At 36.2% G+C, this 576,716-nt stretch overlaps 2 protein-coding genes, 4 long non-coding RNA genes and 1 pseudogene across 28 annotated transcripts in view; 5 read left to right on the forward strand and 2 right to left on the reverse strand.

The window, feature by feature from the left end:
- The window catches only part of PACRG (parkin coregulated), a 632,164-nt gene extending 608,413 nt beyond the window's left edge, over positions 1-23,751 (forward strand). Inside the window, exon 5 of the mRNA XM_001371541.3 lies at positions 23,393-23,751. Coding sequence (XP_001371578.1) covers positions 23,393-23,553 — 161 coding nt within the window. The 3' untranslated portion in view covers positions 23,554-23,751. The remainder of the gene's footprint in view (positions 1-23,392) is intronic.
- A 2,774-nt stretch (positions 23,752-26,525) lies between these two features.
- Positions 26,526-40,516, reverse strand: LOC107650978 (uncharacterized). Its single transcript, XR_001627226.2, has 2 exons — positions 40,355-40,516; positions 26,526-27,130 (listed from the first exon to the last, which is right to left on the reverse strand). It is a non-coding gene; the product is annotated as an uncharacterized LOC107650978 (long non-coding RNA).
- Positions 40,517-68,950: 28,434 nt separating this feature from the next.
- LOC103098587 (uncharacterized) lies at positions 68,951-162,391 on the reverse strand. Of its 2 annotated transcripts, none has more exons than XR_008915890.1 (5): positions 160,219-162,391; positions 150,482-150,540; positions 98,353-98,512; positions 96,723-96,780; positions 68,951-70,254 (listed from the first exon to the last, which is right to left on the reverse strand). It is a non-coding gene; the product is annotated as an uncharacterized LOC103098587 (long non-coding RNA). The 2 variants fall into 2 exon arrangements; XR_008915891.1 differs by having other exon boundaries at positions 160,981-162,390.
- Positions 100,962-101,053, forward strand: LOC130457693 (U6 spliceosomal RNA; annotated as a pseudogene).
- A 1,012-nt stretch (positions 162,392-163,403) lies between the features above and the next one.
- Positions 163,404-345,927, forward strand: QKI (QKI, KH domain containing RNA binding). Of its 22 annotated transcripts, none has more exons than XR_008915881.1 (9): positions 163,404-163,545; positions 201,732-201,758; positions 227,866-228,008; positions 265,190-265,306; positions 294,583-294,726; positions 334,089-334,176; positions 335,465-335,761; positions 336,459-338,762; positions 342,805-345,927. XR_008915881.1 is itself a non-coding variant. In XM_056814371.1 (9 exons), the coding sequence occupies exons 1-9, from the start codon at positions 163,404-163,406 to the stop codon at positions 342,819-342,821; spliced, it is 1,050 nt and encodes a 349-aa protein (XP_056670349.1). In that variant the 3' UTR covers positions 342,822-345,927. The 22 variants fall into 22 exon arrangements, 13 of the variants coding, with proteins under 13 accessions (XP_056670349.1, XP_056670350.1, XP_056670351.1 ...); XR_008915882.1 differs by having other exon boundaries at positions 337,809-338,762; XR_008915883.1 differs by having other exon boundaries at positions 335,489-335,761.
- Positions 294,733-309,272, forward strand: LOC130456852 (uncharacterized). Its single transcript, XR_008915892.1, has 2 exons — positions 294,733-300,000; positions 300,039-309,272. It is a non-coding gene; the product is annotated as an uncharacterized LOC130456852 (long non-coding RNA).
- A 47,776-nt stretch (positions 345,928-393,703) lies between the features above and the next one.
- On the forward strand, positions 393,704-401,093 carry LOC103098869 (uncharacterized). Its single transcript, XR_463150.2, has 3 exons — positions 393,704-397,787; positions 399,689-399,862; positions 401,007-401,093. It is a non-coding gene; the product is annotated as an uncharacterized LOC103098869 (long non-coding RNA).
- The last annotated feature ends 175,623 nt before the right edge of the window (positions 401,094-576,716 follow it).

Consider the following 576,716-nt stretch of genomic DNA (forward strand, 5'->3'; position numbering starts at 1 on the left):
TGAGTTGACTTTAGCTCTTTGCCTGCTGTAATGTGAGAATTTTAATATACAGAAATATTTATTTGAAGGCAACTAACCTTAGAGAAAAATGAGAATAACCAATGCAAAACATTTTGCAAACATGAAATTCCCTAGAAATACTAAATGATAATGATCTTATTGAGACTTCAGGCACAAGTCTTAGGATCATGTACATGAACCAAATCAACATTTTAGTGTCTATTAGCTAAAGCTACAACCCACACCATTGCAAGTTGCAAGTCTGGGGAATTGATTAATCTTGGACTGTGCCCTAGAAAATAGAAACCAGGACTTTGTAAAAGCAAAAATAAATAAACACTGCCTCTAGTTCATGGAAATTCAAATCTGGGGACTATTTGTATGAGAAAAAGAACTGAACTCATTGCTATTAGAGTATCAGAGGGGAGAGGGTCAGCGAGAATGTGAAGGCCTGACCATTTAGGAACCAAACTTGGAAAAGAGGATGAAGAGGCAGGAAACTTAGGGGCACAGGTATAACTGAGATCATGGATCCTTTTCTTACAAAACATTGTGATCTAAACTAGCTTAACATTCAGATATTTTCAGGGGAGCCACCCAAGAAGTGTAGGGTCCAAACTACTACATAGGTAGTAGCATTCCCTGTTCAAATCTGATTTACCAAGAACCAAATATGGATAGAAAGGGACTTTCAGCATCCATAAGACAAGTTATTCAGATAAGTCCTTTTGAAGGTAGCTAGAGAAAGACTGTCTTGCACGAGACCATGTTTTGGGAAATAGAATGCTACTCATCTTTGAGGTTCATAGGTGGGTATGCTTCCCTAATTGGAAGATTTATAAAAATGATCCCATAATATTCTATAGACTTTGTCTCTATCCTGTCTCCAGTGAAGGTTAAATGACAGTAAATCTGTTCTCATCCATACGATCATTCATTCAAACAGACTTGATCTTGGGATAATGATATACAGCTATAGTAGATTCATATTTTCAGGTTCTCTTTCACTCTTATATCTAGCCTGCTTTGGCCAAATAGAACAGTAAAGCCTCCAAGGTCTTTTTAAAGGCATGTCATAGGGAAAAGGGCAGGAAGAGGGTAGGCAAGTTAAACCAAAGGGATTTAAAAAACATGCTATGTGTTTCTGCTTTCAGAGACCAACATTTAGCTTTGGAAACCATGCTTGATTTGGCTTTGTCATAAGTCAATTCATTTCACTAAAAGATATGATCAACTAGAAGTTTTTGTTTCTTGTGCTGAGTGAATAGCTTAAAGCTTTATGGAAATTAATATGGCCATATTTTATTTATAACTCAACAGAGCCTAGGATATATCTCATTGTCCTCCTGTCTTTGTCAGGAACCTGGAATTGAGTTTTCCTGACTGTATATAAAAGTATCATTAGTAAAGTCCAACTATTTTCAGGACTAATGGATTTGGAGTTAGGCAGACTTGAATTCAAATAAAGGAGATAGGGAAAGACTTCTGTGGAGTGTAGGATTTTTAAAAAATCCTTACCTTTTATCTTAGAATCAATACAGTGTATTGGTTCTAAAGCAGAAGAGCAGTAAGGACTAGGCAGTGGTGATTGAATGACTTGCCCAGGGTCACACAGCTAGAAAGTCTCTGAAGTCAGATTTGAACCTAGGACCTCCCATCTCTGGGCCTGGCCCTCAATCCATTAAGCCACTTAGCTGTCCCCTAGAATGTAAGATTTTAGCTGGAACTAAACCAGGGAGGTTAAGAGATGAGGAAGGAAAGCATTCTAGATATTAGAGCCAGCTAGACAAAATGCTGAAAGTTAGAAGGAACAAGGAAGTCAGTGTTTCAGGATCACAACCTATTTGTAGGGGAATGAGTCTAGAGAAATAGGAATGGAGAATTTTATAAAGAATTAAATACCAAATGAGATTTTATATTTGATCAGAAGGTAATAGGAAGCCAGAGGAATTTATTAAATAAAGAGATAAAATGGTCAGAACCCATACTTTAGAAAAATCAATTTGACGACTGAATGATGGGTGGATTGGAGTGAAGAGGGACTTGATGCAGGGAGCCTAATCAGCAGGTTATTGCAATAGTCCAGGCAAGAGATGAAGTAGGGTCCAAAAATTGAAAGAGAGGTGATGGACTCAAGGTACAGAAAGTGACACACTTTCAAATATGGCCACAGTCTTACTCTTAAATGAGAAAATATATGTAAAGTGCTTTGAAAAATTTAAGGCACTCTAGAAACATCAGCTATTATTATTTTAATAACATTTTCATCTTAAAGTTCCATGGTTTAAATGATGTTGATTCTTTACCATGCAAAGCAACAAATCTCATAGTTTGAGACTTAATGATATTGTCTTTTTAAATGAGGATGTTAAAAAAAATAAAGGCCTGGAATTTCTTGGTTTTTACTTTGTAGCATTTACTAAACACTGTACTCTGTATTATTTTGATTACCTATTTTATTTTTGGTATTGATTGAGTTCTCTTTGAAGAAGGATCTTTCCCTTCTGTAATTATCAAGGCCAATTGCTTGAAAATCTGCTTTCATTTAGCAGTGGTCAGTACATTACAGTGCTCACCAAGAAGAGGAGAGACTTCATAAAAGCTCTGAAAGTTCCTAAAGATTTGGGGAAACAATTGATCACAAATGGTGCAGTTCTTTTCTACATGATGAGTGACCTAATTTATGATTTTGCAATAGCACAAATACTACATCAAGGCCATGGATGGATTTTTCCTGCTCCATGGCTCTGTTCCCTGATGTACTTTCTATTTATCTAAGATTATTTAACATCCCTTTGTTATGATATTGATCACAAGTACAAATATGAAGACTTCAAAGTCTGAGTTCATCATAAGGGGAAAATATTATAGAGATGGATAATTTTAGAAATCTTCCCCCCCCACATACCAATTCTGAAGTTATTTACTACGTTTGCTGATGTTATTTGTTAGAAAAATCTGTGCTTTTGTTTTCATTTTAATCCTGAAAAAATTTTTATGTCTTGACCAAAAACAAGTTATATCTTATTTTGCTAATGTTTCCTATAGGGAAGAAATATGGGAATGCATGCATGCATGTATATATACAGACATATACACATATGTGCATATACATATATACATATCTGCAAATAAATAGATGTATATATAGTGCTATTATATATTGGACACTGTACTAAGTGCTTTTTTTTTTTTAAACCCTTATCTTCCGTCTTGGAGCCAATACTATGTATTGGCTCCAAGGCAGAAGAGTGGTAAGGGCTAGGCAATGGGGGTCAAGTGACTTGCCCAGGGTCACATAGCTGGGAAGTGTCTGAGGTCAGATTTGAACCTAGGACCTACCATCTCTAGGCCTAGCTCTCAATCCACTGAGCTACCCAGCTGCCCCCTTAAGTGCTTTTTATAAATATTATCTCATTGGATTCTCACAACAACTCTGTGGAATTGGTGTTTTTCTTACTCCCATTTTACAGTTGAAGAAACCAAGGCAAACAGAGGTTAAAGGACTTGTCCAGGACCACACTTATAATAAGTGTCTGAGGCCAGATCTGAACTCTAGTTCAAATACACTGAGTCTGCAGCTGCCTTTAAATGGGAAACCATGTTAACAGCTGCCATTCTGGCTAGTTTTCAAGTTTTGTTTTGTTTTTTTCTCCCTACAACAGCAATTTAGAAAGTAGCTAAAACTATTTCCAATAGCTTTGCATCATTACTAGAAACCTCTTAAGTCAGTCAATATTTTCTTTCCAATCAAATAATCTCTTCTAATTGTTCTTTGAGCTGTTGACAGTTGCTATCTCTCCATGAGGGAAATCATTTAAAACAAATGTTAGATAATATTCAATTTAGGTACGATAAGGACAAGTTTGTGATTTCATTGGCATGAGGAACCCCCATGTGAGGAACTCCCTCTACCCTAGAAGGTGGACCCCTGCTTTGCTTTTTTTAAGACTTGATGTGATTTCTGCAGCCTTGAATGTCAGGGTAACACACCCAATATGTATCAGAGATGGAACTTGAATGGAGATCTTGCTGGCTCCAAGACAAACTCTCTGCATACTGTATCATGTTGTCTTTCAAAATATTCCAAGGAAAATAGTATACAATTATCTCCCTCTCCCCCCCCCCTTCTTAAAGCTGGTTTTATTATTAAGGCACTTAAAGAATCACCCTGATTGTTGTTGTTGTTTTTTTTGTTTCTCAAATGGAAGAAATGACCCAAAGCTTTAAAAACCTGTGTAAGAAACGAGTCTAAATATAAAATCTTTGACAGATTTATTTTTATAATTATGTGACAAATCAATTTTAAAGTAATAAAATTAAGAATTAGAATTGAGCAAATTTTGAATGTGGTTTTTAGTTCTTGACTCATTAATAGTCAAATAAAGTGATTATACACTTATTTATGAAAGAAACCATCTACTATACATCAAAATATCAGTTCATTAACTCATTCATTCATTCATTCATTCAGGCAGTTTCTGTATGTCTGCTATATTTCTTATACTGTACTGGTTGGGGGAGGTAAGTGTGGGAATGTTAAAAACAAAGTAAAAGACTTTGTGACCATGAACAAGCCACTTAACTCCCATTGCCTAATGTTTACCACTTTTTTGTCTTGGATCCAATACACAGTATTGATTCTACAATGGAAGAGAAAGGTTTAAAAAAATGACCACTGCCATAAAGTAAAAGGCATTCTTACCCTCAACTAGTTTGCAGTCTCCTGAGGACACCCGAAACAGCTCAAGGACAACAGGCAATACATGAGCGGGAGACAGCATTATACAGTCTAGGCATTCAAGTGCTATAGGAATTCAGGAATAAAAAACAAAAACAACTATTTTGGAATAGGGGTAGTTTGGGAAGGCTTCATAGTGGAGAAAAATTTTGAACTGGATCTTGAAATCATCAGCTTTGGCCTGGTGGAGAGAAGGGAGAATGACAGGGAATAACAGCATGAGCTGAGGTCAAGAAGGAGGAAAGAACAGCCTTATTTGATGGCAAAGAAGCTATTTGGGCATGCTAAAAAGCTTTCCAGCAATAAAAGACAAAATTGAGAAAAAGCCACATGGCATAACTGTCCTTAGAATCAAGAAGACCAGACTTCAAGACCTATCTTTGACAAATACTTTCTATGTGGCACTGACCAAGTTATTTAACCTCCAACTGCCCCAGGGAACTGTCTAAACCAGTAAATTGGAAAAAAGATGTCAGATCTTACCCCCAAATATACTACCCCCATCAATCAGGCTTGGCCCTGCCCTCCTGTCTTACCTGACCCATACATTTCATCATTATGAGGCTAGAACTCAAGTGGGAAATGAGAGCTGGATATGGAGACTTGGCTTCTCTTTTAATTACAGATTATTCTGTTTTGAAAAATAAGACTTGGTCCTCATCCATTTACATATGGGAGAATTTTCTATATACATTTGTTATTAATTTTTTTCCAACTTATAAAAAAGGATTATTGCTAATGCTACTTAAGATTTATTATAAAACATTTCCCAAAGGGACATTAAAGTCTACATAGTGAGGAAAAGCTTTTAACTTTTGATTTTTAAAACTTTACCACACAGATGTACTTCTGATGTGAAATTTGATTTGGGGTAGGCACCCAGAACTAATCTCAATATTCCCATATTCCCTTTTCCTCCCAGCTTCCATTGTACTCTGAAAAGTGATTTGCCTCCCCCAAAGCCTCTAGTGGTACCAGCTACAGGAAGAGCCAACAATGAAGGCAGTCCACTAGCTATTTAGCCACTTATATAACCTCTGCAGTGGAGGCAATAGTGAGTATAAAGACTATGAAACCAGAAAGAAAAAAAAAGAAATTCCCATGCTCCTTGCTACTGATTGGTTAGTGGGAATTGACCACCATTTTTTGCATGTAAATAACACCAATTCTTGGCAGCTAGGTGGCATAGTAGATAGACCATTGGGTGTGGAGTCAGGAAAACTTGAATTCAAATGCTACCTCAGATGTTCCCTATCTTCCTGACCCTGGGTAATTTTTTTTCACCATTAGATTCTTTATTTATAAAATGAGGGATAATAGGAGTACCTACCTCACAAGGTTGTTGTAAGGATGAAATCAGAAAAATTTAGGAAAGGGCTTTGCAATCCTTAAAGCTTTATAGAAAATGCTAGCTAAAATTATTATTAGCCTTATTATTAATGTCACAGGTTGCTTACCTTTTCTAAGGAGAGAGATGTTATACTGGTGAAGGAACTAAGTTTAGGATCATCTTTCTCACCCCTGTGCTAGTAATTCCTTACTCTGGTGTAGAGTTGTAGAACTTGCTGGTCTCCAATACTCCCAAGTGTGACTAGAACCAAATTAAAATGTACTGGAGAAATATTTAACAAAATAAATTAAAATACAATGCAACATATACCAAATTAATTTGTGCCTGCAGGGATCCATTTCTATTTAAGTTTGACATCACTATTCTTGAGCCTCCTTCCTACCCTTATACTCATGATTTCCATCTGCAGCAGAACCCACCATGAACACCATTTTTGGAACTAAATTGCTATAGATACAAGATAATGTCATAAATCTAGGTGAGGTCAATGTGGTTTGAATCCATTACCCTAATGACTCCAACATTTATGTGAAATTAACCCAAGGCCCCACCTGTTTTCCCAATATGGTGCCAAGATCACAATAACCACAACCACAATTGGCACTAATTGTCCTTCTTGGGCTCCTGGAAAGGGAGATTGAATGATTGAATTAAATGGGTCTGAGAAACAAAATTACTCTCTTTATCTTAATTTTAAAAGATTTATTTTATTTTAATAAAAAATATTCACTTAAATTTTCTGAAGTTATATGGCCCCAAATGTCTCCCTCTCTTCTTTCCTCCCACCCCCCCCCCCCAGAGCTGACAAGCAATTCAATCTGGTTTATTCATGTTTTATCATACAAAACTCATTTCTATATTATTCATTTTTATAAGTGAATAATCTTATAAAGCCCAAACTCCAAAACATATACCCAAATAAACAAGTGATAAATCATGTTATCATCTGCATTCCTACTCCAATAGTTCTATCTCTGGAGATAGATATCATTTTTTTTCATAAATCCCTCAGAATTGTTCTGGATCATTATATTGTTATTAGTAGCAAAGTCTCTCACATTTGATTATTCTACAATATTATTGCTACTGTATATAATGTTTTCCTGGTTCTGCTCATTTCACTCTGCATCAGTTCACCTAGGTCTTTTCCCCTCTTTCTGAAATCATCCTGTTCATTGTTTCTTATAGCACAATAGTATTCCATCACTTTCATATACTGCAGTTTGGGCAGCCATTCCCAAATTGAGGGATATCCCTTTAGTTTCCAATTTTTTGCCACTGCAAAAAGAACAGCTATAAATATTTTTGTACAAACTTATTCCTTCCCATTTTTTTAAACTTTTGGGATAGAGACCTAATAGTGTTATTACTGGATCAAAGGGTATGTATCATTTTATAATCCTCTGGGCATAATTCCAAATTGCCCTCCAGAATGGTTGTGTCAGTTCTCAACCCCACCAACAATGCATTAGAATCCTAATTTTGCCACATCCACTCCAACATATATCATTTTCTTTTACTGTCATATTAGCCAATATGAAGGGCATGAGGTGGTACCTTAGAATTGTTTTAATTTGTATTTCTCTAATCAAGAATGATTTAGAACATTTTTTTCATATGATTATTGATAGCTTTGATTTCTTCATCTGAAAACTGCCTATTCATATCCTTTGACCATTTGTCAATTGGGGAATGACTTGAATTCTTATAACTTTGACTTAGTTCTTTATTTATTTATTGAGAAATGAGACCTTTATCAAAGAATTTTACAAATGTTCTTTCCCCATTTGTTGCTTCCCTTCTAATTTTGGTTACCTTGGTTTTGTATAAAAACTTTTAAATTTAATATATATCTTGTAATGTTCTCTATCTCTTGTTTGGTCATCAGTTCTTTCCTTCTCCGTAGATCTGACAGGTAGACTATTCTTTGTTCCCCTAATTTACTTATAATATCACTCTTTACATTTAAATCATTTACCTATTTTGACCTTATCTTGGTAAATGTGAGATACTGATCTAAACTAATTTCTCCCATACTGTTTTCCAATTTTCCCAACATTTTTTGTCAACTAGTGGGTTCTTATCCCAAAAGCTGAGCTCTTTGGATTTATCAAACACTAGATTGCTGAGGTCATTTACTCCTAATCTATTCCATTGATCTACCCTTCTATTTCTTAGCCAGGACCAGATTGTTTTGATGATTACTACTTTATAGTACAGCTTAAGATATAGTACTACTATATCTACTAGGCCACCATCCTTCACATTTTTTTTTCATTAGTTCCCTTCATATCTTTGAGTTTTTGTTATTCTAACTGAATTTTGTTATTTTATTATTTTTTCTAGTTCTACAAAACAGTTTTTTTGGTTATTTGGTATGACACTGAATAAGTAAATTAATTTAGTTGGATTGCCACTTGAGCAATTAATGTTTTTCCAGTTGTTTAGATATAGCTTTATTTGTGTGAAAAGTGTTTTGTAGTTGTGTTCATATAATTTTTATCTTCATTTCTAGGGTTAAAATCTATAGGTTTATTATTGAATTAGCAGAAAAAGGAACTTTTAATGTTAAATAATGATGAAACTAATATAATTTTATTCTGCATATGTTTCCAAATATTGGTGGTTGTTGGCATTTGTTTCATTTTAAAGATGGAATTTGTCATCTGAACATTTGGTCTACTAGTGTTTTCTTATGTCTTAAATAGTATTTGAAATTTCTTGATTTTTTTTTGTTACAAAGAATTCAATTATTGCTTTGTAATCTTGTCAGTTGAAATGCAAAGACTTTTTATGAAAGTCATTTTTAAAAATTTTAGCGTGTAAACAGTTAAAAAGATTGGTATATTGGTATTTTGTGAGTTATATTACATTTTATTCAAAAGGTTGCAGTTTTCCCCTAGCAGAAATTTGCTATTGAAAACAGCAATCATTTAGTTATTTTCATGTAGGGAAATTTAAATATTTAAATTAGCATTGGCCAGAGATCTATGAGATCTTCAGTGGCTACATTTGGTCAAAGGGGTTGTAATATTTTTTTGACCCAGAAAAGATAGAACTTCAGAAACTCAAATTCTCTTCCCAAGCTTTCCAAAATAATAATGGCTTAGAGGAACCTCTTCCTCTAGTCTCCCTGCTTCAGTGTCCAAAAAAAAAAAAAAGATATCCAGCCGGGAATGAAGGGCTTGCTTCAAAGCTTCTATCTTCAGAGAAAGAGAAAAAAAAAATCTTGTGAATATCATTAATGTCAACAAGATCTGAGAAGATTTGAAGTATTTATGCCCTTGGGCATCTCTAGTGTGCCAGATGCTATGGTTTTTATAAAGTTTTGGTTGTACAATCATTGTAGCTTTGATTCGTACTCTCCATGAATCAATACTTTGGAAATATCCATTGTTAAATCATATTTAAGAGTGAATTCAGAACCATCCTTTTCTAGCAGGGATACAAAGCCAACCACAGGAACAGTGGGTAAGTACATGCCAAACCCCTAGACACCCGATTGGGAATGGACTCAACACATGATTGCAGTTACATTCACAGGAAAGAGTCAGACCCACTTAAAAGAGAAACCTAACAACTTGAAAAATGTTTAGAAATCTTTAAAATCCAAAGGAGATCATTTCCCACTGCTTCCACCAAAGAATGCTTTCTTTTGCCAGTTTGGCTTAAAAAAAAAAGGCAATTTATCCTACATTCTCTTTTTTTCCCACCCTTTCATTTTCTCTTTCACTATCATCATTACTACTTCCTATCTCCAGTAATCTTAGATCATAAGTAGTATGAAGTAGTCAATCTTTTTAATTTCATTAAACTTATTATTTGGGAGAAAATGGATATTTTTTCTGGTTAGCTATATATCTTACAATTGCTAAGACTGTGAAGCATAAAACTAAATAAATTCTAGGGACAGCTGTGTGGCTCAGAGAGCCAGGTCTTGAGATGGTTAGTTCTAGGTTCAAATTTGACCTCAGACACTTCCTAGCTCTGTGTGACCTTGGGCAAGTCACTTAATCCCCATTGCCTAGCCCTCACTGCCTTGGAACCAATACATAGTATTGATTCTAAGATGGAAGGTAAGGGTTTAAAAAAAAAAACTAAACTAAATATATTCTATCTGTGGTTTTCCCCTATAAAAAAGCCAATTCTTAATATTTGAGGAAAATTGATTTTATTTTTAAATATTTTTAAAAGATTACCTTTCTCTTTTCTTCTTTTCTCCTTTCTTCTTTCTTTCTTCTTTCTTCTTTCTTTCTTTCTTTTTTGTAATACATTTAATCTAGGATCCAAAACTCATTTTGAGAAAGCATTTTCTGGTGAAAGAGATGTTGGCATTTTTATCTATGTCTGCTATTGGGAGGGAGAAAAAGATATGCATTAGCATATACATATATATTTGAAGAGTAATTAGAGATAAAGAAATATCATTGTTCTGACTTTTCCCCTTTATTAATGAATTTGCAGCTCCAAAGACCCAGCAAATATTTAAAAACTCATTAGCAACATTTGTATTTTAAATGGTATTCTAGTTCTTCTGTAAAAAACTCAGCTCATCACACCTTCATTTCAAAAAACTGTTTTACCTGCATTTAACAAACTCTGTTTTATGAGTGGACTTTGTGAAATCTCAAGTTTGCATTAACACAAATCAGTTAACAGAGATAATGGGGAGACTGTGGTGTCACTAAGAAATGAGTCTTTCCTAAACATCTCATTGGCATAAAAGTCCCTTCTCTTACCTGCCAAGACCTGAGCCAGAGCCCTATGGTCTGTCTCCCTTTCCCTGCCAAAAGGGAATGTCACTGCTAGAATCCATTCAAGAATGCAGCTCAGGTAAGCTGCTGTCTGTCAGTAGTTACAGGTCCTGACAGGTACAACAACTTTAGCTTTCACCATCTTGAAATGTATTTCCTCAGGATTCAAGAAACCAAAAAATAATTTATTTTGACTCCCCAAATAACAAGTGGCGGGAGTGGGGGGGGGGGAGGGGAGAAATTGAGGCACGGGAAAGTTTGCCCCTTCCTCTCCCTTGGTGGTACTTCCACCAGCATGTTCTAGCCACAGAAGTGTTTGCACTTAGTACAGGAGTTTTTACTGCATGCTCAATCTGCCAGGCATTTCACTTGGGAAAATGGGATGACAAATGTGCTTTCTGCAATTTCCTTCCTATTGATTAATGCTCTGTCACTGAGAAAAGCTTCATGCTGTGTTTGATTTAGATCCATGTTCATATCTCACATACACAAAACTGCTGGCCTTGACAACACGCATCCCACATACAAGCAGGCAGCCCGGGAAGGGCGTGAGTGGAAGCAACTGACTTCAAAGCCTTCCTTCTCATGACATACATTTTGCCTTAGGTGTGCTGAGGAAATCGGTCTGACTCACTGTCTGGGGCTGCCAAGTAATGGCGCGGAGGAGATTCTGGTGTGCTCCATTGGGTTATTCATGATCTTATTCTTCTGGGATATTTGTTAATTCCTAAGAGCTGTGTAGGATGGCCATTGTAGTACTTAGCAGGTGACTCTATGCTGGAAATAATCTTTATGGTATAGTGAGTGTTAAGCTAGACAATAAAAAGAGGAAGAGGTGATGCTTAGCTTCAGGCTATGAGTCCTGGGTACTTAGTGAAAAGAAAAAAAATTGGTAATGATAGTCTGACTATCACTTGAGTCATCTGCATATTATTTTACCTTATTATACGATTTGCTCAGGTACTTTTTAATCTAGGTTCCCAAACCATCAATCTTTTTATTCCAGGAATGATATCATGCTTTATTTTCTGGACAGATCAAGATCTTTAGCAAAATTCCCTTGTAGAGGATGTAGTTGGTACTAGACATCTCACCTAGGGCTCCCCAAGTTGACTCAAATGAAGTCAGATCCAGTTCTCTTGTTTTTGTAGCAATCTTACCACTTCAATGGGTGGTTTTGAAAATAGGAATTTCCAAATTCATCTAAACCAATGGTGGTGAACCTATGGCACGGGGACCAAAAGGCATGCAGAGCTCTTTGTGTGTACATGAGGCCACCTTCCCTCTTCCTCTTCCCCCTCCCCCAGAATTCATTACTAGAATGGGTAGAGGTGCTCAGGCAGAGCTGCTCCTCTCCTCCTCCCCAATGTGCCTAAAGATATATTTTCCCATCCCCTTCTCCTCTGCCCAGCAGTCCAGTGGGGGTGCATAGGAGGTAGGGTGGGCGGCTCACAGGTGGCAGAGCTGGAGGGGAGCAGAGAACTTGGGCCACTCTCCTCCCCCTCTTTATACTCACTGAAAACATTCCTCACTTCACCCACCTCTTTGTCCAGCAGCCCAATGGGAGTACTTCCTTCTTCCCCTGTGTTGGGTAAGGGGGAAGACAGTACATGGTTTCTGCAGGGGGTAGGTACAACACCTGGTCTGGGGGTGGGGGTGGAGCCTCTAAAAGGTTCACCATCACTGATCTAAATTGTTTCTTTTTTTGAAGAATATTTGGTCAAAAAGCTTTTCTGCTCACTTTTTCCTTAGTGATTAATATAAAGCAAAGGGAGATTTCATAAACTTTATCAGTTATTTGACGCAAAATGAATATATTTCACTTTTAAAATGAGTTCTAAATTATCCCTTTTCCTTCTAACTCTCTACTACCTATTGAAAAGGCAAGCAATATATCAATTATACATGTGAAGTCATAAAAAACATTTCCATATTAGCTATGTTGCAAAAAGAAAACAAAAAATAAAAACAGCAAGAAAAATGAAAAAAAAAAAGAATGTTTTAGATATGTTGACCAAGCAATAAAAAATAAGGTGTTTATTTGCTTCATATTTCTTGTATTTAAAATAATATTTATGTAATTGGGAAATAATATAAGAAAATTAAAATAATAAAGTAATACTTATATATACAAAGAAATCACAAAAATCGTAATTTCTTTGTCAGTCTCAAAATATGTCAAATTCATTAGTCTTCTTTCTAATTGTAGAGCCTGAATTGAAATTTCATTTATTTATATATTATTTAAATTACTTATCTAGAATTTATCTAGAATTCCTTCTAGATATCCATACTTTATTACTGTAAGCTTTTTTCTATCTGAAGTAGGTATAGTTCCCCCAAAATACAAATTCCCTGGAGGGAAAGAAGCCAACCAAAGAGAGCTTAAGTTCTTTTTTTTAAACCCTTACCTTCTGCCAGGACAGAAGTACAATAAGGGCTAGACAACTGGGGATAAATGAATTGTCCAGGGTCTCACGTAGGGATTATCTGAGGCCAAATTTGAACAAGGATGTCCCATCTCTAGACCTGATGCTCTATACAATGAGTCACCCCAGTGATTGCCTACTGTCCATGTTTCTTTTTGGCACAAAAGAAATAGATACCTTTGATTCTCTAAATCAGGAGTTCTTGACCTTTTATTTATTTATTTATTTTTTGGTCATGAGCTCCTTTGACAGTCTGCTGAAGTCTTTGGACCCCTCCTCAGAGTACTGTTTTTAATTGTATAATATAAAATACTTGGTATTAAAAAAGGAAACCAGTTATATTGTAATGCTATTCTCAAAAAAAATTTTTTAGACAAATTCACAGAGCCCAGATGAAGAAACCCTTCCCTGTATGAACACAATGCTTAATTTTTTTTTTATGAGTCAACTCAAGTGGTTATACTGTTAAGCAAGAGAGCTGTGAAATTCATCCAACTAGATTTCAAGTTTCCAGAGGGGAATTTCTTCTCATTAATTTGCTTCTCTCCATAATGCTAGTACAGTGCTCAATCTGCACAGGGCTTTCAAGTCAATGAGTAAATATGCATTGATTTTACTTTGTTGTAGATCTCTTGCTCAATGTAAAGCGCCCCAAATCTCAATGTGCTAGCCCGAGCCTGGTAATTTTGTATTCTCACCACCCATATGATCCCACCATTTTCTCTCTCTCCCTGAACTCTGGTCCCCTCACTCCCTTTCCCTGTTATAGCCAGTGACTAAGGTAGACATGAATGAACATGGGTTTAGGAGCTATAGAGATGTTAACAGAATATTTGGTCAAAAGCTTTTCTGCTAGTTCTTTCCTGTCACTATTGATTCACAAAGATTCCTGTGTGGAATATAAATATTTCTCATGTAAATGCCCTTTTCTGAAGCCACTTAATAGGGCAGCATTTTTTTTAGATCACCTTTGCTGTGATTCCATACATTGTAACGAAGTCCATGAGTAAAAAAGGAAGTGGAACACACAAATATAAACAGGTATAGGTAAGTATCCCTTCTACATCATGGAGGTTAGGGGTATTGGTGTCCACACAATCTGGAAAATGCACATAAAAATTTTTGACCCTCCTTTTGTACCAGAAAAGAAGTCTGAATGGTTTTCTTTTATGAGGTATTTATAGTATCTTATAAGCATTTATGAGTTACTAAACTTAAAATATCTCTTTATTTCTAGCCTTTGAGTATCATCTGCTGACTTTTGAGTTCTTTTTTGCAAACATTAAATTTTTATTTATTTGAACTTTAGAAAAGAAATTGTTTGTATTTATGGTTTTGAAAGTTAAAAATATCTTGATATTATACAATACTATATATATATTATATACATTTCTGAGTTTCTAAACTTTTTCTCAGTCTTCTGTTGGCTTTCATGTGCTATCTGAGGTTTCCACAAAACTCTCAAAAAATTCCCATTTAATTTTTTATACTGACCTGTGATATATCGAAACCATGATAGGAAAAGTCAAAATGTGGAAAGGATCCTTGTACTCATATAACACCCCTAAATGTGTAGCCCTGGGCCAGAGAAAGGATTCTTGTCTGAACACTTTAAGATGTTTTAACAAATTGTTGTACTATATTTCTAACTTAAAAGCCGCTGTGTTCCTCCTTTCTCGTGTTATCTTCCCTCTACATGTTGTCTTTCCCTATTAAAATACAACTCTTTGAGGGCAGGACCTGTCTCTCTCTCTCTCTCTCTCTTTTTTTTTTTGTAACAATATCCTGAAAGTTTTGTACAGTGTTTAGCACATATTAGACACTTAAGTGCTTTTTCATGTAGTAATTTCAATGTAGTCATTTATTTGCAAAGGGAATGCTACAATTGTAAAGATGAGTTTAAAGTAGCTCACGTTTTCCATTATATTTTGGCACCAAAATATCCCTAAAAGGCCACAATTGTGTCCTTCCCTCTGCACTATTTGCATATATTCTCTCCAAAAGAGCACGTTCTATTGTCAGAAATGAAACATCTGTTGCTCACTCATGATGCTTCTTTCTTGTTGCTAAACACAACAGACTCCGTGGGCCATTATTGGCAGCATCCTTTGGCACTTACAGGTAAACACTGATTTTTTTTTTCATAGACTTATACTGAAAGGGATCTTAGAGGCCATCTACCCCAAACCCCTTATTTTATAAATAAAGTAACTGGAAATTACCCAGAGTCACAAGAGAGCAAGCAACAAAACCAACATTTGGTCTTTTAACTCCCAGTTAAGATTATACCACACTCTCCCCTATCTATGGAGAGCAAATTTTCTACAGTGGCACATGAGCTAAAGAGGGAACGATGATGAATACATAATCCTGGTGATTATCATGAGTTTAGAGTCCAAAAATAAAAACCAAGAGACAGTGCAGTCATTTTACCATCTCGTGAAGCCCTACCTCTCCTTTGACTATGGTGTATCATCAAATTGTTCAAAGACACTCTTGGTTTGTGGCTTGCAGAAAGTGGGTGGGTGTCATTTTGGTTTGGGTTGTGGTTTTTTTTTTTTTTCCACTCCAGTGACATACATTCCAGAGCCACAAAATATTCCAACTCCAACTCATATTTTGAATAAGCAATTTCTGTTTTGTTCACTCATCCATCAGGCTTACACACTGTCAGGAGGTGGGGATGGATAGAAGAAACTACATATTTCACTTACTCCTACAGCCTGTGTTTTTCCAAAAAGAAAAGAATAGATTGTTATTGAAACAAATCTCTGCTTGTCCTTCCTACTTGATAGTAAGCAGTGACAAAAACAGGGTATATTAAGCTTCCCACTGCACACCAATCTTTCCAGCTTCGAACTGTTTCTAGCAACCAAATAAATAATCTGTCTCCATGATCTCTTCAGTTCTTGACCTTTCAGCTAACACAGCAACAAAAGGCACTCTTTATCAGTGAATATTATATTGTCTACAAGGAACTGGATTGAGACCATCTCATTTCATTATTATTGCCAGCCTACAACAGGGTCGGTGCCATGAGTACTTTCTACCCTGTGAAAATGCTGACCATGCCACATTCCATCTCTCCCCACTCTTCCCCACCCCCATCATGACTGAATTCATCAGAGTTCACATTATGGGGAAAGAGATACAAAATAAGAAGAGGGACATGTATCCTTTTCAGTATTAAAAAACACTGTGTTTCTACCATCATCACCACCCCTCTCCCCCCACCAAAACTTGCCTGCCGGTGTATTTTGCTCCTCACTGACTCCAGTCTGGGGTCTTTTCTATACAAAAAAAAATAGTAAATAATAGATGGAAATATAGTATCAATAAAGATGAGTGCTACAAATTTTAAAAGTATGAGTATGAATATAAGGATAGGAATACATGTGAATAAGACATGGAAAAGTTCATACACGCTAAGATGGAGATATTTTTTCTAAAGATGGTTCTAGAAGTATGTCAGCTAAAAGAACTTGCTTGTATATTGTGAAAGCACAAATTATACAATATATATTATAATAATGTGTGTATGTGTATATATATAAACACAAATATCCATACACGTACAGTTGAATGATGTCAGGGAGACACCCTCTACCATATTTATTTTGTTTGAACAAATTCTCCTTACTGCATCCTTTTCTTACTAACCAACTGTTTCATCTTTCTTTACTTCTTCCTTTCTCCCCTCTTCAATTATCCAAAATGGCGCACACCCACTGCTGCAAGCCCCAATAGTACTATTGGTCTTTGCACAGTTTGGTGGCATACCATGGTCAAAAGACATTCACAAGATGTAAGGAAGTTGTACTTTCTTACAGCTAAAATAAGCTCCTATCCATACACCAACTTCCTATCTCCCTTTATTCCAGATTCAACTCAAGTTATCTGCCTTGCACTTAAAGGACCTAAGGACTATTAGGCCTTTGCATCTAACATGGCCTGAAGTTTCTTACTTATATTGTTTCCTTTCATTAGGTTTTAAGCCCCTTGAAAGCAGGGACAGTCTTCTATTTGTTTACTTATTACCCACTGCTTAGCACCATGTTTCCACATAGTAAGAATCTAATGGTTACTTTTTCATTCATTAATTAATTTAAAGCCTCCAAGGAATTAGATTGAGACTATTTTATTTCATTATTTTTATCAGCCTTCAACAGCACCTGGGAACACATTCCCCTAATGGAGTTATGCAATTATGATGTTTTTATTATAGTCATTCCAAAGTTCTCTACATTTTTCATGCTCTTACTTAAATCTACAAGAAATATGTCAATCTACCAATATGTGTTTTTCTGGAAAATTGTGTCATTTTTCTTGCTTTATTTTAAAATGAAGAAAGGAAACCTTTGTGTGACTTTTAGATGCTTAATCATTATTAAAGCCAACTAGCTTTCTGTAAGTTAGTTGAAAGGTTTCCACTCTAAGGCGGAAAAAATAAAATATACCTTTTTAGAAAGAGGTTTGAGAGTCATTTAGAATGCAAGTCAAATGAATTCATCTGAACAGTATTCGTATCACTCATCATCCCCAGTGCTATATAGAAATAAGCAGTATTTCTTTTCCACCTGTCCCTCCTACCCACCCCACAAACTCCACAAAAATTAATATGGTAGCAACTGATTTTCTGAATATTATGAAGTGGCAGATAGTTACCCTGATGACTTCATGGAAAAGTCAGGCAGAAGAATTTAGGCAACGGTTTACGTCTTTCTGAAATGTTGCCTGGGATTGTAATTATTTGATCTGAAACTTGGTTCTGGGATTGTGGTTAAGTATTTTTTAGGGGGATGGGGGGAATCACTTACTGTTCCATTTTCCGTCTCACAACTCAAACAAATAAGATCAGTGCTTTTGTAGTGTGCATGAAAAATGAATAGAATGAATATTTTCCTTTTTTGCATGTTAATGTAGATCTAAATGGACTAGAGATTGTCTTAGTTCAATGCCATAGGTTCTGAGTGCTAATCCTGATTACACTATTGAATTTTCTGGGCCATATCCATTCAAATTTTTGTGCCCAATGTCTCTCATAGATAAAATGGGATTATTCATATCTCCCTTACAGAGACATAATCATGACTCATCTGTGAAGGGAGTGAATGAACAGCTATGAAAACCCCTGGAGGTCTGTGGATGAAAGGCATCAAGCAGAAGTCTAATAATGCCTGTTATTAGTAATGACATTTAGCAATTTGCAAGAGGGGTAGAAATTTAAGGTGTGGATTGAAGCAAAGGGGCTTCTATTTTTGGCAAGATCCCACTCACTTGTGGAATTTCTCCAATGAAAAATGGATATTGAATCATCTTGCAGATTTGGGGAATTTCTACATCTGGTTACAAATAGACCTTCCCATATGTGAGTAGGTTAGGATTGGATCTGTCTTGTCTAACTGAATATTTCAGGGTTGGGAAATACAAGGTCTAAATTAGAATGCTCTAAACATAATACCTACAACCTATTAGTACTCCACAGGAAGAGGGCCAGTATGCACAATCCTGGTAATATAATATTTTATTATCTTTTCATATTCTTTGGCTTCAGTTTTTAAGTTTTTCTATTACTTCATGTATGCCTTTGGATCCCTGGTACCTAAAGGCACATACCCTATATGTAAGGTGCTTAATTGTTTATTGAATTGGGGTGCACCTGAGGCTCCCCTTTGACCACAACCAGCAGACCCTAACTAACTTCTTAGAAAATCTGGTGTGACTGAGTTTGTTTTCAAGGGCATAGGACCCAATAGGTCCAGTGTCAGCAACAGGTTTATACTCACAGGGATTTGGGGGACAACCATGGCAGCAGAACCTTTCTCTATAACCACAACTTGGATTTTCAATTACCAGACAGAACACACACGGTTAGTGAGAATTACCTGGGTGATATTGGTATCACCTCCTTCCCTTCTTTCTCACTAATAACCTGGGCAAAACCACTATTTTCAGATAACTGAAAAATCTCAATTCTGACTATTTCAAAAAGACATAATGAGTCACCAGGCTTGCAACCTATGTGTCATCCTCTACTCCTCATTCTCAACCCTTATATCCAATCAGTTTGAAAGTTTTATCGATTCTGCTGTCCTAATATCTCTGGTGTACACCTCCTTTTCTCCTTTGACGCCACCAACACCCTGGTAAGGGTCTTTATCACCACACAGCTGGACTTTGCAATAGCCTGCTGGTTGATCTTCCTGACTCAAGTCTCCTCCCTCTTCAATCTGTCCTTTATTCAGCTGTCAAATAGATCTTCCTAAAGCTCAGGTCTAGGTCCTCTCATTCTTCCCACATTCAATAAATTATAATAGCTGCATATTTCCTCTAGGACCAAATAGAAAATCCTCTGCTTGGCTTTTAAAGCACTTTATAACCTGGTGCTTTCTTAGTTCTCCATTCTTAAGAATCTTATTCCCTTCCATGTAATCTGGTGTCACTAGTCCTTTTGCTGTTCAAGATACTCCATCTCCCAAAGCCTGGAATGCTCTCTCTCTCGTTCTGTTACTCTCTCTGTCTCTCTGTCTCTCTGTCTCTCTCTGTCTCTGTCTCTGTCTCTTTCTGTATCTCTCTCTCTCTCTGTCTCTCTGTCTCTCTCTGTCTCTGTCTCTGTCTCTTTCTGTATCTCTCTCTCTCTCTATCTGTCTCTCTCTCTCCCATTCCCCTATCCCTCTCCCCCTCTTCTCTTCTTCCATCACTACCTCTTGACTTCCTTCAGGTCCCAGCAAAAATCTCACCCTCAACAAGGAACCTTTCACCATTCCCCTTAATGCTAATACATGTACTCTATGATTATTTCCAGTTAATCATGTATACAGCTTGTTTGAATATAACTGTTTGCATGTGGTCTCACCCATTAGACTATAATTTCCTTGTGGGCACGAACATCCTTTTACCTTTCTCTGTATCTCCAGCACTTTGCACAGTGCCTGCCACGCAGGAGGAGCTGAATAAATGCTTGTCAATTAATTTTGTGTAAAACACCAAAATCATTAGCAAGCATCAGCCCAAAGCATGCCAAACTTAATCCATACTTCAGTCTTAAAATCCTAGCTTTTTTTCTAACTAAACTTGTGATAAACTCACAATCATCAGAAACTATATTTTGAGGCTTCTGCACTGATGAGGCCCCAAAAGGAGAATTCATTGCATGTTATTGTGGATGCAATTTCAGCTATTTTCATTGTCTCCCCACCATTTTCAGGGAATAATAATCACTAACATATAGCACTTTAAAATTTGCAAAGTACTTTTTACATTTATCATTTCATCATATCCCTACAGGGTAAATACTATTAAGAAATACAGCATTATCTCCATTTTATACATAAAGAAATTCAAACAAAGATAGGTTAAATCACCTACTCATGCACATAAATTTTCAGATGACATTGGGCAACTCATATAACCTCTGGTGTCTCAGTTTACTCATCTGTAAAATCAGAATAAAAGCATCTATCCCTCAGAGTTATAAGAATCAAATTAGATAATATTTGTAAAGCACTTATTACAGTGCCTGTCTCAGAGCAAGTATTATCAAATATTTGCAATCATTAATATTATCATTGGAAATAAATTCTTCCAGACTACAGGCCCAGCATTCTGTCTACTTCTTCTCCTATGTTAGCAGAATGATCAGAGAAAGCTGCATTTAGTGATGATTGCCTTGCTTTTAATGGTGATGATTTAGTGATAGTTTCAATTTTTTTCTCAATATTTAACATTAATTATGTTAACATGGACATTAACCAGATGAGCTATAGGTATAATATGTTTCTAAATTTATGGGCACACATATGCATAAACCTATGCAATGCATGTATATCTATCATAGAGAGAAGAGACAGATCTTCTTTCTCTAATTTTTCCTCTCTCTTCATCCCCTTGCCTTAATCTCCTATCCTTCCCTTCCATGATTTAACTCAAGAACCAACGCTATTTGTTGTACTCTAATCTTTCTTTTTTTAAACCCTTTCCTTCCATCTTAGAATCAATACCGTTTTGCTTCCAAGGCAGAAGTGCCAGTAAGGGTTAGGAAATGAGGATTAAGAGACTTGCCCAAGGTCACACAGCTGGGAAGTGTCTGCTGTCATATTTGAACCCAGGATGTCCTGTGTCTCTAGGCCTGGCTTTTAAGCCACTATGCCCCCTAGCTTGCTCCCTCCCCAATTCCCTTTCAAACTAGTTGCCACAATCTTGAAAGCACTGCTTTAGCCTTGCATTATAGCTTTAGTTTCCAGTGATGATTCAGTATCTGTGTCAGTATGATCTCACTGGTGTGGGTCATTCCTTCCACTTGGGCAGACTGTTATTTCTCTTCACACCCTCATTCTAAAATCACAGGCTTTGGTTCTGGATGCCTCATTGTCCACATAATGGCAAGGAGGACAAGACATTCAGGGAACATTACCCCAGGTCATCCCATGAAGAAGTAGTAGTGGGGCTGGGATCTGAACCCAGGTCTTCAGATTCCAAATTTCTTTTCTCTAGACCAGTCTCATATAATGTATTTCTTGTCTGTGGCTTTCGGGACATGCTTATCATAAATAATCAACCAATGGGCTAGAGAACTTTTTCTATTTTTTAAAAACATTTCATGAACTGGACCAGTAAAGCATTCAAACTGGCCATCCTTTACTTTCTCCACCTAACTGACACATTTACTTTTGATGCCATACATGTCCATGATTGTGCCTTTCATGTCACTTTTACAAAGTTATCATTGGTCATATGTTTCAGGTCCTTACACCCACCACGCATCTTTTAATTGCTGTTTGGGTTACCTAAAATATTATCTTTTTTACTTACCTTTCCATTAGCAATATCCAGGTCTGAGGGGACAGTAAAGTCTCCTACAATTGCTACAAAGTATGAAGGGTCTTTTTTTTTCAATTTTTTTTTACTATAAATTTATGCTTTTTTGGTCCTTGTATTTAAAATCTTTTTTTAAAATGTATTTTGCAATAATATATTAAGGAAAGAGAAAAGAATACTCTCTCTTGAATGCCAAAAACTTCTGTTGGCATGTCTGTATGTATTTATATAAATATTTATAAAATACAACATATAAATTACATGTGTATATGTTATTCAGTGGAAAGCCTGAAAGAATCAGTCATAATGCATTGATTGGCAAAATGTAGATGAAGTATTATTTGATGTACTGAATAACCGTTCACTTGTCTTCCAGTTGTTTTGGTGTTATGTCAGTCCAACCTGAGATTTAATCACTTGAGAGAGGCAGTTACCCATGACCGCCTTGAAACTTAGGACTTACAAACACTATTTTCTTCCCTAAGGTAATCTCTCTAAAATAATACACTGCCAAACTCACCTCTGTGGGAAGTCTAGATATTTGACAGTTTTGACCAAGCTCTTGCCTCTGGGAGGGAGTTTGGCTCATGTTTGTAGCCATCGGGATTCACAGGCTTCATTAAGGGGCATGTGCTGCTACTGTCCCTTTTTTTTTTTCCATCTGACTGAGTTTCTTTTGAGTCTCTTGTCCTTGTAATAGGAAGCAGGCTCTTAAGGTGATATATCTTATTGCAATGCTGTGAATAGTTGTGGAATTCGTATTTTGTCTTTAATCTTTTTAAATCCCTATTAGATATTAAATCCCTATTAGATATTCGAACACCCGATGCTCCTATCAAATAGAGTAATATCCTTCTTACCAAGCGGTCACGCTTCCAGCATCCTCAACCTTCAGGGCACAGCCATAAATGTGGAAATAAAGGGAAAAGATTTCTAAGTGTCTTAAATTACTCACAAGCACTATAAACTACATGAAGCCTGGACTGCGACTTACTTATCTTTTTATCTTTTTCAGTGCCTACCAAAGTACCTCACACACAGTAGGAACTTAAGAAGTGCAATTGTTTTTGTTAGACTGCTTTTTAAAATGAATGAATGAACCATTTTTAGATATTTCTTAGAGCTCCTAAAACATGGTAAGTTGGCCATAAAAAATAAAAGTTAAGAGCCTCCCAGGATCACCAATCTGAGAAAAAAAAAATGGATATATTAACTATTGATAATGCCTGGCAAGGTACATAATGCTTTGCAGAAAAATGGAGAAAAATAAATGTCTTTGTGTTTTTGTTTTATTAACTAGTTAACTCCGGAGATGGCATTGACTACAGCCAACAGAAGAGAGTAAACATTGGAGACTTGATCCAAGAGACACTGGAAGCATTTGAGCGCTTTGGAGGAGAAGACGCTTTTATAAACATTAAATATATGGTCCCCACCTATGAATCATGCTTGTTAAACTAACAGATAGAACAGCTGTGTTAATGGGGAAGATTCCATTAGTGTTCTAATCATCTATCTCTGACATTGTTCAACATCTTGCTATTTATGACTCCTTTTTCTACAGCTGCTAAAATAGTGGTTTCTGGGCCATTAGACTGTTATCACTGTTGTGAACAAGGCTTTCCAATACATAAATAGTGCCTGTTTCTTAGATTACAATGGTGTACTGTGCTTATTTGTTCCAGGGAAGAATCACTCCTTTATACAGCACTGACTGAAGCAGGAGTCCAAGTTAGACCTTCAGTTGTATAGACAATAAAACGATAATTTTTATACTCAATTCAGCAATTGCTGTTCTGTGTTCGCTTGCCCTGAGGGTGATGTCAGGGGTTGTAACGAGAAGCATTTATGCTGACTACTTAATAGGTGTTTGTCATGGCAGAGAATAAAAGTTCAACAGTGCCCTCCCTCTCCCCAGCAGCTGTGCAGAGAAATGTGCATTGACATACAATAAAACTGGGGAATGTATATTCCGATTACAGTAGGATTTTATTTATTTTTATTTTTGCAGCCCATTATAAACCTTAGCCATAAAATTAATTAATGTGTTTAGCCCTCTTGTGGTCTGGATTTCCAGGTGCTCTCCGGCTTATAGTTGGGGGGGGAAAGAGGGAGAGGTAGGTCTTAGAAATATTACATGCAACAGTGGCCAAATTGTTGACAATCATATTTATCCCCTTCATATTATGCCCCATGATATCTCACGATCTCGATGATGAAGCACGATGGGCAAAACACGAAATGACAGTTTTTTTGCTACTTTTAATAACCTCACAAATGATTTGCACTTCCTTTCACAACTATCTCTCCAAACAAATTGGAATCTCTTTTCTTGGCAAAAATTATCCTTCCCTGTTGCCTTCTCACAGTGGTTATTGTGGGATTACACAGGGAGACTGTTGGCATTTATTTGGGGTCTTGGTGAGGGGAATAAAAGAAAAAAATTTATCCAATTTTAAACAGAAGTGCATTGAGATGAGAGGAGGAAAAAAAAAGATAAGTCAGCCTGCAAGTCTATTGGCCTCAACAGTGTCCCTTTAAGCATGCCAAGACTAAGTGGGGGGCACATTTCAGAATGTTTTACCAGACTGGTAAGCTTGGCTCTACTCACTTGAGAAAGATCCTAGCTACCCCAAACACCTAGCCTGGAGTCTTCTGTTTCTATAGCAAACTGTATCCTTGAAGATAAAGGAAACAGACAGACTTCTCAGTTGCCCTGTTTGGATGCTCAGGTCCTCTTTGTTGACTCTCCTAGGCCCAAAGCTCTAAAGGAAAACCCCTTATTTGAAAGCTATTTAATAAATCATATACTTTTATTATTGGTTTAGCATTTCAAAATCCAAGTCTTGTGATGGCTACCATATAGTAATCTGCAAGCATTAAATAAGGAGTTTAGGGCATGTGGAAATTGGGCTTAACTATCTTTTTTTTTTAAAGTCACAGACCACAGCAACTATTATCCAAAATTCTGCCTCCATGAGTCAGAATTCTGTAATTCCCAACTCCCCATCTTTGCCCTACTCTCTGCCTTAATCCTTCCAAATTTACTCATTTTCTCTGAGACTTCTGGGGACTCCATTTCTTCCCATTCATCAACCCCTGTGCTGGCCTTAATATCTTCATTTTGAAGTCTCAATCCTACAGTTAGCCATCTTAACTCTACATTATGTTCTGACCTTGAATCTGTTCTTTTGTCTAGTCACTGCTTATGCTTTGCCAAATCCCAGTCTTGAGTTATACCCACCATCCTTCCCACTCCTGTTTTTATTCTGTTGAAAGCTGCCACAGGAAGTCACACAATCAAATCCATTGGAACCACCACTAGATGTTTGTTTGTTTGTTTGTTTGTTTGTTTGTTTTTTATCTAATCAGTCCTCTTTGCTACATAACAGTTCTCTTCTTCTTTCCTGAATGGCTCTCTATTACAACCCAAATGACTATTCCACATTTTCTTTTCTTTCTTCAAGCTTGCTATACCATATTGCCCCACCTGCCTCTTAACAGAAGATCTCTCATCCTACTGTGCTGAAAAGTTTTTTTTAATATTCTCTAATCCTACTGTGCTGAAAAAAATGTTGATATTCATTGTCAACTCCTACCTGTTTTAGAAATAAAAACTGTTTGATGTCACCCCCTTTTTTTTCCCTCCTTTTGCTCAAATCTTTAGTCAAAAAAGAGGTCGCTTTATGATAACATAAACTCTTTGTGACATAATCCCCTTGTTTCCCTGATCCAAACACTTTCCATGTCATCTAGAAGATCCTTGCTATGATTGTTACCCCTTTCTCTCTTACCTTCAAGTCCTTTTAGTCTCCTGGCTATTTCCCTACTGCCTACAAAAATACTAAGGTATCCCCTTTCTGTGGAAAATCTTCACTTCTCACTTGGTCTAGTTTTACACCCCAGGTCTGAGGTTTTTAAGCCATGTAACCATGGGTCACTTTGAGTCTCTCCTCTTTTTATTAAATGGTGAATCTGTCAATCCTGTCTACTTCAAAGGTTGTTGAAGGTCATATAAGACCTTCAATATAGTATTTGTCAAATTATACTAGAGGGCATAAAAGACATAATAATAATAATGATAATATCTGGCATTTATGTAACATATTAAAGACATTTCAGAATTTAAAGGGAAAGAAGATGACATACAGAAAAGCCAACAAGAATTTTGTAAGAAACTCTTCACCATCAGGACCAATGGAACTACCACATTTGGACCATAATATCATAGTTCTTACTATACATTTAGAGTAGGTGCAAAAAGCACTGAAGATATCAAAGTTTGGAAAAGCAGCTTAAATAGTCTGAGACATGGGAGCCTGCATTAGAAGTGACACGACCTTGAAAAAAAATTTTGAGACCTGTTCTAAAATCCTCTCCTACTCTTACTCCTTTAAAGAGGATAGGAAGAAAAATAAAAATTAACAACTTAAAAGGGGTGGAAAAATTAAAAACTTTATTAAACAACCAAGATAAAACCAGGAACCCATATGCCCACTATATAAAATTATTATGGGAGTAATTTATATAAGCATCAAGGGATGCTTGATGAGTGTATTAAGAGGGGATAAGTGGACTTTTAAAGGTGATATTCCAAAATAGACCACATCTTTACTAGCACACAATCTGCTAAAAGCTACATAGAAGACAACATCCTATTGTGTTTATTAATTGTTGAATTTTTTAAAAAGCTTTTAATTGAGTAAAGCAAAATGCCACCTGTAAGGCTTTCTTCCAACAAGCTGTCTCATATATATATACATATATATATATATATATATAAATTGGACAAGATTATTTGAAAGAGACAACAGAAACCTCATTCATCAAACCACTGATCATTATTATCAAGAGAGGTATAGAGAGAGATATGTAAGTTCATCAAAGTGTTCACAGTCAAATGGAGTCTAGCACAGAGTCCAAATTGCAGAGTGACTCCATAGAGAAGGTAAGATTCTCTAGATGCTCCTGTTTCCAGTGAATGTGCTGATTGCAGAGTTTCCAGGATGATATCCATTATTCCTCAAATGAGTTTGGCCTAAACATGAGATAAAGCAGAGGAAGAAGAGACTTTAATATATAATCAGATGAATCATCAGGTTTGACTCTTTGTGACCCCATTTTAGGGTTTTCTTGGCCAAAATACTTAAGTGGTTTGTCATTTCCTTCTCCAGCTCATTTTTATAAATGAGGAACTTAGGCAAACAGGGTTAAGGGACTTGCCCAAGATCACACTTCTAGTAAGTTTCTCAGACCAGATTTGAACTCACAAAGATGAACCTTCCTACTCCAAATGTAGTGTTCTATCCACTGCACTACCTAGATGCCCCATGTCATATACATATACACAAATATGTGTACAGATGTATATGTGCATATATATGACAGAAAAAGATAAGGACTTGGGCCCAGATTTAAAGAAAAGGAATAAAATGGGCTGAGAAAATTTCTGTTCTTTTAATGACACCAAGCTTCCCCTTGAAAGGAGTGCCCCTTTTTTTTTTTAATACTAATATTATTCTACTGTTGTTACATGGCTTAAAGTCATGGAACACAACAGTATCTGAAGAAATGAAACTGAAAATCACCCTGAGGACAAAAGAGAGAGGTACGGGGATGTAAGGAGGCTACAACACATTAAAATCAATATTTTGTCAAGGAGAAATTGAGGAAAGGATGACATAGAATAAATCTTTTAAAAATATTAAGTGTTCACATAGAGAGGATAAAGGATAACCACTGGATAGTCAGTATGCAGCACCGATATCCTACAGACAAAAGAAAAAAAAAAAACAAGGAGGCCTTCCAGTATGTTGGTTGGACCCCATGTGGCAAAATTATAGGGATATGACAAAAGTGACAGAGGATAAAAATGCAGAGGGATATTGCAGTCTGCATTACCGAAGGGAATATGCACACTGGGGAGATTACAAGTGCATCTGATGATTCCTTTTGAATAAATAGAATTTTAAGATTTTAAAAAGCATTTAATATGGATTATCCAGGGTGTGGAAAACTAGGTGGGTTGGCCATGTAGTGAAAATGAGAAAATGAGAGTTGGGTCCTGTAAGATTTAGCCTACAGAGAGAAACAAGAGCTGCTTATTTAGTCTGTTTATAAGAAGCTGAGCCCATGAAAACTGATGAAGTAACTAAGAAAGAGAAGAGAACCTAGGACAGAACCTGAGGATATATCCACAGTTTAAAAATGATACACAAATTCAGCAAAGAAGTTGAGGAATGTCCAGATAAGAAGAGAGCCCAGAGAGAGTGAATAGTGCCATGAAAAACCAGAGAGAAGAGAATATCTAGGAATAAAGGTACTGTCAACAATGCCAGATTGCAGCAGCAAGGTCAAAAAGGATAGAAACTGATAAAAATTCAAAAATATCTGTTAACTTTGTAGAGAGCAGTTTCAAATGAGAAATGATCACAAGGAGTGGAGAAGGAGGCGAGAGAACGGGATGTAGATAGTTCAAGGGATTTGGTTGTAAAAGGGAGGAGATGTGTAGTATGATATATTGAGGAGGTGATCTGGTCTAGTGAAGGTTTTTTAAGGATCCAGGAAATGTAGGAATAGTTGTAGGCATTTGGGAGAAAGCAAGTACAGGGAGACTAGAAATCTAGAGAGGAGGGAATGATCTGCCAGCAGAGGCAATGGAGAATGAGATCAAAGATACAAATAGAGGGCTTGGTCTTAGCAAGAAGAGCCACCCTTCTTGGTACTACTTTCTTGATTATCCTAGTTTTTAGCACTTCCTAAAACACTGTATCATTTTGCATATATCCTATATTTATTTGTCTGTAAAGATGTTTCCTTCTAACTGAAGGTAAGCTCCCTGAGGAAAAGAACACTCACAATGTTGTATTTGTGTCCCCAGAGCCTAACAATGTCTGGTATTGTAAAAATGGAGATTTGAACCCCAGACTTCAATCCCCAGAAGTCCTTGGTACTTCCCAGAATTCCCTATAATCTCACCTGAGTGCAAGAACACAATTTTTATTTAAGGGGCTCTCTGCCTCCCAAGAATCTCTTCTTCTGCTTCTCTCTACCTGGCTTGCAAGATGTAGAGTAAGTGGCTGTGAATGGGCTATTTAGCTCTAGGCATGTGCTTTCTTATTTTGTATTTTCTTATTTCCTTGATTTCTAATAAATAATAATAATAATAAATAAATAATAATAAATAAATAATAATAATAATAAATAATAAACCTCATAAAAATATAATACTTCTATCAGTAGAGACTAAATTTAACTTTTACAGTATGTACTAGTTGATAGGAAGAAAAAAAAAGAGAAAGATCTCAAGTATATTTGGTAAATTTTCCATGATGAATAAATTCACTGGAAAATTTGCACAAAAAATCATACAAGTCAGAAGGGGTTGTACCTTTTTCTGCCCAAGAAAGTATTCAATGAAGCGTCAAACAAAGCTTCAGATAAATTTAAAGAAATCCGATCTTTTCTAAACAGTATGGCCAACTTAATCTTCCTTTGATTTCATCTCTCCTCTTTTCTTCAAAACCTTCAAAGGCCAAACAAGTCCAAACCCTTGACCTAAAAGCACATCATTTCCCACCCAGGTCTTTACTCTTTTTGACTAATTTGGACTTCTCTGCCATGCCTCCCAGGAAGCTCATCATTGGGAAATCTCATCATCTTGGAAGATTCAGTCAGAATAGGTCCTTACACTTCATCAATGCCCTCTGATAGGGGGACACAATCATGATTTTCAAAACCTTTATTTAAGGATGGATGGAGTCTAGACCAGGCTGCTATTCATCTCAACCTGAATTCTTTTGGATTTGTTTGACCTTTTCCATCATCTCCTGAACCCTAGTACCTTTTATTCTTCTCCTCTTTCAGCCTCCTTGTGTGTACTGACTTCCCCTATTAAATTGTAAGCTCCATAAAGGCAAAGGTTGCCTTTTGTGTATCCACAGTACTTAGCACAGTGCCTGACATAGAGTAAATGTCTGATAAATATTTGTCTATTGACATGACTGACCATAAGGTCCTCCACAATTTGCTTCTAACCTAACTTTCTAATTTTAGTTCTCATTCCTCCCCTCCCATACCCTAGAATACAATCAAACTGGCCTTTGAACCTTTCCCTGAACACACTGTTGCCCTTTCTAGCTTCTGTGCCTTTTCTGGTGCTCTTCTTTGTCTTCTCTGCCATCTCCATCTGTTAAGGTCTGAATAATCCTCCAAAATCCAGCTCAAATGCCATCTCCTCTGTGAAGCTTTTCTTAGTTTCCAAAAGAAAGTAATTTACCCCCTTTTCTCTCTGTAGTAACAATTTTTAAGCAGTTATCACAACCTACTTTCAATTTCATTTGTGAGCATAGTTGATCCAATCTACCAAATTGTCAGCTCCATGAAGGCAGAGGATCTTTTTCTTTGTATCCCCACAGCTTCTTTTTCTTTTGTTTTTATCTATGTTTAATTATTAATTAGATCAGATTTATTCTTAACATTTATCTTGGGCTATGTGCCCACTAAGAGAGTGATAGAAGTGCATTTGATTTTGGCTTTATGCTTTTGTTTTTGTTTTGTTTTTTTATTTCTTTATTTTTAAAATATTTTTCCATGCTTATATATTTCATTTTCTTTCCCTCCCCTTCTAACCTTCCCCATCCTGGATCCAGTAAGCACTTCCCCTGGATTATGCAAAATCCCCTGGGAATAGGATTATTCCTATTTCTATATTATTCATTTTTGCAATAGAGCAATCTTTTAAAGCCAAAATTCCCAATCACACATCATATAAACACATGATAAGTCATGTGTTTGTCTTTGGTGTTTCTACTCCCACAGTTCTTTCTCTGGATGCGGATAACATTCTTTCTCATAAGTCCCTTGGGATTGTCTTGTATTAGCCAAGTCCATTTCATTGGATTGTTCCACAATGTTTGTGTGTATCTAACTAGCTTCTAACAAAGTGCCTTGCACATTGGACTGACACTCACCATACTGTAACTGCTGTGAGAGAAGAAACTCTACCTTACTTAACATTTACATCTCCTACAACACCTAGTATGTGCAATGCTCTGTTTACAACTTGACAACAACAGTTTACATTTATGTCATTATTTTAAGTGACTTCTATCCAAAGGTAAACAAGTGAGAGCTGAAATGGACGTTCTACATCATCATTATGTAAACTGGGGAAATGAGGGCTTGGACAGCTACAACTTGCCCTGGGATCAAGTGGGGTTCAAATACAGGCCTTCCCAAACCCTAAGCCAGAATTCAATTCATTCTATCATGCTCTCTTTCATTTGATCTTTATAACAAAACTATGAGGTAGTCAGTGCCAGGATTATCATTCCTCATAGTCCAAATCAGATCTAGGTTTCAAGAGATTAAATGACTTGCTCTAAAGTCACACACAGGCCAAGTCTTCTTCCTCCCAGCTCAATACTCCATGCATATCACACTACAGTTCATTAACTAATGTTTGTTGAACAGAATGGAAAAAAGGAAAATTAAAAATGATAGGGCTGAACCTAATTTCATTGAATTAAAGGAGGCATTTTTGTATATAATCAGTGGTCACATAGAAAGTACCATGTTTTCTGGGACAAAAAAACATTACATTTTGTTTGCTGATACTATGGAGAAATAAAGCATGCTTTTCTCAATTGTCAGCAGACACTATTCTCTGTCTGCTGCTTCCCCTAAATAACTTTTGATGCATTGAAAGGAAAAGGTGAAAAAGTGAACATGTTTCAGATCTTAAGAGAATATGAGCAAGTCTTTTTCTGCCCGCCAAATTTTAAATCAAACCTTTCTTATAAAATTTTCTAAACGATAAGTGAGAACCACTGAGTATGCATATTAGACAGTTTTATTAATTATAGTTTTATTAGTATTCCTATGTCCTCATTAGAGGTTATCACCAATCAGATCAAGGTAATGAGTCTAATTACCACATCAGGGAGATTTCTCTGCTCTGCTCCATGGTCCCACACTGAATTCCTAACACCAGTCAGCCATGTCAGAAATATGTGCCATTGGTTACAGAGAGAGTGAGGCCAGGGAGAGAGGAGAGATTACTACAAAGCCATCCACACAAATGGAAAAAGAACTCCAAGCCTATGCCCTACTGACATTGGATCAGCAGTATCACTCATGTTTTGGAAGGGCAAGCCATTATTGTTATTATGGCTCTATAAATGGAAAATAATTACAAAATTGAAAAATGCTAATGAATATATCTTGCAGTTATTTTTTTTTAAAGAATGATCAATGAAAGATTTCTTGAAATAGTTAAGTGCTTTGAAGATAATTTTTTTTTTTAAGGAAGGGGGCCATTAAAGGTTTTTTTTTTTTTCCCCTGTAAATCTTTATTTGGTTTGTTTCTATTATATGTCCAAGATGGATGCAGTGTAAGTCATGGGATACATCTAAGCAAGCTGTCATTTAGAGAAACTAAACAGAAGTAAATTTGAAATCTCTTATAACATAAGCGGAATGGCCAGCTTCCCCCTGGGTTTTTGAGGTACTTAGCCCATGGCTCAAGAGTTTCTGGGATTTTTTCACAAATTTAGAAGCAGATGTCAGGCAGTTCAAACCCTGGATGGGGTGTCCAGTTTTGAAGGCTTTAGATTAACAGACTATGTCCCGTGGGCTTTTTTTTTTTAATCAGCAAATTTCTATGGGGATATAAGATGTGGTCAGAGGGCTTAACTTGCCTTTCTGTTAACTATTCCCATGGGCTTACTTCCTTTTTCAAGAACTGAATCACCTGACCAAAATGTGCTCCATATATGAGCTGCTAATTCCTGTTTCTGCAAAGTCAAAGTAAAAATCACTGTATCCACGTCACAGAAGTTAATGCCGGATCTCTTCTTGCAGGCTAAATTACTCAAGGCCCTGAAGAATGGCATGAAGCATAGTCGGAATATCAGGTCTCTTCAGTTTGGGCTCAAGGCAGACTAAAAATGTTTTGGAGTTCATCCTTAGTGCTTCAGTTCTTTGGAGGGTGCTTTTTGGGGGACACATAAATGTTAGTGTTGAAAATAAGGTTTCTATAGGTCCATCCGCCTCAATTTTTAAATAGACTTGAGGCCAATTAAACTCACTTGGTGCAGTTTATTTCCCAGTTTGGGCCCTTGATTTTCCTGATAATGCCTCTTTGTAAAATGATTTAGTCCAGAAGAGAGTTCTTTGAAATGCTAATTGCTGCTTTTTTATTAGTGGTAGCAATATTGTTTTAATAATATTGGCGTAATGGTGGTATGTTGTTATTGTTTTCTCCCAAAGGAAAGAGCAAATGTTCTCTCTTTCCTGTGGGAAAGACACGTAAGTTTATATGATTTTGGCTTGGGAGGTGACTGAACAAGACAACTTTCAAAACAGGAAAATACATGTTAGCTTTGGGCCTGATTCTAAAAATATCTCATATCATCTGTGCCTCCCTTGTCAGTCTATGAGTGTGATTTTATGCAAGCAGAATGGCAACCCAGTACTAGAGTTAGATTGTTTCTCTGAGAAAACCCTATAACAAATTTGTTCCCCAAGATTGGACATTGCCTATGACATATTAATCGGAGAAAGTGACTGTAATAACCACAGACCATTGATGAAATAAGCCAGAAAAGGCCTCGCAAATCATTTAGCCTATCCCTGCCAATATAGGATTGATCCCATTATAATGTTCTCATACACTGTTACCATCAAGTTCAGCTCTCTGTGATATTGGATTGTGGTTATTCTTTGCTATCACATTTATTGAGCTGTTGGCCAAAGCTGCCATCTTTGGTTGATGTGACTGATATAGATGTAGTGAATGACTTGTCTTCATTTCTCTGTGTTCAGGAGGTCCATTTCTTCCAATGGGAATATACTTAAGATATCAATATTCATTCACTTCATTTTTCTTTAACTCTCTATTTGTGATTTTAAATCTGAATAAAAAGCTTTCCCCTTCTCCTCCTCCCCACTTCATGTGTCTGATGATCCTAACACTTCATCATTTGGGGATTATTTTTTTCTTTTTTCCCTGAAAAGGGTTGAGATCTATTTTGTACTCAGAAATAAAGAAGCAAATCCTCCTTCATAAACCAAGAGAAGTAGCTCCAGCTGAACCGAAAAAGAGGGAGAAATTTATAGGCCTTCGGATAGTTCCAAGGAAGAATTACACTATGGTTGAAGACGCGAAGGTCTCGAGCTGTATTTGCTGGGACAAAATATTCAGCCAAAGACCTCAGGCTCCAAGAAAAATGAGGAGAGTCCAGGATACCATTGAACCTTTCAGACCTAAAATGAGAGACGAGGCAGAATATTTGTGTCCATGAAGAAATTCTTTCAGATGAGAATTGGGCCACTCCTAGGGACTCTGAATTTACTTCTGACTTGAGATAAGTAAAACAAATAGCACAGCTAACCCAGAAGGGCTTAATTGCTTGCGAAATTGAACTGATATAGTCATTGTGAATTTTAATTATGAAATAGTCAAACTGGGAGGGTTATTCTGATCCCTTCATCATACAGATAAGCAAAATCAAACTACAGTCAAGAGATTTCCCAAAAGTCCCAAAGCTGGTCAGTGGCAAGACTAAGTCTTAAACCTAGGTCTCTATCATGCAGAGTACTTAGAGGACAGAGAAAGGCACTGAGACAGGATTCAAACTCAGGCTTTTCTGACTCCAAGTCCCATGCCACTTGGGTACAAGCATTTTCACTTGAGAAGATTATTCTATAACAAATCAGAGGTGAAAATTTTTCATCGTCTTAAATTTTTCTTAGAACTTGGGCAAGACCATTTATCTGGGTGGCTTATCTATCTGCAATGAGCCACGTTCTTCCAGAGGCACAACCATGATACCCACACTGATGTGGCTTGGATATGTTGAAAAGGCACCATTTTCTCCACATGTATCTATCTGAATCTTTTCTTTCTGTGAAGCCAAGAAGGGAATTATCCTAACCAAGGTGAGTTTATTTAACAAATATTTTGTTCTGTGATAGGACAATGAGATACAACATCTATATAAGACACTGGTCTTTGTTCTCATGGAATTTACAAGATAATATACCTGGGGCAGCTAGGTAGCACTGACTAGAGTACCAGACCTATTGTTGAGATGACCTGGGCTCAAATTTGGCCTCAGACACTTCCTAGCTGTGTGGTCCTGTGAAAGTCACTTAACCCCACAAAATTGCCTAGTCCTTACTGCTCTTCTGCCTTGGAAACCATACCTAGTGTTGATTCTGAGACAGAAGGTAAGGATTTTTTAAAAGAAGACTTATTAGTGATTCTAAGAGAGAAGGAAGGGTTCAAATGCCTGGAATTAAACTGCTAAGAATAAAATTCTCCAGAGACTATATATTAATTTATAATTATCTATTAAATAGGGAAAGCAAATTAGAGAGAGAAAAGGAACATAACTGGACAGTTCATCGTCACCTAGCTAACCTATGTTATATCTCTGTTCTCTTGGAAAAGGACCACACTGTACCTACCAAGGAAGCCCAGAAACCAACCTGTTTCCTAGCCAAGAGAGGGCTCTAATCCCTAATTTCTATCCCAAGTGACATCACTTTGTCTGGGTTTCCCTGGCTGGGCAGAATTGACCTCAGTCCAGGTCCGAGGCCAGCCTTCTGGACACCAGGAGTCATGTGGGACAAGAGGCAAGTGTCTTCCAAGATACCAGGGAGCCAGAGGCATCTTCCTTATACAGATAAGCCCCAGATAACCCAATCAAAGAGAAAAGGGGGAGTCCAAAATAGATGGTCAAAACCTTCCTTATAAAAAGGAAAGAAGAGTAGATTTAGATTAAATTCACACAAAGCCAAGGATATTCCCTGATGTATCTGACACCAAGTCATCAAGCACATCCAAGCCTTCAAATGCCACCACTAAGAGAAAAGTCCACCCTCTTAGGAGGGTTCAAAGATGGTCCAAGGAACCAAGGTCGCAGCAGCCTCTGCCTTAAAAATGGCTACAATGGGCTTTCTAGCTATTTCCCGTGATGTAACAGAACTCTTCAAGGAAATCAATTGAATGTTGCTTTGAAGAATAATAGGAGGGCTTCGACATCCCCCTATCAGGATAACTAAATCGTCCTCAGTCTTAAAAATGAAGAATAGGTGTCCTCCAGAAAAATAAGGCCAAAATCAATTGGTGCAAGACCAATGGTAAAACCTATCATTTTTTCCCCAAGTGTTATCAGGTTAAAAACAACAACAACAACTTGGAAAGCCTTTTTATTTGATAGAGCATTTTCCAATATTCCTTATAGTAGGCAGCTTTATACTTGAAACTTTTTTTTAATAGCACAGAATCATTCATACCAATTACAAAATGCTCCTGAACTGCCTCAAGATTCAAAGAAACGGGAGCAGCTGCTTCCAACTTCGCACATCCAATTATTGCTTGCTCGGCACTCTGACTTACTCAAGTAGGATGGCTAAAAGAATGTTTTCTCCATGACCATGGTCAAAAAATCTGCCTGGGTTAGCTAAAGCCAACCTACAAACGAAACTATGTCCACACACAGCCCAGCCCACGTGCCATTGGCTCCAATTAAAGAAATAATGGGGGCATTCTAGAATGCCTGCTTTAAATGGCCTTTTTGTCTCCTCCCCCATACATCTGGGGCTGGGGATATCACATTAAAATGCAAAGAGAAAAATGCCCCATAAAGAACCTTATTGACAAAAAGGTAAATTTTTAATATGTTGCTTTGAAGAATAATAGGAGGGCTTCGACATCCCCCTATCAGGATAACTAAATCGTCCTCAGTCTTAAAAATGAAGAATAGGTGTCCTCCAGAAAAATAAGGCCAAAATCAATTGGTGCAAGACCAATGGTAAAACCTATCATTTTTTCCCCAAGTGTTATCAGGTTAAAAACAACAACAACAACTTGGAAAGCCTTCAGTAGACTCCATTCAGGAGCGGGTAATATGTCATGTGAGTAGGATTTTTACAGTTCTCCTAGGAATTCTCCACATTAAAAGAATGTTTTCAGTTCAGAGAGAGACCGCACTGCAAAACATTCTTAAACTGTGACAATCTTCATCTCCAATCTAATATTATGTGGTAGATCTTTGTTTGCTGAGAGGGAGTCGACTGAGGTCTGCTGGGGTGGTTTTCCCTTTATTTTGTAGCTCATCAAATATGGCCAAGTAGCAAAACTGATTAAAACACCTCATTTGGGGGTGCATGATGTTGGGGGAGAGAAAAAAGTCTCTTAAACTTGCTTAGATTCTGGATAGCGTCAGTCAGATAGCAAAGGCCACATATCTTATTAAATACCACCCCATTTCACAAAGGAGGCTTAAGAATCCAGACTGAATAAAGCTTTTCTTTGGCAAATATCTGTAAGAATCTGCAAAGTAGTTAAGCCTTCCCTGAGAGGGAAAAAAAGAGTATGTAAAGAGTTTCTATTTCTTTAACAATAAGGGGTGGCTATAGGGAGCCTCATGAATAGGACCTCTCTCTTCCTATTATACCTCACCTCCAAGTTGTGGGACCAAGATGCTTTGTGGATTTGTGGATGTGCTTTGTAAGACTAATAATAACTAATAAGAAATAGAATTGATTATCAACAAAAAAATCAAAGAATTCCAAATTAAAATGTGCAAACCTAGCTTGAAAGAGGTAAATAACTTCTCAAAGACCCACAGTTCTGGTATCTCAGTTGATAAATACAAGAAAAAGAATTACAACATGGTTATGCCTAGGACTGGTCCTCACCAAAGGGTATCTGAAGACTTTTATAAGATCAGGGACAGTTAGAGAGCCAACATTAGAAACCAAAGGTCTTGGGTTCAAAACTGACCTTGGACCCTTCTTAGCTAGGTGATCCTGGGCAAGTCACTTAACCCCACTGCCTAGCCCTTACCCCTCTTCTGCCTTGGATCCAGTATATAGTCTTGATTCTAAGAAGGAAGGCAGAAGGTTAGGGTTTAAAAAAAAATCATAGAATCATAGACTTAGAGCTTGGAAGAGACTTTAGAAACCTTGAGGGGCCACGTTATCCTCTTATAAATAAGGAAACTGAGACCCACCAAGGTTAAGATTTTTCTCCCATAGTAGAGTTGGGATGAGAAGCCAGAATCTCTGACTTCAAATCTCTCAATTTTCCTCCATTGAATCAAACTGCTTTTGAAGCCCAGCTCTAAATCCCAAGCACACATAAAAACAATTCACCTCCAAGGGTTGAACCCCATCTAGAGCATTATCAGGTACCTTTGCTGATAATCATTTCCATTAATAACTAGCAAACCATACATTTTCCATATTGTATCTCTTCTAACCTTAATCAGTAATAACCTTCCCCTTCAGCCCTCACAGAATAGTTTGGTTTTGCTTTCTAATGTGTTGTCTTTTAATATTGTTTGTTACAGCCATCTTCTTAGCCCTTTACTAGCCTGAAAGTACCTGGAGGTAAATCAATCAAACATTTAAGTGCCTACTATGTGTTAGGGACTGTGATAAATGCTAGGTCAGGGAATTTGATTCAATACAACCATATTAAGCATTCATGTTTGGCAAGGATTTATTTCATGGACCATGCTAATCACTCAGTGTAGACAATGTGAGTTAACCATGTAATTTCCCCAAAACATGAATTGGCCTCCCTCCAACAGGATGTGCCCCCCTGTAGTGGCCCACTTAAGGGACATCATGGAGGAGACCTATCCTGGCCAGGTGAGCAAAGGAGAGTTATGGTCTGCATCCTTGAGAATGCCTAAACCAAAATGTACCAAATGGAATCATAAGATCATAAATCTAAAGATGGAAAGAACTTCAGAGACGATCTAGTTCAACCTTCTCATTTTATAGGTAGCAAAACTTAGGTCCAGGAAGGTTAAATGACTTGCCCAAGGGCACAGATAGTGAACTTTAGAGGCAAGATTTGAGCCCAGGTTTTCTAACACCAGAACCAATCTATAAAAGATTGTATTAGTATACAAAGACTAAAAGGGAACAAGGTCCTGCTCAAAAGGGAATTATATTCTACTGAGATTCCCCTAAGAAGGCTCTCTCCCTCCCCATATTCCCTAGGCAGAGCATTATAATATCAACACAGAAGGCACTCAATGAATATTTATTATATTATATTACATTTATCACATCAATATCCAAAGGTAGGAGTTCAGATTGTGAATCTTATCTAGGTGTGACCAGAATTACCAAGGATTGACCAAGAACTCTTTCATTGTAAGCTAGATAAAATTATCTGCAATATTCCTCATAGGACACCAAGAGTCGGAAGTGTGTTATTTATTTTTAGGCCCTCAGAAGATCAAATCCATTACTGTAAACCTTTTTTCCTTAGTATTTTATTAGTGAAAATGTCAGTTCAGTTCAGCCTGCTAAGATTCCACTTGGTGTCTTTTGTTCACTGGTTTCCCTTCCTAGCCACAAATATTTCCCAACTCTTTATTACCAGCATGTAGTGTCTGGCTGTCTTTTATGTCTCTCACATCCTTATACTACAATCTTCTTTCAGAGAGACTTCTGTCACTCCTAGTTTTTATGAACTGATCTATAGAAAGTGATTGAACACACAGAATTTTTTAATTTCCTAGTTGCCACATGCAGAGAAACCTAGTTGGGTACTAGTTTGGATTTAATGGCATTCAAAATTATATTTTGTTTATTTTTGGCTTTTTATGAAAGTTATAATATTTTTCTTGAAATCTCCACAGCTAATTTTGCTCATGTTCTATTTGGCCTTGGTTTCACTAGGCATATGGAAAGAGATTTATGCTCATTTCCTCTGAGGGTCTCAGGGTAAGATGGAAACTATAGCTAGATCTGATATTTCCTTCCCCACTCTCCAGATATGTGTAGCAGTACCAGCATCATGAGATCATAAATTTAGAGATGGAAAGGACATCAGAAGTCATCTACTCCAATTTCCTCATTTTACAGAGGAGAAAAACCAAGGCTCATAGGTTATAAGTGACTTGTCCAAGGTCATTGAGATGAGTGAATAATAGCCAAGATTAAAATTTAAGCCTCATTCCCAGGCCAATGCTCCCAGTTCCTAGTTCTTCCCACTTTATTATACTATCTCCAACAAGACAGATTTTGGCTCAATATGTAGATTTAATTAGAATTTGTTTTTATTAGAGTGGGATGCCTTCCTTATAAGGTAGTGTATTTCTTATCACTGAAATACTCAAGGAAAAATCATCTTGAAATAAGAGAAGGGAATGGAGGAGGTTAGATTAGAAGGTCCTTCCCAAGCCTTAAATTTTGCTTGCCTCATACGAACTTTGCTAGTGGTACTTACAGAATAGCAGTGACAAGTGACTTTTGGGTCCCCCTCTTCCTTATGCCTAATGACATCTTCCAGCAACAGCACCATTCTTCAGGAACTCGATTCTCAGAAATCTTATCCTAGGAGTCTACCTTTGAAGAGCTCAGCTCATTAGTATGGAATTGTGGGAATGTGCTTGGCCTACTGAACAAAAATCACAATGTTCTGGTAAATGTTTAACAGATAGCTCTCAAAAAAAAAAATGCACAGCAGGACACATTTTGACACTGAATCTACATTATTAACATTTTCCCAATCACTTCCTGAAGCCCAGACAATCAACAAAATAATAAATCATCTTGATTTGTAGTATTTACCAATTTCCAGGGCCTAAATACTCACCCTGAACTTTTAACCATTGGCTCTTGAGAGTTAATACAAGTTATTCCTAGCACGTCTCTGTGTCTTATCCCCTTTTTACTGAAGGATCCTAGAGAGTTGACGTAAGATGGTAACCTACAAAGTTGGTCCATCAGGAATAGGACCACATCTCCACTGAACCATCTTACAGAATCTTTGGAGATCCTGGTAGCCAAAAGAGATTACTGACTCTCCTCCTAGGTAGGTTCAAGATAATTCCCTCCCCCCGCCCTTAGTCCCAGCCCTACAATCCCACCCTGGGATGTCAGAACTGAGTGTGTAACTAAGACAAACAGGGCTATTGCTGCTTGTGCTGTGACTGTCAGTACCAGGAGTCTGAATGAATTCCCAGCATCTCCCTCTGAAAGGGCACTGTCTAGTAAGGAGATGAGGGAGTGACATCTCTTCTCTTCTGTCCCTCCCCCTCTGCTCCCTTTCCCTTCACCAGAATCTATCTCATTTTAATTTCAGAGCAGCCAGATTTGGATTTTGAAAGTAAAAAGAGAGAACTAGAGAGTGTCATGCTTGGGGTTAAGGACAACATGTCCCTCTCTGATAGGTCTTGAGCTATGGGGATCCATAAGGCCAGAAAGCTTCCCCCCTCCCCCAAACTCCAGATAGAGGAAAATAGATTTCCAGGATACCATTGGAAGATAACTCACATTTCTATAGTGGTTTACAAAGTACTTTACTCCACAACTAGGCATGGCTTTGTAACTTAAGAGATTGTATAGTCACAACAGTTAACTAATTCCTACTCCCATCCCCAACTGAATATTCATATTTGTCTTTATTATTTCACACCATAAATCTGTAAGTTGATTTTTCAGATCCTTTCTGGAGGAGTGTTACTGACCTGGGCCACCCAAATTGCTAGTTTGGGTTCTGTTTACCTCACAAACAACCCCGAAAGGAATTATGTAATCTATATACCTTAGAAGAATCTCTATTAAAGAATTGTAAATTCATGTCACAAAGTTATTCTCCCTGTAGTAGAACAGACTGACAAAAGCTCAAAAGCTCTTCTTTCTATCCCTCCCTAGACACCCTTAAGGATCCCCTCTATCCCAACCATAAGTCTAGTATACATGGTTGGATATATGAACTTGCAGTATGCTTAGCTCCCTGTTAATGAGCAAACCAAGTAATGTTCATGCCTGCTTTATACACAAGTCAGGGAGGACTAAGGTAATTGAAAAAAAGAAGAAAAGAGTGGAAATAAAAAAAAAGAAATAGAAAAAGAATGGATATGGAAGATAATGACAATTCCATCCAGAAGCTCTTTTCTAGCTCCAAGGTGATATCTGGAACTCAATATATCCAAAACATTTCTACCCATCCCACTCCTCAAAATCTACCCCTCCAAAGTTTCTTCTTTCTGTAGAGAGTATGCTGTCCCAGATTTGAAACCATGGCATTAACTTCAGTTCCTCACTCTCATACAATCCACACATCCAATCAGGTACCAAATCTTGCTATTTTCCCCTCCACATATATATATATATATATATATATATATATATGTGTGTGTGTGTGTGTGTGTGTTTATGATTACTTCTCTTCTCTTCATTATGATTACTTCTCTTCACTCATACAGCTACCATCTTAGTTCAAGCCCTGATCTCCCTCTCTCTTCAAATACCTCAACATCCTCCGAACTGGCTTCCCTGCCTTAAAAATCTCTACTTCAGTCCATCCTCTATAAAACTGCCAAAGTAACTTTCCTCAAGGGCAGATCTGACCAATATCACTTCCCTAATCAAGAAACTCCAATGACTATCCATTGCCTATAGGATCTGCTATAAACTCCTCTGTGTAGATTATAAAACCCTTCAAACCTTGTCCTCATCCATCTTTCCCTCTTCATTGCACATTACTCTCCCATCTATAATCTCCAACCCAAGAGGCTCTTTGTGCTTGACACATAACATCTGATTTCTTTTCCTCATCCACACCTTTGCCCTGGCATCCTCACCTCTGCCTCATAAAAACTCTCCCTTCCTTGGGGATGCAGCTAGAGCATCATCTCTTTTGTGAAGACTTTCTTAGTCTCCTCAACAGCTAGAACCCTTCTTCTCACACTATTTGGTACTTAACTCCTTTGTCCTTATCTGCATTTATTCTGCATATACTTTATATTTCCATTTACTTCTCATTAAAATTAGTAAGGTTTATTTCATCCATTATATTAGTATCCCCAACTACCTGCCATATAGGTGGTGCTTCATAATTGTTGATTTTTTTAGTGTTTCAGATACAGTGAAGAAGGTAGCTAATATACAACCAACACAAATGGACAATATTTCAGGTAGAAATTTGGTTTGCATCCAATTTATTTACCTGTATCTTTTACAGCTTCCTGCATAGTGTCACTTGACCTCCTTTCCACTAACCTTCTCTAGCTTTGGGCTGCTACTCAACCTCCCATTTCATTTCAGAATTCCTTCCCAGCTCTCACAGTGTATTTATTATCCCTGGAGTACCTTTTGAGGACCTCTGACATAATTTCCATAATCATGAAAGAAAAGAAGTTGATTTTCAGGGCAGAAAAGCAACAAAAAACTACCAATTGCCCTAAAGAAGGCACTGGCTTCTCTCTCACGATGAGGTTGCCTCAAGGCAACATAGGAAAACAAAGAAAGTTCAGGCTTCTGGGCTGCTGTTTTCTAAACTGATCCCTCTACTACAGAATTGACTTTATTGACAGGAGGAAAAAGAAAGAGAGCCAGATGCCAGATGAGATCTCTTGACATGAGAACAGTACAAATCTGAGGATTTGAGTTGTTCGAGTGGCATTTCATATCTATCTATCCATGCCACATCCACTACATGCCCATGTTTTAGACTAGACTATAAACTGATAACAGTCTTTTTTTTTTTAACCCTTACCTTCTCTCTTAGAATCAATAATGAGTATTGGTTCCAAATCAAAAGAGAGGTAAGGGCTAGGCAATTGAGGTTAAATGACTTGTCCAGGGTCACACAGCTAGGAAGAGTCTGAGGCCAGATTTGAACCCGGGAACTTTGGTTTTCAGACCTGGCTCTCAATCCACTAAGTCACCTAGCTGTCCCTCAGTAGTAGCCTGAAAGCATTACCTATACCAAAGAGCTGGGAATTGATAATTTTGTGTATCAAGGCCAGTTTTATCTGTGTCCCTGAGAATATTTTTTGAGCTCTTATTTATTCTCCTTCATTTGTGCATATTAGATGCTTTAGGAATGTTGAAATTAGAAAATAGGGGACCCTGGCAAATAAAATGGGATTACCATGGAGACTCACAGTTGCCTCATTCATCCCTACCACCACAACCCCAGTTATGTAGAAGTCATGTATAGGCAGGATGAGGGGATAGAGGGACAGGAGGGGATGGCTGGTTCATGATGAAACCTCGGCATCCCATGCATGACCACTGCCTGAAACATACATCCTCTCCCTAGCCACAGTCCACCTCCTACTGCCTAAGCAAACATGAGTTTGGTCTTTAAGTACCCACTAGGAATGTAATTGGAATATTACCATGCTCTAAGAAATGATTACTACAATGAATATAAAGACTTGTATGAACTGATGAACAATGCAATAAGAAGAACCGGGAGAATTATCTATGCAATGACTAATATAATGGAGGAAAAAAACAAAATAATTGAAACTGATCACTGTGAAATTATGACCAAGCTCAAAAGAATTATGAGAAGAAACCTTCCTACCTCCTATTAAGAGGTGGGAGACTATTAGGATAGAAAACTATAGCTGATGTCAGACTTTTTCAGTGTGTTGTTTAGTATCACTGAATCATGGATTTTTTTTCCTTTGTATTCTTTGTTATAGAAGAACAGAGAGTCAGCCCACAGCCAAGAAAACCTGAGTTTGAGTCCTGTCTGACATTCTGGCTTTGGCACATTCTTTCAGGGCTCTAGGAAACTAAGACAAGTTATACAGAAGTTGTTAACTTCTACTGATGCAGGAATTTCCTCACTTGAGAGTTCCCTATACCGATGAAACTAAAGATCTACATCCTGATTCCTATACCTACTCTTTGATATAAGTGATTGCACTGTAGGGAAGGGAGGGAAAAAGATAAACTGGAAAATGTAAGTAATATAAAAACAAAATAAATCAATAAATGTCTATTTTTTTTAAACCCTTACCTTTTGTCTTGGAATCAATATTGTGTATTGGTTCCAAGGCAGAAGAATGGTAAGGGCTAGGCAATGGGGGTCAAGTGACTTGCCCAGGGTCACACAGCTGGGAAGTGTCTGGGGCCAGATTTGGACCTAGGACCTCCTGTCTCTAGGCCTGGCTCTCAATCCACTGAGCTACCCAGCTGCCCCCAATAAGATGTCTTTAAAGAGAAAGATTCAGCCTTGGACTTTATGAATAGATTTAGCAAGGGTGACACTGTGAGCAGTTTGAGGGAAAATTATTCTAGGTTAGATAGGTTCTTCTGATAGAAAATAGACATAGGCTTTGGGGAACCATAAATCATTGAAAGAAGGATTTCTGACCATTTTAAGGATCATTGCAAACAGGATACAACTATCACCATGCTGAGAGTCTGACAGGATTCTTTGATTGTGATTATATATTAATTTGAACTACTAGGAGCTATTTTGAAGTAATATGATGCTATGTTGGTGGAAATATTCAGAAAGGATCTAAACAAGTGCTTAAAGGACCATGTAGCAAGACACCCTGTATCTGGAGTTTTGACAGAATAGAGAGAGATCCATATAGCTGAGTGCTTATCCAATAATCAGGAAGAAGATGGGGATTCCAGTATTCTGTAAAAGTTATTCTTGTTCATGTATGGTTTGGATTAGATGACTTCCAAGGTTCTCTCCAAAAGATTATATGTAGCTCCTGAGGTGGCAAGAGATTTCTCCACTCCATACAGTTGAGCAACACCCCAAAATTATAATCTTCTCATTTAAAAAAATTCATCATGATGACTCTAACATGTGCTTCTACTATGGTGCCCCTTGACCATCTAAGATGGATGGATCCATTGGACACAATGGATCCAGTCTATAGGGACTATAAAAGAAAGCCCTTAGGAAGAAAGAGGAGCCTTAAAATTGAATAAAGAGAAACTAAGTGGAGGCCTCAGTCTTTCCTATTATAATCACATCCAAAATTCCAGGACTGGTGCTTCCCAAGCACAGAGGAATTGTGGTTCTTGAATCCAGTGGAAGAGGCAGCAATAATTTAGAGGGAGGAGATCAATGCATTCTAAGGAAACCCTATCAGGCAAAAAACATTTATTAAATATTTTAATATGTATCAGGAACTCTGCTAAGGATTGGGGATATAAAAACAAACAAATTTAGGCAGTCTTTGACCTCAACGACTTTACATTCAGCCAGAACTAGAGCCAAGGGAAGTAAAGATCCAAGTCCAACTTTAAGGGAATGTGGAAGACGTAGGCACTAGTGAGAGGAAGGAGTAGTATCGCTGTAGTGAAAGAAGCAATGTGAAGAGATAGCCAGAAAGTGACCTGGTGCATGGCAAAATAAAGAGAAAGCTCAGAATTAACAGATAATCTAGATAATTTTGAGATTGGCCAGCATTTCCTCATCAGGGCTAGAGTTCAGAGAACATCAGTTAGGGGTCAGATTTATTAGCCTGTATGTATGAGCCCAAAGGAGCAAGATTTCAAGCCTCACCAAGACTCTAATAAAGGGAGCATCTACAGTTGTGAGGGGCTGAGCAATAGCCTTCTTACCAAGGTAAGGAAGTTCTGGGGTCTTGTTTAAGAGGATGAGAGGAAAAGCCTTCAGAAGGTGGCATAGTGGATAGAGTGGTAGAATAAGGAAGCTCTGAGTTTAAATCCTGCCTCACACGCTAATTCTATGTCTATGTGTCTCTAGGCAAGTTAGCTAAACTTTCTTAAGCCTCTGTTTTCTCATCTGTAAAATGGGGATAATAAGAGCACCAACCTCACCAAGCTGTTGTGAAGCTTAAATAAGATACATGCGAAAAAACAAAAAACAAAACCTTTGCAAGCCTTAAAGAATTACATAAATATTTCCTATTATAGGATAATAAATAAAATAAATAATTAATATTATTTTAATATAGAATATGTTAATATATAATAATGTAATTATTATATAATATAATTAATATATAATATAATATAAATTAATATTAATAAATAATAAAATAAATAAATAAATAAATAAACAAACAAATAAATGAATGAATGAATGAATGAATAAATAAATGGATGAATGAATAAATAAATGAATAAATAAATAAATAATTTACATGGAAACCCCTATCTCTGGCTAGGAAGTGAAAAGAAGAGACGAGAATGCAGAGGCCAGCATTTAACCCCTCCTGATAAAACCCTAAAGTCACCAAGTGAGCAGGGTAAATAAACAGAATGATGAAGGAGCCCTATGGGAGAAAGGCAGGAAGAGAGACTAGCTGGAAGAAAGGGTCCAATGTCGGATAGCACTGCACCCAGGCAGGCCATTGAGAAAAACCCTTACAAGGTAGTTACTGGCTCAAGAGAAGGAATGACAAGAGAAGGAAGGCTAATGCAGCAAGTTTATACGTCCCCGCCTCCTCTAGGAAGAGAAAGGAGAAGGATGGCTCTTGGGGGGTTGTGGGAGAAATACTGTGTATTGCCATCAGGAGAGGAAGGGAAATGATCTGTGATGCAGGAAAGCCGCAGCCCTACCAAGAACCCTAAATGAGGGCTCAGCTTCCTTCCTACCCCAAGTCTACCTGGAGGCAGCTTATGGCAGTAGAGAGGCAAAGCCCTTGTACTGACTGGGTTCTGCTAAACTGGTCCAAAGACTAAGAGCTGACTCTGATCCTGGGAGGGAGAGGGAGAGAGCCGGGGGAGAACCGGGAGAAGCAGAGCACTCTGGCTCTGGGGAGTCTGCTTACGTGAGGACTTTGTGTTCTCCAAGCTGGGGAAAAAACTGTGTCTGCCTATGTGGTGAGATGCTCGAGGTCTTAGGCGTAGCGTATACCAAAGTGGTGACACACTGGGTCACGGAGGCAGCAACAGCGAGGTCCTTGACTACATTTTCGGAATCCTTCCCTAATCTCTGAAGCATGCTCAAGCCAGAAATAGTGAGGTCCAGGTCGTTGAGAATCCCAGCGCCCTGACAGACAGGACATTCTTGTGACCCTTTCAGATCATAACTTACACCAGGGATTCAACCTGGCGCTTCTTAGATTTCAGGCAGATCTGTGAACTTATGTGGAAGAAATACGTGAGTGTGTGCGTGCGTATGCTAAATTTCAGTTAGAAGTTAGTGAATATATAGGTATAGAATTATGTATTTCCTAAACTCTACTAGAAAATGATTATTTTTATTATACTTATATATTCACTTATTATAGGTTGATTATAAATATATTCACTAACCTCTCTCTGAAATTTACCAGTTCTGTTATTAAGAATGTAAGCAATATGTTGAGTATGATAAATTTCACCAGAATGTGATTAAAAAAAATAAAAGGTAAGAATCCATGGCTTGGAACCTCCCCAAGTATGTTCTCTTCTTCCCTTCCTTAACGGCCCAAATCCCTTGCTCCAAGTCCCATTCTCAAAGGGCTTCATATCCTAACAGTACCCAGTCACCTCTGCTCTTTAGCAAAACTCCCTGAGGAGTTTTGGAGGTCAGCGATGAGGAAAGTTGAAAAAGGCACGATTGATGTAGGGTGCCCTCTGTCCTGCAAGAATTTACATTTTTTTCCATGTGAATTTTATTCATGAAAAGAAAAAGTTATAATCTAGAAATGCCTGGTAGAAACCAAATCCTCTCCCACAAAATCAATGATGGTTTATAAGTTCCTTATTTATCAAGGTTTTATCTGAGGTGGCAAAAAGTTCTTTTTCTTTTTTTTACTTTTTTCTTTTCTTTTCTTTTTATTGTCATGCAAAACACTTCCATATTGGTCATTGTTGTAAACATTCATTTTTATGTATTTTTTAAATTTTATTTAATTGATTAATTTAGAGCATTCTTCCAGGATTACAAAAATCATATTCTTCCCCCCCCCCCCTCCCCAATCTCCTCCCATATTTCCCCTGGATTTTACATGTGTCTTTGGTCAAGACCTATTTCCATATTATTGATATTTGCACTAGGGTGATCATTTGGGATTTATAACCCCAATCATATTCCCAAAATCAACACATGTGACCAAGCAGTTCATTTCTAAAAGAAATTCTTTTCCTTGAAGTTTTATCCCGGACATCCTTTTCTGTTAACAACCATGTTTTACTATTCCTAATTCTTCTAGTCAGCTCCCAGACAATTCAAATAGAATAAAGCAACATTAAATCCTTGTGACCTAATTTGAAACTCATCTAGAAAAGTAGTCTCTTTGCTTTTTATTTTCATTTTTTGAGATTTGTGTAAGAAAATCATTCTGAGCTAGAAGGACATCCCAATGAAATGACAGGAAGAGGAACTGGTAAGGACAGAACCAGCTAATTCTGACAACATCCACCCAGTCCCTGACTTCCCTCCCACAGCAGGAAGTCTCCTGACTATGTGTAGTATTTAGAGGGGGGGAGGGGGGAATGAAAAAGAATTAGAAGGGACTGGAGCTAAAAAGGTTAGTGTATAAGAAATTACAGCTCAAGCAAAGACAAAACCTTTCCTGTGTGTGATTGCCATGGCAAGTTCTCTTTCTAGCTGAGACAAACTGTGAGAAAGTGTCTGAATCCTGTCCCCTTTTATCCTTAGTGAAAGCAATAATTGGCAATGGAAGCAAACAGTAGCAGTGGGTAGGTTACACTGAGCACATAATGTCCTGTGCTTTTGCCACACTCTGGGATAACTCATTCCTTGGCGCCTAGCAGACAGCCTCAGTCAAATTCCCATTTCCTCTCTGAACAAATCCTTCGCCGAAGGTCAGTCTTCTATACAGGGGGAGAAAGGGCCCTTTTTAAATTTGAGAAGCTAAAAGGAAGCCCATCCTGTGTCCCCCCAATATCTACCCCAGTAGTATGTCTGTCATCATGCTTAAAATTCCCATTGTTCAAGTAGTTCCTTAGAATATTGTTTGCAAAAGGTCCCTAGTTCATGGTAAAAAAAGTTAACTTGGAAAAGAGTAACACATGACCTCTGGGCACCAAATCCAGTTATTTATTGAGTGCCGGCTCTGGGCTAAGTACAGGGAGCACAAAGACCCAAAAGAAATCATCCCTGCCTTCAAGAAGCTTGCATTCCACTGCATGTCATAGATAGATAACGTGATCCAAAGTCAGAAAAAATGTTACTCGTTTTCCTAAGTCTCTGGCACTTCTGCATACTCTTGGCAAAATTTTCTATGGAATAAATTCTAGTACTCTTCTACAAGAGGTGAAGTTAACACTTTGATGGCATATCGCTGTGTTTGGGGAGAGGCGCCTTAATAAATGCTTTCTTCATGCCCTAATAGAGCTGTGCCCCTCTGAAAGTAAACACTGACTCTATTATTATAATTTAAAGCATCATCCCCTTGTTATTTGGTCTTGGACACTAGGCACAGAAACTTGAGCTTGTCTGGGCCCAGCCAGGGAAAAAATAACTTACAAGAATAGCCACAAGTCTCTGCTGTTGCTTCTCCCCTAGCCTTCTGGTATAATCCCAGGCTGGGTCCCATTACTTCCCTTTTGAACTCCCCAGGAATGAGGCTAGAGTGTCTCACATGTTGAAATTCAATGAAGTGAAACAATCAGAGGAAGTGCGGAACTTTCTCCACATGGGGAGCAACACAGAGACCCTCGCTTATCAAAGAGACAGATTTATTCAGTCACTGCAAACCCCCCAAAGATTTCCTGTCCTAAAATAAAGGCTGAGGGTGGTTGGGGTGGGTGGAATAAGTTCACATCCTTTGGGGACACCATTGGACTAACCACTACATCTGCTTCACTTCCCCTTAACACCCCAACTCCACCCATCCTTGCTCAGAAAAATCATCCCTCTGCCGTGACCTCCATGAAAGGGATCCTCTCTGCCATCTCTTGTGGAAACAGGTGAGCCAGAAGAAAAGGAAAAAACAACTAATGGTCAAACAATGCAGAGCATGAATGAGGCCATGAGGAAATCAATGTCAAACACAGCCCTGCACATATTTTTCATGGTACTTTTTCTTTGTTACCCCAGCATTTACTGAGTCTGGTGCCTGGCACGTAGGAAATAATTAAATGCTTGCTTAATTGTGCTTCCAGAGTGTTGCTGCCCTGCTCCCTTTGAAGAGCTGATAGCTGAAGGCAAGTTCTTCTAGCTGAAGTTTACTTGGTGGCTTGTGGGGTGAACTTCCCACATAAAGGAAAGACATTTCCACTCACCCTGCCACCACCCACAACTCCAGAATATTGCAACAGTCTTCCTGGCCTTCCTGTCTCCCTCTCCCTCCACCATTATTCTTACAGTTGCCATTCTTGCCAGATGACTCTTCCTAAAACATTTCTTTGATCATGTCACACAAGTTCTGGCACATCCCAAGTCAAAAATCTCCTGTGGTCTAATGCTTAACTAGAGAATCAAAGTCAAACCACCTACTTTGGCATTCAAGGCTTTCCAAAGTCTATCTCCTCCTTAACCAACTTCCTCCCCCTAGACATACACAGCTTCTATCACCTAGTTGAAATAGTCAGAGCTAGGTTCAAATACCAGCCCTGTTACCTATCTGTGAGACCTTATATCTCACAAAGTTTACTTTTCTCCCTGGGGTCTCAGTTTCCTCCTGGGTCAAATGGAGGAAGGACTAGATGATCTCCCAAATCTTTCCAGCTCTGAATCCTAGGAGTCTTTGGTCTATTAGTTGGATTCTGAAAGCATTGTGCTCACTACTGTTTCCCAAGTCTGGAATGCTCTCCATTTCCTTCCCCTGCTCCCTTCAAAGACCAAGTCAAGTCCCACCACATCCTTAAAACCTTCCCTGACCCCCTCCCCCCAATAGAAGCCTTCTAAAGCCAGGTCTGCCAGTGTAGCCTTGCATTGTTAGTGTTCTTCCAGTTTGTGAGCCTTATCTCCCCACCCAGACTGTAAGCTCCTGAAGGGCAGGAAATCAGGTCTTCCATTTCCTTTATCACCCACTGCATCTATCACACAGTCTGAAGACAGCATATTCTGTCTTAAAGGGCTGAAATATACTCCACCCTCAACTCCTCAGCTTGCTTCCAGGTTCTGCTCAGACCCTACCTCTTAATAAGAAGCCCTCCCAATGACTCTCTCTCTCTCTCTCTCTCTCTCTCTCTCTCTCTCTCCTTTCTATTTCTCTCTCTCTCCTCTCTCTCTCTCTCTCTCTCTCTCTCTCTCTCTCTCTCTCTCTCTCTCTCTCTCTCTCTCTCTCTCTCTCTTCTCTCTCTCCTCTCTCTTTCTCTCTCTCTCCTCTCTATTTCTCTCTCTCTCTTTCTCTCTCTCTCCTCTCTATTTCTCTCTCTCCTCTCTATTTCTCTCTCTCTCTCTCTCTCTCTCTCTCTCTATTTCTCTCTCTCTGTCTGTCTCTCCTCTATTTCTCTCTCTCTGTCTCTCTATTTCTCTCTCTCTCTCTGTCTCTCTCCCTCTCTCTCTGTCTCTCTATTTCTCTCTCTCTGTCTGTCTCTCTCTGTCTCTGTCTCTCTCTCTGTCTCTGTCTGTGTGTGTGGGGGGGGTCTCTCTCTCCCTCTCTGTCTCTCTATTTCTCTCTCTCTCTGTCTCTCTCTCTATTTCTCTCTGTCTCTCTCTATTTCTCTCTCTCTGTCTCTCTGTCTCTCCCCCTCTCTCTCTGTCTCTGTCTCTGTCTCTGTCTCTCCCTCTCTCTATTTCTCTCTCTGTCTCTCTCTATTTCTCTCTGTCTGTCTCTCTCTGTCTCTGTCTCTCTGCTTCTGTCTCTCTGTCTCTCTCTGTCTCTCTGTCTCTGTCTCTGTCTCTGTCTCTCTCTCTCTCTCTCCCTTCAGATTATATTGAATTTGGCACCTGTTTTCTTTTCCCAATAGAAGATAAGGTGGCAAAGCTGGAAAAAGCTACTTTTCTTTTTGTCTTTGTCTCCCCAGTTCTTTAGACATAGTAGGGGCTTCATAAATGCTTGTTCAATGAATGGATCAAAAGGGGAAAAAGTGTGCATTGTTTAAAGGATTGGCTGGTTCAATAAATAGCGACGTCCTATGTCACCAGGGCATACTGGCAGTTAAGCTGATCAGAGAGATAGCTCCAGAGACAAGTTCACAACTGACCTGAGACGTTTACTAACTGGGCAATCCTGAGAAAGTTACTTAACCTCTGGCTGCCTTAGTTTCCCCAACTGAGGTAAAATGGAAATAATAATAACTCCTATCTCCCAAAGCTGTTGTGAGGGTCAAATGAAATCATATTTGTAGAAAAACATTTAACCCAGTCCCTGACACTGTTTAAATGCTTATTATCTTCCCCTTCCCTTCCCCCCTCCCCCCTTGCCTGTAAACTCTGTCCATTGGTCTAGCATCAGGGGCATTTATCTGCCTGGCCTGATTGGGGTGGAGGTGTGACTCAAGAGTGAGCAAAGGGTTGGTTTATTATTAAAGTCCTCTGGCCAAGGCTGGTAGCACACAGAACATGAATCCATAGCCCACGGAGACATGAGCTCTTCCCATGGCAGCCCAGGTAATGGCTGTAGTGACAGCGAAGCAGCCAACCAGGAGGAATGCTGTGTTTATACCAAGTCCCTCTGATGACAGCGTGAATTCTGAGAACAAAGCTTCCAGGCTGTGGACATGTAACTGGAACCCAGAGGCAAAAATAGCAACTGATCACATGCATATGTACAGTCTGATCTTATAGCTTTGTGAAGTGTCACTTATCATTTATTAAACTTAAGAGGACTTAGCAACTCCCACAAACTAGGGAAAAGGTGAACTTTCTGTATTCGACAACATTCCTTATTTGTAGCCCTGGCTTTAGGTAATCTGGCCTTTCCTTGTTTTCTTTTTCTTATCTGATCCAAAAATCCAGGGTTCTTTGAAGCTATTTCAAGACATAAATATGATGGGAAATCACAAAACCACAGAATCCCAGAGTTGGAAGGGGCCTCGGGGGCTATATGGAATGACCGATGATTTGTCAGATCCTAAAAATGGAGTTCTAGAAAATTTGAGTCAGGTATTAGAGAACAATGCATGTCATTAGAGATACTCAATGTTTTATCATCTAATGAGCCAAATATGCCCAATTTTTGGCATTCCACAGTGAGCCGGGTTGACAGATGTATAAATGAAGACAACTAATTTGAAAAGCATTTATTCTTCACCCAATATACGTGAGGCACTGGGTAGAGATGAAAACAAAAACAAATCTGTCCCTACCATCAGTAGCTTACATTCTCCAGGGAGAAGCAACACGTACACAGAGTTAAATAGTGCCATAACTTGGTGAGTTGGGTTTTGAGGCAAAGCTAGATGAAATAACAAGTAAGAGCTATCAGGGATGTAAAGACTTCAAGGTGGTAATGAATGGCCAAGAACTCTTAGGAGGCAAACTTGCAAAGGTCTTTGGTCTTCACATAAAGACAGAAACAAAGACAATGGGATGGCAATCTTGTGTTTCTGCTTTTGAAGGGCAGATCTGACTCATCAGTATCCTATTAGGGTTGATGTTGGAATAAAATGAGACACCCAGCAGTCATTTAGCAGTTAACAAAAGAAGATTTACTTAGCTAGAGCACAAAAGGGATATTAAAAAAAAAATAAGTCAGGGTTTGGCTTAGGCAGACATGCTCCTTCCTGGTCTCCATGTAGAAACTTATCTGGTCAGTAGGTCAGGGTGAGGTAACTCTTGTGGTCTCTGGACATTCACAAAGGGTGAAGGGCTCCAGTTCCACAGAAGAGGACCCCAGGAAGTCACATCAATATGTCTGGGAGCCAACAGTAGCTGAATCAAGGTTAGTACAGATTATCCTGAGCCCCCAGAGGTACATGTTGTTGCCCTAATGTGACACATTTTCAGACAGTCAATATGGGAAATCTCTTTTGATTAACTATGCATATTTGTTAGAAGGTTGTTTTTTTTTCCTCCTCCAGGAAGAGAAGCGAGCTATTAAAGGAAAAGAAAATAAATGTATTTTGATTGGTTAAAAAAAGATTTATTTTAAGAAAGAAAAATACATTTTCCTAACCTATGTGGCCAGGGTGAGGGGAACCCTGATAGGTAGTATTTCTACCACACATTGCTAGATTCTTCTTTGGCCTTGTAAGAATCTTCAGTTTGTGCCAGTTTTTCTGGAAGAATAAGTGAATCCAGTGAATGATTTTTATTCTAGTAGTAGGAATGGATTTATAGTTGATCCATTTACCTAATTCAAGCTTAGTCTCTCTGCTGACCAAGGTCAGTACTCATGAGACAAAGATGGCCAGACTTGAGGTTAATCTCATGAGTATGGATCTGAGAAGAGTTGACATTGGGACTAACCCTAGTTTGTGGAGCAGAGTGCTCTAACTAGCCTTTGAAATAATAGCTCTCAGAAACATAAAGGAGAAGCAAATGGCTAGTAATTCATCCAGCACTTAATTATGGATTGCATTCTGACATCTTGTCTGGTGTTGTCTCGTAGTATTAATATAAACTAATTTACAATTACTTAACTTGTCCTCTCTTTACATCTGAGTTCAATCAACAAGAATTTCTTAAGTCAAGCATGTGAGGTACTGGTCCATCCCTGGGGAGACAAAGACCAAAAAAAAAATTGTCTCTATTCTCAAGCAGTTGTCAGTTTATTAGCCAAAGGAGACATTGCATAGGTAGAGAGAAATAAACAAAAATAGATGTTTCCCTCCATTTGAGGTTTGCCCAGCACATAAAAAATGCTTAATAAGGCTTTTTTTCTTCTTTCATTTCATTTAATGTATATCAGATGCCATGATATTGAAACTTACAGAGCTACTCAAATTCTTACGATAAGCTAGCATTTTGATTTGTCAAATATCACTTAAATTAATTCAGAACAATAAACCTCTATTACATTCTTATCATTGTATCAATCTAAAAGTAGAAGAGCCTACAGAAACTATCTAGTACCACCTCTTCATTTTGTCAGAGGAAACGGAGGCTAGTAGAAATTAAATTACTTGCCAAAGTCATGCAATTTAGATATATCAGAGGTATAATTTGCACACAGGTCATCTAACTCCAAGTTTAGTGGACTTTCCATTGTACTGTGGGTAAAGTACCATGCTAGGCTCTGGGAGAAAAAAAGGTAAAAATCAATCTAATATGGGGTATATGATATTGCAAAAAAGAAAAAAAGTTAAGTCTCTTGACCTTTCTGAGGTCCAAATTTCTGAGACCAATAAAGTTTGTTCAAGAACCATTATTGGGGCATTGTGGATCTGGAGTTGGAGTCAGGAAGACCTGAATTCATGTCCTGGCTCACACACTGATTAGTTGTATCATCCTGGGAAAGCCTTTCAACATCTCTAAATCTCAATTTCCTGAGAGTTGGATCAATGACCTCTTAGGTCCCTTCCACCAGCTCCAAACCTTGGATTCTTGTGTTTCTGCTTTTCTTCAAAACACAGCAAAAACACCACTTTCTGTAGCAAAGCTTTCCTGTTTCTCTACATGCTTAGTGCCCTCTCTCTCTAACTTATTATATGTTGTCTCTCCCCATAGGATGTAAGCTTCCCAAGAGAAGAAAGTATTTTATTTTTCTCTTTGTTTTCTCAGTGCCTGGTACATGATAGGCCCTTAATAAATACTTACTGATTGAAAATCATATGTAACCTGTCTTTCATTTCTTCTCTGGAAATTTAACCAGCCTATGTTGGTGCTTTGCTTCAGCCCAGCTCCCTCACATTTAATATTTCCAAGCTTCTCCTGGTCTTTGATGTTTTGTTTTGTTTTTTTAAAAAATTTTATTTAATTAATGTATTTAGAATATTTTCCCATGGTTACATGATTCATGTTCTTTCCCTCCCTTCCTCCCACCCCTCTCCCATAATCAACAAGCAATTCCACTGGGTTTTACATGTGTCATTGATCAAGACCTATTTCCATATTATTATTTGTATTAGGGTGATCCTTTACAGTCTACATCCCCAACCATATTCTCATCAACCCATGTGATCAAGCAGTCGTTTTTCATCTGTGTTTCTACTCCCACAGTTCTTCCTCTGAATGTGGATAGTGTTCTTTCTCATAAGCCCTTCAGAAATGTCCTGGGTCATTACATTGCTGCTAGTAGAGAAGTCCATTACATTCAATTGTAATGCAGTGTATCAGTCTCTGTGTACAATGTTTTCCTGGTTCTATTCCTCTCACTCTGCATCAATTCCTGGAGGTTGTTCTAGTTCCCATGGAATTCCTCCAGTTTATTATTCCTTTGAGCACAATAGTATTCCATCACCAACAGATAGCACAATTTGTTCAGCCTGGTCTTTGATGTTAATGAAAAAGCAACCAGACTCACTCTGGTAAGAACCCACCTCCTCTCCATGAAAATCATGATGGTCAACTGCCTTTCCTAGAGTGAATGCAATTGGAGCCCATATATTCTGCATTTTCCTAATAGGAATGAGCACAGACTTGGAAAGCTAGTAAGCTATCAAGGAGAAAATAAGTGGAGAGGCTATGGAACTTAGAGTCAGAGAGACCTTGGTTCAAATCCTATCTCAGATATTAATTATTCATGTTGCCCTAAGCAAGTCACTTAACCTCTCTAACTATTTCCCTACCTATAAAATTGGGCTAATACTAGCATCTACTTCACAGAGTTATGAAGATCAAAAGTAATAATATATGTAAAGTGTTTTGCAAATTTTAAAAACGCTGTATGAATCTTGGCTATAAGGATGACAAAAAATAGCCCATTTAGGTTCTAGCTACCACCTACTCCTGCATGTTTTTGCTTTAGATCAAGATCTTCCCCTTAGATGACTTAATTAAACTAAAATTAATTAATTTAAAATGAATTATGCATTGTTTATCTGTCTGATTCTTTTATAACTCCCCCTCCTCTAAAATCTACAGAAAGGACTTAAATGAAAGATAAGCAGGATTCAAGATAGAACTTGAAATGGGAAAAGTTGAAATCTAAACAGAATGGTCAAAATGACAATAGTAACAAACCAAGAAGAAATAACTAAGCTTTAGGATGTTTTTCCTTAGATAAAGCCCAAATTTGCCTCCCTAGTTCTGACCCCTAAGGTCAAACAAAACAATTCTAGTCTCTGTCCCACATGACAGTTCCTTAAATACTTGAAGAAGTCTATCACATTCCTCCTAAGCTTTGCCTTCAAACTAAACACCTCAAGATTCCTGAACCAGGCCTCCTATGTCAGAATCTTGAGAACTTTCGCAATTCTGATCATCCTCTGCTGGATACACTCTAGTTAATCAAAGTCCAGTCTTAAATTGTAGTACCCAGAAATGAATGCAATACTCCAGATAAATTCTGACCAAAGTACAGCTGGACTGCATTCCTGGACTATGCAATACATCTCTCTTAGTACAGCCTATGATATATTAGCTCTTCTGTCTCCCATATAACAATGCTAATTCATATAAATAGGGCTTGAAGCCCACTAAAACTCCCAGATCTTTTTCATACAAATGGCTATGTAGCCATGGATCTTTCAAATTGTACTTGTGAAGCAGGTTTTTGGGAAACAAGTACAAGATTTCATTTTTATGCCTACTAAATTTCATTTTGGTTCTGCCCAAAGATCTAGATTGTTGACAGCTTTTCAGATTCTAATTGTATATTAACCTTGGCAAAAAAGAAGGAAATCTTATCTGTTATGACTGGAAAGATGAGGAAATAGAAAGAAAGGCTAAATTAAGGGCCTAAGACAGAAGAAGATATGAAAGTATGGTGAGTCAATCCAATAAAATTAAATGATCACTATGCATCCGTGAAGATTTAATTGAGGCTGGCTAGCATTTACTTCTGGTGGATTCAATCAGTAATTTCATGACTTTCTTCAGCCATACAATGTTCAGCAGTTTGTCAGAAAGAAGAAGATGTGAAGATTAAATTTAACACTCCCCTAATTATAACAATGAAAATACTTAACTCTTCCCTGATTGTGAAGATTAAATTGTAACCCCTTTCTATTTTTAGAACATGGTACTTAAAAGTTAAGTATGGAGATCTACCCATTTTTAGATTTAATCACCAAAGGTGCAAACACCCCATTTCACACACTGAGTTGGGAAGGTCTGTGACCCATACGTGTGATAGTGGATGATGAATCAGAATCAACTGACTGCCTTCTGGGCAGTCCTAAAACAAAGCGTCAACTGTGATTTGGTAGATGTAAAATTAGGGGACGACACAGGAAGTGACACAAAAGAAGCGTCTTTAAAAGGAGTTGTTACTTCCTGTCAGATGGAGCTCTTCATTTTTTGGAAGTAGAGACTAAAGGAATTCTTCATGCTTTCGAGTTGAGGCTGGTGAAGAGGGGCAGAAGAATCTGCTGATTAGACTGACATTTGGTGAGTAAAAGGCTGACTTAACTGCTGGATTTTTCTAAAAAAACTGTCCTCTCCTCGGCTTTGCCAAGGTTGGTTGAAACTAATTCTTCCTGCCCTGAGGGGTCAGAAGTAAATTACTTAGTGCTCATGCTATATATCTTACCTTACCCTCTCTCTGATTTCTTGCTTCACTCTTTCTACTTTTTATAAATAAATTGTAAATAAAATCTCTTTGTAATTAATTAAATTCCTGGTGACCACACTCTTAAACAATCAAGTCCAACCCTTTAAAAAATAACCCCTTTCCCCCCTTACAAACAGAAGGCAGATGGTAGGGGATAAATCATGGTTAGGTTTCATGAAGTTGGGAATAGCAGAAAGATAAAGTGATGAGGGATAATAGTGGAAGACAATGCCTTATTGAAAAGTCTAACTACAAAGTTAAGCCTGTAAAGGAAGGAAAGCAAAACAAAATAAACAGGGTGGGGTGGGGTCATAAGGGGGCAGGGTTCATGGGACTAGAGGTTAGGATGAGAGTGATAAAGAACAGGTTTACAGTGAATGAGGTAGCTTGGGATGGGAAAAACCTGCAACCAGAGAGGGAAATTTCAGAATTCATCATTTTGAATGGTCTGCAATTTGAAGAGATGATCCAGTGTGAGCTGGTGTCTTCCTTCCTTCTTTTGATTATTTCTATCTTATCTAGTATATAGCTTGCTTCTACATAATTGTTTGCAGTTTCCCACCATTTAATTCTGTGTTCCTTGAGAACAGGGGCTGGGTGTTTTTTTTTTTTGTTGCTGTTGGTTGTTTGTTTGTTGTTGGGTTTTTTTTGCCTTTCTTTGAATTCCCAGCAATTGGTATAATACCTGGTACATCATTTTAAGAAATTTATTGACTGAGCTGGAGATAATGGGAGCTCTGGAGGTTCCTGAATTGAGGCCAGGGTGATTGAAGAGTCATAAAAATGATAAGACTTCAAGCATGATAGCAAGGTTTGAGTTGGAAAAGAATGCTGGTAGGGCAGGTCATAAAGTCACTAACTTTAAGCTAAGTGACAAAGGTAGGAGTATCTCCTGGATATTGTAGATATAACAGGGAGAATGTGAACAGGCAGATATAATCATATGGCATAAATTTAAAAGGAGAGTTGATCAAGGGAACTAGCAACGCTGTAGTCTCAAAAGAACACTGAGGAACAACCAGCATCCCAACTCCCCTTGGCCCGATGAATCAGCAAGCGTGAGAAAAGTAGCCAGCATTAGAGATGGTGATGAAGTATTCTCTCCAAAAATATGATTTATGTTAAGTGCTTTGAAAACTTTCAGGTACTGTATAAATGTCTGCCATTATTGTCTGTCCTTCTTCTAGGAAAGTTTTGTGTCATTGTGACTAGAGAGTTGGCCTGAGGATTTTAAGTTCTAGTAAAGTCAGGCTGACTTTTGTGCTAGTCTCTTTAAAGACCCAGGGTCTTTTATTTTTTTTTAATAAAATAAAATGATTCAGTATTAAAAAAATAAAAATAAAAACCCTCACTTGATCCATCCCTGCTATGCCATATTTCTCTTCCCCTTTATGGTTAAACTCCTTAAGAAGCCCATCTACAATTAGTGGGTACTTCCACTCTTTTTCCTTTATTCTTTTCTTAATGTTATTATTCAACTGAAACTACTTTCTCCAAAGTAATTGATGATCTTATTTCAATTCTCATAGGTCTTGATCAATGACATATGTAAAACCCCGTGGAATTACTCCTTGCAGGGGGAGGAGGAGAGGAAAAGAACATAAATCATGTAACTATGGGAAAATATTGTAAATCAATTAATTAAATAAAAATTTTCAATTCATTTAAAAAATAAATAAATAAAGAGCCAGGGTCCAAGCAACTCTCTACAACCAAGAGGCCCAAGAGAAGCTCATCTGCACTGGATCACAGATACAGGTTAAAATAATAAAATGATGATGGTATGTCTTAAGGGATAAAATGATGTTTGGGGAAGTGCTAGGAGGTAAAAGAAATGTAAGAATAAATTATTGAAAAAAAAACAATAGAGTGGCAAGTTGCCCAGGGCACAATGGGGCACTGATTAGGAAGGATTAAAATGGATAAGTCAAGGTAGTAAGGGTTTTTCTTTAATTTTACTTATTCATGAAGTGGTTTTGAATAACAGGGCATGTAGGAGGCACGTGGTAGAACATCCAGCTCTAGAGTGAAAGGGCACAGGATTTCATTAGATTGCTGAATAATACTGACACCCACACACATACAGGTGTGTGTCTCTCTCTCAGGCCATTTTCAATTGTTCTCACTCAATTAATTACGGCTGGGAAGGCCTGGTTTAGTATAACTTAGAAATAGAATGGAGGGGCAGCAGGGTAGCTCAGTGGATTGAGAACCAGGCCTAGAGACAGGAGGTCCTAGGTTCAAATTTGACCTCAGACACTTCCCAGTTGTGTGACCCTGGACAAGTAATGTAACCCCCATTGCCTAGCCTTTACCACTCTTCTGCCTTGGAACCAATACTGTGTATTATCTATCATATATCTATCTATCTATCTATCTATCTATCTATCTATATATATATATATATATATATATAAACCACAGTATTAGTATACTGTGGATATACACACTATCCAAGATAGAATTTTAATTTAAAAAAAAGAAAGAGAATGGAGCTGTGAAAAGGGATTTTTTCTTTTTGGCTCATGGATTTTTGTTCTAATGGGATTTGTTGTTATATAGCATCACCTATTCACATTAAAAACAAAAAAGTCCTTACCGATATTAGAATGGATTGGTTCCAAGGCAGAAGAGTGGTAAGGGCTAGGTGATGGAAGTTAAGTGACTTCCCCAGGATCACACAGCTAAGAAGTGTCTGAGGTCACATTTGAACCCAGGATCTCCAGTCCCCAGGTCTGACTCTCTATCCACTGAGTCACCTTGCTGCCCCTCACTCGTTTACTTTTTACAAATGAATGCAAATATCATTTTATAGATTTTGGGGAAAAAGAGGGGCCTTCAAAAGTTAAAAAGAAAATCAAGGTGGAATGAGTTTGAATAAGTGTTGGTATTGCTTCTGAATGTAACTCATGGCTCAAAGAACATTTGTATAAAGCTTTCTTCCCTGGAGAGATTGATTTTTTTCAATGTTCTATGCCTAAGTGAGGTGCAGAGCTGGTAAGAACTTAAGAAAGGAGAATTCTCTTGTATCTTGTTCCCAAATACAGTGTGGTCCACTGTGTTTTCCAGAGGTAGGTTACATGTGTCTAGATGTGGCATGCAGAGAGTCAAGAAAAGATATCTGTGAAGTCTTCTCCCCACAACCCTTTTTTCTAGGGAGAAGTTGATCCCTACCAGGAGGGAAAGCAGGAGGCTGGGGCTAGATTGTGACTACTCTATTCTTTTCAGAGAAAAGGAGTACTAGGCAAGAATTATTTCTTTCTGTTCCCTTAAATATTGTTAACCTAGGAGAAATACTTTTTAGATTCTAGCTCTACCTCTGATGGCTATCCAGTAATGAAAGAGTGCCCCAAGCTATATATACAAAGTTTGACTTCTTTCCCAATCAAATGCCATTTCTACCACGAATATCCATAGCAGATAGCAAATAAACCCATTTGTCCAAACTGAAAACACAACAGAAATCAGAGAAAATCTATATAGGAGACTATGTGTCAGACAATACAGAGTAAATAAGCTCTTATTTACTATGAGATAACTCAGGTCTACCAAGAAAGAGTCTGAGATCTCACCCAAGGGGAAATCCCATCAACTTTCTAATGTAGTTACCTGGAAATATGCGTATAGTCAAACTTGCTTCCTCCTCTAAATATCAATGTCTTCCCAAAGTCTTTCTTTCCTTTCAGGGATCTAAAGAGAATCTAAAGCACAATTCTGGAAGCCAGAAGACCAGGATGTCTCCTCCCCAAGCTCTCATCACTTCTTTCCTCATACAGACATGAAGCCCCAAATAATCTATCTCCACTGATGAAAAGAATTTTATGTAAATAGCCTGAGCCATCAGTTATATCTACTCCCAAAAAACCCTTTAACTGCTGGACAATTCTGGACTGCTGCTGAGACAGGTGCTATGGCTGATGATGGTGGAAAGAGGGGAAGGAGGAGAGCAGTCAGGGAAAGGTAAGGAGGGGGAGAGAGGATGAGGATAAGCATATTCCAATCATCACTTGAGCATTCACAGCATTAGATCTCTTACCTGCACTGAAAAATACAGAAGCTTGAACAAGGACCCCATCAACTAAACTTTATTTAATTAATTAATTAATTTTTTAAAACCCTGCCTTCCATCTTGAAGTGTATTGGAGTCACTACTGTGTATTGGCTCCAAGGCAGAAGAGTGGTAAGGGCTAGGCAATGAGGGTTAAGTGACTTGCCTAGGGTCACACACCTGGGAAGTTTCTGAGGCCAAATTTGAACCTAGGACCTCCCATCTCTGGACCTGGCTCTCAATCCACTGAGTCACCCAGCTGCCCCCTCAACTACACTTTAGAAAAGAAATGTATAGCTAGAAGTGACTTTGAAATCATCAAATCCAAACCTTTCATGGACAAGATGAGAAAAGTAAGGCCTGGGGTGGGGGTGGGGGGATCACTTGCCCAAGGTAATACAATGAGGATGAGGCCAAACAAGGGTACACTTCTGGCCTCCTGACTCTTAGACCAGTCCTTGCAACATTATACACCATTGACAGGTTTCTGACAAGTTTGGGGCTCTCTCCCTCTTAAATACAAAGCAATTCCTTACTAGGAAAGTACTCCTCTACACCCAGGATAAACCCCTCTCCAGAAGAAGTGTAGGTCTTCAGTAGGTCTTGTAAAATCTTTCAGAGAATTTCCACATTTTCCCATATTAGAACTTCCCTTCTTGGCATTCCTCAGAATATTTGCTTCTGTCCATTCATTTGGCACCCCCTACCTTTCCTACAATAGTTCCCAGACTGATTTATAGCCCTCATACACTCTTTTCTTTTCTTTTATTGCTTTTTGCATTTCCCTAGTCATCCACATTGGTCATTTCTACAGAAAGTCTATTTATTTCTCAATGGTGTACATATCTGTTGAACTCTAGGCAATTTCACCTTGAGTACCTACTAGGCCCCTCGTGTCCCAAGCTTCCATACTTCACTGCTAATGGACCTCACCTGGATGTACTTTTTTCTCCCCAAACTTTGTTCTGTGGATGTTTAAATTCTCAGTCTCTTCGAGTTAGAAGAGGATCTGTGGTCTCTCATCAAGATTATAAACCAAGGCAAGCCTAGCACATTTCAAAGTAGAAGTTTTTTTTTTGTGTGTGTGTGTATGGTTTTTTTTCCCCAGGATTCTTGCTGTGTGCCTTTCTCTTCCCTCCAGGGAAACCCCTCATCTCTCCTGTGTGAGGAAATTGCAGCACTCTGCAGGCCAGAGAGTCTGAGCATAAACCCAGGTGCTACAATGCCCACTGAGGGAAGTTCTCTTTGTTGTCCCTCAGCAAGTCAGGAGGGGTTGGATGCATTCAAATTCTACTAAAATAATCAGTGTCCAGGAATAGGAATGGCTCTGGTGTAATTGTTGGATTCTCTAGGGACAGAAAATCAGAAGCAAATTCATCCTACTTTTATCCAGATAAACTGTGCCAGACTGGTTTCCCTCGGTTAATTATTTCTGCCTCTTTATCCTGCAGGTAAGCTTGTTTGAACATATTCATTTACTTCTTGTCTCTGCTTCCCCCCATTAGATTGTGAGTTCCTTGAGGGCAGAGATTATTTTTTTTTCTTGAATTTTTATCCCAGGCATTTGTGCCTTTAGTAGAAACATTTGACCCTTAGTAGAAACAATGCTGGTCATCTTAGTCAGGTGGTCCAATTCTTTTTTTTTTTTAATTCTCATGTAAAACATACTTCCATATTGGTCATTGTAAAGCAAACTCATACCTAACCATAACCCCCTAAATACACTGATGTGAAAGACATCAATAGTTCTTTCTCTGGAGGTGGAGAGCATTCCCCATCCTGAGTAGAAGGCCTAATTCTGATGCTGACCCCATGTGGGCATCAAGATGTGGGATTCATAGAACTCCTCGGACTCTACAAGTTGGACTAAAGACCAAGACCCAATGGAAGGGAATGGAGAGAGGGACCTCGAAGTCTCTTCCCCAGAAATTCCACCAATTTATACTAAAGGGGGATGAGAACCCAAGTGTCCTTGAGGCAGGCCTAGTCCACCTTTGTCACCAACTATTACCACTATTATGAGTTCCTCTTCCTCCACAGAGGCCTCCCTCACCCTAATCTCCACTCCTCATCTGAGAAAAGCCTGGACCTGACTGCTCCCTCTGGACATCTGGGGTCTCCAGAATTCTAATCTCCTGACACATTATTATTCTATAACTCCTGCCCTTATTATCTTTGCCCCAAATTCTTATCAAAACCGGGTATCAGGTCCTTCCCTCAGCCTGAGGTGTAAAAAGCTGATTATGCGGGTAAAGTGTCAACCTTCTTGGGAAGATTTACTTTTTAATGTGAATAAAAAGCCTTAAGTTAAATAAAAGAAAGAAAGAAAAAAGGGGGAGTGGGTAGAATTTCAGGTTTTTGCCCACCCACTGGAAGAAGCAGACTGGGGTTACGGGCCTAGGAAACCATGGGGCCTGGCCGCTGGCTTTTGGGCCTAGACACCAGGCTGACCCTGTTATTAGCAAACCTAATGATTTTAAGGGCAGAGTGACTTAAAGACTCCAGTGAGGCATCAAACAATCCGGAGAATAGTTCTAAAAGGAAGGGAGGGATGACCCTATAAAAATCTGCTCAGGCCTGTTTAATAGAAAACTAGGGCCTTGGAGACACAGGCCAGGGGGAAGTAGGAGTGAACAGAGCTGGTTTCATGCGAGTGCTCCCACACCCAGCTTATTCAAGTGGAAACCTCCTCTTGGGGCAGCAGGCTTGAAAGGTTTGTCCAGACAGGCAGCCTGGCCACCACCTGAGACATGGGGAAGGCCTCGAGCCTCAGGGGGCAGAACCTCTCCGAGGCTTGGTGCCAAGCTGCGTTTGACAGCTGTCTCCACATCTGATAAAACAAAACAAAACAGAACTGTTGTCACTGTTTCCAACTTCTATTAAGCCAGTTTATGGGAGTGGGGCAAAGTCTCCAGGTGGGGACCCAGGGCAAAAGCCACTTTGGGGCATCCCCAAGGCTGCTCAGGGCTGAGGTAGGAAGGACAAAGGGATGGCCATGAAATGGCATTTTCTTTAAGGCGTTGGCACTTTCCCAGGGTTTAAGTAAAAGCCTGTTAATTCCAGGCCTCTCCTTGGCAGGGTAATGTTTAGTGGGGAAGTAAAGATTTGGAAGAGACCACAAATCTGCTATTTGGAAAACATTTTTAGTTGGATTGAATGTAAATACTCTGGATATTTTGGAATCTCCTTTCATCTAAGATTACAGGTGTGTCCTGGTTCTAAATATATGTGTGTGCAAATATATATGTCGATATAAATATACACATTTGCCGTACCTATATGTAGGTATAAGGGGTGAGTAAGGAATACAAAAAATCAGAGGCATAAAATGGATGAAAAAGCTATTATTGTTCATGTGTAAAATATGTACAAATGTAGTACAAAATTTCTAAATTTTAATAATAGCCAAATTGGGGATGATCTTTTGCATTCCAAAAGGCATATTTACTTTGAGAGATAATTCATCAGATTTTCTCTAAGTAGACAAGTCTCAGTGGTGCATTTGAGGATGTTTTTGACTTACAAAAATTTCATTTGCATCCATATTTTTCTTTTTTTTAATTTAAATTTAAAATAAATTAAAATTTAAAATCAAGCCTGTGGATTCATTGATTTATTTAATAATGAGATGAGACCAATTTTTTTTTTATCAATACAGACCTATAACTTGACATTTTATTTTATTTTTTAAACTCTTACCTTCCATCTTTGAATCACTGTGTATTGGTTCTAAGGCAGAAGAAAAGTAAGGGCTAGACAATGGGGGTTATGTGACTTGCCCAGGGTCACACAGCTAGGAAGTGTCTGATGCCATATTTGAACCCAAGAACTGTGAATCTGGCTCTTAATCCATTGAGTCACCTATCTCCCCATTTATATATATATATATATATATATATATATATATATATATATATATATATATATATAAAGATATACATATATATATATTTTAATTGTTCCATGGATATTCCTATTTTTTCTTCTTTGTAAAAAAATTTTTTTTGCATCACTATCATTTAACTATCCACCCATACCTTCCTCCTACCTACCACCACCAACTCACATCAACTTTTTTCAAGAGTACATCCATTGAGTGAAATGAGCATGCCTCTGTATGGGGCTGGATGATGTATTTTGAGGTGTTTTATATTGCTGTAGAGAAGAAATTCTTCACTCTTCTTTTATTTATCACTTGCCATTTATCTGACATAGAGTGAACTGTCCAGACAACTGAAAATAAATCTGTACCTTTACATGAAAATCGTTGTGTGGTCTCTTGGGTCTGTCACCAAGCCCAACCATCTCTCTGTGTTACCTGACACTGAAGGAGAGCAGCAACCCCTCTGGGGCTTCCACTCCAGCCTGCAGACATGTTAAGGTCCCTCTGCAATGACAAATCAAAGGCTGCCTAACTTTCCCCTTAAACAAGCCCTATTTCTGCAGTTTCCTATGCAGACTAAAAGGCCAAAACATATGCTGATCTTCTAACGTTGTGATTTCATACATGTTCAGAAATAAAGTAAGGAAATAGGTTTTCTTATAGGTTAGGACTCTGGATTTGAACCCAGGCACCTCAGGGATTTTTTTTTTCTTACATGCCAACTCTTTTATCTATTTGTGGGCATACCTTACCTTATAATACCCTGACTGGTGCTGGAAGTATTTTAGAAAAAAAAAGAATCAGAATAAATGTTTCCTTCTCATTTCATCCAGTCCAAATGAACAAATATCCATTAAGTATCCATGGGGGCAACTAGGTGGTACAGTGGAAAAGGAGGAGGGCCTGGAGTCAGGAAGACATCTTTCTGAATTCAAATCCAGCCTCAAATATTTATTAGCTATGTGACCTTGAGCAAGTCACTTAAACCCTTCTGCCTCAGTTTCCTCATCTGTATAATGAGCTAGAGAAGGAAATGGCAGGCTACTCCAGTACCTTTGTCAAGAAAGCCTCAGAAAAGGTCACAAACAGTCTGATACTACTGAAAACAACTGCATGAAAACACTCCCAGCCCTTGAGGTATAAGCCTCAAATTCAAAGCACAGAGTAGCATTCCAAGAGGAAGAATAATGTCACACTCCCATTTCTGCCACAAACACCCTAAAAAACTGTACCAAAGTCTAGCAGCATATAGTCTATACTATATATATGTATACATATATATATCTTCTATCTATATAATACATGGAGTATGTGTGTGTGTGTGTGTGTGTGTGTGTGTGTGTGTGTGTGTGTGTGTGTTTCCTATCCACTGTACCACCTAGTTGCCTCCATGGCTACTTAATAGATTTTTGTCAATTTGGACTCAATTAAATGAGAAGGAAACATTCTTTTTCATTCTTTCTGAACTGCTTTCAGCACCAATCAGAGCACTATAAGGTAAGGTATGTCCACAAATGTATAAAGAATGGTCTGTAAGGAAAATATATATATATAGATTTCCACAGAGTATAATGGAAATAGTAAATGAGTTATTCTCAGCTATAGAAGAATCAAGAACTTAACAGCTTTTATTTAAAAAGAGAAAATTCAATTAAGTAAAGAGCCACAAATGTGTACCAGAAAAAGAGATTTAAAAAACAACAACTGTATCTACCTTTTTAAACATGATTTTTATTTATATTTCAAATTCAAAATTTTATATATACATATACAAAATTCAGATCCAAGCAATATCTTTTGTGTAGATAGATAGATAGATTATAACATTTTTCCTCAAAAAAAGAAATCATTTCACCCTGCTGCCCTTTACTATACTTAAGACCCATGTACAGGAGTATAATCCATCAATTTCTCGCTCTTTCTCTGTACCCATCTATCAGTACCCATCATGTATTGCTAGGGCACTTTGACAAATCTATAATGAATCTTTCCAATGCCACTTTCACTTCAGAATCACAGAAAGTTCCTCTCTTTCCACTACCCTCCCCACTATGTTTTATTATTCTCTAATATTCATGTCATTTGCATACAATCATTAGCAAAGAAACCCAAATGATCTAATTGGGCTCAAGAATTTAGCCCCCAAAAGAGTAGTGTACCTAAAGCAGGGTAAATGGGTCTGTTATCTTAATGCAGTCCAGAAGATGGCAGAGAGTCTATTCTTCCCACCCTACCCCCAAACTTTATATCTCTCTAATAGAGAAAAGTTGAGCTGAGGCTAGATGCTCTGTGGGAAGAAGAGAGAGAGGAAAGTAGAGAGGATATAATTTGCAAAGTGCTCTTTTCTTCAGTAGTTGTTCCTATTAGTGACCATCTGATCCATATTCTCAATCACAGGTTCCATTAGGTTAATCTGGGACCCAGTTGACCCTGACCAGCTAAGACACAAAAGTCTGAGGGTCTGCCACTAGAGTACTACAAGGGAGAAGTATCTTACAAGGGTCAGAATTTGAATAAATTCCATCTACCCACAGAGGCACCATTCTAGTGACATCTGTCAGAAATTCTCAGGTCATGGCAAGTCTCAAACTTAGTCATACATTGGAAACAGATGATAATGGGTACAAATAGAGTTGTGAAGCATGAAACATTGTTTACAAAGTCCTGTGTTGTGGCTTGGTGTCTGGGTGCCTCTCTGTCCTTAGATTAGAGTCAGCTGGTATCTAGGAGCTCACTGAGCTTCTAACGTGGTTCTTGGATCTCACTCATGGTACAAAAGTAGCTGACTATGTCCTTTTCATGCCAACTCTGTATTTCTACCCTTTGGGGCAGGCTGTGTACATAATATGACCATACCTGATGTACCCACATAGTAACTGAAGCAGAGAAATATTTCTGAGTTTCTGGTTTGACTCTGGTAGATTAATGACTTCCATCCCATGTCTTCCAGTCTCTTCATTCCTCAAAAGTCCTTAAGCAGCTGACAGGATAGCTCTTGGCCTATAAGGCTCAGTGCACTAAGGAAGAAGAAAGAGCAAGGAAACTGTTCAAGTGATACTTGGCCACAGTACTTGATTCCTCCAGTCTTAGCTGTGACTTAAACATATTACATCAAAACAATACTAAAAATAAGGTTTGCTACTATAAGAGGTACCAGCTCAAAGTTTGAGTGTGAAGATTAGAAATACAGAGCCCAAACACAGAAGAATGAATACTGGAAAAAGAATAAAGAACAAACACCATAAAACATTGAAGTATTCTAGAACGCTTACTTTAGAAGTATAGGATAGGGAATTTTATTTTGGGTTAAACTCTTAAAAAAATTCCTTTTTTTCTCCCTTTCTAACCAAAGGTTTGCTTTTCTTCCTTCCTTCCTTCCTTTCCTTCCTTCCTTCCTTCCTTTCCTTCCTTCCTTCCTTCCTTCCTTCCTTCCTTCCTTCCTTACTTCCTTCCTTCCTTCCTTCCTTCTTTCTCTCCTCCCTATCAGTTCCATCCTATGGCCTTCCAGTAAGCTTAAACAGCAGGTGCTTGGCTGTAGAATTTGGTCTATAAGTTTCTCTGATACACAGGACCAATAGGTTCAATAATAGTCTTCGAAATGATACCCATCTAATGAATCACAAAAAGGAAGGTCTTCAGGTGACCAAAAGAAAAGGGCCCAAAGTGATAATGAGCTGTTGGTGGGTCCAGTGGGAGCTACCTGCCACTTAAAGTGCTGAACTTAGACCTATGCTTCTTCATTACTTTGGAAGAGGGACTGCTAGATGGCAAAGTGACTGGCAGTGAAGGAGCGCCAGCACTCAGTATATTTTTATTTTATGAATGTTAACAAGCTAGAAACCTCACACAGCCAAGTGGTTATGAGCTCAAAAGGCTTTGTGAGAGATTTTCTCTGAGGGCTCGTTAATGTGGTCTTTTAATGGAATACTCAGTATTTGAATCCTTAAATGGAGCTATAAATAGAGATGATAAGTACTTGACAGTGTGTGGTGCCCACCATTCTAGGAAGATTAACCCTCCTCATCAGTGAGTTCTGTTGAGAGAAAAAAAAATTGTATAGATATGTGTAGGTACCTACTCATGCTTGGATATGTGCAATGGCTTTCCTAAATGTTTTTCTTGGAATTAAAAAATGCACTGTGGTGATAGCTAGAAGTAAACTTCTAGAAAAATAATGGAAAAGTTGAAAGCACAATCTACTTGCCAGGAGACTTGTATCATGATCACCACTTGTGTCACACTAGGACAATTAATTTAGTCAAATCATATACTTTTAATCAACTATGAAAATTAATATAGCTTTTTCCCTGTTATCCTTCCATTAGAAACACAGGCCAATTATCCTAATGAAAGCTAGATGACAGGTTTCAAATGGAACTCATTTGCCTTATATTTCTGGCATACATGCTGTATCTGATTTTTGTGGGAATATGTTTAAGGTAGATCCCTGAGGAACTTCTCAGCGGACCATGCACTGTTTATGTCCTCAGTCTAGTAATTTGTGTAGTTAAAGTTGAGAAATGGAGTAGGATGGCTAGTTTTGGTGAATGTGGGCAGAGCAGATACAAATTTGGGGAGCCAATTAGAATTCTGGAGCTTGTAGACATCGAATAAATACCTTATGGAAGAAGGAATGGATATTCTCTTGACGAAGATGTGTGGTGAAATATTTGGCTAAAATGAATATTAACTTTTGAATGAATTCCACCGCCATAGTGTCAAAAAAACACTAACAGGGATACAATTTTTAAAAGAGATTATTTCGTCAACTCTTTATCTCATATCACTTTGTTCACTAAGTGAAGTCACCTTTGTATTCTAAGGATCCTTCTATCATTATGTTAAACAAAGCCCCATCCAAGCTACCCACTCTGCTACTCCAGGTTTATTCTGGATTCAATGCCTCCCTTTTGTTTGTTCACTGCTAAGGATCCTTGAAATATATTTATCACACTTGGCCAAGACTTGAAAAGAGTCAACTTCCATTTCTCCAAGACCTTTTCGGAGTAAGTATTCTGAAGGCTACATTTTGGACCTAGAATTTGAGCAGGTAAGAAATTAAGGATTCAATAATGTATTCAGGATCAGGGAGGGCTAGGAGAAACAATGTAGTATGGGGGGAAAAGATGGGCCCAGTCATGTAATAAGAATGAGGAATAACCAATCAATAATCCACAAATTCTCTTGGTAGTCACATGTCCAGAGAATGAGAGGAACATGCCAGCATATTGAGTGGATTTCATATGGTAGATTTATGAAAGATAGTAAGCAAGAATCCTACAAGATAGACAATCAGGAATGAGCTGTAAGTAGCATGTTTGGAAAGAAATACCCACATTAATGAAATTATAAAAAGTTCTATTGGGACATTGAAGCATCTGAATTCCAAAAATAATTCCTTAGTGCTCTCAGAAGGGTCATCTTATGATAATATTGTAAAGGGATCATATCCTCTAACGGACTGTTAGAGAGCATTATCCATTAACAATATCATTTTGATCACAGCAGAGACCTGATAAGTGATATACTTTGATCAACCAAAAACTTTGTGTTGTCTTCAGTTGCAATTTGGGGAGTTGAGGGGTGAGATCATGAAAAGGATATAGATGATCAGACTCAAGGAGGTTTGGAAATGTGAAGTATCTGTCACATGCAATGAATCTTTCCCAAGACAATACCTTTGTCAATGGCATCCCACCACTTCAACATTCCTATTCAAATCACTTTGAAGGGACCCTCTCAAACTGCTCAGGCATTTCTGTAGAGAACCCCAAGAAAAGAGTCAACATCTATTTCTCTAAGATCTTAAAGGAAATATTCTGAAGATCAATTTTTCGACCCAGAATTTGAGCAGCTAAAAAATTTAGGATTCAATAATGTATTCTAGATCTAGGAGGGCTGAAAGCAACAAGACAGAATAAAACAAAAAACAAACAAAAAAAACTTTTTAAGCATCATGCCAGAATTCTGCAGAGGGAGGCTGGATCCAAAGAAAATGTTTGAAATAGAGGGGGAAACCTTTATTAATGTTTCCATACCTGCTGGTTTCTCAAAAAGATGCTTTAATGATGACACTGAACCATACCAATGGAACAACAATAGTTTTGGTTTTGGTTTGTTTCTGGTAGTAATATCACATTCTGTTTTGCTCTCCTGAATGATAACTTAATTCAACTGACCCAGAATTTATTGAGCACCCATACCATGCTGGGGAACCAAAGATGAACCAATAACAATCCTGTTTCTTGCCTTAGAATGGTTATAGGAATAATAGGATACTTCTTCCCTAAGGACAGGTTGAATATTTCTTCTGGGAGTTGCTCTAGCATTTATCTATCATTACATAATGCGAAGAGGAGATCAAATAAAAATGAACTTCCATTCGATCAGCCAGTACAATGAAGACTACACCAAACTAGGGGCTATTGGGAACACAGAATATATACTTATTAACTGTTTATCAACACTGTGTTAGAAGCTAGGAAGTAAAAGGCCTTGGTCAGTTTTTTTACAAGGTTTTTCTTCTTCTTCATAACCTGAGTCAGTTGCCAACTTTTTTAAATTTGATCTTCATAACATCTCTATCCCACCTGAAAATGTTCTCTCTTCTTTGCCTCTGTCACATTCTACCTAGTGACTAAAAGCACAGAATATGGAGTCAGGAAGACCTGAATTTTAATCTTGCCCAAGAGATTCCCTGAATGATTCTAGGGAAGTCAATTAACATCTATGTGCTTTGATTTCCTTATCTGTCATATGGGAATTATAATAACACTTACCTCACCAAATTGTTGAGGAAACCAAATGAGTTAACTTATGAAAACTGTTTTGCCAACCTTAAAGTGCTATAAAAATGTTGGTTATTGTTATTCTTGACTATTTATAGGTTATATCATCTTTAGCAGAATTAAGACCTGTAAGGACAGAAATTGAATAAATTTTATATTTCTATCCCTAATGCATAGCATGGTAAATGAGGTAATGGAAAGAAGGCTGGATTTGGAATTTGAGAACATAGATTCAAATTGCATCATTGCTACTCACTGTGTGACTGAATAAGTAATTTTTCCTCTCTAGGTACAAGTTATTTCAAGTATAAAGTGAAAGGACTGGACTCACTAGATTATCTCAAGTCTCTTGCTAGCTCCAAATCCTATTATTTACATAGGAAATCCTAAAAAGTGTTGAATAAAAGTGAAATATACTGGAGAAGCTCATTATTTCAAGAAACTGTACAATTAATCCATCCTATAAAAACAAAGTCTTTTTTAAGGTCAGTGATTAGACACCTAATTAACCTGTTTGCCATGCTTGAATGATTGAATATATTGAGGTTGTCCCAAAAAATGAGACCCAGATCCACATGCATAAAATTTCTAAAGGCCCAGTCAATGCATTGTTCACTTATTATGAACATTCTGTGATGGAATGAAATTCCAAGACAAAACAAAGATTTGGATAATCATTAGGCATTGGTCATCATGGAATTTAACCAACCCTTCCCTTATAAAAAGCTCAGAACTCTTTGGGATGCAAGCAGGCATTAACGATAAGATGGCTATCATTCAATTAGAGTCATTGCAGTGCTCTTTACATGTCGAATATCAAATGATACTAGAATCTTCATTAGTGCCAGCAGTGACAAGTTTGGTACTGAGCGAAGCTTGTGTATTGAATTGCACAGCCGACTGCATTCATTTGTCTAGGAGAACATGCATGTCTCATTCCTCCTATTTCACTTTTGAAGATGATATGAGAAATGAGAAGCTATGACAACCTAATAGTTCCCTATAGTAATTATTGTGCAGATTTCTTTCTGAAAGAGAAATGGTTACTCAGCTTAAATGAAAGCTTAGTGGGGCACTTAAAATCACTACTTTCTGTTTCAGACCAGCAAGGATCAAATTTTATAATAAGAGTGATCTTTGGTAAAAATCCAAGAAGGCCAAAATTTCTAATGATGATTACATAAATAATGTATTCTAGCATCAATAGATCTGGGATGTCCATCCATGGGAATATTCCCTTCTAGGTTGCAGATTACATGTCTTCTCATTTTGTTAAATTCGTGTTTTTATGTCCTTCTCTAAATCCTTCACCAGTAGTCCATTCATCGTGTCAGAGGCTTCCTCTGGATGTCTTGATATTGTGTGGATACTATAGCCTCACAAATGCCTTCTCAAGGACAAATTTTTATTAGCAAACTGAGCCTACTGAGACCCACCATGATCCTCTCCATTGCTCTTTGGGTCACTGAAATTTTGATTCTTGAAAGACTGTGGTATCTCATAACTTATGGCCATAGGGCATCATCCAAAAAACCTTGATATTAAAAAGAAGAGGTCAGTAAAACAATTGAATGATTTCCTCCAAATAATCAAGCACTGACCAATAAGGTGACTTTTCCATAACTTATTGAACTGACAAATGAAGCATGTTTCTTGCCTCTTGGCAGGGAGGTGGTAGATTATAGATACAAGATGAAGGATATATATTTTCAGACAATGGTCAATGTCTTGATTTGTTTTGTCTGACTATACTTGTATTAAAGAGGTTATTGATGACATGGAGATAAAAAGGCAAAAGAAGATATTGGTATGATATTGATTTGATATGAAAAAGAGAGCACTGATTAAAAAAAAACTTCTAAAACAGAAAACATTTTTTACTGAATCACATGGATTTTTTGAAAATAGTAAACAATAGAGGGTAGGTAGGTGGCTCAATGGATTGATAGCCAGGCCTGGAGACAAGAGATCCAGAATTCAAATCTGGCCTCAGACACTTCTTATCTGTGTGATCCTGGGCAAGTCACCTAACCCCCAATGCCCAGCCCTTATCACTCTTCTGCCTTGGAACCAAGGCAGAGTATTGTTTCTAAGATGGATGGTAAGTTGTTTGTTTTGTTTTTGAAGAAAAAAAGAAAATTGTAAATAATAAATAAAATGAATTCTTGTATTCTCTGCACCTTTTAGTCAATTGTGTGACTGTAAAGATGCAGCTGGTTATAAAACAAATATTGTTTGTAAACTCCTGCTTACTTTCTTCTTAAACCTTCAAAACAATGTCCAGAATGCCTCTGGAAATTATGCTTATAAAGATTATATAGAGATGGGGAATCATGTATATATAAAGACAACTAGTGATAATTTCTTGATCATCTTCTTTTAGAAACAAAAAAAAAATCTTTGTATTGTTAAAGATAGCAATGATACTTTATTAAGAGAAGTAACTGTCCTTCTCTTGTAAAATATTGAAAATCTGGAAGAAGCAATAATAGAAGAATTTGATACCTATTGTTACACATATGAGCTAGAGGTTTGTCACTTTTTAGGAGCCCTGTACAATAAATGTATTAACTTTGAAACTAACGACAACAACAACAACAAAAAAAACAACCTGGTACTCTCTGCTTTCAGCTGATGGTATTCAGGATTGAATGCAATACAATAAAAGTCAGACTTTAGTGGTTCAATCCATTTCTTCTTTATGATTCCTGGAGAGTAATCTATTCTGTATAATAAAAGCATATATGTACCAGAAAACATTCCACTTTTGAAACACAATTAAACACTAAAAAAAAATAATAAAGTGCAGGCTAGGGTTATCAAGTAGGAGTCTAGCTGGCTAGATTCATTTCCCTTTTTGATACTTGAAATGTAGAATTTCATTTCCCCAAACCAGATATGGAAGCTACCAACCCAACCATTTCTCGGGAGCAGCTGTGGAGCAAAGCCATGAAGTTTGTGTTCAAATATCCCCCAAACTGGTGACTGGTATGATCCCCAAAAAGATACTGGTTTCTTCCTTATTGAAATGAAGGGCCCATTAATAGGCTTCCTTATGAATGAAAAAGAAAATATACTTATTTGGCTGGGGAAACACATTTGTGTGCATAACTATTATGTGTGTGCTCTCAGCATGTATAAGGAGCATGTGTAGACGTTTTTATTATATGAGTAAAATTGCCTGTCAGCTATACTATAAACTTCCAGAGGAAGTGAACCTACTCTTGCTGATTACATCATTTCCACTAAGGGCCAAATGCTTTGTCTGAGTACCCAGGCATCCATTGGTGCCTGGTTTATCTAGAAATTAAGAAGCTGGCCCCAAAAAGTCCTTTCTCTTAGACTCCTAAACACTACCAAGGGCTCCCTCGTTCACCCCCCCCTCAGCCCAGTTGTGAAAGTTGTCACTGGGACTTGAGAGTTCTGAGGCTCCAATTGGTGGGTCAGCAGTATCCTCCTCAAACAATGAACGATGAGCCCAGCTTGACAGGACCTCCAGAGATAAGGTGGATTCATTAGTTATGGGCAAAGAGATTTGAATAATGGCAAAGGTAGAGGTTTCCTGTCCCCTTGCAGTGAAAATTAGTCACCCAGAAGAGTCAGCAAAATATGTTTTATTGATGATGTTTGCCATACTGGAGATAAAAGGAGAGCTTTATCTGGAACAAAAGATAATGATAAATGGCTTTTATTAAATCAATAGATCAATTCAAAGTCAATAAGTTAAGGAATAAGTTAAGGTCTCTCTAAGCAGGATACTGACAAAGGGACTCCAAAGGTCATCCTTTAGTGGAAACTAGAGCTCAGGAAGAACTTTGAGACTGTTTATGAACAAAAGGACAATTAGACATAGCTTTTCCTTCTCTCACTACCCTTATTTCAAATACATGCTATAAAAAAGTGTTAGCTTAACTCGTCAGAGCCCTCTTGCATGCTGCCTCAAGACAAGTCCAAGTCTCTCCTATCCAAAACAACAGCAAACCCCACAACACAACCCGAACCAAAAGCAAACAAAATTCACTTGTCTATAACACTGTAAGTTGTGTATACTCACCATCCATTTAAGCTCTTTCTTTTTCTCCTCATCCTAAACAAACTTAGTTATGTACACTTGTTGCCTCGATTTACTCACTTCCTGCTCACTTCTCAACTCAGCAATCTGTGCTTAAAGAAGACAAATATTTCTGTTCTGCTAAGTAGAACAGGTTTTTTCTCAGTTTACACCTACTTGGTTTCTCTAAGGCATCTGTCACTGTTGGCCACACCTTCCTCTTGCATATTCTCTACTTCCTTAGCTTCGATGATACTGACCTATCTTGTCACTCCTCAGGCTTCTTCACTACATCACCATTAATCTCCTGCCCACTAAATCTAGGCATCCCTTCAAGGCTCTAATCTGGGTGTTCTTTCCTTCTTTTTTTTTTCTCTCTGGAAAATCTTTGAGGCTCTCATTCATTCAAACACATACTAAATAGCAAACATTTATCAAGCATCTAGTACATATAAGGCATTGTGTTAAGTTCTAGGAATACCAAGAAAAAAATCAGTCCCTGCTCTTAATATTTACACTCTATTAGCTCAATGAACTTTCCTGCACACAACTGCAAGAGTAACCCTCCAAAGGTATAATCCAGAATCTTTGGTGGTTCTCTATTTCCTCAAAGAAAAAAATACAAATTCCTCAGCCTAGTATTTAATGCCCTTTACAATTAGGCTTCTCCTTACATTTTTTAGGCTCATTTCATATTACCCCCTTCTCCTAAAACTTAGGTATTTTTGTTGAGGACACCACCATACTATCTACCAGGTTTAAGACCTTGGTGTTATCCTCAAGTCCCAACTTTCCTTCAGTCCCCACATCCCATTAGTTGTCAAATCTTGCTGGTTTTATTTCTTGCATCTTTCATCTATTTGCATTCTTTCCTATCTCCCTAACCACACAGTCACCACATTAGTCAAGGTACTCACCACCTGCATTATTTCAATTGCCTTTTAAATGGTCTCCATGCCTCAAGTCTTTTTTCATTCCAATCCTACGTATAACTGCTAAAGTTTTTGCCTTTAAGCACCAATCTTGTAACTCCCTTACTCAATAAACTCCAATGTCTCATTATTATCTCTAGAATAAAATATCCGTATCCATGTTTAGCTGTTAAAAACCTTAACTAGGGGGCAGTGGGGTAGCTCAGTAGATTGAGAGCCAGGCCTAGAGATGGGAGGTCCTAGGTTCAAATCTGACCTCAGATACTTCCCAGCTGTGTGACCCTGGGCAAGTCACTTGACCCCCATTGCCTAGCCCTTACCACTCTTCTGCCTTGGAACCAATACACAGTATTGACTTCAAGACAGAAGGTAAGGGTTTAAAAAACAAAACAAAACAAAACCTTAACTACAAGGCTCACCTACCTTCCCAAATATTACTCCTCTTCCCACAGTCTATGGTCAAGCCAAATTAGCTTTCTTACTGTTCTTCACATGTAACATCATTATATCTTTCATTTCTGTGCCTTTTGCACTATTTCCCATGCCTGCAAAGCCATTCCTCCCTCAATCTTGCTTCTTAGAATCTTTTACTTTCTTTGGGACTCAGGCCAAACTCTACCTTCATCATGAAACCTTTCTTGATCTCCCCAACTGTTCTATTTTGCCCACAGAACCTTTCATTTATTTTGTGTATATTCTATACAGTCTTATATTTTAGAAGTTGTCTCACTTGTAGAATAGAAGCTCTCCGAGGGCTGGAACTATGTTGCTTTTGCATTTGTATCTTAGAACCTAATACAATTCTAGGAATATAGTTGGGTATGTAATAAAAGCTTGTTGGCTTTTTGATGTCCTCGATGGTCTGGTAAAGCTGACCTACTAGCTATTCTCTGAACTTAATGTCTCTGTTCCTAGGACATGCTCCTTCCTTTCTCTCTGATATTTAGTTTCCTTCAAAGACTATGTCAGATTCTGTCCCCGATATGAAATCAGTCATAGTATTCTCTCACTTCTCAAATTAACTTGTATTTAGTTATCTGTATGTGTTTATAGGATCATAGATTTAGAGGTGCCAAGAACTGAAAACAAATATGCCCATCATTTGGGGAATGTCTAAAAAAAGATGGCAGAGTATAAGAAATGGTAAGGATAGAGTGGCATGGGAAGACATATGTGAACTTAAAAAAAAAAAAGGAAAATGAGCAGAATCAGGGAAAAAAAATTCACAACAATACCAATGAAAAGAATGACAACAGACAATGAACACTGTAATTATAACAATCAAGCTTGGTCCAAAAGGAACAATATCAAAATGCAATTCCCTCCTTCCTATTCAATGGCAGAGACTATGTATATACTAGTGTTATACTAGATTGATAATTCATTTTGTTGAACTGCTTTTGTTTTCCTTTCATTTTTATTCTTTGTTATTCATTTTATTCTTTGTTATAAGACATAATGGAAAGGAATACATATATATTATATACATCACAAGGGTGATATAAAACAAAGTTATTTTAAAATGATGAATAAAAAACTTTTACTAATTATCTACTTTGTGTAAGTGTTAAGGATACAAATACAAAAGTGAGATAGCTCACACCCTCAAGGAGCTTGTATTCTTTTTTTTTTAAAACATCATTTTATTTGGTCATTTCCAAACATTATTCATTGTAAACAAAAATCATTTTCTTTTCCTCCCCCCCCCCCCTTCCCACCACCTCTCCCATATCCGGCGCATGATTCCACTGGGTATCACATGTGTTCTTGACTCGAACCCATTTCCGTGTTGTTGGTATTTGCATTAGGGTGTTCATTTAGAGTCTCTCCTCAGTCATATCCCCTCCACCCCTGTAGTCAAGCAGTTGCTTTTCTTTGGTGTTTTTACTCCCACAGTTTATCCTCTGCTTGTGGATAGTGTTTTTTAGATCCCTGCAAGTTGTTCTGGATCATTGCATTGACACTAATGGAGAAGTCCATCACCTTCGATTGTACCACAATGTATCAGTCTCTGTGTATAATAATTTCCTGGTTCTGAGGAGCTTGTATTCTAATGGGGAAGAAAACAAAGGTAGGACAGTGCATATATAGGGAAGATGAAAAGGCCCAATTATCTGGGGTGGAAGTGGAGAGGAGGAAGCAGTGTCAGACCAGATGCAAGCCCTGGCTTCCCAGAGGAAGCAGTGGCATGGTAAATGGTTAGTGCTGGAAGTCTGAAAGTTAAATATCATCAATTCTATCCTTTTACCCTGATAGAAAATGCTGAAGGCCCAAGCCACTGCCTCTTCATTTAAACTGAACCCACAACTGAGGGGCTGTTCAGTGGCTTCATTCAATGGCCACAGCTATTTCTCTTTGGGCAATAGCAATAGTTTTAATAACAATAAATGTCTGCAAGATCCCTAGCACCTAAATCTCATAATCCTTGCAACCCATTTACAACAGTCTCCAAAAACAAAAACAATGAGGGACAGAAGGCAAGGCATAAATACTTTAGCCCCAGACCTTTGACCAATTACTATTACTCCTATGCCAAGAGTGTGACTGCTAATAATAAAAATCATGATAGCTATCATTTATATAATACTTTAAGGTTTGTAAAACACTTTATCAGTATTATCACATTTTATCCTCCACATCAATCAATCCTTTGAGGTAGGTATTATCCCCATTCTTTAATGAGAAAACCAAGACATGAGCAAAGTTAAATGACTCCCCCAGGGTTACAATATTAGGTTTGGAAGTGTGTTCTCTTTTGGAGAACAGAAGATTCTAGCACAGAGGTATGCCTTTATAAGTACCAGCTATGGTCACGAAAGTTTTTCCAATAGAGTCGCAGAAATAATGGATAAAAAAGAAAACTGTAGATATTATGTCTTATACTTCAGTAAAGCTTCTTATACGGTGTCTTATGAATCTTCATTTGTACAGTTAGTTCAGATTGGCTAGGATAAGTCATAGGCTTGTGGATAAGCTACTCTGGATAACTCATTGGTAAGACACGAATGTGAACTGCTAACAAGCTGATGGGGTGGGAACCAAAGATGAAAATGTATAGAAACATTTTCTGCAACAGAAAACTTCTATCAGAATGTCATAAGGAATCAGTTTTGGCTTTAGGAAGCTTTATTAAAAATATTACATGTTACCAGACTACACAGACTTTTTTTTCCTTCTTTCTCATCATTCTACTGACTACCTTGGAGGTGTGACTTTCATAGTAAAATGAACAAAACCAGAATTTTTTTCTCAGTGAGCAATGTTTGTGGAACATTCACTGTGTTGAATTCCATACCAAATTCCAAAAAGAAGTGGCAAATAACATGCCTGACCTTAAAAGCTTGTAGTTTATTGGAAGAAAATGGAATAAATGTAAATTTCAGAATATTTCTGTGGTGTGTAATTTTTCTGATTATTGGTGAATGTGAACATTTTTCAGGTCATTATTAATCATTTGGATTTTTCATGTTGAACACTATTCATATCCTTTGCCAATTTTTTATTAAGGAATGGCTCTGAATCTTGGAGATTTGCTTCGCAATGTTTCTTATATCTGACTTCTTCATTTTCACTGCTTTTATCTCAGTTTAGAACTTCATTCTCACCTAAATGATTTTAATAGTTTTCTATTATATCCCACCTCCAGTTCCCTCCCCCTCGTACTCTGCCGTACATACTCAGAGTTATTAGTCTTTTAGCTTATCATGTCACTCCCTTGCCAAAAGTCTTTTTTTGGTTCCCCATTGCTTAAAGAATAAGAAGTAAATGATCATTTCAAAGAGCTGCCTAGAGAGCAGAGCCAAGATGGTGGCTTTGTAGAAGCAAAAGCTGGAACCACTCTGAGAAAATTCTTCCAGAATAAGAGGCAAACTTCTCAGCATGAGACGTAAATTTTCCATGCAGTGACTTCATCCTGACTTTCTAGCCGTGTCTTCTATTACTCCCCTTTATACTGTCAATGATATTCCTAGCCCTAAGATTCCTTCCTCCTACCAACCAACCTATTTTTAAATCTCAATTCTTTGAGGCCCAAATCACATTCCATCTCATTCCCTCATCCTCCTCAAATACCATTTCCCTTCTTCTGCTTCCATAATATTTATGCCTCTCTCCAGACCGTACACTTTTCTATTTTGCATTTTCAAAGATCTGTGATATTATCAATAAGTAAATGGGTATATCTTCTACTAATACATATCAAAGCCTCTTCTAATACTTGGCCCATAAATGGATTTCAAGAATTGCTATACAGGAAAATGTCATCATCTATGGCCAAACTAGTGATGTGACTTTAAGTTTATTAATTGGTTTACAAGTATCAGCAACAGAATCTGAAGCTAGACTCATTCTTAAAGCCTTTCCAGACTAGTAGGAAGGACTTTCTGGAATTTGTACTCTGCTACCTTAGCATTCAAGAAATAGACCTCAACTCCAGGTCGTAGTGAGGCTGAAATAAAATTTTGGCAGACTTTAGTTTTTAATTCTATTATTTGTGTGTCTACTTTATCTACTAGATTATTCTTGGAATCAAATACCATTTTTGTATCCTACTTACATTTTTTTTAAGAGTAGCTACTAAATAAATGTTGACATGAACGAAATCATCCTTCTATTGCTAACCTGCTTCCTCCCTGTCCCTGTTTCTATGTGATATCCTTTGGTCCAGAAAGAAGCCATATTTTTTCAATCTTTCTTTCAAGCAGGAGAAGTCACAAGGAAGTAATAATGAAAAAAAAGTCAGGCAAATGAATTTGTGAGAGAGCTTCGTTCTCCATCCTAGGGACAAGAAAGGTTAGAGATAAAGGACCCTGTTGCATTGGCTGAGAGGAGAAAAATGAAAATAAATCTTCGGCTGTCACATGGCTTCTGCTCCTCTCGTCTTCCCCACCTCATATGACCTCACTCCCCACTTAGACCCCATCTGAAAAATAGTGCTCAAAAGTCAGCACATGCTGCTGTCAGTCATCAGTTGCACACCTCATACCTTACCCCAAATAAACCTCAAAGGTATTATTACAGAGAAGCTTGAAGTTTCCATTTGTTTTCCATTCATCTCACAACCTAGAACCTAAGGTGATAAGGGGAGTGCCATCTTGAAGGTAACGTGAGTCCCTATATTTAGCTGATAAAAAATAAAAACCTCAATATACATTTAAAACAAAGAAAGATGCAAAGGTATGATGACATATTTATGGTTTTGTAATTTTGCAATTATTTGAGATTAGCGAAAGGATGGATAAATATCCTAAGGGAGAATTACATTTTTAAAAATGCATTTTCCATTACATATTAGTAATAACTCTTTTGTAGTCTCATGGTAAAGGTGGTAGATTTGGAAATTGGGGACCCTGGTTCAAATCTCAGGTCTGCTATTTCTCATCTATGTGACCTTGGATAAATTACCCAATTTCTGTGGGTCTGTACCATCATCTGTGAAATGAAGGGATAAGTGTTGGACCAGGTGTCCTCTGAGGTCTCTTCCAGCTCTAAATCTCTAATTCTATGATACATCTTTAGAAGGAGACCTCCATGTCTGTTTTCTATTTAATCCTTCATACCAATTTGTAGGAAAAGAAACAGAGCCAACAACAGAGAAGTACTAATATCAGTGTATTGACTTCTAAGAACTAGTGGCCCTTTGGAGAGTAAGGAAAAATCCTTCTTTGTATCTAAAATCTGCTGGGTGTTAATTTGACATGGCAATGAGATGAAAGTTAGGCTCATGCTAGCTTCCACATCAGAGGATTGGAATGCAGGCTACTTAGCATAGGAGTCAAACAATTCACTGGCAATAGATTGCTTTCCACTTGTAGATCTGCTAAATAAATAGAAAACTAATTAACAGTGTGGTATGGCAGATGTAGCAGGTTTGAATTTCATTAGAGCACTAGCTAAGAACTGAAGGCATCATGAAGTCATTTTCTGTCCCACTGTCTGATGAATCTTTCATGCTCTCTTTTCTGGGGGACCGAACAACCACTACCCCAGCTTCTCTTTAAGCATTTCTGGTTTCTCTATTATATTTTCACTTTGATTAAAAGGAAAGAAGAAAGAAAAATGCTAAGTTCCTGAAATTAGTCCAAGATAAAGAATTCCTCTCATTTTCTTGTCAAATTATTTTGGTTCTCAAACAGCAGGGCTATATTTCCCTTTTGTTGCGTTTATGGATTTCTGTTAAACTATTTAAAGCTTTATTAAATATCTGTGTTTTGTGAGGCTATTTGAAGATCTCCTAAAGTTTCCCTCACCCCCTTTGAAGAAAAATAACTATAGGTTATAATACCTAATTTAAGACATCACAAAATAATGGAGATTCATAGAAAGAAAAAGCTATGTCCAGAATTTTTAAAAATAGGTTAACATATTTGTTTTTAACTATCTTTTACAAATTTTTTTTAAATGCTCAACTCTATTCCTTGTGTCTGAGTTGCATAATCCAAATTCTGCAGCATTAATTAACAATACAAGTAGTGTTTGGCCTAAATGAAAGAAAATAAAATAATTAGGTTACTTAGGAAGTAGGGAGTCATATGATTTTACTTTGCATGGGTAATAAATGACACCAAGTTACTGTTTAACAGGAAGCTTTAACAGGACAGCTGGTGGCAGAACCTGGTGGAAATTCTTTAGCCAACACCTGACTGAAAACCAGTTTGCTCCATCTCTGAGGTTACCGATGCCTAGACCAAACTCCCCATTTCTGAACAAGGCAGATGATACGTTGGAAGAAATACTGAGAAGTGGGTGAAGGAGGTGTTCCTACCACTTTTTTCTAAAAAACAGTTGGCTGTATCTGGATGTTCACCTCCTTAGTAAGTGGAAAGGAGTCTATATTCCCCAAAGGTGTTTTCCACAAGTGGGAAAGAAATACCAGTGGCCTTTTCCTATCTTGCATATTTGGACCTTTGAATTTCTGCATATTTTGTCACACTTGACATAACTGTGTTCCAGATGAAAGAAGGAACCTAGTCTTTCAAGTGGCCATTATGAAGCTAAGTGCATAAATATGCATGAGAGGTCATTATTATCACAGGATGACACTTAAAAGATTCTAGTGTCTCTTACTAAGATTTTTCATCTTGCATTTTCACATCACCATGTCTGTTTGTGCTTTGGAGGTTTTCCATGGGATGGGGGGTGGGGGTGGGGTGGAGGGAGTTGTATAGGATTCAAAACAGGAATGATCCTTGAAGGTTCATCTTTCCTTAAACCAAGGCAAATGATGGATTTTAGAGCTGCCTCAGAAGGGACCAAGAGGAAAATGAGGCCCAGAGAGCTTAAGTCATTTATCTAAGAGTCACCGAGAGTGACAGGACTCTTTAAGTCCAGAGCTCATTTCAAGCAGTATGATACCTCCTATCCCAAATGGATCTACCACCCAGAAGCCTCTGCCAGGCTTTGTGGTCCAGTCTCTGAAAGTGCAAAGAAGGCCAAGATGAAAGTCCCATTAGAGAGGGGCTGAAGCACAGTCTCTACACCTGAGATCTGCTCATTTGGGGAAGTATATTTTCAGAGCATTATCTGAAAAGCTTAAGACTCTGTGGGAAGGCAGACTGCTTTCTTCAGCAAAACCTTCAAACTTGGAGGAAGGACTCACTTCTTGAAGATCAGCTTCTCAGTTGATTGAGAGTTAATTGCCTTTGGGACTCTGCGTGGGTAAAGTGGGAAAGGCAATGGTGTCTAGTTAGCTAGACTGTGTGATGCCATTATCAAATAATCCGTTTTCCTTCCCCATTTGTGTAAATGCATGCACATGCAGAGTTTGGTGTAGTAAACAGAGAGCTGATGTTAGAGTTGGGAAGGCATTAGTTTGAGACCCATCCCTGACACATGTTAGCTATGTGACTAAAGGGTAAGTCGTTTAACCCATCAATAGCCCAGGCAAATCTCTAAGACCAGACATTTCAAGTGAGCAACTATACTTCCATCAGCGTGGGGAGTTTCCATACTGCAGGTTAGTTAGCAAACATTTACTAAGCATTTACTATGTGAGAACCTGAGTGCTAAGTTCCTTATGCTGATGAAATCCTAGGTGTGACATCCCACTTCACCCCCACCAAAGTACAAGTGCCATTTCCAACAGTTTGGGAGACTCTAGGGATGTTTAGAGACTTGGAAAGGAAATTCTTTTCAAAAATTTTACTTGAAGGTCCATTACTTCTAGCTAAATCGGTATATAATATTTTAGATGGAAGAGAGGAGGAAAAACCAGGAAAAAAAAGTACGGCAGCCTCATTTCCCTCCTTGGACTAATTTAATAGTGAATTAGAAATTCTTCTGTTTAAGGAGGGGGGCTTACCCCAAATTCTGGGCATTCTCACACTGTCCTCTTCCACCAACTTTTTAATCTGTCTGAGGTCCCCAAACCTCAGTTACTCTTGCTTCTTCTGGTTACATTACAGTAATCAATCAATCAATCAAAAGAACTATATTAAGCATCTACTATGCGCCAGGCACTGTGCTGGCACTGGAAACTACAAAGAGAATAATGAAACAGTTTCTGCTCCCAAGAAACACATATGTACATTCTCTTTGTATTTACATACATGTAAATACAAAGAGAACAAATACAAAATAAATCCAAGGTAATGAAATACAAGAGAAGTTTGGAAGAAGGGTGAATTATGGAGGGGAAGATGATGAGTTTTAATTGACACATGCTGAGATTAAGATGTGTTTGAGACACCTCGTTTAAAACATCCAATAAGCAAATGTAGTTCTGAGATAAAATCTCAGTAAAAATCCCCAATTTTCTCTTTAAGAAGGGAAGAATTGTGCCCTACTCTCCAACAGCAGCGCCCAGTTCAGTGTTTAACTCTCTAAACATCTCTGATAATTCCTATCAAGTGTCTACATATGGAACCTTCCTTGACCCCCTGATTTTAAGCAATTTCTACCATCATACCATGAATTCTCTCCAGAGCTATCTACTTTCTCATTGCCTTCTAAATCTTCCTACTTATAGTGCTCTAAGGTGGAATTCAAGTGCACTCATTTGTTGCTCTGCAATGCTGACATCTTGTAAAATCTATTTCTATCACACCACAGACACATCATTTGGCCCTTCCCTTTTTTCAGAATTTTCCCCAAGTATCACCTCCTCTGTGAAGTTCTTGCAGACAAACCCTTTTTGGCTTCAGACACTCCAAACACCACAATAACTCATCTGTCTGGTTTCCTAATCCTCGTCATGTATCCCTTTGGCCTCCTGTTTCTTTTTCACATTTGCTTCTTTGAAAAATTTCTTCTAATTTGTCCACCCTCACTTTATACAGTGAACCTCCAATTCTTCCATTTTCTTCAAAATAAAAGTAATTTCTGGCACATAACCAAAGTTTGTTGACTGACTAACAAAATTACTGAACCCACCCACGTTTATACTACTTCTTTCAAGTGACTCATACCCTCTTTCCCAAATCTCAGAATCACAGGGTTGGAAGGAAACTTCTGAGATCATCTAATCCTACCCTCTTCTCCAATTACAGCTATGCCCAGACAGATAATTATCCATGTAGGGAAAAAAAATAGTAAATTTATAGTCACCAAAATGGCCTGCAAAAATCTCTTGCAAAATTCCTGGGACTTGGGCAAGGTCAGCTTCTGCCATACATGGTTGGTGGTTTCTGCAGTGAAGCTTTCATGAGTTTCTACCAATTGCTTTGGACTATAACAGTTCATTTGTGACCACCATTTGTTTTCCCTCTGTGATTCAGCATATGTTTGTCTTCGGTGCAAGCCTTTGTGGTCCATACTCACCAACACCCTGCAATTTTTACAAATGACTTGCAAATATTTGTGTATATCAGTTTGGAATACTATATCAAGTACTCTAAACTGCCACTTTTGAAACATGTTTCCATTTTGATATATTTCTTACATTAAATACTTCCTCTTCTAGTAGTCCTTTTACCTTCATCAAAGCTCAGTGTCTTCTCTTTTCTCTCCGAAGAGCCCAAAACTGGTCTTAGGCACAGAAATACCCAAACAGAATATAATATCCCATGACAGGATGTCTTTCATGTGCAGACCAAAATAGTATTGGCCTTTTGTGCAGCTGTATTCCTTTCTAAACTTAAGCCTAATTTCATAACTATTCTCACCTCTAATATCTCTGAGCTTCGTTTTCTAGGGGGAAGGGTAGGATTGTTCTTTCAAATCAATTCTACTTTATCCAAAAATTAATGTCCCTGTATCTTGGACTACTAAATCTGAGTATCCTTTTCCAGTTTCTTCTCTTACCTCAGCTCTGGTATAAGGCCTGGGTCCAAAGAAGGATGGGGGGGCAGGGAAGGGACATCACTAATTCCTTCTAGCAGGCCACCTCATGATAGTTATGAGTCTGCCAGTTGGATTCCTCTACTGTATTCTGATGTTATGACTCTTATCTTTTCTGGGTTTGCTACATTCAAGGCATCTATATTGAGAAAAGTCATAGGGTCTGGGGCTTGGTTTCCTTATCTATAAAATGAAGAGAGGCTAAATGGTCTTCAAGACCTCTTCTAGCTCTAGATCTGTGATGCTCTGAACTTATTTTTCTCCTTCTCCTTAAGCTGGTCCTGCAAAACAACATCTGAAACTCTCAAGTGTTTTAAAGGGAGATTTACTACAAAGCAAAACATAGGAAACAGAAGAGTGAAGGGGCTATGAGGTCACAAGAATTAATGAAAAGGATAACATTTTCACAGGTTGAAAAGCTTCTTATAGTCTAGCCATTGTCCTTAGCATCAACTAGATTCCTTTTTAATTTTTAAAAATATTTTGAACATAAAATGCGATAAAATAGGCATTTCCATATGCACAGAGAACAGAAAAAGAAGAATTTACACGAAATTAGAAATCTCCTTCATTTACAACTATGTTTAATGTATATAATCAATTCAACCATAGAAATATGCACTCTGAGTTGAATTGGACATCCTAGTCTAGATATCTTGTAGGAATATAGGACTCTCTCTGACATCCCTAACAAATGGTTAAAAAGTCTTTGCAACTTAATAGTTTCAGGAAAGAGTTCACTATTTAGAGAGGCACACTGTCATTTCTGGATAGCTCTAATTGTTGGAAAGTTCCTCCTAAATACAGAGAACTGAGCCAAATATATAAGAATACAGGTCATTTCACAACTGATAAATGGTCAAAGGATATAAGCAGGCAGTTTTCAGATAATGAAATCAAGTCAATCTATAATCATATTAAAAAAATGCTCTAAATTACTTTTTTAAAAAAATCCTTACCTTCTGTATTAGAATCAATACTGTGTATTGGTTCCAAGGCAGAAGAGCAATAAGAGCTAGGCAATTGGGGTCACACAACTAGGAAGTATCTGAGGTTGGGTTTGAACTAAGGACCTCCCATCTCTGGGCCTGGCTCTCAATCCACTGTGCAACTTAGCTACCTCCTCTAAATCACTCTTGATTAGAGAAATGCTAATTAAAACAACTCTGAGGTACCACTTCTATCAGATTGGCTAATATGGGAGAAAAGAAAAATAACAAATGTTGAAGGGAGTTTGGGAAAATTGGGCCGCTAATGCATTGTTGGTGGAGGTGTGAACTGATCCAACCATTCTGGAGAGCTTTTTGGAACTATTTCAAAAGTGTTTTAAAATTAAGAATGCCCCTTGATCCAGCAATACCACTACTTAGGTATATATCCCAAAGTGATCAAATAAAAAAAGGAGAGAAAGAACCTATTTTATATTCGTTCATTTTGTGATGGCAAAGAATTGGAAACTGAGGATATAGCTATCAACTGGGGAATGCCTGAATAAGTCATGGCATATTGTTATAATGGAATACCATTGTGCTATAAAGAATGATGTACAGGATGATTTCAGAAAAACCTGGAAAAACCTACATGAACTGCTGCAGAGTGAAGTGAGCAGAAACTGGAGAACATTGTACACAGTAATAGCAATATTATATGATGAACAATTGTGAATGCCTTAGCTATTCTTAGGAGTACAGTGATCCAAGACAATCTCCAAAGACTCATGATGAAAAATGCCATCTGCCTCCAGAGAAAGAATTGATGGAGTCTGAATGCAGACCAAAACATATTATATTTCACTTTCTTCATTTTTTTTGTTCAAGTTCTCTTCCACAAAATGACTAATATGGAAAATGTTTTATACTATTGCACATGTAAAATCTATTACAGATTGCTTGCCATTGTAAGGAGGAAGAAAGGGAAAAGTAAAGGGAAGGGAAGAATTTGGCTTAAACTTAAAAAAGCTAAGGTTAAAGTTGTTTTTGTAAGTACTTGAGGAAAAAATATTATTAAAAAGCAAGAAAAAAAGTTCCTCCTTATATTGAATTAAATTCTGCCTCTCTGAATCCTTTATCCATTGACTGGATATAATACACAAAAGTTCAATCAACAAAGTGCAAAAGAGACCCATCATCCCTGACACTATCAACACCAGCCAAAGATCAATTGCCACCAAGGGTATGTCAAGTTGGCCCAGCCAAGACAGCAAGGTGCCCTGCAGGAGAGGCAGAGGAAGCATGCACCAGGTGCAAATCGCTACTAGTAACTCAACATGACTTCCCTCTAGACCCTCATAAAGGCTGCTTCTAGGTAGTCTTAACAGCCATCATCAAAAAAAAAAAAAAAGCAACCCTTATAGAAACTGGGACCAGTAACTTCCTTTGCAGGTTCTACAGTCCCTGCCTTCTTAGCAGTCACAATCATCGTAGAAACAGTAAGAAAAGTCATCAAAGTGCTTGGCACAGTTAAATGATTTAACATCAGAAATAGTTATGGTTTTATCAATGGAAACGAAACCAGAGACGATACATAGCCATCTGCCTAGCTGCTTCCCCCAAAGACCATTGGATCTTTCTATCTAAAGCCAGCAGGCAAACATTGAATATTGATTATCTCTATTACAATATAAGATCTTTGAGGGCAGAAACTGTCTTTATTATTTGTATGCTAGTGATTTCTACTTAAGTATTTAATAAATGTTTTTTCGTTTATATCCTCCTTATTATACCACTGATTACATCCAGATCTCAGCCTTAGAACGTTTCCACCATTTGTCACTTTCATGTATCAATTTTTTATGCAGAGCAGCTTTCATAATCTTTTAATTCTTTTTTAAACATCTCATGGCTCCCTCTTCCCCTCTTTTTCTGAGAATTTTGACTCATTTTATAGAAAAAAAATGAGGCCTCTTCTGTCTTCCTCATCTCCAAATGCTCAGGTGCCCTCTGCCCCTCTCTCCTCCTTCACCTGTCTCACATGAAGGAGTGACCCTTCTCCTTGCTAAGGCTAACATTCCTACTTCTTCAAGTGATTCCATTTCATCCTTTCTCTTCCAACAGATTGCCCCCTTTGTCATCCCCATTCTTTCACTTATTTTCAATCTTTCCCTCTTTAGAGGATTCTTTCCTACTACCTACCAGCGTGTTCATGTTTTCCCTTCCTGGCAATAAGAAGTAATATAACTCTTCCCAAGAGTCCAAGACCAGTAAGTCATGGTTATGACTGAAAATGCAACTAGTGATAGAAATGATAGGGTTAAGAGGAGGAACCATGTCTCAGTGAGTGCAAGAAGATGGAGAGAGTGAGAAACCAAAAGATTTAAAATGCAACCCAATTTGTTGCCTATGGAACAAGCATTCCATAGAGCACAATGAGAATGTTGGATAGTTTTAGAGTAGGGTTAAGATAAGAGGATTTAGGGGAATGGGGATAAAGAGAGCAATCAGGTAGAGAATGGTGCTTGGAAGATATAAGCCAGAATCACTGGGCTAGGATGAATATGATGGAGTGGGGATATGTAAATCACTGAGGAATGAGTTCAGTTGGTTGTCATTTCATTTCCCATAGGAGTTTAGTCTTAAGTGGAGTCATCCTAGGTTTTCAGACAACTGAGTGTGACTGGAAATCTAGAGGCAGAGAGAGAGAGAGAGAGAGAGAGAGAGAGAGAGAGAGAGAGAGAGGCCACGCAAGGTGCCCACATGCAGGCAAAGTAAATCCTGGGAGAGCAGAGAGGGTTCATGACTGGAGTGCCAGAAAGAGCAAACAGGGCTTTGTCTCAGCAAATTCAGGGCACTCTCAGCCCTTTTCTTCATCAGTTGGAAGCAGTAGAGCAACTAGTCAGCAAGAATAGTTAAAATAGCTTCCAAATAAGAGATTTTTCCTGTCCTATTCCTACTCCTCTGTCCCATATAGTAGCTTTTCTAAAAGAAGTTTCATGGTTTCTGTCTCCCCACCTCAGAGCACTTCCTAGCCTACTACTCCTTCCTTTCCCTCAACTGAGGACATGCTTCATACCATCTTCCTTGGGATCACTAGTTCTTTCTCTTCCCCTATCTCCCTAAGCTACACACAGGGACTCTCTCTATATACCTCCTTTACCCAACTCCCAACTCAGGCCTCATGTCTTTATCCAATGAAGGTAAAACATACTGTAATTTGGCACAGAAGTCAAATCTTTATTGGATCAAATCCATTCTTCACTGTTTCCCATGATGAGGGGGGGAAACATCTTTCATAAGTTCTTCTAAATAGCATTTTAGAAGAATTAAATCCAGTAGACCTCTATGGAATATATCTTGTCTCTGCTTCCCTAATGACTCCCCCTGTTCCAGGCAAATCTGTTATATTGGAAAGGTCTGGAGCTGCCGATATTTATAGATGCCCCCATTTCATTAGGTAAATGTTACCTTTTCAATGACTACGTTTAGGTTCTCTTTTTTCCCTCCCTGGCAAGAGAGTTAACTGTGCATCAGAGTCTATTAATCTTACAAACAGTTATGGTGCTGAATAGGCTGAATCAAACAGCTGAGGTTTGAAAGAAAAAGTTGGCTTTAGAGAGCCATAATAATGAAACTCTGTGATGTATAATCACGTCTTCTGGTGATTAGGAATAAATCTTTGAGTTTCAGAAATCTTAAATATACATGTTCTTCAGTTTTTACAAATGATGAAATAGAAAATATGTGAAAAGACTGATGTTCTTTGATAGACAGTTAATGTGATTTAGCTAAGTTTGGTCAACTCATTCTAAGCTTGACCTTGGCCCTTTGTTTTTAATACAGCTTCATTCCCTTCCTCTTTAAGCTCTAAAACAGTTCACTAGAGTTCATCTTCTCTGTCCTTCCATCAGTCCCACTGGAGAGATAAGAAAGAGAAAGAGCAGGAGGAGGTCGTGGGTTGTGTTGCTGTCCTGTTCAATCTAGAGATGTGTTTATCTATCTCTTAAATTTTGTGCAGTGGCATAAAAAAGGAATTTATCTTTCCCCCAGATGCAACAAACAGATGCTGGGGACCAGGGACCTTGCATAATCAATGAATGATATGTTATAAAATCTTTAAAACTGCTGAAAGAAATCAGAATTTCAGCAAATTTCCGTCTTGTAGGGCTGTTTGTTTTGATCAACTAAAGGGGGGGGGAGGGAGAAAACCAGTTGTGCATAAAACCCCATCTGTTATTATAGCTTGGTATGAATGCAGTCAGAAAAGGAATAGTGTGGTATTTGAACTATGTTATTGACCAAGTAGAAGTTGAGGACTGCATCAGCGATATTGATAATGCTGCCATAATCAATCAGCATTTAACTTTTTGTAAAGATGGAGGAGGTGATCGGTTCTTTCCATTTTAATGTGAATCTTCAGAGTAATTTTGTAAGCTGTTTAAATTACGCTCCCATTTTACAACACTACATAATTTGATTATAGAAACCATCTTCTAACTCTTGGTTATGCAGATGTTCCATCAAAATGATTTTTCCATGTTTTGATAGAAGTTTATAAAAGTTTCAGGGTATTTAAGAATAACACAAATGGCTGCTTCACATCCACAACAGCATGGGGGTAACTCATGCTGAGCAAGATCTTTTATGGCTTGGAGTCTTTGAAAAGTCTTGCTTCAGAAAGAAGGATTTCAAAAATAAAGGTTCCCTTTGTATCTTTCCTTAAGAGTTAAATTATTAAACTAAGTTTGATTGATGACTTTTGTTTTCAAATTAAGTCATTTAAGAATATACCTTCTCCCCATCACTGAATCCTCCTTTCTAACAAAATGAAACAGTTAAGCAAAAGCAACTTACAGAGTAACCTGTCTGACAATGGATATATAACACAGGCTCCAGAGCTGGCTACCTCAACCTGGCCTTGCTACTGGCAAGTTGAGTCTCCAGAGAACAGCTTCTAGGTTTCCTCTGACCTCTAAGGGATAGGGGTGTTTACCTACTACTATATCTAATGAGTCCCTACTGATATATTTCCCCATTGATTATCAGTCAATATCAATTAGCTGGCCAGAATTAATTAGCTTTTAGAAATGGGCATTCTCTATGAGCGTAATTGGTACAGTTGGTGTGGAAACCCACCCCCCAAAAGCCAGTCTATACAGAGTCTGGGAGAAAATAGATTTAAATTAGTAAGCACATTTGGCAAAGGAGGAACTCCTAACACTCGAAGCTCTTTTGCAATGTTCCCCCTTATCTATGATATATGATTTTTCTTCTAGGTTCCTAATAGAGCCTTGAATCTGCCTTTCTTCATTCCCATCAACTCAGTCCTCAGCAACCAGTGCAGAAACTGTTGTACCCAGGACCCAGAGGGGTCATCAATGAAAAAATCCAAACCCTCAAGTCTTTTGAAGTTTACAAGTTTTTCTCTAGTCAAGGTGGGTGGTAGTGAAGGACTGAGTATGAGGTTCTTCTCCTTCCCAAAAGCAACTTATTGTCAGGAATGGCTTCCTCTTCTCTTTGTTACCAATACTCAAATCCTGGAGTTCTAAGAAGCTCTTCTTTTTTGTGGGTGATCCATAGGATATGATCAAGTTTCTTCAACTGATCTGAACATACTTCCCATGCACAGTATTATTGCAGACCCTCCAGTGGTCTTCAAAGACATCGAAATTGATCAAGGACTTTTTTTGTACTTAGTCTATAGCTCATGATTGGTTGGAGCAGCTGGGTGGTTCCTTGGATAGAATGCTAGGTCTGAAGTCAGAAAAACTCATCTTGCTAAATTAAAATCTGGCCTCAGACACTTGGTAGCTGTGTGACCTTGGACAAGTCACTTAACTCTAAAAGCCTTAGTTTTCTCCTATAAAATGAGCTGGAGAAGGAAATAGTAAATCACTCCAGTATCTTTGCCAAGAAAACCTCAAATGGAGTCACAATAAATTGAACAAAAACAATAATATGATTGATTGATTGGTTGATTCAAATGATATATGTGTTCCCAAGTGACAAAGGTATATGAATGTAGCATCTCTTTGGTTACTTTTAAGTGAAGTGATTTGACTGATTGTTTCAATTAGCCCCACCCTTACATTGAGACTATTCAGCATCTATAGTCCATGGCCTGCCTCTTTACAGAAAGAAGGGAAATTTATTCTATTATCTGTTCTCCAAGACAAAAATTATTTATTACAATTGTTCTAAGTCTGACTTCCTACCACCATTCCCTATATCTAACAATATTGTAGAGGCTGCTGAGTAGCACAGTGGAGAGTGTGCTGGACTGAATCAAGAAGTTCTGCCTCAAACATTTATAAGGTGTTACCCTGGGAAGTCATTTAACCTTTCTCAGCCTCAGTTTATTGATTTGTAGGATTAAATTTACAGAATTAAAAAAACTGGCTGAGGAATCATCACAACTTCCAGCTTATTGACTGCCCAATGATATGGTTTGTCTGGGTTTGGAGATTTGATAACACTGAGATAGGTGCTCTCTTACTGCAACCTTACCAGGACTTCATTTCCTTCTTAACTGTTTTGTAATAGTCTTCACAGTCTGGAAGTCATTCTGCTTAAAAGAGAAAACAAACAAAATCAGAGTTGAGTAACTCTGCTTTCTTTCTTTGTTTTCTCTTCTTGTATCCTCCTGTTTTATCCAACACAGTTTAAAAAAAAAACAAAACACCTCCTTTTGTTGTCCTAGCATTTGTCATCAGGCTTGGCTCATCATTCAAAGTCTTATAGATCTGACACTATTTGGGGAAAGTGTTATGGCTTTCATTCCATGACTCAGTACATCTATGAAGTAAAATCAGTCCCTCTACATTAAGACTTCTATTTTCTTTTATTTATTGCCTAAACTTTGGACATTTTCATATAGACCCTTGAGGTCATGTGTTTTACTACTGACTTCTTTCTTGGATTTAGTCTTAAATGAATTTCTGGGGGACTTCGTTTCTATTCTTTTTTCTTCCTTGCTACCCACTATATATTATCTACCTTTGGGAATTTACATAGGCAGTGTTCTCCTTGCCCCCATCTTTATAGATTAAAGTTCTTTTGATTAGATTTGCAAGATAAATACATTCTTATCTGTGTTTGTTAAGTATAATCCCTCTAGGAACATGAGTTTGACACAACTGAACACCCCCTTCTTCTGCATACTATATTCTCCCTAGATTTTTATGACACTACTTTTTTGTGTTTCTCCTCCTAGGAATTTTTTCTTAGGGAGTTCATTGATGGTTTTGTTCAATTTGGGATTATTTAAGTATTCTATTTTCTCTCTTGTTAATCTGGAAAATTTATATTTTTGTAAATATTCATTCATTTTGCTTAGGTCATATCATCTTCTCTATTCAATAGACTCCAGTGGCCCATTATTGCATCCAGGATCAAATGTAAAATGCCTTTCGGGGGGTATTTAAAGCCCTTTACATTCTGGTTCCTTTTTACCTTTCCAGCTTTTTTACCCTTTACTTCCTGCCTCCCCTTTCCATTACTCACCCTAATTCTACCCTCATCTACTCTGTTTTCTTGCTGCTCCTGGCACAGGATTCTCCATCTCCCAGATCCATGCCTTTTCATTGCCTGCCTCTCTATAATACTCTTCTTCCTCACTTCTGCCCCTTTGTTGACCTGACCTCCTTTAAGGCTCATATCAAATCCCAATTTGTGCAAAAGGATTTTCTCAGTTCCCTTTTCTCTGTCCCCCCTGCCCAACCCCAGGGTTTTCTCTGTGATGCTGTCTTCCATTTACCCTATGTATATCTTGTATGAAGAGCACAAGTGCCCAGGGTCACACAGCTAGTAAGTTATCTGAAGTCAAATTTGAATTCAAGTCTTCACTACTGCAGGCCTGGAGCTCTAGATACTGTACCACCTAGCCGTCTACTAAATAGTTAAGACAGAATTCAATCTCATGTCCACTGACTCCAAGTTTAGTACTTTTTCTCCTATACCATATATACTAAATATTCTACACACCCAAACCCAGTAATCCAGCATCTCACTGTGTCCCCTAGAAAACATTTTACCTCTGTCCTATGTCGTTCTTGGATAAAAGATCTTTACCTACGTGGTCAACCACTAGTCAACCCTCTGTTTGCATGAGGTGCTCCCACAGAATTTGCTGCCCTACCTTCTGTTGGTATGTCTGATCCCTTGGCGTGCTCTCAGCTGGAGGAAAGGCTTATGGTCTCGTTCCAACTTCTGCTGATGGTAGGGCTATCACCACAATTTAGGGTCTTCCCTCAGTTGTCTGAGAAGTCCAGTGATGTTGTCAGCTGACACCAGGAACTCTGGTTATTAGAAGAGGAATCTGGGAATTCTCTTCCTGACCTAGTGAGTAGACTAAGTTCTATTACAGTTCTATAGTCAGATTATACAGCTCTTGTGAGAAGGAATGAAATTGAGGTAGGGCTCTTCTCTTGAAGCCACTGCCAGGAATTTATAGTACTGTTGCCTCAGAATGCAGGCTTTTTGCAGAGTCGGAGTGACAGTGAAAAGACTACTTACTAGTCAGAAAACCTACATCCAACACTTATTGCAATTATAGGTAAATCAGTCTCTGAGCTTCAGTTACCCCAGAGCATGACCTTTTCCCTTTCCCTTTCTTCTAGCCTCCATTTTGGTCTGATCTTTTACTGAGAGCCAGATGGCATCAATTTCGTTGGCATTATTCAGAGGGAGTGACCAAAATCTCATCTCATTCCCAGTGTACTCCATAGAGTTGGATCATACATTCCTTCCCAAAGTAAATACTCTTTTACTGGCCTAGGCATTAGTAAGACATGCAGCTGGCCCTGGGCTGGGCCCCAAACCCCTTCCTTAGTGAAACTTCCCTCTAAACTGAGCCCTTCAATGTGCATGCTTTGGGGTTGGAGGAAAGAAGAGGGGCCCTGCTATCCATCTCCATGGAAGGAACTGAAGGAGTCTGAATGAAGTTTGGAACATGCCATTTTCCACTTTTTTTTTTCCTTCATGTGTTTTTTCTTATATAAGTGACATGTCTTCTTTCACAATATGATGAACAGGGAAATATATTGCATGATAATATATGTATTACCTATATCATATTGGCCACAGTCTTTAGGAGGGGAATAAGGAAGGTGGAGAGAACATGAATCACAAAATGTCACATAACAATTGTTAAATATTGTTTCTACATGTAATTGGGAAAAAAAATATTTAAAAAAAATGTCCTCTGAATTTCTCCAATTGTGACCACTAACTTAAAGGTTAAAACTCACAGCTCCTGTTTCAGCTAATTTTTGGGAAGGACAGTGTGTTCCTAGAAACTGTGAAGGAAAAAAAAATGTTGTCTTCTTATACCATTTCTGTATACCTGTGGCTATGTGATATGACTGGGGTTGGGTGGGGAGGTGAGTGAATTCTTCAATTAGGTCTCAAGCTGAAATTCTGGGTTTCAAGTACCTGAGAAGAGTGAAACCAGGAAACAGAAAAGGTGGTAAATGTAGGAAACTCTGTGCCTGTGGCAACTCAGGTGGGACTTTTGAATTTCAATATTCTGCCACCTCAGGCTTCATGGTCTACTGGTCCCCTAAAAAAGAATTTGAAACCACCTCCCAAGCAAAGAGCAAAGTACCCTGTTAGGTTTGGAAATAAATAATGATAAAGCCAAAGCTTGGGCTTGGTTGGATAAGAAGAAATAAAATTAAAATTCAGAAATTTGTTTTAAATGGGCTGTTAATTGCTGTTGAGCTTTAAATATTTGAGTTTATTAATTTCTCCCTCACCCCCTGAATTATATTTCAGAAACATTCCCCTGTTATTAGGCTATTAAATCAGACTTATCAAAAGGGAAGCATTTATTTATATCTTCAGAGACATGTACATCTAATTAAGATAGTGTTACTGTGCATATTTTATATTAGGCAAATGTTTCCTGTGATTTCAGTTTAATCAGCTCTGAAGGGCCTTAATAAGCATTTGGCAGATTTGACTTAGGCTGGGAGGGGTAGATACCCTACATCATGCTAAATAGTATCTCCTTGGGAAAGCTTACCCAGAAAGAAGATGTCATTGCTAGATACTATGAGGTGATGGCTTATAGTTATAGGATTCAAAATGGCAACCCTCAGAAAATGAGAAAGTTTCAGATTGGCTGGGTTAGTTGAATATTGTCTGGATATCATAGGATACTATGAGGGTGATCTAAAATGACATATATGAAAACACATTGTCAGGAAAATGCTATCAAATGTTATCTCATTCAGTTTTATAGTAGCTTTAATATGTGCTTGCTATTCTTGTTAATGTTATTATTTAATCTGAATCAGGTGCTAACTCACTATCTTACTAGAGAGCCCTTAGACCAAGAAAGGATAATACAAAATGATATATGATATAGCTTTCCTTGTGGTAGGACAAACTCTAGAGTTGTATGGGAGACATAGTGACACCATGGAAAAGAAGGCCTAATTTGGAGTTAGAGCTCATAGATTTAAACTCTGACTTTTCTTTTATTATCTGTATTAATATTTACAATTAATTAATAAACAACTTTTTGTTGTTCAATCAGGAGTTTGCAACTTTATCTTCCCCTAAGGCACTGTCTGAGTAGGGTGGAGTAATTTTAAAAGTTCTCAATACATTCCTGATCAAGTACCTCCATTCTTAAAAATGGGGAATAGCTTAACCAAATCTTCTAAGGTACAGTCTGAGCAGTTTTAAGATTCACACTATAAAATTACAAAATATTATGTGGAAAAACAGCCTGGATAGTCCTTGCTTCAGCAGCATATATACTAAAATTGGAATGATACAGAGAAGATTAGCATGAAGATGACATGCAAATTCATGAAGCATTCCATATTTTTTTAAAGAATGATATTATAAGTAAATTAGGGGAACACAGAATAGTTTACCTGTCAGATCTATGGAGAAGGGAAGAAATTATACCAAACAGGAGACAGAGAACATCACAAGATTTAAATGAATAATTTTGGCTATATTAAATTTAAAAGATTTTGCACAAACATAACCGATGCAACCAAGAAGCAACAAACTAGAAAAAATATTTGTAAAAAATTTCTCTGATAAAGGTCTCATTTCTCAAATATATAAAGAACTAAGTCAAATTTATAGGAATCCAAGTCATTTCCTAATTGACAAATGGTCAAATGACATAATAAGCAGTTTGCAGATGAAAAAATCAAAGTAATCAAAAATCATATGAAAAATGTTCTAAATCACTTTTGATTAGAGAAATGTAAATTTAAACAACTCTGAGGTATCACCTCACCTCTATCAGATTGGCCAATATAATAGTACAGGGAAATGATAAACATTGGAGGGGACACAGCAAAATTGGGATACTGACACATTGCTGGTCGAGTTGTGAATTGATCAAACCATTCTGGAGGGCAATTTGGAATTACAACCAAAGGGCTATGAAATAGTGCATACTCTTTGATTCAGTAGTACCACTACTAGGTCTATATCCCAAAGAGATTTTTAAAAATGTGAAATGTTAGTCCACTTTTATAGCCACTCTTTTTGTGGTGGCAGAGTTGGAAACTAAAGGGATGTCCTTCAATTGTTAAATGGCTGAACAAATAATGGTGATGGAATACTATTGTCCTGTAAGGAATAATGAACAAGATGATTTCAGAAAGAACTGGGAAGACCTACATGAACTGATTCAGAATGAAATAAGCAGAACCAGGAGAACACTGTATTCAGTAATAGCAATATTGTGGGATGATCAGATGTGATACTAACAGCAATACAATGATTCAAGACAATTCTGAATGATTTATGAAAAAGAATGCTATCCATTTCCAGAGAAAGAAAGAATAAGAATGCAGATGGAAGCATATGACATCACTTATTTGTTTGAGTATATGTTTTAGGGTTTTGGTTTTATAAGATCATTCACATGCAAAAATGAATAATATGGGAACATGTTTTGCATGATAATACATGTATAACTTAGATTGAATTGCTTGACAGCTATGGAAGGGGGGAGGGGAAAAGGGACGGAGACAGTTTGGATCATATAACTTTGGAAAATTCATGTGGAAATTTTTTATTAAGATTTTTAAAAATAAAGTAAAAACATACTGGATATTTGGATAATAATGTGACATCCCTAAATTTCCATGTGAGCTTTAGTTTCTGTACTAGATCCAACTCCTATTAAGGGAAAAGATTTTATTAATTCAAGTCAACAGTCATTTGTAATATACTTCTTTTGTGCTTTAGGTATTTTTAACAATAATAACTAGCATTTATATTTAAATGTTTGTGAAGCACTTTGCTTATATTACCTTCTTTGATCCTTTGGGGGGGGAAGTATTATTATTATTTCTATATTACAGAAGAAGAAACTGAAACAGGCAAAGATTAAAGGAAATCATCCAGAGTCACATGGCTAAGTTAGTGTCTGAGGCAAGATTTGAACTCAAGTCTTTCTGATTTTAAGACCAGTTCTCTATACATAATACCTTCAACTATTATGTGCATTTATACAAGACAGCCTGAATTAGACTTTCATTAATACCTATTTGGATAGGCATCAAAGACACTCAAAGTTTATAAAAGATATGATTCTAGTGCTTAGGAAGCTTGTAGCTTAGTAGGATTGTATCTGTGGTACAAGTATAACCACAGAAGCGCCACTGTACTGTCCATTCTCTAAACATACCAGGAGATGCTAAGTTCAGAAGAGCAGCTTTCTGTTCTGTTCTATCTAAAGGGATAAAAGACTGACTACAATGAATTGTAACATCTTCAGAGAGAAGACAGCATTTAAGTGAGGCTTTAAAGGATATATGGCATTTCAATGAGTTGCAAATAGATAGATTGCTTCCATTGATTTGAGGGACATTGATCCAAGATATTCCCTCACTGGTGCCTGAAATTCCATCATTAGCATTTAGACATTCTAAATGTCATGGGAACTGGTGCTGGAGAGAATCTTAGAAATCTTCTAATTGATTTATTTATTTTATGGATGAAGAAATGATCAGCCCAAGATTCTCTCTCTCTCTCTCTCTCTCACACACCCACACCCACACACACAAACCAAGGTGATTCAGGAAGCAAATGAAGAAGGGACAAACAGATCATTCTAGACATAGTGAGAACCATGAGCAAAGGTACAAAAGTACCAGATTTATCCAAGATTTAAAATCCAAGATTTAAAAAAATTTGGAGAGAAATTTCAGGAAAAGAAGCTCATTAATTCCCTGAATCAAGAAAATGAACTTTGCCATAAAGAAACCTATATTGCATCAAAAGAACCAGAATGAACTTTGGGATATAATGAATCGAACTGAAGGAGGTTGAACACATTTATTCTGAGTGTAAACTCTTATGCCAAAGGCGATTGCCTCCAATTGGCTTTTTGTCAATGCACCTAGCAAACATTGGTTTTGCTCACTTTCTTCTATTTCCCTTTTATCTCCAACTATTTTAGTTTCCTCTTAGGATGTGCAATATTATATGCTCCTTGAGTTAGAAGATCTTTAGAGGTATAAGCTAGTTATGTTAAATGATTCTTTGGGGGAGACTAGTCTCCCAAAGAATCACAGGGGAAAATAATTAAGATAGGATAAACTCTCCCCTTGTCTATTTTTAGCTAATCAAATCAACAACTTAAAGTACCCTTACTTACTATTAAGTATGAGAGTTCACAAGTCACTTACTAGAGTAAGCTCACACCTCCAAAGGCCACTGTCTCCCACCTTGGGCAGTGCTGGGCAAATTGAAAGGCTGAAATTGGTTTCTGTGAAGAGGAGGAGAGACAGGAAGTAACATGGAAAAGGGGATATAAAAAGAGACCAACATGGTCTAAGGGATCATTCCTTTTCTGGAGTTTGGAGAGAGTGGCTGAGATTCCTTTCCTGGGCTTTGGAAGACTTTTTCCCTGGATCCTACATTGGCTTGCTGGGTGAATGACTTTGGAGGAGGCTGCACTGTGGACTTCTAGCTGAAGGATCCACATGGAGATAGGACTTTGGGAAGCCCCTGATGGACCTCACTAGAGAAGAGCTGGTGGACTTGTTAAAAGCTCTGTCTTTTTTCCACATTTCCACTTCACTCTTTCCACCTCTTTGTAAATAAAAACTGCTAAAAGTCATTTTGACTTAAGCTATAATATTTTAAAATAGGTGACCACCATATTTATAACTCTTATTTAGTATAAAACCTAAATTTAAACCTTATAGCACTTAATGATTAGAGTTAAATTTAATTGTATAGAAAGTGAGAGCATGTATGGGAGAGTGTGAACAGGCTACTTTGATTGGATCATGGACAATATAAAAAGGAGTTATATGAAAATGGTAATTAAACTTACATGACTAGAAATATTGGGTGGTATTACATTGTGTAAATACATTGTGTACCAGGGAAAAGAGTTTGAATTTTACTTGGTAGGCAACAGGGAGCCACCAGAAATATTGAGTAGAGTGGTGACATAATTTCTGTAGGAGGATTACAGTGGTATTGTCCTTAAGATTTGTCAAATTGATTTCAGAGGTTAGGAAAGGGAAAAGAGTATAAAGAATACAACAAAATTTCAAAGATGGGAGAGAAGATGAATAGTGGTGTCACTGACAGCTAGTAAAATAAGAAAAAGGAACAGTATTGTAGGGGGAGAGAAAATAATCAGTTCAGTTTTATTCTCATTGAATTTGAGATCCTGGCTTTCCATCTAGATGGAGATGTCCTATTAATAGTTGGAGGTGTGGTCTAAAGCTTCAGAGAGAGGTCAGGACTGGAAACTTAATACAATAAATATGTATTGAGCATGATGGCAGTGTGCTAAGAAACACAAAACTAAGAGTCATCTACATAGAGGTGATAGATAAAGATGTATAATTGAATAAATAACATCATTTTCCCAGTTTATTGCAAGAAAAGAATCTTATAATTTTAATATGTAATAATTAAAATTGGTTGCCAAATGTAATAATGGTTAAAAAAAAAGAATTGTTGTGGTCTCTGTTTATAAAAATTAAAGTTAAACTATGAGTCTGTTAGTAGCTTTATTTACAGGAAGGCAGAACTATTAAAGAGGGAAATGTAGGAAGGAGGTAGAAAATATTGCCTAGCTAAATACCTTATAATTGCCTACTCGAAGAAATCCAGCTCAACTGACAAAAGCTCCCTTAGGTCCCTATCTCCAACTGGAGTGACCATAGTCTATTCACCAAGAGTCTTACCAGTGCAGAATCAATCTCCAATGCAGAAGTCCAAGGCAGAAGAATCCCCCTAATGCAGAAGTAGTCCAACACAGAGACACCAACGCAGAAGTCCTCTGTCAGTAAGAGCCACTAGGGCAGCAGAATGAATCAGAATGCCTTTGGGTGGCTTTTATAAGCAGCTTTCTCCACATCACTTCCTGTCTCTCCTCATCACATCTCAGGAAATCAGTCACAGCCTTTCAATTTGCCCAGTGGGGTGGGTAGTGCTTGTGACTTGCTAGGGCACGAACCTTCGTGTTAGTGACCTGTTAGTGACCTACTAAGTGTTAAGTAGGCATACAAGTTCTTGATTGATTAACTTAAAAAGGACAAAGGGAATAAAAATTCCCTTTCACAAATGTTTTAAGAAAGTAGCCTCATTTCTTTAGATAGAGATTAATATTAGTAGAATTAATAGAGAACATCACATGTGCATATATATATACATATATATTTACATACATATATCATTGAATATTGAGATGAGAATATACCCCCACAGTTCTTCTACCAAAGAATAAAGTTTTGCACAATAATAAATGTTACTTGAAAGGAAAATGGGGTTGAGAATGCCTTCTTTTTCTTATCTTTTAGAATACAAATTCTTTTTTTTTTAGACCCTTTCTTCCTGCCTTGGAATCTATACAAGGTATCAGTTCCAAGGCAGAAGAGCAATAAAGACTAGCAATTGGATTAAGTGACTTGCACAGTCACTAAACTAGGAAGTATGTGAGCACAGCTTTGAACTCAGGTTCTTCTGACTCCAGGCTGGCTCTCTGTCCACTGACCACCTAGATGCCCCTGAAAATATTCTTTTATTCTTCTACTTAAATGTTGAAAAAAAGAAAACTATGGCTAAATCTGAATTATCCATAATTCACCCTGTTCTGCCTCTTGCCTTGATACTTAAATGAGTTTTGGGACAAGGACAAATAGCTTTGTAGCCCACAAGAAGATTTGGGACACCTGCCAAGTAAGGGAGGAGGGTAAGCAAATATAGAGTGTGAAGACACAAATGAATAAATAGGGATTTGTATTGAAGCCAAATGCTGTATCAATCAGTCAATTAAAAATGGCTATTAAGCCCTTATTGTATATAAATTTTGGAAGCACTACTGTATTATATTTTCTGCCCTTGTATAGTCCTGGTAATTAAGAAATTGTCATATAAACTCCTTATCAGATTCAAATAAAGTTGTTACTTTGAAAGTACAAACTATCATGTTTTAAATAGGCTAATAATAATTATCAAAGTGATAAGAATTGGACTTGGCAAATAGACAGGTGGTTTTATTTTAGGTAGCTGTTTGGTTTTGATATGGTGAGTGATCTTCTAATGGGAAATGTTACTATGTGATTGGTCTCTGACTTAGGCACAGTAATTTCTTATGGAATCTTATGGACTTGTCACATAAAGAAGTTTTCCAATAGGAAGAGAAGGAAATGTGTGGACTACTAGAGAAGATATCAAATCAGAAATTGAGGAAGAAAGAAAAATCACATGAAATAAGTTTTTGTTAGGAGATTTGTCTTCTGTGAACTACCTTCTTGTCTTGTAACTCTGGACATTTCTTTTCTATTATATATTTAAGTAACTTTGCCTGCAGTTCTATACAAAATGCTGACTATCACCTAATCAGGTTAGGATGCATTCATTTATTCATTCATTTCATTCACTATGAAATTATCAACTTTTTTGAAGTTGATTGAATATGATGTGGCATTCTAGACTAGAAAGTAGGAAAGAGAATTCCTAATCATCCATTATGATTGTTGATTCAAAATTTTAGTTGCTACAACACATTTGGGAATTAGCAAAAGACCCCATAATGAATTAGTTAACATAGATTTAACTTGGGCTGATTTGGCACTAAACCTGTATTGGGAATAGAAAATGTGTCACAGAATTCTTACAAAGGTTGATCAACTCAAGGCAGTCTCCTCTTTCTACGACCATCCCTTCCCATATACAGTGTTTATTACACTCCTACAAGAAAGATGTATTTATAATACTTTGTCTATCTTGTATTTTATAAGTCCTTCAAATTAACATGTTGGGTATTCAATGCTCTTTATTAGCATTTAAAATCTGGTCTGAAGGAGTAATGCTTAATGTAAAAGATCATACATCTGATAGTATGACTGATTATAGGTATCAATGGAGAGGTGAGAGAGAGACACTGAGGCAAAAGGGAAAAAAAAATCTTGCCTTTCCACCTTAAAAGTAGCAACCTAGCTTGCCTACACAGAAGCCAGCCCCTAATCCAGGTCTCATTGGAGATTAGTCTTGATGGGGAAACAAAACACACATATAAAGCCACCTGGGAACTTACATGGAAATATCTAATGCATGACAGATATATTAAGATCATTTCTATACATGCTAAGGGAACATTATTAAAAGAAGTCTTGGGAAGGATTCCTGAAAGATGAAAGTTTTTGAATAAGTTCCTTTTTGTTCAGAACCTTTTAAAATAAACTTTCATCACTTAAGTTTACCAATGAAAGAACCAAATAAACATGCATAAGAGGTCATTGAGACAATTGATCAAATTATCCTCCTAAAGTAAGTGATAAAATGCTTTGAACTAATAACTTAAACTTATAATACCTTACTTGTCTTAATCAGAGACTTTAAAAAGTGGCAGAAATATTAGTAAATACCCCTAGCTAAAAGCTAATTAAATCAGCTGACATAAATTCATAATCATGATAGGAAAGCAAACTGTGAAGGGTCCTGAACTATACAGCACCCTCATCTGTAGATACCTTATCTGTTGAGGGATCAGAGTAGCCCTGCTCTGAAGACCTGACTAGTCACTGCAAGTGGGAGTTGGGATAGTAGCAGACAACAATTATTTATACTTTAAAATAGGTTTCTTTACACAGAATATCCATAATAGCACATTAGCTGCTTCCTCTGTGCTCCATTCTGCTGTTTGCCCATTCATCTCTGTATTTGTATATTCATTTTCCCACACCTCTACTTAAAGTTTGTGTATATGCTGCTCTTCTCACTTTGCTTTCATCATTTCAGGCTTTCAAATTCTTTTCTATTCTTTGTACTTTTTAAAGTTTTATGGCATCATAGTAATTCACTAATTAGATGTCAACTAGTCCAAATCCTTCCTTGCAAACAAGAAAACAGAAGTCCATAAAGTTTAAGTGACTTGTCCAAGGTTACACAAATCAAATGGAAGAGTCAGAATTTGAATATGCTTCCTCTGACTCCAAATCCAGTCCTCATTCAACTGAACCATGCTAGATGTCATAAAAGCATCTCATTCTCAGAGTTTTCAAATGTAATTCCCTATCTTTCCTCCCAAATCCATCCTTCCTCTAAATTTGTCCATTCTTCCAATGACCTAGTTTTGAATCCCCAGTCATCCTTGACTTTCTGCTCTGTCTCATTCTGCAATAGTCGACCTATTACCAACTTTTATTAATACTTCTTCTAAAATATATCTTTGCATCTATCTCCATTCTGGGTTGAACTTGACTCTGGCTGGTCCCCTGGTGTTGTAGATTCAATATTAGAATAAAGTAAGAAACTTGTGGGTCATTCAGTAGTTAACAGAAAGAGATTTACTTAGCTGTGGCAAGAAGATATTTAAAAAGATAAATAGTGAGGACAGTTCAAGTTGATTAAACTCCCTTGCCTGAGTTGCCCATCATAATCCACCAGCAAACTGTGAGAATGTACCTAGAACTCTTCATGACTGTCTTGTATTTAGGTGATCTGAAAATGATGTCAACAACTTGAGCCTTTATTTGTCTGAAGCAACCAGATCCTGGGGATGATCTCAATGCCTTTAAAGGAAAAACTAACCTAGCTTGCATGGGAGTAAGAGTTCATTTATTGCTTCTACCCTAGTTCCCTTGCTTCCACCCACACACCTGCTAACTTGGTACAGGCTCTCCTCACCTCTCACCTTGACTATTGAAATCACCTTCTAATTGGTTTCCTTACTTACATACTTCTACCTTCTCTAATCCATCCTTCAACCACATTCAAAAAGTTATATTCCTAAAGCATGTCACTCACCTATCAAAAAGCTCATTTGACTCCTTTTCTTCAGGTGAAAATACAAACTCCTCTTTTGGGCATTTAAACTCTTTTATAATCTGGTTTATAACTCATTCATCAGACATATTCACACATAACATTGAACCTCCCTGGCTTTTGCAGAGATTATCCCTTATAAAATGTAAGTTTCTTGAGGGCAAGATCTTTTGTATTTTTTTTTCCATCCCTAGCCTTGCACAAGAGCACTGGACCATAATTATATTAGATATTTAGCACGTTAATCAAATGTAATTGTCAGTTAAACATTTGTTAAGCACTTGCCCTGTATCAACTACTTACTAAACCCAGGCATACAAAGAAAAGTGTTTTTTTTTTTTTAGTGTCTGCTCCCAGACTCACTTTCTAATGGAGGAGACAACAAGCCAACAACTATGTGAAAACAAGATACATCCATAGTTAATTAGAAATAACCTCAGAAGGAAGACACTAGCATTAAGGGACACTGGAAAAGGTTTCTCACAAAAGATGGGATTTTAGCTGAGATTTAAAGGAAGAGTGGGAAGTTAGGAGGCAGAGCTGAAGAGAGAAAATATTTAATTTGGGGGGATAGCCAGTAAAAAATGGATGTCTTAAATGTTTCCCCTAAGATTATACAGCTGAATATTGGGAATGTCAGAACACAAAGACAGTCTTTTTACTCTAAATTAATAAATAGGGACTCAGCTTACCACCCTCAAGGAATTTATTTCCAGGAGGGGACCTTATTTGATGAAAGTATACTATTAGAAACTGAGACCATCCATTTTCCTAATTCTGTTTTGTCATGAAATACTGATGCTTTAGAGGCAAATCTTTTCTTAATTCCTTTTAAAATTATCATCTCCTGCTTAAATTATACAATATGATTTACTTGGGGCTATCTCTGAAATGTTTTCAATTAGAAATATGCAAATTACAAATTCAATTATTTATAATGTACACATATTTGTCTATATTCTGAGAGTATCACAGTAAAAAAATTCAATAATGACAAAAATATAGATTTGCTGATATAACATTGGGAGTACATTTTCTATTTTTCCTTTCAGGAAACAGATTATCCCAATGGCAAGCATGCACACTGTAAGAGATACAAAGATAAATGATGAGTCAGTCCTGGATTTCAAAGAGTTTACAATGTAGACAAGACAAGTATACAGTTAAATATATCACATAAATAAGGATACAAAGTACTGTGAGATAAGGGAATAATACCTTCAGCTCTAGAGATCACAGAAGATTTAGCTAGGCTTTGCAGGATGGGTAGGATACCATCAGGGGTAATTGGAGGGTAGAGATAGGAAAATTTTTCCAGAGGTAGAAAACAATAAGATTGAAAACATGGAGGTGGAAAAATGCAAGACCTCTTTGGGCAATAAGAGATACAGTTTGACTGAAGTATAGAGTGAGAAGACTCCAAAGGTAAGTTGCAGCCAGATTGTAGAGAATCTTGAATTCCCCCAGGGATGTTTACTGTTTTGTCCCTCATTCAGATCTTAGTTCCCTTTCTACCTGAATTGCTATTGAATTTGATGCAAATTCTGTCTTGAGTTAGTTACATGAGGAAAATTAGGCCCTTGTGGTGAGATCCATCCTTTACTTCGACCATGTTAATCTACTTTTCATCCATTTTTGCTATCATTTTCCTCCTCTCTACACCCTTCTCCTCATTCTCATCTATCAATCCAAACTCAATTAATATTTCAAGGTCCAACTCCACAGCAAACAACTAAAAAATTAACATCTAGGGGTAGCTAGGTGGCTCAATGGATTGAGGGACAAGTCCAGTGAGAGAAGTCCTAGGTTCAAATCTTTCTTTAGACATTTCCCAGCTGTGTGACTCTGGGAAAGTCACTTAACTCCAATTGCCTACCCTTCACTACTCTTGGAACCAACATTTAGTATTGATTCTAAGGTGAAAGATATATTTTTTAATTTATTTAATTAATTTTTTTGTTTAATTAACATCTAAAGTTATAAGGAATTGATTCAATGACTTAAGGACAACATACAGTCACCATTGAATAAATATAGTAAAAGAATATGAAAAGAAATTTTACAAAAAAAAGTATACATGTGCAGACAAAATGTCTGACCTTTTTGTAATTGGAAATACAAGTTAAAACAAATTAAGACAGTCCAACATAGATGTGAAATTAGCAAAAATAACTAAGTTTAACAAAACTAAGTGCTAATGAAGTTATAGAAAAACCACAACCCTCATACATTGCTAATAAAATTATAAATTGTGAATATTTTTGCATATAATCTGACTGTATGCAGCAAAGAAAAAAAACAAAATAAATCTACCTCTTCACCAGATAAAGCAAAAAGATACCCTGAGGGAGAGAGAAGGAAAATAGGTCAGGCAAGCTGTACCACCACTTTATATACCACCTCCCCACAGCATACCCCAAATGGATGGAGTACAGGACCCTGAGCCCAAGAGCCATTGGAGTAGTAAGTAGCATCTCTTCCCCCTGTGTTGGATGTTGTAAGCACTCAGTAAATGCTTTTTGTACACCAATTCATTTATTTATTCATTGGAGATATATGCTAAGAAAACAAGGACACTGTATGATTGCTACAACTTCATTCTATTCAAGCATACTCTTGCTTCTGAAAACTGGAAATGGAAAGAAGCAAAGATATTGATCTTTATAATTACCATTTCATTGATATAAAACAGTGACTACAATGAGAAGGCCCAAAGAGTCCCCAAATTACCTCAGTCTTCATTTTTTTTTCTTTAAAAAAACAAAACAAAACTCTTCCTTTCCATCTTAGAATCAATATTGTGTATTTGGTCCCAAGGCAGAAGAGTGTTACAGGTTAGGCAGCTGGGGCTAAATTACTTGCCCAAGATCATAAGCTGAGAAGTATCTAAGGACAGATTTGAACCCAGGTCCTTTGGTCTCTAGGCCTGACTCTCAATCCACTGAGCTACCTAGCTGCCTGATCAGCCTTTATTTTTTTTTTTTGTAATATTAAATTTTTTTTTCCAAATTACATGTTGATACAATTTTTAGTATTCATTTTCTGACATTTTGCAATCCATGTTCTCTCCCTTCCTTTCATCTTCCCATCCTCTCGATGAAGGCAGGTAATATTTTATATATGTTCTGTATTGTACTTATAGGTTGTACATATATTGTTATATATTACATATTTCCATATTCCTTATGTTATGAAACAGGACACATATTGTTTACACTAGAGGAAAATTCATGGAGAAAATAAAGTGAAGAATTGTTATGCTTCAATCTATATTCAGATTCTCTCTGTTCTTTCTATGGTGGTGGATATCCTTTTTCACCATAAATGAGTCCCTTGGAGTTGTCTTGGATCTTTGCCTTGTGATAATAGTTAAATAATTTATAATTGATTATCATACATTATTGATGAAGAAATGAAAACTATCAATAATCACATGAAAAAGTGTTCTAAGTTCCTCCTGATCAGAGAAAGGCAAATGAAAGCAACTCTGAGGTACCACCTCACACCGAGCAGATTGGCTAATATGACAGTAAAGGAAAGTAATGAATGCTGGAGGGAATGTGGCAAAGTTGGGACACTAATACATTGCTGGTGGAGTTGAGAATTGATCCAACCATTCTGGAAGGCAATTTGAAATTATGCCCAAAGGGCTTTTAAAAAAATTCATACCCTTTGATCCAGCTATACCACTACTGGGTTTATACTCCAAAGAGATAATAAAAAAGGGTTGTACAAAAATATTCATTGCCACGATGTTTGTAGTGGCAAAAAATTGGAAAATGAGAGGGTGTCCCTTGATTGGCAATGGCTTAACAAATTGTGGTATATGATGGAGATGGAATACTATCATGCTCTATGGAATGATGAAATGGAGGATTTCTATATGAACTGTGTGAAAAGGGAATTCTTTATCTCTTTGTCTATTCTGAGTTTACACTTGTGAAAGGGAATCCTTTATTCCCTTTGTCTATTTTGAGTTAACAGTTGGTTAACAATAACTTAAGTACCCCTGCTTAGTACCTAAGTAGATTGTGAAGACAGGGTTAACTCTCCTTTGTCTACTTTTGAATTGAATCCACAAAAGCTTGAACACCCTACTTAGCACTAGGTGAAGGAACTCTCCACCCTCACACCTCAATCAGCTAGGAATCTGTGAACTTCTATTGATGAGTATTCACCTCTCCAGAAGGTGAGAAGTGGTTCCCACAAACACTGCCCCCTGGGCAGTGCTGGGCAATTTGGAAGCTGTGACTAGCCCTTTTGAAAAAGGGAATGGTCAAGAAGCCACTATAAAAGGCCCTGAATTTCTGGGGCTAGGGAAGTTGACTACAAGAAGGAAGTGAGCTTCAAGGAGTTGGACTTCAAGAAGGAAGTCAGCTTAAGGAAGAAGGTCAGCTCAAGGAAGAACATCAGCCTCAGGAGTCACCCTTAGCTTGTGTCATCATCTTGACCTGCCTCTTCCTATCTTCTGGAGAGTTAAATTCCAGTTGAAGGTCAACAAGTCCTGGCTGAATTGAGCACCAGGGCAATATTTAGTTAGTTTAGATAGGCTAATGTCTTCTCTCCCTTTTTGTATTTCTCTGCTTTCACTCTTTCCACCTCTTCTGTAAATAAAAGCGATTAAAGTCATTTCAGCTTTGAGCAATAATATTTTGAATTGGCAACTAGCATTATTATTTATAATTTTCATATATTTCAGTCAAACCATTAATTTTTAACCCTTACAACTGGAAAGACCTTCATGAACTGATGTGTAGTGAAATGAGCAGAACCAAGAGAACATTGTATACTGAGACTAAAACATTGCAGAATGATCAAATATACCTGACTTTGCTACTAATAGCAATGCAATGATCCAGGATAGCCCTGAGGAATTTATGAGAAAGAATGTTATCCACATTGAGGGAAAGAACTGTGGGAGTAGAAACACAGAAGAAAAGCATATGATTTATAACTTATTTATATGGGTATATGATTTACGGTTTTGGTTTTAAAAGATTATTACAAATATGAGTAATATGGAAATAGGTATCAAGTGATAACACATGTATAACCCAGTGCAATTGCTTGTCAGCTCCTGAAGGGGAGGGAAGATGGGTTGGAGACAACATGGATCTTGTAACCATGGAAAAATATTAATTTTAAAAATTACTAATATGAACCTCCAGCACTGCAGAAACATGCAGCTATATGCCCTTGATTCCCAGCATCTGTCACCCTAGAGACCACTGAAAGCAGACTTCTTCAAAGAGATCAGTTGGTCTCTCCTTGGCGGAACTGACTCTTAAATTAGAGAGCCACTTATTCTAGTGCATTCTATTGTCTATCTTAATCTGTGTAATTTCTTAATCTGTAATTTCTCTAAAAACCTGGTCATGGTATATGATCCTTGTGATATAATGCTGTAATCTCTTTGCTGGTATTTTATTTAAAAGTTTTGCATCAATGTTCACTAGGTATATTGGTCTATAATTTTCTTTGTTTTAGTTCTTTCTGATTTAGGTATCAGTACCATATTTGTGCCATAAAAGGAATTTGGAAGAATCCTTTCTTCCCCTCTTTTTCCAAAAAGTTTATGTAATATTGGAGTTAGTTATTTTTTGAATGTTCAGTAGAATTCATTTGTGAATCTATCTGGCCCTAGAACCTTTTACTTAGGAAATTCTTTGATGGTTTGTTCCATTTTTTTCCTGTGGGGAGGTTTATGTATTTTATTTTATCTTTTGTTAATCTGGGAAATTTATATTTTTGTAAACATTCATCCGATTTCACTTAGATTTGGGCCTATGTTTGGGCAAAATAATTCCAAATAATTTCTTTAATTTCTTCTTCAACAGTTGTGATTTCACCTTTTTTTTTTTAAAGTTTTTGATATTGGCATTTTGATTTTCTTCTTTCTAAGAGAAGCAAGGACAAGGGTCACTTCATCAGAGATTGAACTAAAGGAAATGAACTGAGGATGATGTTAAAGGGTTTTGAGAAGTAGAGTAAAGAAGGGTTATGACAAATGGACTCTACTTCCAAAGCAAAGTGTGACTGGAAATTATCTATTGAGGGATGAATGGGGAAGGGGTGGTTTAGAAGTCTTGAGAAGAAAAGAGAGGACTTGGAATCTTTTTTCTTTTGAGAGTATGATAAAGAATCAATTCAGTAAGAGTAAAGAAATTTCTTTGCCATGATGGCCCAATGAGCATCAGATAAATTTATTATAGACCCAATTAGCAAAGTCATGTAATTTCTACTCAAAATGTTCAGCAAATTGTGGGTAGGAACAAAGGAGGCAAAGAGCGATAAACCAGCACTAGATTTTGGTGAGGCATGAATAGCTAGAGGACAAAAGAGTGAAGTATTCAAAATTGATAGTATCAAGTTGATCTGGTTGACTACAAAATCAGAATTAGCAGGGAAAGAAAGTTAGATGTGAGAACATTGTATAGAGGCAGAGGGAGAGATAGAATAACAAGAGGCTATGAATAAATAGAGGAATTTCAGATTCATAATCATGGAACAGGAATCTGTGGATGATGGTCAAGGTTATAGCCTTCTCTATGTGTGGCTGGAGTAAGGTATAGGTGTAGATCAAAGAATTTTAAAAGTTTCACAAACTGGGAGGTCATGGTATTTTTGCCTCACTTGCCAAAGGGAAGAGAGAGAGTTCCTCCATTTTAGCCTTTTGTAGGCATACTGAAATAGAAATGATAATCTGTGTGACACTATTTCTTGTTGCAATGACTGGATGCTCTGGCTTGTGACTACAGAGCAGCTGCTACTAAGTTTGGGGAGATAGAAGTACTTTGATAGACACAGAGAGATACTGATTCAGGGGAATGCTGCCACAGGGATACTGCTAAAAGGGGAATACTCTGGGGTTTACCTACTGATCCCTACTGATGGCTGATGGATCAATCTATTTCCTAACCTCCTCCTCCCTTGCTCCCTCCCTTAACTGCCCACTTCTGGAAGCCTTTTGGCTTCCTCCCCCCACCCCCCTGTGGACTATAAAATACTCTAGTTTCCTTTCTCAGGTAAGGGGTTTATTGTAATAATAGGATGGGAAACTGAGGTAAGAGGGATGAGGGTTTCCCTAAACTACAATGAGGATAGGAGGGTGTGGGAAGTCACAGCTGTGACTCAGAGACAGTCTGAGAGATGGATGGAGAACAACAGTTAAAATCTTCTTTCTTCTTCACAAAATCACAAAGGTCTCTCAGCCTAATTTCAGAAGTCCCCCCTCAAGGGTCCTTCAGTCTGGGACAGCAACTAAATAAGATCAGTTCAGCTTCTTCCCTCTCAGCCAGCCACCAAGAAAAATCTCTCCTTCAGCTTGGCTTTCCTCCAACTGTTGGTCAGTCAAATCTCAGAGAGAGTAGAGGTCTCTCCCTTGATGAGAGAGCCCCCAAACCAAACTAGTCCCACAAGGGTCCTCAGCCAGCCTCAACTGCCAACTCCTGGGAACATTCTGTTTGGAACCTTCTTCTTGATTGACAGCCAGGTCCCCAGCCTTGGTTCTTACATCTTGGCTTGTCCTGCAAAACCTCTCCCTCTTCAAGTCTCTACCACAATAAGCTATTCTGATTCAACAGACATTTTAAAGGCTTTTTGTTACCATGTAGTAAACCAACATGAAAGTGAGAAAATGCTTGGACTTGCTCGGAAACAGGGAGAGAAAAGGATCCTCCATCATATATTTCCAGAAAAAATTCATCAAGCATTCAGGAAAAAAATAATAAGCAAACAAAAAAACTCAAGGCTCTAAAAAGTTAGATAATTTCCAATAGTAAGCAAGATCACATAAAAATTAGAGGAGGGAATATGGTAATAGGGAATCAAAATGGTAAGTCTGAAATCAAGAGACCTGGATTCAAATTCTGGAGTTTCCACTTATCTATAAGTCCTTTAATATGTCATATATCTTCTCTGGGCCTTAGTTTCTTCATCTATGAAATAAGAGGGTTGAACTAGATAATCTTTATGTTCTAGCTCTAAATTGATGAACTCCTTCTATATATGGTTTATCTTTATGGGAATGAGGATAAGATGAAGTAGCATATGAACCTACTTTATTGATAGTCAAAGATTTTTGTGAAGGAAAAACAGGGAAACAAAACTTTTAAAACATGGCTTAAAATGATAAAACAAAGATGACACCTGAAAGGAAAACACGATGGTAATTCAGAAATCAACTTAAAAAAAACTCTAAAATTAAAATGTGTAATATAGCACTCAGTTTATGAACCTTTGGTAGAATTACATCTATGCAAGCAATTTTCATTCACATAGCTTGGAAGGACTGAATGATTTTTTATAGAGAAATGACATTAGAAATTGGGGTTTATGTAAACTTCATCCTCTCCCTGGGGTTTAATAGTTCTTCAAAATCTAGAAAACCAAAATACCTACATGCATAAAATACACTTGAGAAAATCTGTAGCCAGTGTTAAAATAGTAGAAAATTGCAATAGAGACTCTCACTTATTTTAAAGGCATAAACATTCCTTAAAGGCACACTGATAGGCTCCCAAGTTTTGTCCACTGAGATTTTCATGTCTTTGTGAAATACTTTACATGGGTAAGAAACTGGACTAACTGAACTCTAAGGTCTTCTCCAATCCTAAGTTTCTATGATTCTATGACAAATTTTAACTGCAATTTTCAATTTAACTTCAAGGTTTCCTCTGTGTGCATACTCTCTCAAAGCATAGCTTAATCCTTTGATGCCTTAATGACCATTAATTTATATATTGCTGTAAAGTTTGCAAAGTATCCATTATCTCCTCTGCTTCTCACATTTGATAAATGAGGAAACTGAGGCTCAAAGAGGTTAAGCCAGGGTCACCCAGCTATAAGTATCTAACACATTGAAACATTTGTTCAGCTATCACCCCTCTTTTAAATCTTGATTCCAATTTCAGTACTTTACCTACCCCCAACACACTATGCTCCCTTTCTTAAGACGGTGTCCTCATAAGTTCTAGCCACTAAAAACAGTCATCATCATTACATAATCCAGTGGCCAACAAAGGTCTTCCAAGTCCAGCATTCTATCCATCCCACCACATTGCCTTTCTTAGTAGAATCCTTACAAGTTCAAGGCAATGAAAATAAGTCATCGTTCCATCACCCAGTGGCCAAACTATATAATGATGAGCTGATCCCAGGAAGACAAATAACAGAGTCCATTGTTGAGTCCATCCTCAAAGTCTTTCTAAAGCTAGGAAAGAGCTTATGGTTTTCTCTCAAAGCTGTCATCTCCCTGCCATGAAGAGTTATCAGAGTGACACTTGAATAAAGAAGAAACTTCATCTTTATTTAGACAAAATTAAGGCTACCATAATTTAAGATTCTGAGAGATTTTAAATGTGGCATTATCTAGGATATGGTATTCCATGAGAGTTAGTTTGCCATAGTGGAAAAATGGATTGATAGGAAGATCAGGGCTTGAGTTCTGCTTCTGATGTGTATTTGAAATGTGAACCTGAGAATGAGCCCCAGGCAATTCCTTAATACTGTAAGTTACTAGCAAGTTGTGACCTAGCAAAGTGTATAAAAGTATTAGACTTGGGGTCAGCTAGATCTGAGTCTAAATCCTGCCTCAGATGTTTACTAACTATGTGTCCTTGGAAAAGTTACTTAATCTCTCTCAGACTGAGTTTCTTCATCTATAAAATGAAGATAAAAAAATAGTATTTTCCTTACAGGTTGTTGAGAGGATTGAATCTAATAACATAGGGACAGTGCTTTAAATTTTTTTAAAGCAACTGTGTACTTATTCTATTAGACTGTAATATACATATTAATACCCTTTCAAACATCCTAACCTCCTGGTTTCTCAACTTACTCATTTCTCATAGCCTACTCCTCCACTCCATATCAACTACATCAAACGCTCCTTCTCAGTCTCCTGTGGGTGTCTATTTCCTGGCCCCAGTGCTCTCCTCCCTTGATACTATTTGACTTGGTGATTTTAGGTCAGTGATGGTAAACCTATGGCATGGGTGCCGAATATGGCATACAGAGTGCTCTCTGTGGGCATATAGCCACCCTCCCCGTCCCCCCAAAGTACATTACTAAAAAAGCAGAGGGATTTGGGTGGAGCTGCTCCCCTCCCCCTCTTCACCATGCCTGATGACATTTTTTCACATCCCCTGTTCCTCTGCCCAGCAGCCAAATGGGAGAGCACAGGAGGTAAGATGGGCAGCTCACAGATGGCAGAACTGGAGGAGAGCTGAGCACTCAGACCACTCCCCTCCCCCTCTCTACATGTGCTGAGGACATTCTTCACTTTACCCATTCCTCTGCCAAACAGCCCAATGTGAGCACTTTTTCCCTCCCTTGGGGTTGCATCCAGTACTCATTGCAGGGGTGAGGCTTGGCACTCTGTCTCCAAAAGGTTCACCATCACTGTTTTAGGTGATTTGAGTTCTGATAGATTCAATTATTGTCTCTAAGCTGATGATTCTCAGATTTATCTATACAGCCCTAATCTCTCTCCTGACTTCCAGATTTTTATCTCCAACTGCCTATTAGACATCTCCAACTGAATGTCCCATAGATATGTTCCAAACTGAACTCATCATCTTTCTCCCATAACCACCTTTCCTCTGAACAGGAGGCAGCTAGTTGTTGTAGTGAATAGAATGCTGGATCTGGAGTCAGGGAGATATGATTTAAATCTAGCCTTAGACAGTATCTATGTTATGCTGGGCAAATCAGTTAATCTCTGTCTCCCTCAGTTTCCTCATCTGAAAAGTGGGGATAAAAATAGCAATAATTTGTCAGGGTTGTAAGGATAAAATGAAGTAATATTAGTAAAGCACTTTGCAAACTTTAAAGCACTATATAAATGTTAGCTATTAAAATCTTACATTCTTCTTCAAGAAATCTTTCCAGATATTCCTTAAAGCTAGCACCTTCCCTTTGTTGATTATTTCTAATTTTTCTTGTATATTGCTTGTTTTACCTTAATTGTTTATGTATTATCTCCCTTTTAGATTTTAACATCCTTGAGAGGAAGGACTGTCTTTAACCCCTCTTTTTATTCGCAGTCCTTAGCATAATGCCTCCCATATAGGTGAGGCTTAATAAAAAGCTTTTCAACTAACATGGCCCCAGACTCCACCAATAAGACTGAATGGATCAAAAAGTTTTTTTAAATCATTGGTAATATTATTTTTTAAACCCTTACCTTCTGTCTTGGAGCCAATACTGTGTTCCAAGACAGAAGAGTAGTAAGGGCTAGGCAATGGGAGTCAAGTGACTTGCCCAGGGACACACAGCTGGGAAGTGTCTGAGGCCAGATTTGAACCTAGGACCTCCCAACTCTAGGCCTGACTCTCAATCCACTGAGCTATCCAGCTGTCCCTGAAATCATTGGTAATATTAATAAAGGACCTTTTGACTAATTTTTTTCCCAATGAATTAAATGGTTGGGTGGCCACATATTCATTTCTGGGTTTGAGTATTTGAATGAATGATTGACAAAACTGGTCCACTCAAATGTTTTTATTTTAGTATTGGGCAGATAATTCTGGGACTTCACACATAAAACAATTTGACCAAATTAACTCATTAACTGAGTTAAAATACTCTAACTAGTTTGGGTTCCTAGATTCAGCTAAGGATGGTGGTAAAACAGGCCAGGAGAGTCACGAGCTTGGCATTTAGCCTTAAAATTTGTTTTTTCATTGTTCAGTTTAGCTTTAGATATATCTGTAAAGGATGTGTGTCAGTCTAGGGGTAACAACATTTTAAAATGAATTCAGACTAGTTTAGTTTGGAAAAAAATCTATCATCTTGTGTAAAGATACCTTGCACTAGACCTTAAAAAAAAAAAACAAAAAAACCCAAAACACAGCTGGGGGCCAATCTGCCAGTTCCTATCAGGTGTGAAAAATGTTCGTAAACACACTGGAATGGGCCATATTTTAACTGTGCAATGAGCTAGGTAGTTTCAAGGATCAAATAATTTAAAATGTTGTAGGCATGAAAACCATGCTAGGAGAAACCTTTTTGAGATAGGAGTGGGAATGCAAAATTAAATAGTGGAGGTCATTGTTTGCTTTGTCAACTTTAAGTCAAGCATCTATTCTGAAATTTCCTGGCTCAGTTCTAGAGCAGATTATTAACTGACAAATCAGGATCTGCTCTGCTTCGAAAAAAAGAATTGTGAACAGAACTGTTTTCCTATTAGCCATCAACTCAATGGTCTTAAAGTGAGTTGCTTTTAAAGAAAGAAAGGAAGAAAGGAAGGAAGGAAGGAAGGAAGGAAGGAAGGAAGGAAGGAAGGAAGGAAGGAAGGAAGGAAGGAAGGAAGGAAGGAAGGAAGGAAGGAAGGAAGGAAGGAAGGAAGGAAGGAAGGAAGGAAGGAAGGAAGGAAGGAAGGTTAAATCTAAACACCAGTTACCAAGTTTAAAAACTGAAAATGAGTAAGCAGTGAATATATTTTGCACACAGTTATGTTTAAAGAAAAGTGGTTACATTTAGGTTGTACCTAAACATAGAGGCATTTAGTAGAATTTAAACTTCTGGCCAGCAGAGAGTATTTTATTTTTGTTTGTGTATTCCCAATAGTTGGCATATGGAAGGCACTTAATTACTGTATATTATATTGAGTTGAGTAAAAAATGGTTCAATTGAAGTTGTTGGAGATTTTTTTTTAAAGCAAAGGCAGAATGTAATTCAAAAACAAAACTTTTTATTTTTCTACATAACTTTAAAATATTGAATAACATGATAGCCTTACCATTTTTTTCCAAGTTTTGATATCATAAGAGCACAAGACAAAGAATAGTTGTAGTGTTTCCTGGTTAGTCTCATCCAAGAACTTCTGTGAGATTTTCAGAAATAGCCATTAGGGTCTTAAATAGGGTACCTAGATATTAAGGATCCATAAGGTGAAGCAGGCTTAATTGATCTTCAGTTCTGTGACATATTTCAAACCTCCCCTTTTGTAGCTTCTTCTTCTTCCTTCCAAATTGCTATGCAGTTATTCAGAGCATCTTACCATGGTGGCTCATGTGCTGGGCCAATCACTCATGTCATGCCCATTACAATTTAACTGTCCTATGTCAAATTCCTTAAAGAACTTTTTCTCTACTATGCCAAATTTATTACATTCTAGCTAATATGCTACTAACTGGTATTGCCTCAATAAAGTACTCCCCCCCTCCACCCAAGACTAGAATTTTAGCTTGGTACCATAATGATATAACAAAATTATAGACAGATAGATGGTATATCTCTCCAGCTTATCTCTAGTCTATAGATTATAGATTTTATAGATACAGATGTAGATACAGTCATAGATATAGAGTTAGATAGATAGATCCTGATCATAGAAGCCTTTCCTGGTGCTCCTTAAATCATTGCATGAAAAAAATTGCCAAAAATATCAGTCATTTGCATGAATTATTTGTCAATATTTTATAAAGCTTTGTCTAGAATCAATACCAATATCGTATACAAGGCAAACTTGGTTGCCTGAAGGGATTGTCAAATCAGGATACTCACAGAGTTTAGCTTTACGTGTTATACTTGCAAAATGTGTTGTAATCCTGTCCATAACTAATGCTGTATACTTGAGGTACAGGTCACCCACTTACAGAAAGTTGCCTCATGAGTATTAGTTTCATTGACAGAGTAGGTGCTATATAAATGTTAGCTATTATTTTTGTTCTAGTAAGAAATATTAGGCTGAATTTAACTCAGTCCAATGGCTCTTTCCTACTCTCTCCTCTAGATAACAAGTGCCAAATGAGCCAAAAAGTGTGCTGAAATAGTTCATTTCACTAGGAGGGCCCCTTAATGAAGATGGTGTAAAAAATCTCTTTGTGTCCATTTGGGCCCCTATTTATAAAGTCTTTTTATTTTCAGGATCCCCTACATTATGCAGTGTGAGTTTTGAGCTACATATACTTAACCTTGTGAAAATGCTACTGGGCCTACCACATGTTCCCTCCTCTCAAAGTGTGAACCAGGTACAGTCCTGGAAAATTTTGCCTCTTCTAAGACTAGGCTCCTTTTTTTTTCTCATTCATTGACTCAATAATTCCAATACTCTCCATCCCAGAGGATGACAATCAAAAGTAATTACAATTAATAAAAATAGAAGTTAAAAAAGGTACTAAAGTAAAATATGTTACTCTTACAAGGCATGGGGCAGGTTAGTTTACCCTTATTCACAAACAGAATACTAAACACAGGACATTTAGAAGTATAGGTAACAGAATAGGATTCAATAATTTAACTTTAAATTATTGGTACAATATGCTGGAATAATCAAGACTGCTAATGAGGCATTCTGCTCTACTTTGCACTGTTCATACCATTAGTATTACAGGTTTATGGGTAAGATGGCCAGGCTTGCAACAATCCTCTAATTCAGGTGCTTTTCCTGCCAGTAGCTCATTACCACCACTGTCTCAATGAACCATCTCTCATTGTACCCTCTGATCTTCAGAGTGGTGCTTGTATTTTGGCGGGCATCTTTGTGACAGTTATTGCATTATTATTTTCTTCATATAAGTGAATCCCAACTACAAAACATAGATGGCAGATTTGGAGGAAGGCATGTCAGGATCTTCACAACTAGTACTGATTTTTGCCAATGGGTCCCATCAGTCACATGTAAAGTTTTGTCAATTGCTTTTATTTTCTTCAGGATGACTCGTAAGCCTTAAAACTGTCCATTTTAATAAATGTATATATCTTTTTTTAAAAATCCCAAGGTTGCTTTCAAGCCTAGAGGAAAAATCCAATCTGGTCACCTCCTCAGGAAAAGGAAATCCAAAATGGAAAAGAACAGAAGGAGCCCAAGTTCCCTTGTTGAGTCTCCTCTCCCGTTGTAGGGTCAGTAGCTAGGTAAAGAACCCTGCTACTTGCCAATGTTCCTCAAAATGTGAAACTCAAAGCAAATTTGGTGTACAGTACTTTTTAGGTGGAGAGTCATAGCCACGAGGGCTCAGTTTGAAATGAAATCTTTTAACAGATACTGTCATGGCAAACCCTGCCATAATCCAAATACCACTGTGATCCCTGGAGCCAGGAATGGAAGCTGAGCATGTTCTATGAGGGGGATAGCCTCAGTTTCATGTACATGATCATAAATTTTACTAGAGCTGGAAGGGACCTTAGAGGTCATCCAGCAATTTTATAGTTGAGACTTGGGCCCAGAGAAATGGACTTGCCAAGGATCACATAGGTATTGTGTAGCAGAGATGGAATTCAAACCTATTTCTCCAGGTCCAAAAGCAGTGCTTCGAATGCTGCACTACAGATTTCCTTCTAGAAGTTAACATAAATGATCAGTGATGGGTGGTATAGTATAATGTCTAAGAACCAGACTTAGAGTAAGAAAGACCTTAGAAAAGATTCAACACCTGCTGTTGACACATACTGGCTGTAACCCTGGGCAAGTCCCTTGACTTCAGAGTGCATCAGACATCTCTTTGAAACCATAAAAATTACAGAATATTTGCAGATTTATAGAGGGAGAGAGGATATATCTCTACAGGGGTACAGAGGTTTTTTCATGAGAGTTGGCCCAGAATATGTAAATACTTTGACTTTTGTATGTTTATGCACATCTATCTATCTATATGTATATTTGCATTTTGGTTTAGACCTGTAATTTTTATTGGTTTTGAGAATTCCCTATTACTACACACACACACACACACAACTGTAGGTGACTCTAAATTATGTATATTTTTTGTCTATCAACAAGATTTTTTTTTTGGTAGGGGCCTGGCACATTTTGGGTTCTGCATTCTACTTTTATGACAAAGAAAATAACTGACTTTCCAGGTATATATTTTTACATGTCCAGATAATTGTTTATAATATTAATTTTCTGATATTTTGCAAACCATAGTCTCTTTCTCTCTTCAACCTCTCCCCGCTCCTCAAGAAGGTAGGTAATATAGGTTAGACCTATATTATCATTTAATACATATTTCCATATTCATCATGTTGTGAAATGACACATATTGCTTAAACTAGAGAAAAAATTATGGAGGAAAATTAAACTAAAGAATGGTATGTTTCAATTTGCATTCAGACTCCATATGTTCCTTCTGTGGTGGTAGATACCCTTTTTTTGTCATGAGTTTCTTGGAATTGTCCTGGATCCTTGGCTTGTTGAAAATAGTTGTCATTCCCAGTTGATCATCATACATTTTTGTTGTTAATGGGTACAACTTTCTCCTGATTCTGCTAACTTCACTTTGTGCCACTTTCTATTTTTTGAGAGAAAATTCAGACTTTTTAATTAATAGAATTCATTTACAATTATCTTAGCCCCCTACTTACACTAATTGCATCATAGATGGCATCATCCAGGAGGCAGATATGTATATATAGTCTATATCTTTCATACTTTCATTCTTTAGTTTATTCTTTAGAGGTGACATTCACAAGCTATTCTTCAAGTATTAAATATTAAATAAAAAAATAAAAAAATTAAAGTAATAAATTAAATTAAATTATATATAATGTTCTCTTGGTTTTACTCGTTTTGCTGTTCATTATACCAAATAGTTCTTTTCATGTTTTCTTTTAAATTAGCCTGCTTATCATTTCTTATGGTAGTAGTATTCCATCATAATCACATACCACAATTAGCTATTCTCCAATTGATGGGCATCCCCTCAGGTTCCAGTTCTTTGCCACCCCAAAAGAAGCTGCTATAAATAGCTTGTAACATCTAGATTCTTTTCCTCTTTCCCTAATCTCCTTGGGAATTGCTAGGTCTCAGGGTAAATGTAGTTTTATAACTGAGTGTAATTCTAAATGCTCTCCAAAATGGTGGGACCAGTTCATAGCTCTACCAATAGAGCATTAGTGTCCACATTTTTCCACATTCTCTCCAACATTTGTCATTTTAGCTAATCAGATATATGTGAGATATCTGAGAATTGTTTTGATTTGCATTTCTCCAGTTAGTAATGATTTAAAGCATGTTTATATAACTATATATCTTTGACTTCTTCATCTAAAAATTGTCTATTCATACCTTTTGCCCATTTATCAATTGAGGGATGGCTCTTATTCCTATAAATTTGACAATGTTCTCTATATATTTTACATATGAGACTTCTACCTGAGAGTCTGTGTATCAAAATACCCCCCCCAACTTTCTGTTTTCCTTCTAATATTGGCAACATTTTTTTATTTGTATAAAAACTTTCCCATTTAATGTACTCAAGATTATCCATTTTACATTTTACAATGTTCTGTGTCTCTACTTGACTCATAAATTTCTCTCCTATCCATAAACCTGATAGATAATATGTTCCCAATTCTTTCAATTTACTTATATCTCCTTTTATATTTAGATCATGCATCCATTTTTATCTTATCTTGGTGAATGATATAAGATATTGGCTTATACCTAGTTTCTGCCAAATTACTTTCCAGTTATTCCAACAATTTTTGTCAGATAGTGATTTCTTATCCCCAAAACTTGAACTATTGACAAATACAAGGTTACTATAATCTTTTATTACTGTTTGTTGTATGTCTGTCCTGTTCCACTGATCTACCTTTCTGTTTCTTAGGCAGTACTAGATAACTTTGATAATTTCTGCTTTATAATACAATTTAAAAATCCAATACTGCTGGATTTTATTTCTTTATATTTTATTAAATTCTTTTGATATTTTTGTTCTTCCAAATTAATTTTTAAATTATTTTTTCTAGCTCAATAAAACACTTTTAAAAAAATAATTTAATTGGGACAGCTTTGAATAAATAGATTAATTTAGGTAGTATAGTCATTTTAATTATATTGGCTCTGCCCATCCATGAACAATTAATATTAAATCTGATTTTATTTGTGCAAAAAGGGTTTTATAATTATGTTCATGTAGTTCCTGAATTTGTTTTGGCAAGTATATTTCCAGGTATTTTATTTTCTCTGTGGTTTTATTTATTTAATTAATTCAGAATCTTTTCTGTGGTTACATGATTCGTGTTCTTTCTGTCCCCTCCTTCCACTCCCCTTCCATAGTCCATGCACAATTCCATTGGGTTTTACATGATCCATGAAGACAATGTGTCGCTGATCAAGACCTATTTCCATATTATTAATATTTGCCTTAGTGTGATCATTTAGAGGCTACATCCCCAATCATATCACCATCAACCCATTTGATCAAGCAATTTTTTTTCTGTGTTTCTACTCCCACAGTTCTTTTTCTGAATGTATATAGCATTCTTTCTCATAAGTCCCTCAGAATTGTCCTTGATCATTGCATTGCTGCCAGTAGAGAAGTCCGTTACATTCAATTGTACCACAGTGTATCTGTCTCTGTGTACCTCCTTGGTTCTGCTCCTTTCACTGCATAAATTCCTGGAGGTTATTCCAGTTCACATGGAATACCTCTAGTTCATTATTTCTTTTAGCTCAATAGTATTCCATTGCCAAAATATACCACAATTTGTTCAGCCCTCCCCCAATTGAAGGGCATCCCCTTATTTTCCAGTTTTTTGCCACCACAAAGAGCACAGCTATAAATATTTCTGTACAAGTCTTTTTCTTATTATCTCTTGGGGGTATAAACCCAGCAGTACTATGGCTGGATCAAAGGGAAGACATAGTTCCAAATTGCCATTCAGAATGGATGTCCCAATTTTACCATATCCTCTCCAACATTTACTTTCCTTTGTTGTCATGCTAGCCAATCTGCTAGGGGTGAGGGGGTACCTCAGCGTTGTTTTGATTTGCATTTCTCTAATTATAAGAGATTTAGAGATTTTTCATGTGCTTATTGATAGTTTTGATTTCTTTATCTAAAAGCTGCCTATTCATTCTCTGTGGCTTTTAAAAATGAAGTCTATCTCTTTTTGAAGGACTTTGTTAGTGATATATATATATATATATATATATATAATGCTTATGACTTAGGGTTATTTTATATCCTGCTACTCTGTTAAAATTGTTTCAACTAATGTTTTAGTTGATTCTCTATGATTTTTTCATATATATCATGTCATCTGCAAACAGAGAAGTTTTATTACCACTTTGCCCATTCTGATTCCTTCAACTTCTTTTTCTTTTCTAATTGCCATCAATTCACATAAGTCTTTTCAGGCTTTTTGATAACCATCTTGTTTTGTTATTTTTCATGTTACAAGAGTAACAACAGTATTCCATTATGAACTTATACTACAACTTGTTCAGTCATTCCCTAATTGATGGATACCTCTTCAGTTTCCAGTTCTTTGCCACCACAAAAAGAGCTACTGCTATAAATATTTTTGTACATATTCTTTTCCCCTTTCTTTAATCTCTTTGGGATATAGATCTAGTAGTGGTATTGCTGGGTCAAAGGGTATGCATAGTTTTATGGCCCAGTAAGCATGGTTCCAGAGTGCTCTCCAGAATTGTATCCATTCACAGATCCACCAAAATGAGCGTACTAATTTTCCCACATCCCCTCCAACATATATCACTTCCCTTTTTTGTCATGTTGGCTAGTCTGATGGGTGTAAGGTGCTACTTTAGAATTGTTTGAATATGCAATAGTGATTTGGAGCATTTTTTCATATGACTATAAATAATTTTAATTGCTTCATCTGAGAATTGCTTGTTCATATCCTTTGGCCATTTTGTCAATTGGAAATGTTTGTATTCTTATAAATTTGACTCAGTTCTCTATATATTTGAGAAATAAAGCCTTTGTCAGAAAGACTTTCTATAGAGATTTTTTTCCCAGGTTATTGTTTGTCCAGATGTATTTTTAATGTCTATTGCATACATTTATAAAGATCTTCCCTCATTTTAGACAGTGATACAAATAATTCTCTCTTCAGTAGAAAGGGTGTGTGTGTGTGTGTGTGTGTGTGTGTGTGTGTGTGTGTGTGTAAACTCTGCCCTTCTTGATCTCTGCAGAGACAGAAACAAGTTAAATATTATTTAAATCTAGAGTTCATAAACATGAAGAAAATCTAGTGTTAAAATGAATTACACATTAAAGATCAACAAAGGAACCTAAATGGTACTGCTTAAGAAATGATTTTTCCCTTTTAATATAAAAATTGTGATTTTTTAAAACATATGAGTTTTAAGTAAGGCCTTGACTATTACAGTTCTGTGTTCCCTGGAAAATAAAAAGGGAGGGGGGAGGGGAGAGATGACTAAAAGGTTGGAAAGATGACCATTTCTGACAGTGTGATATTAAAACCATTAATATGTCTGCAAGTCTGTTGCGATATACTAATATATTATTCCATCTATTAAAGAATCATAAAGGTTGCCTATATTTAAAGGTTTACATTCCAAACCACATTAGCTAAAACTCCATTCATGCTTGTTTCAAGCCAAATTTCCCTTAAAATAGAATTTAGCCAGGCTAATGAAAAAGTAACTAAAAACCACTGGGGGGAAAAAATGGAATGGGGGAGGGGAGGGAAAAAACCAAAGTATTCATTCAATGCCATAAAGCCCTTAACAACTTTTCCCATGATAAATAATCTGTAAGAAAGCTATATTTATAAAGTATTGTTCTAAGAAAGAATTCTGGATTCCATTCGTTAGCCCCTGGTCTTCAGATAAACTATTTCTGCATAATATTATAGGATCTCTGTCCTCAATTCCTTTCATCAGTGAAAAGAGGCAAACTGCTCACACGCTTTGGGCCAGCTCTCATTTTTCAATTACCATGCTTTATTTCAAATTTGTTCTGACTTGAAACAAGAGTTACATTTGCAGCTCCGGAAAGCAAAGATGAAACTTTGTTCCCTCTTTTGTGTGGAGCTGTACAATTTATTTTTCTCTTGGCAACAGATTTTAAATCTCTCTGCCTTTCTCACTCTTTTTCTTCTTCTTCATGGGAACTGTTTGGTGAGTGCCGACATCAGAGCTGACAAAGCTTTGTGGTTTTTTTTTCCTTTGCCTGGTTTCTGTGTCTGTGTGTGCAGGCATGCATTCATTAACGTAATTTCTCCACATTCAACAAGAGCGCATCATAAACCAGGGAGAAAAAGGACTCATAAATATTTAGATCTTCCACCTACCTTCCAAACTCTAGAGAAAAAGAGTATTTAGTAAGGACTTGGTCTGAGTTCATCTGCATGTGAATGGGGAAGCGGGACAAAAGGATGAAAAGGTGATGGAAACTCGAATTCAAACCCTATAGTCTCCAGGGGGTCATTCATCTTGTTCTTGTCAATACAATCTCAGTCTTACTGCTTGGCTGTTATCTGCGCATGACCAAACAGGGCAGTTTTTCAAAGACTATGTGTGTTCTTTCTTCTATCATGTAATCTTTTTAGTGGATGAGAAAAATGCTTTAAAATTTAGATTGAACTGACTTCTTCTATCCTAGATGCTTCTTCTATATTTAGTCAATTATATGAATTCAGAAGACATAAATATATAAAGAAGGTCACATTTTCTCATGCTGAAACCTTAAAGGAATGTTTTCTTGAAGCTGGATTCCCAAACTTTCATAGCAAAAGATGATAGGAATAGGAAATCCAAGAAATATAAGAATAGAAAAGGTATTTCTCTAAATCTGCTTTCACTGATGTCTTATTAGCACCAGGAATATGAACCCTGGACTCCTTCCTTTGGGAAGGGGAAACTGAGCAGTATAGCCTTTTTTATTTAGCAAGAAATAGAAAGAAAAATTGAACATATTTTCATGATTCCCCATTTTAATAAGATAGGGATTTGTTAATCACCTAGTTATTGTCTTCAATGTTTGTTGCTTTTTTGCACAACAAATGTTAAATGAATGAATAGATATGGAAACTTTAAAACAAATGCTTGCTAGTGTTTTATAGTGCTTTCAGACAATACAAATATGCCTCTAATACAGAAATATTCTACCAACTATTTATATTGGCAGCAGCACTGCGATAGAACTGACAAATCTGTCTAAACAACTTGAGTTTTTTCAGTGAGAAGAAAGCATATGAATACTTGTATTAAACTGATAGTGTTTTTCATCTTGAGATTTTAATGAAGACCTAACAATTATTACTGTTATAATGAAGTTGATCTTTAATCACAAAGGTCATTTGCAAACTCAAGAGAAGTGCAGACATATTACATGCTTTTAAAAAAGTGTTCTAAGTGTAATATTATCAGTAACATTTTGGTAATACAAATTAAATTAAAAAGAAAAATGTTGTAAGTGGCGGGGGGGGGGGGGGGGGGGAGGAGTCCCCAATCCTATCCAATGACCTATTATTTCAAGCTATATTTGGTAGTGTACAACTGCAATACAATAGAAGAATCTGGATGATTCCTTGGAGTTTGTTATGGTAGAATAGAATCTGAGACACACTTCTTAGTTTTCTATAAGAAGGGCAAGTACCATGAGACAAATGTTATCTGTGAAACTACATGACAGTGGCATCCTTCTGGTTCTTCTAGTAACTTAACCCTTTGGGCCTAAGATCTACCTGTATCATGTTCAATTTCATGCTGTAACATTATAATGAGATTTTATGTATCACCTCTTCATTACATTGCTATTCAAATTAAATTACGGAAGCAGGATTATAAATTTTATAAATTTCCTATAGAGGAATCTAAGAGGTACAGATAACTCTTTTGCAAAACTCTTTTCAGCATAAAAGATCAAAAGTTCTCCACACTAAGAGAAGGATATTATCTCCTTCTCACTTAGTTTAGCAATTTATTAGAACCTACCAGATTATGGAAGCTCTATTTGCATTTCAAGGTTAGGATAAAGAAAGTAAACTCAGAATTAACTAGCATGTGATTCCTTCCCTAGCTCTCCCCATGGGCCTCATATCTGATTTATGAAGGAGAGAAGCTATTAGAGTACTGTTTTTGGCCCATTCCTCCAACTTGCTCTTGAACTGGTGGGTAATGATAATCTTGGGTTCTAGAGATAACCAGATGAGGCTGTATTCCTACTACTTTCCCTTTTCAAGGCCCCACCAGTGTTCTTCCAATGAACGATTAGCCAGTAGAAACAATTAACTTTTTTCAAAGAAATCCACTAAAACATAGTAAAAACAGTGGCTACAAAATATTGCCTCCATAAATCTGGGGTAAATTCTCCCACAGATATACACAGCATTCACGAGAAGAATAACTTCAAATCCAGAGCATGATAGAGATAAAGCATATGTAGGCATATATATGTGTCAACAGCAACTCATAATTCTAAATGCTGCAGGACCTGGCAATCATGTCTCTTACTAGAATGCTCATATAACTTTTTTGGTTTTATGTGTGTATATATATATATATATATATATATATATATATATATATATATACACACATATATTTATTTATTTATACATACATATATAAACACATAAATTTATAATAAAATAAATATTAAAATAAAAGCAATATAATATATAAATATTCAAACAAAATATTATATATATTATTACATAATATATATAAAACTCTTCTGGGTGGACTGCTCATCTAAGTTCAGCTCTTCTACAAAGTATGACTCTTCTATGTTATCTTTACACTCCTTGAATGTGCTTCTTTCTTCTGTTAACTGGATGATTATATCCCTGATAGATGTCTCTCTGAAGCATGTTTCTGCTCTCCTGGATACAGTGTGTCCTACTGGTTTAGTAGCTCTCCTTCAAATCTACACGGTCAATGTATTGGAGGGAGGAAAGAAATTCCCTTCTGTTCTTCTGTGGGAATCTTCCCCATAGGCAGCTCCCAGCTTGCAATGCTTTTAACTCTTGAACTCTGGATGACATATCTACTGTAGATGCTATGTCTTGATAAGAAGGAAAAGAGAGAAATCCCTTGCTTACCCCAAACCTTGCAATAGAAGGTTTCATTCCAGAGTGGCTCAAAGCTATGGCAACCTTGACTTCCTCTGGCTTAGCTATTTAAGGCTTGGCTACTTTGTTCTCTTAGCCTATCCTTCTGGATTCAGAGAGATGCTTATATCTCCTAAAGGAATCTAGATATCTTTTACAGTTATATTATTAACATTTTGTGACCATATTCAGGACTTTCTATGGCTATATCAACTTAGTTGGGGGAGAGGGTGAGGGAATCACAGCTCTACTTCCTTATATTGTTATTAAATGAGATACTTTTGAATGATTAAACCTTGTACATTAATTTAGTTCAAAAGCTAAATAAATATATAAATTGCCCAGTTTAAGAGTAAGATGAGAAAAAAAAATTTTAAGGTCTCCTATTGTTTAACACCACTGAGAAACAAAGTTCTATTCCTTAGCAACACAAATTTTACAATCCATTTCAAACACACTTTGTGTAAAAAGAATCATAAATAGGCATGCTAGAGACCACTGGGATGTATTATACTGTTTTAAAAATTCATTTTGGAGACTCAATGTCTTATTCTTTTTGGATTCTTTCATTGAATTCTATGGTGACTTCCAAAGTAGTTTCACAGAAATAAATTTCAGACATACTAAGTTCTGTTAGTTTCTTGCCTTGTTACCCAATATATCATCCTTTTTGGTAGGATGCTGTTAAAAATGGAAAACCAAAGCCACTGTGTAGTTGAAGTAAGCTACTGAATACCACCTCCACCCTTGAGCCTGAAGAGATTCTGGGCTTCAAATGGCTGCTCTTGGTGCACCTTGAAAAATTTTGTTAGTCATCCTAATTCAGAATTCTAATTCAGTGTCATTCTCTTTCAATTTTGAAGACAATAAAAGAGAAGTGGCAAACTGGACTTATATGTTGTACTTGCTCAATAGATGACTAATATACTATAAGATGTTTTAGTGCCCTGGTTGCCCTAGGATTAAGATATTTGATGAAACTATGAAGTTACTGGAAGTATATTTCTAACAGGCACTATTATCACAGATTTAAATTTATCCAAGGGCTCAAAAGTATCAAATAGAAGAGATGAGATTTGAATCAGTTTTCAGATGACAAATCTATGGAGTCAGAGGACCTTGATTCAAATCTTGCCTATTATAATTTACTACCCATGTGACCCTGACCAAGTCACTTAACTTCCTTATTAGTAAATTAACTCCACCAACAGTGCATGTGTCCCCATTTTCCCAGCATATTTATTATTTTCTTTTTTGTTGTTGTCATATCCGCCATTATGATGGGAGATGGTACCTCAGAGTTGCTTTAATTTTCATTTCTCTAATAGCTATTTGGAGCATTTTTTTATAGTTTTGATTTCTTTGTCTGAAAACTATTCATATCCTTTCACCATTTATCAACTAGGCAATGACTTATATTCTTATAAATCTGACTTCTCTATGTATTTGAGAATGAGGCTTTTATCAGAGGTTCTTCCTATAAATCTACCACTCGCTCCTAGTTTTTTGCTTTCCTTCTAATCTTGGTGGCATTGGTTGTTTGTAAATCCCATTTTAATTTAATTTAATTTAACCAAAATTATCCATTTCATCTCTTTTATGCTTTCTCATTTGGTAAAAAAAAAAATTCTTCATAGATCTGAAAGTCAAAATTACTTCATACCCCCCTAATTTGCTTAAAGTGTCTTCCTTTATGTTTAAATCATGTACCCATTTCGACCTTATCTTGGCATATGGTGTAAAATGTTGGTCTACAGATTAGTTTCTATCATATTGTTTTGCAGTTTTGTCAAATAGTGAAGTCATGTTCCAAAAGTTTAGGTCTTTGGGTTTATCAAACATTAAGTTACTATGGACATGTACTACATTGTATTATATACCTAATCTATTTCACTGATCCATCACTCTATTTCTAAGCCAGTACTAGATTATTTTGATGATTACTATTTTATAATTAAAGCCTCCCGCCAGTGAGAAGCTTTATGGTAGGAAAATAGAAAAGGGATAGAAGTTTTGGATCCCTCGAAGGGTGTGAAGGAGCCAAGCTTTTGAGATGTCAATAATGAGTCAGTAATCAATTATTATTAATATTTGGGAGCCACAGCCATGCTCCGATCAATGGATGTTACTGGAAGGCTATTTTCCGCCCAGAGATCCTGTTTAACACTACACTGGTAAAAGATGATATAGTTCAGCTGGGAGAATGAATAGAGACTAATAGAATTAGAGAATGCTAGGTATTAGCATTGGAAAAGAAAGAGAGATGCCTGGCCGAAGGCCAGGCCTCAGGTGAAGATAGAGAGAAGAGAGAAAGGTGGAGATAGCAAACCTGTAAGAAGAAAGAGAGAGAGAGAAGTGAGAGAAGAAGAGGAGGAGCTGGCCACGGCTTCCCAATTTATTCTCTTTGATACGCAAATGAACTCAATACATATTGATAAGTTACATGATGCCTCAATACCTATTGATGAGTTACATAGTGTATTGCCATTGGATAATTGCAAATCATGACAAGGTGAAGGGTGGAGTTTTTATCCTCAGGTGAGTGAGACAAAAGGAAGCAGGGTTTTGCGCCCTAAGTTCAGCCAGGCTGGGAAAGAGTTCATTGCCATATGCAGAATGGCCATGTGCCCATTCACAAACCTTGTCTCTTTATAATACCTATGGGCTGGACTGCTACAATAATACAATTTGAGATTTGGAGTGATCAGGTCACTTTCCTTCACATTTTTAAAAACCAATTCTCTATGGCACTGATAAGATTAATTTAAATAGAATTGTCATTTTTATTATGTTGGCCCAGTCTACCCATGAGCAATTGATGTTTTCTCAGTTGTTTAGAACTGACTTTAGTTGTGTGAAAAATGTTTGTATTTATGTTCATATAGTTCCTGGGTCTAATTTGGCAGGTAGACCTCTGGGAATTTTATATTGTATATGGTTATTTTAAATGAAATTTCTCTTTTTAATCTCTTGCTGCTAGATTTTGGTGGTAATATATGGAAATGATGATTTGTGTGGGCTTATTTTATATATTGAAACATTGCCAAAGTTGTTAATTATCTTAACTAATTTTTTTAATTGATTTTCTAAAGTATACTACCATATCATCTACACAGAGTAATGTATTGTTTCCTTGTTGTCTATTCTAATTTCTTCAATTTCTTTTTCTCTTCTTCTTATTATAGCTATTTCTAGCACAATATTGAATAATAGTGGTCTCCTTGCTTTACCCCTGATCTTTCTGAGAAGGGTTATAGCTTATCGCCATTATAGTAAATGCTTAATGATGATATTAGATAGATAGTACTTCTCATTTAAAGGAAAGCTCCTGGGGGCAGCTGGGTAGCTCAGTGGATTGAGAGCCAGGCAAGGCAGAAGAGTAGTAAGGGGTAGGCAATGGGTATTAAGTGACTTGCCCAGGGTCACACAGCTGGGAAGTATCTGAGATTGGAGGCCCTAGGTTCAAATCTGACTTCAGACACTTCCCAGCTATGTGACCCTGGGCAAGTCACTTAACTCCCATTGCCTAGCCCTTACCACTCTTCTGTCATGGAACCAATACATAGAATTGAATCCAAGACAGAAGGTAAGGGTTTATATAAAAAAGAAAAATTTAAAAAAATTTTGAATCAGCCCTGAATTCCTGGTATAACTCCTACCTGGTCATAGTGTATGAACCTTGTAATATATTGTTGCAATCTCCTTGCTAGTATTTTATTTAAAATTTTTTCATCAATATTAACTAATTAATCTGAGAAATGTATATTTTTGTAAATATTTATCTATTTCATTTTGACTGCCATATTTATTGGTATATAATTGGGTATTTCCTCTTTATTGATGGTGAATTTACCCATTTCATTTTTGATACTGGTAATTTAGTTGTTTTTTTTTTTAATCAAATTAACCAATGGTTTATCTATTTTGTTGTTCCCCCACTTCTTACTCCAAACCAGCTCCAAATCTTATTAGTGCAATGGTTTTCTTACTTTTAATTCAATTAACCTTTCCTTTGATTTTCAGTGTTTCCAATTTGGTGTCTAATTGGGTATTTTTAATTTGTCTTTTTTCTAGTTTTTTGGGTTTTTTTTATTGCATGCCCAATTAATTGATCCACTTTTTCTCTATTTTACTATTTTGGTTGCATCCTATAAATATTGGCATATTGTCTTGTTGTTAGTCATTTTCTTTAATGAAATTATCATTTATATGATTTGTTTTTTGACCTCATCATTATTTAGCATAATATTATTTAGTTTATAACCATTTTTTAAATCTTTACCTTCCATGTTAGTATCAATACTATGTATTGGTTCCAAGGCAGAAGAGTGATAAGGGCTAGGCAATGGGGATTAAGTGACTTTCCCAGGGTCACACAGGTAGGAAGTGTCTGAGGTCATATTTGAACCTGGGACCTCTAGTCTCTATACCTGGTTCTCAATCAACTCAGCTACTCAGCTGCCCTCCTTAAATGCTAATATTTTACATCATCTAGTTTTCCCTCTTTATCACTCCTCCACTTTCCCAGAGAACCATCCTTTATAATAAAGAATTTTTTAAAGGAAAAAGAAAAACAATAATCAAAACCATTAAATATATTTTTTAAAATGTGACATGACATACAGTCATTTTTTGTCATTGTTTGTCCTTTGTTTTTGAAGAGGCCAATGACATCTTCATAGGGTAATATCTTGACTTGCTTGTGAATTAGATTTAAGTGAGGCAGAATTTCACAGTTTTCAGATTCACTCTCTCTTCCAAACTTGTTGAAATCCAGTGGCAAGACAAAAGTCAGGGCAAGTACCATTGACCTGGGAAGCATTGGATGATTTTGGCATCTTTGATCATTGACCAAGCTCTAAGTGATCCATTGTACTTGCTTCAGCTGCATTCATGGCCCTTGGAACCAATTCTTCTCATCCATCCATTTTGCCAGGGGAAGTCTCTCTCTCTCTTTCTTTCAACCTCAACCTTATTTCTTAGAATTGATACTAAGTCCAGAAGAGCATTAAGGGCTAGGCAATTGGAGTTGCCCAGGGTTACACAGTTGGGAAGTGTCTGAGGTCACATTTGAATCTAGGACCTCCTGTCTCTAGGCCTGGCTCTCTATCCACTGAACTACCCAAATTACCCAGCTGCTCCTTTCTAATGAATTTTTAATCTATCTTTCCATAACCCTTTATTGAATTTAATTTTTATTGCATTTGGTCTGAAAATTCTGCTTTTCTGTATTTGGTTGTGAGGGTTTTATGCCCTAATACATGATCACTTTTTGGGTAAGTGCCATGTACTGCTGAAAAAGTACTGAGAAAAAGTATAGTCCTTACTATTCCCATTCAATTTTTTTCTCCAGAGATCTGGCATATTTAACTTTTCCAAAATTCTATTTACCTTAACTTCCTTTTTGTTTAATTTTTGTTTACCCATTATCTAGTTCTGAGAGGGGAAAGTTGAAGTCCTCCACTAGTAGGTTTTACTATTTCCTCCTGTAACTCATTTAACTTTTTCTTTAGGAATTCAGATACTATATCATTTGGTACATATGTTTAGTTCTGGTATTACTTCATTGTCTATGGTACCTTTAATCAAGATGTAGTTTCCTTCCTTATTTCTTTGAATTAGATCAATTTTGGCTTTGTTTGAGATCATGATTGCTATCCTTGCTTTTTTTTTTTAAACTTTAGCTGAAGCATAATAGATCCTGCTTCAGCCTTTTACCTTTACTCTGGGAGCCTTCCTGCTTCAAATGTGTTTCTTGAAAACAACATCTTGTGGGATTCTGGTTTTAAATCATTTTGCTATCTTCTTCCATTTTATGGGTAGAAAGTTGAATGTTCTTTGGGGTCAATTACTCCCTACTTTGACCCAGACAAGCTAGAATGTTTCAAAGATAGCTGGTGTGGAGGCCACCTCCGGAAGTTTCAGTCTTTCCCTAAATGTTCACTTTTTACTTTTAAGTCTCTAAAATATGACGTAGCCTGCTGGCTAACGTAACCCTACACTAAGTGCAAACATCAACAACATGGAAATAGGTTCTGATCAAGGTCACATGTAATACCCAGTGGAATTGCACATCGGCTACAGGAAGAGTGAGGGGAGGGGAAGGAGGGATAGAATATGACTTTTGTAACCAAAGAAAAATGTTTGAAATTGACCAAATTAAAAAAAAACCCAAAACCCTATACTATTTATGTTTTAATTAATGTGAAGATGCATAGATGAAGAGCTGAGAAATAAGATTTTCTTTCTGAAGATGAGACTGGTGACTGGTCTCAACAGAAGCAAAGTTGATGGACTAGTGTTTTACTTTCACAAGCTCATAGAAACATATGAGACCAAATACAGCAAAACATTCCTAGATCTGTTTTCTGTCTTTTTTTGTGAAAGAAATTAGGAACTCACAAAGTCCAAAGGTGGGGATTTAGAAATTTCTTTTTCTTTCAGAAGCTTGGGCAATTTGTCATTTTTTCAGGCTATTAATGGCATCTCAAAAGAAACTAACCTCTGGAAAAGGAAGAGGAAAAGAGGTCAATGCAGTACACAATGCAAATGTGTAGGGGCCTGGTAGAAAGGGCTTCAATTGAGCATGTAACAGCATTCTGGTAAACAATAATTCTACTCATTCATGAATTTTTCAATATTTAAACTTCTTTAGAAGAAAATTACATGTACAAATGGAAATAATTGTTCATAGCATTTAAATAGAAAGTTACATAGTCTCTTGGGTGTACTTTGAAGAAAAGAAAGTTTGTAAGGTAGGGGTAAGAGTCACTATGTCTGAATCTGGAGAAGACCCAAACACTTCCAATGAATGAATTGATCAAACTATGTTTTGGGAAATTTTCTTCCAAGCATACCATATTTGACTAAGTTATTAATCGATTTGAGAGGACTGTAGGGTTTGGGCCATTGGATGAAGGCAGATGACACCATGGGAAACATTTTGTGGTTGTTAAATGTACAAGATGTGCCTCTGAGCCTATGTATAAAAACAATAGCTATTCTGGTAAAGATTCAGTCCATGTGAACCTTAAAAAAATTCCCAGACTACCTACTTCATAAGGTTGGGTTAAGACCATTCCCCACTTTAAACAATGAAGGAACTTAGATCAGGAATGTGAGACTTCTACTCTACCCCTACTTAAGTCTGCCCTAGGGGAAGATAAAGTTGTAAACTGTTTGCTGAACAATGAAAAGTACTTAAACCCATACTTATAGTAAGACAAAAAGTTCTTTAAGCCATGCCTATTTTAGGACTAATACAAAAAGGTGCTAAGTACCTATAAAGGTCAAGCAACTTGTGAATTTAAAAGGAACAAAGAGGTGAGAAACTTACTCAGAGCTTTCCTGGTGTGAATTACTCAAAAATTTACAGCTTCTTAGGTGTGAACTAAGAATGGTCTGTCCTTTGAAAACCGTCTACTGTGATTGGTAGATGTAAGAATTTAGGGGAGGTGACAAAGGAGAAAATTCCCTTTAAAAGGAGACGAAAAGCTCTCTCAGGGGACAGTCAGCTGGGAAAGGCAGTTGGCCAAGGCTGCCTTGAAGGGTCTCTCTCAGGACTCTCTCTCGGGGACATTCTGATTCAGATATCAGATTCAGGCATTGAGCTAGTGAAGTCAGCTGAGATGAAGCTGGCCTGGTGTCACTAGAATTCTTGCTTGGACAGATCTTGTGGTGAGTGATTAAGGACTGACTGATCTCTCTCTTAAGACTCAGGTCTAGGCCATGTTGGCTTAAGGCCCTTCATACTTATTCCTTTCTTATTCTCTCTCTCTTTCTTTAATTCCTCATTTGTATGAATTAAATTCTCTATAAAACCCAGTTGACTTGGGTATATTCATAATTGGGAATATTTCCCTGGCAACCACCTTATATATTTGATTTTAAACAAGACACTGTAGTGAAAACATATTTTCTGCGGTCACAATTCAAACCATCCACTCTTTTATATGCCATCAATTTAAGTCTTCCACTATTTTAATCACTACAGTTTATGGCACAAACTATTTTAATTATTACATCCAGCAATTGAGGATTCCAGAGTTGGAACTAGGCTCCTGAGACAAAATTTCTCTTAGGAGTTCATCAAAGTGAACGTCTCAGAAAGAGACTTAAAGTAGCTGCACCTCTCTGAGATTACAGAGACTAGACCAATAGGAGGCAAGACATTGAGCCAGCAGATGATGACACACCAAGAATGAACAGATGCTAAAAGATAGGCCCTGAGAGGAAGGTATGTTCAAAGAGCATGAATGCTTATGTCAGAGATCAGTGCAAACTTAAGACTTCCATGCCAGAAGTTGTGAGTGATCCTTTTGCTACACATGCATCCTAACACCTTGTGCCCCATTATCATTGTATTCTTATTTCTCAGCTCATTCTTTCCACAGATTTAAATTTATTTGTGGGAGATTGTACCAGTCTTTTGGGGGAAATGTTTTGCATTACCTGTTCTTACTATTATTGCTGTTTAGTTGTTTCAGTTGTGTCTGACCCTTGATGAACTCTTTTGGAGTTTTCTAGGCCAAGATACAAGAATGGTTTGCCATTTCCTTCTCTAGTTCATTTTACAAATGAGAAAACGGAGGTCAACAGGATTAAGTGATTTTCCCATGATCACACAGCTAGTAAGTAGCTGCAATCAGATTTGAGCTCACATATTCTCCATTCCAGAACTGACCCTCTGTCCACTGGGCTACCTCGCTACCCCATTATTACTTTTCTCTTTTAATGGACTATTATTAAAAAGCACAGTAGTGCTCATAAATTTCTCTACTTAACATCTAGCCCCTCATAGTTTTCCTAAAACCCGGAAGTAGCAGTTAGTCATCCTTTGGAAATCCTGATCGATGATTTCAAATGCCTAGTTGGGGATGTTGACCCAGAGGGGTCAATACACTTGAAAGCTAGACATATGCTTTTGAAAAACCAAAAAAACCTTCTACATCTAATCATGCCAGATGAGCTCTAACCTGGTGGATTATATTAATTATCTTGGTCCTAAATTCTAACATGAATAGAGTGCTTTTGTAAGAATTATAAATGTATTCAAAATAAAATAGTTAAATAGTTCTCATATCTCATAACCATGTCTGAATCTAATCAACATCTTATGGGTCCCTTTGTTGTGAAAAGGTAATATATGTAGAAAATTAAAGTTTTAAAGGAGAGAACCTCATTCCCTTTCTACCAAGAGCAATTCCTTTTTAGGAATCTAGCTCATCTGGGTGACAGACTACTACATTCACTGATATTGGAATGCAAAATTCCAAACTGGTTTGCTGGGTTACCTACAGTATATAGGTCCAGAGGTGTGTCTGTTTAAACCAATCATGAGATATTTCTTGAGTGACATCATCTGTTTCTAACCAGTTAATCACAATCCTTTCAAACTGATTAAAGACTTAGTCATACATATTTTACTTTTCATTGGTTCTAATGAAATGTCTAGGACTTCTGTGATTACATTAAAAGTGGTAGATATAGAAAACTAGATTATTTTAAATATAAAGATCAAGGTTGAAAACATCAAATGCTGTCAGAGTTTTTTTTTTAGCTCCATCTCTAGCAAGGAGATCAACCTGTATTTTGTATAGGTAGTTTTTTTTTTTACATATTTATTTATTATGAAACTTATCCAGAAGTGTCCCAGCCCCTCTCTACCCTCTCTGCATTATAGAAGGTACCCTCAGGAAGAAAGACATGCTCATACAAATTACATCTTTCATGTTTCCATCTTTCAGGTCTCTCTCTAGAGGTAACATTCATACTTTATTCTTCCAGTATTAATTTTGTAGCTGCATGTGTTGTTCTTTGGGTTTTACTCAATTCATTATTCATTATCCTATGTAATTATCTCCAAGTTTTAGAAAAATATCCTATTAATCATTTCTATCATTTCTTATGGCACACTAGTATTCCATCACAAGCATATACCACAATTTGTCTAGCCATTCACTAATTGATGGGTATCTCCTCCATTTCCAATCTTTTGCTACCACAAAGAGAGTTGCTATAAATATTGGAACATGTGGGTTCTTTTCCTCTTGCCTTAATTTCCTTGGGAAACAGGCCTAGCAGTAAGTATTTCTGGTTTTAAGGGTATACAGTTTTATAACTCTCTGGGTGTAATTCCAAATTGCCCTCCAAAATGGTTGGATCAGTTCATGGCTCCACCAATAGTGTATTAGTGTCTCCATCCTTCTACCTCAAAACCTGCATTAATATAAAGGATAAGTAATAATGATAAATTGTAAATTGTGCATACTGTATAAGAAAAACAAAGCTACACAGAAATATCAGCAATATTATAACCAGAAAGTTAAATTCTATTCTTATTAAGAGAGTTTCTTAGAAAAGATACCCAGGTCCCAGTAGGTTTAACTATGTATAAAGTATATACATTTTTAAAAATAGTCAAACAGTAAGCTACTATATTAATGTAATTATTTCTTCTTAGGAGACTGTAAAGTGATATTTTGAATCGGGGGGATCTAGGTTCAAATGCTGACTCTGCTGCTTCCTATCTCCTGGACATTAGGCAACTTTTTTTCACCCACCTGAGCCTGTCTCCTCAGTGGTAAAAGAAGGGGTTTAGGCTATATGACTGTCCCTTTCCCTCTGTGTAAATGAATGGAGAAGTTCCTGGATTGGGTGGAAATGTCTGTCCTGACAACTCAAAAGAAGGTGGAAGGCGGGGCAGCTGGGTAGCTCAATGAATTGAGAGCCAGGCCTAGAGACCAGAGGTCCTAGGTTCAAATCTGGCCTCAGACACTTCCCAGCTGTGTGACCCGGGGCAAGTCACTTGACCTCCATTGCCCGGCCCTTACCACTCTTCTGCCTTGGAACCAATACACAGTATTGACTTCAAGATGGAAGGTAAGGGTTTATATATATATAAAAAAAAAAGGTGGAAGGAAGGAAGTAGGTAAGCTATCACTCCACTGAGGATTGAAGGGGGGGGGGGGGGTAGGGGAGATGACGACAATGACTGCTAGACAGAGATCCTGCCAGGGGTGTGGTCTGTACTGTTTGAGAGAATGAATTCATAGGCTATGACTGAGCTTTGAAGGAATCTCCTGGGATGGGGGAAGGGAAAGCTCCTGAGCTTTTGCCTGTAGTTTGCATTATTATACTGATATTAGTCACTGCAGTCTTTAACTACAATTCCATTGCCTACATTTTGCTTATGGAAATAATTTGTGTAAAAAATCATAGAGGAAAAAAATTGATTATCAACCCCCTTGCTCTGAGTTTAAATCTCAAGTTAAATAATGTCTCCTAAGGCAAAGTAATGTATTACTGTGCTTTTTTTTTGGGGGGGGGGGAATAACATGGGACTACATAATGTTAATATAATAGTTGCCTTTCTACCAGTTGTAATGGAAGGAGACGTTGATGGGAGAGTATGGTCTATTATATATGCATGTAAAATATGTTAACTGTGAAGCCATATTGGAAGTCATAGCATTACTTATTTGAAACTTTTTCTTCTTCCCCCTCACCTGCTCCCACAAAAATATCCAGGAAAACAAAGAAACTAGAAGTCACTCATTCCTTTCACCCTGTACTTTTAAAAATCAGGTCTATTTTAGAGATTAGAAGTGCAACCTAGAGTAGACAGGTCTAGGCTTGGACAGGAGGAATCTACCATTGGTTCTGGGCCAACAGCAACTTGGCAGATTTCTTTGGGAAGGTGGGGAGGGAATGGGCTAATAAAGGGATCATACACACTACCAAGTATTTAAAGGCAGTATTCTTTGGTAGTGCTGGATTCATTTGGAAGATCTGGGCTCCCTTTCCATAGATGCAATACCTTAGGTAAATCATATAACTTCTGTTTGTCTTGGGCAATTCTTTAGGGCTTTTCTGCTCCTCTCCCCAATCCTTCCTACAAAAGATAATCAGTAATTATACCAACTTCCAGTAAACCATACATTAAAGTTCTTTTTTTTGGTAGCCATATACATGTTGTGTTCTTTTCTCAGCTAGAATGAGTTCTTTGAAAGCCTAGGCCATTTTGTTTCTACTTGTACATTCTCTATGTAAGAAGTGGAGGGCTAAACTCATATGTATGTTAAATAAATGCTCCTTGAAAGGAGATGAAATGAAATGTGATTCTTGAACACGAGATAGATTTCGAAGGCAGGGACATCCTTTGGAGGATTTATTCTGACACTGGTTTGATGGTAACCACGATGATTAAGAAAACTCCTTGGACCCTCCATAAGAATTAAAATATGCTATCATGGAGCATATTTTGCTTATATATGGACCTAGAGATTTGTGAACTAGGAAATCTTTTGACCTTATAAATATTGAAATTTGAAAACAGGGTTATATTTTTCTTGTAAATGGGATTAAACATATTAACTACTTGAAGAAATTTTTGCTTAATATACTTTATTTGAGTAATTTTAAGTCATAGCAACTATTTTTATACCATAGTCACATAGAAAAGGCAAGCATGTATGCAGAAAGAAAATGGATTTAGAGCTATTAGGGACTTTAGAGATATCATTATCATTTGCTTCAGTGTCTCCCAATTCATAGGTCTTTTATTTATTATAAAGAGCACTTCAATCAATATGTGCGCCAAACATTATCATGTTGACCTTTAAATTCAACAAAATATATAGAATGGCTAAATATAACAGACTCTATGGACAGAATATCTTATATATACATATGTATTTATATACACACATATACACAGTATCATTTTGATTTTTATTTAGGTCCAAGAAGATCTATAGGGTGACTGTATAATAGATTATAAAATAATATTTTATATATTTATGTATATGTATATAAGTACATATCTGTGATGTCATAATTTTCCAACTGTATGTAGAGAAGAATTTTGTGAGTAAATTGAAACCCAGGGGGATGAAATGATTATATAAGATCACAAGGACAAATAAATATTAGAGCTTGTATTTGAAATTAGGTTTCATCTTCAATATTCTTTCTACAATATCACCCTCAACTTCTTGATGGGGGTGGGTTATGTCTTTCAGATTCCTGGAGTTTAGGGACAGCTGAAATCTGTGGAGAAGCCCAAGGGAGAAAGGGCAGGGGTGCAGGTGGGGAAAGATAAGTAGCTTGAGTCCTAAGGTCTCAAGGTCCCAAACCCCTAAGACCCAAAGAAAAAAGGCCCTAGAAAGGAAGTCTGAAGGAATAAGTACCAGAAGGAGTTATTCAAAAAGCCCTAGCTATCCTCAGGGATCCAAAGGCTTCAAGAGTTCCCTCTCCCCAAACAAATAAGAAAAAAGAGAAAGTATAACTTTTTTTTCTAATTTTATATTCCCTTCAGTTTTCATATTGCTTTCTAATCTTATACATTTTTGGCTCACATTAGATCTTTGCACTTTCTCTAAATTAAAATTATAGACACTCTCAACCTTGCAAGATAACCTCTGGGGAAAGGCAAAACCATAAGAGAGAGGAATTGTACTTTGAAAACATGTATTTTTTCATGTGTTGGTATAATTTTTAATAACTGTCTTCTGATATTTTGCAATTCATGTTTTCTCTCTCCCTTCTAGCCCTCCCTGCTCCTAAAGATGGCAGGTAATATGATATAGGCTGTACATGTGCCATCATACAAGAGGTATTTCCATGTTCATTATGTAGAAGACACAAATTGCTTACACTAAAGAAAAATTCATGGAGGAAATAAAGTGAAGAACGGTATACTTCAATCTGCATTCAGATTCTGTCAATTCCTTCTGTGGTGGTAGATAGCCTTTTTCATCACGCCTTCCTTGGGGCATTGTATTGACTTTATCAAGGGAGTGGGCAGGGAAAGATAAATTAACTTCATTATGATCAAATTTCTAGAAGTACTAACCACACATCTTTCTAAATGCTGTAAACCTTAAAATTTCTTAGACTTATAAATGTTGGAAATTTCACCATTGGGAAATTTCATACTTGAAAAATTTCCTATTGATAGTGGGAACTCTATTGGAATGTGAACCCCATTGGCATGGGAGGTTCCTCCTCCTCCCTTCTTAAGATTACTTTAGGACAGAAACCTTTTGCTGAACAATGGAAAGGGCTTTGACCTATGCTTAAGCATAGAACAGGAAGTTCTTTGAGTCATGATTGATTTTAGAATTGATACAATAGAGATACTTGGAATGACAGAACCAGGTCTTGGAAAATACAATTTCCACCCCACTCAGTCCTAACAGGATTTAGGAAGGGCTGCAGCAAAGGATCAAGATTTAATTATTTGAGAATATGACCTTTAACAGACATGTGCAAAGCCACAGACCTCTGGGCGGTCCTGGGTTAAGCTAGAGCCACCATTGGCACAGGGAAGACATGGACAGTGATTGGTAGATGTGAGAACTGAGGGGAGGGAACTTGGATGGTGTCCTTAAAGATAGAAGGGTCTGAGGACTGAGGGGGGTTGGTTGGAGAGGTTTTTGCTCTGAGAGGTGGTGCTTTGAGAAGTTTGCTCTGAAGGAAGCTGGAGGTGGAGGCCCCTGAGACTGTTTCTCCATTTTGGTCATGTGAGTGATAGGGACTGATCTCTTTTCTTTGCCTCAGCTATCTAAGGGCTTGGGCCTTTTGGCCCAGCCTAAACAGAGGGGGTATTTAAGCCCTATTCCCTTCTCTCCCCTTTCTTTCTCTCTCTCTCTCTCTCCCTCTCTCTATCTCTAATACTTTTCTTCCTCCTGTTTGTAATTAAACTCCATAAAAAGTTGACTGCTGACTTGAGTTTTCATTTAGGAATTACATAGCTGAATTCCTTGGCGACCTTAAATTAATATATATCAGTCTTTTAAAGTGATTTCCTTGTCACAATGCATATATGTTTAGCCCTTGTGGTAACTAGAGAGAAAGAGAAGGGGCACAGGTCATGTGGCCTAGGCTTTCCTCACATATCAGGTTTCATATACTATCCCAATGGGTTTAAAAAAAAAAAGGAATGGCTTATATTTAAAGTCTTCAAAGATTTCCGCATAACAAACATATCAGGTAGGCAGAGTTAGTATTATTTTCCCCATTTTTCAGGTGAATAAACTCAAACAAGTTGTCCGTCAGTTTATACATATACATAATTCAAATCTAGGATTCCTAACTCCATCTCAAAGACTCATTAAGAATAAACAGTTAAACATTTTTATTGGACATCAACAATTGACTGCCTTGTCACCCTATACTCAATTTGCTTGCAGTTGTTTCTGCTGTATTAATTCTAGTCAAATTAACTATGCAGTGATGCAATTTGTTGCTTAAAATCAGCTGTTCTAGGGACAAGACGTCTAGCAAATAATAAACTGACCAGTTTAGTAATACACCAAAACAAAAGTAAACTGGCAGATATTTAACTTGAGTCTCATTTACAGGTTTGGTGAACTCACTTAACTCCTTTAATCAAAATATTAAGCTCAGCAAAACCTTTTATAAAAACACCTGTGTTGGAAACAGAGCAAATGCTTTTACTTGGTATTATATTATATTAAATTTATATGATTTTTAGTTGTTATATTGGTGGTCCAGACACATGCCCTAAAATATATCTGAAGCCATGTAGCAATAAGTCTTTGTTTAAGGGATTCTGTAGTAAGATCTTAGTTGGTTTCCTAGTTTCAGGGTTATCTTACTGATAATCACTATTCTGAATCCATTTGGGGGGGGGGGTAAGCAATATATGTCATATATACATATATGCATAGTATATTCTATAGACCAAACTCTAACCTTTTTACTTAAGGCTAGTTTACTAGGGAGAAGCATAATGAACTAGCAGCCTTATTTAGGGACAGGAGACTAGTAGTAGTCTCTCTGTAACCGAGGATGACGATTGTCTTTGTGCGCTTTCATCTATGATAGATGAGTGTGCACAAAGACACTTGTGTGTGAAGGAGATTTAAGTGGAAAAGTCGATGCACGGAGACAGTCCCACTCTCTCAGCGTTGGAAGCCTGGGTCCAGTGGCACGAAAAATCGTTACACCTGGAGACTTCCTCAGCTGCATTGGATGGCTGTGTTGTCTTTTGTGCTCCAACATGCCCTGAGCACTCCACAGTGCTTTGCTGTGTCGCCATCTCAGCCGCTGAACCTTCTTGTTGGTTTCTTCCTCCTGTTCCACCGAAACAGTCTTCACATGCTGGGTGAGCAAAGCCCTAGTTCACCAGGGGTCAACGACCCGATGACTACCCTCACAAGGTTTAGCCGGCCTGTCGAAGCCATTGCCCAGGGTGTGGCTGCTGCATGCTTGCAGCTACTAGGAGCCACAAGTGAGAGCTGGGTGTCAGGTGAGGGTCAGAGGTTGGAGAGCTGCCCTAGGAGGGCACGACAAGCCCTCCATACCAGAGATACTACCCCTTCCTGAACACCCCATACACCCCACTTACATATACTGAATATACAAATACAACAATGCATTTGCCCCTTTATATTCTTATATATGAATTCCTGGGGAGGGGCAAAACACTGGCAAAACCTCTGTCTTCCCCTTCCTAGATAAAGATAAATAAACATATAGAGATCCCACACCACACATCATAGCCTGATGTGTATTACATATTAACTTAGCGATAAGGGATAGGCAATTGGATTTAAATGGCCTATGACGGCCTATATATGCTAGGAAGTATCTCAAGTCATATTGATAACCAGATCCTTCCAACCCCAAGCCTGGCACTCTTATCCACACAGCCAACTAGCTGCCACAACTGCTAATCTCTTTAAAAACAACCATTTTATATGTTGTTTAAATTTAACTGGTTGCATAGTTTAGATTCAAGGGAAGAACAATGCATTTCTGTAGGATTTTGAAATATGAGATATAGGGAGCCACCAGTATTATTATAATTTTATATTTTTTAAAATATGCACAAGAATTAAAGTACCTGGTTAGAACTGCTTCACTGAGTAAAGTTCTGTTTTCTCTGAGATCAGGCATGTGACCCAAATAAATGTGGAAATGCAGTTCACTAGAGAAGGTAAAGTCCAGGTGTAATATTTTGACCATCATGGCACATATAAATATAACTGGGTTGCCACTTTGTCTCCATAACTTTAAGCAACCATCCAAAGGAGGGAGACTGCAAGATGAAAAGGGTGACAGTTGCAAGCAAGCCAGTTGGTAGAGAGGTTGAAGACTAGGAGCTAAGTAGAAAGGGTAAGCTGACAGCCTTGCTAAAAACCCACTCTGATTATACTTTCCACCATTTATCCTTTACTTCTTACCTTTAGTATATCTGTTGACTGTTCTTTCATTTTCCCCTCTGCTCCTTCCAATTCTCCACCTGGCCAGAAAAATAAGGAGATTGCCCTTGGGAAAGCCACATTCTATGTCTGTCCCTGCTTCTGTTTGCATTTTCACACCACCACTGAAATCTAGTCTCACACTCTAAATTTAGGGCACACATTGCAGAACTGCTATACAAAAAAAATAAGTGTTACTCATTTTACTATGCTACATTTTATTTCCATCTTAAATGATGCTTACTACCAATAAGTCAAGTAAAAAACAGCAGAAATCAATGCCAGTTAATCAAGTTGTTTGACCCAGATCTATAAAACCTAACAAAAGCAAACTTTTGACAGAGAAGACTGAGACCGAATAATTAAAAAAAGGTAAGGATTGACTGAAACAAATTACGTGATATCAGTGTACTTGTTCAGTTCATGTGAGGGGACACATGTAAGTACACAGATCTGGGGACAAAAATCATTTGGATGTGCAAGTCCTGGCCTAATTTTTAAGCCATATCATATCACTTTTTACAAGCTTTGAATGAATTTGTCTTTTAACCATTACAATAAGATCTACATGTATTAGACCAATATGTATGAATAAGACAATGATTCCAACTATTGATATTATGCTTGCTTATTTTTTATAGAGTATAATGAGAGAGTTGGTGATGCTTTGCATTTTATTTTGGAGCTAAATAAAGATCAAAGGGCAATGCTCAGTAGTCCTGTGCATTTTCTTCTAACAAAATAGATTTTTATAGAGATCTTTTCATTTCCCTCTCTATCTCTTCTTGTACCCGCTCCTAGAAGAGCTATCTCTTTTCAAAAGTAAATAAGTTTAGCAAAACCATCATATGGAAAATGTCTGGCATTAAATGCAGTATTGCATATCCTTGGTCCACTATTCTTCTGTAAAAACATAGGATCTCCTACTTGTTTGGGGTTCAGTTTGGTCATTATAATTTTGAAGCATTGTTTCAATTTCAACTGCTTTTTCCATTTGCATTGTTGTAGTTCTCATTTTGTTGTGTTCTTTCTTCACTTCCCACCAGGCTTTATCGTTCTTTTCATGCTTTTCCATATATTATACTATAAAGCATGTGAAAATTCTATTACACTGTCACATTATATGTAACATTTCATATTATCAATCAACAAATATATTAAGAGCTGGTTGCTATCTTCCAGAACTTCCAATCAAGTTGAAAAGAAAGGTATCAAAACATGAATACCACAGTACTGCAAGGGATACATGAGCTCATTATTAAGGGTATATACTGTTTACAAATGACAGCTCATCTGTCCTTTCTCATCTTGTATAACTCTTGTCTGTTTTTTCCCATAAGACTGAGGGTATGTGCCCCCTATGCTACAGGCCTTTTATAAAAACATTTTGTGGATACCAGTTCAGCTCTCCAGTATCTTTAGCTTTTACCATGTGACTGGCTTGTCGTCTTTTTGGATTGTTATTTCCTGAATGATCTCTCTTTCATGACATTTTATGTGCAAGTTGTCATATAATATAATCTCTTCTTTTTGTACATTGCACATCTTTCTATCACCCTCTGAATCAACCAGAATACTGGTTTATGTGTTGCAGGCAGGATTTGAATCTGTCTTCATAATTACAATATTAAATATTTTAATTACAAGTTTAATACTTCCAAATATATGTTCCCTCTTCTAGTACAATAAAAAATCATTTTAAAACTGCAATTTTCAGAATATACATTGAAAATAAAATAATTTTCTTAAGATAACAATATTCAAAATTTAAATTCTAAAATGCATATTGTATTTTGAAACCTGAAATATCTGGGACTTTAGTTCAGAGATCTCATAGGTGAACCTTTTAGAGACCAAGTGCCCAAACTGCAACCGTCATGCTCCATGTGAGTTTCTGGCCTTACCCCAGACAGGAGAGGAAGGAAGCACTTCCATTGGGCTGCTAGGCATGGGGTGAGTGAAAAGAGAAATGTCCTCAGGTGACTAAGGAGAGGGGGAAGGAAGCAGCCCCCTCCTTCTACATGCCATAGATTTGCCAACAAGGTCACAGATTGATCTTTCAGGGTGAGAACTGGAGTATCTAATGTGTTATCAAAAAGCCTTCCACAGTAGAATTTAAAGACCAATCTTGTTTAAGTATTATTTTAATATAGGATCCTTCAGTAAGAGGAATGTAAATAGTATAAGGTAAAGCAAAGGAATTGAATTAGTAAATGAAGATGGTTAATATGGATACATGGGAAAAAGAAAAAGTCTTCACTAATCTAGGAAAGGTGAATAAAACATTCTCCTTTCCTGAAGATTATATTCTGGATGGACAGATGGTACTATGATGTATATTGGGTAAAAAAAACTGTTAATAGAAAAAGAGAACCTGGATTTGAATTCTCGGTTCTGAAACTTAACTCTGTGTGTGATCCAGGGCAAGTAATTTTATCTCTCTGAGTCTTAATATTCTAAGTTATTAGATGAGGGGGTCAGATCACATGATCTCTTAGAACTAGAATCAAGTCCATCATTCATTAAGTACTATATGTCAGGCAATGGGAGATATAATGAACATTCTTTTATTCTTGATTTTATTAGGTATTTTTCTATATACTAATCTGAATCCATATTATCAACTGAGAATTTTGTAGAATTCAATCATATTTGTGGTGTCTGCTATATTTTTATATCACAGCATTTTCCCCTTTCTTCATTGACCTTCTTGAGGCTAGGGATTTTAAAAAAAATTTCAAAACAGCACAGTAGTTCATATGTTAGGTACTTAATAAATATCTATTAAGAATAATACATTAAAAATATGGTAAGGTATGGTCTATATCAGTTGAGGTAATAGCTTCATTTGATGAAATAAATGGATTCATCAAGGGGTTTAATTTCTGTTTTATTTTTTATAAAGTGCTATATTGTAGAAAAAAATGCTAGCTTTTGATATTTTTGTTTCTAATAATTGATCTTCTAAGACTTACCATTCTCAGGTTATTTGTTTTCTGTATAGGTCTCTTCAGAGGTAGCTGGTGGTATGGTGGATAGAGTATTGGGCCTGGAGACAGGAATTCCTGACTTCAAATGTAGCAGTACACACTTATAAGTTGTATAACCCTGAGCAAGGTCCTTAAACTTTGCTTGCCTCAATTTCCTCAACTGTAAAATGGGATAATGTATATTTGGCAGGGTTGTTGGGACTGATACAGAGCAGGGACTAAATAAAATAAATAATCAATGTCTTCCTTCTCCCTCTAAAGGAGTCAGGCATTTCATATTTGTAAAAAGATTAGGAGCAAATCTTTTGTTATATTCTAGTTGAAGTCTGCAATAAAGTAATGTGGTAGGGTTGCAGAAGACAAAGGAATAGACTTAAATTAAAAAATTCTACTTTGGTTTGCTTATCTTGAAAATCTATACATGAGAATTGGTTACAGTTTCTTGGTCGTCTTAAAGATAGAATACAATTGACATGTTGACCGTGTATTCAGAAATTAGTTTGTAAACATGGCTTAAAAAATAAACATTGATTTATAAACTGAATATAGATCCATACCTGGCCTGTATTCATGGGGGAACTGAAAATATTTGCTGTGACCTTTTATTTTCTTAGTCAATAACAAGAAATGTAGTGGGAAGGAGGGACAATGCAAATATTCTGGGCCAGATATATTTCTTGTTAAATTTAATGATTTGAAAAAATAATTTATAGTACTAGAAAATATTAGCCTGTGCATATGAATCATACATGTGACTTGAGTAGTTCAAGAACTGGATTGATTTTAACAATCAATTCATTTTGAGATAAAAAATATTGTGAAGATTAAATTTAATTCTCCTCTGATTGTGAAAATGAAAATAATTAACTCTCCCTTGATTGTGAAGATTAAATTGTAACCCCCGTCTTTAGATTTTAATCAACAACAGGAAGTGACAATGTGTCTTTAAAAGGGAGGGACAACTTCCTGAGTGGACTTCTACTGACAATTCTTCATTCTTTGGAGCCGAAGTCCAGTTTCCACTCCAAACACTTCCTGTGCCTTCCCCTAATTCTACATCTATCAGTCACAGTTGAAGCCCTGCTTTAGGACTGCCCAGGATGCAATCAGTCAATTCTAATTCGTAGCCCACTATAGCACATGTGGGTCACAGACCACCCCACTCAAGTGTGAATGGAGTATTTATACCTTTGGTGATTAAATCTAAAACTGGACAGATCTTCCTACTCAACTTTTAAGAAGGGTGTTTACACTTTTGGTGATTAAAATCTAAAAATAGGCAGGGGTTACAATTTAATCTTCACTATCAGGGGAGAGTTAATTATTTTCATTTTCACAATCAGGGGAGAGTTAAATTTAATCTTTACAACATTTTATAAAAAAACATTTCCCCCATAAGTATAAATATTACTTATTAATTTGGGATTGAAAATAAAATACAAGCAAGGATGTCTATTAGTTCTTTACATATTTTATTTCAATTTCAATTGATTCAAGACTTTATTTTATATCCACCAAATCAGAAACTGATTAACTGCTACTAATGCAACAAAAAAAGGATCTTTTCTTCTAAATATGATTTGGGGCATTTTCTTTATGGTCAGAATGGAGTTAATATGAACTTATATTAGCTTAATAGGTTGTCCTACTAAAGAATTCTTTGCTTTTCTCTGCTCTGTGTAATAAAGTAATATATATTTTTTAAAAATCCTTATCTTCCATTAAAAATTTTTTTTTAAATTAAAAAACAAACCCTTATCTTCTGTTTTGGAATCAATCCCCTGGGTTGGCTCCAAGGCAAAAGAGTAGTAAGGGCAAGGCAATGGGGATTAAGGTCTTTGCCCGAGGTCACACAGTTAGGAAGTGTCTGAGGTCAGATTTAAACCCAGGACCTCCTGTCTGTAGCCTGGCTCTCTATCCACTGAGCCACCTATTTGTCCTCTAGTTAAATAATGGTGATTCAAATTCATGTTAAATTCTTTGTTTACTGCACCAAAAATAGTAGTATCTGTTTTTTATTCTCTCTGATGTATGACCTAATATGACCCTCAAACTGGGAAAGGAACTAGAAATCATGGTCTAATTTCCTTATTTAATAGAAGAGGAGACTGTGGCCTGGTGAATGTGTTTATGAGAGAAGTTAAATCCAAGGTCAAACAAATAGAGTCAGAATTAGACCTTAGAAACTAAATCTCTCAACCATTAGTCCATATTTCTCAATCGAATAAACATCTATTAATCTACCACTGTGTGCCAGAACTGTGCTAGCCACTGGAGATACAAAACAATAAGTAATCTGTGCCTTCAAAGAACTTTAATTCTACTGTGAAGAAACATCATGTAGACATAAAAATACAATATGAATTCTAGGTAATTTGGGTAGTGAGAAGGGATATCAGCCACAAGGGTAATGGGAAAGATATTGCACTTGAGTTGAAGGGATCTTGGGATTCCAAGAGATCAACGAGAGGGAGAGCATTATAGAAATAGGCATCTGTATGTACAAAGCCAGGGGAAATAGAGAAACATATTATTATGAATAGAGAACTAATTGCCTACAGTAAAGTCTAGGTATACTGAGAAATCATTCTGGGAAGATCAGCTAGGGCCAAACTGTGAAGGACTTACTTGCATGCTGTAACAGAGGGGTTTGTATTTTGTCCTAAAGGCTAAAAGAAACTACTAAAGTCTCTTGACCATGAAAATGATGAAGTCAGGTTTGGAATATTAGTTTGGTAGTTTTGTGTTAGATGAATAGAAATTGGAGGGAGAAAGATGAATTAGAAGGCCATTGGAATAATCCAAGGAAGAGGTGAGGATGGCCTGAACAATGAGATCGAGGTAAAGATGTTGTGGCTGCAGAATTGACTCAGCACCTGACTAGATTATGGGGGGAAGAGAGATGGTGAAAGATAGCAGAGTTGAGGATGACTCCCAAATTGCCAATCTGGATTCTTGGCACCATGATGGCACCTCTGAAGTTATCTTTAGGTTCCACAGTCAATTAAACATTTAAAAAAATACCTATTGTGTACCATGTGGTAGGTGACTTAGATCCAATTAGTACCTTTTCAGAAATGGTGGCAAATATTCATTCTTTTAAGGTGGAGTTGATTTTTTAAAACAATCATTCAATGCCAAATCTCAGAATTCATAAGATATTGAGCAGGTCAGACTGGTTTTCATCTAAAAGATATGATATGAATATAATGTATTGATTATCCTTTTTTGTCTGACTCAAAAATTACTTCTGAAGGCATTTCTCAAATAGGGGTCTGGTTCTCCTGAATGGCTAGCTCCAGCTTCTTTGACATGTACCCTATGTGGCAATCTTTGAGAATGGTAATCCAATAGTATTACTTTAAAGTCATAGATCCTCAGTTATTAATGCAGATGGAAGAAAGCTATTCTGGTTAGTTAGCAATGCTAGTAGTCCAGAGGTGCTGAGTTGTGCCTTAGATACGGACTATTTAGAGGTATTTCATAAATGTCCTACAAGAATACAGTAGCTTTTAGCAAGGTACTAGGAAATGGCAAGCCACCTGGTAAAATTGCAATAGCAGTGGGCTGGAACCTAGGTTCTATTTCTATATCTGTCACTTACTTAACTGGAATCTTGGGCAAATCACTTCATTCATTTGGGGCTTAATTTCTTTTTTAAAAAATCATTTTTACTAATTTGTTTTTTGGTTATATTAAAATTCCTAGGTATCTCTCTTCCTTCCTTCCCTGCATTCAAGGTTTCACTTGATCAAAAAAAAAGTGCATATAAATTATGCCTTTTCTGTTTCTATTATCAGTTCTTCCTTGAAGTGGATATTCACAAGGTATTCTTCAAACACTAATTCTTATAGCTACATATGGTCTTTTGGCTTTACTCATTCTACTTTTTTTTTTTTAAACCCTTACCTTCCCTCTTTGAGTCAATACTATGTATTGGTTCCAAGACAGAAGAGTGATAAGGGCTAGGCAATGGAGGTTAAGTGACTTGCCCAGGGTCACACAGCTGGGAAGTGTCTGAGGCCAGATTTGAACCTAGGACCTCCCATCTCTAGGCCTGGCTCTCAATCCACTGAGCTACCCAGCTGCCCCCTTTAGTCATTCTACTTTTAATAATTTCATATAGGCCTTCCAATTTCTTTTTAAAAATTAACTTGCTCATCATTTCTGACAACACTGTAGTATTCCATCACAGTCATATGCCAGTTCTTTGCCACCACAAAGAGAAAGGCTATAAATATTTTGGAACATAGAGGTTCTTTTCCTTTTTCCCCCAGTCTCCTTGGGAAATAGACCTAATAGTGATATCAGTGGGTCTAAGGGTACACACAATTTTATAACACTCTGGACATAATTCCAGATTGCTCTCCAAAATGGTTGGCTGAGTTCACTAGTTCACCAAAAGTATATTTTTCTACATATCCTCAAACATTTGTCATTTTGCCCTTTTATCGTTTTAGTCAATCTGATATATATGAGATATTTGAGAATTGTTTTGATGTGCATTTCTCTAATTAGTAATGATTCAGAGCATTTTTTCACATGCATTTATGTGGCTTTGATTTCTTCATTCAAAAACCGTCTGCTCATCTTTTGACCATTAATTAATTGGGGAATGACTAACTTCCTCTTTTGCAAAGGATAGGGTAGATGACCTTTCCAAATCCTTTCTAGTTCCAATATGCTATGAGTTGATATTTTTGGATTCTCTTGGTGCACAGTGGTTTTTTATACATAGGTGTTTAATAAATACTTTAATAAATGATAAGCCTAGGTCATTTTTTTCAAACAATTGTTAATTAATGATAATATTAGATGCCTTAAAATTTTTTCTCTCATTAAAACATCAAACATCCATCAACTAAATTTGGAAATTTGAAGGAGCCCCCCAAGAGAAATCATGTTAGATTTCTAGTCTTGAAAAGGTCAGGTTTTTTCTGATGTGTTATAATGGTTGTATTTGAGAGTTAACATTAAGAATAGAAATAGAAGTGGCAGCTAGGTGGCTCAGTGGAGGAGAGTCAGGCCTAGAGATGGGAGGTCCTGTATTCAAATTTGGTCTCAGACACTTAGCAGTATAAATCTGGGCAAGTAATTTAACCCTAATTGCCTAGCCCTTACAGTTCTTCTGCCTTAGAACCAATTCATTTCAAGCAGAAGGTAAGGGTTTAAAAAAAACCAAACCAACTTCCTATGAAGGATCTCTTCCCAGCAAAGGTTATTACTTTCTCTGCTAGGAGCACTGAGAAGTAAAATGTCTTGCCAATAGTGACACATAAGAATTGAACTCAGGTCTTCCTGGATCCAAGGCTAACTCTATGGTAAGCTACCATGGTTCTAAGTCTTTTTTTAAAACCCTTACCTTCCCTCTTGGAGTCAATACTATGTAATTGGTTCCAAGGCAGAAGAGTGGTAAGGGCTAGGCAATGGGGGTTAAGTGACTTGCCCAGGGTCATACAGCTAGGAAGTATCTGAGGCCAGATTTGAACCTGTCTCTAGGCCTGGCTCTCAATCTACTGAGCCACCCAGCTGCCCCCCATGGTTCTCAGTTTTAAGAAAGGTGATTAAATAATTTGTTACTAGAAAAAAAAATTATCAAAAATAATTTTTAAAGGTCTAACCTAACTCTACTAGACAAGAAGTGGTGCACAATAAGGTAAATATAAGCAAAGGTTTTTTTATCTCTTAAACTCACAACTTTTTGATCAAAAACCATAATTCCTTGGATCATTTGGCCTAAATCTTAACTGGTCATTAAGCAGGTGGTGGTATTTTTTTTTGTTTCTAAAGATATCCGTAGTTCTTTAGAAATTGCAGAAAAGATGAAATATTTGAAAAATCAAACTTATTTAATAAATTTACCAAGCTGATTTCAGCAAGTAAAATTACTTGATTTTAAAAAAATAAACAAAACTAAAGACTTTTCAAGGGAAAACAATAATAAATAGACAAGAGAGTGTACATAAATTTGAAATACCATTTCTTCGGTACCTTTCTATAACCCAATATTTTAAATTGAGAAGAACTTTTTAACATTTAAATTTATTTGAAATAAATACTATTTTTAAAGGTTCCATAATGGATACTACATAAAATAATATGCCAGTATCAGAAGATTAATTTATCTAAATTAACTGTAACTCCCAAATGATCAATTTAAAGTATCTTGTCTACTTTTTAAATACTATGTACACTATATATGTGATTTGTAATAAAATGTTAAGTTCATATTAAGAGGTTGATGGCCGATAAGCAAACAGCAAACCTCAACATTATATTCAGTTTTTAAAAAAATAAACTTGAAAATGTTTAGAATCTGTGGTATTTTGTAATAAGAGTTCAGACAGCCCTTATTCATTGCAGTTATCTTTGAGAGGTTTGTAAATATAAATGCTGCTTTGCAATTCAAAATCCCTACCACACTTTACTGGATTATCTCAGTGACACTTTTTATTACTGAATGCTGATGCCATTATAAAACAATAAATTCCAACCACTGTATTTACAATGCCATAACATTCCATTTATTATATAACTTCTGTACTCATACTTTTGTATGCTAGATTATTGACTTTCAGAGTAACGGAAAAATGCAGACATGTGTATCTCCTACCTAAAGAGGCATTTCCTTATGGCCTGAATAAGATAACATTAAAATAGTAACGCTACTGTGTTGATGGCAGCAAGATTTTTTTTTAATCCACTATTTACCTAGTCCCCCCAACTTACCGTCATTTTATACTTCTACATTTATGCTTTTTATATTCAGTCTTGTGGGTGTGTGGACACGAGCAGACAGAAGACTGAAGGTCTACCGGATCTTCATTCCCTCCCACTGTCCTTTTATTTTTTTTGCACTTTTGCTTTGGGATGGGGGAAGAAGTCGAGATAAAAAGATAAAACAAAACTGGTGGGACTTTATTGAATGGTGCACAGGATCAAGGCTAAGACCACTACCAGAAAATGCTCAGGGGAAAACAATTTATTTCTATGGAGGATGAATAAGTTGCAGCAAAATCCGTTACATATTTAGAGAAGAAACAAAAGTCAGCTTCTTGACCTCGGCTACCTCAGGGCCCCAGCCCAAGAGAGGATAGGATAGGGGCATGGGGCAAGGATGTTGCAATCCTGACTATCTCATTCAGTTAGGGAGAAAGAAGCAGAAGCAGCAAAAGCAAAGCGCCGGACATTTAGCTGAAGCCCACGGGGCGCGTAGAATCTAACTGGCTGACATCTCTAGGAGCGAGCCGGGGTTTGGGAGCCAGGGCAGAATCTAGTGTGCGCGGAGTCTCTGCAAGACGTCCCAGGGGCAGGGCTGGGCACAGTGGCTAACGGCCCGTCAAAGGCCCTGGACTAACCCCGCCCCGAAGTGGTGGTCGCCAGAGTAGCCAGCAGTTTAGGCAGAGCCTTTTACCCTCCGACCTCACTCAAGAGACGAAAAGGATCCTCGCGAGGTTCGGCCGAGAACGAATACCTGCCCAAGTTACCCACCTTAGCCGAAAGACAGATGCCACGCACCTCACCCCACGCAGGCGCACAAATTAAAGTGCCCCTCCCGATTTCCCCGGACTCCCCTCGCTTTCTCCACCTCGGACAGGAGGCGGGACCGAGAAAGACCCCAGGAAAGGGGCGTGACCAGCCAGCTATCGTATTCTTTTCTCAGTTGCCGTCGGCTCCTTCCTGCGCACGCGTCTTCGGACTTTACAACTACGTGCGCAGATCATGTGACGCCCACCCCGACGGGCCCCCAGCGAAGCTAGCGGAGTGTTTTTTAGAGGCTTTCTTTTAAAAGTATAAAAAACAGGAGGCCGACCAGCGAACTCGCGCACGCGCTCAGCCAGATTTCTCTTTGGGGGGTGGGGGGGGGTGTAGGAGGAGTGGCGACGACGCTGGCGCGGCGGGTTCCGCAGGAAATTCCTCCGTCGGAGTGCGCGAGACGCTCCCTACACAACTCGACCACAAAGGTCTAGGCTTGCAAGTCGAGGTGTCCACAAATAGCTTAACGCGCGCGCGCGAGGCAGAGAGGGCGCCAAAGGGAAGGAGACAGGCCGGCAGGGACGAATGGTAATACCGAGACGTGGGAGAAGCGTTTACGCGGCGCCAAGCTGTGTGAAGGTGCACTCACAAATATATGCAGGGAACCTACGAGATGCTGACAAATTACATCCTCCTGTACCAGACTGAGACCCCCCCCCCCTTTCTTCCCCAGCTCCAGTGCACTCTACCTTGCGTGAAAACACATAGCTTCATCACTCTACATGCACATATTCGCCTCTTGTCTTTAAAACTGGGCACAGGAGTGGGCCCAGTCCAAAGGGGACCGGGGGAGGGCTTCGGCACCACTCCGACAGGCGGATAGACAAGAGGACGCCAGGGTGGTCCAGACACCTTTTTTTTTTTCGTTAGGAAACACCCCGTTTGACAGTACATGGAAACCTACGTAGCTCTTTCACCAAATCTCCACTCCCCCCACCCTGTCTTCTTCCACCATCCGCGCGTGGAGGAAGGGGGGAGGTGGCGAGGCTTGCGTGTGAGGGAACCCCGCCTCCCCCTCCCGAGTTCCGCGCCTCGCGCTCGGACCCCCAGGCTCGGCCTCGGCGCCCGCGTGCCCTTCCCTCTCCCCTTCCTTCCTTCCTTCCTTCCTTCCCTCCCTCCCTCTCTCTCTCCCCAATCCCCTTCCCACCCCAAATTCCTCTCTTTTTTCCCCCCCACCCCACCCCATCCCCAGGGGGAGTGAGAGGCGCCGATTACAACTCCAAGGCCCGGAACAGAAAGGGCAGAAAGGGGTGAGCGGGAGGGCGAGAGGATAGGGAGGAGCGGGAGCGTGAGGGTGTGGGGAGGACACCGACCGAGTCTCAGATTAACGGCCGCTTTCCCCTCCCCCTCCCTTCCCCCCCACTTCGCCCCGCCCCTCTTGGGTCTCCTCGCTGCTCCCCCTCCCCTTCCTCCCCCTCCCCTCGAGTGTCTCTCTCCCCCCCACCCCTTCCTCCTCCCCCTCCCCTCCCCTTCCTCTCTCCCCTCCCCCGGCCGTCGCCGCCGCCGCCGCTGCTGCTGCCGCCGCTGCTGGCAGCACCGCCTGAACTGAAGCGAACTCCACAGCCAAGTGAGTGAGGAGGAGGAAGAGGAGGAGAAGGAGAAGGGAGGAGGAGGAGGAGGAGGAAGGGGAGGAGGAGGAGGAGCGGGAGAGTCAGTGCGCGGCGGCAGCAGCGGCAGAGGCGGCAGAGGCGGCAGCGTCGGGGACCAGCCCAGAGAGACCCCGAGCCCCCGGCAGAGGCGGCGGCGGCGGCGGCGGTGGAGGTGGAGGAGCAGGCAGCACCAGCCTGAGAGAAACCAAACGAGCAGTAGCAGCCCCAGCAGCAGCAGCAGCAACAACCACCACAACCCCGGCGGTAGCAGCAGTAGCAGCAGCGGCGGCTCCTCCTCCTCCTCCCAGCGAAAGCGGTTCCCCCAGCGCCCAGAGCGGGGCCCCGCGGAGATAACCCCTCCTCCCCCCTCCCCACCCCGCCGGCACTCGTGAGGGGACGGGCTGAGCCGGGCAGCGGAGGCAGCACCGAGAACAGCGAGCGGCGGGAGGAGGAGGAGGACGAGGACAAGGCAGCGGGAGGAGCGGCGGCGGCGGCGGCTCCGGGACCCACGTTGTGGGAGCAGCGGCAGCGGGAGGGAAAAGTGCCTGCGGGGGGTGGGGGGGGCAGAGCGGGCGGTTCGGTTTCCTGCGCTGTGGGGACAGTCGGCTTCCCCCCCTGCCCCCCATCTCCTCCTCCTCCTCTTCCTCCCATCCCCTTCCTTCCCCGCGGCGGGCGAAGATTGCGGACCCTCCCGGAGCAGCCCCCAGCTTCTTGGGGCTCGCCCCCCCGCCCCCCGTGCCCCCTTTTTCTTCCGTGGCGGCGGGCGGTGTGAGCTGCGGGGCTTGGAATATGGTCGGGGAAATGGAAACGAAGGAGAAGCCCAAGCCGACCCCAGATTACCTGATGCAGCTGATGAACGACAAGAAGCTTATGAGCAGCCTGCCCAACTTCTGTGGGATCTTCAACCACCTCGAGCGGCTGCTGGACGAAGGTAAAAGGCTCCCCCCGCCCCCATCCTTGTTTCCAGTTCCAGCCCCGGGGACTCCGCCGCTCCCCCCCCCCCCCAAATCCCCTCCGGGACTGGGAGAGGAGTTGGGAGAGTACAGCACCTCCGAGGGCGGAGCGGCGGGGCGAGGCCCAGGTCGTGCCTTCCCCCGGGGACTTGGCCCGAACGGCTTCGAGGCACCGGGAAAGTCCGGGGTTACTTAGGAGGGCGGGGTCCCGGGGGAGCCGGGCGGCGGGGTTGGGGTCCTCTACTAGTGAGGGGCCTGAAGGAGGGCAGCTCTGCTTGGGGGTTGGGCTTGGGAAGCTCCTGGGGAGCGGTGGAAAACTTGGTTCATAGAGCCTGAGGACTGAGGGGCCAGGGCCCTGTCCGGCCGCTCCCCACCATTTTCCAGACAGTCCACCTCCGGTTTTTTGTTTTCAATTCCCTGAGTTGCTTTGGGGAAAGGCAAAGCAGCAGGAGGGCGACCCTCTTCCCTCCGCCACTACGGCTTTTAGTCTGATTTTTAGAAAAAAGGAGAAAACCTACACTGGTAGTGGCGACGTGCCTTTATTTAAGCAGGAGCCTTTTAGTCCAATAAAGTGTCCCTTCCGACGCGTCGGATCCCCGGGGGCGGGGGTCGAGGGCGCGAGACCCCGCATGTCCCTTCTGCCGCTGAGCCCTTCTCTTCAGAAAAAGAAGTTTGACCTAACCTTTTCGAAACAAGATTCTCCCCGTCCATACCCTTGCCTTGTGGAATTCATGGCAGAGAAGGGCGGAATTCAGTTTAAAGTCTGTAGAGCTTGCAAATGTTCCAAGACCAGTTACCAAAGTGGGGTTTCTTTGTGTATCCTTAGATACACAAAGCCACAGGAGGGGTGTTAATTTGATTGAGTAGGGAGGGCAAAATGACAACTGAGCATTTTTAACTTTTTGATTTGGAGGAAACGAAAACCATTTGAGTTTAACTTCACTTTTTTGGGAGGGCATTGCCAAATGAGTGGTGAGAATAATGTGCCTGAAGGCGTAGTCGTGCTGGAGAGAGGAGGGGGTTCTTGGAAGGAAGCAGCAGGCAGCTTGGGGGATCGAAACTGAGAGCAGAAGCCATAGTTAGAGACCCAAAGAAGAGCTTTGGCAAACCCAGACGTTGAATTTTGGTAAACAAGTTTGAAGCTGTGATTTATCCTATGGGGTTTTATGTACATGATGGAAGAAGATGGATGTTGGATGCTTTTTGGAAATTTGAGTTAGCAAAGATATCGGTTAAGAAACTTTACCCGTTGTTTAAAGATAACTGAAAATTAAAGATAAAAAAGGGAAGAGTGGATTTTTTCAAGCTTCAGTAATATGAAAGTTTATTTAAATTTGTGTAAAGTATATCCTGCTGAGGTGTCTGAGTGTGGGAAGCTGGGAGAAATTCCTTCTGTTTAGAGTGTCACTGAAGAACAAAAGACCGGAAATGTCCCTGGTGATAAAAGATGGGCAAAGAAGAATCTGAAATGCCTTTTGTAGTCCTGGAAATCACGGAATTACTTGCAGTATTTCAAGTACAAATCCATTATAACTACTCAAATGGTTTTTATTTTTTAAAAATTTCTTTAAACTGACTTTCATTTCTCATCTCTACATAGAATCATCCAACCTGTGAGTGTTTAGAAGTACCAGAAAAGTTAAACTGTCTCTTTAAGTATTTCTACTCTTTCCTATTTGTGTTGGCAGTTCAGTGCTAGAATTATGGTGGCAGAAAACTTTGTGGAATGTCCAAAAAAAAGTTTCAGGAACTCCTAAGTTGAGTTTTTCCAAATGTGAGCACTAAGGGGCGCTAGTTATTTTTTTTTCCATGAGAAATGTTAGCTGCAGAATCGATAAGATTTCCAATAATCTTTATTTTAAATGGAATTGTTGAAATTTTGGACATCCAAACCACTATGCATGCAAATGTTTCATGGGATAGTAAAGATTTTAAGAAAATTCATTAAACACTTTTTGTATAAATTAATATAGTCTGAGGTTTTTCACCTTGGTAATAAATTTAAAGATTAAGTTCGTGATTTCAGGAATGAACTTGCTGGAAGCAGTGCATGTTTTGCAAGTTAACTTTTAGAAGGAATCAAATATGGCATTGCAATTGAGGAGATGTAAAAGGAAATAAAAATGATGCAAGACAAAGTTATGCCAGTATTTCATGATTCCTAGGTAGAACCACCTTTCAAGTTAAAAATTAAAACTGTCATAAACTTTTCATCAGAATATTGAATACAATTATGAGGAGTCCTCATACTTCAGGAATATATTTCTGATAAGATTTTATTGGCTTTAATGCAAAAAAACCCAATACTAAGATGAGTTTTCAGAAGAGTTCCTTCATTCAGTCTTTTAAGTATTTTTGTTTTGCTAAATCAAAAACAATGCTTTTTATCTATTGCTTGTTAACTTTTACTTAAATCTGAAGAAAAAGAGTTGAGGTACTGAAAATTAATAAACCTTAGAGAAGCAAAGTTAAAAATGGAAACACTTTTTCCCTCCCTTATTTTTAAAGGTTGAAGACCACAGATTTATCTTTTTTTTTTTATTTCCTTGTTGTCTTCCCTTCTGATGTTTACTAAAATAGTAATACTGAAGTTTAATTCTAAGGTATCACTTTGGATCTCTTCTGAGTTATAATTTCTTCAGTTCCCCAGTGTAAAGATTTCATTTACATGGTAAATAGGATATTTAAAATGGAATGTATGATAAGTAGGAACTTTGTTTTTTTATCTGACCAGCCCAACTCTGCCGGAAAGGGGGCTTTTCCTTAGTTTGGAATAAACACTTTCCTACAATTGTTAAAAATGTTATTTTTTCTGAATGCAAATTGATATATACATAACTTAATATATCAGTCTTAATTTCTGAAAGTTCTTTTTTTGCCAAAATAATTTAATTGGGGCTTTAGGAAGTTCTTGTTTCCTTTTATATATGTTTTTCTCCAATAAATTATTTTTTATCAAGATTGGTTTGTAGTTAGGATTTATTCCTACCTTTGTACAAAAAGAAGTTTTTCCCATGAAGATAATTTTTTTTATTTTTGTAAGATTAGCGAAGGAAGATTGTGAACTTAATAAATGAACATACTAGTTTCAGTAGTTCTTTGTGATTTTACTCTTGTATAGATTTTACTCTATACTTGCAATAGAGCAAAGCATTTTAATTTTTAAACTTTGAATTCCCAATTAATATTTGAAGGTTGTTTTGAAAGTACGTATATTTTATACTTGTCACTCAGTTATGTAATTATGAAAACCTTTGTACCCTTAGGAAAAACTTATAACAACTTTATTTTGTATTAATTTATATCCTTTATATTGTCTAAAACATGTAGAACTTTGGTCACTGTCAATTTATTCATAAATAATACTGTTAAAACTTGCCAGTCAGATGTAAGATTGTCTCAACCTAGAGTTGTAATTTATGGTTTCAAGAGGGAAAGATTTTCAAATTCTTATTCACTGTGAAACTTAATTGAGTTCTTAAGTATATCTGAAACATATAAAAGCAGGAAAATATATATTTTTATCTTACTGGCCCTATCATGGAGGTAGTTTTCAAGTGGAAAAGAGATAAACCAGTCCATTAGGAATACTAATCGTAATAAAATTTAAAACATTTACTTTCGTGTGAAAGATTATGAGAAAAATTAAAACAAATGCTATATTTTATATATATAGTTTTACATTAGAATAATGAACTAAGTTGAACAACATCAGGTTGTCAGAATAAGACTTGATAATTAGACAACTATAGACTTTTATGGAGGACATTAATTTGACAGCTGAAGTTTCTATCCATTTCTATCCATCTATCTAGTGAGGGTAGTTAAAAACAGCTAATAACCATAGAAAAGCCATTGATATATAATAGAAAATGTTGCATAGTCCCTAAATCTTTTAACTTTTGATTTTTCAAAAAATTGTATAAGCAGTTGAGAATGTTAATGCAGTAAAAAATTTACAAGAAAATAATAAATCGATTAATTATTAAGTTTTTACTGTGTGTAAGGTGCTAGTAAGTGCTGGGGATATAAAGATGAAAGATAAAATTCATCCTATACTAGACTTTTTTCAACATTGTTAAATTTTTATTTGTTAATGTTTTTAGAAATGAGACTTGGTAATCCTTCTAGCTTACTGTACTGATTTGGATGGCTTTTTTTCCCCATTTTAAAAAAGTGAACAGAATTTGTATTTGGATGTTTTAAAACTTTTCATTTAATTTCTATTGTGATGTTTGTGCCATTGATTAGTGTACCCTTTTTGAATAATTGATTTGCTCTATCATGTAATTAATCAAACTCTTTCCCAAGTACCTAAAATAAATTGTCATGATTACATTTATTGTTTAATAAAATACTTTTAGTATTAGAAATGATAGTTATGTAATACAGTCTTTCATTGCTGTCCCCTGTGACTTAAAACATTACACAAAGTTTTGGTTGTTAGTAATCAAGGAGGATACATGCATGCACACACTCACACTCATAATTACATGCATATACATAAACACTCAGATGAGAAAACTGAAAACCTAAAATATGAGAATCTCCTTTTGTAATTGAAAATAATAATTCATGATAAAGCTATAACTGAAGTTGAATTTTTAAAAAGATATTCTTTGGGAACTTAAGAGTTTTTATACAACAAATTTTAAAAGTTATAGTAGGAGGAAGAATAGTCCCTACTAAGTTGTAAAAAATGATATTTTCCTTGTTACCCAGGAGGTGTCAGCAGCTGTATAGAAAGTGATAACAGAATGTGAAATCTTTGGACAGAATTTCTTTGATTTTCATAGGTTATGTTAATTAAAAATATTTGAAATTAAAGTTTTAACTTCCCTGTGTAAAGGAAAAACTACATGAAGAGTATTCTTATGAACTAAATGAGACTGGATTAGGATGTCTGCCTTCCTGTTGAACTTAAATTAAAGGACTAGTAAAAATTAAACATCCTACATTTACATAATATAATTGTGATAAACTGTCAAAAGAATAGGATCACTTATGGGTGAGAAAATGGGTCTTTAATAATAAGACAAGTAATTTCACTTTTAAATGACATTTGGTGCTTGACTTTTAGCTGATTTGGATGACATCTGAGGCTGACTAAGTACAGCAGGAATTTGCTACAAAAATAGATGTTACATTTTGGCTTTATGATTGAGGGGAAACAACAGCCTTGACATGAACCTTTAGTAAAAATACACTCACCTTCCAACCTAATTTTTAAAAAATGAGAGGTTTCCTATTGAGTTCACTGTATCTTCTTGCTTCACTCCTTTTTTTCAGACCTGTGTTTTTTAGAGATCTACCCCTAATAGTAGTAATAATAATAATAATAGTGTTTTTGAAAAAGATTAAGTATTTTGTGTTTAGTGATTTGATATCAGTTCAGTGAATTTAGAAGGACAATGTTAGGTAAACTGAAATATGCTTTAATCTACTTCATTCAAAAAGCATTTACTTTAGATTTGACTTTTGGTGTATCTAAAATGCAAAAGCTTACCTATTGGGTGGATATTGGAATGTAGTTAAATTCTTTTTGGTTTTATTAATGCATGACTAATATTTTTAAACCAACTAATTTTATAACTTTCTGCTAATGAATGGCATATTTGTGTTTGAAGGGTAAGGAAGGAGTATTGTCAGATTTTTAAATTTACATACGTAATATACATAGCTTCACTAATGGTACAGTGACAGGTTATCCACATATATGTAATTTCTGATTATGAAGGTATGTACAACAAAAATAAATTTAGTGTTTAGGAAACATACCTGTGAAATATCACCTGTTTTTCATCATATAACTGACTTTAATACAAACTAGGGTAAATCTGTCATATCAGTAGTCAAAAATGTTAAAGTAAAAGATAAACTATCTAGTTTATCTGGTTTTCATTTGACTTTTTTTTTCCCCCCAGATTAAAACTTTTTTAAAGCAGAAAACAAAAATTAATATTTTGGCCTCAATGAAATGCTTTTGAATTATCTAGGAAATTTATTATAGTGGATATTTCCTTGCATGTCTAGGGATTGGTCAAAATAAATGACTAAATTCTAAAAAAAATTTAGTTTCATTTACCATGTTTCTAAAGAATGTTTTCTTTAAAATGTTAATAGATGTATTTTTAGGAAAATTCTGAAATTACATGAAATATTTTAGACTTTGAGAGTTCAAAATACATAAATTGTTTCTAGCACTGAAAAATAATAGTGGTACTTCTGGGAACTGACAGGAAAAGTTCATTCCATCTTTTAAAAATTGTTCTTAAAAGATGCTAATCTAATCTTATCTAACTTTGTTCCTTGTAAATGTGCTTGTTATATGAATGGCAAATTAAAAAAATAAATTCAGAACCCACTCCACCTTAATTAATTTGAGTTTTTGAGAGCCTATTGCATACTTAGCATGGAGCTAAATAACAACAGCATATAATAGATGCTGTTGTCAAAGAATTTATTTTCTGAATTTTGAAATACTATTTTAGTATTTACTCATAATTGATAAGATTTTAGTATTCACTCATAATTGATAAAATAAGGGGGGCAGCTGGGTAGCCCAATGGATTGAAAGCCAGACCTAGAGACAGTAGTTCCTAGGTTCAAAAATGACCTGAGACACTTATTAGCTGTGTGACTGTGGGCAAGTTATTTAACTCCCATGGCATTGTCCTTACCACTCTTCTGGTTTGGAACCAATACATACTAATGATTCCAAGGTGGAAGGTAAAGGTTAAAAAAAATTAATAAAATAAGTTAATGTAGTACCAGTTTTATTTTCAAGACAGTGGACTGGATTATCTCAAGCCAGGAGTAGTGGACTCCTCTGAAAGTCAGCAAAGATCTTGATTTTCACTGGCATTTTTGTGTTATGTGATTTTTAAATCTTTCATTATTTGTAACCATGGACTATACAGGTCCCCACAGCCTTCATTGCTGAGTATGAGTTGAGATGCATGCAAATGTATTGGATTTACAAGTTATGTCAGTTTTACAGACATGAGTAGAAAAGACACTGCCAGGTTCTTGGAATATGAAGATAAAAATGAAGTAGTCCTCATGTGGTCTCAGACACTTACCTTGCTGTATGACTCTGGGTGAGTCACTTAACCCCCACTGCCTAGCTCTAAGACAAGATAAGGGTAAAAAAAAAAAAAGAAATAGTGCTTGACTTAAAGGTGCTTAGAAGCTACTTCTCCAGGGGAGTTTAGAGATATAACGTGTGTAGAGAAATCAATATGAAATAGTTGAATAAAGAAAGTTTTAAGAAGTCAAGGTAGAGAATAAAGTAAGTCTTCTTGGAGGACATGGCACCTCACCCTAAGTCTGGAAAGATGGAGGTGATAAGTTTATTCCAGACTTGGTGGAGAGCTGTTTATATATGTATATAATGGCATGAAGCTATAATATGGCAAATTCAGGGGACATCTAATAGACCAGTTTGTGAAAAGGAGTAAAAGGTAGGTGGGAACTAGATTGTTGAGGGGTGTGTATGTGTGCGCATGTAATTTTTTCCCTTCTAGAGGTAGAGGCACTGCTCAGGGGAGTGATATAGTTATAACTTTAGAAATTTTGTTGATTGGAGAAAAGACTAAAGAAGTAGTTAGGATGTTTTAGTTGTTCTTGGGACAGCTAAAGAGGGTCTGATTTAGGATGATAGTAGTAAATGATGTGGCAACTGGTGGAATATGGATTGGGAGAGGGAGGAAGAAAAAAGAATGACTGGAGTATTAAAACATGGGCTTCTGAGGGCATGGTGTTAAACTCAACTGAAATTTTCAGTTGTTAGTCATGTCTGACTTTTTTTTTATCCCATTTGTCTTTTTCTTGGAAAAGATTTTCTCAGGGGCTGGTGGTGGTTGTGGTGGTTGTTTGCTGTTTCTTTTTCCAGCTCTTTTGACAGGGGTTAAGTAAGACTTGCCCAAGGCCATACGTCTAGTGACTCTCTGAGGCCAGATTTAAACTCCGAAAGATAAGTCTCCCAGTGTCCAGGCTCTGTTCTTTATCCACTTTACTATGTATCTGTGCACTGCTCCATCTAGCTGCCCCCTCACAATAAAGATGAAATGGTTTTGATTGTTGAATTTAGGAAGGGAAGATGCTGCATTGCCCTACCCCCCTTTCAATTTTAGATGTTGATAGAATGGTTATCCTTATCCGATATATGGTGGGTTTTGGAGACAGATGACCTGGGTTCAAATCCAGTTAACCTCATTTTTATTTTAAGCATCGGTTTCCTCATCAGTGAAATGGAGATGATCTTTAGTCTGCTGTTGCAATGAATTGTTAGCATTTTTTCTTTAGCAGTTCCTTTCCAGTGGATAAGTAAAATATTTCAATGTACTAGGAGAATTTGCTATTTTGTAAAATGACGAGTTTGTTGGAAATGCAAATAATTTGTTTCATAAGTTTTATTCTTTTGAGTTGGATTTTTTTCAAAAGATAGTATGTTTTTTAAAAGCCTTGAATATTAATGGAAATTATTAGACTTATGAAAAAAATTTCACTTTTAATTTTTACTTAATGTGGAGAGAAATGTGGGGAGTAAAATTTGATAATTTGAATAAGAGCTAGAAGCTTTGTTATAAAAATAAAAAAAGCAGTCAGAAGAACTGAATTCTAGACCTGCCAGTTAAATAGTGATTTGATGTTATAAAAATCATTTTAACTGGAAGGTCAGTTTATTTACTCATAAAATGCGAGTGAATACTTTTATATAAAGTCATTTAAATGTCATAGAAAATGTTTTCAGAAATGCTTTGAATACTATAAAACATAATTCAAATGGAAGGTAGTTTTATGATAATAGTTATTATATTAGATTATTCAGTTATGAGAATGAGAAAAGGTAAGATATGATAGTGGAAAGACTTTGTTTTCAAAGGGCCCGTTATAGTAGAAAGCATTCAGCTTGGAGCCAGATAACTTTCTTTAAAATCTTAGCTTCAAAATTACTTGAACTCTTTTATATACTCAGTTTTATCATCTTAAAGAATGGGATTTATCTTTCTGATGCCCTTGAGCTGCCTCCACATTCTGCATGCTAAACACATAAACACATGTGTGTGTATATGTATATATATATATATTTTTTTTAAATTTGAGATTATTATTATCCTGTTTTTTTTTTTTAAGCAGCAGTTTGGTCAGCTGTAGAAATTAAAAGGAAAGTTGTGAATTGCACAAACTTCAAAAAAAAAAACAAATTTCAGAAGCCTGACTTATGTGACAAATTTAAACTCCAAAGATAAAATTACTTTTTAAAAACCTTGGGTTTGGGTTTTAGTAACATCTCTACCCTAAAGCATGATCTCCTGCATTTGGATATCCATAGAACTTTAGCTTCATATAGGAATGAAGAAAATTTGTTCCTATGTAGAAATACTGCTTTATACATTTATGGGAGTATAATTCATGCTTATTGCTTATCTCTTGAATTATATATATTTTGAGAAGATTGATGTTAGTTAATACATTAGAATTTTCAATGTGGCCATTGCTGCAGAATGGAATTTGGTTTTAATTAAAAGTGCTTCTAGTAATAGTTCAGTTTAAACCTTAATTTTCTTATCTAAAAAATGGGAATAATTTTTGGGCAGGTAGGTTAGATATATGCTAGATAGATAGCAGTGGGCCTTAAGTCAGGAAGACCTGAGCTCATATGTGGACTCAAATACTCCCTAGCTGTGTGACCCTGGACAAGTTATTTTACTTCTGTGTGCCTCATTTTTCTTGCCTGTAAATAGGGATAATAATATCACTTACCTCACAAGGCTTTTGTGGAGATCAGTTAACTATACTTGTGAAGTAGAAAGCACATTGCATGCTAGCTAGGTACTTAATACATTCTTGTTTACCTCATCTATCTTTTGGGCATTTTGGTATCAAGAACTTTAGTGCTTAATACACACTACAAATGTTAGTGATAAAAACTATGTAATGTTTTGTAGACTTAGAAAGTATTTTCCTTATCAGAAGCCTCTGAAGGATATGGTTATATTGTTATCCTTGTTTTCCTTCCGAGGAGACAGATGTGGCTCAGTGGTTCATTTATGTAGGGTCACCCAACTTAGTGGCAGAGCTGTGACTCAAACCCTGGCTATTTTTGACTGTCAGTCCAGGACTCTTCCAGGCTAACTCTAAAAATAGTTTTACGTATAAAGTGGTTCCATGCCATAACATGGCATCCAAAGTCAAGGTTATAAATAATATCTAGGGATCATAGCATTTAAAATTGGATGAGACTCTAGAGGCCATTTAGTCCAGCTCCTTCATTTTATAAAGAAAATGAAGCTGGATAGATTTGCCTAAGGCTGCACTGTTAGTAGTAGAGAGGAGATTCAAATCCCGGTCTTCAGAAGTTCAGAGCTCTTCATACTACGATACTATCTAATTTAGGGTTGAAATCTTTTTTGTACACAAAGGTGGACTGATAGTGAAAATCTCAGGGTACATGTCTAAGCTTTATATATCTATGCATGAAAACAGGTTATTGATGCTTTTTAGCATAGGGTATTGAAAAGAGGGGTACAGAGAGCACAGAGGTATTTTGAAATGTCTGTGTGATACTTGTGTGTGGCAGTCTATACCACATTAATTTCAACCAGTTTTAGTTTCGTGACCAACCAATTGATTGGAAGAAACTGTTTTAGAAAATATTATGTATGAACTGTTGAATTTTAAGTCTGGAAACCAAATAAATGGTATAAAACATTGGTCTTCATAAACTGCCATCTGAAGAGTTATAAAGTCTTTAATCTGTTTTCTAAAATATAATTAAATAGAAATTTATTGAAATATGTACTATCAACAACTAGTTTTGGTGGAAATGGAAAAGCAATTTTTTGAATCAGTTGGGAGGAAGATTGAAGTTAAAGTTATTTGATAATTTCATTGAATTAGATTTGAATAGAATTGAAGATTCTAAGAGAAAGATAAACTCCTGAGTATCTGTGTATCCCATTTTTACTCATTCATTATAACATGGGGAGATCCTACAACACAGATATTAAATATAGCCTCTATTTATCTAGTAACTACATTTTCATCATGATTATTCATGAAGAAACTAGGTTACAAATGAACAGTTTAATGCCCATTTAGACTGCTTGGTTGTATAGTGTTTTAATATTGCTATGTGTCTGAAGTCCAAAAGGTATACTTGCATCAGCCTCTGATTAACATAGGATGAATAGCAGAACAATTTGTCAGCTAGGCAGCCCTGAAAAGTGTCAGCAAGAAGACTGATGATGATGCATTGGCTAGAAAAATGGGTGCTGCAATAGATAGCCACTAGATCCTGTTTTTAAGGCTAAAACCTTAAAAGGATGACAGCTGATATGTAGGTATTTGTACAGTAATTAAATGAGAAACTATAGTTCTTTGCTTGCCTGAATAATATCCATTTACCATTTAAGAGTTTTCAAATCTTGAGTAGTATAAAGTAGCAGGTACACAACAGATTGTTTAATAGGAATGCTTTTTTAGTTTGGAAAGACATGTCTTCAGTTCTGCCTGGGTAAGTTAGCATTACATACTTCTAATATTTGAAATCCCTAATTTTTGAAAACTTAATAATATTTTTGGATAATAGCAGTAGCCATGCAGTTTATCTGAATGAGGTTATTGTTGCAAAAATTTCAATTATAGTAGGACCTTGTTTTATGTGAACTCAACATAACAAATTCAGAGAAATGTGGATGATAGTAAAAAAAAAAGATAAAGGCAGAAAAATACATAAAATTTAAAAATTTTAATTACATACCAAATCTGCCCCAGTTTTCCCAAGTTGTGTAAAGTCTCACAACTCAATCATGCTCATTCTCCCCCTGAGAGGCCTTAGTGTTAGTCATTCATTATTACATTGTTTTATGCCAAACTCTTCTCGTTTGTAACAAGTTGTACCCCATCAGAGCCATGCTTCTCTTTGTTTCAGTAATGCTATTTAATTTATTAATGGCCCCAAAGTACAAGAATAGTGATGCTGGTAGCTCTTGATAAGCCTAAGAAAAGTTGTAAAGTGGCTAGGTATATTTGTGTAAGAAGTACTTTTGGGGTTTGCTGTCATGCAGATTTCCAACATGCGAAGGATCTTGGAATGTATTGGTGAATGAGGTCCTACCATACATTTGAAATTTTTGTGTTACCTATGTTTCCCAATGTATCTCCCCCTCCCAACATCCCTGTCCATTATAACAGAACAAAAAGCAAGAAAAAAGAACAGTGCATTGAAATTACATCGATATGTGTAAAAAGTCTGACGTTAACTGTTCATAACTCTAGTTCCTTGATTCTGCAAAGAAGTCAATTTCATAATATAGAGATTTATCTATATCTTTTCTATATACATAATTTTTTTTTTTTGGTCCATAGAAACTCAAGAATCTTATCTGTGAAGATATAGATTGATTGAGAGCTGGGTCATCAGAGGGAAATACCCACTCACACATGTTACCACCCTCTTTGGTTTAATAATTTTTGTCATTTGTGTCTTATCTCATGCTGATATGAAGTCCTTTGAGACTATTTATAGGCCAATTAACTTCTTTTATGTCCCTATTAGAAGTGATAAACTATTCAGACTCCTAACCTGAAATAGTACTGATGTGGCATTCCCACTAGGCCTGTGAAACTTGTCCAGTTCCTGAAATGATATGGCTTACCTGCTTCACTCAGACACCTATGGGCAGTTACTGCACTTGTATTTTGTGGAGGCTGTAACATTTGCATCCTTAACTATCATTTGTGCCTAATGGCTTAGAGGCCGTCTCCTTCTTCTGTACTTTGAATTATCTTTCATTTGCCTTTTAATGGGATTTTCAGTCAGAGTTCTACCTTTAGGCTTTCAGGTAAGGGAAGCACTTTCTTAACCAACATGAAGATTATTTCTCTGGATTTAGAACATATTGCAGTAAACTTGACTTTGCTTTCTATGTCCCTCCAAGAAATTTTATGACTTCAGCTCCTAGAACTTCTGACTCTTCTTAATCCTACTTAAAAAGTGCCTATTGTATGCTAGCCACTGGCCTAGACTAGTTGGGGATAGAGGACAAAAGCTAAAGAGGACATAACATTCTTGACTACTCATTATGTTATATACATATAACTATATATTAAATGTGGAAGACACTAGTGTCTGGAAGAAAAGCTTTCTGTAGAAATATTTGAGCTGAATTTTGAAGGAATATGGATTGGTTCTAAGAAGCAGAAGTGAAGAAGATATGCATTTTGGGGCAAAGGGACACCAAGAGTGGTATGGTATATAGATAATATTGTATGTGAAGACAATTTTTAAAAGAATAGTTTAGTGAAGCTATAGAGTGCATGAAGGAGAGTAATGTATAAAAAGATTGGAGTGGTAGATAAGTCAGGTTATGAACATCTTTAAATGCCAAGCAGAGTTCATATTGAATCCCTTTTGAGGTGATAGAGCCGCTAGAGTTTGAGTTGGAAAGTGGCATGGTCACATGGATGCTTTAGGAGAAATCTCTTGAAGTTGTGTGGAGGATGGTTAGGAGAGGGAAAGAATTAATGGGGGGAGGGAGTGAACTAGAAAGATACTGCAGTACAATAGTCTAGAAGAGAAACTAGTTCTTGAACTAGGTTGTGAATAGAGAGATTAGGGTATGGAGAAGAATCAGTAGCGATAGAAATGACAAGCTTTGGCATGTTAGGATATGCAGAGTCAAGTTGAATGAAGATTCAATGTGAAAAAATAGAGAATGTGAATAGGGAAGGGAAGGCATGTGTGCAGCTAATGAATTAGTATTGTTTGAGTATGAAAGGCAAAGTTGTCTAAAGTTTTTTGTATAAAAGAGTTAGAGAAAGCTCCCAGATGGGAATTTAGTGTATTAATAATGTATTTTATTTAGGTCCAAATCTCTACCTGGTTAATCCTGCTTCTAATATTCTTTAATGGAAAATACCTAAAGTTCCAGTAGAGGGGGTTGTTAATTCATGAAAGGGAATTTTTTCATGAGTGAAATGAATTGTTCTCCCTACTTTCCAGAATAGAAAGGCAACATTTATCTCCTTTGAAAAGTGAGGGACGAATCATTTCCAAAAGTGACTGTATCTGTTCATTAATATATGTGGTACTTAGGGCAGTCCAGTGATGGTCTTTTCTTACTAATTAGTAGTTTAAAATGTACTTAATTAAATACAGTGGAAAATGACCTACATTTTGACTTAAGAGTCAAGCGACCTGGATTCCAACTTCAGATGTCAGGGTATGACTTTGGAGAATTCCTTTATTACCCTAGTTTCCTCATATATATAAAATGAAGGTTGTGTGCATGCAAACTAGATAATTGAGAGTTTGAAGGAATCTCTAGGAAGTCCCTTAATCTAACCCCCTTCATTTTTACAGTGAGGAAACTGAGGCCCAGAGAAATCAAGTTCATATAATAAATAGGTAGTCAACTTCGGAATTTGAACCAACCAGGTCATATGACTCCAAATCTAATATTCTTTTCATGATCTCATGTGATCTTGATGGCTTCTTTTAGTGATGAATTTTTAGACTTCTTTGATACTAAGAGAGAGACCAAGTTTTTAGTATCACAAAATCTCATGGTTGTGAAGGGATCTCAGGGGCCATCTAGTTCACCCCATACCTGAACACGAATCTTCACCTTCGCACTCTTGGGGTCATCTAATCTTTGAATAAATGCTTTTTAAAGGATGAGGACCTATTTCCAGAGTACTTCATTGTAAATTTTGAATTGATATAATCATAGGAATGTTATTCTATATCCTATTTACATAGATAATGCTTTTGTTTTCATATTACTCTTTTCTAAATATTATTTAAAAAATCAATTTAGCAAAAACAACCAAATGGGGAGCATTATCTGTATCTGAGACTGTATGCAGCATTCTCTCATATGCCTCACTCTTGGAAAGAGAGGAGAGGAGGTATATTTTCTCAATTCTTCTCTAAGGTCAGTCAGTTTTGATCATTAAAAAAAGTAGGATGCTTTCAATTTTTTCCCTTTTTAAAACATTTGTCATTATGTGGATTGTTTTCTTGATTCTGCCAATTTTACTTAGCATCAATTCTTCAATCATCATTTATTATGACATAATAATGAATTACTTAAAAGAAGCATGTTTTAAGTATCTTTGTGCCAGGAACTGTACTAGACACTGAGGATATAAAAACAAAATATGAAAACAATTTGGATGTTCAAGGAGTTTACGCTTCAATGGGGGAACAAAAGGTTAATCTTCCCGAGTTCAAATTTGGCCTCAGATATGTCATAGCTATGTGACCCTGGGCAAGTCACTTAACCCTGGTTGCTTCTGTTTCTTTATCTGTCAAGAGCTGGAGAAAATGGCATACTACTTCAGTTTCTTTGCCAAGAAAATTCCAAAGGGAGTGATAGAGTTGCCTATGACTGAAATGTCTATTCAACAAAAACAGAATACATACAAAGAAGTTTAATTCAAGTGGCTTGATAAGGAGAGAGTATTAGATGTTTTAGAATTTTATAGAGACTTCAGGTAGAAGAAAATGGTGTTTGAATTGAAATAAGTCATTTCCTTATATTTATATACTACAGTTTGTTTAGCTATTCTTCAACCAGTGAATACTGTCCTTTTTAAAGTTCTTTGGTACCACAAAAAAATGCTGCCACAGATACTTTGGGAGTATAATTTAGTCTTTTTTTCTGCCTTTGTCCTCTTTAAGAAAATATGCCTGGCAGAGAGATTGATGAAGTTTTCATCTGCATTTCTATTCCAACAGTTCTTTCTCTAGATGTAGATAGCATTCTTTTTCATAAGTTCCTCAGAATTATTCTAGATCGTTGTATTGCTGTTAGTCACTTTGGGGTGTTTCAGTTACTGTGTATAATGTTCTCCTTACTGGAGTGACCTCATCTTCTCTTTTGAGCTCCATTCTTATATCACCATCTTGTATCTTGTGGACATTTCAAACTGGAAATTCCATGAGTAACTTAGATTCATTCATTCATTCTTTCCTTTTTTTAAACTTTTACCTTGTCTTAGAATTGATACTAAATTATCGGTTCTAGGCAATTGGGCTTAAGAGACTTGCCCAGTGACACAGAGCCAGAAAGTATCTGAAGCCATATTTTGAACCTGTGACCACCCATTTCCAGTCCTGGTTCTCTATGCCCTGAGCCATCTAGCTTTGTCTGGACTCATTTCCAAAATAGAATTGATTCTTTTCCCCAATCTCATCCCTCTTTAAATCATCATTATTTCTGTCAAAAGAATATTCTCCCTTGTCCTGTATATCTAACCAGATGATAAATCTTTGTTTTCCACTTTTGTAACATCTTTTGGACCAGAGTCCCCCTAAATTGGGCACTGTCCTTGTTCAGGCCCTCATCTCCTGAATTTTTTTATATGAATCATTATCAAGGAAGGTGGGAAGGAGATAATATTCTAACATGAAGAAGGAGTAAGTGATCCTGATACTGAAACATGATGACTATTTCATCTTTTTCCATTTACCACATTTTCATGAGCTCTTGAAGTAGTCTTGGTAGAAGAATACCAAGCTCTACCAGTATTCAGTGGGAGTCTGCCATAGTCAGTGGAAGAAGAGCCTGAATGGTCCTTATCTATGTTCTCTTCCTCATTGATGACCTCTTTGGTTTATCCTCCAAATGTATGCCAAAGTGATATTCCTAAAACAGTCTTATGCCTCTCCCTTGTTATTTCTAAGATCAAATGCAACTCCTCTGTTTCACATTTAAAATCTGTCAGTCTGGCTCCAATTTGCTTTCTCATTCTTGTTTTATGTTATTCCACTTGGAAACATTCCACATTTTAACCATAGTATTTTTGTTAATATTTACATGAGATGATATTCCATCTCCTGTCCCTATATTTATCATAGCTTGTCCTCCCATTCTTGGAATGTACTAATTTCCTTTAAAGCTCAACTCGTGCTGCTGTCTACATGAGACCTTTCCTGACTTTCCTTCCCTCTCCTTAGGGCTTCTCTTATGGCCACATTTTCTTTAATGTACCTATATATGTTTTATCTTCTTCCCTCAGAGAATTACATACCTTTGCCTTTGTATTAACCTTGTGTAGCATAGTATTTAGCATTAAGTGTAGTTACCTGAGAAAATGCTTTTTTGCTTGTTGACAACATATTCTTAACATAAAAAGAGAAAATTATTGCTTTATTAAATGATCAATATATTATTTCCCTTAAATCCTGGAGGAAAACAGAAAGAAATTACCACAGAATCTTTTCTTAGTCTGTAACTCAATTTATCATTTGAAGACAGGTAGGCAAATTAAGAGGAATGCATGGGGCTAGTATAGTTTTTTTTCCCATGTTTATGATATTTTTGAGAGTTATGAAGATTTTTTTCTCTGCCAGTTTTTAAAAAGTTAATGTTTAAAATTTGTTAATGTATTGTTACTAGATAGCTTTAGAAGTTTGATATTCTTTTTTTTTTTTAATTAATTTATTTAGTCAATTTAGAACATTATTCCTTGGTTACAATAATCACGTTATTTCCCTCCCCCCCTACCCTTCCCGCAGCCGACATGCAATTTCATGGGGTATTATTTCTGTCCTTGATCAGAATCTATTTCCATGTTGTTGGGGTTTGCATTAGGATGTTCATTTAGAGTCTACCTCCCCAGTCATATCCTCATGACCCATGTATTGAAGCAGTTGTTTTTCTTCTGTGTTTGTACTCTTCGATTGTACTACAGTGTATCAGTCTCTGTGTACAATGTTCTCCTGGTTCTGCTCCTCTCGCTCTGCATCACTTCCTGGAGGTTTTTCCAGTTCCCATGGAATTCCTCCACTTTATTATTCCTTTAAGCACAATAGTATTCCATCACCAACATATACCACAATTTGTTCAGCCATTCCCCAACTGAAAGGCATCCCCTCATTTTCCAATTTTTTGCCACCACAAACAGCGCAGCTATGAATATTCTTATACAAGTCTTTTTCCTTATTATCTCTTTGGGTTACAAACCCAGCAGTTCTATGGCTGGATCAAAGGGCAGACAGTCCTCTAGCGCCCTTTGGGCATAGTTCCAAATTGCCCTCCAGAATGGTTGGATCAATTCACAACTCCACCAGCAGTGCATTAAAGTCCCAGCTTTGCCACATCCCCTCCAGCATTCATTACTTTCCTTTGCTGTCATGTTAGCCAATCTGCTAGGTGTGTGTTGTTTTGAAACAACCTCAGAGTTGTTTTGATTTGCATTTCTCTGATTATCAGAGATTTAGAACATTTTTTCATGTGCTTATTAATAGTTTTGATTTCTTTAACTGAAAATTGCCTATTCCTGTCCCCTTGCCCATTTATCAATTGGAGAATGGCTTGATTTTTTTTTTTTGCATTATTGGTTTAGTTCTTTATAAAGTTGGGTAATTAGACCTTTGTCAGAGGTTTTTGTAGTGAAGATTGTTTTCCAATTTGTTGCTTCTCTTTAGAAGTTTGATATTCTTACTGTTAAAAGCATTGAGCTACCAAGGAATTAGAGCTGGAGCTTGGAAATATCATGGCATTGTTTTCGCTGAAGTTCAGTTGAAATGAGTTTACCTGAATTTCAGTGGAAAAGTAGTTAATTAAAATGTGACATGTAGAGTATTTAGCCATGTTAAAAGTGGCATATTACAAATAAGAGACAATATTCATACTTCTTCGGTAGATGAGCACCGTTCCAGGTTCTATGACAGATAGACTCATAGACTCTAAGGAACTTAGAGTTCAGATAAGATTTGAGTATTTGTACAAGGCAATATATGATAAATATCAACTAAGTATGAAATATACATTCTAAAGGAGTTTTAGTTGGAAAATGACTTATGATTGCAGTAAATCAAAGGAGTTCTTGTGGAGAAATTGAACGGGGCCCTGAATGGTTAAATATGACTTAGAAAGCTATATGTGTGAGGGGAAGGGAGAGTAGTGATAAAGAAGTAGAATATAAGTAATCTTGAAGGCAGGAAATGTATATTTTTTTTAAATTTTATCTTTGTGTCATGTGGGAGGAAGGGGAGGAACAAATATTTTACTAAGCACCTACTATGTGCTAGCCGTTATACTGATAATAAACATTTTATAAATATTATCTCATTTAATCTTCACAATAATTCTGTGAAATTGGTGCAATTTTTATCTGACTCTTTGTGATCCCATTTGGGTTTTTTTTGGAGAAGATTCTGGAGTGATCTGCCATTTCCTTCTCCAGTTCATTTTAGAAATGAGGAAACTTAAACAGATGGATTGAGTGACTTAGTCCAAGGTTACAGAATTAGTGTAAGCAGCTAAATTTGAACTCGGTTCTTCCTGGCTTCAGGCCCAGTATTCTATCCACTATGTCATCTAACTGCCTCCTTTAGCATGTAGTAGGTACTACATTTATGATTGTCAAATTGGATTGGAGAGGGTATGCAAAATTTGGGGAAGGATATAATCAAAGTAAAAAGGTGGGTGTAAGTATATAGAGTGTTAGGAGTTGAAAGATAGGGTGAGACCATGTAATCTGGCTAGCCCGAGTTGAAAATTCATGCAAGAGGAAGTATAATGAGAGAGAAAGCTGCAAAAGTAGAATGAAATGGTATTGTGGAGAGCCTCAAATGAAGAGTATTTTATTTCTATGGGGAAATGGGGAACTTTTGATTATTTTTATGTAGGATGACCGCTTAGGTTGATTATCAATTGGAGAGGAATATGCAAGAAGATTTGAAGTAGAGTGATGTATTAGCAGGCTATTAAAAGTTTGTCTCATATTGTTGAGGTGAGTAAGAACCTGAAGGAAGAAACAAAAGTCAAGTATCGTAAAGGAATAATCAATAGGATTTGGTGACTGCCATAGCCAAAAAAATTCCAGTGATTGGGTGATTAATTAAATTTGGTTATAAAAATATGGAAGTTTGGAGTGAAGTCAGTTTTACTTGGATAGCAGTAGGAAATGCCATGCTGGAGAAATTGGAATGGCAATTCATTTTTCCTATAAATAAAGACTTAATTATAAGTGCTTCAGAATACTATCTGAAATGAATAAACTAGAGTCCAATAATAGTTTAAAAATCAAAATAGAATGTGAGTTAATCATTTTATAGAATGTTTTCTAAGTCATAGAAACTTAAATTAGAAGAAAAGTGAAAACAGTCTTTCGTTCCCCAAGTAGTTCATATTCTAATGGAGGAAATAACAGGTTAATAATATTTATGTACAAAATAAATACACTGTAAATGGAAGTCAGTTTCAGGAGAAGGGACTGGTTTGGGGGGGGAGGGAGGGAGGGAACCAAGAAAAGCTTCTTGGTGGGTTTTGAGCTGAGTATTTAAGAAGCCAGGAAGCCTAGGAGTTGACAATGAGGAGGGGGAGAACATTTTAGGTGTGGGAGACAACCAGTACAAATCCATAGAGTCTTGTGAGAAACAGCAAGTATGATTTGAACCCAGGCCTCTGGCAGTATATTACAGTGGGAAGAGAGCTGGCCTAGAGACTAGGAGTACCAGAGTTTAAGACTCATATCTTGCACATAATGTGTGACCCTTAGCAAGTCATTTAATGCCTCAACACTGTAAGCAATTCTTTTTTAAAAAATCTTTTAAAATTTTTATTTCATTAACTATTTCCTAATTACATGTAAATTTTTAAAAAAAACACTCTTTTTTTGGCAATGATTTGTTTTTTCCATTTTCAATGAAAAACAATTTTTTGTTTTTGTTTTCTGACATTTTCAGATTCACATTCTTTCTATCCCTCCTCTCTTCCTCCATTGCTAAGATAGCAGACAATTTGCTATTGGTCATACATGTGCTATTACATAAAACAATTCCATATTCATTATATTTGTGGAATAAAAAACTCAATGAAGAAAATAAAATGAAAAATGGACTACTTTCATCTGCATTCAGATTCTCCCCAGTTCCCCTTTCACTTGTGGGAGATACTTTACCCCTTTCTATCACTCCTTTTCTCTTTTTCATCCCTTACTTTTTCTTTTTTTTTGATATCATCTCATACCCAACTTTTTCATATGCTCTCTGCCTATGTATATATACTCCCTTCTAGCTGCCCATGTAATGATAATGTTCTTAGGAGTTAAGTATCATCTACCCATGTAGGAATGTTAACCCCTTAATTTTATCTTGAATAATTAGACCCTCACTTTCCTCTTAACCATTTTATGTTTCTCTTATGTCTTGAATTTGGGTCTCAAATTTTCTGTTCAGCTCTAGTCTTTTTTCAAGAATGCTTGGAAATCCTCTATTTCATTATATGTTCATTTTCCTCCCCCTCTGAAGTGAGAAATATTGCATTTCTCAAGTCAGATAATCCTAGCTCCTTTGCCTCTCAGAACATATCTTAAACTTTCTGGTCCTATAATGTAGAAGCTGCTAAGTGCTGTGTAATTCTGACTATGACTCCATGACATTTAAATTGTTTCTGTCTGCTAGCAGTGTTTTTTCCTTTGCCTGGCTTCTCTGCAATTTGGTTATAATATTCCTGGGAATTTTAGGATTTCTTTGATGAGATGATCAGTGGATTCTTTAAATTTCTATTTTTTCCTCTGAGAATATCAGTGTAATTTTACTTGATAATTTTTTGTAATATGATATCCAGGCTTAAAAAAAATCATGCTTTTAGATATTACAATAATTCTTTGATTATTTTCTTCTAGATTTATTTTCCAGGTCAGTTATTTTTCCAATGGGATATTTCAGATTTTTTTCTCTTTCATTCTTTGGATTTTGTTTTCTTGTTTTTTCATGGAGTTATTAGCTTCCAAGTGTACAGTTCTAATCTTTGAGGAATTATTTTCTTCATTGAGCTTTTGATACATCCTTTTTCATTTGTTTAATTCTGCTTTTTGAGGAGTGGCTTTCCTGCTTGGAATTTTTTTGTGTCAATTTTTCCATTTGGTCCATTCTAGTTTGTATATCTTTTTTTTTTTTTTAACCCATTGGCTCCAAGGCAGAAGAGAGGTAAGGGCTAGGCAATGGGGGTCAAGTGACTTGCTCAGGGTCACATAGCTGGGAAGTGTCTGAGGCTACATTTGAACCTAGGACCTCCTGTCTCTAGGCCTAGCTCTCAATCCACTGAACTACCCAGCTGCCGTCTAGTTTGTATATATTTTGCCAAGCTGTTAATCCTTTCTTTTCTTTTTTTTAAGCTTCTCTTGGAGTTCTTTTTGGGGCCTGACATCATTTCACATTTTCCTTTTGAGGCTCCTTTTTTACCATTTGGCATTGTTATTTTTTCTGAGTTTGTATTTTGATCTTCCTTGTCACTAAAGTAACCTTATTTATATGGTTAGGTTTTTTTTTTTTGTTCATTTTCTAGCCTATTTAATGATTATACCTATATATTAAAGTTCAGCTCTGTTTGTAGTAGAGGGAATATTGTTCCAAGCTTGTATTTTATTCTATTCTGGTTCTTAGGGGTATCCCTGACTGTCTTTGGGTTCTGCATTGTTCACTTTGAGATAGCTTGGCTGGCCCTGGGGAGGCTTGCAGCTCTTTTGCTCACATGCTGCCTGTGGTGGATTAAGTTAGATTTCACTCTTCCTTGCCACTGATTTGTCCTGATGCCCCTGCTGCTGGTTTCCTCAGGTATTGTATGGCTTTTCCCTTCTACCTCAGGGAGATGGGTATTTTTCTGCTGTCCTGTTGTCTTGGGCTGGAATACTGTTTTATCCTGTCTTTAGTTGGTTCTACTTGTAAAAATGGAGATTTGAACCCCGGACTTCAACTCCCAGAAGTCCTTGGTCATTTTCCGAAATGCCTTGTAACCTCACCTGAGCTCCCACCTGGGCCGAGAACAGAAATTGTATTTAGACTGACTCTGCCTGCTTGAGGCTCTCTCTTCCTGCTTGCCCTTCCAAAGACACCGGTCTCTCAAGATGTAGTGTAAGTGAAATTGAATGGGCCTTTTGGCCCTCCTAGCCATGTGCTTTCTTATTTTGTATTTTCTTTATTTCTTAATCTTTAATAAACCTCATAAAAATATAATTCTTTTAGCATAGAAACTAATTTTAACTGTTATATGCTGCTCCAGAATTTGTTTTGAGGCTATCTATCTATCTATCTATCTATCTATCTATCTATCTATCTATCTATCTATCTATCTCTATTTTGGTGGCTGGTTGGGAGGGGGGTGACAAATTTCAGCAAAATTGGAGCCCAGATTCTTTCCTTACTCTGCCATCTTGGCTGTTGGAAGCAAAAGTCTTTTTAAAAGCCCAAGTCCTTAACATTCATTTTTAGAAATTTTTAGTCTTAATTTTTTTCCTCCCCCACCTCAGTGTGATATCAGTTATACATATGAAGTCTTGCAAAAACACATTTCTACTTAGAGTTTTCAAAAGAAAACATACATAGAAGAAAAATAATGTAAAAAATGTGTGCTTTAGCCTACACACTAAAGAGTTCATCACTTCTTTTTGGAGGTGGATAGTATTTTTCATCATGAGACCTTTGGAATTGTCTTGGATCATTATTTTCCTTAGATTAGCTAAGTCTTTCATAGTTAATCATTGTTACAGTATTGCTTTGTATAATGTTCTCTTGGTTCTGCTCACTTCACATTGTACCAGTTCATCTCAATCTTCTCAGGTTTTAGTGAAACTTTTGCTACCTGTTTTTTCTTAAAGCAGAGTACCATAGTCTCATTACAGTCATATACTACAACTTGTTTAGCCATTCTCCAATTGATTGGCAGTCACTCAATTTTCAATTCTTTAGGCAATTCTTTAAAACACAAGGTTTTAAACTTGTTTTTTAAATGTCATGGACTCCTGTGGAAATCTGTGAAGTCTTTGGATGCTTTCTCATAATATTTTTAAATGCACAAAATAAAATACATGCATTTATCAGAATTCTTTGTTTTAAAGCTAGCTCCTGCCCTAAACCATAAGTTGCAAAGAAGGTGCCAACTTGTATTGTTAGTAGGAGTTTGCTCAGATTTCTCTACAACAAAATAATCACAAGTTCAGTCCCCTATCCTTATCTTCAGATTCTAAATTTATTCCTCTGTAGTACTACTAGTTGACTTGTAACCTAAGAGCTCATGGTGTAGATGTTTATATGGTTCTTTTTGGTTTAGATCTGTGATTTTATTGGTGTAGGAAATGCCTGGTAATGAAACCTCTGCCAATGCAGATCTGTGTCTCTTTTGCAAAATAATAGTTTTAAATACTTGCCTAGAAACATTGGAGAGATTAGGAGTTGTGCCTATGGCTCTGTTTCTATTCCCTAATCAGGAAGATTAAACAGTGTAATTTGGTGACCATATTTATGATAGAGACAGCATGATATACTTGATGGAGGATCTGTTTGCTAGTCACAAATCAGCAAAGCATTTGTGAAACTCTTCTTTGTGGCAATGTTTTTGCCTTCAGGGAATCTCTTGTTAGAGGAGGCAACATAAATGTATGCAAACAAGTTTATATAAAGTATGGATTATGGACTGATATAATTTCCTTTATAGAAGGAATTCTTGGGGAGGAATTTCTTTTTTTCCCATTGCAGCTCAGCACCCCACCTATGTAACTTTGTAGTCTTTGAAAGTTTCTTAGAGGTGTAGTATCAAACTTAATGAGCATGTGGTGAGGGCACCCCAACCAGGTTAAAATGTAATTGGGAAATGTTTAACAAAATAAAAATAAAATACAATAGATGATGTTAATTTGGGGTTTTCTAGCATAGCTACAAGGGATCAATTTCTACCATTTATTTCTATGTGAACTTAATATCACTGAAGAATTAAATGACTTGTCCAGGATCACATAATGCTGAATACGGCAGAACTTGACTCATTACCCACTATGCTATATGCTGCCTCTCTAGAACAATAAATATGGTCCTAAATTCCATTGCCTATTTTTCCTCTTTCTGTCTTCAGTTTCTCATGTATGTGGAAGTGAGGGAGACAGGTAAATTTTTTGGTGGGAGAGAGAACTAGCACTCAGAGCCATTGGGAAAATTTTCATGTGGTGGATTTTGAGCAAAGAGTTGATAGAAACCCATGGAATTGAAGAGATGAATGTAAAGAGAGGGTACATTCTAGTTATTGAAGATTGACAATGGAGGATGCTGGGTAAATGATGAGGCTAATTTGCCTGGACTATATAGAGAGCAGGATGGGAATATAAGGTTGGAAAGGTAGTTTGGGACCAAATTGTGTCCCATTTTTCAAATAGAGGTTATATTTGTTATATTTGAGGCCATGTGAGGTTATTAGTTATTATTAAGGAGGGGGGGAGTGTCACGATTAGACTTTAGGAAAATCACCATGACACTTTTATGCAGGATAGGTTGGAGAGAGAAGACTATAGAGTGGTAATCTAGTTGAGTGGTTATGAAAACCTGAACCAGGCTAGTCACTGCTGTCTAGGTAGAGGGAAAACTGGGGGGGAGTTGGGAGGGGATATAAGAGATAAGAGTTGGAAAGAATAAGATGTGGCAATGTGATTGAATGTAAGGGGTGAAGTAGAGTGAGAAGTCAAGGATGGTACCAAATTAAACCTGGGTGATTAGGATGATGCAGCCCTCAACAAAAATCAGAAATTTTGGAGGATGGTGAAGGTAGGGATTTAGGATTGAATGCAAATTGCATTTTTGAACATTTTGAGCAAGTATATGATTAGGGGACAGCCAGTTTGAAATTCCCAATAGGCAGTTGAAGAAAAGTAGCTGGAGTTCAAAGAGAGAGATGAGGTGTGGGAGTCATCTTAATAGAGATGATAAACCCACAGGAGCTAATAAATTTATTTTTGAGAGAAAATAGGAGGGCCAAGATAGATGCAAGGTTCACTAGCAGTTAGGGCACCATGTTATGGGTGATGATTTAACAGTGAGACTTAAGAAAATGACTAGGAGAGAGAACCTATTAAGTTCAGGAGAACATGGCCAACTGTCAAATGCTATAGAGAACTTTAGAAAGATGAGAAATGAGAAAAGATCATAAGATCAGTCAATTAAGAGATCATTGGCAACTGGAGAGAACAGTGTCTAGGTTTAGTAATATAATCAGAGTTCACATACCAAAGGATTGAGAAGTGGGAGGGGAGAGCAAGAGAAGGCAATCATTCTGACAGCTTTTTATAGGAGTTTTGCTGTGAAAGTGAGAAGACCATGGCGAAACTATGGCATGCATGCTAAAGATGAGTGCTCAGAATACTTTCTGTTCCCCCCTGCCCCATTCTCTCCCCCCCCCCCCCCATTAGTAGAAAGGCAAAAGATCTTGGGCGGAGCTGCTCCCTTCTTTTTCCACTATATCTGATGACATTTTTTCACATCAACACCACCCCACTTCTCCCACCCCCAGCAGCCCAGTGGGAGTAATTTCTCCCTCCTCTGCATGGGATTAGAATGGGAACAGCACCAGGTCTTTAAAAGTTTTGCCATCACTGACCTATAGAATGATAGCTTCCCGAGATAGATGGTACTGTCTAGTGAGGGGTTTTGTAAGAAAGGAAATTTAGGCAAATCTCTAAGGAATCAAGAAAGGAGAAAGGTGTTTTGAGTGGGACATCAGCATATATGTTGAAGTTCCCTAGGGGACTAGGGACTAAGGACAGGAATTGGAGTTGAAAGGAAGACTTGAATGAGCTCCTCGATAATGTGGGAATTAAAAAAAAAATGACCTTAGTTCAAGTTCAAGTCCTGTCTCTGACATACTTTTTTTTTTTTAACCCTTACCTTCTGTCTTGGAATCAATACTGTCTTTTGGTTCCAAGGCAGAAGAGCTGTAAGGGCTAGGCAATGAGGTTTAAGTGACTTGCCCAGGGCCACATAGCTGGGAAATGTCTTAGGCTATATTTGAACCTATGACCTCCCAACTCTAGGCCTGGCTCTCAATCCACTGAGCTACCTGGCTGCCCCCTCTAACACATACTTTTTGAGTGAGTAAATTTTTGACCTCAGTGCCCCCAAGCTATTCTTTTGTTGCAATGATATCACCACACAGATTTTTTTTTAAAGTTAGTTTAGGTAGCCTTGGTGTTGAGATGTAAATTCTCATTTGATTGTATGATTCCGTCCAGTGTTTTAATAACTTAAATCACATTCAATTTCTTTCCACTCCCAAGTTAATCACACCAGGTGAATTGTAGCAAAATTGTTAAACATTTTTCCATTTTAAACTCCATTTTCTTGTTGCCTCTTACCATAAAGAAGAAAGTGCATTCGATAGTGTTAAGGGTAAAATATAGGATTAAGACTGAATATATTAATTAGTGGTCTCCAGGAATTTACATTTTAAATCCCAATTCAGTACTCAAGTCAGAATGGGATTTTATGGTGGTTTATTTACAATACAAGGAAGAAATTAAGAAATAGGGGAAAGATGGAAAAGGGTAAAAATCTACTCTGGTCTGGCCTGAGCCAGGGGGAGTTCAAAGGCCTCTTAGCCAAGGGGCCTTCCCAGAAGATTAAATCTAACTTGGCTTCCAGCTAGGGGGCCTCCTCCAAGATGAGGGGCCTCCTTGGAGGCTGGAACCTTCAGAAGGGTCAAGGGAAAGGGGAGTCAGCCTTATCACTCACCACGTGACGGTTCAGGGACTCTGTCTCACCTAGACCCACTCTTCATAGCTCCTCCCAGTCAAATTCCACTGCCCAAGTCCACAAAAGCCACAAAGATCACAAAAGTCCCCCTCGCAGGAAGTGACATGAACTATAACAGCCATTCTTTACATCACTTCCTGTGTCTCACATGTACCAATGGTGGCTTAAACTTGACTTAGGACCTCCCAGGGAGTCAGTCAATTGTTTCTGATTTGTCACTTGCTAGTGCAGGCAGGTCACAGACCATCCCCCCCTACAGTTAATTCTTAAGTGGGGGTGTTTCTTGGTTGCTAAAATCCTAAAGACTAAAGCAGGGTGGAGTAAAACTAAAATTCACATAGGAGTTATCGTCTCCACATTGTACTGTCATTTTCGTATTGGGCAAAGGCAAAAGAGTAATTTGAAAGGTTAATTATTTTGACACTACCTCTAGTTATTCTTCTAGGGACTCTTTTTCTAGCATTAGAATGCTATATATTTTTTAAATCATTGGGATAGGCAGTAGAATTTCCAAAGAAAAAGAACTAATAAAGAAAAAAATGGTCAATGATGCTTTAATAAATTTTCCCAAGAAGAACCTCAAATTTCTTTAGGGTAGAATTAGCATGTTTATCATATTGTGTTCATTTAAAGATAGATTATTTTCTTACAGTTTTGAAAACCACTTGTCATTCAATTGTTCATTATAGATTTTATTTTTTCTTCCTTTTAAATTTCCTATTCATTATAACTTCTAATATTTACTAACTTTTTAAGGCTAGACTAAGTAATAAGCATTTGTTCAGCCTTGTGTGCCTGGAACTGAACTATGCCTTAATTCTCAGCAAAAAAGAGAGTCCTTGCCTACAAAGAATTTACATTCTTTTTTTTCTTAACCCTTACCTTCCCTCTTGGAATCATTACTCTCTATTTGGGAGTGCTAAGAGCTAGGCAATGAGGGTTAAGTGACTTGCCCAGGGTCACCCAGCTAGGAAGTGTTTGAGGCCTGGCTCTCAATCCACTGAGCTATCCAACTGCCCCTAAAGAATTTACATTCTAATGAAGGAATATAACTCATAAAAGGGAATGAACGGAAGGGGTAGTAGAAAGATGGGGGAAGAGACTGCAAAGGAGGAGCTGAAGGTGCAAGTCAGGAGCACAGACATCAGGGGATTGAAGCATAGCCAGCCTGGGCTATTTCCCAAATTGAAAGCATCCCAAAGGAATTCACCACTGGAAGGATGATCCCCTTTCTTTACTCATTCCAGGCATGTTAAAAGGCAACTGAGTCATAGTGGTAAATATTTCATTAGAAGCACCTCTGAGAGGGGAAAGGGGGCTTAATTAATTTAGCTAGTAGGAATTGAAGTCCTATTTCTATTTTCCTAATACTTAATACAATTTTTGAAGATACTCCACGCTTGACTCTGTACCTCTTTTTTCTTTTCTGATCACTTCTTAAATTTGTGGGTATCATGTTGAATTCTAACATTGTACTTGCAAATAATAAATGTTTTATCAGTTTAGCTTTAACTTGTAAAGTTAATGTGCATCCTTTAGTCATTCAGAATTAATTATTAATAAATGATATAGGACTCAAGACCATTCCCCTGAATCATGGATCCAATGCAAAAATTGCTGGCTTCTTCACTGAACTTTTGGAATGACATAGTAGTCAATATAAACACATTTGTGGGGCTTCTTAAAATTAATTAATTCATTTAGAATAATTTTCTTTTTTTAAACAATATTTTATTTGATCATTTCCAAGCATTATTCATTAGAGACAAAGACCATTTTCTTTTCCTCCTCCCCCCACCCCCCAACTCTCCCATAGCCGACACATGATTCCACTAGGTATCACATGTGTTCTTGATTCGAACCCATTTCCGTGTTGTTGGTATTTGCATTAGGGTGTTCATTTAGAGTCTCTCCTCAGACATGTCCCCTCAACCACTGTAGTTAAGCAGTTGCTTTTCCTCCGTGTTTTTACTCCCACAGTTTGTCCTCTGCTTGTGGGTAACGTTTTTCTCCTAGATCCCTGCAGATTGTTCAGGGACATTGCATTGACACTAATGGAGAAGTCCATTACATTCAATTGTACCACAGTGTATCAATCTCTGTGTACAATGTTCTTCTGGTTCTGCTCCTCTCGCTCTGCATCACTTCCTGGAGGTTGTTCCAGTCTCCATGGAATTCCTCCACTTTATTATTCCTTTTAGCACAATAGTTAGACTATTTTTCTATGGTTACATGATTCATGATTTTCCCCAGCCCTCTTCTTCCCTCTTCCTGGACAAGCAGTTTCACTAGGTTTTACATGCATCATTGTTCAAAAACCATTTCCATGTTATTCATATTTGCAGTCTAAACATCAAAACCCTAATCATATCCCCATCCAAAACATGTGATCAATCATAGGTTTTTCTTCTGTATTTCTACTCCCACAGTTCTTTGGATGTGGATAGCGTTCTGTCTCAGTTCCTCCAAATAGAGTTTCTTGTTCCTTTTTCCTACTCTCATCTCTTTACTCTATGCCTATTCACTTCCCTTTCACATCCCTCATACTTGAAATGTTCTTCCTCTCATCACTATCACCTTGATCTTCCCTCTGTTATGGGACCTTTCTGCAAAGTGCAAATCTTGCTTCAGAATTGCGCAACATTGTTTTAGAATTTCCTAAAGAATCCTGTTACAGACTTAAAGGAACTCTTCTGTAAAATAAATAATTCTATGAAACGGGTCATTTTGCAGCCTCTTACCTACTTCTTCAGCCTTAAAAGATATAATTCTCTTATTTAGGGTTAATTACGTATATAATACCTATAGCTTGAACCCTCATATTAATGGAATCAATTCAACAACCATCAGTGTATATGTGAGTATTGAGATAAAATGACCTACTCTTTCAAAGATCTTACTGGATAGTTGTAGAAATAAGACATTCATGAGAGGATAGATGTTAAGTGCCAAGGCATGTGTTGTAGACCTGTAGTTGGGATAGGACCCTTGAGGGCCCGTGGTGTTAACTGTAAAGGTTTTAATGGATTCATATGTATACCAAACATTGTCATTTTGATCTTGTGACTTCAGGAAAATAAGAAGTGTGACTGGGTATGTTGAATTGTGAACTTAAGAGAACAAATGGTATACTGGAAAAATTCCTGGACTTGAATCAGGAAATATATAACTTGGGTTTGAATACTGCCCTTAGTATTTATGACTTTGTAAATTTGATCAAGTTAATTAAACTCTGCCTCATTTTCTTTTGGGGGAAAAAAACTTTTTAAAAATTCTGAACTTAACCACCAATAAAGGAATGTTTCCATATGAAAAACAGACCATAAAAAGATAATTGTGGGATGAAACAGTGAATCTGTGCCATTTCACTTGGTCCTTTCTTTTAAATATATATAAAATACAACACATTACTTTCATAGCTGTCCTGCTTGATTATACCTCTTTCTGAGCTTCCTTCTTTTCTCCTTTCTGCATTTAAAGATGTTTGAAAATATTCTTTGTTTTTATTTCTTTTCTTTTTGTACTATCAATAGCTTCCCTCTCCCATTAAAAAAAAAACAAAAAGAAAAACTGCAAAATAAATACCAAATGACTATATATGATAATATGTTTCTGCACCCTAGGTTTGTGCCTCTCTTTAGTATATGACTATCTTGATTCAATAGGTCATCTAGGGTTATGGTTGGTCATTTTTCTGATTTACAGTTCTTAAATCTTTTATAATTTTGGGCTTTTATCATAGTATTCCAGGACTATTAGAATAGTTTGCTAGGATGGTTTCCCTGCCTCAGATTTCTACTCAGTTTAGTTTATCTTCCAATCAATTGTCAAATTGATCTTTGCAAAGTACAGGTCTGACCATGACATTCCCCTTCCATATCCCCAATTCAGTAAACTCCAGTATTTCCATATATCCTGGGGAATGATTATTGTTCAGAATTCCTCATAACCTGATCTAATCCTAACCTGCCATGTACTTTGTGATCCAGTGACACTGGCCTTGTTATTTACTCAAGATACTTCATCTTCTAACTCTTCACATTTTCTGTAGGTACCTCCCAAACCTGGAATTCTCTTTCATTTTGCCTTTGGGCTTTCTAGGATTCCTTGAAGTACCAGCTAAATTCCTATCTTAAGTAAGAAGCTTTTTTTTTTTTAATTCCTCTTTAATGCTAGTGTCTTTCCTCTGCTGTTCATTGTCAACTTTTCCTGTGTATATCTTGTTTGTACATATAGTGTGTGTTGCTGTCTTTTCTCTTTTAGACTTTGAACCCCATCATCATCATAGTGAACATATACATAGCTCTTTTAAGATTTCCAAAGTCCTTTGCAAAATATTATCTCATTTATCCTTTATGGAAAAAATATTAATGTGGCTTGGACTTCAGCTTCTGCTTAATCTCTTTAGTCTTTACTTATCTTCATGTAGCTTGTTTTCTTTGTCCTTGAAAAAACTGATTTAGCCTGGGGTTCTACAATCTTGAATTCATAAAGAAGGTTAGGGTTTAGAGCTTGGAACTGGTAATAGGAAATATCTAGATAGTTCTGATTGGATCAGATTATAAAAGACTAAGTAGGAATTGCAGTAGTTAATCTTTTTAACAAAGATTTCTTTAGATCCTAGAGTTGAAAGCAGAGGACCTTAGTTTTCCTAATCTCTTCTCAGAAAGTTGGACTTGAAGGGTCCCTTCTGGTTCTACATTCTTAACCTTAAGGCACCAAACATTTATTAAACTCTTGCTTTGTGCTAAAGCTTATGTTCTGAGGATAACAAAAATAAAAATAAAAACAAACACAAACCAAACCATAACAAAAATAAAAATAAAAATAAAAACAAACACAAACACAAACCAAATCAACAAAGTCCCTTCTCTTAAGGAGCTCTCAGTCTAATGGGAGAGACAACACACAAATAACTATGTTCAATCAAGATATAGGATTATTGGAGTTAATTATGAGGGAATGTACTAGCATTAAGGAATATTGGGAAAGGCTTCTTTTAGGAGGTGGAATTTTAGTTGATAGTTGAAGGAAGCCAAGTGTGAGTGTGAATTGAGAAGGGAATTCTAGGTATGGAGGACAGTCATTGAAAATGAAGGCAGTGAGGAGATGGAATATCTTGTTTAAGAAACAAGAGGGCCAGTATATCTCGGAATATTCTTTTAAGGAGTAAGGTTAAAAAAGACTGAAGAAGGTAGCTTAGGTTATGAAGAACTTTAAACAACAAATAGAATTTATATTTACTCTTAAAGGCAATAGATTTGTAGTTTCCTAAATAATCCCAGGAGATGCTTTTATACTACTTGAAATCTCATCTGCAAAAATTTTTCTTATGTGAGGTATGAGAATGTACCTTATCTAAAGCCCAGTCATATTTTGTAATAAATAAAATTTCAATAAATTTAAGCAAAATATTTACCTTTCTGTTTTTATCTTGTGGAGTCTCATTCAAGAGCTGACCATAGGATCTGGGTTCACGATCCACATATTGACTTTTTAACAAAACAAAACTTGCCTCCAGGCTGTCCTCTTAACATTATGAAGTCAATAGTTGCAGATATGCTTTGTTAGCAGCATTTCATTCACCAAGATACCCATGAAATCACAGGTCCATATAAAAAAAAAAAGTTACTGTTTAGTTTATATCACTCTCCTATTTAGTTGCCCTTTTTTGTTGCTTTAAACAAAAAAGGATATGAGATCAATTTGACTTGATTTTATTCATTGTAAATTGCTGCTAGTTCCTTGTTTCATTTTTCTAGATGCTTAGAAGCCATTTGTTTAGTCTTACTTTTAGGTTGCCTATTTTACAAAATCTATTTTTCTTCTCTTGGAGTACCAGAAGAATAATTTTCTACTTTGTCTATTAATGCTTATCCAGTCCTGTGATTTCTTAAGAGATGCTGACTTCTCATCTTCCTTCCAAATTCTGAGGATTCCAAAGTCTGAGGATTTGAACTTTTAAAAACCATCTAGGGCTTTACCTGTCTAGGACTTTGATGATTTCATAATTATGCTTGTAATTTTGAGTTCTAGTATATTTGACTTGGAATGTGAGCTATCTGACCTTAGTCTTGAACAGTACCTTATATGTTTCTTTTTGATAAACAGAAGTATAAACATTTGTGAGAAAGTTATGTTAGATGACTTTTTAACTACTCTGAACTTTTTCATAAAAAATTTTTTTTTTGGTCTAAATATTCCTTTCACTGATGAAACTAGGTAGTTCTTTTATGTAGTAAGCTGTCATTAAGCAGTTTGGTGATTAGCCTCTAGCTCCAGGCCTACAATAAGGAAAACCTGAGTTCAGATATGGCCTGTGATATTTAATAGCAATGTGACCCTGGGCAAATCCCTTAACCCCTTGTTTATTTCAGTACCTCATCTATAAAATGGAGACAATAATAGCACCTACTTCCCAGTGTTATTATGAGGATCACATGATGGAATATTTGTAAAAGGCTTAGGAGAATGTCATATTCTATGTTAAGTATTAGTTATTACTAATAAACTTGTCCAGTCCAGAAAGCAAAAATAAAATCCATTTCTGGGCTCAGCTGGGTTTTTGCCAGATGATGTAAATTTTCCAGAGAAGTGCTACTTAACATATTCTATAGACCATTTAACATTTCTTGGGTACTAGTCCATCTGATATCTCTCTCATAGTACATGAGCAATTCATTTCTTTTTTCTGATTATTCCATCTGACCATTTTTTATATTAAAGAATCATTTTTCTTTCTTTTCTTTAAATAGAAGCCCGTCCTTTTTTGTAAAACACTCTAGTATAGACCTATCCTATGTTTCTCCATTACCGTTTTGGTTAACTGCAGTTTCTTATAAATATATAAATTGCCATTTTTCATTTTTTATGTCTTAGTATTGATATTAAAAAAGAAAGATTTTTTGTGCCATGTAGCAGGTGGGGGGGGGGGTTGGGGGTTGGGGGTTGGGAGTTGGGAGTGGTGTTTGTTGAAAGGGATGTACAAGAAAACTTCTTTCAGTTTCTGCATACCTCTGATTCCTTCAGTTTTGGACCTGGTACCCTTTCCTGTATTTTTGTAAAGGTTTAGTTATTATGTTACTTTTGTGGAAAAGATGGAGAGATTTGAGATCATAGTTCACTTAGACGGGTCTTAGAACTGGTGGAATGACCAAGTTCAAAGAATAGTTATTAATGGTCTTACGTCATTTTGGCCAGAAGGGCATTTATTGATTGCCCCGGGGAATCTATGCTATTTAAAAAAAAATTTAAGCAGTGACTTCTGGATAAAGTTATAGATAGCATATTTAGCTCTTTTTCATATGACACAAGGTTTGGAGGAATTGATAACTGTAAGGGGATAGAAAAAAGAGCCAAAAAGATCTTTGTTGAAAGACTAGGATTTTGGAGCAAACCTAAGATGAAGAAATTCAATAGGATAGATGGTTAAAAAATTATCAGTTTTCACATGTTTAGCTTGGTGAGAAAGATGGGAAATGGCATTTCATTTGGGACAGAGGTAGATGCTGTAGGATTGACGATATAGGAGAGATATATTGCTTTAATTTTGCTCTTGCAGTACAGTTGGATATGAGTGGAATTGTATGTAGTTAGAGGTCAGATTATGGGCTCTCTTGGTATAGGGAATAATAATTGACTTTCTCCTGTAAGATAATGGAGAACCTTTAAATCTTTGTGCAGGCCCTTAGTGCAACTAATTAAAAGGTTTATTATGAGGCTCAAATGAGATCATGGTATATGTAAAGTGCTTTGTATGAAGTCTTATAGAATTTTAGTTGTTAATCTGAAAATAGTTTTTATTATGATTAATCAGAGGGGTATGTGTAGGATGATTTGGGAATGAAAAAGTTGTACAAGGTTATCTTAAAGTTTTTTGGTTTTTTTTTTTAAGTAGTTCAGCTGAGTTTCAAGACTGAATTTTTGTAGCATGTGAAGAAATAATTGTTTTAAGTTTACAAAACTTAATGAACATTTTCTAATTTTCTCACCACAGCAACCATGGAAAAAAGTACTATAGGCATTTTTCTCTATATTTTATTGATGTGGGAATTGTCCCTCTGAGAGATTAAGTGACTTGCCATATAATTTGGAATTACTGAAAACAGGATTGCAGACCTGCACCTAACTCCTGAGTCTAGCACTGTTTCCACTATACTACTTTATATAACATTTATTACAAAGGAAGAATAAAAGACTTGATCACCAGAATTAAGTTTCTTAAAGGGTGATAAGTTAGAAAAGCCAAATTGGAAGGTATTAAAGAATGCAAATGGATAATAAGGAAATGAAGAAGTAGGGATAGACCAAACTAAAGGAAAGTAGAGAGACTATATATATGTTCATTAATGAAATAAAGATGCATGAGAGAGGAAGCTATTCTTCAATGAGGAAGAAACTGGTTTGTTTATGTCTACCAGTACCCAAACCCCCTCTACCACTCCCCATATGTAAACTTGCAGAAAGTTGGAAGGTAAATGGTAAAAATTCAATTTTGTAAATATTAAGAACCTTCTAAGGTTCAAAACAAACTCTAGGGGCTTGCTTTGTAGATAAGGATAGAACCAAAAGACCAAAACTGCCAACTGTGTTATGGACAATGATTATACTATGACTATGATTTAGCCTATCCAAGAAAATTAATGAAGAGAGGTAGGTACAATGGTGGAATACACTTCTAGACCTCAAATTATATTAGGAAGCCACAATCAAAACCATCTGGTATCAATTAAAAAAAATAGAAAAGCAGATCAAATGTCTAAATAACCTAACATTTAATGAATGCGAAACCGAGGGAACTACCTTTTTGATAAAACTTCTGGAAAACTGGAATGCAACAGAAATTAGGATTACATCAATACCTCACACTATGTTCCACATACATTCTAAATAGATATGTGGATAAAAGATCATACAATGACAATACTAGAAGAGAAGCAGATAATATACTTCACAACTCTGGATAGGAGATGTATTCTTAATCAAACACCAAGAAGGCAATTATAGAAAACAAAATAGATGCCTTTAATTATACATAAAACTAAAAAATTTCCTCACAAACAAAATTAATGTATCTAGGATAAAAAGTGTTGAATAGGATAAGTTTGGGTATTCAAGATTTATACACAATTAATATATGCCCCATAAAGCCATTCTTTAATAGATAATGTGGTGAAAGAATTTCAACAGTTCTCTAAAAGAATTTGTAAACCTTAAAATTTCTTAGACTTATGAATGTTGGAAATTTCCTACTTATAGTAAGAACTCTATTGGAATGTGAAACTCCTTGGCATGGGAGGATCCTTCTCCTCCCTATTTAAGACTACTTTAGGACAGAAACCTTTTGCTAAACAATGGAAAGGGCTTTGACCTATGCTTAAGCATAGAACAGGAAGTTCTTTGAGTCATGATTGATTTTAGAATTGATACAATAGAGATACTTGGAATGACAGAACCAGGTCTTGGAACTTATAATCTCCACCCTACCCAGAGTAACAGGATTTAGGAAGGGCTGCAGCAAAGATCAAGATTTAATTATTTGAGAATATGACCTTCAACAGACATGTGCAAAGCCACAGACCTCTGGGCAGTCCTGGGTTAAGCTAGAGCCACCATTGGCACAGGGGAGACATCGACAGTGATGATAGATGTGAGAACTGAGGGGAGGGGACTTAGATGGTTTCCTTAAAGATAGTGGGGTCTGAGGACAGCAGGGGAGGTTTTGCTCTGAGAAGTTTTGCTCTGAGAGGAGGAGGTTTTGCTCTGAAGTGGTGGTGGCTCTGAAGGAGGCTGGAGGTAGAGGCCTCTGAGACTGTTTCTCCATTTTGGTCATGTGAGTGATAGGGACTGATCTCTTTTCTTTGCCTCAGTCTTCCCATATTCCTAAATTTTAACTGTTACAAATTGCTGTCAATCATATGAAACAATGCTCCAAATCATTAAGAATTAGGAAAATCAAAAAGATTAAGCATTAACCTTATACTCTGCAAACTGACAAAGGTGATAAAAGATGGGATAATTTTTCACTAGTGTTGGAGGGATTTGGCTCTATGGATTTGGACAACCGTTTTAGAAGGTACTTTGGAATTATGCAAATAAATTGACTAAAATATCTATTCATTGCCTCAGAGATTCTATTGCTAAGCTTTTACTCTGAGAAAGTCCTAGAAAAACCAAACTGTTGCAACACCTTTTGGGATAACAAAGAATTGGAAACAAAGTAGATGCCAGTTTTAGGGGGAATGGATAAACTAATTGTGGGACATGAAAGAAACAAGACACCCTGAGGGAGAAACAGGAGACAGCCTGTGCCAGGCAAGTCAGAGACCATCACTAGCATCTTGGGGACTTAATCCTCTAAATGGTGACAGCCACTAGTAAACCTAGGGCTCTGATCCCAGAAGCCTTAGGGATAGCCATCATCCTGGGAAATACAGTCTTGAAACACCTACAGTTTCACAGCACATTTATAAAAGTCTTAGAAAAGAAAGTTCTTGTCACCAATCCTTTGGCATTGCCAGATGGTTCAACTTCAATAGGCAGTATGAATTTATGAATGAAAATTAAATTTGTCAATTTTATGCCTCTTCCCATTGATTTACTTTTTTTTTTATTTTTTGGCATTTTCAGCACTTGAGGGTGTATTTTTGACCTTAGGTAAGTGATATTCATCATTTTTAAGCCTTTTGTGTCTAAAATTTTTCTTGACCTAGAATAGCTGCTTGATCATGTGACACTTAGAAGTAGCTTCCAAGGTTTTGCTCTCTTTATCCCTTTGTCTAGATATTCACGATTATTCCAGTATTGCCACTTAACAATTTGTTAGGAAGGAGTTGCTTGAAAATTCCATTTGATATATAGTATATCTTAAAGAAACTTAAATTACTGAGGCTCTCACTTCCATCTTTTTTTTTAAAGCAACAAAGATTCGTTATCAAATTTATTTGGAATAAAAGAAATACTTATTTTTCTGCTGTTTGGGAGAAAGGGTGAAGTATAACTAAGAACACAGCAAATACTCAAAAAGGGCACATTGAATTGATTGTCCTGACCAGTGATTTTCATAATTTCTATAATGATTTATGATTTATCATTTTTAAAGTAGTTTTAAGTTTAATAAGTTTCTTCATTATGTCTTCCCTGGTATATTTACAAAAATTATCTGTTTTTCTTGAAAGTTTTGCTTCTCATCAGAAAGGTAAAGTCAGGTGAAAGTATTCTATAAACATAATTGTATACTTCATCTTTTTTTTTCCCATTGAAGCTTTTCCCAGATGGTTGATATCAAACTATAAAATAAATCATGCTCCTTCAAAACAATAATGAAAAAGGAGAGCTCAATCTCTGTCAATGATCGTTTTAAGTTTTTTGTTGAAATATGGAAACCTGCAATAAAGTAATTACTGAAATCTATGTTTTGGCAGTGGAGGCAGTATTACTAATCGTTGTCTTTTTGTTGTTTCATTGGGCTTGTAAAGCAATTAATAATGTGTTTTGGCTTTATCCTAAAATTTCAACTGAAAGATGCTTCTTGTATAAAATTTAGTTTCTTTTAAGGTACATAGATTGTTAGGCGATTCTTCCATGAATGATAGGTCTCTGTATCAGGCTGGAGAAGCTAATGTCTGAATGAATGTGGTGGTTGCTTTAGAACGAAACTGCTGTTAGCAGTGAAAAATGCCTTCCTTACAATTCTTGTGCAGTAGGCCATGGAGTGCAACACATTTTTATAATAAAGGTGATGAATTTAATCGCAAACTGGCAGCCAAATGGAAATTGCAGACCTTGATACTGGGAGAAAATTGCCTATAAAGCAACTCTTGAGAGAGCAGGCTTTAAATTTATCCACCCATTTCGACATTGAGGAGAACATAGGAATCACAGGGTATTTTGCTTGGCCTGCTTAGTTCAGATGAATGACACTTCACTCTTCTTTTATTTAAGAAGTGGAAATAGAGATAAGATAGTTGCTTTAAAAATGACCTTGTTACTTAAGTTCTACTCATAAAACCTTTAAAAAATTCATTCTCATATTTTATTGAATTTCTAAGAGTTACTTGTACCTTTTTCTACAACATGACAGAATATGCATGGGAAGCTACAATCTATTCCCTTACTTTTCTCATTTCTAGTGTGGCTCACAGCCTTGATGCAGTTTGAGTGAGGGACAAAGCTTTGAAAGGTGGGAGGTACAAATGATGTGATAAGTAAACTTGTAAAATGATTTAGTTTGTAACAGCTGTAAGGAGACACATTATATAAGTAATAAAAGATTACTTTGAAAGTCTGATAGATTTTTGTGCCTTTAAAAAGAATGTTAATATTAACTAATTATTGATTGAGGAAATAACTTCACATTAAGAGTTAGAGGTGCCTATTTGGGGTATCTGGATTTATTTTGAACTTTTAGATTTTTATATAGTGTATCATTTCTTAGAAATATTATCAAAGCCCATTATTTTGACCCTGGATTTTTTTTTAGTTATGACCAATAGGGGCCTCTGTTTCATAATCTTTAAAATGAGAGGGTTGGATTGTATGGCTTATATACGGTTACTTGTATGCTATGACCTTGAGAAACTTAACTTACTTAAGTTACTGGGTCTTAAATGAGACTTGGGCTCAGAGACTTTTTTAGGGACAACCAAAATCATTAGGCCCATAAGCATTAATTGGGATAGTCAATATAACTACAGCATTGCCCTAGTGGGAATTTGATTCGATCTTCTGCCATTTAATTGAGCAGAAATACCTTTCTATAGATCTTGTGAAACAAATAATAGGAACAGTGATCATAGCTATTTGGATGTAAAGGGCTTGAAGTCAGTTCAAAGGACTGATGTAATTACTATATCAAAATGATTACTTGGAGTTCTCTTGACATAGGTGCACCTTTAGCTGTGCATTGAGTGATCTTGTTAACTGTGCTGTCCCAGCACAAAGTGGAATATCTTCCACTATGGTGTTTTTGTTACTATTATTATTTTTAATTATGGGATACCCAGCACTTAGTGCCTGGCATGTAGTTGGTACTTCATAAATGCTTGTTGAATGACTGACTAGCATTCTATAGAACAATTGTTTATTTTGTTCTGTCTTAGAAATTAGAAGATTCAACTGACAGAAATTTACACAAACAATACATAATCCGCCTCCATAATGGTTAATATACTTAGTGGGATAGCTGTTAAAACAGTTAAATTGGCTATTTTACATTCACATTGAATCCCAACTGTCTGAACTCACAAAATTAGATCACCTGGTCATTGAGGGCATGGCATTGGCTTTTCTTTAGATCTAGGTGTAGGATCCTCTGGATGTTAGCTTTCTTTTCTTTGTTTTCTGTGTATTTATAGAAATAACCTCTCACTATTTCTAGTGCTTAATCTGGATCTCGAACTCTGGGCTGAGGACCTTTAACATGCTATTTCTTGGGATTATCTGAGACCAACAAATGTTTTATACTTAGATTTGAACAGACTAGTGCATGTTCCTGTTGTCATATGCTTGTAGCCACTTTTGCATAGCAGGTAGGAATGGGAAAGTCATCCTAGTACCTTGGTTGGGATATCCAAGGGAAAATGAGTCTGAATGAGGAGAGAAGCAGAGACAGTATATATAAACTACGTTCGGAATATTAAAACATTATCTAAACAGGAGTAGTAGTGGTAGTTGTAGTTGTTGTGGCTTAGAGTGATCTCCTTTCAGATTTGGGTATATTACATACCTCTGATCCAGGGAAATAGAATAATTTGGAGTTGCTATGTCATCTCAGCAAGAGCATTAGTTAAATCTTAGCTATATCAGAAATGGTCAGTTTACTTCTACCCACCTCTAAATCAAATTCTAATCATAATTTGAATTGCACAGATGCCCCATTTCTCATCTTTCTTTTTCTTCTGCTTTTCCTTCTCTTTCTATTCCATTTTTGATTGAAGTTTTTTCCTCTGTTTTTGCCTTTTTACATTTTTTTTTTTACATTTTGAAAGGTAGATTTTAATATTGTGGGTGATTGTGTGAGTGAGAGAGACACACATACTGTCCCTTGTTGGACAAAAAAAGGAACAAAGATCAGGTGAAAACACCAGTAAACCATGGCTTTGAAAGTAAAGTCAGATTTTTTTTTATTATATACTTAAAAAGCAAGCTGTTCATAACAGACTTGATCCTTAAAGTAAAATCCTCTGTTTCTATTCTACTTTGTATCTGGAAGTTTTTGTACAAGGATCTTATTCTCTTTTTCTTTTAGTAACCCCATTACTGTTCTCCCCCTTTCCCAACTCTCCTTTGATACCCCCGTCCTCCAAGTGCACCCCCCCCCAAAAAAAACCCCTAAAAGCAAAAAACAAAACAGTTGTATCTGGAATATACAGTGAAACAAAACAAATACTCACATTTATTGGCTATGCCCAAGAATGTGCCTTATTTTTTACACCTTGAATTCATCACTTTCTGGAGGTGGGCAATATGTTTTAATTATTTCTGGAATTGTGGATGGTCATTGCTAACTTTTCAATTTTTCTTTTGAGTATTGTTACTATTGTATAAATTGTTCTTCTGAATTGTCTTCCTTGACTTTGATGCATTAGTTCTTTTTTTTTTTTAACCCTTACCTTCTGCCTGTGTGTTGATTTCAAGGCAGAAGAGTGGTAAGGGCTAGGCAATGGGGGGGTGAAGGTGGGGTTGGTGGTTAAGCGACTTGCCCAGGGTCACACAGCTGGGAAGTGTCTGAGGTCATATTTGAACCTAGGACCTCCCATCTCAAGACCTGACTCAATCCACTGAGCTACCCAGCTGCCCCCTTCTGCATTAGTTCTTAAAAGGATTCCTAGATTTCTTTTGAAACTGTCTTTTTCATTCCGATCAGGTATGATAGGCAGCCTCTTAAGAGTTTTTTGCCTTAACAAAGAGCTTCTATAAATATTTTTGCACATATGGGTTTTTCCCCACTTTCTTTGATTTTTGCTGGGAGGGATGCAGGGTTTGTAATGGTATTGTTGGATCAAAGGTTATATACACAGTTGGGATTTAGGGGGCATAATTCTAAATTGCTTTCTAAAATTACTTCTCCAGCAGTAAGGTATCTGTGCCTGTTTACACATAGCTCCTCTAATGTAGTTTTCCTTTATTAGTATATTCCTTGCTAATTTGAGAATTGCTTTAATTTACATTTCTCTGTTGGTAATTTGGAAGCATTTTTAATTTGGTTAATAGCTTGAATTCCTTTAAAAACCCTTTATTCAAAACTTTTGATGGGGGTGGGGAGGGTTTGGTTGCTGATTGTCTTTCTAATTTTGGTTGACTCCTAATGAAAAACTTTGTGAAAAACTTTTTAGATTTTCTGTAATCTGCCTTTTGAATTTTATTTTCTGTGATGTTGTCCTTTGTATGGTTATGAACTTTCCCTTATCCATAGGTTTGAAATGTATTTTCTTCCTTGCTCCTTTATGAAAGAATCTCTTATGTCATAGAATAAATTTTACTATATGGTGTTAAGTTGATGGTTTAAAAACAATTTTGGTTTTCTAGTTTTCCTCTCCAAAATTGAGGATGTTTTCCTTTTTATCAATTATTATGTTTATAATGGTTTCTGAATTGGGAAGGAAATAAACATTTACTTAAATTTACAGTTATATCTATTATATGCTAGATACAGTACTAAATACTTTACAAATATTTTTAAATATTGATTTTATTTATTGTTAAAATCGAGTTCTAAGCTTTCTCCCCCTTTCTCCTAACCCTACACTAGAGGCCAACATTTGACACAATTATATGTGAAACCACATAATATACTTCTATAATATCGTGTTGTTATTTTTTTTTCTGGAGGTGAATAGCATCTTCCTTCATAGGTCCTTTGTAGCTGATTTGAATATTCATATTACTCAGAATAACTTAGTTATTCTCAGTTAATGTTTGAACATTATTATGTATACATGTTCTCCTGATTGTTCCTTTCACTTTTTTCATACATGTCTTTCCATGTTTTTCTAAAATCTTTCTGCTCATCAGTTCTTTCAACAAATGAGCATTCCTTCTCAATTGTTGCCACACCATATTCAGCCATTCCCAAGTTGATGGGCATCCCCCCTCAATTTCCAGTTCTTTGCTAACCCTAGGAGAGCTGCTATAAATATTTTAGAGCATACAGGTTCTTTTCCTTTTCCCCTGATCCATGTTGGAAACAGACCTAATAGTGGTATTGCTAAGTCAGAGAGTATATACAGTTTTATAACTATTTGGGCTTTAATTCCAGATTGCTCTCAAATGATTGGATCATTTCATAGTTCCATCAACAGTGTATTGGTTTCCCAATTTTGAATATTTTTTATATGACATATCTTCGATATCTGCCTGTGTCAATCTATCAATAAATCTTTGATTTCATCTACCAAAAACTGTCTTGATATCCTTTGACATTTTATCATTTGGGTAATGACAGCCATAAATTTGTTTCAGTTGTTTATAGATTTGAGATATGAGGCCTTTATCATAGAAACTTTCTATAAAATTTCCCCCCTAATTTTCTGCTTTTCTTCTAATTTTGGCTACATTGGTTTAATTTAATACAATCAAAATCATGCATTTTATGTCTCACAATGCCTTCTCTTATTTACAAATTGTTCTCCTATCCATAAATCTGATAGGCAACAAGCTGCATGCTATTATTTACTTATGATATGTCCCCTTATATCTAGAGTATGTGTCCATTTTGACCATATCTTGGTACATGGTATAAAATACTGATCTATATTCTGAGACTTACTTGGCAGTGTGCCCAACAATCTTTTTTTAACCAGTTAGAATTTTATCCCCAAAACTTCAATCTTTACATTTATCAAACATAATCATTTACTACTGTGTTTGGTATACCTGCTCTATTCCACTTATATACCATTCTATTTCTTAGCCAATATGAGATAGTTGTGATAATTACCATCTTAAAACTGGTTGGTATTGCTAGACCTCCTTCTTTTATATTTCAAAATCCCCTCCCCCTCCATTAATTACTTCAAAATACTTGACCTTTTGTTCAAATTAATTTAAATAGGATGTCAATTGGCTAGGCCCACTCATGAGCAATTAATATTTCTCTAATTATTTACATTTGACTGTATATGGAAAGTGTTTTATAATTATGTCCATGTTCTTGAGTTTGTCTTAGCAAGTGTTCTTCCAGGTATCATATTGTCCAGAGCTATTTTAAATGAAATATCTCTAACTATATCATCTTGCTAATGATGTATGTGGCTTTATTTTATATCCTACTTTGCTAAGATTATTATTTTGTCTAGCTTTTTAGTGCAATCTTTTAAGATTTTGTAAGTATACATAACATCATATTTTATACAAAGAGAAAGATTGCCTTCTTGCCTAATGATTCCTTCAATTTCTTTTTTCACCTTATTCCTATTCCTAGCAATATTTAACTATTAAATAAAAGGGGTGATACTGAATACCCTTGTTCCACTCCTGATCTTATTGGGAAGGCTTCTAGCTTATCCTCCATCACAGATAATAATGATGACTTTATATTGATGCTTCTAATCATTTTAAGGAAAAATCCATATATCCCTTTTCTTTAAAATATTTTAATGGAGATTAGTGTTGTATTTTGTCAAAAGATTTTTCTGCATCTAATCATGAATTTTTATTACTTTTGTTATTGATGTAATAATCAATTATTGTATTCCTGGTATAAATCCCACTTGGTCATAATACTTTACATCAGAATCAATACTATGCATTGGTTCCAAGGCAAATTAGTGATAAGGCATAGACAATGGAGGTTAAGTGACTTGCCCAGGGACACATACATACATGCATACTCTCTGAAGTTAGATTTGAACCCAGAGCCTCCTATCTGTTTAGATTAAAATATGAGTCTGTCCATAGACTTAATGGTTTTATTATGATTTATTGATAGACAGGCTAAGGAAAGGAAGATCTGAGAGAGAGAGAAACACACAGACAGGCAGAAACTAATCAAGCTTCCCTATTTGGCTGCTCATTAGGCAGCAGCTACTGCCAGCACCCACATGGAAGTAAAAACAGCTGGCCTGCTTCCTCATTCACCATTGATATACTACAGCCCCCCTACTGGCATTGGCTGATGTCAGGGCATCTGGCTTACACTAACAACAACTGTTTAGATTGTGGTGGCTGCCAGGAAGATGGGTGGAGCTATTTTTCCTTACATATATTTCCTCATATAGCCTTGGCTCTCAATCCACTGAGCTATCATATTTGCCCCCTAACTTGCTCATTATTTAAGATTAAGTTTAGGCTCTAGTTAATCTGTTTTCCATGATCCTTAATTAAAATACTACTAAAAAGTAATTTTCATTTTGTTATCTCAAAAGGATGCATTTAATATTTCTGTTTTTCTATATTTAACAATAAAGTTTTTATTCCCTAATATATGATTGGTTTTTGTAAAGGGTGCCCAATACCTCTGAAAAAATGACATATTCCTTTTTATTGCCGTTTAGTTCTCTTCAGATGTCTTCCATCTAGTTTATCTAAGATTCTATTCATCTTCCTGACTTATTTATTTTTTGGTTAGATTTATCCAGTTCTGAGAGGGAAAGGTTGAAATTCCCCACTTAATAAGTCATTTACCTTTTCCTTTAAAAATTGGATGCTATAACATTTTGTGTATGAATGTTTTATATGAATATCACTTCATTATCTTTGGTACATTTTAACATAATGCAGTTTCCCTGCTTAATCTCTTTTAATTAAATTTATTTTTGTTTTAACTTTGTCTCATGATTGCTACCTCAGAGCTCCCCCTCCTTTTTTTGCCCAATCATACCTTTGCCCAATTTCTCTTCAATCTGTCTCTAATTTGATTTTTAAAGTCTTTTTTTAAGCTCTTCCAAGAACACTTATAATTAGCTATTTTGATTTCATTGTCTTCTAAGTGAATCTAATCTCTATCACCATGATCTGGTTCTTCTCTATTTGTTGCCTTTTTTAAAAACAAACACAAAAACCTAATTTCTTGGCTTTTAATGTTGGACTCTACTAGCGGTGGGAGAAGGGATGATGTCTTAGGCTTTAGGTTTTTTAATGCTGTTGTTTTCTGAACTCTGTCTGGAGGTCTTTGAGCTTTTAATTCTTTCAGTATTCTGTGATCCAAAGGGCAGTTATATTCATTTCTCCTTTGGCTTATGCCTAGGTCTTTGAGCGATCCTCCTTCCTGGAAGAGAAACGAATGCTTCTACAGACTACAACTAGACTACAACCTATACTTCTCTGGGACTATACTCACTGTTGCATCGTTAACCACAGCCACCCTAGGACTTGATTTGATCACTATGCCAGTGCTTGCATCCAGTGCCAGTGGATGCCTCCAGCAATTTTTCACTGATCATCCATTTAACTCTCACACTTTCCTGTGGTGAAAATTCCTTAATCTGTGGCAGCTCTGGGCACTATCTACACAGCTGTCCCTAGGGCTTGCTATTTGTTGATTATGTGATATCTGCCAGACAGTATCTGCATTTTGTTTTGGCTAGATCTCCACATTGGGAGTTCAAATATTCCCTAATGTCCCCCCAAGCTATTTTAAAGTTAATGACTTCTTTATTCCAACTTGTCCAAAATTATTTTCACCTCTCTAAAATTCACTTTTGAGATGTAAAGTAATGGGGGGGGGGTAGAGAGTCAGGTGATTTCCTGCCTTATTCCACTATCTTCATATATTTTCTGACTTGATTATATTTCATTGAGTAACTTTTTTTAAAAGTCTATATTGAGTAATTTTAATGATTACTTCTTTCTAGAAGAGTTTTATAGCTGACCCTTGTAGGCCCTCTTCTCATTTTCCCCATTATTTCTGAGTATCTTGATCTTTTGTTCCTTTCGATGAATTTTTCAATTAATTTGTCTAGTATTTTAAAGTAATCCTTTGATAGAGAGATTGGCATCTCTTTGGAAAAATAAATTTAGGTAATTTTCAATATCTCTTCACTTAATAAATAATAAATTCTATAGTATTTTTTAGTTGTATTCTTATAGTTGCAGTGTATATCTTGGTAGATGGACTATACTTATGTTACACATTTTATTTTGAATAGTATTTCTCTATTTCTTGCTGTTATCTGAGCCCCAGCAACTGACTTCTATCTTTCCTATTATTTCTGAATTTTAGAGTGCTGGCAGATTTTAGTCCCTCCTACCCCACCATCTAGATTCAGAGTGCTAAGAATTCAGGCCTGATTTGAGTTTCTTAGACTGAATAGAGGTCTGGGACCTAGTTAGAACAGTAAGAGTAATTCCCATTTGTTGTCATCCCCAGTCTCTGTCCGAGTACTCTGAGCTTTTTGCCTTCTAATGAAGAGTACTGGGGATTAATGCTCAGAATCATGTTGGTGAAGATGTGCCAAAGGAGGCTTCTCTGTTGCCCCTCTCCACTGCACCTGAAGACAATTTTCACATGCCTCACACCTCTGCCCAGCAACCAAATGTGAGCACTTATTCCCTCTGCTGTCTAGGGTAATGCTGGGGGTTTGTTTATAGGCGTCTTGAAGGCACAGTTTGGACATGTGATCTCTAAAAGGTTCACCAACACTCCTCTAGACAAGGCCAGAGTATTGCTTGTTTTCAGTTCTGGGTCTGAGAACCATGGCTACTTTGAGCAACACACTTTGGAGATGCCTTTAGCTTCCATGTACTCTTCTATCATCTCTGGTTAAATTGTTGGCTGGCATTTACTTGTGCTGGCTTTTCCTGTGAGGAGGAAAGGGGGCCTTTTTTTCAGTCTTGCTCTGAGTGAATATGCTTACCTTAGTTTCTCTTTGATCATTATTATGATATGATAGTATGGACATTCTGGAAAGCTGGGTTTGAAGAATGACATAAATTTGTTAAATATAAATTGTGGTTCACAAGAAGGAAGGATGACCTTCTTTGTAGTATAGCGATATGAATTCCCATGTAGCCTCTCTACTTGTTACCCAGAGATAGTAGTTTGATTTCTGAGCTATAAAATAGGATGAGTTTAATCTCTAAGGATCTTTTTACTAATAACATTTTGTGTGATACTGCTTACATTTTCTAAATCTAGTTTTGTTTTTCAGCAACTTGACAAAATTCCTTGTAAAGCAAACAAAATTTTTATGCACTAGGCCTTAAAGTGCAAATTTAATAAAAAATTAAAATAATATATTAGCCATGAAGATACTTTAATATGAAGCTATTACTTTGATATTTTTCTTGAATGCCTCTAAAATCTGGAGTATCTTTTTTGTGATATAAGAGAAACTAGTTCAGTTTATTTTATCTTTTAAAATTTTCTTAACTTTTTCACATTTAAATTATTTTTGGCATATAGGCTGTGATTATTATCATTTTTGTTTATCTAATTAATGTGGGGATATACAGATAAACCTGCCGTGAATCTCTATACATTAAGATTTCTCTCATTGAACTTAAATATAAACATGATTGGAAGAGAAATGTTAAAAATTGAATGAATTATTTTAGTGCTTTTAAAAAAAACAGACTTTTTAATAAGAATATCTCAAGCTCATGAAAATAACTATTTTCCTCAAAAGTAATTGACTCAAGTCAGCTAGATGGCTCCCTGGATAGAGTGCTAGGCCTGGAGATAGGAGGTCCTGGATTCAAATACGGCCTCAAGATACTTCTTAACTATGTGACCAGGGCAAGTCACTTAACCCCAATTGCCTAGCCTGTACTGCTCTTTTCACTTAGAACTGATATTTAAGGTAACGGTTTTTAAAAAAAGTAATTACACCTACTCTTCTGGTTAATGCTGAGCAAATTGTCTATTTGTAGGGTCTGTCCAGAATATTCTCTCTTATCTATATCAACTAATAGATTGAGCACTCTAGCTTTCTTTTATAATTGCTTATGGTAGTCTGTATAATAGGCATCCTTTAGCCTCTTTTTCTTGTGTATATGATTAGGCTGAACTATTTTTTGAGTGGTTATGGATCTGTTGTCCAGAGGACTCACCTTGTTTCTGGTTTTGATGAGATCAAGTCAGTCTAAGCAGGAGCATCTGGGGAAAAAGTTTCTTAACATAGGGTTGTATGAATTAAATATCTTGGAAACCATCAGATCCCAGAAGTCTTACATTTTGGGAGTCACAAAGACTTGTGTCTTAATTTGCCAGGCTGGGAGGCAAGATTTGGACAGGTCAGGTGATGTGACATATGGGGACTGAGGTGAAATTTTGGGACTAGTTGAAGGATTCTGGGGGAGGGTTTAGACTGAGGTTGAAAAGTCAGCTGGATGAAGCTTTCTGTCACTTTCTACCATTCCTTTGGGCTTGTGAAAGGAGTTCTCTCAGCCATTCTGTTGCTTATCTATGTAAGCCATTTCTGGCAAACTGCAAGGCAGGACCACATTGGCTGGGAATTTGGTCCCTTCCTGAACTCAAGCTCATGAATCCTAAAGGATTCAGTGGTTAGGTTTCACAGGGTCTCTGAGCCTAGATAGAAAAAGCAAATTACAATCTTCACTAACCTTTAACTGAAATATAACATTTCTTTCAATTACAGATATCAGTAACAAACCCCTATTCTGAAACGGAGTCCATAGGTTTTTATCAGATACCCCAAAGAGGGCCCTTAACACAGAAAGGTGAAGAACTTTTGAACTATATATATGGGATCTTTCTTCATCTTGGACCATCCCTTATTATAGTGATTATTAATGTACATCTCATTTGTTGTTAATAATTAAATTTCAGATTATCAAGTGCACTTATTTCATGATAACTTTCCAAGGACACTTGTTCTGATACATGTGAGAGACACCTTGTTGGAAGGGAGCTTTTGATCTACTGGATCTAGGTGTTTTTTGATGATTTGGTTTTTATCGACCATCAAGATTAGTATCATTCAGTTCATATGTGCATTTATTGGTTATTGTACAAGATTTTCATATCTGAGTACCACCAACTCAGTTAAAAGCTTTATAGATGGTCTAAAGTTATGATGCATCAGCACCCTTTCCCCTGTTCAGCTGTTTTCACAGGAGATTGATGGCTATACTATATTTCACTTTTAATAAGTTGCCAATTAATCCCATTGTTTTATAAAATTAAAAACACAAAAAACCTATTCTACTAATCAATGCTCTCTGCATTGAATTCAACAGATCAGTGAATATTTTTGGTGGGAACAATTGCTTAATTCTTTAACCTTTGCAAATTATGCTAGTTTTCTCTTGAATGATGACAGAATTGCCACTTGATTAGTCCAGGATATTAGACCTACACTGGGTTTTCCTGGGATGGTGTTCTGTTCACTAAGGACATAAAAAGGCATAGGTATGTGGGATCTGGGTTTTTTATTTTTTTATTTTTTATTTTTCCAAGCTTTGGGAAATTTTATTTAATTAATTAATTTAGAAAAAATTTCCATGGTTACAAGATTCATATTCTTTCCCTCCCTTTACCCCCACCCTCCCTCCCGTAGCTGACATCCAATTCCACTGGGTTTTACAAAATTTGTCATTGAACAAGATCTATTTCCATATTATTGATATTTGTACTAGGCGGTCATTTAGAGTCTACATCCCCAAACATGTCCCCATCAACCCATGTGATCAAGCAGTTGTTTTTCTTCTGTGTTTCTATTCCCACAGTTCTTCCTTTGAATGTGGATAGTGTTTTTTTCTCATATGACTCTCAGAATTGTCTTGGGTCATTACATTTCTGCTAGTAGAGAAGTCCATTACATTTGATTGCATCACAGTGTTATCAGTCTCTTTGTAAAATGTTCTCCTGGTTCTGCTCCTTTCACTCTGCATCAGTTCCTGGAAGTCAGTCTAGTTTGCATGGAATTCCTCCAGTTTATTTTGAGCACAATAGTATTCCATCACCAGTATATACCACAATTTGTTCAGCCATTCCCCAGAGGGCATCCCCTTTTTTTCCAATTTTTTTCCACCACAAAGAGCACAGCTATGAATATTTCTGTACAAATCTTTTTCCTTATTATCTGTTTTGCTATGGCTGGACCAGAGGGCAGGCATTCTTTTAAATCCCCTTGGGCATAGTTCTAAATTGCCATCCAGAGTGGTTGGATCAATTCACAACTCCACCAGCAATGCATTAATGTCCCAATTTTGCCATATCCACTCCAATAGTTGTTACTTTCCTTTGCTGTCATATTAGCCAATCTGCTAGGTGTGAGGTAGTACCTCAGAGTTGTTGCATTTCTCTGATTATAAGAGATTTAGAACACTTTTTCATATGCTTATTAATATTATCAATTGGGGAGTGGCTTGATTTTTTTTGTAAATTGATTTAGCTCCTTATAAATTAGAATAATTAGACTTTTGTCAGTGGTTTTTGTTAGGAAGATTTTTTTCCCAATTTGTTGCTTCCCTTCTAATTTTGATTACTTTGGTCGTTTATACAAAACCTTTTTAATTTGATGTAAACAAAATTATTTATTTTACATTTTGTAATTTTTTCCTTTCCCAAAGATCTGGCAAGTATACTATTCTGTGTTCACCTAACTTACTTAGAGTTTCCTTTATATTCTAGGCCAGTGGTTCTCAATCTTTCTAATGCTGTGACCCCGCAATACAGTTAATGTTTCAGTGACCCCAAACCAAAAAATTATTTTGGTGGCTACTTCAAAATAATTTTGCTACAGTTATGATTTGGAATGTAAATACCTGATGTGCATTATGTATTCTCATTGCTACAAATTGAGAGGTTGAGAACTGCTGTTCTAGGTATTCACCCATTCTGAGTTTATCTCGTAGGGTGTAGAGAAGTTGATCTAAAACTAATCTTTCTCATACTGTTTTCCAATTTTCCCAGCAGTTTTTGTCAGATAGTGGATTTTTCTCCCAAAAGCAGGGCTTTTGTCTTTTATCATAGACTGTCTTGCTGAGGTCACTTACCCCAAGTCTATTCTACTGATCTATCTTTTAGCCAGTACCATATTGTTTTGATGACCATTGCTTTATAGTACAGTTTAGATCTGGTACTGCTAGGCCACCTTCAGTCACTTTTTTTTTCATTATTTCCCTTGATATTCTTGATCTTTTGTTCTTCCAAATGAATTTTGTTAGTTTTTTCTAATTCAGTAAAAAAGTTTCTTGGTAGTTTGGTGGGTATGGCACTAAATAAGTAAATTAGTTTGGGTAGGATTGTCATTTTTATTATGTTAGCTCATCCTACCCATGAGCAATTAATGTTTTTCCAATTATTTAGCTCTAGTTTTAATTGTGTGGAAAATGTTTTGTAGTTGTTCATATAGTTCCTGTGTTTGTCTTAGCAGATAGATTCCTAAGTATTTTATATTGTATAGGGTGATTTGAAATGGAATTTCTCTAACTCTTGCTGCTGATATGTGTTGGAAATAAATAGAAATGCTGATGATTTGTGTGGGTTTATTTTGTATCCTGCAACTTTGCTAAAATTGTTGATTATTTTGACTAGCATTTCAGTTGATTCTCTAGGATTCTTTAAGTAGACCATCGTATCATCTGCAAAGAATGACAGTTTGGTCTCATCACCTATTTTAATACTTTCAATTTCTTTTTCTTTTCTAATTGCTACTGCTAGTGTTTCTAGTAAAATGTTAAATAATAGAGGTGATAATGGGCATCTGGATCTTTTAGATAGTTGACCCTCCCAAGACCACTCACATTGCTACTTTCTGTCTGCTCCCTTGATCAGAGAAGGGCATTTAGAGTTGGCAACTTTATCTACCCAAGCTAAGTGCTATGGTGTCCTTGAATATCCTTTTTATTTGTTCATGTAGATTCTAGGCAGCCTGTAGCATTAGCTATTCACTGTTTCTTACTCTACTCTGTTGTTTGAACAGATAGTCTGTGTGGCCCAACTTATTTGATTGCTTCTTTATGATGATTTCTAGATAATTTCTCTCCTTACCAAATGTCTCAATTCTTCTCTCTTCTGCAATGAACTTATTTCACCTTAACTTATTTTTATTTGCATAGATATCTTACTCCATTAGACTATACAGATCCTGAATTAAAATTGATGGTGCTCCTCATTTTATTGATGCTATTCGGCCTCTTTTTTGGGACCGATGCATAAACGCTAGACAAAGTTATATTCTCTGTATAGTTGTTTTTGGCACTCCAAGTATGACTTGTATTAAGTAACAGCTGTAACAATGTGCAAGTAGAATTTAATGAAGTTGAATTTTTTCTAGTTCTTGACAAATTGTAACAAAGAATTTATCTGCATAATAAGCATTTGGTTTTTTTAGTTGTTATTAAGAGAAATAGAATAAGAATAAGGAATATTTTATTTTTGCCAAATTGATTTTAAATAATATTTTAACAATGGTATTTTACAAAGACCTTTTCCATAAAAGGTTCTTTTCCCTACCACATTAAGTTTTGTTGTTTTTTTTTTTTGGCTTTAGCACAATGTATTACATATTTTCTGAAATCTTGGAGTCGATCAGGACTTGTGATTGCCATCATATAGAAAACTTCTATCTTTAGCACTTGAATTCTTAATTCCAGTGTTTTTTGTTTTTGTTTCATGCCAAACCAAGTTACTACTATCATTTATTTCCTTTGTTCATTCTTGAGCTCCTGAATATGGAGCTGGAGGAAATTAGAAACCATTCTGATGGGCCATTATATATTTATGATATCAGCCTAATTTGGGCCTGGAATGCAACAAGATAATTCCTTGACTCCTTCCTTTCTATCTTGCATAGTTGTTCAAAACTGCCTTTTTTTCCTCAGACCTCTCCTGTCAGCTTTCCCACATACTTTATCTCTCTCTTAGCCAAGGACTTTTAAGCCCAAAATTTACCTTGTCTCCTGGATCACTACTTCCTTTCTTACTCCTGCCCCTCTCCCCCGCCCACCTTTGTTGGTTCCAAAGCAGAAGTGATTTACCCAGGGTCACACAACTAGAAAGTATCTGATTTCAGATTTGAACCTAGGACCTCCCAAATATAGGCCTGGCTCACAAACCTTTGAGCCATCCAGCTACCCCCCTAGATCACATAATTCTTACAGTTTTTGCCTTTAGGCCCAGTAAAATATAAAGTGGGGGAAGTTCCTTTTCTAGTCCATACTAACAAAAAGTATGTCATATCTACATGTTAGTCACATTTAGTATTCATTTATAAACTTGTTGGAATGACTTTGAATTTGTAAGTGGTTATCATTATTATTATTAGGAGGATATCATAGTGTAATGAATGATCATTTGCTTAGGTATTAGGACACCTAGGATCCTAGATCTGGCTTCTATACCATCTCAGTTTCTGTGAGGCTAAGACTAAATGATCTCATCTCTAACTATTGATTGTTTTTTTTTTAACTTTTATTTTTCGTATGTTTCTTTTAACCTGTTAATTCCTTTACTTTCATCTCTTTGAGCCGTCTACTATTTCTAATCACATTGTATCAAAAACTATTTCTAAGGCATAATACCTTGTTGAGATCCAGTTTTCTAATTCTGGTCTTTCTGTAAGATCACTCAGTTTCCTTGCTCCTAGGATTAGATAATCTTTTATCTCTATGTTTGATTGGAATTTTTTTCTGGCTTTATTTTTCTTCTTTCCCTATAGCATATCACTCCCTTTCTTTACCTTTATCCCTCAGTTTTGGTGATTATTTCTAGTGACATTCCTTCTGGATTTCTGTAAATTGTTATTTCTCTAATAACCTGAATTTGGTATTTTGTGATGTAGTTATGCATGCATCATATCCTTTTATAATTAAAAGCTTTGTGAGAACATAGCTAAACTTAGAGATAGACTTGCCTGCTGCAGAATTCTGGAGACTTCAGTGACACTGATCTTTCTAATCCTAGTGTGCTATCCTACCTGGCCTCAGCCAAGGCCACCTCCTATCTCTTTGACCTTGAAAGGGTCACAAGTTGTTAATTTTTCCATCTGCTACACATGCTGATTTAGGATTATCCTATCCAGGACTCCCCCAGTGAATTTAACAACTAACTATATACTGTTCCTAACCAAAAAGTGTGAGGGTGGGACTGGGAGAGGGAAGAGGGATGTTAATTTCTGATCTTCTACCATACTCCTTGAAAAGCAGAAGAATTTCTTGAATTATTAGTCAAATGGAAATGGTTTCCTCCTTGTGACCCTTCAGTAACTGGTACATAATAATTGCCTAATAAATTATTTTTTGATTGGGGAGAGCCTAATAATGAGACACTAAGGAACAACTGAGTATTATCAAGGGAAAAACAAAACTATCAGCTCCTGGGATCCAAAAGCCATCTCAAAGGTAATGTGTAAGTCAGTGTAAAAAGTACCTTTTTTTTTTTTGCTGGTCCCCCACAAAATATTTGTTTTGTTTGAAATTCAAAGAAACAAGTCAACCTAAATGTCCAACATTAGGAGAATAGTTACATAAAATATGGCAAAGTAATATTTGGGCTATAACCAGGAAAAGGATAGAATTGGCAGGTATTTTGAGATATAATTCTATAAGAGGGATTGGATTTTTTCTATTTGCTCCTGGTTCAACCACTTTGCACTTTGCCATAGGGCAAGGATGTAAAATGGCAGATTTAGACTTGATATAACGTAAAACTTGAAATAATAAAAGAAGTGTCCACAAATGAAATAATCTTTCTCTGAAGATAATGAATTAAGAAGTTAGTTTTTGTAGAGATGTATTTTCAAGTAGATTATAAGAACCTAGATATTTCTAAATCTTTTCCTAAATTGTTCAGTGTTGAACACATAAGCTACTGTGGAAACATGCAAAAGAGGAAAATATTTTATGTGCCTTATAATATAGTGGTAGTCTTTCGGTGACCGAGAATGACAATTGTCTTTGTGCATTATCATCTATTGATGTACCCTCATGTGGCTTTGAAGTCCAAAGACTGAGGCGCAGAGTCTGTGACACATAGGGCATGGGACGCCAATTGTTACGGGAGGTGTGGTTGTGGCCTGGTGTCGGGGTTCACGCGCAGCGGCAAGACGTCGACGTCGCTCATCTTCAAAGGCGGCGGTGGCATGGTGAATGTGGGTTCACCAGCTGCTTCTGACAGAGGCAGCGAGTTCTAGTTGCTTTGGTGTAATGCCAGCCCACTTCAAGTTTGACTTTAGCTGATCCTTGAATCTTTTCTTTGGTCGGCCTTGTTTCCTGAGTCCAGCTGACAGTTCACCATAGAATACCTGTCTTGGTATTCACTGTGGGTCCATGCGGATGACGTGTCCAGACCATCGTAGCTGGGTTTTGAGGACCATTAATTCGATGCTGGTGGAGTTGGCTCTGTCGAGGACTTCCTGATTGGTGATTCGGTCCTGCCATCGGATCCTCATGATTGACTGGAGAGCATTGTTGGAATTGCTCCAGCTGTTTCATGTGCTTCCGGTACAGTGTCCATGTCTCGCAACCGTACAGGAGCGAGCTGAGGACCACTGCGTTGTACACTTTGAGCTTCGTCGCAGTGCTTACACCTCTGTGTTGGAGGACTTTGGAGCACAGCCGCCTGAGTGCCTGGCTAGCCTTTTGGATCCTGGCATTGATCTTGTGGTCTAAGGACCCGTCATTGGCGATGGTGCTGCCCAGGTACTTGAAAGTGTTGACGTTAGAAAGCTGCGTGCCATCGATTGTCATGCATGGCTGGTTCGTTGGCCTCCCTGGTGCAGGTTGGAACAGCACCTCTGTTTTGCTGAGGCTGATAGTCAGGCCAAACAGTTTTGTTGCGGTGGAGAGTCTGTCCACAATGGTTTGGAGATGATTTTCTTAGTGGGCCATGAGAGCACAGTCATCTGCAAAGAGAGCTTCCAGGATGAGTCTCTGTTGTCTTTGTTTTTGCAGTTAGGCGGCGAAGGTTGAATAGTGAGCCATCCAGTTGGTATTTGATGTAGATGCCCAGGTCTAGATCCATCACAGCATGTCATAATACTTGGGTGAAAAATAGGTTGAATAGTACCGGAGCGAGGACACAGCCTTGTTTCACGCCATTGGAGATGTTGAAGAGGTCGAAAGTCTCTCCGCCAGATAGGACTTCCCCTGTCATGTCGACATAAAAGAGCTGGATCAGTTTGATATATAGTACCCTTATAATATAGTACTTAGTTTATTAAGTAGACTATAATGTAATTATCATTGACATGATGCTTTTTTGTGTACCAAAATACAGATTACATTCTCATTTGATCCTCATGACTACTCTGAGGTATAGATCTCACAAGCATTGTCTTTGTGAAATAATTTGAGGGAAGGGCACTTAGAATTTTGAGCATGGAATATATTAGGAAATACTAAATGTAGAATGTGTCATTTGAGTTGATTTCTTGAAGAAAACTAGGGGGATTCCATAAACTAGAGGTGGGGAGGGAGGTCATTTCAGGAATGGGAGATAATTAGGGTAAAAAGGTATGAAGATAGAAATAGAATGTCAGGCATGAAGAGTAAGAAGTAGGATTTGATTGGATTTTATAGTGCATAAGGGGAGTCAATTTATAGTAATTGGAAAGGTAAGTTCAAGCAAAGTTGCAGAGATTATAAAAAGTCATATACGAGGTATTTTTATCCTAGTGGCAGGCAATAGGGGGAGCTACTGTTTACATGTATGGGAAGGAGTTTTTATGAACCCATAGCATTAATTATTTTTAGAACACCTAATAATGCCCTTCATCATCCTCACCTTTTTTAGTGTTACATATACTAAGGCAATTTATTTTTTGATAAGTAGAGCAATAGATTTAATTAACTGGTAGAGGATATAGAGCAAGCAGATGGATACTAAAATTCAATTTTGTATGTCTCTGGCATCAACACACAAAAAATTGCAGTCTTAATGATATTTTAAAATTGCCTTCATGATGATCCACAAAAAGCCAAATAAAAATATTTTCATGGAATATCTAAAATTGTAATTATTTTTTAAATGTCACAGTTATAAATTATGTTTCATTATACATCTAGACAAAAAGGTCATGCATACTGTTCTTTCTCTTTGAATTTTATTGGTTTTTTGATTTGAAAAAATCACAGGAAATGGGAAAGGTATGAGAGGCATATTCATATCTTCCAAAGCAAAAAAAAAAAAAGATAAAAGAATGGATAAGCTTTAGCAAAATCATGATTTAGCTTAGACCCCAGATTATTTGGGAGAATTTAGAAAGCACAAAGGTGATAGGTAGAAACCAGCTTGTGTTCACTATAAGACTCATTTTCGTTTTATTATGATAAATTTGATAAGACCTTATACAACTGAGATATATTGTATACTCAATGTATACATTGTTTTTTGATAAGACATTTGGCAAAATCTTATGCGATGCTATTATGAACAAGATAAGGAAGTACAGACCAGATATGTGATAGTACAATTTTGTCAATTTGTAGATAGATGATTGAATACTCAAAGAATATTATTTTATGGATTGCTTTCACCCTTGAAGGAAGTGGCATGCAGTAGAATTTGTTCAGAACCGTGTTGTGTTCAATAATTTTTATCAAAGACTTGGTTGAATATATAAAAGATGTCCTTAATCACTTCATAACAGCTTACTAGAGGACAGATTGGGGTGAGGACAGATTTAAGGTAGAGAAAGCTATTGAAATGAGAAATAATGAGTTGTGGATATATAAATGGAGAAAAAAGAACATGAATAAGAGAAGAGATGAAACAAGGAATGACAAAATTTGTAATAGTGACAGTAGGTTGGATATTTGAGGTGACTTGAAAAGAGTAGTTTAGATGACACTGAGTTTGGGAGCCAGGGTTATTGGGAGAATAGAAGTGCCCTCAGCACTAATAGGAAAGATATGTTAAGTCCTGAATTTCTCTCCTTGAAAATTGATTACAAAGTAATTAGAGACAACGTATCTGTGCACTGGCAGTGGTACAGGGTGTAGAACTCTGGGCTTTGGAGTCAGTCAGGAAGATCTTAGTTCAAATTTGACTTTAAACACATGTGTCCTTGAACAAGTCACACTGCTTTTTTTTTTCTTTTTTTAATTTAAAAACCTTTAACTTCTGACAGAATCAATAGTAAATATTGGTTACAAGGCAGAAGAGTGGCTAAGGGCTAGGCAGTTGGTGTTAAGTGACTTGTTCAGGGTTACACATCTAGGAGGTCACATTTGAACCCAGGACCTCTCTTGTCTTTAGGCCTGGCTCTATCCATATCCATATCCACCTCTTTTACCTCAATTTTACCTCAATTTTCTCATCTGTAATATGAACATAATAGAAGCATCTATTTCTCAAGGGTTGCCAGGAGGATCAGACAAAAGGATAATTATAAAGCACCTACACAGTACCTTGCAGCATAGTAAATGTTGCTTGGCAACATAAATTTCTTAAAGCATTCTTATGGTATTTTACCAAATTCATATTACCATAACCTTTTCAGCCATTTCTTTGCCACCCATAAATGTTTTTGGAATTCCTCAGTTAGAGGTTGTTTTGCTTAAGACCCTTTCCTTCACTTTAGGTAAGCTGGGTGGCTCAGTGGATTGAGAGCCAGGCCTAGAGATGGGAGGTCTGAGGTTCAAATGTGGCCTCGGACACTTCCCAACTGTGTGACCCTGGGCAAGTCACTTGACCCCCATTGCCCAGCCCTTACCACTCTTCTGCGTTGGAGCCAATACACAGTATTGACCCCAAGATGGAAGTTAAGGGTTTAAAAAAAAATCTCCTTTTAATCTCTATTTTTCTTATTTATCTGTTGAGTGATATGTATTTCTATGCTCAAACTCTGTGTATACATTCTTTGCTCTTTTGACCAGTGCATATGGGAGTGACATTGAAATGTCACCTCTCTATCTTCTTCCTTGTTATAGTATAAATTTCTACTTGTGCAGCCTAATTATGTGAACCTTGTTGATTCTGCCCCTTTTACTCCCACCTGCCCCATGTATCCTTCTTCTATTTTCCCCATTCCTCTTGTAAGTTCAAGATATAAATAAAACCAGTACTAGGACTTCTATCTAATTATATTCCTTCTCTGAACCCAGAGTATGATAAATTTCAGAGGTGTCATATATTCTCTCCATATAAGGATATAAACAGTTTATCCATGTTTATTCCCTTGCGATTCATTCATTTATATTTTCCTTTTTATATTTCCCCTGACTTTTCTGTTAATACTTCACAGTATTTCTACACAACTCTGATCTTTTCATCTAAAATGCTTTTAAATCCCCAATTCATAAAGGTCCACTTTTCTCCTGTGAGATTATACTTATTTTGGCTGGGGAAGTTATTCTTTGCTATATGCCTCTATTCTTTTACCTTCTGGGTTATCATATTCCAAGTTCTCCACTCCTTTACAGTGGTGGCTGCTAATGTGGCTTTGCATTTATGATTCTGGATGTGGCTCCTTAGTACTTGTATTCTTTCTTTATGACTGTAGTATTTAATCTAGAAGCTCTGGATTTTCCTCTAATGTTCCTGGGAGTTTTCATTTGAGGTTTCCTTTCAGGAAATAACTGGTGGATTCTTAGACTCCTTGGCCCTCTAATTCTAAGAGAGCTAGACATTTTTCTTTTAAGAATCCTTTTTTCCTTGTCAGGGTTTTTAGGTATTACAATGATCCTTAAATTTTTTTTTCCCTCATTGATCTGTTTTCTAGATCAGTTGTTTTTCCTATGAGATAAACTTAGATTTTCTTGTAATTTTTCAGCATCTTAATTTTTTGTTTTCTTTCTTCTATAGATCTTATTTCTTTTTCCTTTTTTTCCCCTTTAGTGATCACATTCTTCCCTCTCTCTCCCCTCCTCCCATCAAGACTAAAAAAAAAAAAACCTATTGCTTCATCTCTTTTCAGCCACCACAAGAACTTATAATTTATGTTTGGATTTTTTGTTCATTCTATCAGCCTACTTCCTATCTGTAGATTTTAGGGCCAGACTCTGTGTACTTCTGGGGCAGAATATGTAAATGAGTCTTTATGTTGCTTTCTTGGGGATATTGAATGTTGAATTCTTCTAATGTCTGAGGGAGAGCTTAGATGAGGGGACCTGTGAGCTTTCAGTACTCTCATAAATTTCATTCAGAGCAGAGTGATTTTTCTTTTTCTGGTTTTGCAAGTTCCTGGCCTTGGCTTAGATCTATGCAACACAATCTCTGTAGACTTGTTTCAGTAGACTACTTTTGGACTTGGCACTTTAGTAGCCAGCTGGAAAGCTCTGCTGGTCAAATGTAACAGAACTAGCTCTTTTAAGGCTTATTCCACTGCAGAATGAAGACCATATTGGATTCATCGTTGAAATGAAAGCATTTGCTAACTAAATCATTATGTGGACTGAGAGAAGATGAGCAGTTGGGGATACCACAGACCTTGCAGGTCTGGAAGACTGCAAAGGTGATAGAATAAAATAGACAGTGATATCACATTAATTGAAGAATATAACCCATATGTATCTATATCCAGATTGGGAATGGGAAAGCTTTGGCTATCTTCATTAGCATTGTTTTTAGCATGGAGATCATTTTGAATTTTCAAAGGCCATCTCTGTCTTGGCTTTCTGTCTTGGCTTTCAGTTCATAGTATGTCTGAATACCCATTGGAGACATCATCTTTCAGAGACATTTTTAATAAAAAGCTAGAATGATTATAATAAAGGTTGACAATAGAAAGTAATAAAATCTTGGTTTCTTGAATATTTAATTAAGTATTAAAACTAAATACTATGATGTCATAATTCATATTAACTAGAATATAATGCTTTTTAGGGACTATGTATCTTTATTTTGTTCTTTACATCATCTAATCCCTGATCACATAGTAGTTAACTCAAATTTGACTGTTCCTATCCTAAACGTACATTGGGTAGTAAATACCATTGTTTCTCAGCTGACTGTCTTTCTCCCATTCTTCACTTTCCCCGTTTATATTTCTTTAAAGCCTTTTGTTAATATAACCATGGGAACTAACTTATAGATTTTACTATTACCAAATTTTTATATGAGGAAATTGAGGCCTTGAAGTGTGAGTTAAGTTTAGATAGTATGAATTTTTGTTATTATCTGCATCATTTTCCGACTTCTCAAACAAGGTCTGAGAGTGAAGTGAATAGTAGGGATTTCATGATATTATCCATGGGCAGATTATGATTTGCATAATGGAGAGTTAGCAGGCCTAGAATTTTATAATGCTATCATGTGCATTGGGAGGCAAGAGGAATGTGTTTGAGATACTAAGGATGAGAAAGGTCTTAGTTATGAGAAGATTGTTTGGAGGAATAATAAAATTGAAAAGAAAAGAGGTGTGGTCAGCTAAGGGGAAGTCAGATTTCAGTTTTTTCTTCAAGATTATCCTTGCTTCTGATTGGACTTAAATTTGCCATGTGAAGGAAACCTCACACTGGAAGTTCCCTTTACTTGGGAAGCTCTCTTTACCCTCTTAGACTTGTCATATTGATTTTTCCCAGAACCTACATTTTGAGGATGATGCCTTGTTTTGTTACTCTCTAAGAGTGCTGCCTAATTCAATAGTATTTTTTCTACTCTGCCCTGGGAGAAAGTTCCCTCACCCATTTCTTATCCCATTCCCTACACTCACGTTTTTTTTTTTTTTATGTCCTGGCATCTTGCCCCTTAAGAGGGGATGTCCTGCCTGACACATATTAAGCATTTAGTAAATACTTATTCACTTGTTGACTTCAGATTTTTTTTAAAAAGTATAACACTTCTAAATAATAAATTCTAGTATGGTATATAATTGAGGAGATTGAAGATTGAAGACTCCAAGTATATTAGATGGTTCCATATGGATCCTTATGTTCAACTTTACATTAGAATTATAGAGACATTAGCATTTTGAAAATTATCTTTTTGATGCTTTTGTGGGATATATGCATGTAAAAATTTAATTTTAACTTGGTCTATGATAGAAGTTTTCACTTTAAAAATTAATTTTAAATTTGTTTTTTGTTAACTATTAAATTTTTAAATTCCACAAAAGTATGTAATGTATCATCAATACTGTCATTATTATTAGAACTGATTCATGTTAACATGATATGATAGTTTTAATTTGTTGAATAGCCAGATTAATAAAGTAGTGTTGCTTTATAAGATTTAGATCTGGGAACAGATTATCTAAGTTCTGCCCTTGTTAGATGAAAAAACTTAGGGCAAGAGAAGTGAATTAATTGCCTAAAGTAGTAAATAGCAGAAATGATTGGAACTCAGGTATCCAAAATAGGTATTGTTGAATAAGATAGATAAAGCAATCTTCCCCTCCCCCAATAAATTGACTTAATTTCTGATTCCTAAAAGGCTACTTTATTTGTTGAAATTTTGATAGAATAAGAAAAGATATTGTCAGTTACATTTTAGTAACTTTGAAGGACTAAAGAATTCTATGGTCAATATCCCTATTAAGCATGTCTTCAGAAGACTTAATAGTTGAAAGCATCTCTTGTAAATAAGTAATGTACTAGAGGTAAGAATGAGACCAACCTCTGTAGTCTTGCCCTATGTATTGATTTGTTTGACTTAATTGTATTTATTTGTCATGAGACGGCAGTTATTGGGTGAGAGGGAAAGAATGATTAATGAGTAATGGACAAAAAAATGATAATATCTACTAGAAAATTCAGAAGAGGACAGTTAATGATGATTTTTATTACTATGTAAAATTAGTATTTTTAATAAAATACAAATTGCACATTTAAAAAGTTGGTGATATCCTTTTTAAATTAAAGCATCTTTATTGGGATTGATTGTGTTCTTGACAATTAAATTTATTAAAAATTAATAACACAATTTTCTTCTAGTAACTAATAACATTTTCAAAAATTGTATTTCTATCTTTCACAGAAATTAGCAGAGTACGCAAAGACATGTATAATGACACGTTAAATGGGAGTACAGAGAAAAGGAGTGCAGAGCTCCCTGATGCTGTGGGACCTATTGTTCAGTTACAAGAGAAACTCTACGTGCCTGTAAAAGAATACCCCGATGTAAGTAGCAATGTTTCTAGTTCCTCATCTTCTCAGTCTGACTTCCTTGGTATGGGTTGATAACACTACTGAGTAGCCACATACCACTATACTCCAATTATATTCATATGAATATGAATATGAATTTGGGGAAATAAAAATAAGAATGATGTTAAATGGTAGTTAACGAAAGACTAATGCTAGTGTTTTGTTTTGGTTATGTGTGTGTCTGAATGTTTTATACTTTTATGTAATACCAGATAATTGGGGAAAATTTTTTTAAATTTTGTTCAATTCTTAATTATGTCTTGCAACCCATTCTATCAATATGTAAAACTTTTTTCTTCCATTTAGGCTTTTTTGGGGGGAGGGTTGAGAGATGAGATCAGGTGGTGAAATATTTGAGGTTTTATGGTTTTTTCTTTATTTATGAATGACCAAACATAGAATATATACATTCTTAAGTGTGTATATGTATATATATGTGTGTGTGTGTAAGACTACATATGTACGTATATATACATATTACATGTAAGCATATGTAAAGTATATATAATATATATAAAGTATATATAAGATTAGTATCAACCACATAACTGAAATCTTTTCCCAATTCAAATGATCAGAGATTTGAAACATATTTAAGTATAGAGATGGTACATAACTTTTGGATTAATTGAGAAGTTCACAAATTACCTTTTCAGGAGGACTTTTAAGTGAAAAACTATAAAGGTATTTTATGTATTGATGCTCATGTAAAAGGATATAAAAAAGCATTTTAAAACAGTTGTTCTTTGAAAACCTACAATTCTCTGTCATAGTAGGGGTTACTTCAAAGAACAAATGTTTTTAAATGCTTTAAAAAATCTTTTTTTTAAAAACCCTCAGTTTTTGTGAAAATGAGAGTTAGCCATGACCTTAATTTTAATATAAATGTTAGCTGTTATTATGGCAGCTGGGTGGTATAGTGTATAAAATATTGGTTCTGGAGTCAGGAAGACAAGTTCTAATTTGGCCTTTATTTGGACTCTTTATTAGCTACGTAACTCTAGGAAAGTATTTAACCACTCTTTGCCTCTTTATAAAATGAAGATAATAACAGCTCAGAATAGTTGTTAGGATCAATTAAAGTAATATACATAAAAGACTTAGCACAGTGCCTGGCACATAGCACTATGTAAAATCTAGTTATTACTATTATTTTGTTGAAGGCCAAGCCACAAGTTCAAGACCACAATTGCTGATGGTGCATGATATAGCAAGTAACATAATGGGGTAAGGGATTTTTCACTCACAGTGGAAAAAGTGGTTTTTCCTCTACATAGAATTATTAAAGCAAAGGCTGGGTGAAATTTGTTGGATTTGATGTAGAAAGGATTTTGATTATGTATGACTTGGATGTCCATGAAAGTTCTTTCAGCTCTGAGTCTCTGTGGCCAAGAACTGAGTCAAATAGCTCAGTCATCCACTAAATTGCATAGGTTGAGAACCCTTAAAAATCAAATTAAATGCAGATGAACAGCCATTCATAATGGGAGGGTAATTTATAAAATGTAATATGCATGTGAACCAATTAGAACTTTTCATTTATAAAGGAACTTAGAATTAATTTAAAACAAGTTCTTTCAATACAAGAATCATTCCTTCTTGAACTCTTCAGCTTCTTCCAGAAACCAGATGCTTCACTCCTTAGAATTCAACAGAAACATAAAGTTCATAGATATATTTGAAGTAACTATCGTTTTTGTTGTCATCTCATTTCTGTTGAGTCCTCAAGGATCTTTTGTCCTTTATATTCACATTATATGGATTTGTCTTCAGATATTATGAAAAGATAATTCAGTTCTTGGTTGGTTTTTTATTTCTTCTGCTAGGTCTCTTTATTTTTCATTTGTGTTACTAAAATTTTTCAGCCAACAGTTAAATTCTTGGAGTTTTTACTGTTTCTTGTCATAAATGTTTGAGACACTTTGGATACAGGCACAAAGGTGAAAGTTTGTAACTTCCTTTACAATACATGTGTAAATTTTAAATTAGACTCTAGTAATAAAAAAATTATTTTTATGAGGTTTTTTAAGGATTATTGGAAATCAAGGAATTAAAAAAAATACACAATAATAACTGCATGTCCATGACTGATTAGCCCATTCAAATCCCTGCGCTCAGCTTAGCTTACGACTATACTTCCTACATCATTGCAATGGCTGAGATGAGCATTGAAGAGAGCGAGGTAGGCGTTATTGCCAGTTTAAATACTAATTGTGATCTCGCCCAGTTGGAGACTCAACTCAAGTGAGATCATAGGGAATTCTGAGAAATACCAAGGACTTCTGCGGATTGAAGTCTAGGGTTCAAATCTCCATTTTTACATACCCTCCTGTGATCATATTGGGAAACCAGTTTCCCCAAAAGGATCATGTTAACATAATCAACTGAGGGGAAAAAAAAACACAAAACCCATGATTACTAGGCGCATTGACAAAAAGCCAGTTGGGGGCAGTCCCCTTTGGCATAAGAGTATACATACAAAACCCCCACACAGTTCAAATACCACATCCCAAAGTTCACTCTGGATCTTCCTCTTCATGCCTGGCCATGATCCATTGTGAGTATAAGCCAATGAATTTTCACAAAGTAACAGTTTTTTATAAAGAACCATAGTACAACATGTAATGCAAATTTAAAAGGTATCAATATCCCCAAAATTCTCAATAGTCCAATTAAATACAGTAGCAAACAAACCCACTATCATATTTCACATAAGTTGCTATATGGCATTTTTAAAAGCCTATGAACTGATAGATATTTGTCACAATTTTTACAGACGTAACAAATCTTTCAACCTTGGCAAACATATTTTTAAACAAAATAAAACTTATTTGTGTTTAGAACATCATCAAGAAATCTAGATTGTTCAAGTGAGCTGAAGAGTTCTAAATGAGAGAGATGCTCCCCTTTTTGGGAGCCATCCAGGGGCACTATGCCCTGGGATGTAACTTCCCAGCTCCTTTGGTATGAGACTTTGGTATGTCCCATCCATTCACATTTTTATAAATGTGGGAGGTGGGAAATAAAATTGTATTTCACTTTAGCTACTAAAATTGACCTTACCTCCTGTTAGAGGCAGTCGTTGAAAAAAAACAACACTAAAAAATCATGTCTAAAAGACTCCTTAAAATCAGTTTGAGATATTTAGCTCATTAAATTTTCCAAAGGTGGTTATACAATTGTAACCAGTTTTTTGAGGAAGTTCATCCATTCTCTATATCATAATTTTAAAAAGTCACAAAGTTGAAAAAGAAAAAAAGGCTTTTTTTTTTTAATATGGGCTTATTCAATAATATTTGTTCAGTATAGTTATAGGGGAAAAGCAACAGAATATAACAATAGTTAAAACCCAGAACATTAAAATGATTCAGTGTATAACAGAATAGTATTGAATACATTAATATATGAACTTAAAACCAACAAAATTAAATTTTAAACAAAACAATCAGCAAAATGCAATAAAATACAGTTTTTTAAATAAAACAGTGGAGTCTGAAATGTCTTAAAAATATAACCTCCAGACTCTTTAAAGTTCCTTCCTTTTTTGTTTGTTTGTCTGTTTTTTATTTTTTTTTTAATCCATTGAGATACCAATTGTCAGAACTATGGAATTGGTTCCAAGGCAGAAGATTGGTAAGGGGTGGGCAATATGGGTCAAGTGACCTACCCAGGGTCACACAGCTAGTAAGTGTCTGAGGCCAGATCTGAACCCAGGACCTCCCATCTCTAGGCCTGGCTCTCAATCCACTGAGCTGGCTCTCAATCCAACTGCCCTCCTATAGTGAAAGTGGGTTTTTGGAATCTCAAATTGGGTAGGCCCAACTGGCTTAGTTGCAGGGAGATGAATTTCTCTCCTGAATCTCAGGTGAGATAAATAAAAGAATCAGTGCACTCATGAAAAAACATCCTTTGAAATAGGAAATGCACTATTCTCTCATAGAATACGCCATACTTCTTGTTTGGAAAAGTCTCTTCCTTCTCCTCTCCTCCCAACCCCCCTGTTGTCCCCAGGCTACGTGGAGGCTAATTGTTGCCTAAGGGAAGAACACCCCAGTTTTTACCAGTTGGTTTGTGATTCCTAAAGACATGGGAGCAGCTACCAACAGCTGCTACCAACAAGTCCTGGGGCTGGCCTGGGGTGATCTGGCTCAGAGGGTGGAGATCAGCTGGGGCTGGTCCGGAGCAGGTCCGAATGGGGGCAGGTCAGAATGGGAGAGCGATCTGGGTCAAACAGGTCTGGAGGGGATGGCTAGAGGCAAGTGCAGATGGAGCAGGCAGCAGGATCGAGCTGAATCAAGAGGCTTTGCTGAAAGGCCTTGACAGGAGACATGGCTTAAAAAAATTATCTAAGCTATCTTTAAAAAAAAAATTGAGAAGCTGTGAGTCTTGAAATTTCTCAGACTTGTGAATGTTAAAAAAATTCCCCATTGGGGAATTCTCCAATGGAACAATTCCCTACTGGGACCATTCCCCATTTGGAAAGTGAGAACTCTACTTAGATCAGAAATGGGAAGACCTCTACTCCACCGTACTTTTAAGACTGCTTTAGGGGAGAAAACTCCTTGCTGAACAATGAAAAATACACCCATACTTAAGCCATGCCTATTTTTAGAATTAATACAAAGTGGTGCTAAGTACCTATAAAGGCAACTTGTAAACTTACATGGGACAAAGAGGTGAGAAACTTACTAAAAGGATTAGTCTACTCAGGTGTGAATTCAGAATGGGCTGTCCTTTGGAAAACGTCTACTGTGACTGGTAGATGGTAGGAGAAAACCCCCTATATAAGAAAAGGACAGGCTGTTGAGATATACAGTCTCTTAAGAGACAGGCTCTCAGGAGGTTGTTGAGAGAAGGACAATCTCTAAGGAGGTCTCTCAAGGGAGGTTGACTCTGGCTGGAACTCCCTCTGGGGAGACTCTGTCCCCCTGAATCCTCGCTTGAACAGATCTTATGGTGAGTGATTAAGGACTGACTGATCTTTTCTCTTAGGGCTTAGGCCTGGGTTGGCCAGGGCTGCCTGGGTCGGCCTATTCTTTTCTCATTTATTTCCTTTTTCTCTCTCTCTCTCTCTCTCTTTCTTTGATTCCTCATTGTATTATTAATTAAATTCTCTATAAAACCCAGTTGACTTGGGTATATTCATAATTGGGAATATTTCCCTGGCGACCAACTTATATTTGATTTTAAAACAAGACACTGTAGTGAAAACATATTTTCTGCGGTCACAAATTTACTCACCCACTTATATTTATCACAATTTATGTCTTCAACCATTTTAACTCTTACAGTTTATGGCATCCACTCTTTTAAATGCCACAAAGCTCTCATCTAATCTTGTGGTCACCATTACTATAAAAATATATTAGTCTCTAGTAATAAAAATATTATATTTTATGAGGTTTATTAAGGATTATTAGAATTCAAGGAATAAAAAAAATACAAAAATAAGAAACCACATGCCCATGGCTGATTAGCCAATTTAGAATATCCGTGCTTAGGTTACTTAGTACATCATTGCAATGGGAGAGCAGGGCATTGAATAGAGAGGGAGGTAGGCGTTACTACCAGTTTAAATACTAATTGTGATATCGCCCAGTTGGAGACTCAGGTGAGATTATAAGAATTCTGGGAAATACCAAGGACTTCTGGGTATTGAAGTCTAGGGTTCAAATCTCCATTTTTACACATGTTTTGTAAGGAGTTTAGTAGATAAGTTTTTACAGCCTATCAAAGAAAATGATAGTCAATAAAGGTAATAGCATAGTGCTTTTGGGTTCAATAGTTATAGAAATTATTATGAATTGCCTTTGTATACCTGAGAATTTTTGGTATGCTCTTTTACTAAAAGGCCAATTTTTTTTTTATTCCTTTCATTTATAAGGTATTTATGTGATAGAAGCTGTAGATGCTTTATATAAAATACAGAAACACATAATTGACCTATATTTGGTGAGAAATCTCTTGTTATCCAATTTTGGCAATTTTTGATGATTTTTGTAAAGAAAGTTTATTCATCTATGTGGAAGCTGATCAAGTTGTTGCTATCATAAATGCAACTTTTGAATAATATGTTGCTTGGAAATTAAATTTGTAGGTTAGTGACCAATTTGTGGTACTACTTATAGTACATCCATGATGAAATAAACTTAGAATTAATAAGATTTTAATTTTATTAGTAACTATTAAGGTTACTAATTACATGATAATACTTGACTAAACTTTAATGAGTAATAGGTGAAAGTGTTCATTATTCGGTTGATTTCTCACCATGGAATTTAACTCAGAATCTGTAGTCTTCTTTCTCTGGAACATCCCTTTTGTTCTGGTAGACTCATTCCATTGGTGAAATCTTTCTTGCACCTCCTAGCCTGTCATCCTTACTACCTCTCCTTGCCTCAGCTTCTGACTCTCACTTCACTGTCATCCTCCTTTCTTTATGTATTGTTTTTACACCATTATAATATTAAGCTTCTTGAAGGCAAGGATATTTTTGTTGTTGCTTCGTGTTTTTTTTTTGCTTGACTTTTGCATTCCAAGGACTTTAGCACAGTGCCTGAAACACATAAACATGTATGTCTATATAAAATAATACATATTATAAAAACAATTTTTAAAATGGTAGTGTTAGTGGTTGTTGTTTCTATTGTTGCTGTTTATTGAACAAAGATTTCATAGATGGTCAAGGAAAGATTATTTGGATATAGAATCACAGATATTTGGATTGGGAGAGACCTGAGTATCTAACTAGTCTAGTCTAACCTATAACTTAAAAAGGAACTCCATTTCAACACATCTAATGAATGGTATCCTAAATAGCCTTTTTACTAGGCTGTGCCATGTAGAACTAGCACTAAGTTTTGTATCAAGCCTCTGAATTAAATTAGATCAATTTATTATATGCTGAAACCACGATTATAGAGGTCTCATTTTGAGAAAGACCCTTCATAAGTAGAAGAAAATTTTGTTATTATATCATTTATTGAAATTCTTCTACTTTTACCAGGCAAGCCATTTGCAACTCTTTAATTTGTATGTTATACAGATTTTTGTTTTTATATTGAAAAAAATTTTTTCTATTTTAAATTCTCTCTTTACCACCTCCCCAAACTATTGAAAAGGCAAGAATTTTGACATTTATTATAATTATGAAGTCATGAACAACATTTCCACATTAGCTAGATTAGGGGGAACAGGGGAACAAGAAAAATTTTTTAAGAGTGGGGAAAAAAACCTTGCATCTAAAATTTTGCATTTTTTCTCTGAAGTGGAGCATTTTTCATCATGAATCCATTGGAACTATGAACAATTATATTGATCAGAGTAGTTAATTCTTTCACAGTTGATATTTTTGCTGGGTACAGTGTTTTCCTGGTTCTGCTCACTTGACATTGTGAGGGTTCATATAAATCTTGTCAAGTTTTTCTGAAACAATCCCCTTCAATATTTCAGTATTCCATCACAATCATAGACCACAGCTTGTTTAACCATTCCCTAATTGATGGACATTCTCAATTTCAAAATCTTTGCCACCACAAAAAGAGGTGCTTTATTTTGGTACTTGTACTTTTCCTTTTTCTTGGATTTCTTTAGAGTATAGATGCATATACCTTTGGGTGTAGTTCCAAATTGTTCAACAGATTTTTGGTTTCTCTTTGGACTGTGAAAAGCCTCCCAGGTCCACACATCTTGTATGTTACATTTTCATTTCATTAATTCAGCTTGCCTATTTTTGACAGGTGTGGTCTCTGTGATACTTTGCCTTATTTTTCATTGCATTACTTAATCTTTTTTTTTAGTCCCTGTGATGTACTCAACATTACATATGTTTAATTATATGGCTGTAGAATTCACTTGAAAAACCAGAAAATATTATAAAAAATGAACAAAAAGTTCAAATACCAACACATTAATTTTTAAATTGTCCTTCGACCATTTAATCAGAGACACTTTTTTGGAATCTCTTTAGCTGTAGTCATTTGTTGAAATAATCATTTTTTGATTAGTTATTAGTTCAATTTCAGTACATTCATGATAGGAACTTTATCTTGAATGTAAGGTTTTCTAAAGGCAAATGGAAATCTGTATAATTATATATTATATATGTAATATAAATAATATTTCATGGGAGAAACCTGTCATTTTTATTTAAAGGAAAATACAATATTAGCAAATAACAGCAGTCACATATCATGACTCTGTCCTTTAAGCCTTATCCTCTGAAATTAATATGCCACTTGGCAAATTTATAGTTGTTGAGCCATAAAGGTCTGTACTTAAATAGGGGGTTAATTAATGTTTTTTGCATCTCTTCTTTTGGCCTTTAGAGTTGTACTTAGCTTAGGCTGTTTGAAATGATTTTCTCTGAAAGTGTTGTGACATTGTTTTAATTGAATGAAGCTGCAGAACTGGCATGATAAATCAACACAGAATGAATTCTAATGCCGTGCAAACGATATTAACTTGGAAATTGGTTGCAGTAGACAAAGCAGCTGCTATGATTAATTTTTTTTTATTCCCTGCTTAAACCATTTTAAGAAAGATGACCTTGACAGTTTCAATTGTGATAATATTAGGATTCTGGTGGTTTGCTTTTTCAAGGCCTGGTTCTTTATTGGTCCTTGGACACTCTTTTTTAGAATTTGTAATATTACTTTTTATGCAACATATTTTTTCTTTGGTTAATTTCTTATGGTAATTCAGATTGCATGATCTGCCACCTGCTAGTTTTTCCTTTTTTTCATCACCCCAAATGCTTTTTCTACAGTGTCTTAAAAAAAATGAAGTATCATTAAGTTCCAATATGTGATGTTGGGGGCAAAAGCAAGACCAAAAAGAGGTACTTTAAATGTTCCTCACTCTAGGAAACATTTTACTATTTGTTTTCTAGGGAATCAATTGTTATATATAAGTGTGTATATATATATGTATGTATGTATGTATATGTATGTATGTATGTAGCAAACATAAAAATATGTAGTAATGAAATGTCATATTTCATTACAACAAACAATTTTAGAAAGTGATGTCTTTATAGGAGAACCATTCCAAATCTACTGATTATTTGAAGCTTTATTTACTGCAACAAAATTCAGTTTAAACAATTGCCAATTTATAGGGCTCAATTCAACTCAGCAATTCAGCAAGCATTTATTAAATCCTCTGCTGCTCTAAGTAAAATAATCATCCTTCCACCTGTCTTCATTTATTATGGATGGTAAAAAAGGAAACTTGAACTGAATTTGCCTTTTTCACCAAAACTAATGACTTTTCTCAATCTTCTTTGGAAAGCCTTAATTGTATTATTTCATTGAACGCTCTCTACTCTTTGGCTTTTTAACAATCACATTGATCATTGTCCTTTCTCTGCTACCTTTCCATATTTTCTCAATTGATTTAATTAGGAACATTTTATCAAAGATTTAATAGAATTTACTCACCGTATTCCCTGCAAAGCTTCTAGCTGTGATTATTTTCAAAGTGGTTTTTTGGTTGATACTTAAGAATATTCCAGTACAATATGAAAATATGTGCAATGAAATGATGCCTAAAAAAAACCAACAACAAAACACCCTTCCCTGCCAGATCTTTTATTTGCCTTTTTAGGCAATTGATGATGTTTGAGTAATGGTCAGTGAGAGATTTGTTTGTTCTCTCTCTCAAATCTATATCTATATCTACCTGTAATAATGAAATCTATGAAAATTTAATGAGCTTACCTCTATGACAGAAAAATGGAGAGAATAACAGGGTAAAGAGATCATCTATAGATAGGACTTATTGGTTATATGGAAGATGAGGTAGCAGAGGAGTCTGAGAAGCAAAAAACAGTGTTCAAAAACCTATAGTGGATATCTTTTTCAATTTATCAGATTTATTAACTACCTCTTTTCTTCTGGACCCGAGGATAAAATGAATGAAAAAGTCCCTATTTTCAAGGAGCTTATATTTTGTAGGGGAAAGAAAATAAAACTACAGAATGAATTAAATTAATACCAAATAGTGAAATGCAAACTAATTTGGGAAGGGGAGAGATATGAATTGTATGAATTAAGGATGTTTCTTGAACAGCATCCAGAAAGAATAAGGAGATACTTTTAGATATTAGTGAGAACTTAGTGCTCCTACAAGGCCCAGATGACCTGTGCAAAGACAGTTGAAGGACATTAAAAACTAAAGGACTTTGTATTTTGGTCCTGGGCAAATTGGGAGACATTGAATTTGAGTAAATAGGGAAGTGGTATGATCAAATTTGTACTTAAAGGGAAAATACTGGCTGTAGAGTATAGGACAAACTGAAGAGTGAAGAGTTTGTGGAGGCAGGAAATCCCTCAGGATTTTTACAGTAATCTGTAGAGAGAAGTGATAAGGATCAGAACTATAGTGGTTGATAGTTGCTTGAGGAGGGAAAAAGGATGAGATATGAAAGATGTTGTAGAGGTAGAAATGGCAAGATTTGTCAACAGATTAGATACTGGGAATGAGGGGAGTGAGGAGTAAATGTAATTTCAATGTTATGTACCTGAGAAATTAGAATACCAATTCTTACAACAGAAATTATAGGAGGGGTGAGTTTTGAGGGAAGGATTAGTTAGTTTTCAATATGCAGGAAGACCCCATACCAGAGTTGTTCAAATACCTACCATGGGTGACTGAAATCCGGGTATAAGCAGGGCAGGATAAAAATTGAAAGTGAAAGCAAAAGAAAGCTTTCATCTAAGAGTAATTCAAAAATAGGGCAGATGTTCTGCACTTTTCTGTTGACCGTGGATAACTGAACTTGTGAGATGCAAGGGCCCTACTATATAAGTATTTTCCCATGGTTACATGATAAATGTTCTCTCCTCTTCACTCCATGTTAATATCACTTGATACCTATTTCAATATTATTCATTTTTGCAATAGAGCAATCTTTTAAAAACAAACCCCAAATCTTATACCCATATAAACAAGTGATAAAGCATATGCTTTTCTTCTGTGTTGCTACTCCCACAGTTCTTTCTCTGGATGTGGAGAGTGTTCTTTCTCATAAGCCCCCTCAGGATTGCCCTCAATCATGGCATTGCTATTAGTTACAAAGTTCAATACATATGATTGTGCCACAATGTTTCACTGTTTATATACAATGTTCTAGTTCTACTCTTTTCACTCCACATCAGCTCATGTAGGTCTTTCCAGTTCTTTCTGAAATGAACATGTTCATCATTCCTTATAGCACAATAATATTCCATCACCATCATATAGCACAATTTGTTCAGCCATTCCCCAATTAATGGATACCCCCTCATTTTCCAATTTTTTCCCACTATGATGAGGGCAGTTATGAATATTATTGTACAACCCTTTTTTATTATCTCTTTGGGGTACAAACTCAGTAGTGGTATGGCTGGATCAAAGGGCATGCTATCTTTTAAAGCCTTTTGTGCATAGTCCAAATTGCCCTCCAGAATGATTGGATCAATTTACAAATTCTACCAGCAGTGTCCCAATTTTGCCATATCCCCTCCAACATTTATTATTTTCCTTATTTTTCTTTATTGTCATATTGGCCAATCTGCTAGGTGTGAGGTGGTAGCTCAGAGTTGGTTTGATTTACTTACATTTCTCTTATCAGGAGGGATTTAGAACATATTTTCATATGATTATTGATAGTTTTGATTTCTTCATCTAAAAATGCCTATTCATATCCTTTGACCATATGTCAGTTGGGGAATGGGGGCACTACTATATTGAGTTTTAAGTTTACATTATTCCTTTGGAAGTACAAACTTGTCTCGATCAGAATGTATTTTTCCGAGTTGTTGATCTTTACAGAGTTTAGCGTTTCAAAGTAGATAGAGTGGATAGAGCTTCAGGCCTGGATTTGGGAGGATATGGGTTCAAATATGACTATAAGTACTAGCTATGTGACCTTAGGTAAGTCACTTAACTCCATTTGCTTAGCCCTTGCCCCTTCTGTCTTAGATTTTTTAATAGGACCGAAAGTAAGGTTTACAAACAAAAACTCTTTACAACTTGTCTCTGTGACATAACTTTTCAGTTTACTCCTCTTCCTGTACTCTGATCTAACCAAACTGTCTCCTGTCTTCCACAACATTTCCATTTTCTCTCTTGGATGTCTTAAGGTTGTTTTTCAATTACTGCCTTCTATGTGAAGCTTTTCTTTATTGCCCCAAATGCTTGTGTCCTTCCTCTCAAACCATCTTGTATCAATTTATGCTTATTTGTATAGTTTGTTTTATTTATTTTTAGTATTTTCTGATGTTCTCTTAATAAACTTTTTGAGTAGAAATGTTTTCATTCTTTGTACCTATATCTTCAGACCTGTCCCAGTGCCTGGCACATAGCAAGTGCTTAATAAATACTCTGTGATTTGATAGTATGATCCATGGATATTTTTTATTTAACTTAAGGATTATGCATAGTTGGACATACTTGTAGACAATAGTAGGAACCAGTAGATGAAGATTGAAAATTGGGGGATGAGGTGGTTAGGGACAGAATGGAGTAAACATTTCTTAAACACCTACTTATGTACCTGGTCATTCATTGCATTTTACAAATACAATGTCATTTGCCAAATGCTCTATCTACTTGGTTGTCATTGGAGTTGATTGAGTAGGAAAGTGACTATCATTTTAGTGTCAGAATCTGTTGATCCTAATCAATTAGAGAGAATAAAAGGATTAGCTAAGCACAGTGGATAGTGCCATGCTTGGAGTCAGGAAGACTCATCTTCCTAAGTTCAAATGTGACCTCAGATACTTAATGACTGGGCAAGTCACTTAACCCTGTTTTGCCTCAGTTTTCTCATCAATCAAATGAGCTGGAGAAGGAAGTGGCAAACCATTCTAGTATTCCTGCCAAGAAAATTCCCAATAGGGTGATGACCACAATTGAAACAACCGAACAGACTTAATTTTGTGGTATACTAGGTCTGCATAGTTTGTATAACTTCCTCCTGCTCAGTTCAGAAGAGTCTGAAGAGGAGCAAAAGAAGCCAGTTTGATAGTATTTGGGAGGCTCAGATATGACCTGAATGAAGACCCCTCAATGGGAACTGGAAAGGGGGTTAAGTATGAGACAATATCTCCACATTAGAGAATGGGAATAGAAAATACTTTGAGAAACTTGAGGATTGAAAAAGTGTAGAATAATTTATATCATGGTTGAGATAGTAAATGAGTTTTCTTTACTTTTTATTAAAACTGACCTATAAAACATATGCTGTCAAGCAAAATAAAATCTCACATTATCTATGTCCAAATTATTTTAACTTAATGTCAGGAGGGGGAGTATCATGATTTGTCATTAGTCCTCTGAAATTGTAGCTTTTCATTGCATTAATTAGAGTTCTTTAGTCTAAGTAGTTGGTTTTTTTTCCTGTTAGTATTTACAAATTGTTCTCCTGGTTTTGCTCACTTTACTCTGTATCAGTTAATGCAAGCCACCCTAGGGTTTTGTTTGTTTGTTTGTTTTTAACCCTTAACTTCTGTCTTGGAACCAATACTGTGTATTGTTGTTCCAAGGCAAAAGAGTGGTAAGGACTAGGTATTCGGGGTCAAGTTACTTGCCCAGGGTCACACAGCTAGGAAGTGTCTTGAGTCCAGATTTGAACCTAGGACCTCCCATCTCTAGGCCTGGCTCTCAATCCACTGAGCCACCCAGCTGCCCCCACCCTAGGTTTTTCTGAAGCCTCCCTTTCTTCAATTCTTAATTGAAGGAAACTCCCTTCAAGCAGTGTTTTGAGATTTTCCCCAGCTTCATTTGGCAGCACACAAGAAGGAGCAAAGACAGCAGAACATGGGAGTGATCTAAAGCTGATCCTCATGGGGCAATATGTTGAGTTATGGAATTGGTTTTCTGTTTGGTCCATTTATATTTTAAAAGGTGTTTTATTTCTTTTTAGTGAATTTAATGCCTTTCATTCTAAATTATTAATTCTGCTAACTATTATTTCCTTCCTTACTGCCATTTCATTTATCATCATATTTTGTATCCCCAAATTGTTAGTTTTTAAGATGTTCTTCATCTCTTCTGATTGCTCTTGTATAAATAGATATGACAAAGACTTTTTTTTTCTGATTCTCTTCTTGGACTTAAGGAATAACTCTTTGGCATTTAAGTGATTCCATAGGACCTCTGTATTGTGTTCAGCTTTTTCTTCTGGTTAACTCATAATCCAATTATTAGTTTCTGGATTTGGATTTTGTACTTGAATTTGTTTTCAAAGTAGATAGTACTATCTTCATCCTGGATTGGATGGCTAAGAGTAGCTTACCTTCTGCAGGAATTGTTAGGTTTGGACTAAGACTTGTGAGCTCGATTGATATTTTCAGTCTTGACCCCATCTTCCATTTTGTCCCTTGCTTTTGAATGTCACTGACCTCAGGTAGCAGGTCTCCTGCAAGAGTCCAGCATGCCAGGTTGTCACCCTGGTCCTTTCTCCTCTGGGCATTTTTCTGATTTGTGTCTGGTCGGAGCTTCTTCAAGATTGTGGGGTGTGTGTGTGTGTGTGTGTGTGTGTGTGTGTGTGTGTGTGTATGGGGTGCTCAGGGAGGGGTAGTATCTCTGGTATGGAGGGCCTGTCGTGCCCTCCTAGGGCAGCTCTCCAGCCTCTGACACCCAGCTCTCACTTGTGGCTCCCAGTAGCTGCTAGCATGTGGCAGTGGCCACACCCCAGGCAACAGCTTCGACAGGCTGGCTAAACCTTGTGAGGGTAGCCATCGGGTCTTCGACTCCTGGTGAACTAAGGCTTTGCTCACCCAGCACGTGAAGACTGCTTCGGCTGAACAGACGGAAGAAACCAATAAGAAGGTTCAACGGCTGAGATGGCGACGCAGCAAAGCACTGTGGAGTGCTCAGGGTGTGTTGGAGCACAAAAGACAACATGGCCATCCAATGCAGCTGAGAGAGTCTCCAGATATAACGACTTTTCGTGCCAATGGACGGACCCAGGCTTCCAACGCTGAGAGAGTGGGACTGTCTCTGGGCATCGACTTTTCCACTTAAATCTTCATGCACAGGTGTCTTTGTTCACAAAAACACACAAAGACAATAGTCATCCTCGGTTACCGAGAGACTACTACTACTACTATAATATATATAATATAATATAATATTCATTTTATTAAGTCCTAGATTGGATGGAAGAGTTTATAGTTATTTCTTTTGGCTTTCTTTTAACATTGCTTCTTCTGGCATATTTTTAGAACTTTACCTCTGCAGTAGATTTGAACTTGTGTATTTTAACACACCATCATCTTTCCTATCAACCTTGAATTGAATTTCTTCACTTCTTAAATGGATCCATATGTTTAGATACTTTTCCCATTAATGCAGATACAATTTTTTGATACAATATTCTGTGTAATACTTTGTCTCCTTTCTTGATGAATTTTTCATGCAGAATGTGCCTACAGATTGATGACATTCCTCTGAATCTTTTAATATTTTGTGACTATTAGAGTAACACTTGGACTTTGACACTTCTGTTGTATGTTCTGCTCACCTCGATTACTGGTCATATTTTTTGATACATTTTATCATACTGTACAACTTATATAAACCGTTGTTGATAATAAGATGCTGCCTATTTATACCTAGCAAGCATTTTCCTGTTTCATTTATATCACTTGACATTTTTCTAAGATTATGATGTTCCATGATTTGCAGCATCACCAGGATAATATTACTGTTATTGAAAAGAATACTGAAGTTTTAATCTGAGAACTTGGATTCAGTTCTTTTCTCTGCCACTTCTTACCTTTGTGATAAGTTAAGACATTACACCAACTCAGGTTCCACACTCTTTACTTGATGGTCCCTAAGGGTCTTTTCCAACTATAAATTAATTTCTGTAAGATCTGTAACCTGGAATCCTTTAAAGTGTGGTACATTTTCCTAATAAAATCCTGCTATTTCTTCCTGGGCCATCTTAATTGTTCGTGTAATGTACAAAACAGCATTGTCTCCTTGTTCCAAACTACTCTGTTTAAAAAATATTTCATTGGTATTCTCTCTTCTCTTCTCTTCTCTTCTCTTCTCTTCTCTTCTCTTCTCTTCTCTTCTCTTCTCTTCTCTTCTCTTCTCTTCTCTTCTCTTCTCTTCTCTTCTCTTCTCTTCTCTTCTCTTCTCTTCTCTTCTCTTCTCTTCTCTTCATTTGGCATCACTTGCTATATGCAAACTTTGCCTCATCTCTCACTTGAATAGTTCGTATTTAATACAATATAGTCAAACAAAAGATCACATCTTGGATTCATTCAGTAGTTTTAACCTTTTAATCTTTCAAAAAGTAGGAAGCTTGCTACTTATCAGGTTTCTGATGTCATGATTGAGCACTACATTGATCAGAAGGTTTAAATCAGTTATTATTGGATCCATTTTTACACATTATTCTGATTGCCTTTATATCAATTTTTTTAAAGCTCTTGCCAGGTTTTGTTGAGTTTAGCATTAATTTAAAAAATTCTATATCATAACTAGCTCTGCTAATTTACGAATACTCGTTTTTTCTCTCATTCTTTGCTACATCAAAAACTACTGTTATATACTATACACATATTTGAGCATATACAAGTAGGCAGCTAGATGGTGCAGTAGATAGTGTCAGGTCTAAAGTCAGGAAGACTCAAATTCTTAAGTTCAAATTTGGCCTGAGACTCTTGTTAGTTGTGTGACCTTGGGCAAATCACTTAACCCTGTTTGTCAAAGTTTCTTAATCTACAAAATGAGCTGAAGAAGAAAGTGGCAAACCAATCCATTATCTTTATCAAAAAAAACCCTCCAAATTGGGTCTCAAAGAGTTGGACAAGATTGAAAATAACTGAACAACAAAATATACACATGCACATACATGTAAATAGATATATATTTTTTCCTTTTACATATGGATCCCTTTCTTTGTGCACACACCCCCCCCCCCCCCACTTTCTTATTTATCATTTATTTTAAAGTTGTCACTGGGGTCATGAGTTTGCAGTTTAGTTCCAGGTTGCTTTCACAAATGGTTGGTTCAATTCACAAGTTCATCAGTGTTGCATTTGTATTCTTGCCTTCTTATAACCCCTCTAACAACTGGCATTTCCTTTTATCTTCTTGACCAATCTGATAGGTATGAGATGTGGAACCTCAGCATTAATTAATTTATTCTTATTAGTGATTTGGATTTTCATAGCTTATTTTGGAAATCTTACTGTTGACCATTTATCTATTGAGCAATACCTTTTTCTCTATCAATTAGTAATACATTTTGAATATTATGCTTTTTGTTAGAGAAATTTTTAAAGATTTCTCCCTTAATCTAATTTCCCCCCTTTTAATTCCAAGTGCATTGATTTACTATTGAAAAAATGGTACTCATTTTTTATAATCAGTTGTTTATTTTATTATAACTCTTCCTTGTGTTCTTAAGAACTCTTGCCCCATTCATAATAATGTCAACTCTAAAGATTTGCCTCCTTTGGCCCTTTTGTGTTGTGACCCCTCTATCCCCAAGTGTGTGTGTGTGTGTGTGTGTGTGTGTGTGTGTGTGTGTGTGTGTGTGTGTGTACACACACACACACACACACGTACATCTAAGAAAAACAAATATTCTTTGGATGTGGCAATTTATGCCTTATTTTTACCACTATTACTCTTAACAAATATGTGGATGATAAGCATACACTTCTATCAATCCAGTGAAGTCAGAAGTAATTATTGTTTGTTATTAAATTATCTTCCTGTTCACTTCGCTTTGCATTAATTCATATAAATCTTCCCATAGTTACAGATTATGGAACAGTAATATTCTGATATATCCATGTTTTACTGTTTAGATAGTACACAGTTTGATACCATCCACTTTGTTTCAAGATCTTGCCTATTGAGAAAAGGTGCTCTTGTATATTTTAATATATAAAAGGCCTTTTTACTTTATGAATTGCTTTTCCAATTACATGTCATGCTCTATAAAATAAATTTTCTTTATAAAACATAAGGTCCATGAGGGCAGAGATTATTTCAATTTTTTCTTTGTTTCCCCAGTCTCTTAATCAATACTTGTTGATTGATTTGTATGTTTTGTTTCCAGGGTGGATGGCTATTGTTATAAGGAAGAGAGGGTTAGAGCAACTTTGCAGAGGCATGAGACTAACGGAGAGAATTCCAGAATGGGAGATTCAGTTAACTGAGGTTTTAGGGGTCTTTTCTCTGGTTTTGACTTAGAGAGACAGGAGGCTTTTCCTTAGTGGCTGATACTACCCTATATTATCCTGAATTCCCTATCCTGTTTTGCTTTCTGACTGCCATAACTGTTCTGCTACTCTACTTCCCTGCCTGCTTTGCTGTTTAGTTTTATCTACTGTAGAACCTGGTGATCCTGAACCATCTGGCATCTGATTGTGAGACCAGGCCTGGATCCTTTTGGATCTAGGATCTTCCCTGGACTCTTATCAGGCTTACACAGACCTTTTTCTTTAAACCAACTAAGGGGGGGAGGAGTTTAGTATAATTTATCCAAGATCAGGGACTGGGGATTTAGGCAGTTAGGGAGGATTTGTGTAGGAAAAATCACTCTGAAGAATTCTCTGTAAAGAGATATTAGATCCTAGTTATTAGTTAGAAAAATTAGCTATAGGTTATCCCATACTCTTTTACCTTATTCTTTTAGTAAACCTACTTCCCATTTTATTTGAGTGGTCTCTGTGTGTCATCTGAGAGTCAAGCTCTGCCTGACTAGATTTGTTGGCCTTCCCAAATCTGTTACTCTTCTGATACTGGCCCAAACCTATCCATCTGGTCCCATCCCCTAAATCACCCTCATAACACTAGGCTGGTGTGTCTTTCGGATAGTCTTAGAGGTGATAGAGGAGGATCTATAATGTAGAATTCATTGTTAACAGTTTAATGCTATACATGTAAAGGGCATTTTGTATACTTTTTTAGCAGTGGAAAATCCTATTCTTTGGACCTTTTCCATGATTTCCTCATGGCTGTGGCAAATACATTTGGCAAGCATTTTGATGCTCATCATAAGAGAATTGTTGAGCAAAATAGATAAAGCGTGTGTGCGTGCGCACACGGCTTTATTTATTTTGCAGAGTACAAGTCATTTAATCTCCTTTAGCCTTATTGTCTTCTTAACATAAAATGGGGATAACAACACTTATGGTTTGTTCCTTACCAAATTATAGTAAGGATTAAACGAGAATGCCTTTAAAACATTTTGTAAGCTTTAAAGAGCTATTGCAAATGCATTTATTTTCAATTATTGCACCCTCCTCTTTTTTTTTTTTGCTATCTACTGGTATTTTCTGTAGATCTCTTATCTATTATATTATTTTTGAACACTTCTATTATATAGAAGCATCTTTGAAAGGAATGTTTGCCTTAACCCTTCATAAAGAATATTATCAAGAAATGTTAGATCTTAATTTTTAAAGAATAAGATAAGAAAGTATATTTGGATTAGTCACATTTTAAAAATATGCTACTCTTTATGAGCTATTCTTTTTTAGTCTTCACTTTGAAAAATCTTGAAGTTGATTTTAATGCTCTTAAAATTATGCTACATATGGTATTGTTTTCATATATATTTGGTCAGATTCTTTACTCTTCCTGACTTCATCTTAAATACTACGTTTTCTTGTAATATTTTGTATGCTGAGATAGTGCTATTGTATTACAATAGTTTCGATATTTCTCATGGAAAAATAGATCACCATAGAATTCTCATTGATTTGTCACTTTCCCCATAATTTTTGTTGTTTTCCTAATTTCTTTTATAACTGTTCTCAGAATGTTTTGGTATAACCAGAGTCTTGTGCTTACTCTTTAATGTTGTGGTTTTTTTTTCCTCTTTTATTTTTTCAGGTCATAGTATTCAGAGTTAGTGAATTGTATTCATTAAACATTTGCTAGATGCTACATAAATATTTATTAAATGACGATTGTGCTCCATTGTGCTAAGTGCTAGAGATACAAAGGAAGATAAAAGACAGTCCTTTCCATCAAGGAGCTAACTGTTTGATAGAAATAATCTTCATTTACCTTCTTCTATACTGTTTTGTAAATAAACTTGTGCTCAAAACTATTCTGCACTGACATCTTTCTGCTTGGCAAGGAGATCAAGTGTTAGATAGCAGAGATGGTTTCTAGGAACTTTTTGTTTCCCAGAGACTGTTAAGCATTTTGTCTTAATTTTTCCCTTTACTGTTATTAATTTATTTGCTTGTTGTTACCACATCTCTCTCTCTCTGCACACTACATAAGATGTGTATGTGTGTCTATTTTTGGGTTTCTATTTAGCAGTACTTCTCATGATAGACATTCAGATGTTATTCTTCAAACTAATTCCATAGCTGCATAGTGTTCTCTTTGTTAACTTGTTTCACTCTTCATAATTTTGTGTAGATCTTTCCAAGTTCTAAAAAAATTATCCTGTTCTTTATTTCTTATGGCTTATTAGAATTCCATCACAATTATATGCCACAACTTGTTCAGCCATTCTGTTGATGGATTTCCCCTTAATTTCTAGTTCTTTGCCGTCACAAAGAGGAGAGCTGCTATAAATATTTTGGAACAGAAAATCTTTTCCTTTTTTCTCTGATCTCCCTGGGAGACAAACTCAACAATGGTATTGCTGGATAAGGGTTTTATATACACAAGTTTTATAATTCTCTGGGCATATAATTCCATACTGTTCTCCTGAATGAACAGCTCGGTTCATAGTTCCAGTAACAATATATTAGTGTTCCCATTTTTCCACATCCTCTCCAATATTTTTCATTTTACCCATTTATAATTTTAGCAAATCTGATAGGTCTGAGATATCTTAGAATTATTTTGATTTGCATTACTCTAATGAGTTATGATTTAGAGCATTTTTTAATATGCCCATATTTTGCTTTGATTTCTTAATCCAAAAACTCTGTATTCATATCTTATGACCACTTATCAGTTAGGGAATGGCTTATAGTCTTACAGATTTAACAAAGTTCTCAATATATTTTAGATATGAGACCTCTCTCCAAGGCAGTGTCTGTAACCAACCCCCAACCCCCACCTCCCATTTGCTGCTTTCCTTCTAAACTTGGCGACATCTGTTTTATTTGTACAAAACCTTTTAAATTTAATTTCCTTTCCTATCTATAAATCTGATAGATAACAAGTTCCATTTTCTCATGATATGTTTATATTTTCCTTTATGTTTAGGTCATGTATCTTATTTTGATCAAATCTTTATAAATGGCATAAGATATTGGTCTATGCTTCTTTCTAATGGAGTGATTTCCAATTTTTCCAGCAATTTTTACCAAATAGTTAATTCTTATTCTGAAAACTTGAATCTATACTTTTGTCAAATATTTACTGCTATTAGTTTGTGAATCTGTTCTGTTCTGTTCCACTGGTTTATCTTTCTATTTTTTAGCCAATACTAGGTAATTTAATAATTTAACTGCTTTGTAATATAGTTTAAAATGTGGTACTGTGAGACCTTATTCTTTACATTTTAAAAAAATTGTCATTTGATACCCTTTTTAAAAAATAATATTTCCCTCATGACATGTAAAAGGAATTTCTGAAACATTCTTTTTTTTTTTAAGTTTTTAATTCTGAATTTTCTGCCTTCTAATGCTTCCTGCTTCACTCCCTACTTGACCTCCCTCCTCTCTGTGGATGGTAAGCAAATGGATATGGATTTTCTATTTTCAATCAGTGTTAAACATTTTGTAGATGAGACTTCAAATTTAAAGAAAGAAAGAAAATGAAGTATGTGTTTCAATTTGCATTCAGACTCCATCAGTTCTTTCTCAGAGGGCAGGATGCCATTTTTCATCATGAATATCTGAGATTGTCTTGATCACTGTATTACTGAAAACATCATTCACAGTTGTTCATCAAGAAATGTTATCGCTGTGTTATGTTTTTCTGGTGTTGCTCACTTAACTTTGCATCAGTTCTTGTAAGCCTTTCCACATTTTTCAGAAAACATCCCATTTGTCATTTCTTATAGCACAATAGCATTTCATCACTATCCATATACCACAATTGTTTTAGCAGTTTCATAGTTGACAGATAACCCTTCAATTCTGAATACTTTACTACCACAAAAAGAAGTATAATAATTTTTTGGTACAAATAGATCTTTTCACCTATTTTTGGTGGTGGTGGTCGTGATGGTGGTGGGAAATCTCTTTGGGAGGTATACCTAGTAATGGTATTGATGAATCAAAGGGTATTCACAATTTTAGAATCCTTTGAACATAGTCCCAAATTGCCCATTATCACCAATATTATTTAACATAATATTAGAAATGCTAGCAATAGCAATAAGATGAAAAAAGAAACTGAAGGAATTAGCATTGAGCAGAGAGGTAATTAAACTATATATTTGCTGATGGCATGATAGTATATGTGAAAAATCCTAGAAATTCAATGAAAAAGTTAGTTGAAAATAATTTTGGTAAAGAAGCAGGATATAAAAAACATCCACATAAATCATCAGCATTTTTTTATATTGCTGACAACAAGAAGAGATGGGAAGTTACTCCATTTAAAGTAACCACCGATAGAATAAAATACATGGGAATATACTTGCCAAACCAAACTCGGGAACTATATGAACATAATTATAAAACACGTTTTAAACAAATAAAATCCAGTGTCATTAAATGGAGAAATATTCAATGTTCATGGATAGGCAGAGCCAATGTAATTAAAATGATAATCCTACTTAAACTAACCTTACTTTCAATGCTGTCCCAATTAAATTGCCAAAAAATTGTTTTGAGTTAGGAAAAATAATTACAAATTTAATTTGAGAAAATGGAATATCAGACGCATTAATGGAAAGGACATAAAGGAAGGAAGTCTGCCCATGCCAGATTTTAAATTGTATTATAAAGAAATAATTATCAAAACTATCTGGCACTGGCCAAAAACTAAAAAGGTAGAGCAATGAAACAAGAAAGATATACAACAAAAAACAGTAAACAATTATAGTAATCTTTGTTTGACAAAGTCATATATCCAGGTTTTGGAGATAATAAATCAGTGTTCTGTAAAAATTGCTGGGATAACTGGAAGCTATTGTGATAGAAATGAGATATAGATCAATACCTAACACCATTCTAATGCAACTAAGATTAAATCAAAATAGACATATGATCTAAATATAAAAGGAGATACAAGGAACATGCCTATCAGAGTTTATGGGTAGTAGATTAATTTATAAGTCAACAAGAGATGGAAAGCATTGTGAAATGTAAAATGAATAATTTTTATTACATAGAATCGAGAAGTTTATGTACAAATAAAATAAATGCTTCCAAGATTTAAGAGGAAATCAGGAAGGGGGGGTAAATAAAGACTGCCTTTCAAATAGTTTTTATGCCTAAAATATAGCAAACTTTCCCCAATTTTAATAAGAATAAGAGCCATCCCTCAATTGATAAATGGGCAAAAGATATTGAGACAATTTTCATATGAAATCAAAGCCCATATATATAGGTATACAAAAAAATGCTCCAAATCACTGAAATGCCAATTAAAACAATTCTTGAGATAATACTTGAGACATTACTGCACTTACTTTTACTATTACTTGAGATATTACTGCCTAAGATGACCGGAGAACAAAGTGACAAATGTTCAAGGGCACCCATTTTAGAATTACTCAGGGAGTTATAAAATACCATTTGGGGGGTCTAGTCTGTTTCCCCAGGAGATCAGGGAAAGAGAAAAAGATCACATATGTTCCAAAACATTTCTAAAACTTTTCTCTTTGTAGAGGCAAAGAATTGGAAACTGAGAAGATGGGAAATGGCTGAACAGATTTTGGTATATAATTGTGATGGAATACTATGGTAGTATAAGAAATGAACAGAATGATTTAAAAATTTTTGGAAAGAATATATATGATAATGAACAGTGAAATGGGTAGAATCAACTGTGAATGTTACCTTAAAGTAAATATAAAGGTACATCCTTGCCTTCCTGTGATGCTGGGAGGGTAGGGAAAGGCTGGAACACTTCTAGATGGTATTTATTATGTAGATATGAAGAAGAGTAACCTAAACATATAGGAGAGTTGTGATTTTATTTGAGCAATGTCTTCTTTTCCTTTGTATGTGGAAATTCTTGTTTGGTTTTGTAAAATTTAGAAAGAAAACAAAAGGTATGTTTGAAAAGTTTAAAATACATTAAATGCCCTCCCCCCGCACTCCCCCCCCCCCCCCCCAGTGAATTATATTCATTTTTATTGGGCATGTAATCCCTAGTTGTAATCCCATTTCTTTCACACTTTGGAATGTCATATTTCTGACCCTCAGATACTTTATGGTAGAAATAGCTAAATCTTATGTGACTCCATGATAATTAAATTGTTTCTTTCTAGTTGTAGATAGTATTTTCTCATTAAACCTGGTAGGTCTAGAATTTGGCTGTAATATTCCTTGGATGCTTCATTTATGAATCTCTTTCTGGATGTGATTGATGGATTCTTTCAACTTCTACTTTTCCTTAAGATTCTAGGATACCAGGACAATTTTTTTGTATCTCTTCCATTTGGCCAATTCTGCTTTTTAAGGAGTTGTTTTTTGTTTTGTTGTTGTTGTTGTTGTTGTTGTTGTTGTTGTTGTTGTTTACAGTTAGGCTCTTTTGTTGTCATTTTGGGTTGTTGTTGTTTTTTTTTGAGGGGTGCAGTTTATTATATAACTTTTCACTATATATTAAAGTTGGGCTCTTATCCTAAATTGGAGACTCTACTCTCAAAAACTTCTTGTTTTTGCTTATTGCTTGTAAAGCTTCTCAATCTAATTCCTGCCTTGAATTGGTGGGAGATCTCATTGCACACTTGCATAGCCTTACTGTTTGTTTACCTATTGTAGGTGACACTTCTGGCTTGCACCAGTTAGGGGTCTCAGGTCCTGATTTGCTCAATGGGGTACTGCCCTATTTACTTGTAGAGTGAAGGAACTTTCTGCTGCCTGACTTGCTTAGGTGGTAGGGCCTTGCTGACAACTGTGGAAGGTTGTGGAGGGCCTGTTTATGTGTAGGTGGTCCTTGCTGATTGCTTGTTCTCCTCACTGCTGGCTGGGCCTAGGGGTTGGGGATCATTTCTGGCTTGCCCTAGAGGTATGACCTTCACTTATGAAGGTCAGCTTATGAAGGGCTGAAATTTTGCTTCTATCCATACTTGGGGTTGGGGAGGTTCTTGCCACTGACTTGCCCTTTTGTTACTCTTCACTTTTTGCTTTTCAAAGTAAATTTTGCTTTTTTTTTTCTAGTTCAGTAAAATAAATTGTTGGCAACTTGTTAGATACCACAGAATCAATAGATTTGTTCAAGTTTAATTTTCATTTATTCTATTGCCATTGCCCACTGTTACAGACAAAAGAGTTGTTGCCATAAACTATGACTGCGAAAATATGGGTTCAAGGCTTTGAATTGCCAAAAGCATAAAGATAATTTTTAGTGTCTTGATTTAAATAAAAAATAAGTGGTCGCCATGGGGAAAATTTCCAAATATGAACTACCCAAGTCAGCTGGGTTTTATGGAGATTTTAATTAATACAAATGAAGGAATTAAAGAAAGGGAGAGAGACAGAGTAAGAGGAAATAATAGGAAGGCTAGGGCTTAGGCCAATGGCCTAGGCCTTTCTTTTAAGAGAGAAAACTAAGTCAGTCTTTAATCACTCACCACAAGATTGTCCCAAGCAAAACTCAGTGTTCAGAGAGACCTTCCAGTTCAGCTCCTGAGCTCAACTGATCCAAACTCCCCCAAACTGGTTTAGACAGCTCCTTTTAAAGAGAATTTTCTCCTATGTCACCTCCCCTAAGTTTTCATGTCTACCAATCACAGTAGACATTTTCCAAAGAACTGACCATTCTTAATTCACATCTTGTTATCACCTTCTCTTGGTAGACTAAAACCTCTGAGTAATTCATCTCTTTGCTAAGCTTGCCCTTTTAGTGATTAACTTAACCTTCATAGTTACTTAGCACCCTTTTGTATTAGATCTAAAAATAGACCTAGCTTAAGGGCTTTTGTCTCACTATAAGTATGGGTTCCAGACTTTTTCATTGTTCAGTTAGGAGTTTTACAACTTTATCTTCCCCTTAAGGTATGCCTAAATATGGGTGGAGTAAGGTTAAGTTCTCAATACATTCCTGACCAAGTACCTGCATTGTTTAAAATGAGGAATAGCTTAATCAAATCTTCTGAAGTAGAGTCTGAAAATTTTTAAGATTCACACCACCCATGAACAATTAATATTTCTTCACTTATTTAAATCTGACTTTATTCATATAAAATGTTTTATAATTATGTTCCTTTAGTTCCTGGCTTTGTTTTGTTAGTTAGACCACCTGATAGTTCAATATGATTATTTTAAATAGAATATCACTTTCTGTCTCTTCTTTCAGATCTTTATAAGTGATATCTAGAAATGCTGATGATTTATGTGGATTTATTATATATCCTGCTACTTTCCCAAAATTATTGATAATCAACTAATTTTTTAGTGGTATCTCTAGAATTTCCTACATACATCATATTATGTAGTAAAGAGAGAGTTTTGTTACCTCTGTTCATTCTTATTCCTCCAAATTTCTTTTTTCTCTTTTTGGTTTTTGCTAGCGCTTCTAATACAGTATTAGATAATTTATTGGAAAGGCTTCTAACATCCCTGTTAAAATATTTGCTGATAATTTTAGGTAGATGCTTCATACAATTTTTTAAGAAAATATCTGTGTATACTTATGATTTTACAGTGTTTTAAAATTGGAATGTTTTTGTTGTCGAAGCCTTATTTTGTATCTATTGCTATCATCATGAGTTTTTTTTTAATTATTATGATCAATCATTTTGATAGTTTTTCTTATATTAAGCCATCCTTGACTCCCTAGTATAAATACTGTTTGGTTACAGTGTATAATCTTTGTGACATATTATTGTAGTCTTCTAGCTAATATTTTATTTCATATTCTTTGCATTCATATTCATTAATCAAATTGATCTATAATTTTCTTTCTCTTTTCTTTTCCTGTTTGGGTATCAGCATTACATTTGTTTCATAAAAGGAATTTGGTAGGACTCCTTTACTTACTATTTCCAATAATTTAATATTTGAATTAGTTGATAGGTACAATGCACATATAAATTCATCTGATTATGATGCTTTTTTTTCCATAGGAAGTTTATTTGTGGCCTATTCAATTTCTTTTACTATAATAGGTTAATTTAGATATTCTATTCTCTAAAAAGAGTTTGTTAATTATTTTTAAAATTTTGATAATATGATAAAAAGTCAGCTAACTGTCTGTAATTTCAGTTGTAATCATATTCTCTCTTAATTTAATATTTATTTATTTTGACCTTTTCTGATCATCTTAGTTGACATGAAAACATTTTGAAGTGATTTTGTCCTATTGATACCTTGTTATTTCTTTTTCTTTCTTTCCTTTTTTTGTTGTTAAAACATTTTTGTATACTCATTTGAACTTATATTGTTCATGGTTGCTATGTCCACATCCAGATTTATTACTCAACTTCTTCAAGTAAATTTTAATACATAAATTTAAGTCTTTGTATTTGTTTTAGAAATCAATTCACCCATAGTTTTGCCATTAGATTAATTCTCTGGCCATGACATTCCAGAAAAATAAATGTTTGAAATGGCCTTTGTTATTGTATGGCCTCCTTCAATTCTGCAATTAATAGTAGTATAAAAAGCAATTGAGTGTACTAAGGATCACAGAGCTTTAAACCACCCACATAATTAAATATTATTATTTTTAATGTATAGTCTCCATTCTCCTATCAATAACCTGCTAAAAGAATCAATTGCATCTGTAACTCTTTTCTTTAAAATTCAAAAAAAAATAAGAGCAGTTACAGCTAACTGTATGATATTTAGGTTCCATTTGGTGAGGAGAGTAATGTGAGAATATGATTCAGTAGATATTGGCATCTTCATGATCACTTTTGTTAAACTAGAGATGATAAAAATTAGAATTTTCTTGTTAAGAGGGAACCCCCCTAAGAAAGTCAGTACCTTCTACCAAGGCTGCTTGGTGTTTGCTCTCATAGAGGTCTGTTTTTGGAAGCACTAAGGAGTTTCTTGACTTGCCCAGAGTCATGTTGTTAGTGTGTGAGACACTGACTGGCCTTGAACGCATGTATTCTAGAGTACAAGCCCTCATGACTGCATCTACTAAGGTTGCTTCCTATTATACAAGATCAATTATTTTTATTGGTTTTACATTGTATCCAAGGCCAACAAGAAAAAGTTTCACTTTATATTGCTTATAATGAACATAAAAAGATAGCTTTTATAGGGCAATGTGCTACAGAGAAAAAAATAGAAATTGTCTCAAGATTCTCTAATTTCAGCAACATATATTGACTTAATTTTTAAGTAGACTTATGAAGTATGGCAAAAAAATAGAAAATTGATTTGAGGCCAATAAATTCATAGAAAAGCAATGTTGACATTTCATAGTACTTAATATTTTGCTAAATATTTACCTATATCATTCAAAATGACCATCGATAATATATAGGTCAAGAATTGATGTCTCCATTTTATAGATGAGAAATTGAGCCTTATAGAAGTTATTTTCTGTAGATCAGTTTGATACTTTGGATCTTCTATATCATTTTGAGTATTCAATTTGAGATTGAAGATTGAACCTAGTTCTCATTCATTCTCATTTTGTCTATATTATACCCAAAGTTTTCCTCAGGAACCTACTTTCTTTATATTAAACATAATTACCTCCTGTGTTCTTTAGATCTTTCAGTCATGTTACTATAAAGATATATTCTGTTCTAGAATATCATTTGGAAAAGCCTTGTTTCTTCCTAATATATTAATGAAAGACAATCCTAGTGCAGGCTTATTTTTTTCTTCATAAAATTTTTGTAGATGTGGTAAAGTAGTCCTTTGGATTTAGTAGATAGTGATATCTTTATGATCACTTTTTAAAATAAAGTGTGAGCTTATCTTCATGCTTTTGATTAGCCTTTTGTTCCTATAGTATACTAGTTGATCTTGTATTGTCCCCAAAATTGTACTGCTTCTAGTATTGACCTCATTTTTCTAGTCCACTTGCTCTAAACATTTTGTACTAATAGTACAAAAACAGTGGCTCCAGTGTCATTGATGAACTTGCTTGTGAGTCACACAGGCTATAAATGTCAACATCATAATTTCAACCCATACTTTGATTCCAAATTTAGTTAATTGTGTTGAGCTTCTCTTCTTTTTTCTTGTTCCTAAAGAGAAAGAGTAGATAGAATTTTTTTAAATTTCAAAATACAACAAATAGAACTTTTTAATCCTTTGTTAACTATTTTCTTCTTCATTCTTTATTGCCATTTTATTTTCAATTTCTTAGCTTACCCTTTTAAATTTCTATTCTTTTTGACCTCTCTTTCTGTGGGGGTATTTTCTATTCAAGAACAGGAAAGGCAAATGATATAAATAGTAGTAGATGGTAAAATGAGTTGAACCCTGAAGGAAATTAAGATTCCAAAAGGTAAGGAATAAGAAGAGAATGTCTTTTCAGACATGATAGAGATAGGCTTTCCAGAGGCATGCTGGCAAGATGACAAATTTGAGGAGCAGTAAATAGGCCATGTTGAGTGTAATGTAGACCTCAGAGAAGAGTAATATGTAATAAGTCTATAGAGGTAAGGTAAAGTACAATTTTGAAGGCCTTTAAATAGTGGGGATTTGTCTTTCTTAGCAGTAGGGAGCCATTGTACATTCTTAAGCACCAGTGTGTGGCATGGGCTATACTTTTAGGAAGTAATTTTGGTAGCATTGTGCACAGTGTGGACATTGTGGACAATAGAGGTGCTGAGAGCCTAGAAGTAATAAATAAAATCATAGTATAGCTATACTTTAGGGGAATAATGACAAGGGGTGTTGGTAGCCATTTAGGAAGTGTAAATGAAGGTGACGGATACGGGTAATTGATGAGAGTTGGTAATTGATTGTCTATGGTCAGGAATAGGTGTGGGATGCCAGGAAGAACAGCAAGTAAATAACTGATACTACCAGGCTCTAGATAACTAGAAGGATAATTGGTATCCTTAGTAATAATAAGAATGTATGTATGAGGATCATGTTCAGGGAGAAACTTAATAAGTTATCTTTGGAGTATGTTAATTTTGATGGCTAGAGGATAGCCATGAAGGAAAATTTTGTTCAGAGTATAGAGTGAAATGAGGACACAGGACAGGACCGTGAAATATATTCTTCCTATAAAAGGATAGGACATGTGTAATAATCCTGTGTGATTTTCAACTGAATTGAAATCAAATACATCAAAGAGGCAATACCTTGCTTTAGGCATTAGAAGATCTTGAGTTTATTTTCAATTTTGCTGGGACATTGGAAAAGTCCTTTAGACTCTCTAGATTTTTGTCTCATCATCTTTACAATGAAAGTGTTGAACTAGATAACTAACCTATATGGTTTCTATATCTCATTTGACATAAACCCAGAAGAAACCATATATATAGGTTATGTCAAATGAGATATAGTATTTATAGAGTCCTTAGCATACTACCTTGCTCAGAACTGGTGTTATGTAAATGCTTTTGTAGTAACAATTATAATTAAATTTATGATCCTAGGATAAAATCTTCATTTAAATCTAAGGAATTTGAAAGATAACATTTTTATACCTTTACCTATAGATATTGAATGTATCCATGCTCCCTTATTATAAACATAAAATATTACTGCATTAGCTTTTTAACATTTTCCATGGGATGATTATTCAGAGATCACTCATCTTTCATCCTCATCCTTATTTCCACTGAATAGCATTCATCTATTGAAATTATGAGTGGAATATTGATTATGTTCTGTCTAATTCTGTGTACTATAGTACTCTTGAGAAATGGAAGCATTGTGGATAGAAACAGGCATAATAGTGGATCAAGGGGATTTGAGAAATAGAACCCCTATAGAGGAATTTTATATAACTCCTTGCTCCCCCGTTTTGTTGCAAATGCTATCTTCCTCTTTTGCAAATAATGAACATCTACTTAACGCTAGATTTTCCCAAGTTTTTTATTGTAGTTTCCCAATCATGTAATAGTCGCCACAATTCTGGAAGTTAATGCTTTGTAACCTCAATAACCAAATGGAGTTTATATGCGTTTTATAACCTCAGTTACTCTTATTTTCCATATTGGCCCAATAATAAGTGCTGACAACTGAACAAAACATTCTCTTCCCTAACTTTTTTTGTGAAAAATATAACATTAAATAAAACCCCCAAGTCAGATGAAACTTAAAGAACATAATAAGAAAAATAATTTGGATATTTTCATTTCATTCAGAGCAAGATAAATAAGAAAGGGATAACAACACTTTTCTTAAGAGGTTGGTGTAATGTGAACAGGTGACTGAGGAAGTCAAAACTACCCAACTATTCTTGGTCTTGTCTATCAAGAAGAAATGGTCTTGGAACTCTTCATTGTCAATATTCTTCAGAGAGATTAATTAAATAAATTAGAACTTAGTAAGAAAGTGCCTTGTACCTTAAAAATTTTCAGTTGTTTAGACTAAGATTCTTAAATTTTAACTATATTGCAACATGATCAGTTTCCTTTGTCATCCCATGTTTTCTTATTGTGCATTTAAGAACATTAATCTGAAAAAAGTGCTATAGAATTCATTAAACTACAAAGTCGTCCCTCATGACAGAAAAAGAGCAAAGAACCCTTCCTATATATAGTAGTAGAAAGACCACAAGATGAAAAGCCAGAAGATAGAAGTGTGAATTCTGGCTTTTATAATCATCTTTTTGTAGTCTGAAAGAGTTATCTTTGAAAATGCTGTGAAAACTCTTAAAGAACTTGCCCATCATACGGTGGCAGTATAATAAGTTATTAATGTCTTTCTAATAATTTCTTTAAGATTGTAAGAAAAAGTATGTTATTTTTTCATGATTTCATCCCTGCAGAAAGCTTTTCTTTTTACTAATTATACAGGGTTTTACCAACTTCTAGAGGATTTAGAGGGGGTGGGGGGGTTGACGGGTAAAATGGTAGTGGGAGGGGATAGTGGTAAAATGCCTTGACCAGGATTGTACTGTTGTATGGTGCAGGATGTGTGAGAATCTATATCTTCCCAAGAGTAAACTAGCTCTCCACTCTGTTGTGCTCCCTCTCAAGTTTGTTAACAGGAAGAGTCAATGAAGACATCACTTAAAAAAAAAAGACATTACTATTTAAAAAAAAAAAGAAATTAGAAGCTTGACTCCAGGACCTACAGAGTAGTAATTATATAGATATTTAATTTGATTATCGCTACTTAAAAAAGTCAGAGGGGATTATTGGAAGCTGTCCGCAGTTCTCATCATGCCAAACTAACTTCATTTCATTTTTAATAAGAATTATAGGAACATAGATATAGAGCTATAAGGGACCTCAGAAAAGCTATCGAGTGTTACAACTGTCCTTTTGTAGAAAATGAAACTTGGGGATAGTGAGTTGCCCAGTAAGATATGTGTAAGATTTGAACTTGATTAGAACTAATTCTATGACCAGAGCCACAATGTTATATAGAAGAGACCTAGTCATTATCAAATATTGATTGAACCCTTAATGTGACTCAACTCCTGCCCTCAAGAGACCTATTTTAGTTAGGGAAACAAGACAAACCTTATACACATGTGTTCCTCGAGGCAGCATAGTGTAGTGGCTATGGCACTTTACTTGGAAATCAGGAAGATTTAGGTTCAGTCTACTTTATTAGCTCTAAAACTTCAGTGGGAAAGACACTTTAACTTTGTGACTTATTCTTTATTTGTAAAGCAAAGGTATTAGACTTGATGTCCTATTACTAAAATTACTTTTAGCTCCATATTTATATGATCCATTGTTCTACATTAATTAGTAACCAGTTTAATTCAGACACTTTGGACTGAATTATCTCGGCACCACATTATGGAAGCTGTATGGATAGCAAGAAGAAATTAACCAGGAAAGTGAAGACTTTGCCAAAAAATGATTGTGATCAAAGCAGTAGAATATACCATACAAGATAGTTGTAGAAAGTCAAGTGAAAATGTGTATTTAAAATCCTTGAAGAATTTTGAATGGTTAATTGTTTTCATGGTTTGTAGATGAGTGGAATGAAATAGAATGACCACCAACTTAAATTCTAATTATAAAACTGGGGTAAGAGAGTAGATAGTAGAAGATGCAATTTTTACTCATTAGTAAGGGTACATATTCTTATGGCAATGCTCAACACATGGGTGCTGATACAAGCATTTTATAGATTCCTGACACAAGACCCTGCACCCCCCCCCCCACCCCCTCTTTGCAATACTCCATGATCTAAAGGCCAAACTTACCATCTAGGTGTGAAAGTCTAGCCAATTAGAAAACAATAGTATGAGTTTCAACACTGGTTGGAAGGGGTGGAGAGGGTTATGAACATATAGCTATATCCTGGAAAGACTCCTGAGGTCAGAGGAGATAAGGAGGTAGGAAAGCCTAATGGTTTGCTTTCTTGAGATAAAAGGCCTCACTTGGCCTGTGGCAATAACAGAATGTCCTTGAAGTCTTATTTTTAAACCCTAAGCAGGCTTCCATTTTCTAATGGGGTCTATAATGGAATCCCACCTGAGAAGAACAAATTCTTTTCTCTCTCTCACACATAAATGATTTGGCTTTGACATACATTTTTAAATTCCAGTTTCTGGAATATTGATTTACAGTATTCTTACACCAGTGCTTCATGACCTTTTTTGTGTCATGAATCCCTGTGGCACTCCAGTGAAGTCTGTAGATCCTGTCTCAACAGTGTTGTTTTTTCTTCCCGGACAGTGTTTTTCATAAAAGAATAAAATAAAACATATAGAATAAAAAACAGAACTCATTATATTAAACTGTAGTTGTCATTTTTAAAAAGTTCATTTGTCCCATTTTGGTGTTCCTAATGCACCATACCAGTGATTTTATTCTTCTGCTTAAAGTGTCAAGTTCCCAATTTTCTTGGAAATAAATTACAATCTCTCAACTTGCCTTCTTTCAAAGTCCTTTACAGTTCTTATTTCCTTATGCATAATCTATTCCTTGTTTAAGCTCAGCTTCTGAATGTTTTAGGAAAGTGCCTTTTTTCTACTCTCTTTGGAATTCCTAGAGCTATGTTGCTTTAGGCACCTTTTAAATAGTGGAAAACTTTAGTCTTGGTCTGTGTTAGAGGACATAATGACTAAATGAAATAAAATTATTCTTTAAATAATTCATGTTAGTCAATTGTTTTTTAACCTCTGTAAAAGTGTTAGGGAAGAGAGTGGTAGTTGTGTTTCTAGCTTTTGTTTTAAATGATGATAGCTATTGATTTGAAATATTATGACTACCAGCAAGCATCCATATAAACATTTTTTTAGGGAAAGTCTGACTGGAGAAAACATTAGGGGATTAAGTAACCAATTAGTGTTTATTAAATGATGACTGTGCCAGGTTTTATGTCAAGTCTTTGGGGGAGGTGGGTCCAAAGGAAAACAATATAGACTGTGCCCTTAAGGATTTTGTATTCTAATGTGGGTAAAACACTTACAAATGGCTATACACAGAGGATACATATACAAAATGTAAATACAATGTAATTTTAGAGGTGGTTCAAGACTGGGAAGGATACTGCAAGAGGGTGAGATTCAGCCTCACTAGGAGGTGAGGAGGGAGAATGTTGTAGACATGTGGGAGAACCAATGAAAAGGAAATTAGTGTCATATATAGGAATATTAAATCAACCAGTATAGCTGTATCTTAAAATGTTAATGAAGAGAAGGGAGATGGTATAGTAAACTTTTAGGAAGATTAGAAAGCTAGAAAGATCTACATTGTGAAGATCTTTGGGACACTGGAGTTTAGTGATTATTTTGTGGGGAGAAGGGCAATGTAGTCAGACCTATGTTTTAGGGAGATAATTTTGGAAGCCGAGGAGAGAAACATGAGGCAGGGAGTCCAACCTGTTGTAATGATCGAATTGAAAGGTATCTTTAGCAGGGTGCTGGAGGTATTAGGAGATTAAAAAAAAAAATAAATGACATGACTTGAATAGATTGAATGTGGAGTCAAGTTGACTTGAATTGAGGATTAGATCCTGTGTGAAATGAGAATGATAGTTCCCTCAACAATATTATAGAAAGTTAAGAAAAATAGAGAGTTTGAGAGGAAAGATTACTTTTGGGGAGAATTTATTGAATTTGAGATATCTATGAGACATCCATTTCAAGATGTTAAAGGGCAATTGATGACAGGAAACTAGAGCTCAGGATAGAGATAGGTTTAGGAATAGAAATAGGTGTCAGTTGCTTATAGGTGATCATTAAACACAAGAGAACTGATAAGATCACCAAACAATACAGTATTGAGGGAGAAAAAGACAATGCCCAGTTCAGAATCCATTGTTAATGGTTGCACCCGGGATGAAGAAGTTAGCAAAAGGAGATTTAGAAGTAGTAATAAGATTAGTAGGGTGACTCAGGGAAAAGTATAAATTAGAAAAACCCGATGATTTTAAAGAGCAGCGTGCATTTAGAAAAGCCTACTGGACAATATTGCAAGTAAAGAAGTATCCTGGGTCGAGAATTGAAGAAGAGCAGAGATTTGGCAATTAAGAGAAACTGTTAAACTTTTAAGTTGCTGATTCACTTGAATGATAAGTTAAATTGCAAATACTCTAGAAGCCTCTGAGAATAGAGGAATTAAAGGCATCATAATTTGGAACTTTCTGAAGGAAATTACATAAGAAAGGGAGGAGAGCCACAAGATGATAGCTAGCTGTGATAATGGAGTTAATGGTGGAATTTTTGAGGATATGGGAGACCATAGAACTGTTTTTAGGCAGTAAGAGAAGGGGAACTCTTTGGTAGGGAGAGATGAAAATATTAACATAAGGGATGATAAAAGTGAGTGGAAAATTCTAGAGAAATTGAAAGAAGACCAACATCAGAGTTACATGTAGAGAGATTTGCCTTGGTGAGGATGACCACCTCTTCATGTAAGATAATGGAGGAAGACTTCTGAGGTTCTATTGAGGTGAGGAAGGCAGAAGTTCTCTGCTAATGGTTTCAATTTTTTTTTTGTAAGAAGTAAAATAATAGTATTTTCAGCAGAGAAGAATAGGGAGATTGAATTCCTTGGGAATCCTAAATTGATGAAAAGATTTGGAATAGCCACAATGGAATGTAAGAAAAGCATATCAAATAGGGAAGTACAAAAAGATTGCTTTGCTAAAGTGAAGCCCAGTTGAGATAATGTAATAAATTTGTAATAGAGCAAACTAGCTAAAGTAACTCAGTATGAGCATTATCATTTGGAGACCTTGAGTATTAATTTATCCTTTAAAAAGTAAGTAGCTGTAGTGGGAGCAGCTAGGTAACTTAGTGGATTGAGAGCCAGACCTAGAGACATCATTTTCCTCATTCTATTTGTCCTTAAGAGTCATCTTAATATGAAGCCTTCTTTGAGTATTATAATTTATTATTTTATATTTGATTTTTATTATCATATTTGAATTTATTGATATACTTTTATATTATATTTTATTATTGATTAGCATATAATATATGAACTATTTAAGTAACTCATTGTATTTACTATTTTTACTATATATGCCATGCTGTAAAGTACTTAATTATGGTCTGCCTTAAAGGTTCTAGAAATTGTTTCATGAGTCTTAGTCTTATATCCCCATTTAGAATGTAAGTTTCTACAGATCAGAGGGGATATATTCTTATTTATATATTATAAATAATATATTTATATTCTTTTGCCTTATTTCTCCATAGTTAATTATTGGGAAATATCAGTACTACAAGGATTTTAAATTCCTTTGATGCTACTACTTTTAAAACAAATTATAACCTTTCTATCATTACTTAATAAATTGTCTCTGATGGGGGGAAAATATATATGGTACAATCTTTGTGGTCTTAGTCATGCATGGACTCGTTATTTTTCAGTCAAATGCTTTCTTCCTATTCGATTTTATGATAACATTAAAAGGAAGAATTATAAGCAAAATTATTTTCCTTTATTCTTAATCAGTACTTTACCACAAAGTTGAACTACTTTTATGAATGAGATAGAAAGATTAAAGGCTAAATCAATAATTTTTGTATTCCAGTTTAACTTTGTTGGAAGAATCCTTGGGCCCAGAGGACTAACAGCTAAACAACTTGAGGCAGAAACAGGATGCAAAATAATGGTCCGAGGCAAAGGATCAATGAGGGATAAGAAGAAGGTAAGTCTTTGGAAAAGATGGAAATGTAAAAGCAAACTTTCATATTTGGTGTTCTCACTTTTGCCCTTATTTATAAATAATAATTAAAAGTCCCATGGATACGTGACAAAGTAAAGCAAAAGTTATACAGGTACATCATCCTATTTGTCTTCTCTCACTGAGTACTTATCTTTGAGATAGTAAAAGAATTACCTTTAGGGTAGGGAAGAAAGCAATTGTGAAGCCTTAAAGTAATTTTTAAACTGTGAGTTTTTCTTTGCCTGTCTCATTAATGTTCCCTCTTATGCCCACATTTTTTAAACTGTATTTTGATCAGTGTGTCTAGGAAATTTGCAAGTAATTGAAAATAAGTGATATGATCTTCTAAGAATAGTGTCAAGACTACACAAACTCAGCTGAAGGTAGTGAGGATATCTAAGCAAAATAACTTGTATTTTTAAAAGCTATAAAGGAGAGTCGAGAAGATCCAAATTGATAAAACTGTTACAGGGAAGTTAAAGGAAGGGAATCGATATGGAAAGAAAGCAGCACTACTCAACTCTTGCCTTGCTTATTTTTCTGCCTAGGAAAATAATCTTTGGATTCAAAAGATGAAAACAAAAATTACTAATAAGGAGTTGATTTCAAAGTGAGATAAGGACATGAGATAATAAGAAGAGCCTGTGAGTTCAAGTTACTTAATCCAAGTGAACTATGCATAGGGATACTAAAAAAGTTATTTATTATTTTAACAGATAAAACAGAAGGGTTTAGAATTATAAACTACTCGAGAATTAGAATTTGAATGGATCTTAGACATTGCTGGTTCAACCAACTCATTTTGTAGGAGACTACTTGAGAGCTAAAAAGGCTATTAGATGCTTACGGTGGCACCAAAAGTAAATAGCATACACTGGCTTTGAATTTATTTCACCCAATTTCAAAGCCTATGCATTTCTGGTGTACCGTACTTTTATCCTGAATGTAGTCTTATTCCCTATTATTACCTATAGAAGTTTTCCAACAACTGCCAAATAAAATTCAAATTTTGCTGTTTTGTATTATCCCGCTATGGTCTGGCTTCAACCCATCTATATAGTCTTTATTCTTTGTCCTACCCTGCAACCTAACTATACTATTTATCACACTCTTTCCCAATGAGCAATCATGTATCCAGAATTAAACACCCCATTCTCTTTCCTTGAAGTATAAGAATAGCCAATATCTTACCATTTGGGAGACCTTTATATCCTTTCAGGATTTTGCTCAAAGCCAGGTTTGGGGGCTGTTTAAAGAAGCAGTTCTTGACATCCTTATACTAGCTCCTTTCTAAAAAAAAATTCATTACATATACAGTTGTATTTCAAAAGAAATGTGGCTTTTTTCTTGGGAGTAAATTTGTGAATTGCTTGCAGGAAAAGGTTTTATCACCTGATTGCCAAGGTTGTGGATAAAGCTTCTCTAAATCTGACTAGGCTGGTTCTTAGATAACATCCTGTTGCTAGAGAGTTATTTGAATTCTTCCCAGATTTATATTTCTGCAATGGCTCTTGAAAACCTAATGTCACTTCTACACCATAATGATGGAATGGTGCAGAGCTAGAGAGAGAGAGAGAGAGAGAGAGAGAGAGAGAGAGAGAGAGAGAGAGAGAGAGAGAGAGAGAGAGAGAGAGAGTGTGTTCGTGTGTTCATTCCTGTCTTAACCTCCTTTAACTAATTTGATTTTAAACTACTGGAAAATAGTATTGTTTCTTGGATTTATTGGTGGAAGTTATGCTTATTCTCATGCTAAATAATATCGCTTATAATATTTATATATGTTCTATGATATAAAATATTATTTTTGCAAGCACTGAAAACCGCCAAATAATTGTCATTGTGTGATATGTTCGTCCCTTTTTAAGACAACAGTTTTTCTATATTGGCACCATTATTTGTGCATTTTTAGCTATTCCTCTTTGGACTGAGTAGAAATTGAGGATGCAAACATTAGTCATTTGAATATATACACTACTGGGCTTGGAGGGGGGGGGACCATTTTATTAGTGATATAGTAGTGCTCAATGTAAAAGTTTAATATGAAGTTACTTTAAAAATCCATGATTTCCTCTTTATGGTGTACCCAGTAACACAGTCTGTAATACTTTCATTTTAGTCATTGTGATGAAGAAATTTTACTTGATTGTAGTTAATTCTTAGGTGACAGTTCTTTCTGAACTTTATTTACATTAGTCTTGGCATAAGAGGGAAACTGCCCATCTCAAGACTTTTCCATTTGATTATTATCTACAAGAGTCATCACTGTACAGTGAGGCAGTGATAGAACTTGACTAGAAGTGGTAGATAAAGTTAGACACTTAATGTAATAAAGCTGTAGATAACATTTTTAATTGTTAAAATGGTGCCTATTTTTACATAGTGATTCACACATTGTCTCCCCCTTAAACCATGAACTCCTTGAGAAAAGAATCTATCTTTTGCTTTTGTAGTGTCCCTAGTACTTAATTAGCTAGGTGGTACAGTTCATAAAAGTGCCAGCCCTGGATTCAGGAAGACTGGAGTTAAAATCAGGCCTCAGATACTCACTAGTTGTGTGATTCTGGGCAAGTCATTCAATCCTGTTTAGCTCAGTTTCCTTATCTATAAAATGAATTGGAGAAGGAAATGGCAACCAAGAAAACCCTAAAAGTGTTCACAAAGTGTTGGTTATGACTTAAACGAAAAACAAAAGTACTTAACATTATGCTTGGTGTACCTAGTAGGCACTTAATAAATGCTATATGACTAACTGAGACTAGGCCTTTGAACCCTTTCTAATTTTAATTTGCTTTTTTGGCCTAAATTTGAAGTTTGTACATTTTGAAGTGAATTTATATACGTATTTATGATGTATGGTGTGCCTTCTACAATTTAAAGCTTGCTGATCACAGTAAATTATTAGCAAAGTCACCTTGGTTCATACTGCTGTAACTAGTTGCAAATTTTGTTATGTATTATAAACAATAGTGTATATAGAGTCAAAGATGCAGCATTTTGTCACTGTTTTTTTGGTTATCATTCTGCAAAAGTAAGTCTAAAAGATACATGGAAAGGGGGAAAAGTGCATGTTTTCAGTGAGGCCAGATGATTGAAATGTGATTCAAGAGTTGTGATAATTAAATAACTTTTAAAGAATGATATAATATTAATTTAAGGTCACCAAGGAATTCACTTATGAAATTCCTAAATGAAACACTCAAGTCAGAATGGAGTTTTATGGTGGTTTAATTACAACGGGAGTAAGAGAGAAGGAGAGAAGGGGAAAAGGAAAAGGTTAATAACTCAACCTTCTGGCAGAGCCAGAGGGAGTTTAGGCCTGGAAGGCCAAGGTAGGGAAGAGAATCAGTCCTTTGACTCGCCTGACAGATCTGAAGGAAAGCTGTCTGCAGGCCTTCTCCCTGCTCCAGCTCCTAGCACCAGCTGGCACCTAGCCCTGTCCACAGGAAGTGAGCGAACTCCCAAAGCTGTTCTCTATCTCTCTTCCTGTGCCTCACAAGTGCCAATGGTGGCTCAAGCTTGGCTTAGGACAGCCCAGGTGGGCAGTTAGTTATTTCTGATTTGCCATTGACTAGCACATGCTTGGGTAGTGTGGATATGCACAATTTTGGGTGCTAGACCAAGCAAGATGGAGATTTAAAAATCACAGAGTGACAAAGGAAATACAATCGCAAATTTACCTAAAAGTTAAGATAACCAGAAAATAAGTCTTAATTTATTGATAAAGAAGCTTGTTACAGTTAATGATAATTTATAACTCAGTTCAAGTATATGAATAGAGATTGAAAATAATTTTGAATAACATTGACTACATTTTTTAACTTGAAAAACTTGAGGAAAGTATAAAGCTTAACTATACTTAGTCCTTTGGAAGAAATTATTCTTGTATTTCTTTTAAATTTATGTTTAGTGAATGGTCCTTTTTGCTCTTATTTTTAAAGATATAGACTAAAGCATCACAAATGGCTTTTATATTATTTTACACATAATGTAATTTTAAAATTATTAAATTCATGATAAAAATATGAATCTCTAATCCAGAGACTTGACCTGGGATCTAGAAACTTTTTTTTTTAATTTTTGATAACTATCTGTACACAATTGGTTTCTTTTATATAATATGATGCATTTTATTTTACTCATATGTAAACATATTATGAGAATGAATCCATAATAAACTAGACTGCCAGGAGGTCTGTGATATACAAAAACAGATGAAATAACCTTTGGTTTCAATTCTATACCAGCCCTCCTCTGAAAATAAATTCATGTTAGCAATTTTTGCTGATTAATCTTACTATATTTCTAAGCACTGTGCTTTCAAACATACTGACCAGTTATCTGATCCATATTGTTAAAAATAAGAGCATAGAGGAGCATTCACTAAACATAATTCTAAAAGTAATATATGTTTAACAGTTATCTGCCTACAGTCAAATGTTTTTTGTCTTAGATCTCCTTAACTTTGAGGACAAACAACACATGCATGATTTGGGCTTAATATTGAGCTTGGGCATTTGGTAACTCCCTGAGAAAATCATGAATATATACCCAGTTTTATAGTTTAAATAAGAAGAAAGATGTAGCAAAAATGATCTTTTCAGTTAATGTAGGAAGCATAGTTGCTTAAACAGAATTTAGGAAAATATTTTTAACAGTTCACTTGGCAGCTCATAGTGGCTCATGTGTAGTATATTTTTTAAGACCCTTACCTTCTGTCTCAGAATCAATACTGAGTTTTGGTTCCAAGGCAGAGGAGCAGTAAAGACTAGGCAATTGGGATTAAGTGATTTGCTTAGGGTCACACAGTGAGGCAGATTTGAACCCAGGTCTTCCCTTCTCTAGGCTTTTCTATAGTTCTATAACTAAACCTTTTTGGATGAAATTCAGGATGAATCATTTTTAATTCTACCTTTTGAAATATTATTTAATGAAACTGTAGACCATTTCTACTTATTGTTGATTATGTATTCGATTGTATATAGATAATTGAAAATATTCTTTCTGATCTGTAACTATCTCACAGAAATAGAATACATCTTAAAACACTTTTAGTTATCTTTTTCCAAGAATTAGAATTAGATTAAAATTGGTGTGCTTGAATTCTTAGACATTTGACTAAAATTTGAAATTTGTTTTTTGCTGTCTTTCACTGCACTTTTTCTTCCTCCTGCAACTCAGTTATTCTATATTGAAGTTCCTCTTAGAAATTATTGAAATGACCAAACTGGCTTTTTTTAATACTATAATTGTGAGTACAGGATTTAAATATACCATTAAAATCTTAAAGGAAAGTTTTGGTTCAGGAATTTATAATATTATGAAACAGTTTTAAAATGTAGGTGAATTCCATTTAAAACTACCATGCAAAATCCAAATTAGGAAATAGATTTGGGACAAACTTTTCTTAATTTTGCTATTTCCAAAGCCTGTTCAGCTGGATAAGGTCTTTTCAAGCTATCATGAAATCACTTTTCCAGACCTTCTCTCTTATTTTTGTTAACTTTGGCTTTTGCTATGAATAGATTTCTTCCATTCTCCCAACCTCTGACCTATCCCCTATAACAAAGAGGAAAACAAACAATTCACAAAAAATAACCTACAAATTATTTTTGTCTGACTATACATACAGTATTTCACATCCCTGGCTCCCTTGCTTTGTGGTAAAGGAGAGAGCACCATTTCCTCCTCTCTTCTTCAGTCATTGTAATTATGCAATATGGAGTTTTTTTAGGTGCAGTGGATGAGTTCTATTCATTATATTGTTGGGATAATTGCTTACCTTCCTTTCCTCGTTCTGCTTTCTTCTCTTTACTAGTTTTCATACCTTCCCATCTTTTCTTAATTTGAGAAGCACTGAGATTGTGCAGAAAGTTTGCTAACTTTCAAAGGATCCAGGTTTAAATCTGCTGCTACTTATAACTCAGTTTACTCATCTATAAAACAAAGCGTATTATATAGCCTCTAAGGTCCCTTTTAGCTCAGTAATCCTATAATTCTCATGTATATTTTTTGATAATAGACTAAAATTCCATTATAATTATGTGCCACTCTTTGTTTGATAATTCAACTCAAAGCAAACTCTTTATTAAAGATATTGTTACTTCATTTCAATTTCATTAAGTTCCAGAACATTACAGAACCTTCTTGATGAGATTTCAGTTACACAAAAGAGATAGGCTAAAAATCCACATTATTTAAAAGGAATTGGGGAGACTAATCATGATCATTTTTCCAGATTTTGTCATCCAACTGGAAAGCCAGCCATCTAAAAGTCTTAGTATGATTCACAGAATGGGAATGAGTGGTCATAGATCAGCATAACAAATAGTCCACGAGAATGATCCAGCATTGAGAAGGAAAATAGACAAAGGATATCTAAGACAAAAGAAAAGGGTTTTTTAAAAAGAAAAAGAGAATTTATAGGAGAATGGCATGATTTTTATCATGGAAAGAAATGTAAAAATTGTGTAGATGGTTTCAGAGAAATTTTATGAACATTGTACATAGTAACAACAGTATTGTAGTCATGATTGACTATGAAAGACTTTACTACTCTAATCTAGACAACAATCTAAGGCAGTTCCAAAGGACTCATGACAAAGGGTCATCCACCTGCAGAGATAAGAGTACAGATTGAAACAAACTTTTTTGACTTTTTCTGTAAATTTATGTTTTTTGATATGGAAATACATTTTGCATGATTTTTTCTGTATAATTTACGTCATTGTTTACTTTCTCAAGGTAAAAGTGGGGAGAGAGGGAAGGAGAGTGTTTGGAACTCAGGTCATAACAATGAATATTAAAAAAAATTTAAAGATGTAATTAGGGATTGACAAATGGTCAAAGGATATGAACGGTTTTTAGATGAAGAAATCAAAACTATCAATAATTATATGAAAAACTGTTCTAAATCACTTTTGATCAGAGAAGTACAAATTAAAACAACTCTGAGGTACTACCTCACACCTATCAGATTGGTCAATATTGACAGTAAAGGAAAGTGATAAATTGGGACACTACTTCATTGTTGGAGTGTAAACTGATCCAACCATTCTGGAGGGCAGTTTGATGAAACCACATGAAGACAAAGACAGTTCACTCTTCACATTATAGTTGCCATCAACAGTCGGAGAGGAACAAGAGTAGCAGCACTCCCAATCTCACCCTGCTAGCAGTTATTCTTGAAGCAGCTTCTGTGGAGAGAGCCAGTGATCTCCAACAAATGCCACACATAAACCAGTCTAGCTTAGGTAACCTGTGCCACTTAGGTCAAATCACAACCACTTTAACAATCATCTTCCCATAAACTTTGGTAGAGAAAGCTGAGGACATTGAAGCCAGAAGCTTTTTGAAAGTATTATTTTCAGTTCAGTGCCCTTACCCACCACTCTGAAAAGTAATACTTGTAGAGATGCATCCTGGTAACTGCTCCTGCTGGAGGTACAGCAAACAAGAATAACAATTGTAGTAATTATAATTTAATATAATATAATTATAACAATGAAGATGACCAGCAACAATGTTAATTATATAGTGCTTACTCTGTCCAGTCACTGTGCTCTGAAGTACTTTACAATTTTTACTTCATTTGAGTTAATTCAAGATAACTTCAGGAAGTAAGTGCTATTATTATCTATCCCCTTTTTACAAATGAAGAAACTGAAGCAGAGGTTAAGTGACTTGCTCCAGAGTCTACACTGTCACTGCCAAAGAACTGTATAGTAATTCAAGCTAAAGTCTTCTTGATTCTAGGACTAGTGCTCTTTCTACTCGACCACCAGCTTCCTTGAAAGTGTCAAACAATCCATCATAAAAAACTAATGTGACTTTAATAGTGGAAGTGGCATTAAAGGGGGAAAAAATCAGTATTTTACTATTACACTCTAAGGACTGTGACACTTTCTATCATCTGGCTTCTAACTGAAGGCTTCCAGGGGTAGTGCCTTCCACTGTTGAATATGATCTCCTTGAAAGCAGACTGTTGCTTTCCTAGTTTTATCCCTATCACAGTGCTTTCTTATTCATTCATTGCTTAGAGTGAGCTATTGGATACATTCTTCTAAATTGCAAGTGATACATTAATTATGACTCCCATGTTTCAGGAGCTTGTGAATGCTCTGTCATTTTAGTTAGGATCATACAATCATAGATTTAGAATTAGATCTAGTCATATTACAGATGAAGAATTTGATTCAAAGAGGACTTACTCTCAAGGTCATTGCAATATTAAATGTCAGTGCCAGGATTAGATCCCAATTCATCTTACTCCAAATCTAGCCTTATTTATATTGAGCCAGTTACATGAAGTTTGTTTAATCATATAGTTAGAAATAGAAATATAGAAATTAGTTTTAAACCATCAGTGAAGGTTTTAAAGAAAACTTTGAACATACTTTGAAACCTAAGAAACCAAGTTGTCATCAGTAATAAACTATGAAACAACCTTAGTTTCTTACTAAAGGTTAGTATTTAAGTATGTGTAGTATAGAAATCCACAAAGAATAGTATTCATTATCTTACAGCATGATTTTAAAATGACAGCTGGATTCAGGACAAATTTATTTTTTTGTTGGTAAGAACAAATAAACTTGTAGTCTTATTGAAATAAAAAACCTGGATATGATTATAGAAGAAAAGAAAGCATTTTTAATATTCATCATTAAATTCCTGGATTACACTGGTGTATTTCAAGTTTCATTTTACTTCACACAAAAGACTATGAGACATGTTTTCTCAGTTTACCAAGAAAGTGTGTAACACACCTAATCAGAACTAAATAATACGAATCAAGATTCATCTGATCACCTTTTCTTTATTTTCTACAAGATTCATATTTTAGGAAGAGTTTTATAGGGTTCCATATTTTAAAAATGTGTTAAGGTTTTTAAAATGAAGGCATGTTGTAGTTGGAGCTGTTTTCTAGACAATAGCTGTTTAATGAGCTGCTTATGTATATAGTAGAAGAGAATGGGCCTGATTGCTCACAATCTGAAGTCTGAAAATGCTTTTTTTCAGATCTCATCCATTTGCATATCTAATTGCTATGTAATCAAAACTAAGTGAACTGTAGCTACTCGAAACTATAAAATGAAAGGCAATCATCTTTACAGGGGGAAAAACCCACTTATATGCAAGCTAGCCTCAATATTAGCATTATATTCTGCTTGTGTTTAATTACAGGTGTCTGACTGAGCAGTAAATTTATGCTTGTGTATTAAAGAAGTGAATGTGACCCTGAAAACATCAGCTTTTCTTTGTTGTACTCTGAACACTGGCATTGAAAGAAGTTAGCTGAGTTGTGTGTTTTGGTGATAAGGAATTGTGCCAGAATGGCTGTTAATAATTACCTGCTTTGTTTGATATGGAAAATAGTGGTTCCATACTTTTCTTCTTACCACTGACAGCACTCAATTAAAACTTGTATTAAACAATGATAATGTCCTCATTTATCTACTGGGGAAAACGTGAGGTGAAGAAAATTTAACAGGTCTTCCCCCTCCTTGGGCTTGCAGTCAGCTTAGTTTTCAGTGAATCATGTGGGAGCAAAAAACTGTTTACCAATAAGGTAAGTTTTTTATGCTTTCGTAGCTGTTAAATATTTTATTTTAATATTCCTGGCTGCTTCCAAAAATTGCTCTTACCTAAAAAGAGAGGAGTGAGAGAGAGAAAATTCTTAGGAGTAATTTGGAAGCTCTTTAGCAACTGTCAACTAGAGGATCTACAACTCTGTTGAAAGGCCCACTGAGCTTTTCTGGCATCACTTGGAATTTGTGAATTATTGAAAATACTAACCAATTTTTGAGTTATTTTATTACCATTGACTTATTTGATACTTTGTTACTTGTCTTCTGTATTTTTACATATAAGACTATTATCATTTTTTATTTTTGGTTCCCTATTGCCTAACCCACACTGGTGACTTAAATGCAGAATGAATGAGCAAATGTTGAGAGATTTTTAAAGTTTCTGCAATTAATATTGTAACTTTAAGTAATGTCAAGTTTTAATTCATTTATTGAATTATTTAAAAGGAAATATCTAAATCACTTTGCAAGCCTCACAGTTCAAAAGTGCTAGTTATTATAGAGGCAGTTAGTTGGCATAGTGAGAGAACACTGGACTTCAAATCAGGAAGCCATGAGTCACATCTTGCCTCAAGTACTTAACAAGTTCTATGGCCCTTGGCAAATCATTGATCTCTCTTGGACTCAATTTCCTCATGTGTAATAATAGCACCAATCCCAGAGGAGTTGTGAGAATCAGATGAGTTATTAAAATGCCATACAAATGCAAAGTACTGACTTGTTAAAATTTTTGACAACTATTTTCCCCTCAAATAAAAGTAACTCAACATTTTAAGATTCTTAATTTAAACTCATCAATGGCTGTTGCTTAATTTAGGTGAATATCTAAAGTAAAATTTAAACAAAATGAGCATTTCAGTATCTGGTTTTCAGAGGGATTCTGCCAAGCTGTAGTATTCAACAGGTTCACAGTTTTAAAAATAACCTAGCTTTAACATTTACTTTGGAAAAACCTTAAAGCTTCAAAAGTAGGAACATATGTGGCTATGAGCTTTGTAGAATATTATGAACTTTTATATATATATATATATATATATATATATATATATATATATATATATATATATATAAATCTTTGGAATATAACTAAAATTATTTCCTGTTGTTTTAGAAGTAGAAGGAAATTTAGATCAAGCTTCATCCATTTAGTTATCCACATGTGGAAACTTAGATACAGTGACTTATTTATGGTCTCATAATCAATATGTTTAAAAGCTGGGATGGAATCCCTTGTCTTTTCATTCCAAGTCAAGTGCTTTTTAGAAGAGGAAAAATGATTATACCTAATCTAGCTGAACTTTTAATAGCCAAGACCCTTTATTTGTAAGTGCTTAAAAATCTATTTTTTAAAAAAGAAAAGCCCCCACTCCCCCCACCCCCAATATGCCCAATATGGTTATTTGGGATAAAGACAATAAACTTTTGAGTGGACAGCACATTTTGCAAAACATACCCAACAATATTTCTGTCTACTCTGATCATGAATTAGTAAGCCTAATAGTTTAGACTAAACCAGGTATACAGATAAATGTAGATACATAAACTTAAAAGACTAATTTTGTCAGGGGGAAAGTGACCAAACATGAATTAAAAATGAATAAAACTTTAAAAATATGGCTATCTAATTTTATATCTTTGTGGAGAGGGTTCTTTATTTTATTGATATAGTTTATTTTCATTTTAATCTAGTAATGACTGTCAGTGTAGAGAAGGAGCAGGTACAAGTAAATCAGATACCTATTCCACAAAAACAAATGTTGTCCAGAGAATCTGATAACTTTTCTACTTTCTAGGGTGAGAACTGCTAAATATGGAAATGGTGACTGGCTACTCCTCCAACCATTTTAACAGTGCTTAGAATTTTTTGCAGGACTGATACAGAAATCCAATTCTATTATCACCTTTTATATAAGCTCTTCCTTATTTGAGCTGTTTTATGCCCTTTCACCATTAATCCTCCTTAGAACTTTATGTGACTTTAATTTTGTTTGATTTCTAATTTAAAATAGATTCATTGGAATGATTTATTATTTGTACCTGGGCCATCAGATCTTTCTTGATATCTCACCTCAAAAATGTGTTTATATAATTCTTCACTTCTGGTAAAATCTAGTTTTAGGCACCCCCCCCCCCCTTTTTTTTTGTGCACAGCTTATAGGTATTTTTGTGTCCAATTTTCTGGACATTTTATATACCACTAAAAGAATAGTCATAATTGACTTTGAAATCATGCTTGAGAATTATCACTTTAATAATAAAAATAGTCCTAGTGAGAAAACTATTTGTCATTTAAAATGAGAAATATGATTTATTGTCTCTTTCATTTTTAACATTTTGGGGAATATTTTAGCAAATGGTTTTTATTAATACTGCTAAAAGTTACTTGGTGTAGTTATTTACATTTGAATTTATATCAGTGCATCATAACAATTCAGTTATCTGTCTCCTAAATTATCTTTGTCAATTCATACTTCTTCCTATTTTCCTTTTATTTGGTCATAATGTAAGTTTATAGGTATCATAGAAAGAGCTAGAAGGAAGGAATCTATCCAGCCAATTTCTAAAGGAGAAGAAACTTGGTCAAAGAGAGGTTAACTAACCTGCCTAGAGTCACACAACACAGCTAGTAAATGTCAGAGGTAATATTTGAACCCAGTTCTTTATAATTCCAAAGTACTTGTTTTAATATTCTTCTCCCTCCACCCCCCAATAATTTTGGTGATGAAAATTTACATCATTAGACATTAAAAATCATAGTGAAGACCATTCAAGAGATTTTGATCTTCTACTATGGAGACTAGAGTTGGAGAGGTTATGTGTGTCTGTCAAAACATAAAAGATTAGGTACTAATAAATTGCTGTCTTTTTTGAGTATGCTTACATTTCTCTTCTCTTTATGCAAATTGTATATGTCTTATTGGTACTCTTTTCCATATCTATCTGTCACTATCTACCTATTCTTTTTCTTCCTCCTCTCAAGTGAAAACTCTCTCTGCATCATCACCAGTGTTTGTAGATCTTTCTAAGTCAGTGCTTTAGTCAAAATTCTTTTCAGGTCTTTTCAGAGTTTTATTTTTTTTCCCCCTCCTCATATTATTTTGATTATCATATAAGTTCTTTTCTTTGTCATTTCACTCTTTATATATCACTTTGCATAAGACCTGTTTCTGGTTTCTCTTGATTCTTCATTTATATTTTATATTTTCTCTTGGAAGTCTTATCAGATTTCTTTATATTCTATATATTAAGACATTTTATGACATCATATTAAGTAAGTACACTATTGCATGTTCCACCAATTATCCAACCACTTCCCAACCACATGTTAATTCATTTCTTCTCATCCTTTTGGGCGGGGACACATGCTTCCCTTGAAAAATTTTAACTAAATAACTAAAAAATGTTTGCATATATTATTTATATAATTTACTTTGTTATATAAATTATGAATGCCTTCATAAAAGAAATAAATATTAACTGCTTGCTGTCCCTATAGGATGACTTCTAATACTCTCTCTCAATAATTAAAATGTTCCATCTCTAATAGTTCTTCATTAAATCACTTAGAATATAATTTTTATGTTGTAATAATGTCTATCATATTAGTCTAAAGTGTTAGTAGTTTACAGTGATTTTTGTTGGCAGTGAAAGAGTTATAGTTTTCTTTTATATTTTCTAATGATTTAAGAGCAACTATTTATAATAAAATTACTGTTAACTAGAGTTTTATGAACAGGATATTTTTTCCCCCATCTGAATTTATCAAGCAAAAGTTAATTCCAGGAGAATATAATAAATCTTTTAGCAAAAGATTTAATTTGAAAATAAATAATTTTTGAGGATATAGCCATATAACTGGATACCACCTCTTCCAACAGTTTTTCAGTGATACTCATTTAGTACAAAATTTCCATCCCCTAAAATGAGATTAAATTATTCTTATTATATATCCAGATATATGGTAACATATTTGAAGTAATGAGTGAATCAGAGATGTTAATGATTAATTTAAAGTTAGGAAATTCAGTTAAGCAAAACACCCTAGTAGCAGAATAGTTCCAGTAATGAAGGTTACATTTCACTAAGCTGTTCATACTACAAGGTTTGAATGAATGTGAGTTTGAATGTGAAAAGGTGAAGCAATATAATTTATTACAATATGTAGTTTATTACAAGTGAATAGTAAGTAGGTTGTCTAAAGTGGGGAGAATATTTTGTATAATATATTATGATCTTATCCAAATTCCAATGACACCTCTAAAAACAAGCAGCACCGACTTAACCTGAAGAGTGCCACAAAGAGCACACAGGTAAAAAAAAAAAAGAAACCAATCCAGGTAGGATTGATGCACTTCTAAGCCAATACAAAGGGACTTGAACCTAGTGTGAGGTTGTGATGCTTGATATATGTTAAGTGGTAGGACTTCCTTGTGCCTACACTTTGTGAAATACTCAGACAAGTACTGAAGTTTGAGTATCATCCTGGCTCCCCATATCCCTGTATTTAGGAATTTTCTGTATAAATTTTTATTGTTTGAATAGTTTCACTCATTTTCAGATGGCTTATCAGTTGACCTATTACAACTTCCTCTTTTAAATACCACAGCATGGAGTGAATTGACTGGCTAATAAATTACAGAAAATAAAATCCCAGAAATAAAAGGGGGACCTCAAGAGCCATTCATTTCCTCTTGTACATGAAAAAGAAATTCTTCTACAACATTCATATAAAATATTAGCTAGCTTTGCCTGAAGAAGACATCCAAAAGACTAGTAAGAAATCATTACTTTCTGAAGCTATACAGATTTTTTGGCAAAATGATTTTAAATTTTATATAGTACTATTATAAGATAACCTAGAGGACTTGGCATGGTGTTGTAGAAAGAACATCAGATTTGGAGACGGAAGACCTGGAATTCAATTCCCAGCTCTTCTATATTTTTCTTGTGATCTTCCACGAATTACTCCCTCACTTTTTTTCCTCATCTATAAAATGAGATTGCACTAGATAGCATCCAAGATCCCTCCTAACAGTGTTGAACAGTGGTTCTTCTAATACATTTAAAAGTAAGCTAACTATCCTCACATGTAGGTTCCTTTAACCTATTACTATGATGCATTTAAGTTCAGAGGTTATATAATTTTTGTAAATAGAATTTTCAAGTTATGATGATTTATGTTTATTTATTACTTGGAAAATAATTTCTTTGCAGTTCATTGTACATTTAAAGATAATATCAAGTTAAGAAAAACATACCTGGAACTTATAGTCTAATAAGTAGATTTAACATGCATAAATAATTAAAATATCAAGTAATATTTAAGTGCATAAAAAGATATGCACACAAAATGGCATATGAGATTAAAGGGGGGAAAGCTTAAGGGTAATTATACTTTTTTTTCAGATTTAGAAACCGAGACTCAGAAGTGGCTTGTTCAAGGTCACACAGGATCATAGATTTCAAGTTGGAAGGGACCTAGGGTTTGAAGAGAATGTGACTTACCTAGGGTCACACAGGTAGGAAATAGGAACAGAATTCAAGCCCAGGTCCTTTGATTCCACAGCCATTGATCTTCCTGTATAATGCTGTTAAGCTATAGGACTTAAATTTATTTCTTGACAAGTCAGGTTTATTCCTAAATCACTATATTGCTCCTTATTTTTCTTGACCAGTCATCATTTCTACTACTTGATGCAAACACTACTTTAATCCTCAAAGCTTGGAACTACATTTTCATTGTTTGTTAGCTTCCTGTTAATTAAAAGTTTTTCTTGATCATTATGAATTAATAGATCTCAACCTGTATACCAGATGATTGGTGTTTAAATTGCCATGTGAATTTTGTGTGTAAGCATTTTGCTTTGTTTTTATTTTATTAAGCCTATTTTGGGTATATCCCCTCAGCTCTCAGCTTGTTACACACAAAAAAATTTATTGGACACATATGTAAATGAAAAGTAATAATGACATAGCTTATTGGATAGATAGCTGGACTGGAAGCCATAACAACCTTATGAGGTAGGTGCTATTATTATTGTCATTTTACAGATGAGGAAACAGGTGCAAAGAGGTGATCAAGAATTACATGGCTATAGCCAGTCTGAGGGAGGACTGGAACTTAGACCACGGAATTACTTAAGTAAATTGCAGTTATTTTGTGCTAGAAAATCGGAATACAACACAACAAACAGCCCTCGTTCTCTAGAGTGTGTTCTTCAAATGAAGAAGACTACATGTAGAAGAGAGTGGAGTAGAGGAATACTAGAGCGCTATATCTGTGTAGATACATATAAAAGTGGAGCTCTAGTCAAGATACTGTGAAAGATTATCTTGTCAGCCTGTTTTCCAGAGGTGAAGTGGTTGGGGGCATGTTGGAGATAGATTGTGTCTGTGATTTTGTTCAAGTTTCTTAACATTTTAGTACCATAGACAACTCTTTAAGTCTGGAAGTTGAAGATATATGTGTTGATTTTTATTGCTAGAGGGAGTTTCTTTATCTTGAAATTTCTCATATCAAAGACATTTTCCCCCTTTTCCCTTGTATGTAGAAATTTACTAAATATACAGTATAGATTTTTAGAGCTAAATTGGACTTCAGAGATAATTTTATCCCTCTTATTTTAATAGTTGAAAAAACTGACCTCCAGATAGGTTTAAGTAAGTTTCTCACCATCAAGCATTGTCAGAATTGGGGCTATAACCCAAAATCTTGACCAGGTTCTGTAATCTTTTCATTACATTAGGAACCATGATAGAATAAGCAAAGGTCCCCTTTTTTTACTCAAGGGTTTTGATATTTTCCTTCATGTATTAGAGATTGAAACATGAATTAAAATATTAAAATATAGAATAAAGAAACAATATAATACAAAATAAGTACTTAATGCTAGGTGGGTGAGTAATATACAATTATTGGAAAGAAAGTTATGTTGTAATCAAAGGATGTTTCTGAAAGGAGCTATGGCTTGTAACTTCATATATGAGAATTTTATGGTCTGTGAAAATAAAAGAGGATATCCATATGAAATTATATTTTAGCATTTAGAAAAAAATATTTCTTTTTTTCTCTTAAGATTTTTCTTTTAAATTCTTACTTTCTGTCTTAGTTAACAACTCTAAGACCAAAGGGCAGATTTACCCAGGGTCACGGGACTAGAATCTGTCTGAAGCCAGATTAGAATCTCAACTCCAGGCCTGAAGTTCTATCTATATTCACTGTGCACCCTAGCTGTCCTCTCATCTGTCAGAATTTAAAATTAATATGTTTTAATTAATAGTTTCATATATATGTAATATATATAATAAAATTAATAATGTTTTAAGAGCTAAGCAGGAAGGACAGGACAACGGTGACAAAAGAGGAGTTAAAATAATTTGAAGAGTTATTTACCTAAAAAATGATTCTTATAAATGAGAGGAGGGGATGGATTATGATTTTATATATCACCTACTATGAGCCAGGCAATGTGCTAAGCATATTACAAATATATCTCATTTGGTATCTAATTTGATAAATAATTTTTTATCTGTATATCATTTTATCTGTATATCAAGAAATCATGATAAAAATTTCAAAATTTCAAAAGGCTTAATTTTAGTTTTAAAACTCATTTTAAGTATTATATGCTTGATACATGTATAATCTGACAGATTAATTTCAGTCCATCAATTAGCATTTGACTATTATGTGCAAAGTCTTGTGCTTAATATTAAAATTTGTTGAAATCCTTAGATTTTCCTTTATAAAAGGCTGAACTACAAGGTAGTAGAAAGCTTTTCATACTCTTTACTTTCCCCTCCAAAAGGAAATCCCAAACTCCCCCAGATCTTTGTAATTTCTTGTTGCATAGTTAGTGAATTTTTATTATTTAATTTTATCTTGCAGTTAGGTGTTGCATAGATTAAGTACAGTCCTACTGCTATCTTAAACTAGCTGAAGCAACTCACTAACAATAAGTTGTTTAATCATAGTAGATATTAGTTATAATAATTAAGTTAGATGTGTTAGCTAATCTGTAGTTTTAAAGAGAAAGGAAAGAAAAACCTTCATTCTCAAACCATTCTTTCAGATTTGTAAACCATTAAATATACTTAGAAACTGCTGTTTTCTAGTGTGTTAAAGCATGAGAAGCTTAACAAACTGTCTTAAGATTCCTTTACTAATGAGGCCTTTTCCTTAAGTATCCAGATGATATTGAAAAACACCCTCAATTTCCATGGCTGAGTGTTGAATAACATAAAGGAATTTATGTCAAAGAACTGACTTCATTTTTATTTTCAGTTGTGTGCATAAGATGGAAAAACATCTCAAATTAATCTTTTCAGATTTGACTATCTTTTTATAAACAATTTCAAGATATTGTGTTCATAATTAGAATAGAAATTGTCCACTTTCCCCCACAGTGTAAGTTTTTGTTTCGGCATTTGATTTTCAGAAATTAGCCAACTTTTAACACTTATTTTAAGGAATTCAGTAAAAGTTTTATTTCATAAGAGGATTTTTATGGTTAAGTGTTACTTCTGATTATACACAACATTTTTCTTTGGGAGGAAAACTGCCATCGAAATTATGCATTAAAATGGCTGTAATTATTTGAAGTTAAAGTTTTAACTAAAATCTTTCATTTTAAATAATTTTTCTTAAGCAGATATGAACATATCACACTTATATAAACTACAGTGTCTTTGTAAATTTTTCTGTTTGATTTTTAACTCTTTACAAAAGTGCCAGAAAATAAGGAAAAACTCGGTACACAAAGGGGAAAATACCTTCATATGTTTAAAACAGTTTATGTAATTGTCTTTATGTACATTTTAATCTATGACACACGTTGGTCGCAGTTTTTATATAATCAACAATAATTAATTACCATGGCTAGCATTTTATATAATACAAACTTGGTAGTTGCTATTAATATCTCCATTTTACAGATGAAGAAACCAAAGCAGACATAGGGTAAGTGACTTATCTAGTGATAAAACTAATCTGTGTCCAAGGCTGCATTTGCTGGGTTACCTTGAATTCAGGCTCAGGGCTCAATCCAGTGTGCCACCTAGTTTCAGCTATTCATAATAACTTCTTACTTTGACTTGTACAGTAGCCTCCCTAATAATTCTCTTTGCATTTAAATTTTGCATTTCATTTATCCACACAGTTATCAAAGCAATAGTCTTAAGGGTCTATTATAACAATTTTATTCCCTTAAGAATTTTTAATGAATTTTGTGTTTGTACTGTAGGATTAAATATAATTTACCCTATTATTGTTTGATGCTAAAAAGTCCTTTTCAATTTGGTTCCAATCTCCCTTTCTGGACTAATTTCACATAACTCTCCTACATATATTTTATAATCTGTGATAACTATCCTACTTCTTCCTTAATTTGGCAGAGGGCAAATTCACAAGACTATCTACTGTTCATCACAACCTCTGAGAATCCTTTCAGCTTCCTTGAAAACATTTTTGAAGGTGCTATTTTCTTTGGTTGGTTTTATGTGATTTCCTCAATATTTTCTCTCTAGAAATTATATTGCAATAACTTATATCTCCCCAGTAAAGAGAATGTAATCTCCTTGTGAAGAACATTTTTGATTGTTTTTCTTTGTTCCCTAAAGGCCTAGCACAGACCTTTTTACATATTTGTTGAATTTATTTGGATTATTAAACCATAGGCAGAAACTTTATCACTAAAAAGCTTTTATTATCAGTATATAGATTAAAAAGGATGTCTCCCTTCTGGTGCCTGTAAGTAATATATTTGGTGTGAAGTCAGTATGATTTTTTTTTTTTGTAATATGTGCCACTAAGACTGGCACATAGAATTGCCTAACAATAGCTACTTATCCTTTGCATTGTGCTTTCCTCCTGTTCCATAGACAACAGGCTTCCTTCTTTCTTAAATCCCCTTTGCTTTTTCTTTCCATCTGGCTCCCTCCTAATAACACAGCTTCTCTGGTTGTATTTACTAGTACTAATATTGGTTATATTTCACTCATTCTCCTCAACTCACTTATGGTCAGGGAGTTGGATGATGTCTTGCTTATTGAAGGCATTTCCAGGCTCTCCCCTTCTAATAACCAACTTCAGTAAGTAGTACCTTCTTTGGGATCACTCAATCCATATCTACCACTCATACCCAATTCTGAAAGTGGTTTTCAACCAAATTCCATTATTCTTTATTCAGAGAGAGTTTAGTGCCTTCATTTTTTTCTCTAACTCCTGCCCTTAACTGGGCATACATATTGATTCTCCTTTAAACAGCTACCCTCACAATTCCTCAACTTAATTTTTCCACCCTATCATCCTCCAATCCCCTCTTCTTGGGGAAAAGCTCTTAACCTGTCCCTGCTCCCACCTTTCACTTTAATTCCTCCTATACCCCATGGTAATCCTCAATCCAATGACATTTTCCTCCAAACTCTTCCATGAACAAGATAATCTATTCTTATTTTAGGTGTTTTGACTATCTTCCATTTGGGGACTGCTCCTCCATTTCGTCTCTACCTTGTAGCTTCTTTGGCTTTGAGTCCTAACTAGAAATCTTTCTATAGGAAACCTTTCCTGATTTCCTTTAATATTTCCTGTCATTATTTCCTATTTAATCTATATATAGCTTGTTTATACATAGCGATTTGCAAGTGTTCTCTTCATTAGTTTGTGAACTTCTCAAGAGCTGTAACTTGGACTTTTTTTTTTCTCCTCCACACTTAGTATAGCATCTGGAAAAAATAGGTGTTTAATGAATGTTTATTAACTCACTGAGTGAATTATGTATTAATTTGCCCCAGGTAAAGAAGGCTAATATTGATTAAATTAGCTAGTAAATTGATGATTTGATTCCAGGTCCTCTAATTTCAAATACAAATCTTTTCATTATATCAATTCCTGTGTTTTCTTCCCTCATGTATTGCTCCTATCAGTCAGTCCCTCAATAAACAAAGGCTTGCCACATGCTGGGTGCTGTCTTAAAAGCTGGGGATATGGAGAAGGGCAAAACATTTCCTGCAAATGCATAGCAATCCAATTGACATAAATTGAAGTTAACAAATTCAGTGGTAATTAACTGACCTAAGTGTGTAGGACATTTTATTTGCAAAGTTTAGTTAGCCTTTTTTTTTTTAGTCAAAGAGTAACAGTAAGAATCAAAGAATATTCTGAAATAGTGGCTTTAAATGTTCATGTTCAAGAAAGTTTGTTCATTTTCAAATAACTTTTATATCTTTATAGCAGTAGATGAGTCAACATTTTTTATTTAAATATATCAATAATTATATGTCTTAGGACATCTTTTAAGGCTACTAGTAATACCTGAGTATAATGTTTTAATTTTGCAAGTTATTGCACATTGTTATGGACAGTGTGATGAAATGTTGGAAATTCTTCCTTAATTCTAGATCCTTTTGGGAACATACTTAAAAATTGTTTCTGTTGAAGAAAATATATAATAATCTGAACTTTTGTTCTTTGGCTTGACTCTTATTTTTAAATTATTCTATTTTTGGCAGGTATAGTTGAATTCTCAGGTCATATCACTTGCTTAAAGATTAAAATAAAATTTGAGAAGCAAACAAAGTAAGCATTAATCTTTAGAACGTTCTGGGAAATGTGGAGAGAATATTAATAAAAAGTAGCACATTTAGATTAGTCACAGGATTTTTAGCTACTTTGTGTGTTGATTGAATGTTTTTGTTAGTAAATGATCATTTGTGTTTTTTTAACAGTGCATAATAATTTCAACAACATAAAAATTGGTTTCACAATTATATTACCTTTTTGAAGTTTTTATTCCTTAAAATTGTATTTATCTTTTAAAGCTTGCAGAAGGGAACAAAGAAAAAACACTATTCTAATATTTTATGGCACTCTAACTACTGACTGACCTAAAACTGTTTTTCAAGCATAAAAGTAGCACTTGATGTCAATGCCTAGTTTTGTTTTTGTTTTTGTGATGATTTTTTTTTTGACCCATCTTAGAATCAATACTGTGTATTGGTTCTAAGGCAGAAGAATGGTAAGTTTCGGGCAATTGGGGGATGGGGTTGAGATGAGGGGTAAGGTTAAGTGATTTACCAAGAGTTACAGAGCTAGGAAGGGTTCAGGACCACATTTCAACCCAAGATCCTCCCATCTTCATGTCTGACTTTCTATCCACTGAGCCACATAGCTGCCCCGGGACTTAAGGATTTTATAAAATCATCTGAATATAAGAGTATGCTTTGGGGGAGGAATTTTAAAAATGTTATTTACATCTCTTTATCACCTACATTTATCAATCATGTATGAATAAAGTTGTAGGAACTCCGGCATCAGTAATTTTCTTGGCAGGACATCTAGTATTTGGGGAGGGGGAAAGTTTGTTTTTTCTCATGCTAGGGAGCAGACTTGGTGTGTTGCAGTTCCTAAGCTATTTCTTTGATTTTACTGGGCCTACTCTGACTACTGGGACCTACATAAAGTAGCTACATGGTGCTAGTACTTTGCTGTAACTATAACTGTATATTTGGGTCCATTTCTTTTTTTCTTTGATCTCTTTAGAGCTAGACCAAGTTAGTGTTAGTGCTAAATTAAAAGAGGTTTATAGTAAAAAGAAAGAAAAGCAGATAAGATGGAGGAGTATACTTAAGTATTGTAGTAAATATGAATGAGGTGAACATACTTGTAGAAACATAAGAGAAAAACAGATTAGAAAACCAAATCAAACAGTATTTTTGTTTACAAAAGCTTTGATACATAGAAAGTCACATTGTTAGTCACGTAAAACTTGATTTCCCTGACTTACCAAAAAAAAATTAGAAATAGACATAATCTTGGGTATTTCATTCAAAAATACATTATATTAAGAAAGATAAATAGGGAGATTAAATTTTGTTGAAAGGTGCCATTGAAAATGAATTTTATGTCTAAATATTTAAAGGCAAAATAATTGAATTACAGGGGAAAATTGAGAGTATAATTACAAAAATAGGGAAATTTCTTAATACCCTATTCAGACCTAGACATGTCTAAAAGAAAAAAGAACTTGAGGACCTCAGTAGAATTTTCTTAAAAGTTAAACAATAAATCTTTGGTGATTGATTAATAGAAATAGAAAGCATTTTACATATTCCCAACACTTAATAGCACATTTACAAAATTGTGCATTAGTGCATAAGGCCTTATTAATAAAAGAAAGCAGACATTAATACATCTTTTACTGAAATCGGTTAAACTTTTACTTAATAAAAGGCTATCGAAGAAGTGATTAAAATTAATGATTAACTATACAACTCAGCCTTTAGGAATTTGGGGATCAAAACTGATCAAAAAATAAATAAGCTCATCAAAGAAAATGACAACAGTGAGACTGTCAAAATTTATGAAATGTTATCAAAATAATCCTTGGAAGAAAGTGCATATTTTCAAACACATTCACCAAAAAGTTAAATAACAGATCAACGAATTAGGTTAGCAATTTAATCATACCTAATTAAGCAGATTCAAAACTGTAAGGGGGACGGGGAGGACGAATGAGTGGGAAATTAACTTTTTTCTTTTTTAAACAAAACAATAGATAAACCTGAATTGGAAAAAAAGAGAGAGAGAGAGAGAGAGAGAGAGAGAGAGAGAGAGAGAGAGAGAGAGAGAGAGGAAAATAGCATTTAAAGTGTTGGGTTTTTTTTAAGAACTCACAATAATTATTTCTTAACAAAACTAAAAAGAAGATATTGGAAACTATTTGGCTGAACTATGTCACTAAAATTGACAACTTAAATGATTAAACTTAAACATGCATATATAAAATGTCCAGATAAACTCAATAAGAAATAGATAATTTAAATAATCCATAACTGGATTTCAAATTAATTTTTGGACTAACATGAACTAAATCACCATTCCACAGGAGGTAGGGCAAATAGCATGTTGCATATCATCTTTTTTATCTTTTTGAGCTTCTGGAAGTTAGACAAAACTTCAGAATTGGTTTGATTCAATTTCTCTTAGTGATTGGCAGCCATTTTTGTCAAATAGGAAGTTCTTCCCAAGTATAATTTATACTTTTGGCTTTATTGAAGAATAGGTTACCAAATTCAGGTTTTTAGGATTATTTTTTATCTATTTTCTTCCGCTGTTTTTTCCTCTTTTTAAAACTCATTTCCAATTTTTTCCATTATTTTCCTTGAAGTTCTTGGTAGCTTTTCTACAAAGTGTTTATTTTAATTATTTTTCTTAACTATAAAAGTTTTCACTGAGTAATTTGATTAGTGTAAACTAAATCTATAATTTAATTTAGATAGTACTCATTTTTATTTTATTAACGGCCACTAATATCAAGAATCTCTTTTTAGTTATTTGAATTGATCTTATTTGTAAGTGTATATGTATATACAAGTTTTATTCCTTGCTAAATCGAATCAGGTATTTTTAAGAAAGCCATCAAAAATATGGGTAATTGAAACTTTTTGGTTCATCTTGTGCATTTAAATTTCTTTCTCTTGTCTTGGTGCTCTTGCTAACATTTCTAAAACTGAAAAAATAGTTGGGACAGGGAACTTTTTATACTCCTTTATTAGTTTTAAAAACTTAGATTGATTCCCCATTAAATGTATTAGTCTCTTAGCACATATGCTTTAGATCGCATGAAAAGATAATGGTTTTATGTTAAATTTATTGATATTCGTTAATGATCTTGTCCCATTGTTCCTTCTTGATTTAGATATTATGTCTATATTTGCCTCATTAAAGATAAGTTTGGTAGTATGTTTTCTCGATGTTTTGGCATAATATAGTGGAAGTGTTAATTCTTTATAAGTTTTATGAAATTTTCTGACTCATTCTAAGTCTCAACTAAAAGATCATTTCCACTGGGATCAGTGGAAAACAGTATGGGGAAATTAGGTTTAGATCAACATCTTATACCTTATATATACCAAGATAAATTCAAAATGGGTAAATGACTTAAATGTAAAGAGTGAAATCATAAATTAGGTGAACATAGAATAGTGTACCACCTGTCAGATCTGTGGGAATGGAAGGAATTTAAAACCAAGCAAGAGGTGGAGGACATTACAAAATGTAAAATGAATGACTATGATAATATCAAATTAAAAAGGCACAAACAAATGCAATGCAACCAAAATTAAAAGAAAAGCAACAAACCGGTAACAAATTTTATTAATGAAACCCTGACAAAGTTTTAATTTCCCAAATATATAAGGAACTAAGTCTAATTTACAAAAGATCAAGCCATTCCCCAAATGATAAATGGTTAAGGGACATGAATAGGCAGTTTTCACATGAAGAAATCAAAACTATCAATAAGAACATGAAAAAATGTTCTAAATCCCTCCTGATGAGAAAAATGCAAATTAAAACAACTCTGAGGTACCAGTTCACACCTAGCAGACTGGCCAATATGGCACCAAAGGAAAGTGATAAATGTTGGAGGGGATGTGGCAAAATTGGGACACTAATACCCTACTTGGTGGAGTTGTGAATTGGTCCATTCTGGAAGGCAATTTGGAACTTATGCACAAAGGGCTTTAAATGACTGGCTGCCCTTTAATCTAGCCATACCACTGCTGGATTTGTACCCCAAAGAGATAATAAGCAAAAATACTTATACAAAAATATTTATAGCTGTACTCTTTGTGGTGGTTGTAAAAAAAAAAATTGGAAGGGGGTGTGTCCATCGATTGGAGAATGACTGAACAAATTGTGATATCTGATGTTGATGGAATATTATTGTGCTGAAAGGAATAATGAACTAGAAGAATTCCATGTGAACTGGAACCACCTCCAGGAATTGATGCAGAGTGAAAGGAGCAGAACTAGGAAAACATTGTAAACAGAGACTGATACTTTGTAGCACGATTGAAAGTAATGAACTTCTCTACTAGCAGCAATACTAGGACAATTCTGAAAAGAACACTATCCACATCCAGAGAAAGAACTGTGGGAGTAGAAATGCACAAGAAAAACATAGGATCGATCAGTGAGGATGTGGTTGGGGTTTTGATGTTAAAAAGTTCACTCTATTGCAAATATGAATAACATGGAAATAGGTAATGAACAATAAAAAATAAAATATCCCTTCCATGGCAATCCTTAATGGTACTTTAAGCTCATCATCCACTTTATGGTGGGTATATATATTTGGGTGGGGGGCACATTTTCTTTTCTATTAGACTGTGAACAGGGACTAATTTTCTCCTCCTTTCATATGCCTAGGATTTATTACAGCATCTAGAATATAAGAAATGCTTAATAAATATCTGTTATGCCTCACAACATTTTGTTCATGAAATCACCATATTTGTGTAGAGGTTTAAAGAATATCAAATGAATCCAAGAGAGAAGAAAAGGCAAAGGAAAAACCTAATTGCTTTCTTAAGTAAATTGAGAGTTGTCTGAATGAGAACAAACTCTTGACTGAGTTTGGTAACTCTATGGTTATAGATATTATATATTATATATATTATATATAATATATAGTAAACACTAAAGTGAGCTCCCTAGAGAGGTAAATGGATTTTCCATTTATCTATAGCTTGAAGGTAAAAATTATTTGTTTAACATGATTAACATAATAGGTATTGGGAGGATGTTTCAGTAGCTTAAAAAAAGGAGGGTGGCCTTTTGGGCATTCCTAGTAATAATCATAAGCTGGCATTAGTTCCTTGTCTTTGAAAGATTTACTATATACTACATGTAACAAGTGGTATCTACATGGTTGCCACGTGCCAGGCATTGCTATTAAAAGTGATATTTTAAAATAAAATAAAAGCTATTCTAAATACCTTGTGATTTTAAAAGTCAACAAATTGTCAAGTTGTCATTTTTTTAAAAACTCGTCTCAGTCATTAGATCCTGATTGGGACAAGAAAACTATGAGATGACCCATTGTGTGTGAATGTGGTCCTTCCTATCTTTTCCCTCTAAAATTTCTTGTTGCTCAACCCTTAAAACTCATAATAACAATAGCAAAAAACTACTACCAGTCTCCTTGCTTGATGTCTTCACAGTATATTTATACCCTACCCAGGCGGACTTAATAATAGCTAATGAGACTCAAATTCCTGTGTTAAGAATAAGGAATAGTTCCTTTCTGCAGAACTGATAACCTTCACTAATAACTCATCAGTATGGCCTTTATCAATATATTTATCCATAATATCCTTTAAAAGTTTTGGATTTTTTTTTACTTTTTACATATAAAAATAATTTTTGGCAATCCTTTTCTGATATTTTGAGTTACAAATTCCCTCCCTCTCAACCTTTCCTCATCTCTGAAACAGTAGGCAATTTGATATTGGTTATATGCTCTCATGTAAAACATTTCCTATATTCATCTTTTTCTGGTAGGTGACACATTAAAAAAAAAAAATTTCATATGGGAAGCTGGATGGCCTGGGTTCAAAAATAGCCTCAACACTTCACTCATCCTATACTGTGACCCTGGGCACTTCCATTCTTTGCCTTTACTACTCTTCTGCCTTGGAAACAATACACAGTATTGATTCTAAGAGAGAAGGTAAGGGTTTTAAAGAAAAAGACAAAGTGAAAAATGCTTTGATTTGCATTCAGTTTCCATCCTCTGTAGTTAGTATCTTTCATCATAAGTACATTGGGATTGTCTTGGATCATTGTATGGCTAAGAATAGCTAAATTATCACAATTGTTCATTGTACTGTATTTGTGCTACTTTGTATAATCTGTTTTTGCTTACTTCAATCCACATCAGTTCAAGTCCAGATTTTTCTGAAATCTTCTTCCTTCCTCATTTTTTATAGCACAATAATATTCCACCACAGTCTTATTCCACAGCTTGTTTAACCACTCCTCAGTTGATGGGCATCCCTTCATTTTCCAATTCTTTGCTCCCATAAAGAACTGCTATAAGTATTTTTGGTATAAATGGGTACTTTTTCCTTTCCCTTTTTTTTTTAAATCCCTGGGATACAGACCTAGTAATGGTATTGCTGGACCAGCGAGTATGCACAATTTTATAGCCCTTTTGCCATAGTTGCAATTATTCTTCAGAATGGTTGAATCCATTCACAACTTTACCTAAAGTGAATTAGTGATCCTATTTTCCCACATCTCGCCCAACATTTATCATTTTCCTTTTATTTACTAACTTATTTATTATTTATTAACTTATTTATTAACTTATTATTATTATTATTAACTTATTTATTAACTGTTCTGCTAAGTGTGGTTCTTCAGTCCTTTTAATGTGTAGTTCTCTCATCAATAATGATTATGGGCATTTAAAAAATAAGATTATAGACAATTTTGATTTCTATAACTGAAAACTGCATACTCATATCCTTTGACCATTTATCAAATGGGGAATGAATTAAATTCTTACAATTGACTCAATTACTCTTATATTTGAGAAATGAAGCCTTTGTCAGGGATACTTGTGAAATTTCTCCCCTAATTTTGTTTTCCTTCTGATTTTGGTTGCATTGGTTTTGTTTGTGCAAAATCTTTTTATTTTTAATATAATCAGTAATCTTTTATGTCTTATAATGCTTTCATCTCTTGTTTGGTCACATGCTCTCAATTCATTTATGGTATCTTGTTTTATGGCTAAATCACATACACATTTTGACTGTCTTGGTATATGGTATGTATTGGATATGACAGTTTATACCTGGTTTCTGCCGTGCTGTTCTAATTTTCCTAGCAGTTTTTGTCCTAAAAGCTTGGGTCTTTGGGTTTATCAAGCACTAGATTAATCATTTTCTACTTTGTTTTGTATATCTAATCTATTCCATTTTTCAATCACTCTGGATGTCTTAGCCACTGCCAGATTGTTTTATTGATGATTGCTTTGAGATTCAGGCCACAGTCACATTCTCCCTACTCTCCACCCCCCTCCCAATCCCTTGATATTTCTTGACCTGTTTCTTCCAGATTTAATTTTTTTCCCTAGCTCTATGAACTATTTTGGTAGTTTGGTTGTTATAACTAAGTAAAAAAAATTTTATTCCCATTGTCAGTATATCAAGCACCTATGATTTTATCACTATAGAGCCACTGATTTTGTGCACTACAATGGTAGTAAATAAATACCAGACATTTATAATATGAAAGCTTTCTGTCCCGGGTTAAATGACTTGTCCAGGATCCTACACCTAGTAAATATTAGGGGCAGTATTTGAATCAAGGTCTTTGTAATCTCCAAGTCTATCATACTGTCTAGAAAAACTCATTACCTCTCTTCTTATAACTGATATCATTACTGATTTTATCCTGCAATATATAAAATTATTGTCACTGAGATTACCTAGGTTAGTCCTTGAACAGCAACCTTTCTGTTTTAAAGTATATATATGAAACCATTCCAATATGTTAGACTCTTGACATAATTTATCTTTATATAGACACTTGCATTTTAACTGTTCAAGACATCACCTCAATGACAAGATTGTGAAACTAGATTTTTCAGAAGTTTGAAAGAACATAAGTTTATGGTATTGAATGGCATTAAAGTATATTGTACAGTATATTGTATATTTTTATTAAGAAGAATAAGAATCCTATTCAATATTTACATAATGATATAGACAATGCCTTTATATTACAAGAATGAAAATATTTTGAGGTGATGAATACTAACTAGTATCAGTGAGATTACAGATGTATATATATTTATAAATATATAAAATGTTCTTTTCTTTTAGGAGGAACAAAACAGAGGCAAACCCAATTGGGAGCACCTAAATGAAGATTTACATGTACTAATCACTGTGGAAGATGCTCAGAATAGAGCAGAAATCAAACTTAAGAGAGCTGTTGAAGAAGTAAAAAAATTATTGGTACCTGCAGTAAGTAATAATTTTTAGATATTTGTTGAAGTATCTTTTTTTATTCCTGAGCTAGACCACTCAGTGTTGGAAAAATTGAATTGTATTTTAATTTTTATACATATTCCTCAAATGTGAATTATTTTGTTTCTTTTGTACTGCTATTTACAGAAAAATGTTGACTTCTTTGTCAGGGAGAATAAAGGGGATTTATTTGTCATTAAGGATATTTTATCAGATCACATAAGCATTTGGCATTACTTATGCTTTAAGAAGTTGGTTTAATTAGCACTGATTTCTTTTAATTGGCTAGCCTTTCATATCTTTTCTAAGGGATTAACTGAATTGTATTCATTGAGGGAGGGCGGGGATGGAGATAATAGATGACTTCTCTTGAGACAACTGTATTAAATTTTAAATCTGTTTAGTAATAGATGAAGACTATCAACATTTCATATAAGAAAATATTAAATATTATATTTTTGAAGAAGTAAATTATTGTAAATCAGTAACCACAGGAGTTATATAAATAACTGTACACATTTGTGCCTTCTCACTTCTAGCTTGAATATTGAAATCTTATTGTCAATTGCTTGGAAAATTTTTATTTACGGAGACAATTCATATTAAAATTTTTACCTTAGAGCAGTGATGGTGAACTCTTTAGATACTGAGTGCCCAAACTGTAACTCATTTCACATGAGCCCCTGCCTTACCTCAAAGAGAGGAGGGAAGAAGGGCTCCCAAAGGGGCAGAGAGGCTAGTCATGTGAAAAATGTTCTCAGATGTGCATAGAGATGGGGAGGGGAGCAGCCCCATTCTGCACCTTGCCATGGGTTCGCTAACATATCTTAAGAGGGTCATTTAAACCTTTTAAGTAAATCTTTTCACCAGGCTTTTGAAGGATTTATTCCAATTGTACAAGTAAATAAGCATCTTTTTTGAAAGGTAATGTGAGATGTATATCTAAATATTTACACCATCCAATTTTCATTTAATATGTTTAGTTGTTGATTGGTTAATGTCCTATACTCATTAGGGCAAAGAGTAGTGATGAGATATAGACCTCATTAGATTTTGTAAGATGATGAGGTTTTCCCAATGTTGAGCTTCCTGGACCAGGGTGGAAAAAATTAAAAGTAACTAGGTTTGAAAATGAGATGGTCTTGCTGAGCCCCTAACTTAAATGGAGGTTTTGGGGTTCATCTCCCTCTAATCAGAGGAACAGATGGTACCGATGAGATATGACTACACGGGCTGATATTGTAAGATGATAACATTTTTTCCAATGATGACCTTTTGTGAACATGGCCAACAAGTCAGAGAAAGTCTCAAAATAGTACATTCAGATAGGAAATGCGTGATTTTGAGATTTCTTCATTGTGCCCTCCCCCTGGGGTAAATGTAAGAACAGTGCCTGACACTTGACATTTGCTTGACATCTACCTGTTCATTAACTATTTGATCACTTGTTTCATAGCAGTGGGATATTTTGATGATATAAAGCAGTTTGAAGACTCAAGAGACCTAGGTTATGATTTTTATTCTTTCTATAACATATCAGAAAAATATCAAAACCAATGACTTGCTATTAGATTATTACAGTTTGATTGTATTTGATTGCACATAGCTATCATGAATTCAGTAAGTTACAAATGAATTTGTATTTATTAAATCATAATTATGTCCATATATTTGAAAAATCTTTGTTTGAATGATTCAGATCACAAAAAGTAGTTATGCTTATATAACAATCATACTAAATATCTTTTTGGAAATAAGGAACAAAATTATAATGCTTAGAGTACCTTGTCTGGTCCCTTATTAATTCCAAAGCCTACAGATTATGGAAGCTACTTTGTTAGACCAGGTTATTAGAATCTAAAACCCCTTTGAGCTCTAATCTTCTAATAACATTGTGAATTCTACTCTTTATATTTTATTCTTTTTAGTTACACAAGCCAGTTACAGTCTTGGAATCTTTGACTTGTTTCTCTTCTACTTTTCCCTTATTTAGTTTCCAAGTTTTTTCCTTTTAAATTCCTTTCACTCCGTTTCTTTGACAATAATCACTAGATATTTTATAGCAGTTTTTAGAAAGATTATATGTTTTAACTTACTCATGAACTTTGTATGTTTATGTATGTATAGGCAGCACTGCTAGATCCTATAAAGAAATTCAGAGTTTAGACAGATATTCCTGTCCTCGTTTAACTTACAGTCTATCTGGGGAATAAGAAGTTAATCATAAATATTTATATTACCTTCTAACTGCATAGGAGTGCTATAATCTTTGTGCTACATGAAGTTGGACTAATGAGAAACATTTCCCAGGTGAAACTTCTTAATCATGATATAGAAAACATGGTATAATAGATAAAATGCTGACTTTGAAGTCATAAAGGTGTGGGTGGGGTCAGATCATTTCATTGACACTAGCTCTTTGACCCTGTGCAAGTTGCTTAACCATCCCTATTATTTTTTAATTCCTATAAGTTAATGATGGTGTGATGAAATATTACTTTAAGGCATAAATAAATAGGAATTTGGCAGTTGTAGAAGTTTAGTGCCTTTGAATGATTTAAAGAAGAGAAGAATATGAGGGGGGAAATAACTGTTCAGAAGAGAGTATTATTAGAAATGGAGGAAAACAATGATTTTTTTAATTTTTGCCAAATGGAAAAATGCTATGAATGACAAACCAAAGAATTTTAATTTGACTTGATGGTCATTTTGAAAAATTTTGAGCAAAAAAGAGACATTGGATATGTAAGAAAGCTCTTGCTGCCTGGGATTAAAGTCCTAAAATTCAAACATTGCTGGAAATTGGCTTCCATTTCTTAGAACAGGGAGAATGATATATAGTTATAATTTGCCTATCATGTTTTATTTATATTAACAAGGAATAATTTCCTTTGAATATAGTATGAAAAATAGAATTGCCACTCATGCCTTTTTATTTCCTATGTTGTCCCTCATTGGGACATTTTTGGTATTTTGGTAATGGTGTTCAAAAGCTTGAAGTAGAAATCTCCAATATCTCTTATCTCTATTGCTCCCCAAAATTTCAGAATTCTCTATCCTCCCCCTTTCAGCCTTTCATGTTAAAAGCAAAGATGTACTTGGATCAGAGGAAGCATTTTTTTTGTTACTTTATTCATTATAGGAAGCACTTTAAACTAGTCTGAGAAGCTGTCTTTTGGTATGTAGAAACAATTTTGTCTAATTCAGCCTTTGTAATAGTACTTGTTGCAATAGCTACTCAGATTTCTAAATGCAAAACTTGGAGGGTATTTGAATTATTTAATTTTTAAATTTTTTATTTATAGATGTTATCAAATTTAATTGATCCAACTGACCATTCTTTAAAACCACCATTTTTCTACAACATGAGTCTTTATTCGAATTAATCTTAATCTTTTAAGTATTATTATAGTTACTACTTTTTAGTTTGAACTAGTGATTCTTAATCTATCAATACTAAAACTGCTTTATGAAATGAAATTCATCAAGTACATTTACTTCCATCTAATTGTTCAAAACCAAAAAAGCCTAAACTGGAGAGAAGATATTCCTTTTATGTGAGTTGATAATTAGAAATATAATTAATAATAAATTAACAAGAAGGTTACTTAAAAAGCAATGGTTATATAGACATGATGGTTATCAAGAGCTTGTAACATTTCTAGCTGAGAATTTTACAAAAGAATAAAAACATTCTGAGAGATTGTAATATGCATAGAAGGTTGTCTAAAGCAGTGGATAATTTCAGGTGCTCCATTTGTGGTTCCTATAACATCAAAAGAACTAGAATTTGTGTGAGGAAATGGATCACACAGAAAGAAAGGATGTGGATGGAATATGATCTGTTTTGTGTGAGCTATTGAGTTTGACAGTTTTGTGTGTATTATTTGATTAGATCTATCTATCTGCTATCTTGTAAGACAAGTAGTATCTGAAAACACAGAAGTAAAGTGTTTTGTCCATGATTACTTAGGTCCATCAGTTTCCATGACTTAGAATTGGAACCCATTCTTATCCCTATTAGACATGAGACCCATTCATGCTAATATGAGCATTTATTTTATAATGAGGAAAGCTTGCAGTGTTTTAGTTATATTCGTGTTATATTAGTGTAGACTGGTGATGCCAGCTACATGGGGTGTGTTTTTACTTCAAGAAATACATATTAAGATATACTGTATGTCATATATATATATGTATATATATATATATATATATATATATTCAGGGTCTCACAGTAGACATGCATCCTAGGGAAAATTTGAACTGAGGTCTTTCTGGCTGAGTCTGACTCTAATTATGAAACAATTACAACAAAGTAAACAGGGAAAACAAACAAAAAAAAACCCAATAGAAAAAATAAAAGAGAAGAAAGGGTAACTAAAAACTGTGTAATTATAAGGTCAAGGATGACCCTACCAAAAAATGAGAAAGATTTCTCTTTCTCCTCTGCAATTGTCTACATAGAAGAGTATATATTGCAGTGATGGTGAACCTTTTAAGAGATGGAATGCCAAGTCCTTCCCCCACCCCAGAGACTGCATGTCATGTCCCACCCCACACCAGGTGCCAGGAGCACTCTGTGCCCTTTATCCCACACAGGGGAGGGAAAAAACCGCTCCCATTCGGCTGCTGGGCGGGGGCTGGGAGTGAAGAACGTGGTGCCACATGCCCACAGAGCATCTATGTGCCATCTTTGGTACCTATGCCATAGGTTTGCCATCACATAGATTGCATATGCTATGGGATAGTGGATGTTCTGGTTACATTTGTTTAGCTCATCGCCATCCTCTTATTTCATTAATCTTTATTACAAAAGGTTATCCTAAAATAAAAAGCATAAGCAAGATTATTTTTTAAAAGGCAGTCAGTGGTACAGCATAAAAACATGAGACTCTAAATCAGGAAGATCTGGGTTCAACTACCCCTATCACACATAGTTGAAGGTCCCAAGAGCAAACCATTTAATTTCCTAGTTCTCTAAACAACTGTCTAAGTTGCAAAAAAGGTGAAGCAAATGAGGAAGTCTGATGAAGAAGCACCTTTTACCAAGGCAGAAAACAATCTTTGCTTCTTATTGAAAACTGTAATTGGGACAGCTAGGTGAGTAGAGGACCTGGATTCAAATCTAATCCTGTCAATGGAATCTCAGATACTTTGTGCAAGTCACTTAACCAGAAGGCCCTTACTGCTCTTCTTAGAATTGATACTTTGTAAGAAAGTCAATTATAAGAAAAGTAGAATGACTAGATTGTACTTTTTCAGAACACTGTCTCCTCAAGTCAGTTATAAATATGACCATATTAAAGGCACATGCAATGATACAATTAAAAAAAATTTTTTTAATTACAAAAATCATGCTTATCTAGCAAATGACCATTATATACAAACACTGATTAAAAAAGGGACTTGGACAACAGAAAATACATACAGAGAATATGTAACTATGTGCAATGTGATAATTTGGCCTAAAATTAGCAAACGGAATATTCAGAAGCTAGGTGGCACAGTGAACAGAGTACTGGACTTGGGTGATTAGAAAATGTAGTTATAAATATTGCCTCAGACCCATTTCCTCATCTTCAAAATGGGGATACAAAAAGTACCTACCCTACATCACATGGTTGTTGTGAGGAACAAAATATATATGTAAAAGTGCTTTTAAAAACCTTAAAGCATTATATAAATGCTAGCTATATTATTAATACATTAAATCTAAATAAGTGAGCTTTTGATGTCCTAGGTGATATCAGTGGGGGGAAAATATTACTTTTCCTCTACAGAAATTTCATTTTAGCAAACAAAGGCATTTGAAATCAGTTCATATACCAAAAGCAAATTTGGCAGCACTCTTGGGGTGGTGGGGGACAGCCCAGAGGTCCTGGGTTCAAATCTGTCCTCGGGCACTTCCTAGCTGTGACCCTGGACAAATCACTTAGACCTCACCACTCTTCTGCCTTAGAACCAATAACATATTGATTCTAAGACAGAAGGTAAGAGTTAAAAATATATATGTAATATAAAATATATATATAGCAAACTCTCAATGCCATAGAGAACATTCTGAGACTAAGTTGTTGAGAGCTTGCCAAACTTACATATGAAGAGGGGAAAGAGGGGTTCTATGTCAAGGAGTTCCCTTTATCAGTAATCACTCTAGCAATTGTTTTTATCTTGTTTTCTGATTTCTGTCTTGCTTATCCTCATCAGTTCATCTGAGTCTTCTTGTGTTTTTTGAACATTCCATTATATTAATTTCATTATGTAGTAATCTACAATTCAACCATGTTTGCTTCTAAAAATAGGGCATAGAAGAGCCTTCTCTTCCTTTGAACTTCTGAGTTATTTACTAGCAATGTTTTATGTGTTAAAACAGTTATGACTCAAACAGTTCATAGATCCACTACACACTAGATTGATATGTCTCCCTTTCCAAAGTTCCTCCAACATTGACACTTTCATCCTTTTTTTTTATCTTTGCCAATTTTCTAGGTATGAGAGAAAACTTTAGTTACTTTGATTTTCATCATTTAGTCTTTCATATGACATCAAATACTTGGTTCATACCCACTTTTCCATTGGTATTATCTGTTTTACTTTATGCTCAGATAGACTCTTAGCAAGAATAATTATTGTAAAAACTCCCCTTTACTGCATTTTTACTTAATCTTATCATTATTATTAATTAATTTCATTATGTGTTAACTTTCAATTAAGTAATTTTTTGCTTCTTAAAAATATTTTATTGTATAGAGGACCCTTGTTAACACTTCTCCATATGGCCATGGCCATGTAATATAGGATATCCTGCACTGTCTTCTCATTGTTCATTGTTGTACCTTTTCAAGAGAGGGGGCAGCTGGATAGCTCAGTGGATTGAGAGTCAGGCCTAGAGATGGGAGGTCCTAGGCTCAAACCTGCCCTCAGACACTTCCCAGCTGTGTGACCCTGGGCAAGTCACTTGACCCCCATTGCCTAGCCTCTTCTGCCTTGGAGCCAATAATACACAGTATTGATTCCAAGATGGAAGGTAAGAGTTAGGGAGGGAGGAAGGGAGGGAGGGAGGAAGGAAGGAAGGAAGGAAGGAAGGAAGGAAGGAAGGAAGGAAGGAAGGAAGGAAGGAAGGAAGGTAGGTAGGTAGGTAGGTAGGTAGGTAGGTTGAGACATCCCATCACCTAAAACAATAAATAATATTCCACTATCGCATTCCTGTATCTATCCTTGTTTTTAGTTTTCCAACATTTATTTTTGTTTTGTGATGATGGTTCTTGCTGCTATTGCTTTCATAGTACACATATTTTCCTGTGGATCTAAATGCATTTTGTGTCAGCTTATGAAAAATTTTCTGTGCTTTTTTCGTATTCACCATATTGTCTTTTTTCCCAGCAGAGTTACTATTTGGTTATTTCATGTATTTTTAAACCCATTCTCTAATTCATGACAATATGTACTTTGTTTCCAGTTCTACAAAAAGTGCTGCTATAAATAGTTTAATGTTTGGGGCCTTTCTTTTTAATTACCAGTTAGTCACTTGATATTTGAAAATATTTTCCAAAAAGGCTATTACCATAGCTCTACTAATTCAGTGCTCTAGTGTGCCTTCCATCTTCTATAATTCCTTGATTAACTGATACCATCTTTTGTTCACGCCAGTATGCTGAGTGTGAGATGAAATCTCAGAGATGTTTCATTGACCTTTCTCTTAATATTAGTGATCTGGAGAACTTTCATATAGTAATCAATATTTGGGAGTTTTTGTTTTTAAGAACTGTTATATCTTTTGAATCTTTCATTTGTGACCTTCATATTGGTATTGTGCATTAATTTTAAGCTTATTTTGATACATAGTATATATTATGCCCATCTATCTGTCAAATGACCTTCCAGTTAGTTCTAGCATTTTTTTTTTCAATCAGGGAATTTTCCTGCATATAGAATATGAACTCCTTTGGAATAGGGATTGTTTCATTTTTAATCCTTATATATGCATGGTGTCTAGAAACATAATAGGAATTTAATAAATATTTGTTGATTGATTAATTGGATTTATAGAAGATTGTAAGTTTTTGTTTCTGATCTTTAGTCTGTTAGGAAAAGATAAATAGCACTTTTGTTGTTGTTTATTTGTTTTCAGCTCTTTCCAGTTCTTTGTGACTCCATTTTGGGGTAGATAATAGTTAAATGACTTGCCCAGGGTCACATTATGTATGTATCTGAGGTCAGATTTGAACCCAGTTGTTCTTGGTCCACGCATAGCACTCTGCCCACTGTGTCACCTCATTGCCCCAAATAGCACTTTAGATTTATAATGTGATTTATCAGTTAACATTCTTGGCAGGGAACAGAATACAGCAACTTATTCCAGTTAGGTAAATAGGTGATTTAGATGTATTCATAAATTCTACTCAAAAGCTGCTACCAAATGATAGGGGGAAATCAGACTTACTTATTTATTTTATAACTTTAATTGAGGATTGCCTTGCATTTCTTATGAAATCCAAATCTGATGTATGACATTATGGTTTCTATAGTAATCAATTCTGAAGACAACACACTGAGTAACAGTGAAAATCTTACTGAATTTAAGCAATAATAGAAAGAAAACTATTATCTTTAATGGCATGCTTTGGAGTGATGATTCTTTGCTAAAGATATTAAAATACTATTAGTATTTCATAACTTTTTATGTAATGTGAGCTTTTAAAAATACTAGGCAAAATTCTTTAAGATGATTTTTTTAGTTCTACCAAACTCAGATTTATAATTGTTCTTACATAAAATATACCACAGTAAGTTCATTGATCATTGCAATACCTTCCCTCTTTCCCTCTTCTTTGCAAAAGAAATAATTTTAACATTATTTTATATGTATTACATATATCATATATCTATGTAATATATCTAGAATTCTATGTGACTGCTTAGGCTAAATATTATTGAGAATCATTATATTTAAGGGGTTTTCTATATTTCCAACAGATTCTCTTTTCTTATCTATTTCTTCGAATTGCAAAATAGATCTTTTAGCAGATTATCACTTGGAAAGCATTTCTTCAAACTATGAAGAACTGTTTAACTCTTGGTGGTCTTTTTTTACATAAAGAATCAAAATATTTTGCTTCAAATATTCCAAGGCAGTGAGCATCCAGATCATTGGAAGTGTCATTTGTTAAGGAATTTTTATATCCGTTTTTTTAACCTTCAAAATTATGCATTTAGCATACTTGGAGTAAGGTCCTTTGAAAAGAATTTGGCTCTAGTGATACTTGGAAATGTACTAGCAGTGTTTCCTTTTACACTTACAGGTGGAGAGGAATGAGACCGGGGTGAGGGAGGTTATCTTATCTGTCCAATATATCTGTAAAGATTTTAAGAACTAGAATGAGCCTGAGCAATTTTTTACTGAAAAAAATGAAATACAGAAAAACTAAATGAGGGCTTTCTGCCACATAGTCTACCTTCGGACATATTGGTCAGAAGTTAACCCTCTCTGGCTGCAAAAGTGTCATTTTGCTAAAGTTTATAATTTCTTCACTAGAATAATCAGAATTTGAAGCCTAAAAATGACCCTCCCTTTTCTTTAAAAAAAAAAAAAGGAAAGGAAACAGAGGCACAAAGAAGTGCAATTACTGTCCTATCCCAGCTGTTCAATAATCAGACTGACTTTTGCCCTGTGTTCTCATATTGAACCAGAAAAACAGATGATTGAGGGAGAATGGATTGGGGGGGGTGGGGGTTACTCTTCATTAGAATTCTAAGGGTAGCAAAGAGGGAAAAGGTAACAAACCTCAAATATGTTTCTATACCTGAATTCACATCTTTCTGAGGCACAGATATATGTGTGTACTGAGACCAGAGCAAGGATGCAAGCTGGAAAAATAACATTCTGGAATAATGCTATTCCAGTTAAAATTTTGTGTTGGTTTCTTCAGTTAGTAATGAGAAATTATATTTAAGTTATTTTTGATGAAAGATTTACTTATTTATTCAATTGAGTGTTAAAGTCAGGACAATAAAACCTATAGAGTTTGCCAGTATATGTATAGGATTATAGAACTTGGATTTTTTTTTTTTATTTCACTGACTTTCGTTGAATGATTTCTTATTAGTATTTTGACACTACTTAATTTTAGTACAACCGTATTTTAAATTGCTGTTATTTGACTAAAAACATTTTATATACTTCAGAATGAATTGAGAGAGTATAAAAGGTATATTTAAGTCATACTATTTTAATTAGCTTTGTGATATCAAAATTCTTTTAAAATAAAAAGTACTCTATGGTTTATGATGGAATAGACCTAGTTAAAGGATAATCTTTTTAGAAAGCATTTTATATCTGCTGGTGTATAATACAGTTTATTAATTAAGATGTAATTTTGTTTTTTATAAAGCATAAGTATGCAAAAAGATAGGAAAGGCTATATAAAGATATTTAAATAAACTTAAAAAAAACATTGAAATCTGATAGGCTATCTCTCTTTTTTAAATTTAAAATTTTTAACTGCATTTCTTTATGATTTATAATTGTCTTAAAATTTTATAATCTAGAGAGGGGGAAATTCAACAAAACTATCCATTAGTCAAGCCAAGGAACAAATGGATTCTTATCATTTACTTTTTCTTTTGTGCATTATAATTTCAATATGCTTGAATTTCCTTCAAATAAGGACCCATAAATCTGTTTTATTCCTCTGAAAGTGTCTGATAGACCAGGTTCAATGCTTTTGAAATGTATGTATTCTGTATTTTTTTGTTTTTTGTTGTATTTCCACGGCTTAGCATGTAGTAAATACTTGATAAATCATTGTCTGTTTACTGATTGAATTGTTTAAACAAAATCTGTGCTTTAAATTTTTATTTTTTAGTAACCTTCACAAGCAATGTGTGTTTTTTGGATCAATTTCTCTTTAAAAAAAAATACAAATGCATTGTTCACACTAAGAGCACCCAGGAGTCAAATTCTTTGTATCTTTTTACAAACTTAACCATGTCCGCACCTTTCATCTAATGATTATCATTGTACTCAGAGTGATCATAACCATACCATAGTTTTGATGTCCTTCCAAATCCTTGTGTTTGAAGTGATTGTCTATTCCCTCTAAGGGTAAGTTAATTACTCCAACTGTCATATGAAATATTAATTTTATTTTATTTTTTTACCAAGAGGACCAAATCAGAAGTTGTAAATGGAAATGGAAGTTACAAACAATCAGATTTAGCAAATTCTGTCAAACATTTAAAGAACAATATATTCCAATCCTCTATAAATTATTTGAAGCACTACTAAACTCCTTTTATGCCACAAATATGGTTTTTAAACTTAAAACAGGTAGAGCAAAACCAAATAAAACTATAGTCTACTTTCCTTAATGAATATTGATACAATAATTTTTTAAATACCAACAAAGGAACTACAGCAATATATCACAAAGATCATACACAATTACTGGGTGGGATTTATACCAGGAATATAAAGAAAACTAAAAGTATTACTGACCATCTTAAATAGCACATCACATATGATCATGTATTATAATCATCCATAGTTAATGAAAAAGCTTTTGACAAAATATAAAACCCATTCCTATCAATCATGTCAGAATGCAAGCATTCCAACAGGAATAAACTTTGAAGATTCCCAATAAGATCAGGGGTGAAGCAAATATATCCATTTTTAGTACTATAATAGTATTGTACTGAAAATGCTAACATAGCAACAAGACAAAAAGAACTTGAAAGAATTAGAATAGGCAATGGAGAAGCAAAACTGAAAAAAAAAAATTCTATATAATACTAACAAAACCCAGCAGGAAGAAATAGAGAGATTTAATTTCAAATAATTGCAGATAGTATAAAATACTCAGGAGTCTACCTGACAAGAAGTGTCCAAGAACTATGTGAACACTATTACAAAATATTTTTCACAGAAAACAAGAAAGCTCTAAACAATTCAAGAAATATCAGTTGCTCATGAGTAGACCCTACCATTATAATAAAAATGATAGCTCTATTGAAATTAATTTAATTAGCTTTGTACTGATCTAGCTAGAAAACGAATGCTTAGTAGAGCTAGAAAATAATTCCTTTGGAAGTATAAAAGTTCAAGAACATGAAGAGAATCAGTTTTTTAAATTGTGAAAGAAAGCTTAGCAATAACCAGAGTTCAATCGAAGTACTAGTCATTGAAGCATTCTGATGCTGGCTAAGAAATAGAATAGTGGATTAATGAAAAAGATTAGGTACACAATATACAGAAGTAAAATAGCCATAGTTATGTGACATTTGATTGACCCACACATCAAAACTTTAGGAGCAGAAACTCACTGTTTACCAAAAACTACTAGGAAGACTAGAGAACAGTTTGGGCAGAATCTAGATATAGACAAACGTCTCACACTGTATTTCTAGCTAAAGTCAAAATAGAAACATGATTTAGACATGAAGGGTGATGATATAAGCAAATTAGAGGAATATCAGAAAATTTGTCAGATCTATAGACAGAGATCGCAGGAAAGTTTCTGACCAAATGAGATAGAGAGGATCTTCGCAGGTAAATGGATAATTTTGTTTGTATTAAAATTAAAATTTTTTTTGCAAAAGCAGAATGTCAAAAATGATTTTGAAATATTTGAATTTTTTAGAATGATGAATGGGAAATGATTTATGCAAAACAAAAGTAACACCAAGAAATCTGATATGAATTAGTTTGTCAGACAAATTAGAAAATTTATTTAGCTGAGAAATAATTTGCATCACTATTTTACAATTTACTTTTTCTGGAACTCTTCAGAGTGAACTATGGCTTAAAATGGTAAACTTCATTTGAAAGAAATTATTAAAATATGGATATTGAAAATGAATCATTTTTGGAATTAGATAACCCAGTAAACACACCTTCTCTTTGAAAAAGAGGTTTTCTTGCACTATTATACTCCAATATAAATCCTTTTAATAAAGTAGTAAATGTCCTCCATCTAATAATAATAATAATAATAATAGCAACTCAAAATTTCATAGGACTTAAGGTTTATATTGTGCTTTCATTAATCTAAGACGTGTGACAAACTGTTCCACAAATCTCCCCTCTCATATTTCTCTGATACTTTTAATACTTCAAAGTATTTCTTGCATAGCTCAACTAGATCACAAAATATATATGCATATATACATATGCATACAGATACATATATGCACATATATGTATGTGCTATATGTATGTATACCTGCTGAACAGCCTTTGAAATTAGTTAGGTTGTCTCCAGAGTAGCTAGGCTTGAATTTAATTCAGTAAGCAATGTTAAGTACCCAAGATCACTTTATCTTATGTCATCTTCCTCCATTTCATCCAAATTTATTGGAAAGATTATCTGTAATTATTACCTACATTTCTTTAGTTGCCTGCTCAACCTCTTAAAATATGACTTCTGACATCATCATCACATTAAAAGTGTTTTCTCCCAGTTTTCCAGTGATCCTTAACTACAAAATCCAGTGAACTTCTCTTCTTTGTGCATTTTGGTGGACACTAGCAAATACTTTACCTTCTGTATACTTATTGCTGTACCTTGGCTCTTGACCTTTCTAATCATGCCATGTCAGTCTCTTTTGTTGTATGTTCTTTTTCTTGATGCATACATAGAGTGGTCATATGAAAGACTTTTATATATGTATATATCCTTTTCTTGTTGTACTATCTCTCTTGTGTGATCTCATTACAAGAATTATTGGGAGACAGGTTGGTGAGTATTCTCCTGGGCTCAATTTTTTTTATCACCAATTGTTTCCTGCATATTTGCATGTGAACACCTTAGAGTTCTTAAATTGAATATAGCTCCTCCAAAATCCATCTACCTTCCTTCATGTTCACACCTATCATTTTCCAATGATAGGTGACTAGTTTCCAATTAGTATGGATAAGGAATTCCTTGAAATAGTGCATTATTTGTATTTGCACTGCATACTTCATTGAATTGGAGCCAATTATATCTCATGTAATTAGACTTTTAGTGAAAATTTGATACCGGGATTACAGATTTATAAAGTGATTTACATGTTGTATCATGTGATTCTCACAGCAAGGTAGGTGGGGGTGCTGTTATCACTATTTTGCAAATGACAAACTGAGGCTAAGAGAGGTTAAATAATTTCACATAGGTAAAGATTTTTGTAGATAACTTGTTTTTGTATCATTTACATTTCCTTCCATTATTACTCCCCACCTTTGCATACTACCAAAGGAGAGATGAAAAAAAGTTTAAAAATTTAGTGGACCTATAAAACCCCTTTATCTCCTCCATAGGAGATGGAAGAAAATGTCTTTGGGGCCAAATTTGGCCTTTACTTTGTCACAAAGTTGTTATATTCGTGTTGTTATAGTCATTGTTTATAGTCCTTTCCTGGTTATGCTTTAATTTACATAACTTTATTTAAATAGATTTATGTTTTCTGCTTTCTTTTGAATTCACCCTTCTAGCCCAGTAATATTCCATTACATCCATATAAAATTGTATTAGCAGCTCAAAAAAAAAAAAGACTGAACATCTGATACATTATTTCTATTTCTTGGCTACCACAAAAAAATGCTTCTATAAATATTTTCACATACATTGAGGGCTTACCTCCCTTTTTTTTTTGATGAGTCATTGAGCTCTTTAGGGGATATGCCTATGAAGTCTCTGAGTCAAAAAGGATATGGATATGAAGTCTCTGAGTCAAAAGGTCTGCATACAATTTAGTAACTTTATGTTCATTTTACCAAATTGCTCTCTAGAACAGTGGTACCCATTTACAGTTCCACCCAGAAATACATTAGTTTACCTATATTTTTTACCACCCTTTCATCATTGACTTTCTATATTTTATTATCTTTTCCAGTTTCCTGGGTGTAAAGTTGTTCTGATTCACATTTTCCTTATTTATAATAATTCAGGGCATATTGTTAATAGTTTGCAATTCTTCTTTTGAGAGGATTATTTGCTCACATCTTTGACTTTTATCTCTTCGAAAGTTGGTTTTATATATTTCTGTTATCTTTCCATCTTGGATGTCATACTGTCATCAAAGAGATTTCATTTTCTCCTAGTTAAACTCTTCCTTTACCCTAAATGCATTAATTTTGTCTTAAGGCTTTTTAATTTTATATAATCCAAATGATTTTTTAAAGTTTATTTGCCCTTTGGTTTAAAATTCATCCTTGTCCATAATCGAGAAAAGAATATCTCTACCCCACCCCACCCCATTTCTCTCTCTCCCCCTGGGTTGTCCTCTCCCCTTTCCCCTTTTTCTCTCTTTTAATGTCACATACATTTTTATTTTCATTTGGAATAACCCTAAATCTTCCTAGGCGGGTTAGCTTTCCTTTGTTTTCCCAATCTCTGTTTTCAGGTTTATCCAATATTTAATTACTGAGATCAGTTATTTTTTATTCTCTCTTATCCAGTATGTTCTATTAATTTTTACTGCTCTCTTTTAAAAATGTACCAAATAGTTTTGATAATTGGTGGTTTAAAATACAAGGTATCTCTAAAAGTCTCAATTTAAAAATTTTTATTTAAACTTCATTTCTCAAGGCTTCTTTCTTTGTAAATTGAAAGATTGCATTAGGTCATTGCTAAGGCCTCCTCAAATTCTAAACTACTTTGTGTTGGGAGTATGCATTTCTTTGCATGAATTTAGATTATATTTTTATCTTGTTTTATTTTTCTTGATTTAGACAATTAGAAGCTGGGGTTGGGGGGAGACCCAAAGGGAGTTAGTTGTAGAAGAAACAAAAGGGAACTGAATTTTCTTTTGTATTTATTTGTTAGCAAATAGGAGAAACCTATGAACACACAGGGAGTAATGTGAGATAACAATTGAGTATATCTGGAATTAGATGGAAACTTGAAATATTACCAGAAGTTTAAACAAAGTTCAGGTCATATGGAAAATTTTTAAACATAAAAATTTTATGATGTATAAATTTAACATTTATGAACCAAAATATAAAAGAAACCTATAACTTTGAACATTTGAGGCATTAAGAAAATGAATAAATTTGGTCATCAAATCCAAATTTGGCAAACCTTCAAATTAGACTTTATGTGTATGTAAGCAAACGTTTTTCAAATCATTTTTAGTATACTGTCAATATTGGTAGAACGCAAATCTCCAAGCCATACAAATCATTTTTTTGCATGACATAAAATAGAAACATTAAAAGTATTGTTTATGATGGAATCTGTTGGTAACAGCTGCATTTAAACAGGTTTCTACACTGGTGCCTTTGAAAAAAAAGAATGAACGAAAACACAACTTTTCTTCATTCAAAATTATCCCTTTACTAATCAGATCATTATATCTTTATAACCTGATTTTCTAGTAACAGTATGAAACACTGCACCTTTGATTAGTCTTTGGATTAATTGAAGTTGAGAGAAGTAAACTTTATTATATATAAATGGAATACAATTGAATATTTCAACCAAAAAAAATCGCCTTCATGCGTTAAAAATTTCTTTCTTATAAGGAAGTTTAATGGTTTTGACTAACCATAGTCTTTAAAATTATAGCTCCCAGTTAAAACTATAAATGCAATTAAATTTTTAGTCTTTTCCAATGTGTTTATTACATGTCATGTGCATTAACACCCTCAATTATCAAAGAAGCCTTTAAATATTAAACAATGGATTTGTCTATTTTATTTTAGAAGTAATCTGAAACTGAAAATTTTAAGTGTGGAGATATATTTTTGCCAAATTAGAACATGGACTGAAAAGGTAGAGAGAGACTATATAGAGAGAAACACAATTTGGAAATTAATATAGTCTTGGTAAAGAGGTCATGAGAGCCTGATCCAGGCTGTTGGTTGTGCAAATGGAGGAAAGGAAAAATTTGGTAAAGACTTAATAACTAATGAAATATTTAAGGCAAGGGGAAAAGAGTCAGGGATAACTCTGGACTTTCAAGCCTGGTTAACTAGAAAGATGTTGATGCCTTCTTTAGCAATAGAATTTTTTAAGAAAAGGGATAGGTTGTTGAGGAACAATGAATTTTGTTTTAAACTGTGGGTTTTATTTGCCTGTGAGATATGAATAATGATGTGCAATGTGCATCTTGTAGTTGGCAATGTGGAGCTAGAGCTTTAATGAGATAATGTTTTATTATTCTAGGAATACAGAGTTGTATTATATAGAAGAGAATCTAGATAGCATTCTTTTCCTTTTGACAATTCTCACAGGTCCAGCATGGTACATTAAATCCTCAATATTAGAAAGAATAGTGTCTAAATGTTCGTATATATATATATATATATATATATATATATATATATATATATATATATATATATATATATATATAAACTACTACTTTTGAAATGCAGATGGAATGAGGAATGTATTATCTTCCTTTTCATTATCTTTTATTTCATTATTTTTTCATTCTCTATTGGACTAAATTGAAATTCTTTTCCCCATATCCTTCTGAGATGATCATCTCTACATATTCAGAGATCCTATAGAACTTTAATTATTATATAGCAGAAATACCAGACCTTTCACCTAAATTAAGTGTTTTGCTGCTGCCTTCCCTTCTAGTGGAATGAAAGGTTTTACTGTTTCTTTTTCATAGCTGCCCCAACCTAATCAACCAAAAGTGTATTGAGTATATTCTAAGTTCAGTGGCTAGAAATTAAGGGTGGTACAAGGCCTCTATTTAAATGTAAAGAATTTAAAAGAACCTACATCTTTAATTCACATTAGAAAAATGATTCCTTGTCCTTCAGGCCTGCTTAGTTGATTAATTTGCCATTTACCTCTTCCTATTCCACTTCATCTACCATAAGTGCTCTTTCTAAAGCACATGATTGATCATGGACCCCCTCTCCCCCTTCCATTCCTCTGGAATTTAAACCCTTCATAACCTGCTTTGCTTTTGCCACCTGCCCCCATGCACCTTCTCTCAGACTGACAATCTTTACTGTTTACCCCACCTCTAGTATATTCTGCAAGTTCATTGTTACTGGCATCCTTGTTTTCCAACAAGGAACATACCAGCTCCCACCTTTGGCTGTTGTTCTTGCTTAGAATGCCATCCTTTCCCATCTCTGCCTCCAGGCTTCCTTCAAGGCCCAATTAAAATACTATTATCTACAGGAGGCCTTTCCTGATTCCCCAATGCCCCATACATAGTTGGCATGTTGTTTAGACTGTGAGCTCCCCTAGGGAAGAGGTTGTCTTTTGCCTTTCTTTTTAAACAACCACTTAGCATCTTATTGAGAAATATTGTAGGAGTCTAATGTTTATTGATTGACTAGTGAATTGATTCCTTGACAGAAATGAAGAAATGTGTGTTCCTCTTTACACTTTGGTGGACATATAACTAGATCATCTTCATACATTTCTAGAGCCTCTGAGTGGGAACTTTTTTTTCTTTGATTTTAGCATTTTAATTAATGCTTTTTAGTGTAATTGGTTTTCCTTTGTAATAGTATTTTACTTTACATATTTATAAACTTTCTGAGGAAGAGTCTCCTTAAGGTTCATCCAAAGCCATTCATTACTGAAAAGGTGAAGGAACTACCTCTGGCTAGAAAAACAAATCAAGTTTAAAGCCCTATTCCCAATAAGACAAAAAGGGGAGCAAAAACTCTGAAAGGGGGGATTGTATCCTGAATGAACTAGTTTAAATGACTGAATATCTTTTATTTTTCAAATAATCTGTCAGCATCCTCTTCTGAGGCAAGATTTGATAAGTATCGTTACTGTTATCCATACTGAGTGAAGTTAAAAGCAAATACCTTATTAATCTTTGTTGAAATAATACAAAAGCCATTTATAACTAATATGAAAGGGAAATTCAGCTTAAATCTGAAATAAAATTTTAAAGTTTTCTGCTAATGATTTGGCTTAAATCTTATTTTGTGAAACATTTTATATAGTATGAAGGGGAAAGTTGGTTATATTCTATAGTAGAGCCTAAAATCAATTCACTCATAGTCTTAGCTTTCTCTACTGTAAGGCCTACACCACAGCAAGCCAGGACCATCTCTAAAACCCATAATTTATGAGTTTATTCAAACCTGCCAAATTGCTTTAAGTAAACGCCTCTTACATTTGAAAATTCCCATGGCAACTCATTTAGTTTGGCTGGCAGGCAGACCCAAATTCAATCCTTTTATCCTCCAGCTAAACCATTACAATGGTAATTCTGCCCTGACACTCTGAAGAGATTGCTAATTACTGTACTTTGAGTCCCTAGACAGATTTCCCATTCAGATTAAAATGGTTGTGCATGGCAGAAAACTGTAGCAACAGCTTTCTGTACATGAGAGGGATGCATTTTCATATTATTGCTCTATTACTATTCTCTCAGTTCATCAGAAATTTTCTTATTCCTTCACTGAGTCCAAAGAAAGCATTTTAAAACAAGGTTGAGAATATAACAGGTTATGATAACTTTCCACTGAAGATCAAATTCTATATTTAAAAGCATATCAGTGCCATCAACAGTTCTGAACTCTTATGCATATTCATCAGTTTCTCTGTAAAATAAATCATATTTTTGTAAAAAGCATTTACTGTACTAATACATAGTAATGTGTTAAGATATATGTGCTCAAGTAAATACATATCATGGTTATGAAAAATCACTCCATAATTGTAAGTCAGAGTAGTTCTGTATACTACTGGTGCCTAATTTCTTAGACATTCTTAAAAATCAAAAATTTAAACATTGGCTATTCCAAACCCTTTGCTCTACAAATGAAGAAAAGTCTCATAGAAATTAAAAAATTTAACTATGTTTCTACAGATATATAGTAAATGCAAGAAGCAGAATTTGAACCCAGGTCCTGACTTTAAAATGAATTTATATTGTACAGTTCTGCTGTTTTTTAAAAGTGAAATGGATTTTCTTATTTTACATATCCCTTCCCACCAGCTTTTAAGTGCTCATACAATATCATTTTTAATTTTTAAAGGTTTTTTGGTACTAGGTAAAGATGTAACACATAGGCAGTTCCAATTAGAAACACAGGTCATGCCATGAGCCAGTGAGTGTAAGGTGGGGAAACAAGGCTAATTTTAACTTTTATGTACCTCAGTTCTCCCTGTCCTCTATAAAGCTGCAAATTGTTGCTCTCCCATATGCCCAACTAGGTGAGGAATTTTCTATACCTCTGGGAATGGATAAGTTTATCATTTTCAGTCTTCATGTTAGCAGAGATGACAGATAATTTCAGAAAAAGAAAAGAAGTGAACTCTAGAGTCCACTTCAAACCTAATATCTGGTGATTCTTTTCTGAAGGCAAATGTGGTGACAGGTGACTAATCTTTTATTATTATTTTATCACTTTACAGTAATCACAGGATTTTCTCCCTTTTCCATATTCAAGCTCACTCTTGATTTAAAAAAAAGTTTATTGGCTTTGATATATTGAGTTTGTCTTTAAATAATATGGAATAATTTCTGAATTATTTTCTTTTAAGTAGTTCTCAATTATAAATAATACTAATCTTCCATGTTAGATACATATAAGGCTTTCATCTCACTTGCTCAGAGATCAAATGCATCAGCTAAATTTTTTTTCTATTACATAGAAAGAAAATATTTAAATTTAAAGATCAAAGTTAATTTTTTCATTAAAGACTCATCATTGTTACAATTCTATATTTCCATATTTAAATTTCTCTTAAGATTTAAGGATTATCTGAAGGATTTCCTATTTGTTAAAGGGCCAGATTTAATTATACTGCTTATCTCAAAAACAAACAAACCTTAGGTTTCTAGAAAACTTACTTAGGTTTACACAGCTAGTATGGTAATATATTTTTTAAGCTTTACAGAATATATTCTGCACAACTTTTCTACATTCCAAGCTTCCTAACTTTGGCATTATTCTCAATTCCTTATACTCCCTCCCTTCCTACAACCATCAGCATGGCACTTCTGACTGATCTCCTCACTTGTCAGGGTCCTTCTTTTCCATCTGTTGTATAGTTAACTCCTTTGAATTTATTACTCTACATATAGAAGATACATGTATTTGTCTTCTGTCAGAATGAGTCTCTTGTAACTATGGTTATCGTTATTTGTTGTACTTGTACCCCTAGTTCCTAGTTAGTCAACAAGCATTTATTTATTAAGTGTGAACTATATACTAGGCACTGTGCTAAACACTGAAATACAAAAAAAGGCAAAAGATAGTCTCCACTCTTTTTTTTTTAACCCTTATCTTCCATCTTGGAATTAAGCTAACAACTATTTACAAAGAATAATGCAGAAATTATACAGAGGAAAGGGACTAAGATTAAGGAGGACTTAGAAAGGCTTCTTGTAAAAAGTGGTTATTTTAATCCATAGTTGGCTAAAGACAAGAGGGAGGTAATTCCTAGCCTGGGGAATAGCTATTGGAAAATGCCTAGAGTTAGGAGATGGAATGTCTTGTTCTTCAAATAACAAAGAGGCTATTGTCACTGGATCATAAAATATGTCAAGGTAAAGTGGAAGAAGACTGAAGGAAGGGAGGGGGCCAGATTATGAAGGGTTTTGGAACACCAAGCAGAGATGGTTTTATATTTTATTCTAAAGGGAATACAGAGCCACTGGAACTTATTGCAGGTGGGCGTAACATGGTTAGATATCTACTTTAGAAAGATCAAAGATCAACAGCTGAGTGGAGGATGGATTGGAGTAGGGAACAACTTAAGGTAGGTAGATAGATAAACCAGCAGGCAGTTCCAGTAATTCCACTGTGAGGAGATGAAGGCCTGCATCAAACGGATTGAAGTGTCAAAGGAGACAAGGGGGCACAAAGAAAAGAAATTAGAAAGAAAATCAACAGGCTATGGCAACAGAATTGGACACAGGGAGGAGTCAAGAATGATGCTTGAGTTGGGTGTCTGGGGGACCAGGAGGATGGTGGTACCTCTGCATTAAGAGGGAAATTTGGAAGGACATAAACTTGGGAATTTTAAAGAGGAATGAAAAGGTTTGGAAGAGCCCCTGTAATGAGATGATAAATAGTGAAGTGCAAAATGATTTCCTTAAAGCAGTGAGAGCTCTGTTGAGGTTGTGTAACATAAATTTCTGATAGACCTTTGTCAGTACAGTTACATGATTTTTTCCCCCCTTTTCTTTTCATTCACCATGTCTATAGGAACAAAGGCAGCAGTTATTGGGAATTGTCCAGGACTCCCTCTTAGGGCCAGATCAGTGACATACTATGTGTATGTGTGTAAGTGCCTAGGGAATAATAGGATGTGTAGATTTGAACTTTTTCATTAAGTATTCTAATTGGGGAAAGAAGAGTATAGCTAATGACAGTAGTAGACAGAGTATAGCTAATAGCCAGTGATGGTCTGGGGAAGAACCAAAAGTCCAAGGGATTGAAGAACCCATTGAAAGGCAAAGGGAGAAGGTAATATCACAAAGATTTCAATTAGATAAGGGAATTTTAGAATTCATTTCTATATTTGCATTCAAATTACATATATTGTGTTTTTTACTGTTTTATTTAAAACATTTTAATAACCTAGATGCTTATCTATTTTAATTATTTTATATAATTTATCAATAAAATTAATCAGTTTTATTAAATCAGATTTTTTATGAATGTCTTATTCAAAGTAATTTGATCAATTTAGTTTGTCAGATATTGTCAATTTTGCTGAATTTTTTTTCCTTCCTATTTAAATTTTTTTTTTTACACTAGAGAAGGCTGGTCGAGGTGATATGGGGGTCTACAAGACTAATATGTTCACATCAAGGCATCAATTAAAAACAATTTAGGCTGTTAATTTAGACTTCTGTATTGGGAATTAGGATATAAAATGAATGCTAAGCACAAGTGTTCAAGACAGGATGATTGGACTTGGGGTTAGATTTTCAGTTTGATAATTTATACTGTTATGTGGGGGAACACTAATGAGTTGTAAACATCTTAAAATCATTGTCAGATGTAATGCCCAAGCCATATATATTATTTTTATGTATATTATTATTTAATTCAAGAAAAGTAAGTGAATGATTTCAGTGTTTCTAGGTTAATTCAATCATTTTCATACATCCCTTTAATTTGTTTGCATGCCCTACTGATGGTTGGTAAGTAGAATTATGTTCCTTATGTGATAGATTTTTATTAATCCTTTTGCTTTGCATTACAATATTTAGCAATAAAATTCAAAATATGTTAAGTGAAACAAATCTCCCTAAATTTTAAGTACATCACATTTTGCCAGAAATACTAAAACTTTTGCTTCCTTGCTTAATATCGTAGTAACTAATTTTTTTTATCAGAATATTTTTCTCATAATAACTTTATTCATAGAATTAACAATTATTTCTAAATCATGGATATATAGTTCAATCATAGTGTAAAGATACTTTCAATAAATTTCTCCCCCAGTGCTTAATGACAGCAGCAAAGCAATTTTTATTTCTCCATGGCTATATACCAGCATAAAGCACAAACTTGTGCTAATTCTTTTTGAGAATGGATGGTATGATGAGAATGGAAAGTATGCCACCAGACAACTAGGTAAGAGGCCTTAGGGGTACAAAGGTATGGAATGTCCACATATTGAAAGAAGTATATATTTTTTAATAATGAAAGAAATGTAAGGGGAAATATTTGTGGTTCAGTTTTATTATATTCACAACATATATTTCATATAAATACAATTTAAAATGTTCTTTGTAGGAATTTTTAAGCTGTCTTAAAATATCAAAAATACTTAGCATAAATAAATGTTCAATGTCTTTGACACATGAAAAAGGTTTATCTTAATTCGACTTGCTAATGTATCAGTAAATTATACAGTCATTTATTGAATACTTTCAGAATTGTACTTTATAAAAATGTTAAGGCAGTTTATTTTTCAGAAGATTTTTATCTGGAACACTACATTTTTAAAGGTTATGGACTAGCCACAGTTACAAAGAAAGGTAGAATTGTTAGCAAAAGCACTGAATGAATGTCTAGAAGACAAGGATTCCTTTTCCATTTGTGTGTAATTATTGCTAATTTAAGTTGATTAAGTTTTGAAAATGATAGTCAAATGAGATCATTTTTGTTTCATATTTCTTCTTGAGCTAAGTTTTTATGTTCTCTTTAAGATATCTTGAAAATTGATCCCACCATACTCTCTAAATTGTGTCACCTCCCGCTTGAGAACCTCCTCTGTGCAGATCTGGTCTGGTCTAGTTGTTTTGTCTATTGTTGGTTTCTGTAGTGTCATTTCTACTTTGAGTTTCATTGCAGATTCATTAAGAACTTTGGTGTTAGAATCCAAATTTCATTTGTAAGTACTCTAAGGGTGATCTGGTGTAATCCTAAAGCTAAGAGCTTGTTTTTCTCCTCTCTTCACTATTTTATTAGATAATAAACTACTTATCTTCTTTCATATACCTCCATAAGATTTTTAAAAAGAATTTATAATAAAGCTATCAGTATTAAAAACTAATTTTGTTATGTCCAATGACCTATTTTGTATAAAAATCTTCTTCCAAGGGGGCAGCTGGGTGGCTCAGTGGATTGAGAGCCAGGCCTAGAGATGGGAGGTCCAAGGTTCAAATCTGGCCTCAGACACTTCCCAACTGTGTGACCCTAGGCAAGTCACTTAACCCCCATTGCCTAGCCCTTACACAGTATTGACTCCAAGACGAAAGGTAAGGGTTTAAAAAAAAAAAAATCTTCCAATGTCTATCACAGTAATTGCATATTACTATTGCTAATGAATGTTTTTGGAATGAGTAAAGGAATGACAGTTTTGAATTGTTTTGTTGTGGTGGAATGCTATATTTAAAAATAGGTAAAATAATGTAGCTAATATTAATATGTGACAAGTATAATTATCATCCAGTAAAATATTTAATAAATCAGTTAATCTGTTGTAAACAAAGGAGAATTTCGTATAGATTTTCCATAATAAACCAAGTTGATTCCTGTATTCATTCAGCAAATATTAGGTACCTTCCATGTGTAGAATATTGTTCTTGGGAGTTTAGGTGACTAAAATTTTTAAAATACTGCCTCTGATCTAATGGAATTTCAGGTCTGGTTGTGGACACAATAATAAAAGATAATATAAGATCACATTAGAAAGGCAAATCTATTGTCAAGGGATACAAATATCATTAACTGGAGGGATCCATGAACAATAGATTTCAATTTCTTTTGATAAATAGCTATGTTAAATGAATTGTTTTTCTTTTGTAAGTAAATGTATTTTATTTAGGGAAAGCTTACTTCTAAAAATACTGTAACAGTAATAAAAATATAGGAACATTTTAAAATTACTGAAAGGTTCAACTATTCCTAATGAAAATATTAGCTCTAAACAAGAGTAGAATACCTAACTCCCTAAAACTTTTATTCATCCAGCTGTGTATAACATGCACTTCACCAAATCTTATTTTTTCTAACTTTATGGAAAAGCTTTAATATTTTTACATTTTTCTACTTGAAATATTAAGATTTTAGGTCTTATTCTCAACCTTTTCAATTACTATCAGAAATAATCACTTTGCTTCCATAATTTGAAAAAAAAAAGTGAACTGCCTCCTTAAGGACAAGATGACACTGTGTTCCCCTTCCATTTTGTCATTTTTGTTTTTATTGTTTTCTCAGTTAAGCTCCCAGTTTTATCTTCCTATTCTCACTCTACTATAGACCTTGCATATCACAACAGCTTGCCTTGGACTCTTTAACTACATAGTAGTACTCTCCTACCCTTATGTAGCCTCCCAGAACAAAACCTCTTTTTGAACTTTTGCTATTTAACTCTTGCTTCATAGATTAACTTTAATTGTTATATAGTCTCATTGTTTATTGAAAGTATCATTCTCAAGCTTTTGTCAAGCTTGATGTTTGCAAATTTAATTTCAGAGATCTTTTAGGTTTTTTAATGCCTGTTTTTATGTCAGTCTAAAAGTTCTTTGCATTAACCATATTTTCTTTTTTTCATAATTCCCTAAATCAAGTTTACTGCTTTTACTTTGTACAGTATATGTTCTATGTAACTTATTTTCATCTGTTGCTTCAGTTCTACCTTTTTTCTTTTTTCGGAAACCTTGGGGATTACTGGTACTCTAGTAAATAGTGATGTAGTTCTATCAGTATTTGCAATGAGAAAAATTGTCATCTTTGATAACATTGTTTGATAGCCAGCATGGAATAATGAATCTACATGAAAGATAGGTGTTTCAGTGGACAAGTAAAATAATCTTTTAGTGCCTTAGTTAACTCTTTAAAATTATAAACTCCAGGAAAATGGTCCCCATGTACAGTAGCAAAAAGAGTTTCCATAACAGAAATTTCCTAAACTTATGCAACCACTTGTAAAACCAAACCAAAAAATGACATTTCCTGGAAATCTCTTAGTCCAGTTGAGTTCTATAGAAATAACAAAAGTACCTACTCTTGAAACAAAAATCTTCACTATTTTTTTGAATACTGTTTTGTATATCTTATTGATAAAAAAGTAGGATAAATTATTTTAAAGCTTACCAGAGCTAGTCCTTATTTGTTTTGTAATTGTGACCAATAACATAATATAGAAATAGCATTCCTGGTTTATTTATACTTATAAACATTAGTTTCCCAACATTTTTCTTGTTTTACTCATTGTAGCAAGGAAAGAAACACCTGAAGTTGTTACTACAAGGACAGGGTATCATAAGAAGACAGTCCAAGGTTTTTTTGTTAGTGTTCTTGTTTTGTTTTGTTTTATTTTTTCACCTCTTGTGGATTTTTAATGTTATAACCCATGAATATTTTCAGAGGAAACAGCCTAAGCTTATATATGTCATTTGAACTGAGAACTTGCTTTAAAGAAGATAAACAGACTTTGAAAAACTTTGATCTGACCCATATTTGTACAACATTAAGAATCTAATGGTGTTCCCTTTTCCCCAGAACTACTTATTAATATAAGTTGCGTTTACCAGAACTCCCATGCTCAAGCAATTCCCCAACCTCGTCTTCTCTAGTTGTAGGGCTTACAAGTATATACCACCACCCCACCTTAAATGTATAATGATATAATGTTTTGAAACGACAAATGATCACATAAAACACAAATTATTAGAATAAGGTTAAGAGAAAATGGAATTAAATAAAAAGTAAACAGTTAAATTTTTATTCTACTGCCGTAATTAACTGTCATGTAGCACTTGAAAATTTGCACATCGAACCTCACAACTATTATCTCCCTTTTACAGATTTTCTCAACCCCAAGGTTTATATACTTAATAAATACCCAAGTCAGGAACTGGAGTCCGATCTTTCTGTCTCAAAGGAATGCCTTATGTTAGCTCTTATATTTTTTATTTAATTTCTGTATGGTTATTTTCTTTTTCCATGTATTTTTTCTCCAGTAATGAAATTTTCTTTGAAGGCAAGTACCATGCTTTATACTTCTAGCTGATTTTTATATGATATTTACACATATTAGCAATTCCATATTTGCTAATTGATGAATCATAGGGAAGACATTTCTGGGTCCACTAGCTCAGCACACACCTAAATAAGAATCTACTTCTATTTGTCTCCCAAAAATGATCAACTAGCTTCACTTTTGAATACCTTGAGGAAAGATAAATCCTCCTTTACTAGAGGAGCCCATTCTACTTTTGAAATTTCTATTAGGAAATTTTTTTTGTTTTGTTGTTGTTGTCATTGTTTGTTTTACATCAAGCTTAATTTTGCCTCTTTACTTTCTACTCACTGCTCCTAATTTTTCCATCTGGGGCCAAGCAAGGCAAATCCAATAATTCTCAAGCCCATTTTTCAGATTCTTAGATTAACATTTTTTCTTCTTCATGTTAGTGTACAATTACATAGAGGACCAGTGAATTCTGTCTAATTTATTGGTCTTTATAAAATGGACCACTTGCAAATGAAATATAGCACTCCAAGTTTGATTCGACTAGATCAAAATGCCATGGGATGATGATCCCTTCTCTAATTCTAGATTCTGTGGCTCTTAATTAAATCCAAGATCTTATTATCAATGTGTTGACTAATAATCAGACTACACCAACCAGTAGTTACAGATTACTAAAACCTCAATTTTTTTAGGGTTTTAAAAAAAACAATTGCATGGAATAAATTTCTTCATCCGTTTTCTGAAGGGACATGATCCAGTTTGTCTCTCTCTCTTCTTATGTCCCCCTCCCAGAGCTAGCAAACAATTCAATCTGGATTACACATGTATTATCATGCAAAAACACAATTCCATATTATTCACTTTTGTAAGTGAACAATCTTACAAAATCAAAACCCCATAATATATTCCCAAATAAACAAGTGAAAAATGTGTGTTTTCATCAGCATTCCTACTCCAACAGTTCTTTCTCTGGAGGTAGCGAACATTCTTTTTCATAAATCCCTCAGAATCATTCTAGATAATTGTATTAATGAGAGTAGCTAAGTATCACATTTGATCATTCCACAATATTGCTGTTACTGTGTATGTTTTCCTGGTTCTTCTTATTTTATTGTACATCAGTTCATGTAGGCCTTTCCAGCTCTTTCTGAAATCATCCTGTTCATGATTTCTTATAGCACAATAGTATTCCATCACCATCATCTGCCATATTTTGTTCAGCCATTCTCCAATTGATGGACACCCCTTCAGTTTCCAATTCTTTGCCACAACAAAAAGAACTGCTATCTTTTTACAAGGAGGTCCTTTCCCATTTAAAAAAAAAAATCTCTTTGATATACAGACTTAATAGTGGCATTTCAAATGTCTTCCAGAATGGTTAGATCAGTTTACAGCTCTACCAGCAGTGTATTTGTGTCCCAATTTTGCTACTTCCCCTTCCATTTATCATTTTCCTTTATTGTCTTTTTGGCCAATCTGATAGGTATAAGGTGGTACCTCAGAGTTGTTTTAATTTGCATTTCTCTAATCAAGAGGGATTTAGAACATTTTTTCATGTGATTATTGATAACTTTGATTTCTTCATCTGAAAACTGCCTGTTCATATCCTTTGGCCGTTTGTCACTTGGGGAATGACTTTGTAAATTTGATACAGTTTTTTTACATATTTGAGAAATGAGACCATTTTAAATGAAATTTGTTATAAAATGTTTTCCTCTACTTTGTTGTAAAAATTTCCAGTTTTTTTTTAACACATCTTCTTATCTAATACCATATTCCCAGTGGATATTTAGTCCTGAGGAAACTGACCCGGGGGAGGGGGGGTATTGTACATCTGAGATTTAAAGCTCTCTTATATTTCAAAACCAATGTCCTTTTCAGTGTACCATGATTACTCCCGGTTTATTTTGTGAACTGCAATATAAAATTTTATCATATTACATTTGGCATTATTTTTATAGTATTTCAGAATCTTGTTGAATTCAGATTGTTATTCCTTTATATCTATCACTGTCCACTAACTTATCCTCTCTGAACAAATGAATGTGTTCATTTGAACCAATTAAACTCTGGTCAATTACATTTCATTCTGTACTTTTATTCTGTTGCCTCTCTGTTGAAATAGATGGTATGTTGATAGTTGGTTTTACAAAATCATACTTAATTACTATGCCAGTCAGAGTGATCTTTCAAATTTTTTCTAATTTAATATTGTGTTCATTATCTTTGTTTCAACAAAATGGGGCCACACAGGGTGGGGGTGTGTAATTTCTGTGTTTTACTTCTGCTTCTATGTCACTACATTATACTTAGTAAAGATCATAAATTTAATTTCATAAAATAATTAAAATATTATTTTATTAAAGAGCATATTTTGCATAGTGACTTGAAATATGAATATTTTAAGAACCAGAATGGTGACTATGAGAGTTTGTTGGGGTAAGAAATGATTTTAAGAGTTAAGAATTTGTATAATAGTTGATATAATTTCAATCCTAAATTCTGAAGTTTACATTTTATATCACAGGGATCGAATTTAATTTTAAGTGAAATAACAAAATTCTAATTAAGGAAAATTATCCTGGAACCATATTTATGGATCACAGAGAAGATTATAAGAAATGATCTATGTGTTTTGATTGACATTTTATTAACATGGTTGGTGTTAAAGTAGCACTTTAAAGTAAAAGATGTAAAAAAGAATTTGTAGTATTCACTTATCACCATATCCCCCACACCCATTGAGGGGGAAAAAGGAAAAATAAAGCTCTGATACTATTGGTTGCATCTAAAAATGTATGCCTCTTGGTAAAGCTGTAGATTGCATGCTTGTTTGCATCATCAGTACATGAGTACTTTGGAATAATATTCAAAGTTATAGATTGTTCTCTTGGTTCAATCCATATTATCTATATTACAACTTTATTGTATTTGCATAGTTAGTTGTAATATTTTTTCTTGCATGTCAAAATACATTAAAAATACATAAATTATTTAGTATTTGCCATCTGTAAAATTAAAGTACTTACTAATTAAGTTCTTTTTTAGTTATTAATTTCTGTGAATCGACATCGATTTTAACCGTTGAAATTTAAAAACTGCATAACAATATAAAATTTTTTATTACCTATTTCTCATAATCACTATTAAAACCAGAAATACTTACATGCCTCACTTAAATAGTATAGTGTGTTCAAGGAAAAAATATATTGAAAGTTTGTGAATTGAATTATATTTTGACTGTATTTTCAAAACTTGCTAGTTGGGTCAAGTTCGTTGGCTGTAAACATCAGTTCTAGCAATTCTAATATACCAATCTAGGAAAAATCTAAAGTCCCTGATAGATTCAATAATGAAAGAAATCCAGTAAAAAACTACAATGACTTCTACCACAGAGCTTTACTCCAAAAAAACCCCAGAAAACTAAATACTAAATATGCACATGGCAATATAAATATGAGCCACCAATGCAGTTAATAAATTTAGAGATCATCAAATACCCAGCCTAGGAGGTTTCATGTACTCCCCCTACTTATAGAATTATTTTCTATTTACTGTATACATCTTATTCCCAACCCTGCCCTCTGTATGAAATAATTTTTGTTTCTTATGGATATGGACTGTCTAGTTTTTGTCTTTGTTTCTCAAGACCTAATATTGACACTTAATATTTGTTTAATTCAATTGGAGAACACATTCAAATTATACAAGGAAAGGTTTTTTTTTTTTTTTAGGAATGTTCAGGTCTTTGAATATTTATTCCTTAACCATATTTTCTAATTATTTTTCTCTGTTCTCCCCTGTTACCACTTCACATTACCATTTAACTTGGCTTAAACGATCTTGTCAGCCTCTATGAAAAGTTTCTACTTTTTCTATTCCTTAGAGCAGATATTTGTCCCTAAGATATAGTATATTCCTGATGGTCTTCTTAGCTGTCTTCATTCAGATTATCCTGTTATTATCCTGCATTACCCATTGTCCAATGTGTTCAGTTAAGATTGGATCTCACACATTGCTAAATGATGTTGCCTCCAGTTTAGAATTTTTCCAGAGTGTGTATACTTGTTTTATTTAACCTGTTCTTATCATTTTTTAAAGATGTTATTTTTCATTTCTGATTCAACACATGTGAGGTTGGGCTGTTAAATAGCTTCTCTGCCATTTATGGAGAAAGCAGACCACTTTAAAAATAGTTACTCGGCTTCCCATTTTTATTCTGTTTTGTGATTCTTCCAGTTTTATACTTTCCACTATGTTAAGAGCTCTTTCTGAGTTGAAAGATTGTGTTCTTTTAATTTTGGTTTTACTCTACTCCAAAATAAGCATATAATATTATGATTATTGATGCTTTTATATATTCAGTGAATTAACAATTCATTGTAACTACAGCTAATCATCTGCAACCAATTTTTGTCCTATAAATCTACCATCCAAATCTAATGAATTTGTTAAGAAATATACAACCCATAATTTTGTTGTGTTTTAAAACTGCAATAGTTATACAGTTTAAATGTACATTTACATCACCACCACCATTAATCATTGTGTATTTAGCAAAACATTTTAATATGAGCCTAAATATTGGGAGAAAGGGGCAGCCAGGTGGCATGGTGAGTACTAGAATACCAGAGCTGGAGTCAGGAAGGTGCATCCTGAATTCAAATCTGACCCCAGACATTTACTAGCTTTGGAACCATGGACATATCACTTAACCAGTTTGGCTCCAGTTTCCTCAACAGCAAAATGATCTGGAGAAGGAAATGGCAGGCCATTTGCCTATCTTTGCCTAGGAGACCCTGTTAAATGGGGGGGAGGGGGGCGACCACAAAACTATTAAATAGAAAAACCACTCTTGAATTAAGGAAAGGGGTATAGTGTTGAATTAGACCTCCACACAGAGCTGCGTGCCACATGCCTATGAAGAGTTTGAGGAATGAACTGTGGTTGCTCTGGTCACTGACTCCTAGAAAAGCCAACTGGGCTAGATTGAACAGTTCTGAGGAGCCATTAAAAGTGAGGAAGCTTAAATACCTTTCTAGAGGAACTTGGAGACTGAGGATTGAGAGGGACAGTTGATTGACTTTACCATGGTAACAAAGGAAAATGAGATCAGGACTGGAATAACAATGAAGGTCTTATGTTTTACAATGGACACAAAAGGGAAAGACCCAGCCAAAGGCTGGGCCACCTAGGTAAAGGACTTTGGCCTAAGGGGAGAAACCTTTGGGACAAATGAGATACTTAATACCTGATGGGATTAGCCATCCCCACTCAAACTCCTTTAAGGTCTATTAGTCTAACACTAGTGAAGTTGGACTTGTCTTCAGGTTAAGAAACCAGGTCAAACCTGGGGCTTACACCTTTAAGCTAAGTAAAGTAGGGTTCATTAAATCTTTCTAGGCTACATGTTTGGGGGCTTCTTGATTCCACCTTAACAACCCCTAAAGGGATCACAGAGAGTGGTACATGTCTGAAAAATGACTAACAACAAAATTGTGAGAAAATGTTTTCTATAGAATTCCCTTCTAGTATGATGTGTTCCATAGATAAATTCAGTGTCTATTAAAGGTTGGGGGGGGGGGGACCATTTTATGACAATATTTATGAACATTACATTTTATTAGAATAAAACATGGAGTTTCCCAGAAGTTAGTGAAATTAATTTAAGATGTAAAGAAAATTTTCCTTCAATTTCTTGTTTTATATGTGCCAAATAAGTATCATGGTGTGCTTTGCTATAGATAGTATAATAAATTTTGGGTTTGGGGGTATGTATAATTTTATAAATTATGAGATTTTTCAATTTAAGTACAACTTTTTGAAGACAATCAACTTTATAAAAGCTAACTGGACCTTTTATTGAGGATATGGAGTACTTGTACATCCCTATTATGCCAATAAGAGTTCTGAAATTGCTTTCTTTTAGCTTAAGCAGAAAATGATTTTCTTATGATCAAATGTATAGAGAAATCCCTTGTGTATTATTTCAGCCTTTCATATACATTCTGTGGGCTTATTAATTTCTATATAAGGAATTATTTCCAAAGCAAACATACATTTTAAAATGTCTCATTAATCTGCATATTATACTGGATGAGAGAAATGTGAGAAACTATAAGAATTTTCAGGCTAAAACAGACCAGACTTTTACTAATCATTGCAAAATCAGGCTTTACGAGACCTTTTTGGTGTTTGTTTGAAGCCACTTGACATCTTACAAATGAGTGGGCTTATTGTAAATGTGATTCAGGTAGAATAATGCCTCAGCAGAGATTTCTTTGGTAACTCTTTGGTAACACAATGCCTGCAGGAATGTCCAGAGCTAGGGTAGAATACATCAGGATTCATTGTTTCATCAGTTGTCAAATCTGATGCAGTGAGGACAGGTCAAATAAAATATAAGAATAAAGCCTATATGACTATAATATATTTTTAAAACAAAGCAAATACAATTTTTGGTTAAATAGCACAAAAATGTTACAATTCAAGATTTGAGAGAATGATAGCAGTTTAGTTTAAATTCAGATGCACTGTGCCAAATGAAACTTAACAGATCATGGACAACACTGAAAAGAATTGCTTCTTAGATCTAAAAGTAATTCTTTTTGTGTAATAAACGCTGCCATCTTCTGGGAAATGAAAGTAGTATTATGTTTCAGAGAAAGGTAATTTTGAGGGTGGGTTAGCATACAAAATAAAATTTTCACATTTCAGTGCCTAAGATACTTAAGTACAATTTCTGAATCGTTAACTTCTTTCAACATTTAATATGATTCTATATACTCTCTAAAAGACTTGAACCTATTCCTTAGAGAACTTAATTGTTGCTTTTTATCCCCTCAAAGAACTTTGAAGATTCTCATAACCATATCTCCACCTTTAAACACTTTTATAGTCTTTCATCTTTCAGTCCAAAATTGTATTGATAGTTGCATAATGTAATGTAACATATTATTAGTAATAAGAAATAGTAGATTGTGTCATATTCAAGGCGATTTCAGGAAAGGCCAATGTCAGTGGATAGGGAGGGAGAATAAAGTATAAAAAGGGACTAAGTTATACAGAGCTTTGTACCTCAGATGGGGCATGAAGATGTATTTATTTTGTAGGTAGCAGAGATGATCTAGAGCTCTTCAAGCAATGGAATTGAAATAGTCAGACTTAGGCTTTTAGAAATGCCACTTTGCCAACTATGTGGAGTACTGATGCAGAGAGAGACTTGAGGCAAGGAGACCAGTTTGAATGCTAGGTAAGAGATAATGGGTGCCTAACCTAGGGTTTTGGCTATGAGTAGAGAAAAGCAAACAAAATAAGAGATGTCTTCAAAGTTATTACAACAAAATTTGGCTAGGGATTGATGAGTGAGGCTAAAGGAGTTGAGTGATACCAGGGTTACAATCCTGAGTGGCAAGATTGCGGTGGTCTTGGCAATAATAGGGAAGTATAAAGGGGGGATTGGTGTGGGGTGTGTGTGTGTGTGTGTAAATCTGAATATAGATAATTATACTTTGGTTTCTATATATGTTTATGTATATGAAAATCATCTGAATAGAGATAATAATCATACTATGATAAAATCTTTAGATGAGATAATTTAGAGAGAAAGGAAGTTCTAAAGATTGGGCCTTGGTGGACATGAATTAAATGAAGAGCCAGTGAAAGAGTATCAGACAAATAACAGCACAGAGTAGCATTATTAAAACTTTGGAGGAAAAAGTATGATTAACAGAGTCATGTTTCAAAGAGGTCCAGAAAAATCAAATTTGGAAAAATGCCACTAGGTGTGACAATTAATAGATCGGTGTTAACTTTGGAGAAGGTAGTTTCAGTTAAATGGACAGCATCTGAATCCAGAATTCAGAGGATCTAGAAGAAAGAAAAAGTAAAAAAAGGTACTGAGTATAGATAGCTTTCAGATGGGCAAGTGCATAAGAGTCTGGGTCCTGGAGTCAAGAAGACCCCCCCATCCTCACCCCCACCCCCAGCTTCAGAGACTTAACTAGAGTGGAGACAGTCTTGCTTTATGACAAGTTAAAATTAAAATTACCCAGAGAGATTGACTTTGTGAAGAAGACCCCAACTCTTCATCTGCACCCAGAATGAAGGAGGACATAATGGGAAAAGATGTCTGAATGTGAAATGAGGGAGCTTTCAACAAATAGCTTCAAATTTGTTTGTTTGTTTGTTTGTTTTCATCAAATTATGAAGGAAAGGGGATCTGTGACAAAGACTTTAAAAAATATATTTTATTTTTTCCATTCCATGGAAAAATAATTTTTAAACATAAATTTAAGTTCCATATTCCCTTTTTTCTGACCTTCTCTTCCTGTATACTCTCCCCACCTCTGAGACAGCAAGCAATCTGATATAAATTTTAAGTGTATGATCATGTATAAACATCTTTCCATATTAGTTTTGTAGAAGAGATCTCAAATGGAAAAAAAAAGAAGAAGAAATAAAATGAAATATTGTAAGTTTTGGTCTGCATTCAGACTCCAGTTCTTTCTTGGAGGACAGATGGCATTTTTCATCATGAGAGTCCCTGGGTTTGTCTTGAATTGCTGATAATTAGGTCATTCACAATTATTCATCAAGACATATTGCTGTCATTGTGTACAATGTTCTCCTGATTCTGCTTACTTGCATTAGTTCATGTAAGTCTAGATTCTTCTGAAATCATCCTGCTTGTCATTTTTTATTCATTTTTTCCCGTGGTTACATGATTCTTATTCTCTCCCTTCCCCCGCCTGGAGCTGACAAGCAATTTCTCTCTCTCTCTCTCTCTCTCTCTCTCTCTCTCTCTCTCTCTCTCTCTCTCTCTCTCTCTCTCTCTCACACACACACACACACACACACACACACACACCCCACATCGTATTTCTATATTATTCATTTTTGTAATAGAATAATCTTTTAAAAGCCAACCCCCAAATCATATACCCATATAAATAAGTGATGAATCATATATTTTCTTTTGGATTTCTACTCCCACAGTTCTTTCTCCAGAAGTCCCTAGCATGTGTATAATATTCTCCTGGTTCTGTTTATTTCACTCTGCATCAGTTCATGTAGATCTTTCTAGTTCTTATAGAAATCAGGTAGTTCATCATTTCTTAACTACTTGTCATTTCTTATAGCATAGTAGTATTCTATAACTATCATATACCACAACTTGCTCAGCCATTTCTTTTCTTCTTCTCTTAATCTCTTTGGGATTAGTATTGATGGATCAAGGGTATACAAAGTTTCAAGCTCTTTTGGGCATAATTCCAAATTGTTCTCCAGAATGGTTGGTTCAGACTATAATTTCACCAGCAGAACAAGTGTCCCAATTTCCCTACGTCCCCTCCAACATTATCATTTTACTTTTCTGTCTGACTCAGACTCTGAAGAAGTCATTTGTAACAGCTTTCTAACATTCACTGCAAGTTAAGTGATTAGCAAGAAATCAAATATTTGACTTGAAACAGTGAGCATCTAAGTTTAGATTAGATAAAAGTAAATTTCTAGTGAACACAATCAATACAATTTCTTGTTTTTCTCTTGGTCTATTCAGCAACATATGAAGTTGGTAAGGAATAATCCACGGTTGAGGTTTAGCCTGGATTATTTAACAGTAAGGTAGAGGATGGTGTCAAATTGAAGAGACTCCTCAAGGGGTTGAGATTTCTAGGAAGAGTTGGGAGTATATAGTAATTGGATGGCCTAGAAGAAATTGGAGACAGTCATTATTAGGACAGAGATAAAGGGTTAGATATCATAAAACCCATTATTCTAATGTAACAAGGTAGTAAATAATGTTTCCTTCAACTTACTAAAGCATTTTTTAAAAGGAGTATTCTTTTTGTTTTACTATTTGCACTGCATAGCTTTTTAAACATTATAAATTTGGTAGTGGAGATTAATACCATGTTAATAAGTAAGGCAGGATCTTATAATAAGTTAAGTGGAAGGTATATTTTTATCTAATAAATACTTTTTTGATAATATGTTAGTGTTCATGAAGTCTTTGACAATAGACCAATAGGCAGCAGAGTACTGTTATGAGAAAAAAGATTTAACTGATTTTTTTAAATAAAAAGATGAGTATGAAACAAGCTCAGATATTATATGACCTTTGTTACAATTAGTTGCTAAAGCACATTTAACATCATATTTATGGCAGTCTTCTCATTCTTTGTCCTTCCAATCTACTAATTTAAAATATTTTAATATGATAGGTTTTTTAAATTGTTTATTTTCCAGTCATTTTCATGCCAAATAAAAGTCTGGTTTAGAGGCCCCTCCTGTTCTCTTCTATCTTCCCTGAATGAGGAAAAATATATATTTTTACATGTGATTTTATATTATATACTTTAAATTATACTCTATACATAATGAGTCCTCTATATTAAAGAAAAAATCGGTTGTTCTGAAATATTTCTACTTGGTACCTCCCTCTTTCAGGAAGGTAGTAATCTCAGCTCTCAAAATAGATGAGAGACCAAATATATTCATTTTTACTTTACTTACAGCTTGGGATTGACTTATTCAATTATGTCCATTCACCATCTGTTGCCCAAGATGAAGTATTATAGCATATAACTAAGTTTTAAGTTTGTCTAAGATTTTAGAGACTCACAAAGTATAATCTCTTTCATTCTATAATTAGGAATTCTCCTTAAGCTTTATGTCATTGAGCCTATACATACTAAATAATTATAAGTAAACTATTATGAGGGTATTAGGTGATACAGTGGTGGATAGAGCACTGAATTTGAGCTGCAGTTTTCTTATCTGAAAAAATGTAGATAATAATGGCACTTCCCTTGCAGCATTATTATAAGGATAAAATGAAATTCTCTATATAGTATTTCACAGCTTAAAGTGTTAAATAAAATAGGTGAATTGTTATTATTAAGTAGATCTTATTCAATAAATAATATTCCACTATGTGCATGAGTATTTTAGGAAATAAAGATTATTGAAATAGCCTAAGAACAATTTAGTTAATTAAGTAGAACAAGGCAAAATATACCACCTGGTACAAGAATGGGGGTGGGGTTTTTTTTTTATTTGTTTGTTTTTAAAAGTCTTTCTAAAAAATAGTTTTCTGATCTTGGGCAAAGCACATCATCTCTGACCCCTTGCTATGCTCATCAGTAAACCGGGTGGTTTGAACTCCATAGCCTGAAGTCCCTTCCAGGTCTAAATCTTTGTATAAGTCTATGACTTGCAGGTAAGAAGATAAAAGACTATATATTGAAGGAGGTAACACTTGAACTGAAATCTGAACAATGGTTATTGGTACTTTGGTGTAAAAAGGCTTGTATTCGAAGTAAAAAGGATATTGGTATATGTTTTGGGAGCCTGAAGCAATTAATTTGACTAGCCTTGTTATAGTAGGATATGAATAGGTAGAAAGTAAGTTTAGATGAGGACATGAAGGATTTGAACTCCTGGTTTTATTTGGCAGTTCATGTGGATTTTTTTTTTTTATGTTTCAAAGAAGAGGTAATGAACTAAGATAGTGGCAGAGCAGATACCAAAAGGGATGCATCAATAAGAGAGACAAGGATAATAATGATGCAATTAACAAATGATTAGGGAAAGAAAGGAGCAATTGGAATTTGGTATTTGTTTTATTTGGGTAAACTTGAAGCATTTGATAAGGAAATTTAATTTTAACCGTATATTTGAATTTTTATTTCTGTTCTTTATAGGCATTCAGCTGGACCTCTTTTAGGCAAATAAAGCAAAAAAAATACTTAAATCATAATGCTTTCATTTAATTCTATAGGTTAGAATCCATCATTCTTTTTCTAATAGATTTGCCTAAGTGCCCTTTCACTTTCAGCTCCTGATGTCCAGTAGAACAAAATATCTGCACACATATCTGTATTGATAACCAGTGTTTTATTTTTCAAAACCTTATGCATAAGTTATTTTGATGAACTATATGCTCTATTGCAAAATAATAAATACTCTTCTATATTTCATGTATAGGCAGAAGGGGAAGACAGCCTTAAGAAGATGCAGCTGATGGAACTTGCAATTCTGAATGGCACCTACAGAGATGCCAACATTAAATCACGTAAGGATTAGATTAGCCTAGTATATAATAACTGCTTCTACTCTATTTTTAATCAACAAATCTTTCTCCTTTTAGCAGAAGTAAATATGAATGCAGCTCTATTGAAGCTGTTGCACTTGGTATAGAGTCAATACTACGTTAGAATACTTTCATAAATTCAGGACATTCTATTCGCATTTTCATTGCCAACATGTCTTGAGCTATGGGATTTTAGAATATATTTTTGGTATTTTCATATAAGTTCAAGTTCTGAACTTGAATTTCTATTTCATAAATAAACACCAATTTGACATCTAATTTCTAACCCCAAACAAATAAATAAATATATATATATATACATATATACATATATATATAATGTATTTGCAATAAAATGAAATTTATCTCAATGAAGCTATATATTAAATTCTTTCCTCCCATCTTCCTTCTTGCATGTTTTCCCTTTTTTTATTTTTTGTGAGAGCTCATAGAGATCAGTGACATGATATCTTTTTCATTCACATTTTCCTTTTTATGTATTTGAGCATGTTATAAGGATGTTTAATTTTAATTTCAAAATCATCAGATTTCATAGTGATGTTATATAGGCTAAGTACATGCACAAAAAGTAGTTACAAATGATAAAGCAAAGCCAAAGAAGCTAAGAAAATTAAATGAGTAAAACATAGTTAACTATCAGAAATAAATTCTAGTTTAAAAAAAAATTCATTTGAATGAGTTAGATTATTATTAGTAGAAACACAGTAAGGACTTTTTAAAGAAGTATCAACTAAATGCAGGTTTAAGAAATTATATCTGCTATGAGCTTGGCTTGCTTTAACGTGATAGAAGCCAGTTTTTGTATAAATTGAATTCTAGGCTGGTATTTAGAAATACTTGCACATAACTGTGTGTATTTTTCCATTTTAAATATGTAATAGCATTTCCTTTTGCCCCCCTGCATGCATCTTAGTCTCATGCAGTCTTTAAAAGCATAGGTAAATTAAATATGTGAACTAAAAGAAGCTTTTGTGCTTTTATAACCTGTTGTAGTCTAGCTTACTTTTTTGGTGGCTTTTTTTATTTTTGCATGTTTATTCTTAATCTCACTGGGAAAGGGTAAGCTATTTGTGCATTTGATTGGTGTGCTTTGGCACTTTGTGTAATCAGCGCATGTACTAATGATTTCCTTTTATTTTTCTTCTTTCCTGCTTTTTTTTTCCTTTCTTTCCCCCATTCCCCCTCATTCTTTCCATATTTTTATACTGCTGTCTCTATACTTCCTTCTAAATTTCTTTGCTTACTGTAGCAGCCCTTGCCTTTTCTCTTGCAGCAACAGCCCAGGCTCCAAGGATTATTACTGGGCCTGCGCCTGTTCTCCCACCAGCTGCCCTGCGTACTCCTACGCCAGCTGGCCCTACCATAATGCCTTTGATCAGACAAATACAGACCGCTGTCATGCCAAACGGAACTCCTCACCCAACTGCTGCAATAGTTCCTCCAGGACCTGAGGCTGGTTTAATTTACACACCCTACGAGTACCCTTACACACTGGCACCAGCTACATCAATCCTTGAGTATCCTATTGAACCTAGTGGTGTATTAGGTAAGTTTATCTCCTGAATTTATTAGCTCAGCTATTGATCACTTTTCAAAAGGCTGTATTCCATTTTTCTCCAACATGTAACTTTGGAAATATTATAAAAGGTTAAATGAAGAATTCATTAAAAACTTTTATTAGGGAAGACTATTTTTCAGCTCTATCCTATTTAAATTCTGCTTTTTAGATAATTATGGTATAACTTTTTAAAATTTCTCCATATGTATTTTATTTAAACTGATCATATCCCATACATTTTGAACAAACTACTTTTAGAGTTGCTATTTTTAATTTTTCTAAAATTTAAGTTACATTTATTATCTTTTCCAAAGGAAATATTTTGAAATAGTTTTATGAACTACATATAAAATAGAAATATATTATGATATATTTCATTATCTCTTTAATTTATTTTTGAATGTTTTAAAGGATGAACTGAAAATTACCAAATAGAGATTATATTCTTAAAGATCCATGGAGTTCTTTTTATTTATTTATTTTTTGGCTTATCAGTGCTGAAAGGTAAATGCTATTTTTAATTGTTGTGGTACCATAAGGGATTGAGTAAATGCCATGTCATTGACCCCTCAATGACACTTGTAGATGATAATTAAATTCATATTAATTTTCAGTTGGTTAAAAACTGCAAGACGAACAAAAAAGTGGTGTGCTCAGAGACATTACTGATACCTTTTTTTTATAGAGTGGATTGAAATGCCAGTCATGCCTGATATTTCAGCCCATTGACTTGCTGGATGAAGGACTAGAATACAGCAGCCGTTATAACACGACCAGTCAATGTGGAACAAACTCTTTGAATGCAACCATTTTGTTTTACCAAACATAATCTGAATAATTTTTCTTGGTATTTTTTTGTTTTTGTTTTTCTTGAATTGTATATGACTATGGTGCTGCATGCATGCTGTTGATTAATAGGAATTTGATCTTTAAAGGTTTTTTTTTCCAGCATTAGTATTGATTGCAAAATTCTGAAAGTCTAATGATCACTGGACACTTAAGATTCAGTCATTAGCTTGTTATAAAGACAAATTGCTAAATATGTGAAGACAAGATGCTCTGTATGTTATCTGTGTGTACGTGCACAAATGTGCCTTTTGTTTTAAAAAACTTTTTTTTATTGTACGTATGTTTTCAATTCATTACTAAATCATTGTATAAAATAACTTACTGGTCATAATCACACCACAGAGCTGTTCATAAGAGGCTTATTTCTATTGCAAATTTCTTGAAGCATTTTTTAAAATAACATGTAACATTTTTTAACCCATTTAAAGTTATTCTTTTTCATTAATATCTTGCCCTATAATTCCATGCATGCTCTTTTTCTACCCAGAACTCCTCTCTGCTGGCACCCACAGCATCTGTTAATTTAAAAACAAAACAAAACAAAAAAAACTTTTCTCATTGTGGGCTTTCCTGCAGGAGTGTAGCTCTTAGACACCCACTATTGTTCTAGCAGTTGAGAAAGATAGGCATGATTCGTTCATGTAGAGTCTACTTTTATGTGACTAGATCATCTAAAGTAAAGAATTATAACAAAATTATTTTACTGCTTAGAAATAGCAAAGGAAGGGTAGTAAATACAATTTCTAATTTAGAGCAAATTAGGTTGTATTCTTTGGGAATTAGATTGGGATTGGAGTTTGTTTTGGCTTTTTTTTTTATTATTTCAAATAAAACTGAAACAAGTTGCTCATTTTATTATTCTCACTTGATTGGCATATACAAGTAAATGAAAACTCTCAACATAGTTAATATGGAATTACTTGTTTTAGTTCATACTTTGCCATCTAAGCAGTAAAACACATTGGAGGGAACCAGTAAACTTTTAAATTATTGCTGAGTTTTAACCTATATGCACACAGATAACATGCATGTATATCAATTTTTGCGTTAAAATACTTCAAAAGTAAGCAGTGCCCTTCAAAACAGATGCAGACATGTGTGTTGGTGGTAGTGAGGAGATTGGTAGTAGCATCGCATCAGATCTTCATTGATGACTAATTTTTAATTCCCTTCCTTTTATCTTTAGGTATGGCTTTCCCAACGAAAGGCTAAGAAATTCAAGAACGGTCTTAACTGAACCCTCATCAGATCTGAATTTAACAAATGCTTAGTTTCAGCAGCCTTGGAAAAAAAAAAAAAAGCTTAGCCTAGCAGTCAGTGACTTACTTGCACTTTTTGCACATAGATATAAAATAAAATTATGCTAATTAATTTGGTTTAGTCTGTACTCTGAAAAAGTAGTTGTAATTTATAAAGGAGTGTATAGTAGTAAACTGACTGCTAAGTGTTCTATACTGTTTGCTTTACTAATCACCTAATTCATTGCAGTTCATACTTATTGACTCAAAGTTTAAAACCACAACCTATAGGCTTTAAGAGTTGCTTTTAAACTTTTCTAAATGGTAGAAACTGGAAGTGGTCTTAAGGATAGCATATAATTGTCAGTATTAAATATGGCATTATTTAATTAGTCCTGCTCCAAGAAAGGCACTTCAGTGAATATGTGACTAGTAAAGCTTAAATGTGCTTGGGTCTAATAGATTTCATGAAATACTGTAATTTGGGAATCACAAATGAATGGATAAAACAGGTTAAGGCCAGAATGTTTGAAATGAATGCAATATTAGTATACACAGATATATTCTACATATTATGATTAAGTTTAAAACTACTGTGCCTTAATTTGTTTCTTTCTTTCCTAAAATGAATTTTTGTAGTAAATGAAAATCCTTTTTGATAAACCTGCTGTTACAATGTTTGTTTTGGGGTTGATGGGTGTTTTGTTTTGTTTTTCCATTTTGGGTTGTGTTTTATTTTTGGTGGTGTTTTTTTTGTTTGTTTGTTTTACCTTTTTTTTTTTAATGAATGTCTTCTAACTTTGTCTTGGTAATTGCAATTTAACTAGGTGCGGTGGCTACTAAGGTTCGAAGGCACGATATGCGTGTCCATCCTTACCAAAGGATTGTGACCGCAGACCGAGGTTAGTTTAGTTATGCAGTTCTTGTGTATAAGAAATGCGTTGGATATACATGAAATTTGCAACACCATGCCTATCAGAGAAGTGTTTTGATTTTTTGTTTTGGGGTGTTTTGTTTTTATTTTTTTGGCACACTTCTGCTTTCCCCACAAATCTAAAATAATTTGTAGTGTTAAAAGACATTTATTTTAAAACATGTTTTGGCTCTTCCCATCTTTAAACATACTGAATCATGTAAGAATATCTAATGTGAAGTGATTTCTAATATCTAGCAATATACAAATAAATCATTAGTTGGAGCTGTTAAAATTTAAATGCTCCCATTTATTTGTAAGCACATACATCATTTTTTTTAATTACCATTTAATTGACTCAAGTATCTATCTGTGTGGTGTTGCAAAATAAAAGTGGTTGAATGGGTACTTTAATGAGCGAAGAGGTAAAGGATCTTATTCCTTACAAGTATTTTTGGAGAAAACTGAAGATTTAGTTTCCATTTTCCCTTTGCAATAAAAAATGTTCGAACCACTGCATAACTATGAGGAAGTGCTTGTTGAGTACCTAACTGAAGTCAGCAAAGTAAGGACTGTGAAGATAGTACTAAACAAGGTAGTGGGATTTATATGAATCAGTAAAAGCTGTTTTCTTTTACTTTTTCATTCTCTTGCTAAAATGGAACCTTTGATACCTGTCATTTGCTGCTAAAACACATTATCTGAAGGTAAAATACTTTTAAAGAACTTTTGAAGTTCTGCAGTGAAATTAGATCTAGTTATTTGGATATCCCTGATGGCTAAACTTTGGAAAATAAGTCTTCATTTTTCTCCTTTTCATCATTATAAGTTGCCACCTTATGGTACCTTGGACCCTTGCATGAATTATAAAGTTTATTGAGAAGTGATTTTTTCGGTTTATTGACATTGAACTGTGTTCTCAGGCTTTCTCACTACAAAATAGGATTCCCAAACAAGGTAGCAAAACATTTTCTTCAAGCTTTTCTGAGGGCACATTTGCTGCCTAACAGTTGAGTTGGTAAAAAAGTCTTTCTTATCAGTGGCAAACAGGAACAGGGCCTACATTCCAACCTTATCATCTATGAACTTATGAAGACCTACCTGCCTTACATGGTCACCATACATTCTCTAATGTATTCCACTAACTTGGACAGAGCCATTGTCCACACCAGAAAATAGTATGGTTTTCCAAAGATAAATGGTAATAATATTTATTTAGCCTCTTATGTTTAAAAAAAGGGCCTTGTATACAAGTTACATATAATCATGTCATAAAGGAATGCAACAAGATCTCAGTAATGAAATGTCCATCCATGAAGATAACCAGAGGTCATTTTCCTATAAAGTGTGTAATAATTTGTTTTAAAAACCATGCACACATGTCTACTTACATCAAAACAAGGCCTTCTGTGGAAAAACAAAAGTGTGACCTTTATTTTTCTCTTCAAGGAAAATAGATAGTTTGACTGTTTTGGAGCTTTATTGTTATTATTGTTAGCAAACTTTTCGTGTAGGGTATTAAATGTTTTAAAATAGTTTTTCAACTGTAAGAACACTATTCCCCTGTATGCCCTCAAATTTTTTTCTTACACTTGTGTTTTAAAACAATAAATACTGGCATACATGATATTCCTGTACCTTGAGATGGTTAATGAGCATATTTAAAGGAAAATTACAGTGTTATCTGGGAATTGTCAACACATTCCATGTATAGCTGTTTTGTAATTATGTATGTGTTGATTAGTTTTGTTACTCATTTAATTAAAAATGCAATGTCAGCAAACCGAAATATTAATTTTTAATAACAGTACTTGTAAACCACTGTTGTGTCACTATAAACATGTCAGTCTCATTGGGTCTAAGGATTATAACTAAAATAACTCAAATTTATTTTATGATACTACTGTACTCTGGGGGGTGTTGGGGGTGATATTGTTCTTTTGTTTTTAATCCAATGTATAGGTTTAGAGAGATAGTATAACCATTACATATGATACAAAGAAACTCAGTCATTGGACATGTCAAACTGTATTATCCTTTTCAAGTATGCTGTTTAGAATTGGTGGAGGTTTGACAAGTACAAATACAATTTTACTAAGAATAAGGCCCAACCATGAACAAAACAAAACTGAATTTGATTCCTATAACAGGCCGACTGACTTTTAATTGTAATGCATTGTAAATGGTGTTGCACACTTGATGAACCTGTGTGTACTGTAGAAGGTCAGGGACTTGGCAGAGGATATATCCCAGGTGTACTGGTATCATTAATTGGTAGCTTGCTTTGATTATATATTCCACAAAAAATAATGCCAAGAAATTTTCTGATGTTTTTACAGAAATCGTCATTTAATTTATATGAAATTTAATACCATTTAATCAAAATTATAATCTCTATCAAGAAATGCTTTAAGATTCTGTATTTCTAGAATCTCTGTAAAGTGGCAAAAAGTATGCCACATTAAATATTTATTTTTTCTTTGTTCTTGGAACAGCTGTTTTTAATTTAAATCAAAATCCCAATTAACAGAATTTTAAAAAAATTTCAGGGAAGATATGGTCACATTGAAGTTAGTGTAATGATTTAAATGTTTATAAACTATTTCCTAAATGGTAGACCATAGAAACCATTTTAATTATATGAAGGTAAAATCAGCCCATTATTTAGGTCATTTAAACTCTTTGTTATCTGTGAACATTATACCTACTGGATTTCATTTTATGAAATGGCACAGATCTGTCTTTGCACTGAGTATATTTCTCACTTTCATCTCCTCTGCCTTAGTCATAATGGCAACAGTACAAAATACTCTTATCAAACCTCAGAATTTGTTAGATTTAATTAAGCTGTTGAATAAGTCTTAAAAAAAATCATACTACTGTTAAAGTGGACCAAGTTTGTTGAAGCAGAATGTGATAGAGGATGATTAAGGAAGGAAGAGCTCAAGGACATTGGGAATGATAACTTTTCCACTTGAGAATTTTTTATGTTTTACTGTAATTTTGTTTTTGTTTTGTTATTTTGCAAAAGAAAATAGTATTTACAAGTGGCTTCTTTTAAAATATAAAAATATAAAGCAGGAATGTATATGAAATGTCAGATTCTATTGTATTTGCAGAGTATTAGCTTTGAAATTGAATAAAGAGAGCTGTGTGTAGTTTTAAAATGCCATATTAGTTTCAATTAGAAATTTCCTCTATTTTTTGATGTATCTAGAGCTTTTTAAGTATAGAATTTAAAATGGCAGGACTTTACAGTGTTTACATGCAAGTGCATTTTATAAGTGTTCTATATGTGTAAAATAGTATTTTCAACTGGAAAGTACTGGCTTGAGCACAAGGCTTGGCCTTTTCCTGGTTCCCATGATGATGCCTACACTGCTAGACTACAGTTTAGTACTGCTTTGTATCATGAGGCCAAGAATTTCCGTGTTGTTTGTAAATAGAATAATTGAAAAGCAATAAAAATTTTATTGAACAAAAGAAACCTTGTTTGGCCCAGAGTTTATGTTTTTTAAAAAATGTTTATAGTAATTTAAAGTCTTTAAATTCATTTCTTTTAACCACCAATTCTTAATAATCACATCCATCATTAATAGTCGCTTGAATGCTTGCACTTGGGGAAAGTACTAATGCTTAATAGCAGTCAGACACTGATTACTGCACTGACTGTTTCAAAATTTCTTTTTATCAAGTTCTGGAATCTATTCATTGTTTTTGTTTTTCAATTTCCTTCATTGACTGCTACTAACCATTAGTTGTTAGTTGTATTTTATTTCTATTTTCTCCTGTTAACCAGTTTTGTGGGAGTGGGCTCTCCTTCTCATGTTCAAATCATGATATAAGATGGTCATGATTTTATTGCATTCTGTAGATGGTGTCAGTCAGTTCGTCAGAATTAAACATGCTTGTTTTTTTATTAGTTGTGATTAGTTTTTCATGTTGTCATTAAGCCGTCACTAGCTGAAACTAATCTCTTCTCTATCTTTTCTTTCTTTTTTTGTTTTGTTTTTTTGTTTCTAACCACCCAGCCGCCACCGGCAACTAACCTATGACCTTCTGACCTCTGAACTCTTCACCCAATGATGACCTGACCATGCCTGCCTGCTGATCAGTTAACTGGTAATCGCCTTTGCTTGCCTGTCATCAGTGCAGCGAGCTGAGGCACTTGTCCGTTCGTCTTACCATCTAACCAAACAAAAGACAAAGAAATTGTTGTCCTCCAACTCCGCTTTTTTCCCCCCTGTTTGGGTGAAAGTGGTTCTAGAACCTGCACTGAATAGTAGTAAAGCAATAAGGTCCAATCCATCCCTCAGCACTGATCATCCTTTAGCGTTCCGCCCTAAACGAACGGTAAGAAGGCCTCTCTTAAGAAATGGAGACAAATGGCCCTTAACTACCCGATGACAGAGGCAGTTACTGTGAGAGACTTCTAGGAATCCTTTTCTTCTCATAGTGAAGTCAAAGCTCTCTCTCTCTCTCTCTCTCTGAATGTACTGTGCGATGATGCATCATGCATGAACCTTTGGTCAGGGATGTCATTGGTGAAGTGATTTCAAAAAGTATTCAAAATTTGACATGCTGTTTAGTCACTACAGTGCCCTCAAAGGGCAGAAGTTGCAGCCTTTTTTTTATATTGCCTGCCAAATTTGATGTAGTAAAAGAAAGTGTGCCATGAAAGAAAAATTAACAAGGAATTTTGAAAACTAATGCAAAGAACAAAACTGCAACACTATTTTTTAAAAAGGACAAAAATCTGAGTTAAAATTACCGAGCCTGTATTTTACACCTCCTTAAGAAATTATATGAGAACAAGGTACATGCATTATGTGTCACATTACTGGGCAAACTGTTCAAATATTTTTTTTAAACCTCCCTGTATAGAAAAATCATTAAGGATGTAAAAGCCATGCTTGCCTATTTGCTGTATACATGTAATGAAATTGTAGATAAAGTGTAGTGCATTGAAACAAATGAACAAAAAAAGTAGATACTTTTACTATACAAGGGTGCTGGTGCAGAAAAAAATATATATTTTTGGAAATGTAGCATTTTATACTTTCAAGTGTTATAAAAAAAAGAAAAAAAGAACAAAGAAACCCTTTATTTCATTAAATGATTTTTTCTGGTGGTTGTCAAGAAACAAAAGACCAAAAGAGCCTTTTTGTCTTTCTTTTTTATTTTTTAAGTATTGGAATAAGTCTAAAGAAAAGAAAGTGCCTTATTTTCCTTCATGGTCATTTAGTCAAGTGTCTCCCTAAAATCAGCTCCTCCCTCTGATAACACAAGTGAATGCATGCTGCTCCGCCCAGTGTGTGAGAAGGTGGGGGGAGGGGGGAAGGCACCTGAGTTGATGGTTTGAATTAGAAGATATTTGCTATGTTACCTTGATGCAATTTGCCAAATCTGATACTGTGAAAAAAAATTTGATAACTTTTCTATCTTATGCCAGACTGCTCATTCATTTTTAAAACATTTTCATTCTTTTAAAATCATAAGTATTTTTGTTTCATGCACTTGCTCAACCCAAATCCAAAGGATCTGAGACAAAAACTGTGTTACTCTCTTTCTCGCTATCAGATTGAAAAAAAAAAGTAGAGTGCTGCTCTGTTTTAAGGGGATGAGTTATATTTTTATTGACTGAAATAATGACCTATAGAAGACTTCACCAGTTTCACAAAATAAAGCTTTGTGAATTTTACTAATTTTTAGCCCCAAAATTCCTTAACACTTATCCAAAATTTTATACTTCTACCTGCCATGTCAGATAATTTCTATGAGACAATTTTTTCATTAGTTTTAACTTCCTTTGCTTTTGACTTTTAAAAGAATGTTAGAAATTAGCATTAATTTGCATAAAAGGGCTCAACTATATATCCGTTTAAGCTTCCTAATTCATGTGAAGTTCAAACAGTTGGCCTTGTGTAATAGTTGAAGCATTTGTGCACAAAGCTGATTTCTAAACACTTGAGTGATTATTCATTTTTTTAATAACTCAGTACCAGACATGGCAAATTATCAAGTGACATTGTGTTCCCCAACTTATCAACTCATTCCCTCTTACATACCTTCACAGCTTTGAAGTCAAAGGTCAGCAGTAAAGCTCAGTAAGCACCTGCATGGTGACCTCATCTATCACCTTGTCTCACTTGGAAATGATTTTCAGTTTATTTACTATGCAATAGACATTCATCCTTTTATATTCAGCTAGTTTTTGTTTAATGTGCCACTGCTTTGTCTTCCTGTTACATATGCAATATTTTGATTTCCTTACAATATATGCTGTGCCATTTTGATTTTTTTTTTTGGTTGGTTGAATAAACTCGCGACACTCAAAACATTTGAGGAGAGATTTGCTAAAATGTTACCAGTATTTGTTCCAGTTTCATCTCAACTATGATAAACCTGGACATTTTAGATGTTTATCAAAGGTCTTTTATTGGGAAGAAAGTAAGTGTATGAAATAAATGTGTGACATTTATGAGTAATGTTTGCTCTAAACAAACTTTCGAAAACTTAGTTGACAAAATTTTGGATCAACTAAAAAAAGCATGACTTTTGAAATCTCTGAATGCCTTGGTTCTCAGTATTATCATTCTTTATTGAATTTATTTCTTATTAAAATATGTAGTTTTAAGACTTTTTTTCTGACAGTATTATGTAATTTTTTTTAGAGTGGGTAGATGGGAGTGTCGCTTGTATGCTACCGTACAGCTGACATGTATTTTGTCTATTCTTTATTATCTTAGTAGTTTCATGCTATGTATGTACCATAACCAACCTATTGCCTATGAGAAACATGTAAGATAATGTATTTACAGCCATTGTTACAAGTTTATAATGTATTTTTCTATCTTGTTTTATATGTATGTTATATAACATTCAAAAAGAATTTTTTTCCTGATTGAGAAAAGGATACAAAATGCAAAACCCACAATTTTGATAACTGAAAATTGCCAATTGTTTTGCAGTACTTTATTATATTGAGAGTGTTGTCTTTCTTGGGCTTTTAGTTAGCTACTGAATGAATACATTAGACACATTCGGGTTTTAGTTGGGATTTTACATAGCTTGCATTTTAATTCTTTGGTTCTTTGCTGTTTCTATTAACCCATAGCATTATTTTAATAAATGTTATAATACCAACATACTAACTCTGGACTATGTCTGTTTATTAACCTATACATGTTTAATTAAAATCAATAAATAAATAAAGACAGAAGAATGTAAAGTCTTGAGTTACTGGACTAACCCTGAAGAACGTGACCACAGATAACACAGTGTGACTTGTTTTTTATGTTGTTTGTCAGCTGACAATTCTGCACACTACTGTTAAGTTGGCTTTGGTTATTCTGGCCTTTTCCCTTGGGGGGGTAGATGCCAGTAGAGATGGGAACAAAGGAGTATCTACTGGAGACATTTTTCTCATAGAGTCTTGCCACTTGCCTTTCAGCATCTGCATTACTAATTCCACACTTTCTTATTTTTCCTCCTCCAAAATAATCACTGTCTGCTCACAACAAAAGAGCAAAGAAGCTCAGTGTGATGATGTACCAAAAGAAACCAGTTTGATTCTTTGTTGAACCATTTCCTCTCACTTCTCTATAAGGAGCAGGTTAATTGTTATGGTCTGCACTAAAAAGCAAAGAATCTGGTTATTTCTTACAATTTTCCTGATACTTGTAAAAAGTTGATCTGACTTTTCCTTTGTAAAGTTTAAGCAATATTGAACTTTACTATTACAGTAAATAGTTATCTGTCATTATTAGCTCAGGGGACTATGACTGAGGCAAAGCCAAAGGTTTGATTGACTGTTTCTTGTGAGGTGATTGACAGACATAAAACAGCAAACAACTTTTTAGACACCACAACTGATGTTACCTCATGTTTTCTTTCCCCTTCCATCTTCCCTACCTACCTCTCTTCCCCATCCTCCCCCACACACACCCATTAGATAATTGCTTGAAACAGGGAATTGAAGTGGGGAGGGGGTGGGAAACTAGCACTTGAAAGTTTTATTTGGTAAATTGTCCACTTGCAAAATAATTTAAGAATTTCCAGTTTAAGAATTGTAAGAACTATAACTACCTTGCAATCTTCTTTAGGCCACTTAGATTTATGAACATAAAATAAAACTACCTGTTACATGCAGTGAGACAACTCGTTGACCATATAATTTTTCATGTGCATCATTATTTCACAGACATTGGTTGCTTTCCTTTTCTGTGAAAACATTGTATTTTTCTAGATGATAAAATTATAAAGATAAATAATTACATTTGTAAAAGCAGATTTATTTCTGCTGGTTGTAATCAACTAACCTCCCAAGTGCCAAAAAGATATTTTTGGTGTTGGGATCTTGGGGGAAGTATTTAGTGAGTAGGCGACCTAGCTTCATGGAATAAATAGGCTGTGTCTCTGGGACACTGAAATGGCCTACTGGATCAGTCAAGCATCATTGAAAGAAGAAATTTTAAGTGGTTATATTTTATATTACATGGATAATTATTTAAAAAGGTATTCATTCTTTGGGGTTTTTACTTTTTAACTGGTTGTAATGGCAGTTATACAGACAAGGCTATAGTTTGCTGCTGCTTATAAAAGATCTTGATGTCCTTTCTCCCCTTAAACATTGTTTTTGAAAGTTTAGTTATAGAGCTTGATTTATTTATTCTCTGTGGTACCTTGTCAATTTGAAGGGTTTCCATGAACTTAATAGATGCATATTCTGTGGGACCCTCATACAATCTCATCTCACTTTCAGCTAATGGTACTTAATGTGTAATTTATTATAATAAAGGTGGGTTATAGGTACAGCTGATAGGTACCGATTCCCTTTGGCTGAGTTTTGCTATCCCTTGTGGGCAAAAGATTGTCATATTGTCAAAATCTTAACTTCTAAGACGAAACTCTGTCATTACCTGTAAACTTTTTTTGTGGGGAGAATTCTAAATGGCACTTCAATATTTGTTTTTAGTCTCATTTTTTTTTTTAAGTCAGTTTAGGGTAATAAAATGCTATAGTGTACAAAACTCATAATTTAAAGTAAAATTAAATGTAGTGAAAACATCAATTATCAATTATCAATTTGATTAAGTCACCTGGAAGCTCTGAACTTTGAGCTCCAAAGTTTATTTAATATTCTTACTAGTAGAATAAATTAGGTTTTTCTTGTGACAGACAATGTTAGGAAATATATAAAGTGACTTTTTAAGTATACATATAAGCTACAGTGCAGCTGCTCTGATTATAGTAACTTTGAAATTGGTAATTTAAACTTTCTGTGCATGAAACCAAAATTTGTATATATATCATTTGTAGTCAGTTTTTAAATAGCTTATAATTACTTTTCTGGTGCACTGAATGGTAGATTTATCTGCTTTGTACCATACCAAAAATCATTTCTTTAGTAGAGCTCTTAATACATGAATATTTTATATGCAGCAGCATTAGGTTTAATGGGCTTTGATTGGCCATTTCCATGATTACAAAAATAATAGAGAATAAAGAAAGTAGTTTTGAACTTAAAACATTAAGCTTTTAGTAAGCTGCTTGTAGGACTTTTAGGACTCCATTGTAGAAAGTTTTATGAAATGTCTGTTTCAGCATATATGTAGCCAACTTTTGAGGGATCATGTAAAATATGCAATTTTTTTCTTATCACTATTAGTAAAACTTTCATTTTCAATGGAAATTTTCTTAACTGGATATAGTGAACTCTGTTTAACACCATGGAACAATTTAAAAAACATTCCTATGGTAAGCACATTTATCATTTTATAATATGCTTCTGTTTCATGTCCAAGTGCCTGTTATCAAGAAAGTTTCATAAACATATTTGGTACTCAATGCTGAATCAAACTGGTTAACCTAAGCACAGTGCTCTCTTTTCTATGTTTCTGCTGCACTAATTGCCAGTGAAAAAATTCACTAAATAGTGGTGGGTGGTATGTGCAGCAGTGTTCACAGTATTGATTCCTCATTGTTGACTGTTTTTTGTTGGGGGAATAAAAATCAACTCCTAGGGCAAAAGTTAACACACCTAAAAAGTGCTACAATTGATTATTTCATATTACAAAATATATTTTATGATTTGTGTCATAGCAATTTATGTGAAACGTTTGGAGTGTTTTATGGAAAATGTATATGGTGGTGGGAAATGAATCTTCCCGATAGACATGTGAATGGAGATTACATATATGACTGTACCTAATGATGTGCAATAAACCAACTGGAACAGTTGCATGTGCTTTATCCTCAAGCCAGTTGCAGCTAAAATGCTGTAGTCAGTTTTATTTACTGAAAAATATTTTAATGTATCTGAATGTCAGAATAAAGATTGCACATTTTAACTTTTAATTTGCATTAATGCTTTTAGCAATATTTGAAAGAGATTAGTTCTGAGATCCCAGAACCATGTGTTAATCTAAAGGATTACTGTATTATTTGCTATAATTTCAGTGACTAGAAAAGGAAAATGAGTCAATAAACACTTAAATTTAAGTTGAATTTGTTTATCCACAAGAGGAATGATTGTTTTGAATTCCATTTCATCTTTGTTAAAGAGATCTGGGTTTAGCTGTTCCAGGGATTAAGGGTTAGATTATATACATTGGTCTCTTCAGTAAGCATAAATGCAACTTTTATAGCACCATCTTCAAGCCTTAAAGACAATAACATCAAAAAGTTATTACTATTCCAGTGATTTTACTGGGTGGGGAGGAGAGAGAGTCAAAAGTTCTGCTTTGGCATGCAAGTTTCCAAACAGGCTTTCTTTTATCATTTAATTTCTGCTTCAGTTTTGTTTATTTGTTTTATCATTTTTAGGTACTCCCTCCTTCCCATTATTTACTACTCTCATAACATTTGATTTCTTTGCTCATTATTGTGGTTATTATTCTAAATAATAATTTCCAGAACTAAATACTTATACAGAAATGGTGATAATAAGAGTCTAACCAGATTTCTTATTCAGCACAGATAATTTGAAGTCAAGCTTTTAGTATTTTTTGATTACTGCCAAAAAGTTTTCTTTTTTCCAAAAATTAACAAAATGTAATAATGTGCCATCCTGAACTGATATGAATTTATGCTCTAAAATTTTGGCTTAAATGTTCCTTAAAAGACTTTTTATAATTAACTTTTTGTGGTCTGGCAAGCAAACTGGTCGGAACACTGTAGACTAAATTATTTCAACTAATAATAACCAGGCCACCTAAAAATTATTTAAAAGGTGGCACAAAATCTGAGGAAAAAAAAAACAGTAGTAATAAGGTTCCTGAAACATTTTGAAAATCTTATTTTATTTAAAATTAAGCCAATTTCAGCTAAAATTGCTATTTCATAAAAGAATGTTTAAATTTTGCCACAATATCTAGCACATCCTTTAAAAATACTAATCCTTTTATTTCATAAGTCTAGTAGGTATTTTAAAGGTAAACTGTTAATGAAACTCAGTTTCTCACAGTTGTTATATTTTTTCTTCAGCCTATATGGATTCTTTAGTTGATCGTTGCTAAAAATAATGGAGAAAGGGAATAATGTGTTGATCCAAATAGACTTTAAAGGTAATTTAAATTGATAACTTACAAAAAAAATTCATTCTTCTACTAATATGTTACTTTAATGGATACAAAAGAGACTTCTTATGAATGACTCCTGTAGAAACAAAACTACCATGTTTCACTAGTTGGAGTAAAAGTCTTAAGAGGAAAGGAAATACTCAGTTTTTCCCATTACACCTTATTTCTGTGGTATATAATAGGCTTTTCCTAATGTCTGAAGTCTGCTAATCTCTTTCTCAAGTTTGCTTCTTAGAATTCTGTCTTTCCTGATTCACCCTTCCATATTCTACTAATTCCTCTCCAAAATTCCATTATATTTGTTTTTATGTAAATATTGTCTTTTACTGATGGGACATGCATTCCATGAGGACAGGGACTAATAATATTTTCTATATTTCTCGCACCTATACCTCATACATAGCTAAATGTGAAATGAAAGCTAATTTTTTTTTTAAACCCTTACCTTCCATCTTGGAATCAATACTGTGTATTGGTTCCAAGGCAGAAGAGTGGTAAGGGCTAGGCAATGGGGGTCAAGTGACTTGCCCAGGGTCACACAGCTGGAAAGTGTCTGAGGCCAGATTTGAACCTAGGACCTCCCATCTCTAGGCCTGGCTCTCAGTCCACTGAGCTACCCAGGTGCCCCCTGAATGCTAAATTTTTATCAGTTGCTATACTTGAATGCCATTTCTATATCCCTCTCAGATTTTTCAAGGCATTTTATATGGACCTCTTTCTTTGATTCACCTTTCCCATGCTTATCAGTTGTGATCTTGGAAGGAGTACCTAGGTAAAGTATCTCCACTGACTTGCCCATAATAGTAGGCATATTTACTTTGTGTTTATTGGAATGAAAGGAGGCCTTGCAAACTGAAGGACTAAGTAAGTTAAGGGCAGAGCATATTAAGCACAGGTTATAAATCATTTAAAAGATCAGAGTCAAGTAGAATTAAGTGTGTTTTTTTTTTAAGTATTAACTTTCTAGGCATGAGAATAGAAAGGAAATTTTAAAATTGAAGTATTTGATTTAAACCATTTTGCCAATGAAGAAATTGGTTGCCAAAGAAAGAAAGTGATTTGTCCATGTCAAAGTTAAGATTTAAGATAAAGGGACTAGGATTTTCCAATTTCAGGTGTTATATAGTTCTTCTGTTGCATTACAGTATTTGATCCCTGTCCTCAAAAAGTTCATAATTCTCATTGGACAAAATACCTACCCATAAGCGATATAGTATAAAATTATTTACATATCACTAGATGCTATAAGAAGGCAGAATTGGGAAACCAGTGACGACTAGTTGAAATGAAAAATTGTCAAGCTAGTCTTGGGGGACGGGGGGGGGGGGGGGCTAAAATTTGGAAAAGTGGATATGAGTTATAAGGAAAGAGTCAATACTCTCAAGGGTTCTTGGATGAAAAGGAGACCACCAATAAAATGAGCAAAAAACTTGTTTTTACCCAAAAGGGGGAGCTAGGCTCTAAAGATAAAGCTAGCCAGATTTTCCTGATAAGACTGGCATTTGAAGCATCCTTAGCATCTAAACTGCCTAACACACTATGGTCTGATCTGATACTCTCAATACCCAGATGTTTAATGAATTGTAAGGGACAGTTGGAGGCAATGGACAAAAAAAGAAAGGAGTTATTTAGTATTAGTTGAGATAGACTACTGAAAATACTTCTATTTCCATAATACTTTTCATCTATGGAGCCCTGAACTTGAGTTAGTCATTGAATGAAAATTAAGGAGTGCAAAGAGTTTGAGAAAGATAATGTGAAAGGTAACTCTTCCATCATGTATGAATTCCCAGACTACAAAATTGCAAACTATTAGGATTTCTTAGTCTGTGTTATTGGGAAATGAGGAGAGGGAAAGGGAAAATGTTATTGAATTTGTGTAACTTAAAATAGTTGGATTTCACACTAGCTTATGCTTCTAAGTACATTTTGTGGCTAAACCTTACATTTTGTGTATTATGGAAATGCATGATATAAGGTCTTATATAAGTGTTACAAGTAGTACATACTGTGAGATGAATTCTAATAATTTTGAGAATAAAGTCAACATTACAACCTATTTTGATTTACTTTCAGTCCAACAAATATTGCCTCCTATTGTGTTCTAGGGATACAGAGATAGAGACTGGCCCTTGACTCAGTATAATAATTTTTTAGAAAATTAAATTAAAATTGAATAAGATTAGACCGGAGGGCTTTGAGTATTAGGATCAGTTGCTTCTGCTTGAATATTAGAAGAACCATTGAAATCTTTAGAAAAATATTTGTAAAGAACACTGTTAGGATGATTACTTGGCTTTGAAAGATCTATTAGAAGCATATATTAGAAGTTAGAAGATGTGCCATAGCTTTTAATGTTTCATTAACATGCCCTTTGAAAATTTTAATTTTCATCAGGTATTCTTCACTATTATTCTGGATCACCTCTTTTTTTCTGGTCACAAAATTATAAATCTGAGTGAACTAAAAAGATGATAGCACCATCAATATTAATAAGAAAGTGTGGAATATGGATAAGTTTAAAATAAAACATTGTAAAAATAGACCACCTTTAAGTGCCTTAAAATTGTAATTCTAGCACTATTTGTTGTGTACTCTGCTTTTCCTAATGTCATTTACTTTTTTGTCATTTACATTTTATCACATGGTGTATCAAGTATTAAGATGATAAATTCAGATGTCGGAATTCCTCTTCCTCTATAATGCAAATGATCACCAAGGAAGACTAGAAATCTTTCTTATTTCAATTTGTTGAAATTTAGAGTCAGTTTCAGTAGTCAGTTTCCTTCTGTGGTTTTTCTCTATTTTATGAAGCAAAATACTACTCAGGAATTTTTTAATCAGTTGCCATGTTTACAAATAAGCCTATAATCTAGGTTTCTTCATTGTGATTTTCTCATTAGCTAGTTTTTCAAAAGAACCTTTAAGTTTTAGTCAAGAGCTTATTTAAATTCTTTTTTTTTTTAGGATTTGTTGTTATTACATAGTACCTTTCCCGTTTTACCATATATTCTAACTTAAGACTCATTTTGAACTTTGTTCTCACCAATTTTTGGCCTGACTGCCTATCCACAGTTATTTCTGAAACTGTAAACCCCATCAGTAAGCAGTTATTTCCATCAATCAAAAAGTGTCAGTATTTTTGTTGTAATTTTTCATTTTATCATAGTACTTTTGAAGAAATTATTCATGATATGCAAGGCATAATGTTTCCTAGTGGTCTTAAATTTTTCCATCCTAAAATTTTTTTCCAGCAAACTTTTCACTGTCCATTAATTAACATCACATCGAAGTAATTGAATATCAAATTATATGTTGAATTAGTTTGGAGGATCTTGTCAGTTTTTTATATGATTTCTTCATTCTTTGCAAAATCTCTTAATTTATAGGCCAAAATGATCTTCCTGGTGATAGCTTGCATAATTATGATCAGCAGGAACTTCAGAAGACAAGATGACCAGTTGACCCACAAAATTGTTTCTTGCTCTTAGGTATAGAATGACACTGACATTGCCATTTTTCCTACAAAAAATTGTGGTCTATTTCTATTTGAGTATAGCTTGTCTTGTATTTATTTGTAACTTTAAAGTTGTGTTATGTTCTTGGATACTGAGCAGAGTTCACATTTAGAGTAATTTCCCAAATCTTGTGTGGTGTTCTATAGTACACTACCTCTTTTTCAGCCTCTTTGCATCACTACATAGAGGGGTCAGGGCTCTGAACCATTTTGTTTTTGTTTTTTCCTATTTTATGTATCTCAACAGCTAAAGAATTCACCTAGTTGCCAGTATACTTGTTACAAACCTCTTGCATAAATATATGACTGATTCATTGACAATTCTGGTTTGTTAGAGCCCCCAGAGCTAATGTGGCACGTTTGTCCTCCAGAAATCCAAGGTCACAGCCACACCAGAGAAAGTGGAGTACAACTTTGCAGACACTAAATTTTTGGTTTCTAAAATTACAAATCTGACAAAACAGATTCTCCCTCAAATATCCCTATGTGCTCAGTCTTTTTAAATCACTGATAAAAGTATAATTTATCTCTAGAATCTTTGTCCTTTCAAATGCTTTCATTGAACTCTATTGAGATTGTGTTCAAGAAGTAGTCATTTGGCCACCCGTGGAATCCTCAATTTTCATAATTGTTTATCATACTATCTACATAGTTTAGTCATCAGAAGCTGTCCTTTTCATGAAGTCTTTGATGAATTCATATTATTTTGAATTTAAAAATAAAAGTATTAGTGAAAGGCTACAAATTGAGAACCCTAGAAGTAATTATTTTCTATCCATCAAGTAGTAAAAATCAGCAGGAGTGCTTTGAGCCTTCTCTTCACAATTAGACCATGAACACGTTCTCACAAAAAGCCTCTATTTGGGGCATCTAAATGTCATCTGCTGGATCTGCTGCCTAATCTGCAAGTACCATGAGCAAATAAGGTCTAGGTAGCTTTTTAATTTTGGTTTACTTACATTAATAAAGTGCTTTCTTAAAATTGGCCTTAATTATGTGAATTACATTGAATTTGTTCATTCTCACACCATTTACATAAATTGAAAATAAGCATTAGCAGACAATTTTTCATGTAGAAAATTGATGATTATTGGAGATAGCAAAGCATAAACTAAACATATGAAATATTAGCTATATTATTTTCTTTTAAATAATATTTTTAAATGTCCATTAATCCTTGGAATTCCCAATCATGAGTAAAAGAAGAAATGTGATTAAGAATAATCTAGAATCTGTAAAACAGATTTCTGGGTATCTTGAAGCTTTTAGTATTTTAACTAAAAAATTAAAAATTGATTCAACAACCATTCTCCACACACCTCCCTTATTTTCATCCTGCCTTATAAGTTCTGTTCTGACTTTTACAAACTATAAAGCTATATGTGTATATATGTATATGTATGTATGTATGTAAGTATGTATTGGAAGAGATACTTTGGCACATGACCACAGAAGTCAGAAGACATGAATCCAAAAGCCACATTGGTGTTACTAACTGTAAGCATAGGCTGTCATTTAATATCCCCAAGACTAGATCTCTTCACTTTTCATTCTAGTTGGCTTTTGTATATAACTTGTACATTAAAAGGTATTCTGAGAAAGAGCTCTCAGACTTCACTGAGCTGCCAAAGAGGGAGGGGGGGAGGAATCCTTGCCCATAGAATTAATCATACATTACCCACTTGCTGCAGTTAAGGCAACACCATTCCAAATTTTAAGTGACCTTTTCCTCTTGTAAATAAAAACTTTGCAAATGAAGTGTTATGTAAAATGTAAATCCACCGGTTTATAAAATGCTATTTTACCTTTTATGTTTTCAATATTCCCTATTTGTATAAGAATAGTTATACTTTAAAGCCTTTCATCTTGGTACTAACATATTCAGAATAACTCTAATCCCATAAAAACTTGGATAAGATTCATTATATGAGTGGCTGAACTGTCAGTTCAAATCCTGATTCTGCAACTAGCTTACCATCCACAGCTTCTCAGCTTTAATCTCATCTTTGTGAGAACAGTTTGAGACCATGTTATGTAAAGTGTTTGGTAAATCTTAAAACAATACATGTCAGACAAAAAAGCAATATATCCAGAAATTTAACATATATGCTTAGAGGGATACATACATTATATCGGAGGTAATACCTTCTAAGCAAAAAGTGCTCCTAACCTCACTTAAATCTCAATGCACATCTGTGTGAGGTTTTCCTTTCCCTTTTGCAAACTGGTTCCCTAGATCAATCTGAAATGACTGCTGTTCTGTGGCTGGCCTCTAAAACAGGTAATTTCCTCCTGTTGAGACAGTAGTTTTGAGTATTCAAATGTGTCTTCATTCAGTAATTAGAATCAACCTTTTAAAAGCTTGGGATTGATTAATTCATGAAGTTTGGAATCTGTGTCAAAGCTCCTTTTACTACTCTCAGCCTACTCCCTGTCCAGACACATTGAGGGAGTCATTTCCTGTGTAGATCCCTTAAAGATTTTTCCCTTAGGCTTGGGCTAATTTCATCTGACATTACAGTTGCTTTTCTGATCATTTTTTGGCTCAGAAAGATGACATTCGCTATGGGCATTGACAGAGCAAATCCAAGAAGAGATTTAGCACTATCTGTCCCCTTGGCACAGAGGCTTTTATGTTTGCTAGTGTCCAACCTCTAGGACGAAATGCCACACTCACTCTGGTCATTCAGATAAAGCCTGCTTCCTTACCTGAGATCAAATAAGGGCCCCATTTCTCTGTCTTCTGATGTTGCCCTTGTATTCTGGCAACATTACTGTCCTCCCACACATTCCAGACCACAGGAGCATATTTTTTCAGAGCATATTTGAATGGGGAAACAAGTATCAAGTGCATAAAAATTTCAAGAATAAGGTCACAGGTAATGGGAAGAGTAAATGAAAACTGCAGTTACGCAAAATTGCTGGTCTATCATTCAACTGAGGTTTCCTAGGCTTCCCTTAACAATAGGCTTGGAGCATGTCCCCGTTTTGTTACTCTGGAGGAAAGAGCTATATAATCTCAAGAACATTTGGAAGATGGCATTGAGTGTTCTGGACAGAATACTTTCTTTGCTTTCCAACTCCAGGTTTAGAGAATTGGGAGGCCTTTTGTTTGCATTACTAGCTTTTGGCATTAGGTCAGTTATCTTAACAAATTGTCCATCTCTTCAGGAAAAGTTCTTTTACAGGGGAAATAATTGGTTCAACAACCACTTTATCCCCCAAGTTCACATACACACACTCCTGCCTTTTACATTCCATCTTGGAAGTTTTTACTTTGCAAACAAGCTTGGGAGGTCACATGGTACATGTTGAAGAGGTAGAAAGTCATGGTTTCAGAAACTGCCTTCAGTGCTGCTACCTGTCTGATCCCTACACCTCTTTCTAACGAGTCTAGATTGGCCCTATCTACATGGTCTACGGGATGACTGATTTTTTTATGGTATTTAAATAGAACCTGTGATCAGATTCTAAACTTTTTTTTTAATCCTGATTCAAAAAAAATCATTAGCGGATCTACATTTAGAGTACGGTGAATATTATTTGAAACATTCAAATTCATTCCATACAAGATTTATCTGGTCATGGTGAGCAGATCTGTTGGTTATTTTTATTTTAAATTACATCCTGGAACCCAGTTCACTCAGAACTTGTTCTTAGATCTAGTTTTCATTACTTAGTACACACCTGTCCTCTGCAAAGCCAACCAACATCTGAGCCCAGCTATCAAATGGTTATGATCAAGAGGGCAAAATACACGTTCTTTGAGAGAATCTGGTCTCTTGTATGTGCCCCTGGGGTCCATGTCTGGATAAAGAAATAGGTACATCAGGGCTGACAATGCAGTTGCCAAAATGGCAAAAGTCCCCCAAGCCCAGAGAGTTTACTGCAAGTATAAGCGAACGCCAACTTCACAACATGAAACAGTAAAAGAAGGTTGAGGATTCCTAGTACACGCAGTAAATGGCATTTGGACCTGAAGCAGAATAGCCACAGTAATCAAAAACGAGGGGGCCATAGGGTGACCAAAACCAAAAAGGTTATATGGCCACTTGAATGTATTAAGCACAGCTGCAGAATGCTATTAAAAGATGGAAGCATCATGAACCAGGAAGAAACAAGAAGAGACGGGGACATGTGATCAAATTCTAAGCATGTTTTTAAAAAATGTTCATAATAAAAATTAAAATGTTGAACCTGTAATTCTATTTCTTGGTCTCTCATAGTTGTCATTTGGGGAGGGAAACTAGCTTGATTAAACTAAGCAATCCTATGTGAAGTTTTTCCCTTGAAGGAAAAGCTAAGTGATGTTTGAAGATATAACTGATACTGAATCAAAAAGTGAATCATACAGATGAATCTTGGCTCAAACCTATTGTCATTTAGAAGCTCTACTGGGGATTTCTGGGGCCTTGCTAGTACTGGTCTTTGTTAGAAGCAATTACTGATTATGGGTCAAGACCAATTTCAGGTGGGGAAAAGGAATACAAAGTAATAAAGATAGGGACAGTTTATAGTCTAGTCTCAATGCCTAGAGCTTCATCATACTAGTAAACTTCATCATTCCTGGATTGCTCTACTTCAAAGTATTATCTTAATCAAGTGGCTACTTCCCATAAGTAATTGGGTCGAATAATCCTCTGAGGAGAATAGTTAATGGTGACTGAAATGCCTGGTAGTGGGTCAATAAAGGGGATGGCATGTTAATTGAGAGTGTTGCTAATTATGTGACAAGGGATAGTAGGAATTAAAACTGATTTTTTTATTGTAATAAAGAAGACTTGTATGGAGGCTGATAATCCTCTATTATATTTATATAGTAGTTATAGTTTTATGCCAGTAGTAAGTTATGATCTATGAGAACAGAAAAATATCTTTTCAACACTTTTCTACACTATTTAACAATGCCTCACACATGTGTTTAATAAATGTTTCAATTTTCTTGACGGAAAGAAATAGGAAAAGAAGAGGTAGAGCTTCTGTATAGTCCAACTCCCTTATTATGTAAATATGGAAACAGGCTAAAAGAGATTAAGGTCACACAGGTCTAGTCCTGCCCCATCCCCAATTTCCATCCCATACAACTAGTAGTGTCAAGAGTTGAGACTTATGACTAGGCCTTTTGACTAAAACCATTTTTCTCTTTGGTACTCTGTTGCCTGTAACTCCTGTCAAGTTCCTATTTTTTTACTCAGGTCAGAGATTTAATTTGAGGAGGAAACCCTTGGGGAAATTGAGGCAAATTGGTAGAAGAGAAATCTCAGTACCTAAATACTGGGCCAGTTTTTGCTTGCTCTTAAAAGGGAAGCAGGATCAACAAAGATGTAAAAGGACTAGGGACTAGAACCTTAAAAAGTAGACTAAAAAGAAGAGAGTTGGTAAGGCTGCAAGATAAATTAGAAAAGGGTAGAAATTTTTAGAAAATTAAATTAATGGAGGGGTAAACAAACTGAAGGGGTAGGACAAAGTGGTGAAATTGTTGTGAAGCAAAGCTAAATGGAGGTGAGGTTTATATAAAGAATAAGCAAAGGAAGTACTTGGGGTTGCAAGATAAACATCCACAAGTAGTTCAACCATTATGGAGAATAGTAGTAAATGTCCAGGAGCCTGCTTCAGGCTTATAGTGTTAGATGTTATAGCCAACTGTGTTCCCAAATGTAGGCTTATTTTCTTTCTGGAGGAAAAGGTGAAGGTACCTGAAGACTGCCTCTCCACACTTAAAAGGAGATGAAAGTGCTCCTGAAGGAAACAAGTGAGGCATCAATTATGAAAAATTAGATCCGAGGAAGAAGGGGATGATAAATAGAAAACTAGCACAAGAAAAAGGGAAGCAAATTTTGGACATCCGTACAATAGATGCTTAAAACAGATTTGAGATTCTTCTTAAGGAAGAGAGTTGGATGTCAGGGCAGGAAATATTAGTCCTCCCAAGAATGACATAGAGCTATAAAAGCTGTCAGATGAAAGATCATCCAGTTAGGTTTCAAAGGAAGAAGAAAATAGTAGTAGTAGTTGGGTGATAGCTTGCTCAGGAGTTCTGAGACAGATATTTATTGATAATTCACTGATAACATTATCTTCCTAGGTCACATAATGTAATAGATTATATTCGAGGGTATATTTGATGCATACTAGATAACTAATGGAACAGGTAGTTATCTTCTTTTCGCCTAACCTCCTCCCTTTTGTATCTCCCTCTTCAGAAGCCTTTCAGCCTCCCCTCCTCCCTTCTTCAGTCTCTCTCAAGTCACTCAGTGTGAGCTGTGAGGTTTCAATGAAATAGTTCTTAATCTTCTTTGTCAAAAAGGAAGGTTTATTTGGGGAAGACAGGACAAGGGTGGAGGATGGAGGTAAGAGGGATAGGGTTTTCCCTATTATCTACAGTAAGTCTTATGTTGGAGAATATTGAGAGAAATGCCAATTCAGTCACTAGCATGAAATAGAACCAGTCAGAGAGATATATGAGGACTACTGTCTTTCTTCTTATTCTTTCAAATCAGCCAGGCCACCTCCTGCTTGATTATCCCAAGTCCCAGAGATAAAACCAGCTTCAGCTACCACCATCAGCCAAAGACCCCACAGGCTTCAAATCCAGTCAAGCAGTTGGCTCTTGCCTCCAACTGTTTCCCAGTCACATTCCAAATGGAATTTTCATTTGACTGACAGATGATCAATCTCCAGCTTCTTGTCTTTTGCATGCCTTGTAAATTCTCTCCTCCACAATAACCAACCAAGTTATAAGAGAAAAATCCCCAGTACTTACTAAAACATTGCCCATATTAGGTGATTTATGTAGGCACAAATAACACTGACCGAAGGAACCTAAAACATGCTATGAAGAAACTGAAGACCTTGGGGATACAGAGTATGCTTTGCTCACTATTGTCCATCAAAGGCAAATTAGGCAGAAAAGAAAGACTAATTTCTGAAGTGAAGAGCTGGTTATCTAAAACAGGATTTGGATTTTTGGAACAGATTTAAATGTAAGGTTGATAGATTATCCTGGCCAGTGTGGAAGAGGCATGAAGAAAGAGAATTTCAAGCATGCAAAACAAAGTAAAGGACCTCAGCTGTCAATCAAGAAAGAACTTTCCAAGTAGAGTGTTCCCAGGAAAGATAGTTGGAGAGTCAAGCTAGGCTGAAAGGGGAAGAAGCTCTGAACTGGACCCCTATTAGCTTCTGTACTAGGCTAAAGGACCCTTGGGGGGGCTTCTGGAGCTAGGCTGAGAAGAAATTAACTTTTGTTGGTGGCTTAGAGTGTGAAGAACTGGTTATATATTTGAGATTTGAGTTTGAAGGAAGAAGAAAGAAGATTAAACAGTTGTCCTATCTCGCTGACAGATTTTTGTGTCACAGCTGTGACAGGACTGACATTTCCCAAAATCCTCCTAACCCTCCTTATAGACTAGGGACAACCTTATCCCTCTCACCTCATCTTCCATCCTTGTCCTCCCAAATAAACCTCCTTACTTGAGAAAGAGAATAAGAGTATCTTCTCTAAACCTCACAGTTCACCTTTGAATTACTTAGAAGGGTGGCTGACTAACAGGAGGAAAAGGAAGGGCAGCAGGAAGGCATGGGTGGAAAACTGGGAGGTGAAGGGTGGAGGGTAGGAAATATCTTGATCTATTAGCCATCTATAGTGATCAATAGGCAACCCCAGAGTATCCCCTCCAGTAATATCTCTCTATCTCTCAGAAGTATATCTCCATTACAACTAGGCACCCACAGGTTTCCCCTAGTATCTCTCTAGTCAAGCCAGAGTATCCCTTTTATTACAACTAAAATATCTACTCAGTATCTTTTCTAATACACTAGAGATGGGGTGTACCCAACAAAGGTTGGTGAGAAAGTATTTGTTGAGTATCTTGCAAATCTAATCAAAAAGACTTTTTTAAAAAAGGAGGTGGGGGAGAAGACAGCCTATGTATGTCTTCCAAGTTAAATATTGTAAAGAGTAACAGTTGAGACACCCAGAAATTGATAAAGGTGAAAGTCAATAGTGTAAAATTTTGTAAATATACAAAAGAAACTAAAGGTCATAAACTAGGATAGGCTAGTTTGACCTGAAACTAGATGGGATGAAATCTATCTCCTGGGTGAGTATACTTCATTCAAGTGAAAGGTTAAGTAAAAGGAAATTGAGGTAGCATTGTATATAAGAAAGAATGCTAAAGTAAGGAAATACAGGAGCTAGAAATGTGATAGCATGACAGAGTAGTTGGGTGAAAGTGGAAGGAATAAGGAAGAGAAATTATTTTTACCATTTGGAATACATAAAATATCTAGATGAAAGAAATGGATGAGGAAGTACCCTAACTTTTGGGAAAAGTAAATTTGAAAGGATTCATGGAAAAGATAGATAAAATCTCAGAGTGAAATGCTTCAGGAAGAAGTCAGTCCAGAAGGTAACACCCCATCTCTTTTGATTCTCTTTTTTTCTCCCAATATAGCTTTAAAAAATGACACTTTTCTTCCCTTATTTCTGCCATCAGCTTTATGCCATTATCTGGACTGGCTTCCATCTTCTTTATATTTCTTTTAGGAATATAGGTTAGTTCCTGAGTTCCCTGTATAGCCATATCAGTTTCTTCAAACAAATACCAATTTTCCTTCTTATGGAATTATTTCCCTTTGTGTTTTCATTCTAGAGTATCTCTCATACCTGGATTTCCTTTACATTGTAAATTCTAAGTGGTTATTCCTCCAAAAGTTACCCTATCGTTTCTATACCAGAAACCACTTATACCCTGTTAATGAGAATCGGATTCAGAGCAGATTTCTCTCGTGTTGGTTGTTCACAACTGACCACAGAGAAGAAGGAGAGCTGCTCATTAAGAACTGATTGTTTTTCTAGAAAGAATTACCTCTAAAACCTTTAGAGCAAAAAAGCTACTAGAAAAAAACTCTACATTCATCCCAGCTACTTCCTCTCCTCACTCCCTTCTCAACTCATTGCAGTATGATTTCTAACTTCATTACTCAACTATAACTCCTCTCCTCCAAAATTGCCTGTGATGTCTAATGGTCTTTTAAAAACTTCATCCTTATTGACTTTTCTCCCCTATTCTTAGCAATTTTTTCTTCTCTGAGTTTTTATTGCACTATTCCTTTCATCTCTTCTTTTTGTCTGACTTTTATCATTTATATTAATCCCTTAACTATAGATAACCCCCCAAAGCTCTGTCAAGGTCTTTTGCTCTATGAATGAATGAAAATGTCTTTATTAAGCCTATATTAAATGCCAGGCACTGTGTTAAGTACTGGAGTACTTAATACAAAAAGGAAGGGAGTGCCTTCCCTTAAGAAACTTACATTCTGGGGGCAGCTGGGTAGCTCAGTGGATTGAGAGTCAGGCCTAGAGACGGAAGGTCCTAGGTTCAAATCTGGCCTCAGACACTTCCCAGCTGTGTGACCCTGGGCAAGTCACTTGACCCCCATTGCCTAGCCCTTACCATAAGACACAAGGTAAGGGTTTAAAAAAAAAGAAACTTGCATTCTAACAGGAAGGCAATACACATAGGGTAATGGTGGTCAGGGATGGGATTTTTTGGTTTGGAGAATCAATCGAATAGTGAGTAAACTCACAGGGCAATTGATTTACATGTCCTTTAAATATATGTATATTTATATTTTTAAGAAATATTGAATTATCCAATATTATTTTTTCTCTCTTCTGTTCAGTTTTTTAAAATGAAAGAAATATAGAACCCCTGTATCACATAAGCACAGTGAAGCAAAACAAAGTGTTTGTATTATGGCTGGGGGTACAAAGGGACATACCTACTATGCAAGGCCTGAAGGAGGCAGAATGAATTGTGGGGGGTCTAGGAATACTTAGATATCTTAAATACCAAGGAAGAAGCTGGCGTGCTGGATATAGAATGAAGGGTGGCCATGTGGCATGAAGATTTCTCTTTCATTTAATGACTTCATCATTTTTATACATACAACCCTACTGTCCTGGTTCTCTAGCCCCATATCACCAACTTCCTATTAGACAGTTCAACACTTGTGATTACTCTTTAGGTATCTCAAATTCACCATCTTCAAAAACTATTCTAGGATACCTGAAAAGTATGGTTTCTGGGGGTAAGGGGGGGGCGGGGGGAAGAGGTAATATTTTTCTCTGCTAGTCAGATCATCTCTTAAATACATGTTCAGCTCTGGAAACCATATTTAGGGATGGAAGGGGGGGAAGAGGGGAGAAGAAAGAAAGAGAAGAGAGGGAGAGAGAAGAGAAAGAATAGAGAGAGATAAAAGGGAGAGAGAGAGAGAGAAGAGAGGAAGAGAGAAGAGAAAGAGAGAAGAGAGGGAGAGAGAAGGAAGAGAGAAAGAGGGAGAGAAAGAAGAGAGAGAGGGAGAGAAAGAAGAGAGAAATAAAGAAGAGAGGGAAAGAGAAAGAGGAGAGAAGGGAGAGAGAAAAAGGGAGAGAAAGAACAGAGAGAGAGGGAGAGAAAGAAGAGAGAGAGAAAGAAAACAGAGGGAAAGAGAAAGAGGAGAGAAGGGAGAGAGAGAAAAAGGGAGAAAAAGAAGAGAGGGAGAGAGAGATGTAGGGAGGTAAGTAGATAGAACTTTCATTAAATGTTTAACATGTGGTGGGCAGACTGGGATACAAACATAGACAAGCAAGGACAGCCCTTCCCTCAAAGTTTATATTCTAGCACAGGACAAGACATAAAGGCATTCTAGAAAGGGATGGGAACTATCCTGGTGACTAGGAAGTGAGATGGAGATGAGTCTGGGGAAGATAAGGCAAAAGCTTCCAACCAACCAAGGTGGTTCCTAGGATGGGGTCCAAGTTTCTGGTGGGGAGGAAATAGGAGGAAGGCCAGAGTAGAATCAGCAGGATATAGAGCTGGTGGCCATAGAAGGGGAGTTCCAAAAAGAGTGGAAGGGATAGGCAAAAGGCTCAAAGTCTAATCCAGAATGCAAAGTCGGATGCTTGATTAAATATTGCCTTGTATTATTGTCTGCACATGCCTTGTAGTTTATAAATTTCTTAAGGGCAAAGAACATGCTGCTGCCTATTCTATATCCTCCAAAGCATTGTGCTAACAAAGTTGAAGCTATAGAAAATGCCTGACCACTTCATACAGAAGGGCTGTGACGGTGCAGTATCCCAGCTCCCTTGAGGATGATAGTATTCTAGGCATCTGAAGTCCTGTGGTATTGCGCCCAACTGGGGCAAAAATAGTCTTCTTCAATGATTCAAGTCCACATTCTAATTTGGTTTGGCAAACACTAAGTCTTGGCTATGTGTGAGGCACCATCCTAGGCACAGGGAACACAAAGTTTACCCCAAAAATGCACTATCCTACCCAGGGCAGTGAAGAGTCAGAGAAGAATAGATGTGACACATACACAGATGAATACAAGGTATCTCCATTAACTCCAGTAAATTAGAAAAATCTAGCTCCTGGCCATTGCATACTCAAGGACGAAGGGGGGATAAATAGAATAAAATGCCAGTTGTTAAGAGCATCATTATATTATAACTGATGCATCTTGACCAGTCCACACAGAAAGTGCTTGGTTTTCACACTTCTTGATTCTGAGGTTAATTACTTTTGCTTTGTCCTCCTTAAAAAACGTTAAGAATGGTATCCCACCGCTGGTCTTCCATCATTCTTCAAAGGCAAAAAAAAAAATCTCCTAAGAATTTGGAAGAAGACAAGGGTCCTGTCATCTGTTCCACTATGAAACTTGTATCAAAATATCCGTGTAATGGCCCTTGCCTCATACCCTGCAAGGAAGATGCCGAGCAACGGCATTGGCCATCTAGTTAAAGATGGAGCCTCCGCTCAAGTCCTATTAAGCTGAGCTCGTCTAGAGTTCTCAGGCTGTATCAGTGGAAAGCAGAATCTGCCATCTGCTACCAAACTATAAAGTTTATTCATCTTCTCCCAGCCATAGATCGTGTCTATCATCTAAGAACTAGCCTTGCTAAATTAGGAAGCCCATTGCCAGGTCCGCCTCCCCATGGCGAATAGATTTCACTGATGTAGATTACCATATGGGATAGGTTGTAGTCTATATCCATGGAGGAAATTGTCACAGAAAAGCAATGGGCTTCTAGGAGGCTCACTGGGATAGAGCCCCGAGTCCAGAGTCAAAACAATCTGAATTAAAAAAGGATTCTGATACTTTCTAGTTGTATGACCCTGGGCAAATCACTTAACTTCTGCCTACTCCAGTTTCCCCATCCATGCAATGGGGATGATAATAGCCCCTGCCTTCTCCTGGGTGGTCCTGAAGATCAAATGAGATCATATTTGCTAAGAGGATAGGACAGCATCTGGAACACAGTGGATGCTTAATGTTGATTTCCTTCTTTCTCTGTTATAGGAGGTAGCATGGGGGAGGAGTACTAATAATAGAGTCAGGACATGGGTTCAAAGTCTTGCCCATGGGCAAGTTGCTTATGCCTCACTCTCCTTTTTTGTAAGATGAGGAGATTGGGTTAAATGGCCTCTGATGTCTCATCTGGTTAGATACTAAGATAAAGCTGAGGCAAGAGAAAAGCAAAGAATACTTTCAGCTTCAGGAAGAAAGGTGGGATGAGTAAAATAGCATGTCAAAAAGAAGGAGAGGCTAAATGATGATCTGCTTCCAAAATACTTTTGTTTGCAGAACACACACATGAACGTTTTATATACATGTATATAATTTTAATATTATATATACATTTTATATATTAATATTTATTCATTAATTTTTATTTTAGATACATTGTTAACATATTTTATTTAATTTTAATTATTTAGTTGATTGAATATTTAATGCTTAAATAATTTAATAAATATTAAGTATATTGTGAAATATATGTGTATTATATAAATTTTATGACATAATATATAAATATTATGATATAGATGTATTTATATAATGTACAACATATAAACACCTTTTATTGATATATTTAATATTTTATACATACATAAACAATATATGTATATATTTAATTAATTTATTATTATATATGCATTTTATATATTAATATTTATTCATTAATTTTATTTTAGATACATTGTTGACATATTTTATTTATTTTTAATTATTTAATTAGTTGTTGATTGAATATGTAATGTTTAAATTATTTAATAAATATTAAGTGTATATGAAATATATTTATATTATATAAATTATACATAATATATAATATTATTTCTATAGATATATTTCTATAATGCATGTTATATAAATATGTTTTATTGATATATTTGATATTTTATATGTGCATATACAATGTACATTTATATATTTATATTTAATTTTATTTACTATTATATATACATGTATATGAAATATGTGTGCATATACATATATCTATTAAGTGAACCAAAATAGCGTATTTAGGATTCTTATTAATTTATGTACATATGTTTTAGATGATCAACAATAGTGTAGTTAGGATTTTTTTAAAAGCTCTTATCCCCTTATATACCCATATATACCACCTAATTACTATCAATCCCTTATGGAAAAAAAAAACACCACACTATTTTTTTTCCTCTTATATTTATCAGTTGTTTCATTCAAGTTTGCCTTGGCTATCCCTGAAAAAATGAACTTTCTTCTTAATCTGTATATAAATATATAAAATGTGTCTGTCTAAATGTATGTCTTCATGCTCACACCACCATCACTGGCCACCTACCTCATGCATGACACCAGATTTGGTTTGAAGCCTCAGTGGATCCATAACAGCCATTATGTTTCTGGACCACCCACAGAAGAATATTTTCTCTATCTTTTCCTTCACTGTTTTGCATATGGCATACCTATTTCAGGATATGGAGTCAAAAAGGCTTAGACTTTTACTGTCTGGATGCTCCTTGGCAAATCCCTTCCATCCTCCGAGTACCAGTATCCTCAGGTAAAAAATGGGAACAATAGCTTCTGCAACACAAGGTCTTTATAATGGTCACATTTTTCAAAAAGGTCTGTAAAGCACTTGGTTCATGTTTACAGTTTGCAATCATTCTCGTGACTCTTATTATCACACAACTTTATCAGCAGAAGAGATGGCTAAGAAAAATTTAAAAAGCTTGATTCCTGCCCCCAAGATTATGATGCTCTGTAATAGAATCAAGGAGTTTTAATGAAGCATCTAGCAGGCATACTCAGGCGGTCCCATGGATAAACCCCTGTGAAATGTGAATAATAATAATAATAGCACCTACTTTGTGGGTCACTGTGAAGACAAAATGACGTCATTTATTACTTAAATTTCGAGGTGCTTTATAGGTCTTCCTATATTGAGGTTAAAAATATCTCACAAGCCCCCACTGTGTGTTCACCACTAATAATCAGCCCAATGACACAATTCCAAGCAATGGTATTTAATGAAATAGCACAGCTAGATAAAGTCGTTAAAAATCCTGCCCCCTCCCCCATTAACATAAATGAACATACTATTAGTGGGAAGAGTAGACACATATAGAAACCTATGTGAAGACACACGGTGAAAAATACATGGCTGAGATACACAGGTGGAAGGACGTCTCACCTCTCCAGAGCTGGCCACCCTTGTTTTCTGGAGGGATCACCGAGTAGTTTCCCTCGGGCTTTCTCCCTGCTGATCTCTTGGCATGAAGCATTTTCTGTAAGATATTTACCGCTGGTCTCCCCTGAGTGCCACTTAAGGCTGCTCATCTGGTCTCGGGGTCATTTTTAGTTGCCATTATTGAGAGATAATGGAATTTACTTGTGCTCTATAGTCTGAGTATTTTTGTCTACGGCTTGAATTAAGGCATACAAGGCAAACTTATCAAGTATGATGACAAAACTTGAAGAATGGCTATCACATTGGTTGTTAGAGATGGGATTCAAAAAAATCTGTAGACCAGAATATTGGATCAACTCTAAAAAGATGAAATTTATGTTCTTCAACATTCTAAGAATGAGGGATATAATCAGTATCAACCTCCCGTCTACCGATGCAGATCACCGCTGCCCTACAACTTGCTAATTGTTCTCCGAGCATCACTATGGCCAACAATTTCATCACCCTTGAGCCGAAATAGTGAGGAGTATCCTTGGACTTAGCTTGGCTAGTCCTCAGACAGCAAACCGGAAGTGGGCTGTCCCTGGATCTGTATTCTGTACCTTTCCAGCTTCATAGAACTGCTGGAACTCTTTATCTGTTAGCTAGCAAAGTTGTGAGAACTCAGGATCAGTTCACCATCAAAATAAGGCATTTGCAGGACTCTGATGGAAGAAGATGAAATTAAAGAAGATAAAGGAAAAATATTACATTTTGGCTTAAGAACAATATGGTTAGGTGTATAGTTGGAAAATCTTGAACCCTTCAAACTACATTACCCAGAATGCTTTTCCCTTTGTACTACACTCAGGACCTTCCGTTTATGAGACTGAAGAGCTGCCTACTGCGCTAAGAAGGCACTCAGCCCAGTCTAGAGAGAGGAGAGAGCTCCAGAACTTATAAAGCAATAACGTGACCACGCAAACGTGGAGGCGCAGGAAAAGGGGCGCTGGGAGATGAAAGGAATTCTGGGGAATGTAGTTTAAAGGTTCGAGATTTTCCATCTATGCATAGGTATGCATAGTTATCAGTTTGATTGAAAAACCTGGGTTTTCTCAGACTTGATAAAAGTCAACATATAGTATTGTAGCAAAAAAAAAAAAGCAAATTTGATTCTAGACTATATTAATAGAAACATAGCATCTCTGGCTAAAAGGGGGGGTGGGGGGGGTGAGGAGGGGGAAGAAGATTGCCCTGTTGTACTTTGTCCAGGAGAATTATATTCATTTTCTGAGTGCCACATCCTAAGAAGGTGAGTGCTTCTTCAAACTCTTTATTCCTCAAACCATCTTAGCCTTCATTATCCTTTCTACTTTACTTTTAGTCACAAAAGAGATTTAAATTTCTCACTAAGACTAATTCCTCCATTTATAATCAATATCTCCATATCTATTGTCTCCTCCAGGATCTTTTAGCTTCTCCTTTGCTACTGGCTGTTTCCCATTTTTGGACAAACATGCTTACACCTTCTTTATCCATAATAATAAAAAGCTTGCTCTGAGAAAGGAGATGAGGGAGGGAAGGGAATAGAATTTTTTTTAATCTACAGCCATATGCTATACTAAACACTTAAAAAAAAAACAGATATTATCCCCCTTGACCCTTCTAGTTCACCCAACCAGAATCACATCTTTCTCCCCTCTCCCATTAAACTTCTTTTAAAGAAAAATTAGTGGTCTAAATAGAATTTCTTCAACACTTCAAATTCATGTTGTTGTTTCCATCCATACTACACTAGGGAAACAACTTTTTCTAAATTCACTGTGTGCCAAATCCAATGGTATTTTTACAATTCTAGTCTTCTTTGATCTCTCTGTAGATTTTAATTACTTCCCTCCTCTTTATTGAATATATTATCTATCATTGACTTTAGAAAAATCACATTCTCCCTCCTCTATCTCCCTAATTACTTTGTCTCTACAATTTTCCTATTATCCTCAGGATCTGGTAATGTGGTTGATCCCCAAGACATTCTGAATAGTTGGCAGAGTCTAGGACCCCATTCTCCTAGGCCTGGATCTTATATTTAAGTCTTAGCCATATACTTTTTCTAGCTACTGAAAGTCTTCAACAGGTTTGCACAGTTGTTTGCACAACAAGTTTGCACAAGTGGCACAGTCAGAATTCTATCCTTATCATCCTAAGGGCTTTTATGGCCTCTGAGGTTAGAATAGGTATTTTTGGCTAGCCTTTAAAGAACTCCATTTGTTATTGGTCCATATTCTTTGTCCCATTGCACCATTGGCAAAATGGTGACTACCATGGCAGCAGTCCCTTTGTCTGAAAACCTAATGCAGGGGGCAGCTGGGTACAGCGGATTGACAGCCAGGTCTAGAGATGGGGGGTCCTAGGTTCAAATCTGGCCTCAGACACTTCCCAGCTGTGTGACCCTGGGAAAGTCACTTAATCCCCATTGCCTAGTCCTTACCACTCTTCTGCCTGGGAACCCATACCCAGTATTGATTCCAAGATGGAAGGTAAGGTTAAAAAAAAAAACCCTACCCCTTGACCATGTTAACAAGATCCATTGTGCAATTTGACAGTAACCCTGCACCCTGTTCAGTGGAATTGAGGGGAAGGGGAAGGAAAGGGGGAAAGGTCATGTATGACTTGATTCTTAACTGAATTGTTGCTCATTTGTCTATACCCTGTGTTGCAGTGATTGGCAGTATCAGTAAAATATTTTGACCCATTCTAGAGTTGAATTGTTCCATTCATTTTTATTCCATTCCAAATTTGTATGATGAAAGGTGAGATGTCTGACACATTGACCTGGATGACCTTTTCATGGAATAAATCCCTGGGGAAAAAAGAAACTGGACCTCCATGGGGCTGGGAAAATTTCCTATAGGTTGAAGGCAAGGCATCTCATACAGTTGAATGGGAAAACTGTTCATTGATTGTAGGACTTAGTCTCCTGGTCCTCAACAAGCCTGGAAACGTTGGTGCAGGGGAAATTAGAGAAGGAAAATAACCCAAGGATGGCCATGGACACCGTTCCATGGTTTCTTTTAACAGCAATAGATGTCTTTTCTGAAGGCAGACAGCTGAGTAGAAAAATCCCTTTATTATCTCTTTGCTTATGATAATTGAAACTAAGACCCAAGCCTAGAAGAATCAGATTAAAGTCTAATAAATAATCTTAGAAAAAGGCATCACTAAAAGGTCAGTGAGTCTGGTGAAAAGTGGCTCATCTGGCTGGCTAACAGGGACAAAGACATCCTCCTGATTAGGCAAGAGTAGATGGCACTGGGAGGATTGACCATGGCCCCCTTGTCAAGTAATAGCTTAGTCATTTTGATACTTGATGGAAAAACCAAGACTGAACATCTCTTAAAATGGCTTAAAGGCACTATTTTTGTCATTTATCCCATCCCAGACAACTTCACCATGGTCCCTGAGAAGAAGTGATGAATCCCAGTGATGGCACTATCTATGCTCTGCCAACTATGTCATCCTTGAGGCTAATGTTGATCATTGGCAGATACTAGATGCCTTTGTATCAAGTCAACCCAAGTAGGCTATATCTCTTATGCTTTCGGTTGTACACAGGTAAGTGCCTGGCTACATTTCTCTTTTGGGCTCAGAAGAAGGGAGAAAAAAAAGAGCAGATGCCACCCATTAGAGGTCCTTCCAGTAGACAGGAAAGCCCCAGGAAAAGAGGATAAAGGACTTCATTTAAGCATCAACTAAAGAAAGACCAAGAATCGGGGTAGGGCTCAGTCTTCAGGATATACACACCCACAAACAATCCAAATACATCTCAAACAGTCACCCAATCCCATGCCTTACCTGTTACTTCCTCCTGGTCAGAAGCACCCAAAATGAACTCTTTAGACAATGATCCCCCCTAGCCACAAGAAAAGGGATCAGAGCACTGAGGCTCAGCCCTGATTCAGATGACTAAACCTCAAGTCCTGGAAAGCAGATGGTACAGAAGGAGAACCCACTCCCATTCCCCATCACCAACCCTTCCTCATTGCTAGAGTCCTGTGAGGCTGTTCCCCTGTCTTGAAAGACCAAAACCCTAATGCCTGTTTCCAGAGGAGTCCAAGTTCTCCAATGCCTCTTTAGTGACAAGGTTCTTGCCTCAGTGGGACTGGTGTGTTTTTGTCTGTGTTAAGGAATACTACCTCCCTCCCTAGCTCCTCTTTCTCCCTGGGTTATTCCCCTCAATAAAGCTTTTGCCTACTATATGCCAGACACTGTGCTAAGTGCTTTTTTAATAAATATTATATCATTTTTTTTCTACAATAACCCTGCAAGGTCAGTACTATTACTATCCACATTTTGCAGTTGGGGGATACTGAGGCAAACAGAGGCTAAAGGACTTCTTAGGATTACCTGACTAATAAGTATTGGATATCCAATTTGAATGAAGGTTTTCCCTTACTTGAATCCCCATTGAGCTGCCAGCTACGGTAGGAAGGACGGGGACCAGAAATTGGTGCTTCTGTCTAGACCCCATCCTACAAGGTGATGCTTCTTTGGTTGTGTATAAATGGAAATTTTGAACCTTTGACTTCATTCCCCAGAAGTCCTCAGTATTTCCAAAATTCTCTATAATCTCTCCTGTGTCTCCACATTGGGGAAATCACATTATTGGTATTTAACTGGCAGTAATGCCTCCCACACGCTCTCTTTGGGCATGATACAGCAATCAGCAGTGATGGTGGTGAGTGGGGATTTTAAAAATGACTAACCATACATGGGGATGTCATTTTTATTATGTATTCTCTTTATTCCTTGATTTCTAATGAACACTTAATAAACCTCATAAAATATAATATTTTTATTATTTGAGATATAATTTTAATTTTTACAGTTTTTAGATTATATAGTGGATGGAGAGGAAATGAATGGTGTCCCAAATCCAACACTAGAGTAGAAATTCAAGGATTCAGAGAGAATCACCTTTCCCCCATTTCCTGCCCCTTCAAGATTTGAGAATGACAACTGGTTTATAAAGTGATTCAGATCACTAGGCGGGAAAGGTCCCTTAGGCCAGAAGATCAAGTTTAGGAGGTCCTTGGAGGGGGCTATAGATATGATCCTTTGAATCAAGTCAAGAATACCTTCGAAGTTCTGTTGATGACAGAGGTAAAGGAGTCAACCTCACCATATCAGTATGTACTCTGTTGGAGGGAGTGCTTTGGCATGCCTTACCCTACCTTCAAAGGTGTAACAGTTAAAATTTAGGGGAGATGGGGAGACTGAGGCATCTGAGGCAGGTAGAAATTAGTTTCTCTCTGCAAGGAGTATTATATTTTTTAGAGGTTTATTAAAGGTTAAAGATTAAAGAAAATACAGGATAAGAAACAGGTGTCCATGCCATAGAGTGGCCTAGACACAACCTCACCTACATTATGAAAAAAAGCCATGCCTGCCCCAAAACGGAAGTCCCACCCACTCAAAAGCCTTTGAATCAGTTTAAATACCTTCTCGATCTTGGCCCAGGTGAGATTACAAGGCATTCTGGGGAAGTGGAGCAAAGGCTTGTGGGGATTGTAGTCCTGTATTCGAGTCTATTTTTTACATGCCACCGTTTGATCATTTGAAAAAAATTAATTTTTTTCCAAAGGATCATGAAAACATAATCAATTTAAAGATTACAATAATTTGAGGATAAGAGAAACAAAAGAATAAAACCAATAATTGCTGAACGCATTGACAAAAAGCCAGTTAGGGGGCAGTCCCCTTTGGCATGAAAGTACAGATACAAATAAATGTTCAATCAACCACACCCAAAGTTCAATTTTGTGCAACTTGTGGTCTGGAGGCTTCTTCATGGTGGCTTCTCCAACAGTTCAGTTCTGGATTCAGAGAGGTAGCATCTTCTTTACCTGAAATTCTTCTCAAAAGGAATTTAAACTTTGCAATTTAAATAATGATATTTTTTTACATTCCCCCCGTTAAGAGGGTGATTAAAAAACCAGGATCACTTAGGGATGCATGGCTGAAGTATATGAATCAATTGGTAAAAGATATTAAAAAGACATAAGAAAAATCAAAAAGAAAAGAAAAATCTCTGGATGAAAATATAGACTATCAAAGTCTTATGTGTAAAAATTCCAAGTAAAAGAAAAATAAATGTATAACAGGTCCTTGAATCAGGGCCCAATCAAAATGATCTAAGCAATGAGGCATTTACCCAGTCAGTAGCCAGAACTACAGAAAGGTACCACACTATGAAAGGCAGAAAAGAAAGGGACCAGATTATAGAAGCCAAGTAGGAGCCAAGGTTTTTGGGGATACTCATCTGTGAGTATTTTCAGAGTGAGTGTGGACACAAGGAAAGCCTATGTCTTAACACATGTTAAACATAGTAACCTCGAGTCTTCACACTAGGTTCAAGACCTTTGTATTGGCCTAGAAGTGCATCAATCCATCCTGGATTGGCCTTTATTTGGCTCTGTGAAATGGCTCTTGTGTGTATATCTTGTCCTGGAATCAGACAGAATCATTAAGCAAAGTCCCATATTTTTTAAATAATTAGTGGCATCGTTTTTATAGTCACAAGCTTTTTAGGGCATGCATTAGCAAATGTATTTCAAACTTGTAGCACTGAAAAGTCAAAAAGTTAAAGAAAATCTTAATGCTGGTGACATGTGCTTCAAATATAAAAAGGAGAGAAAAAATAATAAAAACTGAAAAAGTATATTGCACATGCAAGAAAAATATAATAATAAAAGAGCTTTAAAAATTCAAAAATATAGCTTATAATCATTGACACTGTGTCAGCTAAGAAAATATAAAATTCAAGGCTTTCTCACCAAAAATGAGATCCATTTCCTCTTAATATCTGGCCATGACCACTGTGAGTAGAAGGCAAATGAATTAAACATGGTTAACAATTTTTTCATTTTTAAAAATACAGTAGTACAAATATGTAGATATCAATATCCCCAAAATTCTCAATAGCCCAATTAATTACAATAGCAAACAAACACACTTTTATATTTCACATAAGTTGCTGTATGACATTTTTAAAACCTATGAATTGATGGACATTTGTCACAATTTTTACAAACATAGAAATCCTTCAACCTTGGTATTTAAACATATTTTTTTAAAACAAAGTAAAACTCATCTTGGGTTAAGAACATAATCAAGAAATCTATATATCATTCTGGTAGAAGTAAAATAGTGAGCTGAAGAGTATAAATAAAGGGGTGCTCCTTTTTTGGAGGCTTTTTAGGGGTACAAATGCCCTGAGATTAACTGCCCAACTTCCATTCACATATTTAGAAATGCGGGAAGGTTGGGGGTTATAAAATGTATTTCACTTCAGCTAATGGGCCTTAGGGCAGGCAAAAATAACCAGATTGTTTAAAAAAATTCCAAAAATCATATTTAAAAATCAAATCAGATATTTAGCACATTAAATTTTTCCAAGGTTGTTAATACAATTATAACCAGTTCTGAAGTCCATCTATCCTCAGCAAAATAGAAAAAAGCTGTTTTTTCGTATATGGGCTTATTCACAATAATATTTGTTCAATAGTTATAGGGGAAAAACAACAGATTTCAAAACTCAGTACATTCAAAATAAATTCAATCAACCTTCAGTTCAAGCAGAATAATATTGAATCCAGTAATATATGAACTTAAAATCACAAAGTTAAACCATAACAAAAAATGCAATAGAATACAGAGATTTTTATAAACCATTGGAGTCTGAAATGCCTCAAAATATAGCCTTTAGTCTCTTCAAAGTTCCTTGGTTTTTTTTTTTTTTAATTATCCATTTAAATGTCTATTGTCCCAAGGTAGAGTAGTAAGAGCTAGGCAATGGGGGTTAAGGGGCCCGTCCAGGGCCCCATAGCTGGGAAGTATCCGAGGCCAGATTTTAACCGAGGACCGAATGTCTTTATGTCTGGCTATCAGGTCGCTGAGCCACCCATTTGCCTCCCCAAAGTTAAAGGTGAATCTTTGGGGCTGAGTCTGCTCTCTGATAGACAGGTAAAATCAATGAAATTACCAGAACAGTCAAAAATCCTTTTAAACAGCCCATTGTGTTTTAAGTTTCTGTTTGAAAAAATCTGTTTCTTCTCTCTAGTCTCTCTTTTCCCTCTCCCCCGATATGATCCTTCCTCCTGCCCCAGTCCACGTGGAGCCAATACACCCCCCTTTGCTCAGAGGCTTAGCTTTCCTTCTTGTCTCTCCCCTCTGCCCAGGTGGCCAATACTGTTACCAGCTGATAGAAATGAGTCCTGAGTGATCTACTCCAAGGATCTGGGTGATGAGCCGTCTGGGGTCACGCTCGTGGGTCTGGGGCTGGGGTGATGAGCCGGGGTGGGGCCGGGAGAAGCAGCTGTCCTAAGCGGATGGCTGTCCTAAGCGGATGGCTGTCCTAAGCGGATGGCGGTAGCAGGCAGGCAGGAGCTGATCAACAGCTTTGGGAGGGTAAAAAAAAAACAAAAAAACAAGCAGGGCCAGGAGCTTGGGCACCAGGAGAGGCTGCAGAAGCAAAAGCAGGACAGGGCCACAGGCAGGAGCTGATCAAGATGGTTTTCTAAAGAGCATCTCGGAGAACCTTGGCTTTAAAAAAAAATTCTCTAGGCTAAAAAAATTTTGAGAAATTCTCGAAGTTCTCATCCAATCTAGTGGTCGCCATCTGTAACAGTTAAAATTTAGGGGAGATGGGGAGACTGAGGCATCTGAGGCAGGTAGAAATTAGTTTCTCTCTGCAAGGAGTATTATATTTTTTTAGAGGTTTATTAAAGGTTAAAGATTAAAGAAAATACAGGATAAGAAACAGGTGTCCATGCCATAGAGTGGCCTAGACACAACCTCACCTACATTATGAAAAAAAGCCATGCCTGCCCCAAAACGGAAGTCCCACCCACTCAAAAGCCTTTGAATCAGTTTAAATACCTTCTCGATCTTGGCCCAGGTGAGATTACAAGGCATTCTGGGGAAGTGGAGCAAAGGCTTGTGGGGATTGTAGTCCTGTATTCGAGTCTATTTTTTACAAAGGAGGATGAGAACAGTGACACTAAGGTCTCTTCCCTCTTTTCTTTATTCTGCCCCATTTAAGTATAGCAAGCTAGATTGGGGGAGGGGGGGTGTTAGGGGTTGACTGCTGCATTAAGTAACCCAAAGTTACAGATGGAAATCTTTGGATTACCTTAGCCCAAGAGGAATTCTGGAAGATGACCCACTGACAGATGATCTTTGGACTCAGGGAAATTGGTTTCCTCCAAATAAATTCTCTACCTAGAAGTCAAAGATTTCTCCACAAAATCTTGACTATCCAGGGAGAATCTCTCTGAGCAAAACCTCTCCTTCAGCTTCATGGAAATTCAGGCAGAGAGTAAAAAACAAACAAACAAACAAAAAACAACCTTTCCAGCTCAGAGGAAAATCCAAGAAGGAAGTAACTTCAATTATTTTCAGTTCAGACTCCCATAATTCCTTTCTTGCCCAAAATCATCTCCCAGGGCTTATCTCAAAATTCCCTTCTTTCAACTAACCCTAGAAACCAGACTATCCCTAACTATACCTTTTTAAAAAATATTCCATCTCTGGGGGCAGCTGGGTGGCTCAGTAGATTGAGAGCCAGGTCTAGAGATAGGAGGTCCTGGCTCCAAATCTGTCCTTAGACACTAGTTTTGTGACCCTGGGCTACTCATTTAACCCCCAGTGCCTAACCCTTATCTCTTTTCTGCTTTGGAACCAATACACAGTATTGATTCTAAGATAGAAGGAAAAGTTTTAAAAAATATTCCAACTCAGTGGAATGTCACAGTGTAAAAATTAAATCCCTAATAAAAATATTATATTTTACGGAGGTTTATTAATGATCATTAGAAATCAAGAAATACAGAAGATATGAAATAAGACCTCGTGCCCATGACTGGTTAGCCATTTTTTAGTCAACCCCACTCACCACCATCAATGCTGATTTTACATCAGAGAGAGCCTATAAAACCCACACCCTTTATCCTCTGTCTACAGGAAGTACATAATGACAGGAATTCAGTAGGCTCTTGGGATATGTAGTTCTTTTTTAGGGTAACAGATTTTCAATCATACAACAGCAGTTGGAGAATACATAGTATTATCTACACTGTGCATAGCACAGGGCAATTGAACCAAGGGACTGAATTCCAGGAAGTTCTCCTGGAAGTCACACCAACAATAATCCACCGATTGGGCAACTGAGTCATCATATGTCTGGGAGCCTCATTATGGAGAAGCATCATTTCTAATCTCAATAATCAGACACTTTATGTAACTCATCTCTCTGTCTACGAGAAATAGCCTTTCATCCCTGATTATATTGGAATGAGCAAACTGACTGGTCCTGGCTAGCCCAAATGGAATCCATCGGCCAGCAGATGCATATAAGCAATGATAATGAAAAAACTCTGCAATAAAGAACAAATGAAAGAGGCCACTACATCATCCATGACAAATTGACCCAAGCTGGCAAAGACTGTGAAACCTGTCAGTTTTGACATTATATTAAAAAATCCCCTGCCCAGAAAGACTTCATGAGAGGTGGCCAACACAGCATAGGCAAATTGACTATATAGGAATATTGCTATAACAAAGGAGCCTCAGGGATATTATGATGGCTGTGGATACCTTTACCACCTATAGAGTCACATGCCAGTAGCCCAGTATGAGGCAAAATCCATCATCAGAGTCCTAGAAAAAGACAACTGCCTCTGGCAAGGTGACCTCTACTTTAGCATTTCACATGAGCAATGAATGCCTCAAAAGTGGACGAAACACCAACATATATGAACATTCTCTGCCCCATATCACTCATAAGCAGTAGGGACAGTGGAGCCGTGAAATGGTCCATCAAACAAGCTCTAAAGATCCTGAGCAAGGGCTAGGTTGGCAGACTCCCCAGAGCAGTTTTTACTTTCAACACAGCAATTGTGAGAAAGAGATGGTCATCCCCCACTTGACTCCTGGTAAATCCACTAGTGGGGAAGAGCAAGAGGAGAAAACACATAAAGCTAATACTGAACCTTGGAGTCCATCCAGAGGACAGCTGTTCTTGGTTGTATTAATCCCTCATTCAGTGCCCCTTTCTTTTTCTATCCCAAACTTAGAAAACTAAGAGGTAGACCTTGTTTATGGAGGCTCCTGCTAATACTGGGGTTACCAGTACTAAAGTAGATGCTCCGAACCTCCAACTCATCTTATTATAGTTACTCTTACTGGGCGGGCATCCATAATATTTCCTTTCCCAAGAATTTAGTTAAATTTTCTCCAAGTACCCAATCTACAACCAGGGGAACCTTTAGGAAACATGAAGCTAGTTAGGACCCTTTGCTTATTATTATAGCAACATGGTGGATAATGGCAAGAAGTGATATATGAGTTTCCACAGAGAATGTGGCTGATGGGAACAGCAACATCCTATAGACAATGCAATAAGAAGAATGGTCAGATCAGTGGGAGAGAGAACCATTGGATCCCCAATATCAGAGACAGATGAAGAATGGTGGGATGAAAACCATGAACCCTTTCTGAGCCTTTCTCTACTTCTGTCTCTCAACAGGTAATCTGACTACTGTTGGGAGTCTAGTGGGATGCTATCATCTCCCTCTTGCTCTTTCTCCTGATGATCACCTCAATTTATTCAATTTGTTATCTGTTCCACTGGTTCCCTCTTGGCAACTGCACTTCCCATTACCATGAGGATAGGATCAAGGGTTATGATACATCTAGGAACAACTCTGCCCTCTATTCTCCAGGAAGCTCTACCACAAAACCAAAATATTCCAGTGAGAGTGATTGGGCAGTTACTCCAGCAGGATTTAGGCTGCAAATATGACTCTACAATGTCAGCTCCCTTTTTACCTGATGGTTGGGAAGCAAACCAACTCCCCTGAGGTGGACAGAGGAATTTTGGATACAATCTGTAGATACAGGCCGTGCTGCTATGTGTTCTTCAAAAATCATGCAAAATCATGCAACAAAAATAACAGGTTTTATAGAGGAAATGCATTTGGGGATACAGTATTCAAAATTTATCAAATAAATAAAAAATTTAAAATAATGACATAAAAACAGATAAGGTCTTAATTAAAATTTTTGCACATGTTAAATGCTGAAGAAATTACATAAATCCTACAACAAACAGCATCTGTGTTCTCAGCCTTGGCTTGCTGCTTGCCCTGCACCTGGACTACATGAGTTGGACAGGCCCCAACTCCTGGCCTTGGGGCAGAAAGCCATGGGTAAAAGCATAAGGATGGTATGAACCAGTCCTCCACTCACAGCCCCTGCTGCCTCAGAAAATATACAATAAATATGGCATTTTATTTTGACAAAGACATAAAGTTTGCTTGTGGAAATGGATGCCAGAAGGGTTATTATTTCTTGTGGAAGAAATTGGGCAGAAGCAAACTCAAAATTCATAATATGTTCAAAATGTTCCCTAATATATCAATTGTATTGGGACAAATTCATGTTTTCAAACCTATATTATGGCAGAACTGACTGTACTTTAATGGCAATGAATGAGCCTTTTGTGAATTCTGTTGTACAAATGACTTCTCTGAAATCTTAAGCAATGGCATAAGTTGGTGTGGATCCTCCTCCCTATTCATGCCTCCTTCTCCGCTTTGGGGAAAATTAGGGTCAAGACTTAACAATGCTATCCTTGTGACCATGAAACCAAATTCTTCTAACTCTGCAATTGTTCAGCCCCAGACTTTCTGAATGAGAAGAGCATGGCTCTGACAAAATGCGCCTTGCCCAGACACTAATTTTAATACACAGTCTCTTTTCTGGCAAATGCCCAATGAAATGCTTTATTTCAGTAAAAGGATAGCCTTCCCCTTCCTAGGCACTCTGATGTAATGGCCAGACCATTTAATAAACACAAGAGCCCCTTGAACCCTAAATAAATGATCCTAAAAGGATCTATAGTTACAACCTTCCTGGGAGGGGTATTTGAGACAGATTTTCATAGATTTATCAGGATCTTACATTGGATTAGAGGCAGACGAGGCAGAAGGCACAACCCACAATTTATCAGCCAGTCATATGCCTTATTGCCAATAGAAGCCTTAACTCACTGGTATGTATGGTCATCTAGTTCAACATGGTCCTAGATTACCTACTAGCTAATGAAAGAGTTGTCTGTGCCCTAGCCAAATATTGGAAAGGGATTATTAAGTGGAATAAGCCTTGAAAAAAAAGTTGAAGGAGCAGGTAGGTGGCACAGTGGATAGAGCACCAGGCCTGGAGTTGGTCTCCTTAGAAGTAGAACAATCCATGGAGAAAATGAGGAATCTGACTACTTGGATCTCCAAGGTTGAGCAGAAAAAACCCTAGGATTTGTTCTTCTGACTCAGGTTAGACTCTTGGAGAGGCTGACTCCAAGGCCTTCTACAATCAACCACCATGATCTTCATTTTAGTTGTGATAGGATTAATGTTATTAATAATTATATATTTAATTTATTAGATATTAATGTATTTTATATATGATATATTAACAATATATTAATAGATCCGGTGTGCTATGAGATATATCCTATGGATACCCTTTTATTCATTTAACTTATATTGAGGTGGGTCAGGATAGTGGATCAGTCAGTTATAAATTAGAATCATCTCCAAGGACATGGTAACCAGAGAAGGTGGAGAGAAAAGAGACAAGGGTAATTGGCCAACAGTTGGATCAAGTAGCCAGAGGACTCTACAGTCCCATTCTTCTAGACCTGGTTCTTGTCATACAATGTGGGTACATTTAAGACTTAACCCTACTAAGATCTAGCAAGAACTGGTTGCAGAAACTCTCCCTCAAGCTTGTTCCTGTGACATAATTATGCTTCCATCTTCATCAGGCTCAAAACTTCTGTGCTCTGACCGCTGTGGTGCAATGAAAATAAGTTTCCACTTAATCTTTTTTTTTTTTAACCCTTACCTTATATCTTAGGTCTAAGACAGAAAAGCGTAAGGCCTAGACAACTGGGGTTAAGTGACTGGTCCAGGGTTAAACCTGAGGCCCCAGTGACTGTAGGACTTCAACAATAAAACACACCCCTTTTACAATCCAGACCACCACCCCAGATGCCATCTTGTGGGATGGTGGGGGCAGAGGAGGTCACATGGGACTTTCTCCTTAACTAAGCTGCTGTCCACTTGTCTATATCCTCAGAAGCTATGCTTGGTCATGCATATCCAGAAACCATTTTGACCCATTTTAGTGTTGCATCCATTTACCAGAATTTTCTTTCTAATTTATATAGCCAACTACCCTTGACTCTTTTCTCTCCACCTTCTCAAGTTACCATGTCCTTGGGGATCACTCTCTCAATTATACCTGACTCTCAACTGCAGTGCCTATAGAACATTTTTTCCTGGTTATCCCACTCACACCTTAAATTTAATTTAATTAATCAATCAATTGATTTAATAATCCAATTCACACCTTAAATTTGTTTAATTAATTAAAATTAAATTTAAAATATTCAAAAAGAGTTCCTTATCTTTTACCAAACTTGCTCATTTTCTGACTATTTTTGTCTGTGGCAACACCATTCAATTTATCTCCCATGTTCATAAATATAAGGTTGCCACTGTCTCTCATCTTTCCTTAAATGCTGCCATTTAAGCAACAGTATCTCTGCTACATCTCCCTCATCTTTCCTTCTTCTCTATTCTGAGTGTACCTACTCCAGGCCAGGTCCTCATTACCACTCACCTGGTCTATTGGCAATATCCTTCTTATCAATTTTCTTTTCTCCAGTCCTCCCTCTAGTTCATCTTTCAGACTAAATCTTTGTTGTCACTCCTCTGTTCCAAATTCTTCCATAAATTAGGTTTAAATCCTACCTTGGTGACCCAAGGCAAATCATTTCATCTCTGTGAGCCTCAGTCTCCTCATCCATAGAATGAGGGAGTTGGACTAGCTGGTTTCTATGGTTCTTTCCAGCTCTCATCCAGTTGGGGCAGGGACTGTCTTTCTTCTAAAATTTACATCTCCCCCAAAAGCCTAGCTTTAGGCACATTAGACCCAATGTGCATCCACAATGCTCTATACACAGTGGAATGTTTGTATAGAATATCTTCTTTTGGATTCCAAATTTGCTTCTTTTATGTGAACCAGGTGAAATGTGTGTTCAAATTCTTATGGAATCAATCAATCAATCAATTTAAAATTAAATTAAAATTTTAAAAAAGGCACCAGGTCGTTACCATCCCACCCTAGAAACTCAATAACTTGCACTCAAAACTTATTAACTTTTTGTAAGTTTTTCAATAGCAGAGAAAAACTAAACCATACAAATCCACACCATAACCCTGGGGCAGTGCTTGAGCCACAAGGAAGCAGATGTAAGAGGTGGAAGAAGGCTTGTTGACTGAAGAGCAGAAGATGCTCTCCTCAGAGGTAATTAGTTTCCAGAAACCTTACATCCATTGTCTTCTCCTAGTCAGTCAAAGGACTCCTCTGAGACCCTGAAAGAGGAAAATTCCGCTCCCAAGATTGGCTAATGGAAGAGTCAGGAAGGAGCATTCCCACCCACACTCCAAACGTGGGAGAGCTAGCTAGAGGGAGTACATGGTTATAAACACCCCAACTCTTACAATAAATAAGTAGCTCATTAATTTCCGTGCTGATGTTTCAGGACTATAAAAAGTCAATCTAATTCGTCTATATTTCTTGTGACTTCCTATCCTAGAAATTGCTTTTGATAGAAGATGGCGTGTTCTCTGGGGCAAGTATTTACATTTTATTAATGAATCATAATCCACATAATTATGAGGAAAAGAAGGAGATTGTTTTTACTCACAAGCGTCCCTTTGGGAAATAGATTTCTATCCCCATGTTTCTTTGACAGACCCATTAATAAAAAAAATGTGAATGACATAGACCCCGACTGCTTGTTCTGTTTTTCATTCGGGGTCCTTGTCTATCATATGCCCTTTTTCATGGGTGGTCTGCTCATGTTTCAGGATATTTTGTGAACATTTCGACTGACTAATTATTTGATCCCTACCTATAATTGAAGTCTTTTAGAAGAGAGAACTTAGTTCTTAGTGGGAGATTTCCACTCCAGATTTTAATGAACCTGGATTGACTTCACAAGGCTTTCCCCACCTCCCCCACCTCTTTCTTTTTCTTTTCTTTTTCATGACCTGATTCAGATTCACTGTTTAATTGTGTGGGATTTCAGTCCCTTTGAAGCCAGCATCACTTGATCCTCTTTCTGCAGAATTCGATTCTCTGTGGGATAAATGATAGTATAGCATAGTAATAGGTCTAGTTTTCTACCCACAAGATTGGATGTTTTGTAGACTGTAACAACTCCCATCCAGCAGAGGCATTCATATTCCATCATTTGATTCTGAAAATGTTGCTTATTGGGTACCATATCCCTAAAATTTCTTTTCAGACAATTTAGGTTTCTTCAAAAGAGTGAATTTACTATTGGAAGTTCTATGAAATATCTACTTTTCAAAAAATGCTTTAGACTATCTTAATACAGTAAAAGATTTTAAAATCCTTTTTACTGATAGTTAAGGCTCCTTAGTTCGTTCACTTTCATAAGTACAAATAGTTCATTTTTTTAAAAGAAAAAGAAAATGAAGATCTGTTCATGATAATTCAGAAACTGAGTCAGTTTACTGTAGTGAAGTATTCAGTATTGTAATAAGAAAAGGCAGATTGCAAAAGGACTTTTATATGTTTCCTTCTTGTTCTTTTCCCTAAAAAATCCCATTATAACAGTATTCAGTGGCAGGAAGAACAGACTGAAATACGACACTTTCTGGCTAGGCTAGTTCTGTCTCTGAGCCTCAATTTTCTCATCTATAAAATGAAAATAATAATAATAGCACCAATGCACAGACTTGTGAGGATCAGATAAGATAGAATATACAAAGCACTTTGCAGATCTTAAAGATTAAATGTAAACAATAAAAAAATAAAATAATAATAAAATAATAAAAATAAAATAAAATAAAAACAATAAAAACAATAAAAAACAGAAAAGCACTGGAAGTAAGAAGTCCTGGATCTATCTCTGAATCCTAGCTCTGGCATGAATTAACTAGTATTTTAAAGAAACTTCAGTTTCTACAACTTAAAAAAATGAGGAGGTGATTCCACACATATATTATTTTATTTTATTTTTCCTGCAATTACATATAAAGCCCAATATATTTTTGAGGAACAATCTAGTAATTCCTGGAAATGTGATAAAAAACAAATATCCTTTTACTCAATATTCCTATTGTTGGAATTATGCTCATAGAACATTTTCATTATGAAAAACTAAGAATGTTATCCATTCTGAGATCACTTAATCATAGAATTTCAGAGTTAAAAGGAAATTAAGGAACCATTTAACTTAACCTTTAATGAAAAGAAAAGGAAAGAAAAGAAAAGAATCCTCAATATACTGACAAATCCTTTCCTTAAAAGATTTACAAGATAACCCCATTTTCTTTTTTTTTAAAACCTGTACCTTCTATCTTAGAATCAATAGTAGGTATTGATTCCAAGGCAGAAGAGTGATAAGGATTAGGGAAAAGAGTTAAGTGACTAGCGAGCTAGGAAGTGTCTAAGGCCATATTTGCTCATCTACTTTTGAATGACTCTCCTTGTTAGCTAGTTTTTCCTAACACCAAGCTTAAATCTTTCTTTTAAAAAATTCCATTCATTGTTACTAGTTCTGTCCAATAGAGTCAAATAGAACAAATCTAGCTCTTCTTCCACTTTTCAATCTTCCAGATACTTGAAGACAGCCTTCATGTCCTACTTCAGTCTTGTTGGTTAATGAGATGACAAGGAATACAGTATTGGGCTCGTAGTTAAGAAGATCAGAAAAGCTGTAGACACTTATCAGCTATGTGACCTTGAGTGAATCACTTATTTTATTTTCTCAATTCTAAAATGGGGGTAATAATAGCACCTACTACTCAGAGTTATTGTGAGGATCAAATGAGATTATAATTGTCAAGAGTTTAGCACAGTGCCTGGTACATAGTAAGTGCTGTATAAATTATATTCTATCATTATCATTTTCTCCAGGCAAAACATTTATAGCTCCTTCAACTTATTGTCATATGCCATAATTGAGTTCACAATCCCAGTCACCTTTCTCTCTGAACACTCTCTTTTTTTGAGTGTGACTTTTAAATGTTTTGAAGATTTTTGGATCCATTTCCCAAGGTGGCTATTTATCTAGTGAGGTATTTTAGATTTACTTCTATTTGTTCATTAAAAAAAAAATTTGCCTTATTTTTTCTTGATGTCTCATGGTTTCATTAGCTTCTACTTTTCTAATTCTAATTTTTAGGAAGTTATTTTCTTCCTCGAGTTTTTGTGTTTCTTTTTTCCATCAAACAGTCCTACTCTTTTAAGAGTTATTTTCTTGGGGGCAGCCAGGTGGCTCAGTGGATTGAGAGCCAGGCCCAGAGATGGGAGGTCCTGCGTTCAAATCTGGCCTCAGAGACGTCCTAGCTCTGTGACCCTGGGCAAGTCACTTAACTCCATTTCCCAGTTCTTACTGCTCTTCTGCCTTGGAACCAATACACAGTATTGATTCTAAGACAGGTAGAAAGGAATTTTTTTAAAAAAATTGTTTTTTCAATGTTTTCCCCTGCCCACCCCATTTCCATTTGGTCCATTATATTACTTAGGGAATTGTTTTCTTCAAATTATTTTTATGCCTCACTATCCTTTTAGTCTATTCTAGTTTTTAGGGAGTTGATTACTCCAGTAAACTTCCCCCAGCTATTGTTTTTTTCTGTTAATTCTCTTATTATTTGGCTTTTTAACTTCTTTTCAAGTTCTTCCAGAGATTCTTTTGAGGCCTGACATCCTCTTTCACTTTCCTTCGAGGCTTCCTCTTCTGAGTTTGTATTTTCCTCTTCCCTGTTACTATAGTAACTTTCTAAAGTGAGAATTTTTTTTGTCTTTTGTTCATTTTTCTAGTTGTTTGTTTTTCCCTCATGTTACCTTATCTATCTATTAAGGTTTATCTCTGTTCCTGGGGTAGAGGGTGAATTGCTCAGAGTATTCTTCTCTGGTATTTGGGGGTGGGACCAGCTGCCCTTATTCCTCATGGTGTGTATGCTAAGGAGGTGGTCCTGCTGGCTTACTCTGGGGAGATTGCAGTGGTTTTGTGCAGCTATTCATCACCCTGTGCTACCAGTTCCCCTGTTATTTTGTGGCCTGATCTGGTCCCCACTCTGCTCCTTCTAAGTGGCCAGGGCTAGGCAGTTCCCCTGCTCTGGGCTCTGCTGCCTCAGGCACTCTCCTACCACATGGAAGTGAGTAGTTCTGGTTCTTGCAGTTCTAGTTCCTTCTCTACGCTCTATACCTGTGTAGAGTAGCTCAGTCTAGAATCACTCTGTTACTCAGCTTTGTTGCCTCTGGCAGAGTTGTTCAGTTTGGGACTGGTCCAAGTTCTGTGTGTGTGTGTGTGTGTGTGTGTGTGTGTGTGTGTGTGTGTGTGTGTGTGTGTGTGCATGTAGCCATCAGGAGAGCAGAGCATCTTTTACTTGCCATTTTAGCTCCCAGTATTCCAACAATGTACTAGTATATCTGTCTTCTCACAATTTCTTCAACACTGACAATTCAAATCTTATCTTTTGTTATCTTTGTCACTTTACTGGGTGAAAGCTATCCCACAAAGTTATTTTGATTTGCATTTCTTTTATTATTAATGATCCTCCCCCTTCCTTTGGATTGCTTTCTTCTTTTCCTAGGTGCATTAATTTTGTTTGTGCAGAAGCTTTTCAATTTCATGTAATCAAAGCTATTTATTTTTTCTTCAATAATTGCCTCTACCCTTTTTGGGGGATAAGGATACATTTCCTGGTGTCATCTAGGCCACATTTTTGGATTGAGAGCCAGACTTAGAGATGGGAAGTCCTGGGTTCAAATCTGACCTCATACTTCCTAAGTATGTGACCCTCGTCAAGTCACTTAATCTCTATTGCCTAGCCCTTACTGCTCTTCTGCCTTGGAAATCAATATACAATATTGATTCTATGATAGAAGGCAAGGGTTTAAAAAAATAATACATTTCCTACTCATAACTATTGAGGCATATGATTTGTTTCTTTTCAGACTTTTCTTTTTAATAGCATGACCTTTACCTTTGGGCTTCTACTGTTCTTAATTAAGAACATTAAAAATTTCTTATACTGAATTAAAATCTGCCTCTCTCTATCTTCTAAATATTAATTTTAGTTCTTCATTCTAGAGCGGGGTAGAATATAATAGTGTCTTTCACATGACAGTTTCTCAAATATTTGAAGGTTACTGTCAAATTCTATTCTACATAGCCCCATTGTATCCTTTCTCTAGGATTTAAAATGTTTAATAGTATAAAAATAATTCATCATTTTAATTTTACAGAATAATTAAGATTCATTTAGAATGTTAACCATTATATAAAAAAACTTAAAGATAAATTTTAAAATTCAAATAAAGAAATAAAATTATGAGGTTGAGTTTGATGGCCTTGAAATTCTGTTTCAACTTTAAAATATTATAACTATTTTAAAATTAGGCAATATTAGAAATTAAAGTTTACATCACCAAATATATTTTTAAAATGTAATAGTGATCATCTTCTAATAGGTAGAGTTGGATTCTTAAAATCAAGTCTTGGGGTTATCATAATAAAAAATAAATAATTTGAATTAGAATGATATTTCACTGATATAGCCTTTAAATACATGTTATGATTCTAGTATCCAGATGGAATTGAAATCAACCTCACTATAATTTTTGCTTATCAGTCAGTAAGTAAAAAAGTACTTAAATAGGAAATAGAATTACTAAAGATAATATTAACACATGTCATTGCCCAGGTCCTCTTGGAAATTACATTTTAGAAATATGGAAACCATTTATAAGTACCATATTTTTTTTGTTGAAATCTAGACTTTTGATCATGAAGAATCAATCAATTGTTATTTATAGTTAACAGATAAATAACATGCATGTATTAAGCTCCTGCTGTGTACAAGGCATTATGCTAAGATCTGGAGATGAAAAAGAGAAAAGTGAAATATTATTCACTCTCAAGGAGTTTATATTCTTTTTGGTGAAATGAGGACCAGTGTACAGAATATAGAGTTATCTTTGGTCCTAGAATGTAGAGTAAGCAAAACATGATGGAGAAGTTAGAGGGATTGTAAAGTAGTGAATAGGAAGCATAACTTGAAGACAGGAAGACCAGGGTTCAAATTCCTCTTTAGATGCTTTCCAGCTATGCAACTATGGGCAAACGACTGGGTTGTGCTGGAAACACTTCCACCTCCAAATTTTCTTTTAAACCTTTACCTTCTGTCACAAAATTGATATAAGTATGAGTTCTAAGGAAGAATAGTGATAAGGGCTAGACACTTGGGGTTAAGTGACTTGCCCAAGGTGACAGTTAGAAAGTATCTGAGGCTAGATTTGAACCCGGGTCTTCCTGACTCTAAGTCTGTCACTCTATACACTGAACTATTCAACTGCCTTTAACCAATTATATCCTGTGTGTGAGCATTAAGCAATGCTCCAGTACCTTGGAAATCAGCAAATACTATAAATGAAGGCTTGATTTGTTACTTTTTTTTATCACGAAGGATGTGATACAAACTTTTGGGCGAAGAAACTTCCTTTACCCATGTAGGTTGGAACCTTTTCTCTAATTGTGAGTCTTGAATAGTCTTTAAAAAATTGTCAAATGACTATTTCAAGATCACACAGTCTGTGTGAGAGAGACAGGACTTGAACCCAGTATTTCTGGGCCATTTCTCTCTCCACTATGCCACAATGCACCTAAAGGGTTAAGGAAAGGGCTCATAAAAGATAGCACTGGCGTTGAGAGTTAGAGGAGGTTTAGGATTCTTAGAGGAAGTGATAAGCAGAACATGCATCCTAGGTGTGAGAAAAAAAACAGTATTGTCACAGAGATGGGAAATGGAATGCCTTGAACATAGCAAATTGGCCTCACTATTTCTCCTACCACCCCGGACTGTTTTATTTATTGCATTGTATCCTCAGTGCACAACACACAAAAGGAACATAATAAAATGCTTTGATTGATTGGTTCATCCTGTACTTATGCCTTTATCTCCAAAAGTCATCATGAACTAGGCAAGAAAGCAAATGTGATATAGCCTTTATGGGCAGGAAATGAATTACATGTATAAGGAAGATGGTCCTACAAAGAAGATCGAGGGGTGATCAGATAGATAAAAAGAGAAATCGGAGAAATAATGTCACGAAATCCTAGAGAAGAAGTTTGGGCAGTGGTAAGAGAAGGGAACAAGGGATTCAAGAGTAGAGTATGGAATAAAGTTGAACTGGTTGACTTGCTTTTGCTGTATTTAAATGTACCTTATAATTATTATTGCACACATTTGTACAAGGCACTCAATGAATAAAGAGCTTCTTTTGTGACAGAAAGGAGAAAAGCACAACTCTTTCCCTTTAAAGTTTCTTTTCCCCCCCTATTTGTAGAGGATGCCCCATGTGAGAGACAGATGCTGTGTGACTTTTTCAGTGGAACTTCCTTTGAATCAGCATGGTGTTATGGATTGAGAAGTAGACTTAGAGTCAGGAAGATTTGGGTTCAAATCCTTCTCTAGACACAGTGGTAGTATGGCCCTAGGTCAAGTCATCTAACCTCTTTATCTTGCAATGTCTCCATCCAAAAAAAATGATAGAGTTAGAGTTGATGGCATTTGAGCTCCCTTCCAGCTCTAGATCTAGATCTAATCCAATTTGTATTTTTTTTTAATCCTTACTTTCCATCTTGGAGTCAATGCAACATATTGGTTCCAAGGCAGAAGAGTGGTAAGGACTAGGCCATGGGGGTTAAATGACTTGCCCAGGGTCGCACAGCTAGGAAGGGTCTGAGGCTAGATTTGAACCCAGTACCTACTATCTCTAGGCCTGACTCTCAATCCTCTGAACCACCCAGCTGCCCCTGTATTTTCTATTAGCCCGAACCCAAGCATCAACTCCAGTTTCTAAATTCTCTCCCTATAATATTTTAAGATAATTGATAATCCAGTTTCTGATAAATAAAACACAATAGAGACAAAAATTAATAATAGGACATGCTTTTATAAAATGACTTTATCACTTTCTTTTTTAAGTTTATTGTGATGGGAAGGGCTTCTGGCTAGACAGAGGCACCATTGTTCTGTCTCGGGCCCCAGTTAGCTGGGTGACCTTGGCCAAGACACTTAAGTTTTGTAGATTTCAGTCTCCTCGACTATAAAACGAGGGAGCTGGATTGGGTAATCTCTGAGAGTCCCTTTCATTTTCCACATTTAATGATTCTAAACCACATTACTTAGACAACTAGATGACTTACTCACCTTATTTGATACTAGTATAATGAGTCAAAAGAAAGTGAGATGCACACATTTAGGGATATCTCCTTCCTAAATGTTTCTCCTGGCTCTTTGCGCCCTGTCTTTGGTAAAGCCTCCAAACTTGTAGTCATTTGATCAGCCCTGGTCAGACGCACTCTACATTGACCCCAGCATAGTGATGTCATTTTGGTCCTCTTCAAGTAAGAACAATAACCCAAACCAGATTAATGTCCATGTGTTCACCCACCATATTGTAGTAGGCTCACGATGGGAGGAGTCTTGAGTCCTTTTTCCCCACTGATGACTTTCAGCAGTTCTTTCCTCTTCTCTAGGATACAGCCAGGAAAGAATGAGGACACAACTTCATTTGTCCAGTTAGTGGCTTTTCAATGCATCCCGTTTCTAATTTCATAGCCAATGAAAGAGGATGGAATCAGTTCTAGAAAGCTTGCTGTTGCTCCAAAGTCCTTGTGGGGTTTGCATCAGCTGATCATGATGCCTTTGCTCATAAGAATTAGGCTCATTAGCCAGTCCCCAATTACATTAGTGTAAATATTCATTTAATCATTGCTTCTTTTGGTGAAATTCTTAGCCTTGACCTGTATAGACAGACCATTGCAGTGTCCTTTTTTGCTTACAACACAACCTGTTAAAGGATCATTATAAATCACTTTGTTTTGATCTGTACCTATGAGGTCATTGCTAAAGGAAATTCCAGCTAAGGAGTTGTTGTGTTGTCACTATCCTAAATCATTATGTTGCCCAGGTGTTAGTACAGAAGGCTTCCATTTTTCCAAGAATCTTACTCATCAGACACTAGAAACTGTAAAAGTTAAAATAAAATCTCAGTAATAATATTATATTTTAAGAGATTTATTAATGATCATTAGAAACCAAGGAATAAAGAAGATACAAAATAAAGACCATGTGCCCTTGGCTGGCTAGCCATTTTTGAGTCAATCCCACTCACCACCATCAATGCTGATTCTACATCAGAGAGAGGAAGCCTCCAAAGCCCACGCCCTTTATCCTCTGTCTACAGGAAGTATATAATGACAGGAAGTCAGTGGGTTCTTGGGATATGTAGTTCTTTTTTAGGGTAACAGATTTTCAATCATACATTCCCCCTGAGACCCACAGAAGACTAGTCTCTCCAGTGGATCTTGTAAACATACTAACTTTGAAATTGCAATAATTTGAGGATAAGAGGAAAAGAGAACAAAACCAATAATTGCTAGGCGCATTGACAAAAAGCCAGTGAGGGGGTAGTCCCCTTTTGGCATAAGAATATACTTTCAAATTAAATGTTCAATCAACTTTCAGTTCAATCAACCACACCCAAAGTTCATTCTGGATCTTCTTGATGTAGTTTGTGGTCTGTGGAGGCATCTTCATGGTGCCTTCTAAGAAGAGTTCATTTTCTGGATTTAGAGAGGTAGCATGTTTCTTAACCTAAAATTACTCTCAAAAATAATTTAAAAATTGCAATTTAAAATACTACTAATAATACATTCCCCCCTGAAGAGGGTTTTGAAAAACAAAGGGATCACTTAGGGATGCATGGCTGAGTTGTGAGGTATATGAATCAGTTGACAAGAGAAATTAAAAAAAATATTTTAAAAAATCCAAATAAAAAAATAAGTTCTGGATGAAATATAGACTATCAAAGTTTTATGTGTAAAAATTCTAAGTAAAGGAAAAATAAATCCATAACAGGTCCTTGAATCAGGGCCAAATTAAAATGATTTAAGCAATTATGCATTTATCCAATCAGTAGCCAGGACTATATGTAACAGATTTTCAATCGTACAAAACAAATAGTTTTGGCAAGATGTAATAGTGGCTTGAATGCTGGAATTGGAGTGGGAAAAATCTAGATTTGAATCCTAACCCTGGGCAAGTCATTATTTCCTTTGACTATAAGTGTCCTTATCTGTGAAAAGGAGTTAATATTAATACCTACATGACAGAGTTATGAGACTTCAATGAGATAATATGCAAACCATAAAGCACTCTAAAAAAGTGAGATGTTAGAACTAGTGTAATATATTATTTTAAATGTAATATAGCATATTTTATATAGTACCTATGTACTGAAAAACTCAAGGAAAAGTCAAAGAGTGTGGAAGAACCCAAGATGTTCAATTGCCATAAGTCCCTCTAGGTTGGTGAGTCCCAGGAAAAAAGAGACGATGATAAAGTAATCTGCTCACTCAATCAGACAAATATAGAAAAGAGAGGCAAGAACAGAGAAGCAAAATCACCTAGTCAGTCAATTCACAGGTATGAGAAATGGCAGAAAAATTAAAGCAAATACATAAGTGTTTTAGTGCATATGACAAGAGCCTACGGTCAGGGAAGTGAGGGGAGTAAGACAAAGAAAATAAGGACCTCTGTATAACTGGCACTTTAGAGATAGAGTGGATGAAGGATTAGAAATAGCCCAGTCTACAAGTCAAGTAAGCAAGCATTTATTAAGCGCCTTTTATGTTCCAGAAAGAAATGGCATTAAAGATGCAAACATTAAACACCAGGCATATAAAGAAAGGCAGAATCAGCCCCTTCCTTCAAGGAACTCATATACTTACTGCAGGGAGAGAGAACATGCAAAGAACTTTGTATGAAGAAGAAAATATAGGAAAAATCACAGGTAATCTCAAAGGCACAGTGTTGAAGTGGATAGAGCACTATTTGAGGAATTGGGAAGATCTTTCTCAATTTGTAGAGGAATATCTACATCAGGGACAGCTGCTGTGTGATTCTTTCAGGGTAGCTTCCTTTGAATCAGGATGGTGTCGTTACCAGAAAAGTGGGCTTTGAGTTAGGAAGATAAGGGTTCCTTTCCTGTCCCAGACACTTGTTAGGAGTGTGACCCTGGGCAAATCTCTTAATCCTGTAAAAATGGACTTGAATCCAGGACTTCAATCCCCAGAATTCCTTGCTCCACTTCCCCAGAATGCTTTGTAATATCACTAAATTCTCACCTGGGCCGAGATCAGGGAAGGGGTATTTAACCTGATTGGAAAGGCTTTTTCGGCTCTTTCCTGTTTCCGCTTGCAAGCAGACAAGGCTCTTTTCATAATGTAGGTGAGGTTGTCTAGGCCCCTGGGCCTAGACACGTGCTTTCTTATCCTGAATTTTCTTTAATCCTTAATCTTCAATAAACCTCTAAAAATATAATACTCCTTGCAGAGAGAAACTAATTTCTATCTGCCTCAGTATCCCCTAAATTTTAATCTTTACAACCCGGCTTGCCTCAGTTCCTCATCTGTAAAATGGGGACACACTGGAGAAGGAAACTTGTGAACAAAAATCCATGGGACTACATAGAAATTAACAATACAAAATGACTCATCAACAACAATAAACCTCAGAAGGAAGCCATTAGTGGGATTAGAAAAGGCTTCCTGAAGAAGGTACAATTTCAGCTGAACTACAAACTACAAAGGAAGACTATGATAGGAAAAGAGAAAGAGATGTAGCATTATATGTGACAAATCACATTAAGTTATAGGATAAAACTTTTTCTAAGCTAATAAAAACAGAATATTTCTCTGTGGTTCAAAAGTTAATACTTTAAATGATTAAAATGTGATACCTAAACTATAGGCTACCTAATCCAGACAATGAGACCATGCTAGAAATATTAAATAAGAGAAGGAAAGCTGAAAAATTAGGCTAAATTAGAATATAAAAAACTTATTCTTTTTTAGTCCTTTATGATCATTCACATTTCCCTTTTGATGTTACCCTTGATTCCTATGTTTGCATTTCAAAGTTTCTGCACAGAAAAATCCTTAGAAGTTCTATATTTCATTAAAAGTCCGTTCCTCCTCCCTCCCCATCCCCGAAGCATTATATTCAATTTTTCAAGGTAAAATATTTATTTTTGTCTTTTTTTGATTGAAATTTTTTATTTAATTAATTAATTTGAAATATTTTTCCATGGTTACATGATTTATGTTCTTTCCCTCCTCTCCCACTCTCCACCCTGTAGCTAATGCACAATTCCACTGGGTTTTACATGTGTCATTGATCAAGACCTATTTCCATATTATTGATAATTGCACTAGGGTGATCGTTTAGGGTCTACATCCCTAACCATATCCTCATCAACCCATGTGATCAAGTAGTTGTTTTTCTTCAATGTTTCTGCTCCCACACAGTTCTCCCTCTGAATGTGGATAGTGTTCTTTCTCATAAGTGGGTAAAATATTCTTAACTATAAGCCCCTACATTTTCCCTCTTGAAATATAACATTGTCAGTTCTCCACCTCTTTATTGGAACCTTCAGTTGTCCATACATAGATGAATGGGTTTTAATTGTATGATGTATGGTATTCAATGAAGTCCTACTCTGATAGCTCATCATGCATGAATGTAACCGAGTATTCTAAAAGGTTATATATAGCAGTGGAGAACTAGCTCTGGCAATGCCTGTTTTACTGAAAAGTCTTTAAGCGTGGTTTTAGCAATAGATTATATGGTTCCTAAGCACAGAGAGGTTCACCTCCATTTGATTGGCCATGGCAACCCATGAAGGCAAGAATACAAAATGACTCTGAATCCTGTGTGGCTTCTATAATGACAGAGAAAGTGATAGAAAATGGGTCAGAGGCTCTTAAGAATTACAATTTTTAGACTGTTTTTGAAGCTAAATTAACTGTTAGTATTCTAAATACAAGATCCTTATCTAACTACCAACAAATCAACATGGAGAAAGAGGACCATATAAATGATATTGCCAATAAAAATGAAACCAGAAGATGAAAGGAAACTGCCTTTAAATTTAAGATTGGGTCTCCATGGAAAGATAAATAAAAATATTGACCCAACTGGTTTTTTCATATTTCCAAAAACTATAAGAAACATAATTTCATGGGTAACTGTCATCTCATTTTATAGTCCTGATGAGCACAGGCAAAATGATTGTCATGAAGATTATTGCAGCTCATGTATTGTTTATTTTATTGCCTAAGCAGGTAGAAATGTCCTAAGTAGGGCCTTCCAATTGAACATATATCCTGATTCTGGTGACTTCAGTACAACGATGGGGATAATGGAAGATGATGAAGACAAGGATGAAAAATAAGATTGTAGATTATATAAAAGCCTCATGCTTAAATATCATGAATATTCTCTTCAAAAGGAGATCTGTCAAGTATTTGACATCATGAGAATGGAGTAACATCTCAGAAGGTGAAATAGACTGTATTTTAACTGACAGGAAATGAGTGATTACTAATAGGAGTTTTTTATGTATCATCTATGTGGAATTATACCATTGATTTGTTAGCACAAAGATCAAAATCAGTATCAAGTTGGAAGAAAGAAAAAAGATGAAAAGATTCAGCACATGGCTTAACTAGCTTGAAATCCAGTTATTTAAGCAAGCTAATGACATGAGAACATGGGGAATAGAAGAAGGAAAAGTCATTGACACCGATTATCATTATTTCTTTTGGAAGATGTAAAGCATTGTAAAGTGATAAGCACAAAGAAGAAGCCAAAATATCATAACCATCTTAGCCAGGAAGCTCTTGATGTCCTGGCTGTAGTGGGAAATGTTGGTTTAGAATCAAACTCAACAACAAAACCTTATTGAGGAAGATAATGAAAAATTATAAATAGCAGTACCTTATAAAACAACATGAAATATTGGAGGGAAAGATGAGTTTATAGTGGTCTCTGAATAAAATCTAATTTAATCAAAGTATCCTAAGAGCATTTAAAGATAGAACTGAAGGAATAGAACAAACATTTGAAATATGGGACAGATATATCAGCATTTGTATAATATCTTATTTTCTTAATCAATATTTAAACTTTAACTTCATTGTCCCTGATGTGCTTCAAAAGGAAATGAAAATGACATGAAAGAAAATGAAGATCAATGAAGAAAATGAAGGGCATCTGTACCAAATCAAGAAAATCTGTACTGGAGGAAACAAAATGTTGAAGGTGTTAAGTAGTTGATTCCCAAGTTGTCTGAAACAAGGGGAGAAATCTAATATTTGGAAAAATCACCAATATTATTACTGCCTAAAAAAAGGTAATCTATAGGAGATTGGTAATTACCAATATATGCCTATTTTCTAATTTCCATAAAATTTGTACAAGGCATATCTACATATGCCTCAAGGGTGTGTGTTTTGAAATGGCTCTGAACCCTGGGAGACTACATCTCCCAGAACCCTATACCCCAACTCCCTCAGATACATTCCACTTCCTTTGTGGGAGATGTCTGAGAAGATATAAAAAGAAGGGAGTATGGGGGTTTTGGGGTGCCTTGTGCAGAGGCTCCTTTTCTAGAGAAGAGCCTTGCCCTGGTTAAGAGCCTTTGGTCTCCGCATACCTGCGGGCAATCTAATTTTCTTTAGTTTTCTAAGCCTTTATTTTCCTGGCCCAATAAACCTACCTAGCTATCAATGAAGTCTGGCTCGATTTAATTAACCATCCCTAGCATAACTATAGCTTAAAAAAGAAAAGAAAAGTCTGGTCAATTTCCCTATCAGGCTACTAGAGCAAGGGGAGACCCCCCCCCCCTTCCTTTCTCTACCTTTTCCCTCCATTTTCTCCATCACAAAGACATCCTTGATGAAATTATGAGAAGAAAATAGGCAGGCTTTCACATTCTATAGTAGCCTCCTTGATTTTTAAAAATTATATTTTAAAATTTTGTATAGCAAAATGTAGCCTGAATGTAGACAAGCATATCAACCTGAAATTCTCTTTCATTAGTGTGTATTATTTCATTTTACCTTTACCACAAACCCTATGAAATAAATACTACAAATATTTTATAATACAAATATTTTTAATTTGAGTAAGTGGAGACTAAGAAATTAAATTATTTTCTCCCTGGTCACAATGATATATAGTGTTTGAAATGAGTCAAATGTAGATTTTCCTGATTCTAAGTCTCAGGATCTATCTACTATGCCATGGTGTTTCTAAGTATCAAAAAAATCCCTGCAAAACAGGAATCTGTGTGTTGATAAAACACATCTGTAGCTTTCATGGAAAATAGTACAAATTTCAAATGAAACAGGGATTATCTATAGATAGTGATGTCTTTGTGATGCTCCTAGGTGTGGATACCATTGCCTTGCATCAAGGCACAGAATACTACAGAGATTATTCAATAAGAGTAATATAAATTCAAAAAAGATTGACCAAATAATTCACACAAGAAAAAAAATGGATAAAGGAGCTTTCTAGAATATGATAAGTATTTGGTTAGACACTCCATTAAGTTGGATCATAAGCAAACATATCTTAGATAGATTTTATAGAAGGAAAATGAGCTGGCGTCCTGCTTCTGAGAGGAAGAGGGCTGGACTACGTATGAGAAACATAATGAAGTTTTCAGTTGTCCATAGACATAGTTGTCTCATAATTTTAATGTGCATCTCCTTCCAATGATTTTGTATGGTTATAAATCCATGGAAGACTATAATCTCTAAGGAATTAAAGTTGCAGGTGTTCCAAAAGGGCAATGAACTGTAATGTAAAAATTAAAATTAAATCTCAATAATACAAATATTATATTAATAAATTTATTAATGATCATTAGAAGTAAAGGAATAAAAAGGTAACAAAATAAAACCAACCACGTGCCCATGGCTAATCAGCCTCTTTAAAATCCCTTTTTACCACCATCACCATGCTGACAGGAAGACAAAGAAACCAGAGCTGGACCACCCACTGAATTTATCCCCATCTACAGGAAGTACATAATGACAGGAAGTCAGGGGGCAAATGTAGTTCTTTTTTTAAGGTAACAGATTTTCAATTATACACAATCATGATCTATGCACAAAAAATATTGTGAAAAATAATGATTCAGGAGATATCTGTTTGGAAAATGAAATGAACAAATTGAAGAATGAAAGCAAAGAATGAGAAGTATAGTCTTAAAACTGCATTGATATCTATCTATCTAATGTCAAGGAACTTGGAGGAAAGGTTTCAGAATATTGGTTGGACCACTATGGGAAGACTTGGCCAAGAGTTCTATGGAATGAGAAAACATGGATGATGTGATTTATACTCCTGGAAGGACTCCATACTAATGGGATCATGTGTTCTGTATCTCTTGAAAAACCAGAGATATAGGATGTGGAGGTAAGGTTTGAGGCATTTTTAGAATTCTTAGAAAAGGAAATGTCTTGGATCTATTGATTTGTTGTGGCCTCGAATATACCAAAAATTCAAAGAAATGCTTTGAAATGTAGATCATGGTATGATTAAATTCCACATTCTGGTAGAAGAAGGAAAGCCCCTCCTCTCATCCCCAAGCCATCATGTGGTTACTTTACTTTAGAAAAAAGCACTATGACAATGTGTCCATTAATTAGGGGGGTAAGGATAACAGGAGGGAATAGAAAAGTTAGAAATAATCCATTGAGAAATCCAGAGACTATTTAAAAGCACTTCATGGGAAATCCATGTGTACTTAAGAACAAGTACTAAAGCATAGATTCTGCTTAACTAATGAATAGAGAATCATTGTAGGAAAAAGGTAATTTTAAAAAATGAAAAGATTGCTCAAGTTGGAGAAATATCCCAGCCCTCAAAGTGTGGCAGGTCGGCTACAAACTGAAAATTAGGTCAATAGAAATCTAAGGAGCAAAAAAACCAAATCTAAATCTTTCATAAGGTAGAGACCAGAAAGATTATCAGTGCATCCAAAACCATATTTAGAAAATTTTCTGCTTAGGGCAAGTACCACCAACCAGTGCCTGGGTTATGTAACACACAACCCCTTGGTTGATAGGAGGAGAAAGAGACTCCAAGATGCTGATAGAAAGACATTGATGAAGAATTACTGAAGAGAGAGATGGAGAAAAACACAATTTGTGAAGGGAGCATAGAAAATCTTCTGCCTGCTAGCTTCCTATTTTAATCAACCAGAAAGCATTAATTAAGCACTTACTATGTACCAGGCATAAAATACTTTTTTCTAAGCATTAGAGATGCAAAGAAGGGCAAAAACCCATTTTTATCTTGTATGGTCTCACATTCTAATGGGAACACACACACATTTATACATAGGTAAAGGGCAGTCTAAGAGGGAGAAGACAATAGGAGTAAGAGGGAACAGGAAATGTTTTAACTAATATTTTTGCTAATTCAGTACTAAATTCTATTATCTCTGTATTTTTATGTTTTCTAAATTAGCATCCGATTCCTTCAGTGTTATTGGGGCTGGGGGAAGAGCAGAACTCTGGTCATTCTGCCCTAGTTTTGACTCTGCTTCTCTTTTCAGGTTCCAGACGATTGGCACATCACATCAGTGTCATAGAAGATTCTCTAATAAATGTAGACCTAAAATAAAAATCTGCATCATACGTCTAATGCTTCTTTCTATTACTTTATTTTTGCAAGTTAACAGACCCCACAAACTCAGGAAACCATTATGAATTATTTGCAAGTGGTGATGTAATAATTATTCCATAAATTTGGAAACTGGGCTTAATTAGCAGAATTGAAAATCTCTCCAAAAAACATTGCATCAGGGGAGAAAGAACTGTGATCCGCCAAGCAATCAGTAAAATGTCTCTGAGGGAAAGTCTTACGTCTTGTGTAAAAGCAGCAAATGGCAATTTACATTTCTATTTTAAATGATCAAATGTACTAAGTAAATGTCCATAAAATCAAGAAATTTAATTTTACTGATTGGTCTTCATAGTCATTAGAATGAGTTACACTGAGATCAGCATAATCTGAATGGTTAATTTTCGGTTCTATGATATTGAAGAGAGAGGAAGAAGAATATAATTTCAGTACAAGGAGGACAGTCAATGCAATCTGCCAAATGGTCACTAGGCATCCAAATGGAAAAAGCCTGAAAAAAAAATGGGCAAATGTGTGAATAACATCAGGATTGCCAAGTAAGTCCAAAGGAAATTGTCTGAATCCTCCTCAGCAAGTTCTAGATGCAGTGTGGGACATGCGAACAATAACAATAACGTTTATAGGATGCTTTGAAGTTTGCAAAAGACTTTGCAAATATTATGTCACTTGACCCTCACAACAACCCTGTGAAGTAGGTGCTATTATCATCTCCATTTTACAGAGGAGGACACTACAGCCAGTTGAGACATACTAAGATGAAGTGACTTTGCCCAGGCTCTAAAATATATAACTAAATTTGAATTCACATCCTCATGATTCCTGGTCCAGGGTTCTATCCACTGAGCCATCTACCTAGCAAGAGCACTGGATTTGGTATCAGAGGACCCAGATTTAAATCTTTGATCTGTTTACTTTAGTACTGGTCCACATTCAGCTCATTATGATTTGGAACTGACCCCTGCATTCTTTTTTTTTTTTTTGAAACCCTTACCTTCCATCTTGGAGTCAATACTGTGTATTGGTTCCAAGGCTGAAGAGTGGTAAGGGCTAGGCAATGGGGGTCAAGTGACTTGCCCAGGGTCACACAGCTGGGAAGTGTCTGAGGCCAGATTTGAACCTAGGACCTCCTATCTCTAGGCCTGGCTCTCAATCCACCGAGCTACCCAGCTGCCCCCTTAACCCCTGCATTCTTGAAAGCAATATCTATAGAGTACTGGCTCAGACAAATCTTACTAGGCTGAAAAGCATTTGAGTCTTTATTGCATAGCTGCCCAAGCACCAGACTAGCTAAATTAGGAGAGTTTTATCAACAGGTTTACCATAGGTTGGCAATTGATTTTTATTATTTATTATTTATATTTATAAAAAATATATATTTATTATTGTTATTATTTTTGCCTTATATATTCTTAAAGACCATACACTAAATTAAAAAAAAGGTTTCTATTGTTCAGTGGCAGTGAAGTGAACACATTTGATGAAAAACTTAGAGATTATATTTTTTTAATTTTTTAAACCCTTACCTTCCATCTTGGAATCAATACTGTGCATTGGTTCCAAGGCAGAAGAGTGGGAATGGCTAGACAATGGGGGTCAAGTGACTCACCCAGGGTCACACAGCTGGGAAATGTCTTGAGGTCATATTTGAACCAAGGACTTCCCCATCTGTAGATCTGGCTCTCAATCTGCTGAGCTACCTAGCTGCCCCCTCCCCCCAACTTAAAGATTCATAAGTACCAGCTTTATGGGTGGTTGAGAAAACCAAGAGATCATAAAGGTATGTAACATATATACAGCACTTTGTAAATCTTCAAGTGTTCCATAAATGTTAATTTGTTAATTAATTAATTTTAGCATATAGTAATAAATAATTAAAAGTAAATTAATTAAAAATGTTAATTAATGTTAATCCAGTAATGATGCAGATGCCTTATCCTTGTCCTGGCTCTGGAAACAGAGGGTTTGGGTGGAAAATCTACCTCTTGGTAGCACAGTAGGCCCTTGGCAAGTCCCCACATGTTAGCTTCCTCATCTGTAAGATGAGGGAATTAGGTCGGACTAGTTTCTGAAGTCCTTCCAGTTCTAGACCTCTGAACCTCTTCATTCCTACCTAACCTGTTTGAGCTACAGTCCTGACTCTTCTGGTCTGTCTCTATAATGATCCCAGAAACCTCTTAACCATGGAATTAACTCTACCTCTGCATTTTAAGTACTTTTTTGTTCCCTTGTGTGTAGCCTTTCCCTCTCTTTGGGTGGTTCTTCCCATCATCTCCATTTTAAGAAGGAAGCCCAGGCAGGGTGTCCTTCCTTCTTCTCCTAGATTTTCTCTATCACCTGTGGGTACCTTCATCTCTCCACTCCTCCACCCCTTTTCTGTTTCCCTTTTAGCTGTTGTCTCCTGAGTTTCTTAAGGGCAGGGACCAATTTTTCTTTCCATTTAGATATGTATTCCCAGAGCTTGGCAGGGTGGGTAGCACATAGTCAGCACTTAACTGCCTGCCTGGGACTTTGTTGTGTTGGGTGCTTTGTGAACTCTAATTTCCATCTCTCTCTCTCTCTTTTTTTTTTTATCACACAGATATTTCTATTAAAACTATATTTGCCATTATGACATTTTACCTGTTAAGGGGAAAGAAAATCTGGATAAAGTCCCAATGATGACTATATTCAACTAATTTGATTCCTTGGGTAAATTATCAATAGAGTCAATCAATAAAATAAATTAAATTTAAAAACATGCAAAAAGGCAGCAAGGTAGTCTTATGGATAGTCAGGCACAGAGACGGGAAGTTCTGGGTTCAAATTTGACCCTAGACACTTTCCTACCTGTGTAACCCTGGGCAAGTCACTTAACCCTAATTGCCTAACCTTACCTTTCTTCTACGTTGAAATTGATACTTAGTATTGATTCTAAGACAGAGGGTAAGGGCTTGAAACACACGCACACATATCACCATCAAATAGATTATTGGATGAATTCACTGGGATTTTTTTTTTTTTAGATTGAACTGAATAGTTATTTGACTGACAACTTGTCAGAACTAGTTATATTAGTCAAAACAACCCAACAGTCAGACAAGTTGTTTCTATAAACATAGCCTTAATCTTTGGGAAAAGTCCTTGCTTGCAACATAGGAGCATTTGGTTACTAATAATGATAACAGCCCAATATCAGGGTTCAGTCAGGGTAAGGTATTAACCAGTGGTCAAACATTGTGAAGGACACCAATGAATAAATAGTTTGGAGCAACAGATGTTATTGAAATTAAATGAAAAGACAAACCAAATTGGACTTAAAAAAAAATTTTTAGGGGGCAGCTGAGTGGCTCAGTGGATTGAGAACCCAGCCCAGAAATGGGATTCAAATCTGGCCTCAGACACTTCCCAGCTGTGTGACCCTGGGCAAGTCACTTACCCCCCATTGCCTAGCCCTTACCACTCTTCTGCCTTAGAACCAATACCTATTATTGATTCCAAGATGGAAGGAAAGGGTTTAAAAGAAAAAAAATTTTTTTACCACTGGGAAATAATACTATGATTCATCTATTAAGATTGACTGGAAAAAGTGAGCACCAGTTTGTAAAGTTTAAGAAATATACACTACACATACAAAAAAGAAAGATTATAAAAGATCATGAGAACAAGAAAAATCATATATAGGCACTACTGTGTTAAACTCAAACTATCCATATTTGAGATTGGGTTCTATAGTTGGGTAATTGTTGGAAACATATAGATACATATAATCACTTAAAATCTCTGTTTAGGAGTTTAATCTTGTTTTTGCCCTCTGTATACTCTGTTTATATATTTGATTACCTGCAGTTGTGAATGCAAGGTTAAAATATCATTTTTATTTAAAAATGATATTTTAAGTTCTATTATCTGGTTTTTCATGGTTCTATAAACATAATCTTTATTTTTCCTGGTTCTTCCTTTTCTTTCCATCAACCCCACCTTTAAAAGTAATTTAGGTAATTTATTAGTAAATTAAAAATTAAAAAGTAATAAATTAAAAATAATTTATACATTTTTATAAATGTAAATACTATGATGTCATTGGTATAATAAATATAATACAAATTAATTATTTTCATTGGTAAATCACCAAGAATAAAAATAGCCTGGATTTAAAAAGAAAATTCTATTGGAAAGCAAGATTTGAAAGACAGAAAGTAGATTTGAAAAAAATTTGAGGAAAGTTACACTAGTACATCTATTCATGCCTCTGGGCATGATGAAGTACTTCATAAAAAAACAGTTTAAAATTAAATTTGATTTTTTTCATACCTCAAGAGTTCCCTAACCAGTAACCTGAAAGCAAACTGGGAATTTTCATTTTCAAAACATCTCCAAAAGGCTGTCTCTCTAGAACAGACAGACACCTATTACTCAATCTTTCCGATTTACTCCAAAACATGCTCATTGAGGATTCTCCATTTTCAGGACTGCTAAACCTGAATTTTTAAGGAAGTTACTCTTGCATAGGAACTGAGATTCTATCTAAGAAAAATGAAATCTCTTTAAAAAGTTCTTGTATTATAAAACCCAGAGGAATTGTCAGCTCCGGGAAGGGGTGGGAGGAAGGGAGGGAAAGAATATGATTCTTTGAACCAAGGAATAATGTTCTAAATTGACTAAATAAAATAAAAAAATGAATAAAAGTGAAAAAAATGTTCTTGTATGAGAGGCATATTTTGAATAAAAAAAATACAGCAGAAAAGATAGATGCTTTCTGGAGACAAAACAATGCCAAGGGACTAGATGCCTCAATGTCTTGTTCTGGCTCTTTGGAATGGAAAGTTTCCAGAATTTGGAATCAGGAAAGTGAATGACTGAACAGAGGATATAATTTTTTCTTTGATTAGTTCCTACAAGGTGTGTGGAAGGAGCCATAGGACCTGGGTTTGAATATAATTTCTACTTTTTTACTGGACAAATTACACAATTATTCTGGATCTCAGTTAATAAGCTGTAAAATGCCCAAGTTGTATTTGATGGTCTCTAAGGCAGTCTAATTCTATTATCTTATTGATGACCCTTGCACATTTACAATAGATTTGCATTTAAAAAAGAGTCAGAGATAATGTTCAGGTGCTCCTTAACTCTAATGCCTTCCCTCTAGGATCATCTCCAACTTAACCTGTATTTATAGTGCTTTGTACATAATTATTTATGTTGCCTCCATTGCACTACAAGCTCTGGAAATGCAGAGGCTATTGTTTTGCCTTTCACTTAATCCTTACAATAATCTTGTGATTTAGGATCTAATAATACTGAAAAATTGAAACTCCCAAAGTTGGAGATTCTACTCCTTTTAATGGATGCTGTAGGCAAAGGATTAACTACATTCTACTAAGATCAAAATTGAAGCAAATGAATCAGAGAGAATATGACTGAAGTGGATAAGTCTTTTTGGATAGAGCCAATCAAAGCACCTCATCTTCTACTTGTCATCGGTCAACAGGAACCAGTTACAGAATGTCTGCACATGCTCCAGATTTTCCAAAACATTTTCTTTACTTGTATACATCCTCAAGGCTCTCTTGGAAGCAAGAGAGTTCCCAAGGTCCTTCATGGAGAGAGACATCCTTTGAGACACTGCCTGTAGCAGGCTCCTGTTATTTAGTATGATGAAAACTCATTTTTTAAAAGCTATCTTGGGTAGGAGGCTATCTTAGCTGTCTGCTCTTTAGCTTTTCTTGTGATGTCCCACCCTACTATGAGACATAAGCTAATGGCTATAGCAATCCTGCCAAGAATCCTACTTAGAAAGGGGAAACTCAGAGCAACCATCAAATGAGGTGCCATCTTCTCTTTCTCTTTGTCTTCAGATTCCATCTCTTCGTTGTTTCAGTCTCTCTCTTTGGATTTTTGTGTTACTTTTACAGGTTTGTCTGTGTTCTTCAGCCATGTTTATGCCTGGACTTCTATTTGGAGGGAAATAAGTACTCTCTTTAGATTGCTCCCACTTTTGGCTTCTTCAGAACTTATCTTAGCTGGTTTAATGTGTTGTTCTTCCTGCTTTTTTTTTTTGGCAGTGAGAACCAGATCCCCTTCTCCAAGATTCCCATTAGTATTGTAAAAATTAAAATTAGAGCTCAAATATTAAAATGTTACATTTTAAGGGATTTATTAATGATCATTAGAAATAAAGGAATAAATGGGATACAAAATAAAGACCACGTGTCCATGGCTGATCAGCCTGTTGAAAATCCAACTCACCACCATCAAGTCAAGATGCCAAAGAGCGTGGGACCCTCCATGTCCCCATTTATCATCCCCTTATAATTATGTACAGGAAGTATGTAATGACAGGAAGTCAGTGGGCTCCCAGGAAATGTAGTTCTTTTTTAGGGTAATAGATTTTCAATTATACAGTATCTTTCAGTGATGAAGGAATAAGGTAATCTACTCTATCATTTTATTTTTTGCTTAGGACCTATGATTTCATTCACATAGGGAATTTTAGTGAGGAAATTCAGCCTAGTACCTAGGGTAGAAATTCTTTACTGGGGACTGTAAATTTTTAAAAATTTTACATTTTGATAACTGCATTTCAACATAATTAGTATCATTTATAACCTCCTGAATTTTGTTTTATGCATTTATTTAAAAACATTATTTTTTCTTTTGTTCATGGTTTTTTATTTTACATTTTTATTTTTTTGAAATATTTTTCCATGTTTACATAATTTATTATTGTTCCCTCTCCGCTCCCAGAGCTGACAAGCAATCCCACTGGGTTGTACAAATTATCACTTGATATTTATTTCTGGTCTATCAATTCTTTTTTTTTAAATAATATTTTATTTGATCATTTCCAAGCATTATTCATTAGAGACAAAGATCATTTTCTTTTCCTCCCCCCTCCATAGCCGACGCATGATTCCACTGGGTATCACATGTGTTCTTGATTCAAACCCATTGCCATGTTGTTAGTATTTGCATTAGAGTGTTCGTTTAGAGTCTCTCCTCTGTCATGTCCCCTCAGCCATTGTAGTCAAGCAGTTGCTTTTCCTTGATGTTTCTATTCCCTAAAAACATTATTTTGAAAGGGAGTCCATAGAGTTCAACAGATTGTTAAAGGGGTCCATGATGCACCAAAAAAAAAAAAAAAACCTACTGTAGAAAGGCTTTTACATTGATAGATAGCTCTAATTATTAACAAGCTTTTCTCCCAAGAGTAAACTGGCATCTGTATTCTCTAATTTCCCCAGATTAAACCTATCCATCACCACTTAAGGTGGACATTTCTTTTTTTTTTAATATTGCATTGTATTTATTTATTTAGAATATTTTACCATGGTTACATGATTTGTAATTTTCCCCACCCACTTCCCTCCCTCTTCCCAGAGCTGACAAGCAATTCCACTGGGTTATACATGTATCATTGTTCAAAACCCATTTCCACATTATTCATATTTACAAGAGAGCGATCTATTAACATCAACACCCTAATCATATCCCGAGGTTCTGCTCCTTTGGCTCTGCATCAATTCCTGGAGGTCATTCCAGTTCACACAGAAATCCTCTAATTCATCCTTCCTTTCAGCACAGTAGTATTCCATCACCACCAGATACCACAATTCGTTCAAACATTACCCAATTATTGGACATCCCCTTTTTCCAATTTTTTGTCACCACAAAGAGGGCAGCTATAAATATTTTTGTAAAAGTCTTTTCCTTTATTATCTTTTTGGGGTACAAACCCAACACTGGTATGACTGGGTGAAAGGATCGGTATTCTTTTAAAGCCCTTTGAGCACAATTCCAAATTGTTCTCCAGAATGGTTGGACCAATTCACAACTCTACCAATAGTGTATTAGTGTCCCAATTTTGCCACATTCCCTCCAACATTTATCACTTTCCTTTGTGCTATATTGGCCAGTCTGATAGGTATGAAGTAGTACCTCAGAGTTGTTTTAATTTGTATTTCTCTAATCAGGAGGGATTTAGAACTTTTTTCATGTGTTTATTGATAATTTTAATTCCCTCATGTGAAAACTGCCTATTTGATCCTTTGACCAGTTCTTTATATGTTTGGGAAATTACACCTTTGTCAGAGAGTTTTGTTATGAAAATGTTTTCCCAGTTTTTGCTTTCCTTCTAATTTTGGTTGCATTGGTTTTGTTTGTACAAAACATTTTTAATTTGATATAATCAAAGTCCTTCATTTTACATTTTGCAATGTTCTCTATCTCTTGCTTGATCTTAAATTCCTTCCTTTCCCACAGATCTAAAAGGGATACTGTTCTATGTTCATCTAATTTATTTATTATTTCATTCTTTATATTTAAGTCATTTACCCATTTTGAATTTATCTTGTTATAGGGTGTAAGATATTTATCTAAATCTAATTTTTACCATACTGTTTTCCAATTTTCTTAGATGTTTTTGTCAAATAGGGAGTTCTTGTCCCAAAAGCTGCGATCTTTGGGTCTACTGAACACTAGTTTGCTGAGGTCATTTACCCCTACTCTATTCCATTGACTCACTCTTCTGTTTCTTAGCCAGTACCATATTGTTTTTATGACCACTGCTTACAGTTTAAGATCTGGTACTGCTATGCCCCATCCTTCACATTTTTTTAAAAAAATTAGTTCCTTTGATATTCTTGATCTCTTGTTCTTCCAGATTAACTGTTATTTTTTTTTCTAATTCTATAAAAAAGTTTTTTTGGGTAGTTTGAAAGGTATGGTACTGATTAAGTAGATTAATTTGGGAAGGATTGTCATTTAAGGAAGTCATTTCTTTAGAGAATAATGCTGCTGATCACAGTAGGAACTTTTTTAGATTTTTGAAGATTGAAAATTACTCAACATATAATTGGGCACATACCCACAAGAAATCTAGTGCAGTAAATGACCTGCTCTCCTTTTCAGTGCCTCTCTCCTGGGATCCAACACTTTCTGCTATCCTGGTGTAAAAATTAAATGATTATCTGGTAATTAAAAATTATATTTTATGATGTTTATTAAGGATTATTAGAAATCAAGGAATAAAGAAGATACAAAATAAAAAAGAAACATGCCCATGGCTGATTAGCCCATTCAAAATCCCTGCACTTAGCTTAGCTTACCACTATACTTACTATATCATTGCCATGGCAGAGAGAGCATGGTAGGCATTACTGCCAGTTAAATACCAATTGTGATCTCACCTACGTGGAGACTCAGGTGAGATTATAGGGAATTCTGGGAAATACCAAAGACTTCTGGGGATTGAAGTCTAGGGTTCAAAATTTCCATTTATACATTGGTTAAGAATTCTTGAGTCTAACCTTAGTCTGACTTTTAAAAAAATAATCCTTCAAGTCTGCTTACCTTGTATTAGCTACTGATCATAACTTAGATTGTCTTCTGGCTTCTCTCCTCTGCTCCACTGACCATGTCATCAGAAGTGACTTGCATGACCAACTGGGTGCTTTTGACCTCTTTCTGGGCAAAATCCTTCTAGCTACAACCTTTCCTCCCTTTCTGGTTCTTATTAGAGACTTCAAACTAGATCATGAATGATTCTTAATCTAAGACAATGACAGATATTATCTCCAAGGAGCCAGGAGAAGTACAATCTCAGTTTTGTTCCATAGAGTCTATGCCCTAAGAGCAAGGGGCCACCAAAAGAACTGAACCTGCCCAGGTCACAAGAAATGGATCAGGTCAAAACTTCTGTTGATCAGAAGTCATGTCAGACCATGAGTCACTCCATGAAGCCTGGGCAAGACAGGGAAATCCAGCTTAAAAAAAAATGTTGATTGATTTTTGGATTTATAGCAAGAGCAATGAAACAGTCCAGTGGAGGACCTGGCTACTAGGACTTCTGGTTATCAGATTGTTGCTTCTTATGAAAAGTAGGCAGGGAATAGAGAGGTCATTTTAATGATGGGGGATTCACTTTAATAGCGTGACAACTATTCTAAGGCAAATATAAGTTGTATGAATGGGTCAAAGGTAACATATAGAGAATGAGACATGTATAAATCCTTTCTAAATGGAAAAAAGGAACAATTAAATAATAAATCAAACTCACATACATTCCATAGCACCACCAAAGCTTGCAAAGATGGTCCATATGCTATTGAAAAATAGGATTACATTATCATTAATGATGTTTTCAATAGTGTCTAAGTAGTTTATATGAAATTCCAAGTGCTATTAATTAGAAACATTGAAAAGAAGAAAGAAGGAATAGAAAGGAAGTCGACCTTTTTCTACTTATATGTGGTGAGTTAGGAGAATTATTATAAAGAGTAAAAGATAGGGCTTAGCTCTAGAAGAAAATATTCTTTTCTTTTACAGATAAGGAAATTGAAGTCCAAGGAGACTTATCTTTTGTTATAAAGCTAATAAATTGCAGAAGTGGTATTTGAATTCAGATCCTCTGACAATAAATGCTGTTCAGTAGGTCTAGCCTTCTCAGATAAGGGCTTCTGTACTTTTCATTCAAAATTATTAAGTAGTATTAGGTTGGAGAATCCCGACAAGATTATTTTAAAGAGTAAGATTACAAAGCAAACTACAAATATACTTTGTATTATTTTTTAAACCCTTATCTTCAGTCTTAAGGCAGAAGAGCAGCAAGGGCTAGAAAATGGGGGGTTAAGTGACTTGCCCAGGGTCATACAGTTAGGAAGTATCTGAGGCCAGATTTGAACCTATGCCTAGCTCTCAATCCCCTGAGCCACTTAGCGACCCCTTATATTATGTATTTTTGCAATATTGCAGATATGATTATCATTTTCAAGGGAATAAAAAGAGAGTTATAAGATATTAGAACAGGAAGGGCCTTTAGAGTTTTTTTAATCTAGCCCTTTCCTAATAATAATCACTAGCATTTACATTGCCCTTTTAAGTATGCAAAGCATTTTACAAATGATGTCCAATTTGGTCTTCACAGCAACCTTGATTATGACTATTATTACTAATTACTATTATTACTAATACTATTATTATCATCCCCATTTAGAGGAAACTAAGGTTAAAGGACTTGTCCAGGGTCACATAGTATCTAGAGTGTGGCTTGAATTCAGGTCTCCTGACCTAAAGTCCAACACTAGCCACTGGGCTACGTGGCTTCCTTATAGATTGCCCCAAATCAACAGCAGTTACTTGCAGAATTAGGGCTGGAATTCAGGTCTCCAGATTCCAGGATCTGGGCTGTAAGCTATGTTCATGCTCTTGTTTAGCTTCTCTTCTGAGGGCTGCTGTAAGCAGGTTCTAGGGCTACCAGCTGATTTTCTCTTTTGCTCAGTTCTTGGCTCATGTGCTAGGGCTAAACCTGGACTTGAATAAGGAAAGCTACTGAGCCTTTCTTCCTGGTGGGACCATGACTTCCCTTGCGTGAAGGGAAAAAAGGTAACTGCACTGGCTTTTGGAGTTAGCACCTGAAGAACATGAGTGAAATTCACGAATTAGTCAATTCCAAATAAGAATGGTAGCAAGAATTAACTCACCAAGGAGCTGCCACTTTTTAGGCAAAGAAATAACAAGGAAAAGAGATTTACTTTGGGTGATACAATTTTATGTAGTTAAATATGCATACCTAACACACATTCAGATTGATTCCAAGCTTAATTAGAATTCAAATTTCTCATGTTGTTTTTAGAAAGGATATTTCATACAGGGGAGAGATTAAGAGTGTTGATGGTAAGCAAAGAGGATATTTAATGTCTTAAAAAAGCCATCCAATAAACAGATTGCAAACAACATTAGAGCATTGCCCCTGAGAGCCCAGATGTGTTTTCTTAAAACGTTTCTTCCCTTCTTCCTCCAGTGCTGGTGTGGCTAGGATAAGGGGTCTAATTAAACTTGAAAGTAAATTAAAATTAGCTCTATTTCTCTGTTAGCAGTTGGCTTCAATGGTTCTAGTTTTCACAACTGGCCAAAGGGCAGTGGACAGATATGTGTATGGTGGAGTCAGCTCAGATTGGCTTGTAAGAACCTATTGTTAATTTTTTAGAATAAGTATTTGTACCTCAGAAATCTATAAATGCTACAAATCAGGACTTATTTTATTTTATTTTTTGTTGTTGTTGATTTCTAGATTTTAAAAAATAGGGAGGAAATATTTATAATGCTGAATAAATTTTAAACTGTGCCCTTTTAAGATTTTTTTTTTTGCAAGGATCCAGTTGTTTAAATATTTACTAGCACACCATTTACAGTAAATCCATTTTCGGCAAAGATGGAGAAATTCTACTCTTCCCGCTCCAATGCCATGACCAATGAAAGAGGACAGTGGTTCTCTGTGTCCATAAATAACCCTGTTATCTTGGTCATCTGTTTCCTGTCAATAAAAGAAATACGGGGGCAGCTGGGTATCTCAGTGGATTGAGAGTCAGGCCTAGAGATGGGAAGTCCTAGGTTCAAATTTGGCCTCAGACACTTGCCAGCTATGTGACCCTGGGCAAGTCACTCGACCCCCATTGCCTAGCTCTTACCACTCTTCTGCCTTGGAGCCAATACACAGTATTGATTTAAAGATGGAAGGTAAGGGTTAAAAAAATAAAAAGTAGAAAAAGGGTGTTATTGTCTTAGATAATAAAATAAAATGATATTTCCCTTTCCTCTTTATTTCTTCCTCCAAATTCTCTTGCTTAGAATGTTCAGAAATGGTCATGTACTATTTTAGCCTGATTGGCATCATTACTGAAAACCTGATGGTGTGTGTTGGATGGACATGCTGCTAGCAACATGTTTCACCTTTTTATTGTTTGGAAATAGCTTGTGACATTTAGCTGTGACCTTGCTGGTTTGTTCACTTTCTGTGTAGTGCCTCTCAGCATTATCCGGTGAGAGTGAGCTATTGTATTATATCGGTACCAGGAAGCAATACATCTCCTAGTTGCCCACAGGCTGGCTTCTTGTTATGTTGTATATAGTTTGATAGCATCTTCCCTTTTTTTTTTTAGATAGTTTTCCTTGATCCTCTGTGGGAAAAATCAGTTCAGGGAAGATCACCAATCAATCAATAAATCTTTATTATGTTTATACTGTGCCAGGTACTGTTTTAGGATCTGGGGATACACATACAAAATCATGCTCTTGTATAGTTAGAATTTTGAGCCCCTAGAAGTCCTTCAGTATTCCCCAGCACCCCTTTTCCTGCACCTCCATGTTTGTGCGGTCATGTTATTGTATATAAGTTCCTCCCTCTTGCCCTCTGATTGGCCTGGGTTTAGGTAGTTTTTTTATTTTAGTATTATTAGTTATAATTTTATTATTATTATATAATATAAATATTATTATACAATATTCCACAAATGTTATTATATATAATATAAATATATAATATATAATATAATATAAATATTATTATAATATACAATATAAACAGTATTATATAATATATCATAAATATTATTCTATAATATAATATAAATATTATTCTATAATATATCATATAAATAATATATTATTATTAATAAAACTTTAAAAATATAATACTGAGTTATTGGATATTAATTTTAACCTTTACACCCTCAAGGAGCTTACATTATGGTAGGGGGAAATTGTTGTTCCTCCTTTGTCATCACCCAGTGAAGTCACCCACCTTTTACTCTCCAATGGTGAGACAAAAGTCAGAATGACTGGGCATGGCCCCAGGATGCCATGGATGACCTTGGAGTCTTCAAAGTCTCACCAGGTTCTAGGTGCTCCATAGTGCCTGCTGCAGCCTTCTTCATGGCTATTGGAATCAATTATTCTCATCCACTCAAGCTCTGGGTAGACATCCAACAGGGGAAATAATATATCCACCAGAGTGGTGGCCAGGACAAGCGAAGGTAGTCACAGAATAATAGATAATCACACTCTTTCCAGTAGTGAGAAGAGCATTGATGTGATAATTGTTTTCAAAGAAAGAGGGAGAGGGAGAGAGGGAAGAGAGCTCAAGGATATGCAGATTGTAAGAAGCTTATTCCAGGGCCACACTAGAATCCTGATATCTGCCTGGATGGTTCGGGAATCCTATTCTGCTACTGACTAAATAGAGAGGGGGTTAAATTGAGTTTTCATTCACTCATCCACAAACCAGGAAAGCCTGGCTCTGGAGAGGAGTCCCAAGGCTGAATGGATTAACTTCTCTAGTGAGGGGCAGCCTGGGCTCTTAATCACTTTCCTAGTTTCTGGGTCTCTGTGTCTTCTGGAAGATTAGCACCCTGCCTAAAATGACTTCCTTTCACATGCCCCTAAAAGCGATGCTTTGAAATGTTGATTATTGTCCTTGACTGTGATCTTATCAATTATTTTTTAGCAAATCCCCCCCCCCCCTTCCCTTCTTCTTTAAGGAGTTAACCCCTAAATTAATGTCTTCCTGACTCAGAAAAAAATCCAACCCTGAGTCCGAGTGAGAATCTGTTGGGAATCCTCAGATCAGGACGCTCTGATGATTTGTTCAGCTTATTGCCGCACCAACTTCAGCCATTTGTTGAAAAAGCAAAGAAACATAAATCCACCATACACGTTCCTCTCGGCAAGTTAATATTATCTCTGTGCCTTTAAAAAAATATGAGTTGCTTGAGAATGCATTAGAGCTAAATTATCATTTATGTTTGTCACTGGGGTTGCAAATGTATAATGAGATTCTCGAGTTAATGTTTTGTACAAAGCACTTAGGAAAGCCAGGACGAAATTGGTTTGGAATTCTGATGTGGTATTTTAATTAAAGATAGATTCTAATCAAGAGAGGATGGGGGAAGATAGGTGGTAGGAAGATAAAGACCTTGTAAGAACACCTTAGCTCTTTGTCCAATTCATTGGCATGACTTGCCAAGAATTACACAGCTAGTAAATGTTTGACTGGATTTGAACTCAGGATTTCTGACTCCAGACAAAGTCCTATATCATGTGTGTAACCCAACTGCCACAGGGCTTAATAAGTGCTTGTTGATTAAATTAAATTGGATTTGTATAATAATGAATAATACCACCAAGCTCTACTTCATTTTGTAAATGTGATCATAACTCATTTTTTTCAACTCTTCAGCAAACCTTGCTCTTTCTTTTCTCATAAGTAGATCATTTGTTTAATAATAGAAAGGATTTGGGGAGGAGGGAGAGAAGAGAAGATTGAGAGAGACAGAGATAATGAGAGAAACACAGAGAGATGGAGAGAGACAGAGAGAAAAAGACAGACTGAGAGGAGAAAGAGAGAGAGAGATAGTGAAAGAGACAGATGGAGAGAGAGAAGATGAGAAGGTGCATTTTTTGGAGGGGGAAAGGAGGAAGAAGATAGGAAGGAAGAGAGAGACAGAAAGAGAGAAATCAGGTGCTCTCAACTCTTCCTCCAGCATTACTTAAAGCAATAACATTAATGGAATGTGTGTTTATTTTCAGAAAAGAGTTGATGCAAAATTGCAGTGTCTAAGCAGGAAGCAGTCAACTAATAACATGGCAAAAGTTCTCATTTAATTAATGTTATTGCTGTGAAGCCAAATTTAAGCTAGTGAAGTTAATTGAGTAAAACACTGAGAAATAGGTATCTGGTCTTAGGGTCACAGGGACTAGGTAATTCAGCAGCCCACTAATACACCTCTTTGAGGAAATGATGATTTATGAAGAAATAACTTTTCTATTAAAAATGTAAAGTTATTTGTGTGTGCAGTGTATGCGTGTGTACTCCAAGGGATGCTCTAAGACAAGGGAGGACCTCATTGGTTGTAATTGTCACTCATGCTTTATTTTGGATATTGCAGAATTCTAGAATTACTGTAAGATCTCTTGACCACCCACGCCCTGGACTTACTCTTTGTCTTTGTTTTAGCTGCTTTGCTGCTAATTAGCACTGCTAGCTATTTTGGCAAAAAGTTCATTGGAGACTGAAATTGTAGGTGGGAAATTGGGTTTATGTTATATTTTATAGGATCTTTTCTCTTCCTCCTATTCAGTAATGAGAAATGAATGGCCCAAGGAGAAGCGCAGGGCCTGGGTAATCTGCAAACTACACAATCTATCACTGAATAATTGACACTAGACTGTTTCAAGTAAGCTATTCTTTAGAAGAATAACTTCTTTAAAAAATGTTTCCTGAATTTACTTACTGGCGAAAGACAAGTAAATATATTACTTTCTTTTAAAGAAAGTTTGATATGGATACCATTGGTAGGTACAAATGATCTTCTTGAGAAATTTCTATCCCTTTTTCAGACTATCAGAGAATAAACTGTATTTGAAAAAAAGAGAAGGGTTTCAAAATAAAAACAGAGAAGGAAAAAAATCTTAAAAAGCAGAAAGGAATTTCAACATTTGGAAGAGGGAAGAGGGTCAAAGGAGCTCTGAACAGGGAGCTATGTAATAGGTATGAAACTCTTTCCATAGATAGGGGGAAGAAGGCTCTGTGAGGGGAAAACAGCTGCTTGTCCTCCAAAGAATGATGAAGGGAATCCACAGGTGCTGTCAGGAGAGAGATCACGCAGTCACATTCAGAGGAAGAAGAGACAAATAGTGTTGTTTGGTAACTTCCTGCTGAGGGGTACTGAGACAGCTATTCATCAAACTCCTAGCCACAATAGAGAGGTCTTCTGTCTTTCCAGGACATAGAGATGAACTACAGGTGATGACTGAACCCCTGTCCAGAATTGGGGAGAGGGGAAAATGTTGTTCTAGTTTGCAAAAATGGAGCTCAACTTTCATCTCTGGTAAAATCCTAGAATATAAGATTATTACTATTATTATTTTTTAAAACTCTTACTTTTTGTCTAAGAAATACTACTAATTATTCATTCCAAGGCAGAGGAGTGTTAAGGGCTAGGCAGTGGGGGACTTGCTCAGGTCGCACAGAAAATATTTGAGGTCATATTTGAACCCAGGACTTCTGTCTCTAAGTCTGGTTCTCTATCCACTAAGTCATTTAGCTTCCTCTAATTTTTATGATTAAAGAGATGATAATAGAGCAATTAGAAAGGAAGCAGTGACTCTGGTATGGTGTTACCAAGGTAAAAGGCCATACCCAACTAACCAGATTTCTTTTTTTGACAATGCTCCTAGATAGAGCACTAGAGGAATAATACAGAAATAGTTTAGCCCAGGCTTCAACAAAGCATTTGACAAAAATCTGTTACTTTATTTTTTGTAGACTATATACAGAAGTGAGTTGGAACACATCTGGAACTGGTTGAATGGCTCTGCCCAAAGAGTAGTCATTAAGAGTTGAATGTTATCTTGTCAATAAGTCTTATGTGGAGTGACCCAAGAGAGTTATTCTTTGTCTTGTGCTACTTCTGATCCCCCCCCCCCCCACTTAATTGGTGATTTAGAAAGCAGCAAAGGAGAAAGAAAGAGAATAAGCATTTATTTAGTGCCTACTAGGTATCAGTTGCTATGCTAAGTGCTTTATAAATATCTCATTTGATCCTCAAAACAACCCGTTGAGGAAGGTGCTGTTATTAACCCATTTTTGTGATTGAGGAAACTGAAGCAGAGATTAAATGATTTGCCCAGGGTCCCATAGTGTCTAGTAAGTATCTAAGATCAGATTTGAATTCAAGTCTTCCTAACTCCATGAAAGGTACTCTAAACACTGTGCCACCTACCTGCCTTTAAATTATACACACACACACACACACACACACACACACACACACACACACACACACATATATATATATAGTGAGTGTAGTCAGAAGGATACACACACACACTACACACACTGAATAATTTTGGCTTAGAGCACATACATGGAGCATACTTGAAAAGGGTCTACTTCCCAGCTGTCCTTCAGCTAATCTCCTTCTAGTGAATGTATACATTTGCTCTGGTCCTTTCAGCTGGCTCCTATGGTGAAAGATGTGCCCAACCAGTGGTTTTTGGTTGGATTCTGTAAACACCAAAACTAAGGATAATTTTAGTGTTTTGACTTAAAATCTAAAATAAGTGGTCGCCATGGGAAATTCCCAAATATGAAAATACCCAAGTCAGCTGGGAAGGAATTAAGGGAAGGGGAGAGAGAGAGAGAGAGAGAGAGAGAGAGAGAGAGAGAGAGAGAGAGAGAGAGAGAGAGAGAGAATTAATTTAAACTGCTCTGGTTCAGGCTGAGCCAAGCAGTAGAAAAAAGGCCTAGGCCATGAGTCCAAGAGAGAGCGAGTCAGTCTTTATCACTCACCACAAGACCTTCTCCGAGCTGGGTTCTTTCACTCCAAACTGAAATCCTCTCCAAACTGAATTCAATTGTCTCCTGACTTTTTACCCCTTCCTTTTAAAGAATTTTTCTCTTATGCCACCTCCCCTAAATTTTCACATCTACTAATCACAATAGATGCTTTTTTCCAGGATTGCCCATTCTTAGTTTTCACCTTCTTTGGTTTTCACCTTCTCTGGTTATATTAAATCTTCTGAGTACTTCACACCTCTTTGTTAATCTTGCCATTTGTATAAGTTACTTGACCTTTTTAGGTACCAATTTAACCTTTACAGGTACTTAACACCTTTTTGTATTAGATCTAAAAATAGACCTAGCTTAAGGTTCTAGCTTTACTATAAGGTATGAGTTGGGGACTTTCATTGTTCAAAGAGGAGTTTACAACTTTATCTTCCCCTAAGGCACTGTCTGAGTAGAGTGGAGTAATTTTAAAATTCACAGTTCCATATGCATGGAGAGCATAGCTAAATCTATGTCAGAGTGGATTGAATGAATATGAATTACCTACTCAGTAGACCTTAAAAGGAATGGCTCACCCTCTGATGATACTGCTTCCCTCTTCTTTAGCGAATATTTGGTACTGAATACTCCTTGGGATTTCCTAGGAGAGGGGATGCAAGGAAGGATGATGCCCTTCTCCACCCCATCAGAAGTGAAGCCTGATTACATAGGGCTACTAGAGAGGGTGAACATGAGTCAAAATCTCAAGACCCTAGCAATCTCTTCTCTTTGGCATTTCTTTGCCTGAGCACAGGGGACTAAACAGTGATTCTGGGATAGACTTTTTAACCTTAAATAAAACCTTGTGAGTTTAAGAGGTTGAGCATTCCAGAATCATTAAGTCAATGTCAATCGATTAAGGGAGATATCTCCTGATAGCTACTATGGCACTTTTTGGAGTCAAAAGTGACTCTCTGCCAATAAGAGGATGAGCATAGCCCAAAGCCTAGAGGCTGATCCTCCTGTCTCTGGTTTTCTTCTCTTTAGCAATTGTGTGTGATTGAAGAAACTCCTCCCGCTGCCAGTGAGCTTTGACTGAGGAAATTAGGAGCCAATCCTTGGGAAATTATGATGTTGGCACCCATACCTGGATCCATTTCAGGATTGTGGTATGATCACTGGTAATCAGGCAAAGAAACACAAAAGAGAATGAGCAGATTAGAAGCTTGAGATATTGATTCAAGTTCACCTAGAGGAGCTTCTGCTTGAATAGTGGCATGCCCACCTCTCTGGCTAGATGAGGGTGCCCATCTCTCTATCACAGATTTTCTCCAGAGATGGGGACACATTCTCACACATTCTAGAGAATAGAAATGTGATGGAGAGGAGACAGGAGAGACAAAGACACACACACACACTTGATTTTTTTCCCTTTTAATAAAGTGTAGCACCTCCAATATCAGGGGGAAGGGAGACCAAGGGATTATTGGTGGTTCACTCCATCTTCTCCAAACACCAAACCTTTCAATGCTGAGTAGTAAAAAGAGACATAGCCCATTGGAAGTGGGTGGTATCCTGATAGAAGTGGGAAGAACATTGGATTTTGATTATGAGTATGTGGGTTCAAATCCTGCCTCTGCCATGACTTATGTGGATTTGGAACTTTCTAGGTCTCAGTTTAATCATTTATAAAATGAGAAGTTTGGATGATATGACGAAATGAATTCTTCCAGCTCAAAATGATGAATCTACAAGTCTCTAAATTATATACTGACCAATGGATCAGAGATACTCTTCTGATTCTAATTACTTCCACCCTCCCCTTTGTATTATATGTGATTTTTCTCTAGAATAAGGTTTACCATGGTTGGAAGCTGAAAGTCCAGGAAGGCTGAGGAAGAAGGAAGAAGTGGGCAAAAAGAGAATGAAGACAGAGTAGACTTGACAATTTTGTGTAGAGCAAGTTGTGCTACTGGTCTGGACTTGCTAGACTGACTTTCCATCTTAAGTATGGGTTTGTGTGTTTGTGTTAGCAGGAAAGAGAGGAGAGTGGGTAAGGGTGGAGGTATATGGCAGAGTACAGAGGAAGCTGCCAAATGCCTTTGTATACATTGCCTTTTGTACTTTAGGAGACTATTTGACCCATGGGTTTTCTAAATGCATACTTTCATATGCATTTATATTTTCATTCAGATAGTGAATTTTTTACTGTGAAATTTCAATCTTTGGACAACTTCAATCTGGAACCCTATCAAATTGCACACATATATGTTTATTTAAATTATGTTTTATCATTTCTTCTTATTTGTGTTAGTTAAAAAGAAAAGGCCAAATATGTTATCTCTTTTCAGACATAATCTCCTCCAAGATTACTTAACTTCATAAGTTAATAATAGTCAGTCATCCAGAAAACTAGTTTGCATTTCATTTTGGGGAAAAGACTTTGAAAATTAAATATATTCAATAGATGAATTATTCTTCCATCTGATATTTGAATTCAGGAGGAAGTAGTTATTCTGTGCTCAGGAGCAGAGCTATTTATTCCATTAGGGGCCTTTATTTTAACAAGCTTAATCATCTTTATATTTTTCTCCTTGGTTTCATCTCCATCCACTCTTTACTGCTTTGTTCACATAAATGCTTCAAGTATAATTAAGTTACTGGTGGGTGGTAAGTAGATATTCTCCCTGAGTCTATTCTAATATCAGGTAAAGTACCTTTAGTGAGATTCTGAGTTATTCTGATGTGCATTTGTTGTTATTATTTTTCACCAAAGCACATCAGAGATGCCAAGAAGAGATAAAGGGCCAAAGGGCATCATTTGTGTAACTGGCGAAAAATATATTTGTGTGAGATATACATATTGGGGACCAAGCAAAGCAATGCTTCATAGCAATAGAGTATTTTTCCATATATCCCAACCATGAAGATGCCTGGGATAGGAGGTGGCCAGGACAAGTATTTAGGCTAAACTTCTTCCTGAAATATCATCCTGGACAATGCTCGAACCCGCTGTCATTCCTATTGATTGTTTATCAATATGAAGTTCTACACATTTCCCATAGGACTGCTTCCATGCCAATACATTTGTTTAATTCTTCCGACCTCCATTTGAACCATAATTGATGCGAAAGGCTGCACATTTTTTCCCAAGGGACATATTCCTTTCTTCTTATGCATGTGCAACTTCCATTAACGTTAATGAGAATTAGTCAGGCGCAAGAAGAGGAGAGGATACCCCTCAGTGATCAGATTCCCAGAGGATTGATCACTCTGAACTATTTTCCTATTTTCCAGATCTAGACAAAAGAGAGGAAAGCTCCAATATGACTTCCTTTTTCTTGCCATTTCCTTTTCCATTTTCCATTTTCTTCTCATCTCTTGCCAGTGATGGTAGCCTTCTCTGGTAGTAAAAGGACACCTGTGGGAATACCTGGATATTCCCAGGTGTCCTGAGATCCAGGGGTCCAAGAAGTAAAGTAACTGTGTTGGACTAGGGCAGCACAAGCAGAAGTCTGATCTAGCGACATTTTGAGAAACATCCAAAATATTTTCCATTTGTTCATGTCTCAGGGCCATAAGGCTCGCGAGGTAAGTTCATCTCATTCTGGATGATGACTTAACTAATGACCTCCCGATTGGTCATAACCTGGGAGATGGCATTTGCCCTGATTGGACACTTGCCTGATTAATGGGCCCATGGATTGGCCTGTGCTTGTGGAATGCTCAATGTGCCATAAAAACACCGGTGACATTTCTGTCCTGCCAAGGGACCTAGTCACAGGGCAGCTCTATTTCTGAACATCCAAAGGACACAGGGAGATCCAAGTTGTGCTGAAGGTAGAGGGAAGGGAGACTGTTAGGAAAATGTTCTAATCTGATTGGCCAGGGAGGAGGCAGTGGTTTATGACACATTCAGGACTTTGGGACATGTAATCACTGTCAGAGCTGCCAAAGTCAGCCCTTATTCCTGTCAGTCATAGGTCATCTACTGTCTTTTCTTGAAACTAATCAGTGCCAATTTAATTACCATTTAAAGGATTATAGGATCATAGATTTGGAACTAACTAGGATTTCAGACTATTGGGTTAAACACTCTCATTTAACAAGGGAAGAAACTTAGCCTCGTACAGGGCCTATGTCTTGTCCAAAGTTGTACAGGTAGTGACCAGCAGAGCTGAGTTTTGAACTCAAGGCTTATCTTCAAATGTATTGATCTTTTTTTTCACTTTGCCAGGAAGAAGGAAAGCAACTACTTGTGTTTTCTGGTCTCTGCCCTTTTGGATGAAACACAGCTAGGTTTCTTTGCAATTAAGTCAGCTCAGGTTATCTATGTGGATACTGGCAATCACCTTTAGCTGCCACCATACTCTGAAAAAGAGAAATGTTGCACGTAAATACATGGCAGCAATCTCAATGATAGACCAATCAATTAATAGATACGTATCCATTAAATTCTTATAGCAGAGTCTGTGCGAGGTGCTGGAAATAACAAAGACAAAAATAAAACATTCCCATTTCCTAAAGAACTTCTATTCCTTCAAGGGAGACAGCATGTACACACATATGTATATAAATATAAAATAGATTCAAATTCAAGCTAGGGCAGGATGGGATGGGGAACAATTAATGCAAAGGGACAGAGAGAACAGAGATAAAGCATCAAGAATGTATGAAAGAAGGCATCACTATTTGGGGACTTTCTTAGAGACATTTCATTCTCTATTATTCAAAAATCTCCACGAAGCAGCTAGCATGTCAAGATGACAATAACTCATGTTTACACAGAGCTTAAAGGTTTATGAGCAATATGGCACATGTGTGTCAAGCTTAGAGAACTGGCCTCAAGGTCCAGAAGACTTGGGCTGATGTTCTGCCTTTGACACATACTGACTGTGAGACTTTAACTAATTACTTAACCTTTCAATGCTCTGGGCAATTCCCAACCTGTATTGGGAAAGAGAGTTTTCTGTCTACTAAAGAGATCACACATCTAGTCTCTATACATTCCATCTTTAAGATTTATAAAAATACTTTTCTCATAGCAACCCTTTGGTAGAGGACTGTAGAAATATTATTTATCATTATTTTAAAGATGAAGAAAATGAGTAAGTGACTTGCCTAGGGCAGTTCAACTATTAAATGATGGTGCTGGAATTTGAACCCAGACCCTCAGGCTTCAAGGCCATCACAATATTTTGGTTGCCTCAATTAAGCACAGTAAGGTAATATGGAGAAAGATCACTGTCACAAGTTTTGGGGCAAGTCATTTAATTTCTCTGAACCTCAATTTCGTTATCTGCAAAATGAGGAAGGGGGAGTGGACCAAGATGGTCTTTGAAGTTCCTTTTAGTTCTAAATCTATTATCCTAGGATAAACAAACATTCTCTCCAAAAATATTCTCCCCTTCCTCAATCTTGTAGGTATTCTCTGCTCAATTGTAGTGGTCCTGGAGATGAGCACTATTAGTCTGGGAAATGATGGGGAATGCTTGAATATCTGGAAGGACCATGCCGTAGGAGGTCATTCTGCTTTAGTTGGCTCCTCACCTACATTGGTGGGTCTTCAAAAGTTGTTTCCTGGACATGGGAAAAAAAAGGACCACTAAAAAGAAATAATAAAAAGAGCCTGTGAAAACCATGTTTGGTGAAACATGGTGAAAAACACCAGCTCTTTGGAAACATGCTAGTTAGTGAGTGCTTCTCATGAATTCTGATGGACTCAAAATTTCAAGGGCATGTATCACCTTTGGTAGTAGAAACATAAATTTAGAGTTGGAAGGGCCCTTTGTCCAAACTCCCCATTTTGTAGATGAAGAAACTGAGGCATGAGAAGGTTAAATGATTAATCATTTAGGTAGGAAGAGTAAAAAGTGGGTTTCCTGGTTCCAAATCTTATGTTCTTCCTCCCTTCCTCCCTTCCTCCCTTCCTCCTTTTCTCCCTTCCTTCCTTCCTTCCTTCCCTTCCTTCCTCCCTTCCTCCTTTTCTCCCTTCCTTCCTTCCTTCCTCCCTTCCTCCTTTTCTCCCTTCCTTCCTTCCTTCCTTCCTTCCTTCCTTCCTTCCTTCCTTCCTTCCTTCCTTCCTTCCTTCCTTCCTTCCTTCCTTCCTTCCTTCCTTCCTTCCTTCCTTCCTTCCTTCCTTCCTTCCTTCCTTCCTTCCTTCCTTTCCTTTTGTCTTAGAATCTATACTTAGCATCATTTCCAAAGCAGAACAGTAAGGGGTCACACAGGTTAGTCCATCTGTACCACATCCCCAGAGAAGGAGCCCAAGAGTGCTAATTCATTGTCTTTTTCTCAGGGTCAGATATTTATTATTCACACATAAAGTTTTTCACTGGAAGATCTTAAACTAGCTTACTCATGTTAATTAATAACCTCATAGGAAAACATAACCGGAATTCCACAAAATAAGAAGGAGACCAATGATCCATTGGGGGAATTGGAGAATGACTATAGGAATGGCTCCCCGCCCCTTCCCCAGCTTCTCTCAGGTATAGGCTGGAGCAAGACTCCTTCTTCCTTGTCAGTGATTTTCCCTTGTAAGTGATTTTCACAATTGGAAGCTAGGCAGGTTGCCTGCAGCTGGAAATAGTTCTTAGAGGAAACCTCAGTGGGCACTCTTCTCTACTTGGCAGACATTTATTCTGAGGCCTGATCTACTCTAAACTCAAGTTACTACTTACTGTGTGAGAGTTACAATAAATAAGAAAATAGTTGGGATATGGGAGGGCGACAACTCAATTACTTCCCCTCCCCTGGTCCTTCGTCTTGGTTGGCCACTATAGAGGGACCAATACATGATATATTTGGGGCGTGGGCTTTGCAGGGTCTTGCATTACCCAGAACCTCCTTTTTTGCTCATGCCTAGCATACTCGGGCATTGAAGAATAATAATGGACTTGGAGCTGTACTTTATGCCTTCATAATAAATGGCAGGATCCTTCTGACATAAATTGCTGGAATGGGCAGCAGACTGCCCAAAAAAAAGCAGACTTTGGTTCCATTGTGTTTGACCTAAGAATAAATCCTCTTGCTGTTTTATTCACTCAGCATTCAAAGTTTTTGAGGCACAACAAACAATTGGCGGCTCATTAAGCTTTCTTATTTTTTCTTAGTCCCACCTACTTTTAAGTTTTCTATCTTTGTCTGAGGGACTTGGATTTGTATAAGAAAACTTACTGAAAGGGTCGAGTGGTATGGCTCCCCCACCAAACCCTAAGACACCTGGAAGAGAATACAAACTTTGAGAGCAAGTTGTCTGAATGAGCCCTTTATAAAATCCAATGTTCTAGAACTTGTCAGAGTCCCAAGTGCATCCTTCATCAATTTTAAATCTGTTCTCAGTGTTTACGGAGGTTTCTTGTTTATTGTTAAATATTTATTGCCAAGCTCTGCATCTGTCCTTCAGACAGATAACAGGATCTCCTGTTTACTATGAAGGAACTAAAAAACAAACAAAACAAAACTTAATGGAGACAGTTCCGGTTGCTTTCAGGGCCCACCTTAAAAGTAAAGAAATCCCTTTGATGAGATTCTTTTCTCTTTTTCTGTTCCACAAAAGGGATGTCTGTTAATGTAGTAGAAAATAGTTCAGCTGGAGGAAACAAAAATCAAACATGTTTTGGGGGCATGCTTACCCACTAGATAATCAGGTGAGTGAATGATTTATTTCTTCACTGGTTGTTGTAGGTGTGAGTAGCTATGGTGATAGAATGACAGTATCAAAAATGGCGCCCAAGATTGATAGGTTTGGAGCTGAAAGGGACCTAATAGGCATCTACTCTAACCCCCTTGTTTTACAGATGAGGAAACTGAGGTGCAGAGAGCTTAGTTACATACTCAGTCACTCATTGGTTCAGTATTAGAGGCAGAGCTTAGATGTTCCTGCTTTTGTGTTCAGCTCTCTATTCATTATACCACACTGCCTCAAAGACACGAATGACATTTGGTCAAACCTTTATGGTTCTAATATTTTTTAAATGTATTTACTTTATTGACCACGTGACTCTGACTAGGCAGTTAATGCATTCACTAGAGTTTAATTGCTTATGCCCTACAAATGGGTCTCACTGTTTAAGTTGCAATATCTTTGGCAGTATCTTTCTTCTCACAAAGTGTATCACGCCTCCAGCACAGCTTATCCTCATCCTAACTGGACTCTGCCTTTACTCTTTCCCCACTCTAATCCATCTTGCAAAAGCCACAATATATCTTTTACTAGGAAGATCTTATCACTACATGTTCCTTCTCTTACCAAAGACCTCAAGTAGTTCCCCTATGTTTGTACAATAAATCACTGACTCCTTCATTCCTGGCATTCAAGCCTGGCATTAAAAGGATTCCCCAATCTGTTTCTGAGATACCTTTCAGATCTTATCTCCCATGACTCTCAAAACGACTATATTAAATCTCTTGCATATCCATTGTTTTTTTCTCCAACACAATATAAGTTTTAAAGTATAAGGCCATTTCATTTTTGTCTTTGTCTCCTCAGGGCCTTGCACATAGTAGGGACATAATATTTTTGCTTAATTGTACTTAATTCTTGATCTTTTATATCTTTAAAGAATCTTCATGTCTTTAACATTTTTGACTGATGTTTTCATAATACTGTCATTCCCCAGGACCACTCTTTCAAATAAAGCTTTTTTTCGTCATTCAGAAATAAAATTAAGTTACACAAACTTTCAAAGTGTTTACATCTGACAGTGCATCATTTCCCAGCTGCATCCACCATCTCTCTCTGCTGTGAGGAGTTTCCTGTAGATTTCCTAGGATTATGATGTATCGGTGATATCTACATGAGGACCAGACCATTAGCTGCTTCGGTTTCTTAAAAAAGTCAAGTCAAGCTTTTTTTTTTTTTATTAACTGTCATATTAAATTGTTTGGCATTACATCAGTGAAACAAATCACTGCTTCACTCATGTTTTCACTTCTGAGACCATCTTTTTGGCATCATATCACTGAATATAGTCAGTCTGTGCTCTCATGGGGTTACTGAACCTAATTAGAACAGAACAGCCTGGCTCTAAATGACCAGTTTGCCCTGGAGATACAGGTCTACTCTGGCACATAGCGAGGACTTTCCATAGCCCAGGGAATGGGGTAAACCAAACCTTCCAAGCTAAACCAGAGCAAAACCCAAAGTTTAGGGGAGTCCTGAACAACTGGAAATTCCAAATTTGGTCTAACAACCAGAACTTTAGCTCGTTAGAACTAGAGCCTGAGTTCCCAATCTTGAGTTCTTTTCATAAAAGAATTTAGCTAAAGTTAGGGGACTGTTGAGTCTATTTAACCATGTGGAAACATCTTTTTTTTTTTCCCCACAAAGAACAGAATGGGAACAAGAAAAATGGGCTATAGAGTATAGTCTCTCCCAGCTGTCTAGTCAAAGTAATGAAGGACTAATTTTTTTGTGTGTTTGTGCAGTTTTTGGATAACAGAGTGTTCTTTCCCCACCCCACCAAACAAAAGAATAAAATGAAATGGTGTAATAAAAACAGTAGCAACAAACTTTACTGTTGTTGTTCAGCCATGTTTGATTTTTCATGACCCTGTGGACCAGTTGTCTATGGAATCTTCTTGACAGAGATACTGGATTGGTTTGCCATCTCTAGTTTTATGTAGGCAGGAGTCAAATCACTTGTTCAGAATCACACAGTTAGTAAGTGTCTGAGATCAAATTTGAACTCTAGTCTTTCTGACCTCAGTCCTCTATCTACTGTTCCCACCCAGTTGTATGCCCCCTCCCACCCTGCAACAAATTTAGGCAGTACTTGACTCACCACATAGAAAAGAGTTGCATAGAGTAATCAAATATTTGTCACATGCAGAAACACTGAACAGACACCCCTTCTACATCAAGACTTTCCTCATCAAGGTTTTGCTATACCACAGATTAGCATTAAAAATTAAATGGGAAATTTGGGGGAGTTTTATAGAAGCCACAGACAATATGTGAAGGCCAGCAAATGACAGAAAAAGTTTGAAATTCAGAAATGCATGAAATATATGTATAGTATTTGATACTATTAACATATATCTTATTATATATATATAATATATATATATATATATACACATATATATATACACTCTTTCTTTTTTTAAAGTTAAAATAATTAAAAAAGTTAAAGTTGGACTGGGAAAATTGGAATATAGTATGGGAGAGATTAGGCCTGGATCAACATCTCACACCTACACCAAGATAAACTCAGAATGGATGAATGACTTGAATATAAAGAAGAAAACTATAAGTAAATTAGGTGAACACAGAAAAGTATACTTGTCAGATCTTTGGGAAAGGAAAGATTTTAAGACCAAGCAAGAGTTAGGGAAAAAATTACAAAATGTAAAATAAATAATTTTGATTACATTAAATTAAGAAATGTTTATACAAACAAAACCAATGCAACCAAAATTAGAAGGGAAGCAACAAATTGGGGAAAAAAATCTTCATAACAAAAACCTCTGACAGAGGTCTAATTACTCAAATTTATAAAGAGTTAAATCAATTGTACAAAAAAATCAAGCCTTTCCTCAACTGATAAATGGGCAAGGGACATGAATAGGCAATTTTCAGATAAAGAAATCAAAAACTATTAATAAGCACATGAAAAAGTGTTTTAAATCTCTCATAATCAGAGAAATGCAAATCAAAACCACTCTGAGGTATCACCTCACATCTAGCAAATTGGCTAACAAGACAGCAAAGGAAAGTAATAAATGTTGGAGGGGATGTGGCAAAATTGGGACATTAATGCATTGCTGGTGGAGTTGTGGAAGGCAATTTGGAAGCCCAAAGGGTGCTAAAAGACTGTCTGTCCTTTGATCCACTGCTGGGTTTGTACCCCAAAGAGATAATAAGGAAAAAGACTTATACAAGAATATTCACAGCTGAGTTCTTTGTGGTGGCAAAAAAATTGGAAAATGAGGGGATGCCCTTCAATTGGGGAATAGCTGAACAAATTGTGGTATATGTTGGTGATGGAATACTATTGTGCCTAAAGGAATATTGAACTGGAGGAATTCCATGTGAACTGGAACAACCTCTAGGAATTGATACAGAGTGAAAGGAGCAGAACCAGGAGAACATTGTACACAGAGACTGATACACTGTGGTACAATCGAATGTAAGGGACTTCTCTACCAGTTGCTATGCAGTGATTCAGGACAATTAGGAAGGACTTGTGAGAAAGAACACTATCCACATTCAGAGGAAGAACTGTGGAAGTAGAAACACAGAAGAAAAATAACTGCTTGATCACAAGATGTAGATATGATTGGGGATGTAGACTCTAAACGATCACCCTAGTGCAAATATCAATAATATGGAAATAGGTCTTGATCAGTGACACATGTAAAACCCAGTGGAATTGTGCATTAGCTATGGAAGGGGGGAGGGAAGGGGAGGAAAAGAAATGAATCTTGTAACCATGGAAAAATATTCTAAATTAACTAATTAAATAAAAATTTCCAAAATAAAATAAAATAACAGAAAAAAACTAAAAAAAAAGTTGGCAAAAAGAAATCGAATACTAGCTAAATTTTACATAGATGTTTTGGATCAAAGGGGTACCATGCCCCTTACCCCACTATGTGGAAAGGATACCTGTATATGGTCTTATAAAAAAAGTGCTTGTACAACAATTCATACTGGAACATGTCAAAGACGTCTCAGTTCCCTAATCTATAAAATAGTAATAGCAACTCATATGGTTGCTGTGAAGATCAAATGGGATAATGTTTTGCAAACCTTAATATATAAGAAAAATGTATAAATATTAGCTATTATTTTATTGATATATAATCAATCCACATATATTGGGGGCAAATCCAGCTTGTGGTCTCCTTTTATATAATCAGAAACCATTCTTAATTTAGTGGAGATTAAAAAGACAAAACATGGTCTGAATCTGAGCCTCTGGCAATAGTTTCCTGATCTATATCTGTGTATCTACCTATTTATTCATGATTGAGGAAAAATCTAGATGGGTACGATTTAAGGATCCTAGATTTATATAGTAAAGAAGACCTGAGTTTGAATTCTAACTTAGATATTCACTGGGTGATACTGATCAAGTCACTTTTTATCTCAACATCAGCTTCCTCAAAGGTAAAACTGAGGACAATAATAGCACCTATCTCCTGGGATTACTGAAAAGATTAAATGAGGTAATATCTTGAAAGTTCTTTACAAATCTTAAAGCTTTATATAAATATTAGCTATCCCTCTCTTAATCTGTGGACTATTGTACCTGCACCCACTATGATTACACTCTACCAGTCAATTCTATCAGGTTATTTGAGTCGCCACTTTTCTCATTTTACTCAAGGAAAATGGCAGGTCCATTTGTAAGTTTAATGCTTGGCCAAATGGACCTGCCATTTCCCCATGAACTCCTGCATCTACTTTTTCAAAATGAATTTATTTCATATGCCTCACTAATTAATAGCAAAGGCTGTGACAACTGCTATGGACAGGAATATTCCCAGACTCTTTTCTGTCTTGGTGGCATGAAGAGTGTGAACTCTTCTATTGGAGTGTTATAACTTCTGCCTAGAAGGAGAAGGAAGGTGGCAGCTAGTTGTTTCAGTGGATTGAAAGCCAGGTCTAGAGAGAGGAAAGAGATCCTAGGTTCAAATCTGATCTCAGACACTGCCAGTTCTAACTCCCATTGTCTAGACCTTATCACTCTTGTGCTGTGAAACCAATGTACAATACTGATTCTAAGATGGAAGGAAAAGGTTTTTTTAAAAAAGGAAAAAGAAGGAAAAAACCCTTATATGATTCAGTCAGTAAATAAACATTTATTAAACACCTACTATAAACCAGGAACTGTGCTAAATGCTACAAAGACAGGCAAAAATGATAGGAAAAAAGGCAAAACAGAATAAAACAAAGCAAAAACAAAAACAAAACAACCCAAATCCTGCTGCCAAGGAACTCATACTCTAATGGGGGAGACAACATGCAGTACAAACAACCACAAACTACATAGAACAACAACAGGACTGAAGAGAATAATGGCAGGATGCTTCTGAAAGAGTAGTGAAACCAAGGAATGATTGGTGAGAAAAAAGACAGTAGGAAATGTCAATGATCAGGAAGAAAGAAGAAATCTGGAAAGAGTAAAACAATTTGCATGGCTCAGTGGATAGAAGGTCAGCCTTAGAGTTGGGAGGTCCTAGGTTCAAATCTGAACTCAGATACTTCCTAGCTGGGTAAGTCACTTAACCCCCATTGTCTAGCTCTTACTGCTCTTCTGGCTTGAAACTGATATTTGTATAGATTCTAAGACAGAATGTGAAGGTTTTTTTTTTTTTAAACAATCTTCAAATCACAAAGAAGTGTAAGAAAAGGTTAAAAAGTACTAATCATATCTCAAATGGGACACAGGCTTATTTTGGTCTATAAGAATTTTTCTTTTCTGTTGCATGATTGTTATTACCATCACCCTTATCTCCACCACCAACCATTGTTAATAATGCCTATTACTTCTACTCTGATCCCATGGAATTCGGATTTGAGCTTAAGCCAAAGGAAGGATAAATGTGGGATGGAATGTCAACTATCTCTGGATTGAATTGGAAGGAGATTACTGGAGGAGGCTGGATTATTTGTTCAACATCTCATTCTCATTGTCAAAGTATGGATTTATAATTTCCTTTGTGGATCTAGGGCAGGGTCCCACGTCCTGGTCTGTGATGGTTAAGTAAAATCTGAATCATTTCTGTGTCATCTCTGTATCATCTCTCAGGACCTCCATGCCAGGCACCACACTAAGTGCTGTGGTTACCAAAAAAGAGCAAGAAATATAATCCCTGTTTTCAGAGAGTGCACAGTCAAATGGGGGAGGCAGCAAAAAATTACATGCAAATAAGATAAATATGGGACCAAATGGTAATAAATTCAATGGAAAGATACTAGCATTGAATTGGACCTGGAAAGGCTTCTTGGAGAAGCTGAGATTTTGGACGAAACTTGAAGATATGTAGGACCCTGAGATGAGGAGGAAGAGTATCCCAGGAACAGGAGATAACCAGTGGACATCTTGAGATCTAAAAAGCTCTTGACATCTTTTTATTAAAAGACACAAAAGTGTACAACAACAACAGATCATAGCAATGAACAAACATAACAGTTTTTCAGCAGGGGTCATGTTTTGCTATATGTAGATGTTCATTATACATGATAAAAAATAGGCAAAAGTAATTATCTTATTTCAACTCAGCAGAAAGTTTTCAATATAAATCCAATTCTCTTCTTTTATGGGGGGGTCTGTCAGCATAATGGATTGTATGTATCACATCTTAATTTCCTATTTGTTTGGATTTTTAAAATTGCATTTTTTGTATGTGTGAGGAATAAGAAATTGGGTCAATTTGGTTGGACCATAGAGATAAGGAGACCATTTAGGAGACAATGGCAATAATTCTGGAGAGAGGAGATTAGAGTCTTCAGTGTAATCATGTAAAACATTTTTCCATATTGGTCACTTTGTGGAAAAGATCTCCAAAAAATGGAGAAAGAGAAATAGAGGATGTTTTAGTATAAATTCAGATTCCATCAGTTCTTTCTTAGTGGGCAGATAATATTTTTCATCATGAGTCTCTAGGATTGTCTTGGATCACTTCATTGCTGAGGATACCTAGATCACTTACCGTTGTTCATCAAAAAATATCGCTGTCACTGTATACAGTGTTTTTCTGGCTCTTCTCACTTCATTTTGCATCAGTCACATAAGTCTTTGCAGATTTTTCCACAATTATCATGCTCATAATTTTTATAATATATATTTTATATAGCATAATATATCTATGTGTTAGCAAAATAATATTCCATTGCATTAACACACCATAACTTGTTCAGCCATTCCACAACTGATGGACAACTCTTCAATTTCCAATTCTTTGCTGCCATAAAAAGAGCTGCAATAAATACTTTTGTGCAAGTAGGTCTTCTTCACATTTTAAAAAAAATCTCTTTGAGATAATGACCTAGTATTAATATTGCTGGGTCAAACGGCATGGACATAAATTTGACTTTGTTTTCTATGTATTTGAGAAATGAAACTTTTATCAGAGATACTTTCGATAATTTTTTTCTCTAGTTTTTTACTTTCCTTCATGATTGCAATGGTTTTGTTTTGTACAAAATCTTTTTAGATTAACAAAATCAAAATTATTTACTTTACATTCATAATGCTCTCTATCTTTTGTTTGATTCTAAATTCTTCCCTTACCCACAGATCTAACAGGTAAATTATTCCATACTCTCCTAATTTGCTTATTGTGTCTCTTATACTAAGATCATGTTCCCATGTTGACCCTATTTTGGTATACAATATATAAGATGTTGGTCTTTTCCCAGTCTCTGTTATGCCATTTTTCAATTTCCCCAACATATTTTGTCAAATAGCGAGTTCTTTCTTCAAAAGCTTAGATCTTTTGATTTATCAAACACTAAATTACTATGATGATTTATTACTAGGTTTTATATACTTAATCTGTTCCACTGATCCACCACTCTATTTCTTAGCCAGTACCAAATTCTTTTGATGATTACTGCTTTGTAATAGAGTTTGAGATCTGGTATCTAGGCCACCTTCCTTCACATTTTTTTTTCATTGATTCTCTTAAAATTCTTGATCTTTTGTTCTTCTAGATGAATTTTTATTATTATTTTTTTCTACTCAATAAAGAACTTTAGGGGCAGTTTGATTGGTATAGCATAGAATAAATAGATTAGGTAAAAGTTTCATTTTATTATATTTGCTTGGCCTATCCATAAACAATTAATATTTTAAAGTCAGAACTTTACTTGTGTGAAAAGTGTTTTGTAATTAAGTTCATATAGTTTCTAGGTTTGTCTTTGCAGGTAGACTCCCAGGAATTTTATATTATCTACCATTAAGAGGTGGAACTTTCTAACTATAAAAATTTTTGCTATATAAAGAACAAGACTTTCTTACTATAAGCCACTCTTTTGCCCACTATTTCATGCAGCCTCTCAATCTTTCCAATATATGAAATAATTCTGTTGTACAAATGAATTGCAATAAAGCATTCACATCCTTGTTTGTTTTTTTCAGGACATCTGGCTGGACTCTGACCCTAGGTATCTTTTTTAACCCCAACCTGATCATGTACATTTTGCTTTCCCTTTGTGGAATTCTCTTCTAGCCTAGGTTTTACCCTTTGCATTTGCACTTGAATGTGTCTCTAATGCTCTGCCTTGTCCCAAAAGAACATATAGATCTTACAGGTTTTAGAGACAAATTTTTCAAATCTAGAAATTTCATGGTCCTATGTTGTATCTTTTCCCTGTATATCTGTGGAGAGAGATGTAGGTTGATTAAAAAGAAAAAAAAAAACAAGAAAATTGCTTTTAAAGTCTGAGGCATTATTATGCAGAAGCGAATTTCTGGTAGAGTTATGCTGGAATTTTTCCAATAAATTAATTTTACAGACTTTTAAGGGATAGCTTTTAGATTAATGGAAATATTACTTGAATTAAAATCTGGTCCATTAAGTCATCAATTATACTGTTGTTGCAACATCATGTGCTTAATGTTAATGACACACACAAATAAAAGCAAAATAGTACAAGAAAGCTATTTGCTTTACTGTTTTTGGTGAGCTGAGCCAAATGCTTAATAAGATTTACCCTTGGAAGTCATATCAGAGGTTGTGTTGTCAGAGCAGAAGATGAACAATGGTGGAAACAGGATCCATGATGCCAGTAGTCATTGCTCTGTTCAACAAGGAAAATACTTAGTAAAGAGAGAGAGACAAATCAACCATGACCTCTGAAAAGGACATTGGTACCTTTCCCTATAGGCTTCCCTTCTTCATCTTTCTCATTCACTTTTTTCCCTCTAAAATCTACTAACTCTTTTACTCCTTCAGGGATCTATTCCGGTTCTACTTCTTCCATCCTCATTCCCTTCTTTGCTTTCATCTGTTGTTCTCTCCTCCATTCATCCTCAAGTGTAAAAATGAAAATTATATCTCAATAATAAAAATATATTTTAGGAGATTTATTAATGATCATTAGAAATACAGGAATAAAAAGGATACAAAATAAAAAACCATATGCCCATGGCTGATCAGCAATTTCAAAGCCCACCTTACCACCACCAAGCTTGCTGCTGCCATCAAGCCAGAGACCCAAGAGGACCGCCTACTCTCTAAAATCCTCTGTATACAGGAAGTACATAGCAACAGGAAGTCAGTGGGCTCCAGGGAAATGTAGTTCTTTTTTAGGGTAACAGATTTTCAATTATACACAACACATCCTTTTGGTTTTTAAGTTGAAGTCAATCAGTCAATAAACTTATTAAGTGTCTACTATGCCAGGTATGGTCCTAAGTGCTGGAGATACTAAGAAAGGCAAAAAATCATTCCTGTTCTCAAGGAGTTTACAGTCTAATGGGGGAGACAACATGCAATCAATTGTGTACAAAGATATATAAAGGAAAAACTGGAGATAATCAAGAGAGAGAAGGCACTAGCATTAAGGGAGATAAGGGAAAACTTTGCATAGATTTTTATCTGGGACATGAAGGAAGTCAAGGAAGTAAAAATACATCAATGAGGAGAAAGATCATTTCATTTAAAGAAAAAAATATCCAGAGTCAGGAGATGGATGTTGCATGTGTGGAACAACAAGCAATCCAGTTTCACTGGATGAAAGAACAAATTTTTAGGAATACAGTAATGGAAGGTTGGAAAGGTAGAAAGGGACCATGTTAGGAAGGGTATTAAATGCCAAACAGATGATTTTATATTTGATCCTGGAGATGACAGAGAGCCACTGGAGTTTATTGAATAGAAGATGTGAAGAATTTGTGATTTAAGAAGTATTTTAGTAGCTGTGTGAAAGATGGACTAAGATGGAGAGAGAGACTTATAGCAAGGCAACCTTTCTTCTGCTCTTCTGTTTCCTCCTTCTCCCTCCCTGCTCTCTGCCCTCTTCCATCCCTATGGTCCCCTTGCTTCTTCTCATCCTTTGTTTAATTTCCATCAAGTTTATTTATATATGTGAACTACATTTCTATCCTATTCTATACCTTTTCATATGGGGATAGACAATATTTTGGGGCATTTTTAGAACCAAAAAAAATACCTCAGAACTTCAAATATCTGTCATTTCCTCCATGTGGGCACTTTCTTCACAAATGCAGATTGTAACCCTTTTGTAACCCAATATATATTCTTCAAGAATTGCTGTGACCAAAAATATTGATCATCCATGAGCTAATGTGGTAACAAGTTTCTCTAACCCTAGATGAAGTGGTTCTTGGATAGAGGCATACAGTTCATCATTCAAAGCCTTTTCAGCTTGGCAGAATATGTTTAAGAGATACCTCCAGGCTATGGTGAGGCATGAGAGTCAGGGGAGAGGGAAGAGCATATATACAGACAAATGCTTTTGATGCTTTATAATTTATAGAATTCTTTGCAGAATGGCACTTCCATAAGGACAGCAGAGTACCCCATTATACTTCTGGCTGCATATACTATGGGTCATCTGTCCTAGATGTGTCTCTGAGGAGCTCCAGCTGAGACCACATGGAAACAGGTGTACTTGGGAACAGCTGCCCACACGCACCATATTCTACAATTCAGTGGGCAGCTGATCCTTTAAAAAACCAAGCTGCTGTGGACATTCATTCATCCTTTTTCTAGGCCAAACAGGCCAGAAACAGGTGCTCCACTCATATTATCTGTTGGTTTTTCAAGGAGGGGAGACAGAGGAGGGAGGGTTGTTTGGGAGAAGAAAAAAGGTTGAATGTACTTGAACCTTTCCTCAAGGGTCTTGCTAGGTTTATGTTGATCCTGTAAATGAACAGTTTTTCTTTTCTCTCTAGGATGACCAGCTGCTTCCACCATTTCCCCACCCCCTCAACTCTAAACTGACCTTCCTGCATGCTGTCATTTTGTGGATAAGTAGAATTCTCCTGACTTCTGGAGCAGATTCAACAAAACCATTTGCTTCTTTTTGTCCAGTGTTGTTAGTGAGCTCATAGAATATAGTTTCTTTTTCATGAAATTTTATTTTTTTTCAATGAGCAAAAATTGATTTTTTTAATCCCTCTCCTCTCCTCCACCATTGGAAAAACAAAACAAAACAAAACCCTTATAAAAATTTTGTACAGTCAAGAAATTATAATTCCTGCATTAGCTACGTCCAGAAAAGAAATTTGATTTTACTTGTCACTTGTAATCAAGTGATGTCACTTGATTACATGACACAGTGTGAGATAAGCAGAAACAGGAAAACAATTTATACAATGACAATAATTTTGAAAACACAAGCAACTTCATAAGACTTGGGGTCTCTGATCAACACAATGACCAACCAAAAATTCCAGAGGACTCCAGAGGAAATAAACTGCCTACCTTCTTTAGGTTGAAGCATATTTTTTGAAAATGGCCAATGCAAGAATATATTTTGGGGGGCAGCTGGGTGGGTCAGTGGATTGACAGTTAGGCCTAGAGATGGGAGTTCCTAGGTTCAAATCTGACCTCAGACACTTCCCAGCTGTGTGACCCTGGGCAAGTGACTTAACCCCCATTACCTAATCCTTACCACTCTTCTGCCTCGGAACCAATACACAATATTGATTCCAAGACAGAAGATAAGGGTTTAAAAAAATATAATGTATTTTGCTTGATTACATATGTTTTTAATGAAGGAATATATTTACTTTGTTGAGGGAGGGGAAAAGGAAATAGAAGCAGTAGGAAGAGAATCTTCATTTGAAAAGAAATTTGAATTAAAAAAACATATCTCATTCCGTGAAGTTAAGAAAATTGCTTGGCCCTTCTTGAATGAAGCACTCAAAGTTTCTCCAGTAGCTTTAAGTTTTAGCCCTCCTTGCCTTCAAACAATTACTTGATGGTTCTTGGTGAATTGCATCTTGAATATTGCATTAAGCTTCCAACTTTCTCTAAGTGCAGAGGACAAATAATGTTTACAAAAGTGCTTATTTTTCCAACCAAAGTTCTTATTTTGAACTAGACAGACAAACATCCAGTTTGTTGAATGAATTTTCTTTTTATTTATTTGATTTCAGTTCATCTAGGCACAGTATGTTTTTTTGGTAGGTAATTATCTCTTTTTTGGCCACGTTGGTCCACTGGTTATGTGTGTTTTTATTCCATCCCCTCAGCAGGAAGTAAGCTCCTTGAGGGAAAGGACAGGTTTTTATTTTGTTCATATCCCTATTGCCTAGCAAAAGGCATAGTAGCTAGCTTAGCTACTGTTTAATAAATGCCTGTTGATTTTGACAACTTTGGGACAGCTACAGCAACTATAGGGACAGTGATCTCTATCCCCAAATCGCTCATCTCAGCCAGTTTGAATCCTGAGTTTTGAATGTAGTTATGAGTACCAGATTTTAAGAAAAGGATAGACAATCTGAAGTATATCCCAAGGAAAGGGCAATTATGATGGGGAAGGGGCTTGAATCCATACTATTTGTTGTTGTCTTGTTTTTTAATTATATCTAACACTTTGTGATCCATTTAGGGTTGGTTTTTTTTTTTTTTTTGGTAAAGATACTGTAGTGGTTTGCCATTTCCTTCTTCAGCTTATTTTACAGATGAAGAAACTGAGGCAAACGATATTAAGTGATTTGTCCAAGGTCATACAGTCAGTGTCTGAGCCTGGATTTAACTCATGAAAAGGAATCTTCTTGACTTAAGACCCAGCACTCTATCCACTGAACCACCTACTTACCAAAACCCAGGCTATATGAGGAATAAGATGAAGGAATGGGTGCTTTTTATCCTAGCCAAAAGAATGTTTGGGGTGGGGGAGAGGGAAAATGTGAGTTTGGTCTTTAATCATTGGAATGGTTGTCATGTGGAAGAGGGATTAGACATATCCTGTGGAGTTTCAAAGGTCCATGGGCGGAAGTGAGAGGACAGTGAATTTCCCTTCAATATCACATACTTCTTAACAACTGGCACAGATGACCTCAAGGGTTCTATTGCTAGAACTGTATTTTCAGAGATTGGATGGCCACTTGTTGGGATGGATCCCTACATCAGGCAGGAGCTTGGATTAGATGGTGTCCAGGTGGAGGTCTTGGATTCGGAAATTGTATGTATATGACTCAGCTCTGAGGGAACTAATTAATGCCAAAGGATGACACTGGGGGCATTTCATATCCCAAGGTTTCTCCCAAGTCTCTCTCCCAGCCAAATCTTAAAATCTATGGCTTCCTTCGAGGTTTAGGTGACTTGTTCCTTTATTGAGAAAATGTTTCATCCTTATGCTAAATGTTAGTGTTTTCTCTTTCTCCCCTAATGATCTTACTGTCCATTTCCTTCAAGGTTCTCTATATTCATCCATGTTCATATTCTATTCCCTCAGCAGAATGTAAGCTCCGTTTTTAGTTTTTAGTTTAGTTTTTTAGTTTCTGCTTTGTAACTTCAGTGTCTAGTACATTAGTAGCTAGCCTAGTTACAGCTTAATAAATGCATGAGGATGGAATTGTTTAGGGACAGTTAGAGGGAAATATGTGGATACTCAAAAAAGGTACACACCTTGGGCTGATCCTAAGATGAGAAGGGCTTGTGGATTTCCATGTGCACCACCCCTGAGTCTGCATTTAGCTTTGCATTCCTTGTTAAAATAATTTGGTGATTAGGGTCCACCTATAAAGGAGCTTGCCTCAGGTCTGGAGGCAAGTCCCTTCATCTCCTTGAGCCTCAGTTTCTCCATCTTCAAAATGGAAACAATTTTTACCTATCTCACGGCTTAATTCAGATCAAAGGAAATGATGCATTTAAATGCTTTTCAAACCTAAAGGTTCTATATAAATGGGAATTATTGTGGGTTTTTTGGTTGTTGTCATTTGTTTCCATCCTTGGGAAAAGAAGGCAGTATTTGAAATGGGAAGCCTGACAGGACCAAACAAATACAGGACAGACACTATGAGCTAATCTCAACAAACAGAGGCAGAAGGGCAAAGAGCCCTTTTAGGGAGCAAAAAAAATTACAGGTTTAGCTTGGCTTAGGTTCATTCTTACAGTTGGAAGCAGGCTGGAGCTGAAGGGTATACTCCTACTTCACGGGCAGGAAATTTGCCTTTGAAGAGAGAAAAGGACATCATTTTACTTTATTAGACTGGAGCTACATTCCAGGCCAAGCCCAAGGTCAAGCTATCCATCTGTTCTCCCCATCTATATGAATTAAGTGGCTTCTGCAGGAATATGAAACAGAGCAAATGCATCATTGTTAGAGGGTACTTTCAGGGAGGCATCAGGAGCAGGGCTGCGCAGTCGCTTGTAATGAGGCATGGATCCCAGTCATTTCTCTGCGATTGCTATTTAGGCTCAATTACAGCAGTGGCTTCTCATTATCCTTTAGTTACCAAGTTATTACTACCTTGTGGTAGAACAATTATGTATTTTTCACCTGCTTGCACTGGATGCATTTGTCTTGGTCTTCTCTGACTCTACCCTTCAGATGCTCAAATCTAGAGAGGTTAACGGAAAGCTTGACTGCTGGATGGTAGCTTCACGTCTTCATGGCTCCATTTATCATCCTCTGGATATGTGAAAAGGCTGTTACCCAGATGATTGAAAGGCTACTTTGCACCTAACAGTCTGAGTCTCTCTCTTTCTCTCAGTATTTTAATCTATAAACATTTCCTACAATGCCTGTGCTTCCTGGATTCCATCTTCTTTTTTCTTCCCTTGCCATAACCTTAGAAAACATTCTTGTCTTTGCATGTCTTATCTTCCCCTCATCCTGTTTCTCAGGTTACTGCTGCATTGGAGTAATTTTTTTCTGTCCTATTTACCTCTATTTTGGGGGGGTGGCGGTCACTTCTTAACCATAAATCAAGCTTCCTCTGTAAGATTCATATGAAATCTATAAGAACAATCGTGCCCGCATTTAATAGGGGATTCCAGTGTGAAATGGAATGACCAATTTCCAGTCTTAGAGTTGGGACGTGTCTTGACCTAGACAACAGAATTTCAAGGCAAAGAGTAATGGTTAAAATAATCCAAATATCAACTGGGGATTTTTACCCAGTTCATCAGTATAGTTCTGGCAAAGGGAGAGCTCATAGGCATTGGGATAATAGCCTCAAGTCTCTGCACAAATGACTGAAAAAGTGTTTGTTAGATTCTTACTCTGCACAAAATACTGGGCTACATATGCAAGTGGAAAGGCATGACAATCTGTAATTTGAAGGCACTCATTGTAAAAGGGAGAGACAATTCATCAGAGGTTTCAGCTGTGAGTCATAAGGAAGAGTCTAGTGGTCTCTAGGGTGCAGTAGCAAGAAGACAAGTAATACGTCTCTCCAGGGTCCTTCCTATCAAAAAACTTATATTTGTTTCTGACGTTGAACCTTTGGTAGCCAGAACTTTCTTTTCTGGGTTTACAGCACATGTAGAGGGAGTTGTCAAGTTGAGTTTCTAAAAGGAAATCTCCCCTGGATGATGGGTTTAGGGGCCAGGATGCAAGCAAAGGTAGTGGTCTAGGGACAAAATGGCAGGTAAAAATACAGCTGCACATTAACTTTATTAATTGCATCTTCTTTCCTTAGAATTGATTAATGGTGATCTTTTCCTTGTAAAAGCAACTGATTTGGGTTCACACTGAAGACATTACTCTGAAGAATGTTTCAATTAAGGGGTGAGATGCCAGCAGCCCCTCCGGAGAGTCCTTGAGTGGGGTGAAAATGAGGAAAATGTCATGCTCTCCTCAAGTATCCACAGTTACAGAAGTATTCATTTACCAAATAACACGCTGCTTACATTTTACACAGAGATTGTCCTGCCAGAGCAGCTAGAGCACATGCTATTAAAAGGCCCAATCTTTCCAGGTAATGTAGGGAAAAATGTAATTTTGCAACACTTGATAGAGCAAGAGGATAGAAATTGAGATTGAGGGAGAATGTTGTTTTCTATTTAAGGTACACGAGTGGTATATAGAAGAAAGGTATCTTTAATTAATATTCTCCCCTCTATTCCACTTGATTTTAAGAAATAAAAACCAGAGAAACTGAAAATGCTGAGAATTAAGCTTCTATTGTAAGTATGAGGCAAAAAAAAACAATGAAAAAGAGGAATTAAAATGTCACAGGCAAAATCTAGTTATTTTGCAAGGCACTCATCAAATTATTTCACTTAACAAATTACATTTGATTAGAAACAAAAGCAGATTCTATGGAAAACTTTACAATTAGATTTTAAAAATATCAACTTGATATTACTGAAAGGAAAACATTTCTAGAAATTAATACCATTGGTGATCCTTTTTTGGGTTACTATTTATTTTTATTTTTTATATATAATATAACAATAATGTAATACATATGGTTTGTTATAAGTGATAATAAATATACTCATCCAAGATAAACAAATTCTCATATCAACTATCTGCCTCATTCTTTTTTTCCCCTCTACCTCCCTCTTCTTTCTAAGAAGGTAGGTAATTTGATATAGATTGTACATATATTATCATATATATTCCACTGTTTATCATGAATAATAATATCCCTTATAACACAGTATCATTTTCTTTTCTTTTTTTTAACTCATACCTTCTGTCTTAGAATCAATACTAAGTTTTGGTTCCAAGGCAGAAAAAGTGGTAAGAGCTAGGCAATTGGGGTTAAGTGACTTGCCCAGGGTCACAGAACTAGAAAGCATCTTTTCAAAGCTTTAAAAATAGTTTGTTATAATATCTGCATCTTCTGAGATAATCATATGACTTCTGTTGGCTTTGCTATTGATATGATCAATTGCATTGAGAGTTTTCCTAATAACCAACCATCCTTGAATTCCTGGTATAAAATTCACCTAGTCATAGTGTATGATCTTTGTGAAAAATATCATGACAACCCTCTATAGACAGACATGGAAGCTTTTTAGTAGTCCCATTTTACCCAATCTCATAGGGACTAAGCAACTTATTTCAGGTCACACAACTAGTAAACATAGAAATGATACTAGCCTAGGGCCAGGCAGCTAGGTGACTCAGTGGAATGACAGCCAGACCTAGAGATGGGAGGTCCTGGGTTCAACTCTGGCCTTAGACACAACTTAGCTGTGTGTGACTCTGAGCAAGTCACTTAACCTCCATTGTCTATCTTTTACCACTCTTCTGCCTTGGAACCAATAAAAGGTATTGATTTGAAGATGGAAGATAAGGAATTTTTTTTTAAATGATACTACTAACTTGATCTGTTGACTTCTAGATTATGAGTTTCCTCTTTGAGAGGTGGGTTCTTTCTGTTAAAAGTCATTGAATTAAATATTTTCACTTAAAAATGATTTGGGGATACACATCTACCCTGTTATATGGGCACATTAGCCACTCTGTGAATGGATCTATTCCAGGGCACATGGTACTAATCAAAGTCAGATCTTTTTCCTCCAAATAATGAACTCATTTTGCAATAGACCCCACTCCTTCCATTCTCCTACTCCTACTCCCCAATAGGAAGGGTTGCTTAGGAAACAAATGGGCAGCACATATTGGAGACTGACTAAACAAATTATGGCATATGAATAGTAGGAATATTATTATGTCATGAGAAATGATGAAATGGATAATTTCAGAGGAAATAGATATTTTATGAACTGATACAGAGCACAGTGAATAGAAAAAGAAGAATAATTTCAATAGTGATATTATAGAAAAAAATCTTTGGAGGACTTTAGATGCCTTATTATTACAATGATACTATAATGATAATAATTAGCATTTGTATAATGCTTATTATGTGTCAGGCACTGGATTGTGTGCTTTATAATTATTAACTCATTTGATACACATGAAAACCTTGGGAGGTAGCTGTAATTATTATCCTCATTTTTCAGATGAGGAATCTGAACAAATTGGTTAAGTGACCATGCATAAGATGCTGGATTTGAATTCAAGTCTTCTTGAATTTAGCTAGTATATTCCTGGAACTTGTCATTTGAGGATTTCTTTCTGGAGGTGATCTGTGAATTCTTTCAAATTCAATTTTTATTTTCTTGTTCAAGGATATATGAGCAGTTATCATTTTTTTAAAACCTTACCTTCCGTCTTGGAGTCAACACTATGTATTGGCTCCAAGGCAGAAGAGTGGTAAGGGCTAGGCAATGGGGGTCAAGTGACTTGCCCAGGGTCAAACAGCTGGGAAGTATCTGAGGCCAGATTTGAACCCAGGACCTACTGTCTCTAGGCCTGGCTCTCAATCCACTGAGCTACCCAGCTGACCCCGAGCAGTTATCTTTGATAATTTATTGTAATACGATGTCCAAGGTTTTTTTTTTTCTTGATCATGGCTTTCAGGTAGTCCAATAATTTTCAAATTGTCTCTCCTAGATCTATTTTCTAGGTCAGTAGTTTTTTCAATAAGATATTTTATGTTTTCTTCTGTTTTTTTTATTCCTTTGATTCTTCTTTATTGTTTATTGCTTTCTCATGAAATCATTAGTTTCTAGATGGTCATTTCTGATTTTTGAGGTGTAATTTTCCTCTGTAAGTTTTTAGTTCTCCTTTTTCAATTGGCCCATTTCTTCTTGCATCACATTTATTTCTCTTTCCCACTTTTCCTCTGCCTCTTTTTTTTAAAATTTAAACCCTTACCTTCTGTCTTGGAATCAATACTGTATATTGGTTCCAAGGCAGAAGAGTGGTAAGGGCTAGGCAATGGGGGTTAAGTGACTTGCCCAGGGTCACACAGCTGGGAAGTGTTTGAGGCCACATTTGAACCTAGGACTTACCATCTCTGGGCCTGGCTCTTAATCCACTGAGCTACCCAGCTGCCCCTTCTGCCTCTCTTGATTGGTTTTTTATGTCCTTTTTTAGTTTTTCCAGAATCTGTGTCCAATCCATAGATTTCTTTTGGATTTTGTGTGTGTTTACTTTGTTTTCACTGTCCCCTTCTTTGTCTGTACTTTGCTCTTTGTTTCTATAAAATTTCTTTAGAGTTAGATGCTTTTTTTGTTGCTGTTTGCTCATTTTTCCTATCTAATTATAGATGTGCTTGAAGGAATGATGTGATAGTCTGAGGGCTGAGAGCTCTGAAAACCCCCTCCCCCTGATGATTTAATTGACCCTTGAGATGCTGATAGCTTAAAGACTTGCCTGAGGCTTAGGTATAAGCTTTTGATCCCACTCTGATCTCAATCAGGTCAGAGGCTGATCAAATTCTAGCCCCAGCCTTAGGCTCAAGTTTTTGATCTCACTTTGAACTAGATCCAATCAGGCACACCCTTGATTGTCTTGTCTTGGAACTCCGCCTTGAGCTTTAGGCAAAGAGATCAGTGAACCAAGTCCTTATCCTAAACCCAGACTAGAATTACCTGGACTGGGGCTCTAGACTTCTCCACAGGTTTGAAATTTCAAGGGGTACAGATTGGCTTGTACCATTATTTGCCCAGGCAGGATCTCAGTGTCTGGATGTTGGCTTAGGCTTAGGTTCCCAAACCTTGGACAGCAGATGTAGGGTCAGAGTGTGTGGCTTGCTCTTGACTTGTTCTTCCTTCCTTTCTATAGCTTCTTGCTGGCTCTGCTCTCCTCTCACCCCAATGCCCCAGATTTTTTTTTTGCCTACTTTTTGAGTTTTTCTTTTCTTAAAATTTGTTTCACTGTGTATCTTTGTTGGTTCTTTCACACCTGCATTCCTTCTGTGATGATATTTTATTCTTGGTTAGAGAGGATTCTCATGGTGGCACAGAGCTACTGAGAATTGCTCCACCATCTTGGCTCCACCCCTGAAACTCTCGTATCACTCTAAGGTAACAGGAAAATAGTACTGAGGTAGATGGGAATCTACAACTAAAATTGTAGTAAAACTGTCATATTCCTGTCATCAGCTGTCATCAGCACATAATTCCTGCTGGGATGGGGGGAAAGCTTGAATTCAAGTCTTCTCAACTCCATCTACTGCTCCACCTACATGCCTAAATCATCAAAGAATGAGGATAAAATCTGACACTTCCAACAGAGAAGTATTGAACTTAAAATGCAGAAAGAAACACATTTCTGAACATTTTTAGTCTTGGAATTTGTTTTGCTGGTTATGTATTGAGAGATTTGTTTTCCTTTTTCCTTTTATTTATTCAATGAATGTGAATGAAGTAGTTTAATTAAATTCAATAAACATTTATTAAGTGCCTACTATGTGTAGGTGCTGTGCTAATATCTGGGGATAGAAAATGAAGTAAAAGACAGTGTCTACCTTCAATAAACTTCCAATATAATGGAGGAAACAACATGCAAACAAATATATACCAAGCAAGTTACATGCAAGATAAATAGGAAATACGAGAATAATGGAAAGGACAGATTAATAAAAATTATTATGAAAAAACAATTAACTATTAGAAAAGAAATTGAATGGATAGACTAGGTATTTGAGGGAGTCCTAGATGAAAGAAATGGACATCATTGAGGTTTTTCAAAGGACCCTGTTTGCTGTTGCTAAATTACTTTTTTGTTATGTAGTCAACACCCAGACATTTAAAGAGGATACACAAGAGGTGATGCTTCTGTAACATGGACATATTTTGTAACCTTTCCATAATATGGAGAACACATGGATTTGAGAGATTTTCAAAAAAACCTTCAGTATATTCATAATTGAATAATTAATGGAATGAGCATTCAAGGTTCTGAGTAGAATATTATAAGATTTTGTCTAAAATTTTAAAATATCAATTTGGGCTGTCTTACTGGTTAGGGAATTTATGTAGCCCGTGTGTACACATGCACACAGATACTTCTGATTATGTGTCACTCCAACTTATCATTAATTAAAAGCACTGCTGGGACAACATAAATTATATGAGTGTAAGGCATAGGATGTTTTACAATGAAACTAAAAGGTTTTTTTTTGTTTTTGTTTTTTTTTAATGTAGTGTCCTGTAAGCATCTCATATTGCTAAGGAAAGAAATAACGGCTTAGTTGCCAAGATTGGAAATTATAACCTACTCCATACAGTACTATAGTCTTGACAAATAATGTTTACTCAAACAACAGTGGTTTAGTGGTATCATGAATTATTTAACTTCAACATGGAAAATAATTCAGAACTAACTTCATTTTTAAAAAATGTGATGGGTGGCATTTAACTACTTTTTTTGGATTGTCACAAAGAGTGGAAAAAGAATGGGTCTGGAGCCAATGGAATCTGGAGAGGATTTTTTATTCAAATACTTTGGTACTTATCACCCACATAAATGTCAGGTGCTCAATTTGCTAGCCTGGGCCTCAGTTTCCTCATTTGTAATCTGGGATGTCCTTGAGCAACCCAGCTGAGCTGATTGTTAAATTTTCAGTCTGAACATTTACACCTTGGAAATCTACAAACACTTCAAATCTTGCCTTGATTTATTGTTTTGTTGATTGCCTAGACTTGAAAAATGATTGAGAAAATGTTAATAGTTCGGATTAAACATAAAAATGTGTCATCTGATATTATGAAATGCTAACTAGCATACTTTTGTCTATAAAATAAGGCCATTGAACTTGATGAAGTCTAGGTTCTTCCTAGATCCCAATCCTATAATTTCTACCATATTGGTCATATAGTAGGCACAAGACAGATATTCACTAATGAATTGATTCATTGGTAGGTTGTATCTACCTTTAATACTTTAGTACTACTCTTTAATAAAAGAAGCCCAACAAAGAACTAGACAATGGCCATCAGAAATAAAGTATAAAAAAAATGTATAATTCCTGGAATATAGCATGTATTTTTGTTCCTTCATTATGTTCAGCATCTGGATATTTAGAAACAATTAATGAAACATTTACTGAGCGTCTAGGATCTATTCATTGCCATGATAAGGACTATAGGGAATATTAGGAAAATATTACTGCCCTCAGGGAGTTTAGCTTAGTTCAGGAGATAGAACTAAAATATATTAAGAAAAAAATTGAGTATAATTAAGTAAACAACCAATTCTATGGTTTAATTATAAATGCAAGGGGAATTTGGATAAGGGAGAGATCAGGATAGGGTGGAGAATTTGGAAAAATATTCCTAGACAATAGAAAGTTTGAGGGGAATATTAAAGGAGCATTAGGCTATAGTTGAAAAGAAGGCAAGAAGGAAGGCATTCCAGATGGAATAAAATGTAGGGCACAGAGGTATGAATACTGATAGTATATATGTGTGTGGCCATGAGCACAATGAACAGAACTGCTTAATTGAAATGGAGGTCATATTGTGGGGAGTAATGGGAAATACAAAAAAATAGGTCAATGAGTGAATTTTTTCGTTTTCATGTTATGCCTGGGTTCGTGTAGACATAGCTTGTGATGTCTTTTCAATGAGATACTCTCAGTAGTATAATTTCTCCTGCTGTTCCTACCTCCAAACATTTAGATTTTTATGGTGGTCATGGCTAATTTGCATCATTGATTTCCTTGCTATGCATATGTGCACACAAGTAAATGGATACCTGAGATAACATTATGAGAAATTCAGTTCTGCAATCATTTTCCCCTGAAATAGGTAATTCAAAGAGAATTCTAATTCTGGTGAATTATGTCAACAAATTGAAACAGAACAGGCAATCAGACAGATAAGAGAAGAAGGAAGGATGTCACAAAAGGCAAGGGAGGAGAGTATTCATGGGGACGTGATGACCCACAGTGTTAAAAGCTTCAGGAAGGGCTAAAGAGATTGAAGATGGAGAAGCTTGATGAGCATAGGAGGGTGACCTCGTCCGTGTCCTTCATTTTTCATGTATGGAAATTGAAGTCCATGGAGGCTGAGGGAATTGTTCAAGGTCACATAGTTCATAAGTAGCAAGGCAGGGATTTGAACTCAGGTCTTCTGATTCCAAATCTACTGCTATTTTTTCTGTATTGAGACCCTTTTAAAATTTTCTTTTGTCTTTCAGCAATGTTTCTCCATTTGAATTCTATATATAGCATCTTTATAGCAGTTTATTATTATTATTATTATTTTTGGCATTTAGCTTTTGAGATATTCCTGTGTTCTTTATATCAAATTTTGAACATATAAGAAATGACAACTTTTTATGTTCCTTGGAATTTTACTGTCATAGAAATGGAAAGTTTTTAGTCTGTCTACATATGGAAATACAATGAAGAATCAAAGGTATGAGTCAGTGCCCCATTTTAACCTAAAACAGCAAGGTCATTGGAAATAAAGCAGCTTTTGTAGACAAATTACCTAAAGATCTATTGCTCTACTCTTCAACCCCTTCCCTTTATTTTGCCCAAGTAGACACAGCTTAAGGAAGGCGAAAGAGTTTAAATGCTATTGGGAGAAGGAAAATCAGCATTAAAATAAATCTTCAGTATGTTTTGAATGGGTTACATAGAAGAGCCTATGAAGATTTATTACTAGAATTTCAGAGCATTATTGAAATTAGACTTAATTATCTGTGTAATTTGCTGGAACTAGCATTTTAGCATTTTTGATCAAGTATATGCCATTAATTTGAAAATAGAGATGTACCAAGCTGCTTCAAAAAAAAACCCTCTTCTCAAAAACCCATGGTTTCTAAATTTCTTGTTTGAAAAAATACTTTCTATTATTAAAAAAAAAAAGGAATGGCTCATAAATAGTCTTTGCTTTATTTGTAGAACCATGGTGCTTTTCCATGGTCACTGGGTTAATGTTAGGTTGTATGTTTTTAAAGCTTAAGAATTTCTTTATTTATCCTCTTATTTTAAGCTTTAGTCAGGGTCCTTACACTTTTGGGGGTGTCATAGACCCCTTCTCAGAACAATGTTTTTAAATGCATATAATAAAATTTATAGGATTACAAAGCAAGCCAATGGCTAGTAAAATAAAGATGTGAAATGCTTTCTTTCCAATTTCATGAACACTTTGAAATATATCCATGGATCAACTGGGCACAAGGCTAAGAACCTTTGCTTAGGTGGACATATAGTCACAAGAGAATCCCAAAGACTTTCTAACTTATGAGGAAACTGAGGGGGAATAACTTGTCTAAAGTCATGCAAGTAGTAGCATAAGCTTTAAGAATTTGAAGGGATCTTCTTTAAAACTCCCACACTTCGAGTAGAAACACAGAAGAAAAACAACTGCTTGAATACATGGGTAGAGGGGATATGGCTAGGGATGTAGACTCTAAGAGAACATCCTAGTGTGAACATCAACATGGAAATAGGTTCTGATCAAGGACACAAGTGATAACCAGTGAAGCTGCGTGTCAGCTGCGAGAAGGGTGGGTGGAGGGGAGGGAGGGAAATAATGTGATTATTGTAACCAAGGAATAATGTTCTAAATTGACTAAATAAATTAATTTATAAAAAAATAATAAATGTAATGAGGAAAAATGAAACTTCAAGAAGTAAATTAAAAAAAAATAAATAGGGGGAAGCTGGGTGGCTCAGTGGATTGAGAGTCAGACTTAGAGATGGGAGGCCCTGGGTTCAAATCTGGCCTCAGACACTTTCTAGCTGTGTGACCCTGGGCAAGTCACTTAACCCCCATTGCCTAGCCCAGAGGGAAGGTAAGGGTTTTAAAATGAAAAAAAAAAAACAACAACAACAAATAAACAAACAAATGAATGAATGAATAAATAAATGAACAAACAAACAGACAAATAAATGAATAAATAAATGAATGAATGAATGAATGAATGAATGAATGAATGAATGAAACTCCCACACTCTGCAGATGAGGAAACTGAGACTCAGAGAAGTGACTTTTCCAAGGTCAACTAGTTAATCCCATGGCCAAGGTATTCTGTCTTGAGGTCTAGGTCTGGAACACAACATTAAGCATTGACAATTTTTGGACCTCTTTTATACCTTTAAAAAAAAAAAAGAGGATCATGAATAGATTTCAAGATGTCTATGAATTTGGATAGAAAAAAATTACATCTTTATTTTTAACAATCTTTGGTTTCCTTTGTAATCTCATAAATTTTTTATGCATTTAAAAACCTTGTTCTAAGAAGAGGTTTATGACATCCAAAAGAACACAAGAATCCCATATCAAAAGTTTAAAATACAGAACAAAGTTATTTCCCTTGTACTCAAATAATTTTTAAACAACAACAAAACAAGTTAATATTAACCCAGCTGACCACTGAAAAGGGCTATGGTTTTGTCTTTAGAGGATAATTTTCTCAAATTATGACTATGGATTCAAAGCACTAATTGAGAACTAACCAATTGACTAATTTAGGTGGACAAATAGAATAATCCAGAGTTTGAAAAGCTTTCTTTTCGTACTTAAAAAAATTGTAAAATTATAGTTAAAATCATAAAAAAATTATATGGGAAGCTGAAAAAAAAAACAAAACAAAGACTAGGGCAGAAAATTACAAACCTACACAAAAGAAAGATTTGTGGCCATGATTTATTTGTCTCCCCCAACCCCATAATTCTATATGAGTAAATAAATGGATTCTTGAGGGAGCAAAGGTAGTTTGAGTGAGTGGACTTTTCTTCACGGACAAAATAGTTTATTCAGATGTGTATACATTGGACAAATAATGAACAAAACCCTCACTATTTGTCCCACTCTCACTTCAGTCTCCTGCCCATTTTTTGCTTTGGGTGACTGATGTTCTGTGTTGCCTTGTGTGGCTGATGTTCTACCCTTGCTCTATTTGTCCTTTATTGTTAGAATGACATTTTTCTTGATCCTGACAAAGTCCTTCCTCCTATCCTGTCTTCTGCTTGACTAACAGTTTTAGCCTCTCTTATCCTAAACTTCATCACTAGGTGAATCCTATCACTGCTCACTTTTGGACTGCTGCTGGTAGTCAGTCATTCATTTAGTTGTATAGTTAAGTCACTTAGCATTTATGAAGGACCTACTATGTGCATCAGGCACTATGCTAAATTATGTGAATACAAACAACAATAGCAAAAAACAAAAACAAAAAAACACCAGTCTGTTCTCAAGGAGCTCATAGTCTAATGAATGAGGCAAAGAATGAACAAACATCTATTTAGAAACAAGAAACAGGATACATTGGGAGCTGTTTCAGAGGGCAGGTACTAAGAATAAGGACTGGAAAAAACTTCTGTTGAAGGTAGGATTTTAGGGACTTGAAGGAAGCCAAGAGGCAGAGATAAGGATGGAGAACATTCCAGGCATGGGAGGCAAGGGGAAAAGTCATTGAAAACAGTTAGAGTTGGGAAATAGAGCATTGATGTATTTAAATAACAGCAAGGAAAACAGTGTCATTGGATCACCGAGTAGGTGGAAGGAAGAATGATGTAAGAAGACTGGAAAGGTAGAAAGGGACAAGTTATAAAAGATTTGAATGCCAGAGGATTTTATATTTGGTTTAGGAGGTCACAGGCAGTCACTGGAGCTTATTGTCTAGAGGAATGATGTGGTGTTAAAAAAAAATTTAAAAAGGAAGTTTTGGACCTCAAGGGGAAACTTGAACTTTTGGTATGAAGAGGGGGAGAGGAGACCCACCTTTCCACAAAGCAGGGTTCAGGGGAGATAGCTGATGTTTAGGGTTGGCTTAGAGAGGAGTGAGTTTGAAGATTTTTCCCCTTTCTGCCTTCCCTCCTTACCTAAAGTTCTCCCAGATTCACTCTTGTCCCTCTTATCCCCCCTCCATTACTAGAGACCAAAAGGTCTCCCCTTGATCCATTTACTTACACTCAGCTTGTGGAACAGATAACTTTTAATGTTAACTCAATCAGGTAATACAAAAGGAATAACAGGCAGGGAAGAATGGGAAAAGGAAAGAGGGAAAAGGGGGTCCCTGTCTCTATCTAAACCCTTTTCCTTCCTCCTTGAGTTTGGGGGGAACTCAGGCCTTGGCAGCCTGAGTCCCCTGAGAGAAAGTCAGATTGACTCACTGCTGGGCAATAGGAGCTGAGGTCAAGTCTGCTCAGGTTTCTCTTCAGAAGTCCCTTCAATTGGAAAGTGTTGGATGAAAGATTTCCAGTCACCAGCAGGAAAAATGGGTAACCGTCAGGAGAAAATCTTTGTCTCACCTTCTCACCAAAGTTTTCTCTCCTCAGGAAATTTACTCCTGGAGTCCCTCCCCCATTGAGGTGATCAATTTCATATACTCTTTAGTCTGGCACTTTTTCTCTAGTGCCAGCTTCTGTCACAGTGAGCAGACATGGACATGAGGAAAAATCACTGATAAACAAGTGGAGGATGGAACAAGCATTTATTAAGTCCTTCTTATGTGCCAAACTGTGCTAAGTTCTGAGGATACAAAAAAAAGTAAAAAAAAAAAAAAGACCACAGACCATGCCCTCTAGCAGCTTATATTCAAATAGAGGAGGAAAAATGTAAACAACAATGTATAAAAATGATATGTCCAACACCTCTTGCAAAATGACCTGTTGCAGAAGGTGGGATTTAAGCCAAGTCTTGAAGGAGATAAAGGAAACTAGGAAGGGGAAGTTAGGTGAGAGAACCTTCTGGGGATAGAGGACAACCAGTGAAAAACCATGGAGTCAGAACTTGGAGGTAGATACCCAAGCAGTCTCTATAGTGCTTCATTTTCCCTAATAGAAGGAGGCATAAGGCTAGAATATGCCTGGCAAGCAAGCCTCCAGTCAGGAAGCAGCTTAATTTAGAGCATTGATGACAAACTTTTTAGAGACCATGCCCAAAATGTAACCCTTACACCACATATGAGCCCCCTGCTTTACCCTAGACAGGGTAGGGAGTGCCCCCATTGGGCTTCTGGGCAGAGGAGTGATCGATGGGAGAAATGTCCTTAGGCACATGTGGAGAAGAGGAAGGGAGCAGCCTCCTCTGGTACATGTGCCATAGGTTCACCAACATGGATTTAGAGTATGGAAACTATCACTGGGAGTCAGGGAACTCAAGGTCAAGTTCTGATTCTGCCATTTACTAGGTGTGCCATACTGGGCAAATCATGTATTCTTCCTGACTCTCTGTTTCCTTAACTATAAAGTGAAGGGATTATGCTAGATGATGCCAAAGTTTCCTTTCAACTCTGATATTCCTGGGCAATCAATTCTGACATTAGGAATCATCCCATTATATTACATTAAAGTTGTACAAAAATGGAATGGCTTACTTTGGGAGTTCCTAGACTCATAAATTTGGATCTGGAAAGTGTCTTAGAGAACTTCTAGTCTAACCTTATTTTGGAACAGGTGAAGAAATCAAGACTTAGAGAGTGTCAGTGTCATACCTAAGTTCACCCAGGGCTTCCATCTTCTTATTCAGTGTTCTTTTTCCTACATGACATTGCTTCACAAGTTACAGAATCATTCATCACTGGAGGTTTTAAAGTGGAGGCTGACTGACCACATATGAGGGCTGATTTAGAGGAGATAACTTTGTGTGGTGGGGAGTGCCCTGGACTTGGAGCCGAAGAACTGAATCTCACTGAATAATACTGAATAATATCAAATCTCAACTCTGCCTCTTAACAGCTATATGACATTGGAAATGTTTCTAAGCTTTGTGAGCCCTAGTGTCCTCCCTCTGTAAAATGTAGTAGTTGCTCTGCAGGGCTGTCGAGAAGCAGTAACTGGGAAACAAAAGAGTTATCAAAGTGTTCTTTTTTGCCTCATAGAATTCCTGGCTTCCTTTGAAGGTGATTCAGAGATTTCTAGGGTTTTGTTTTTTTTTCTGACTCCCAGGCATTAGTGGCCCCCTCCCTCTTGAAAGTAAATTGCATATACTTTCTGTTTTCTTACTTATGTACATGGTGCATTACAATAGAATGTGAGCCCCATAAGGAGAGGGATGGTTTTAGTTTTTGAAAATGTTTCTGCAGCACCTAGTAGAGGACCTGACTAGTGAAGAAACTCCCTCCCAACACAGATCTTTAATCGACCTACAATTTAAAGAATTCTCTAAACAAGGCTAATTTTTAAAATCATTCTTCTCATTATTCTAAAAGAATCAGAGTATAATTCTGGTACGTATTTATTTGCTTCTTTATAAAATACTTGCATGTACTGCTCTATGAATAAATATGCATGTAACAAAATTGTATAAAAGTAGAAATTTTAAAAAGGATGAGATAAAGATAAAACAATATTTTATCCTCTAGTCATCAGGGAGCCAATGGAGTTTATTTACCCAGGGATGAGTTCAGATCTATAATTCAAGGAAGCCATTTTGAGAACTTTGTGAGGGATGGATGGGAATGAGGGGAGATTTAGGGAGGGAGATAGATTAAGAGACTATTATAGCAATAGGACAGGCAAGAGTAGAAAGATGGTTGCATGAATGGAGGGATGGGAGAGATATGGAATTATAACCCATAACATTTGCCAACTGATTGGACACAAGGGGGGATGGAGAGTAAGGAGTCAGAGAGGACACAGGCTATGAGAGCCTGGGTGATTAGAAGGATGTGGTGCCCTTGAAGGTAACAGGAATGTGCAAGGTTGTAAGGAAAGATAATCTGGGTGATTGGCAGTCATGAGAGGTCTACATTAATTCAGGAAAAGAGGTTGAGAATTTTCACAGCAGAGAGAAGAGCCAAAATGGAGGAGCTTTGAGGAAAAAGGTTAAATGTAGTTGTCCTCTTGACTTCTGCAGGAAGAGTGAGATGGGACCCAACTTCTCAAGGTTGATTAGACTCCCCTTGAGTTTATAGTTCACCTGAGGACTTGCTATCATTCAGTCATTTCAGTAGTATCTGACTCTTCATGACCCCATTTGGGTTACTGAAGATACTGGAGTGGTTTGCCATTTCCTTCTTCAGCTTATTCTATGGATGAGGAAATTGAGGCAAATAGGTAAAGTGACTTGTCCAGGGTCACACAGCTAGTAAATGTCCTAGGTGAGATTCAAACTTTGGAAAATTATTTCAGCCCAGCACTTTATCCACTGCCACCTGAGGACTCCCCAGTCCCATTTCAAGTTAACTGGTCTAGGGCACCAAGAATTGCATTGACTTGTTTAGGATCCTAAATGGTTACTTATAAATCTAAAGTTGGAGGGGGCTTCAGAAGCCTTGTGACTAGATCCTCAACTGCTACAGATTCTTCCTTGGTATATGCCATTCTTTCCAATTTCTGGTTGTGGTTTGAGAATCTAACTCCTTTTGGAACACGAGGAGGAAAGAAAAGCATTCTAGAATTGTGATTCTCAAAATATGGTCTAGAGACTCCCTAAGAAACCCTTAGACTCTTTCAGAGGATCCCAGATGAGGAACCTGAGGGGTTCAATGACTTGCTCAGAGTCACACAGTAAGTAGCAGAAATGAGATTTGAACCTACGTCTTCTTGAATCTAAGGCTAGGACTCTGTCCATTACACAACACTACAGAACTTTCACTCTGGCCTTCCTGACTACATCCACTAATCTTTGCTGCCTCTTATAGTATCTTATATATTATAGATGTTTAATAAATATTTGTTGAATTAAATTGAATTATTGTTACTATTATTTTTGTTTTTTGGGGGTACACTTCTAGGGTCCCTTCCAACTCTCAGGATTCTTTGGGGGACTTAAACAAGGGTCTGGGGAGAGAGAAGGATTTTTTAAAATATGAAGTTCATTCTTTTAAGGTTCCAGAATAGAAACATATGCCAGTGACTGAGAGAGCATGCCACTAATCCCAAATGGTTTTTCCCTCCGCTCCAGGTTGCTTAATTTGCTCCAAATTAGTAAGCAACCCTTTAGTCAAATGGAATAGGGCCATACATTCCTCAGCAGTCGCATGCACCTGCTCTTGTAAAATTCGGTCTGGGTTTAGGGGAAGCTGTTTTTCCAGAGTGCCTTTATCTTATGACAGATTTGGAGAAGATTGCAGACACATACATCATTTGACTTGACTAATCTTTGGATCTATGATGCCTGACATTAGAATGCAGCTTTGAGGAGTGGGGAAGCACTGGCTTTGGAGTCAGGAGACCTCAGTTCCAATTCGATCTCTGCTATTTAATTCTTGTGTGGTCTTGGGCAAGAGATGCCACCTCACTGGCTCTCAGGTTCCTCATCTGTAAAAGGGGAGGCTGGGACTAAATGACAACTGACATGTTTATGACAATAATAGTAACTGACATTTCTATAGCTCTCATTGGAGACTTAGAACAGTCCTATGAATTTGGTGCTACTACTACCGGCAGCTAATATTTCTATAGTACTCAAAGGTGGTAAAACACTATTTGATCCTAACAATTCTAGGGGGGGGGGGAATACTATTATTAATATCATTTTACAGATAAAGGAATTAAGATTCAGATTGCTTAAATGGCTTGTCCAAGGTCACCAATTAGCAGGAACAGGAGTCAGTGAATCAATCAATAATCATTTATTAAGCACCTACTATGTTCCAGGCACTGGGGATTACAAAAAAAGATTAAAGACAGTCTCTGATCTCAATAGATTCACAGCTAACATATAAACAACTCTGTACCAATAAGATGTAGATGGTATAAATAGGAAATAATCAATAGAGGGAAGGCACTAAGAGAAAGGGGGAATCAGGAAAGATTTCTGGTAAAAGGTGGAATTTTAACTGGTACTTGAAGGAAGCCAGGAGACAGAGATGAGAAGGGAGAGAGTCCCAGACATGGGGCAAAGCCAGTGAAAATGCCCAGAACTTCAAGATGTGATATCTTGTGTGAGGAATAGCTTGAAGAGTACATGAAGGGGCAGCTAGGGGCTCAGTGGATTAAGTGTCAGTCCTGGAGATGGGAGTTCCTGGGTTCATATCATTTCCTAGCTGTGTGACCCTGGACAAGTCACTTAATCCCAATTGCCTAGTCCTTACTACTTTTCTGCCTTGGAAATGATACTTAGTCTTGATTTTAAGGCAGAAAGTAAGGATTAAAAATCAAAAAAGGGTGCATGAGTGAGGAATAGGGTTTAAGAAGCCTAGAAAAGTAGGAAGGAACCATATTGTGACTCCATGTCAGTATCTACCTTATATTAAGATCATATAAATTAATTTATCTAGACATTATTAATTGTGAACACAAACCTTAAAGGTTTGCAAAACATTTTGTGTTCATTATCATATTTGATCATTATGATGGGAAATAGGTGATATTTATCCCCATTTTAATATCCTCACTTAACTGAGATTCAGATAGATCAAACAACTTTCTTAGGGTCACATTCCTAGAAAGAGTATGAGACAAGAATAGAACTCAGGTCTTTCTGACTCTCATTTTTTTATTATATTCTGTTCACTATGCCACAAAAAACTAGAGGATCTCTTTGGTCCCTTCTCTTTCTCAAACTTTTGGTCCTATTTAACACCTTTAAGGTTTCCAAGTTTAGCCCTTGTGACTAGATCCTCAACCGCTACAGATTCTTCCTTGGCATATGCCATTCTTTCCAATTTCTGCTTGTGTATTGGGAATCTAACTCCTTTTGGAACACAAGAAGGAAAGAAAAACATTCTAGAATTGTGGTTCTCAACGTATGGTCCAGAGACTCCCTAAGAGATCCTTAGACTCTTTCAGGGGATCCCAGAGACCAAATCTATCTTTATAATAATACAAAGATGTTTCTGTTTATAATATGGTAAATAGTGATAGAAATAACCCACAAAAATAAAAGATCTTGAAGGGAGGATACTCAGTAATTTTTAATCATGTAAAGGAGTTCTGAGGTCAAAAGTTTAGGATCTACTATTCTAGAAATATAGTTAATTAACAGACACTTGTTAAGCACCCAGCATGTAACAGACACAGGGCTAAGTTCTGGAGATACAAATAAGAAAAAGAGTCCCTGCCCTCAAGGAGCTTGCAATCTAATAGGGGAAGATAATACATAAAAAGAAGCTCAAAATGAGGGAAAGGGAAGGCAGCTGCCAGAGAATACCTAGAAGCTAATGTTCATGGAATTAAAATCAAGCAGGGTAGCTAATGGAAAATGAAGCTGGAGGAGGAGAATGGATTTATAATAATATCAATAGGCTGTGGTTATAATTTATGGCAAGGTAGTACGAAATGATATAGATGTTGAGCTGGGTAAAACATAACGCTGACCATGTCACTCCCCTACTCAAAAACATTCATTGAGTCCCTATTACCTCTAGAATAAAATAAAAATTTTAATTCTATATTAAAAATTTTCCAGACTCTGTCTTAGATCTACTTTAGGTTACTTTCTTTTAAATATTCTCGATTCCAGTGAGATCATTGTTAGATGTTTCCAAACATGACTTGCCTTCCCCTATCTTTGTGCCTTTGTAGAAGTAGTCTTCCATCCTCCATCAGGAATCTATTCCTGTTTTTCCTCTCCTTTGAAGAATCCCTAGCTCCCTTCAAAGCACAACTCATGTATCACCTCTAATATAAGACCTTTCCTTATCCTGCCCTCCATCCATTAGGATTCTTCCTCTTGGAGTTATATGTACTTATCTGCACATGTGATATATCATCCTTTCCCCTAGTTGAATGTAAGTTTCTTTTTTTTTTTTAATATTATTTTATTTGGCCGTTTTCATACATTATTCACTGGAAACAAAGATCGTTTTCTTTTCCTCCCCTCCCCTTCCCCCCCCCCCCCCCCCCCCGCCTTTCCCTCTCCCATAGCCGACGCATGATTCCACTGGTTATCACATGTGTTCTTGACTCGAACCCATTTCCCTGTTGTTGGAGTTTGCATTATAGTGTTCATTTAGAGTCTCTCCTCAGTCTTATCTCCTCCAACCCTGTAGTCAAGCAGTTGCTTTTCAGCGGTGTTTTTACTCCCACAGTTTATCCTCTGCTTGTGGGTAGTATTTTTTTTTAGATCCCTGCAGATTGTTCAGGGACATTGCATTGATACTAATGGAGAAGTCCATCACCTTCGATTGTACCACAATGTATCAGTCTCTGTGTACAATGTTTTCCTGGTTCTGCTCCTTTCGCTCTGCATCACTTCCTGGAGGTTGTTCCAGTCTCCATGGAACTCCTCCACTTTATTATTCCTTTTGGCACAATAGTATTTCATCACCAACATATACCACAATTTGTTCAGCCATTCCCCAATTGAAGGGCATCCCCTCATTTTCCAATTTTTGGCCACCACAAAGAGTGCAGCTATGAATATTCTTGTACAAGTCTTTTTGTCCATTATCTCTTTGGGGTACAAGCCCAGCAGTGCTATGGCTGGATCAAAGGGCAGACAGTCTTTTATCGCCCTTTGGACATAGTTCCAAATTGCCCTCCAGAATGGTTGGATCAATTCACAACTCCACCAGCAATGAATTAATGTCCCCACTTTGCCACATCCCCTCCAGCATTCATTACTTTGCATAGCTGTCATGTTAGCCAATCTGCTAGGTGTGAGGTGATACCTCAGAGTTGTTTTGATTTGCATCTCTCTGATTATAAGAGATGTAGAGCACTTTTTCATGTGCTTATTAATAGTTTTGATTTCTTTGGCTGAGAATTGCCTGTTCATGTCCCTTGCCCATTTGTCAATTGGAGAATGGCTTGATTTTTTGTACAATTGGTTTAGCTCTTTATAAATTTGAGTAATTAAACCTTTGTCAGAGGTTTTTATGAAGACTGTTTCCCAATTTGTTGCTACCCTTCTGATTTTGGTTACATTGGTTTTGTTTGTACAAAAACTTTTTAATTTGATGTAATCCGGATTATTTATTTTGCATTTTGTAACTCTTTCTAATTCTTGCTTGGTTTTGAAGTATTTCCCTTCCCAAAGGTCTGACATGTATACTATTCTGTGTTCGCCTAATTTTCTTATAGTTTCCTTCTTTATGTTCAAGTCATTCATCCATTTTGAATTTATCTTGGTGTAGGGTGTGAGGTGTTGATCTAAGCCTAATCTTTCCCGTACTGTCCTCCAATTTTCCCAACAGTTTTTATGAAATAGTGGATTTTTGTCCCAAAAGCTGGGATCTTTGGGTTTGTCATATACTGTCTTGCTGAGGTTGCTTGCCCCCAGTCTATTCCACTGATCCTCCTTTCTGTCTCTTAGCCAGTACCAAATTGTTTTGATGACCGCTGCTTTGTAATATAGTCTGAGATCTGGGACTGCAAGACCCCCTTCCTTTGTATTTTTTTTCATTAATTCCCTGGATATCCTTGATCTTTTGTTCTTCCAAATGAACTTTGTTATGTTTTTTTCTAAATCAGTAAAAAAAATTTTTGGAAGTTCCATGGGTATGGCACTAAATAGATAGATGAGTTTGGGTAGGATGGTCATTTTTATTATATTGGCTCGTCCTACCCATGAGCAGTTAATGTTCTTCCAATTGTTCAAGTCTAGTTTTAGTTGTGTGGAAAGTGTTTTGTAGTTGTGTTCATATAGATCCTGTGTTTGTCTCGGGAGATAGATTCCTAAGTATTTTATTTTGTCTTGGGTATTTTTGAATGGGATTTCTCTTTCTAGTTCTTGCTGCTGAGCTGTGTTGGAATTATATAGAAATGCTGATGACTTATGTGGGTTTATTTTGTATCCTGCAACTTTGCTAAAGTTGTTGATTATTTCAATTAGCTTTTTGGTTGAGTCTCTAGGATTCTTTAAGTAGACCATCATGTCATCTGCAAAGAGTGATAATTTGGTCTCCTCCTTGCCTATTTTGATGCCTTCAATTTCTTTTTCTTCTCTAATTGCTACTGCTAGTGTTTCTAATACAATGTCAAATAATAGAGGTGATAATGGGCATCCTTGTTTCACTCCTGATCTTAATGGGAATGGATTTAGTTTATCCCCATTGCAGATGATATTAGCTGATGGTTTTAGATATATACTGTTTATTATTTTTAGGAATGACCCTTCTATTCCTATGCTTTCTAGTGTTTTCAGTAGGAATGGGTGTTGTATTTTATCAAAGGCTTTTTCTGCATCTATTGAGATAATCATGTGGTTCTTGTTGGTTTGCTTGTTGATGTGGTCAATTATGTGGATAGTTTTCCTAATGTTGAACCAGCCCTGCATCCCTGGTATGAATCCTACTTGATCATGGTGGATGACCCTTCTAATCACTTGCTGGAGTCTTTTTGCTAGTATCCTATTTAAGATTTTTGCATCTATATTCATTAGGTAGATTGGTCTATAATTTTCTTTCTCTGTTTTTGGCCTGCCTGGTTTTGGAATCAGTACCATGCTTGTGTCATAAAAGGAGTTTGGTGCTTATTATGTCAAATAGTTTGTATAGTATTGGGATTAACTGTTCTCTGAATGTTTGATAGAATTCGCTATTGAATCCATCAGGCCCTGGGGATTTTTTCTTAGGAAGTTCTGTGATGGCCTGTTGGATTTCTTTTTCTGATATGGGATTATTTAAGAAAACTATTTCTTCTTCTGTTAGTCTAGGCAATTTATATTTTTGTAAATATTCATCCATATCACCTAAATTGGTATATTTATTGCCATATAGTTGGGCAAAGTAGTTTTTAATGATTGCCTTAATTTCCTCTTCATTGGAGGTGAGATCCCCCTTTTCATCCTTGATGCTATTAATTTGCCTTTCTTCTTTCCTTTTTTTAATTAAATTAACCAGTACTTTGTCTATTTTGTCTGTTTTTTCAAAGTACCAGCTTCTAGTCTTGTTTATTAGCTCTATAGTTCTGTCACTTTCTATTTTATTAATTTCTCCCTTAATTTTTAGGATCTCTAGTATGGTTTTCTTCTGGGGGTTTTTAATTTGTTCATTCTCAAGTTTTTTGATTTGCATTTCCAATTCCTTGGTCTCTGTCCTCCCTAATTTGTTAATATATGCACTCAGGGATATGAATTTTCCTCTAAGTACTGCCTTGGCTGCATCCCATAAGGTTTGAAAGGATGTTTCGCCATTGTCATTTTTTTCAACGAAATTGTTAATTGTTTCTATGATTTCTTCTCTAACTATCCGATTTTGGAGTATCATGTTATTTAATTTCCAATTAATTTTTGATTTGGGTCTCCATGTACCCTTGCCGATCAATATTTTAATTGCCTTGTGATCTGAAAAGGCTGCAGTTAATATTTCTGCTTTTCTGCATTTGAGTGCCATGTTTTTATGACCTAGTGTATGATCTATTTTTGTGAATGTGCCATGTGGTGCTGAAAAGGTGTATTCTTTTTTGTCCCTATTTATCTTTCTCCATATGTCTATTAATTCTAATTTTTCTAAGATTTCATTCACCTCTTTTACCTCTTTCTTATTTATTTTTTGATTTGATTTATCTAAATTTGATAGTGGTTGGTTCAAGTCTCCCACTAATATGGTTTTACTGTCTATTTCCTCCTTCAATTCTCCTAGTTTCTCTATTAAAAATTTGGATGCTATACCATTTGGTGCATACATGTTGATTAGTGATATTTCCTCATTGTCTATACTTACTTTTAGCAGAATATATTTACCTTCCCTGTCCCTTTTGATCAGGTCTATTTGTGCTTTGGCTTTGTCAGATATCATGATTGCAACTCCTGCCTTCTTTCTATCGGTTGAGGCCCCAAAGGTCTTACTCCAACCTTTAATTCTAACCTTGTGAGTGTCAACCCGTCTCATATGTGTTTCTTGAAGACAACATATGGTAGGGTTTTGGGTTCTAATCCAATCTGCTATTTGTCTGCGTTTTATGGGTGAGTTCATCCCATTCACGTTCAAAGTTATGATTGTTATTTGTGGATTCGCTGGCATTTTGATATCTTCCCCTAGTTCTGACCTTTCTTCTTTAGCTTTCTTCTTTTGAACCAGTGAGAAAGTGTCAGTCCCCCTAGTCCCCTCCCTTGAGATGCTTCCCTTTCTATCCCCTCCCTTTTTATGCTCCCTTCCCCTCCCCCCTCTCCTTCCCTCCCTTTTTGTACTCCCTCCCCTCTCCCCCTCCTTGATTTTCCTTTCTTTCTTGCCCTAATGGATAAGATAGAATTCAGGATCCCACTGGATCTAGATGTTCTTCCCTCTCAGATTTGATTTCACTGAGAGTAAGGTTTAAGTAATTCCACTTCACGCTCTCTTCCTCTCCTTCTCATATGAGAGTTCTTCCCCTCCCCTTCCCATGTGTATCTTTATATGGGAAAGATTATTCTATTGATTCCCCCCCTATTTCTTGAAGTTAATCTTAGTATTATCGCGGTTCCCCCCTCCCTTTTCCTTTCTTTGCCCCCACTTTCCCCAAATCTTCTTAATGCCCCAATCTTTCCCTATGCATGTTTCTTCTAACTACTCTTATGATGATACAAATTATGAGAGTTACAGAAAACATTTTCCCCACATAGTAATGTATATAATTTGATGTAAATGTAGTCCTTATAGAAGAGAGTTTGACTTAAAGAAAAAGATAAGATTTATCTCCTTTTCCCTTTCTTTCATATTTATCTTTTCATGTTTCTCTTGCTTTCTGTGCTTGGATATCGAACTTTCCACAGAGCTCTGGTCTTTTCTTAGCAAATGCTTGGAAATCTTCTATTTTGTTGAATGCCCATACTTTCCCCTGGAAGTATATAGTCAGTTTTGCTGGGTAGTTGATTCTTGGTTGGAGACCCAGCTCTCTTGCCTTTCTAAATATTGTGTTCCATGCTTTGCAGTCTCTTAGTGTATTAGCCGCTAAGTCGTGTGTGATCCTTATGGGAGCCCCCTTATATATGAAGCTCTTCTTCTTGGCTTCTTGTAGGATTTTCTCCTTTACTTGGAAGCTCTTGAATTTGGCAATTACATTCCTAGGCGTTGTCTTTTGGGGATTTAGTATAGAAGGTGTTCTATGAATCCTTTCTATTTCTATTTTGCCCCCTTGCTCCAGAATGTGGGGACAATTTTCTTTTATAATCTCCTGTAGAATAATATCCAATTTGTTGTTTACCTCTGGTTTTTCTGGGAGACCGATAATACGGAGATTTTCTCGTCTTCCTCTGTTCTCCAGGTCTGTGACCTTCTCAGTGAGATATTTTATGTTTTCTTCCAATTCATTAATTATTTGGGTTTGCTTTATTGATTCTTGCTGTTTTATCATCTCACTTTCTTCGAGGTGCTTAATTCTGGTCATTAGGGACTGGTTTTGCTTTTCAGCCTTGTCTGCCCTTCTATTGGATGCTTCGAGTTCTTTTTCCAATTGAGCATTCTTATCTGTCAGACAGCTGATCTCTTTCTCCCATTTTTCTTTCCAGGTTTCCATCTTTTGGATAAGTTCCAGTTTGAGATCTTCCAGAGCTTGTTGATAGTTTCCATTTTGGGAGGCGTGTTCTGAATTTTTTTGGATTTCCTCCTCATTCTCCTCTTTTCCTTGGGTACTTCCACCATAAAAGTTTTCAATAGTCACTTTTTTCCCTTTCTTCCTGGAGGCTTGATTTTGGGCCATGTGAGCCATCCCTTTGGTGGTTTTATTCCCCTTTCCTTTTTGGTCTGGGGTCTGGGTTATATGAGCGGTTTTTCTGTGAATTTAGGTTGCTTCAGACTAGTTCTTCCCAGCCTCCGAGCCCAGGTATTCAGCTCCGCCCAGATAATCAGCGCATGGTCTGCGTTGTTCAGCGCAGCCCGCCCCAAGTACAGTTCCGCTGGATTCTCCAGTGAAAGCGCCCTGAGACGTTTTTTCCTGGCAGTCCCCAGATCCCAAGGACCCTGGAGTGCCCCCCCAGACAGAGACGCTCCCCACTCACTCGCTGTCCCGGTGAGCGCTCAGGTAGCTCACTCTGGTTTAGTGGGGGAGGTGGGGTGGGGGAAGGGCGGCTCAGTTCACTTTTCTGTGCAAGCTTTTCCTTCTTATTTTAGTGTGGAAATGTTCAAGCCCCACGTACCTTTGCCTCTGTGGGGTACTGGGGAGTCCTTCTGTTCCTCCAAAGGTGATTTTATGCTCCTTTGATGTAGTCTATTTCGTTCGGTGCCGGGGAGAGGAAGCGTGTGGCGTCTAGATTGCAGCCATGATTACCTGGAAGTCGAATGTAAGTTTCTTAAAGATATGACCTACTTAATTTTGTCTCTGTATCCTTACTGGTGGTACCCAAGATATAGCATGTGCTTAATTTAAGTACTTATTGAATAGGATCAAAACATCATGGTAAAAACATTGTACTTACTAAATCTGGAAGAACTGGATTTGAATTCTGCCTTATTAGCTGTGTTACCTTAGTCAAGTCAACTGAACTCTTTGAACTCAGTGCTCATTTTTAAAATGAGAGGGTAGGACTTGATGACTCCAGATTTCCCTCTATGATCACATAAAACACATAAGAGATGATTATGAAGGATGACAAAGTATAGCGGAAAAAGGTTGACTGTAGTGGGAAAAAAAGGATTAAGTCATGGTTATGTTATGTATATTGAGAGGAACTGTTAAATTTTGCAGTAGGTACTTCATAAATGCTTGTTAATTGCTTATTGATTGATTGACCATCAATTAGCTGAGAAAACTTGGGCAAGTTATCTTTCTCCTTTAGTCCTCAATTTTCCTTACCTATGAAATGATGGGGTTGAATTAGATCATCTCAAGCTCCCTCCAGCTTTAATACTTCTATTCTATGCTTTTAGTATATGGCAATTCTTTGCTTAGAAAAAGTGTCCTATTCTTAAAATACAGGCTTCAACTGATAGTAAAGGCACAATTTAGTCATGATTCATCTAGTCCCGATTAGCCAGAGAACTGCCAAACTTCTCTTCACTTATTTCCCTGAGTGATGAAAAGAAAGTCATTCCTCAAGAATATTCACAAATTAGAACAAGCTCCTCCAGCAACCACACATTTCTTGTGCATTCATGTGTGGTTTCACTCAAGCTCTCGGAAGGTTCCTAGACTGCATTTTTATTTGTATTTTTGCTTTCCTCTGAAGTAAGTTTATATCATCCCCCAATGAACTTCTGTTCCATTTCCACTCAGGGTACGGAGGTGATTCAATGAGAGAATTAACTCCTACCGTGAAACCATCAGCCTGTGTGGGTGATCAAGTCTAAATAATTTAAGGAGCAACACCCGCAGTGTTTGGCGTGTTTAGATTCAGACTTTCACCTTGCTTGCCTTTCGAGCACTCTCATGGATCACATGTTGGCTGGCCGATGATGAATAATGAGATTATTACTCATGCGCTAGAAGCATGACATTTGCAAATCGCATCATCATTCCGTTCTTAAGAAAATACTGTATTATCCTCCCCTGATGTAGTTTATTTCCATGAAGGAGAGCAGTTATCTATATGGGTTCACCTCACAGCTCCCACAACTGATGGAATATTATCGACTCACATAAATAATTTAGGCATGGGGGCCATTACAGCTATAAATCACAGGGACAAGTTATGGTTTCTGATTCTCCTAGCATCTGGAGGTGCCTATTGTGTTTAGGAAGACAGTAACCTGAAAGGTATCATAGCCGTATATACAGAGCCATCCCTGGAGTGGGTGCCCCTGTTTTAGAGAACCCTCGCTGGTACACAGAACCAACAAGAGACACCTCCTTGGAGTTCATTGCTTTTCCACTACCCTCAAACCATTCTACTTTTCACCAACACAAGGAATATGGAACTTGCCCTATGCACACATCTTTTAGTCAAGCTTGTGATTTCTTTTCCTCTTCAAGGCTGTCATTAATAGTAATCTGATTTCCCGTCATTAGAAAGGTTCAGAGAAAGGAACATACACTTCTGGGCTCAAGGTAGAGTGCCATCTTATCTTGCCTTTGATAGCCAACTATCTCTATGACGTATCATTTGAAATGATGTGTTTTTTTTTTCCTGATGAAGCATTTGGATTCTTTCATCTTTAGTCCAGTCCCCCTTTTAACATTTATTTAAATGAAAAAAAAATTAGTAATACTTTTCCCTGCACTTTCATTTCTAGACATTATCCTTTCCCCCCTTTACCCTGGTAGAAAATGCTTGGAGAATAAAAAAGAAAGAGAAAAAAATGAATGTGATCAAACTAAACAACACATTAACACACTGACAGTATATGCAATGTTCCACCCCCATAATCCTCCATATTTGCCAAGAATGATAGAAATTGGATTTTCTGCTCCCTTCTTTGAGGCCAAGTAATCTTTGTAATTGAATATCATTTAGTTTCATTTTGTTGTTAGTGTTACTATTTTTTCTATTAACCCATTGTAGTCATGGGGTACATTATTTTCCTGGTTCTTCTTACTTCACTTTGAATCATAATAATGATAATAGCTAACATTATATATTACTCTAAAATTTTTAATTCCTTTTATCCTCTCAAAAGCTCTAGGAGGTAAGTGTGCCTATTTTATAAATGAAGGAATGATGTAAAAAGGTTAAATGATTTGCCCATTCATTCTCCTGCAGGAGGCTGGATTTGAATTCAGATCTTCCTAATTTGGGGTTCAAAGTTCTATCCATTATGCTATAAGAAGTACCTCTCTGGGATGGGGCAAGATACATAGGGAAAAGAATGTGATATTAAAAAGAATTAAGATGAAGATATCAATAAAAATGCTAATAGTCACAATGACAGGAAAACAATTTCATAGAGATCATTTAAAGTCAACGTAGGAGATATAGACAAGACGATATAGAAGATCTGACTTTAGCTCCCACCTCTGACACCTACTGACTGTGTGACCTTTGGAAAATTATTTGACCTCTCTGAGACTATTCTCCTGCATAAAATGGGGATAATAGTACCTGCAGTGCCTATTTAATAGGGATATTGTGGGGCTCAAACAAGACAATATGTGTAAAGTGTTTTGTAAACTTAAAAGTCCTATGTAAATGTCAGTTATGATGATAAGAAGTAGGAGTTTATACTTGTCACATTTTTTGCTGTTTTGAATGTCAAAAAGTCAGAGGGCCCAGGATCCTTGCTTTTAGTGAATTAGCTATTTTGGGAAGTACACCAAGCCTTTTTGTGCCCTGACATCATTTGCTACACTGTAGAGATGCTTGCTTATAATGAAACAGTGTAAAATCTTTGGACCTCCTCCTTAAGTTCCTCCCTAAGGAACTAACCCCTCAAGAATGACTTAGGTACTAGAGAGAACTAAGGTCATTGTTACAAAAACATGAAAATACTAAATGGATAATAATATTTACATGGCATTTTAAGGTTCATTTGATTTATCTTATTTGGTCCTAACAACAGACTTTTGAGGTAGGTGTTATTATTATTCCCATTTTATAAGTAAGGAAACTGAGGCTGAGAACATTAAGTGACTTGCTCAAAATCATATAGCTTATAAGTATCTGTGAAGGCAGGATTTGAACTCAGGTCTTCCCAATTCCAAATCTAGTACTCTATCCATTGCTCAATCTAGCTGCTTGTCATTTCTGAATCTTTGATCTCATTCATTTGAATATTGCTCACAACAATATGCATCCATGCCTGACTATTCTGGGTCACTTGTCTCCATTCCCAGCATGGATACCACAGATGATGCACCCAACATGTTCCCCTCTTGTGCTCGGTTTCTCCTGACATCACAAGGAAACCAATGGAGCATCAGGGATTTCTAGCTCATTGTTTGTCCTAACCACATGAAGAGCCCATCTTTATTTCTTACCATCCATTTCCTTGATGACACTCTTTACTCCTTTCCTTCTTCAACACTCCTTATTGGTTATGTGTCACATCAGTATTGGTATTTTAAAATATAGCCCTTGGATTCTGAGAAAGACTTGGGTTTGTAAAAGAGCTTTATAGTTTACTAAAGACAAATCATCCCAATCTCCTCTTTTTGTTTAATTCTAGACCCAATTCTGATATCAAGGTAGGCTTAGAAATGACCAAGAATAGTACTACCAAAATATATGAAAGAGTTTCTGGGTTAATGCTTTATCCACACTCTACTAAAAATGCAGAAAAGGGTATACCATTAAATGATATTTCAGTTGCTACAAAGAGTTAATATGCACCTTTCAATGGAAACTTACTATCAGGGACTGACTTAGGCATTCAGGAGGATAGAATCCAATAATTATCTATCACAAAATTATTAAGAGCAGCCCAGCCAGAAGAGCAGAATTTAAGAAATGGACTATAGAAATTGTTACATTTAATTCATTAAGGAGCCCAAGTCTGTTACTGCATCAACAAAACCAGAGGGAGATGGAGCATCTTTTTGAGGAAGAGCAAGGATGTCACTGTGTAGAATGTGGGGGAGGAAGGCATAAAAAGACCAGATGGTAGAAGGGACCCAGGTTGTTAAGGGTTTTGAATGCCCCAATGAAGATTTTATATTTAATATCAGAGTTGATATAGGAGCCACTGGAATTTGTTGAAGAAGGTTATTACACATAGTCCAGGTGTAAAATGATGAGGGCTTGTCCCAGGCTGAGGGTAGTGTCAGAGGAGAGAATAGGATATAGATGGAGAAACATTGTGAAGGTAGAATCAATAGGATTTGGCAATTGATTGCATATAGAAGAGGTGAGAGAGTGTGGAGAAGAGAATGACACTTAGTTTCTAAGCATGAGTGACTGGGGAGATGATGGCACTCTTAACAGTAAAAGGGAAATTAGGAAGAAGAGAGATTTTGGGGGGAAAGATAAGGTGTTCAGGTTTAAGCTGTCAGCAGGACAATGAATTTGAAATATCCAGTTGGTAGTTGAAGATAGGAATCTAGAGTTTAGGAAAGAGTTTAGGGCTTGATAAGTATATCTGATAATCATTAGAAAAGAGATTTTAATTGAATCCATGAAAGCTGCCGAGATAATCAGATTAAATAGTATAGAGGGAGAAGAGGGAAGATCTAGTACAAGAGTTCTGGGAGACATCCACAGTTAATAGGTGTGAACCAGAGGAAGATTCAGCAAAGAAGTCTTAGAGGGAATGAATGAAAAGGTAGGAGGAGAAGGATGGATTAGGAATCACTTGTGCTTGTAGAGATATTTGCCTTGGCAAAGAGAAGAGCTACTTCTTATGAGATGGGTAGGGTCTGCTGGTAAATATTTCACAAATGTTCTCCCCATTCCCCCCCCCCAACACACACATCATATAACTATAATACACTTCTACATTTATTTAATTTATTTAATCTACTTTATTAATATTTTCTTCATATTACTTTCTTTAGTGTAGATAATCAAGCAAACAATAAATCAAGCTCTGGTGTAGCACTTGTTGATTTTTGAGTTGGGAATACACTGAAAATCTAACATTTGGCTCACATGAGTTGATACAAGGTTCTTCCAGTAAACTTCTGGATATGGGTGAAAGAGGAAATAGTAAGGGAAAATCCTCCAAATAATTTGAAATGAGGAGAAGGGAAGAATAGGAGAATGGATTCCATTTTTGCAATGAGGATGCAGGGATGGTGAGTGAAGCCATAGAAAAGTAGATGGACACAACCCATCCAGGAACAATGTTAGAGCTGTTTTGATCATGGTTCATGATTTCAGAATTGGAGAGTATATATGCAAACAAAAGATATACTTCAGACTGCAAGGTGGTAACAGGTAGGACTGTTTCCCTCCCATATCTGGGAGGATCCCCCCCCCTCCCAATCTGGGAGATTGTCACCAATCAGGAGAACAAGGTCCTCTATTAGGATCAGCAGTTCCTAACCTGGGGTCTGTGAACTTATTTTTGCTAAATGCATTTTGGTATGATTGGTTTCATTTGTTATTTTATATATTTTATTTTATGGATCTAAAAATATCATTCTAGAGGTAGCTAGGTAGCAGAGTAGATAGAATGCTAGGTTTGGAGTTGGGAGGACCTGGGTTCAAATCTAACCTCAGACACTTTCTGGTTATATGACCCTGGACAAGTCACAACTGCAATTACCTAGCACTTAGCACTCTTCTGTCTTAGAATCAATATTTATGAATCCTAAAAAGGAAGGTAAAGATGAAAAACATTTTTTTCTAAAAATGAATCCATAGGCTTTACTAGAGTGCCAAAAATGGACTATGACAAAAAAAGGTGCAAACCCCAGGTCTAGGTCGTGGTCCTTATTCAAGGGAGTTTCTATCGAAAAACATATGTATAAACACACACATATGTATATACAATTCTATACTGTATATACTGGCATTACATATATAATTCATCTAGAGAAATTATCAACAGTGTGTTTTAAGCTCCCAAGAGTAAGAATTGTTTCACTTTTTGTGAGACATATTATATAATTTAAATCTATATTCCAAGTTCCTAGCAGAATGCTTATTACATAGTAGGATTTTAACAAATGCTTGCTTGCTTGATTGATTAGGCTGCAGTAAGAGAGGCAGAGTCCTTGGATGAGGAGTATTATGATCAGTTCTTGGCACCACATTTTAGGAAGGAAATTGAAAAATTCTTAAGAGTCCAAAAGGCAACCCAGGTGGGCAAGGACCTCCAGTTTGTGCTACAGAAGGAGGGTTGAAATAAATGAGTATATTTGGCCTGAAAAAGAAGTTCAAGGATCACATGATAACCATCTTTAAGTATTTTGTTTTACTACGTTTCAAAGGACAAAACTAGGAACAATGCATGGGAATTGGGAAGAAAATAAAGATTTTTTTTGTAAAGAAATACTTCCTAAGAATTTGAACTATTCCCAAGTGGGATGGGCTTCCTTGGGAAGTAATAGGTTTTCCTTCACTGGAAGCTTTCCAACTGGAAAGGCTGGATAGCCAATGATTAGGTGTGCTTTGGAGAGTTTTCTTGTTCAATGACCCCTTGGACTAAGTGGCCTCTGAGACCCTTTTCTATTTTGAGATTTGAAATCTCTGGGACTATTTTATCTCTAGTCTGTTAGAACTTATACTCTACCTCATGGTTTTATGGTAGCTTAATTTGTTTTTCACATTTCTCCCTGCCAACTAAGGAGCCAGGTGGAGCGTGTACATGGATCAGTAAGTGAGTTCACTGATCTCCTTCAGTTAGCATGTGAAATGATGTCTCAAATGCTCCGTTAATGTTGATGCCTCACTTTTTGCCTTATAATCAGTGGTGTTTTTTTTTCCTTTCCTGAACACTATCTTCAGCCTCTTTTTCTGACTCATATTCAGCAATCTACAAGTAAGAGAATTGGGACAAAGACAGTCTTTGGGGCTGACTGGTCTGAAGTCATTCCAGTTTGCAGCAATACTTATCTTATTGACACTAGGGAGATTCCTAATAATACTGGTTCAATCAACTCTTGATTATCAGGGCAAATTATCTGCATTATAAATAACTCATTTCTTTCCTTGTCCATATCCTCCACTCAACAGAATGAAGAGAAAATAGAAAAAGCTGAAATACTAAAACTCATATTTACTGGTGCAATTGATATAGTGGCAGATATATAGAGCTAAATTTTAATTTCAAATTTATGTTGAAATAAGAGGAAGTACAATTTAGTGAACAGTGTTGGACTTTGATCTTCCCTGGAACACAGGGATTCTTAATAATTTGTGTGTGTTTGTCATGGAACTCTGGGAGTCTGGTGAAGCAAATGAATCTGTTCTCAGAATAATGCCTTTAATTGCATAAAATAAAATATGTAATGGGATTACAAAAGGAAATAATTATATTGAAATAGCTACATATGTGTGTGTACTTACATAAGTATATGTATATATTTACACACACACACACACACACACACATATATATATATACATACACATACCTCTCCCCCTAAATTAGAATGAAATTTTAACATAGTAGCTTGGTGACAATGACATTACCTTACTTCTTGATGCCTAAGGCAATTTTTTAAGGCTTTAAAATTGTAAATGAGTTGTCTTCTGCATTGATGGAGGGAGTTTCCACTTTAGGGAATTCCTCACAATGATGAAATTACAGACCCAGACCCCATTCCAAAAACTGACACACTCACTTATCTTTTTTTGTTGAATAGAGTCTCCAGCTCAGTTCAATATGTGCACATTGAAATCTTACTCAAATTTCAATAGATAAGAAAAGTAAAATCCTTCCATAAGGAATGAAACAAATTGCCTACTCTATAACAGTCCCTTGGCAAATATCTCATTTGATCTTTGATAAACCCAGAAAGCAAATGCTATTATCCCCATTTTTACAGTTGAGAAAATTGAGGCAGGCATAACTTAAAGTGTCTTGCCCAGGGTCACACAAGTAGAATGTGTCTGATGGCATATTTGAAATCTGGTCTTCCTGACTCCTGGCTTGGCGCATCATCTAGCTGCCTGAAAGTAAATTGTACACGGAAGCTTCATCTTAAAGCTCCTTAAAGGAAATCTGAATTATATGGCTGGTGCCATGCAAAGAGTGCTAAATTTGAAGGTATGGGACCTCGAATGAGTTTGAAAAACCAGCTTTCTTGTGTAACCGTGGGTTAGTCAATACATTTCTCAAGACTTAGGTTTCCTCATCAATTAAATGAGGTGGTTAAACTGGATGATCTCAAAGATTCCTTCCAGACCTAGACCTGTGATCACATAAATAAGAACTTGGAAAAGTAAATTGGTCTCTGAAGTGGGGGCCAGGTGAAAGAGAAAGAGAGGGGATACTCGAGGAAAAGATAGTGGGCTACCTGCCCCTGAGGACTTGTTCCAGACTGTTCAACAATGTATGTGCCTCTTAAAGAATAAAGAAAGTCATCAGAATTGGGGTCCATACCAAGTAGCGAATAGAGTTATACTAAAAGCTGATAGCATTGTGTACAAGTTGTTTTATATCCCTAAAGGCCTCTAGGAGCAGGGCAAGAACTAATAGCATTTGTGGCTTTGTTTTCTTACAGTAATACTTACCAGTAAAAATGGATACCAGTTACCATTACCAATTTTTGCATGATGCTCTGGGGAAAATAGTGCAGCCCTGAAAATCATGTATCCATTCATCAATTTTTTATGATAACATTGCTGCCACTCAAATAATAGCCTCCCAGAGACTCTCAGTGTCTCAATGTGTTTGTGAGAGATGGCATTTTAATACTTGGAAGTTGGCAATGTTCATTCCTCAACAATTATTGCACAGTGAGAGAGGATATGATTGACAGCACAGAAGTCCCAGCGTAATGGAGAGAGATGTCAATTGATCAACCAATAGATGGCTATCATTCTCCTCTTTGTGCAGTTGGTGGATCCCATGGCTGCCTCTGCTGGCATAGGCAAGGCTGACATATTGCCTACTGTACAGTGAGTTATTACTCTTAATTATATGACAGTGCTAGAGAGCTCAGAGTGCATTACAGGGAAACACACAATTTCAAGAATTACAGGCTGTCATCTGTTCAAACCCATAATGATTTAATGTTCTCCCTTCCTACCCCACACAGACTGACAATCCTCATCTCATTTGTTTTCAATATCTAACTCCCCATGCCTCTTTCTTCATATTGTAGGATGTTTGGTTTGCAACTAGAAAATGGAGCAAGAAGACTATGTTCACACTTAAAAATACAAGTCCTTTAAAAAAAAGTGTTCAGTAGCAGGTGACGTTCCAAAGTAGGGATAGTTTTTCTCAATTTTTATTTTGTAAATAAATATTTTCCCCCTTCCTGTCAAACTTTGACTAGTTTATTAACAACTTTGTGGTATGACAATCTCCAGTGACATAAAATCCCATGATACTAGAATTCAAAGGGATTTCATGGGCTATATAGTCCAACCTGTAGCTGAAGCATCTTTGACAAATGTTCAATTAAGCTTTTTTTTTTCCTTTTTCTTTTTTGAACAGACATTTAATGACAGGAAACTCATTTACCTCCTGCGGTAGTATAGTTCAAATGTGGAAAGCTATAATTTTTAAGAAATTTATTACACACACACACATACACATTTCTATATGTTGAACAAAAAGCTATTTTTCTGCCACTTCTATCTATTGTTCTTAATTCTGACCTTTGGGATCATGTAGAATAAATTTAATTCCTTTTCCATATGACATTCCTCTTTTAGGACTGAAATCATGTTCCCCTTAAGTCTCTCTAAATATTTTCTTCTTTTATTGAATCTAAAATAGACTCATAATCTCCCTCCATCCCTCACAAAGAAACTATCCATTTTTGATACTTCCTTGTTCTATTGAGAGTAGTACCATCAACCTCCTTGTCATACAGGTCTGTAATCTTGAAGTTATAACTGAACTCTTTCTTTTTCTTCTCTATCCAGTTCATTTCCAAGTGTTACCGATTTTGCTTTCAAGGCATTTCTTCCATCTTTCTTCTTGCCACTCACAGTGTCAACCATTCTAATGCAGATCCCCATTATTTTTTACCTGGACCATTGTTATATCTTCCTAACTGGCTTCTCCCTTCTCAAGTCCATCTTCTATATAGTTGTTAAAAGTATCTTCTTGAGACACAGGTGTTGACCATTTCGTATCCTTGATCAAATATCTTTCTTGGTTCCATATATATTGCCTATGGGATAAAATACAAATTCATTAGCTGAGTCTTTAAGGCTCTTCATAATCTGGCTACCACTTATTTTATCAGCTTTATTTCATATCATTCTCCTTCTTGACCTCAGTGTTCCTGGGGAAAAAAAAAGGCCTATTAATGGTTTGTGAAACCCAGCCATTCATCTCTCTGATCTGAACCTTCACAGAAGCCAATCACTGTTTTTGGAATTTATTTACTTCTTCCTCTCTGCCCCTTACTCTTTAGCTTAAATGCTACTTCCTCTACAATGCCTCCCTTGTTCCCTACATTTTCTAGTCCTTTTTCTCTTCTCATTCTACTTATTACTATTATAACACAAATTGAATTGGCCTATGGAGGCCATTTCAAAATTCTAATATATTTTAAATTAACAAGCATTTATTTATTCTTCTTATCATCGTTCCTCTCACTCTAGTAACACATATGAAGAGTCATGCAAAGTCAGTTTCCACACTGGTCTACTACAAAAAAGATGCTTCATTCTGTGTCCTGAGTCCATCTTTTTTTTTGGTCAAAGATGAGAAGTTTGCTTTATATTTGGTGTTCTGAAATCAGTTTGTCATTGATCATGGTACTTAAGTCTATCAAAATTGTTTTATTTTATTGTAGAGATTCTTTTCCTGGTTCTGCTCACTTCATTTTGCATCAGTTCATAGATATCCTTTCAGATGAATTTGAAACTGTCCATTTTGTCAATTTTCATGTCACATTAATATTATATTACATTAATATACCATATTTTGTTTCTCTTCCCTCAATAAATAGGTGCCATAGAAGCTATATGTGTACATATTGTGTCTCACAGTAAAAAGCTACATTCCTAAAGTCCAGGGACCCTAGCACAGCACCTTATACAGGCTAGAAACTTAGACAAATTTTATTGAATTAAACTGAATCTTCATATGGCAGAGTTTAAAGCTCTTTCACCATATTGGTTACTGTCTTTTGGGCATGCTCCAGCTTGTCAATGTCTTTCGTAAAATATAGGGCTCAGAGTTGAGTTCCATATTTATGATGTGCTTGATACAGGTAGAGTACAGTGTGATTATTAGTTCCTTCATGTAGAATGTTCTGCTTAATGTCAGCCAACTGAGTTAGTCAACAAACATTAATAAAGTGCCTACTATATGCCAGGCACTGTGCTAAGTGTGTGGAGATACACAATTGAGAGGGAAAAAAAAGGCAGTCAGTCCCTACCTTCAAGGACCTTATATTCTCATGGGTGGGAAGAAGACAATATAAAAAAGGAAGCTGAAAAGGAGTCAGGGAAAGATAGCTGGAACGAAGGAGGTATAGTGGAAGAGTACAAAGGAGTGCAGCCAAATGAGAATTGAAGAGTTGGCTGACCTAGGTTCCCTCCTTAAATGCAAGTTCTGGGAGAGACTTTCTGCTAAATCCTGGAAACAAAAGGTTTTCAGGGACAGACGGTGCTGTGAGTTCCAGAGTTGATGTGGCTTACTCTGCTGTCACATTATACTGCTGACTCATATTTAACTTGTAATCCTCTAGACTCCCTCTATATTTTTCACTTAATCTCCTTTATGGTCTTTTTTTTTTCTTTTCTGAACTGGCACTGTTAATTTTTGAATGTAAGTACAAGACTTTACATTTATCTCCATAAGATTTAATTGTATCTGATATGACTCATCCTTCTATTCTGTCAAGTTCTTAAATAATTTTTTCCTCTGTTTTTACTATGAACTTGATAAGCATGAACAAAAATGAACATTTTCACAAAGAACAGAAAAAAGAGAACTTTACATGAAATTGTGAATCTCTATTATAAACAGCTTTTAAAACATTTTTCAAATTTAGCATGAGAGTCCACAGCTTTGCTTATCTGGGTCCCATTCTACATTTTCTTTTGCTGTCTTATTTGTATTTCTAAATAATACATCAATGTTCTTTCTTTTTCTTTTTCTTTTTCTTCTTCTTCTTCTTTCCTTCCTTCCTTCCTTCCTTCCTTCCTTCCTTCCTTCCTTCCTTCCTTCCTTCCTTCCTTCCTTCCTTCCTTCCTTCCTTCCTTCCTTCCTTCCTTCCTTCCTTCCTTCCTTCCTTCCTTCCTTCCTTCCTCTTCTTCTCTTTCTTTCTTTCTTTCTTTCTTTCTTTCTTTCTTTCTTTCTTTCTTTCTTTCTTTCTTTCTTTCTTTCTTTCTTTCTTTCTTTCTTTCTTTCTTTCTTTCTTTCTCTCTCTCTCTCTCTCTCTCTCTCTCCTCTCTCTCTCTCTCTTTCTTTCTTTCTTTCTTTCTTTCTTTCTTTCTTTCTTTCTTTCTTTCTTTCTTTCTTTCTTTCTTTCTTTCTTTCTTCCTTTATTTCTTTCTTCTTTCTTGATTATTATTAACCCTAACTTCTTTTCAAAACCTTCCTATTCAACAAGAAATTAATAAACTTAAAAAACATTCCTTCTTTCTCTCATTCTTCCTGGTTTTGCTACTCCTTTCAGCTTTGTATCATTCATACATTTTGTAAGTTTGAAATAGATTGAACAGAAATTTGCCAAACACAGTCTCTTACACATTCAATTAGAGACCTCCCTCAAGTTGGTATTAATCCATCAATCAATAACATCTGGATCTGGTCCTTTAACCACTTTTGAATCCACCTAATTATATAATCATCTGTCTAGTCCACAAGGATACTGTGAGAGATTGTGTCAGATGTCTTGAAGAATATAGACATACTAAACCTGCAACATTGCTCTGCCCTACTGGTATGATAACTCTCCCCCCTTCCCCCCCCCCAAAAAAAAAAGAAAAATGAGACTAGTCTGCCCAGGCTTGATCTTAATGAACTATAGAAATTTACAAGGCCAATTGACGCTTAGTTCACTGGCTTATTATATACATTCACTTTTCTCTGCCTTTGGAGAATCAGCACAATATTGGCCCATCTTTATTCCTTTTACTCCTTCCTTTTCTTCATGATTCTTCAAATACTATTCACTGCTGGTCAGTCATCACATCCTTCAGTTTCTTCAACCCAGTGCCCTGGGATCTGATTTGTCTGAACCGAGTGCTTTCAATTCATTGAAGGCAACTAGTTGTTGCCAACTTTTTACCATCTTGGGTAGACTTGATCTTATTAATTTTTTTCTGTTGCTTTTTCATTTTGAATATCCTTTAGTTTGATTTAGAAACAAGAAAGGAGAGGAGAAATTATACCTTTTGTAGGTGTTCTGGTATCATCATATCAGCCATCAGAATTGTGATCCTTTCTTTTATTTTTCCCTTCTCTTATCTTTATACAGCTTTTTAAAACGTCTCTTTTTGTTGTACTTTTTGTTATTAAATTTCAGCTTGTTCTAGGCATTATTTTTTAAAAGAAATGTATTTATTCATTAATCATTCATCCATTTACCTATGTATTTATGTTTCTATTCATGCATTCATAATCCATCTTTTCCAATTCCATCCTTCCTACCTCCTTGAACAGCAGTATCATAAACATGCATAATCCAGAAAAACAAATCCCCAAGTTGATCTAAGCACTATTTTGACAACCTTTTTTTATTATTTTATATTTATTATCAGTTACATGCCTTATTTCTATCTTTTGAACGTATCTTTTTAAAGACCTTAGTTTTTCAATGGGATCCCAGTGTAGTAACAGGATAGGTCCCCGTTCAGGACCAGAACAATTTAATTCTATTTCTTTAATAGACACAGAAATTATTGAAGAGAGGAGGCGAATTGAGATCCTTGTTACTCTTTCCTTAATATTTTCTGTTTTAAACATTTTAAATAACTTTTTCTGGTGTGCCCTCTGTCTCCCTTTCTGTGTTCTCTCTTATCTTTTAAGATTATGTATTATACAAGCTTGAACAGTTTTGTGAACAGTTGAGTCTTGTAACTAGTAGTAAGTATTTATGGAGGAGCTGAGGTGTACTGTACTGTCATTCTCCTTTATCATTCTGACCAGCGTTATGCTGAATCCTAGCTCCAACTGCCTTTTGAAAGTAATTATTAAATGTTCAGTGTGAATATTTACTCCTCAGAAATCACCAAAGATACAAATCAGCTCTTGATTTGTTATTTTGTTAATCCACTAGACTTAGGTGACTGAGGAACTGTTGATAATGGAAATTAAATTTAGAAGTGTGTTATGTCACATTCCCCCCCCAAAAAATTTGTTAAATATTCACTAGCAGACCAGTGATCCTAACCCTTACTCCTTTAATTCTTTTTAGATTTGAGGGTTCTAATAACATGATTATATTTTGTCTGTTTTCCTACTGGAGGCACTCAGTAGGAATATATTAAATATAAGATAATGTCTTTGTTTAAGAAGATGAAAGAGCTTTATTAGTCAATCAAGAAACATTTATTAAGTATTGTATCTATTATGTGTCTGGCACTACTCTTAAGTATATCTTTCTAAACTTCATTTAAGTAGCCAGTGTAGATAGAGCACTGGACCTAGAATCAGGAAGACCTGAGTTCAAATCCAGACTCAGACACTTACTGAATGTGATCCTGGATAAGGTCTTAAATCTTTATCTATCTCGGTTTCCTTATCTGTGAAATGGGATAATAGCGCTTCCCTCCCAGGGTTATTGTGAAATAAAATGAGATAATATATGTAAAGCTCTTTATATACTTTAAAGGGTGTTGTAAATGTTATTACTATTATTATATGAAAAGTTCCTAGACAGAAAGAAAAAATCCAAGAAAGAAGATAATCCCAAAGGAAACACTGGCAATTCAAAATCAGAATCAAAGGTTATTAAATGAAAAAAAAAATGACAGAGGAGAAAAGAGAAGAAACTAAGCCACCACAGCTCCATAAAAATAATGCAATTCTTATGATAGAGGGTGGGTCTATACCTTCTGAATAATAAGTTGACCAACAGATTAAGTTCATTTCAGAACTATTTTTAGTAACAGTATGATTATAGAGTTAAATAGGACATCCTGATGTTCTTGTTATGACACACCTCTTTCTTCCTTGACTTGCTTATGGTTGCCTTTAGTTCCTTTAGTGGAGAGAGAGATCTTTTCCTCATGTGGCTTGAGATAAAAAAAGGCTCAAAATGAAATTGCTGGCATGGTCATATTATTAACTTAAGCTCATGTCCATTAAAATTTAAGAAGCCAAACTGCTCATGGGTAGGCTGAGCCAATATAATAAAAATGACCATCCTACACAAACTTATCTATCTATTTAGTGCTATACCCATTGAACTTCCAAAAAACTTTTTTACTGAATTAGGAAAAAAAAAACACAACAAAGTTCATTTGGAAAAACAAAAGATCAAGGATATCCAGGGAAATCATGAAAAAAAAATGCAAAAGAAGGAGGCCTTACAGTCCCAGATCTCAAACTACACTATAAAGCAGTGGTCATCAAAACAATTTGGCTAAGAGCTAGAAAGAAGGATCAGTGGAATAGACTTGGGGTAAGTGACCTCATCAAGACAGTCTATGACAAACCCAAAGACCCCAGCTTTTGGGACAAAAATCCACTATTTGATAAAAACTGCTGGGAAAATTGGAAGACAGTGTGGGAGAGAATAGGTTTGTATCAACACTTCACACCCTACACCAAGATAAACTCAGAATGGGTGAACAACTTGAACATAAATAAGGAAACCATAAGAAAATTAGGCAAACACAGAATAGTATACATGTCAGACCTTTGGGAAGGGAAAGATTTTAAAACCAAGCAAGACTTAGAAAGAGTCACAAAATGTAAAATAAATAATTTTGAATACATCAAATTAAAAAGTTTTTGTACAAACAAAACCAATGTAACTAAAATCAGAAAGGAAGCAACAAATTGGGAAACAATCTTCATAACAAAAACCTCTGACAAAGGTTTAATTACTCAGATTTACAAAGTGCTAAATCAATTGTACAAAAAATCAAGCCATTCTCCAAATGGGCAAGAGAAATGAATAGGCAGTTTTCAGTTAAAGAAATCAAAACTATTAATAAAACAAAAACATGAAAAAATGTTCTAAATCTCTGATAATCAGAGAGATGCAAATCAAAACAACTCTGAGATACCACCTCACACCTAGCAGATTGGCTAACATGACAGCAAAGGAAATTAAAGACTGTTGGAGGGGATGTGGCAAAGTAGGGACATTAATTCATTGCTGGTGGAGTTGTGAATTGATCCAACCATTTTGGAGGGCAATTTGGAACTATTCCCAAAGGGCACTAAAAGACTGCCTACCTTTTGACCTGGCCATAGCACTGCTGGGTTTGTACCCCAAAGAGGTAATAAGGAAAAAGACTTGTACAAGAATATTCATAGTTGTGCTCTTTGTGGTGGCAAAAAAGTGGAAAATGAGGGGATGCCCTTCAATTGGGGAATGACTGAACAAATTGTGGTATATGTTGGTGATGGAGTACTATTGTACTCAAAGGAATAATAAAGGGGAGGAATTCCATGGGGATTGGAACAACCTCCAGGAAGTGATGCAGAGCGAAAGGAGCAGAATCAGGAGAACATTGTACATAGAGACTGATACACTGTGGTTCAATCAAATGTAATGGACTTCTCCATTAGTGTCAATGCAATGTCCCTGAACAATCTGCAGGGATCTATGAGAAAATACACTATCCACAAGCAGAGGACAAACTGTGGGAGTAAAAACACCAAGGAAAGGCAACTTCTTGACTAAAGGGGCCAAGGGGATATGATTGGGGAGGTAGACTCTAAATGAACATTCTAGTGCAAATACCAGCAACATGGAAATGGGTTTGGATCAAGGGCACATGTGATACCCAGTGGAATCACATGTCGGCTATGGGAGGGTTGGGAGGGGAGGGAGGAAAAGGAAATGATTTTTGTATCCAATGAATAATGTTTGAAATTGACCAAATAAAAATAATGTTTAAAAGTAAAAAAACCAAACAAACCCAACACCAAATATATAATCTATAAAACTGAAAAAAAAAATTAAGAAGCCAATCTGACTATCTAGCAGAAATGACATCAAGAAATTCCTATCATACATTCCCAAATCCCTAGCTACTTTGTCCTTTAGTTCTTTTTATAAGTAATCTGTGAATCTTAAAAACTGCTCAGACTGTACCTTAGAAGATTTGATTAGTTACCTGCCTTCTTTCCTTCTCCTAAGTTATCTAGTAGTAGTCTCTCGGTAACCAAGGATGACGATTGTCTTTGTGCGCTTTCATCTATCTAATGGTGATGCTAACTGGGTCCATTACAAATCCTTGCTCTCTGGTCTCAGCTAGGACCTCACTGCTGCATGGCAATTCTTTTATTCATGTCTGCCACTCTTCTTGGCAGTTGTTCCAATTTCCCAGTTTTACTGGAGGTGAAAGGGCAAATGGGGAAGAGATTAGTGAGTTTCTAGGCCTGGTTTCTTGATAGGATTGAGAGCTTGTTACCAAAAAAAAAAAAAATAGAAAGGTTACGAAAATAGGAGTCTAGGGACAAGGAAGAAAACCTTGGCCAATTGCTCAGTTGTGCCCAGAGCTTGTCTTGTTTACCTTCTACCATGTGTGAACAAACAGAATCTATGTGCAGAATTTTTTATTTGTTTGTTTTTCCTTCTTCTAGGACCCAGCAATTTAGTAGGAGGCTGGGCTTCTTTCCATACCTTTGAATCTTTCCCCTCTCTTGCCCATTGAAGTCTATTGTATAGATCTGGCTGACTCACACTTTAATGGTAAATGAACTAGAACAGATCTTGTCCGACTGGCAGGGATTCAAGGAACATATGCTTTTTTCAGAACTTTGACTCCACTGATGAAAGTCTGACTGCTCGAATCCAACTGGGATTCAGGTAAACAAGGGAGGAAAAGGAGAAAAAGTAAAGGCAAATGAAACTGCTGTGAAGCAAATGTCAAGCAGAAGTCAAAGAGGCATGCCAGCAAAGCTGGGGAGGTCACCATTGTTTTCCTTCTTGCCATTTATTCAGAATTTATTTTTTTTTTTGCTGTCTTTTAGGGATTGAATTAAATTTGGTCAGTGGAGAAAAGAATAAAACATGGATTTTCAGAATGAGAGAAAGCAAAGCTAAGATGAAGATCAATAAAAGGATTCATTCTATTCAGATGAAGACAGCCAGTGTGCCTTTCTGCTTGGTCGCTAGCCTCTAATTTATGCATTTCCCATTCCAGGGATAAATGTATGCTTGGAAATGTATGTTGGAAAGCTATGCAAGAATGAGGCCGGACTGTATAGAGGAAAGAAACCTGGAACTGGTGTCTGAAACCTAGGCTTAATTCTTTGCTATGACATCAAATGGCTGTGTGGTTCAGGCAAATCACTTAACCTCTGGGCCTTAAGTTCCTTGGCAGTTGGTGGCACAAGAGATAGAGGTCTGAGTATGGAGTTGGGAAGATCTCAGTTCGAATTTGTTCTCAGACATTTACTGGCTGTGTGATCCTGAATAAGTCATTTAACCTATTTGCCTCAATTTTTTCAACTGTAAAATGTGAATAATACTTCACATGGTGGTTGTGAAAATCAAATGAAGTAATATTTATAAAGGGCTTAGCATAGTATTTGGCACATAGTAGGTGCCTAACAAAAGTATATTCTGTTCCCTCCTCCCTCTCCTCAACTTCTCAATATTTTCATTATCTTTCATTCTATCACATTGTTGTCTCTTGGATTTTTTTCCATTTGTCTGAACATTTGGGGCTCAACTGTTTCCCCTTCCCTTTCCTGTCTTTGTCTATGTGTTGTTTTCCTCCTAAATCCTCTGATCTTTTCTTTATATGTTCTTTTCCTTAGTGATTTCATCTACTCTCATGGAATCAGTTATCACCTGTATACAAATGACTCCCAAATCCATATCCAGTCCCAATTTATCTCCTCATCATCAGAAAAGCAGCCTGGCATGATGAATAGAGAACTAGCCTTGGAGTCAGGAGGACTTGGGTTTCAAATATTTCCTCTGACTGGACTGACTGTTGAATCTGGTTAAGTTACAAGCCTCTCTACCTCTGAGTGCCCCCAGGCATATCTAAGATAAAAAACTTAGAAGATCTGCATTGGCAGAGGGAATTTCTTCCTGGTGAACTTCCCAATGAATTCATAGGTTCCGGGTGATTCTCTTCCCCAGGCCTCAAAACCCAAGCCCTCCTATCTGCAGGACATTGCCCCCAGGACATTCTGCTCAATATGTCTCAAGTTGAATTCTTCTTATAGTCCGTCAACTTCTCTCATTCTGTTGTTGACACAAGCATCTTCTCTGATCTGTGGACAAAAATTCTCAGAATCACCCGTGATCCTTTTCTCTCCTTTTCCCCACATCCAATCATTTACTAAGACTTTTGATGTTACCTTTTCAATCTCTCTTTAGAACATTTGTTGATATATTTAATCTGGGCATTATCTCTCATATTTTTTCCATTTACATTGCCATCACTATGCTTCTCCAAGTCCTCATCACTGCTTGCCTGGATGCTTTATTGTAATAGCCTCCTATCTCATCTCCTTATTTCCAGTCTCTCCTCATTACACTCCACACATTACACCACTGCCGATGTAATCGTCCTAATGTACTTCTTTGACAATGTCATATCCTGATCAAAAATGGCCAGTGCATCTTTGTTACCAAGAGAATAAAGTACAACCTCTCTAGTTTGGCATTTAAGTCCTTCTGCAATTTGGCTCCAATGTACCCTCTCAGTCTTGTTTCATTTTACTTACCTTCATGCATGCTAATTTATTCAAGCTTAACATAGTCCTTGTTCTCTTCTGGGCTGTCTTTTTTTTTAAACCTTTACCTTCCATCTTGAAATTGATACTATCAGTTTCAAGGCAGAAGAGCAGTAAGAGCTAGACAATAGGGGTTAAGTGATTTGTTCAGGGCCACACATTTGGGAAATATATGAGATCATATTTGAATCCAAGACCTCTTATCTCTAAGCCTGGCTCTCTATCCACTGAGCTACCTAGCTGATCCTCTTCTGTGCTGTCTTATCCTACTTTTGTACATTTGTTTATACTTGGAATTGATTCCCTCCACATCTTCTATTGAAATAGCTTCTCTCTGAGTCCCAGGTCAGATGCTACTTCTTCTGGGAAGCCTTCCTTAGTCCACCAAACTGAAAATGATCTCTCCAATTTCTCATAGGTCTTTTCCAGGACTGGTCTTGAGGACTTTTTATAGTCTACTTTGTACATTCTTATTTATGTGATGGGATCATACAATCATAGATTTAGATTTGGGAAGAATCTGAGAGAGCATCTAGTCTAGCTTTCAAATTTTGTAGATGAGGGACCTGAGGTCCAGAGAAGTCAAGTGATTTTCTAAAGGAAGTTAGTAGAGTTAGAAGTAGAGCCAAGACTGAACTCAAGTCCAATGACACTAAGTTCATCACTGCAAATTAACTTTTCTTCCCTTTCCACCATGTATCCTCTTCTTCAGTCTTGAAGACTTATCTTATACCATTTCTCACACCAGCCTTTGCTTTCCTCTTTAGGTTCTAAATTCCTCATGGAGCTTGTTTTCTCATCCTCTGCCTAGCCCCAAATCCAGTGCTTTGTATATAGTGGAGGCTTAATTAGTGCTTGATGAGCATTTGTTGAATTGAATTAAACTGCTAGAATTTCCAAGTTTATTACCTAGAGAGACTAGAGAGGGTTAAGAGCAAGAAAAAGAAGGGAATAAATAAAATTTGGTAGTATGACCACTGAATTTTGGGCTTGAATGGTACATAGAAGCCATAGAACACATGATAGAGTGAAAAGAGCCTTCAATGTAGTGCCAGAAGATCTGGGATCCAATCCTAACTTTGCTATGTACTCTCTGAGTAGTCTTAGCTAAGTCACCTATTTTTCTAGGTTCTACTTTCTTTATCTGTAAAATGAGAGAATTCAATTGAATAATCACTATTGTCATTTCCAGCTCTAAATTTCCAGGTCCTTGATATCAGAGAGACATCCCAGAAAGGTAGCATTGGCTATTTCTTTAGGCTATTCCAAAGAAAAAGGAGAAGCCTGTCTAAAGTTGCCCTAGAACCCAAAGATCCCAGCTTTTGGGACAAAAAAACCACTATTTGACAAAAACTGCTGAGAAAATTGGAAGACAGTATGGGAAAGATTGGATTTGGATCAACATCTCACACCCTACACCAAGATAAACTCAGAATGGGTGAATGACTTGAACATAAAGAAGGAAACTATAAATTAGGTGAACACAGAATAGTATACTTGTTAGATCTTTGGGAAAGGAAAAATTTTAAGACCAAGAAAGAGTTAGAAAAAACTAAAAAATGTAAAATAAATAATTTTGATTACATTAAATTAAGAAATATTTATACAAACAAAACCAATGCAACCAAAATTAGAAGGGAAGCAACAAATTGGGGAAAAAATCTTCATAACAAAAACCTCTGACAGAGGTCTAATTACTCAAATTTATAAAGAGTTAAATCAATTGTACAAAAAAATCAAGCCTTTCCTCAACTGATAAATGGGCAAGGGACATGAATAGGCAATTTTCAGATAAAGAAATCAAAACTATTAATAAGCACATGAAAAAGTGTTCTATATCTCTTATAATCAGAGAAATGCAAATCAAAACAACTCTGAGATACCACCTCACACCTAGAAGATTGGATAACATGACAGCAAAGGAAATTAAAGACTGTTGAAGTGGATGAGGCAAAATTGGGACATTAATGCATTGCTGGTGGAGTTGTAGAAGGCAATTTGGAACTATGCCCAAAGGGCGCTAAAAGACTATCTGCCCTTTGATCCAGCCACAGCACTGCTGGATTTGTACCCCAAAGAGATAAAAAGGAAAAAGACTTGTACAAGAATATTCATAGGTGAGTTCTTTGTGGTGGCAAAAATTGGAAAATGAGGGGATGCCCTCTGATTAGGGAATGGCTAAACAAATTGTGGTATATGTTGGTGATGGAATACTATTATGCTCAAAGGAATAATAAACTAGAGGAATTCCCTGGGGACTGGACTGACTTCCAGGAATTGATGCAGAGTGAAAGGAGCAGAACCAGGAGAATATTATATACAGAGACTTATACACTGTGGTAAAATCGAATGTAATGGACTTCTCCATTAGTAGCAATGTAATGATCCAGGACAATTCTGAGGGACTTGTGGGAAAGAACACTATCCACATTCAGGGGAAAAACTGTGGGAGTAGAAACACAGTAGAAAAACAACTACTTGATCACATGGGTTGATGGGTTTATGACTGGGGATGTAGACTCTAAATGATCATCCTAGTGCAAACATCAACAACATGGAAATAGGTTTTGATCAAGGACATGTAAAATCTAGTGGAATTGTATGTTGGCTATGGGAAGGGGTAAGGGGAGGGAAGAGAAAGAATATGATTCTTGTAACCAAGGGAAAATGTTCTAAATTGACTAATTAAATAAAATAAAAAAAAACACTAGAAAATAAAAATAAATAAATAAATAAAAATTAAGTTGCCCTGGAGAGAGCCCCTTCTAGAACATGGCTTTTTTCAAATGTCCATGGTATATCTAAGCAGGTGATTTTTCCTTCATTTTCTTACTCCTCTCCCTCTCTAGTCTCTCTAGGGCTTGTTGACCACTCTAGGGTAATAGCAGGGAATCCATGCAAGAAATGTTTGGCATAAAACAGCCCTGAGAATTATCTTTCTGCCCAAGTTATCTCCCAGATGTAATACAAACCCACAAAAGTCTTACCTTCACCTTCAATCCAGGGTTGTGTTGGCCCACCCTCCTGGAACTGCCTACAAAAGTTCTGGATCTACTATTCTGCCTTGAAATATAAACTCAGGGGCTCTCTAGTTCCAATGCATCATGGTGAAGAAAAGGCCTATGTTGGGGTGGCTGCTAGGATGTGACATTCTAATACTACCTATATCTCTTGGCCATCTATATCCAGTGTTACTATTATGACTTCCCCAAATGCTGAACTTTGTATTAGATGGGGAGGTTAGATACACATCTTTCAATATAATTCATGACTCAAATTCATTGTAAAAAAGGAATTATAATTTCATAGATTCTCTCAGAACTGGATTTAAGTAAATGCACAAAACTTGGACATGACACTATTCTATAAGCCCTGAGGATATTAAAAAAAAAAAAGACAAAACCAGTCCCTGTTCTCAAGAAGTTCACATTATAATAGAGAAGACAATATCATAAGTACATAGAAAGTACATAGTACATATACAAAGAAAGTATATGTTTGTATATATGTATATAAATATAATAAATTAGAAATACTCAACAGGGAAGGCACTAGTATTAAGGAGGATTGAAGAAAGGGATATTGTAAAAGATAGAATTTTAGCTAGAATTTTAAGGAAACCAGGAAATCCAGAAGGCAGATATGAAAAGGGAAAATATTCCAAGATTGAGGGTCGGACAATAACAATGCCCCAATTTAGGAGAGGGAGTGTCTTATTTGAGGAAGAACAAGGGATCCAGGATCACTGTATCTTAGGGTACATTGGTGACAGGGAGGGGAATGAGGTATAAGAACACAGGAAAGGTAGGAGAGGTCCAACTTATGAAGGGCTTTGAAAACCAAACAGAAGATTCCATATTTGATCCTGGAGCTCATAGGAAATCATTGGAGTTTATTGAATAAAGGGAGTGACATGCAGATTTTTGCTCTGTAGAAATATCATTTTGGCAGCTGATGGTCTGATGTGGAAAATGGCCTGAGGTAGAGAGACTAAGGACTAAGCTATTGCAATAGTCCAAATGTGATAAGTGATAAGGACCTGCATCATGGTGGTAGACAAATCAGAGGAGAGAAGGAGTATAGGAAAGACCTTATGAAAGTAGAATTGATGGAACTCATTAATTGATTGGATATAGTGAAGGGAGTGAGAGTGAGGAGTCAAGAAGGATATTTAGATTGTGATTATAAATGACTGGGAGATGGAGGTACATCAGTAATTCTATAGTCATAGGAAAATTAGGAAGAAGGGAAAGGAACACATTATCCAAATCAAGTGAAAATTTGATTTATTATGGGGTAATAAAAATGGTCAACAAATAGTGATTTTAAATAACATAGACCCTAGTCCTTTGGTCCTCCCCCCCCTTTTTAAAAAGGTGAACAATTGTGAAGAAAAAAAATTATAAAAAAAGATAGAATTTAGCCAGTCAGTTTCTTGACACAATGATTAGCTATGCGAGGTCATAGCTCTTGACAATTCTAATTTTAAATCTTAGAATGTGTTTTGGAAAATTTGTGGTCTGTTGTTTATCTAAATAACTGCATTTTCACGTGAGCACACATACATACATACACTCACACAGAGGCCCAATTGTAGGTATCTGTCAAAAAGGCAAATGAACCAACCTCTCATTCATAGCTGAAAGGGTCCTCAGAAGTCATCTAGTTCAACCCCATCATCTCTAGATGAGAAAAATCAATGCTTGGAGAAATGAGATGAATTGTTCGAAGCCACCCAGAGAGTATGTAACAAAGATGGGATTCAAATGCAAGTTCTCTGGTTCCAAATCCAAATGGTTTTTCAACTGGACTTTGCTGGTCTTTATTTTTGAGTTGATCAATTATTCATCCATCCATTCATCCATCCATCCATTGAACAAATATTTATGAAATATTCTATATAAATCACTGCCTTAGACTTTCCAGGATTTACAAAGATGTGTACATTTTTCATCAGGGGCTCCTTTGGTATTTTGGAACAATGTGTAGTTTGGGTTGTTGTTTTAAAAAATCTAATATGCTCCACTGTTTAAGGAATGACTAAGCAAAATGTGGTAAATGAATGTAATAGATTATTGCTCCACCCTAAGAATTAATGAATCTGAAGAACACAAAGAAGCATGGGAAGATTTATGAACTGATACAAAATAAAGTAAGAGAACAAATATATTCAATGATTACAACTTTTTACATGTAAAAGTTAACTACAACAAAATAAAAAGCAAGATGCTATGTGATTAAAATGATTAAGGTTGAGTCCAAAGGAAACCTTCCTTTCTTCTTTGCAGGAGTGGGGTACTATGTGTGAGGAAAACTGCATCTACTGTAAAACTCTGTTGATGGGTTAGTTTGCTGAACTACTTTTTTCTCTCCTCTTCCCTCCTCTCCTTTTCCCCACTCTCCTTCCCTTTCTCTCTCTTCTCCACTCCCACTCCCAGCTTACTGGCTGAGTAAAGATGAAGGATATAGTTGGAAATGTAATTGATATAAAAATTAAATATATTAATAAAAAATTCTAAAAATCAAACCTAAATGGTTTTTATAGATCCTTTACATCTTCTCCATTCACTGGAGGCCAGGGAGGTTTGGGGGTTGGGGGAAGAGTATAATTTGTTTCTAAAATCATCCATTCAAATTTATATTACATTTCCCATGTTAGAAATGTTGTTGATGTTAACCACTCTTCTTTTCTTTCACCTCCTTCCCTCCCATCAGGATCTTTGGTTTTTATGATGGATCTCAAATGAGCTATTATAATCTGCCACATAATTATATATTTAGGATATGTATATGGTTAAAAAGAGAAATCTATATGAAAATTCACAGAAACAAATTCCACTGCAATTTCAGTGACTGATTATCTTTAAGCTGCAATGTGTCAGCTGTTTTCACATTTTTCTCTGAGATCAAAATCCATTAGTCCATGCTCTGGAGCTGTCAAGTGCCCGGTTTCATTTGTGAAAACCAAGTCATTTTGGATATTTGAAAAGCTCTCTTCCCTACTCCTTATTCCCATGAGCCTAGGAAAGCACAAGACTTTTTATTTTATTTTATTTCCTCCTTAGCTCCAGTTGAAATCTCATCCCAAGTTTGTTCTGTACCTCTCTATGGGCACATTCTGGAGAGAGGCTAGGAATGGAGAAGGCTATTGCAGACCCAAATCCCCATTTTTCTCTGTTCTTTGCCTTTGAATATGGCCTGGATGATCACTTAGAGAGAGGGTTTTTGCTTTGCTGGCTTCATTTAGCATAGTTTCTCCTCTAGTCTTGGCCAAGTAAGCTGGGAAACTGGGAGGATCCCTACTCCCTTTAACTACTTGCCCAATGGGAAAAATGTAGGAGAGTCATGGAAAACCATGACAGATGCATGCTCCGTCTGGATGTGTTTCATTGAGAAATTTGGGAGGGGTTGGGCTCCCACACTTAGAAACGTCTTTGAGCTTCAGTTTCCTCATCTGTAAAATGGGGATGCTAATGATACTTTCTTTTCCTACCTCCTGGGTATGTTGGGGAAAAACCTTAAAGTGACATCTAAGTGAAATATTGCTACTACTAATAAAAACAATAAGACGGGGGTGCATGGTATAATCTTATAATATTGGCGAGATTTACCTAAAATAAAGTTTTGTATAGTTACTCTGCAGCTTCTGCGTTCATGTGCTTGTGGTATAATTTGTAGCCATTCATTAAGTGTTTGATTAAATGTCAGAGTCATGAGGGTTAAGTCTTAGGAAATGGTTTTCATAATGGAAATACTGGCAAGGTTTCTTTATAATCGGCAAAGCAGGGTGGAGGTTGAGCACTGCCACCACTGCAAGTGGCTTTCAATTTATGACCTATGCTAAATTATGCTGGCTGCTAGCTAGTCAGATACGGGAAGTGATAAAATAAGTCATGGGAGATGTGCTAGTTTGTCTTTTTTTCATTTGACAACCACAGGAAGTGGCCATTAGCCGAGCCATATAAGGAGAAAGCTTCTGGTCACTGAGCTATGTGCCTGCTTTCCTAAGTAATTTGAAAAGCTTAACAAAGATGGGAGAGACATTGGGGAGCTGATGAAGATGATGCTCTGTCTTTGTGTATTGGCACTTGAGAAATAGGCAGCCAAGGGTAGGGGATGAATGAAGCCATACCACAGCCTATTCCAGATTGGACAAACCGTGGTCACTCAAGCCACGGACTTTGGGTCAAGGCTTTCGAGACAGAAAAATGGATAACTGAGGGTTTCTGTGTAAATGGCATGGGCATTGTACCCCCAAATTATAGAGGCATTTCAGGCAAACTGTAAGGGGGAAATTCCTTTGCTCCCTTACATTCTTGTGACTCCTGAAACCCCAAACATCTGATAACTCCTATAAGAACCTGAGAGGATTATCCTCCTTGAATTGTCCTTCAGATTTGAGATGGACAGAGAGATACGCCTCCTTGATACCATCAAGTTGAATCTCAGCCATCTATCTGTCCTCTAAACCATGAGGGTCACCCCCTTTGTCTTCAGGCAAGCCCCCCACCCCCCACCCCGTGCCTCAGTGCATACCATTTTAGAGTCACATCTTCACTGGTGTAAAGAGTATAAAGACCACAGAATGGATGTCATCTGGGGGACAGTTTCCATCTATGCTGTCCCCCCCCAAACCCCCCTAGGCAGTCCTCCACCTATGCTGTCCTCCTGGTCGGATTCAACATTACCTTCTAAATGAATACATTTCTCTTTTTATTTTTAAGCTAAGTTTCAGTCTTGCATCCTTGCAAAAAGCACCCTTCCCAAACCCTGGGGTTCACCTCAGGCTCCCCACAACATAAATGAGATATAAAGCATTTTGCATGTGCTTTCCTAGAATAGACACTACATTCAGTCAGTGCAGGATGGTGGGGGCAGGGGGTATAAGCAGGAGAAAAGGCCAATACTTCTCTCCAGTTTCTTCCTCCAAGGCTCAGCTCAGGTGCATTCCCGGGTCCCTTTCCCACCTCAGATTGCCTTATATAAGCCCTTTGAAGGCAGGGATTGCCTTAGTGCCAGCACCGTGCCTAGCACATAAAGAGTCCCTCAGTGAATGTTTGCTGATAGGAAAATGGGTCAGGAGTATTGAGGCAGTTCTCAGACGATGGAAGCAAGAAGGGAGGGATATTTTCTCTCTCTGCCTCTCAACTCACCAGTCTTTGTGAAGCCTGTCTGCAGGGCAAAGAGCCTTCCTGAATCTTCTTGCTCCTCTCAGGCTATCAACGGAGACATTTAGAGCCCTTCACCTTAACTACTAAGTGTTTTCCTTTTAGGAGGAAATGATTTTCTGAACTTAAATGGTATTAGGCTGTGGCCTGTGCTTTTGGCTGGGAGATCTTCAGTGAAAGCAGATGGTCACAATGGTATTAAAAACTAAAGACAGCAGTAAAGCTTTTAATTGAAAACAATTGGACCCTGCTGGATAGTAATTACCTTGGCTGCTTGCAAAAGAGTATCTCAGAGCTGATACAAAGAAAGAAGGGCTAAAAATGAGTTACCAAGAATCTGCCTGATTTGCATCAAATAAGCAAGAAGCTCCCCAAACTGCTTCCTCTGAGGGTTTCTTCAGGAAGAGAACCCTTTTGACTCCATAGCCATTGCCAAGAGGAATACACACAGGAAGGAGCTGAAAAATCAAAGCATATTTGTTTTAATTAAAGGAAAATTCCAACGTCCTCTTGTCAGGGCATTGTACCCCCAGAAACTCAGACGAACTATTATCAGGGAAATTCCTTTGCTCCCTTAAACCCTCTGACTCCCAACCCTAAACATCTGACCCTTATCATCCTTTTGATTGTCCCATTGATTTGAGATGGACAAAGAGACACACCTCATCTATCTGTCTTTCAAATCATGAGAACCACTCCCATGACTTCAGAGAAACCTCCTCCCCAACCCCTTGCCCCAGAGTCAAGTCCTCATTGCTGTAAAAGAATAGAAAACCCCCAGAACTAAGGCATGCTGGGAGCAACCTCCCAGCTTGCTCCAGTCATGCTGTCTTGCTTGCCACAAATTCAACATTACTAATAAATCGTTCTTTACTTTTAAGTTAAGTTTTGGAGTCTTGCTTTTTTGCAAAAGATATCCTTCCCGCACTCCAGGAATACCCCTCTGAACCCCACAACGTTCTCTGAGAAAAAACAAACATCTCAAAATACTAAGATGTTCTGTTCTTCCCCCTCCTCTTTCTTTCCTTTTGAATCTTTTCTTTTTCCATGTTGTGATATACATTAATGGCAAAAAAAAAATGCCTCATTTAAAGAATTTCCTCTAAATTTTTTGTTCTTTGGACTGTTACTTGACAAACTGGGGCTACTAAAAGCCCTCTGAGGCAGCTTACAGTTAATAGTCCCCTTACCTTAAAACTTTTCACCCCTAAAAGCTACCTGCAGCCCATAAGTAAGTATTTACTTGCAGTCATCAAATATTCAGGGGCAAAGGTATAATCATGTTCTGAAGGACCAAGCATTGGGAGTTGGATACTGTTGGCAAGAGGTACTTCTTTGGGAATTTATGGGGCTGGGGAAAGTCCTCCAGAGAGGGTTCCAGAATAGTGACTTCTAAACTTATTTGATTTTGCATCCCTGTCTATGTAATATTTTTGAGCACGTGCCTCCAATATGTATACAATTACGTTTGTAAATTAGTATATATAATGTATATTTGATGTTATTTTCCAGTTCTATTAAATGTAATTTATTACATATTTATTAATTTATTTAATATAAAAATTTATATACAACTTACCAAAATTATATACAGTATGCAACTTTTATTAAAATGGAAATGAAAAAATGATCAGATGAAGAAAAAAATTGGTTCTGTAGCATCAGTAGAGAACAGGAATTTTGAGTAAGGAAGTTGAGATGGTCAGATGTATGTTGTAGGAAAATCACTTTGGAAAGTGTGAAGAGAATGGAATAGAGAAAGGAAAGAAAGGCAGGGAGATCAATCAGAAGGTTCTGGCAGTAATCTACCAAGGAGTAGTGAGTTACTATTGGCTACTTATTAGTTATGTGGGATAAGAGAGATTGCAGAATTGAAAAGAACACTGAGTTTATGAACTTGATGATTAGAAGGATGGCAGTGATCTCAAGAGTCATAGAGAAGTTTGAAAGAGGGGCAGGTTTGGGAGGAGAGCTAATGTAATGAGATCTTTCACACTATCATATGGCTGCTCCGCAGAGGAAGGGTAATTTGTTCTGTCCCTCTAATAGTTAAAAGGGGAAAGGTGGGACACTGCTCCAAAGTACATGTCCTATGAGGGGAGTTCTTAGCCATAAGCAGATTCTAGAGGAACAGAAAATAGGAGTATGTAGGCTGGGGGAGGAATTTTTCCATTGGCATCTCCTAGCTGCTATTTTGGGTGCCAGGAAAGAAGTTAATTTAGCTTGCCCAGAGTAGCCAACACCTAGCTCATAAGGGAGGAAGGTTGTTAGCATAGATAGTGGAGGGAGGGAGTAGAGTGGAAGAATATTAAAGGATAAGGATAGGGATGGTTAAGTTGGAGATAAGACTCATGATGGGCTATGTGGAGGAGAATGGTATGCAATCCACCTTTCTGCCCTTTGGTTGAGTGATCATGAGATCAGAGTATGGTTACCACTTTGAAGACCATTGATCCAATCCTTTCCTTGTCATCCAGGCCATTTAACATCTCTGGTTTCAAGAACATCCATTTGACAAGTTTAGTTCTTATGGGGGATGACAAAGAAAGTTTATTACCTCAAGAAGCTTTCCATTAGGGAAATGTAATATTCTGGGATTCTGGGATAACCCATCCCAAATAGATAGTAAATACTTTTGCAATACTTCTGTGTCCTCAATGGCTGGAACTGATTGATGTGAGGGAGGACAAATACTAAAAAGAAAGAAGACAAATAATAGAAACCTGTGCATACACCGGTTACAGCTGAACAGAATAACAGGGCTAAGGCTGACCATATGCCAATGTTTCAGGCTGTTTCTGTCACTATTTGAGGTTCTGAGGCATGTGCAAATAAGAAATTTAAATTTTCCTCCGACTAAGCAGCTGTGATGACATAGAAGAAAAATGGATCCCTCTTGTATCTGTCACTAACTAGCTATGGGATTTAGGAAAAAGCACTTGAGTGTGTGTGAGACTTGGTTTTCTTGCTTAAAAAATGGATTTGAAAAGAAATGTGGCATTAGTTATTCTCAAAATCAAGAGGACCTAGTTTCAATCCCAGCCTCTGACTTATATTGACTGTGTGACTAGGAGCAAATTATTTAAATTCAGAATGTCCTTAGACAAGTTTCTGAGATTATATTATAGAAAAGGTGTCATTTTGCTTTGACAGAAGAAGGTCCTTACAGTCAAATCTCTAGACCAGTGATGGTGAACTTTTTAGAGACTGAGTGCCCAAACTTCAAACTGTGTGAAGAGAAGGGGAATGGTCCCACCCCATGTCCTTCTGGCTTTCTGGAAACGAACTCTGGTGAACTCTGTACTGAGGCTAAGTGTGCATGACCATGGAGAGGGCTTTAAATACAATCCCTCTGACACGCATGCTATAGATTCTCCAACATGGCCCAAGACTGATGAAATCTTAGGTCTATTTAAAAAAATGAGAATGATAATGAATATACTACTTGCCTAACTGGTTTTGAGAGGATCAAATGTAACACTATATTTTAAAGTGCTTTATAAACTATTAAGTACTACTGAAGGTCATAGTCTTAGAGCTAGAAGGTACCTTAGAGGTCATCTAGCTCAACCTCCTTAGTTTTCAGGTGAAGTAATTGAAACTCCAAGAGGTTATATGACTTGCCTAACAAGAGGTTATATAAAAAAGTCACAAAATAGGTAAATAGAAGATCTGAGATTCAAAATTAAATCATATGACTCCAAATTCAGCACTCCTTTCTACTGCTTAAAAGTGATATGTGGAAATTCTTGTTTGGGAAAGCAACTGGGAGTAAAACTAAGAAATTAAGGAAAACGTTCTACTTTTCTTCTACTATTCCAGTAGTTGATCAATAGTTGAAGAACCAAACATTTAGTCAAGAAATTCCAACCATGATTTAGAGTGGTAAGGGTCCTCAGATTCCATCTAGGTCATTCCTTCCATTTTGAAGATGAGGAAACTGAAGCTGAGGTTCCATCACTATCCTCACTAATCTTTTACCCCAATACATATTCATGTCTTTTCTTCTAAATGTATTTTATGGCTTATTTTGATACTTTAGTTCTTAAATGGTAGGGAACCATGTGGAAACATGTGCTTGGCAAATCACTTCAAAACCATCTCAACACATCATCCCCAAACCACCACCTTAAGCTGCCACCACCGCCTTGATCACCATCTTTACTCAGATCTTGATGCTGGGAGCTCAAGATCCTGAATCCAAGGGCTTTGGGAATAGTAATGTCTACCAAACCTACCAGACCTGTTTCTAGCCCAGCTCCTACAGGCATCATTGAGGGAAGAATCATTGTGGAGAAGGGGTCTACTTCCTTCAAAACCATCAGCAACAGCTACTAACCATCTGCTACCAGTAAGCAGATAAGTACAAGAGCCCTTGGAGTGGTACTACTTCATAGACCACTGGTTCTGCTTCTAGCCCAGCCCCAAAGCCATCATTCAGGGAAGTAACTCCTGTGGTGGAGGGTTTTCATCTGTACCAACTGCCAACAAACTGCCTCCCAAAAGGCAGGTGAAGGTAGCCTAGTTAAGGTGGTAGGGCTTCCCTGAGAAACAGGAGGCAACATACAACAGGCAAGTCAAACAACTACCATCTTGACCATTATCTTCTCTTAGATTCTGATGGATCCTGAACCCAAGAGGTTGGGGGATGGCAATGCTTCGAGCCTGATACCTAAAGATATCACCCTGGGAAGTAATCTCTATGAAGATGAAGTCTAGCAATGGTTCCTGCCAGTGCTATAACCACAGTTATGAACACTCAGAGACTTGTCACTAAAGTCGTTGATACTGTCAAATGAGTCAACATTGGGACGTTATACAATCTTAGGAGTGGAAATGATATTAAAGAATCATTTAACATCCACTTTGCTGCTGTACACTAAGGAATATTCATAAATATATGTATATATGAATGGAAAAAGCATTTATTAAGAGTTTTAACTTTGCATTTGTAAGTCAAACCATCACTACCTTAACCACCATCTAACCCTTTCCATCTGACTCAAAAATGGAAGTCAAGCCTTGACCTACAACATATACCTTCCATTTATGTTGTCTCCCCCATCAGAATGTGAGTTGTTTGAGAACATATCCTGTCTTACTTTTCTATTTATGTCCCCAGCACTTAGCAGTACTTTCCTCAGATTTCTGGGGTTTAATAAATACTTTTTTTTTCATCAGTTTGTACATCTGTATAGATATTCATGTTTATCCATGTTCATTCATTCACTCATTGTTGTGTTCAGTAAACATTTATTAAGTACCTGCTGTACTCAGAATTCTGTTTTAGGTTCTGTGTGGGCTCCACATAGAAGTTCATGCCAAAAAGTCTCTTTCCAAGAGGACAAGAGCAGAATCCATGATATTCTTTTTATAGAATGTAGACTTAGCTTTTAGGAACTGCTCTGGGTAATTAGGTATTTAATAAAAGTTTTTATGTTGTTAATAGAGGGTTTTTTTTTAAAAAAAGGAACAATGTCTCTTTTAAGAAATTTCCTTTTGGGGGCAGCTGGGTAGCTCAGTGGATTGAGAGCCAGGCCTAGAGACTGGTGGTCCTAGGTTCAAATCTGGCCTCAGACACTTCCCAGCTGTGTGACCCTGGCAAGTCACTTGACCCCCATTGCCTAGCCCTTACCACTCTTCTGCCTTGGAGCCAATACACAGTATTGACTCCAAGATGAAAGTTAAGGGTTTAAAAAAAAAAGAAATTTCCTTTTAAAAGACTATTGTAGAAATTGTTCTTCACACAATTAAAAATGCATTTAAAAGTCAGTATTGTTAAAACAAGATAGCTCTTTACTGTTGCAAAGTTATTTGGGGCTTAGGCAATCTTAAAATCCTGGGGGCAGCTAGGTGACTAACTAGTTCCAGTGATGGGAGGTCATAGGTTCAAATACGACCTCAGTCACTTCCTAACTGTGTGACCCTGGGCAAGTCACTTAACTCTAGTTCGCTTGGCCCTTACTGTTCTTCTACCTTGGAACCCATACACAGTATTGATTCTAACATAGAAGGTAAGGTTGTTGTTTTTTTAATCACTCTACCAAGCAACTATGCAAGCTCAAATGATCACATAATGGTCCATGGAATAAACAACAACTCTTGGCATACTGAACAAAAAGAATTTTTTTCTTTTATATGTGTGTGTGTGTGTGTGTGTGTGTGTGTGTGTGTGTGTGTGTACATATGCTCATCTGATAAGAGTAGAGGGTTGGGACAGAAGGATCTTATTGCGTTTGAGGGCTTTCAGAATGATCAATTTGCAGAATTATTGAGGGAAAGAGCAAAAAGGAGTCAGAAATTTATAAAGGATCTCATCTAATCCAGCCTTATGTTACAGAAGGAGAAATGTAGACCTAGAGAGATTGCCCAAGACCAAACAGTAAATCTAGTGGCAGAGACAGGCTTTGTGAGTTAAGTATTCTAATTTCGAACTACCAATTTCTAGTGCTTTATCTCCCGAGTGAGGAACTTTTTCTTAGTTTTATGGGAGTGGAGATATTGACAAGGAAGAATAACATAGCATCAGAGAATTTCAGACAAGGAGGGGACCTCAGAGATCATCCAGGTAATTCATAGCAGGAACAAGAATTTCTTCCATAATATACTTGATTGTTGGTCTTTAGGCTCTGCTTGGATACCTGCATTGATGAGAAACCCACTAAGTCTCATGGCAGCCCAATAATTCTAATAGTTGGTAAAATTTTTAAACTATATCAAGCTGAAGATGCTGAAAGTTGGATTAGATTAGTAATATTCTATTACCCACAACCTGGAGACATGGCCTTTGTATGACCTGAAACTTCCTCATTTGGGAACAAGGAAAGAACTTGGCCTCTGAACTGAGTTTTGTATCGTAGAAGACTTGTGACTTAGGATCGATCCTAGATCTAGAGTTGGAAGAGATTTCAAAGGCTATGGAGCCCTACCTCTTTATTGTTGTTGTTATTCTCTATCATTCATTTTCAGAGGGTCAATGGCTCCATGGAATGATGTCTTGGTTTGCTTGTGGACTGGATTTCAGTAAGGTAGAGTTGCACAACATCTTTAAGACTCACTCTCTATTTCAGAGTCATCAAGGTCCAGTGGCAACACAAGTCATGATGACTGGCAATGGTCTGGGATGCAGTGGATGACCTTGGTGTCTTTGATATCTGACCAAGCTCTAGGTGCTCCACAGCATCTGCCTCAGTCAACTTCATGGCCATTGGAACAAATTGTTCCTCTCCACCAAAAAACTGTAGCATGTGCAGCAGCCACATCTCAGTTGACTTCTCAGCAGATAGGCTAAACCAGGGTGAGGGTTTATTTTATTCATTTATTATTGAGACCTCAAACCTGTCAGTGAGTTAAGGGGATGTCTACCCCAAGCATGTGTGTGAAGACTTCTTCAATATGTAAATAAGAAAAATGGAGATCTGTGTCCAAGGTCATACAGGTAGTAAGTCTCATAAACAAGATATGGATCCAGATTCTCTGACTCCAGAGTCAAAGTCCTCTCTCTCATATCATACTGCCTCCTATACACAGAACACTTCAGTTTTGGTGACAAATGTCAGAATATAAGCGTATAAATAGCTTATTGTGACTGGACTTTACGTGAAGAATATAAATGAGAAGGAAGCAAGTTGCTTTTAACAACTCATTATTTTTAGTGTGTAGTTAAAATAACTACTTGCTGTCAGTATTATGTTATATAATTGCATGGTTTAATTGCTACTTGTAGTTCCATAGTAACTGTTTCATAGCATACTATTTTAAAAGTATATTTAAGGTGTAATCCTTATTGATTTGGCATATACAAAGCAATAAACAGCCAGGTGATTGATTAGATACTAGAGAAAAGCTAAAAAATTTAATCTCTGGAGAAGTTTATTTGCATTAGCAAATATATTCATTGCCTCTGTGTTACACACTATAATATTAAAAAGAGAAATGCTTTTAAAAAATGTGTTTTCCTGATATTAAAACCCTAAGTACTGAGTTGTTGATTTCCTAGAACTGCTGCTGTGTATGTGGGGTCTGTGGTAGAAAGAATAAAGCTATGTGCAAATAATTCACTACTCTCTTTCCCTGGAACCCACTGTGTGTGATATTGTCCTTTGATCAACTTTCCATTTTGTTAGAAGTGGCATAAAATGCAGCTGGATTGTATGATAATCTAAGGTTCTGATGTCCTCTCTTGCCCAGAGCCATCCCAGATAGCAATTCTGATTTTTGGGGAAAGCAAGGGTGGATTGGGCAGTAAAACTCAAAAAAATCTTGGATCTAGGAATGTAAAGCCCAACGAGAGCAAAGATTTAATTTTCTCTCTGACTTGCTCTGTCTCTGTCTCTGTCTCTCTGTCTGTCTCTTCAAAAAGTCCCCAAGGACATCCCACTTCTGGGGAGACTGACCCAGGGAGCGAGTAGAAATTGCATTTGGGTCAGAAGCTCAAAGTACAATCCTTCCTCATCGGGTTTAGTTGTGTCAAGAGAGAGTTTGGTCCATTAGTGTCCCCTGAGGATTTCCAGGTGCCCTACATCCAGGAGGTAGGGCAGAGAGGTAGGAGATGGGATGTGAAAAAGAGGTTTTTTTCCTTTAGTTTTGTGATACAGCAAGTGCATGCTTAACCTTTGGAAGTGAATAATATCCTTTGGAGATCACAGCAATTAGCATTTAATGCACCATTTTTCTTGGTATGCCAATGTGTCCTGTACTTCCTGATAGCACAGTTATGTGGTACTTGAGACTTTCAATGTGCTTTACAAATATTAATGCATTTGATCTTCACAACAACCTTGAGAGGTAGGTGCTATTATTATTCTCATTTTATAAATGGGGAAACTGAGGCAAACAGAAGTTTATTGACTTGCTCAGAGTCATTCAGCTAATAAGTGTCAGAGGCTGAGTTTGAACTGAGGTCTTCCTGACTCCAAGTCCAGCACACCATCTATAAATACAACTAACTGCTTCCTCCTACTCTGGATTTTTGCTGAAAGGAGTAGAAATAATGTGAACAATGGTGGGTACACTAGGGGGAATGGGTGTTTTATTGTGGGAAGCATGAGTGGACAATTGACTAAGGTTGTTTTGATATGTCCCTTTGTCTCTTAGCAAGTCCCAAGATATAAAATCCTGATTCAGTCTATCACTAAAGGCAATTTACTGAAGTACAATGGTAATCAGAAAGTTAGCCATTGCTCCTTTGTGAAGTGAATAACTTATTGCCTTCTCAGTTGCAGAATTCAGTCTGTTTTATATAAAATATTTGAGATAACTTTTCAGCTCCAATGCCCAATGAAGCTGCAGTCTTACAGAATGAATTTGGTTAAGATAGGGAAAAAGAAATATGTACATTTATTGCCTTGAGCAGAGCACAATCTAATTTATCAAGCTTTTATTTTTAGAAAAATTTTAGTCATTAATTTTTATTGATAGCTTTTATTTTTATATCATCTTCATTTCTGAATGTGTATATCTGTCCCCTACCTAGAAAACAATCATTTGAAAGCAAGAATTGAAAAGAGGAAAAAGAAACTAGTCCAACAAAACCAAATGAAGCTTCAATAAAGTCTGATAATGTTTTGCCATGTTGTATACCAAAGATGTCAGACATAGAGATCAATCACTCAATCACTCTCCAGTGCTAAAGATCCAAATTAAAATATAATTAGGAAATATTTAATAAAATTAATTAAAATACACTAAAACACAGATAATGTTGATATGTAGTTTTCTAAGTCAGAATGTAACCTGTGGGGACCCTTATTTAAGCTTTCATGGCCTCTATTTCTATTTGAAATTAACACCACTGCTCTATACCTTCAACTAGGCAAAGCTGTATTTTCTCGTTTTTTATTCAGAGCTGAACTTGGTTATTATAGCTATGCAATATAATGGGGGGTTTTGTGTTGTTTTATTTTTGCATTATTGTATTCATTATGTATCTTGTTTTCCTAATTCTACTTGATTACTCTGCATCAGTTACAGGTCTTCCTGCGTTTCTCTGAATTCACTATATTAATTTTTCATTATAACAGAATAATATTCCATGCCATTCATGTCCTACAATTTGTCCAATCATTCCCCAAAGCATACACTTTGTTCCTAGTTTCTTCCAGCAGGCATTTATTAAGTACCCCTTTGGTTTAGTAGCTGGAAGGCTGGCTTTAGATCTAGGAAGACCTTGATTCCAGTCTTAACTCTGACACCTATTGAGCAAGTTATTTAACTTCTTAGTTACCCATGAAATTCTCTGTCAGCTGCCTATATTCATTGACAGAGGGAATTTCCTTACAGAGAATTCCTTCCCTAGACTGATGATAGCACAGGTCCAGATTTAAATATATATATATATATAAGAAACATCACTAGGGGTTGGGTTACAAAGATCAAATTATAAAGGACAATACATTCTATCAGGGGAACACAAAAGTAGCTATCCAGAAGGTCCGTCCAGTGGCCTCTCTGAGGACCAGGGTTTGTCTGCCCAAGGATGACGTCACGTCACAGTTGGATAAATGAGATGAGATACACCCTGCATTCAGCCCATGTACACAGGCATCACATGCAGTGCTCTGCCATAGTACTGTGAATTTGGAAATTACTCCATCCTACTCAGACAGTACTTTAGGGGAAGATAAAGTTGTAATCTCCTGATTGAACAATGAAGGTACTTAGTTCTCACCTTGTAGTGAAGCTAGAACCTTAAGCTAGGTCTATTTTTAGATCTAATACAAAAGGGTGTTAAGTACCTATAAAGATTAAATTAATCACAAAGAGGTCAAGTAACTCACAAAAGGTAAGCTTAACAAGGAAGTGTGAAGTACCTCAGAAGATAAAATCTAACCAGAGAAGGTGAGAACTAAAGAATGGGCAGTCCTGGAGAAAATCTAATCAAAGAAGGTGAGAACTAAAGAATGGGCAGTCCTGGAGAAAAGTGTCTACTGTGATTGGAAGACTTGAAAATTTAGGGGAAGTGACACAAGAGAAAAGATCTTTAAAAAGAAGTCTATATGAGAAGCCTAAGTCAGTTCAGGTGGAACTCCTTGGCCTGCAAGATCTCCCTCAGACATCTTCCGTAAGACAGTCTCATGGTGAGTTATAAAACTGACTCCCTTTCCTCCCTGGCTCAGGGAGGCCACTTTGGCCAAGGCCTTTAACTCCTGCCTGGCTCAGTCTGAGCTGGAGCAGATTAACTTAACTCTTTCTTCACTCTCTCTATTCTCCTTAATTCCTTCTCTCTATATTAAGTAAAATCACCATAATTTCCAGCTGACTTGGGTATTTTATTATTTGGGATTTTCCCTGGTGACCAATTAATTTAGATTTTTGAGTTACAACACTAAAATTATCTTACAGTACCATGGTATATTTATTATATAGGTTTTTGTTACACACACATAATCAATTCTCTACATATGTGACATTCTACAGTTTGATCGGATATTATCAAATCACCTAAACAACACTCTTGTGATGTTACTACAACAAAGAATTCTGTGATCATTTACTAGGTTTCTCCAACACTCTGTGATAGATATGATTAATGTGAATAAAGCCATTTGTAGGTTAGTACCCTTTGATCTGCTGAGAGGATCATTGTGCTTTTGGTCAGCTTTCCCTATCCATCATAATTGCTTGGGAGATGAACAACAAAACATATTCGTATCTAGGTGTGAGGACTTTAGGCAGACCAATTTTGGGGTTTTCCTCAATTTACAAGTTCTGTTTTTCTTGTGTTACTTTGATATGCCTAGCAGTGTTGCTTGGCTTTTGTTCCAACAAATTCATTCAAGTGTGGTAACTGTAGGACAAGATTCACTATAGTATTTATTGTAGGGCCTTGGAGCATATCTTGTGCTTGAGAAAGAAGGGGTTATGGGCAGTAATTTTTAGGCTTTTATTCTATAATTGCAATCTTTTGGGGGTAATAACCTAGCGGGCTTAAAGTAGGATATATATTTATTGATCCTATAAGTATTTGTTCTCATATTATTTCTCCTGTATTGGGGAGAGAATAATAATCATAACAAGTCCACTAATGGGGAAAATTTGGGGAAAGAAGTCACAAAGGGGGATCAGCAGGGGACCCTCATTCTGGGGTCTGCTTTGCTGACCTTCCTTCCTTGAACCATGACCTTGTCAAATGGTTGGGGTATGATAGCCTCTGGCATAGCTATATATGTATAGATGCTAATTTGAGTAGGGAGAGAATACTAAGAACTAGGGAGATCAGAGAAGACTTCTTGCAAGAGGTAGCATATGAGCTAAGCCTTGAAAGAAGGTCAATAACTTGAGACATGAGGGGGCAGCTGGGTAGCTTAGTGGATTGAGAGCCAGGCCTAGAGATGGGAGGTCCTAGGTTCAAATCTGGCCTCAGACACTTCCCAGCTGTGTGACCCTGGGCAAGTCATTTGACCCCCTTTGCCTAGCCCTTACCACTCTTCTGCCTTGGAACCCATACACAGTATTGATTCCAAGATGGAAGGGTTTAAAAAAAAATATCTTGAGATATGAGAAACAAGAATAGTCTTTCAAAAATGATTTTCACAAAATTGAATTTATGGCCAAGTACTTTAATTCATCCATCTGTAGTTGGAATATATATATATATAAGTTAATCTTTCAACTATTAAACTATAGGTAAATAATTAATATGAATATACTAGGCTTGTCATATCCTCTATTATCATTTGATCACAATGATTTTTAGAGTTATTTAATCTTGAAGTTACAATGAATATTTGCAGTAATCCTGAGCATTTCTGAAAATTGAAAGGTAAAGGGGTCTGCCCCCTCCTTCATTATTTTCTGGTTGATCATGCTCAGCAATCAAGCAGAATCTCAGATGCAAGACTTTTTTGGGGGTGGTTATGATATAGGAGAATAGCAAGAAGAGAGAGGTCAGATTAAAAAAAGGTCCAGAGGAGAGAGGAAGTAAGTCTTCCATAGAGGAAGGCTCTAAACTCCATATGGCCAACAGAATTAAGCATGGGGCTCAAGCCTTTGTTAGAGGTGATAATGAGTTGTTTTACAACAGTAAGCATGTTGAATGTGATGAAGCAAGGTAAGACAAGTCAAATTGTGTTTGTTAATTTTTTGATTGTGTGTCAGGAACTCTAAGTGCTGGAGATATGAACAGAAGCAAAAAGAAAGACAGTCCTTGCCTTAAAAGGGGTTACAGTCTAATGAGGGACATCAGCACACAAATGGAACTTGAAAAGGGGTTGGTTGTGGTAGTAAAGATAATCAGACAAGAGCAGTCTAGCAGGAGGATGTTCCATTGTGAGAAAGAGCAAAGGGAGGATGCCTGTTCCAGAGTGAGACTGCAACTGAAGCTTGGTTTCGAAGATCAGAAAGTCAGAAGCACACCAGGGAGGGGAAAGAATATCACTGTGAACTAACAAAGGACTTTGTACTGCCTGGAGAAAGGCCTTATGTACATATAATTCAAGGTAGTTTAGTTAACACAGATTTGTGACTGAAATGGACTTTCATATTCTTCTAGTTCTGGCATTGTCAAACTCCCTGATCTCCATCCTGGTGCCATGTTTTTATATAGTCTGTTAACTAAGAATGGCTTTTGCATTTTCAAATACAATAAAAGTATTTCAAAATGTAAAAAAAAAATATTCTTAGCTGAAGGGTCTTGGAAAAACAGGCTATATCTGGCCCATAGGCTGTAGTTTGAAGACCCCCGTTCTAATTTCCAGTGTTCAGGAAAAAAATATAAGAAGGGGACAATGAAATAGAATTTTAGTTGTTTGGATTACTTTATGATCGTGACACTGTCACACAATTCTCAACAGAACAGAATAGTCCTATCTTTCATAAGTGTATACTTTTTGTCATTGACTCAATTGATCTTTGGCCCAATTGATCAGAAGATACTGTACTTAATAACTGTGTCTGGTGTCAAACAGTAAAGGAAATCTTTTGAACCTCTGGAGCATTTCTAGAAGGCTAAATAACATTTCACCCCTTCTTTTGCTTTGTTTTCCCCTTAGATAATTCAGAATTACAAATGACATTTGATCTACTACTAATTATCCAAGAGGGAATATGATCCAAGGACCTAAAGATGTCGGTAGCTTTAAAAAGTTCAAAAAGATCTTCTGACCACATGCTGCAGAGCAGCAAGCCAGTTCCTGCCTCATTTTGACTTCTCCCAAAGAATGGTGAGTTTTAACTGGACAATGTTTCCTCAAAGTTAAATTAATCAGCCTTTTTCAAAGAGATCATTCCTAGATTTCCTTTTAAGCAGTAACTATAGTTAAGCAGGATATCATATTTTCTCAATGCCCAGTTTGGCAGGCAACATCCAAATAATGCAAGGTTGATTTCTTTCTCCTCCTCCCAACCCCAACTCCTTTTATTTCTCTTCTTTCATGATCCTATAGTATTTCCTTGAAGTTCTTTCTTTAAATGAGGCTGCCTACCTCTGGAATGTTGTTTTTGTTCCACAAATTTCCATAAAATTTTCTCTTAGCTTTTACTAACTTTGTTAGATTGTGAGAATAGAATAGAATAGAAGCTCTTTGAGGGTAAAGACTCATTCATTTTTAAATGTGTTTTCATTCTCAGTCCATAGTGCCTTGCACAAATTAGGTGAATTGAAATAAATTGAGACACTACCCTGGATGCTTGTTATCTGTGGGATTTGGACAAATCAAACCCTCTCTGAACATCAGTGACTTTGTCTCTAAGGGGAGAGTCAGACTGGATGGTCTCTTAGGTTTCTTCCACTCCCAGAGATATGATACTTTGGCTCTAGAATCATTTAAAATTCAGAATCACTTCAATTATATACAGTTGGGTCCCCATACACACACACACACACACACACACACACACACCTATGTTCCAAGACCTACAGCAGATAACTGAAACTGTGGATGGCTGAAACTGCAAATATAAGTGAACAGCTGCTGATTTCCATATAGATGCACTCTCTTTTCCAGCTCCTGCCCCTTGGCTTGGTCCTTGATGGTCCTGCTCCGCCTCCCCCAACCCCCAGCCAAAATGAAAGTGGAAGCAGGAGAGCCTTAGCAGGGCAGGATTCTGCAGGACGCTGACCTTGGATAAATGAAACTTCAGAAAGCAAAATCATGGATATGGGGGCCCAGCTCTATACTTGGTCTGTTAATGGCATTCCCTACTTGAGCTGCTCTAAATCAAATGATTGAATTAAATGATTCCTCCATCTCAGAAACACTTTCACTGCCTGGGATAACTGATCCTAGAGTTCTTGTTTGAATGCTCTTGTGGTAGCTTTAATTAACCTCAGTTCAGGAAGGAGAATCCACAAGTTGCCAAAGCATTAGCTTTTCTGGGACTGGTTGAACAGAAATGTTTTTTAACCCTTACCTTCTATCTTAGAATCAATACTGTGTATTGATTTCAAGGCAGAAGAATGGTAAGGGCTGGCCAATGAGGATTAAGTGACTTGCTCAGGGTCACAACTAGGAAGTGTCTGAGGTCAGATTTGAACCTGTTGCCAGACCTGGCTCTCAATCCATTGAGCCACCCTCCTGCCCCCTGAACAGGCATTTTTAAGAAACAGTTTACAGGGAGAAGATGCTTGTGAATCTTTGGGTATGTGGGTTGAATGGTCATAATTCTCTTGACTAAATACACAGCCAGTAGAAATGATTCAGTTGAACACTAGTTTTAGCCAGTGGCCTTCAGGCTCCAAACAATCATGCTTCCTGCCAGGAATCAACTTGAACACTCACCTCTCTGGTAACACTAGAAATTCTGTAAGACCTTTCTGCTAAGGAGCATCAAAGGAATGCTAGAGAGGGGATGACTGGTAGGAAACAAAAACAGCAGTGAGAACCACCTGGGGAGTAGCAATTAGAGGGAAAAATGGTTCTGATTTTTAGCTCTTAGGTAGAATCCAAAAAGTGCACTATTCCCTGCTGAAGCTGGCTATGCAACTGGCCCTTAAAGAATGCATAAGCATTTAACAAGCCAAAAAAGAGAGGGCATTCCAGGCAGAATGAACAAGTAGTTAGTGAATATTTGCATGAAATGGAAGATTCTGCAATATTTATGAAAGCGTTGTGATACTAAATCCTTTAATTCCACGTCTTCCCTAGAACAAAAATCATGGAAAAGAAAAGGGTTTTCTTTGTGTGTGTGTGTGTGTGTGTGTGTGTGTGTGTGTGTGTGTGTGTGTGTGTGTGTGTAGAGAAAAAAAGAGAGAGGCAGAAACCGAGACAGAGATATAGAGGGGAATAGATTGTCTAGAGTATATCATATGGTAGAGGAGAATAACTTAAAGCTGGAGAGAGGTGTGTTTGCAACAGATTGTGGAAGACCTGAGTGACAAGCAAAACAGCTGGAACTTTATTTAATAGGCAAGAGGTGGCTTTTGAAGATTTTTTTAGGAGTGGATTAAAACTGCAAAGTAAGATCTATGCATGAGATAAAAAAAATTGGTAGTGGCATTTGGGATGGAGTAGAGAGAAGGAAAGGAATTAGAGGTGGAAGGGATTTTAGAGTCCATCTCATTTTACAATTGAGGAAACCAGGGCTTGGAGAGACTAAATGACTTACCCAAAGACATAGTTAAATGGCAGGGACAGGATTGGAACCCAAGTCTTCTGCCTTCTGAGTCCGTGTCTTTTTTCACTATCTGATGCTCTCCAAAAAAATTATAAATGTTTCATTTTTACATTTTAAATGCTTACAGATTACTCCCTCTTCATGAGAGGTTACTCTTCTTACAAAGTAAAACAGTTCAGTAAAATTAATAATATAGTGACCTCATGTGAAAGTTCATGCAATATTTAGTATTTGTAGCATCCCCTTAACTCTTTATATTTAGAAAAGTTAACAGAAATCTATTTTCTTTTTCTCCCAATACTCACCCAAATTTAAAAAAAAAAGGAAAAACATTTCTTGTAACAAATATAATCAAGAAAAATTCCCTCAGTGACTATATACATATACAGTGTGTGTATATATATACACATATATATACATATATGTTGTATGGGTATGTCTCATTCTGCATCCTAAATCTATCATCTTTTTGTAATAGACAACATATTTGATCATTGGTCCTATAGAATCATGAATAGTCATTGTATTGATTTTGGTTCTTATAGCTTTCAAAGTTGTTTTTTACAGTGTTATTGTTATTATGTAAATTGCTTCCAAGTTCTACTTTTTTCATTTTTTATTAGTTGATGAAATTCTTCAAAACTATTCATTTTTATAATATTGATGTTATACTGTAAATTGTTCTTCTGGTTCTGTTCACCTTGCATTCGTTTCTAAAAGTCTTTCCATGTCATTTTGAAATCCTTAGTTCCCTTATTTCTTATAGTACAATAGTATACATCACATTTATCTCCCACAATTTATTCAGCCCAATAAACTCTATGCCCAATGACAGGCACATCCTCACTTTCCAGTTTTTTGGATATTTTGCCATTGCAAAAAGTTCTATAAAAAGTCACTTAAAAAGTTAATTGAAATGATAACTTTAGTAAAACTTGCAGGAAATAAAATCAATCCACAGAAATCACCAGCATTTCCATATAATACTAATCAGACCCAGTTGAAAGATACAGAAAGGGAAGTTCCATTTAAAGTGACTACAGAATATATAAAATACTTGGAGGTTTATCTTTCAAGATACACACAAGCACTATATAAATACAACCACAAATAACTGTTTACAGAATTAAAGAGAGACATAAATAAATGGAAAAGTATGACTTATTCATGGGGAGGACAAACCACCATAATAAAAAGGACAATATTACCTAAATTATTTTATTGAATGCCATAATAACAGACAAATTACCAAAATTCTCATATAGGAAAAAAAGTTAAGAATTTCTAGAGAAGTAATAAAAAAAGGGAATTAAAGGGACCTAATAGTGCCAGATCTCAGACTATACTATAAAGCAGTAATTGTTAAAACTATGTGATACTGATTTTAAAAATCCCTGAAAGATAGTTGGAGAGATTAGGTATAGACAATATGCAGTAGAAAGAAATATAACCAATACATTAGTATTCAATACATACAAAGTCTCCCAGTTTCAAGACTATGGACTCACTATTTGACATCAACTGTAGGAAAATCAGCAGTATAGAAGAAATAAGATTTAAGCCAATACTTTATATGTAAAGACAAGCACCAAATGGATACTGACCTAGATATAAAAGGTCATACCATTAACAAATTAGAGGACCAAGAAACTTTCTAGTCCAGGTGAGGGATGATGAGTGATTGTCTTCACGTGGTGCTGGTGAAACTAGAGAGGAGAGGAGTACATGAGAGAAAGCTACGATGAAGATGGAAACAATAAATGTCCTGATAATGAGAAATGAAGAAATGGAAGCCTCCAAAGTAATTCCACGATTTTGCCTTTTTTGATGAGAGTTTTATGTGTAATTTAGAAACTTTCTACTGCTTAGTTGAGTTTTTATTTGGAGACTGATTGAATTATAATGCTTTTGCTTTTGTTTTTTGAGAGAGCTTGTTTTTGAGATCTTGAACCCCTTTGGTTTCACTAACGGTAGCTACTGGGTGAAGATGACAGTGAAAAGCTGGGAGTGGAGAAGCAGAGAAGAGATTTCTTCTGAGTTAGGAAATGGCCAGATTAATGAGTCATTCCTTAGGTGTCAGAGCTAAATATTGGCACATAGAAAGTGAAGTGAATATTTGTAAGAAGTAGGAGATCCTAAATTATTCATGAAGGTTTTGCAATCTTGAATCCTTTAATTCCAGCACATCTCAAGTACAAAAGGCAATGCCAATGTTGTCTGGTTATAGATTTTGTAACATAAAATCCTAAAGTAAAGCCAGCCTGGTGAAACCGGTTTTCTTTGTTTCTTTCCTTCCTTCCTTGATTAGTTGTTGTATTTTTTGCCTTAATTAAGACTACTACTGGAAAGAGTCAACAAGATCAATGTAACCCTGTGGAAAAAACTCATGGAAAGACATATTTCTAATCTCCCCCATGCTAAGTTAAATGTGAAGGGTAGTACCTTAGGGTTTATAGGCAAAGCTAAAGACTCAAAATGGGAACTGATTTCTGTGCTAACTCAAACAACACTATTAGGCACTTAGGGTAGAAGGCTTTAATGTTTAAAGTCTACTTGTTCACACAAATGAGTCTTATGCAATTCCTCCTCTGTACATCTGTACTGCCTGGAATCTCCATTCAACGCCTCTCTGTCTGCTCACACAATACCCATACTTCCAGGTCTTGATCAAATATCATTTTCTTTTTTCTTTTTTTTTTCTTTTAATCATATTTTATTTGATCATTTCCAAGCATTATTCATTAAAGACAAAAATCATTTTCTTTTCCTCCCCCCCCCCCATAGCCGACGTGTGATTCCACTGGGTGTCACATGTGTTCTTGATTCGAACCCATTTCTATGTTGTCAATATTTGCATTAGAGTTTCGTTTAGAGTCTCTCCTCTGTCATGTCCCCTCAACCGCTGTAGTCAGGCAGTTGCTTTTCCTCGGTGTTTCCACTCCCATAGTTTATCCTTTGCTTATGAATAGTGTTTTTTTCTCCTAGATCCCTGCAGATTGTTCCGGGTCATTACACCACCACCAATGGAGAAGTCCATTACATTCGATTATACCACAGTGTATTAGTCTCTGTGTACAATGTTCTCCTGGTTCTGCTCCTCTCGCTCTGCATCACTTCCTGGAGGTTGTTCCATTCTCCATGGAATTCCTCCACTTTATTATTCCTTTTAGCACAATAGTATTCCATCACCAACATATACCACAATTTGCTCAGCCATTCCCCAATTGATGGGCATCCCCTCATTTTCCAATTTTTGGCCACCACAAAGAGCGCAGCTATGAATATTCTTGTACAAGTCTTTTTGTCCATTATCTCTTTGGGGTACAAACCCAGCAGTGCTATGGCTGGATCAAAGGGTAGACATTCTTTTGTTGTCCTTTGGGCATAGTTCCAAATTGCCCTCCAGAATGGTTGGATCAGTTCACAACTCCACCAGCAATGAATTAATGTCCCTACTTTGCCACATCCCCTCCAGCATTCATTACTTTCCTTTGCTGTTATGTTAGCCAATCTGCTAGGTGTGAGGTGATACCTCAGAGTTGTTTTGATTTGAATCTCTCTGATTATAAGATATTTAGAGCACTTCTTCATGTGCTTATTAATAGTTTTGATTTCTTTATCTGAGAACTGCCTATCCATGTCCCTTGCCCATTTATCAATTGGAGATGGCTTGATTTTTTGTACAATTGATTTAGCTCTTTATAAATTTGAGTAATTAAACCTTTGTCAGAGGTTTCTATGAAGATTTTTTCCCAATTTGTTGTTTCCCTTCTGATTTTAGTTACATTGGTTTTGTTTGTACAAAAGCTTTTTAATTTGATGTAGTCAAAATTATTTATTTTACATTTTGTGGTTTTTTCTATGTCTTGCTTGGTTTTAAAGCCTTTCCCCTCCCAAAGGTCTGACATGTATACTATTCTGTGTTTACCCAATTTACTTATGGTTGCCTTCTTTATGTTTAAGTCATTCACCCATTTTGAATTTATCTTGGTGTAGGGTGTGAGGTATTGATCTATTCCTAATCTCTCCCATACTGTCTTCCAATTTTCCCAGCAGTTTTTATTGAATAGTGGATTTTTGTCCCAAAAGCTGGGATCTTTGGGTTTATTGTATACTGTCTTGCTGAGGTCGCTTTCCCAAATATCATTTTCTTTTATGAAAGTTTCTCTGACTATTCCACCTGGAAGTAAACCTTCCTACCTGCTGAATTCTTATAGCACATACCATTTGTAATACACAATTGCCACTTGTCATATGCTGCCTTGCTTATGATTAGTCATATTTTGTAGGTTTATATCTTTTACTTCCTAAACTAGGATGTCATATTTTTGAACTCAGAAGCTATGTTTTAATTATTTGAGTAGTCCTTACCTATTCTACTCTCCCTAACCAGATTCTAACATAGCTTGGGAAACTTAATACTTTCTAACTTCTATGCAGTGTTTTGGGATATCAACAATTTAGACCCCAGTTAGAATCCTCAGTATTACCATCACTATTTGGGACCATTAATGGCACACAAATCCAAAAAGAGGAAAGGCATTTAAGACAGAATTGTAATGTAAATAACAAAGAATTGACTCTGGTAGTAAACATCTTCATCTATGTTTAAAATAAATGCCTGAGTCGGCATAATGGCCATTGGACATGGAGTTGAGAATTGGCTTCTAAAGACTTGTACAAAAATATTCATAGCTATGCTCTTTGTGGTGGCAAAAAAATTAGAAAATGAGGGGATGCCCTTCAACTGGGGAATGGCTGAACAAATTGTGGTACATGTTGGTGATGGAATACTATTGTGCTCAAAGGAATAATGAACTGGAAGAATTCCATGGGAACTGGAATGACCTCCAGGAATTGATGCAGAGCAAGAGGAGCAGAACCAGGAGAACAATTGTACACAGAAATGGATAAACTGTGGTACAATCGAATGTAATAGACTTCTCTACTAGTAGCAGTGCAATGATCCAGGACATTTCTGAGAGACTTATGAGAAAGAAAGCTATCCACAGTCAGAGGCAGAACTGTGGGAATAGAAACAGAAGAAAAACAACTGCTTGATCACATGGGTTGATGGGGATATCGCTGGGATACAGACTCTAAATAAGCACCCCAGTGCAAATATCAATAATATGGAAATAGGTCTTGATCAATGACACATGTAAAACCCAGTGGATTTGTGCATCAGCTATGGGAGGGGGATGGAGGGAGGAGAGGGAAAGAACATGAATCTTATAACCATGGAAAAATATTCCAAATCAATTAATTAAATAAAATTACCCCCCCCCAAAAGAAGAAGAATTGGCTTCTAATGTTGCTTCAGACATTATTTATTGGCAAGTCACTTGAGCTCTCTATCTCAATTTCTTCATTTGTAAAATAGAGATACTAATAATGCTTATTTCACAGAGTTTTTATAAGGACAAAATGAGAATATTCATACAATGCTTTATAAACCTAAAAAACATTATATAAATGTTAGCTATCATTACCTCTCCAACATCTCCAGGAAACTCGTAGTCAAATTGCTTGCAATCCTTCTGAGTAGCAGGAGGTAGATATAATCAGCTGAAGTCATTGGTGTGTTGGAGCCTGTTGTATTGGCTCTTGAGAGCTGATAGTTAAATTTTTAGTGTGAGCATTTATACTTTGGAGATCAGCAAACAGATCAAGGATCAACATATTGTCTTGTTAATTGCTTAGATTTTTAAAAGCATGAGTAGAGCAGCTATGGGGCTCAATGGATAGATTGCCAGGGCTGGAGCCAGAAAGACCTGAGTGCAAATCTGGTTTCAGACACTTACTAACTATATGACTCTGGGCAGGTCACTTAACCCTGTTTGCCTTAGTTTCTTCATTTAAAAAAATGAGCTGGATAAGGCAATGACAATCTACTCTAGTTCCTTTGCCAAGAAAACTCAAAAGGGGGTTAAAAAGAGTCAGATGTGACTAAAAATGAATAAAGATAACACCAAAAAAGGAAAGGCAAAATGTTAATACTACAGATTAAACTTTAAAATGTGTCTTGCTTTTGGTTTTCCAAAGAGCCGGTTGTTTTTTATTTTATTTTATTTTTTAACCAGTATGCCCTTGCTTAAAGCCCAGTGGCTTCTGTGGTGAAACTTAGACAGCAGTGGATTTTATCTCTTGCCAGTTTTAGGAGGGCAGACTGATGCAAATACTGATGCCTCACAGCCAACTGACAACACTGAGACTTGTAGTTCAGGAATCATAATGTTATTGCTAAGGGAGGCAGTTTCCTCTGCAATTCTTCAGTCCTATTGCCAGCTAGAGCTCAACTCTGATTTTCTCCATCCCTTCTACACACATCTCTGCTCTTTCTGCTCTCTAACTACTACTTCACATGGCTTTCTCTACTCTTCTTCCAAATCAATTCCACCTGTTTTCCCGGGCCCAGTTCTCCTCTCCTCATGGCTGATCCCCTCTGTTTTTCCTCATGGCTTCTCTCTGCTTTCTCTGGTTGCTCCCCTCTGTTGCTTATGGCTATTCTCTCCTCAGGATGCTCTCCTTTCTTCCTCCAGCTGCTATCTGTTTTCTAGTCTGTCTGCGGGAAATCATATCTAATTAAAATTAAGGCCCCGATGCAATCCCAAATTCATATTCTGGCAGAAGGCACCCAGGAGTTTCTTCAGTGAATAGCAGCTCCCCCTGTGACCTAATGAAAGCTGTGCTGTAGACCACCCAATAAAGGGGAGAGACAAAGTTCACTCAAATTTCACTTTTAACTCATAATGCTTCCTTTGTAAGGCTTTGTTTACTGTTAATGCTCAGTAAAGAGCCTGGTAGAACCACAGCTACCAGAGTCTGAAGGGGCTTTGAGGATTATGTGGTCAAATCAAATGAGATAATATATTTAAAGCACCTTGCAAACCTTCAAGTGCTATTCACAGGGCATGCTGGGTGTACCCTAGGGATACCTTGTCTCAAAAAAAAAAAAAGCATTTCTGAATTTTAACTTAATGGCATGATTCACTTTTAAAAAATTTGTTTAAAAGATTGTTGTATTGTGCATGCATATTATGCTTAAATTCAATTAAGTTGCAGTTTAATTTGAGGAATAAAATAATCTCTTCTTATTGTATATTCAATAAATGTTCGCCTTGAAAAAATAAGTTAATAAAATTCCTAGGTACATCCTAATGAGATATTTTGTGCATGCCTATTATGTAAAATGAATTTGAACTATTTTAATGTTTTAAATTAAATTAAATTTATTTAATATAATTATATAAAATTAATCATTAATTTTAAGTTAATGATTATTTTAGTTTAAATTTTTAATTTGAATTAAAATTTTTATTAGTCCTAACTCCTTATTTTACAGTTGAGGAAACTGAGGCTCAGAGGAATTAAGGAACTTGCTTAGGTCACATAGCTTGTAAATAAATAGCAAAGCTGGGATACATTCCTACATGTCCTCACTCTGCAAATCCATGGTGGACTTGAATAGAGCCCCCTGATTTCTATTCTCAATTTAGCCATCTGCTTGTTGTAACCTTAGGTCAGTTATAAGCTTTTTCTGTTGCCAGTTTGAAAGGGGAATATAAATGTATGAATATAAATGCATTTGTAATAGAGATTGAGTATGAGACAGTGGAGTAAAAAGGGTGTTGTATCTGGAGTCAGTGGTCTCGGGCTGAACTCCCAGGGCTGTTATGTGATATCATTGTACCTCTATGAACCTCAGTTCCCTCATCTGTAAAAGGAGAGGTTAGGACAAGATGGTTTATAACAGTGATGGCAAACCTTTTAGAGACTACGCACCATGCCCCACTCCCTACTTATCCCAAACAGAAGAGGGAGGAAGTGATCCCAATTGGGCTGCTGAGAGGAGGGGAAGATGAAGTGAGGAATATCCTCAGAGCAGGTGAAGAGGGGGAGGGGAGTGGCCAAGTGTCCTCTCTTCCAGCTCTGCCACCTGTGAGAAGCTCATCTTACCCTGCTCCAAAATTGGGCTGCTGAGTAGAGGGACAGGGATGTGAGAAAATGTCATTAGGCACGGTGGAGAGGGAGAGGGGAGCAACTGTACCCAACTCCCTTTGCCTTTCTAGTAATGAACGGGGGTAGGGGGTGGGGTGACCATGTGCCCACAGAGAGCACTCTCCATGCCATCTTTGGCATGTGTGCCATAGGCCTGCCATCACAGGTCTATAATATCCTATCACCCTCTAGAACCTATTGCTCCTTTGACTTTTGAAGGTAGGGGTGACACAATTTGCCTCTCACTGTGTTGTTAGTTAAAGATCAACTATTCTGATATCCTTGGAGACAATAGGAAGATAAATAGAATCATTATAGAGGGTAGGGACTGGACTTGTGATTTCATTGCTTATAGGGACCTCCTAGAAGAGGAAAGTCCATCTACTGATAAAGGTTGCACATTCTCTTCAACTTAGTCCTAGAGAAAGAATGCCAAAGCACTGAGAAGTTAAATGATTTACTCAGAGTCACATAACCTGTATGTTGTAGAAGTCAGTCAGCCAATACATGTTTAATCCATGACTCTTCTTTGCCAGGTATTATGCTAAGTGCTAGAGATGCAAAGAAAAGTCAGTGGCTGTACCTGCTCTCAAGGAGCTCAAAGCCTGATGACAACATGCAGATGACTATGTTCAAAGAAGATAACGACAGGCTAAAATGAAGCTAATCAGTTGAGGGAACGCACTAGAATTAAGGGGGATCAGGAAAGGCTTCATGTATAAGATGGACTTTTAGCTGAAACTCCAAGGAAGCAAGATTTGAACCTAGTTCTTCCTCTTTTTGAGGCTCTTATTTTCTGATACATTGTGGTGTCTTTCTGGGAATAATAGGGTTATTACTGTGGATAAACTCTTGGGCATTGGGGGTAGAAGGTAATTAATTGCTGGTATTGATATTAACGATTAATTTCATGATGCCCTTTATCCTTGCCTGGCATTATAATCTAGTTAGAACTTTTCTTTCTATTTACATTTTGCTGAAAACCTCTACTTCTGCCCTAGTTCAAAAAAATGTGTCCTGTGTGTGCCTTTTGCCAGGGTATAACTGCACATTAATATACTAAAGTGGGCAGACTCTAGCAATCAGAATGGAAGGTAGTACATTTGTGAGGGTGAATGAATCAGGCAAAGAAATGCCTTTTCTCTGCTGGTGATATTTGAATGTAAAACTCAGATCCCAAATCACTCTGTTCTACTTCAGTCGCTCTTAGAGGAGCCATTTTCTAGGATCTCCAGTCCCCAAATTAATTGAAATAACTTCAAGGGGCTCTTTTAATTTCAATTCCCTCCCTCCCTGATCTTTTCTTTCTCCCTTTTGAGAGAAAAAAAAAGTTGTAAGTGCCCTTCTGGAAATGACTGAAATGTAATTCAAGATAAATTAATGTGCAGTCAAGGTTGGTAGTTCTATTCTCTGAAACGGTAGGCATCAGTGCCATGCTAGGAGATAGAAGCTGGGAGTTCAAACGAATGGGAGCCGCTCTGGGTTGAGATCTGAACATACACCGGGCTTGGAAAGGAAAGCTCCTATTTCTTTGACCTTCTTGATTTCAATATTGAATGACTTTGATCATCTTCCAGGACCCAGTCGCTTTAGCTGAGTGTCTCTTGGCTCAGAAAATGAAAAGGATGTATGCATTCGTGGGTGGGAGCTATTCTAATCTCTGGGCACTGGGAAGATTGGCTGTCTATACACAGTGATATTCATATAAATATCACTGGACACAATTACAAAGATCTACTCTCCTCAGGCGTGCCAAAGACTCTGTTGCAAGCTATGCCTGGCTCAAATCTTTGTTGTAAATTAATAGGTTAAGTCCTGAGTATTGGAATAAAAGGAACTATGTCCTGGTTTTAAACGTGGGCTGTGCTTTGAACATGTAGGGAGAAAGAGGTCAGGAACCTCTCCTGCTTAATGGTCTCCAATGAGGCTGCACAGATGGTAGCAAAAAAGTACCCAGCGAGGGGCCCTGGGGGAGAGTAAAGTCAGAGTGGAATTGCTTTTGTCTTAAAAATTAATCCTGAACACATTCTCATGAAGGGAATGTCTATTGTCTGGTCTTCAGTGATATGTTGTCCTGGTTACTATGGTGCATGTGTGGGTATGTGTGTGTTTTACACATGCACAAGAACAAAGCTATATAGTCACAGGCACTTATTAAGAGTCTACTATGTGCCAGGTACTGTGCAGAGTGCTAAGGATATAAAGAAATAAAAAAAAAATTAAGCTCACAATCTAGTGGGGGAGACACCCTACAAACAAGTATGCACACACAAGATAAATGGAGGATAAATTGGAGATAATTTTAGACTGGCGACACTTAGATTAAAAAGTTGGGCTTTAGCTGAGGCTTGAAGGATGCCAGGGAAGCCTGGAGGTGGAGACGAGGAGGGAGAGAATTCCAGGCATGGGGGATAGTCAGTGAAAATGCTATAAATGGGAGATGATGTGTTGGGTGCCAGGAGGAGCAAAGAGGTCAGTGTCAGTGCATCATGAATTACATGAAAGCGGGTAGTAAGGTTTAAGAATTCTGGAAAGGCAGGAAGGAGCCAGGTTATAGAGGTCTTTAAAAACTGAACAGATGATTTTATATTTGATCTCATTGGCAAGAAGTCATTAGGGTTTATTGAATTGAAGGGAGGGGTAACATAGTCAATAAACATTTATTAAGTTCCTTCCATATACCAGGTACTCTGCTAAGCTCCCAGGTAACGCTTGTGTTTTATGAAGTTCCCTTTGACAGATGAATGGAGGATGGACTGGAATATAGAGAGACAGGGCACAAAAGGAAGCCATCACTCAGTTATAAGATAATAATAATAATAATAATAATAATAATAATAATAATAAACAAAATAGCTAGCATTTCTATAGCACCTACAACTATATGCCAGACATTATGCTAAAATCCTTTAGAAATATTATTTCATTGGATCCTTACAATAAACCTGGGAGGTAACTGCTATTTTTACTCCTGTTTTACAATTGAGGAGACTCTAGCAAACAGAAATGAAATGACTTGCCCAAGGTCACACAGTCAGTTATTATTGGGTGGGACCAGATTTGAAGTCAAGTCTTCTCATCTCCAAGCATAGTACTCCATTCACTGTATCATCTGACTGCCTTAGGTGCTAAGGACTTTCACCAGATGGGTAGTAATGTTAGAACAAAGAAGGGGCTTTTATAAGAGATCTTGCTGAGATATTGTGAAGTTAGAAAAAGTAATTGGATATAGAGGGAGAGGTGAGAGAGAGTGAGGAGTAGAGGGGCAGCTCGGTGACTCAGTGGATTTAGAGTCAAACCTAGTGACAGGGAGGTTCTGAATTCAAGTCAGACATTTCCTAACTGTGTGATCCAGGGCAAGTCACTTAATCCCCATTGCCTAGTCTTTCTTGCTCTTCTACCTTGGAACCAATACACTGTATTGATTCGAAGATCAAAGGTAAGGGTTTTTTTTTTTTTAAAGGAGGAGCAGGGAATGACCACTAGGTTAAAAGCCAGAGTGACCTAATGTGTCAGTATATGGAGCCAGTGTGGTCTCTGGAATAGAACTCACACCTTGATATTTGTGATGTTTCCATTAGTGCCTCATACTTAGTTGACTCAATTAAATGTTTGTGGAGTTTAATTGAATTGCTGAATTTTTATCTTTATTGGTTTCAGGTAGCATGGTGGAACTGATAGAACTCTGGACTCTGAATTAAGAAAACTTGAATTCAAAGCCTACCATAGAGACTTACTCATTGGGTGACCAGAACAAGTCACTCCATCATTCTGAGACTCTAGGACAGTTTTCTCGTCCATCAAATAAAGAAATTGAACTAAATGGCTTTCAAACATTCAAATGATGCTCCCATGATGGTTTTTGCCCTTGGACAAAGGTGTTTCCTTCTTGAAGGACCTTGTAAACAGAGTATTTTTTTTTCCTTAGAAAAGAATATCATTAGGATTTGATGAACTCTGAGGTTCTTTTGAATGCTGACAATCTTGACCCCTGATTTTGAGTTACAACTGCACCATGTCTTAGCTTGAACAAGCCAATGATCCTTTCTGAGTCCGTCCTTACTTGAAAAATTGTGGTGAGACTTTCATCTCCTATTTTCAACTCCTATAGGGTTGTTGAGAGGATCAAGTGGAATGATGTATTTACATTTTTGTAAGTCACACATGAAATGTGACACCCTAATACACAATACAAAATAACCAAAATAGTTTTTGTCCAGGCAAATGAGAAAATAAAGAGGTAGTAAGTATAGTGCATAGAGCACTGCACTTAGAGTCAGGAACAACTGAGTCCAAATTCATTCTATAGCTTGAATAATAATTAGCTTTTATATTGTACTTCAGCAGCTAGGTGGCATGCAGTGGATAGAATGCCAGGTCTACATTTAGGATCTGCCTCAAATACTTACTAGTTTGTATGACCTTGGACAAGTCACTTAACCCTTTTTACTTCAGTTTCCTCATCTGTAAAATGAGTTGGAGAAAGAAATGGCAAACTACTACTAGTATCTTTGCCAAGAAAAACCCCAAATGGGGTCACAACGAGTTGAATATGATTGAAATGACTGAACAACAATAATATCTAACATTTAGCACAGAGCCTGGCATAACTGATATTCAATATATATTTGCTTATTAAGTGGCTGATTTGTAGTATGGAGCTCTTCTACCCCGGAGGCCCACTATATTTCTCTCTGTGCTTTAGAATTAAACAATTTATAAGGTATTTTGCCTGAAACCAATCATCTCCTAGAGACCAGGAAATACTGAAAGTGAGGAACCTTTCTGTTTTTAGCTAGCCTGGATCCTGGATGATATTAAACCTGTCACCAAGCCAATATCCAAAGCCTCAACAACATGCCTGCTGATCTAGCCTTTCTAGGACCCAGGGCCATTCTCCCTCTGTCAGAGGTATCATTGAACTTATTATTATTTGCAGTACTAGGGAAGGATGAGTATATTTTTAAAGATACATAATTGTTAATATCTTTTCCTTTTGTATCAATAATAGCAACATATAACTCTTTAATGCTTGCAAAGCACTTTACACATATTTTACTTAATTCTCAAAACAGGGAAGTAGTTTATTCCCAGTTTTTCCTAAAAATTTAAAAATTATTTTGATGTTCTCAATTTAAGATTAAAGTACAAAATGCGTTTTATAGATTATTATAGATTTCATCATTACAGGTGACAACATTACAGATATCTCATCATCCTGACAAAATAATATTTATCAAGAATACCTGCTATGCTTTTCTCTGAATTTAAAAGTTCTAAGACTGTAGGTCTATAGATGAAAGGAGACCTCAGAAGCTATATAGCCCAAACCTCTCATTTTACAGATGAAGAAACTGAAGCCAATGGAGGATAAGTGGTTTGATTAAGTTCACAAAGGCAGTAAACTCAAGAGGGGAGATCTGATCTTGGGTTCTTTGATTCTAGAATGAATTTTCATTTCATTGGGCCACATGACATTGTTTTTGATAATCAATTAAAAATAGTAAGAGCCATCTAAGTCATTATCCCCATTTTACAGATGAGGAAACTGAGGCTACGAGAGGTTAAGTGACTTGTTCTGGGTCTTGTAACTTAGTAAATGTCTGAGGTAGTATTTGAATTTGAGGGTCTAACCCCCTATCTCAACCTACAGTTGGAGTCCAACTTGTACATCTTTCCAGAGACCCATTTGTTATAACAAGGAATTTTTAAAAATTAGCAAAACTAAACAACCTATCAAAAGTATGTTTTTATATGTGTTGTGCTACACCCATAGTTTTTTGCCCCACCCTTGCCTCTTCAAAAAAGGAGTGTGGGGTAGTGTCTTTTCATATTTTATGATAAGGATACTGGACTAAATGGGGAAGGACCTACTTGTACAAAAATATTTATAGATGCGCTTTTGTGGTGGCAAAGAACTAGAAACTAAAGGGATGCCCATCAGTTGGGGAATGGCTGAACAAACTGATATATGATGATGATGGAATACTATTCTGTTTTATGAAATGATAATCAGGACAATTTCAGAAAGAGCTAGGAAGATTTTCATGAATTGATGCAGAGAGAAGTAAGCAAAACCAGGAAAACATACACAATAACAATATTGTGGAATGATCAACTGTAATAGACTTAGCTACTATCATAGCAATACAATGATCCTGGACAATTGTGATGGACTTAGGACACAGAATTCTATCCACCTCCAGAGAAAGAACCATTGGAGGAGGAATACAGATGAAAGCATTCGATTTGATTTTTAACTTGTTTATTTGGGCATATGTTTTGAGGTTTGGGTTTTATAAGATTCTTCACTTATGAAAATGAACAATATGGAAATATATTTTGTGTGATAATACATTTTAACCCAGATTGAATTGCTTGCCAGCTCCAGGAGGGGGGAGGGAAGGATGAAGGGAAACAATTTGGATCATATAACTTTGGAATATTTGTGTGGAAACTTATTACATGTAATTAGTGAAAATATATATTTTTAATGTTCTGGACTTCTTGAATTGAAGTTACCGCCTTATGGGGTAGAAGAATTATAGTTTACAAAGCACATGATCTTATTTTGAGCTTCAAAGGAACCCTGAGAGATAGGTATGACAGCTATGAATAACATCAGTTTATAAATAAGGAAGTAACACTGAAAGAAAGGTATTTGCCCAAGGTCCCATGAATAAATTTAAATGTCAAGGTCAGGACAAGAACCCTGAGGCAAATAATAGTCTGGGCTGCATAGGCTGGACTATTTCCTCAGGGCGCCAGAGAATGAAACACACTTACCTAAGTTTCCACAGCCAGAGAGAGGAAGTATCTGATGGCTACCAATTTTAAACAATCATTATAATTAATTAGTTGCTATGTGTTGTTTCTACCTATTGAAGGAATATAAATGCTGTCAGCACCTCTCTTTATTTTAGTATACTGGGGCCAAGTGCCAGATTGCCTCAATGAAGTTGTGGCCTTGGCCAAGACTAATGGCTCTATTCTGATAAGTCACTAATTCTAACTGCAGATTTTTCAGCAGTAAAGCTATAGTGTGTAGAAGTATGAAACTGACTTCAATGATCTAACTCCTAGAAGGAAAAGAATGATGAAAATCACTGGACTTGAGCTAATTGAGTAGCTAGAGCTAATTCCACAAAATGTCAATAACATCATTTGAGATGCCAGAGTAGAGATAAGGTCTGATTAATGCTGAAATTACTGTTTAAAAAAAAATTAAAATGACCCCAAAACCCCCAACAACAGAAAATGAAGAATAATAAAAAAGACAGGACTGATCACTTGGTAGTTAGAGAATCAGTGGGTTTGGCAGAAACCTTACAAGGCTTTTTGGCTTTAGAGTACTCCTTGGCCAAAAGAAGGTTCTGTGGTCTCTGAGTGTGCATGTCTAGAATTGAATGGCTATAGAATTAAAAGCAAGAAGAGAACTTAAGAGGTCATGTTTCTAGTCTTAGATCTTGTCACCATTGCCTGATTCTTGTTCTTCCTAGTTTCTCCTCAGCCTCATGGTACAGGGACATAGATTTATAGTTGAGAAAGATCTTGGAGTCCACTGATTTCACCTCCTCATTTTATAGAAGAAGAAAATGAGGCATAGAATAATAAAGTGACTTGTCTAAGATAACACAGTGTCTAAGGAAGAATTTGAACCCAGGTCTTCTAGTTTCTAAGCCAAGTGCTGAATCTGCTATATCATGCTATTGATTCAAGCTCCTTATTTTATACGTGAGGAAGCAGTTGAGCTCTAAAAAGGCTAAATAATTTATCCAAGGCATACAACAGAGCTGGAGTTTGAACCCAGGTATTCTGACTCTCAAGGAAGTACTTCTTGGACTATAGCTTCCTTTTAGAGTGGAATCTAGAGAACCACACTTTCCTCAAAGATCCTATGGGAAATCTGCTTCATTGCAGACGACACTGATAATCTAGAGGAGTTTATAGGAGGGCAAGTTTTCAATTTGCTTACAAAAGCAGTATCACAGGAAGTTTGGGGGAAAATAGAAATGTTTCTCTTTTCTCTTCTCTTTTCCTTCCTCTCTCTCTTCCTACTCTCCTCTTCCCTTCCCTTCCCTTCCTTTCTGTCTTAGTAACAGTTCTAAAACAGAAGGAAAAGGGCTAGGCAAATGGGGATTAAGTGATTTACCCAGGGTCACATGGCTAGGAAGTGTCTCAGGTGAGTTTTGAACCTTGGTGCTCTATCCACTAAGTCAGCTAGCTGCCCCTGGAAACTTTTTTTGATGAGTAATATTAAACATATTTATCTTTACCCAGATCCTTTCAGGGACCTACCAGGGATAGTCAGTTATTTCCCCGGTACCAGATCTCCTTGTAGGTTTCTTAAATATTGGACCACAAATTGTCTATTTGTAATTTTTAAAATTAATTAAAAAATTTTTAAAACTTAATTTTTCAGGGTTCTCATAAAGACTTACCTTTGAATGGCCCCATAACTCTAGAGTAGTTTCCATTCTAGAGTTGCCACTAGGGAGTATTCCCTTGCCTAATGTCTGTATAGCTGAGTTCACATTTGGTTCTTGGGTATGAGGAGTGTTGAACTTTTTACTTAATATCAAGGTTTATTTTGGGTAGAAAGTGGAGAAGTCATTTTGGCTCCCTCTAACACAGCTATAGATTTTATCCCTTTCATATGCCTTAGTAGACAATCTCTGCAAAGCATCCCTGAAACACCCAGTGGCTGAGCAGGTACTGAGCCTCTCTAGATTTTTTAGCTAAACTATTTCTTCAGAAAAGATATATATAATTTATATCTGGGTTTATACTCAATGCCATCCCATCTTGGTAGCCCTTTCTAGGATTTCTGCTAGCATAGCCTTTGGGAAGTCAAGTGGTGTTTCAAATCACCACCCCAAATGTATTTCTGTTTGGTCAAATGACATTTTGTGCTATTGTGAACATTCTTCATAATAAATCCAAGGTGATCTCTTTGGAGAAAAGCCTTCAGTGGAGGGTCACAGAATTTTATAAACACTCAGGGGAAATTGTATCTGAAAAACATGGCAGCCTATGGTCCTCTCCTCACACTTGTGCTCCTCAGGGAATTTTTTGAGCACTTTCATTGTTGATGTCTTACTGAGAGCAATTACTCAGGGTCGCTGAAGCCATGAATCCTATTTGGTTATCTCCAATATGAAGCAAGCTCTCCAAATGATGGGCTGATAACTTGTCATGCAAGTGGGAAAGTAGTGGGATTATAATTTTGTCTAAGGTCTATATGCTGTGAAAATTATATTTGAATTTCCCTTGGCTCCCCTTAAAACATTTTGCAGAAAAGTAAGCATCCACGATGAATATGTAACATGCTTTTCTGGGCATTTTCTGGGCAAAACTGGGGTTCTGGAAGACTGGGCCAACTGGCTTAAGCCTGTTTTTTGCAAGCGGAGTTATCAAACACACTTAAAACCATTGTCTAAAACCATATCTGATTTAAATGATCATCGATTTAACAATGGATTATAGGTGATCGCATATCGTTATCTTCAGTCTAGGAAAGAGAAGAAAAAGGTCAGCTAGAGATTATTTACATTCTCAGAATAAGAGTCTTGGATTTCATGTTTATACAATTTGAGGAATATGGTATAGAAATCATAGAACAATACCTTTTTTTAGTGAAATTTTTATTAAACACTTCAGAAATGGCGGTTTAAATCACCACTGCCTATTTACCCATGTGTTGCCAGCTGAGATCTTATACTGTGTAAACATTGTGAAATATAAACCCTTAAGTAGGAAGCACTGAGATCCTTCCATGCTGTCATGTTGAGGTTTGTTAGTGCCTAACGAGCTTACCATGTTGGGATTCTCATATGACATGAACTTTATTATTCTTGTTGCCCTTTTCTGGCTACTCTCCAGCTTATTGCTGTCCTTAAATTGTGGCACTCAAGACTGGAGCACTAAGGAACAATGAGGCTTTTTCTTTTAATGCATTCTAAGACCACATTCACTTTTTTGGCTTCCACAACACAATATATTCTATTGAGTATGTTGACTGGGAAAAACACAGAACTATTAAAGAGTCATCCTTGGGTTAAAAAAAAAAATTCATCTGTACAGGTGCAAAAGAAAGAGTAATGATCAGTTAGCAATTTGCCTAAAAAAAGATCTGAGGATTTTAGTGGACCACATGTACTTGTCAATGTGGAATCTAGAGGTCCAGGGACTTGTAGCTTGGAGCTATTTGGCGATCCCCAGTTAAATTTATTCTTATTGAATTTCAAATGATTAGATTAAGCTTAATTCTCTAGCCTTTCAAGGTCTTTTGAGTGCTTTGTGTTGTCTCCACATTTGATAAGCATACTGTCTATGCCTTTAAGTTTGATAAAAATGTTCAACAGATACTTTGGATATTTCCTTGGAGACTTCTAAGTCAAGCTAACATGGAACCATTAGCTTTTGGGGTCCATTAATTCAATGAATCTGGAATCTATATCTCTTAATCTTTTCCACAGGAATAGTATGAGATGCTTTGCTAAAGTCTAGGTAAATTACATTTACAGGATTCTCCTGATCTACATGTTTAGTAACATTATTAAAAAAAATAAGCTTAGTCTGGCATGACCTTTTCTTGAATACCCATTCTTAGTAATTATCCATTTCTAACCATTTATTAACCATCTTGTTAATGATTTATTATGACATTTCCTCAGGAATTCAAATCCAAATCACTGACCTATGGTTTTCAGATTCCTTTTCTCTTCTCTACTTCTCAAATATTGGGATAGCACTTGCCCATCTCTAGTTTTATGGTACTTACTTTTTTCTTCATTGTCATTCCTATAATTACTGATTGCCATATTTTTCATCAGCAAAGTATAAGTACTATCCCTTTTGCATCTTAGTTTTGGAGAAGAGCAGAAAAGGGCATTGTATGAGAAATGCATCTTGGGACAGTTCAGAGGACCTTGAGAAAGCCACCACACATATAAATGTACTTAGAGATTATGTTTGAAAGCCTTTCAAAGGCACAAGAACTGACGGTACATGAAGAGGCTGCAAGACATGTTTGTCTATCAGTTCATTGGCATGTGACTCTTTTTAGGCTATTTGAAAAATATAGCTGAGAAACTAAAAAGAAATTATTCAAGGACTGAGATAAAACTGTAAATTGTTTATTTGTGTTGTACCATATTAAATTGTGGATTTAGGATTTCTTTTCAACTTGAGTTAGAGATTGGTCACTTCTTATGAAGAAGCCTTGATTTGTGATATTAGAAGGTATGGGGCTAAAAAGAGAAGATGAGAAGAGAGAAATTAGAAGAATGAGAATATGCAATAGTCATTTGGAGAGAAAAGTTAATGGTAAAAACTTGTTTCTGATGCTTCAGCTGAATAGAATAGAACTGACTCAAGTTAAGAACTCATTGAATCCATACAGACTCAGTTGTTGCTGTTCTCATTAGAAGAGAGTTCCATAGTGGAAGCTTATTGGAGAAAGAATCTTCCTACTGAACAAATGGAAGGGCTTGTCAATAGGACACTCTATTGACATACATAACCCAACAAAGGTAAAGAACTTCAGGTTACCTCTCTGGTTTGAAAGGGAAAAAAGATTCTCAGAACTCTAGAGAGAATATGGGAACTCATATTCATGTTGTCAGTGACATAGTTTATTGTCGCTTTAGAACTTGGCCAAATCAGCAGATCTGGAAAGCTACTCATCATGGGTTTAGAGCTGTTATTTCACTGAAAGAATTTACTGTTACTATTTTTATATGAGTTTAATACTGCTTTAGTGACCCAAGAGTAGCAGACAGATATATTTGTTCAGAAGAAAAGTGAAGGGGCTCAGAAGATGAGCAGGTTAACACATATGTTAGTCTAGTCCCTAAAAAAGACAACCAAAATTCAGGTCAATAGCCCAGAGTCTTAAAGTGCCCTGGACATATTAACTTCCCTGCTTACGTGTCTCACTGCTATGTTTTTGTTAGTTTGTGTTCACTCTCTCTATCTCTCTCAGACACTGTGGATATTGTTGGGAGAATGGGATTTGGATTTTTGGTTAGAGTATTAAGTTTTGATTATTCTTTTAATTTCTAGTAAATAAATGTGATTATTCTTTTATCTTGTTGCTTAATAAATGCTTCATGTTTAAGAGTCAGTGGTGTTGTTTTAATTGCTTAGTGTAAATAGGAGCACATTTGTGGGGGCTCAAGAACTACAATGGTGAGTAGTAAGTGTGTATCTCCCTCCATAGTAGGGTCATTCCTAAGATCCTGAAGGTGAGATAATTATATACCAGTCATACTCTTGGCTGACCTCCCCTCCACCACTACCCCCAATCAGGTTGCACAACTTACTTAAGTGGATCAATATGTTGCAAAGTTATAGTTCATCTGGACTAGAAAATTGAATAAATCAAAAGCAACTAATAGGTTTTCCCTTGTTAAAGACTGTTTATCTTGAGTATTCATTAAGAGTTAACTGTTTTTGTTCTGTCATTTTCCATGCAGAATACATTTTCATTGGCAAGAAAATAGAAGCAAAGTGAGAATTGAGCAGCTCTGTTTTCTCTTGTCAGTTTTATTGTTACCTTCCATCCCAAGCTAAGGTCCTAGTTCTACTTTACTTCTCATTTTTTCTCCCAAAATAACTAAAATAAAAGCAAGGAAGGAACGAAGGAACGAAGGAACGAAGGAACGAAGGAGGGAGGGAGGGAGAGAGGGAGGAAGGAAGGAAGGAAGGAAGGAAGGAAGGAAGGAAGGAAGGAAGGAAGGAAGGAAGGAAGGAAGGAAGGAAGGAAAAAAGGAAAAAAGGAAAAAAGAAAAACAAATGTTTGCATTCCCTCATCAGCTAATCGTGAGCTTTAGTACTTCTGACACCATTTTGATAGGACTATATTATGTTCCGGTTCCCATCCTATCTTTCCATCCTCTGTTCATTTCTATTAAAATTTTCAGTTGCTTAGCTAAGTTTCCTTTTCATCCATGTCAGTATTTTTTGGCAATCTCCATTTTTCCTCATTGAAATTATTTCCCTTTGTGACTTTAGAATTGTGTCTGTGGGCATCTCTTGTCCCTCTGGGCTTTACTTTCCTGATGCTCTTTGTCTATCATCTGACTCCTATAACCATTCTTCCTTCAGGAGCCCTGTATTGTTTTTTAAAGTCTTTGAGACCACAGATAGAAACAGAGTCTCCATGGGGCAGGCAGAGCAACTTCCCAGAATGCCAGATTGCTCTAAACAGAATTTCCAGTGGAGACAGACCACAGCTGCTCCTTTCACACCTGCCTAGAACCCTGCAATAAGTGTAGATTGTTCTGCAGACCACTAGGCAAAATGCCTAATTGACTAAAGTGAGAGTCCAGTCCTGGATGGAAGATATGAGACCAGTGAGAATTGTTTAGAAATTAGACAGAGAAGCAGATGGAAGCACGGAAGGTGCGAGTCACTTCTGGGTTGCTCCATTTTCCTTCTCTGTGTGTTTAGATAACTTTCATTGTCCTGTTATTTTTCTCAGTAACTATAAAAACACATTATAGCCATCTGGTTTATACAAAGACTTTGCATTTCTATGGAATGTTGCAGAGGCCCATGATTAAGCAGTCACTGCCATTTCCAGGGCTGGTGGCGCCTTTGCTAACAATAGGATCACACCCGGGGGTCCCTGCAGGAAGCCACATTTCCCCCTTAAACAAAGAAAAAGGATCCAGAGAGAGAGAAAGGAGGAGGCAAAACATGAAGCCCTGGAACATGCGGAAATGAGTTGACAAACATCAGGGCAAGATCTCTTTTGGTTTGGAGGAGTGGCTCTGTATATGTCATTTAATGTCACCCCTGACAGAGAACCAAAGGGGGTCATGGAGAAGTTTAATTTTGCTGGTACTTTCTGTGGCCAGTGGGCCATGAAACAGGCAATGCCTGATGATAGAAAATGTTATTTTTGTTGACTCTTCATTTCTATTGGGTATAATTCTTGTTATTCACCAGATATCAGACTTCTTTATTCCAGTTGCGATAATGGATGCTTTTTTTGAGATAAGATGGATCTTATGTTCTGCCGGTGAGATACCTTGCTTTTGCATTGTGGTACCCATGGCCTGGCACATTTATTCTCTTCAGCGAAAATTAGACTGGTATAAGGAGAACAAAGCTCTTTGCTGTGGTAAGCAGGGAAAAGATCAACAGCTTCCCTCTACGATTGCTTGCTGCTACTCTAGGCTTATAGAAAGTTCAGTGTCACTTACATGGTACCAGAACTAGTTGCTGAAGGCACAAGAAATTCAGTCATCCTAACCCAAGTAGCAGGGAGAGTTGGGGGATGGCTCATTTGTCAGAGGCGTAGGATGTGAATGAAGAAAAGTGTCTCAACAACCTATGAGTTTCTTTTTTTTTTGTATGTCAGTTAAGTGCTGACTTAGAGATTACCTAAAAATGTATTGATTGGTCCCCAGGTATGTCCCTTTAAGGGATAAAACCTCTGGCAAATAGAAGCAAGAGCTCAGTGGAAAAGTAGGAAAGATTCTTCTTTTTGCTTTCAATTGTTTTTCTCAATACCTTTCCCCCATTATATGACCTTATTTTCTAGTGTGGTTTTCTCTCCCTGACCCTAGAAGTCATCCCTTACAATAAAGAATAAAAAAAATAGGGAAAAATAAGTTTAATAAAATTAACCACCTGTCAACCACGTCCAACATTATATATAGTGTACCACATCCCCAGCATTGTGCTGGACTCATACTAGACATTTAATAAATATTTATTGATTGATTCATAGTCTCTCACCTCTGCAAAGAAGGGAGAGAGGTGTATTTTCATATTTCTTCTTTGAGACAAAGAAGATTGGTCAGTATAGTTTCTTGGCATACAGGTTTGATGTTATTATTATTTTCATTTACATTATTGTATTTTTTGTGTATATTATTTTTCTGGTTTGACTTATTTCCCTTTGCATCAGAGCACATGTCTTCCTAAAAATTTCTCTTTCATTTTCATTATTTTTTATATTACAGTAATATTCTACTACATTCATGTATATACCAATTTATTTCCCCATTCCCTAATTGATAGGGACTACTTTCCATGTTTTGACATTATGAGTAATGTTATTATATTTTGATATGTATGATGCTTTTCTTTATATCACTGATTTCCTTGCAATATATGCCTAACTATGAGATTAAAGGGCATGAGCATTTTATTCACAAAATAAGTTCCATCAACTGCCCATTAGTGTCATTGACTTTATTAGTTACCATATTTGTGGTGAAATAGGAAATAGAGTACTCTCATTCCATTTCCGTTTGGAATCACTGGCTTGGGACTTACTCTAGGACTTGGATTTACAATGGAATCCAATAATGATGTTGGGCTCCATTTCCTTATTATAATTTTGTACAAATAATCTATTTTTCTGTAAATTATACAAAGGATTAGAAATGGAAGGTACATGCTCTATTTGGATGTATCTATATACACAGTGAGAAGGATCTCTGGGAAGTTCTTGTTAGTATTGTCAAAATGAATCTTCCTAAAATTCAGGTCTGCCCATGTCTCTCTCCCCCATTTTCTCAAACTCAAAAATTCTTTTGGCTCCTAATCATCTCAATTATCAAATTTAAATCTTCTGTTTGTCATTTAAAGTCATTCATAACTCCTCTATCCCCCTTTCCAGTCTTCTTTATATCTTCTTCCTTCTTGACTTATATGCTGCAGTCCAGTGACACTGGCCTTCCTGTTGTTCCTTTCATTAGACACTCCATATCTAGACTGGGAATTTTCATTATCTCTCCATGAATGGAATGTTCTTTTTTTTTTTTAATTTCATTTTACCAATTACATGTAATTATAATTTTCCACATATGTTTTCTGAAGTTATGAGTTCCAAATTGTCTCTTCTTCTTCCCTTTCCCTTCCTAGACATGGTGAGCAATTTGATCTGAGTTATACATATATTATCATGCAAAACCTATCTCCAAATTGTTCATTGTTATAAGAGAATATTCATATAAAACCAAAATCTCCAAATAAAAAAACAAATGAAGTGAAAAATAGTATACTTTGATCTATATTTTGACCATAATATTTCTTTCTCTAGAGGTGGATAGCATTCTTTGTCATAAGTCCTTCAGAATTGTCCTGGATCACTGTATGGCTGAGAATTGCCAAGTCTATTACAGTTTATCTATCCAAAATATTATTACTGTATACAGTGTTCTCCTGGTTCTGCTTATTTCACTTTGCATCAGTTCATGTAGGTCTTTCCACCTCTTTCTGAAATCATGCTAGTAATGTTCTTCTTCCACATCTCTGCCTCCTGGCTTCCATGGATTTTTTTTACAGGAAACCTTTCTCAATCCCTTTCAATTTCATTGTTTTCCTTTTGTTGATTGTTTCCACTTCATCCAGTATATAGTTTGTTAGCATGTAGTTATATGTGTGTCTTCACTCATAGATTATAAGGTCCTTGAGAGCATGTATTAATTTGCCTTTCTTTGAATCTTTAACCACTTAGTATAGTACCTGGCATATGGTGGGGGCTTAATAAATGTTTAATAACTAACTGATTGTTGTCTATTGATGGTTTGCAGAAGTAGAAAGGGAGATAGACTGAAGTCCTTAAAATATTACTCAGTGATAGAGTTGAGGTTAGAGGACATGATTTTGAGTTTGGAGGCTGCCATAATAGAGGAAAGTCTGACAAAATCAAGGAGTTATAAATAGCGCATTCCTAGCTGACGCTATTCTAAATCTTCTCTCATCTCCTTAGATCTGTCGCTATCTGATTTCTTAGCAAATGACCTCAACTTTTTAAATGAGATCAAGGCTATCCCACATGAACTCTCTTAACTTCCTTCCTTTCTAATTAAATGTCCCAATATCTTTCCCTACTCTTTCCTTCAATTATATCTCAGGAAGTGTCTCTCAGTTTCTAAGGCTAATCTCTCCAGCTGGGTACTTGAACTTGTCTCCTTCCTTCCTTCAGAAACTCATTCCCTTTAAATCTTTTCTCTTCTTCAATATAACCTTGGGATCTACTTTTTGAAATTCTTTAGATCTCATTTTCCTTATTGGTAAAATGGAGAGGCTACATTAGATGATATTCAAGTTATCTTCCAGCTCCATATCTCAAGAACATTCTGTGAATATCTTATGAAGCATAACCCCAAGTTTGTCTGTGTAATACATTGCATATAAGTCTCAACAGAGGCATTTTCTTCTGGTATAGCAAATTAAAAATGATGTTCTAACAGTATGGGTGGAGAACAATGCTTAGGTCTGGACCTGTAATTTTATTAGTATAGAGAATCCCCACATGAGGAAACTATCTCTACCAATGCAGGGCTGCACCTTCCTTGCAACTTATATAGTCTAAGAGAGAAGCCCAGAGCATTCAAAGGGGAAGTGATTTGTCTAGCCACTACATGTCAGAGGGGGACTGGAAACCTGAACTTCCTGGCTCTGTTGATGACTCTTGATCCTCTATACCAGGTTCCCAGCTGGTTCTACGGTGGGATTTGCACTCTCTATTCTGAATCCAGCTATCTGAGTTCATATCTTGGTGGCACTTTTTTGGTTTACATATACAAGATCCCAAATTGTTGGTAATATTTGCTGTAATTGTCCTCAAAGTTAGTATCTTACATTGAGGACAGATTTTTTAAAAAAAATCTTGGGAAGAGGAAACTCAAGGGAACACTCAGAGATAGTCAGAGGACCCCAGGAAAGGGCATTTTAGGTATTAGGTATCTTAAGTAGCATGGTGGTGATGGATTTCATATTTCAAGGGCAAATGAGTGAATAGATAGTAAAGAATGGAGGATGTGAATGGAAAATAAAGTTTCTGGTCAATGAAAGGAAGAAGAAAAGACAATCCAGTGGAGGTAACAGGATCAGAGGAAAGATTTTCATTGTAATCTTTAAGGTATTACAAAAATGTTAGTATTATTATTAGTTATTATCATTGGAAAATGCAAATCCGAATATGTTTGAAGTTTACTTGGGAAAGAAGATACAAGAACTCAGAAACAGAGGGAAGGATGTTAAAGGAGGGAGAAGGTAGTTCATTAGATTGAAAACCAGACTTGGTGACATAAAGTCCTGAGTTCAAATTTGACCTCGGATACTTCTTAACTGTGTGACTGTGACCAAATTGCCTAACCCTTACTGATTTTCTGACTTGGATCTGATACATAAGATTGATTCTAAGAACATAAGGATTTATAAAAAGAAGAGTGCACATAAATGGCAGAGTTAGAAGACTAAGATTCAAATTCTGCCTTATTCACTTCTTACCTATGCAACCTTTGGTGTTTTAGCCTATCTGGGCTCTAGATATCTCACCTGTAAAATGAGGAGACTGATGGTGTCTGTCATTTCTTCCAATTCTAAATCTATGATCCTATGATACTCTAAGCTTGTTGAAACAGGAGGAATGTTTAGTCTCCTGAGAAAGGACGAAAAATTGAGAAATATTCAACTGGAATTAAAGGAAGTTGAAAATACTCAAATTGAGTTGCCTTGGTGTCAGTGAAGTAAGAGATGAAGCTATCTTCTCATAAGGACAATATTAGCAGGTGCTGCAATATAGTGTCAACTCCTTAGTTTAGTAACAACATTAACAGTAGCAGCAATAAAAGCTAGCACTTATATGGTGTTTTAAAGACCACAAAGCATGTTACATATGTTATCTCATTTATTCCTCATAGTAGCTCAAGGAGGTAGATGGAGGTAGGTATTAATCCCATTTTATAGATGAGGAAATTGAAGCACCAGGAATTTAAGTGACTTGCCAGAGTTACACAGATGAGTAACTGAGGCAGGATTTGAATTCAGGTCTTCCCAACTCCTAGTTTGGTGCTTTATTCACTGCACTACCTCGATGCAAAGTATTAGGATTCAGTACTTCAGTACTTTCATATTTTAAGGATTCTTGGATTTGTTCCTATAGATGATTTTTCCCTCTGCCAATGAAGGCTGCAACCCCTATATGCTTTGTAGTCAGTTTTCATACGGTAAGGTATAGCAGGACCTCATTTTACATGACCAAAATATCCCAGGACCTTCATATTAGTTGAAAATAATGCATAACAGCAAATCCCATTATTTAATAAACATTTCTCATATAATCATATCTAGACACTTTTCTCAGGCTTATCAGAGCTACCAGCATCACTATTCTTGTACGTTGGGGCCATTATTAAAAACTAAATACCGTTAATGAAACAAAGTAAAGCACTGCTCTGACAAGGACATGACTTGTTGAAAGTGAGAACTCCAGACAAAGGCTTGATATGGGAGCTAATGTTTAGTGTCAGACAAAGTAGTGACTCAAACAAATGCTTCTCGGAGTAAGAATGAGCATAACTGGGTGAACTGCTGGGAGACTTTATGCAGCTTGGGAAAATGTTGTGGATTTAGGGCATAATTAACCATTTTTAAAATTTTATGTATTTTTCTTATTTTGTATTTATTTTCTTAATTGCCAGTTGTATATACCTGAAATTGTGTGCTGAGTTAATATAAAATGAAATCCTACTATACTGCTGTCAAGAATGATGACCATGTTGGTGGCCAGATTTTTGGTGAGAAGCCTCTCTGAACTTAGGCTTCTCTTTAGACAACAGACATTGCCCATTTCCACATCAAACCTTTTCAGCTTAGGAATAACTGTACAAGTTTGCCCTCAATAGGCATTGCCTTTGAGAACTACGGATCATCTCCAGTGTGACCTCACAGTAAAACTTAGAATCAACAAGAGGCGTGTAATTGGTTTTATTTTGCTATGTTTAGTGATTATTAGTAAATCTCATAAAATATAATATTTTAAGTATTGTACATTAATTTTAATTTTTACAGAGGTGAATAAAAAGATTACAAACAGTGGGAGGACCCAACTCAGATTAGATGGCATGGATTTGTAGGGGGGTTAGTCAACCCTGTCTCTAATGTTTACAAAATTTCTGAGCGCATAGCAGGTAGTCAAGAAATATTTGTTAGTTAATTGAGTCTGAGATTTGTGTGTTGTCCTTGGAATTTCATGCTACAATAATAAGTATTCATAAGGAGGATTGGCCTTTGACAGTGATCAACTAATATTGAGGAGATATGTTTCTATTCCAATATAATCTTGAATAACTATTATGTGGTTTGAGTCTAGGGACCAAGTTCATAGTACATGTAGCTTTGTAGTTTATAGGTTGGTATGACCAAAACTCAGAGAAAAGAATTCAGGGACCCTCCCTTTATAATCCCCTCTGGGGAGTGAGAAACTCAGCAAAATGGTGGCAAGTAGAAGACTTTTTAAAATGATGTTATTTACAGTCTTGCACAAGCCAAGGCCAATGAATGAAAATAGTAACATGAAGTTTTGTAATTATATAGACATTTAATTTCTTTCTAACAAGACAGGCACTTATTACTTGTTAAGTACTAGATTTAGCAGTTATGACATAAGCCCATGTCTATTACATAGCTAATCCTCAATGGGTATGTTTTTTAGCAATCAATTGGTGTTTAATTAACATACGATAACTTTCTTGTTAAAACTAAATTGAATTTGTAGTAGGTCTGTTTGAGATAATTTAGAGTGCTGTCAGTAAAACTTTTTTTTTTTTTCTGGCTTTAGGTTTACACTATTATCTCCAGTTCTTGAATTTGGAGCATTAGAGGGAAGGATGGGGGAAGGAAAAGGTTTTCCAAAGCATAGACTTTCAAGAGGAAGTACATTATGGTTTTTCCTACCAATAGAAGTCTTCTCCCTATCAGCCTCATGATTTTTATTTCCTCTTTGGAAACTAAAAGCAAACAGCTACTCATTTCTTGAACATCTGAGGCATGCACTGGTATCTGAGATAGGGGTGAGGCACATTGCTTACAGATCCTCCCAGAATGGCTTCACCCTCATTAAAAATACCATCTTGAAAAGAAGTTCAGAGGATACCTAGCTATGGTTTGAAAGTTTTCTTTTCTTCACTTGACCAACTAACTCCACACCAAATAAGAGGAATGAATGACTTTTTCTCCCTTTTATTACATTTTCTCTTTTCTCTGTCTCTAAATTGGTTTATCTATTTCCTTTTCTTCTTTGTATTGAAAATTCTTTTTTATTATGCAATCTACAAACATCAATAAGCACATATATTTCAATATACAAAAACTCAAAAGATTATATCGAAAACAATAGCATGCTTCTGCCCTCAGATAGAATATAAACTCCTTAAGGGTGGAGATAGTTTCATTTTTTTTTCTTCTATCCCTAGTGGCTAGTACCATGTCTGTAAATAGTGGGAGCTTAAATAGATATTTATTAATACTTTGAAACTGTGATCTTCTCTAACACTCCGCTTTTGAAAAGTCGATATTAAATTGAACAATGTAGTAACAAAAGTGTCTTGCTTGTCTATATCTTAAGAGCTTCCTTCTATTCTCTGGTGTATTTTTTGTTTCATTGATGCTCAATTATTTCTTCTTTTTTTTGTATCATTATTATGACTCATCAATTCTTTCCTCAAACTCCCACTTTCCCCAGAAACCTCTGCTTGCAACCAATAAATATAATATAAAATTAGAATATGTTTTGCTCCACAGTAATGCAATTTGATAAAGATCTAAGTCACAGCATTTAAGCAGCCCTACAAAATAGTGGCAAGGATTAGAGAAAAATGTCAATGCATTACATGGGTGGCAGTTTTAGCAGCATTCTGCAGGAGACTGTTAAGAGAGGGGAAAAAAAGTGAAAAATATGATTCTTTGAACATATTTTAGAACACAGAAATTTCAGCCTATTTTAATTTGGTTTTTTCCCTTTTTTCTTTCCATTATTCAGATTACACATGAGTACAATTTTTAATAATAGTTTTCTGTCTGTTTGAAAACCGTGTTCTCTCCTTCCTGTCTTTTGATATGTTGATGTAGGTGTAAGCTCATGGATGTAGTTCTTTTCTGCAACAGTGCCAGTTGTAACCCATTCATCTCCTCTCATCCTATGTATAATTTCTGTCTCCTCTCATGAACCTGTCTATATGGACCGTACTCTAGTTCTGGTGGAATTTGATGAGTCCCAGGGAATCAGGTAGGTATTTAGGTGGCACAGTGGATAAAATGCTGGGTGTGGAATCAGCTGTGTGATCCTGGGCAAGTCACTTAACCCTGTTTGCTTCAATTTCCTTATCTGTAAAATGAGCTGGAGAAGGAGATGGCAAATCCCTCTAATATTTTTTCTAAGAGAATCCCAAATGGGGTCACAAAGGATAGGACCTGTCTATAGTGACTGGATATTCACAACAACAAGTGAATCATATGGGTTGTATATTGATTATACATTACTCTAACTGTGTCTGGTCCACTTTATTTTCTGGTCATTTTGGACTATATTTTGGCTTTCCAACTTGGTGATGATATTCTTCATGAAATTTCTCTTGCCTCCTGGACAGTGATGAATTCTTTGGGTGTAACAACCCAACACAACCTGGGATATTTATAAATTACTAAAGTAGTTAATTTTTCCCACTAAAAAACATGACTAGTACCTCAAGAAAAGGTGAAATATTTTTACCTAAAATTTAAAAATAATTTTTGTTGATATCTTTTGTTTTGACATAACCTAAAATTTTCTGTCTTTCCTTCTTCTTTCCAGAGAGATATCTCATGTCACAACAACAACAAAATTAATTTTAAAAAAAGAGAGAAGAGAAAGAAGAGGAAGAACAGTTAGCAAAACCAATCAGTGAAGAGAAAAAAAATCTGAAAAATATATGCAATATTACACACTTGTGGACTTCCCACTTCTTCAAAGGGATAGTATTTGTGGGGAATATCTCCTTGTATTTCTTCTTTGGGGCCATGCTTTTGTTGTTGTTGTTGCTGTGGTGGTGGTGGTGGTTGTAATTTTGCAACACTTATTTTGATTATTTTGTTGTTGGTATTCTTTCCATTTTAATGGCTTTAGTCATTGTATATATTATTTTCTTTGTTGTGTCTCCTTCACTCTGTATCAGTTCATCTAATTCTTTCCCTGCTTCTTTATTATAATAATATTTATCATAATAATTTCTTTCACAAAAGTAAAATATTATCTTTTATATTAGACACTATTATTGGGGCAACATTCCTAAAAAGCTTTAAAAAGATGTTTACTCTTACATACAATGGATGACAAAAATAATTTACAACTGGATTTTTCTGGAAGAATATAAGAAAACAAAGAATTAGAAGAATATCAATTTTGAATAAATAGGTTTGGCCAATCTAGATGTATTTAAGGTTGGCCAATATCTCCAGTTATTTGCCTACACATTTGGCATTGAGCACCAGCTATTCTATGTTTTCCTTTCACCATTTTGTTGGTCATATTGCAAGGAGAAACACTGACAGAATGGTTTATAAGAATAATTTGGTGTTCCATGTTTTTCATGAATATTTTCCTTCACCTCTGGGACACTGTATTGTTCCTAGAATAAGAAGGTCTTAAGGTATCAGAGGATCATAGATCTAGAGCTGGAAGGAACCTCAGGAGCCATTTAGTCCAAATCTCTCATTTTATAAATAGGGAAACTGAAACCCAGGGAAAATGAATGACTTGCTCAAGGTCACACAGGTCTTTGATTAAAAATGACTACAGTTCAGTTGTAGATCATTTCAAGGTGTTAAAACTTTATTAAAAACCCTATTCCCTACTTCTTATCAACAATGACATGTTTAGACAAGCTATTCCCCATCCTATCCTCCAATTGTCTGATTGTCTGAACTATGAAATCTACCTACAGTACCAGAGGCAAGATGAACAGTCATGTAAGGCAGAGCAAGTAATGTGAATAGCTATGTTTCTTGAGATTCTAGTGGGCAAAGGAGGGAGACCAAACACTGAGTTATAATGAAAATCTGTTATATAGATAATTCAGAATGATAGAAAACCCTCCGCAGGGGTACATTATCATAGAAATGAAAAATATCTTCTATCTCCTACCCAAAATCAATGCTGAGTACATTGTAGTTCAAAACAGGTTCCCCAAACTAAGGCAGTCTTGAAGAGTCACAAAATTGGCAATGTCTATAAATTACAAGGAGAGTGTCTGCTCCCTCCCACAGAGCTCTAAGAGAGACACTACTGAAAAGAGACTGGTATAGAGTGGGGTAGGGGTATAGAGTGTGTTTAGAGAAAAAGAAAGGCTACCATACTAGTTTTTCAGAGCTGATTTCTGTCTCTCATGCATGAAATGCACTCATTCTTCCACTCCACCCTTAGAATTAGTCTCCTTTCCTTTAAGGTTCAGTATTATCATGAATTTCTTCATGAAGATGAAGGAGAATAGTCCAGGCATAAAGGGCAGCAGTTCATCATTGCAGATTTAGGAGATGGAGTGCTGTGTATAAGGGATGGTAAGGAGGTCCCACTAAATTGGATTATAGAAATGTACAAGGGAATAAAATGTAAGAAAACTGGAAAGGCAGGAGAGGGCCAGATTATGAAGAATTTTAAATGACAAAGAGAAGACCTTATATTTGGTTCTGGAGCTAACATGTAAAAATGGAGATTTTGAACCCTAGACTTCATTCCCCAGAAATCCTTGGTATTTCCCAGAATTCCCTATAATCTCTCCTGAGTCTCCATGTTGGGGAGATCACAATTGGTATTTAACTGGCAGTAATGCCTCCCACATTCTCTTCCTTTGCAATGATGTAGCAAGTATAGTGGTAAGCTAAGTGCAGGAATTTTAAAAGGGCTAATCAGCCATGGGCACATGGTTTTTATTTTGTATCCTCTTTATTCCTTGATTTCTAATAATCCCCAATAAACCTCATAAAATATAATATTTTCATTATTAGAGATATAATTTAATTTTTACACATGGAAACATCTCAGTTTTCTCTGCAGGGTGGGTAGGGGATAGGGTATTGTAGTTCCTTTATCAGAGTTGCACTTTAACTGCTGAGTGGAGGAAGATGGGGGAAGATGGAATTGAAAGAGATGTGAAGCAGAGAGACCATCCATAAAGCTGTTATAACAGTGCAGGGTGGACATATAAGGGCTTATATCTAGGTGATAATTGTATGGATGCAGAAAAATGGATATACATGAGAACCATTTTGAGGGTAGAAAGGACAAGATTTTGCAACTGATTTAAAATGTGGGATGAATGAAAGTGAGAATGATCAAAGATAATCCTGGAATTCTGAAACTGGGTGATAAGAGAGATTGATTGTATGCTGGAATGTAACAAAAAAGCTTAACAGTGGGCAGTGTTTGAGGGGAAAGATAATTTGTTTTTGATATCTTGAAATCTAGATTCTTATGGTACATTCAGTTTCAGATGCCCAAAAGAAAGTTAGTGATGTGGAACCATATGTACCTGTAAATTTAGAGAGACAGTATTGAAGAATTGGTCAAAGACTTGGTTTGAGTACCCCATTTTGTACCTCCTGGCAGGCTATTTATTCTCTGTGATCTAGGTATCTCTCTTTTTTAAAAAAAATTTAAACCCTTACCTTCCGTCTTAGAGTCAATACTGTGTATTGGCTCCAAGGCAGAAGAGTGGTAAGGGCTAGGCAATGGGGGTCAAGTGACTTGCCCAGGGTCACACAGCTGGGAAGTGTCTGAGGCCAGATTTGAACCTAGGACCTCCCGTCTCTAGGCCTGACTCTCAATCCACCGAGCTACCCAGCTGTCCCCTCTAGGTATCTGTTTAAGACCCTAAGATGCAGAAAAGGTGCTAACACTCATTGGTAGACATGCATTCTTCATCTATGTTTTCCCTATTCTATCCATACATACTTTAGATGATATCCTCCAAGTCTCAGTTTTAGACTTATAATTGGACTAAAACTTTTGAGACATGATGTATACTTATTTTTTACCTTGCTCCATATATAGTTTTTTATTTTAGTTTTTAACTTTTGCCATGATTCCATGATTCTTATTGTCTCTTTCCCCTCTTCCCTCCCCCCAGAGTTGATAAGCAATTTCACTGAGTTATTACATATATTATCACTCAAATCCTAATTCCATATAGTTAAATTTGTAATAGAGTAATATTTAAAAACCAAAACCTCAAATCCTATACCCATAAATCATATATTTTTCTTCTGAATTTCTGTTCCTACAGTTCTTTCTCTAGATGTGGGTATCATTCTCCTAAGTTCCTCAGAGTTGTCCTGGCTCATTGCATTGCTTTTAGAAACAAAGTTAATCATACTTGATCATCTCACAGTCTTTCAGTTAGTGTGTATAACGTTCTCCTGGTTCTGCGTATTTTACTCCATATCAGTTCATGTAGGTCTTTCCATTTCTTATAGAAATCCTCCAGTTCATCATTCCTTATAGCATAATAGCATTCCATCACCACCATATTCCACAATTTATTCAACCATTCCTCAATTGAAGGACATCCTTTCATTTTCCAATTTTTTGATACCACAAAAAGTGCAGCTTTTTTTTTTTGTACAAATAGATCCTTTCTCATTTTTAAAAAAATCTCTTTGGGATACAAACCCAGTAGTGCTATTGCTAGATCAAAGGACATGCATTCTTCTAAAGTCCTTTGGGAATAATTCCAAATTGCCTTCCAGAATGGTTGGATCAATTCACAATTCCATCAGCAATGAATTAGTGTTCTCAATTTTGCCACATTCCCTTCAACTTTACTGTCAGTCATATTGGCCACTCTGCTAGGTATAAAGTGGTACCTCAGAATTGTTTTGATTTGCATTTCTCTAGACAGGAGAGATTTAGAATATTTTTGGATATGATTATTAATAGTTTTGATTTCTTCATTTTAAAAGTGCCTGTTCATATCTCTTGACCATTTGTCAGCTGGGGAATGATTTGATTTTTTATAAATTTGACTTAGTTCTTTGTATATTTGAGAAATTAGACCTTTGCCGGAGAATTTTATTATAAAAAAATTTCCCAGTTTCTTGCTTCCCTTCTAATTTTGGTTGCATTGGTTTTGTTTGTACAAAACTTTTTAAATTTAATATAATTGATATTATTCATTTTATATCTTGTAATGCTCTCTATTTCTTGCTTGATCTTAAATTTCTTTCCTTCCCCATTGCTATTATAGGTATACTACTCCATGTTCACCTAATTAACTTATAATCTCACTCTTTATGTTTAAATTATATACACCCATTTTGACTGTATCTTGATGTAGGGTATGAGATATTGGCCTAAAACTAATTTTTCCCATATTGTTTTTCAATTTTCCCACAAGTTTTTGTCAAATAGTGGGTTCTTATCCCCAAAGCTGGGATCTTTGGGTTTACTGAACACAAGATTGCTAAAGTTATTTACCCCTAGTCTATTCCATTGATCCATCCTTCTGTGTCTTAGCCAGCATCATATTGTTTTGATGACCACTGCTTTATAGTACATTTTAAGATCTGGTATTGCTAGGCTACCATCCTTCACATTTTTCTTTCATTAGTTCCCGATATTCTTGATCTTTTATTCTTCCAGATGAACTTTGTTATTATTTTTTCTAATTCTCTAAAATAGTTTTTTTATAGTTTAATGTATACTTATTTATTTAAATTTCATTTACCCCCAGTAAAATGTAAAACCCCTGGAAGTAGGGACTTATTGATTCTGTCTTTGTGCCAGGCAACTAACATAAATGTTGGATGCTTGGCTTGTAGGTACTTAATAAATACTTTTAAATTGATTGACCTCTTCTATTATACTCCCAGTGTTTGGGCTCTGCCCAGCTATGGACACACTGTGAGTTACCCTTTATTTCACTGATAGGCTTATCAGGAGCATAAATGCAGGTGTCTGATTATTTATACTTTGGAGGTAGGTTTAAAGTATGTGGATATTGAGGGTGCTCAGAGGGCAGAAGAAGGCATCAAGGAGGATTCTCCAATGTGCCTGACATAGTAAGCACTTAATAAATAAATTGCCCTTTCTATCTATGTATTTATCTATCTAGAGGGTTTCCCGCTCACTCTTCTGTCAATTTCTTAGGGCAAATTCTATCTAATTAAACATTGAGTGGATCCCATATTCCCTTTTATAATAACCACCACTACCCATTAATCCTTACTATAGTGCTGACCACATTCTAGATAATGTGCTAACCACCTTACAAATATCTCATTTCATGCTCAAAACAATCCTGGGAGGTGGATATTGTCATTATTTCCATTTTGCAGTTGAGGAAATGAAGGCAAACAGAGGTTTAGTGGCTTGTCCAAGATCATTGAGCCAGTAAGTTTGAGGCAAGATTTGAGTGCAGGTGTTCAATATGGGTCCTATGTTCTATCCACCGTGCCATCTAGCTATATACATCTGTGCCCACTTACAGTCATATGAATGCCTGAAAGGCAACTCATTAGAAGAAAATGGTATCTTTAGTTTTCTATAAGGTAGGAGTTGAAATGGAAAGAGACTGAGGCTTAGATTTGGTTGATGGAGAGTCATAATATCTGACTGCCTCTCTTCCCTGTTACTTTAGTGGTTTTCTAGAAAGACTAGAAAGAATAAGATCCTTCTCTTTTGTATGACTCTCTGGAAGAGGGATTTGGAATGAGCTTTTTAATAGTGGTTAATGTTCTATCAGTTGCCTCTTGTTTTCTACTCTTCTTCCATTTCCCTTATTTTATTTCTCCCTTTCTTAAATTATAGACTCCAAAATATCAGAGGGATCTCCCTTTGTTTCTGGAGTGAGGTGGTGATGAGTAGGAAGCCCTAAGTGTAGCTGGAATAGAAGGGAGCATGAAGAAGTTTCTTTTTGTCACCCCTCAAGAGCTGCCCTTCTTCACCTTTAATGATTCTTACCATTTTAATTAGGAAATAATATAAACTAAACCAAGCTTCTTTTTGGCCTCCCGACACACACATCAGGTGCCTCATACCTAGGAGGCAGGTTTAAAGTATTTGGATATTGAAGGTGCTCAGAAGGCAGAAGGTGGCATCATGGAGGATTCTCTCTGCATAACTGGGAAGCTTTGAAATGATTTTTACCAAATACTTATTTAGCTTCTTGTAGTCCTTCCTTAGTCCTCCCCTATGACAGCTAGGTTGTGTAATGTACAGAGTCCAGGGTTTGGAGTCAGGAAAGACCCCAGTTCAAATCTAGCTTCAGAAACTAGCTATGTGACTCTGGGGGAATCATTTAACCTCTGGTTGGCTCAGTTTTTTGAACTACAAAATGGGGAATAACAGCATCTTCCTCAAAGGGTTATTATCAAGATCAAGTAGGATGATATTTATTTAGCACTTAGCCCAGTGTCTGGCATGTAATAGGTGCCATATAAATGTTTTTTCTCCACTCCTCAACCCCCTTCTCTCTTCTGGGAAAGAACTCCTGTGTTAAGAACGGTTTTCCTTCTGCCTGTGCTGGGTGCCTCGTACAGGATTTTATAGGCTAGTTTATTTCTCTTGGCAGGTAAGGTAGTAAAACTGTGTAGGCTTCTTGTATTTCTAGATATAGGATTTAGTCAACAAACATTTATTAAGTACTTACTATGTGCCAGAGATTGTGCTGGGTTGTGAGGATACAGGAAAGGGGAGAAAAAAATCCAATAAACAATAGTCTCTGCCTTCAAGGACTGACCTTGTATTCTAGTGGAGAGATAATGCTCAGTAATGACGCATGCTAGATAGATACTGTGCAAATGGGTGTTTAATTTCACATAGGAGACCCTGAGAGCAGAAGGTGTGGGCCCTCTGCGGAAGGAGGAAGAAGAAATAAACGTCAAGGTCTTTAGAAACTTGGTCACATAGCATACCTGGACATGCTCTCCATGACACCCTTCCTTCTGCTGTGGGGCGTCCTATACTTTTTCTACTCTTGCTGCATCTTCTTGTCTCTGTTTGAGTCCTTGCTCACAAGTGTTGAATGGTTTCCTCTGATATTTATGTCTGTGCCTGTATAATCTCCAACAGATTAGAAACCATGTGAACCTTATCTGTGGATGTGCTTGCTAAATTTGGCATGAGGGTTCTGATGACTCCTGCGAGGACAACTGATAATTCAGGGTTTAAAGCAGACAGGGACGCGGGGATTCACAGATCCAGCATAAGTAATGAACTCAGCCATCAGGGGTAGAGAAATAGATGTCATTTAGGGGAGGGGAGGCAGGAGAATAGCAGGAGGGCATGGTGCATGGTGGGAGAAATCTGGCACACTTTTAAATTATTAAAACCTTGATGGAAGGGACATATAATGACCAAGAACTTTCTTGTCATTTGTCTATCGTTCATTTGTATTTCTTTATTTGTTGTGGTATGGGTTTTCCTTTTAGATTGTAATGATTACAATTCTCTGGAGACTGTATATTTATTTATAATTATTTATTAGTAAAAGAGAGAGACCGAGATAGAGGGGGGAAGAGGGAGAGAGGGAGGGAAGGAAGGAGAGAGGAAGGGAGGGAAGAAGAGAAGGAGAGAGGGGGAGAGAGAGAGAGAGAGAGAGAGAGAGAGAGAGAGAGAGAGAGAGAGAGAGAGAGAGAGAGAGAGAGAGATCACCAGGCCACCCTAACTAAAAATCTTTCACAATGCCCAGCTGAGCTCAATAAATTTCTCCCGTTCCAGATCTCAGCCTTGGCTCCAGTGTGACCCTGGCTTCTTGATAGGAACCAGTAAGATAAAATACTCCAGAGAAGGACAAGAGAGCACACTGGAGCTCTCAAGCTGGCATCCAGGAAGAGAGAGCCAGTGCTTCCTCTCCACTGGCTTATATAACCTATTTTTGCCATTCCTACTGGGACCCTCTGATTGGACAGGCTAAAACCTCAGTCTGGTCCCAGTTCTGATTTACATATACATCACCCATCTCCCATCTTAGGGGGACTTCCACCAACCTGCCAGGATGCCTTGTAGCCAACGAGTGGGCTTAAGTCAACCTCTTCCAGGAAGCCACAGGACACATGTACAGCCAGTCAAAGGGTGGTGCTATTAAACAGAATAAAGGGGTAGATTTTATATTAAATTCACACAAGATCGTAGATCCACTGTATAGGAAGGAAATATATTCAAGTTAAATTTTATGTTCTAAATGTTGCTTGGAGTGATGATGCTTAAGAAATCATAATAATTATAACAATTTCAGTAATTAAAGGTTAAAGTTGTTGTCCACACCCCTATATAAATTATCATTTAATCAATAGTCATACAAATTTGTATTCTTATTAATGTTGCCCTCCAACATACAGACTATATCCTGGTCAAACCTGCCTATCTTGTGCAACTCATTCATGGTCTCCCATAATTTTGGAACAGAAGGTCTGCCCCTGGGGAATTTACTTCATTTCTTCTGACATAATCATGATATCAGTGAACCACAGAGGCAATGCATTCCTTATTTTCACCATTTCACTAGCCCATTTTCTTCTTCCACTATACATTTCTCTTATGACATCCTTTATTCCTACTCCTTTTGAAGTTCCTTTTTTGTTTTATGCTGTAGTTTGCTCACATAGGCCATGCACATCTCCATATCACTCTGCAGGATGCTCATTTTTAATTCTTATGAAACTGTAGTTTTCTAAGATTTGTAGCTATTTCAAAACACTAGTAGAATATTGGTATTAAAAAGATGGGTCTTTGATTCTGACTAAAATTAGATATTATTAAAGGAGTTTTTTGCAACTTCTCAAGGACAATATAGCCCATTCCTTTGTGTTTAACTCTGGGTCCAATTCGTTTTCCATCTGTACTATCTGTCCAAGAGCTAGTTGTCTGTCTATCTATCTATCTATCTATCTATCTATCTATCTATCTATCTATCTATCCATCCATCCATCTATTTATTTGTCTACCTACGGGACGCAAATAGAAAAAGAAGAAAACACCTGCCCTCAAGAAACTTCCAATCTAATAGGAGACAGATAATACATGTAAACAAATAGTGATCAAGAGAGAATATCTGATTCAGGAGAGTTATGGGGATAGTGTTCAGAGCCTTAAGAGAGTAGCTTGATACATCGTTCTTATTTAGTTGTGGTTCCTGAACTGGAAGAAAGATGATGGGGAGAGAATATACAGTTGGCAGACTGGAGGGAAGATGGTAGGGAAATAAAGTGAAACATGGCTGGATCCTGATATACTGCTGATGTGGCGCTCTTAATCTGGGCACTCAAATCTGGACCTGATGAAGGGTTCCAGGTCAGGAGTTCTGGAGACGAAAGGAGACAAAAATCAAACTTGATCTCCACAATAAAGCAGCAATTACTAATATCTCTATTCAAAATTTACAGATGAGGAAACCATGGCACAGAGGGATTAAGTAACCTCAAGGTCACACAGCTTGTAAAGAACAGATCTAGGATATGCACTCAGGTCTTCTGACTCAAAGTGCAAGACTCTTTCCACTTACTCCCTTGTTGCCTTCCTAATAAAATGAAAAATGAAAACAGCTTTCCAAATCAGCAGCTCAAGCAGGAGTGTCCAGGGTGTTAGAACACTCTGTACTCTTTGCAGAGTCTTCCAGTTAGTGTTAGTGTTGTATTCCTAAGTACCGAATCAGAGAGGCAGATGTTTTTCTCATCTCCACCCACTACTCTGTCATCAATTGCCAAATCAGGCTGTAATCTACTCAGAGCTCACACTATAAAAATGGTCCCTGAAGAAGGCAGGGGCTCTAAGCAGCAGCCTTCTCCTCCCTTCTCTCCTCAAAACTCCTACTCCTCCTTGCTGCTCTTCTTTTGTCTCCTCAGACAACAATAAACCCAAGTCAAATGTGAGGAGGAAGGCAAGAACAAGCAAGAGAGGAACTAGACATCTGGCTAAACTTTGACTGCAAAGGCAGGGCTGAGTTTGAAAGGAAATGAAGAAAAATCCTGACTAATAGTTGAGAGAAAAATATTTGCTAAATTTAGAGCAGTTTACCCTTGTAGGCTTTGAATTTTACAGCATTTTAAAAGCAAAGCACAATCTAGTCTGAGAGAAAAAGACTTGAAGCATCAATTAGAGCTGGTCAAAAAGTGTTTTGATGAGGCCAAGCTTTCCCAAGGACTCAGGAACTATTCTTTGGCATACAGCCTATAAGCTCTAAAATGAGAGGCATTGTACAGTGGGGACATTTGAAAAGTGTGATTTTCACCAAATGTACCAAAACACAGCTGCTTTCTAACTCTATTGGCAAAATGTCTTGATCTACAGTGGAGGGTCAGAGATGACTCAAAACCTGTCCTTTCAGTTGAAGACAAAGAAAGATCCTGAAAGGCTGTTATATCAAACTTAAGTGCTTTGGGTCTGTGTCATTACTGGTTTCATTCTCCCCCATTAGAGAAAGAAAAGTGTTGATCCACCATGAAGGGAATGAAGAGGAAGAATCCCAGATGAAGAATTTGGAGCCACTCCACAAGATGAATGTCAATTTGTGGTAGGTAGTTCCTTTTTTCAGTAGTACCATTGGAAAGGATGACCTAACAAATGACCTCAGGAATCTAGGGAAGTATAGAGACCTTTTCTCTATTTTTTTGTTTTAAGTAAGAGTTATTGAGAGGCTAATCTGGCTACTCATCAGTCATTGGTCCCTTTTGACACTCGGATTATTTTCTTCTTAAACAATCTATATCTATTTTTTTTAAGAGGCATGATGTAGTAGAAAGAGATCTGGGTCTGCTAAAAACTAGTTGTGTAACCTTTTTCCCATTGATGTTTCCAGGTCTGCATCCTTTGTGGCCATTAGGAACTTTGGAGAAGGGATATTTTAATAATGGATCACAGTAATTTTTAAATTGGATCATGTTAAGGGCTATGCAGATGATACAAAAATTCCTTTATCATTTTACTGTACAGTGAGGGTGAGAGTGCAGAGAACAAGGATGTGTAGCCTAATTAGCTTCTTGGACCAACTCTGAAATGATTTCAGAATCCTTAAAACCCTTTGATTAATTTATGCTTTTGTCATTAATCTAGGTCAAGTGATATAATGGAAAGATCATGGGTTATGGAAGTAGAGCATCTGGGCTCAAATCCTGCCTCTAAAGTTTACTATTTGGGCAAATTTTCCTTGGACAAGTCACTCTAACTCCCAAGGTCTCAGTTTCCTCATCTGTAAAATAAACCTTTCATATCCTTTCTTGCTTTAGTTCTCTGTTTCCATGACCTGCTAGCTTACATGTCTCAGTTGTTTAAATTGAGTTTTTTGAATAGGGCATATGAGTTGTTTGAATTCTTTCTCTGACCAAAACCTGTGCCCACTACAAACTGGGATAAATTAAGGCATGATGATGGGCATAAATTAAATTAGTTATTGAATAAGCAAAGTGATAAATGGTAGGTGGAAAGAGAATCCTAGGAACTACAAGTCAAATGGTTTTGCCACTTTCATCAATTATAACTTGCTGACCATTGGGCACACATAGTGGGTATGTTATAAAAGTTCTATACAATTTAATTTTTATCCTTTTCATGAGAAACAAGAAACAAGGCATTTATTGAGTGGCATTAACATGCTACCTACCACTCATTACTATAGGACATGGTCCCTGTCTTCCAGGGTTTAAAAGTGTAGATGGCTTAATAATAAGGCTAATTTTAAAATAATAAAAAGTAGTCTAAGTCAGTAGATTTTTTAAAAAAATAAAATGCTCATTACTATAAGTTCAGAGAAAGATGAGGTTTGTGAAGGCTAGTCAAGGAAGGCTTCATGTAAGATGAGTAAGACATTGTGGTCATTTCTTTCCCAGATTCTACTTTCACCTATTCTCAGGTAATGGGAGGCACTTTTAAAATTCATCAGATTTTCACCACTCCCCAGTTTAGTGAAAAATTATGTTAATAGGATTGGAAGCTTCCTATGCCTCCTTGAAGGCATAGAATTAAAATTGTTGAATTTGATACCCAGAGGAAATGTAGAGAATGGACATCTGGAGAAAGACTGATCTTCCTGACTTCAAATCTGACCTCAGCTCTGTGACCCTAGACAAGTCACTTAACCCTGGTTGCCTCAGTTTCTTTTTTTAACATTATTTTATTTGGTCATTTCCAAACATTATTCATTGGAGACAAAGATAAGTTTCTCCCCCCCCCCCCCCCACCTCTCCCATAGCCAACTTGTGATTCCACTGGGTATCACATGTGTTCTTGATTCAAACCCATTTTCATGTTGTTGGTATTTGCATTACAGTGTTCATTTGGAGTCTCTTCTCATTCATATCCCCTCAACCCCTGTAGTCAAGCAGTTGTTTTTCCTCAGTGTTTTTACTCCCACAGTTTATCCTCTGCTTATGGATAGTGTTTTTTCTCTCATAGATCCCTGCAGATTGTTCAGGGACATTGCATTGACACTAATGGGGAATTCCATTACCTTCGATTGTACCACAGTGTATCAGTCTCTGTGTACAATGTTTTCCTGGTTCTGCTCCTTTCACTCTGCATCACTTCCTGGAGGTTGTTCCAGCCTCAGTTTCTAATCTGTAAAATGAGTTGAAGAAGGAAATGGCAAATTACTCCAGTATCTTTGCTAGGAAAATCCTACATAGAATCTCTAAGAGTGAGATATGACTGAAACAACTGAATAACAAAGATGCTTTCCATTACAGACTCAAGGAGGTCTCCAGGTTATCCCATGAACGAATATTTCAAAGAGAATCATATGGAAGAGGGAACAGAGATGTCCTGTTTGGTCTCAGAGATTAGAACTAGGAATAATAGGTACAAACTACCAAGAAATAAGCTCAGAATCGATTTGTGGAAAAACTTCTTAACTATTAGAGTTGACCCAAAGTAGAAGCAGTAGAAGTAGGTTAGTCCTAGGAGAAAATAGGTTCTACCTCATGAGGGGTCTTCAAACAAAAGCTAGATGACCACTTGTCATTTATATTGTAAATGGAATTGTTTGTTCTATTGTGTTCTATGAGATGGTCAACAAAATCCTTTTAAACTTTGAACATTTGTGATTCTTTTGAACACACCAATTCTGCCTCCTTTCTCACAGCCTGAGATGCTGTTTTCTTCCTTTTTTCTGTCCTAATTTAGACTAAGCTCAAGATTTACCCTCTACTTTTACATGTCTGACTCAGGGACTTCACATCTGCCCCTGAAGTAATATAACTATAGTTGACAAAGACCTTAGAAGTCTTTGAGACCAACCCCTTCATTTTACTGATGAAGAAACTGAGATCCAGAAAGTTAGAGACTCACCCAGAATTACACTGCTAATATAAGTGTCCTTGTCTACTATATCATTACATGGGAGGGTGTTGGGACTGGGACTATAATTCCTTCATTGTCATTTAATAAACATTTATTGAACATATTACAGTTGTGGTAAAGGCAGTGAGAATGAAAGGTTGGTGTGACTTTAAATGGCATTAAGGAATGGTTGCTGTCAGAAGCATAATGGTGACAGAGTTAGAGACAATTGGAGGGAGAGAAGTGAGAGAGACCTAATGTGGAAGGATATCATTTCTCATGGAACAGAGACAGTTCAAGAGGCACCACCCAAGTACAATAAGGAAATAGAAAAGAAGTATAGTTATACAAATATACAGAGAGCTGAGCACAGACATGCACACACTTCAATGTTTTAAAATAATCCATTTTCACGTGAGGCTCAAAGGTCTTTTTTTCTCCACTATCTAGTATTAATGGAAACTTGTGCTGGAGTGGTTCAAATGGCCTTGCATAAGGCTCAAGGAAAGAGGAAATCCTGGTGAAGAAGAATGAGGCTTCACTACAGCATATACAAAGAACAGGAAATTCTTGTAAGAAGCCAAAAGGAAATGATGGAATTTTCTGTCACTGTGATGATGGGAGGAATATTTCTATAAGGAAAAATACAGATTTATTGAAAGAAAAAAGTGAAAGTTAAGCTTGATTCTGCCTGACTCCTTCCCTGAAAATGCAGGTGATCTGCTGATTTCCATATATCATCAACTCACTCTTCCACTTCTTTGATGAATATCTATGAGAAGGGCAGAGCAAAAAAATGAACAGGCAGATGAATTCTGAGCTTATTTTGGTGTGGGGAATGTGAACAGAGGAGTGGATGGACATTTGTAGATCTGGAGAACTTCCTGGACCCTCTATATGATCTTCTGATTTAATTTTTAAAATAATTATATCATTTATGAAACTTGCACAGAATTAAAATAATAAAAGATTAGAAAAAATAAAATAATATTTAATAATAGAGTCAATATGGAGACACTAGAGTTTATAAAAGGGAGGAATGACATAAACATTGAGGCAATTCACTTTAGAAGTTATATGGAGGATGGATTCTAATGGGGAAAGACTTGAAAGAGATGGACCTGCCAAGACTTTTGTGATAGTGGAGATGAGAGGTGATTGGGACCTGATCTTTCATGGTGGCTCTATGAATAGAGAGAAAGAGAACAGATGGGAAAGTTGTGAAGATCTAAGAAATAAGATTGTATGTGAGAGTTGAGGGAAGGGGGTAATTAAAGATGACACCAAGATTCTGTTGGTAGTAAAAGGGAAGTCGGAAGAGGTTTGGGAGAAAAGATAATAATATCTTTGATGAAGATCACTATCTTCAAGCATGTCTGCTTATCTTTTGTGACTCTATCCTACCTAAAATGAAAAGAGAGAAGGGCAGGACTTACTCACTGATGACTCCACCACTCCCTGAAAATCCATCAGTCAATGATCTGGAAGGCAACTGGTAGGGCTATACTTTTTTCAATAGGACCAGCTCCCTGTGATCCTTCAAGGGTCTACTTTTAGCTCTTACTCTTAGTTTGGAATCTCAAACAATCCAAGTGGAGGATGGATTGGGGGAAATGTTAGGGGAAAAGGTAAGTGGATGTGTTGGTTATCAGACCTTTGATTAGTGGTCACAAGTGATCTGTCTTCCTATCCTTTGAATGGTTGATCATCGCATTTACACTCCAGTAAAACATCTTGGCAGATGGGCTAAACTGAGTTGAGGGTAACCAATAGCCCTTAAATCTATCAGGGGGTTGGAGGGGTTTCTACCCCATGAGAGGGAGAAATGAGAACAATTTTTTTTTTCAATAGCCATGAACATGTTGGAAGTAGGTACTGTATAGTGTTAATAGCTTGGTAAGACCCCAAAGAAACCAAAGTAGTCCACTGGTCATCAAGGCAATCCTGACATTTGTGTTCTCCTCTCTTTTCTTCTCCATTTTCTCTTCTGTTTTTACCTTCAAATCACTCTAGGTGTGATGGATCTGGTGTATACTAAGTCCAGATGTAGCCATCCTTGGTGGCAGCGACTTCATTTACCTAGAGTCCAGGGCCATATTCCATTTCTCCTTCTTTCTGTTCTAGTTGTTTATTGTGTCAATGACCACACCATTTGCCTTCCCAAGACCCATAGTCCTCATAGTGTTCAGATGGCATATGTCCATGCCATTCATGTCACTTGAGCAAGGGGCTTCTTCCCTTCTTTTCCTCTAAGGATCAGAGGGCAAACTTACCATTTACAATTTGTGCATGATCATTAATGTGAGAGTTAACTTCTGGAGGATTGAGGATAGAAATGTTGGGGGGTTTCTATCTTTGTCAATGGGAATCTCTCCAGTGTCCCTATGACCTTGGCAACTCATATGGTTATAAAATTTCCATCTTGCTATTTTACCTTCAAGTCACTTTCCCTCTTAAGCCTCAGTTTCTTCATTTGTGAACTGAAGCAGTTAAAGTTAATGACCTCTAGGGCTTCTTTCAGTTCTCAAATTCTAACATGGTCATTTTGCCACCTATCTCTGTGTGACTGCATGCCCAGTGGATTTAGTAGAAGAGTAATTTCTTCGTCAAGATAAACTGGTTGAACAATCATTTTTAACTCTTTTTTACCTAGGGTGGGATTAAATTGGCCTAAAAAATCTATTCTATTTTATTTTGTGTTAAGGTATTTGGAAAGCACTTGTGTCTGAAAGCAGTTGCTCTAGGTTGCACTAATTAATTTTATTTTATCTTACTTCTTGGAATTGGGGTTCAGGAACTTGCATATACATTTATGCAAAACAATATGCAAATTAACACTTCAGGCCAGGAAACCTTTTTAGTAAACACAACCACCCACTCTACCAGTTCTTTGTCTTGTTAATGTACTTCCCTAACTCCTGATTTTTTCTTACTGACAGAAATGAGGACAGAAAAAAAAACAGAAAGCAATGAGAGAAATAAAAATATACTACACAATATATGGACACTCTCAAAAAGTCAGCAATCAGAATTGTTAGAAAAGTTTAGAAGTGCCTTTATTTTCCCAAATTCTGGAAAATGTTTGGGTCATTGTAAATGTGGATTTATGATAATAGAATTTGCTAAGGAAAAAGTCTTTCCAGAGTATTGTTGAATTGGATGCCAGGTAAGTAAATTCTACTAAAATTTTCCTCCACCTTGGGTGACCCTGTGTTCTGAAGACTATGCTAATGAGCCATAATCACAGATTGGTTCCACTAAACTGGAAAAGCTATGGATATCATCCTGGCCCATGACTTAGTTTCTATTGTCAAAAGAACAGCCTTTCCAAGTTAGAGAAGGATATTTTTGGAAAGCCATGTGACCCAAAGGATATTATGATGGAAGCCCTTAGTTTCAAAGCTAGCTCTACCACTTGTTATTTGAATGACATTCAATACATTAGTACATCTCTCTAGAGGATATAAAATGTATAAAATGAGGGGGATAAACTAGGTAAACTTTGATGTCTCTTCCAGCTTAAATCTATGATCTCCTAAAAATTTGTGACCAGGGAATTAACCTTCCTTTTGACCATTGTGATTTTTAAAGGCATGATGGATTTGATTGGTATTGGTGGGGAAAATACCCCTATTGATGCAAAACTGACAAATATAATATCTTTTTCTCAATCCTTTTTTTTAATGACCTCTCTGGGCCTCTGTTACTATTGATTATCTTTTCCTCTCTAGGGTTTCATATTTTCACCTGTTTTTCTCACTTGTTTGACTGCTCCTTCTAAATCTCCTTTCTTCATTCTTCAGTCAGATCAGGTCCACTAACTGTGGTATCTCCTAAGTTTGTGAATTCTTCTCTTTTTCCTTTAAATTATTTCATTTGATAATCTCATTAGGGGGACTATACTCTATGGGGATGATTCTCAATTATCCTAATCTCCAGACTTCCATCTCCAAGGGCTTTGTGAATATCTTGATGTAGATGTCCTTTAGATATCTTGAACTTAATATATCCTTTTGATTGTTTTATAGATTCTCGCTGCCTTGTGAAGTCATTTGTTTCTAGTTGTTGGATTCTAATTTTTAAAGACTGGATTTCATCCTTCCCTTTTTGGTCATCCTCCTTCTGGTCTGATTTTCTTTATAGGTCATCTTTTACCTTCTTTGCCTTGTTTTCAAGCTGGTTAATTTTGACTTTCAGGACACTATTTTCATGTTTTAGTTCATGTGCCTCTGTTTCCAGATGACTTATTTTGCTTATTAAGTTCTTTTCCCAGTTGTCTTCAGTCTCTCTTAGTTTGTTTTTTGAATTGTATTTTGAGTTCTTCCAAAGCCTGTGTCAAAATTCACTGGAGTTTCTGTATTTTTGCTCTTTGTTCATTAAGATTTCAAACTGCTTCCCTTTGGACTGTTAGGGGTAAAAATTATGGTTGGACTGAATATTTGAGAGTTGGTCGCAAGGGATTTAATTACTAAATCCCAATGAATTACTTAAGTCAGAATGGCTTTTATGGTAGTTTATAAAAAGAGAGAAGAAATTAAGGAAGAAAGAGAGAGAGAGAGAGAGAGAGAGAGAGAGAGAGAGAGAGAGAGAGAGAGAGAGAGAGAGAGAGAGCTAGCTTCTCTGGCCTGGTCTGAACTAGGAATTCAGAGGCCTCAGCAAGGGAGGTGGGGAGGCAGAGGATTAAATTTAATAAAGCTTCCAACCACTGAGGCCTCTCCAGAGGCTAGTGCCTCCAGAAAAGCCAAGGAAAGGGAGTCAGCCTTTTCACTTACCACGTGACAGTCCAAAGGGAATCAGTCTGGGATCTCAAGCCGGAGCTCCTTCATGGTCAAGTTCAAAGGTGAAGAGCCCCTCACAGGAAGTGACCATGAAATTTAAAGGTAGTTCTTTGTGTCACTTCCTGTGCCCTATGTGTACCAACGGTGGCTTCAACTTGGTTTTGGCCTGCCCAGGGGGCAGTCAGTTGCTTCTGATTTGTCACTTGCTAGCACACATGGGTCATAGACCTTCCTCTCCCACACTTAATCCTTAAGTGGGGGTGTATACACTCCTGGTGGCTAAAGTTCTAAAGAATAAGTAGGGTGGAGTTCATTTTACTTTCACAGATAGAAGTTGTTCATTATAATTTCTCTTTTTTCTTTTTCTGTTGTTTACTCATATTTTTTATTTCCCCCTAATCTTGCTCCTCTGATTATTTGCTGGATCCATGGTTTTGGGGTATCCTGTCCTGAAGGGGCTTCTTCTCTGCTCTGCTGATTAACTAGGTTAGGCTGATGGTATTAATGAGCCCTGGGGTCACATCTTCCCCAGCTGGCTACAGAAGCTGAAAGTGTAGGTGAAGGGAGCTGTGCTTCCTGCCCAGTTAGCTAGGTATTCTGTGGCTATCTGTGGGGGAAGGGTTAGAGATTGAGATTCCCAGCCCACTGCAGGCTTCTTATCTACCATACTGATAAAATTAAGCCAGGGCAGAGTTGATCTGCAGAGCTGGATGTGCCCTAAGGCAAAAACCTAGAGAAGGATGGGGGGTGGGGGGCAAGATGGAGCATTTTCGCCTTGACTAGGTTGCCCTCTCTGAGCTTTGCCTCCAGTTACCTCCCTGCCCCTGTATTCAACTCCCTGAGCCTCACATAGCTGTGCCAGCAAGGTGCTCCCTCCAGGCTAGACCCTTTGCCTATCCAGAGATTTCAGCCACCACTGGAGACTCAGCATTGTAGATGAGGGATGGGCCCTGGGACCTTCCTTCTTTTTTTACCTTGAACCCAAAAGTTCAAGAATTCTGGCTTTTGGGGGCATACCTTTTAAGTTGAATCCAGCAGGAGGGTCCTCCAGCTCTGTCCTATTATTATATTTGTTTTTCTGTCACCTTGAAGCACTTTGTTTTTGATTGGTGTGAAAGGGTTTTAGAGAGGTCAGGACTTTTGTTGAGTCTAAGCCACCATTTGGGCTCTGCCCCAAACTCAATATATTCAAAACTGAACTCTTTATCTCCCTCCCCACTCCCAAAAATCACACACAGTGGCTTTTGCTGCTAAGGTGCTTTTAAAAGAAATTATTCCTTGTTTTGGCCTGCCAGCACATATTGATTCAGATAGAGGAAGTCGTTTTACTGATTCTGTCCTAAATCAGATATATTCTTGCTTGGGGATAACTCCCAAATTCCCTGTTCCATATCATCCCCAGAGTTCAGGCCAAGTTGAAAGAATGAACAAAGAACTTAAAACTATGATTGGCAAATTATGCACTAAGACACATTTAAAATGGCCCGAAATTCTCCCTTTGGCCCTATTTTTTCTTAGAAGCAGGCCTAGAGGAGACCTACCCATCTCACCATTTGAGATGCTTTTTGGACATCCACCTATACAGGCTGAACCTTTTCCCCCTGCATATACATCACTATTAGGGGGAGATACTACTATTGCTTCCTATATACAGGAATTACAGCACAAACTGTGTAAACTCCATGAATCCGGAGCTGCAGTACAAGCCGGACCACTAGACTCTTCTCTTCATGACCTGAACTCAGGAGACAAGATGTATATTAAGAATTTTCAGTGTACTGGAGCAACTCAGCCTTCCTGGGAAGGGCCATTCCAAATATTGTTAACTACTTCAACATCTATAAAGATTGGAGAGAAGACTCTTGGATTCATTGCTCACAGGTAAAGAGAGCATCTTCTGTTGAGACTGATTGACTCTCTCCTATCACATGAATTGGAGAAAATAATCCATTGTCAAGTGGATGCTGTTTTTTTTCGAGAACACATTGAATTCATGATTTTTTTCTTTCCCCCTTATTTTTATTATTGCTTTTCTTTTATTTTGATTACAATATTTGATTTCCCCCTTTTTTCTCATTTCTTGTATTAAAGGTACATACAATTAATATTATTTATTTTGCAGTAATATAAGTTTAATATATACTTGCTATAATATTAATGCATATCCAAAAGCTTTAAACTGTAGGAACCTGCCATTTATTGATAAAATGTTATGGGACTGTGATTACTATTTGTGTCTGATTCTAGGAAATGGGATAAAAACAAGGAGCACAGACTTAACCTGAATAATGCCAAAAAGAGCTCACAGGTAAAAAAAAACTAATGTGAGTCTCAAGGTTGTAACGCTTGACATATGTTAAATCATAGGACTTCCTTGTATCTACACTCTTTGTGAAGTACTCAGACAAGTACCAAAGTTTGACTATCATCCTGGCTCCCTATATCCCTAAGAATGACAAAAATCAAACCAGGGAATGACACTTCCCTATCAAAAGAAAATTCTAGTTCTTTTTCTTCTTATAGTATGGCAACTTCCTGTAGTCTTGGCTGCAAATAGGTAAGTGAAATATTACTGCATTTTGTCCTACAGACTTGTGGGATAGAAATTTATTGAACCCTAATACAAGGGCTTACTATGAATTTATTCTTGCTTACTCAACATTTTATATACATAGATTTTGGTATTTTTTATTCTGATTTTGAATTTTTTTCTTTCTCCAAAAAGTTTAACTTTCTTCCATTTTTTTCTTTTTTTCTTTCTTTTTTTTTGGTTTTGTTTTGTTTTTCTCTTCTTTTGATAATTAACTCATACAATCCCATAACTCAACATTGCATCCTGAGCTGAACTGGATGTTTTTTTAACACCCACTTCGGGGCTGGGGGGAATTGTATTTTAATGAAAATCCAAGATTTTGAAATTTTTTGTTCGAGAAAAGATCTTCAAGAAAGAAGCTTGCTAACTCCTAAATCCAGAGAATGAACTCTTACAGAAAGATGCCAGAAAACCTACACTAAATCAAGAAGATCCAGAACGAAGTTTGGGTGTGGTTGATTGAACTGAAGTTTGATTGAACATTTATTGGAATGTATACTCTTATGCCAAAAGGGGACTTCCCCCTAATTGGTTTTTGTCAATGCACTCAGAAGACATTGGTTTTTCTATCTGTCTTTCTTCTATTTCCCTCTTTATCTAACTATTGTTATTTCCTCTTAGAAACTGAATATTGTATACATCTGTAGTTAGAAGTGCTTTAGGACTACATGATTATGTTAAATGATCACTAGTCTCCCAATGATCATCAGGGGGGAGTGTGAAGATTGGATTTAGCTATTTCCTGATTGTAACAATGAAGATACTTAGTTTAACAAAATCAGGAATATCTTGGGAACTCTAAATTACTCCACCCTACTTAGACCGTACTTTAGGGGAAGATAAAGTTGTAATCTCCTGATTGAACAATGAAGGTACTTAACTCTTACCTTATAGTGAAGCTAGAATTTTAAGTTAAGTCTATTTTAAGATCTTAATACAAAAAGGTGTTAAGTAACTATAAAGGTTAAATTAATCACAAAAAGGTTAAGTAACTCACAAAAGGTGAACTTAACAAAGAAGTGTTAAGTAACTCTAAAGATATAATCTAATCAAAGAAGATGAGAAATCTAAAAGATTGGTCATTTAGAGGAAGGGACACAAGGGTGAAAGCTCTATATATTGGCTCATTTCCTCTCTCTGGTACCTTTTGGTGGTGGAGAGTTGGATGATAGCAGTGTTCTGGGCCTTTCGGCATGGCTACAAGCTTTTGTCCAGTTCGGTGGTGAGTTATGGCTGAGTTTTCCTCCTTTACTTTCCAACTTTATCCTCTTAGAAACCTCTAATCTTCAGAGACATAGAGGTGGGGATTTTAAAACTCCCCCTGCCATAGGCCAGGCAGGAGAAATTCTATATCCTCTTCCCTCCTTCTCCTTAAATTCCTTCCCTCTATACTAATTAGATTACCATGAATTTCCAGACTGACTTGGGTATTTTATTTGGGATTTTCCCCAGCAACCAATTAAATCTAGATTTTAAGTCACAACCCTAAAATTATCTTGACATCCCAAACTCAATATATCCAAAATGGAACTCTTTATTTCCCTCCCCACTTCTCCAAAATCTGTCTTCTTCATAACTTTCCTATTACTATCAAAGGTATTACCATTTTTCCAGGTACCTTGACTTATAATCTAAGTGTCTTCGTTGATGTTTCATTCTTTCCTTTCACCTTTATTCAATTAGTCCTAATCTTTCTCCTGACTTGTAGTATCATATTTCTAACTACTTATTAGATATCTCAAACTAGATGTCCTATAGACATCTTAAACTCAGCATGTCTAAAACTGAGTCCATTACCTTTTCCCCTCAACCCTTCTATTCTTCCTGACTTCCCTATCACTGTTGCCACCATCTTGTCAGCTATCCAGACTCACAATTTTAGTTGTTTTCTTTAAATAATCCTTACTTTCTGTCTTAGAATCAATTCTGAGTATCAATGCCAAGTCAGAAGAATGGTAATGGCTAGACCAGTGATAGAGAACCTTTTAGAGACTGAGTGTCCAAACTACAACGCTCACACTGTATGTGAGTACCTGCCCCCCTTTCCCCAGACAGGGGAGGGAAGAAGTGCTCCCATTGGACTGCTGGGTAGAGGGTTAAATCACGTGAAAAAGGTGGGTGTGGAGAGGGGGAAGGGAGCAGTCCCCTACACCAGCTCCAACATATGTGTCATAGGTTTGTCAACATGGAGCTAGACAATTGGAGTTAAGTGACTTACCCAGGGTCACAGATCTAGGAACTGTCCACCTTTCTGTTCCAGTGTTTTGTTCTTTATGACTCTCTTTACCTCCAGAGTGTAATCAGTTGCCAAGTCTTGTTGACTGATGTTCTTCATGATATTTCACATATATGTTCTTTTCTCTCCTCTGATACAGCCACTCTAGTATAAACCTTCATCACCTCATGACTAAAGTATCATAATACTCTGTTGGTTGGTCCCTCTTCCATGAGTTGCTCTATTCCAGGTCTTCCTCCATTCAATAATCATTGATTTTCCTAAAGCACAGGTCTGACAGTATTACCTGTCTCATTGGTAAACTCCAATGGTTACTCATTACTTCCTGGATCAAATGTAAAATTCTCTTTGACGTTTAAAGACCTTCACAATCTAGTCCCTTCCTATTTTTCCAGTGGTTTCCCCCCCCTATCTCTCCATGTACTCTACCACCTAGCAACACTGGCCTTCATGTTGTTCTTTACACATGACGTTCCATCTACCATCTCTGTAACTTTTTGACTGCTATCCTCATTCCTGGAATGTTATTCTTCCTCGTCTCTAATCCTTGGCTTCATTCAAATCTCAACTAAAATCTATTACTGTTAAAGGTACCACCATCTTTCCAGGTACCTAGGCTCACAATCCAATTATCTTCCTTTTCCAATCCTTTTTGATGCTGGTTCATTCCTTGAGATTACCTTCAATTTATCCTGTAAATGTCTTCTATATATGTTATATAGAATAGAATAGAATAGAATAGAATATGTAATATATGTAATCCCTCATCAGGATGGGAGCTTCTTAAAGGAAAGGACCATTTTTTAAAATCCTTGCCAACTATGTTAGAATTGATACCAAATATTGATTTCTTCAAGGCAGAAGAATGGTAAGGGCTAAACATTTGAGGTTAAGTGACTTGTCCAGAATCACACAGACAGACAATATCTGAGTCCAAATTTGAATCCAGACTCTTCCCAACTCCAGACCTGGCTCTCTATCCACTAGGATACCTAGCTGCCCCATGAGACCATTTTTCCCCTTTCTTCTTATCCCCAGTGCTTAGCACAATGTATAACATAGAACAAGTACCTAATAAATGTTCACTGAATTTTGAAATATGGAAGAATCTAAGGAAGAAGAATAATTTCATAATTGGCCCTCTTTCTCTTTTTTTTTAAACCTTTACCTTCTGTCAGTATCAATTCTAAGACAGAAGAGCAGCAAGGACTAGGCAATCAAGGTTAAGTGATTTGTCAAGGATCACATAGCTAGGAAGTGTCTGAGATTAGATTTGAACCCAGAGCCTCCCAACTCCAGTCCTGACTTTCTATCCACAGAGCCACCTAGCTGCCCTTCACTCATGTTTTTAGTAATTCATTGGCCCTTGGTGTCTTAGATCTTATTAGTCAACCAAATTCTGTATTTTTGTGGATAACAGAGTATATGAAAAGACAACAAAGATTATTGGGAATGAAGAAGGTCCTTGTCTCACTGGACCAATATAGAGAAAGGCATTTCAACAAGGTCTAGAAAGGTTGAGAGTTGGCATGTTGTAATGAAGAGAAAGTGGACCTTAGAGTTAGGAGACTGGATTTAAAATCTAACTAGGATGCCTGTTGGATGTGCAACAGGTGCTGATCTACATTGGTAAAAGGAATTTCTTTATATGAGAGCTCCTAGAAACTAATAAAATTATAAGTCCAGTCTCTATCCTAGAAGGGTCATGAAGGATCATTTGGACAGATTTGAAAGAATGAAAACGGTAGAGGGAATGGAATCATGAAGTAATGGTAAACTAATTAAGTTTTCAGTTAGCTTATCAAATTCTGGGAAGGGTCATGGATTTCTAAGATCTAGTTGTAAGATTGCCTTAGTCTCTTACTGAACTCTATTACTTTTCCACACATCAAAAACTCATTTTAAAAATAACAATTTATTTCTCTAATAGCATGTAAAAACAATTTTTAAAATTCATTAAAAATTTTTTTGAGTTCCAAATTTCTTCCCTTACTCCCTCCTATCCTTCCCCCCTCCCTGAGATGATAAGTAATCTGATATAAATTTTATATGTGCAATCATGTAAAACATTTTTCCATATTAGTCATTCAAAAACTTTCTAATTAAAATTTTTTTTTTCTTTATGGATCAGACCTGTGATGTCAACCCTACTGGCGAGACAGTTTCTCTATCAGTGCAGATTAGGAACTGCTCTGTAATTTGTAAGCCAGGGTTGCCTGGGGTTACTGAGAGCTTGCCAAGGGCCACTCAACCAATAAGTGTCAGAGGAGCAAAATAAACCCAGGGTTAACTTGAATTACAGACAGATTTTATAAACATTGGACCATGCTGTCTCTCCATTTTGAAGATTTTCAATTCTTTACCTTGTATCATTTACTGTTCCTGAAGAGTCAAAAGTTATTTCAGTTTATTTCAGCTTTTCTGAACCAGAACAGTCAGCTCCCTAACGAGCACAAAAATATACATACTCATATGTATTAACGTAGTTAAGCAAGGAGCCAAACTGAGAAAAACTATTAAATTCTATGCTTTAAGATATGTAACAAAAGATGTTTTGAGATACTCAGCTGAATTCTGTTTATGTATATAGCAACAGGAAAAAATTGAAATGCTCATGTCAATGAAGAGAAGGATAACACAGATGCTTTGGGTCTGGGACCCAGATGTTCCAATAGTCATAACAACACCTGAATCAAGTCCACTGGTAGCACAAGCAGCCCCAACATGAACATTGACAGCAGACAGGCCTCAGTGGAGGTCTGTAAACAAGCCTGGGCTTCCTGGATCCAAGGTCCTGGACAGCAGTCTGTACCAGATGGAGGGACCACACTTCCAACGGAAGCTTGCCTCTATAGCTCAAGGGAAGGCATGTGTGAAATTGCTAATATTTCATTATCAGTTTTTGTTTTCTTCAAAGCAGAGGACTTGAAGTTACTACTATCTTCTGTTGAATAAGTTCTCTCTTCTCCATGGTTCGGTTCCCTTCCCTTCCTATTTGGACACAAACATGGAGATGTTGTAGATGATCTAGAGCTGAACCACAACCAACCAAAGTTTCAGAAGTATCTGATGATGGAGAAGCTTCACTTTTGAAGGGTTCCACAGTTTCTTCAAAGAAAAGGCTCTGGCCAAGTAGCAAATGGGGAAAAAAAAGAAGTCTGATCTGTAACTAGTCCATCAGAGAAGGTTCCCTTTTCAGTGTCAGCTTTGTGTCTCTTCCAGCCATTCCCCCCCTTCTTGGCATCTTAGTAGTTTAGCACAGAACTTGAATAGTAGGTGCTTAATGAATGCTTATTGAATTGTAAGTGTTGAGACACTAGTATTTTTAAAAGATACAGTCTTTGATTTTAAGGAGCTGACATTGTATCAAGAGAAGACAATATATGTATATGTATGTATGTGTTTAAATATAAATATTTACAACATAAGCTTGGGCTATTTTCAGTCTAAGGAGGTAGAAAATTGGGAGGAGAGAGGGGTTCTGTTTCTGATTCAGTGCATGGAGTGATGGTCCAGCTGGAGAAGAGTCTATCAATAGTATCTTGTGCTTGTTCCTCCCTACCTATACCAGCAAGGACCTTCTACAGTGGACGTGAGATTTGGACCTCCATGCCTGCAACTTCTAGAATTGTCTACTCATTTTTAAAGCTCCTCTCCTAGGGCTTAACCCACTTGATGAATGACTAGGTATGTTAAATGACCTTGCTTTGTCCATTATACCTACTGGCTGCCTTTAGGCACCAAATCTTATGTTGTTAGCTTCACATTCCATTTGGTCACCCTCCCAGACCATTTCACAATCTATCTGCCACTATTGATACTACTCTACCTGCCACTTCTCCACCTGGACCATCACTCTATGCACTAAATCAGAAATGGCACCTCTCCCTCCTCCCAATTTTCTACCTTCTTGGAATGAAACAACCCATGCATGTATTGTTACTATTCCCATATATATGTTGTCACCTTCTGTTAGAATGTGAGCTCCTGGAGGCTGGGCACTGTGTCTTTTTAAAAATACGTGTATTCCAATACTTACTCTGGTACCTGGCACATAGGAAGTACTTGATAAATGCTTTTTCATTCATTTATTCATTCATCCATCCCTCCATCCATTTATTCATTCAAAATTATAATGATACTCTGGCAAAGTTATATTCTAGCATCTCATTGTGATATGGAAATGATATTGGGTTCTTGGAAATGGGCTTAACAGAATACACACTTATTCAGTTCCTTCCAAGATGGAAAAGTTTACTAATAGAATATTTCAAAAGAGTTGCCTTAGGAGGTAGTAAGTTCTCCCTAATTAGAGGTTTTTATTTAAAAGCTCAACAAGTATTTTCTTCCCTAGTGTACCACATAATGATCCCCAAAACACCTTATGAGGTTGCTTCCCTTCAACTTTCTCCAGATTCTAATTCTGTGGCTGGAGAGGAAGAACCTTGTTATCACCCTTCCTTTTCAGTGGAATGAAGTGAGTTGGACATGATGAGTGGGAATAAACTGTCCTGTATTCCTTAGATTGTTCTCAATTCATCTGTTTTCACTTTTTTATTTTAGAATCTTTTTAATTCTTCAAGCCTCAGCTCTTACTCCATCTTCTCTATTAAGCCTTTCTTGTTCTTCCCATATCCTAGTGTCCTCTTTTGGAAAAATTATCCAACTTTTATTCTGTATATACTTATATAGTGAGGTAGAGGTTCATCCTCTCAACCCCAGCACCAATAAGTAGCCCATCAGATCTTCAGAGTTTGACTTTCCTCTTTAGAGTCCTAGGGGTATCTTTGAGATGCAGTGATGTTCTTCTAATGTGATCAGTTTGGGTTTCCCTTATGGGGTGTTCTAATATAAATTGTCATTAGGTAGTAAGTCAGTATCATTTAATTCACTGATAATTCCTTTATAAGCGATTCACATCAATTAGCTTTTACAAAATTATCCACGCACATGTACACATCTATACATCTATCTATACTGAAGAGATAGCAAATAACTGCATATAGACCCAAACATATCCTCTTAAATTGGGGCATACTCCTTTCTATCATATTAGTCTAAGGGTATGCTACAGCATTTAAGGAGAATCAGTTGCTAAATTTTCAGTGTGAGAATTTAATTGGCAAATGGAAATTGGCAAATGTCACAAATAAAGACTTGATTTATTGTTTCACTGATTGTCTAGACTTGGGGTTGATAAACTATGGCCTGCAGGCCAAATTTGGTCCCCTGCTTATTTTGGTATGGCCTCATGACTTAATAATGATTTTTACTTTTAAAAATACTTCACTTAAATACAATTTTTATTTAAAATGTAAAAAACATTCCTAGTTACAAAAATAGACAGCTGGCCAGATTTGGCCCATAGGCCATAGTTTGTTGTTCCCTGATCAAGACTGAAGAAAATGATGGAGAAAATGTCAGTAATGTAGATTAAAGTTAAAAGTATATTGTGTATACATTTTTTTCTCCCTCAGGAAGCCAGGTGTCAAACATTTACCATCATACTAACATCGGTCCCTTGAGAGAGTGGGCTTAAATTTTAAAAGTTCCTGTAAGCTTAACTATTGGATTCACTTCTGGGAGTAGCACAGGTGATAAATGAGTCCTCTTATTTGCAGGGAGTGATGACTTGACTGTCTGATCTGTCCATTGAAATGTGTTCTCTCTACCTAGGGCAACATGAAGTCATGGGCACTTTTTTTTTCTCTCTTTCTTTTGTGTTTCATTCTTTCCTGACCTCATCTGAATATATCTTGGAAATGGAACCAACTAGGCTATGACTTTATGAGAATAAAAAAAAAATCAGCAGAGCTCCTGGGGGTCCAGTAACTGGAGGCTATAGCAGAGTCTGATGACTGCCAAACATAATGTATCCTGGATGAGTGACCTGCTTGGCTCAGTCTGGATAAAAACAAAAAAATAATTTTTGGTTCTGTAGGTTCCGTTATGTAGCCACAGTGATTGAGGCACTGACAGACAAGGGACAGAGGATGCTAAGAGCTATACAGTTCCTAGTACAGCTAGAGTCATAATTTAAAGGTTGATACTCTTAATGTGTAATCCTTGTCCAATAACCAAATTGATATACCACTGAATAAATGGAACAACATCTGTTTTGATATTCTCACTCTAAATGAAATCAGAAGATTAAAAAGAACTTCTGGTTTATCGAGATGTTGTGTACCATTTCTCCTTCAAGAACTAAATCAAAGAAATGGCAGATTTTGCTATATTTTATGTTTGATGACTACAAAGGAATGTCATTTTGTGAATTACTTAACCATTTTGCCTGGTAGTGATAATGTCTTTTGAAGGTGAACCCATCACATCACAAGCTTTTCTTTTGCTTCCTCAGTACCATGATATCTTTATAAAATTAGTCCACATTGATTATATCCATTATGAAAATATAACAAGAGAACTGTTGGAGTTTTATTTTTAAAAAAGGGATTCTACAGCAGACTATATCTTTAGTCCCGTAACTAATTGAAAGGAATAGAAAATATAAGATACTACTATGTTTACTATTTGCTAATTTTCAAAAAGTATTTTACTTTAAAGGATAAAATATAGTTTAAAAAAGATCATTGGAAAGCAATTTGTTTCCCACGTATCTTTAAAAATATTAAATTAATGTATCTGACAGATACATCACTAAAAATAGTTAAGTGAAACATAAGGTATGGAGACATTTGTTCTTTGTGGATGTGTGTCAGTTCCATGAAAGCTATCTCTTTTAAAATCCAAGTGGAATAGGATGAGTGTCTTTTATACAATAATAATTATTTAAAAGGCATTTGTTTACACATCCATAATGGAAAAACTGAGTGGATGAAAAACACAACTTGTCTAGATTATAATGTACAACAGGGCAGATAGCCTAAATCTCTAGTGACTATATTCTGAGAGATTCTTTTTTTTGCCTAAAAAAATACAAATTGATTCCAAGTTTTTCTGTGGTGACTCTTGAAGAATAGTAGAAAAGAATTCAGGGTATGTATACTAAGAATGAGATAATTTAAAAACTGCATATAGATATAAATTTAGTTGTTAGGACTTTGAGTATGAGATACATTTGTGAAGACCTTTAAGTAGACATGTTTCTAGAGAAACAGAATAATATCCCTTGAGTTTTCAATGAAACTAGAATAAGTAAAGAAGTTACAGTTAGATTGTAAGGGTAGCCTCTCAGATTGTGCTTGGAAAGGCAAATAAAAGAGCTGATTTTATAAGCAAAAATAAACATCATAGAATATTTGACAAACTCTATTTCAGTATTCAAGATGAACATATCCAAAAAGATTATTATGAAGATAATTGCAGCTTCCAGGTACCAATATCAGTTGCAAGATGAAGAGCTGAAAAAGACCATGCCAATTAAATCAACACATACTTTAATATTTAGTCATTTCAATGCAAAAATGGATACAGGTGGAGATTTTTCCCACATATGTTGGAAGTTATGACCCAGAATCAAGAAATGAAAGAAGCAAAATATTAGTTGATTACACAAAAACCAGGGGGACAAATAACACAAATACACACACACACACACACACACACACACACACACACACACACACACACATGAGAGAGAGGCAGGATGTACTGGACTAGTATACTAAATAGCTTCACAAGACCAAAATTAAATATTTCTGAACACAGACAGGAAATGGCTAGTTACTAATGTGGGAAACATTTCTGTATCAGCAATCAGCATACATTACTGGCTTGTTAGAGCAAGATCAAAATCAATGCCAAGTAAGAAAAAAATAAACCTAAAACAATTTGATGTGTAGTCAAAACAGCTCCCACTTTACCTGTTTAAACAAGTCATCAGGAAAATGGAACATGCACAAAGGAACAAACATTGACATGGACTATCACCTACAAAAATTTAACATGGGCAAAGCAATAACAATTGAGATGGTGGCAAGGTCCTTTTGTGAGATTATTTTAACAAGGTTAACTCCTTGTAGAACTGAGAAGAAAACAATCAAGGCTTTGTTCTACCCTTGTTGACTGTCTCCCTGATGAAGTCTGAACTAGGGCTTCCTTGGGGATTCTTAATCTCCTTAACAGATAGATTCACCTGAGATTTGCCATTGGACTTTCCTTTTTATAGAGGGTTGAAGAACAAAAGACACAGAGATCATACCTGAGATAGGCAGAGAGAAGTCAGTCAAATACATCTAAACTCATTTTGCTGGGAAAAACTCATTGTACCTCTATTCTTCATGGACTCATAGATAAATTCATGAACTAGGGAACACATGACCCCAGGAAAGGAGAGAATGATCTAGTCCTAGTGATGGCAGTGGTGGAAACTATCAGTGTGGAGTAGCAATGCTGTGAGCCACAGGTAATAGAACTGATAGTAATGGGGAAATGTTAGTAGAAAAGTGATGGAAGATAAATTTTGAGACTATGCCTTTTGGACCCAAAGGAGCAGTTAGTTCTTAGACATTGCAGAAATCTCTGCTGCAAGGGACAGAACCAAGGTGTAGTTGCACAAACTCGGGCTTTGTCCCTGTTCAATATTTATTACCTATGTGATCATGGGCAAGTTATTGTACACCTCTTAACCTCAGCTTCCTCCTTTGTAAAATGTAGAATACCTATAGTATCTATCTCAGGGTTGATATGAGGTTCAAATTGATGTGGGAGAGCTTAGAAGTAAAACCCTGGGTTGGGATGGAAATCCATCATCAGGCATAACAGACTCTAATAATTAGTTTACCAAAAAAAAAGAGAGGATTTTTTTATATAGAATATAAGTTGAATGGCTGGGAGACAGGTGCAAGAGTAGATACTACCTTCCAGAGGAGATGGGTTATGAGCTTCTTATACCCTTTAGACAACAGGGGTTATATGACCAGAGATGAGGAGATGGGATGATGTTTCTACATAAGAAGAAGTGGGGTGATGTTTGCCATCTGACCAGGGATGGAGTGATGTTTTGTCTTGAAAACATAAGGGGTGACCAGAATAGTTCAGGGGACAGTTAGATGTCTTAGATACAACCTGATGCTCATCAGACTGGAGCTGGGAGATGTATAGCTGTGCTCATCTCAAAATTTAGAGGAGAATCCAAGGGGAATGTTTCTCTCAGGGATCTTTCCTCATCATGGGTTTCTGATGCTCAGGGTCACCTTTTCCTCAGCACTACAAGAATTCAAGGAAGGAAAGGAAATCACTATATCCCTTTTGACCTGGAACACTTCTGGAGTTTGGGGTGTTCAGAGGAAATCCTGGGTCCCATGTCAAAATGATGTGTGTAATAGCACTTTGCAAGAATCAAAGCATTACACAAACATTGACTATTACTGTTCTGATCTACATTGTGTGGATCAGGAGAACCTAAGAATGCTTTCCTTAAACTAAACCCAAGGTAGAAATTTATAAGCTGGAATTCAAAAGGACTACTTAGATTCCTAGAGCAGGAAGGAAGGAGATTATTTACCAGGAGAGGGACATTAGATCTCAAACAACCTGGAGTTGTCCTCTCCTGGTAGAATGCTTCCATCCTAGCATAGTAGTATAATATAGAGGACCCTCCATGTCTCTGGTAAAGATGGCAAATTTACCAAAAGGAAAGGGAAGGTTTTTGACTGTTTATGGGCTACGGCATGAGTTCTTTCTGTTTTGGAGCTTTAACTCCAAAGTTAAGTTAAATAAGTTATTCTATTTTTCAATGTTATGTTAGTTGGCATACTTGTATGAAGGCAAAGGAAACTTTTACCTTTTCTAGACCTGTTCATGTCTAGAGCCTTAGATATGAACAAAGATCTGATCTTCCCAGGGAAAATTCAGGTATGGGCAGAAGCCAGACTGCTTTGTGAGCAGTCACCAAGATTGACTTCTCTCATATTTTTCTTTTTACTTCTGCCTAACATAATGCTAGACTTCTAGTTGGTGTATAGTACATACCTGCTGATTCATTTTTTTATTAACTAAATCATGCCTTACATGAGAAGCTCAAACAGCCTATGTTCTTTGTGTAATGCGTAGTCACTGATGTTTACTGAATAATAAATGGCTTCTTTTCACTAACTGGGCACTTCTTGGGGTTTAAGGAGTTGAAAAATGTCGATTAGTCTGGTGTCTCTAATAGTAGTGTAAAGAGAGATTAACAAGATTATTAACAGTTTCCTAAACATGAATAAAAATAGAAAAGTGAAAAAAATAGCCTACATTTCTTTTTATTTTTGTTTCCCTTTTTTCTCCCTTTTTGTGTATAGAAGATTATAGAAAAGAGTTTCAGGAGAATATTATAAGGTACCACTTAGTAGGATAACCTGAGAACATACCGTAGTGGTAGGGATGTGTATTATACAAGAAAGATCATTTATGGACCATATCCCAACCCCCTTCTTTGGGTAGCAACAGTCATTTCCTTTAGGGAATGATTATTCAGCAATCCAATCTGGGAGGAGTAGATGCCTCCATTTCCCTCTCTCTATCTGCCCTCCTCTTGCCCTCCAATTTAGAGAATATGCATATATTCTATCTACCTGAGAGAGACCAAATAGTAACTTGAGCATGCCCAGCTATTCTCTGTTTATGATCAACTCATCCCTTTACTGAGCCTCCTTTGTGGTTGTTGAACTAGAAAAACTGATAATGCAAGGTGCCATATCTAATAGAAGACCAGATGACTTTTGGCTGGCAGGTCTCTTAGAAGCAGCTTTCCAGAAAATAAGATGGGAATTCTGTTGGATGGTAGAGGAAGGAGGAATTCTTGATTTGGGCAAAATGATGGGGCACTGTCTTTTGATCTCCCACCTTCCACATGAAGCATGAACTCAACTGGCTGGACAACTACTGTTGGCTATGGTCCCCCTGCTTCTCCTTTTTTTTCCCCCTCTAACATCAAGTCAGTGAACATTCAAAGGTCTTAGCAAGTTTTTGAATACCGACTACAAAGGTAGTATCTACCAGAATGGTTGTAGTTCTAATAGTAGTAGCAAGATCAAGGGTAGCAAAAAATACACTGTTGAAATCAAAGAGTGAAATCTTTAAGAAAGAAGATCCAATTTAGATTCTGCCTGGTTGTTTGACCAGATACTACCATTATAGAGGTGAAATATAAAATACCTAATTAGCAGTCTTATATAACTTTTACTTAAAGGACCAATTCTCTAAGACTATTTTCATTGGAAAGGATTGATGCTTTTGGTCACATCCCTATTCCTAGATTGCTACATTAAACTGGAGGCATTTCCCTTTTGTTGAGACTTGGGACTCTCTTGGTTGAGCTGAATTATCTTTTCCCTAATGGCAGAGTTTATTCCCCTTTCTGTATTATCTGGAATATATTCTCCTATGAATATTTTTGGACTTATTTTTTTTATTATTGATTTGGCTAAATGGGTTTACTAGACATTTGCTATGTGTGTTCTTTATGGAACTAACATTTGGTGAGAAGGAA

The sequence above is a fragment of the Monodelphis domestica genome, chromosome 2, assembly GCF_027887165.1.
Source record: "Monodelphis domestica isolate mMonDom1 chromosome 2, mMonDom1.pri, whole genome shotgun sequence".
Classification (NCBI taxonomy): Eukaryota; Metazoa; Chordata; class Mammalia; order Didelphimorphia; family Didelphidae; genus Monodelphis; species Monodelphis domestica.

What these genes read in the sequence shown, in the direction of transcription:
- QKI (XM_056814371.1), top strand. Translation starts at nt 163,404, where the DNA reads ATGGTCGGGGAAATGGAAACGAAGGAGAAGCCCAAGCCGACCCCAGAT. An exon ending in GGGTGTATTTTTGACCTTAG is followed by an intron (nt 201,759 to 227,865) that starts GTAAGTGATATT and finishes TATCTTTCACAG; the next exon opens with AAATTAGCAGAGTACGCAAA. An exon ending in CTGTAAAAGAATACCCCGAT is followed by an intron (nt 228,009 to 265,189) that starts GTAAGTAGCAAT and finishes TTTGTATTCCAG; the next exon opens with TTTAACTTTGTTGGAAGAAT.